This window comes from Sphaerodactylus townsendi, linkage group LG04, assembly GCF_021028975.2.
Source record: "Sphaerodactylus townsendi isolate TG3544 linkage group LG04, MPM_Stown_v2.3, whole genome shotgun sequence".
Lineage (NCBI taxonomy): Eukaryota > Metazoa > Chordata > Lepidosauria > Squamata > Sphaerodactylidae > Sphaerodactylus > Sphaerodactylus townsendi.
This window is the reverse complement of record NC_059428.1, coordinates 101,368,312-101,865,643: the sequence shown is the minus strand read 5'-3', so window position 1 is coordinate 101,865,643 and position 497,332 is coordinate 101,368,312. Positions and strand designations below refer to the sequence as shown.

Here is a 497,332-nt window from a genome sequence, read left to right as displayed (position 1 = left end):
GGCTTGGAAAGAAGGGAAATCAAAAAACCCTCCTGCTGCCTGAATCAGTCCATTGGAAAAACAGGCTTACGCCATACTTTTGTGTTAACAGTGCCCAAAATTTAACCAGGTAGGCTATTAAAACACAGAAGTGCCTGTCCAGTATTCCTTAGTATTGACGTTGACCTTTGAAGCTTTGTGCAAGAATCCCCAACCTTTTTGAGCCTGCAGGCACCTTTGGAATGCTGGCTCAGGTATGGCTACACAATGGCTTCTACAGAAGGCAGCGTCCACAACAACGTTTCAGAAATTAAGGCAGTGCATAATTCTGCTCGTAGGTCTTCAGAATTCCAGGCGAATCGATTGCTTCACAGGATGCATTTTAAAATGAACCCGTTGTTTAAAAAGATTTCCTTGCATATGCACAAAGCATACACATTTGATCTAGTTAGAAATCTTCATCTGGCAGTAATCGGTCTTCATTTTTCAGGCATCAGCACTTGCTATCCCCTCTATGTAAGCTGGACTAAAGCCCCACCTTGCTCCTCCCACTTTCTAAAAACACCTAGTGAGTATCAGAAAAGTTGTTGGGTGCCACAGCTCCCACAGGCACACGTTGGAGAACCCCGCCCTACCTTAAGAACTACCTACTTCAATAGGAACTTGGCTATCTCTATGGCCATCCTCTGTTTTGGGTATTTTCACTTTCTGTGGTTAGATAGGTAGCAACTGGAAAGAGGGTCTTCTCAGTTATGGCACCAAAATTAGGGAACTCCCTTGCAAGGATATTCATATGTCCCCTTCTAACATCTGCCAGCAGGTGAAGACTTATTTGTTTAATGTGTTCCTTCAGTGATGTCTCCATCTTGGCCTTTTAAAAAAAAATATATGGGTTTCTGCATTTTTATATGTGTATGTTAGTTTTGGTTTTAATTGGTTTTATGATCTGGTTTTATAATGTTGTGTTTTAATTGCTATTTACCTTTTGGCCCTGATTGAACAGAAAGATGAGATATAACTGTCAATAAATAAATATTAAGAGGCAACCATAAATTGAACCAGATTGATCGGGGATCGGGATGGACAGGTTGGTGTACAGAGAAATTTGGTGCTTAATTGATTAAAAAATACGATATGACCCAACATAAACTATGGCCCGGCCACGCATTGCTGTGGCTGAGTCTGGTGAAGTGGAAAAGAAAGAAAAGGGGAAGCTTAACGGTTCGAACACGTGTCATTGCATTACTTTGCAAGGGAGGGGCAGGCCCCTCCTGTTCCTTTGTATTAAGCAACCCGGCAATGGTCCTCCTCTCTCAAAGTTCCTGCGGTGGGTGGGCCATGTGCAGGTGGCTGGTCCTGTCCCTTTCACTCCCTTCCCTTGCAGGCGAATTATCTAGCGTAAAACACGCTGGGAGGCATAACCTATGTTGTGTTCAAATTTCAGAGCATTTGGTCCAGCAAACCCCCGGATCCTCCCTCACCTTCCCCTTCCTCCGCTAGGGTGGCTGGATCATGTCCAGATGGCGGGCTGTTGGACTCCATAAGGCAATGGTTTTCAAGGAAGGCATGGTTGTTTCCCTTGTATCAGAGGGTGTTGCTTTGACGGCCAGCAGATGGCGCTGTTGTGGAACAGAACTGTGGTTCCAACTGTCACAGGTGTGGTATGTACACAATAACTGGCACAGTTGTGACATGTACACAACAGGTTTGGAAACAGTATGGAAACCTGGCCGCACGCAAATGCGATGTTGTGTGAACATTTCAAAGCAATTGATCCAGTAGTTTGGGAGATTACCTGTCAGCAGAAAAATGCACTGATAGATTTATATATATATAGATGTAGCATCTAAAGAGACAGAAACCAGAAATATTATAAAATGGCAACTGATGTACCAATAGAAAAAATAAGAATGTTGATATGATTTACCTCTGATTATCAAACTAGGCATGGTTCTATGCTTACTAAAACAAAACAAAATTTTGTTCTCATATCTGTTCTCATATCAACCATATCTGTTTCTCAAAGATTATAGAACTGGAAGAAAGTACAGAGAAGATTAGTAAGGGATTGGGATACCTTTCTAAGACTTCTCAGTTTAGAAACAAACAACTAGATTACAGGGGGACATGACACAGGTTTATAAAATTATACATGTGGTACAGATAGTGGAAAAGGACAGTTTTTCTCTCTCCCATCATACTAGCACTTGGAGGCTTTCAGTGAAGTTGATGCAAGCAAAAAGATAAATAGATAGACTGGGATGCTCAGGATCCTTGTGCAGCTTCTTCCAGATACCAGGAACTACAATTCCCATCAGCCTCTGTCAGCATGGCCAATTGGCCATGCTGGTAGGGGCTGATGGGAATTGTAGTTCCTGAACATCTGGAGAGCCGCAGGTTCCCTACCCCTGGGATAGACAAAAGGAAGTTCTTTTTAAAAAATTAGGTCTTTGTGCTCAATGAGTATTTAAATTGTGAAATTCACTACAAGTGGGTGTAGGAATGACTGTGAGCATGGATGGTTTTTAAAAGGGGATCAGATAGATTCCTACATAGATGACAGATTCATCAGTGGCAACTAACCGTGGTAACTAAAGGGAACCTCCACATTTAGAGCCAGTAAACCTGAATATTTCCAGAAGGCAACATCAGGGGAAGACCTTGGCCTCCATACCTTGTTTGTTGACTCTCCAGGGTAGCTAATTGGATGCTGTTGGGTGGATTCCTAGACTAGATGGACCAATGGCTTGATCCAGCTGGGCTGTCTTAATAATGTCCAAAACCCATTAATTGTAACCATTAAGTAACAACTCATTGCAATCTTCTTAAACTCTCGTAATTTAACAAGTTAACAAGTTTATATTTCTGCAGGACTAATGGCTTGAATGGATGGCCAGCATATCTTTTAAACCAGCAAAGGGGGGAAACTTTGTGGGCTGACTTCAACATAGTTTGAAACAACATGACCAAATTTATACTGGCAGTTAACAAAAGGAAACATATCCTATAATTAATGTTCACTGTTCATCACAAGGGATGTCCTCTCGCACTTAGACCCCTTATTATCCAAGTTTTTATTTATGATAAACTAGCGGGCCAGGCCACGCGTTTCTGTGGCTAGTCTGGTGAAGTGGAAAAGAAAGAAAAGGGGAAGCGAATGGTTCGAACATGTGTCATTGCACAATGCTTGCAAGGGATGGGCAAGGGGCCCCTCGCTCCCCTCCTTCTCTCCCGTTCCCTTGCATGGCACCCCACCCCATCCCTCCCTAATGTTCCCCTTCCTCTGCTAGGGTGGGTGGGCCATGTCCCTTTCACTCCCTTCCCTTGCAGGGGAATTATCTAGCATAAAACATGCTGAGAGGCATGAGCTACATTGTGTTCAAATTTCAGAGTGTTTGCTCCAGCAAATCCCCAGAGCTTCTTTCACTCTAGATGGCAGCGGTTTTCAAGGAAGGAATGGTTGTTTCTTTAGTATCAGAGGGTGTTGCTTTGACGGCCAGCAGATGTTGTGGAAATGAACTGTGGTTCCAACTGTCACAGGTGTGGCATGTACACAATAACTGGCACAGTTGTGACATGTATACAACAGGAGGTTTGGAAACAGTATGAAAACCTGGCCGCACGCAAATGCGACGTTGTGTGAAAATTTCAAAGTAACCGGTCCAGTAGTTTGGGAGATTACCTGTCAGCAGAAAAATGCACTGATAGTTTTTTATATATATAGAAGATTATGTGCCATCTCTGCAGTTTGAAGTGGCTGACCAAAAGCAAAAATTTAAAACCACAAATAAGTTAATAGAATATTTGCTGTTTTTTAAAATGCTGATCAAAACAACAAGCATCACAAAAATCGGAAGCCAAAAGCTTTCTAAATCTGAAAGAAAAAATCCCATACAACGTGAAAGAAAACCATTCTACAACTGCCGTGTAGTTATAGTAAAGGCTCTGATTTTCACACAGGGTTACCTTGGGAAATAACTGGAGCCGTAACTGATGAACAAAACACAAGTGGCTTAGGAGACCAGCAGAACAGTGTTCTTTGAGGTATTTGGGCCCTGTGACTTGCAGGGTTTCGAAAGGAAGCATTTTGAATCAAGTATCCACCACAGTTGCAGAGAACTGGTGCGTGCGTTTCTGTCACCCAGTAGCTGTCACTGTAGCAGTATTGTAACTGGTCTTGGTCCACTTCCATGGGTACATCTAAGTTCCCAAGTGCATTACTGCTTGATTTTTGAAGAGAAGCAATTGCTTGCACTTGCATATGCAATTTAAAGAATCCAGTCATTGAGTTGACTCCTGTGAATCTTATCAGCTATCAATTAAGTCTTTGATATTAGAAGATTTGTAGTGACAGACATGTTTTTAGCCTTTAATGGAACAGAGTTGTAGTCTTAAACCCACTACATTCTTTAGCAATATCTGCCCTTTCTTGTATTCAGATCTACAGCTAATTATTCCCCCTAATTCCACAATGTAAAGCCATTGGGTATTATGCATGTTTGAGACAATGTTGTACAGTGATTATAGAGTTGGACTGCGATCTGGAAGACCTTAATTTCAAATCCCTGCTCTGCCCTGGAAGTTTGCTAGGTAGCCTTTTCCTTGGGACTTTTCATAGGCTTGAAGAAAAATCTGGCTTTGCCCATGCTCTGTTCTCTGCACTTAAGTAGTTTCAGAAGGTAGCTGTGTTGATCTGCAGTAGAACATCTGCATACGAGTCTAGTAGCACTTTAGAAACCATCTAGATTTTCAGGGTATGAGCATTTGAGAGTCAGAGCTCCTGTCATCAGATTTAAGTATCCGCTGATGGGGCCGTATTGAGAATTAGCTATATTGATAACTTCTGTTGTATGAATTGTACTTCTTGTGATTAGGCAGTCAAAGCTTAGGATTTTGCATGTAAGCTATCTGTTTTTCTGGAACTAAAATCCTTCAAAATTACATGGGTTATTTTTTTCTAATTCAGAGTCTTAGCTTTGTTTTAGCTGGAGTAATTCATGTTTGATGTTTACACTGCTTTGTGCCTCATTTACTGTAATATTCCAAAGTGCTAATGCTCAAAATGATCTGTACAGAATCCCTCATCTGTATTTTCTGTTTCATGCAAATGAATTTTGAAGGCTATTAGTGTTTCTGTTGATATATTTTGGGATATTCTTACTGCATTATCTCAGTAATCTTTACAACAGCCCTGTAAAGTAGGTCAGTGTTATCCCAATGCAAGTTTGAAACTGAAAGGCATAGGAGCTTGCTTAACTGAGATTGTAGTTCATAACTGAGATGGGATATTCTGATTTGTGTTTTAGCCTGTGGTATACAGTTCCCTTTTGAAATAAGCTGTGAAGTTATCCTGTGTTTTTGCTTTCGCTGGAAAACTATAGATGTTTTAAGTATCAAAGAACATTACATGTTAAGAATCTGGATTCATCGTACAACTTGTTTTTCATCCATACTGCAATCAAGCCTCCTAAAATTTGCTAAGCAGTTGTAACTGTCCAACTTTGAATAGATTTCCATTAGGACCTCCATTGGAGTTCAGCAAATGGTTTGTTAGACCTAACCCCACGCAACTAACTCTTGTCCCAGTATGGTTTGATTTGTTTGTTTCAAACAACAGTTTTACTATTCTATGATGAAACTATCTTTAAACTGTGGGGGGAAAGGCTGGAGTGTGGTGTTTGCTGTTCAAACATTTAAATCAGGAATATCACACATATACCCAAAGTTCTTTCTATACCAAACATAATAGATGAGCATTATGATGTAAGATATTATTTAATTTTAATATTTTTAAAAGAACACTATATAGGTTAAAACACTCTTCGTGAAATTACACAAACATACTTTTTTTGAAATTGCCCTGTTTAGTAAGAGAATACACTTCCTTTTTAAACATGAAGAAGAAATGGTGTTAACATCTTTAAAAGCACTAATAAACAATGATAAACGTCGAACATGTTTTTTGTGTTCAAAAGTACAGATTTTAAAATGGAAACGATAAGCAAGACAAAATTACATGATACACAAATATTACCCTGCAGTGTTTTATACATTTTCGAGTCATTAATGTTGTTGTTTAACTTTTTATCCTGACTTTTAATTCCACTTTTCCTTCATATGGGTCGTGAGGATTATCAGACGTAATTCCAGCACCAACAACTCTGCACACAATGGCTACTTCTTTGTTCAGTGTCACGTTGACAAGTTTCACTGCTACCAACGGATTTACATAGGTAGGCTGAGGTGAAAAGCAGGAACAGTTAGCTCTTCCATCATTTTAAAATTGGTAATAAATCCTTTGAAAAGGAAACCTTGATTGTGAAAAAACCCATACCTGAGCTTTACATCCGTAATAAGGAAAGTAGTGAAGGCTAAAGGTACCATTCGCAGGATAATATTGAACATCCACTGGATCATTATCTTCCTAGTATTTACAGAGAAAGCAAGTGTTAGTAGTAATAAGTTTACGTTTGAGACAGCTTAAGTTTGTTAATCTTCACGGATTTAATTCACCAATCCAGGTCAGTTTTTGGACCTGACAGAATATTTGTAGATGGTATTAGATACATACGGTAGGTACATACACTTGTGGAATATAGAAGCACTAGCGGGCCCGGCCACGCGTTGCTGTGGCTCAGTCTGGTGAAGTGGAAAAGAAAGAAAAGGGGAAGCAAACGGTTCAAACATGTGTCATTGCACAATGCTTGCAAGGGAGGGAAGGGGCAAGGGGCCCCTCGCTCCCCTCCTTCTCTCCTGTTCCCTTGCATGGCACACCGCCACGTCCCTCCCTAATGTTCCCCTTCCACTGCTAGGGCGGGTGGGTCATGTCCAGGTGGCTGACCCTGTCCCACCTTTCTAAGCTCCCTTCCCACTTGCAGGCCAATGAATCACCTAGCTTAAAACCTTCACGGCATGGGAGGCACTTGAGCTATAAAGTTGTGTTCCAAATTTCAGGAGCTGCTTTCTTGGTCCAACAAACCTCCGGACCCTCCCTCACCTCCCCCTTCCTCCACATGGGTGGGCCATGTCCAGATGGCTGGCCCCATCTCTTTCACACCATATGGCTGTGGTTTTCAAGGAAGGCATGGTTGTTTCCCTTGTATCAGAGGGTGTTGCTTTGACGGCCAGCAGATGGCGCTGTTGTGGAACAGAACTGTGGTTCCAACTGTCACAGGTGTGGCATGTACACAATAATTGGCACAGTTGTGACATGTAACTTGCACAACTTGGGAGTGTGTGGAGGCTGAACAGTATGGAAAACCAATTTGGCGCGCTTACTTGTGAGAATGCTAGGACATTTGAAAATTTCAAAGCAACTGGTCCAGTAGTTTGGGAGATTACCTGTCAGCAGAAAAACACACTGATAGATTTATATATATATAGATAAAAGTTTCATTTGGGTTCTTTTGGCTGCTTGCTGTCTTTAGTGTGTGAAAAATAAAGTTGATGTTGGAATAACTTTAAATCGCTTTTCGAGCACTATGCCTGTTTAAAGGACAAATTAATTTCTGGAGTATGTTCTAGACATTTTGATGCAGAGAGGGAGTGAGTGGGAAAATAGCACTGCTGAAAGCAGAAAGGTGGGTGTGATGGATTGTTGCATTCTTAGGAGTTGACAATGAGTTCAAATGGAACTTGAAGGATGGCAGTCAGAAAACTGACAGTTGAAGGAGACTGTTAATGGAGATAGCAGAGTGAACTGCAAGCTGAACACGATTCTCCTCTGGAGTGAGAGGAACACACTTTGGTTTAGGATCAAGTAGGATCCATAACCAGTTATGAAGAGAAATAATAGCTCTAGTGATGAGAGGGTAATCCCTTTGCATTTAAGAACTACTGTTGGAAGAAATTTATGTTTATGAAACTAAGTGCCTGCCAAAAGAAATCCATCACAGAACGTAATAAAAATATCCACACTTGTTTGAACCACCTTGAGTTACAAAATACCTCTTGTATATAACCATCATTAGTTCTTCATTCCCGTTGTTGATAACAGTCTCCATTCATGTCACAAAAGGTGGCTAACATGATTTTTACATTCCCCTCAAAAAGACAAAACCATTTAAAATTTTGCTTTTAAAAGCCTCTCGTGTGCCAAACATTTCTGACATTTCATGGAAAAAAGGGCAGTCCATCATGATGATGTATACATTTTTAAATGTATTTGACACTTATACTTACTAAAGTTGTACAAATCACTCTTGGTGCAGTGCCGTTCCCAGGGAGAAAATTGATAATCTGTAATAAATAGATTTCTTTATTAACGGGTACATTGAGTTTATAATTTAAACACCAGCCTGTGCGCATTTGACTTATGTAAAGGTTCATTACAACTTGTGGCACTAGCTGAGTGCAGTATCAGATATGGTAGGGAGAGTTTCACTTACCTTCACATGTAGGCTCTGCAAGCTTGGAACCTGAGGTGTCTGGCCTTTTTAGCCACTGAAATGTATGAGCCCTTTTAGATATCTTTTAGCTATTGGATGTCCTCTGTTTTTGTTTTTCTTTGCTTGAATGCTGACAGATATGTTATTTGTTAAGACTATTAGTTATACTAGTCAGTGTATTAAGATTTCATTTCAGACAGGCAGTGATCTTAAGATGTTTTTGAGTCTCTTTAGCACCCTAAAGAACTTACTATGAAACAAGCAGGCCCTAAATCATCAGTAAAGATTGCTGCTTTTCAGATGAGAGAAATTAGTAACACAGGTGAACACATCATGCTTTTAAATATCTACTTTGATACTTACTCTGTTCATTTTTATGATTAAACATGGTCTTCCTTCTGAAAACCCAAAAGTGGGATCCGTCAGACCTGAGCAGTCTTCAAGCATCTCTCGTGTAAATTTGCAAGAACACTTTGTGTGGTTTGGAGGGTGGAATGATTTCTGGATGAAGTAGCCTTCCCCAGTACAGTTTATGTTGCCATGTTGAACACTTTTATTGTAAGCTACATGGGTTGATAGAAAAAAAAAGAAGATTATTAACTTTAGGAAGGGTTACAAAAACGTTTTCAAAGCAGGCAACTTAACCAGGGTGCCCTCCAATGAATCCTGTTCCTCCTCTTCCTCACCCCTTTTGGCTCCGTTGTTTTGCTAAATTCCAGAAATTCAAAACATGGGTTTGGGAGGGAAAGCAGTGGTTATCTATTTACAAAGGAATGAGGATGGTAGTCTTAATAGTGGACTCCTAGAGGTGGGGAGGGCGCCTGCAGAAGCACTAAGGCAGCCAACTAGCCATTCTGCTGGCATAGAGATAAAGCATCATAAATCAGAGTAATCCTGATGTACCGCCCAAGTTTGCAGCCCTGCAGCAGTGGCCCACTGGACCCGTGATGTAGGTTCAGTGCAGGTGTGGAAGTGGGCAGCCAGGCAGGTGTGGTGGGAGGTAGTTGGCTGCCTAAGCCATTTCAGTGAGGGAAAGCCCCCACTGCCAGTAGTGGATAGTTACTCCAGCAAAAAAAAACACTATGGATACAGCCCATAAGGTACCATTCATGCAAGCTTCAAAAAATGCAAATGAAGCCCCAAGTGAAACCCAACACATCCAAAAGGTCTGGAAGAGCACCATGGGCACAACCAATCATCTCTCTCATGTAGCAGCCAAATTCCCTTCCCAGCACCAAATTGCTGCCCTCCCCCCCAAAAAAAACCCTTCCAAAAATCCAGCCAGGATGCTCCAGAATGCATTAGAATAGGCCGCTGGCAGGGGATGATGGGAACTGTAGTCCATAACATCTGGAGGGCCGCGAGTTTGACACCTGAATAGGGCACACAGCACAGGACTCAGTCTCAGACGTCCATGCTGGGTGGACTTGGTTCAAGTGACATAGCACTTTGGTGGGAAAAGCACAGAGAGATTGTTTGCCACTACCGGGCAAGCACTTTGTGCATACTCCCAAGGGGAACAGCAAAGTCCATACTGTGTACTGACACGTCTGATTGCAGAACCCTAACAGCTACCTCTTCTCAGGAAGCTCAACCCAGAGAAGTGACTGTGTGTGGTGACAGGTAAGCAAAGGCAGTGGACCCCAACCTGTTTTCCAGTCTCCCTAACATGAGGCCAGTGCTGCCCCAGCGATGTTGCCTCCTGCACTCAAGCCCTGCTTTGCATTCACGTGAAGGGCAGCATGATGTGATGGGCTTGAATGTAAAAAATATATAATGAGCCAGAGACAGACGGGAAAAGAACCTGCCTGGCTCTAGTGTGAACTTTAAAACTTATTTTTAATGAAAATAATTATTATTCATTGTTTTGTTGTTATAATATGTATACTTTGTTGTTGATTAAGAGTTGTGGTTCTGTTATATAAATGTTTTAATTATTTTCATTACAAATAGAGTTTTAAAGTTCACACTAGAGCCAGACAGGTTCTTTTTCCTTCTGTAAATGGGCTTTAATGTACCCAGTCTGGCACTTATGCCTGGGTGCCATTGATGCACAGGTCTCTGTTTTGCTTTCTTGCAGGTGATGATTCAACAGCTAGCGAGGTGTAGTGGTTAAGAGCAGTGGACTCTGATCTGGAGAACTGGGTTTGATTCCCCAGTACTCCACATGAGTGGCAGACTCTTATCTGGTGAACTGGATTTGTTTCCCTGCTCCTACACCTGAAGCCTGCCAAGTGTCCTTGGGCTAGTCAGGGTTCTCAGAACTCTCTCAGCCTCATCTACCTCACAAGGTGTCTGTAATGGGCAGAGGAAAGGAGATTGTAAACCGCTTTGAAACTCCTTACAAGGAGAAAGGCGGAATATAAATCCAAACTCTTCTTTTTCTTCAGGGAGACCTCTGGGTGTGGCCAGTACTGTTCCCTCAGTGTAGAATTATGGACTATAGGGTTGCAGTCAGTGGTCTGGGAGCAGTCATTTCACTCACAAAACAGGGCACATGGTCCCAGGTACTGTCATTCTACTTTGGGACTGGAATTCCAGTTGCAAAACAGGCCCCATCCACTTAGTGGGCTGTCATTCCAGTCCCAGAGCAGCAGTCTATCTCAGACCACAGACCTTCATTCAAAATCTGTTCCCCATTTTTATTGCGATTTTTGTATGCTGAAATTACTATATATTACTATAATATGGGTCAATGCATGTTAGCTGGCATTACTCTATATGGGTCAATGTGTATTAGCTGACATTCTTAGCTCCCATTATATCCAAAGGGCTTTCAAGCCTCTCCCATGGTTTCCAATTGGCAATTTAGTGCATTCTATGACTCCCCCCCTTAGGCTTGCCTGTTGACATGTTCAGAAGGAGGGCATCTTTGGCTCAGGGATCGGCTGCCAAACTGCACTCCTGCTGGTGAGTGGTGGATGCTCCTAACTGGGTACACTCTCCTTGTCTTCCTGAGTCCCTTTCTTGGCAATTGCAGCTTGGGACCTGCTTGGGATTGCTGCCCGTGGGGGATTACTGGGACCCTTGCCTTCTCTGCCAGCTGCCCTGCTATTGTTAGGCAGGACACTATTCCTTTAACCAGGTGGGGGTGTGCACCATGGACACAGCCCTGCAGTCTGTGGACCCACACCTTCCTGCCCTTCAGCTGTGGCATGCGCAGGTCTCAGCTCCTGCTGGCCTGTGATTGGTTTTGTCCACCCTGTCCATCACAGCTCTGCTACCACACAGTATGACCAGTAGGGGATGCAACAGCATTGCTGCTGGGAACGCTGATGTGGCTGCAGCCCTGCAACTCTGCTTTTCAGTCTTTTGCCTGCTTCCTGGTCTCTGACGGAATCCTTAAATAGCAGATTAGTTGCTCCATTATTAGACCAGCACCCAGTCACTGTGGCAAGGGTGCCCTTAGGATTGCACAGTAAAGCTGTTCATGTGCCCATTCTGCTGCATCAGATTCTTTATTGAAACATTCCTATGCTGCCTTTTTCACTGTCCTCGGTGGCTAAAGGCAATTTACAAACCCGCATGCTGGAAAAATTAAAATCAATCCAATTCAATGCTCATTAACTGAATGCCCCCAAACATTTCCATTGGTATCAGAAATTTGTGTCTATATACTATATACTTGTAACTATATATATATATATATTTCGTTACCTGCAAGAAAGTTTTCAAGAGACGTCATGAAACCTTCCCAGGAATTATTGGAAGAGAGGCTGTAATAAATTTCCAGTCCTTTCTCTCCATACTTATCTGGTCGTAATGTCACTCCTTTATTAGAAGAATAACGTTAATTATACAAACATAAAGAAAAAGCAAAGAAACAATTGCGTTATTAGATAACTTGTTTTCATGTTAACTAAAGCCAAATGAATAAAACTTAGTCATGGTTCTCAGCATGTGCAAGAGAATGCACACGCTCCACTCAAATGGGAAACTAGCATATCAGGACCAGGGGTTTTATGCCCTTACTTGTTTGCTCTCCTTGCAGAGAACTTTTTTTTGTGCATACTTTGTCTGCAGATCATTTTTTAGCATAAAGAAAGGTACTAGAAGTGATTCACCTCACCACTTCAAGTCTATGCAATTTCATTGTGGAATGTTTGTGAACCAGCCCCTAGCAAGGAGTCTTAGTGTTTGCAAATGATTAAAAAAATTTCCAACCACAAACATTTTAAACTTTATTTCCAAAAAGTAATTTTAACTGCTATTTTATTTTAACTGTGGAGGTTGTTGAATGAAACAAGCAGGAGCTTATTTCATATTAGCGTGATAATTTAAACCTTTTTTGTGTATTTTCGCATATAATTTATCCCAGAGTCTCTTTTGAGTTTTCTTTGCATCTGTTCTATCTACTATCATTTTATCTTGTTTTAATTTACATTTGCACATAAAAACCTCATGCGCTAAGTTAAAGAAACCTCTGTTTTCCTGCTTTAGTTTCTTTCTCATGATATTTGTCAGAAAAATGAAATTGCATAAAGTATGTTCTCATCAAAACTTTGACTCCTAGACTTTTAAAAATCTAGTACCACTGACAGAAGAAGGTGGAGTTCAGGAGCATTAAAGCTAAAACAGTAAAGCCACAAAAAATCATACATTCAAGTTTACAGAATTAACAATCTGGACAATCCATAGCTTTACAGAATGTGGCCAAGAGTCATGTAGTACCTGGCGATTTTAATCGATCCTGATAGTCCGGTGTGTATGGGTTGAGTGTCTTCATTAAAGAATATATAGAAAGTGCAAACAGCCCAGTCACCACCACGTAGAAAGCAACATAGTAAAGACTGATCCACACTATTAAAAAAACATTAAAATAGATTGCAGTAATTGTGGTTTAAAACATGATATTTAACTATCATCTGATGTAATATGCTCCCTGGTACAATCATGATTTAGAATGGCAGTGAAGTATGCACTACTGGTTATGGATAAAGAGCAAATAGCCAAAATTATATTAAGCCTTTAGAATACTGTAGGCATTCCCAATTTTGTATATTAGTACTAAGCATGAAATGTAGATATCGTCTCCCCTTCCTGTCCCAAAGCAATGTGGTTCAGGAGGAATCCATACAGTATCATTAATGAGATTGAGGACAAACTCCCAATTGTGGTGAGCTGACATGCTAGTCGAATGAAATGTGTAGGATGCAGCACAGAGTCCATTGCATCCTGTAAGAACATAAGAACATGAGAAGAACATAAGAACTAGCCTGCTGGATCAGACCAGAGTCCATCTAGTCCAGCACTCTGCTACTCGCAGTGGCCCACCAGATGCCTTTGGGAGCTCACATGCAGGAGGTGAAAGCAATGGCCTGCTGCTGCTCCTGCTCCTGAGCACCTGGTCTGCTAAGGCATTTGCAATCTGAGATCAAGGAGGATCAAGATTGGTAGCCATAGATCAACTTCTCCTCCATAAATCTGTCCAAGCCCTTTTTAAAGCTATCCAGGTTAGTGGCCATCACCACCTCCTGTGGCAGCATATTCCAAACACCAATCACATGTTGTGTGAAGAAGTGTTTCCTTTTATTAGTCCTAATTCTTCCCCCCAGCATTTTCAATGAAAGCCCCCTGGTTCTAGTATTGTGAGAAAGAGAGAAAAAATTCTCTCTGTCAACATTTTCTACCCCATGCATAATTTTATAGACTTCAATCATATCCCCCCTCAGACATCTCCTCTCCAAACTAAAGAGTCCCAAATACTGCAGCCTCTCCTCATAAGGAAGGTGCTCCAATCCTTCAACCATCCTCGCTGCCCTTCTCTGCACTTTTTCTATCTCTTCGATATCCTTTTTGAGATGTGGCGACCAGAACTGAACACAGTACTCCAAGTGCGGTCGCACCACTGCTTTATATAAGGGCATGACAATCCTTGCAGTTTTATTATCAACTCCTTTCCTAATTATCCCCAGCATAGAGTTTGCCTTTTTCACAGCTGCCATGCATTGAGTTGACATTCCCATGGAATTATCAACTAAGACGGCCAAATCCCTTTCCTGTAGAAGCAGACTAACCAGATGTTCCCTGAAAAACTCATCAGTGCAGGCCCACTCCTTACAGTTTTTGCTGATATTTTTCATGATAACTAAAATTCACTTTCAAATACTGTGCAAGGAAGTTGAGGAGGTAGCTCCAACTATCAGTATCTAGGGCTAAAACAATATCCAAATCAAAATTTGTAATCTTAATAAACGGGTTAAGAATAACATATTGTTTGTGTTGTAATCTGAGGAACAAATATTTAGCTTGCTGTTTTAAAAGGTATGAGATCTAGAACGAGGGCTGGGTGCATTATATCGAATGTTAACTCAATGCATAGTAACGTACTATAATTACACACAGAAATTACATTATCAATACACTGTCTTCCAGAAGCCGGTGGTTAGGAGGCAAATAATAGCACCCTTCTGAAGATAAAGGCCAGATCTTAAAAGCTTTAGGTTCATTATGTTGGGCATAACCAGTGTCAGTCCAGTGTCCTTGGAATAGACAGTCCCTGTGCTATATCATATGGAACTCTTCTGAGTAACAAAAGATTTGCCGCACAGCATAAAAACAATTCCAAGCTTCCCTGTAGTAAATAGAAGTAGTTGTGATTCTTTTGATCCTTGAATTTTCCACAGTTTCTCATATTGCTTCGTCCACAAACCCTTTTTAATAGTTGTGCTTTTTATTTGTGAATCACTCTAAGTGATTTTTAAAGTCGTATGCACCAAGGCAGTTAAACTTATAAAACAGGTTTCAACGCAGTATTTAGGTTTTTCAGACTTACACCATCTTGGTAACTGATTTTTTTTAATCCTATAAGTCACATTAACCATTTATCAAATTTTGTATCGTGTAGTAACATAGTAAATGAGCACAGTAGCACAAAATTACCAATATTCTCTGCTCTAAGTTCATGATCACATACCCCAATTAATCAAGGTTCTTCCCATTAACTGTCCAGTATCTGGGTTCCACACAAAACGCCCAAAATTTTCCATTCTTTGGCTGCAAGTCTTCTTTTCATTGAAAGTTGCCATTTTCCCCCTTCCTGCAAACAAGTCCTTTTAGAAAGCAAGTACTTCAGATGATACCCAAAGAAATGGTCAGGTAACCCTTTTCAATTTTATAGTCTTTCCTTCTGAATGTCATCCAGGTTACATTCATTATCAGTCAAAGATATCAAGCCAAGGTAACTATTGTTCTTTTAAATAACTTGATAAGCAAAAACATTCAAGTGGGTACAAAAAAACCTTCTATCAAATGTCCTTTTACTCTTCGTGTTGTGTATTTTGCACAGAACTTGTGATGTGCCTTTATCAAAGCAGTTAACATTTAACAACTACCCTGGATAACCCATAAATACGGCACCTGCTCTGTTTTTGTACTATTCATTTTGACGTAAATGTACAGCATGATGATGAACAGTGTGTGAATGGTTATCCAGTGTAGTTTTTTTTAAAGCAGGTAAAACTTGCTGTTTTGATCCTTAAATAAGAATACATTGATAGAATTTCCTTTGCCAGCTAAGTAATGTTTGTATTCCAAATGTTATCCATTAATCTATGTATGCGATCCATGAATATAGCGGATTTCATAGACCCAAATGACTCAGGAGTGAGGGGTGGCATGCAAGGGAGGGGCGGGAGGGGGCCTGGCATCTGGACATGGCCCACGAACCCTAGCAGAGGGGGAGGGAGGGGTGGCATGCAAGGGAAGGAGGGAGGGAAGGAGTAAGGGGTGGCATGCAAGGGAGGGTGAGGGTAAAAATTTCTAAGAATTGGGCTACACATGGAACAAACAGTAGAAAAAATGTTCAGTAACACTTCTGTCAAGTATTGGAAAAGAAGATATGCAGATATTCAGTTTTCTATAAGAAGATGGAGGATCAATAGCCACATAATTTCAAAATTAACAATATGGATACAAGCCAAATTATAGTGTATGTAACTGGTTAATAATTTTAGACCATTGGTTCTTAAAGGGGCTGGAACCACATCTGGTGGCCTGTAGGATTAGGGGGCACTAAGAGGCAAGGGGTGGCAGGAGGGTGCATTGTTCACTTATTTATGATTGGACAGGTATGGCATCATTCTGACAAATGGCATTCCAGTTTTCTGCCTCTGCATAGTGCTGAAATCTGGTGGAAACTATTGGAATTTTCAGTAAACATGCCACCAGAGCTCTAGTCAGACCAGTATACCACGTGTTAAGAAAGTGTCATTAGCATCTGTGTTTTGTTCTGTCAATTTTCACATTTTTCCTGTTAACTCCTGAGAGAGAATTCCTCTCAGCAACAATTCAGTGCAAAGATGTATAGATGAAATGACTGAAAATGAAGAAGATACATTGCAGCATACTATGGACAACAGAATTAGCATTACGGCTGGATGAGTCAACTTTACCAGGCAATGAATCTTTGCTTCTTGCTGTGTGCGCATTATAAAAGATGGCATTTTGACTCAAGAGGTGTTATTTGTTAGGAAACTAAGAACAGATACTAAAAAAGAGTCAGTATTTTGTGTCTTTCAGCAGTTCTTCAAAGACATGGACATTCCATTTACTAACATACTTGCATGTGCAACAGATAGAGCACCACCAATGACTGGTTACTACCGTAAAGCTTTCTTGAAAAAAAAAGCAGTGTCAAATGTCTTTTCCACTCACTGTGTCATTCATTGTCAAATCTGGTTGGGAAAAAACCTCAGTATTGCCTGCACAACTCATTACACACTGCCATTACTGCAGTGAGTAAAATTAAAGCCCATGCTCTTAATGATTGACTATTTCAGGAGCTCCATGTTGTGAATGATGAAGATTTCGAACAGTTGCTACTTCATACTGAAATTTGTTGGCTATCAAAAGACATGTGTGTGAGCCACTTTTACAAACTTTTCGACACTTGTGGAGGTGCTTGAAGACGTCAATTGCCTTCAAAAGTTACCTCAAAATTTGGGTCTATTTTTTTCAAAGCAATAGTTCTATTTTTCTTTCATATATTCTCCCTGGATCTAATTGTAAATAGCACCGTAGCCCATTGCCAGCTGCATTCTGCAGATAACCTTATCCTTGCGGTGCCCTCTGTTAGGATTGTCCATCTGGTAACAATTTGAATTCTTTTTCTGTGGAGTTGCTTACCAGAGTGGATGGGGAGGGTGCCTTCAAGTTATGCATTCAGATGAGCATGTAAAATGATTTTCCTTCAGAGAGCATGTGGTGGTGGGTAAACTGTTCGGGCAAGTCCGGCTGTATTTTATCTTTTGCAGTGTGTTTTATCTTGTGCTTTTGCGTGGGGAGTGACCAGGCATAGGATAAAAATTGTTGTTTTGCTTTCCACACATAACTGGCAAGAATAATAGTGGCCATGAGAATAGCATCTCTATGATACCTACATTATTTGTAAAATTAATGCACTTTACTAATGCATGGTTTCACCATTAGTAAAATTCCATATGTTCAAAAAACCAGCATAGCTTTCCAAATGCCTGTGGAAGGTCTCTCAGACTTAGTCCACAAGCCCTCCCTCCACCCTGCATCAGATTTAAGAAGCCAGAAGGGGGTAATGGTTGTACAAGCTGGTGATAGGTCTCAAGCTGCCAAACATCCTGTCCACATTCTCAGACTGGACAAATTAAAAAGTGGGACCCTGGGATCATCTGATCCTGTCACTGCTGAGGTAGAGTCCAATTCACAATGGATGAGAGAGATTTTACTTGAAAAGTATTTAGCAGAATGATTACAGCAGGCTGCAGAGCAGTTCTCTTCCTGTAGGCCAGAACCCAATGGGCCCCTGGCCACCCAGAACAATTCTGCTGGTCTACACTGTGCAGATGTAGTGTGGAAAGAAAGACTGTTTTGCCATCGCAGCCATGGAGTAGGTTTTTATATTATTATTATTATTATTATTATTATTATTATTATTATTATTATTATTATTGTTGTTGTTGTTGTTGTTGTTGTTGTTGTTGTTGTTGTTGTTGTTGTTGTTGTTGTTGTTATATTCAATTTGGTATACCGCCCCATCCCCGAAGGGCTCTGGGGCGGTATATCAAATGAGCTCTATCCCATGCCTTGTCAGAGCCATTCCAAATCTTTCTCCACTGTCACTCTGGCAGTCTCCCTTTTTCATCATTGACAACCCCTCAGTAAACCCAAGGGCTGCCTCTGTTAACCAAAATGCTTCCCCCTTTTAGAGTGGGGGAATTAGTGAGGGCAGACTGTGCTTAACAAGAGGCTTACAAGATCTTTTCCACCAACATTTACAAAGGTGGTTTCCACAAGAAATCTGCAGGAAGCAGGAGTAAAATATTTATGTTTTATTTTAAAAAGGGTAAAATAATAACCTTACAAACACACAATGTAAAAAGGGCACATAGAAGTCACACAGTCCTAGAATATAGATAGAGTTGAGGATATAGGTCTGGAATAGAATGGAATTTTGGGGAAATAAAGGTTATAATTACCTGATCTAGAAGCAGAATGGTCCAATGAGCAGAGTTCAACGACCTTTGTTGTGCTTCAATAGAGATGGGGAAGAAAGCAGAGAGATACCCAGGAAATTACTGAACACCTTGTGCTGGGTGGACAGTCTAGAGTGACATAGGGGAATATGGGTCTTTGGGCTATGCCAGGGGTAGGGAACCTGCGGCTCTCCAGATGTTCAGGAACTACAATTCCCATCAGCCCCTACCAGCATGGCCATTGGCCATGCTGCTAGGGGCTGATGGGAATTGTAGTTCCTGAACATCTGGAGAGCCGCAGGTTCCCTACCCCTGGGCTATGCTAAGTGACTCAGTCTTCCCAGGATAGCCTGGGTCATTTCCTCATTCCAAGACAAGTTCTCATTATACAAGTCATATATATGTAAACTGGCTTTTTGTTGTAGTTAGGGAAATTCAACTAGCTTGTTTCTTGTTTGGGGAAAGTTTCCATGATGCAGCTTGAAGTCCCCAGTCAAGATTGGGGCACAACAAGTTCTTCCTGCTCTAATTCTATCAATATTGGAATTGAGCCTCCTCCACTTTCCACACATGAGGTTGGATCCAGCAATCCAGGTTGGATCTAGTGGAAGCTGCTGATAGTTGTGGATCTCCCCTGTTTTCCCTACAATAGGCCTTTTGACCCTGATGTTGTAGAATCATGTGCACTAACAGAACAATAGAAAAGGGGCCCTTTTTTCCTCAGTGCAAGCCCCCACCCCCAGTTATGGAGCTATTAATTTAAAAGGGGACCATGACCCTGGAAATCAACTTTCCTGTTGTCAGAAAGGTCTGTTGAGGTAGGAAAATGTAGGAAATCGGTGATCAAATTTAATGTCTTTGCATTCCTGAAAAACTTCCATAACAAAATATATCGGTGGAGTGCTAAGAATCTGGAGCAAGTTTGACTTACAGCAGGAGAGGCTGTTGGGGTTCCTTCTAGGTTTCATAGATCTGTGAACAAGTACCTGCGCCAGTGTTAGAGTTCTGTTCTTACATAATCAAAGTCACTGTGGTGTCCTGCAATATGTTCTAACCCTTTTTAGAATCCAGCATCAAAACTTTTAAATGCAAAGGCATTGTTGAGTTGATCCTTCAACCAAATCCTATCCTGAATACGCTTGGCGGTTTGGTAAATGTGAATCACAGAAAAACCCTAAAAAGCCATATTGGCTTTTTGAGGGGAATGTCTTTTATTGATAAAAATGACAGGTGTATTTGATAAGCTGAATTCAGCTTTTTCAGCTTTCAAAATCTCCCTTCCCTCTGCTGCCATTTTCCAAGCCCTCATGGAATCGGGAGCCAATCAAGGGGAGAGAGAGAGAGATCCCCATGTGGCATTGAGCAAGATTTATCTCCCACTGGTGATAGCATCTTTGGGAGCTAGATCTTTGGGAGCTAGATGAGCAGGTAGGCTGATAGAGATCTCCATTCAGCACTGAGCAAGCACAACACTGCATAGAGGATCTCAATTCCCACTGATGCTACCTGTGGGGCTTGCAAAGCATCAAAGGGGGTTTATTGGCCAGCTAGTTCTGTCTTGTATGCAGGATCTACCTCCCTACTTATGCATTTCAAGTTCTTCAGGGCTTAAAAAGCATCAGAGAGGGATAAATCAGATAGATCCTGCAGAATCTGTCCCCCACGGATGCTTTCCAAGAAAGTGCCAGTGGGGGCAGTTCTCTTTCCCCACACCATTTCCCAAGCCTCCAAGGTCTTGGAAAATGGCAGCAGGGAGAGAGAGAACTGAAGATTTTTGGGTTTTTTAACCCAAATATTTTCAGTGATAGCCAAATAATTTCTGGGTTTAAAAAACCTGAACCCAAAATTGACTTTTTTATATATATAACATATATTATCAGTGTTCAAGACTAATCCTGAACTCTTTGTTGTTCTGACATAGGTCTTTCATTTCTGCTCCTTCCTTAGGTAGGAAGTCTGTGCATGATGTATTTTTCCCCACACAGGAAGAGTTTACATGTAATATCTCTTTTACATCAGAACTATTTGAACACGCTGTTTACTTTTTATCTTGTTTTCTTAATCTTTGGCTCACCCATGAGACCAAGGACAGCCCAACTCAGATGTGGACAAGGTTAACAGCAATTCAAGGAGAAAGCACTGAAGATGTGAAAAGGTAGGCAGTATTTGAAAATGCTCTGCAGTCTTTGCACCTGACAGAACTAGTCAGCCCTGCAATGAAAGTGCTGTGTAATGGATAATAGCAGTGGACTCTAATCTGTGAACCAGGTTTGTTTTCCCCACTCCTATCCATGAAGCCTGCTGGGAGACTTTGGGCTAGCTGCAGTTCAGCCCCACCTACCTCACAAGACATCTGTGGCAGGGAGAGGAAGTGCAGTAAAATCCAAACTCCTCTTCAATGTCCATGATCCTATCATCTCATTCACCCGTTACCTCTTCCTCTCTCCCCACATTTAAGATTACTGGTTCAAAAGACTAAGCATCATAGGAACACTCAGAATGTTCGTACCTTTTATTTGTGATCATAGATGTGAGAGCAAATTGGATTTCTTTGTGGATTCAGACAGTCTCCAAAACTGCTGTTTTCTTAGACCTGGGTTCTCACATGCACTCAACATATCATCCTATGGATGTTGTGGTTTTTCTAGGTTGTATGGCCGTGTTTTAGTAGTATTTTCTCCTGACGTTTCGTCTGCATCTGTGACTGGCATCTTCAGAGGATCTGGTAGCAGAAGAGCAAGAGGAGTATATACCTGTGAAACACCCAGGGTGGGAGAAAGAACCATTTGCAATTGTTAAAAGTTTGCAAGTGTGATTTGCATGTGCTAAGTGGAATTGCCCCATTTTAGCATTTGTATGTAACACTGAGGTTGCATAATCAATTAGTAAGGGCATTTGCATAGCAGTTTGCCTGTGTATTTAAATACCCATTTACAATCTATTTTATTGCTTCCTATAGAGAGATATCCCGAATCTGGGTGGTATTCATTAACCATAATCTTGATTCTAGTGTTTTTAAGTACTGCTAGCCAAATTTTGTTCATTTTCATAGCATCTTCCTTCCTGTTGAAATTGTCCATTTGCTTGTGGATTTCAATGGCTTCTCTGTCATCCCATAGTCACTCAACTCTTTGTGACTTTATGATCAAACACCCTGTTCCTGCCTATGGTTTTGATCTGAGATGGCTTATTCACACATGCAAAAAAGCTCTTGGTGCTATCATCTGAGCTATCTCTCTGTGCATGTAACCCAAGACTGAGTTTTCATCTTCCCAATGTGCTCCTTTTTCAGTTGCTTCCTCTTGCATTTGGAATGGCTTCCTGGATGAAGTTAACAAGAGCCTACGGCTTACTACTTTTCTGACAGATCTGTAAGTCTGGATGGTTTAAAATGGCATTTTTAAGCAGCACCGCCTCCTACCCCCCCCCCCCCACAACTCCAGAGATTGATATGGAAGGAGTGTGTAATCTAGGTCTATAAATAATTTAGCTGGCAGAGTGTGTATATTGCTGTTATAATAAATTTATTTTTAAATACTATGCTGTTTCATTATTTCTCTGCTTTATGTTATTATCCCCTTGGGTCCCTACTGTGTTGGAAAGAGGGCATTCCTATGCACTTTGCAGAAGACAAATATTCACCTTACCTCTTCCCTTTTTTCCCTGTACTATTTCTCATTTCCACAGTGTGTGCTATAATGGGAACAAAGGAGCAAATGAATACAGCTGTTTATCTGGGACTTAGTTGCAGATGGTAAACATGTTGGTCAGCTAGATCCAGGAGACCAACAAAATTTTGGGGGTATGAACTTTTGAGAGTCAAAGGTCATACCCCCAAAATCCTGTTGGTCCCCAAGGCGCTCTTAGACTCCAATGTATCTGTCCTTCTGGAATTCGGCCCTGTTAAAATCCACTTTGAATGGGAGTATAGAGTGCCATCTTGTGGCCAAGGAAATGTATGGCTTGATTTCATTTTTGTGTAGGACAGTGATGGAGAACCTTTTCGAGACCCAGTGCCCAAGCTGCAACCCAAAACCCGCTTATTTTTTGCAAAGTGCCAACTGGCAATTTAACCTCACTACTGAGGTTTTAGTTTAGAAAAAATGGTTGGCTCAGGGGCGTGCGTTACTCAGGAGAAAGCTTGGTGGTAGTGGGTGGCTTTGCTTTGAAGCAACTGTGCAACTCTTCCAACGGGTGAATCACGACCTAGGAGGGTTTACTCAGAAGCAAGCCCCATTGCCAGCAACCGAGCTTACTCCCAGGTAAAGGATTGTGCTTTAGCTCTTCACATGAAAATCAGTGGGGTTTAACAGTGCTTAACAGGGTTACCTACACTGCTTCCCCAAAACTAGGTCTTAGGTTTAATGCTAATAATCGAGCCCAGCGGCCCAGGCCAGCCTAGATGTGGGGGGAGGCACTCTGTTTGTGCGTGCCCACAGAGTGGGCTCTGAGTGCCACCTCTGGCACCCGTGCCATAGGTTCGCCACCACTGGTGTAGGATAACACTCAGTGTTTTAAGAAAAATGTAGTGGAGCAGGTAACATATAAGCGCAGCTTTGGGACTTTTTTCAGACGTAAAATTATGACATAAGTGGCTAAAAATAATACGTGTGCTCACTATCTCCGGAATTACCCTGTCCTGGGATGTACAACAGCTGAGTTTGTAGATTTGTTAGATTTAGTTGTAATTATATCTCTGGTTGTAAAAACAATTATATCTCTGGTTGTAAAAACACATACACACAAAGCCGGTTCTGGCCTCTGTCTCACCAAAAGAAAAAAAAACACAATTATAACTTCCTTTGACACATGTTGGACCATCTTTGTTTTAGAATGCTCCATTTGGATCCTTGCATGTGGCAAATCTAACAAATAAATAAAGGAAGTTACAGTTTTTGTTTTTTCTTTTGGTGAGACAGATATAGGATGTGCCTTCTCCCATTTTACGTTTGAAAAGTGAAACGCCACCCTCACTCCATAAATCTCTCTTCTTTTCAAGCAGAAAATGCTGGAGTTATTTTAAAGATAAGAATTTCTAGATGTTAAAAATACAAATCTTTTCAAAAAAGTGAAGTGGTAGAAATTCATGAGGAGAACTTGTGGGTGAAAATAGTGAATAAAATGTGGAATGCCCCAAACACTTTCAAAAGCACTATACATATGTTTTAATCACATCAATTATAGCTGGTGGCTTGGATCCTGTGATGGTGGCTTGGATCCAGTTCCATACACATTAAATAATCTGTTGGGCAGCTCACTCCCTCTTGTAATTTCCCTTCCAGTTGAACAAGATCAGTCATTCTCAGTGAGCCCCTGAAATACATACACATGCAATACACAAAGAGAACTGCAATCAACAAGCTGTTTTGTGAAGCTTAAAAATTGAGAGGGGCTATTATAGAATTTCCTGGTCAAAAACATTAAGCGGAGGCCTATTGAGATAAGAAATACCTGCAAGAATTGTGGTGTTATCTACACGCTCCATTCTACATCTTGGAATGAAGGATGATCCACAATGAAATATAGTGTGTGTGTGTGGTGGGAAACAGAGGTAAACTTGTACCAGTGTTTACAATGAAGAGCAATCTCTTCTTTCTCCTTGTCCCTCACAGCTATGCTTTATCTTGGTGTTTTGGCCACAGTATTATGGAATGCAGGTGATTCTTCTGTTCTTGATCACCAACACTATTTTAGATACATTTTTTTCTATCCAGTGTGTTTAGACTTACAACAGCATTTCAAAAATCTGGAATGTGTATCTCTAGCAAAACACAGGTGGCAGCTTATTTGTGTCTGTGAATTGCACATACCGACTCCTCCATCATGTATTGATCCTTCTGCTTGCTCTTCTCCAAAGGGGTGAAAGAAACAGGCAGATAAGGCAGGTCATGTGTGCATGCCATTTCACCAAACAGGGTATCATTTGTGTGGTTCTGTGCGCACAGTCACATTCTTCAGGGCCAATGCTGGAATGCTCCATGAAGTCTTCCCAAACATGCTACATGTTATATATTTGTTATATATGCTGAATATTTGCTATGTGTTCATTTTTGTAATCACCTCAGCTGCATAATGTCAAGAATAGACTAAACCTGTTAGGAACTGATCCTTTCTTAAAAGGATGATGACTTCATTCAATACAAGTGCAAACAAAACATCTCTATTGATAGAACTTCAATCACAGCATGTCTTAAATGGTTCGGTTCCCAGCTCTGAACAGTTCAGTGGACAGAACTATTTCTGCCCACAAAGCGTAACTTTCTGTCCTCCTGGGAGCAGCATTTCGGGGAGCTGAAGGGGGAAAATGCTTTGTAGGGAAAAATTGTTCTACCCCAAAAATGCTTCAGTGGATCCAAGCCAATAACAGTGAGGAGATGCTTCACTGGTGATCATTTCAGGGCACCCAAATGTTTCCAGGTTTGCTTCTTACCGCTTTTGTTAAAACTTTTATATTGGCACAAAATGAAAACAAGCCATTTTACTGCGCTTGCAAATCAAGGCTTCGTTTAAACATTTGCAGAAGACTGAATTAAGACTTAGCATTGTTCGGACTGTTGCCATTAGTAAGATTGATGAGCTTTAAATGGCTGCAGGTTGGATATTCTGTTCAGAGGAGAAGCACAAATTCTATAGCTGATTTACAACTTGTAAAGGGGAAGGCTGATCTTCTAACTGCAATAATGATTGCCTGACCCGTCCAGGAAAGAGTATAGGCTTCCAAGTGAATTATGGCTTTATTACCTACAGCTACCAAAAGAAAAAAAAAAGCAGAGTCAGTATGTGGCATTTCATGTCTGTGTGACAAAGTCCTTTCCTACCTAAAGCCAAGGTGAATGTGGCCCCAATACCCTGCATGAAAGGGAGCCCAGTTAAAATGGCCTGTCCATGGAAGCTCATGAATCCTTCTGGATTTCAGAATGCTTTGGGGAATTTTAGGTTTTCAAACATGTCCTGTTGAGGTTGCAGTGGAAACTGGAATATGAAGCTCCTTAAAGATATCAATAAGGTTGCTCCTTGTTGACTTCTCCTGCCCTGGGACAAAATCCAGCCCCATGGTTTACCAAAGAGTTGGGTGATCTGAAAATGGTTGGGAGATAGTGCTGGCATAGAACCTGTACTGTACTGAATTTGAAAGATTGTGCAAAAGAGTTTATTATAAGACCTACGATGTGGCAGGGATAGTAGTAAAGAAAGGTTAGATCATTATTGTTATAGCATCAATGCTATAAGTAATGGATTCCAGGAGCAGGAAAAGAGATTCTACCTAAACATTAGGAAGAACTTCCTGACCGTCAGGGCTGTTCGACAGTGGAATTCATTGCCTCGGAGAGTTGTGGAGTCTCCTTCTTTGGAGGTTTTTAAACAGAGGCTGGATGAACATATGTCAGGAGTGCTTTGATTGTGTGTTTCTGCATTGCAAGTGGTTGGACTTGATTGCCCTTGGGGTCTCTTCCATGATTCTATCAGCTAGTTCACAATCATTCCAACTGCTCAAGGTAGCTCAGTATTTGCTGATGCCTAAATCTGAGCCTCTAATAACCCTGAAATAAACAATTAGCTGTGATACTTTTGCCAAGTTTTTTTGCTGATGAAATATTGTGAATACGTTCTGATCTGCATGTCAGTTATGACATAGGTCCGCCAGTTATGACATAGGAACGCCAGAAGAAAAGCTGAATACATCACCTGGACTACTTATGGATCATTTTGTCCCAGTTTCCATGACTGATGTGGACAAAATCCTAGGACCTATTAGAAATGAGCCAGTAACTGAGGGCAACTTCCTTTGACCACTCAAAGAGGCAGTTATTTGGCCACTACTTGAAAAAACATCCCTACGCCTCTCTGTTGCTCTTATTAGATTTGTCTGCTGCCTTTTGTACAGAAGATGATGCCATCTTGTTGAGGAGCTTGGAGACAGTAGTAGGTATCAGAGGATGTGTACTGAACTGGTTCAAATCTTTCCTCATGGATCGGATGCAAAGGGTTACTGTTGGAAACCAGTTGTCATTGGTATGGGTCCTATCTTGTGTAATTCTGCCCCCTATACTTTTGAAACTCTGTGTAACACCCTTAGAACAAATCATTCATCGTTTGGGGCTTGGTTGTCATTAGTATGCTGATGATACTCAGCTCTATATATTCTTATCTGAATCTCCTAGTGATACAGTAGAGGTCCTGAATCGTTGCCTGGCTGTGGTGGTTAACTGGCTAACAGTGAACAAATTGAAACAAAACCTGAAAAGACACATGTTGTTTGGGTAGGAAGAGGTCTTGAATAACATTGTTCTCCCCACTTTCAATGGATCCTTGTGAATTCAGTTAAAGGCTTTGTGATGATGCTAGATCCAGCCTTATTACTGAAGAAGCAAGTTAATGTTGCTTCAAAAAAGGCTTCATACCAACACTGCCTAGCCTAAAAAATGGCTTACACCTTTAAATGCCTGACCTGGCCATCTGAAACTATACTACTGCAATGCACTGTACACTGGTCTCCCCTCAAAATCAACTCAGAAACTCCAAGTAGTTCAGAATGCTGCAGCTCAACTATTAAAGGGAGTCAGACAGAGCATGCAGATTACTCCCATTCTGCAGACCTTCCATTTGTTACCAAGCTCTGTTTAAGGTGTTAACTATTACATATAAAGTCCTTCAAGGTCTTGGCCCTTCTTATTTATAGGACTGCCTCTCTTCCTATGCTCTACCTCAACAATTCTGCTCATATCAATAAGTGTTTCTGCAGGTGTCAACCTGCAAATGGGCAAAATCAGCAACTGCCTGTACACCTGCTTTCTCTGTTGTGCCCCCCCGCCCCTGCTGATGGAATGACCTGGCCAAGGAGGTCAAGAAAGCTCCCACTCTCCTGGCCTCTGCAAACTATGCAAAATGGAACTACTCGAGAGGGCTTTCTTAATGCATGTAATAAGGCTGTACAGTACAAGATGGTTTCACAAACTTACTTGGATAAATGATTAGGACTTGTGGTGATTGATACTGCATACAGCTTATTGTAAGCAGGATCCTTCACCTTTTTGACACAGACTTAACATGATAAGAGGGGTTATGTGTGCCAATGAAGCTGAATATAATACGTAAGGGGTCTAGATTCTGTCAAGTGGCTAAACTCCTAACAGAATCACTCAAGATGGAATGGTCACAGCTGATAAACCAGACTAAGATGCATCCACCCCCTTCAGGGATCAATGGCCACATCAGCAGAAGAGAGCAGACAGTTCTAGTGGTGATGGGGCAGAGAAATTATTGACAGATAGCTACTGGGCAGCCACAGCAGTAGTGGAAGGTGACACTGGGAGGATCTTTCGTAGACGATGGCACTACTGCTACAGCTAACCTGTGTAGTGTTCAGAAGAAGGTAATGGTAAACCATTTCTGAACATCTCTTACCTAGGATGACACAATCCAAAGTGAAAATATATTGCTGGAGGATGGAACCCTCAGGTGATGTTATTCAATCAGCTATTGGGAAAGATCTGAAGACATGATTGATGATGCAAATGGACTAAAGGCAAAAGGATGTTCAGTTGTTCATGTGAATGGATGCAAAGGAAAGTCTAAAGCTGTTTGACGTATATAATAGGAACATAAAATGTAAGAAGTATGAATCAAGATAAGTTTGAAGCTGTTAAATTGCAGTCCTTGGAATGACTGAACTCAAATGATCAGGACATTTTCAGTCAGAAAATTAGAAAGTGTTTTACTCAGGGAATGAAAACACAGAAGAAATTGAGTTGCTTTAGTAGTGAGGTGAGATATAGCAAAGGCAGGCAGGGGCTATAATGCAAAGTCTGGGGGAATAATATCAGTCAGACTTCACGGAAAACCTATCAGTTCAATAACTGTTTCATTTGGTTTCAGCTTGGTTAGATTTAGATGAAGGTGGAATGAAATTTGGTGGAAGGAACTACACTGGCTAGTGTTCCAACCCTCCACAATAATGCCTGCTGACTTAATATTGGTTCACCACATGAACATAGATTGAATCTGTCTCAAGATCTGAATGTGCATGAATACATGCCATATTCATTAACTAGTAAATTGTAAATCAATCTTTTGAGAGCAAAAGAATGTCTAAACAAATGCATTTCTATTGATCAAAAATACATCTTGTGGTTGCCACCATAGCTGAATCAAAGTTGTATCTTAAATATGCAACATGGTGGTTTATTCATTTGCTATCTAGACAATGAGACAACAATGATGTTAGGTTCCCATTAGAGCAGTGGCGAAGCCACCAGGGGACAAGGGGGGGGTGCGCGATGCACCGGGCGCACCATTTCTAGTCACGTGGGGGTGGAAAAGGCCCCCTCCACCCGCAGCATCCCCTGCAGCGCTCCCCCTGTGGCACCCCCTCCTGCGGCGCACCACCCCACTTACTTTTAGGAATGGAGCAGGCCGGAAGCCTGCCTGCGTTGCCTGGGCCTGGTGGGAACTACATTTCCCAGGGCCTCCTGGGAAATGTAGTTCCCACCAGGCCCAGGCAACGCAGGCAGGCTTCTGGCCTTCTTCTCCGGCCTGCTCCTTTCCTAAAAGTAAGTGGGGTGAGGTGGGGTGCGCGGGAGGTGTGCCGTGGGGGGTCTGGGGGGGGTGCCACGGGGGGCCACAAAAGCCAGAGTGTGCACCGGGAGCACTCTGGTCTAGCTATGCCTCTGCATTAGAGTTTGATGTACATCTTGGATCTGAACTACTATAAACACAATGGACTTAAGAGATTCTCATTCTATGCCTCCACTGCGTTTCCCTGAACTGGGTTATATATCTGCCGTGACAATTCAAATACTCATGAGAGGCACAGAGAGGATGTACAGAGACAATGCTGTGAGAGGAATGAAATTAAAATAAGCAGAGGTAAGACCCTGGGATCTTAGATAAGACTAAACAAATAGTTCTTTTATCCACTTATTCAGTTATCAAAGAAGAAAATTAGATTTGTCTGGGATATTTGCTTTTAAATAAATCAAGGCTGCATGGCAGTAATTTCACAGCTGTTCTGTAGGTGCTTAAGGCATTCATTAGGGCTGTCTTGTTATCTGTACTGTAATGATCAACCAGGGGCTGAGGAATCCCTCCTGGGAAAAGATCACAGCCTTTTCCCATTAGATGGACTATATAGGCGCCACTACATGTGGAGAGGTGCTAATTCATACTGACTTATGTGGCCCTATCAAACCAGAATCAACTGGAAATAACACTTAGATGCACTGCATAGGAAAAAGACATGGACTCTCACTGAACTACCTAAAGGCAAGAATGCCATTGGGTATAAGTGGGTCCTTAACGAAAAGCAGGACGCAAAAGATGAAACTGAGAGATACAAAGCCAGACCAGAATAAGAAGAGTTGGTTTTTATACCCCACTTTTTCTCTACCTTTAAGAAATGTCAAAGCAGCTGTCAATGGTCTTCCCATCCCCACAACAGCTCCTTCATGTGGAGGAGCTGGGAATCAAACCTGGTTCACCAGATTAGAATCCACCATTTATGCAGAGGAATGGGAAAGCAAATCTGTTTTTCCAGATTAGCGTCCGATTCTCTTAACCACTATACCACACTGGCTGGTTGCACTAGTTGGCAAAAGGAATCTCTCAGGTTTATTGATCAGATTATGACCAAACATTTGCACTAGTAGTAAAATACACTGTTAGGATGCTCCTAAGCCTTGCAGCAGCCAGAAACACACAAACAGAATACGGAGACATCAATACTGCATTTTTACATGGTGAAAAAGAGGAAGAGTTACACCTGAAACAGCCACCAGGGTTCACATATGAAACAAACAAGCATCTACTCTGTAAACTTCAGCAGGAGCTTTCATTTGTGAACTTCAGCAGGTTTTCGGCAGTCTGTGAGAGTGTGGTCTGACAAGCTGACCAAGATGCTGCTCAAACAAGTCCTCAAACCTCTGTCTTTACGATAGACAGAAAGATGGAAGATGGACATATGTTGACAATCTCATTGTTTGCCACAAATGTCAAAATGAATTATATTCCAATTAAACAAAGAAGCAAAAGTCAAAACACCTAGGCAATATTAACTATTGAGCAGGAACCAAATGGAAATTATCATCTTAGTCAAAGATTCTGGAACTTTTGATAAGCCTCGATCTATGAGGTGTTATTCCAATGCCCACACCAAAGAAATCAGGCTTCTACAAAGAAAAGGCATCCAATGAACCACTGCCAGACAACAATAACTACAGAGTTGACATAGGCAACCTTCTATACTTATTGATGGCATCAAGACCTGATAATGCAATAACTGTAAGAATATTATCTAGAAGAGTTAGGATGGACACCCACCACAAATTACTGGATTGCAGATGATGAGGTATTTGAAGGGTACTGAACTCTTTAAACTAAGACTGCCAGCAACTTGTAATCTCACTCTGTTGGGATTGCTGATACAGACTGGGCTGGAGAAAGATTAGACCTAAGATCCAGTAGTGGTTATGTGTTTTTCCATGGAGATGATGCTATAAATTGGGCAATCTGTAACAAGAAATAGTTGCCCACTTACTAACTGAAGCAGAATTTGTTTCAGTTTAGGAAGGTGCAGAGATTAAAGTAGTTTATAATGTTACCAGAGGATTTTACTATTAAGGAACCTTTGCCAATTAAAATGCTAGCCATTGTAAAGCTCTCTCTTTTTCAGAAAAGAGCAGCACACAGATGAAGCATCTTGGAATCAGAAACTAGCATGTAAGGATCCTGCAGGGACAAAGACTTGTCAAGCTACACTGCTGTCTGACTGATAAAATGACACCAGACATATTTCCCAAATCATTATTAGCACTTTCAACTAGCGACATGGTTCAGACTCCATACTTTCTCACTCTCACACACTTCAGAGCTGTTTGTAAACCATAGTTTCTCATTTTGTCTAAACTGGCAAACAGAGCAATCCTAGGAAGAGTTACACCAGTCTAAATCTATTAATTTCAATGGGCTCAGACTGTAGTAACTCTCCTTAGGATTGCACTGTAAGGCATGTAGTTCATTCCTCAACCATAATGTGGCAAACCATGGATTCTGAGTTGTGAATCTGGGTTGGGGGACAACTACAAACAGTGGTTCAGTTGAAACGGCAAGCTATGCTTTACCACCAGCCAGGAATGGGTTAGAGGATGTGAAAGGAGTAGAGCACTTGCAAGCCTGAGTCTTATTCCTGACCCACCAAACCACAGGTCCTCAGACCCTGTGCAGAGTGTAATTCACGAAATGACCATTGGCTACCTCCTTTCCCACCAGAACAGGGGTAGGGAACCTGCGGCTCTAGAGCCGCATGCGGCTCTTCTGCCCTTGCACTGTGGCTCCACGAGCCGAGCCGCCGGCTTCATCCTTGCCTGCTCTGCAGGCAGCAGGGCGGGCGCATCCATGCGCTTCTCAGAATGAGCGGAGTAAAAGGTTAAAAAAAACCCTATATATATAGTGTTATCTTTATTTTAAATGTCAAAAATTATTTGCGGCTCCAAGTGTTTTCTTTTCCCGTGGAAAACGGGTCCAAATGGCTCTTTGAGTGTTAAAGGTTCCCTACCCCTGCACTAGAAGTACCTTCCACACTACCTTCCTGAGGGCTAGGCTACCCTCCCAATGGGTTGCATTGTGCAAGGCTGCCACTGGAGGGGGGGGGGGTTTGAAAAAACCACACACATATATACAAAAGTACGATCAGAGGAAGAAGGGAGACAATTAAACGCACTGTGTGGTTTAATAGAAAGCTTATTGCCCACTGGAATTTAAAAATACAGAGTTAGTATTAAGAACTCTGAAGGGTGTTCCATTCATATAATGGGACTTTCTTGCCTTCTCTTCCAGCTTTCCCCACAGCTGTGCTGAATCAAGAGAGAAATGGCTTAGGATGAGGGAGGGAAAATGCAACTAGAGGTAAGAAGAACCGATGGAAATCATGGAGGAGTTAAAGCACCTTGTGAGAACTTTGGCACTAGAGACAGAAGGAATAGGAGAGACAGGTAGAGAGAAATGAATATAAAGAATATCACAAAATGCAGTTATGAGCATGTGGAATTAGTTTTCTTTGGAGATAGGGATTAAGGTGATAACCTTATGGGTTATGGGATTTATGGGAAAGGTATGATTTTGAAGAAGGATCTGAAAAAAAAAACCCTTTGTGTTTTCTTCCAGTTTTAGAACCATGGCCAAGGCGCCAATGGGTAAATATATGGTTGTAAAATTAGACAGCATATGTCAAATGCTAATTCAATATGAAGATCCTGTTACAGGAGCTGTAACTATCCCACTGGGTATTTGGCAAATAGCAGATCTGGAGAGTGTTGTGGGCATCAACTAAATGGATCTTGGCATTCAGGGCAATAATTCAGGATGTCTGATGGAAGGCACGTATGAACATTTCAGACACCTCCAGTTTCTGCCCCCACCCCAATTTGTGTGAAACAAATGCATTTGATACCCTACTGCCCTAAGCTGTGTGCACTGAAATCCATAAGGATGAAATAACAAGTTAAGCTTGAGTCATGATAAATGCAGCTCCTGTCTAGATTTTTAAAAGATGGTTACTCTGTCAAAAAATAGTTTACCTCTAAAATAATGGAGGCTTGGGCAGGCAGCAGAATTAGAATCAAAGAGAAGAATTCAAAATAGCTAACAGCTGTCAATACACAAGATGTTTGAATTTACAAGTAAACTGCTAAAGCCAAGAGGGCCAGTTTGCCTTCTCAGGGCTATTCTGGTTTCCAGACAATGGTCCAGTAATTCTTTGGCACAGATTTACTCGGTTCAGATTCCTAAGAATGCTGGCACTATGCACAACAAGGGATTCCCAGTTAGGCAGTATAAGTAAGGTTATATATCAAGTATACTGTTTTTTGTCATCAAGTCACAGCCAATTTATGGTGACTCCTTAGGAACACCCTATACATAGAACAATTTTTTTTAAAAAAAAATATGCGATTTGGAATACCTGTGTCCATAGGTGAAAACATTGGACTGGAGCCAAAGACTCCTTTTCATTAATGGTACAACCTTCCACTGGTACAAAGCATCTTCTGCTGCTGCTTCCACTGAAGCAAGGTTCCTAGCTGGTTCCTAGCTAGCAAAAGGCTGCTAGCAGTGGTGATATACTCAGCTGTTCCCAGAATAGAACTTGTGCATTTGCCCTTTGCCCTTGTTTGTTGAACAAGGGGAAAGGATGATGCAAAGGTTCCATTCTGTAATAGCTGAGCTTCCACCAGTGCAAAAAACTTTCCACTGATGCACACTAATTCTTCTGCCTGCCAGCAGTTTTGAATTATTTATTTACACTGTGGTTTTTATGCATTTCACTGTAAGGCCCCTTGAGTTCCTCTAAGGTAGAAAGGCAGCTAATAAATGTTTTAAATAAGTAAATAAAACTGTGATAAAACTTTTTAAAGCCATGCCTTTTAAAAAAATCTGATAGGTCCACCAGAACCTTGGGAGACATCTAATCCTGAGCCCCCAGATGACCCCCCAGCCCTCTCCCTACTCCCTCCAGTGATGTAGGTATATATTTTTAATCGGGTGGGTTTGGGGGTGGGGCTATGCCCCCACCTGCCCCTGGGGTGTGGCCATGCCTCCCCAAGCCCCGTCCCACCCTCAGTGCTTACAAAACCCTAACCCTAACCCTAACTCTCCTGCCCCACCCACCCCACTCCCCCCCACTGGCTGGGCTCCCAGCTGGCAGCCCCTCCTGCCCTCCTCTCTGGGCAGAGGTGTAGCTAGGGAAAATGGAGCCCAGTGCAAAATCTGAGTTTTGCAGGGCTCCCCCCATGGGCGGCCACTGTGATGCTAGAATCCACCCCCAAATAGCATCACTTTCAATGGTGTTTAAACTAGGAGACCAGAATCTCTATTTAAATCTACCTTAAAGGGAGAATCTGGGGTCCCTAGTTAAAACAACATTGAAAGTGATGCCATTTTGGGGTGGATTATCCCCCACCCTGAAACAGCATCACTTTCAATGTTTAAACTGGGGACTTCACATTCTCCCTTTAAATCCATGGGGAAATTTGGGGGGGTGTCTGCTGTCAGGGGTGCAATTGTTAAGCTAGCAGCACCAAACTTTCAGGGTATCTTTAGGAGTCTCTCCTGATAATACCACCCAGGTTTGGTGAATTTTGGTTCAGGGAGTCCAAAGTTATGGACTCTCAAAGGTGTAGCCCCCATCTTCTATTAGCTGCCATTGGAAACAATGGGGGATGTGGCACTCCCTTTGGGAGTCTATAACTTTGGACCCCCTGAACCAAACCTCACCAAACCTGGGTGGTATCATCAGGAGAGTCTCCCAACAAATCCCTGAACATTTGGTGCTGCTAGCCTAAAAACTGCATCCCCTGCAGGCCACAAACTGGAAAAACACTTAAAAATACAAAAAAACCACAAACGGGGGTGCGGAGCTTCGGACATGTAATGGGGGGGTTTAAACCTGGGACCCCCTCTTACCTATGTCCTTGACTCCCTCCATGCTGGCCAGGGAAGAATCCACTTGCTAAGAAAGAAAGCACATACTTGTGTGTTTATGTACAATTATGGGGGATTTTTGAGCTTCTGATGTCAAGAATAAGCTGCCTTTTAATGGGCAGGACCATATGGATGTTGTAAGCACAAAGGACGCTTAAGATTAATCTCTTTTACACTTATTCCAGACATCCCATACTGTGAAATACGCAAGCAAGCTTTTATCTATAAAGGCTATTATCATGACATACACACAAAAATTCAAATAAATGCACAAATGTAAATATAGGTTGTAAAATATATGTATATAGAAGCCAATGAATTGGCCAAAATATCCCCCCAACAAGTAGCACATTGCAGTGATGTAATTAAAATCAGTGTCATCTTAGGTCCCCTATCATTCACTGTCAATCACTGTCAATTCACTGTCAATATAGTCACATCCTTCTGTTCCCATTGACAAGAAGTGTTTAGGATTGCATTTTTAAAAAGTTTTTATCTGCACTTGAGACAAAGCTGCTATGCTTCTTCTGAACCATCTGTAAGTACCCAATGGAATTTCACTTTGCTGATTCAAAAGGTCACTGGAGAAGCCATTAAAAAGAATCTGCTCCTCTTATTCCTGACTATGGACTGTTGAACAAGCAAATTGAGTGACATCTGTTATTCTCAGTGGTTGCTTCTAAGTTCATAGAAGTGAGTTATTGCCAATCAATTTTTCTAAATGGCATATCAATGGTATGGCTTTAGCATTTAATTTTGAGCTTCAGAACACAGCCTATATAGTATGTGTGGGGGAACAATTACAGAACACTACTGTTCCGACCTGCAAACCCAATTCCAGTGTGCCCTGCAACATGACAGTGGCCATCAAAGGTTCCTGTCTGGCATGGACTTCGATGGGTTTTTCCTCTGTCTCTTGGTTCACTCACTGCCACCACCTGACCTTTGTAGGAACTACCCATTGAGCGGACAGGGCTCCCAGCTTCCTCTCTCTGTTCTGAGGCCTCGCCTTTGTCTCCCATCATAGGGACAGCTTACTGCCTTGTGCACCACTGACTGAGTAGCCACTTGCCAACTGACCCCTCCCCGCTTCTTCCATTCCTTTTTAAAACAGCAAGCCCAGAATGTTGGAGGTATAGAGTGATGCTACCAGCATTAAAAGTTATGAAGCATTTATTGAAAAAAAAATATATGCATGCATACTATCAGCAGCCATGGACTGAGGAAGCGATACTAAAGAAAAGGGTAAAATGCAATTCGTCTGTTCCTCCCTCTGTACATACCCTGCTAGTGGATGCTAGCATAAGGCTTTAGCTTAGAAGGTTATAGTTGTTCTAAACAAGGTGCTCATTCCCTTGAAGCCTCACCAGATGTGCAGTCTGGCACATAGCAATGTCTAGCTCCAGCAGACATCTGGTAAGAGTTGTATCTGCCTTGGCAGAATCAGCACAAAAGAGAGCCTCCTCATCATGCCCAGGAGTTTAGTCATTCTTCTTTTCCCTCAAACTGACCAGGTTAGCCAGGGGAAAGAAGATTTTTCTAAAGCCTTTCTAATGTCTTAAGTCCTCAGTCTCTGTTCTTTGTTACATATCCTTTGTATAGCAGGAGGGTGCGAGAGTGACAACATATTATTGTGTCTCCCAGGTCTACCATTTACAACTATAAAGGCTTAGTGGGTGAAACTGCTGAGCGATTGATCCTTCCCAATCGTTGCAAGAGGTGGAATAAGTTTTCAAAACTTGGGGTCAGAGGTGGGATCCAACCAGTTCTCACCACTTCTCTAGAAGTGGTTACTAATTTTTTCTGAGTGCCGAGAAGGAGTTACTAAAGCAACCTCCCTGCCCAATAGGGACTGGAGGTGCATGTGTGTGGCGGCGCCACTGTTTGAATCCCACCACCATTGGAACCTGTTATTAACATTTTTGGATCCCACCACTGCTTGGGTGAAGGTTTTACTTAGTTCAGACCTCAAAATAAAAATGCATTCCTCCTCAGCACATTAAAATTCAGAATTAAACTTTTAGAAATTATACTAAAGCATAAGCTGCTTTTAAAAGCTGTCAGACTACTTAATTCTGCTGATTTAATTATTAGGTAAAACATGGTGTGTGTGTCGGGGGTCATCTCATTACTCTTTCCTGCAGACATCTGGGGAAATTTGTAAATAGAGTGTAAGTCAGAGACTCTATGCAGATATGGAGAGGATTTTTAATGCGTAGGTCAGTAATTTTTCCCAGGTTAAACCTCTGAGCTCAGTGATGAAACCTGGAGTTGTAGCAACTATTTATTGATTTAATTTATATCCTGCAATCCTCGCTATATGGGTATGTTTTGGTGCCTCATAAAATCCGTTTCTCAAACACCTCCCAGTCCCAGTCCCATTGATAGCGGAGCCAGAAGTGAAATTCCTCCACTTCTGGACTGTGTTCGAATTAAGGTTTATAAACTGTCCTGTTCTCTGTGCTAGCTAGCTAGAAATTACCTGTATTAGATAGTGAAATAAGATTTGTAAGTTTCTTTGTATTTGTGACTGTATGGAACCTCCTTAGCCCAAGGCAGCGAGCCATCTCCGCTCCACCTGGGCACATCCTATTCACGTGTAAAGGTTCCTGATGCACGTGGACAAAGGAAGACCTCAGTTGAAGCGCCTCGCCTGCCTAATCCCGTCAGCAGGCAGATAAGGAAGCTCTTGTCATCACCCTCTGCTTCCTGACCCCGAACACCTGGGGAAACCTTTTGTGTTTTCCCCGCCAGTGGATACGTCATCGCCTCGGCCCTCTACTCTGGCCTTGCCAAACTCAAGAAGGGAATGCTTATCTAACTCTGATTGGTTATTCCTGCATGTTGCAAATGAATTCATTGGGCTTGTTTTGGATTTCCTATTGTTAATGAATGGTGGTGGGCTTTCGTCTTTGAGTTCTCCCGGGCTCCCGATGGGAGAAAGTGTACTTATAAGGTTGTAAGGCTGCTAGGCAGCCGCGAGTCTCGCTTAATGTGGAGCGGAGGTGCTGACACTTAGGTCAGCATCTAATAAATCACTTTTATTTTATCCGAGCCGTGTCGGGTCTTGCTGGGGTTCCTGGGCGCTGCCGAGAGCGGGATACTCTAGAGCAGGGGTAGGGAACCTGCGGCTCTCCAGATGTTCAGGAACTACAATTCCCATCAGCCTCTGTCAGCATGGCCAATTCCTGAACATCTGGAGAGCCGCAGGTTCCCTACCCCTGCTCTAGAGCAAGGAAAGTGTTACCCTGAGCAGCGCGGTAACACCATTTGTGGCAGCAATTGGAGCCCATTATTAATACCCTCCAAGGAGAGCCCTTAGAGCATGCACTTAAGGCAGACCCAAATGAACAGGTCTAAATATGTAGCGAATGGCTCTGCAAGTTTGTAGTAATGCACTGCCATGTGTGACTACAATCCTCCTCCATGCCACAGAATGTGAAACCCCAGGTAGAGGATCTTCTGTTTGATAAAAAAGGGACTTTCTCTTAAGTCCATAGATGATATCCTCCATGAACTCCAGAAAGATAAATAGACAGTTAAATAGACAGTTAAGTCCATGAGGATCTTGCAGTCCAGCCAATCAGGCACCTCTTCCTCCTGGAACAGGTATGGCGCCACGTCTAAATACTACCCCAGATTCAGGGATGAATCCTACCCCCAGTACAGCTAGCTTCAACAGAGGGCCCCAGTTCAGGGCGAGTTTCCCTTGATGTAATAAACCCAAGTACCACCCAGGGGCAAGAGTAAGAAGGGCAGCAATTCCCTCGAAGGGTCTGCCTCAGCAGACAAGAAGCCTGTGGCATAACTAGTGGTGACTTCCCCACAACCTGCACCTGACTTGAGTTTTGACAATGGTTTATTGAGTTTTAATCACAGTTGGTAGTTGATTGATTTGTTCTGACACATTGGTTACTCTCTGGAGTTCCTTTCTCAGTGTCCTTTGTTTACAAAGGCTCGCCCAGTTTCACCTGCCTCTGCCGCCCTCAAATCAGACAATCACTGCTAAGAAAAAAAACCTGGAGAATAGTAGAAATAATAAGGTGAAGCAACAAAAAATAAATTAAAATATATTGTACTGATATACCAAGGAGAAGTGAAGGGGAGGAGTAATTCAATTTTAAAAGCATCGCCAGACAAGCATAGCAGAATCCCTGTTATGCAACCTCTGAGAAAGTCTGGAGTATAAATCTTCATTATCAATGACCAATGCAATGTCCCCAGTTCTTTATAAAGTTAGCTATTACACTGACTCAGATAACATTGGCAACACTATGAAAGATCACAAGGGTCACCTTTTGACTCCATCCTTGTGATTTTAGGATATTTTTTTCCTGAAATGGTTAATAAATGCACATTGTTTGTGCGTTTTTGTTGTAGGTTGTTGTTTTGGAGTGCCTCTAATGCATGGCACAGTTTTTTGTGATCCTCTTACTCGCTTAATGCCAGCTCCAGGCCATTTCGGGCTTTTTTTTGCTGTTCCAGAGGCATTTTTGGCCCGGAAAAGGTTAATAAATGCGTGTTTTCTCTGCGATTTTTGTTCTAGATTGAAGTTCTGGAGTGCATCATGGATTACATCATGAATACACTCTAAAAGCATCACGTATTATTTACTTCATTTAGACCCCAATTCATGTTTGTTCAGCTGAGCATCCATAGGGTCTAAGCATCCACATGTACTCTTACAAAAAGACATTATAGATGCACATTGGGAACAGTTACTAGATGTGTTAAATGTGCTATTGGCTTACATTTATCATCCCTATAATGGGCAAGTTTTGAAACAAACATATTACTGATGAAACTGCTTTGCAGTGAAACAGATGAGGTCCAGAATTTCGCATCTTTACCTTGCGCTTACCTGCGATTTACTGACCTGTGACTTACCTGTGTTCACCTGCATGTGAGAATGTTCAAGTTTGATCTGATTTGAGACTATATGTTCCAAGACCTTACTGCATTCTCCGCTCACAAGGACTTTACTGTGCTTGCTCTTCTCTAGTGTAAATTGGGCATTCCTCTACTCCCCCCCTTTTGTATGTTTCCTAGTATTTGGGCAAGACACCACAAAGGGAGTCCAGGCTTGCTAAGCAGTGGCTGGCAATGGCAAACCACCTCTTTTACCAGATCCTCCCTGGCTACTGATGGGTTGTCAAATCCAGGTTGGGAAATTCCAGGAAATTTGGGAACGGAGCCTGGAAAGAACAGGGATTTCAGTAGGATGTCACAGAGTCCACCCACGAAAACATCCATTTTCTCCAGGGGAACTGATTTTTGTAGTCTGGAGATGAGCTTTAATTTGAGGAGAATCCCCAGGTCCCACCTGGAGGCTGACATCTCTGGGTTTGTTGCCTTCAAACCTTAAGGAGGTGCCTTAACATGGCTGTGAATTGATGGCGCTTTCCACCATCAAGTGGAAAACATAACCACATTGTCTGCTGGGGGGCGGGGGGAGTGGCTGGAAGAGGTGCCAGTGCCCCCATCATAGGAGAAGAAAACGCCCCGTCTAGTGAAAGGGTCCGGTTGTGCAGCCTAGGCGGTAATCACCTGGAGATGCACAGAAGCACCTGCCTTTCCCCATTCCCAGACTGGAGATACTCAGGTGCGTTTCGACCAAAGAAGCTCTCCGATGTGAAGGCACAACAACGCCTTCAGCTCTCTCTTGCAACCCCGGGCTCCCCAAGTTGGCGCTCCCCCCCCCCCTTCTTCCCGCTCCCTTCTGGCGCCGCCTTTTCCCTGCCTCCGGCGTTTCTCCTCCTCCTCCTCCTCCTCCTCCTCCCGGGTTGGTGTAGCGCCCGGCTTCTCATGCTGACCGCGAGGTCTCGCCGCGGGGCGTCCGGAGGATGCAGCCTTCTGCTTCGTCTGCCTCCATGACGGGACCTGTAGCCATGCTCGATACCACAGGTAAGTCCTGGGACGGGGAAGGGCAGGTATGACACACACGCGGGCAGCAAACCTCGCTTTCGGGCTCTCCCACTTGCACATGGGCAGGGGTGGGGGACGGAATAGAGAGGCAAGTAGTTTCTGAAGGAACAGGCTCTGCTTATTATGCATGGGAGTTGTGAGGAGAGGCCAGGTCTTCTTTCTGCCTCCGTGGGAGCCGATCCTACATTTTGCTCCCAGTACAGAACATTGTGAGGTGAATACGATGATATGTCCATCCCATGGCATGGGGTCCAGGACCTTGGGAAGAGGCAGGGGCGTAATGCCCATTGGGCAAAGTGGGCAGCTGCCCAGGGCACCACCTTGTGGGGGGCATCACCAGGGTTTGTTTTGCATTTTAGTGGTTTTTCCACTTTTGGCCTGCAGGCATGCATCATCAGGAGATCAACCTTTATGCTACCCCTTAGTTTGGTAGGAGTTTAATTTGGGAGTTCATTATTGGACCTCAAAAAAGGGTAATCCCCATCTCTAGCAAAGAATGGGGATGGGCACCCTTGAGGGTCCATGGAACCCCTAAACTAAACTGCACCAAACTTTGGGGTCCCCATATGATGCAGTTTCCAGATGATACTCCCTGAAATTTGCAGCCGAGCATCCAAAATGCCCTGGTGCAAAAAAAAAAAAAAAAATTGGTCATGGTGAGCACACCATGTAAGCATCCAACTCAGGTTTTGCCCAGGGCTACAGTTTGCCTTGTTACGCCCCTGGGAAGAGGTGTCTTTTTGTTCTTGAATTCTTGGGTGATGCAACCCAACTAATGCATGTTATTAAAGAATATATGTAGAAGGAAGCCAATGAAGACAGAGCAAGAAAAAATCATTCACCCCATTAATTTCTGTTCACAGAATCAAACACAGTATAGCCCTTGTATAGCAAGTGTTTTAACTACAGTGTTTAGATGTCCATTTTCCTTCAACCAATTCTGTTCCTAAGGCTTTCTCTTTTTTTTGGCGACAGTTATGAAGTGTGAGAGTGTTGGAAACCTTGGCTCACTCCTTGCAGCCCACCAAATCTTAGAGATTAAAAAAAACTTTTGGAGTTGTTCCTAGGAAAACCTGGTTAACAGAGCTTCAGAGTGTCATGTTTTTGAGGTCTGAACTCCTTTGCAACAAACTGTTGTTTGTTTCCTAGCTAATGTGGCTCCATCCTCCATTATTCAATCAAGCCATAACTTTTTTCTGCCCTGAGAGGACTGCGTTGTACATAAATCTACACACCATGTGCATATATGTATGTATGTAGGTAAAAATATAAATAAGGTTGGGGAAATGTTGTCTTGTGTTTTGGTGGTGGCAAAAAGCTGGCTATAATTCAGTGGGTTAAGAAATTCTGGACAGTATTTTTTTAAGTAGCAATCTGGGCAAGTAATCTAAAGAAACATCCCTTGCTAAATTTTTCATTTATCAGTGGTAGATGTGTTCTTGCGATATAGCTCAATGAAATCTGTTACCTAAATAGAATTCGTACACTTGTCTGCTGCACTCAAGTCTGGGCTGCTTCGAGTGTGACAAAAATTTCTACACAGAAACAAAGTGTGCATGTTACTCAATGCCCGATTTAGATGAAGAGAGGGCCTAGGCTATTCCTGTTGTGAGGCCCCTCCCAACCCCCCTGGAAGGAAAAAAAATCAATACAGAAATCAATGCTAGTGTCGAGTTATTGGCTTAAGATGGTATTATTCTGAAATAGAGTGCAAGGGAAATTATTGAAGGGTTGTGTAGAGATTACAGTGCATTTATGAGCATGTGCAAGAAAGGCCTATGACTGTCAAAAATATTAGACTGACAGAGGCTCCCTAGATTTAAGGTCCTAGGCTTCAGACTTCCAAGTCTACAGGTAAATGTAGTACTGATGCTACTTAAGACAACATGCACCCTGCTTCCATGTGTTTTGTTTCATGGCCACAGCCTGTCTGTTGGACAAGGCTATTGTTACATACAGCTTCTACAGTTTTATATGTACAGAGCTGCCTTTTAAGAGCATTGCTTCACTTGAAGCATACCTCTAACACTGATTGAATTCATACAAGTGAGAGAGCACAAACACAAATGGCTCATGTTTCCTCCCATCATGCTTCTACACCTTATCTGATGCCCAAAGATGTGCAAGATAAAGTTTATCTCTCCATGGAAGGAACAGGTATTGCTGGGCTTTGGGTGAGACTTAAAGTGTAGTGAGAAGGCTCTTCTGTTCTCTGGAATCCCATCAAATTTGTATGTCATTTGCAGAAAGGACTATTCACATGCAAAAATGGCTGTGCTTCTTGGCATGATTACTGTACAAAAATGCATTCAACTGAAGTTGAAAATCTGTTATTCACCAGGGAACTGTTTTCAATGCCAGGTCACATGAAACAAAAATGGAAGGTTCACAAAGCAACAAAAAGAATGCCTTTGAACATTTCTCTTACTGCTGAGTAGGTTACAGCACGCATAGGTCTGGGATGTTTAAGGGCATTTGTAGTAAAGGAAGGTTTGAATCTGTCCACCTTTTTTAGAAGAAGGAATTTAGGGAATTCTTGTAAGTTTTCCAGGAAAGATCAGTAATTGTATGGTTGCCATATAAAAATATGTGTTGATTGTCACTTCTGTAATAAAGTCATCCCCCTCCCACCTGCCATATAGCAATCTTCACTTAGGAAGTATTCACATACTCCCTGCCCATAAGATCCCATGATTGGGAATAATGTTTGCCACCAGGTTTTGTTTCACATTCATATAGTTTAGAACTACAGTATATAAGCGTGACTTGGAATCATTAAAATGTCCATGGCGTTATCATTCCTTTATCTTCCTAACTGGGTGGGCAAAGAGAAGCTGGTTTTGAGTAATGATACCTTCTGTGTTGTATGATCCAAGGAGTTGTGAAGGCAGACAACCAAATATTTTTACCACCTATTTCATAGAAGAGATGATGGTTGGGTAAAAAATATGCATTTGAATGTGATTGTGGTAAGTACGGGGACAACTTCCTCATTTTATTTTGTTTAATATATTTGTATGCTTCTTTTCTGATTTGTACACTTCTTTTCTGTACATTCAGATGTACAGTAATGCCAGAAACATTAAATCCAACACCAAAATAGATTCAGTAAGCACAAATGCATGCCAGTTTCCACAGGTCCTTTTAAATAACTCAGCCTTCTTTTTTCCTTCTAAGATTATCAGAAGTGTTTACACTTCTCTAGATGGCAGTAATTGGGGCTGCCACTGAAAAAGCCTGAAGATGAGTTGAAACCACCCTAATGTCCCCTGGTATTGGGACCATAAGCAGCCTTTGCTATGATGAGTACAGTGCTCTTGAGGAATGGTGGTCCAGCAAATGTGTAGGTTCTGGGACAAGTATGCGGGTCCCAGGTTAAAACAAGCACTTTGAATTGAATTCAGAAAACAATCAACAGCAAATGTACATATTTCAAGATCTCAGTAATATGACTGAATTTGCTAGGTACCATCAGCAACTGGAATGTGCCCTCTGTACCAACTGGTATTTCTGAGCTGTTTTCAAAGAACACATTATGGTAATCTAGCCTCAAAGTTAGAGCAGCATGGACCAGCATAGGTACATTGTTCATAAGGATGCAGTTTTCAAGCCAGATGTAAGGGAAAATGTTCTTAACAACAAAACAACACTACAACCTATTTTTCTATCCATAAGGCCAGGACCATCAGACTTATTAACTGAATCAGCTAAAGCTGTAGCTACCCCATCGTCCAGTGGTGGTAATTTTCCCCCCTTTCAGAACATTTGCCTTTCTAACCAGCACCACTTACATCTTGTCTGTGAGAAGGTAAATAAAAACCCACCCCTTGTACTGTATCATTGCATTGGTCAATGTAGCTGCTTTGACTGACAGTGACTTTCTAGAGCCTCAGACAGAGAAATTTATTTCCCACCAATTGCTGCATGAGCCCTAGCTTCTCTTCCAGTTGTCAATGTAGACTTATATTTGGAATTATAATGGTTTAAGTGTTTCCAAAGTGCTATTTCAGAGGCCTCACAACTGTTTCTTCAGAAATTTTTTGTTATGACATTGTTTTTAGGAAATAATAGAATTCACAAGATTAAATAGACAAAACACACATGACCAGTTTTCAGTATTCACAGTACTTTCCAGAGTACAAGATTATAGGCTCCTACTCCAAGGAGTTTACAAGGAGTCCAAAGAGTCTAAAATTTGAGAAAGGGGTGACAACAAAGAGGGGGCGGGCACACAGGAAGAATCTTTATGGAGGAAAGATGGCTTTTGAGGAGGGAGGTATCTCACAGTGTTCTGGGAGCCAGTTTTAAAGTCAACCAGGGTCAATGAAATAAGTTATTCAGAGAACTTTGAATACTGCTGGTGATGGTAAAGAAAAAGTCACAGGTATGATATATTAATATACAAGAGTAGATAAATGGGGAGAAGCCAATGGAGGACTTTGTCTGTAAAAAGGAAGGGTATATTCTCTATCCAAAAGAGGGCAGGAACTCAGAGTGAGGGACTTAACAAGGAATATTGCATAGTGAGATGGTACAAAATATTTTTGTGGCAGAGTGCTGCCAGAAGTGAGGCAGGTATGACAACTGAAAAGAGAAGGTTCCAATAGAGAAGCTTCCAGTAGAGAAGAAAAGAGAAGGTTCCAATCAGTGCATTGGTCTATGTAGGTCAATAAGATAAAACTACAGGTTTCTTTGAGGAGGTCAAGAAAAAGAACCATATTTCTTCAGAACTGTAAAAATATTATTCCTTTGTGCCCTCATATAGCTTTCCTGATGGCAATATTTTAATTATCATTAATTTGTTGATTAAATTATACTGTTGAAAGTGGGTTTGTGTATTTTCAAGACTAAAATTGCTAAGTCTTAACTCTCTTCTGCTTGCTGTAGGTCTGTAGCGCAGTAGGTCAAAGTTATTTAAAGAGAGTAAAAAGCTCTGTCCATTTGTGTGGCTAAAGTTATGATATTCAGTTGACAATTGGATTTATATTTCCATTTTAGCTATTTGACATTACCTCTGATAACATAGCCTTAGTCGGCTTTTTATGCCCTTGACTACTCCACTTCTGTTCTCATAAATTAATACAAATAACACATAAAAGAAAGGTCAGATATTTTATTGTTTTTTGTGACGTTCAATAAAGCCAACGTGAAGTAAAAAAAGGGTGTATTGATTCTAGTATAATGTCTGTATGATGCAACAGAATCTCACCATGACACTAGTACTTGACAATAAGTTTTCTTCTGATTTTTATCCACCTGAGTTCAAACAGAAAACATGTGCAGTATTCCCTTTTTTGCAACTGAAATGCTTTTTAATTAAGCAGTGAAATGCTGACAAAAGAAGCATCCTGTTATTTTAACCAGTCATTAAATTATTTATTAGAGAAGCAATTGATACCTGAGGAACAGACTTACAGTGATACTATATAGCTGAATTATTAAAGGCATTGAATCTTGGGTTTTCCTCATCCTTAAAATTCAACAACTTAAAAGTACAGAATGTCTAATATACACAAAGAAGTTCAACATAAATTCATGACAGAAACAGGAGCCTACATTGGTACAGGATTCTTTCTTGGGATTTTCAGTAGTACTGGATTCCCATTAGTTTCTTCACACTGGACAAGTCAAGCATTTAAGCAGAGGAAGTAATAACCGAAAGCAGATCTGACAATTTATTTCAAACACATTAGTTCATCATGCTTGGTTTTGTGATAAAATGCACCATTAATGAAATTTATTAGGATGTTGTGAGTTTTCCGGGTTGTATGGCCATGTTCCAGTAGTATTTACTCCTGACGTTTCGTCTGCGTCTGTGGCTGGCATCTTCAGAAGATCTGTTGGCAGTAAGTGGAGTGTATCTGTGAAATACACAGGGTGGGAGACTTCTTTTGGGATGTTCTACATCTCCCTTAAATCATGACACTTGGCTAATGGGGTGCACAGTGTGGCAGTTTCACCTATTACAGTGATGGCGAACCTATGGCATGGGTGCCAGAGGCGGCACTCGGAGCCCTCCCTGTGGGCACGCGCACACAGAGTTTGTCATGTGGGGGGCAGAAAATCACCCTCCACACACACACATCTAGGCTAGCCTGGGCCACTGAACACGATGTGTGCGCACTGTGGTGAGCAGGGAGGACTTCGCTGGCGGGCCTGGTGCCTGTGCTCTGGGTGGCTGCTGCCTGAGGGGTGGGGGCACAGAGGAGGCAGAGATGCTAGAGAGGCACAGAGCGGTGCGCGTGGGACTTGCTGGAGGCTAGAGCAGGCTGGCCCCTGCTCGAACGGGTGTGGCAGAGGAAGAGGGAGCCAACTGTTTTTTTCTAAACTAAAACCTCAGCATTCAGGTTAAATTGGCGGATTGGCACTTTGCGATAAACAAGTGGGGTTTGGGTTGCAATTTGGGCACTCGGCTCAAAAAGGTTCGCCATCACTGACCTATGAAATTGACTCAGCTGTGGCAGCAAACACTAGTGTGGTCAAACAAGCCATTTGTAATGCTGCAGGGTGGGGGGATTTTACTACAAAAAAGGTTCCTGAGAAATCACCATTATGCAGGATAAATTGGCTAAATATAATTGTTCATATTGTTGTTAAATATATCTCAAAGACTTACATCTACATTGCCTATTGGCCAAGGACAAAATGACATGTTTTAATTTTTCCTTTGACTTTAACATATAAAAGCATCCTACTTCATTCCCTTTGTGACTATTTCAGTAGGATTTGGAATTTATCTGTAAACAAAGGCAATACAAGGAAAATCATTGTAGAAGCACTAAACCACATCTGAGAAGCAGGACAGTCTATCTACCTATGATGCACTTTACGGAGTCTGTAAATGCCCCAGTAAATGATATCTTTTGTTGGATAGTTTCTTTAGCTATCCTGTTTCCTCCTATAATGACTGGACCAAAAAGGGCCAAAAGACTTGCAGTGAATAGATACGCTGCAAATCTCTTTCCATTTCCCCACAGACATATTTAAATATTTTAAAAGGGGAAGAGGTATTGTTTACCTGTAAGAGGTGTGGTCATCTGATTTCCTTACCAGACATTATCACTGAGTCTGACACAAAGGATGGTGACTGGATTATAATACAGTGAGTGGGAGATTATATTTTCTTACACTGTGGATGTGTTACCCCATTTAAATATATCTGCATTACTAAACAACATGAGTATTCAAATACATGTGTATTGGAGTTCATGCTGATTCAGAGTTTTTCCGATAAGTTTCTTTGGAGACTTTCAAACTTCAGTGTCAGTGTAACCCCCATGCCCAGAATGGGTTGGCCCAGAATGGGTTGACCCAGTAAGGGGGTGGAGACTCAGAGCAGCAGAAAGGCTGAAAGAGCTCTTTGCAGAAGACAAGGGTACCAGACTCGGACCTTGATTTCTATAAGCCCTTAACACCTTGTTAAGGGTTTTCTTTTGTGGTTGTAATGGGTGAGAGTTCTCCTGGAGACCTTCATCATGTTGCAACCTGTTCATCAAGCCCTTGGAGTCTTCAGGAGCCAGCCAACTTGCAAAGAAGAATTTGGACTTGGCAATATCAGTAGACTGTAAATAGAAGGACTTGAAATGCAACCTGAACAGGACCTTGAATTGTAACGTTAAATGTTGATGTTTTAAAAGTGTTAATTGTAAAGAAAAGTAAACCATTTTGTTGTTTAAAAATTGTTGTTGCAACTCATTCCAAGTCCTGCCCCACAGAACCCACAAGCTGAGGTTACATCAGCAGTCTGTGAATTCAGATGTGAGCCTGGTGTATGGACTGTTTCATTTTAGACATTAAGGGATTTGTTGTGTTTTATGTCTAGGATTATCTGATTGTATGTAGAGAGTTTGGGTGGTGGAAACCTGTATTTTCTATTTGTGTTTTAGGCTGTACTTCTTTGAACAGGGCAAGTTTCCTCATCAAAACTGTTGTCATGCTGTACAATATTGGACACAGGTGTCCAACGAACAGCCCATGGGCACATCCTCAGGGTGCCGCCTACGTTCAATTTTTAGCAAAATAAATCCATAAAATTGAGCTGTTTCAAGTTTAATTTTGCTATAATTAACATCATGAAAACTGTGGTATCATGAAGAATTTCTGACCAAATGGAAATAGATATAAAGAAAGCCTCTAATACATTTAATTCACATTTGAGACACATCCAATACTTGTACACCAAGAATAAAATCTTTTGATGCTGACATTCAGGGACATTGTTGTCATGTTGGAGGTACTGAATGGCTATGCTTAGGGATAGATGCAGGACACACAGCCTTGTAAATAAAGTGGCCCACTATGGGGGAAAAAAACCCTGATATAGAACTTCCCATATTTTCTCTCCAAGTTTATATACTGAATGTTCAGTGGTGTTAGCATCTTCCTTATAATAAACTCTTTTAAAAGCTGGTTTAAGAGCATGGTAAACAGTGTTCAAATTAATGGTGGTATAGAAGTAACATTAGCTACCTTTTAGATTTTTCATGTAGTTCCTATTACTGTGGTATCCAAGTGCAATCATTGCTTTGCCAATAAAAGCCTACAAAAATTATAAGCTGACTGTAATGGTTCAACAACTCACATGCCTATGTTCCAAAAAAAAAAGTTTTATTGATTTGTTGTGTACGGTTTGAAGATGTCTGACAAAAGCTGCTGGTTGCTTCTTATGTTGCAACAGTATAAAATGGCATGAATGGGAAGACAGGCAAGTGTGCAAATTCTGACTGGTAAGTGAGCCAGCCTCCATTTCCATCTAAACATGTCAGAGACCATTTTATTTAGTGACTGGTAATGCATATGAACCCAAACAGATGAGACAGAGCTGGCAATTTCTTTTGGTGTCATAAGAATAAGAATTATAGTTTTGGAAATGGAAACTTCTGTAGTGCAGCAGAAGGAGCTCATTCTAAAAACTGAAGTTGAATTAGTACTAAAAATGCATATTATTAGTAAATGTGAATTTTAATAGATATAACATACAACTAAACAATTATGGAGCATTTTAAAACCATACTTTATGAGCATTCTGCTTGTTTTCTTGTTTCATGCTAGTATTTGGTTTGCACTATGCAATGCTATTGATATAGAGCAGGGGTCATGGTGGCAGGGGGAACTGTAGTCCATCAACATCTGGAGAGCCGCAGGTTGCAGACCCCTGATATAGAGCATTTGGATGCACACAGCTAAACTGATAAAGAAGATAGCAGTTTGCACCCTGCTAATCAGAGTACCTAGCACTTTGAATTATTTTGTCTGATGCAGATCTGGGAATATAGGTTGCCATATATTTGTGTCGAGAAAACACCTGTGAAGTTAAACACCTGTGAAGTTGATTGCAATTCTACAGCCACAGTGGATGGTTTTTAATTCTGAGTCTTTTGCTTGAGACAGGTTCACTTAGGCTCATGGAAGGTCTAAGGAAGGTGATTTAAGAAATGAATGACTAAAGGGTATGAAAGTGGCATGAATATGACATGCCTACTAACTCCTACTGTTACAAGCAGTTTTCAATGGACTACCTTCAGGACAGCTATTATGAGATAAAATATAGCAGTGTATAGTTTCAATGTTCTTTGATAATGTCCATTAAATTAAATACTTATCTGGGATATATATCAGCTTCTAAAAGAAATAGGAAGCAGGTATTCTTATCTACATCACTACTTTGGATTATTCTTGATTTACTTTTTACTTTTCTTTGAACTTCTAGCTTTAACAACTATGGTAGTATAAATACAGGACACATTCAACTATGAAACTCACTGGGAGGTCTTAGGCAAGCACCTGTTTCTCAGTCTAGGCTGAGTTACCATGGTATCACAGGGTTACCATGAGGCTAATATTTTACTCTGAACTCCTTACGCCCAATATAACTAAGGATTTACCCATGAAAATTTGCATATTTCCAAAGTCTCATTTAAACTGTGTCACTACAAATGCAGTTAGCATGCCAATGCAAAGTTTACATAGGCTATGGATCTTTGACATACTAACATTGCATACATGCTAACACTGCATCCAGGTTAACGGAGACATGGTGTGTATGCAACATCACACAGTTAAGCTTTCTTGAACATAATGTCACTTCTAAATCATGTCTTAATATAGGATTGCACACAAATGTAGCAAACTTACTAATTTTTGGAATAATTAACTTTCATATATGTGCATTTGCATATTTTTCCACAGGGCACTTTGCAAAAAGAAAGAAAACTTCTCTTTGGTTCACTGTTGCTTTGTTGGTTGTATCTACTTTCATATTGACCATAGGCCTTGCAGCTACTACAAGGACCGAAAATGTAACCGTGGGAGGCTATTACCCAGGAATAATCGTAAGTGAAGTAGAAATGATGTATCAGACATGTCAATACTATGCTATACTTTGCATCAGGGGTCCCCAATTTTGTTGAATCTGTGGGGACTATGGGAGATCTGAGAACATATAGTGAGTGCCACAACAGAATTGCTGCCATGGGGGGAGAGGTGCAACTGCTACTATAGGGGCTGGAGGTTTTACAAAATGTAAATAGGTTCTAAGTCAATCATCCTCTTCTGATGGAAGCAGCTGTTGCCAAATGGATGTCCCCTATAGACACAAAAATGAGCTGAAACAAATCCTATTGTACTAGAGGAAATCCAGTAATTACTCTGGGGAAGAGATATTTCAGGGAAGAAACGAGTAGATGCCAGGTAATATCTTGGCAGACACCATAGTATCCCCGGGTACCACACTGGGAATCACCACAGTCAATGCAAGTGAATAAAAAAGCTATAAATATGTTGAGGAAGAAGCTGGTACCTCAGTCTAAACATCTACATGTTTCTGCCTGAATGTCAGTATGACATTAAGTTTTGTGATCTAGGAGCAGGTTTTGTGAAATTTGAGGACATTTGCTCTAACTAATGTTAATGGACATGAGTGCTTGTCTGTGAAAGAAATGCAGAGTGCACATCTTGAAGGAGTACTGTATGTACTCAGACTGAGGTCAGGGCAGGTTGGAGGAATGCACACCACTCTAGAAATGTTGGTAGGAATGTTATAGCTTCAGCTGCATTTCTCCCTCATGAGTAATATTTAATAGAGAGAGCCTAACGGATAATTATTTCCCACTGTATTTAACATAAATAGATTTATGGTGCATTAAGTATGGGAATACACAAATGAGTTCAAGTTAATCTATCTGTGTTGCAAGATAATGTCTTATTTACAACATCACGCTATGATTGAAAATGTTTTCATCCAGAGGAGAAGAAAAATGTATTCCAGAGAAAATTAATAAAGAAAATGTGAAACATTCTGTAAACCTGCTGTATATTATTTTTAGAATTTTTAGCTGTTCATTTAATTATTTTTGTTAATGTTATTTGTTAATAATTACGATCATAATACTTGATCCTGCATATGGAATTTCTGCAAGGCTACACAGCTCAGGAGAATCCTTTAAAATTGGGCCTTTTAAAACTTAATATTTCAAGCTGTGCTTAATCTTTAAAATGCATTTAATTTTTTCCTATAATGCACAAAAACAAACCATTGTGTTTAAGAGACCTATTCAGTTCTGAAGTTGTCATACTTCCAGAATTTATTTATTTATTTATTTATTTATTTGTAGCCCGCCCTTCCCAATAGGGCTCAGGGTGGCAAAGATCAATATAATCAGGTAAAACACTACAATAAAACAATAAAATCAATATTATAAACAGCCATAAGACTTAAAACAACAGAGCAATAAATATACAGATGGCGATAAAGCCCCATAAAAGACACCCATGGGAGGTCATGATGTTCCGATCAGGCCGGCTGGCAAGGTATAAAAGCCTGGTGGAAGAGCTCGGTCTTACAGGCCTTGCGGAACTCACTGATGTCCCTTTACTAGTTAACGGAGCAGGAAATGCCCCATTATCCATGAATGTCTTCAGTTTACCAAGATAGATCTAAGCTTTACAGTACAATAGTTTTGAGTAGTTGAAAGAAATGAAGGATAAATTGAAAGAAAAGGATAGCTCTCCCACCTGGCTTCCTTAATCCATCATGGCAGCTTTAGTAGTGAATTACTAAATTCCCATTTCAAGCCTGGATACAAAAGCAATTATACTAATATATTGACCTATTGAATAATGGGCAAATCCTGTCTAAGACTCAGTTGAAAGAGATAGTAGAAATAGTAGGAGAGATAACAGACAATCTCCTTGTGCCCTGATTCCAATGCCTGCAGGCTCCACTTACAATTGGTGCTAAACCGAAAGAAAGGGCTTTAAAAATGCAGTTTGTAGAGAACTACAAACTGCAGTTTGTAGAGAAAAATGCAGTTTGTAGAGGTCTTTTCTATGCATGTTTTGTCTTTGGTAGGAGGTCTCCGATCTGCCGTTTGTTGTTCCATTTCTAGGCTGTTATGCATTGTTGACTGATACAGCCAGGTTAGAGTGAATATCACATGGTGGTAAAGGGTATATACTGGACCAAATGGAAGGTTGTTTCAGCCATCACCGTGAGTACAGATATATAAGATTCTGGCCCACTGATATATTATCTGTGACAGAGTGTGCCACATTGCGGAAACTGGAAGTTGTCAGTCCTGGAGCATTTCAGGAGCAGAAGAACTTTCTACCATGCATCAGTTCTCTACACTGCCGTATAATCCCAACTTGCCATGATTAATTACGTCACTTTAACATAGCATTCAGTTCATGATGGTGTCACTCTATTGAAATTCAGTCTCATTTGTTCATTACTGTCTTTTTTTTTAGACCTGATTGTGGAATTAAAAACAAAACAAAAACAACCTTAACGTGCGACAGCCATGCCAGGCTATTCTATGAGGGGATTCCACCCACTGTTGATGGTGGTCTACTGACTCTTTACCATTCTATACCTTCCTTCCCCTTCAAGCATAATACATTGCTTCCTGTTCTTCACTGGGCAGCCTGATTCTCGTACCATTTATGAATTAATTGTAAATTATAAATTCTGATAATAGACGATGGCGTTGGGGATTTGCATTTTTTTTTACTTTTCACTTAAATCATTTATCAATATAGAGCTTTGTAATACAACAAAACCATGACCTTATTCAAGTTTAATAACTAACTTTCCCCTTTTTCACAGCTTGCCAACCCCAAGTCTGTTTCCTTTCCTTTCTGGTGGCCCAGAAAGTCTCCAAGTGTACTCTTGCTCCACTGGCTTCAGAAGATGAAGGTCCTAGGAGAACTCCCCCACCAAATAAATACAACCCTGAAACAATCAATTCTAAAATTTACAATTAAATGTACAATTAGAACAAAAATTATCCTCCCTTACTTATTCCCATACAAATATCATAGTTACCTTAAAGAGGGCATTAAGAGTCTATAATTAAATTTTGAGCTCCTAGACAGCCAGCCTTGCTTCCTTCTTCTGCTTTCCATACATTCTACACCTTTCTGCCTCTAGACGGCTCCATCCCTTCCTGGCATCCCTTCCTACCTAGGGGTTTACACATGCACCAAGTTCCAATTAGCTTTCATGAAAGGAAAAATATTCGACTTACTAAAGCTCAGCGCAAATTGAAAATAGAAAATTGGAGCCAGGCTACATTTTCTTCCATCCCTCCTTCCACTGCAATTATTTGCAAAAATTGCTGTTCCTGGGGGAAGGACACCATGAAGAATGAGATGGGGAGATCTGTAGCAGGAATGGGAACAGATCAAAATTGCAATTTAATCAGGATCCAACCTGTTGCCTATGCAAAAGAGGTTCTTGACTAATAAGCTATGACATCTTGCTTACTGTCTTTTTCTGTGTAACTAACATTGATTTTGTCTTATGTTAAATAGCTAATTTGACCTATTTTTCTTGGTTTGTTGTATGCTGTAGCTTGGCTTTGGATCCTTCCTGGGGATTATTGGTATCCATCTGGTAGAGAACCGGAAACAAATGGTAAGAAGCTGTACATTTAAATCCTGGTTTTAAAATCTAAATAATTTAAAAGGCGTAATTTGAAAGGGGAAAAAAGAGGAAATTTATGATCCTGTTAGTAATGAAGGCTAAATCCTGAATGCTGTTTTTCGTAAATAATTCCTGGTGATATCCAGAGAAGGTTCAAATCGATAAGAAGTGCAGAATTTAAGTCATCAGTTCTTGTTATCCTACGTTCTGTTTCCCTGCCAATATCTGTCCTGTTACTTTAGAAGTGTACAGTTCACTGCGAATTTCAGTAATTTTTTCCAAAGGTGCCAACCAGAACAATCCTAAACAGAATAAAATTCTTCTAAGCCTATTGATGTAAATTGACTTAGAAGAGTGTAACTCTGTTTAAAAGCAACTTCCAGTGCAATTCTTAAGACAACTTTATATTCAAGAGGCAATTAAAGTAACAGAATAAATACACACATTTCTTGGAACTGGAAAGAAGCTGTTCAAGATGCTGCTCCCCAAAGCGCTCTGCAGGGTAAACCTCATAAAGCTCAACGTGTGTTAAGTTTGAAGAGAGATTAGTGGATCATTGTCCCTGTTGGCTGCTTACATATTCTTCAAAAAACTGTTACCCTCTTAAATGTTGAAAGCTAAAAAGCTGCCTTAGCAATGCTTTGAAATTCATTTTGAGGCTTTTCCAGAGGTCAAGTCTGCATGGCCTCTGATCAGCCAAATTGAATACAGTACAGCAAATCGTGTTCTGTTGCCAAGCAATTGCTTTAAGATGTGCCCCCTCTTTTTCCTCCAAATCCCAGGGCAGGTTGTAAAAGTACAGTGTCTATCAAACACCTGGTGAGCTGCTACACATAGGGTGGTGCAGTGGTTATATTGCATATCTAAGAAGATTTGGATTCAAATTTGCACTTTGCCTCAAAGTTTGCTACGTGATGGTGGGCCAGTTTCTTTCAGACTAACCCAGTGGTGGCGAACCTTTGGCACTCCAGATGTTATAAGAACATAAGAATAAGCCAGCTGGATCAGACCAGAGTCCATCTAGTCCAGCTCTCTGCTACTCGCAGTGGCCCACCAGGTGCCTTTGGGAGCTCACATGCAGGATATGAAAGTGATGGCCTTCTGCAGCTGTTGCTCCCGAGCTCCTGGACTGTTAAGGCATTTGCAATCTCAGATCAAAGAAGATCAAGATTGGTAGCCATAAATCGACTTCTCCTCCATAAAACTGTCCAAGCCCCCTTTAAAGCTATCCAGGTTAGTGGTCATCACCATCTCCTGTGGCAGCATATTCCAAACACCAATCACACGTTGCGTGAAGAAGTGTTTCCTTTTATTAGTCCTAATTCTTCCCCCCAGCATTTTCAATGAATGCCCCCTGGTGCTAGTATTGTGAGAAAGAGAGAAAAATTTCTCTCTGTCAACATTTTCTATCCCATGCATAATTTTATAGACTTCAATCATATCCCCCCTCAGACGTCTCCTCTCTAGTTTAGAGAGGAGACGTCTGAGGGGGGATATGATTGAAGTCCCAAACGCTGCAGCCTCTCCTCATAAGAAAGGCGCTCCAGTCCCTCAATCATCCTCGTTGCCCTTCTCTGCACTTTTTCTATCTCTTCAATATCCTTTTTGAGATGTGGCGACCAGAACTGAACACAGTACTCCAAGTGCGGTCGCACCACTGCTTTATATAAGGGCAGTTGGCCATGCTGGCAGGAGCTGATGGGAATTGTAGTCCATAACATCTGGAGTGCCAAAGGTTCGCCACCACTGGACTAACCTATCTCACAGGATTGCTGTGAGGATAAAATGAGGAAGGAAGTTGTACATTGCCCTGCACTCCTTGAAAGAAGGGTTGGATAAAATATGTGTATATAATTGGCACCTCAAATATTGTGGGGGGTTTTTGGCAGGTAATTTTGGTAGGTAGTTGTTTGACGATATAAAAATGTGCCTGAAAATAACTAAAGCAGTAATCCATAGCATAGTTACTAGGTAAACACCATAAAATTCTATAGGATGTACTTGTCTGAAAACATTTTCAGGATTGGACTATATGGTTTGTTAGAGTACTTATTTTGACAACTTATGAAGGTCTTAGTACAAACGGTGTATATATATCATTGATTATCAGTTCAGTTTTGATTTGCTGCTTGTACTATAGAAGAAATCCGATTACTCCAAAAATACAAAATGGTATCTCATGAAACTGCATCACTTAAGCTCAACAACCACCCAAGTGAAGGTGGCTTGGAGCAAAAGATGTATCTATCACACTTTCTGCTCCATACTTGGATCGCTGATTAGCTCATTCGGGGTGACCGTGGGTGGGAGGCTTGGAATAGAAAACACTACCTATAACCTTCTTTGGAGATTTTTAAACAGAGGCTGGATGAACATATGTCCGGAGTGCTTTGATTGTGTGTTCTTGTATTGCAGGGGGTTGGACTTGATGGCCCTTGTGGTCTCTTTCAACTCTATGATTCCATATTTTTAAGCTTTGTTTGCCAAGCATCCTTTCCCCCCTCTGCAGTGGCCAGCAAGGTGATTGCAGATTTTGGCCTGAAGCAGGAAGCATGCTGTGAATGATTTTTTACTTCAAGCCCCTCTAGGTGACTGGTAGAGGTTTTTGGCCTGGATGGAAGGCTTGGAGCTTATCACAACAGTACCAGAGAAACCAACAGAGCAGGGAGTAATGTAATACTTCTTCCCCTGTGTGTCCTTGTGGGTCTACCACTTGTCAGATCATAAAACCCAACACTTAAAATAATCAAAACAAATAAACAGAGGACAACACAGGCATCAAACAGCAGAAAATACCACCTTCTCCATTAACTCAAAAGTCCAAATTAAAAAAAACACAAAAGGTATTAAAATAATAGCATGACATTTGTCATGGTCACTTTTAAAATCTTATTATTTAAGCATGTCAGAGATGGTTTTAGGTTCTTTTTCATGGCTGTCTTATTGTCCTCAACAGGGATGCTAGTCAAAGCCAGGAAATGTGCTTGTCTCAATTTAATCAATAAAGGAGCATCTGGGAATGGAAGTTCTTGGCTGATGGATAGCTGCAGTGCCTCAGCTGGTGTTCTGTACTGTTATATTGATTTGTAATTTTATTAGCTTTTTCTTTGGTGATGGGTGGGTGTTTCTTGATTATATTTTTGGTAGGCTTAACCTATAACCATGCTTAACCAAGTGTTTTCATTGATGCTCACAAGGGAGTATTAAGTAGCACAGTGTGACTGTTCAAGTGTCACTCCTTAATGTTGGCTGTAAATTGTGTTTCTGTGTTCCATGCCATGGCAATTCTGATTTTTGATGTCTCAGAGTCTGCTCCAGTGAGGTGGTACAGGCTGATTCTTACTAAAAGTCTTTTCATATGAGTGAAGACAATTTATGTGAAATCATCTTCTTGCTCATGTGAACTGTAGTATTTCAATTTTTCAATTTACAGAAAACAGGTGAAATGTTGTAAACTATATCAGAACATTCCTAATGAGAGCAGACTACTCACAGACTACTTTCAGGCACATTGACTTCCAGTGTCTTGTTGGAATCAACTTGACACTGGTAATATGAAATCATGGAATTGGTAATGATTTGAAGGCCATCAAGCTGCATCTCTCTGTTTATTCCAAGGTTCACTCCTTCACACATAATTATTCCTATTGATCAAACCTGTATAGCTTGCAACATTTCAAGATGCATGCAGCTTGCCAATGTGCGTTGGGGGGTCTGCCAGATGATTGACAATATTGTTGTTTGGATGGAAAGCAAAAACATGACTTTTAGGGGTCTTTGCTGGACTGTTATACATTTATAGTCTTCATTTGGCTTAATGTGGTCTAAGTTGTGAGTCTTAAGGTAGAACATATAAAAATTCCAGAAAAGGACTATCTCACCATTAAATTTAACATAGGGAAAACATTTTTCTTGATTCTGGCATGGACTTCAAACGTAAAACACAACTGACCCACTGAATCTTCTTTAGACAAGATCTGCTTTGAATAGCTATCCAACTGAGATAGTACCGCTCACTTATAATCTTGCTGTTTGGGCAAGAGTTTGCCTGAATACACAGAAAAGCCAACATTTCAGAGGGAATGATATCAGTCTCCTTGTGATGCTGTGTATAGAGGCGGAGCTACCAGGGGACCGGGGTGTGTGCGTTGCACAGGGTGCATGCCTGGGGGGTGTAAAATCACCCCCCGCAGCACTTCACTCCCCACCCCCCACACTTACCTTATTGAAACAGTGCAGGCTGGAGAAGCGGCCTGTTCCCTTCAGACTGAAAATGGCCTGGTGGGAACTACACTTCCAGGAGACCTTGAGAGCCCCAAGGTCTCCTGGGAAGTGTAGTTCCCACCAGACCGTTTTCATCCTGAAGGGAACAGACCGCTTTTCCAGGCTGAACTAAGGTAAGTGTGGCAGGGGGAGCAGGGCGCCATGGAGGGGGGGGGGAGAAAACACAGAGTGCGCACCGGGCGCACTCTGGCTCAGCTACGCCTCTAGCTATTAACATAGTAATTACTAATTACTAATGTTCTACCTTAATTAATGTTCTACCTAATTACTAATTACTAATGTTCTACCTTAAGATTCACACTCACAACTTAGACCCCTTTAATTTTTGGCATAAATTACTAATGGTTATTTAGTGTTATAAGTTACTCACTATGGATTGATTTGAGCAATCTTTCCTGCTTTCTGCAGCAGTCATTTACAACCCTTGAGAAGTTGATTCCTGCAATGGTAAGGCCACATGAAGTAATAGCTATGTATGTTGATGGGCTGCAGTGGGGAAGGGGTGGAAATGGCCTTTCCTGTTGGTTCTGTCAGTAGAGCTGGCCCCACTGACAGAAGAGGGAAGATTCTGCCACCTTCACCCTCTTCATAATAGCCTACTGAATTTGTTAGCTGTCAGTCCACGTGACTGCTGGTACTCTTGGAATCAACTTTTTTGGGGCCAGAAATACTTAGGGGAAGAGGGGAAAACAGGAAAAGAATCCTTTCACATGTGGATCACTGGATCATTTGACTTGAGCATAGAAGAGGAACCTACTCATTCTCATGGCTGGGTTCATGTGGACAGATGTTTGGTACAGTTGGCACCCATTATAACTGTATTTAAGGCTGGTTAGTAAGGAGCTGGTTAGTAAGGCTAGCAAGGTCAGTCGCTAGACATTTTCATTTTGCTCAGAGCATGAAAAAGGTCAAGGCTATGTGAAAAGTTGTTATTTTAGGTTAATTGTTATCAATTTTAGGTTAATGGAGACCTCTAAGAACCACTCCCCAAATCCTGGAGTCAGTTCTGAATTTACATGCAGCCATGATGCAAATATCACTTCTCACTTTCATCTCACCATGTCTGGAAAATATATGAAGATAGTCCCAAAGGAACCAGAATTATGCACATAACTATACCAGATGCTAACAGTTCTTGTAGACAGTTCGAGAAAGTGCAGCTGAGATAATATGGCATTCTGCAGTCTCACGTAGCTGTGTATCAGTGCATTTCCAGGTGATTTTGAACTATCTTCATGTGATTGTGAGAACTTGCAAAGTTTGGCAGAAATTTGGTGGTACTGCAGCATGAATGACTTAAATTGATTCCTAATAGAATAGTTACATGGTGTTCTCACAGAAGCTATTAAGAGGAAACATTATTGGCTATTACAAGTGTGTGTGTTTGAACCTGAAATGAGAACAAAGGAAAACTACCAAGCATTAGGCATGTCATGTTGGACTGGACTAGTTCCCTCTTGCCATAAGGACTTCAGTTCTAGCATTTCTGAACAAGTTCCAAATCAGATATCTTATGTAGTATTTTTGAGACAAATAATGTAAGCATATATCAGATATCTTATTTAGTATTTTTGAGCATGGCAGTAGCAAGTGATAATATTACTTATATTTAATTGCTAGTGGTTAAAATTTAGAACATGGCATTTTTCTTTTATGTAAGTCACATTTCATATAAGTCATAACTTTAAAACATTTCCATGGTGTTTGTATGCATTGAAGGGTCCCAGCTCTTTCATCCCAAATATGTTTCCAAGGAAATCGGTATAGTATAGAATAGAGCAGTGTATATATTTTTATAAAGAAGAGGGGGAAGAATAGGCAATAAACAAAGAGGGAAAATGAATGGGGTTAATGAAAACCACCAGTAGAGTGTCATTGGCAGAACAAATACCTCCAGCCTCTTCTCTCACCACCCCCAAAAGGTTGGGTTGCAGTGTGGGATGGAGCAACTGCAGCTTGAGGGGAAAATTTATGAAAATAATGAATCCCCTTTGTGTGGGTAGCAGTGTTTTCTGCTTACGGAAGGGCACCTTTGGAACTACCTCAATAGCTTCAGTGCAACTGTAGAGGAAAGCAAGTAGTTAAGCATAAAAGTTGTGTTTCTAGGTGCATCTTCGTGGCATCAAATGATACATCCAGAAATTCCAGTGAGCTGTGGAGAAATATTTGGATGCTAATGGGGCTGCACATCCCAGTGCACTTCCATTTCAGCTCTGGCTACTGCTTCTTGTGTACAGTGGTGTACCTATAAAAAGAACGACACCTATGGCAAGTAGTGAAATTGCACCACCCATTGCACCCCCCCAGCAGCAGTGAAATTGCACCCCTCCCTGCCTGAACTGCCTCCCCTGACCCATGACAATTGCTGGGCAGAATCCACCCTCCTCCATCAACTCTGGGTTCTTTTTCCAGCTCTTATGTTCCCAGGAGGGTTGGGGTGGTCAAGCAGCAGGCACAGAGGAGTCTTTCAAACAAGAGGACTGCTGGATATGGAGCGAGTTGTCAGCCGCCTGGGACACAGGAGAGCAGGCTGGGGATTCAAGCAACCAAGTCCAGAGACAGAGTCCCTTCCCATTGCTGCCAGGCAGTGCATGCCATGTGCCAGCAACAGTCAACCACCATTGGCTCCTACCTGTCTGCAATGCCTCCTTGGGCTCCCCTTCCTCTCCCCCCTCCCCCAAAGCCAAAACTGCAGGAGAAAAAGCGGCTTCCTGCTGGTAGGAAGAGGGAGTCTCACCGTGCTTCCAAAGCCCATTTGTACTCGCTCAACTAGCTAAACAAACTGGGCTGGGACTGGGGCTTGAAGGAATTGACTCTGAAATTGCGCCCACCCCCATGTGAAACATGTCAGTGGCACCTGGGGCATCTGCCCCCTCTGTTCCCACCCCCAGGTACACCATTGCTTATGCATTTTGCTTACATTTAATGAAAAAAGGAGTTAAAATAGAGCAGCCTTAAGCAGAATTTTAAAAAGGAAGCCAGTACTGTGCTAGTTTAGCTTAACCTTTCATAAATTGAGGGCCTAGTTAATTGTTTATTTCAGCCCTCATACTGCGAGGTATTGAGCCAGAACATAGTGAGGCAGAAATGGCCATTTGCATGCATGGGCAATTACTGAATTTTTTAACGTGCACGTGCAGTTTTATTTCTGCAGATGTTAGATTTTTGTTAGCAGTACAGATGGTGAATCTCACAGTTTACGCTACAAATTCAACCCATCATAAAATCTTTGGATGGATGATGTTCTCTTCTTAAAATGCTGATACTGAGAAATTTGAAGAACCAAAATATGGCCAAGATTTATTGTCTGATTTAGCAACGTCAACTAGGTAAGCAAAGCAAAACTACGTTGGTTGGTACTCCAGAACTCTTTGAGCATTTTCACGAATAATAACAAGGTTCACATGTCACAAGATTTGTATTAGCTCATTCGGTCAAGAGTGTATGTACTCTAGGTATGTTATGGCTCCACTTTCCATTCGCAGCCTATATCTACAGTAGCAGTAGCCCAGTCTAAGGACTATCGCCTTTCTACTGCCTGCTGGCCTTGATTTTAACCCAGGCTAAACCAAGCACTACATCCATTTTTTGCCCTCAAATTGCATCTGACTTCCGTCCAAGTACTTGCCAGGGTTGACGCTGCTTAGTGTTTGAGAGCAGACAAGCCTAACTTGCGCTATCCAGATCAGGGCTGTAATTAGACCATAGGGCACTGTGCTGCTACAAGTTTGGAAAAATACTGAGAACCCAAATAGAACTGGAAAGCACATATAAAGTTCATTACACATGTCCAGATAGTGGTATTCGTTGATTTGGTTGGAGAAAAAGACGAACAGATACGTCATTCAATTGAGATATTATCAGTTACTAGCTGCCTCCCCTGTGTTTGTAGGAGTTATATTTTTGTGGGGGGTGTTAGTGTTGGTGTTGGATGTTCATGAACATACATATAAAATATATGTACATGAACTCAAAGGCATCACACAGTACACACTGTTCCATTTCTTGAACTACTGATAAAATGGAAGAATGATGGGGACCCAACTGAGGAGAAAAAAAAGTATAAACAAATATCAAAAGTCACTGCACTGATATTGAGCTACACTTTGATTCACTTAGTGCAGTTGTCTTCAAACTCTCTCAGCTCCACCTACCTCATAAGGTGTCTGTTGAAGGAAAGAAAAGATGATTGTAAGCTGCTTTGAGATCCCTTAAATGTAAAGAAAAGCAGGGTATAAAAACCAGTTCTTTTCCTATACCACAGAGGCTCTCCATGAAAATAACACTCTCATCCTTTATATAAGTGCCACCTTCCCTTCTGACCTATGGTGAATTCTATGAATTAATAACTTTCAAAATGTGTTCTTCTCAGGTCTTGCAAACTGAGAGACATGGCTTCCTTGATTGAGTCAATCCACCTCGTGTTGAGTGTTCTTTTTCTTTTCCTGTTGTTTTCAGCTTTTTCAGCATTATTGTTTTTTCCAGTGTCTTCTCATAATGTGACCAAAGTATGATAATATCAGTTTAATCATTTTAGTTCCTAGGGAGAGTTCAGGCTTGATTTGATCGAGACCTGTGTCTTTTGGTGGTCTACAGCAGGGGTGTCCAACTCTGACGCCTCAGATGTTCATGGACTACGATTTCCATCAGCCCCTGTCAGCATGGTGGGAATTGTAGTCCATGAACATCTGGGGCGCCAGAGTTGGACACCTCTGGTCTACAGTATCCTCAAAATTCTCCTCTAACTCCACATTTCAAATGAACCAACTTTCTGTCAACTTTCTTCATTGTCCAAGTTTCACCCTAATGTATAATAATGGGGAATACTGTGGTATGGATTATCTTGATCTTGGTTGCCAGCAACACAATCTTTACACTTCATGGTGCCCTTCCCAGTCTCAGTCTCCTGATTTCTTGGTTGCAGTGTCCTTTCTCGTTGATGATTGAGCCAAGGAATAGAACATCTTGAACAATTTCAATTTCTTCATGGTCATCTTTGGAGTGGTGTTGTTACTTTTGTCTTTTTGATGTCTGGTTGTAATCCTGCTTTGGCACTTTCTGCTTTAGCCTTCATCAGTAGTCATTTCAAATTTAAACTATTTTTTCACCAGTAACGTAGTGGCATCTGCATATCTTGAATTCTTAATGTTTCTTCCACCAATTTTCATTCCACCTTCATTTAAATCTACTCCAGCTTTCCATATGATATGTTCTGCATATTGATTGAAGAGATGGGAAATAAAATGAATTCTTGTCTGACACCTTTGCCAATTAGAAATAATTCTGTTTCTCCATATTCTGCCCTAACATTAGCTTCTTGCACATTATATCAATCAGATGTTATGGCACACCCATTTCTCTTAAAACCAACTATAACTTTTCATGATCCACACAGTCAGAAGCTTTGCTTTAATCTATGAAACTCAAGTTGATTTTCTTCTGAAATTCTCTTGTATGTTCCAGCAACCAGCATAAATTTGCAATATGATCTGTTATGCCTCTCCCTTTTCTGAATCCACCTTGAACATTTGGCAACTGCCAACCTGGGCAATGTTGACAACTTTCTTCAATGGATTTAGAGGGAGTTACTTTATTTAGGGTGGCACAGTTAGGATGTTACATTACAATTATGGCCATATTTTCATCTGTGAAATGATGGCAAGGCTTTTTGCGGGAGGTTGCATTTTGGTATCGCTCAACTGTTTTCTTTTCCCACACTTGATAAAGCATTTTGTTCTTGGTCTTGGGTCTAACATAAAATTCTTGCTAAAACGATTTCCCTCATGCTATTAAATTCTATATAAAGGAATGTGTTCTTCTTAAATTCTAGTGTATAGTTAGTATATATTAGACCTAAAACATGAAAATGAAGTTTTTTAATCCTAGTAAATGAGTCAGTTCTCCATCTTTACAACTTTCGGTGTGGGGTACTGGGAGAGTGTTACATATTAAATCTGTTTTGGCAGGTGAATTATGCTGAAGTACTTTTTTTCCCTAATCAGATACATTGGTAAGAACTGGTACTTCTTATTTTGAACCTTATTCTGACCTGGAGGGGGTTTACCATTTGATAGTCGTTTGAGCAACAGAATGCTTGAAGTATTTTGAAGGGAAGCTAATTAGATGATCTTATAAATAGCCCTTTTCCTCCTCAAGGGATGATTCTACAGTTGGGTAATTACAAAACTCTTTCCTCATTAGAAATCCATTATAATTGTAGCAAGTGCTACAGCTAGAATAGGCAGTAATTAATAATGAACACACAGTACCCATGACATAATCGTATATTCTGTGCTGTGACCATTCAAAAGTGAAGTCTCAATTACAGCACTGCTATTACCAAGGCGCCGACCTTTGTAAAGGCTAGGGTGACAGCGCATAAATTTTGAAGCGTGGTGCCTATTGCAGTGATAAGACTTCTTAATAGCCGAGGAGTGGGTACTAGCGCAAGATTTCATGTATTTTAATTTTCATGGTTTAAGGTAGAGCATACATTCCACTATAATTAGGGTTGGGGTTGAGAATCAGCTAGACAGACTTGATATGATATCATGGCCAACTGCTTGACAACTGCTGATCCACTAGTACCCTCCACCAGTTTTATAATACACATATCTCTGTCCTGATAGCATCACCTCAAACAAGCTGTAAAGAATTCCTGTCATTTAATACCTTTCACTAGGATATTAATCTGCTTTGTTGCCATAGTAACAAATGTGTTTTCCTGGTCATAGTTTTGCCAGATATTGATAATGCCCATGCCCTTATGGATGGAGACATAGCAACAGGTCTGTTTGTATAGCATCTGCTTGCATCCAGAGGACCCTAGATTCAGTCCTTAAGATCTCCAGTTAAAAGGTGCAGGTAGTAGAAGATGTGAAAAACCACTTCTAGGGACACTGGACAGCTGCTGTCAGTCTGAGTAAATATTAATCTGATGCTCTGGTTCAGTATAATGCAGCTTGATGTGTGTTCATGTTTGATTCTTACCACAACTGTGTGAGGTAGGTTAGGTTGAGAGAGAGTGTGGCTGGCTTCCATGGCACGAAGGGGATTCAAACCAGATGGGGTTTGTTTTCCTTTTTAAATTTCCATTTGTTTGTTTGTTTGTTTGTTTGTTTAGGTTTATTACCAATGTATTAATGTATTTTTACAGCCGGATTATTAGTTAGCAGACCAGTTCAAGTATATTTGGTGGCTCCATGTTGGAAATATGCTAATAATTCTTTTTTTTTGTTTCTCTCTGTGTAGACAAAAAGGAGAAAATTAAACACTATAGCTGCAGAAATGGTCTTAGACATAATGTAGAATCTAGATTTTATTTGTTAAAATAAGTTGTCCAATTATTGGCTTGCTGTACCCTTGTACCATCCTGCACTGAATACCTAAATATTTTCATGATTATAAGACATGCTGTGATAACTTATCAAATAATAATATCTGCCCATTGCAATGACGACATAGAGATGTAAATTTGTTGATAGAGGGCACATAGGATTTATATTATTTACTTATTGTATTAAGATGTTATGAACTCAGAGTCATCTATATGTAAATAATAAATAGTGACTAGAAATTGAAATACTTTGCATAAAGACCTAAGGAAAGAATCTATCTCGTTGAAGCATGGAAGAAGAAGACTCTAAAGAAACTCGAAATTCTAAACATCAGTATTTTTATAACAAGATGAACTTTTTAAAAAAAATGTTCATGCTTTTTTATTTTTTTCCCCCTAAACTTTTTAATAAAATTATTTTTTTTAAAAAGAAAAAAACATGTTTCCCAGATCTTTGCCTAACACCCTAACTCCTACACCAGTGGTGGTGAACCTATGGCACACGTGCCAGAGGTGGCACTCAGAGCTCTCTCTGTGGGCACGGGTGCACCGAGTTCGTCATGTAGGGGGAGCGGAAAATCACCCCGCCCACACACACATCTAGACTGGCCTTGCTTCTGAGTAAACCCTCCTAGGGTTGTGATTCACCCATTCGAAGTGTTGCACGGTTGCTTCACTAAGCTTACTCCTGAGTAATGCGTGCCTTTGAGCCAACAGTTTTTTTTCCTATACTAAAACATCAGTATTCAGGTTAAATTGCCATGTTGGCACTTTGCAATAAATACATGGGTTCTGGGTTGCAATTTGGGCACTCGGTCTCGAAAAGGTTCACCATCACTGTCCTGCACCATGCTGAGGTGAACTAGAGTTTATTACCTTCAGTACCAGGGTTAATGACTTCTAGAAATGATACACATCTAAACTGGTTTCTCCTCCTGAATACATGTCTTACCTGGTGTGTGATCATGTATTGGGCTCTAGGTAGGTGAAGAGCAGTTAGCTTTGTACTAGAACCAGTGGTGTAATGAGGGGTGAGTGAGTAGGCTGGAGCCCCAGTGCCACTTGGATAGGTCATGTGGGGGGTGCGATTGGTGGGCTGCCCCCTTCCTTCTGAACAACTGTGCCACTCCTCAAGTTCCACATGGAGTTGGGAAGCATTCGACTAGGTTGCTCTGCTCTGAAGTTCTGTAAAGTTCAGCAGCAGGCTGGCCTGTTTGACTCTGGGTTCAACTTGGCTGAGTCCAGCTTTAAACTGCAGGCTTTGAGCTTGATCCAGCCAGGCTGAGCCCAGCCTTAACAGAATGAAGCAAAAACAAAGTAGCACACTAGGGCTGAAACGCTATCAATCACCATATAACAAATATATAAAGTGTATATGTCTTTGTAACTCATTATCAAAAGTGTAATATCAGTGACATACACCTTATCCATTTGAATAACAACCTGTAAAATCTATCTATATATACACGCTACAAAGGATACAGACATCATATAAGAACATAGGTGTATTGCAAACATATCCTTCAATAAATATATCACAGCCTGAGGGGGTACAGCCTGAGGGGTATCCAGTACAATATGATTACATAACCCTGACTGGCATCTTAAATATGGAGAATTCACGCACTGAAGAAGATAGACGAAAGCGCAAATAAACGCGTGTTGTGGTTTGCACATGGTTCTCTGTTCCGGCTTGTCAGTCTCTGCTTGGAAAGACAATTGTTCAGAGAGGACATCGGTCCTGTTTAATTTCCATTGCGATGTGGGTGATACATGCATAAACTGTGGAATGCCACATATCTATGGTCGCTTATAGGTTTGGACATTGATATAGAGCCCCACTACAATTTTTCCATCAGGCATGTTGAACTTTATGGGGCCAGAAATTGACGCATTGTGAAAGGGACACAAAACCTATGAATATTATAATAATATTGTATACTACATTAGAGGTGACCCCACAGGTTTCGTTCCCACTCCACAACAATTGAATTTGCACTTTAATGGCATGATGTATTTATTGTAGGATATGTTTGAAATACACCTATGTTCTTATATGATGGCTATATCCTTTGTAACGTGTATATATAGATAGATATTACAGGTTGTTATTCAAATGGATAAGGTGTATGTCACTGATATTACACTTTTGATTATGAATTAAAAAGACATATACACTTTATATGTTTGTTATATGGTGATTGATAGTGTTTCAACCCTAGTGTGCTACTTTGTTCTTGCTTCATTCTGTTACTGCTTTTGTGGCACACTATTGGATGTTGTTAATTGACTGAGCCCAGCTTTAAACAGAGCAGCTGATCTGACTGCTACAGCTTTATACTGCTGGCTCTGCTCCCAAGCTCAACCTCCAGCCAGGTGAATCTTGGGCAGCAGTGGAGTCAACAACATGAAGCTGGAGGCAGTCAGTATAAAGCAGTGGTGGCGAACCTATGTCATGGGTGCCAGAGGTGGCACTCAGAGCCCTCTCTGTAGGCACGCGCAGAGTTTGTCATGTGGGGGGGAAATTGCCCCCCCCACATCTAGGCTGGCCTGGGGCCGCTGGGCTTGATTATTAGCATTAAACCTAAGACCTAGTTTTGGGGTAGCAGTTTAGGTAACCTTGTTAAGCACTGTTAAACCCCACCGATTTTTATATGAAGAACTAAAGCACAGTCCTTTACCTGGGAGTAAGCTCGGTTGCCGGCAATGGGGCTTGCTTCTGAGTAAACCCTCCTAGGGTCGTGATTCACCTGTTGGAAGAGTTGCATGATTGCTTCAAAGCAAAGCCACCGACTACCACTAAGCTTACTCCCGAGTAATGCACACCTCGGAGCCGACCATTTTTTCTAAACTAAAACCTCAGTATTCGGGTTAAATTGCCGTGTTGGCACTTTGCAATAAATACGTGGTTTTTGGGTTGCAATTTGGGCACTCAGTCTTGAGAAGGTTTGCCATCACTGGTATAAAGCTTTGATTCACAGTTAAAGCTTGACCCAGCCAGGCTGAGCCCAGCCTCAAAGTGAATGCTGGGTCTGACTGACTCCAGCTTTATACTGCTGGCTCCATTTGTCAAACTCTACCTCTGAAGGTCAGGTGAAATTTGTGAGGAGCCAATAGTATAAAGTTGTAGCTGTTCAGACCCAGCACTCAGTTTATTGCTGAGCTCAGCCTGGCTGGGTCAAACTTGAAGCCTGAAATGTAAAGCTCAACCCAGCCAAGCCCAGAGTGGAACAGTCGCACCCCATCCTTGAACTCCACATAGTTGTGCTTGTCCTGGGCACGGTTTTGGGCAGTTGACTGGAACGACTGATAGGGCTTAATAAGACTTTAAAGCTGGGAAGGAGACATAACTTATTATCATGGTAGTACTCAAATTTTTCCTGTGTTTTCTCCTATGAAGTGCATGGGAACATTCGTGTTGATTAGATGATGTGTCTTGAACTACAGCAATTATCATCAAATTATAGTTAGATTATACAAATTGTCATTAGAGAACTGCTTTCATGCACAGTGTTTTTTAATCTCAGTTGTCATCAATATAGGCAAACTTACTGAGATATGGGTGCATCACTTTATAACTGCGATCTCTACAAGCACACTGGAATAACATGTAAAAATCCTGAGAGTAGGCTGTGACATCTCAGACTGCATGCCCTGCTATAAGTTTTGCTGGAGGCACATTTAAGGAAAGTTGTCAATCTGAAAGTGTATGTCTTTGTACTAGTAAAGTTGTAGATTCTGTTTTGCATGTATTATTATCTTACAGTCTTTATTCTGAGCTTCAGTTTAATGCGTTGGTGCCTTGGATTTCTAGACTTTTTGGCATATCATCCAAATGGGTGGTTTAAAATTTTATTTTAAGTACAGATAAAATATGATATTGTCACTGGCAAAATCCATTGCAGTTAAGGTGTGATTAACAGCCACATCCAAAGGGGGAGGGGCTAAACCATCAGGGGAAGTGGCAGGGGAAGTGGCTGGTAAAAATGCCCTCCCTGAGGTACTATGCTGATCGGAGGGCAATCCTGCTGTTGTGTGGGCAGCACCACCCTCCCCCAGCGCTGGAGTGTGGCTGTAGATGCTGTGCTGGCATATAGAGGGTGGGCCGGGGGCATGGCCTGGGGAGGAGCTGACATTAGTTGGCTTCCTCCCACCCAATTGCTGTGTTATGCCGGCAGCTGGGAGTCCTAACTTATGGGACCTCAGTTGGTGGCGTAAAGTGGGTGAGTTGCAATGGGACTTCTTGGTGGTGTAGCCAGGAAGCCCCGTTGGGAGCAGCATGGTGGTGTGACCCTGGTGCTGCAGCCAGCCCGCCAGCCTGTGGATGGAGCTGTAAGTAAGGTTAAACAAAATAGAGGTCCAGTGGGACCTTAAAGACGAACAACATTTATTCCAGTATGAGCTTGTGTGAATCAGACTCATGAGGGAGGAACTAAGCAGAGAGAGAACTGCTCCCTCTCATTCTTTAATTTTCTGTAAAAATGAAAATAACTTTCTTCCTATTGTATTTGAGGAAGTGAGTTCTGATTCATGAAAGCTCATGCTGGAATAAATGTTGGCCCTTTCCCCACTCACCTTTGCCCGAGGGTTGCTGCGGGCAATTCCCGGCGTGCGCAATTCCTGGCGCGCACTCCAGCATCCCCATGACCCCGCGCTCTGCGTGGGGTCGTCGAAAGGCGCCATTTGAAAAGGCGCCAGAAATTCGAGGGGGCGCGAGAGAAGCAGCGTCGGGGCGGCTGCGTTCTTGCCGCCCCTGAAGTGGGGAGGGCAGCTGAACCCCCGCGCAACTTTAGGAGAGTAGCGCAGGGCTTAAGGAAAGTGGGGAAAGGGCTGTTGTTAGTCTTTTGAGTGCCTCTCACCGATTTGTTTTGCTACAATAGACTAACCCAGCCGCCGCATTGGAATGAAAAAGGGTTAAGTATTTAAGAGGTTATTTACTTATGTTCTAAGATCTGTGATGTTGGATTTGTGTGTTTTTGTCATTGGACTATAACCAAAATGAATTGACTGTGTTTATTGGAATATCTCCCTGCAATTTTTTTAAAAGCCCTATAATTGAGAGAACATCTAACCCAGTTTATTCTCAGCAGTGCTATATTTCTACATGCAGAGAGATTTTATGTAGGGAAATATTAATTGTATTAAAAAGGTGAACCCCTCCCTCACATCTGTTGTCTGACATGGACAATCAGTTCTGGCTCTCCAGAATTCTACCACCTTATTCCTGCCTTGTTTTTATTGCACAGGTAGATCATTGCTAATCTGATTGCGTGATGTGTCTAGCACCAATATGGACCACATAAAGAAGATTTACACTATTCCTGCTTTACAAAATGGGTGTCTGTGGCTAAAGAACTTGCCCAAGGTCATTTAGTGCATTGGAACACAACTGTCCCATGTTTACTCACAATAATAATTTGTCCATTTAAACTTTTAAAATTGTTCCATAAACATTTTAAATTGCTACATAATGGTTAAGACTCACAGCACAAAAATGTAGTATCAAAGATTTTTTCCTATACTAGGTTACATGCCAGTTAAAAGTGCTTAACACTTGGTGGAAATTCTGCATCATAATCCCTTGTTCATTTTCTCTCTCTTTCTTTGCAGTAAATCTGTAATCAAATGAACAAATGTGTGCAGGAAGCGATGCAAATGCTAAAATAACTTAGTTTGTAATTATGTTTGAGTTGTTGCCCAAAGCACGTAATGAAATCTGCTTTTCTCTTTCTAGCTGATAGCATCCATCGTGTTCATCAGCTTTGGGGTGGTAGCAGCTTTCTGTTGTGCAATAGTTGATGGTGTGTTTGCAGCACGACACATAGTGAGTATGTCATTCACTATTATTATTCTTACTTGGTTAATGCACAAATGCTTATGCCATGTAGACAGGAAGAACGTCTGGTCATTGTTGAAGTCTGTTTACTTATTTACTGCATTATTTTTTGAAAACGAAAATACGTTCTGTTTATTAGTCCTATAGTACAACTTTAATCTGTACTCAATTTGAAAATGTAGCGGTGTTTTAGTGGCTGGGCATTTCTGAAGGCCGAAGTGTTTCTACCCATGGACTGTGACCTTCTCACCTTCACCTTCCACTGCAGCCCAAAATAACCCCTAGGATGTTCTTGGAGCAGCATTTTGAGGGATATTTTGAGCTGCAACACAAGTAGAAAGTGAGAACATTATGCTCTACAGTGAAAATGCTTCCACCCAAAGATATATTGGACTGGATCTAAGCTGAGGTCTGTAACAGAGGTTATTTCCACATGACAGCACTTCCCTATGGAAGCCTCAGTATTGTTGCAGCTGGTAATACGTCCCAGCAGCAGTGGGGATTCCAGATGCCAGCCTTCAGTGCATTTTTCTTGCCTTAATCACTGTGGCAACCCTGACCTGGATAGCTTTTACATTCTCAGGAGTTTTCCAGGTTATAGAGCTCCTTGATTGACATAGAGTTTGAATGGAATTCTGAGGGTGGCAATTAGGGAAGACTGACAGTTGGGAACAGATAGTTGAGGAAGAGTTGTCAACTGACTGAATTAGAGACTGCTGACTGAGGTTCAAGTTGTCAGTAGAGGATTTTCCTCCATAGGGAGAGGAATACACTCGTTTATGATCAAGAAGGATGCATAACCAGTTATAAAGAAAAATAGCTCAAGGGTTAAGAGGGTGATCCCTAAGTGTATAAGGGGAAATAGCTCCAATGAAAAGAGTGACCTCAGTCCAGTTTAGATGAAAAAGTTGTAAGAAGTTGTGTGAAATCAATCTCAGGACATAAAAGTATCAGCACTCGTATGTGAACCACCTTAGATACATCTTGAATTACAAAGTATCACTTGTTTATAAACATCATAAGTTCCTCATCCCTGTTTTTTTTCTATTATAAGCCACATTCATGTTATGACCTTTTGGCTGATTTTGCACAAGAAACACTAATGGGTTGAGTGAACCTGTGCTGCCTGTGCTGCCATTTACATGGCCGGTGCAGGGTCAGCTGGGATCGCTGGAATCTTGGCAGGAGACAGCATGGTTCACAGGGAAATGCTGTGTTTCTCTATTAACCATGCACCCAAGTATCCCTTTCTCCCACTTACCAGCACAACATGGCGGCCGCCTAGAGAATCCACTCTAATGGTGGACGCCTGGGGAATCCACCATAATGGTGGACGGCGGGGGCAGGCGAGTGGCATATAGAATGCTTCCTGCTTGCCATAGTTGCAGGCAAGCAGGAAGCATCTGAAACCCGGGTTGAAGGGGAAAAGTTGCAAGTTTAGCGACCGTTGTTTAACCTAAATATAATGGGTTAGAAGTGTTTGGGGGGTGAGTTCTGTGGGAACTTCTTCCCCATAAAGCTTTTAAAAAGTACCTGAACCTATTATATTGGGCCTGTGCGAAATCACCCTTTGTTAACCTGAATTAAGTACCTAAAAAGGTAAAGAAATAAAGGGGTCACTAAATAGAAAACTGCTAAGTATCAAAGACACATATGTATTTCTTACGAATTAAAATCATCTATGTTTATAAAAGGCCCGCAATAACCTTCCTTATGCACACATCCTAATTTACTTCACAGGGTTGCTGTGAGGATAAAATGTAAGAAAGGAGATTGCTACAAGTCACTTTGGGTTCCCATTGGAGGAAAAATGGGGTATAAATTAAGCAAAATATCTCTGAAATTATGCAGCAATCTTTTTTAAAAATTCAGATATCTAAGAAAGGTCTGCCAAATTCTGCAATGGAATAATTAAAGATTCCACAGTAATAGATTGCCTACTGTTTATTCTAGTAAGATGGAGAGGCAGATAAATAGTTTGTGCACATATACAATTTCAGTAGTCAAAAATAATGAGAAAAATATTTGGTAAGAAATATATTTATTTATATTTATTTTAGTTTATATTTTAAATTTTTTGACCGCCCTTGCCCGAAGGGCTCATGAAACATATATCATGAAATATATACAGTGACAGACTACAGTAACAGAGAACTGCTCCCTCAGATATAACATAACCCTTAAAGCTCAGTGAAATTTTAGAAGATGGCATCTTATAAGGGTTGCTACCTTGATTTCATTAGAAAGAGATGCAAATGAGACAGGAATACAGACATTATCAGTGTTTGCCACCATCTTCCAGTCTCTTAATGTAAAGAATGTATTCTGCTTGTTACTTGCTTTTGTAAAAAGCTAACAGAAACAATAAAATTTCTTAATGCTTTCAGGGCGAGGGGGCTTTCAGGGCGAGGGGGCTAGTTTATAAGGGATATGATGAAATAGAGCAAAAACACTTTAATTCTTTCCCTTTTGATGATGCCATAAATTTGTCAAAATGCTTTTGTGAAAGACAGATCACCAGAGATTCTTATAACTAGGTTGTTTGTTCCCACCAGAGGAAAAACACTTCACTTAATAGAAATCTCTAGATAACAGCACTTATAAAATTAGAAGCTGATGGAAAAGTGGCTTGATTTAAAGTACCCCGTCTCATTTGAGAAATCATAATGGGGATGCAATTTGCTGTGTTAAAGTTCATTCCAGCATTTGTATATTCAAAACCACATGTCACTTAAAAATTGAGAAATAAAAAATGGAACACCACAATCGAATAAAACAAATACTACTGAAAGTACTTTGTAATGATATTAGTTCAGACAAAAATATAGATATTGGAGAAATCCATTATCTGGAAATCATATTTGTTGAAGGTGTATTATTACCTAGTAGTAGATCTGGTCCTTTTACATTGAAAACTTGATATCCTTGTAAAAAACAAAACAAAAGCAGTTTATTCTTTGATAGAAAAGAGTTGTTTTGACTTATGATTCTTCTTCCATCAAGGGAAAAACACATTTTTAAAAAACAATGTACCTACTTCTTTCAATCAGTAAAGGGATATCTATTTAAAGAATGGAGCTAAGCTCTCATATCTACCATAGGTTAGCATTTATTTTTATAGCCATAGAAACTTATGTGAAGATCTGGCTGCAGCTAGCAACATTACAGATGTGTATACTTTTTAAAATTATATATTTTAAAACAAAAAAAGCCATTCTGTATGTAGGAGGAAAAGGGTCCATGGTTACTTCTTATTGCAGTCAGAATTCTGCACAGCTGGCTGCCCTGGGAGAAAGCTTGTGGGGTGACCATAGGGGATAATTAATAATCATTCCAGTATTGATGACTTCTGTTGGGCAGATTCTGCATGGGCCCCTTCAGTGGCTTCCCACCGGCATATATGATACCGGTGGAGTCCCGGGGCCGTTCACATGCTGAGGTGTAAGTGGCCCCAGAGGGGCCATGGCCCATGAAGGCTCCTTCGGGGTCGAAGGACAGCATGGATGTGCCTCCCCGTTGCCAGCAGGGAAATACTATTTCCCAAAAGCCTTGCTCATTGGGGGAGGCAGGGAAACAGCGTTTCCTCCCCGGTGGCAGCTGTGCAAATAGCGTCCCAGGGACGGCGCTGTTTTTGGCCCGTGTGGACTCTGCCTTGAAAAAGCAATGGGCAAATTCTGCTGAGCTTGATAGGACAGGTATATTGCTGTTTAAAATGCAGACTGATTTAACTCACCACTCAAGATATGGACCTTTTGTTATTCACATCACTTTTTTTAGGGGGGTGGGCTAGATAAAGGGAAGGAGAGATACTGACAAACAGTCACCAGTTTCTAAAGCTGTTAACTCCTCTTTGTGAGGGATTCTCTTGTTGCATTGTCAAGAGTTTGTGTTTGTGTTTTTATTTTTATTTATTTTAAAGATTTATGAGCCGTGTTTTTAGCCATGGTCTCTGAAGTGGCTATATAAAGTCTTCCTTGATATAATGCCCACATGTCTGTAGGCTGCCCTTTCCTGATAGGTTTTACTGCAACAGCTTCACTCATTTAAGCGAAATTTATTGAAGGTGCTAAACTGCAAAAGGGGCAAGATCTCCAGTTGCCCAAATCTGAGCATTCTCTGTGGTGACTTCTGCCCGGTGGAAGAGTCCCTAAGGGGGTCAGAAAAGCTCTCACACTTTTATCATTCTGTAGAAAGGGTAAAATAGAATTATTCATTTTTAATTTTAAGTTGGGCATTTTTAATTTTAATTGTTTTTTAACATATTCATATATTAAAACTGAAAAAAGCAAAAGAAGTAATAGAAAACAGACAAGATTACATCAAAGAAGAAATCTACCCATCATTATATTAAGTACATATTACATAATAGATCCCAATCTAACATTTTCTATTTATTAGAGAGACCTAATAAGGACTTAGAATCTTTATCATTTGTTTACTTCTGGGCATTTTTGCTAGTCCATTTATCATACCTTAAATATTATTGAATTTCAGTCTTCAAGTTGTTTTGTTTTTAGGGGGGCATTTTTATAAAGAGGACAGTGTTTTAGATTTCATGTCTGAAAAAACTGTAGGCAATTTTTTTGTATTTATTGTATGTATTATACACATTTTTGCAATTTTGCAATGTGTATGTACTATACACATTAAATTTTTCAATTTGTCTTGAGTCAGAGAAAAAGGTAGACAGTAAATGAAGTAAGTAAGTAATTAAATCATTTCAGGAAATGGTTGAAAAATACTGTTGCTTTGGATTTTTTAAAAAAGGATTAGCTCAAAACAGCAGGTACTGAACAACTGTTCAACAGAAAGAAAAAAACATCAAGGTCTGAAGGTAGGGGTTTTTATAACTTGCACTATGAAAGGGAAAAGGTTTTTTTCCCTTTCATAGTGCAAGTTATAAAAATGCCTTTTTAATTAGGGCTGACAACTTCTCTGAATCAAACGTTTGCTTCCAGACACAGTTCAGAGTGTTGATTCTTTTCTAAAAGGCCCTAAATGGCATGAGGTGTGGGGACCTAAAGGACCTAATCTTTGCAGCCCACTTTAAAGGCCCTGCTATCTGTACCCCTACCTTCAGAGTCGAGGCAGGTAGCAGTCAGGGCTTTTTCAGCAGTGGCACTTGACCTATGGAATTTCCTTCCCCTTAAGGCTTGCCTGACACCTTTTAGGCACTTGGCATTTCTGTTTTTCCAAGATTTTAAGGAAGGGTAGATACACTTTACCACAATTTTGTAGTGCTCCTGGAAAACTGATCATTTTTTAAAATTGTATTTTGCTTTGTTTCTTGGACAGGTGGGAAAAAAAGTAAATAAACAAAAGCACTCACAACACTGTCAACTGTATTGTACAAACCTCTTAAAAACGACACAAAAGTTTTCAAAAGGCGTAGCAAACAGAAGCAAAATTGGGCAAAACTTGCACAAAGGATACATGGGAAAGTAGAACATGTAGGTTCCCACATCTCTTTTGTCTCTCAAAAATGTTCACTCACAGGAATTTAGCCCCAATTTGAGCATCTTGATCTGTCCTTTACTATTATGCAGTCTGGTGGATTTAAGTTGAAATAGCAGGAAATGTTCAGGCAGAAAATATATCAATACAGACTTGGTAGGGGTTTCAGGCATTATGTATGCATTATGTTGATCTTTCTTGCTCATATATGCCCTTTTTCTACTAAAACTTGTTAATATATTTTAAGAAAAACAGATACCGGTACTTTTCAGTTGCAGAGAGACCTCTGTAAAAATAGAAATAAGGTAATAGGAAACTGAACTCAGATAACATGCAGCACTTTGCTTTGATTAAATTTACCCAGCCACTCTGGAGGAAAACACTAGATGTATTTTCTTTCTCCATGGTGGTGCATGATGTAAAATTGTAGCTAATTATTTTAATACTATTTCAATCCTGTGTGAGTCATTTAATTGCCTGGCTTATATGACAAATTAAAAAATTAAAACTAATCATTCGAATTCAAAAGGCTTAGATCTTATTTTTGATGTAGTCTATTTTTGAATTATTTTATTTTTGATGTACCACTTAAATAATAGGAAATAATATTCTAAAGCGTCTTAGGTGACCGATGTTTCAGTGAAGAGCTGCATATGTGAATTTTCAATGTAAAACTGCACCTCCAACTATACCCTGTTCAGGATAAAGATGACAGGAGATTTATGAATTCATCTGCCATTTCCTGGCCCATCTTTGTTCTATAATGCTCTGAGCATTCTAGAACAAAGACGATCCAGAAAATGGCGGATGAATTCATAAATCTCTTGTCATCTTTATCTTGAACAGGGTATATAGAGGATGCTAATTTTCTACTTTAGTAATAACTGTGGTGGTTTCTGCACAGCACAATAATAACTTGTGTAACATGTTATTAATGAACCCAGTTTCTCCTGTTTGCCTTCGCACTGGAGTTTTCACCCCTCCTGGAAGCGATTGCACAGTCCTGGTTGCTGTGACTCCTTCAGTTTCTCCAAAAAGATTGCTAGTTTAGTAATTTTTGTAAAACCTGGGTTGAGGGAAATATGAACCAGTTTTGGGGAAGAGCCCTGTGCAAAGTTATTCTCCAAAACAGGACAAATACCTTCCTTAGCCCATTATATTTGAACTTTGCAGAAACCACCATCTTTTCAAGAAGACTGTATATATTATAACTAGCAGACCCAGCCACGCTTCGCTGTGGCTTTCTGTGGGGGGGGGGATTAGGAAGGGAAGGGAGGAGGAAGGGGAATGGCGTACCGGCTGTTCCAAGCAGCTTGGGTTGGCACGCTCTTTCTTCCTGTCCCGGTGATTTTCGATGGCTTTGTCTCGGCGTTCTGACGGTGGTGAGTGTGGCGCGGAAGGGAGGAGGAAGGGGAGAGGATGACTGGTGGTTTCCTGAGCCTTTGCTTTGAACACTGCAGCAGGGTGGCTTGGCCTGCGGGAGCGCTCACGGTGAAGGTGGGCAAGGTATGCCCCCCTGCGATACGGTGGCCCCTCATTGGTCCATCCCTGTGATACGGTGGCCACCCATTGGTCTGCCGTGGCTTTCCCTAAATGTGAGTTTTACCGGGCTCCAGTGTGACCTGGGGGCCCAGTGATGGTCCAGAAACCTGCCCAGAATGGACACCAGCGGCGTGGCAAAATTTGGGGGTGATCCATCCAGCCGTTTCCGCGTTAGGGCGTGAGGAACAAGCACATGGTTAGATTTGTGTATATACTAGCAGGGCCTGGCCACGCATTGCTGTGGCTTATTGTGGTCCCTTGCATGTCTCCCCGCACTCTCTTCCCTCCCTCCCTTCTCTTCCCTTGCATACCACCCCTCCCCCTCCTTCCCTTCCCTTTTCCTCCGCTAGGGTGGTGGGTCATATCAAGATGCTGGGCCCCCTGCCTCCCCTCCCTTGCATGCCACCCCTCACTGTCTCCCCTCTCTCACTTCTCTTCCCTTGCATGCCTCCCCCTCCGTCCCTTTCCTCTCCCTCCCTCTCTTCCCTTGCATGCCACCCCTCACTCTCCCTCCCTTCCCTCTCCCTTGTTTGTATGTGTGTGTATGTGTTTCACTTCCACTTGAGTTACTGCCTATGTACTGTTTCCACTGCTCATATCTGGCCATCTGAGTGAACATTCTAAGCAGCACGAACATTCTAAGGGTGACACTTGCACACAGGCAGCTGCATGTCCTTCACCAGGGAGCGCCAGGAAAAAGGCGGTTTACCTGGGCCAGGTGTGAAATGTCAGGAATGTGAACATCTAAAAACACTCTTGCCTGGCTGACTATAGTGGCTGGAAATTTTCAGAGGAATTGGCCCAGCAGTTACTAAGGTATACTATCATCAACAAAAACACTGTTAGCTTTATATATATATATATAGATGTGTAGGAACAGGCATCTGTTAATTTTAGTGAAAACCACTTCTAATGTTGTCAGTGAGTCTTTTCAATTAGACAGTCTATACCAGGAAGGCAAAGTGGACTTTTTGTAGTGTTAGACAGGCTAATAGAATAAATTACAGTCCCTCATTATTTGGAAATAAAAGTATTGGCGAACAGCATAAAGGGCATCAAAAGTGTAGGTTACAAGTAAAAGTTTGAGGAGCATTTAGACTGAGGAAACAACATGTGGAAAATGTTAAAAAAACTCTTGCCACTTATAAAATTAGCAACCTTTCATAATAGCTCTTAACACACATATTTTAAAAAGTGATTTATGGATCTCCTGTGTCACATCTGTTTTGTTTTTTTGAGTGAAATTCTAATGGGGTTTTGCATCTTTAGTTAGGAAGGTGATGTAAATCTCCAAACCAGACTAAATTTTAGTATGTTTTCCAGGATACAAGCTTTGTAATAGGTTATTTCTATAGACAATATGTCCACTTTCCTCTAGAGGGCAGACATGCTCTTTCTAATATGATTTTAACACTTAAAAATAGCACACTTCTTTCATGGTTGATTTAAATTTTTTAAAGCAACATTGGTAAATGTGCTTATGTTACAGCTGATGTAACAAAGTGGCAAGCTATTTCAATGTACACTGGATTTATTTGAAGTGCTGCAGTCTGGCTAGTTATAGAGATTCTGCCGGTTGTATGTTGACTTATGGAGAGTGAAAAGGCCACCCAGCAGTATCCTCCACTAGTACAGCAGAGAATGAAACAGAAGTTCAGTGGCACCTTAAAGACTGACAATATTTATTCCAGCATGAGGGTTTATGAGTTGGAGCTCCCTTATTCAGATGCTTATTGGAAAGAAATAATTTTAGAGATATTTGTAAGAAAATCACAGAAGGAATGAAGAATAAGAGAGGGCACAGTTGAGAGGCTTGGTTTTTTATTTTGTCATAAATATTTCCAGTGTAATCCCCTGTGTAAAGTATAGTTACAGACCTGGTTATTACCCACTGATAGATTATGAGAGAGGTCACCCAGCATTTTACAAACAGGCATAATGGTCCAAACGAATTCCAGAACAAGAAAAAAGATCCATGTAATACCTTTTAAAAACACAAAATATTATGCACATTTTTCCCTTGTGTGAACCTTCATCAATCAGATGTTACAAAGGAAAAAAGTAAGAAAAAAGCCAGGTTCTCATAAAAGCCCCAGTCATGTTGGATGCTGACGGACATACTATTTAATTGCTGGAGATGTTGGAATCCAGTACTTGCATTCTTGAAAGAAGAAATACATCTCAGTTCCAGAGATGACACATAGTTACATCCAAATGTCACTCAAAGCCTCTTACGTGGTACAGACAGGAATTTGTATATATAAACCCAACTGTCCTAAGAGCTGTTCTAAGCAAGAAAAAAATATTATAATTTAAAAACTAACCCCAAACAATCATTCTTTAGTCCAGTAATACAGATGTTACCTGGCTAGGCTGAAGGTACAAGGTCCAACCAAATTCCAAAGTCTAAGAAACAAGTGTTTTGGCCATTTTTGTGCTAAAATTGGCCACACCTAAGGAGAAACATATGAATGCCTGTATCACTTCTGTTTCAGAGCAAAAAGCAGAGGGCAGGTTTAGTTAGCACCAGCTTCTGTGGTTGCATTTGATTTTTTTAAGTCAGACAAACTGCACGTGACTGAGTATCACAAGCTGTTTGGCCTCTATTTTCACAGAAATTTCCAGGGACTTTTCCAGACATTTCCAGGGATATTTGTATCAGAACTGATTAAGTTCATTTTAGCTGCATTGGTATATGTGGGGTGTTTTTTGTGTTGGTTTTAATTTTACTATGTTTGTGTATGAAGAGATTGTAAAGGCCTGTGGCCAAGACAATAAACTTATTACTACATGCTAGCAAGAAAACAGCAGAGAGGCTTGAAAGCATTCGATTAGAGGAGATGAAGTTATATTTGCTGCCCTGGTGCTGTGCAAATAAGACTTTAATAATACAACCCTAAGAACACTAAAAAAGCTCAATTCACAAAATGTGAATAGATCTACCTTGGTGGCTTTATTTAATATCTTGTTGTAATTGTCTCTTCTCTTTCAGGAGCCTAGGCCTTTATATAATAAAAGGTGCCAGTATTATTCAAGCGGAGTGGGATTCCTCTATGACGCCTACCAAACAGAGGTTTGATTTGCCACTCTACAAATGGGAAGTTCATGTTTCAACTTGCTATTAGAACATATATATCAAAGCTATTCATGTTCCATAGTAACGGTTCCTTGGAATACATACGTTAGATAAATGTCCCCCACCCCAGCCACCTGACTCACTAACTATCTACGTTAATAGGTTTATTCTGGCCTGAAAGCCATAATTCTGTGTTGTAATGCTTTGACACAAACCAAAAATGTATACATTTTGTGTTAATGGTGAAGATAAAATGATGAAGGGGGTAGTGATTTTGTAAGCTTCTTTGAGCTCCTGCTGGGGAGAAAACTGGGATATAAATATCTAAATAGATAAATATGTTCATTTCCATTCACTTTTATTCTTCAGCCCACAGCAGGGATATTCCGTGGCAATGGACTTTTGACTGAAATATTAGACAGCAGACTCATTGTTTTATACACAGCATATTTTCAGCCTGTAGTTTGTTCTGAATGTATACTCAGTAAACTGAAACTCTGTACCAAGAAAAGCTATATTCCGTAACAATGTGACATTGAAATTATGCACACCGATCCTATTTGCTTATCTTTCCTTACTTTGCTTAGTTAGTTCTGCTTGTCATGGAAAGAGGGAAAGGAATCTATATCGGATCCCCGCTGTCTACATTGCTTTATCTGGCTTCTGACATTTTTCAGGCATAGTCCACATACATTCAAGACTGTTTCTAGAGCCCTGAGGGCAAGGAACTGTGTTCTTTAAATCAAAACTGAGATTATAATGTGAGATGGTGGCTAGAACATTGAACAAGAGCTTTCAGGAGCTGAAGTCTAGTTAGACATGACTCTCATTTGGTTAATTGGGATAGTTACTACTATCTCTGAGATCAACTTATTTCATATGATTGACAGGATGGCCATCACCCACAGATGTTTTTGGAGAAAGGATAGGATTTTTTAAAAAGTAGTAATTTGGAAAATATTGAATTCATTGTTGGTACCGGATTCAAATACTTATTGCACATGACTGTGAAATTCAAAAAACAAATATACATACCACAGAATTAAATTGCAAACATTGCTTCAAATTACTTGGCTTCAAATGAGTTGGTTTATACTCTGATATAATCCAGGAATATGTGTGAGTGTGTGTCTATTTTTAGCTGTTGATCTCTTTAAGCAATATATAAATAGACCTAGGGAGAGACTCATTCTTTTTTTCAAAAGGGTTTTCCATTTAAATGGGTATTTCTTTAAAGATGACTTTAAGCTTCTAAAAATACATGTGTATTTTGTTCAGTCCTATTTTAAGCTGCCCCAAGGCTCCTGTTCATACACAGGTGTTTTGTTTTGCTTTTTGATTCCTCACATTGACTGGATTGCTGCGTAACCATAAAAATACTGCATGATACACAGTTTGAGATCCTGAGAAGTTTCTCACTCTTGTGATTTTGGATTAACAGAATATTTTGAAATCTTAGAAGTCAGAGAATAAAGATCAGTTCCAGAACCCATTTTATTCTCTACAGTTATTTAATAATCTCTTGTTCCACCTTTTCCAAATCTCTGTACTTTCCTTCCATTTCCTATTTGCAGTGCCCTTGATATGTTCTTTGAAACAGAGGATCTTGAGGGTTACACAGACAAATCCAAATGTGCTCAATGTTTCCTGTTACAAATTTCAGTTCAAGGTATATTCAGTTATGTAGCTTGTGGTTTCATTCTGCCCAGACAAAGTGGATTTGTCTAAGCAAAGAAATAATGTTTGTGGGTGCATATGTTTTCCAAAATGATGATTATAGTAGCAGGAGGTAAAATGAAAACAAAGAAAAGGTGAAATGAAAATGCAAACTGTTCTTCTTGAGAATTCCAAACATGCGTCCCTTTACTATCAAAAGAGCCATTCCCTAATTAATGAAAAAAATGTCTGGATCCTCAAAACATATTTGAGCCTTATAATGAAGGTAACATAGCCTATTAAGTCTGAATTAGCCTATCAACATTACTATTGGGTCTATATGAGTATTAAGTAATATGTTTTTCTACATGTGGATATACTCTGCAGAGGAGTATTTATGATTATTTGATAGTTTAACTTTGAATTTCCATTACGATACTATTTGAATGGCCATAATAATGACAGACTGATTCACCTGCAGCATAGTAAAGATAGTGTTGGTAATGACATAACAAAGAAACTTACAAGCACAAAATGCACTGATTATCATCAAGTATTGCTTTTAAAGGGAGTTAAACAAGCTGGGATTCCTAGACGTAGATGGACCTTGGCCTGATCCAGTAAGACCTTTCTTTCAGATTGCCAATCCCATTTGCTTACATGCCTTGAAAACAGCAAGGGGAAAAGTGATGAATGCTTTCCCAAAGGATGACTATATTTGCGCTGCATCCATCTAAACAACTCCATCTAAACAACATCCCTCACCAGGCACCCCCTGCTCTGCAGATTACTTCCCTTCCTCCTCATTCCCCACAACAGCTTCAGCCGCTGAGCAATCCTTTCTTACCAGTCAGCCACTTCTTCTATCTTCCTGGCCCTCTTTCCCTTGGGCCAGATGACCGCATTTACTGTTCTGGAAAAGCTGCATGCTTTCCAGGCAGCCTGGGTCGTGCTGAACCCATCCAGGATCGTGCTGAACCCATCCAGAAGGGAGAGTCTGGCAACTGGGGCCACCAGGGGCAGTGGAAGAAACCCAGCTGGAGGCATGGACATGATGTTTTCCTCCTCTCTGGCACTTCTGCCTGAGTCTCAAGAGTGGAGACAAACAGAGCGCAAGTGTTCAGACGTTGATCACCAGTGGAACTGACTCTGGTGACAAACGTCCTGAGGAGATGCCATGACCCTCCTTGGAACCAGTGGAACTGACTCTGGTGACAAACGTCCTGAGGAGATGCCATGACCCTCCTTGGAGTGTCGCAGCAGAAGGATCATCAGCTGCCCTGGCTGCAGCCCACTGTCCCCCAGCAACACTGCCAAGCAGCTGATCAGTGACTATAGCCCTTGGGTTGTTCCTCCTGCCTGGCCCTGTGGCCTCCGTAGGGAATTGGTTACTGGATCCCAGGCCAGGCTATACCTCCTGTGCGGCTCTGATGTGACAAAGCAGTTTAGGAGTAGGAAAGTGTGGCTACAGGAAAGGTTCAAGTATTTCTTCCCACTTGCCAGTGATGTGCTTCTGATAGTCTTCTACCCATCCCTGCTCTTTGTTGAATTAGGCTCTGGTCCATTTCTTTGGCATGAAATTACCACTGTATTGACTACTAAGGATCTTAGTTAACTAATTTTACAAGTTTAAACAATTTCAGCCTTTAAAGTATTTCAAGTTCAATGTATTTCAGTTAAACAGTTTGGCCCTCAGACACCAAAAGACTATATTCTTTAAGTTCCTTAACTCATGCTGAAAAGGACTGTTATAAAAGGAACTGGCTGTTATAACTGTATTGGGGCAAGAGTCTGCTTCAGAGGTTTCCAGGGGCCTCTCTATGACCATGAAATCCTTTCCTTGGGAAGACTCATCCTGGTCAGCCCTTGAGAAACTCCCAAAAGCCCTCTGTGTTTTGGGTTAGTTTTACCTGGCATTATTATACATAAAAGACTGGTTAGGTTTTTGTACCTCAGTATAATACTGTGAGAGAAAATGGCGCTTCGACCGGTTTGAATTCCTAGCAGCTCCCAGCTACACTTTACTGAAAGGGACAATATGCCAGCATTGGTGCAGACAGGGTCTAGCGCTTGCCTCCCCAGAAGTTCTTTAATTTGACAGGTAGAAGAATTTGAATTCATTTTTAATCCACTATTGATAGCATCGAGGATCAGTAAGTGAAAGCTTGCCCTCGGCAAAAAGAAGCAGTCTCTCCATTTCCCTCACTCTCCCTCTTCTTCAGTATGCTCTTTTTTAAAACAAAAAATAATTTCATTAAAAAATACTGTGGGAGGGAAGGTGGCCTGGTATAGCCTGATCTCATCAGATCTCAGAAGCTAAGCTGGGTCTGTACTTGGATGGGAAGCCACCAAGGAAGTCTCTGCAGAGGAAGGCAATGGTGAACCATCTCTGCTTCTCACTTGCCTGGACAGCCCCTTGCTGGGGTCACTGTGCAGCGACTTGACAGCCCTTCATATGCAGTGCTGTGGGCACTTTAAAGCGAGTGCTGTAAGCTTACTAATTTTGGTTTTGTTTATTTTAAATCCAGACTCCTGGCTAGTTCTTTTCATCAAATGCTTTTTATCAAGCTGCCAGGATTATCAGTCTTGAATTTGCTGGAAAGCGAGTTTCCTTTTAAAAATACATAGAAGGCATGGGAGAGGAGGTTGGTGGGTGGAGATTTCCTGTAAATGCTGTCATATTTTATTCCACTGCTCTTGCAGGAGAGAAAAATAAAACAGATGGAGTTCTTTAAAATAGTTTTTACAAGACAAGACCAGCTTTTAAATCTTCCTTAGTGAAATGATTAAAAGTTGCAATAGACAAAGGATTAAAGGCCCATGTTCTAGCCCCTGAGACATAGATATAGATTCTTAAGCATACAGAATAAATATAAATAGTGAATGATTATTCTGTAACTAATCCAATCCATTAGGTTGATTATTATAGAAAGGTTACAGTTAAGCAAATTTCAGTTAAAGCTAAGTCCTTTTGAAAACAATTGAATGGCTTATATGCCTAACATAAATCCCATTCATTCAATAGGATTCTTGGTCATGACTAGTCATTGCTGGCTTATAGCTTTCAAAAGAGGCTCATCATGGTACATGGAGTGTCATTATAAACAGGTTTGTGTTCTTTCATTCTGAAGCTTTTCCCAAACCCTGGTGCATCTGGGATCAATTATTCACTCCCCCTTTCCCGCTTTCCTCCATAGTTTTTTCAGTATCTGCAGCCTCACTTACTCTCTACAGAGGATTCAGCTCTCTGCAGAGAATTCCTGCCCAGGGATTCTGCCTTCCCTGTAATGTCGTTCGTAGGGGTGTTTTAAAAAACATTTACATGCAGTTGAACCAGCGGTTTAGCATAGCATTGAAACAACACTCTCATTTGGGTTGTGGGTGCATGCGCACGAGATCTGAATCTTTCTTTTGTCACTGTTTCTTTGGAAAAGGGGATTTTGGTATCAAATCTTCTAGGTTCCACTGCCCTGTGTGTTTACTATAACATCCTCCCCATCTTGACAGGCACCCTGCTGCCCCCCCCCCCTTTTGCAAAGCCAGGATCCAGCCTTGCAAATGGGGGGGGGTGCCCCTGGGGATGGGGAGGACAGAGAAAAGAGACACAAAGAGCCACAGAAGGTTCTGACTCAAGGTTTGTGATTTTGTGATGGTGTGTTTGCTTGTTATATGGATGCAACGGTAGCAGTAGCCAAACAGGGAATGCTGGGAAGGAAATGAGGGAGCCGGCAGCAGAATGGTGGAAAGTATGCGGAGAAATAGAGGAATGTACCCATCTGTGGGAGGGGAAAAGGTAAGAAGGAGGGGGGGAAACCCAAGGCAGGTGTGGCACACTCGTTCAAGTTCAGAATTCAGGCAAATCAGAGGGGAAGGACGGATTTGCTCCCAGCAGGAAAATCCATCCTTTCATTCATCAGAAGCACAGTGGTGTTGCCAGAGGTGTAGCAAGGGGGGAAAGTGCCTGGTGTACTGGTGCGTCCTCTGCCCCTGTCCCACCCTGGAATGCCCCTGCCCTGCCCCCAGAATGCCCCTGGAACGCCCTCGCCACACCCCCACAGGGGCTCATGCCCGGTTCATCATGCACTCCCCGGCCCCCTTGGAGCTATGCCTCTGGGCATTGCAACAGTTGTGCAAATGAAAATCAGACTCAGATAAGGTTGCATAATTGAAAATCTTCCCCTGAAGTGAAGGCGGGCTTGCCTCTAGGAGAAGCCCTGTGCAAAAATGGTCATCATAACCATTAAGTTCTGGGTCAAAATATGTATATACTAATAGAAAAGAGTTCTTACAATCCGAGCAGGTCAAAGATCTCTCACATTTCATATTCTCAAGCTCAAGTCAACCTAGGTGATTCAGGTACATTAGATACTATCTGTGTTAGCATTAATATTGCAATGTGACTGTTACATTCAGTTGAAAGGAGATCTGCGCCCTGCATCCCTGCCATGCTCCCGTCCACCACGCCCCACCTTGGAATGCCCCCCAAATGCCCCTGGAATGTCCCCACCATGTCCCGCAGGGGCGCACACCCAGTGTGTCACCCCCGCTGTCCCTTTGGCGCTACGCCACTGGCTGAATGAACAAAGTGTGAGTATCATTTGGCTTTTGAATTTGGGGAGTGGGAAGAGTATTTACAGCAAAGTTACACCCTTTGAAGCCCTTTGAAGTCAATGGTCTTAGAAGGGAACAACTGTGTTAGGTTCCTTCCGCACACACAAAATAATGTGTTTTCAAACCACTTTCACAACTGTTTGCAAGTGGATTTTGCCATTCCGCACAGCTTCAAAGAGCACTGAAAGCAGTTTGAAAGTGCATTATTCTGCATGTGCGGAATGAGCCTTAGAGTCAGGGCATAAAAATAAAGGGCGTTAGCTCTCAGGCAGCCCAATCCACAGCCCTGGGGCAGCCAGGGGTGCCACTGCTGCAGCGCTGCCCTGCTGCCTCCAGAGGGCTTTTCAGCAGCATGGGGAGGCAAAAAGGGAAAAAAAGTCTCCCCACTGCTGAAAAGCCCTCCACTGGGCTCAATGAACTTATGCCACTCCTGGGCAGTGCCATGGTGGAAGCTGACTAATGTTGGCTCCACTCCTGGCAATGCCTCCAAAATGGGGCTGGCGAGGGTGCTGGGTGCTGACCCAGTGCTCTGCACCATGTTGGAGCATCCTGGAAGGCTTAGACAGCTGCCTGCCAGCAGATTTGCCCCTCTGCTGGGGTAAGTGCTGTGGGGGGGGGGACTTCCACCAGTTTAGGTCCATACCACTTCCTCAACTCCTTTCAGCCCTGTCCCCTCTGGATTGGGCTGTTAGTGTCAGTGAAAATCAAATCTTGCACTTCAGTTAGGTTATAATTATTTTGTTCATACTGAATGCCATTCATTTTGCCCATATTAATCTCATCGTTGAAGTTTTGATGAAAATGTCAGAATAGTTTAAAAGAAGCCCATCTTTTGTAGATGAAGCCACTGCTCCACCGCTGAGCTTTGTGAACATCTTCATTAGGCGGCTTTCTCGTTTGCTGCATAGTAGGGCCGTTCAATACATACATTGCTTTGCACAAACAGAGCTTTCTCTGTCCTCTAAAGTAAATGAGAAGTTATTGTGAGCAGGGAGGTTCAGGTATCTGTTCAGGCTCCCGTTTCCAGAAGGCACCACTGGGCGATTAGGGTGTTTGAATGTAGTCCTGGGGAAATGGTGCCCACTTAAGTCCATGTATTTCACTTGGTTGAGAAGGTTCTCAGTCTGTTCCTATAGTGTACTTGTCCACATCCCATTTCTAGGTCACATGACTAACATATCAATATTGAGATCGTCTATATACTTCTTTTAATCAGGAACCAACAATTGATGGTCTCACTCAAATGTACTAAAATAAATGAAAAGGTCTGAAGAAATATTAATCTGTAACACTCAAAGTTACTGTGACTGCTTCCCCTGAATAGAGAGGAAGAGTGCTTGTAGAGTTCATTCTAATAATGGGAAAATGATCTTCTTAAACAAAGAAGAAGACGAAGAGTTTGGTTTTTATCCCCCTCTCTCCTGCAGGAGACTCAAAGGGGCTGACAATCTCCTTGCCCTTCCCCCCTCACAACAAACACCCTGTGAGGTAGGTGGGGCTGAGAGAGCTCCAAAAAGCTGTGACTAGCCCAAGGTCACCCAGCTGGCATGTGTGGGAGTGCACAGGCTAATCTGAATTCCCCAGATAAACCTCCACAGCTCAAGTGGCAGGGAATCAAACGCGGTTCCTCCAGATTAGAATGCACCTGCTCTTAATCACTATGCCACTGCTGCTCCTTTTTTGCACATGCATTTGAGATGGAAGATCTGTACATGGCTAATGGCTCCTCTGAATGCTCAACCTGCCTGCAGTCCCTTCCAGTATTGCAATTGGATCCCACCAACCCTTGTGGTTTGCTGACCCTGTCCACCCCTCCAAGCTGTGCAACTGACCAAAGGAGGAAGGGGCAAGAGCAACCTTAGTGCTTCTGGGTTCTGGGCAAAGGTTCAATCAGGGTCAAGAAAGGAGTAAACCTTTCTCTATTCAACGTGGGTGGGCGGGCGGGTGCTTGCAGCAGCTGGTGAGCAGGCTGCTACTTAAGTCCTGAGTGGGTCATGGGCACAGGCACTGCTGGCTCTTCCTCTTCTTTCCTCCTCCACTGGGAGCAGAACAAGGCTGTTAGTGGTTGAGGGGGGTTCAGCCAGCCCAGGGCAGTGGCCCCAAATGCCTTGTAAGCAGTGGTGGGATTCAGCAGGTTCGCCCCACTTTGACAGAACCGGTTATTAAAATGGTGCCTAAGACTGCCGTTCAGTGGGGGGTGTAGAAAGTGATGTGAGTCACCTGGCTGAGAGGCAGTGTTTGGCACAATTACCCAGAAGTCCTTATGTTTCTTTCACATCCTCCACCCAGCCACAGTAAATACTTGCAGGGGAGAACTGAACTTCTTGCTTTCACCTCTTATTCTAGGTGACGTGCTACACTTTAAACAGTAAATGCCAGTTAAGAGTGAAAAGCAACACATGCTACTGTTGTGACTTGTACAACTGTGAAAAGTAAGTACCTACAGACAACTGCAGGTCAGAAAGCTGCTGCCAGTCTAAGATTTTCCTTTTCCACTCCCTCAAGGGGAAAAAACCAACATGGTATAATCCAAGGAATGTTTCACATTGATTGTCTTAAGAAATGGCCAACTGCCAACAAAAAGACTCTGCCTTTTTAAGTATGCATTTATGTTTTCCACGGGATCTGAGAGGAATTGCAGATAAAGCTTCCTAATAGTTCAATCCCCTTAGAGTGGGTGATCCAGTGTAATGCACCACTGTAGCCTATTATATCAAATTCTGCTGGCTTGGTTCAATATGAAAAAAAGCAGAAAACGGCTTGTTTCCTGCTCACTGTGCATTAAAATCTTTTTGCTCAGAACCTTCCTCCCACACAAATATGCATGCCAGCACTAGTACGAGATGTTTCATGTTTCTCAAAAGACCAAGACAAAAACCAGTTGAAAAATAGCCCGACAGGGTTATTCTGCCATCTCACACACCCTAGGTAAACTGATTGCTTTCGTTTGCCATCAAGCTGTTGGCTTTGATTCATAATTTCAACCCAGAATGTCCTAAGTTCAGTTTTTCCATGTTGTTCAAATTCATTTCCATTCTATTACACTTTCATTTAATTATTTACACCTAATCCATCCTACTCTAGAAACCAGGATGATTAACAGAAAACATAGTTGTTAAAATTCCACCTCTCCCTCACATCAAACTTTTTGTCATCATAGGAATTCTTAGGCTTTGGAATTGCCAAGTGGAGCTGCTTCTGAGACTTCCTACAGGCTGTGTCTAATACAGTGGTGGTGAACCTATGGCATGGGTGCCAGAGGTGGCACTCAGAGCCCTCTCTGTGGGCACACGCAAACAGAGTCGCCCTCCCCCCCACACATCTAGGCTGGCCTGGGCCGCTGGGATCGATTATTAGCATTAAACCTAAGACCTAGTTTTGGGGAAGCAGTGTAGGTAACCCTGTTGAGCACTGTTAAACCCCACTGATTTTCATGCGAAGAACTAAAGTGTGATCCTTTACCTGGGAGTAAGTTCAGTTGCTGGCAATGGGGCTTGCTTCTGAGTAAACCCTACTAGGGTCGTGATTCACCCATTGGAAGAGTTGCACGGCTGCTTCAAAGCAAAGCCACTGACTACCACCAAGCTTACTCCCGAGTAACGCACGCCTCGGAGCCAACCATTTTTTCTAAACTAAAACCTCAGTATTCAGGTTAAATTGCTTTGTTGGCACTTTGTGACAGATAAGTGAGTTCTGGGTTGCAGTTTGGGCACTCGGTCTCGAAAAGGTTCGCCATCACTGGTCTAATAGTATATAAGTAGTAAATACAAGAAGAGATTCTACACAGCTGGGTTGGACACAGAGAGCAGTTCCTATGGCTGATGTTTCAAAACTGCATTTGACCCTCTTGAATTCTGTTTATGCCACATGTGAATGTGGGGTATAAGAAGAATCAAATGGCTTTCAAGCTATTCTGGGATTGTTTTCACATTGCAAGTTAAGTGCCAACCCAATGAAACATCACATGTGAAAATGCCCTTGTTAAGTAAGGGACCAACCTTACAAACAAAACTGGGACCTTAAATTGTGACTATGTAGCTAGTCATTTCTGTAATGTGCTTTTGGTGAGCCACTATAGTTGGATGGAAGCTGTTGCATTCTGTACAAACTGAAACATCTGAACAGAATAACCTTTTGTGATGGCCTAGTCATGTGACTGTGGTGATACGAATGATGATCAGGAAGTCTGAATTTGGCTGTATGGAGGTTTCACAGTAGCGACAAGGGTCACTGTTAATGCTGCAAAGTGAAGTTCCAAGCTGTCTGATTTGAACTCAGTGATCAATCCAAAGGGGGAGGACGCGAAGTTGCGTTGGAAGTAGAGTGGCCCCTGCACCGGCGCCATTGCCACCATCACCTCACACAGCATGGATGCTGGAACTTACCTCAGTGGCAGGACTCTGCATGGCTCTGTAGTGCCTGAATCTTGTTACAGTTTATACAGTTAGGAAACTTGGGGCCCCTTGGCCACCTTGTGGTCCTGTAGTATACCACCTCACCCTGCTTTTCCAGTCCACTGTAGACAGACTCCTGGTAGTTGCAAGATCTACTACTTGTTCTCTTGACATGAGGTGCTAAGGTGCTAAGATGGCGTCCGCGACGGAGCTCGGCAGCAGAGCTCCCCTACACTAAGTTTTATTTAGACTCCCTCCTGGAGCTTTAGTTAGGATTTTTAGCCTATAGAGAGTTCCGCCTACCTTGGATTTGGAATTTAAACAACTGTGGAACTTAACCTAATAACTTAATTATCAAACAACTACACGAAGCTTGGAACGACTGCGGTATGAGGTACCTGAATCTGCCTCACTCCTTTCAGCCTTGCGCTCCGTGTGTCTCGCCTCTTGTTTGTGTTGCTTGCTCCGTGGCCTCGGCCCTTGCCTTGGCTCCATCTGCTGCATTGAGGGGGCCTCGCTATCACGAACGGGGGAGCTTGGAATTGGGGTGGACGACAGCGACAATGAGAATTCCCCCCTGCAGCTCCCGGCGGGGTTCTGGCAGCTCTCAGCGTGTTTCCCGGCGTGTTTCCCGGTGAGACGCCTCGGCGGGCTGGGGCAGAGGCGGAGGCAGCGGCGGTGACGGTGACGGGACGCTCCTTTCCATAGCCGAGACTGCGGCTTTGACGGAGTTAACAGACTGGTTTATCGCCCCTTTGGACCTCGGCGGGCAGACAGTGAGAGGGCCGTGCGAGCTGTGGTTCCAAAGTGTGGCTGGAGGAGGGGCGACCGGAGGAACAGATCGGTTTGGAGAGCTGTTGGGAAGATAGTCCAACGCAACAGGCATATTGGCTGCTCTTTCGGGATTCGGCGGGCTGGTGGTGTGAGGGCTGTGCGCGCCGTGGATCCGAGGAGTAGCAGATGACGGAGACCGGCATTTTTGAACTTGCCTGACACAGCCAGAGGCATAGGCCTCTTGCTGTTGCTCTCTTGCCTACAGGCATTCCATTAGCTCTTCAGGCCTGAATTTAAACAAGAGGCTTGCCGGGTGGTGGGAGCCCCATGCTTTGCCTCTTCTGTCCATCAGAGGGCGCAGGGACTTGGCAGTTACCATTCCCTTTTGCCATCCATTGACGCCCTTCGTTGACTCTGGTCTTGACCCCTCCCTGCATTTTTACAGCTATTTGAGAGTCAGAGGCAGGTACCTACGACGATTGGTTACATCTGCAACTCATTAGTGAGAGTACTGAGTTGCTATATCAGTGCTTTGGTGCAGACTTCGTTCCCCTATTCCACTCCTGTCTGTTAATTTAGTTAGGAATGTATTGTAGAGTAGTTGTTTAGTATATTGTAGGATTAGTGGGTAGTCAGTTAGCTGGTTTGTCCAGGTGGAGTGTCTAGTCTATTTTTTATAGCTAGTTGATCTATGTTAGTTAGTAGGAAGTTTAGTCCCACCTGTAAGGGTTAAATCATTGTTTAGTAGGCTATTAGATAAGCAGGGAGTGGAGGGGATATGGGGGCGCCATTGGGGCTAGGGATCCCAGTTTTAATGGGACGAGGTAAGTACGGTAGGCTGTGGGCCTATGAGAGAAGACAAACGAGATATGGGTATGCTCGTTCACCTTCTGCCCTCCGACCTATCCCAAGAAACGAAGGTGGTTGGGTTCAGGAACACCCTGCTTCGTCCCTGGTGTTGATCAATGCCAGGTCCATCAATAATAAAACAGCAGTGCTTCAGGATTTCTTAGGAAATCAGCAGATGGACCTGGCTTGTATCACCGAAACCTGGGTGCGTGAAGGGGAGACGGTCGCTTTATGCGGGATTTCCCCACCAGGTTTCGCGTGCCTCCACCAGTCACGAACACGGGGTCGGGGTGTGTGTGTGTGGCAATGTTCATCCGGAGATTCCACCCTTCAGGGCTATCCCGGTCCCGGAGATCACCGGCATGGAGTGTGTTCGAATCTAGAGTGCGTTGGCAACGGAGAGTGTTGGCCGTCCTTCCTGGTGTACCGTTGCCCCATTAGCGCACCGGGGGACAGTCTGCTGCGGTTGCTGGAGGTGGTGTCTGACTGGGTATTGAGGTTCCCAGGCAGACTCATTGTCTTGGGGATTTCAATGTCCATGTCGACGCCGCCTACGCATGTGCAGTAGCCACGGACCTGGTGTCATCTATGGCGCATGCTGGGCCTCTCCTTAGTAAGTTCTGGCCCCACTTGGCATGAGGCGGGTCACATTTCGTTGGATTTGGTCTCCTGGTCGGAATTATTATGGTCGTGATCCTCTATTGATAGAGTGCCATGGTCCCACCATTATGCCCTGAAGGTTCGGATGGACTCCGTTATGCCTTCTCGCCTTGAAGGGCTTATCGGATCGATTTTATGTCCGCCCGCTGGAGACTTATGGATCCAACTTTGGTTTCCTGAATGTCTCTGCGGGATCCTGAACCTGCCGGCACAATTTCGATGAGCAGGTGGAAGATTGGAATACCTGGGGCTCTTCTGATGCCATTGGAGGCTGTTGTTCTCTCGACGTCTCTTCTTCGCGTCCCTTCGCTCACGGTGCTGGTCTCCGTGGTATACCGAGGAGCTACGCCATATGAAACGGGAACTCAGACTTACTCGCCAGAGCAAGTGTGGGAGGAAGTTTCGCGGATGAAGCTACGCCAACATCCTATAGGACGCTTATGAAGTGATGCCTATGAGATGGCGATGGCGAAAGAGGCTTAAGAGAGCTTTCTTCTCTTCTTCTCTCGCGATTCGTTGCCAGCTCCCGCCTCCAGCTAGAACTGTTTCGCTTAATTCGACCTGAATCACTACCAATTGTAGGTTCTGAGCAAATTCTCAATTGGCTATTAGCTGTGAGGCATTCATGAGCTTTTGCAGATAAAGTCACCGCCGCTTCTGCCAGGACCTTCCTGCTGGCGCTGGGATACAATTAGCTTAACCAGAGGCTCCCTTGCCATCTTCTGGTCCCTTGTTTGGCCCAGCTTTTCCCTGCTCTTTGAAGCCAGTATCGACAGGGTTCTGGGCTGCTGTTAGGACCTACTACCTGTCCTCTGGATCCGCGTCGTCTCCTGGCTTATTAAAGCTTCTGCCAGGGGCTACGCACTCCACCAGCCCAAGTTGAAGATCATCAATGGCTCCCTTGGAGCAAGGAGTCTTTCTGGGTGGGTTGAAGGAGGCAGTGGTCCAAACCCACTTTTAAAAAAAAGACCATCGTTAGATCCAGGAGATCTGGCCAATTACCACACCCTCGCCCTCGGAATCTTTCGCTTTCTGGGGAAGGTAATTGAGAGAGTGGTGTTGGAGCAGCTTCAGGGCTTCCTGGAGGACGACAGGCTTTTTGATCCCTTCCAGTCTGGCTTCCGTGCTGGGCATGGGACGGAGACTGTTCTCGCCGCCATCACGGACAAGCTCCTAGCATACAACTTTGACCATAGGCGGATCGGCATGCTGCTGGTAATTATTAGACCTTACCGCAGCGTTGCTGATATGGCTTCGCACTCACTTCCACCTTTTTTGGCCCATCCGCTTCTGGCCGCTTCCCGGAGTGCGGGGCACTGTCCTTCAGTGGGATTGTCTCTGCTGCTCCTCCGGGACCGGAGTCAGCAAGTGTGGTGTGGGGACTAAGCCTCCAGAGGTGCCCGGCCATTGCGGTGTACCTCAGGGGCATTGCCTCTCCCCGCTATTGTTTAACATCTATATGCTTACCACTCGGCCAGTTGGTGCGGAGCTTTGGGCCGATCTGTCACCAGTATGCTGGGATGACACCTCAGCTCATTCTGCTTGATGGAGGGGGGGGCAGGTCGCCGCCCCTGCAGCTCTGCAGCATTCGTTTTGGAGGCAAGGTCAGCTGGATGGTTACAACAGAGCAGGTTAAAAACTGAATCCATCGAAGATGGAGATCCTTATGGCTGGGCCGCCGGGGGGAGGTGGGGATTTTCAGCCACCGGAGTGGGAGGGGATACATTGGCACCAGCCCCTCCGTCCGGCGAAAGCCTGGGGGGGTCCACTTGGATTCGCCTCTTTCATTGGAGCCCCAGGTGGCCCATATAACCCGGCTATGCTTCATCTTCTACAGACCCGGCGGTTGGCCCCCTATCCTCTCCCAGGCGATTCTCGCCACTGTGATCCATGGCAACCGCTTCACACCTTAGGTTAGACTATTGTAACTTCCGCTTCTACGCTGGCTCTTCCTTTCACGCCTGATCCGGGAAGTTGAAACTGGTGCAACATGCAGCGGCGCGTGTGCTCACAGGTGGTGGCCTTTAGAGAACACATTCAACTCAAAGTGTTAGCCGCTTGCATTGGCTTCCAGTTGGAGTTCCGGATCATTCATAAGGTGTGGGTACTTTCACCTTTAAGGCCTTATGCGGTCTGGGACCTTCTGCACCTTCGCAACCGCCTCACCCCATATGTCCTCTCATCTCATGCCTTCAGCATACTCGGGCAGAGGCCAACTTTGCTGGTTGTCCCTTGCCCCTCGATGATGCAGTTGGCTTCACCTCGGGCCAGGGCCTATGTTACAGCCCTGGCCCCGCCTGGTGGAACACTTTACCACCTGAAGCTATTCAAGACCTATGGACCTTGGAGAGTTCCTCAGAGGCCTGTAAGACCGAATTGTTCCGGCCACGGGCCGCTTTGGGGCTAATCAAGGATGTGCACCCTCCCCCTCCTCCTCCTCCCCTCCTTTTTACGCTCTGGGCCCTTAATTCTTATGGGGCCCTCAGCTTTTTGGGTTTGTTTTCCAGGGTGCGTGAAGTTTTATGAAGTTGTCGGATGCCGCTGTAATTTTATTTAATCTGCTGTTTTAATTGGGGTTTTAATATTACTGCTGTTATTATTCTGTTGTTCACCGCCCAGAGCCCTTCGGGGGAGGGGCGGTAAATAAATAAATAAATAAATAAATAAATAAATAAATAAATAAATAAATAAATAAATAAATAAATGTGCCCATCATGGCTGGTGAAAGCTAGTAGTGAGGAGCTGTGGGGGTCCCTATTGGATATTGTCAACCACTCCCTTGAGCAAGGAGTGTTCCCAGGGAGGCTGAAAGAGGCAGTAGCATGCCTGTTCTTGAAAATAACATCCTTACATCTGATGGATCTGGCCAATTGCTGCCCTGTTTCCAATTTTTCATTTCTGGGTAAGGTAATAGAGAAAGTGGTTGCAGAACAGTTGCAGTTATTTCTGGAGGACACACTGGTGCTGGATCCCTTCCAGTCTGGCTTTCACACTGGTCATGGGATGAAGACTGTGCTGGTTGCCATCATGCACAAACTCAGGTTACAGCTGGATTGAAGTAGGTCAGCGTTGTTGGTGGTGTTAGACCTCACCACAGCTTTTGACATGGTTGATCTGACCTTTTGACCCACTGCCTTGCTGATGCTGGATTTCATGGCACAGTTTTGAACTGGCTGACCTCGTTTCTTCAGGGCTGGAGACAGCAGGTGTCACTCAGGGAAGAGCTGTCACAGAGGCACCCACTTGATTGTGGTGTGCTGCAAGGGGTTCTCCTTTCCCCAGTGTTGTTTTATATCTATATGCACCCCCTTGCACAGCTGGTCTGGAGCTTTGGGCTGGGTTGTCACCAATATGCTGATGACACCCAGCTTATTCCGCTGATGGAGGGCTAGCCGGCTGCTTCCACAGATGCTCAGCAGCAATGTTTACAAACTGTGGCTGGGTGGTTGGAGGAAAGTAGGCTGAAGTTAAAGCTAGTGGAATTCTGGGTCATGTTTATTTTTATTTATTTATTTTTAAATTTATATTCCACCCTTCCCAATAGGGCTCAGGGTGGCGAACAACATGTTCAAAGTGTTAGTTCTAACTTTTAAGGTCCTCATATCTCCAGGATCGCATCTTCCCGTGCTGCCCACAGAGGTCACTCTGTTCATCAGACAGTAATCTACCTGTGGTCCCTGGCCCCAAAGACCTTAGGTTGGCCTTGACCAGAGCCGGAGCTTTTTGAGTCCTGGCTCCAACCTGATGGAACTCTCTGTCTGCTGAGACCACGGCCCTGCAGGACCTTACTCAATTCCGCAGGGCCTGTAAGACAGAGATGTTCCACCGGGTTTTTGGTGGAGGCCATCCACTACTGTGTCACCATCTTGCCTGCTTCTGACCATTTACTAACCATCTACCATTCCATTTTTAACATCCAGAAAGTGTGCTTTGTTGTTTGTATTATTGTGACCCCCCCTTTCCTGTTTGCATTCTATTCCCATCTTAGTTGCCCTTTGGCAAAAAATGGGGATTCCTCTTGACTGAAAGGTATCTATTGTCATCGTTGGGAATTTGATCTGCTTTTAATGTTTATTGCTCCATTTGTACATTGTTTTTATTGAATGTAAGCCACCTCAAGCCTGGCTGATAAAATAATCAGATAAATAAATCCAGAGGTTTTCATCCAAGCCATTGCTTCTGCTTCTGGATTGTTGGGGCCCATGCTGGCATAGATGGGGGTGTTCTGGGGGCATTCCCAGTGTAGTTTTGGCTTGGGAACACTCCCTCTTTGCAGTGCTGACTTACAGCACCAAAAAGGGTGGCATAAGTCATTTCCGAAAATGGGCTTTCCCCTTCTCCCCTGGTGCCGCCAGTTGCCACTCTGGAGGCGTCGTTACAAGGCTGTCCCTGACTGCCACTCTATTGCCCCACTTTTGTTTTGGGTTGTAAGACCACTCCAAATTTCTCTGTGACAGGAGGTTGACTGACCATTCAGCCTTTAGGATGGCTTTGTTTCAGTCAGGCACCCCACATGTTTTTTCTGACCACCAGCAAATATAAACAGAGCCTTTATGCATGATCAGCAGAAGTGGACCTCCAGCTTTATTTCAGCCTTGGCGCAGCACTCCTTCAGGTTCCATTGCTGTAGATGGTGAGACTCCCTCGCTCAATAAGTACACCACAACGACAGGCTGGAAAGGAATGGGCCGCAGCCCGTTTATTAAACAACAAACATATAAACAAGAACTATTTACATCAGAGCTGGGCGGCAAACGGGTCGCACATCACATCCCAATGAATGGGAAACTGGCGGGAAGGGAAGCTCAGAGATCATACTCCTGAACGTTTCCGCACTTCTGCCGAGGAGAGACGGCGCACCGCCGAGTTCTCAAGGTTGCCCCCCCCCTGTTCGCCTTTCCCGTTGCTCGTTTCGGGTGTCGGGTAACGGTTAAGCTCCATGGTCGCTTCGACGGTTCAACCCAACCCCACTTCCCTGGGTGTTGGCAGCGGTCTGCCTGCCGCCTGCTGTGTCTGTCCGCCTCTAACTGGCCCCCGCTGCAGAAGCCCAGCCCTGCCAGCGGAAGGCTCGCTTTCCCCAGATGCGACACCGCTGGTAAACCCGCCAGGACTCATGGCGGTAAGGCACCCAAAAAAATCCCTCCAACCCTAAATTACAGGGAGGGTGGGTAAACACGCTTTGTTGGTTCTGCCGCTGTAGCGAAGCTGACCGGAAGGCGCTTAGATATACCCAGGCGTCTCCGGCTTTTTTTCGTGGGAGCCAATCATTGCGACCTGCTTTTCGCTAGCCGCCAGGCCATGCATTTTCTTTCGTCTTGCTTAACAATTACCACGGGTAAAATGGCTGCCCCTGGTTCATTCAGGTGCACCTGGTTTGCCGTAGATGGTGAGACTCCTCGCCGCCACGGGTACACCACAACGACAGGCTGGAAAGGAATGGGCCGCAGCCCGTTTATTAAACAACAAACATATAAACAAGAACTATTTACATCAGAGCTGGGCGGCAAACGGGTCGCACATCACATCCGGCAATGGAGAATGAAACTGGCGGAAGCGGGAAGCCCAGAGATCGTACTCCGTAATGCTTCCACACCTTCCCGGCCTGCTGAGGAGACGGGCACCGGTTGAGCCCCCATGCGTCTCAGCCCGCCTTCCAGAAAGGTTAAAGTGTCGGCACCTCTCCAAGCTCCGGTCAGCTTCTGATGGCCCAACTCAACCTTAATTCCTGGGGTGTCGGTAGCGGTTCGCCCCGCCGCCTGCCAGCTCGTCCGCCTCAGTACCCTTCCGCCCTCCTCATAGGGCTAAGCCTGGGAGCTCCCAGCCGGAAGGTCAAGGCTCGCTCTCCCCAGATGTGCTAGCATAATCGCTGTAGAACCCGCCACGCAGCTGCCCACCCTTGTAGCTCAACCGCCCAAGCTCCTCAAGCCTGAGCTCTGTCTCTATCTTAACCATCCGACGAATTTGGCGGTAAACTGAATCTCGACTGAAGCTACAAGTCCACATGCGTCCCATTTGGGACAGGCGGACGCCATCCGCTGAAAAGGTCCAGTGACGCCCCGGTGATTTTCCTCGAGGTGTTCCGGCCAAACCAGCTCCCCCTAGAGGGAGAAGCACCACCTTGGCGTGCCGCTTTATTTGACTTTTCTGCAGGTATTCCTGTCCACTGCAGAGGGATCCAACGCCCGCTTACCAATGGGCCCGCTGCACCATATCTCGGACCAAACCAAGGTCATATTAGGCCGGTGCCTGGCAAAGCTTTTCTGGAGCGCGGGCGGGCGCACCGCAAAATCCAGGTCGGAAAGTGCCCCGACCTGGCGGGGAGATCTTCCTCCCCAATGCTGCGATGACCCAGGAGGTCCGTGTAGCTACAGCTGAAAATGTATTCTTCAAATGACCTTTGGGCTCTAGCTCATGCCAAAGCCATGTGCCCCTGCCCCATCCAGGAAATTCTTACGCATACGCCTCGAGTCCGGATGATGCCGGCCCCATTCGGAATTGCAGGCGAAGTCCCCGACTCTGTTGACGCAGGTTGTGCCCCACGCAACCCACACTCTGCCGATAGACAGTCTGGCGGCGTCCCTGGAGGCAACTGAGGAGTGTGTAAAAATCAACAAGTCAGGTGTGGGCTTTTAATGTACTTAGTGCCCGGAAGCGCCCCCCATTCCCGCCACCTGCCCAAACCAAGTGGATATCCTCCGCCATTCTGCCCTCTGCTGCCACGGCCGTGGCGTGCCCCTATTCTGGAACGAAAGTGCAGGTAATGAACTCCGCGTCGGGTAGCCCAGCTTGAGCCAAGCGATGCCCTGGAACACCGCCAGCATTTGAACCTGGTGAGGGGGGACCCATCCTCGTGCACCAAAAGCATGCCGCTTCCACCCGAGGCTCTGCGCCAGCGAGCCGTTCAATAAGGGGAGGGAGGGGGGCAGGTGGCGTCGCCCGGTAGGGCTGGTATGGTGACCCAGGCCCCGCGTTCCTGGTCGGTTTTTGAATGGGCCAGCTGCCGTGAGGATCATGTCCTCCCTATTGTGACGCAGGTGTTCCCTTTGCAGCTGGCGGTGCTGGAAGGTCAATCTCCGGTAGGGCTTACCAGTTCCGCAGGCCTGAAAAGCCCCGCGGGTGTGCCAGATGGAAGGCGGCGGCTTAAGCGCTCATAGCTGCCGGTGGCGCACACCTGCCTTTTGAAGTACCCCTGTGACCGCCCTCATCGCTTCCTTGGTGATCATGCCTGAGGTCCCTCTGCCTGAGTTCACCCGCCGCCACTCAGTCACTAGGCGGCGGACTACAAACGCCTTGGTGACGCCAGGAAAACCGGAAACTTTGGTGGTAGAAAGCTTATGTTCCGCTTTGCAGGTGCACCCCTTATGGTGCGCTGGTACGGTCCCTGCCGGCGGAGCCGGATCCAAATACTCGAGGAGGGAGGCCAGTGTCCACCCCATCAAGAGACCGGGCGCTCGGAGGACGAAAGCTGGGTTCAGGAAATCGCGCACGGCTCCGCCGTGGATGCATGCGCGTGGTCGCAAAGCAACGAAGTTCAAAACACCTGCGATAGACGCCTCGCTGCCTGGGTTCCAGAGGAATGCCGGCACCGTCGCCGGGAACGGTTCCGCCTCGGGGGCCAGGCGCCGGAAACGATCCACCGTGCTGCCAGGATAAGGCATCAAAGTAATCTTGGTTCTGCAAACCTGGAACAAAAGCAGCTTTTGAAAGAGATGTTATGAGCGAGGCAGGTGAGAACCAAACAAGTAACCAGGAGCAAGCACCGTGCAAATATTTGCTCCCGATCATTCGTTTTACTACACGCCATCTCACTGCCCGGCTGTTCACCTGCAGTGCCACCCGTTTGTTAAGCCAGAGGTTGAAAGCCAAATGTGCACACGCCACCAGGATGGGGAAACAGCTCCAGAAAGGTGAGATCCCTGGTGATGCCCTGCGCGTGCCACTCTGAGACCCAAAGGCCCTGCGTACACTGACCCCGGAGAAGAACACACGGGAAACCAAAAGCCCCAGAGGCCTCAGAGTGCACCTGCAACTCCAGGCCAGGTTCTCCAAAGCTGATTGCCACAGAGAGATCCCGTTAGAAGTTTCGGATGGAAGGACAACCAGACCTGTAGGTCTTCTTTCATGCCCCGGGAGACCCTGGGATGTGATGGTCAGGGGGACTTGCAGCCCGACAAGGACCCTGCGCCAGCCCGGGGAGCAGAGAAAGCCTGCTACCCGGGGCCACCACCCTGCAAGCGAAATTCTCGAGGTGGCCGAGGTAAGGACTGGACCAGGCTACTTCCTGCACTTCCGGAGGAGTGAGAACGGACTGGAGCAGGGCTGAAAGGGCTGAAAGCTTATCAGCCCGGAGAGACGACCTGATGCTCTGAGGACCCGTGGTTCCAGGTGAATGGTTCCAGGTGAAGCTGAGGGGCAGTGGCGGGCCCCTCCGTCTTGTTGCAGGAGCCAAGGGGACCCCAGCTCGTGGCGTGCCAGGACCTGGGAAAACCTGAAGGGGCCAGCTCACACACTCCCGAGGTGCCCTGCCTGCCGATAAACAAGAAATCATCAAGAGTAATGGAGTCACCAAACCCGAGGAGGGCACTACGCTCTGAAAGCCCATTCAAGGAAAGTGCTGCCCAGAAAGTTCTCAAAGGCGGCGCAGGCAAAGGAGCAGCTCCATGGAGCATGGCGCTTGTCCACATACCAATTTCCTTGGAAGTGGATGCCCAGCAGCTCAAAAGTCCACAGGGGAAATGGGCAGGAGCCGGAAGGCGGACTGAATGTCCGCTTTGCTGGGGATGTCCCCGGACCCGCCTGCCTTCGATGCAGAGGATGGCTTCGTCCAGGGTAGGCGTAACGGGACTGAACAAACCTCTGGAGTCAATGGGAAATGATTCCACGGAATCGCCCCGGGGGTAAGGAGAGGTGTTGAATTAGCGAAACTTCCCCGGGGCTTTCTTAGGCACGACGCCAATTGGGGAGACCCTGAGGTTGGGGAGAGGAGGGTGACTGAAAGGGCCAGCAATGCGGCCGGCCTGGATTTCCTAGTTGAGCTTATCAGCCACCACCCCAGGGAGATCGCGGACAGATTTTGAGGATTGCTGGCCTGGTAAGCCCTTCCTTGGGCCTTGAGTACATGGGATGCGGAAGCCCAAAGAGAAAACATCCCCAGCAGGCGCGCAGCCCCCCTGTCTGGATAACGCTGCAGTCCACTCCAGCAGCACCCCTACTCTGAACGGGTGTAGGAGCCGAGGGCACTGCAGCTGAGCGGGCATCTCAGTAGTTGTTTTCTGAGGCGGTGGAAGACCGCCCTGGCCACCGGCATCTTTTTGGGAGGGCCCGGCGCCGGGCGACCGGGCCTGCCGAAAGGGGGGGTGTCCCGCCGGCTTGGGACAGCTGATCCTGCTGTGGCTGCCAGAACAAAGAGAGCAAGAGTGCTCAAATCTACATTTTGACTGCTGGCAAGCACCTTTGTTGAATTCCCAACACAACCCCCTAGCCCCCACCGCCCGGTATTGCGGTCCTCACCGCACCTGGTTTTGAGGGGACAGGGAGGATCCGCCAGTAGCTCCTCCCATGGCGAGCTGGACCACGCACTTCATCCAGGTTTGGTGGCGGAGTACGTGGATAGAGGGTCCCAAACGAAAGTTAGCGCACTTGTGCGCAGGCGCTTCTTCGCGGATGGCTCGCAAATGCGGTAGATGGCGATGGCACGCGAAGCTTCCCCGGCCCAGCACCCGAGTCCCGCTGGCATGAGCCATGTGAGCTGCCAGGTGCCAGAGAGCCCACCAAGCAGGGGATACGCCAGTCCGATGAGGGGCCAGTGAATTCGGTGAAGCCCTGCAGCCAGTTGCAGTTAAAATTCCGGCACCGGCTGCTGCTGCGGGTCCTTCCTGCTTTTTTAGCCGGCTTCCTCTCCCGCCCGACAAACCCAACTCTCCCCATCCCGGCCGCTGGAACTTTAAGATGTCCACGCATCAATATCCATCCAGGCGCCCAGCTCCCGGAGCTTCCTGGGGAGAGTGGGACGAGAGCGGAGTTGCCGCGATGTCGTCTTGAGTCGAGTCCGGGGGATGGCGCATCGCCGCCTCGGAAATGCCTGCGCTTTACCAGAAGCCATGCAGTGGGAGAGCAGGGACTCTCTCACCCGCACCCAAAATTCCCCAGTAGCCTGGGCGCGATCATCATCCTCCAGTAGATCTCACCCGACGGCCCGAAGAGCTGCAGGGGATACCGCCTGGAGAGAACGGGAACGCCCTGACGCATCGGCTGCCTCCTCCTGCCCTCTACGCCCCAAGGGGCCGATGGACGCATCCACCCGCATGTGGACGTGCTGCTAACTGGTGGCGAAAGGTGCGAAAGCTCCTCCGCTGCTTCAGCTTCGAAGGCCCCGCCAGCGCCGCGATCGACGCCGCCCAGCCCGGTCTGCGCGGTAGGCTCAAGGTTCCCCGAGGTGGGGAATAGCCCGGACTTCGCCAGTCGCTCCGCCGAGGACTTTGGTGAAAGATGTAACAGGGTGTCCGCCAGGTTGCGGACCAAGGCAGGCATCGGTGCCTATATAGCGGTCGACATAAATTGGGCCGGGAAGATGCTGGGCCGGCACCCTCCGGGACCACGGGGAGGGCCCCTCCCACGCAGGGGGAGACTGCCCCGCCATTTACGCCCGGAACGGCCCGTCCCCTGCCGTATGGAGACAAGCTCGAGCCCGCGAGCGCCCTGCGCGCCGCTGCTCCGATTCGCCCAACAACCGGCCCGTGCGTCCGGCGTCCCCGGGCCAGTCTGGGTCCGGACCCTGTTCAGCAGGAGCACAGCCAGCTTCACCCGATGGAGCACCTGCCGCCCGCAGCAGCAGAGCTCCCTGCTCTTGGCGCTTTTCGGCCCCATGAAGCGGCCTGCGAGACCGGCCCAGAAGAGGTGAAAAGAAAAGAAAAGGTTGAAACGAGAGAAGCGAGGAGGGCAGAGGAAGAAGAGAGAAAATCAGCTAAGAAAGGAAAGCGAAGAAAAGGCCCAGTCTCCTTCCAGTTGCCTTACACGCAGACGCCAAACACATGACCACGCCTTGTTGGTTCTCGCTTGCCACGGGAAAGCTGGCGCGGACCGGGGAAGGCGTCTAGATATACCCAGGCTCCTCCCGCCTTTTTCGGTGGGAGCCAATCATTGCACCCGTTTCTGCAGCTTGCCGCCAGGCCATGCATGCCCCTTATCTTGCTGCGTTGCTCACCACGGCAGCAATGGCTGCCCCTGGTTATTCAGGTGCATCTTATTTCTATTGTTAGTTCAGTTGTAGCCATTGGATACACTTGTTGTACAGAAACACTACTGTGCTGTTTACAGCAGTTAATAATGGTGGATGCTCCAGTCCTGGATTTATATGGCAGGTGTTTGCACAGCTGGCAAGGCTGGAAAGGCATACAATGCAAAGGTGGAGGTGATTCAGAGTTGAAGCTGCTGCAGCTTCCAGAACTATCACACACCTCTGTAAAACTCGTCCCTAATGAAGATTAGAAACTTATTTTCAAAATATTGGATACTCCATCCATTTTGTAACAGGGGAAGTTAGCTAGATCCCAGCACAGTTAAAATTTCTGAACACCATCATTGTTAGAGATTAATTTAAACATGTGGGTCTAGGTATGTGGCATCCTATTTTTTCTTAATTGATCATGATGTGCTATTTCTCCCTATTTCTGCCAGCTCAGAACACTCCACCAGCTATTATGAGTTCCTTGGTGTGAACAGTTGTCAGGATGTGGTTCACCTGTATCGGCTGCTCTGGTCCTCCACTGTCTTGAACATCATTGGTCTGTTTCTTGGCATAATTACTGCAGCAATCCTTGGTGCATTTAAAGATGTGGTAAGTTGTGAGCTATTCTTGTGATAAAAATCTGTACAGTGGCTGATTATGCACACAGTGTCCGTTGCGTGATGGGGATGAATGTTGGTTGCAACAAGTCTTCTTGTACTGATGTATTTCCCCGAGCTCTGCTTTCACTTTCCATTCTTTCTGTGGCAAGTGAGACCACTTCTAGCATGATTTTAATTTGCTTCACCAACACAGCAGGATAGATTTGCCAGTGAGCATAGCTTTGCCCTGAACATCTTCCCTCTGCCCATGACCAGCCTTCCCATTCCCTTCCATTTACACCTTCTCCCTTGTGCTTGCCCCCCCCCCGCCCCCCAATTCCATGTTGCTGGAAATACTACTTCAAGTCACAGAAAAGAAGCTCACTCAGATGGGCTTAGCCAAAACACACCAACCTCTACATTCTTATACTCATATATCAAGATATCGATATAACAACAACAACAAATGCTTGAAATAACAAGCCTCTTTGTCCCCTGGTGATGGCGGCAGCAGCAGGAAGTGTGTGTGTGTGTGTGTGTGTGTGTGTGTGTGTGTGTGTGTGTGTGTGTGGTGTGTGTGTGTGTGTGTGTGTGTGTGTGTGTGTGTGTGGTGTGTGTGTGTGTGTGTGTGTGTGTGTGTGTGTGTGTGTGTGTGTGTGGCAGAGGGGAGGAGAGAGGGAGAGAACATCAGCTGTAGTTCATGGTCGAGTGTAGTCCAGGGAATTGTTTTGCCTCTTTCATTTGGGGAGGGATTATTTTTGGAACAGTAATATTGATATAACTGCAGCTTAAAGGGGGAAGCCACAATCTTGACTACTGGGTGTAATGAGATCTGTGCCTTTAAGAATTAGTTGATGAGTGGAGTTAAGGGTACCAGACCCAGGAGAGTTCTCTGAAGAAGAGCTCCATGGCAAGGAGGGAGTGCCTCATGTGTAAACAGAGAAACGCAGGGAAACCCACTACAAGCCCACTGTACAGAGAAGTGCCCTGAGGTGAGCATTCCATGCATAATAGGCCAGTGGGTAGTATCCTACCTGAGGCTAGAAGGAGGTTCCTCCATCTCAAATGAAGGAAAAGCTACTTAACTGAAGCTTCCTTATGCTAGAGGAAGGCATAAAACTTTGCATAATGCTGAGGAAGGATATACGGGAGCATGTTAATACTATAATTACAAAATGCAGGTGCCCTGACACTGCCACACAGCAGCTGTGGGGGACAGCCTTTTAAGGTCCTCTTCAAGGGCTCAGTTTGGCTTGGGACAATGCCATGGAGTGAGGAGGGGTTTCTGCTTCCTCCCTGAACTGTTTCCCATGCTCAAGTGGTCTTGGGGAAAGCTACATATGCAACTCCAGAATGAGGCAGACAACTCACCCCCAGATCTGTATTGGCTTGGGAAAATAGTGCGAAGGGAGGGAGGAGCCCATCCACACTGGACAAATTGGGCCCCTGCAGATCTTTAAAATGCCTGTAGCTGCAGGGAAAGTGAACCCAGACTCAACTGGCTACTGAACATAATGTTTAGTTTGGCCTGGACTACATGCTTATCAGAATAGGTTCTATTTACTTATCTCTAGCTGTTTGATTAATTGCCCTCACGGATCTTAAACTGATACTTATCCAGGATTTATGATTGCATACTTGTTGCTGATTATGTTTTTGTTTTTGCATCAATTGCCAAGGCTCTAAATTGACCCTGGTAAGCCAGGGAAGTGACCTAGAATGGAAGTAATATGCATGTTCCATGTAGCTCCCAATAGTAACCAAGTCACAATGTTCTGCACCAATTGGAGTTTCCAAATTGATTTCAAAGGGAGACCAACATGGTGAAGTAGGAGTTAATTTCCCCACCATGTTTTTCTAGGCTCCATGTTATCAGACCAAGCCATAATTTCAGCCCCAGAATATTGTTATATCAATATAACTTTAGACCATCATGTTTATCAGGTTCTCTGAATTCCTAGCTTTATTTTTTTTAAGTAGGTCTCTGACCCCTTCCACTGTGGACATATACCTTTCCCCCTCCCATCTCTTGGAAAGCAATAGAGACTTACTGTTGAAAATTAAAATGAAAGCAGGAAATTCAGAGAACCTGGTACACATATTTGTGTAATAGGGTTTCTTTGAAAAATACAAAGTCTACAGGAAGCAGGGGGTGTAAATCTTTCCTGTTAAATTTTTGAAGCAATAGTTGTTGAGGTTTGTTTTGCCTTCCCCCTTCCCTCAGAGGAATGTTAAGGTTTAGGACTGAAGACTACAGGACAGGGCAAAGCATGTAGAATATAAGACAGTAAGAGTAAGTGAAGGGGTCATGGGTAGTAACTAACTCTCTAGGGTAGGATGATTAGGTTCTTCAAAAATGGCTCTGGGCCTGTATAGATCACTTGGTACTGCTGTAGGCTGGTAGTCAAATTGTTCCTACGAGGAGGGTGGAACAGTTTCCCCACCTTGGTCCTTCACATTTACTTGCCTTGCTGTATTCTCTTCAACTGCAGGAAGGGAAGTTTTCTAAGAAAGACTGTAGAAAAAATAAGCACATCCTCTGGAGCATGGAAGAAGCACAGCAGTGACTGTACACGTATAATCCAATTTTTTCTTTAAAGGTTTTTAGACTGCCTTTCCCCACTGATCATGGCCGTGAAATGGTTTAGAACAGACATATATTTGAGTTAATCCTCCAGCGCTTCCTCCAGCTCCCCCCTCCCAGTGAAAGGGGCATCTGCTTAACACAGCAAGGTCACTCCTCTTACTTACTGGGTTTGCTGCTGCTGTTTGCATTTGATTCTGCTTGCTACTTCCTTCTGTCAAGGTTATTTTCTTTATGGAATGTACACAGCAAAAAAGCTGAAGAAGAATGATCTAGCGAAATAATTTCTTCCTGATGTAGCTACCTAAGCAGAATGACCTTGATGTGTCTCAATTTTACTTCTACAATGGAACTTATCTGATTATGCAAAAAAACCTTTTTACAAATGTCTGCAGAAAGACATCTGCTTAACAATGGCAGTCATTTGTCCTGAAATGTTTAGAAATGGGAAACTATTCAACTCATTCTGATTGGGATCTGCTAGGAACTGAATAGCTGTCATACAGGCAATCAGATGCCAATCACACTCCCTGCTTGCAATCAGATGCCAATCACATTCCTATTTCCAAAGAAGGTGGGGTGCCAAGAAAAGCAGTTTACCTTTTTATTGGGTCAAAGAAAGACATGGACTTTCAATTTTGTGCAGTTCTTTGCAATTTGGACTGCACTTTGCCTAGATAAGGGCATTGTTTGGGGAAGATATTGAAGCCAGAATAGATGTTACTGTAGCCATGGATCCAGTGACGTCGGTATAGATTTCTAATGGGGTGGGTTCAGCGACTGAGGACTTTCCGGCTGTTCCATTCCATGCATTGTTTCAAGCTGGACATGTAATGGGAGGGGTTTGAACCTGAGGAACCCCCCCCCCCCTTACCTACATCCCTGCATGGCTCTGAACTGTGGCCACTGACACCATTTAAAAGAAGATTTTCACCATTTAAAAATTCTGCAAGACTTTTTTGGCACTGAAAAAATAAAAAAGGTGCAAATAAGCCTGGTCTTGCCATTCCTCAGACTGGATCAGAACTGGGCTTTCATCGTTCTGCCAAAATTAAATTTCCTGTTTCAAACTCTACCAATATTTATATCAGATGAGACACTAAGAGACTGATGATCAGATATAAATGCATTCATTTGGAATCACAACCCCCCTGCCCGAATTAGATTTAAAATCCTACAAGATGAAAAGAGGAGAGGGGAACTTGCGGTTCCTGATATTGAGCTTTATTATCAAGCAGCTGAACTAGTATGGATTACTGATTGGCTTAAAAACTCAGGACAACGAATAGTCAAATTAGAAAGGCACAAGCTGAAAATTGGAGTACATAGTTATATATGGAAAAGTCATCATATTTGAAAAAAAAATATATCAGAAAGAAAGGCATGTAATGAGCAGAGGGTTGTTTAGAATATGGATCAAGACAGCAGTGGCGTAGGAGGTTAAGAGCTCATGTATCTAATCTGGAGGAACCGGGTTTGATTCCCAGCTCTGCCGCCTGAGCTGTGGAGGCTTATCTGGGGAATTCAGATTAGCCTGTACACTCCCACACACGCCAGCTGGGTGACCTTGGGATAGTCACAGCTCTTCTGAGCTCCCTCAGCCCCACCCACCTCACAGGGTGTTTGCTGTGAGGGGGGAAGGGCAAGGAGATTGTAAGCCCCTTTGAGTCTCCTGCAGGAGAGAAAGGGGGAATATAAATCCAAACTCTTCTTCTTCTTCTAAATGATTAAGCTTGTCAACCTCACCTTTAATGTCTCCTGTAGAAGCTTATTAGGAAGTGACTATCCAAAAGTGCAATGAATTTATATTATACAAAGATATGATTATCAACCAAGAGAAAAAAACAAACCTTGGCAAGAAATTAAGGAAGAAGGGAAAAACATTCAATGGGTGACATACTTCCAAATCGCTTTAAGACTGAGAAATCTAATGTTAACAGGAGGTGTCCTGAGAGAAATGTCAGAATTTGAAAAAGAAATAGTTGAAACAATACATAATGGGGAGAATTTATAAGATACTACTCGAACATGATTCAGAAACAGAAGAAGTCAAGAACTGTATGGTAAAATGGATGCAGAACTTTCAAGAGGAGATTAATTTTCAGCATTGGGAAACATTATGGACAAAAAACATTAAATTTACTACCAGCCAGCTGCTGAAAAAATTGGCATAAGATGTTTTATAGGTGGTATACAACAGAAGATATTAAGATAATGGATAAAAAAAATATAAGGACACATGCTGGAAAAGTCAAGAAAAACCTGGTTCTTTTTTTCACACGTGGTAGATTTGTAATAATTTTTAAAAAGATAAGATACTGATCCACATAGAAATGAAAAAAAACACTAAAGACCAAAATTCAACTGGAGAAATTAACTAATTTTGTAAGCAGGAGAACTGTGTATTAATTTTTTTTAAATGGGAGCCTTATCTTAAGTATTATCAAATGTAATGTAATTTTGATGTTATCATGATTTCAATCTGCCAGTGTAGAAATGTAGAAATGTATTTTTGAGTTATTTACAGATACTGTTCAAAAATCTTAGGTATGATAAAATGCAAAGTTTCATCTAATTTTAAGGGTTGTTATCATGATCTTTAAGTTTCTTTTCTGTTCATAGATATTTAAATAATTTTAAATTAAGTATGGAAAGATTCAGTGAATTCATATATTAAAATCATTGTTGTGCTGAAACAGAATTCATATTTGTCTAGTATAACTGATAATTAATGCAGATTCGTTTACAGTATGTTACCTCCTTTCCCACGTTTTCCTTTTCTGTTGTAATCATGTTTTGTCAAAAATAATTTTGCCAGGAAAAAAGAGATTGGCTTTTATGGTGAGTTTAAAATTACCACATGCAGCAAACCCGTGGTCACAACACTGCCTAGTATGGCCCATAGTAGCTCACCAGTGAACATGTTGAAAAACAATCTGATGAATATGAAAATCAGGGCTTGGTAAACAAGCAAAACATTGGTTGATTCCTTTCTTGTGTTACACAGGCTCCCATGGCCCAAATTGCCTTCAGCTCTGCTCCTCCACCACAGATCCTCTATAATCCAGCTCAGCAGATTTTGACATACACTGGGTTTTGTCCTTCAGCAGCTGCTGTCCCTCATTATCCATCCTATCATTTACCTCTTCAGGTAGGTGCTGAAGGAGTTTTGCTTTACTGCTTTGTCTAAATGTCAGCTGTTGCATTGTGGCATTGCTGGATTGCATTGGTCATGGGGAGCTTCTTTTGGTGAGAGGAAGGGGCTTGCCTCTTCTCATCTTGTGCAAGTTCTGATTTAGTGGTCTGTTTGTACCTAAATAATGCTTCATCAATCAACATTACATGTATTAATGGTGCAAGAAATATGTAGAATGAGACCGTCTTCTTCCCTGACTGTAAATCTGTATGCAGTGGATCATCTCAAATATATATTGCTGTTAATAGTTTTAAAAACTGAGCCAACAAACTGCATGTCTGCAAAGCAGAAGTTGAGACAATTGTGGCAGCTTTCGTAGTTTTTAAAGCAATGATCTGTACAATGAAATATATCCTTTGCAATCAGAGACAGCTTGATAGAGAGGACATCAAGACATGAGTAACAAATCATGCAACAAGACACACAACATAAACCAGTTATTTGCTTTTTGCCTCAATCCTAGCTCCAAGACATCCTCTTTCTTGTTCTGCCTCTGTTGCAAAGTAGACTCAAAGGTGAATTCAGTGGTGTGAAAAATCGTGCTTTACAAACCCAAACAGCAATGAAATGTCACAATTAGCAGTTTATCATGACCTCTGAATTCAGCCTGTAAATTATGCTTGTTTTATTTTATTTGTTTACCTGTTTATTTTATTTTTGTGCTTATTTTATTTATTTTGCTGTTGTGTTTTTGGGGGGCTGTGTGCTATGGTCTGGTAGTTTTAGCTCTTAACATTTTGCCTGCATCTACAGCTGAGATTGACATGCCTCTGAAGATACCAGCCATTAATGCAGGCTGAATGTTGGGAGCTAAAATTGCCAGACCACAGCCACACAGTCTGGAAAACCCACTACAGCCAGTTGATTCCAGCTAGGAAAGTCTTTATCAATATATTTTATTTATTTATTTATTTATTTAAAATATTTATTAGCTGCCTATTTTCCTTAGGGAGCTCAAGGTGGCTTACAACATTAATAAAATACATAAAAGGTTCCAATTTAAATTTAAGTAAAACTTAAAATAATAATTTAGGGTTGCTTTAGCCAAAGGTGGTCCTTAATAAAATGGTCTTCAACTGTGTCCTGTTTGTGAATGTTTAAGATTCCTGAAATCTAGTTGGCAATAAATCATTGAAAGCTAGAAATAACAGCAGTGTCTTTTGGCAGCTTAGACAAGCAAACTTTTATTATGAACCTGTTGTCGAAGCTCAAGACACATTCCATTTGTTGGTCTTCAAGGCACTGTGAGGTGTTTTTGTTGCTTTGGCTACAACAAACATAGCTCTGAAATTTGTCACTGAGAGCTATCCCCTTTTCGTTTTATTACAGCCCATCAACCATTTCCCAACATCCTCATCTACTGATATTTCATTATCTGAGGACACTCAGCCACCATCTCAGTCCAGCTCCAACTATGGTCTTCCTCCCAACGCTCCTCCATTATATACACCAACCTATTTCCTGTCTGGTGAAAAGCCGCCACCTTATGTCCCATAGCTTGGAGATCATCGTCAACAGACTGTAAGGTTCAAGAAGAGAAACCTCCACCTTGGGCGTGCTGCCCGTGCTAGCAGACTTCTATGGATGTCATGTTGTGTGGCATGATATTGATCCTCTTTATACCCAAACCATGTGCAACCAGAAGACAATTCATGAAAACGTATTGCAGGCATATCTTCTAAACTAGGTTTCATGTGGTCATTTTCAACCTGTCTTTTCTGCTATTATTGCTCCATCCCCACAGTTGCTATTTTTTCCATTAGACATTTCAAAGAAAGCAGAGTAATGCTCAAGAGAGGGCCACAAATGCTATCAAGAGGCCCAAGACAGTGAATAGTGATGCCCGTTTACATTCAAGTGAGGTGGGAATGGCCAGCTCCATCCATATGGCAGAGAAATTCTGGTGCACATCTGCAATACAAACAATTTTGTGTGTGGATCCCCTGTGCTGGTCTCTGGTTGCCTAATTTCAGTTTCTTATAATTAATCTGCAGTTAGCTCACTTGTTTTACAATAAAACATGTTGTGTGTAATATATTTGTACTTGTTAACTCTATGCATGTTATAGGAAAGGCAGAGAAAGCATTCAGAGTTAGTATGAACTGTTTTTCCAAAGGGTACATATGAGATATCAAATTATTTTAAAATATTTGAGGCTGTCCTTTTTGTGTGAATATTGTGCTGTGTCCTATTTAACACAATAAAATAAAGCTAATCTTTTCCATATGTTATAGATTCATCAAACTATGTATGTTCATTCTTGGTACATAAAGGCCTACATAAAGGCTTATTCTGCGGATGCGTTCTTCACAGTTTTTGCTGAGGTTTTCAGTACCAATGGGATTTTCCCACTGCAAACCTTCCCCAGCCGAGTTAGCTATAATTTTCCTTACCTGTCACTTGTTTAGCTGCCTGCCACTTTCTCTATCTATGGACGGAAAATAGAGTATCTTCCTCTCTAGGTGCACTTCACTCATTAAGGAAAAGGAGTACTGTGTTTCACAAGAGCGTGCGGGCATTAAATGGAGAGGCGCAGGAGTGAGGGAACAGTGAAAATGAGCAAAGGTCTCCATTCCCTTTGCATACTGATAGTTTGGGCACACAGTGGGAGGAGGGGATAAGGAGAGGGCTTTCCTGTTCCCGCACACCCACTTGAAAATTCAAGCAGTCTGGATCCATATAAATCACCAAAACCCCATACTAAACCCCATACTAATTCTATTGAGCAAAAATGGACAGAAAATATTAAAGAAGCTAAAGATGACATTTTTTTCTTGGTAAATAACAGCTAAAAGTTCAGCAAAATTTATTGGAAGTCTGCTCTGACTTGGAACCACATGAGACATGATATTATGAGACCTTCTACTGTACCTCCTATATCCCTTTATAACTTCTCCATGTAGGAAGACTATTATGTTGGGTATTTTAAACAGTCCTTATCAGAACAAATAATATCATCGGGGGGAGGGACCCACTTCTTGAGCAGCACCAATAGACACACATACAGAGCTTTATAGGTTTAAAGAGGTTGGATCTGCAATCACAGATGGGATCTGCAATGCCTATATTACCCCCCATGGGATAGGAGGAAGATGCACGTTGGGTGACTAACCTTCTGCAGTCTTTTTCTATGGCCTTTTTCTAGGAGCACTTGAGAACCTAACTCGAGGCAAGAGCCTGGCATTCCAGAGGACTGCTTATTTAATGACAAGACAAAAGGGGGGGAAAAGAGAAGTGAAAAAGAGAAGCAAGGAAGACCAAGCTCTTTTGGTTCAGGGAGCCTCTATCGGCCTTTCTTCACTAGCCAGGGGCCTTGAACCAGCGGCACCTTCCCTCTCCTATGCAGAACGCCAGGCAGCATGGGAAAGCTGTGAAATATGCATCTCAGTGTCTGTTGTACTTTGTTTCCCTACTAACGACTGATTATTCCATTGGGCTTCTGAAGCTAATCCCAAAAGAGCACTAGTCCAAGTAGCCATGGTATTGTAAACCCTGTGTGTGTGTGGGGGGGGGGGGGGGGGGGGGATGGCATATCTTGCAAGTCCATAGCACTGGGGCTCAACCAGTCCAAATCAAGAATGGCTTTTTGCCAGTAGGGTCATATTGAATCCTATTGTATCCAGGTTTGCATAGACAAACATGTGAAGACTGTTCCCTAGGAAAAAAGCCACCTGCAAAATCTTATTAGCAAATAAATAATTGATACCAAATTTAACTAACATCAATATTAACAGATCAAAGGAGGAAAAAATCTGCCCAAAGACTGTCCCTTGCTGCAGTTAAGTCCAAAAAAGTTTCATGTTTTATTCTTTCATATTTTCTAAGTCAGGAAGCAGCATTTGGTAATAAAAAAATACAGAACTATATTTAATCTTCCAGTCCACGCAGAATATATTACCAGTTGCAACATAACAGATACGATCTGTCTCTTAACTACTCACCTTAGGCAATCGTTTGTAGCTTTGGGTTATTTCTGAACTATTTACAAATATATTACACATTTGAAACTCTCCAAAGCAAAGAAATATTTCAATAATTAATCTGACATTTGAGTTTCAGTAGCTCTATATAACTTCAGTGTCCAAGAGATCTATACACACAGTGCTGGAAGTCTGAATAATTTATATCTTTATATATATATGTATATATATATATATATATTAAAAAGAAAGCATTTAATATAAAACTTAGGAGTGTTTGAATTGCATCTATTGAGCAGTCTCTATTGGAGGGCAAGAATGAGATGTGATATCGTTGGACTTGTCAAGAGCTTCATCCAGGTCCAGAGTTTGCAGATTAACTTGCACTGTCATGCAGCCATGGTAGAAAGCGGTGACTGGAGTTGAAGTAACAGGAACATCTGTGGTTCAAAGAAAAGGGAAGCGTTTTTGAACACTGCTATCACATTATTTGTTCCTGCTAACTACAAACCAAAACCGAGTGTCCTTCTGCAAATGTTTGTGGCTCCATGACCAACACTAGATTTACAAATACTTGAACTGTGTAATTCAGAGAAATGTTCTTAGCATGAAATGCTGTTGGGTTTCTATTTCTGAAAATAAAGGTTAAAATTATCTAGGTTCAGGAGCACACTCTCACTCTTTCCCTCTTTTCAGATTTTTCCCCCTGTCCTCCTTTACAAGATGTTACCGTTAGATGTGTTTTTGCATCAAGGCAAGTTTGCTCTACAGGGATTACAAGAGCTTTAGTGCCCTTCAGGTGGGACTGCCCCAGCATAGGTTAGACTTTTGTCTGGAAAATGCATTCCCCAGTATCTCCTTGCCAAAAGGACTGGATTAATCATTATCCTACACAACTTATACAGCAAGAACCCTCCTTTGTTATAACACAAAGGATTAATTGGAAATATGCTCAGAACACACAAGCTGTTCTGTTATGGGGAAGACATAGACATGCACATTTGAAATGCTTGCAGCCTAGCCCATCCTAAGAGCAAAGTGCACATTCTTTATAGTCAACAGCTGATCAATGGTGTGGCATTGAGAAAGCATGGAAAAGAAGCCTTCTATAAGTACATTACAATATAAGCAAAATTTGATCAGAATGTCCATTCTTCAATACAGTTAATATTAACCCAAATTCAATAACTAATGCCATTCTGTAACAACTGGACGCATTCAGATTTGGTCATTATTCTGAGGCCTTTGCCAACTGATATCAGTTCCACAGACAGCAGGAAGGAAGAATGACTAGGCAGATAGGATGTTATGGAATCTGAAGAGTTAGCAGATCTTCCTGCTGAGCCTTTTAGGGAAGGGCAGTGAATAAATCCAACAATAAATAAACAAAGATCAATTTGACCAGTATTTCCATATACAGTATTTCCACCAATGGCATTAATGATCTGCAGGCTTGGGGATAATTTTCCCAGTTCTACATGTGTGATTCTTGTTTGTGAGAACTATTTCTCATATCACAGGCTGAGCCTGCATGGGAAGCACGGATGAGGCTCAGGTTTGGGGCACCAAACTATATATATTGCTTGCACCTACTGGCAGGTAGGTTGTAGACTACAGAAGGTGGGAAGAAAGAAGAAGAGGCTAAAGGTCTGCCCCCTGCCTGCTATGGTAGTAAACACACACATTAATAGCAGTGAAAAAGAAAGGATATGAGATCTTTGTACATGAAAGATCTGACGATGGAGGACTAGAAATGTTTAAAAGCAGCAATGGTGGTACCCCACATGCATACATCTGCCCATCCTAGTGTAAACTGAACAGCAAAGGCTACTTTTTTTGCAGATAAGGCATGGGAAAGTGGAGTTAAATTCTACCCCACCCGCTAGCATTATTGCACCACACTGCTTGAAGTACTTTTTTCCTAGCCTAGTTCCAATATCAGAAAATCAGATGGGCTACTGAAGAAAATAACCAGATACATTAGAGTAACGAGAGAAGGCAGTGTTCAGTTCCATTGACAAATAGACTCCCTACCCCCACTTGGCAATCCCATCAGGGAAGAAACTGCAAAAAATAGCGTGGTCAACCCTTCCTTTGAGAATTACAATCAAATGGGTCCCACAAATGGGCAGAGAAGATCTCTTGGGTGAGGAAATGACAGTTATTCCTGAAAACGTGTTCCCATTGAAACTAATAAACTAATGACACCTAATAGGTTTAAACACAACAATAAAACAAATGGCAGGTAACAACAAATGATAATTTTGAGGCCAAAACATTAACCAGTGTACACTACTGTTTCACAAATGACTCATATCTATACTCTTTGAAAGAAGCAAGATTCACTGCCAGGCATATGGCATGCATACGGTATACAGATATTTATCTCACTAGGGTTGCTAAACTGCCTGGGGGGGGGGGGGACCCATCCGTTTATCAGAGGCTGAATTGGAAATTATGTACTAGGAGATATGATTTGCCTCCATGCTATGCAAATCCTCAGCTACCTGTTTCCACACATTAAGCCTCAGTTAAAGGGGCAAGACTTTTTTTTCTTCAGGCCTGTTAGCACCCCTATCTGTCTCACAGATTGTTAAGAATCAACCAAATGATAGATTTCTGTCCTCAAATGTGCTGAATGAAATTTGCACTAGTGAGATTGAAGGTAATATGTAGGTCACACATCTTTTGATCAACACTTCATTGGAAGTTTTAAAAATCTTTTAGTAGATGCCTACCAGTATCCAGGTAAACACTGAAGCAGGAAGAGAGAGACAGGATTTTAGTATAAGCTTTTAGTATCAAGCCAATACATGTAGAAATCAGCCTATGTCAACGTTATCTGTAACTATTAATTCACAATCCACCTGTTATTTAAAACTATAGAGACTCACTGATTTCCACCCATACACCCACCCACACAGTGTTTCTGAACTGGTCTCTCTAGCTAAGGTTCTAAGAGCATCTTTATCTGCATTAACTAACAGACAAAGTTTTTTGCAGGTGAAAGATAAAATAACCTGCTCATCTCTGCAAACCAAGCTCCTGTTAAAAGTGTAGTAGCCAGGCGAAAAGTTCAAGCAAAGGGTGGAACAGAAAGTGTCAATGGAGTGTTTTCTTTTTGTGATTTGAAACACTGGCAGAGTTACACCCTTTAAAGTCCATTGAACTTGGATTCAGAAGGGTGTAATGCCACTTAAGATGGCACTGAAAATCACAGTTTCGTATGTGTTAACATCTAGCATAACAATCAACAGCACAAAACCATTTGTTATAGCTGAAGAAAATTAATAGCAAAATGCACAAATTTAAAGAAGACACCTGGCACCATTTGCAAACTCATCATCATGCAGCAAAAAGGGTCTGATTTATCTGTTAAGATCAAACGGAAATATCCACTGTTTTATAGGCATGATTGATAAATCCAAACAAATGTGATTTATCCACTCTCTTTTTATGTTTTCATTTTTTTCTTATTTATCATGCTGTCAAACTGCTTGAGGAAAACATTAAAGGACTTACTGCATAGGTGCAGTGGACGGAACAAAAATACCTCCCACCCAAAGGAAGAATTGGTGAGACCAGGAGAGAACTTGTCAGAACTTGTAGAAGAACCAAATACTGAATTAAACATCTTTATCAATGCAGCAGGAGTATAATATCATCTCTATCATCATTTAATCCTCTTCAATTTAACTCCATACATAGTGACAAAAAGCAACTTGGACGGTGTGATCCGTTCCACCAATTCACAGTGCAATCCTAAGGTGTGGGTAGCTGTGCTGCACGAAAGCCAGCAAGCCAACAGGGACCCTGCCCCCCACCCCGCCCCCAACAGAACAGCTCTATGCAGCTCCATAGGCTGCAACTACCTTTTTGCCAGCATAAGTCTATACTGGCAAATGGGGATGTTCCCACACCAAAAGCCAGACGTTCCCCCTTCAACAACAGTACAGGTTCCCTGAGTGTTGAACTGCTGTGTGATTCCCCAACACCATTGTCAGTATTTCTGCACCGGTACAAATGCCCTTATGATGGTTGAAGGGGCTTTTACACAGGTTCTGGGGTCATACCATCTCCTGATAGAACACCCCTTGCATGCAGCTCTGGATTTATTGAGAGGACCTTTCGTTCAGGAATGCTTTCCTTCAGAATCTTCCCAGTTCCTCACTGTATCTCCTGAAGTATGTCTGTGTCAAGCACAATCCATCCCCTCTCCCTACACAGAATAAGGATTAAAATTAATCCTCCAAGCTTTCTGGTGGGCAGTAATGGCTAGCAAGTCAGGCAAAACCTTGCCTCTTGCAGAATTCTTCAGCTATCTGAATAAAAGCTGCTGAACTGTGAAGGGTTTTTTTTAATACTGAGGAAGAAAAAAACTCTGCCAGCATTTCTACTTCTCCATACTTTAGAATTTTTCCACCAACTATGTTTTATCTTTTGTTACTCTAAAAGCTGGCAGCCAGATTTCACTCATCCAAAAATAAAATATAAAAAGGAAGGCAGATAAAGATGCCCTAAAATTAAGGAAGCCTCTTTCCCATCAAAGACAGGCAACTAAAGAATGCAGCATCAGAATCCTGCTAGACATTCCTGGTAGTATCTTACCCCTACCCTTTCCTGTTCCTTTGACATTCTACATTTTTCAGGCTGCTATAATAGGGCCAGCTGACCTACCACCCAGGCATGTAGAAGTTCAGCATGACAGGAATGTGTTTCTGAACACATCACATGCAATGCCCACCAGAACCTGAGCACATAAAGAAAAAGCTCAGATTCGGTGATCCCCAAGTGAAATCATAAATGAGCAGCACAGTTCCGCTTGCACAGGATCTTATGAAACACCTAGTGCTTTCTTCCCTATATCTGGCAGTGTTCAGAAATTACTTGTACAGCATCTTGAGCAAGTGACAAAAAAAGCTACACTGCATTTAACCCAGTGCAAAGGCCTAGTATGGAATATCTTTCACACTACATGGAAATCTTCCAGTGCATTCAAGCCACAGTCACCTGTTCATTATGGAGAAAGAAGTAGATGAAAATAAGGTGAGGATTGAGGCGGGGGATATAAAATTCCAGCTCTTCTTCTGATAAACTTCTATCACATATCCCCTCACAGCCACCTTTTTTTCTAAACCGAAAAGTCCCAGTATTTTTAGCTCTTTGTCATAGGAAAGATGTTTCAACCCCCTAATACTCTTGGTTGCTCCTTCTGTGCTTTTTCCAGTCCTCTGTGACTTGAGCTGCACACAGTACACCAAGTGAGGCTATTTACAGGCATATTACAATACTGGTTGTTTTATTTTCAATCCCTTTCCTAATAGCCCACATTATGGAGTTTGTCTTTTTCACCGCTATGGCACACTGGGTTGATGTTTTCCATTGAGCAATCCATAATGACACAAAGGTCTCTTTCCATCCCATTCTCAACAAGTTTAGACCCCATTAGCACACAGTTAAAATTGGGATTTGGGGACTGAAGTGAGCAGAGGAACTGGGTAAGTAGAATAGCTGGTAGGATCCAACTATGGGAAGTGAGGGGAGATACAGTGCCATGGCTACCAATTCAAAGAGAAGTCTCAAAAGCCCCAGAAAACTGGTAGTTAGCAGAAAAGATTCTTCGAATGTGAACTGTGAGCTCCTTGGGCAGGGGATGGGGGAGTTGGTGCCAATACTAGTCAGCCCAGTTAAAATCCAATCAGTCATTGCTCAGGTTAGTCTGTCACTTTTGTTTTATTTATTTTCTATTAATGTCTGTTCACTTGACCATCTGAGTTGACGGTGGCCACAGGAAAATTCTACATATAGAAGCTCAAGGCCAATTGTGAGCAATTGTGCCACACTAATAAGTTTCAGCATGTATTGGGGACCACCATTTTTTATGGCCCACATATATACATTAGAGCAGACCCCCAAGATATTATTAATAGAAAGTAAAATGAATTTAGTTTAATTTCTTCTGATAAGAATATCAAAAGGCCCAGCTTTTCTGGAGATGGATGAATGGAAAGAAAAAGACAGAAACAACATAAAAGGCTGCCCCTTTGCATTCTCTGAAGGAAATCAGTAGCAGACCAGACAGTTAACTTCACTACTCTTATCACTGCTACCCATAGAATTAGTTCTGTGTTACAAATTCTTATATGGTAAATCTAAGGAGATCCTTGTAGGAATAAATGTACTTTCTTGTATATTGTACTAAATATGAGGGAATTGGGGGAAAATATGCAAACGCTCTTCCTTTGAACTGTGACAAGATTTCAGATATTCAAAAGATCTTGCTAAACAACTCTGTGCTAAACAACTCTGATCTTGTAGTTCGTCCACTGGTGGCCAAGTTTTTACTAGAAATTATACACCCTAAAGGATTGTTCTGTTTTTAACTTTGTTGTGTCACTCTGTTTTAAAGAGATTCTTTGTTATCATTCTCTTTGGAGATTGTTTTAAATCTGGTTCTTGTTTTTGTTGTGTTTGTTTTTCTCTGTATTTTACTTGTATTGTCTTATATGCCAAAAAAGATTTGGTGCTACTACTACCAGTACTACGTTCTTGTACATTTCCCTTCAGAATTTCTATGCAACCCTCATTCTCTGCAATGCAAGCCTGAAAATAAAGCATGGGGTGCAGTTTAATAATACGATAATCTAACAACTGATTTCTTTAGGGGAACAGATTGCTCCTTTCCTGATGACAACCCATTTTCCCCTAGGAACAGTTATAATTCACTCTCACCTTTCAAAAGCAGGGCCATCCTTCACATTGCAACGTGATTTTTTAAAAAGCCAACAATGGCAAAGATCCTTCTCTGAGTCAGATCATCATAAAAACAAACGTTGAGAATGTTACATTTCAATTATTATCTTCTTGACATCCAGTTTCATTAAGTGTTAGAAAGAATCACTGCAACGGTTTGTAAAATTTGATAATCACCTGGTAATCCTCCCACATAGGTCTTCACAGATGACTGCAAATAATTCTCCAAGATGGTCAAGTTCTCTTCGAGCTGTAAATTGCTTAGCTCGCTTTGTCCTATAGTCCCATCCACATTGAGCAATATCTGACTGTTGCTGATCACAATGTCAACCAAATGCTCCTGTTCATCGCAAATATTTACTGCCAGTCTGCATACCACTCTGTTCTCCACTGCCAGAACAACAAACTGAACAGCAAAAGAATAAGGAACAACATGGAAATGGTACATATTCATAAAACCTCCCATCCCCTTACTTTTAAGGCACTTATGATAGCTTTAGCCAATCATTTTAAGTTATGGTAGGCATCCATCCTCAAATAATCTGCTTTTCTTTACTTACTGGAGAAACTTTGAACAAAGCTTATTTTGAAGTTAACAACATTACCAGAAATTCACAATGGCCCGTTCTGCATGGGCCATAAAGACTGGCATGGGGGCAGTAAAAATGCAATTGTGGGGGATGACTTTGTACAACTGCCGCAGCTGGATTGAAGCCACAACGGCCCACCTCCCCCACAATGGTGTTTTTCTGATTCGCTCAATGAGCAAGTCCTTTGAAAAATGGTGGCAACCACCCAGTGCTGAGCGAATGGCACCGGGTGGATGCCGCTGTTTTCCCGCACCGCTTTAGTTCCCCTCTTACCTCCTCTAGGCTGCCATCACTCTGCAGAGGCCAGGGGACATGCCTCCTGGCCTTCGACCCTAGAGGCATTGCCATGGCCACGGGGGGAGGGGGTGTCGCCTGGCTTCAGCAGAGCAACGGCAGCCAAGAGAAGGTAAGAAGGAACTAAAGCAGCAGGCCCCGAGCGAAGGCAGCCTCAGGGGTTCCAGTGGCACTAGGGTCGTTGGCATAACAGCATGCGAACAGCCCCGGGGTGGGGGTGCACTGGCATCAAGTATGCAGGTGCACTGCTGCTCCTGAGGCCCGTGAGGAACGGGTCAATGTTATCCAACACCCATGTCCTTCATAGATTACTTGTATGAATGTATACACATGAAGCTACCCTATAATAACTATGGATCTAGCAAGGCCAAGACAGTCTTCTCTGACCAGCAACAGTTTTCCAGGGTCTAAAATACAGGCCTTTCACATCACGTAATTCCTCATCCTTTTTACTGGAGATACTCGGGATTGAACTTGGGACCATTGCATGCAAAGCACTTGTTCTAGCACTCAGCCACAGCCCCTTCCCAGTATTGATCCATGTAGCCTAGCACTTGTTTTCCAGTGGTGCCAGGAAGATACTTCCCCAATGCCCGTGATGGCGAACCTATGGCACTCCAGATGTTCATGAACTATAATTCCCATCAGCCCCTGCCAGCATGGCCAATTGGCTGCTGGGAATTGGCCATGCTGGCAGAGGCTGATGGGAATTGCAGTCCATGAACATCTGGAGTGCCATAGGTTCGCCACCACTGCCCTATGCTACTCATTTGACACTAGTGCCTCTGTTACACAAAATCTGTAACAAATTTCAAGGAAAAGACTTACCGCGTAATCCTAAGCATGCTTACTAGAAGGGTTACTATATTTACCCCTGACCACTACACATCTTATTCAGCAGCTCATTTGGCTACTGAGATTTCAGGGAACATCGACCAAACACTTTCAAATACATCTTCACAGCAACGAGAGCAATAACTTGTTATTTTTTTAAATGATAGCTGATATTCTCAGAAAACTCAGTTCTGTGACCATGACCATATTTTACACTCTACAAAAAGGGTGTGTTTCTCTCATACACAGTCTTGCTGATACACATGTGCTTGTATAAAAAAAACACAGGATGGTTACTGAAGTGCAAGCTACAAAAAAAGATCCTTGTAGTGTGAACGTGTTGGCTACTCATAACATTTTTACAAAAGGGGAAATTTAGAACAAGACCTCTGTATACACTCCATTTGTGCTCTTCTCCTTTCCAGAGAGATCTAGCCATCTGGGACACAATCCTGCAAAGCTGACCTTTTTATGTCTTATTTACTTCAGCGGAAGAACTAAATTTGTGCTTAAATCTCTCCTGCTGAAAGCAATGGGACTTAAAATAGTTTAATTTTGATGTAATTAATCATGGTCCTTCAACTGCTAACATACCATACACACACCAAATAAATCTTTACATATACCTGTTGTTTAAGTTTTTTTGTAGAATGATAATCAATAAGCGCAACTGACAAAGGGACTCTTGCTTCACTGCTGACTAGAGCGAAGAGGACCCCAGTATCTGTAGCTGGCCGAATCAGAATGTTTATTTTTATTTCCCATTGCTTCCTGGTCTCATTACTGTCATGAGGTTTTGCTGGGGGGAAAAGAGAGAGAGAGAGAGAGAGAGAGAGAGAGAGAGGTAGTTAAAACCAAGAATTTTAAAAAAGGTTCAAATAAGCACGCTGCCGAGATGATTTACTTATCTGAGACAATAGTTAGCAGCATATACAAAGTTTTACACCTGCAAGGAGAAGAATTTGGCATTGCCAAATGAATCTATTTCAACATTTCTTCCTCTTCCAATTCACAAAACTTCCTGCATCCTTTTAGATTATCTGAAACAAAGGTTAAGGCTTGGATCCAAGTAGCATGAACAGATTTATATCCCACCTTCCTCTCCTGTAAGGAGACTCAAGGTGGCTTACAGGCGCCTTTGCCTTCCTCTCCCCACAACAGACACCTTGGCTCATTCCGCACATGAAGAATAATGCACTTTCAAACTGCTTTCAGTGCTCTTTGAAGCTGTGTGGAATGGCAAAATCCACTTGCAAACAGTTGTGAAAGTGGTTTGAAAATGCATTATTTTGCGTGTGCGGAAGGGGCCCTTGTGAGGCATTTGGGACTGAGGATGTTTCGAAGAACTGTGACCAGCCCAAGGTCACCCAGCAGGAATGTAGGAGTGTGGTTCACCAGATAAGCCTCTGCCAATCAGGTGGAGGAGTGGGGAATCAAACTCGGTTCTCCAAATTAGAATCTACCTGCTCTAAACCACAACACCACGCTGGCTCTCACTACTGCATTTCACTTTCACTACTGCATTTTAGGATATGGTGAATTCCACTTCCTCATGATGGACAGAAACTTGAACGAATGAGGTCACAAGTGGAATATCAACATGCAAGTACTTTCATAAGCGATAAAAATATACATAAAAGCATTTATGCGAATTAGGTATATTCTACAGGATATTACTTGACTGATAGGTTAATTTTAAGAATTTTTTTTTGTTCTCTATCCTACCTTCCACAACAGACAAGAACTTAAAAAACCAGAGAGGGTTAAAAACAAAACAAAAGGATGGCTGTATTGTCGAAGGCTCCTCTCCTTCAGATCCTCTGAAGATGCCAGCCACAGATGCAGGCGAAACGTCAGGAGAGAATGCTGCTAGAACACGGCCATACAGCCCGGAAACCACACAGCACCCAAGATGGCTATATTTTCATGTGCTTGGGGGTGTTTTCTGTTTGTTTTCAAGAGTTAGAAGTCATAACACAGTAAAATCAAACACTTACTGTAACTGAGATTAAAGACAGCGTAACCGTTGCCAGGGTAGAAAGAGCCTCTTCCTGCTACTCTAAAGCACTGCATCTTGTTATTCAACTTCACTGTATCTTGGATAGTTGTATCATCACCACTCAACCAGTTCCAGGCTCTCATGCATCCATCTATTCGAGGGTTAATCTAGCAAGATTAAAGCAGAACAAAAGGTCTCAGGCATGAATTAAAGGACTCAGTTGGGCAGTCTGACAATACTGGTAAGGGACCACCATATTAAAACACAAATGGTTACACAGAAACAGAAAGAACCCCATGACTGGCAACTGGTGTGTGTGTGGTGGGGAGCTCACCAGTGACATTGCCAGTGATGCACTGACACCACTTCTGGAATAACTTGAAAGTGACATCAATGGTGACACTAGCATTCAGCCAAAACGTGATGTTACAGCGTTGCCCAAAGTAATGATGTCATGACATCCCCCAGCAATGCCAACCACCACCACCACCCCACAATTTCTCCCTGTTGCTTTCTCCAGTCACTCAGTTGAGCTGTGGTGGGCAGGTCTACCATAGAAAAGGGAGATCTGGCCTAGCTGAGTTACTCCCACATATATACCTGTTCACATTTAAAAGGCTAGTGTGCAGAATGTGTGTGTGTGTGTTTTATTAACAAAAAGCTATATCTTCTCCAGTTCAAGGAGCTACATCTTCTCCACCTTACCTTACTTCCAGAACTGATCAAAGCTGGGAAATCCTTTATACACTTATTCAATATTTGATTAATCATCCCAGCTTTAGGCAATATGGAGACAAATGGATCACATTTTATCCAGAAAGAAAGATTTCTTTCTTACCAGCACAATTCCAAACTCATTAAATGGATGTACATATATGACATACATATGGTGATGGTGTCTGGACGCAACTGACCAAGATAGCTTATTGAAAATATTAACTTAGTGTGTAGTGGCAGTGAAAAAAGCAAATTCAGTGACTTTTTAGGGGGAAAAAAGTTCACAACAAAGCAGAAAGTACCATAATCAAGGGAAGCACCAGGTCAACACTGACCCATAGGGCTACATCATATTATGATGCTTACCACTGCCTTCCCCAGTCATCTACACGTTCCCCCCTAGCAAGCTGGGTAATCATTTTGCCAGTCTTGGAAGGATGGAAGGCTCATTCAACCTTGAGCTGGCTACTTGAAACGGACTTCCTTCAGAATCAAACTGACATCATCAGTAGAGCTTTGACTACAGTACCATGGGGCTCCTTACGTACCCATAAATAAATCTATATTTTTTAAATTCCAAGAAAATCCAACGCAGAAAACTGTAGTGAGTCTCTGTGCAGTTGGTTCACCTTATCATAGCCCAACGTGGTTAGCTCAGAGACATGAAGAGGAAATGTTAGTAGTCCAGAGGATATGAAACCCCAGCACCAGGATGCCTAAGGCTCATATCTAAAAACAACTCCGATAAAGTTGTAGTTTTGTCATCATGTTTACCAAACACAGTTAAGACATAAAACAAAATCATGGCTTTAAATAAACTCAGTTAATTAGGGACAATCTAAGGAAAATATTATATCACACTCTGAGATAGGTTTATTAATCACAGTCTTTCTTAACTTTGGTTTTATGTGATGCATGCCCTTAAATAGCCTAACTTAATCCTGGCATTCTCAGGGAAGTTCTTCAGTCAAAAAAACCATGTGATCATCCATACATGGGCTACTACACTAACCATGGTTAGTACATAAAATCAGAATGTGAAACCATGGTTGGTGGATTAATTATATTTTCTTGATTACATTTTTATGTGGCATACGAATGAAGGCCCATAGCTGGATCCTGGCTTGCCTCCCATAGCCATTCATGCCACTACACAGTTGGAGCTCTATAGGAGAGGTAAAACATACATTGAAAACACAACAATTCGTGCATGTACATAGGCAAACTCAGATTTCACCGTCTACAAGCTCAGTCTAGGTTTCACAAATGCTTAAAAAAAGAGTTAAAATGGACTGGGCTTATTTGTTTGTTATGAAATTGCCAGTTCATAAAGGTTTCTCTTTGCATGTAAGATCAGATAGTAGATTTGGAATGGCCTGCTTCTTGGGCTTGAGATCTGCTCTTTTCTTTTTTAGTCCACAGGCTGGAAGTGTGTTTTTGGAGGGTTCCAGAAATGAAAGGGTTGTGACTTAATAGCTGAGCCCATGATCTGTATGCAGAAGGTCCAAGATTTAATTCATAACAGTTAAATTCAAGGATCTCAGGGAGTCTGCTTGAGGTACTGGTGAGCTGCTACCAGTCAGAGCAGGCGATATCAAACAAAATGGATCCAAGGTCTGGCATGAAAGAAGGCAGCTTCATATATATTCAGCTGACTCTCACACAAATCAACAATGGTCTAGTTGTAAAGGTTGATTCATCCAGCTACAAATGATAGTGGGTTGTAGAGAATTCAGCAATTTAACATTAATAGCTTTATTTTTCTCCATGAGAGAAATTACAGACACACATTTTACTATATTAAAAGCTCAATGCAGTTACCAAATAACTTTTGGGGTTTGAGCTATGTTATCCTTGCAATTTGTATTTAGTTAACAATATCACTTACGGGCTGAACAAGATGGTGGGTGTGAAAAGGAATGCCTCCCACTGTTAGGTGTAGCTGATACAGTCCTTTGTCCTGAATAAATAGATCTCCAGAAACAGCTATCTTCATAACTGCATCCTTATTGACTTTTATAACCAAACTTCTCTCTAATTCTTCAACAGATATCTGAAAGAAAAAGGAAGTATTATTGTATGACATACTTGCAGCTACAAAAGGCAAAACTGCTCTGTACTCTACTTGATAAACGACCCTTGGTTATCTGAAATTTTGAATCCAGACAAAAATTTGCAGAAGAGTTGGTTTTTATACCTCACTTTTCTATATCTTAAAGAGGCTCAAAGTCAATTACAATCACATTCTCTTCCTCTCCCCCAAAATAGGCACCTTATGAGGAAGAAGAAAAATAATAAAAGAAGAAAAGAAAAGGAAGAAGAAAAAAGAGGAGGAAGAGAAGGAGGAGAAGAAAAAGAAGAAAAAGGAAAAGGGCAAGAAGGAGAAAAAGAAGAAAAGAAAGTTAGATTTATTTATTTATTTATTTATAATTGGTTTTATATACCGCCCCTCCCCCGAAGGGCTCTGGGCGGTGAACAACACAATAAAACAATAGTTACAATAAAACCCCCATTAAAACATATCCTGCCTTTCTCTCCTGCAAGGAATCCCAAAGCAATTTAAAGACTCCTTCCCTTCCTCTCCCTACAACAGACACCTTGTGAGGTAGATGGGGCTGAGACAATTCCAAAGAACTGTGACTAGCCCAAAGTCACCCAGCAGGCTTCATTTGTAGGAGCAAAGAAACAAATCTACTTCATCAGAGTACGCCACTCATGCGGAGGAGTGGGGAAGCTAGCCTGGTTATCCAGATTGGAGTCTTAACCACTATACCACACTTGATGAGAGAGTTAAGAGTGGGTGGGGATGAAAGAGTTCAGAGAGAACTGTAACTGGTCCAAGGCTACTCAGCAGATTTTACCTGAAGGACTGGGGAATCAAACCTGCTTCTCCAGATCAGAGTCTGCTCTCAACCACTAAAACATGATGGCTCACTATATAAACATCTTCAGATTTCTATACGGGCATGAGCACTGATAACTTTTATCGGTAATTTTTGGGTTTTCTTGACTCAGAAATTTTCAGGAAAGTCAAATCAGCTTTAAATCAGCTTTATTTGGCTATTACTGAAAATGTTCTGGTTAAAAAACCTGAACCCTAAATTTTTCATTTCTTCCCCTTTGCCATTTTGGAAAATGGAGGGAGGGGAAAACTGCCCCTGCCAGGGCTTTCCAAGCCCTGGAGAGCTCGAAAAACATTGGCAGGGGAAAGAGCTCCATGCTATCTCCCTCCACTGACTCACAAGTCCACAGGGGCTTGAGAAATGAAGGGGGGGGGGGAGAGGTTTTAAAAGCTGAAAAAGCTGAATGTTATTTGGCTTTTTGGGCCCAGGGGTATTCGGCTTTTCAAATACACCTAAGTTTTTAAATCAGTAAATGACAAACTGTAAAAAAAAAAGTTTTATTGAATCACCAAGCCTACTTCAATACTAGGACACTAGGAGCAAGACACATAATCTGTTTACACTGTCTGTATTAAGGCTACCCTGAGCTGTTTGGCCCTGATTAGTAGTTTGATGGGAAAGGAAGTCCAGGGTTGCTTTTCAGAGGTGGCCTGGAAAACCCTACGGAGTCACCATAAGCTGGCTGCGACTTGACTGCACTTTCCACAAGCATATTAGGACTGCATCTGGACCATTTTTAGATTTGAGATTCTAACGTAGAGATTGCTCATGCATTTCCCAGCTCTTCTTTACCGCAACCAGAAAGCAGTTTTACATATAAAAAGACTGAGCAGAGGCTGAAGATCCCACCATACATCCCAAAAAGATTCTCTGATCATAAAACAATGAGGTCCTGCCATGCCAGCAAGTCCAGCAAACTGAACTCAGGACCCTCAGCCTGAGGTGGCTGAGGCCCCCCAGTTGAGGCTTCTGACTTGGGCCCCTTCCGCACACACAAAATAATGCGTTTTCAAACCACTTTCACAACTTGAGCCCTTCGGGGATAGGCGGCCTATAAGTTTAATAAAATAAATAAAAATAAAAACTGTTTGCAAGTGGATTTTGCCATTCCGCACAGCTTCAAAGAGCACTGAAAGCAGTTTGAAAGTGCATTATTCTGCTTGTGCGGAATGAGCCTTGGGCACTAGGAGATAAAGTCCATTTTCCACTCCTCCCTTTCTGTAGAAAAGGTAGGTTGCTGTAGATATGTTTTTATACAATCAAAAATGGCAATTAAAAAAAAACCTTCCGTATCATCCCTTTCTACTTTTTCTTGTTGGCTCAGCTACATTTTTATTTTTTTCCCACACAGACTTCTTATTTACCTCATGGGAACTTAAAGCCTGAACAATCTTTTTAAAAAATCAACACTGTCCCATAATTTGCCCTATATCAAGCATGCTCATAATGCTTTTCAGGGTTGTTTGTATTGTTTTCCTACCATATGGGTCATAGCAAGTGATATGATAATTAACTTTCCCAATACCTAATGCCATAAAGTTTTCAAAAAATGGTAGCAATGGTGGACTCTGGTTTCGCTTCAGACCATATAAATCCTTTGCCATTTACTAAAGTGGCATAGTTATCCAACGTTTTAAAAGGAAAAAAGCAGTATGTTCAAACTAAAAAATAACAAGGATGTATGTTTGGCTGTTTCCGCAAGGCCCAAATACGACGCCTTAGGGATGGCAAAAATGCCGTCCCTAAGGCGCCGTTCGCACAAGCGGCGCTGCTGAAATGCAGCAGCGCCGACCTGGCTTCCCTCCACCTCCCCCAGAGCAGTGTCAGGCCGCCCCAAAAAACCAGGAGGGAGGTTTTTTAAAAACAGCGTGTTCCCACCGGCGCGGTGCGAATGGCACCGCCGGGAACACGCTGTTTTCCCCGTCCCCACCCCTCACCTCGTCATCCTGTGTCGCTCTACCGGACTGCTGAGACCCTCCCTCGCTGTCCTCCGACCCCTGGAGGTTGGAGGGCAGCGTGGGCGGGTCTTAGTAGTCCAGCAGGGCGACGCAGGACGACGAGGTGAGTGTGGGGGGGACGGGGCAGAATGTTAGTGGGCATATCACAGGAGAAGGGGGCAGGAGTCTCTCGTTTTCCACAAAGATATGAGAATGTGAGAGTGAATGTGAAGTGATGCTGCGCCCCATTGTTTTTTTGCTGCTGCTTACTGTGCTGAGGCCTGTGCCGGGCTCTATCCAGAACTAGAAAGGAGGGTGGGCTTCATTTCCCACCGCTGCTGCCCCAAAACAACAGCCAAACAAAATGCAGAACACCAGCGATGTTTGCGCATGCACGGATATGCTTGCAGTGTAAATACAAAAGACCTGGGTTGTTCTAAACAAACTGGAATATTTCCTCCTGGTATTCACTCAATTCCTTCACAGAAACGGGCAGCCATGTGAAGGGAGAAACCGGGATAAAATAGACCTGGATTGTAAGATACCAATTGTAACCTGGTATAATTGTGCCATGCAGAAACAGGATATGTTACAAAGAAACAAACTGTTGTTGAATCATAAATATTAAATCACTTGACAGCATCTTCTGAGAAATACAAAATGTTCCAAATAAAGTTTTGGAGGTGCAAGTATGAAGATATGAGAAACACAGTTTTGGAGATATCGGCATTAAGGCATGAGAAATGCAGCCATACTCACCGTCTGCCACATTCCATGGTTGATAACTGGTCCACTGCTGGTCACACGGCCTATGCCATTATACTTCAACTGCAGTTCTAATCGGCCTTTGCGCAAAGCCAAGACTATCCATGTACTATCTTTAGGGTTTCCAGCAAAGAAAATAATGCCTTCAGGATCAAAGGTTCTAAAGTCAAACTCAGCCACAAGTCTGAACACATGGACAAGAAACAAAATAAGAATTATGCAGTGTTTCAGGAAGGGAAAAATACAGTGTATTTTTCATATAACAGCTGTTAATAAGAACTGCCATTAAGTTATTTCGTATCTGACAGATATGAGGATATATAATCAATATGAATAGAGATGTCAAAAATTATATATAAAAAAGCAAGTTTCCCCAAAATACTCAAATAATATTGTTAGATTTGAGTCCAGCAGCACCTGTGTGATCAACAAGATTTTTGAAGCATAAATTTGAGAGTCAAAGTTTTATCCGGTACCGATAATCTTGCTGCCTCAGGCAAGAGAGAATATCAATCCAAGACTGCCAAAAATTGTGGAAGGTGTCACTCAGTTCCCTCTAGGTGAAGAATTGTGCTATGCTCTATTCCACATAAAGATAATAGTAGATTATATATTCCTCCGCCACAGAACAAAACACGCCAGACCTCCTTTGTTGTAGAATGCTCCACCTAGTGCTTACCTAACCCTGCTCCCCTTATTTGTTTGAAAGTAAAAATACATGCTGTTGTATCAATGTGCCATATTCAATAATGTACAAAATAATGGTTTAGATAAAGGCAGTAAGTAAAAATGAATAATTCTCATATTCAGCCAGGACTATGTTGCAATGTGGAAGCATACAACTTTCTCAGTCACTGCACCTCAACTGACTGAACAATCATCTTTATGTGGAACAGAGTATAGTAAACAAAGGAGATAAATTTTGCAGTCTCTCCAGAAAGGGGAAAAAAATGGTTCACAAAATTTCTGAAAGGAATCCCTTGGAGGCAGGGAAATTAGGAGTTAGTAGCAGAATGAAGAGAGGAGAGATGATGATAAAGTATGTAGAAAGGACAAGGGAAGAATGGGGAAAGGGGAGCATGGCTCCATCATGCACTAATCCTGACTGACTGTCACCTATTGCAAGACTTTGCAGGCCAACCTTTGTGCTGCTACAATTTTGCAAGATTTATTAGGCATCCTGTGGGCTCTTTGTCTCTCCTGGTGTATAGAAAGTCTACCACTTGTTCTTACACAACTTTACAGGACTGGATCTTGAGATACATGCACTTGGCATCCTGAGAAGAAAACCTGGTTATGAAAGATGTCTGAAACCACAAAACGCACTGCAGGAATCAGCCTGGGGCGCCGTTGCAGCAGGAGAGGAGGGAGCGGCTGCCCTCCCCCCTGTCGGGCTGATCGGGAGCCTGTCACGTGGCTGGGAACCATCACATGACAGGGGCCGGGCAACCCTATCAAGGCAGCGCCCGGCTAGGGTTCAGCCTCTTTCAAGGCCACGGGTCGAGAGGAGGGCCTCTTTCCAAGGTCAGCCAGCGAGAGGAGCACTCGCTCTCTTGGCTGTAAGTTGCTGCGTTGTTTTGGAGGCCTGTTGAGCCTCGCAGCTACAGCTACTTGAAATAGCCGGGGAGGGGGGGGCAGGAAAGGACTCTGTTTCCCCTGTTGCAACTCTGATGCCAGGGAACCTCTGAGCCAGGCTGGCACAGCCCTGACCACGTGGCCTTTAATGGTGCATTCACTCCCCCACCTGGCAGGGACCTTTGGGCTAGCCAGTGCGGCATGGCCTGTAAGGTTTTTTTGCCTCACTCTCCCCACGGGCTACCAGGCTAGGCCAAAGTGGCCTACTAACTACTTGGTCTTCCAGTTCCAGCCCCCACCCCTCCACCCCGGGGGGGGGGGCAGGTTATTGTAGACAAAAGTGGGGATGGAGTGGGGGTGGGGAACTGCTGTTTTCTCACATCATGCTAGGTTCTTGCAAGGGATTATCATCAAGGCCTTTTGTTATGTGTGATCCTCTCCTGTTTCAGGCCTCTTTCTAAACTGAAGAGATGGTGAATGTATTTCAGCATTATCAATGCCCTGGGATAACCTTGCAGGCCTCCAGGAGGCTGTAAAGGTCTTGCAGGCCCAAAGAGGGCTGCAAGGATCTGGCTGGTCCCTGAAGGCCTGGGAGGACCTGGCAGGCCTCTGGAGGTTGCAACCTCCCCCCACCCCCAATCTGTTATCTTTGTAAATTATCATTATCTTGGTGTCTCAACATCCCCCTTTTAGCAGTACTCAAGATAAGAACAATGGAAAGTGCAGCAAGGAAGGAGAATGACAGCATAAAATGTAACTGATGGGAACATATTCCTGCTAGAGAAGTTAGCAGATGTTTCTGCCAAAGAAGATAATTTTAATAGACATTTATGGTTTCCACTTTCCACCTGTCATCTGTGGCTTAGAGAATCAGTGTTGTTGATTCTCTATATTTATTAAAGTATGTACACGAGACATCTTTTCAGCTAACCATGGAGGCCCTAGAAAGTTTACAAGAAATCTACCTGTCAGGTAACACAATTAAAACAAACACACCCCAGTACAATAAAAACAACAGCTACACAACTATTCTCTTATGCTTCAAAATGGATTCTTACCTTGTATGTTGTTTCCTTTTAAAACGTAGTTTGATAATAGGTGTGCCACTAAACATTCTTCCAAGGTAGAGTGACTTAACACTTTTTTCAGCAGCAAAAGATATACAAGGCAAAATATCCTATACAAGGGAAAAACCAAAAACAGAGCAAAGCTCTTCAGACACTTTGTTGAGATACAGGAGAAATTGACAAGCAATACATTTTCTTTGGTTAATCTTCTAATGGTATTATTTGATGTCAGTAAACTTGCCTAGAAAAAGTTTGTCTGTGTACACAAGCGTGCATGCATGTGCTCCTGTATGGGGTGGGTGGGAATACAACTACACCATTCATGCTTAAAGATGTCACTTAATACATTTCTAGTGGCTGGTGCATAGTTAGAAGAAGAAGAAGAGTTTGGGTTTATACCCCTCTTTCTCTCCTGTAAGGAGACTCAAGGGCTTACAATCTCCTTTCACTTCCCGCCCCCCAACAACAAACACCCTGTGAGGTAAGTGGGGCTGAGAGCGCTCAGAAGAACTGTGACTTGCCCAAGGTCACCCAGCTGGCATGTGTTGGAGTGCACAGGCTAATCTAGTTCCCCAGATAAGCATCCACAGCTCAAGTGACAGAGCGGGAAATCAAACCTGCTCTTAACCACTATGCCACTGTTGCTCCCATAGCATAGACTGGGCATAGAAACATTAGTACATCTATACAAAAGCCAGGTGGCTATAATGTTTACAATTAATATATTTTCTACTTGAGAACCCAGTTAATGGGATCTTACAACAGACCTCTTTGTAAGCAGGCTTCCTGATTGATATCGGCATTCATAGTTCTTGTGCTAGCTTTTTACAACTCTCATTGAGACCCAGGTTTTTTCCCTTGAATATTATTGTTTCAAAGCTTTTAAACTAAGACCCCTTCCACACATGCAGCATAATACACTTTCAATCCACTTTCACAATTGTTTGCAAGTGGATTTTGCTATTCCATACAGTAAAATCCAGCTGCAAAGTGGACTTAAACTGGATTGAAAGTGCATTATTCTGCATGTGCAAAAGGGGTCTACGATCCTCTACTCATATAAGAAGAATTAAGCACTACCTCACAGGTATTCATGTCACTGGAAAGCTTAACTCCTCCTCTTCCATTACAGTGGCAGCTGTAACTTCCTGGTGAATTGACACAAGTTTGCTCACAAAAGTTTTGTGCACATTCATCCACATCTGTATAACACCAGCAGGGGAAAAGCAGAGACATTGTTTCTTATATTCATTTTTTTAAGTAAAGCATTGGAAAAAGATCCCTAAGACTGAAGTGCTATTAATGAGTGGAAAGCCTGACCCCAGACTGAAGGTGTTACCCATTCTGGATGGGGTTGAACTCAAAACTGTACATTTCCCTGTCTTTTTCTAGTATGAGCAAAAAGAGAATCCAAGCCAATGTAGAATACTACCAATAAAGTGGTACAATTAAAACAGATATGCCAGAATAGTTTTTTTTACGAAGAACTAAAACAGTGGCACAAAGAAAGCTGAACTAGTAAAGTTAATCAATACATAGGTAAAGCTTTTTTATATAAATACGTCTTCACTTGCTTGTTAAACCACTACTGAGAAAGCCCTATTCTAGTTATGTGAAGGGAAGCAAAAATATCTTGAGTAGCAACAGACCTGTTTTTAACAACTAAGGAAGGAAACATACAACACTGGATATAGTTGACGTCAGCTCCGTGCTACAGTTATTAAAACACACAGCAGTAAGTCATACAAAACTTAAAGTTCCTGAAAAATTCTGGCAAATTCTTCAGGGTCAGAAGAATCCAGTTGGCCATATTATACAGTCCATGTTTGAGTGTAGAAGCATCTCACACAGCAGATAGTTTGCTCACACGACTGTTATGGATCCCAATCATTCTCTTTATAATTTTTTATAAAAATTAGGCATGTTTTAACCCATTAAAGCCATCCTATGGGTTTGTTCAACTAATAGAACAGATTGACTTTTCCTGATGTAACAGCATCTTCCATTAGTAAAACCAATTCATTCTTCCTGGATAGCAAAATATTAGAATTGGCATTCTAGAGGGTGAAAAGTAATCTAGCGACAGAAGAGGAAAACTTCAAAATAGCAGTGTAATATATCACATATCAATTTCTCATCTCATTTACTAACCTTGACAAAGCTTTCTTACATCATCAAATTTGTAGCCTTCCTCACAAAAGCATGAATAAGAACTTATTAAATTTTTACACTGAGCTTCTCCACAGATGCCAGGCGATACCGTGCATTCATCAATATCTGAAAGGGAGCAGAGAAGATTTAACAACAATAATCGGGACTTCAACCTCATTTAGCTATTGGCCTCTAACATCAAAATCTGGCCCAGAGCCTATTATCCTGCCATTGTTATGATTAAAAAGTAGATGTCAGAGATAACTTCAGAGTTCCCAGAAATAAAATGTTGGGAAGGTGTAAACTTTGGATAAAAGCTATTAACTTACTGAAAGAGGAACAATGAAGAAAAAAAATCACTGAAAAATGATAGTTGTGTAAAGTAGGGTCAGAAATAGTGTCATAAAAAAGAAGACATAACTATGAATTTAAGCCAGGAATTGAAACCATGGTGTCATAAATAGAAATAGTGTCATAAAAAAGAACACATAACTGTGAATTTATGCCAGGAATTGAAACCAAAACAAGACTATCCAGCAAGAAGAATTTATATATGGGTTTCTACCTGGTGCTTCTTTACACAAGAATCACAAGCAGTTGTCCATCCAAATTCACATCTGCCTAGTGATAATGGACAGCTGGTTTTTATCTCCTGCCTGTCTCTATTGAAAGGAGTCTCAAAGCAGCTTATAATCATCTTCTCTTACTCCCCCCCTCAGTCACAACAGGAACCTTGTGAGATAAGTGAGGCTAAGAGAGTTCTGAGAGAACTGTGACTGGACCAAGGTCATTCAGCTGGAAGCATGTGGAGGAGTAGGGAATCTAATCTAATTCTCCAGATTAGAATCCGTCACTTATGCGAAGGAGAAGGGAATCAAACACGATTAGGGTCCACCACTCTTAACCATGACACCACGCTGATGAGAATCAGTACAAGGCATCCAGTCTGATTTACATTTGTAGAAAAAATGTACATCATCAAACATGCACTCATGGCTATCTAAAGTGCTAAATTTTAAGTCGTGTAACAGTATAGCAATAGTTACAGTGCTGAACTGGGGAGACCTGAGTTTGATTCCTTGCTCTGGCGTACTAGGTATTTCTGGTTAGGGTGAACACCAAAGTCCAAGGAGAAGTTTGGTAGAGATGGGCTTTGCAAAGATGTCTGAGAATTTTGAAATCAAAAGAACTGCCAAATGCCACAGACACACAGCAAAGAAGGGTAAAATTGCCACTGTTCAAGAAGGCAGGAAGGTTTATGCAATGGAATCACACAGTAATTTTTAGGTGAATAGAATCGAAAGGTTTGCACTGAAAGCCATACATTTCCCAGCCTCTCTTGCACTCAAAGCCGGAAATTTCCCTGCCGTATTCAGCAACACAAACGACAAGAAGCTTAATTATGACATAATGCTTTGTGGAAGGAATCCCTATATGTGAACTGATGAACAATTTAGACCAAAAATAAAAAATACACTTTGGTAAAGCCATTCAGGCTAACATATGCCAGCAATTCAATTTCTCTAAGAAGGCAGATGTTCTGGGGTTTTCCCTCTGATCACTGCACTGCACAGAAAATACACTTTTTCCTGGAATACACGCACGCACACGCACACCCTGCCCTACACTATCAAAATTAGCTCTGCACTTACCCCCATTTGATTTTAATGGAAATTAGCATGACTTAAGGCAGAGGTGTCCAACTCTGGTGCTTCAGATGTTCATGGACTACAATTCCCATCAGCCCCAATTGTAGTCCATGAACATTTGAAGCACCAGAGTTGGACAGCCCTGTTTTTTGGGAGACATATTACAGAAGGGAATTCTGGGATAGCACTAAAATGTTGCAGCAACTTTTTTTTTGCAGATTGCTCTACTTTCCCCAAAACCCTCTTAAAATTCAGACTACACTATCTTCATTTAAGAGCCGTCTTTTGCATTCTTCTCTGCCTTCATTTTTTAACTGCTCATTTCCTTTTTTTTTCAGAATTACTTTTGACTAACAAAAATAAGAGAAAAATGGGGGCAGAGAAAGATTTAACTTCCTTGACATGCATCCCACAAAATGATGGTTTTGTTCATATGGAAATGTTACATCACAGCTTATCGGAAGGAAAATCCAAGAGTTATCATAAAAATCTTTACCTTGTCATCACAACATTTCTCTAGTAATTAATCTTATTTTTCATTCCACAGAATTTTTTTTAAACATTTCATGATATAATGCAATGGCAATCCACCAAGATTAAAGGGGGGAATCACACTTTGCCAGATGCTGTTTTTCTCTTTCTGAAAAAAAAATGGTTAGCTGGGGTACTCTGGCACAATCCACTTCACAATCCTTTGTGAATCATGCCTTTGCTATGGTGCTGGATTGGTCCTGTGGTATGACTTCAGGCATGCCTCGGCATGAATTCCTGGCTTTTCATAATGAAATCTTAAACCATGGATGTGTGACAAACTAAGAAGCATTAGCAATAGTTTGCTTCAGCATTCAGCGCTGACACAATAATAAATGCAGTACAGCATCCCTTAGCACCTCAAAAGTTAATACATTCATTGGGGCTTGAGCTTTTCTGGACAAGAATCCACATTGTGGCTTGAGCTTTTCTGGACTAGAAGCAAGTGAGCTGTAATTTTTAAGAAGCCCCAGAGTCTTCTCTTCTGGTTTTGATATAGCAGACTAATGTGACTATTTTTATAATGAATGGAATGTTTCACCCAGTAGAATGGATGCTGTGAGGCTTTTATTTATTCCAACCAAGTTTGTGCAGCAACCTTTTGAGAAACCCTTTCTGCTTTGCACAACAAAGAACAAGCTTAAATCACAACATTTTACCTTCACAAGTTCTGTTGTCCTTCTGAAGAGCATAGCCACTTTGACAAGCACAGCGATAGCTGCCTTGCTTGTTGAAACAGATCTGTGTGCATCCACCATTCCTCTTAACACACTCATCAACATCTGGATATAGGTATAAAAGAAGGAGTTTTCAAAATCACATGAGGTGAGGAAAAATATATTTCAAAACAGTAGGATTGATCCAGACAGATCCGCATTGAAAATCGAAGATGCCCAACTGAACTGAACAAGATAGTTTGGAAAAATATTAAATGTTTACAGCAAAATTCCTTTTCAATATTTTAATGAAGGTGCTGAACCAGATAGCCCACAGTTTTTGAGATACACGTTATCAACATGTTGATAGCAGTCTACAAATGACACTAGTTAAGCATCCAGAAGCAGCCTTCTGTCAAGTGGATAAAGGTGAACAACCTTAAACTAAATCCAAAGATGGCGTTGGTTGAAAAAGCTGATGTCCTGGATTGATTTATTTATTGTGGACTTCATAAAGCTATTACTAGCAGTCAAGAACTAGATCTAATCTGTGTTCTGCTGGTGGGAATCAGTGAAAGGGTCTCTTTTGGCCACCCAAAAAGGCAATGCCATGAGGTTTGCATGGAAAATACCATATGGGATGCAGCTATAGTAAAGAGGAGAACGTAGCAAAGCTGAGCAGAAAAGCGGGTAAGATCCAACTCTATGGTTAGAGGTTAGGATTTTTCTGCAACTCAACTAATTAATACAGGGAAAAAAGATTGAAGTGGGTGGGTGACAGAAACACAGTGCCATAAGCGGCATAGTAACAGACTTACCTTGTTCACACCTGTCTCCTTGCCACCCTTCTCTGCAGTGACAAAAGAACCCACCCTTCTTATCTTCACATGTTTTAGTACCTTCTTTATTACATGGGCTAGGTGAACACTGATCTGGCAGATCTGTGGGGGGAAATCCATATAATAAAATTTTAAGCTTTGAAATAAGATGCTTAAACAAGAAACCACAGTCCCTTCCTTCTAATTCACCACACAAGACTTTGCCACCTTTATCATCATTAAGACTTAATTTCTCTGGCTCAAGTATCTCCATTTCCCCCTCCCTTCCAAGAACTGACCCTGCTTATCTTCTGATATCTGACTAGATAAAGCTATAGCATAACACTTTCCCTCCCACCACAAATATAACAATACCTATACCAGTACACATTCTCCCAGTGGAGCAAACAGTAGTTGTGAGGGTACCATTTTATGATAACAAAATTACAGTGGTGTAGCGTCCAGAAGGCTGGGGTGGCGTCTTGCACCGGGTGCACACCAGTGGGGGGGCATGGCGTAAGTGTGGCGGGGTGGGGTTCCAGGGTGGGGGCATGGCAGGGTCACAAAGCACACACGTACCCCGGGTGCTGTTCTCCCTTGCTACGGCTTTGCAAAATGATGTGGAGCAGTAGTGGAAAACACCTGATCTAAACTGAGCCTGCAAATGCCTGCCATGTAAAGAAAAACTGTGCTGGGAGCTTTATTCGTGGAACTCCCTGCTATGGTTTTGAACACAAAGTGAATTTTCTCACATGCAAAGGACTATGAACCTTTTACCCTTGGGCCTGATTGCCATGAGCATTATCTGCCACCTGCACATTATGATGGGCATTTGTATTTCTGCCCCTGGCTCTATTCTGTTTCAAAATATGATAGGATTGTGACTCAATTATGAGACTAGCTCTAGGGCTGAGCAGATAGTACTTCAGAAATCTTCCAGAGGAGATAAGAACTTATCTTGATTCATGCCACAGAGTTCTTTTGTGAGAAAGCAAGAGAAAAACCTCTGATTCTTAAGGAGTGGTATGTGGATATACTCTGTTCAAGACAGACATATCTATAATATTTTATCTTGAAACGCAGACACTAATGTTTGAAGATGTATACAAAGGAATGGGGTTAGGCACTTAATCAGAATATCTCATCAGAAAGTTTCACTCAGAAAAGCAAGCAAAATCTATTGGACTTGCAAATCCCTGCAAGCAAAAAACTTGGAAGAAAGGTATGCTAAAGCACTTGCAGAAGAAATTCACATTGGCACACACAACTGCTGTTACCATTCAGTTATCAATAAATTTATTTGAAAGGTTTTCATTGCACCTTTTCATCAGTTGCTTTCCAAAATGGATTTTAAATATTACAAGCATAATATCTGCAGAGCTGACAGAAGAGGGAAAAAAATTGTTAGGAAGCTGCAGTAGGGACCAAGAAGTGAAATATTCAGTTTTTTATACAGCCACAGTGTCTGCCACACTCATATTAGAACTTCTTTGCTCTTAAGCAGTGGTTCTCAACCTGTGGGTCACGACCCCTTTGGGGGTCAAACGACCCTTTCACAGGGGTCGCCTAAGACCATCGGAAAACACATATTTCCGATGGTCTTAGGAATCGAGACACAAATAATTTTATGCTTGGGGGTCACCACAACATGAGGAACTGTATTAAAGGGTCGTGGCATTAGGAAGGTTGAGAACCACTGCTCTTAAGTATGGCTGGAACACTATTTTTGTTTCCGGAAGAGCAGCATAACATTGTTAAAGCCCTGAAAATGTTCTTTAAATCAGATTCTTCCAATTCTGGGAAGAGATTGTGTATCAGGATTCCCTCTACTACAATACTCATACAGACCACTGGTTTGCCCCAAGCCCACCCACCCCTAATAATCCCCTATCTGCCACCAGCTCCACAGGAGAATGCAACGAAGAACCAGACCTCTTCAGCTGTCAAATGGTCATACTTGTGACCTGACTTCTGAGATTTCAGTTCACAATGTGAATCTGACCACAGGTGAGATCTCTATGCCAATAATGTGGATATTGTTTCTGGCAGGTAATGCCAGCAACAAGAAATTATAATCCTCTTGCTCAGAAAAAGTACAAATAAGCTACCCCTTTCTTGAGATATTTGCATTATATCAGGAAAAATAAACAGGTAAGCCATAGGTCTTGGGCTCGATCTAGGGTTCACAGTGTGTAACAGAATTTTCTCTGTGATACACCTTTGAAGATGCCAGCCATAGATGCAGGCGAAACATTAGCAACAAGATCTACCAGACCACGGCCACACAGCCCGGAAAACCCACCAAAACTAGTTGTCAGGAAATGTTAGATGCAATATTAATTTAGGTCCATGTCTCATGAGTCTTAAATTATTTGTTTACAGATTGTGTTGGAAACCGCTTTACATACCACAGAAAAGAACAGAAACATATTAAATAAATAAGCCCCATAATTAAGTTGATGCCGCATCTGTTAATATTCTGGAAAATCCATCACAATGTTAATGGCCCCTGATTTCGAAAGCTTAACCGTGTGCAAACTGCCTCTTTTAGTCTGCAGGGCCATACGTTGGTAAGATTACACGATCCATTTCATTGGATTGGACTAAGACACTAAGAAGTTGGTAAAAATTATCCTTTCTCCATAATGTTATACGTGGTTTTTCAAGAATCACTGACAGTGTTTTAGCTACCCACGAAAACCACATTAGTTTCCTATGGTTCTTTTCCCAGAAGACATGTTTGATATTACATGTAGATTTTTTTTCAGATCAAATGTCCAAATGCAATCCTAAAAAATTACACTCTTCCAAGTCCATTCACTTTAATAGACTTGCAACACTGTGGAGGATCAGATTCTTCATTATAATTTTGCCTCTCTCTGCCATGTAATACATTTTAATTCAGTTTTTGTTTAAAAGAAAAATATACTCTGAATTTTGTGCAGTCAAAATCTTGCACACACCCACATTCCAGTAAATTTTCAACAATGTGCCACAAAACCAGGGGAAACTCGAGACAGCATCATGAGGACACTACACTTAACTTCCACAGAAATAAATTGAGGAATAACATAAAGATACAGAGACTGGTGCACAAATGCAGTGACAAAAATGCAACATTTAAACTAATGTTTGGGAACAGGTCTATACTAGCAGAATGGGAAACAAAATGGAAAGAGCACCAAACATTTATCTGACCGGCATTTGCCATTTGTTATCACTAGGATTTCATTTTTAAGTTCACACTGAGTATCACAGAGAGACACAGTTTATCACATGAACCATGGTTTTAAAAAATGAAATATACTTCATAGATTGCCTGATGAAAAAACCACAAGGATCTCAAGCAATATTTGCAGGACTAACCAGAGAATATACTCTCTGTGCATTTTTTTAACCTGCCCTATTCCAAATGGCCCTATGTTGATTTCAGGTATACTCAATATACTTGGCCAAAACTAATACAAAAAATGAGGTTAATCTTACACTATGTTTTGGAAAAGAACAATATTATGTCAAGTTAAAGGAGTTGCCACAACTTCCACATAACTGAGTATGGTCCTTAGTATCATGCAAACAGAAGAATTTTCCACAATAATTTTTACACTTTATACCTTGGGAAAACAGAAGGGTGGAAATAGTATGTCCTACTCTGTAGGGGATAAGACATCGATGCTTTGTTAAATGCAAGGAGACAAGGAACAATGTAAATGAAATTAAATGTGAATTGCAGTGATCCATGATGGATAAATAACACCATACTTGACTATCACATAGAAATATAAAAAATGCTTACTGTGCACACATGTATGGAAATCTGGACTTCTTGAGCCATATGTTTTAACACATGCTGAAGAACAAAAACAAAATAATTATTAAGCAAGAAACCAAAAATTCACTAATTTCGTATCTACTAATATTCTATTCTGCATAGTTGATTGATTAATCAAAGTACAACTTTAATATAAAAATATAGAGGTTTAAATGCCCTAAATGTATTTTAATTTAATCTAAATATTTTGACTCCATCATTATAAACTGTACAATCTTCTACCAGACTTTACCAGGTGCTTAAAAGGATAATAGTACCTGTCACTGCTGTTAATTAAGAACAAGGATCCAAGGAGCTGACTCAAGATATTTAAAAGATATGCTTAATTATTGACAGCTAAAGCCTTTTAATTCAGTGAAGTCAGTGGGCACACAATTCAGTCTTAAGCACAATTACATGCTCCTAAGTGCATTGACTTAAGATGGCACAGTTACTCTCCATTCTGATTAACCTGTCATACTTGTGCTTGTCCCATTGTTACTTGAAAAATAAAAATAGGGTTTTTTTTAAGAAAGCATATATGTTTTGCCTAGATTGTAGAGTTAATATGCTGAATACACGTACACTAGAACTAAGGTTGCCTGGTTCTGCCCCTCACCCCGGACATTGCCGGGGGAAGCAGGTGGGGGGAACTTACCGTACCAGGTTTTAAATGAGGCCTTGGCATGATAATATTATTACACTGGAAGTGATGTTATCATGTTGACATCAATGAGGGAGACACTCTGATATTTGGGAAAAATCCCTATGGTAGAAGCTGTTTTTACCATAGAGTTTTGCCCAAAATACCGCAGTATCTCCCCTGTTGCTGCCTGTGTGATGATGTTACATCCAGAAGTGATGTCATCACGCCAGATGTCATCACGCCAGCCCGGTAAGTCACTCGTTGGCCAGCTCTGCCCCACCCCCAAAAAGTGTCTGGCGATTCTAACTAGAACAATAACTAGACACACATTTTCAAGAATCAGAAATATATTAGTATTGGTGTTTAGGGGTATCCAGGTGAACATACGGTAACATATTGCTACAAATGATAGAATATCTGAGGGAACCAAATGAAACATCAGCATGCAAACACAGGAGCAGCAGTGGTGTAGGAGGTTAAGAGCTCGTGTATCTAATCTGGAGGAACCGGGTTTGATTCCCCACTCTGCCACTTGAGCTGTGGAGGCTTATCTGAGGAATTCAGATTAGCCTGCATACTCCCACACATGCCAGCTGGGGGACCTTGGGCTAGCCACAGCTTCTCGGAGCTCTCTCAGCCCCACCCACCTCACAGGGTGTTTGCTGTGAGGGGGGAAGGGCAAGGAGATTGTAAGCCACTTTGAGTCTCCTAAAGGAGAGAAAGGGGGGATATAAGTCCAAACTCTTCTTCTCTTCTTATGTAGCGCGGGTAAATATGTGTGCATCCCTTCCTGTGGCTGAAAACTTCCTTCTAAGATCTCATTAAGTTGTCTTGAATGGCAGCATTGATTATCTGGTGGGGAAGGGGAACTGCTTACTCTTCCTGCCTTCAAACAAATGTTTGCTATGCTCCGTCCCACCAAAAGATAAAAGTGCAGTTCTGCATTGTTTGAAGGAAGCGAAAGCAGTGTGTTTCTGCTGTAGAAAAAAAGTCCCAACATTAAAATGGCCACCATGGATAAAACCCTCTGTATCTCTGGAATCCCTTGGGCTAACACAGCAGTTTAAACTGAATTCTGCTCAGGTATCAAGACTGCATCTGGTTTTTTGCCTAGTCACAAGAAACAATATGGTTAGATTTAAAATAAAGAGATATATTGCTACATAGCAGGACCTAACAAGGTACAAAAAACCAGCACCACCAAATATCAAAAATATATAACTGCAACTCACCCAGGTATTTTGGGTAAAAATAGTCCTGTAGGAGAAACAAAACCATAGTTTTATTGGAAAGATGCATTTTATCTACAACCGCATTAATATTAACACAACTACTGATCTTGAAAAGAAGGGGCAAGTATCTCTTACTCTCCTCATTCCAGAATGTTCCAAAGTTACTTTTTACAGCTATGGAATTAATAATTATAAACAGGGGGAACAGCAGCAGCAGCATACTCAGCCCAGCTTGTGCCACTTATAAAAAGATTTGCTTGCAAATAGAGACTTCAGCTGAAATAGAGTCCACCTTAGCTGGCAGACCTGCCACAGCCTTGCAGATGTGTTGAAGGAAGGCTCCTTTTTAAATAGAAGATTTGCCTTCTGCCATTTGAAATATTGCTGAATGTTTGGGGAAGACTCCATTTCAAAGAGAGACTGGATCCCTTAAAGTCAACAAATCTGAGCATCCCATGGACCTCCCTTGCCAGAAAAACCTTATTTTTCTTGGAGCAAAACAAGACAGAAGAAACTAACAGGTATAACCCACTGGAATTACCTTTTGTGTGTGTGTGCCACCTTGGGACACTAAACTGTGAATCCACTCATAATACCATTAGCTACTCCCTGGATATATACCCAAGGAAACAAATTAATTGAAAGGCACCTCAAAATGACAGCATTGTGTCATAGCCCCCTCAAGAGTATCGTAGACTGAAAATGAACTAACTTTATAAGAATTTAGGAGACACCTTGAGAAAACAGCCGAGTCCTGACAAATACTTAAAGCTCACCCTGACTCTTACTGCTTCTTTCTAGAAGCCTGGAGAACAAGACAAGCATTAAAAATATTGTCACAGTACCAAAGAGCACTTTACATATCCATGAAATAAAACAAAATTGGTTTTCGAAGACTTTTAGGTCACAGTGAACCAGAGGCGTAGCAAGGGGGAAAAGCTCCTGGTGCACTGGTGCATCCTCCGCCTCCGCCCTGATCCAGAACACCCTCGCCCCGTAACGCCTCCAGAACACCCTCACCACACCCCCTATCCCCTTGAAGCTACGCCTCTGCAGTGACCATCAAAAGAGAACATAAACAGTACAGTGCAAAGGAGTGGCAGTAACAAGAATGGAAGAAGGCTTGCAGGAGGAAAGAGGTGGAGACACATCACATATACAATAGCAACAGCAGTGCAATGTACTTGTATCCTACTGCACCTCTGAACAAACTTTGAAGCCTTCCTCCAGCCTAAGGAGATTTCTTCCAATTTAAGTAACTCTTCTGCCAATGGAAGAACCACTTTTGTTGGCAGAGGTGTTCTTAGGCTGAAGGGACAGAGATGTTGGGAAATACACCACGATTCCTACAACCAATTTTTAAAACTATGCTTGTGAGATACCTCATAATGTACTGTTTTCTTAAGCAGTTTAAGGTAAAATCACATATACATTTTAAAGCGCAAGGAAGTTGAAACGTGACTGAAAGATCAGCCTTGCTGCATGAATCAACTAAGTCATAAACCCAATTTTCTATTTTTATGCCTGTGCATACCAATAGTACATTTTCTATGATTCACAATAATATGGTCTGCCTGTAATTCATAATCTTGGAATAGCTGGATTGAAGTCAGTCATCTGTGGCTTTTGATATCTGTAAGTCTTAACAGTTACACTAATGTATAGATGAAGTCTTTCATGGCAGAAAGTAACTGGCTATCGTGGGTATTCCAGGCTGTGTGGCCATGAATTGGTAATTTTTGCTCCAACATCTCAGTGACATATCTGGGTGGCATCTTCAGTAGCATCTTTAGAGGCTGGCTCCAGAGGATGCCAGACACAGATGTAAGCAAAACATTAGGAGCAAAAACTGCCAGACCATGGCCATACAGCCAAGAAAATCCACAACATCCAGTTACACTTACATTTGGAAACAAACAAACAGCAAACAAGCTAGAAACAATCTTTTCCTGAATGTGGCCTTTCACGTTATGAAGGCTTCTGGAAATACAGTGGACTGAAGTTCCTGTTCATCTTATATAAAGATTCATTTGACAAGAAGTGGAAATTCTGTCCCACCTCTGGGAAAAATGTTAGTTAAGATCAAAATCATAGTATCAGAACAAAGGTGAGCTTGTCCTTTAGAAATTATTATGCAAAAACACCACACGTGCAATAAGATTTAGTGGGATGGTTAGAACATAAAATAATAAGGCCATACTTTGTTTTGCATCCCTTCAAGAATGTGCAGCCAGACTTTAGCAAAGGAATGGATTAAATGCTACATTTATGTGCAGATGATGATTTCAAAACTGTAAATAGACTTACAGCATATTTTCAAATATCAAACCATGTACACAAGTAATCAAATATAATAAATTGACCACAAAAGAAAAGGCATTCCCAACATCATCCTCCCGTTCTTGAGCCGAGGGGCTTTGATGTTATGATTTTGTTTCGTGTGCCCTTCGCTTTGTGTGTTTTAGAGGTGGTCCTTTACTGTGGAGCCACATCCTGCGATGTTCAGCACCTGCTCAAGATTAATGTTTTCCCAGGAGCTGCAAAGTGCCTAGTATGAAGAAGAATGTACTCCACAGTGGAAGACCATTTTCACAGTGGGTAAAGAGGAGTGTATTAGGAAATAAAGATCTATTTGTATAGTATGAATTACAATTTGTGGATTATTCATGGTTTGGGTTGCCCTGAAAAGGTATGAATTTTTGAAGATCAAACTAGATGTTAAATGCAAATATTCGCAACACTCTCAAATTAAAAAAAATATCTGCCCAACGGATTTCAAGCTGGGAGCAGTGGGAAAATCAGATGCTCTTCTTTCTCCACAAAAGGGAAAAAAACAAATACAAAATACAAAACAAAAACAGCAACACCAGGGGAGAAAGATTTTGTTTGGACAATAAAGCCAGTGAACAGAATGCTAAGTTTGCACATATACACCTACACTGTGTCTCCTATCAAATCCCGAGGGAGTTTTTCCTTATGAAAAAAATACACCAATTATATACTTCTCTATGTAAGATACAGTGAGACTTTCAAAGTATCATTTGAATTAATTTATTGAAATGTTTCATTTATAGACAACCCGAAGTTTCATACTTCAACCAAGCTTCATAAGAGTCAATCATTCAGCATACTTTTGGCATAGGGGAGGAAGCATTTAAAATACAGCGGAACTCTGTTAAACAGCTTTCTTCATATATGAGGGCTAGAATTCTTTAGTGATTAAGTGCATGAGCTGAAAATCTCAATTGATAGTTCCAAAGGACAGCAGGGTTCTGTTTAAGTCCTGTTCAGAATCCTTCAAGGAATGGATCGTGCACCATTTATTGAATTTCTAATTACGCTCATGTATAATGTATCTTATTCCCATTCCAAATTCCCATTCCCATCCCAAATGTCCAATCAGAAATTATGTATCCCTCCATGCTTTCAGTAAACAGGCAAAGGTTGAATGATATTAGAATTAAATAGGAGTCTAGCAGCATCTTAAAGGCCCCTTCCGCTCATGCAGAATAATGCACTTTCAATCCACTTTCACTGCACTTTGAAGCTGGATTTTACTGTGCGGAACAGCAAAATCCACTTTCAAACAGTTGTGAAAGTGGATTGAATGTGCATTATTCTGCATGTGCAGAAGGGGCCAAATCAAACCTCCCTTCATTAGAGGTAACTTATGTGAGCTCTGATTTATGCTAGGTGTCAAACTCGCGGTCCTCCAGATGTTATGGACTACAGTTCCCATCACCCCCTGCCAGCATCATGCATCATGCTGGCAGGGGATGGTGGGAACTGTAGTCCATAACATCTGGAAGTCCGCGAGTATGACACCTGTGCTGATACTGTTAAGACTTTAAGGTGTGACTGGAGTCTTTGCTACAGTGGATTTAACAAGGCTACCTCCTGTCGCATGGTATAAGGCCGTGGTGGCAAACCTTTGGCACTCCAGATGTTATGGACTACAATTCCCATCAGCCCCTGCCAGTATGACCAATTGGCCATGCTGGCAGGGGCTGATGGGAATTGTAGTCCATAACATCTGGAGTGCCAAAGGTTCGCCACCACTGGTATAAGGTGTTAATATAAACTTGGTTCAGAACTAGAAAATGCAAATCAATAAAAATACATATTTAATTCTCAACTATTGCTTATTATCCTATCTCTACAGCATCAAAAACAAAACCACTCTTCATTATGGTAGAAAAACTCATCACAGAAGAAAATAATACAGGTTTTCTTGCTCAAGTCACAACAAAGGAATTAACAATGACCTGGTTGTACAGCAATGGTAAATAAAAGACAACAGACCCAGCTTTGTTTATACAAAACTGTAAACCATGTCATATGCCAGGTATCAACACAGCCCAAAATAATATGTATGAACTTGGGCTGAATTCAGATATCACAACTAGTGCAATTAAACTGTAGATGGATACACTTGGCAGTATCCTGCTATTTGTGCTCAGAAGGAGCATTGCATTGTTACATGCCCTTTTATACTGTGGCCCCTCCCTCCCCCTGGATTTCAAGACCTGCACAGGGAACAGCTCCATGAAGGCTTGGAGCAAGGAGGAATAAGGAATACATCCAGGAAAGGAAAGAGGGGAGATTTCAACTTCATACCCCTACACACTGCAGCCTCCCTGACCTGCATGGCAGTTTGTCCATGTGGGTTCCACAGTCCCAGGACTGATTCCTTCAGTGAGTCAGAAAGAGTTGCCGTAATGAACAGCAACAAAGCAGTCTCCCTTTCTAACTCCTCAACTGTGTAGTGGTCCATAAGAATTAGGACTAGACCTTGAAAGTAAACCCAAGAGTTAAATTGGGCGGGGGGGGGGGGGAGAAATTCCACACAGTGTATTTACTGTGCATTCAAACGGTAATATTACACAGGCCATTGTAGGATCCTTACTTCTCATGGAAACCTCTCCAATTTTGCGGAGCTAAAATGTGAACAGGTTTACTCACACATAACTCCAGAAGAGAGATTTTATCATCAAATTTTCCTTCCTGGCAATATTCCTATTTCTATAGTCTCTTAAAATCCTTGATCAGATATGGGACCTTCATGTATACATCTACATTAATGCAACATGTTCACATAGTCTGGGATATTTTTCTGCTAGGAGTTCTGCTAAATGAGAACTTTTAGCAAAACCTTTTTAAGAAAATGCAACTCTGAAATTTTCTGAAGAAGTTTTGCCAGGTTCATAGCTCAATCAAAAATAGTAGCAGTTGCATTTTCAATGGTATTTATGTCTAGACTACACAGGTCCACCGACACAAACCGAAGAAATTTTATAACCTCTTAATCCTCCACTCCCTTCTCTCTCACCACCATTACATTCCTTCCTTGTTCTCTAATGTATTAATAAACATGTAGATAGCCATTTATGTATAAATATTTCCATTATTAGAAGTGACCTCATTATCTTGGCTAGCAAACATCCTTCTTAGAAAAGACAGGGAACTACCACTATATTTATAATCTGGTTGATATTATACTCTAAAGAGACAAAATATTAGAAATACACTGAAAAAATCTGCAAGAAACAGTTGTAAATACAGCTATAATGCTTTGATCATTCTTGTTCAAAGACACTGTGGGCAAGCTATCTAGCCAAAGGCTGATTCCGCATGGGTCAAAACAAGCAGTGTGAAAATGGTGTGAAAATGGTATAAAAGGGTTTAAAATGGTGTAAAAGGGTTTATACTGTTTTCACACCGTTTTCAAACCGCTGTTTTTGGCCCATGCAGAATCAGCCAAAGTGAAACACTTGCCTTCCCTCTGAATTTATATTTACGCTCACCTTTTCTCTCCTGCAATAGGACTTTTAAATGCTGAACTTTGGCTGGGTCATGCTGAAGACAACATACACTTTATTTTCTACTGAGAAGAGGAAAACCTTCCAGTTATCAAGTTTATCCATGAATACTCCCATCAGTGCTTCCATTTTTGCAGAACAAGGGTAGTTCATAGGTTCATGGTGGTCCATTTGACCTCATCATGAGTTTTGCCAGAAAATAAAGTTACACAGAATTTAATACAGTTACATAGAATACCACTTTTCCTTTTGACCTGTGCCCCTCCTGGCTAGTGAAAGCTTGCAGGGAGGAGCTACAGAGCCACCTGTTGGATATCATCAATAGCTCTCTTGAGCAAGGAGCTTTCCCAGCTCGGCTGAAAGAAACGGTGGTCCTCCCTCTTCTGAAAAGACCAAATTTAGATCCTCAGTATCTGGCCAATTATCATCCAGTGTCGAACCTTCTGTTCCTGGGTAAGGTAATTGAGAGAGCAGTGGCAAGTCAGCTTCAGAAGTTTCTAAAAGATACTAAGGTGTTGGACCCCTTCCAGTCCGGTTTCCGCCCTGGTCACAGGACCGAGACGGTTCTGGTCGCTGTTGTGGAGGAGCTCCGGTGCCAGCTGGACATAGGCAGCTTGGGGCTGCTGGTGTTGTTAGATCTCACCGCAGCATTTGACACGGTAGATAATTAACTTTTTGTCCACCACCTCGCCGATGTTGTGAGCATTCTTGGACCCACATACCTGAGGGACCGCCTCTCCCCATATTGCCCAAGTAAGTCCTTCTGTTCATCGGAGGGAACCTTTTAGAAATCCCTGGACCAAAGATGATCCAGCTGGCCTTGACAAGGGCTAGGGCCTTTTTGGTCCTGGCCCCTACCTAACAGAACATGCTCCCGAGATCAGGGCCCTGTGGGACTTGAGTAGTTTCCGCAGGGCCTGTAAGACGGAGCTGTTCCACCGGGCCTTCCCTGATGGCCAGCAGGGTTCATAGATGTAACATCCTCTTTGGCCTCCTAGGGGCGGGGGGGTTGTGGGGTATAGAAAATAAATCGCCATCTGGAATTGGGTTGTTTTATTTAATATTGTTAAATTGTTACTGTTTTAATCTATTTATTTATTATGATTTTAATGGAGTTTTTTTACTGCTGTTGTATCTGCCCTGAGCCCTTTGGGGAATGGGCGGGACAGAAGTCTAATAATAATACTTAAAAAAATATGTACCTGCAAACTAGCTGGGAAATTTTGTCATCCCAAAAACAAGAATAGCTTTCACTAGGCATGATTTAACATACTGCCCTTTCAGCTGCTAAAAGAGATACCAAAAAATGCTGTACTGTGAACAGAATTGCCCTTGTGGCAGTCAACAAGTGGAATGAAGCCTCCCTAGGCTTCATCCTCAAAACTTCCAGGTGTTTCCCAACTTGGATCTGGCAACCCCAGTATATCTTCTTTCCTGCTCAAATGTCCTTCCAAATTCTCTGTTTATCTTCACAGTAATCAACAATGCAATTCTAAGCCAGGGCTCCCAGGATCCCAGAACGACAGAGACCAGCTTCCCTGGATGAAACACCAACTTTGGAGGGCAGGTTTAGAATATCATTGAATTCCTTCCCCAAACTCCAATCTCCCCAGGAATCACCCTCAAATTCCAGGAATCACCTAAATTGGATCTGGCAATCCCGTAAGAAAAACTGCAACATTCAGAAACAATAAAGCCACATAATTTCAGCAACACAATAGCAATAGACAAATTTAACACAGAGATACAAATCAGCAAAATTTATAAAAGTCATTATTTGTCCAAAAGGGCATGTCTTGTTTTTGCTCAACCCTGCCCTAAAGACTCCTCAGACAATGACAGAGTTACTGTTTATCTTCAAAATTCAGTCACTGACATCATAGGTACAGTCATCTAAACCCATTCACTTCAATGGATTTGTAAGGATGTGACTATCTTTAGGATTGCATCACAAGTCAATCTGTACTCCAGCCAGGGGACCAGGACATTTTATGTCATCTAAGAGCCTTTTCTCCAGGTCTTTCAATATCTGATACCCACCCTGTGCAACTCACAATTTATATTTTCCTTAGTTAGGTTTTTCAACATGCATGTGCACACCACAGAAAATCCAGAAATGCAAGGACGCTCTTAATCCTGTCTGGCACTAAACATAGCTTGCACTTAATGCCAGACATCTGTTTGAGATAAAATACAGCCAAGAATAACAGTGCCAAATTTGCAATCAATCATACCTAAGTGCAACATACATACTGGTACAATATAATACAGTGGCTATAAACTAGCAGGTCACCTGTTCAAATTCAATCCAAGTGATAAAGTAACAAAGAGAAATTCAGAAGCCTTCCCATCCGCAAGGTTCAATATTGCACTACCTTACAGGGGAATTACGACAGCTGATGACAAAAATTATGTAAAGTGTTTTTTAAAAACATCAGTGGCTAATAATAGTTGGGAAACAGGAAGGCAAACTAAGTTAGAAAATTACATTTCACCATATCAGATGGCCTTTCATACAACTACCAGCAGCATAATGCATTGTACAATCAGAGCATATATATCCCAATTTCTAATTAATCAAATGGATTATAGTAAATGTGCAAATATATTATTTGATGAAAAATTGTTTATACACATGCAATTTTTTCAGAACTTTACATGATCATTTTATCACTTGTACATGTTACATTTTCATTAGAAGTCAGATGAGCTGCAGTGCAGACTCAGTGGGTGGCCAAGAAAAAAAATTACACCCTTTAGCTCTACTTTCCCCACCTGCACAAATAATAATCAAACTCAATATATTGTAAAGATCAACAAAATACAGAAAATATTTTATCCATCCTCAGTACTAGGGATAATGGTAATTTGAGAAGCTGGACAAAAGTCTCTGTTATCTCTGGATTTTTTAAACTTGGTAAGCATTTTTAATATACTGCTACTTGGAATGCGTACAAACAAAAATGTAGTGCAAAATACTGTATATATGCTTATAAAGAGCTGCTTATAAACCCAGTCAGTCATTTTGACAGAAATCAGTTGCGATTTTACATTCTTCTTCCATGGAAATACATTAATTTGGAATGCAAAAATGTCACATATTTTGCATGACACACCAATGAGGTGGAGACCAGATCACCTGTAGCTCATTTTCATGGATCTTTGATTTTTATGTTTTCATTCGTGGATAGTGGATGGAAAGCATTACATCAACCAAAATTTAAGGTTGTTACTTTAGATCAAATTAATGTTTAATTGTTTTCTTTACCTATGTCGTCCTATCTATTCTTTCCCAAATTTTCCTTGGGTTTCCTGATTCCTGTTTCTGGTCTTTCCTTGCCTCTGTTCTGTTGGACGATTTTCCATTCCATTTCTTTTCTTAGACCTTTCTACCTCACCTTCTCTCCCGGATCTAAGAAGCTCAGCCAATGGCAAGTGAAGATGCTACCAGAGCTATCCCTCTGTGACATCACCACCACCCAATCACTGTGTAAATTACATACAGGGTGACCGTAAGAGATGACAGATCATCAACTTCTTATGAAGGGATACAGTCAAAATTAAACACTTTTAACACAGTAATAAAAGGCACACCTATTAAGTGTCTAAGTTAAATGGAGCAGAATTAAGCTCATTGCTAAGAACAGCAGCTTAGAATATTCATTTCAACTGGGAGAATTAAGATTAAAACTTCCCCAAAGAAATTGACAGAATTTAATATGCATAATTTTGGGCAGACCATGGATTATATTTCTGGCAAGGAAAACCTATACCAACTGGAAAAAAATGGCGCGCACACAACAACCTACTGATATGACATATTGTGGTCATAGCAAAGCAAGACTTGATAACCAGTACCCATTGAAGGTTTGGCATCTGGGCAGTGAGAAATCTGAACTGGGCCAGAGGTGAATTCAGTGTCCACTCCACTCTTCAATTTTCCTCAAGGTTTGTTTAGGAAACACTTTTATGACTCAGTCAGCCAAATTCCTTAGCATCTCAGTTAACAAGTTTGAGTACCTGATAGAACACTAAAGGTCAAGTAATTGTGCTCCACTGCATGGTGTAAACGCCTAAGGCTCCACGACTTTCTAGGAGGACTGAGGCAGAATAGATTATATCCCTTGCAGACTTAAAAAACAGTCCAAACAGTGTAATGTAAGTTATCTTAAAACTATGCACCTTGCAGGTTTCCCAGAGTTCAGCCTTAGTTAACATCTTGCCAACTTCTCTAATGCAATGTAAAAAGGAATCTCCCTAAACCTTCAAAAATCTCCTCCCTGAAGTTCTGGTAAATTACATTTATTATATTCATTTCTGCCCAACAAAAAATAATCTTTTAGAATTCCCTAATGGCCTATAAGTGTGATACTTGTTGAACCAGCATATAAGTGGATACAGTGCAAGATATAACTGTGCCAACATACCATTGTCCATAAATATGTCATGCTTTTGAAACCTTGCTGAATCTCTATATATCACAATTTGTCATTTTTAAACAATTCTCCCCTGTAGAGAAATTGTATCACTGTAAACCAACACACCTCTGGCACAGATGTCAATGACATAATATGCAACCCCATTCCTTACATTAAAAATGTGGAAATGGCAATTACAGAAAGACACCAGACAGATGTGCCAGTTTCAGCCACAGAGACACAATTCTCAACAGAGACCTCTCGCTGCTTTGAGACAGGCTCAGCTGGTAGAAAGAGGCACAAATCACACACTAATAAAGCACAGTTTGTAGTATCGCTTTGTCTCATTTCAAATAGCAAAATAAATTTTGAGGCCTATCACTTCACATTCACAGAAAACATCCATTTAATGAAGCAGTTAAAGAATAAATTCAGCATTCAGGAATATCAGGAAAGGCTCTGAAGTAAAACCCGCACCATAATGCTATGTAAATTCCAACAATTTAGGTACCCACGCATGGAATACTTTGTATAATTTGGATCATTAAATTGAGAGAATATCAACAGCCAGAAAAGGTACAGAAAAGCACAACTTATAAAGAAAATCAAGAGAGACTAAATAAGTTGAGCCTTATAGAAGATGATTTAGATAATTCTGGTTTAGAAAATTATGTACAGTGAGGTAAGAGCAGAATGCATCCTCTTAAAACAAGTTAAGGATCATCTACTGAAGTGGTTCAGACAAGAGAAGTGGAAAAATATGCTTATGCTGTGCATAATTTGAATAGAATACATTAAGGACTCCCAAGGGCACCTCATTTTCCCCATATCCCTTCAATATTCTTTTCTTCCCATAAAAGCCCTCAAAGCCTCTCCACTTTTTCTTTTTCCTATCCATCAGTCAGTCTAACTTTACCATCTTCAGCTTCCCCTCTGCCTTACCTGATAGCCTCTCCTCCCAAAAAAGGTCTGGCCAGCCTGTGTGACGGCCAGTGCCAGGACAGGCGGAGACTGGACAGCAATGGCTACTGCTGGCATTGGCCTGGCCGATTGGGATTAGTGGCACATGATCCCCACCTTGGAGCCAGACCAGGTTGTATGAGTAATGAGTTTCCAGTAGTAGCTACTGGGTTTGTCCCCAGTGACCCCTTAATCAGGAGACATGATAGTGTGGAGATGGTGCAGAACTTTCCCAGGACTGATTCAGCCTCCCAGTCCAGTCCTACTTCATCCCCATAGCTTTGATTTACAGAAACTCAGATTGAAAGACACTGAAAGTTCAGTGGGAAATCTTTCTTTAAAGTTACAGGCATTTCTGTTATTTGGGGAGTTTTAAACCCCAAAATGTATATATTTTTAAAATATTATTCGATGACACTGGAACTTCCCTCAGTAAATACATATTAATTGCCACAAAAAGTTGAGCTTTCCTTTAATAAAACTAGCAAGATCAGAATGTATATGTCCAGGAAAATGTACCTCTAATTGCTAGGTTCTCATGATAAACTTCAGGTGATACTTCAATAACACATTTTCTCCCATGTTCTGAGGGAAACATTGGTAAAAATCAATACAACCTTATATATGAGTCCTAGTACTTAAAAAACACTGTTTATTATTATTATGTTGCAGATGGGGTCAGAACAAAGAGAGAGGGGACTTCTTGGTTCTCAGCTCAGTCATTATTCTATACTTCTTCTCACTTGCTGAACACCAAAAGCATATAATTCAAGGTCACTATATGAAAATATGTCTAAGGCAGCTCATCTCTGCCCTCTTCTTCCCCTAAAACTTGGGTTTAAAAAATCACCATACATATTCTCTGTCAAGAAGATTAAATAATTCTATCATGAAAATTTTGGGACAAGGTTAGGAAGAAATATAAAGTTGATGATCTCACCAGACATAAATCAAACCAACAAGTAGAACAGAGATATCAAACACTTTCCATACATATATTTGTTTTAATAGTTGTAATAACAGAATATAAATCTGTATCCTCTTGAATGGAACAATGCCACTTAATCAAGGCTGTTACAACACAACCTGTATTGTATCGTGGTCAGAGGTCTAAGATCTAGGTTAAAATCTCAACTCTATCATGATACTCATTGTGTGACTTTAAGACCTCAATTAGCTGAACCTACTTCACAGGTTATAAAGACAAAATGGGAAGGAGAAAACCCCACACTGTGCTCCTCTGAGGAAAGGTAGTATCATAAAAATGTCAACTGTAGACCCTACTTCTGACTTTCCACTGAAGGGGACATAATTGGCTTCTCTTCTGTTGAAGAATAGGAGTTCACATAGTCACTGCTGCTCACAGTCACCAGGTCGCTTCAGAGTATGAACCAGAAAACACACCAATTATAGCTCAGCTCTAGAAATTGCAATTGTCTGAGAGGCACCAAGGAGGTACAGTTCTAATAAAGGCACCACAATTGTAGCTGATGATGGTTTTCAATAGAATACCAGAAGTTTGTGATTTGTGTGATGCTGTTCTTTTTCTATTTCTATCAACAGCTCTGAATGTTTTCTAGACCTCTTCCCACATCTGCTCAGCCAGCCAACAGTGATCAACCACTGAGGAAGTTAGCTGCTGTCTCGGGCACTGTTGCCTCTCCCAATCAAGAGATGAGAACTTCGGTCACAATCTTCCAGATCCCTCCCCCCCATAAATATTTTGTGCATCTCTTGTTGACTAAGGACTTTATGCAGCAGCTAGACATTCAGCAATCAGACTGTGGTCCAACTGGGTAACAACTGTTTCAGTTTGCCTTGGGTTTGTTTTTTGTTTCTTTTCAACTGAGGTTTTCACTTACGGTTATTCTGCATTCCACAGATTCTGTTATTAGTCCCTGGAATGATCACTGGGACATTTCCAAGCATCTGCACTTGGTTGAGAGAACATTGCATGCGAGTGTGTTACTGAAAGGAAGTTTGTTATTTACTAACTAAATGTAGATATTCCATTCATTGGGTTGTATATCATTTGCTTTTCAGATACCTGAGCCTTTGAAGAATCTATGTTGAGGTCAGATTTTTACCCTGATGCACGGCTAGCTCAGCTCAGTTTTTTCAACTGATTTATATGCAACATGGCATTTGAACTCCTGCTCTGCTCAGTATTTTCATTTCATTCTTATTAAATTGTATTCAAACTCCTTTGGGATTCTCTCAGCCACTTCTGGTACAATGTTGACAGCTTGTCAAGGTCATACTGTCACTGCATATAGAATGAATATATCTATATTAGAGAAGGGGTCTGCAACCTGCAGCTCTCCAGATGTTCATGGACTACAATTCCCATCAGCCCCTGCCAGCATGGCAGATGCTTTTTTCTTTGTATTCTTGTGTCATGTCACTCCTCCATCCCGCTTTGTATTAACATGGTATATACTGATAGGAAGTTTATTATTTACTAACTGAATGTAGATGTTCCATTCATTTATTTTGCTTGATGAACCTTTACTTTATAAAGACCCAGTTTTGCTGAGAATTCTAACTCACAGTTTACTTGCTACTATCCTGAACAATTGTGAAACTATTCATTCTGCTGTGGTGGTGCTATGATGTGAGTCCATTAGAGTGTACATGTCAAGGCATGTTTTGCCTTAAATACAAAAACACTAACTCCTCAAAGAGAAGAGCCAAGTCCCTCCCATTCTCAATGCTTTTGACCTACATAACTCTCACCCTTACCCCCGCCCCTCCACATCAAATCATTAGCGGGAAAGCACAGCCCAGTGCAGAATCACCAACCAGTTTCTTCTCCGGGAAATTTTGTTCCCTAACTAATGCCAGATAATCTAGCCATAAAAAAGCCTGCTCAGAACTGCACATATCTACAACGCAAGCAAACTAGAAATCATCTTTCTAAAATCTGCATGTATGCAAGACTGCTAGACAGTCTGAATACTATTAGCAGAATAAAACATAAACCTTACTATGAAACCATTTGAAACACACCACTCTAAAATGACTTCTGAGCCATTAACATCTTCAGCACAACTGCTATCAACAGCTATCAATTTATAACCATCTTATTTTCACTAGGCAGAATAAGGTTCTATGTAATGTTGATGATTACAGTTTGTTGAAGAAGTACTGGTTCAGAAACCTGTCGGTTCACTATGACATTTTGATTGCCCTTCTCAATGAACACATCTTTAAACGTTTCTCTGTGAAAGACTTCTTCAACCAAATCCCTCTACTTGCAATTAGTATAGATCTTTAATACTCATGGAACCATGAGGCAGAAAAGAAAGTGCCTTGTATCCAAATAAGTATTTTGATATGCAAAGTACAACTCACACCTTCTCCCATACTATTCCCCCCACCTCCACACACTGCAAGTATAATCCAGCAGCACTAGGATTTAATTTGCCCTTAAAAACTGAGATTCTCAACAGCAAGAATCCCCTGTAGGAAATTCATGCCAACTTGGTAAAACGCGAACACACGCAATCTTTCACTTCCCCGCTGTGTTCTTGGCCTGGAAAGCGAAACACAATCTTGTTAAGTGCAGTGCTGGTTACCCTGCGTGGTTTTCGTTATTTACTAATGGCTCCTCCTCCAAACAACTTCCCCAGCTGTGCAAGCAGCTGGCGTCCTCATTCTGATTGCTGCTGCTTCAGCAGCAACGCTATCCATTTTAAAAGAGCGGGGGATGGGGGCGGTGGAGGAATCCTCGCTGACGAGCAGCCCTCCTTCCCTTTCTCGGGCTCTTCTTACCGTCTCAGGGTCGTTCTCGAAGACCTCCCGGGCTTCCTCCTTGCTGCAAAACTCTTCCACGCATTCCCGCTCTAGGTGGCCTTGCTTGGCCTCTTCGAAGACCTGGAAGGCTCGGCGGTGCCTTGGGCGAAGGAACTGGGAGGCGTCCTCTCGGGTTCTGTGGAACAGAGCTGGGGGTCCGAAGGGAAGCAGCGAAGGAGCGGGGGTTAATATAGGACTCCCCAATACGACGGCAACAAAGGGCTGGCTGGGGAGGGAGGGCGATGTTGACTCGGGCGCGCCTAAGCAACCCAAACAACACCCATATATGCAGAGCAGCAGGGGAAAGGGAGCGACCCTCCCCCCCGTTCGCCCGACCCCTCCTCAGAGCCCAAGAGCCTGGCTCGGTCGGTTCCTTTAGCGTCCCAGAGTACGCCTCTCCTCCTGCAACGCCTAAGCCACACGCCCAGAAGCGCCCCAGCAAGTCACCTCGCCGCGCCGTAAACAATGGCAACCGTGCGCCCCTTTGCTTGGCCGCGCGCAAAGGAAAATGCTGAGCCCGAGAGCCGGTCACCCCACCCTTTTTCGGGCAAATGGTAAAGTCGACCCCTGGAGCTCAGTAGCGTCGGAAGAGCGCAACGAAAGTGATGACGGGGAAGAGGAGAAGGAGACTATCTGTCTAGCTAGCTGGAGAGGCTGCTGGATCATTGGTCCCCCCTGTGGCGTTGGGGATGTCCTGACCTTGAGGGGAAAGGTTGGGGATGCAGAGAGCGCAATACGGCTTCCTTGCCCAGAAAATCGCAGGTGCCGCTGGCCTTAAAATAAAACAAGGGAATAAAAGATATCTATTTCAGGCGGTGGGGGAAGAAGTTAGCGGCGAAGGTCCCGCAAGGAGAAAGCAGGACGCCGGGCGCGAGGTGGCCTCTTCTGTGGCGACGGGGGGCCAGAGCAGCCCCTCGAAGCGCTACTCACGCTGAGAGGAGGCTGTAGCCAGCAGGACTAGCAGAAGGGCAGCCGCTGGAGCCGGCGGCTGCTGCATGATGCGGCGGCTGCTGCTGCTGCTGAGGCTTGAGCTGCGCCCTCCGCCTGGCCGAGGAGGAGCTGGGCGGTCCGGTGCCGGAGGAGGGAGCGCAGCTACTGTGGGAGGCAGAGAGGAGGCTGGTGGGGGAGTCGCTGGTGGTGCTTTTGAGCCAATCAATGGGGAAAGTGCGCGCTCGGGCTTTGCAGCGCGGACGACATACCTCGGGCCGCTTCCCCCGCGCCCTTGGCACAGGCTAGCCCGGGGGCTGGAGGGCACAGCAAGGACCGGGTGACCCGTTGAACACTGTGCCCTCCAGCGCCCAAGCGCGCTCTTTCTCTCCCAACGGCTGGGTCGTGCGGGTCTCGGATTCTTTGGAAGTTCCCCCTTTACCCTTGGTTCTGGGTGGCTGTTCCAAGCAGGCAGAAATCCCCATGTGCCCCTCAGATTGACACACGTTTGTGGATTAGGCATGAGTTTGTCACGTTTTCATCCCGCCTTTCCTCCGAAAAGGGGCCGTTGGGTAGCATAGTTGCTAATCTCCTCCGTTTCGTCCTTCCAACATACTGCGAGACTGAGAGAAAGTGACCGGCTCAAGGGGAACTCATTGGCGTCTCTCGGCTGAGTGGAGGTTAATTTTGAGCTACTGTCAGTCTCCCCCAATTCCCCAGCACTATCGCCACCATACCTTGACTACACTTTGATAGATGTTCATGTCGGGTTGTGTACCTGAGTTAAAATGTTTCTGTGTGCAAGCATCACAGGTAAGGTTGCCAACCTGCAGGTGGTGGCTGGAGATCTCCTGGCATTACAACTGCTGTCCAGGTGACAGAGATCAGTTCACCTAGCACAGGTGTCAAACTCGCAGCCCTCCAGATGTTATGGACTACAGTTCCTATCATGGTGGGAACTGTAGTCCATAACATCTGGAGGGCCGCGAGTTTGACACCTATGAGAGGAAATGACCACTTTAGAAAGTGCGCTCCATGGCATTATACACCGCACTGAAGTCCCCCCCTTCCTCTGTCCCCCTCAAACCCTCCCCTTCTCAGGCTAACCCCCCCTCCAAATCTTCAGGTGTTTCTCAACCTGCAGCTGGCATCTCTAATCACAAGGTATGATGGTTGCTGGCCACGTGGGCTGCATGCCACTTTTCTTCAAGGAATCTGCTACTGGGCCCTGAGGCATAATGTTCTGTAGTGGCACCCCACGAGCTAGGGTCTTGGGGGGGTGGTTAGTTATGTAAGGAATGCTGTTTAATCTAGAAAGCAGTACTTGTGAATATATTTAAAATGTGGTAGAGAAACTGGAAGAGGAACGTTGTTCAAATATTCTGACTAATGTAGCTTTAAAGTGTATTAAGGAAAAAACTCACAAGCATCTCATGAAAGTTTTCTGATGATGGAGCATATATTTTGAAAAGCACATGATGCAGCAACCTTGGTGAAGCTAAGTGTGTGTGTGTGTGGGGGGGGTGCTTGTCAGTATCTGGCCTGGGAGCCTCTGTGTATGCCACCTTCACTTCCATTATGGCAGAAAAGTTGAATATAAATGTAACAAAGACTTTGGAATGTGGAGACTATTTGCTGAGTGCATTAGAATAAAGTAGGTGAGGTTATCAGGATCTATTCTTTTCTCTGGAGTGATTTTGGGGGAGGAGGAAGAAGCCTGTCCTGTATTCTTTGGACTCACATATACCTTACCACTTCTGTGTTTATTCAGAATTAATGTTTTCTTCCATTTGCAAATGCAGCCTCCAGCATGGAAAGGGGTGTGTGTGTGAAAGTTTAACCCTTTTTTCCCTCTCTGCTGTTTTCCTGAGGCAAAAAGCTGCTATTACTTCTGCTTGGACAAACACCCTATGTTCCCACATGTAGCAACTTCATTTAAAGTTCTTCTCCTTGACCCTCTTGGATTAAACAATCCCAGAGGTTTCATTTGCAACAGAGAAAGAAGATGGACATTTAAAATAAAAATCATATGTGGGGGGTAGAATTAGCTAGTTCGCTGCCATAACAATATCACAAATCTTAACAGTATTCCTGCACTGCATAATGAATACAAAAGTGTTAGCAAAAGTGGAAGTGTTGAGGCTGGTATGTTACTCTGCAAAGTGCTTGCATTTCTTAACTCAGTGCCATTTGCTAAACAAAATATTTCTGTCAAGTAATTATATTCATATTTTATGGATAACAAGCTGAGACTAGAGCTATAGTTCTTCCTTATATGCATAGTTTGCTTTAAATCCCATTGAATTCAGTCGAATATTTCCAGGAAAACAAGCATGGGATTGTGCCGCACATTTCTTCATAAATAAGATAATGCTTCCTCATCATTTTAAATATCTGCAGCTGGCCTTCAATGGCAGTGCATATCATAATTGGCAAGAAACTATTGCCTATTTTTTAAAAATAAAGGAACCATTTCTTATGCAGTGGCAAATATTTGAAATGTTTATAACTATGGCAATCTTAGGTAATTTGAGTGATCACTGAAGCTTAAAAAAGTAGGTGAAAACATAGGTTTCTTAAGCCTGAACATGGTGCAGTTTGGGAATGTTTCAAAGTATCCTTCAGAAACATTCCAATCTGGAACTTGGTGTTTTCGCTTTCTAATTGCATTTTCCACCCAGATGCCAGGAAATGGAGTGTGGTGGTTCTCAAAGACAGGAAATAGTGAACTGTTTAGTCCCTAGTGTATGCCTTGGATAATTCTGACTGAGTTTCTTTAATTGGAGGTCATAATTGTATCTGGCATATGAAACTGCCTTCTGGTTTAAAATCAGCCAGGAGACAATCCAGCCAGGATTCAGTTCGGGAGATTAGAAGGAGTCCCTTTAGAGGTTCATTAAAAGTCCTAGAGATAAATTATATGGCCTTACTCCACCTGACTGTAATTAAAACTAAATACATATATGAAGAAGACGATGATCTCAAACACAACTATGAAAAAATAATGTGAGACAAGTCTATATGAGGGAAGGAGGCATGGTATAGCTTGATCTCATAAAATCTCAGAAGCTAAGCAGGGTTGGTACTTGGAAGCAAAGACCACCAAGGAAAAGGCAATGGCAAACCACCTTTGCTTCTCACTTGCTTTGTAAGCGGCTTACTGGGGTCATTCTAAGTCAACTGCAACTTAACAGCACTTTGGTACCTATTCAATAAATGTTTGCCCTGGCCTGGTTAGATCATGATAGCCTGATACCATCAGATCTTGGAAGCAAAGTTTAAGCACTGTTATTGGTTTCATTGTAAAGTTTTACTGTACTAGCTAATGTTTTAACTTGTTTCTAAGCCACCCTGAGCCCGACCACGGTTGGGGAATGGGTGGGGTATACATTTGGTAAAATAAATAAATACATAAGAAGGATCAGCTTCAGTATTTGGATGGGAGACTGCAACACCCTCCACTCCCTCACAGAGGCCCTTTCCGCACAGCAGAAAGGGCGCCTCTCCACTGGCAGAAATTATGCTGGTGGAGGGGAGGGGGTCGTTTGCACGGGAGCATGCGAGTGGCCCCCGCAGAGGCCAGCACAGAAGAAGCGGCTCCATACGTCCCCCCACACTCACCAGGGGTCAGAGGGCAATGTGGGCGGGTCTCAGCAGCCCTCCAGACCGATGCTGGAGGATGAGGTGAGGGGGGGGGGGATGGGAAGGCGGCGCTTTCCAAAAATTTCCCTTGGGAAGGGAGGTGTAAAGTGGTGCCTTCACACCGCTCAGGGCCGCACAGGATGGTGTTGCTGCATTGCAGCAGCACTGCCTGTACGAACAGCTCCCCAGGGACCGGTGTTTTTCCGTCCCTGGGCCGCTGTTTTTAGCCCCATGCTGAAAGGGCCAGAGTCATATGTTTAGTTAAGGACTCACTTGATAGCTGCTGATAGCCCAGGCATGCCCCACACACGCACACACAAGTTCCTTAAGCAAAATCCTGTCAGGAAACATACACTGCCATCTTTTAGAGGGAAAAATGGAACTCTGAGAGGCTTTTAAACAGTAAAATAAACTAGAATTTGTATTGTTGAACCCTAAACTAGAATTTATTTACAGGCTTTTTCCCCTCAATTTGATGGCACAGAAAGGTTTTTAAGCGTTTTTTGTTGTTTAGGCAGATTTTTACTTAGATGTTACAAATAAAATGCTGTTCCAGTTAAATGGCTTTTTCAATTTCAAGTTATAGCTTCATACACACTTAGCTATCTCTTTAAGGGTAAACCTTTCCTACATGGTCCTGAACACTTTCCTAAAACACCCACCCTTAACTCCTGAGGGTTTCACACTGGCCTGGGACAGAGCAAGCTCTGGGGGTTCTCTAAAGTCTAAACCCTCACTTAACTCTGCCAGTTAAGCTAACACACTCTCAGGAACTCTCTGGTCCCAATATCTAGGTGCGGTCTCCTACTGAGACTTTAGTCAAGCCTTCTGTGCGGTATTAGGAGTATCCCTGTGAAATAAGTTTCCCTCTTGTCTTTCACCAACACCTGACCACCTGCCTCTGAGGAAAGCAATAATATGTACCTTTCAGTTTTTTTAGATCTCTTAGAGAACTCTGACTGACTACCGTTCTCTGGCTCTCTCTGCCTCTAGACAAGATCTCCTGACTGAATCTGAGGAACATGATGGAACATAGTGCAACATGGTGCAAGTAGCGTTGTTCACATGGACCTCCATAGATAAGGAGGTGTCCAGGTGAATGCCTAAACTCTTTGACAGATGATGCAGCAACAAGCTGTACCCCGTCAAGGAATGACAGTTGACACCTCCCACCTACCCCCTCCAACTCAGCCACAGGACTTTTGTCTTCACTAGATTTAATTTCAGCTGGCTGTCTTTCATCCACTCCATCCACTCCATCACAGTCTCCAGACAGTTGCCCAAAACAATTGGAACAGTATCAGGATGACCATCCATCATCAGATATAACTGGATGTCATACAGCATACAGCTTGGATTTATACCCTGCCTTTCTGTCCTGTAAGGAGACTCTGCAGCTTATAAACTCCTTTCCCTTCCTCTCCCCCCAGTAGACACTCTGTGAGGGTGCATATAGATGTCAAGCAATAATGGCAAGATAACTGCACTTTGCAGGACTCCTTTCCATGGTACATGGAAATTCTCTCACCAATTGCAAACCTCTATCCTCAGTCAAGGAGAAATGAGCACAGTCACTGTAAAGACATCCTGGATATCCCCACACTGTCAAGGCGGCTGGTCAAAATGTCATAATTAACCAAGTTGGACACTGTGGTAAGATGCAATAATACCAGCAGCTCTGACTACCTCCATCCAGGTGGCACCGGAAGTCTTCTGTCTGGGTGGCATGCTGGCAGGGGCTGATGGGAGTTGTAGTCCATAACATCTGGAGTGCCAAAGGTTCGCCACCACGGCTATAGCCTGCTTGGAAGCTGGATTGGAATGGATCCAGGAGTGATGATTCCTCCAGTCCAGATGATTCCACTGTAGATGGCTGATTGGTCTGCTACAGTATGGCTGCTCTTGGGTTCTTGGTTTTGGGGGTTAATTCTCAGCACCTCAAAGCAACACCTTGAAATTTCAGTGTGAGAGGCTAGCTTCTTGCAGCAGCTTCTGAACATGTACTTTGGAGATGCGAAGCAATAATATGGCACTAACAACAGCTACATTTTATGATTAGCACATAGTTTATTTCCATTTTGTGATGTGGTATGGTCTATCTCTTCAAGGCTACATCTATGACATATACACACATTTACAGATATTATGTGATACGGTTCCCAGATGTGCAGCAGTAGTAGTAGCAGTAATATTGATATTCAGTGGAACACCACTAGACCCTTCCCCATGAGTTTCAGGATTTTGGGAGGGGGTTAAAAACATACTGATTGCTTTGTTTTCTTTCCCTTCCTCCTCCACTTCCTCTCCCCCTTTCACATTATTTTTGATAGGCAACAGGAAATGGTATTTGAATAGATTCCTTCTGTGATCTCCTGGACAAAAATAGTCCATCAAGGAAATACAAGTTTATTTGGGTGAGCACAAGCTTTTTTTAATCTGAGTGGGTTATGATCTAATCTAACTGGGAGCATCATGTTTGAGTCTGATTAGAATTTCAGTACTGGAACAAGGAGAAATATAGAGGAAATGAACACAGTGGGAAATGTCTCTTTCAAGAGTTGGCACAAAACTGGCCACAAGTTATTCCTTTTGAAGGGCATAGAAAACAAAGATTCATATGTGCCAACAGAAAATAACATATTATGCACAGTACAGTGGGAGAGAATTGTGGGAGGGGGTTAGGAGAAGTCTCTACAATGCAAGGATGATTTTTTTTTGTAACTTCTGAGAATAAGTATTTTGACTTCCTAGATTTTTGTTCATTTGGGGCAGCTGGCGGGGGTGGGGGAGAAACAGTTTGATACTGCATGGACTGAGATAGCATGGGAAAAACATAAACCTGTTTAATATATACAGAAAACAAGACATTTTAGCTGAACTCCCAGAGTTTTCTGTTTGATGTTCTCACCCTGTTCTTATTAGTGAAATTCTGTATGTCCTAGAAAATTGGCTAATACAGAAGAATGGGAAGCAGCTGTCTCAGGTCAAGGAAGGTCTAACCTTGTGTTTGAGAATAGCAAGAAACGACACAGAGAAGAGATTCAATTTTCATGTAAATAAGTGTGCATATGAGGTTGGGACAATGTTTTTTTGTAAGTAATAACAGTGAGTTGGATCCTACAACTTCTTTCTCACAAGTGAGGAACCTTACTACAATAGAAGAGGTTTTCTCTGCTGAAACAAGACTTCTTCCATGATGACATCAAGGCTTCTCACTTTATCGAAGGGAGATGTAGGATCCAATCCAGTGGCTTGAATTCAACTTCTGCTCACAGAGAAGGATTATCTTGCTTCCCTCTTCAGTTTGGGCTACGGATGTGCATTTAGCTACTTCCAGTCCAAATCCAAAAAAAACACACCTTATCTGTACTTCGGATATATTCAGGTACCAGGATGGTTTTCAGGATTTTTTGGGATGCTGGTAAATGGGTCCCCAAAATTTTCAGAAATAGCCAAAGCCAACCTTTTAAGACTCTCAGGACTGCTTTTCTTTACCTTTGTCTGTGTCAAAGCCAGAGTGGTGTAGTGGTTAAAAGTGGCGAACTCTTATTTGGTGACTCCCCCACTCCTCCACATGCACAGTGGACTCTTATCTGGTGAGCCAGATTGGTTTCCCCACCCCTACATTCCTGCTGGGTGACCTTGGGCTAGTCACAGTTCTTGGGAACTCTCTGAGGTCCAGCTAGCTCAGGAGGTTTTCAGGGAACCAGCCCCCTCCAGCCATGCTGGTAGGGGCTGATGGGAATTGTAGTTCCTGAACATCTGGAGAGCCGCAGGTTTCCTACCCCTGATTAGCTCATGAGGTGCCTGTTGTGGGGAGGGGAAGGGAAAGGTATTTATTATAAGCCACCTTAAGTCTTTACAGGAAAGAAAGGTGGGGTATAAATCCAAACTCTTCTTCTTCATGTCAGATCTTGGTTGGCTTGCATTCTGTGGTTTGAAATTGGTCCTGTTGGTCTTTCAACAGTGTTTGTTGCTTAAATTAGTATGGCTTGGAATTCCCCTGGAAAGAACCTCAGAGGGAATAATGGCCCCAAATAATTTTGAAATTATGAAGGAAAAAACCTCTCTAAATCTGAATACCAAACTCATACTGGAGTCCCAGATAACCCTGAATACCACTATTTATTATGTTCTTGTAAAAATCCAAATTAAAAATACCATTTTTTCAGGCACCCATCTCTACCCTGAACCATCTGGAAGTTTGTTAATGGAGTTCAGCAGATCCTCAGAAACAGCATAGGTACAAAGCAGGAGTCTCCAGTGGGAGGGAGAATCAATAGAATTTTTATACAAATGGAACTGCTGTTCTGTCACAGGTACATATCAGCATCTTTTTGTTTTGTTAATTGTGATGCCCAATTGATTTTTTTTCTTTAAAGAAGAAAATAGTGGTGATGGGAATTCTGTTATTTATCACCTAATACATTTAAAAATTTTAATTTGGGGAGGGGGTAAACCTGTCTGCTCATATGTCCGACCAAGATGAGCTGGGATACTTAGAACAGACTGACTGCATGCTGCACTTTCTTTTGAGAGGAGATGAACACAAATGGGCCTCGTTATAAGGATTTTCCTACAAATCCCTTCTGACTGATGATGATCAAGGGTATGTAAATTCCAAAAGGACTTTTCATGACCCTTAATGGCCTGCATCCTCCCCCCAGCTCTGGAAATGCATCACCCATACAATGGCGAAGAGAGCGTAATGGGTAGGATAAGAGAGCTAGCTTCATCTTAAACTGGGGCAGAGGCATTTTTCCAGCCCGTGTTTTGAACCCTATATAACCTCATGAGTCCCTGTGATTGGTTCTAATAGGTGAGGCTTTGTTACTGGACACCGAAATAATAACAAACAAAATAGAAATTGTTCTCTCACTGTGGGTAGACCTGCTGAGAAAGAGAGTCAGCATGGCTTTTGCAGAGAGGCAAAATCCCGTCTTGCACAAACTTACCAGGAGTTCTTTGAGGGTGTAAACAGGCATGTGGGACAGGGGCGAACCGGGTGGACATTATGGTTCACTTGGATTTCCAAAAGGCTTTTTGACAAAGTTCCCTCACCAGAGATAACTGTTGAGAAAAACTCAGCAATGAAGGAATAAGAGGGGAAGTCCCTCCCATGGATTAAAAACTGGTTGAGAAACAGGAAAGCCAAAGAGTGGGTGTGTAAAATGTGGAAGTTCTCTGCTACAATGGAGAGATGTCGGGAGTGGTGGTCTCCCAAGGATCTGTATTGGGACCAGTGCTCTTTAAACTCTCATTCTATAAAATGACCTTGGAAGTAGTAGGTGGGTAGTGTATGTTTCGGCCAAGTTTCGGCATGATGATGCACTTCAAATTCGATGTAGGTGGTGAGTGAGAACCACAAAGTGATCATGCTAAGAGCTCCAAGCGGACCTTGATAAATTTAGGTGAGTGGGCTCAGAAAATGGCAAATGCAGTTCAATGTGGTGCAAAATGTAAAGTGCGATGCACATAGGGGCAAAAAATCCTAAACTTCACATTAACACGCTACAGGGGTCAGTGCTATCAGTCACAGACCAGGAAAGGGATTTAGGCGTCTTAGTTGATAGTTCCATGGGAATGTCAACTCAATGCATGGCAGCTGTAAAAACGGCAAACTCTATGCTGGGGATCATAAGAAAAGGAATTGATAATAAAACTGCAAAGATTGTCATGCCCTTATATAAAGTACAGTGGTAAAGCTTAACCCCGGCGATCTCTGAGTACTGTGTCCAGTTCTGGTCGCTGCATCCTTCAAAAAAGGATATTGAGGAGATAGAAAAAGTGCAGAGAAGGGCAACAAAGTGATGATTGAGGGACTGGAGCACCTTCCTCCTTATGAGGGAGAGGGGCTGGGCTTGCAGCTAGCTTGGGACCCCTTCCTTTAGTTTGGAGAGAGGGAGACTCTCACTGAGGGGGATATGATTGAAGCCTACAAAAATTATGCATTGGGTAGAAAACGCTTGACAGAGAGAAATTTTTCTCTTCTCACAATACTAGAACCAGGGCATACATTGAAAATGCTGGGGGGAAGAATTAGAACTAATAAAAGGAAACACTTCTTCATGCAACGTGTGATTGGTGTTTGGAATATGCTGCCACAGGAGGTGGTGATGGCCACTAACCTGGATAGTTTTAAAAGGGGCTTGGACAGATTTATGGAGGAGAAGTCGATTTATGGCTTCCAATCTTGATCCTCCTTGATCTGAGATTGCAAATGCCTTAACAGACCAGGTGATCGGGAGCAACAGCTGCAGAAGGCCATCGCGTTCACATCCTACATGTGAGCTCCCAAATGCACCTGGTGGGCCACTGCGAGTAGCAGAGAGCTGGACTAGATGGACTTTGGTCTGATCCAGCTGGCTTGTTAAAAAAAAAGTGCTTCAAGTCACAACTGACTTATGGTGACTCTCTAGGGTTTCAAGACAGAGACGTTTAGAGGTGGTTTGCCATTGCCTTCCTCAGTGTGGACTGACAGTGTTCTGAGAGAACCATAACTGTGGCCCAAGGTCATCCAGAAGTCATTATGTGGGGGAGCGGGGAAACAAACCCAGTTCTCCAGCTCAGAGACAACCATTCTTAAACACTATGCCATGCTGCCTCTTCTGCTACTATGGAATCATTTATTCACCCTCAGATACAGCTGGTTTTCTTCTGATTTTTCATTTCTGGTTTATTCCTGAACTTTTCTATCCTACAGATGTCTAGGCCCCAAGCACTATTATCCCTACTTTTGCTCTAGATTTCTGCTGATAGGCTCCATGGTTGACAAAGTCTGTTGATTCTCAGCTACTGATCACAATAGTCCATCATTTGAAAAAAGTCTGCTGCTCATCCACCTCATGAGCCTTCTCATCCATTCAAGGTTGGATCTGGGCAAGGGTGGGGCAGGTGTTCAGGTGGCAAGCAGAGAGGAGGTGGTGGCAGGAGATGGGAGGCTCAATTGCCTGAAAGGGAGGATTCATTCTGCAGCACGTGTGCCTCATTGCCTCACTTAGGCTGCTGCTAGGAGGTGAGGGTGGGTCAATTGCCCAGCAGAGATGACACATTCTCCAGCATGGGCCCCATTGCCCTTATTAGGCTTCTGTAAGTGGGTGGGTGGCTCAATTGCCCAGAAGAAATGGTTTGTTCTGCAGCATGACCTCATTCCTCCAATTAGGCTGTTGCTGGGAGACGGGGCTGCCCAGCAAAGGTAGTGCACATGCCCTGTTCCCCCAACTAGTCTGTTGCTAGAAGGTGGAGGAGGCATAATTGCACAGAAGAGCTGGCTCGCTTTTCTACATGCAGGGGCTTTCAATTCATTGTCTTCCCACCTGCCTCCTTCAAGGACCATGCTTTCCCAGTGGCCCTGATAGGCTTTGGGCATACAAGACTTCTGGGGGATGGACATAGGACACATTCCAAAAATGGGAGAGAAGAGTGGGGGCGGGCTAGTAACAGTTTACAATAACTGATATGGCCCTCTTTCCCTGTGTTGTATTCTGGAGCAACCTGATCTCAAATGGGGCAGAGGGGAGAAGGATGGGCTCTTCTCTTGACACCCCCCCACACTTTAAAACAGAGAGCTGTGCCACAGGTAGGAAAAAGGGGGAGGGACAAGAATGGAGGGCCTGAGGTGCCATCAAGTCACTTCTAACTTATGAATCAATGACCTCCAAAATATCCTCTTGCTAACAGCCTTGCTCAGGTCATGCAAACTGACTCAAGTATTTATTGAGTCAATCAGTCTCATGGCAGGTCTTCTTATTTTCCTACTGCCTTCAAGGTTTTTGGCACTGCTGTCTTTCCCAATTATTCTTTTCCAAAGACTAAAAGTACAGTAGCTTCAGTTTAGTCATATTAGCGTCTATTATAGCAGCATAATTACTAGATAAAGCTTTTCTTGGACTGTACTTTACCAGAAGGAACGTGAGGTGTGTTTTTTTGTTTCCCTTGCCAAATTTATGTGTGCTGTATTTTTACAAAAATGTCTGGGAAAAGAGTAGGCTGAAAAACTTTCTCCTTGGGTTTTTATGTGTGCAGAGGGTTGAGGGAATACTCATACTTTACAGATAGTTATGTTAAAGTGTAATTATTCATTAACAGTTCATATAAGTCAATTTATTCTATTGTTTTAAATAGCAGTTGATTATATATATATGGAGAGAGGAGAGAGAAAAGTGTCTATCTAATATATATATGGGAGTGGCATTTTTACTTTTGCCCCCTTAAAAATGTAGCTCTGGCCCTGCATTCATTCTCAAAATGAGTAAGCTTTAATTTGGCTTTCAGAACTCCCTCAGAAGCAAATTCAGCTGCTGTGATTAGACCTCCATTTTCTGTTTGGTTTGTCTCGGGAGGCCTCTTACTTATCCCATCTTGTACTTCTCACCAGTTCATATTATTACATGCTGACTGCTCCCCACCTCTCTCAGCAATAAGAAGCTATGGGACAAGGCTATGGAATTGCAGACCACTGATATCCTTGCTGTCTTTTGTAACATCTGATCGACACACTAACATAGAACCAAATAAATCTCTACAAGAGGCAAAAAACACTAATCCTGCACCAGTCCCAGACAGTTACAGTATGAATATCAACAGGGATAGTTTCCAGTCTCTATAAAATACTACCAAAGACTCCTGTTTCTCTGGCTCCAAATTCCAAGTTGCCCCTATTTCTAGCTGCCTCTGTTTTTCCTCTTGTTCTGTTAATGTCTCATCCTGACAGCAAGACCAAGAGATTATGGATTGTTGCAAAGACAGAGCAGAGGAGGGGAGAAGCTGTGTCATTAAGGTCCACCACAGCCAATTTATGTCAAGTAAAACTATAGTAATGAGTACATCCATAATATATCTAATTTGCAACATTCTCAGATCTGTGGTTACCTAAATCCAGAGCAAGGCGTCATGGATAGGCAAGACAGATCTTTCTAGAAACGTGAAAAAGTTTGCTGAAAAATCTGAAATCTAATAAACAAGCAAACATTGGGAGTGCTGAAGAAAACCAAATAATAGAAGTAGCACCTGAAGTTTTAAGAGATAAATTACCTCTCAGTGATCGTTGTGGGGACTGCTGGGCAATCATTGCCACCCTTCAAGCTTTGGTTTCAGACAGTACAATGCAGAGGAGGGCAGAGCCCTTTCTGGAGCTGTTTTGGCCTTGGAGGAAGACTCATGAGGTGCAGCCGGGCCTGGCAGCAATTGCTGGGAGACCTGATACCATGCTTTCTTGCATGACTCAGACTGGCTGCTTGCTACTGTTCAACATCAGCCACCCAAGAAAATAAGTGTGATGTAGACTAGAGCATGGGAGCGCCAGGTTCAAATCTTGTCTCTGCTGTGGAAGCTCATTAGGTGAGCCAGTCACATACTCTCAGCCTAGACTGTCTCTTAGGGTAGTTGGGTGTATAAAATGGAGGAAAAGAGAATCATGTTAACTGCTTTGAGTTCCATTGTGTAGAAAGACAGGGTATAAACATTATAAATAAATAATAAATATAGCCAATGTGAGGGGCAGATAAAAGGTAGGTTGATTGGTGGGCAGAAAGAAAAGAAGAAAGCAGGAAAAGCTGATATGGGAGTTGTATGGAGAAGAGAAAGAGGAAATAGTGCAGGGAGGGGGTAAAGGGACATTGAGGTGCTCCAAGTTACAAGTTGTTGTCGCTTCTCTGTCATGCAACTGGGTCTAGACTGGCAGCTGGCATTGCACAACTAGCCCACAGTTTTCCTGTGGAGATGCTGCCAGGGGCAAGGAAAGAGGAGAAGCTGAAGATAGGGGCTGATAAAGGCAAGTTGGCTGGGGGTGGGAATTTGGGAAGGCAGGAAAGAATCAAGAAAGGGGAAAAGGGGAAAAGATTATAGGGACTTTCAGGGAGGATATAGTGGGAGAAGAATCAGATGTCCTCCACAAGTCTTTGTGGGTCCTCTGCTTGTTAATACTAATATAGAAACCAATTTTATAACAATGTGTTGTTGTTCTTCTGCATTCCATTTCTCTCTTCAGACCTATGTTTCATCAGGACTTTTAAGACAGACCAGGACATCCATTTAAACTATCAATGAACCATCAGAATTGTTAGGTCATGCAGACCTGCTTTAGACATTTAGCAGAAAGAAATAGTAATGAGGTAATAGAATGACTGTATCGCTTCAGACTGCAAGGGTAGGGAAATACTTTTTATTTGTACAGTAGATAACATTAGGGATGTGACACATTCTGCCTGAAATGGCACAGTCCATTCTACCATTTCAAAATTCTACCATGGTGGTCTATAAACCATGACTTGGAACCCCCAGATGAGTCACAAGACCCTACCTGCTGAGTCTCAAGTCACCACAAAACCACCATTTATTTCCTGCAGATAGTGAACTTGCAAGGTTGGCTCTGCCCCTTGGCTCGTTCCTCACAGTACTTCTGGTACTCAGTTTATATTTGCTTTCCCTGATTCTCTTGGTCTGTGTCACATGACTCTGACAGTACCTGATTTCCAGTCATGTACTAGTCCCCATTGAGCCCCAGTATGGAAAGGCTGACAATTTCTTTTCTGTCACCTCCATCTATTGCATATGTAAACCTAATCAGAGAGAGATATTCTCAGAAGCTATCCCTCAAATCTGAAATTAACTTCTCCCCAGAGGATCACTGAGTATAGGCATCTTTTGGAAAAAGTATAAGTTCCATTTTACTGGCATTTTGTAACCAAAGATGGATGAGATAGGGCAAAAGGAGTCTACAGAAATGTCTTTTGCGATCAACGTATTGTTGTTTGCCAAGTTGTTCAAAAGTCTTTGGGGTAGTCAGCAGCTGGAAACTTAATAAACTAAAATAAAAATTACTTGTGGCATTTTGGTTTTTTTGCATCAATTAAAACCATGGCAGTTCCCATAAAAGAGATTATGACATAGCATGTTTGTTTTTGATTTTGTCTAATTTTAGACAAGTTTCATGACAAATGCATTATGGAGCTTATCAACAAAAATTTCATCATCCATTACAAACAGAGGGGAGGAGAGCACAGGCTTTTATCTTTGTCTAATAACTACTTTTACCAGAAATATTGTGAAATTGTTGCTCTACATTCAAAAGTCAATTAGGTCCTGTGCTTTCCTGCTGTTATAAAATATGTGCTCTGACCAAATTGGGGAAAAAAGTGGAATGTTGGCTGAGGAAACCATTTTTTCTTCAGTTTCCCTTAAGTGACCTTACCGGCACATCGTCCTGTTTGTATAATGAGATATTGTTCTCAGCTAAATAGAGTTAATAGTTCTAAAACAGAATTAATGAAAGGAGTTATAACATGCCCCATGTTACAATATCAAGCTGTCACATTACTTTATTTCTTTGATGTGGGTAAGATGAACTTATGCTCTAGTTAAAAGGTATGATCAACTTTAGGTAACTTTAGAATATGGAAACAGAAAAGGGTGAGATGGGGGTTTAAGGTGGTGTTTTTATGGTCTCTACAACTTCAGTCTCTTTATTTTCTTCCTGTTTTCAATGCAATCCTGATGCCACTGAAAAAAAACCAGTGGATCCAAAGAACTCCAAAACCAAGGGGAAACGCCCAAGTGTGGTGGGTTGGAGATTGTGTATCCTGAACAGTGTCCTCTTCATACCTTCTTGCCACTACCTTTTGGAATGGAGGAGGCTTTCAAAAGCAAAGAAATATGTGTGCATGTGTTCTTGGAAATACCTAAAGTAGTTCAATGGATCTCACCCAACAGATCCTTTACAAACAAATGGAATGAAGTAATAATCTCTTTTTTACCAAAGTTCCTCTATGTGAAATAGTTTGTGTTCAGGGAGGAGAAATTCGCTATGGGCTTTTGTGAACTTACTGTTTCTTGTACAACTGTTTGCTTCTCTGTGGGCTTTTCTTGCAGACTTTTGTTTAAACAGGGATCCTCCTGCTGCAAAGCGTTCCCAGCCAAGTTGCCATTTTGACTGCCTGCCACTTCCTTGATCTTTCTGCACAACTTTCCACTTGGGAAATAGCCTGCTGCCATTTGGGGCGGCGGGGGCGGGGGGGCATTTGTGGTCTAGCATTACTTTGCTGGACTATAAATCTCATGTCAATTCCAAGCGTCTGTTGCTCAAGCTATAGACCCAAAGCTTTTAATTTTTTTTTAAAGGAAGCCCTTTGGATTGCTCTGTAATTCTGGCCCAGAGAGTGGGAAGAACTGCTGTTGGGCAGACAGAAGAAGGGAGGAGAAAAGAGAAAACCTGAAGAAAGTGAAACACATGCTGATGCCCTTTGCTTTCTTTGCAAAGTGGTGGGAGGAGGTGAACTTTACCAGGTTTCAGAAACTGTGGAGATTCTGTAATCTGAGACTGCAGTGAGTTTTGAAGGGGGGGGGGGGCTGTGTGACCAAGAATCCAATCTGAAGGGAATGTATACTCAACGCGAAGGAGACCTCAAGTGCATAAATGGCCAGCGATACTTTAACTGATTCCTTACAGCCAACAACTGAGGTATTGCTGTTATGATAGATTTATATTTTCCCTGTGGTAGTTCAGTGTTAGTTGATTCTTAGAGATTAAGCAATATTATTTGACATTGTTAAAGGACTATTGAAGACAATGACAGGCTCTGCAGGGGGGGTTGTGGTGGGGTCTCTTAAATGAGGGGGAAGATGTATGCCTCCATAAGGTAATGCACAGGAATGAAATAATGTTTTTAAAGCCTTTTTGAAAAGCTTACTTATAAACCCTGACAGTTTTACTCACTGTATTTATACCATTGGTTGCTGAAACACTGTGACAAATTTGCTTTTCTAGTTTTAGTCTTGATTATGATGATTTGAAATTATTATTTTATAATTTTAAAAAAATATTTGATCCATCGCTAGCCTTAGCATCATCAGAATAAAAACAGTATTCAACTATCAAAGCATATTTTGAGAAATCTATAAAATATATAAAGATCTGAAAGCAGAGATATGATATTTTATGACATTTTAAAATGCATTTCACAAGCTGTATAACAGCTGGATTTGAGATGAAGTTCAAAATTTTTAAATGGACTTTTTCTGCAAGCCTAGACCATGGATTATGTAGCTGTATAACAAACAGTACAGTTATATGCATAGTTACACTGTATTTAAAACTACTTATCCACCCCAATGGCATTGCGCAATATCACACTGATAAAATTAGAACAATTCTAAAAACCCAACTCCAGATTCAGACTCATTTCTTTATGCACATTTCCATATATGTATTTATTCACATTACGATTACTATATTGCATTACTATGTATTGGAGGAAATTTTTTTGCAACAGCCAAAGTGACCTTGTGTTTCGTGCCTGCTAGGAGCACTCTCAGTTTCTCTCTTGTATGTATATTTGCCCTCCCTTGCATAATTATTCCAAGCCAACGGAAATCAATGGATTTAGCCTGCAGTAAATTTTCATGGTATTGCAATGCTAATAAAACAATCTTGTTGTGTTTCTTTGCTTCTACATAAAGCCAGTAAAATAGTAATTATAATTTTATCACTTTTGTCCATAGCTGGATGGGAAAAAAACCCCTTACTTTGTCTTTTCCCTCCTGAGGGTACTTGGTAACAGGTGAAGGGTAATAAGTTTGACCTCTGGTCTCCAGTAAATGGAGAGGGTATATTTACTTTGCTCTATACTATATATGTGCAGCTGAAAAACCCTTCCATGTGGCAGGAGTTAACATATTCTAAGGTGTCTTATGGAAAATCTCCATATGAAGGCTGGCAAGACTGGGGGGAATTTTGTGCTGGTATGGTGATTTTCCATGGGACATCACTGAAGGACACAAATTGATTCATAGAATCATTAAGACAGTTTAATGGAGCTTTCTCTAAATAGAAATGTTTCATTTGCCACTGACACAATTTATGAAGTAGCCCTCGGTATGCTTTTTTTAAAAAATCAAGTTATAAAACATTTCAGACCTTTACCAAGGTTCTTTCAAACTGTTTATCTGAAACGTAATATACCTGTGCTCACATTTCACACCAAGCTCCTAAAAATAAACATAGGCATTTTCCCCACGGCCAATATATCCAGGGATAAGGAAGTGAACTATCCCAGTTTGGCCCTGACTTCTGCATGGCTTCTGGGTCTCAGGCCCACCCTGTGAGATTTGCCTTATAGCGCAGCTTTCAAAAAACAATAAAATTGGCAGTTCTTTTGAAAAAGTCCACCCCAATCTGCTCCCATGCAAATACCTCAAGAGACAGGCCGGTTTATTTTTCTAGCTTTGCCACCTGCTCTTCCCACCCCTTAGCTGCAGCCAATCAGAACGTTGGAAAAACGGAATCTACGTAAACGTACGCAAACTACATAAACTATGTAAATGATGTAAACTTTCATGTGGAAAATGAAAATAAACCAGGGGGCTTGTGCATAATTCACTGGAGTTCTTCCTCCCTGCCTGAACACACTGACAGGCAGCCGTGCGAAAGCAGAAACCGGGATTGAAACACTCTGGGATATATGATCCCAGGTCAATCCCAGGATATTTTGTCTGTGGGGAAAACACCATAGTAAACTTTTAAAAATCACCCTGTCTTCCCTTGAGACCCTCCACATGTTTATTGTACAGAGTAAAGAATATCCAAACAACTATTGCTATGGTAATAATTAAAGCTTACCCTCTGTACCAGATTACATGTGACTGCCAAATAACATACACATTAAAGGCGAGGCATCAATGTGATTGTATCTTTCCTGCTTTTGAGATAAGACATGCACAATTACTTAGGCTCTCTGCTGATTTTATACCAATTTACCTGTATTTACCCAAAAGGAAGACAACCCTGGATATATATATAGCAACCCTTCTTTGAAATCCTTTCAAGTGATTGTACACCAGAAGTTTTTTTATCACTGTTGTAACTTATATATGAATGTAAGACACCCAGAAAAATAAAACTGATCTTCCAATCAGGTAAATAGAGTAACTATCATTACAAAGGTAAGATGCACTCTTTAAAATGCCAGGGGGCTTGCTAAATCTTCTATTCTAGTTGTCTGCCTGGTTCTGCAAAAGAAGACAGCCAGTCACACACTTTCAGCCCTAAAGCTGGCTAGTACTTGAATGGGAGACCTTCAAGGAATACCAGGGTTGCGACACAGAGGCCGGCAATGACAAACCACCTCTGAATGTCTCTGACCCCTATGAGCTTGCCATAAGTCAGCTGTGACTGGACAACAACAAAAAAGTATTAACAGCCATATATCTAAGAACAACTGAGATGTTTGAGTAGGCCTTTTCCACACAAGTTGTTTAGAATTTCTCCAGAATGTATTTGATCGCCCCCCTTTTACCACAATGGTTGTCTGTACTCACTTCCTCCAAACATCCGTCTTCCTTTTTTCTGTTGATCCATTGATTCAGTGCCTTGTCAATATGTTGAATCATCACTTCATGTAATTGTGAGTTTACTCACAAAGAAATTTGCCTGTGCATAAGGTAAACTGCAGAAAGAAAATCTGTTGAATTGATGTGTCATGTAACTGTGGGTTAACTCATGAGTAAATTCACCTGCATGTAAGAGAAAATGTGAGGGAGGGAGGAGTGTGTAAAGCAGCTATAAAAATATAAAATGCATGAAATGATGAAAATTAAGATGTGAGGGGGAACAGAGTGAGGCAAGGGTCATGAAAGAATGGCAGGCCAGACTCCAGACTGAGAGAGGGCACAGGGGCTTGAGAAATAAGCTGGCTTTTTGGCAGGAAATTTAAAACATTTAAAGAATACCACACTGTAAGGGAAGCCAGCTTGGAAATGTTTCAGCCAAAATAATAATTGTAAAAGGGGTTTCAGAAAAAACATTTCCAGAATGGAAATAAAATGTTTTCAAAACCAAAGGGGGAAAAAACAGTGCAAAACTCCACTGATAAACATTCCATTTCCTGCCTCGAAACATTTGAAAAGATGTGTGCGGAAAGGGCCAGTAAACAGTTCTTGGGCTGGGCTGTTCCAACTATGATGGAAGTTATTCAAGACTGTGAAGGCTTCTGGGCAGATTTTTAAAAAGGACTATCGGGATTTACTTTGTAATTCACAGCAAAAGCAAAACTAAAACTTTAGTTGATGATTTTGAAAACAAAAATGAAACCACCATATTATTACATAAGCTTAAAATCAATGTTTTTTAAACTGATAAGAACAGATACTACGCTTGATCTTAGCCAAGGGCTTTCACTGCCATGTGTTACTGGAACTATTACAAAACTAGCAAATGTGAGACGAAAGCCAGTTCTTTCAACATCATGTTCATAGTATGATCCATAACAAAACACCCTTGTAAACTTTTGAAACTTCACAGATCCACGGAAGCTCGATGGCAAGCTTAGTGGCTGTCTCAGGACTTGGATCAAAAGAGTGGTATCTTGGGGCATCTGTTGAAGTTCACTGCTTGGTAAAAGACCCACCACCAGTCAGAGGCCAGGGGCGTACTGCCCAGGGGGACCTGGGCTGCGGCCATTTAGTCATGTGGGGGCTGGAAAATTGCCCCCACACCCCTCCTCCTTCCCCTTGGGTCCCCCCAATTTTGAGATGACCTGGTGCAAAAAAAACCCCAGTTGTTTGGTCATGGTGGGGGAGGGTGGCCACCCATATGGGGCGTGGGGGCGAAGTGGAAAACTCAGATTTTGCACTGGGCTACATTTTTCCTAGATACGTCTCTGTCAGAATACTTAGTTCCTTAGTTTCTGCCAAGAAGAGGAGATTGCCCCACTAGCATTATGTTCTGTTGAAGTGTCTCCTCTTCCCCAATCCTTGCTGTCTTCAGGCTCCACCTCCAAATATCCAGTATTTCTGAATCTGGAATTGGTAACTCTAGTTCCCTTAGTATGCCTCAGCTGTATGAAAAAGGCCCCACATGAAAAATCAAATCATGGACAAAATGTTTGAAAATTAAAAAGTATACTGCACTCTTCTGCTGTAGAGGGGAGCAGAACAAAGGCAATGGTTCTGTGAATGAAACGTAGATACTTGTGTCGCTAGAAGAAACCAGTAATAAAGAAGCATTTTTTAAACTGACAGCTAAACTGTATTCCCTCAGTGTTTATTGTTTTTTTTTCAGCATTGTGGAATTCAACTGGCTATGTTGGAGTTAAATGTAAAACACAAGGACAGTTAACTACTTAGTAGCTTGTTTGAGTTTAGGGATAAGGCAAGTTGATGGATACTCGAGTGCACTGCAATCAATGTTATGAAAAATTTTAACATATTCCCTCTATATAGATTTGATTGAATAATTACTTAATTACTTATTACTTAATAATATCAGTACCTAGCTGTGAAATTATTAGTTAATCTTGGCATATAGAAATTGAGGGGAAAAAACACAGTATCAAATTACATTCCAGTTATATTTCTCATGTTCAAGACCTTCATTGCTGAGAAAACGCTTGCACAACATTCTGCATTATTTCAACTATGATTGCTCTCAGAGGAAATCCTTCCAGTCAAAGTATATGTCTGATGTCTTATGATTAGATGCTCGCTGCTGATAAATACAGTGAGATTTTTATTTTTGAAGAATTTGTCTATCGGAATAAAAAAAAGGATTAACTGGAAACCACGGACTGTATAACCTAGTCCAAAAAGAATGTGTGGATATGATTTAAGGGCACAAAAAGAAGTTAAAGCTGCTGCCATTCCTCACAAGGGATGATAGCCCTGGTCGTGTAAACTACCTGGAGGTGGCCTTCCCACTCCAGGAATATGCATCCTAATTTTATTTATGCTTATAAAGACAGTGTGTTATAATGGTAAATGTTGGACTAAGCCTGGGAAGATCTCAAATCTACAATGAAATTCACTGGATCACTTAGGCTAGTGGTGGCGAACCTTTGGCACTCCAGATGTTATGGACTACAATTCCCATCAGCCCATGCTGGCAGGGGCTGATGGGAATTGTAGTCCATAACATCTGGAGTGCCAAAGGTTCGCCACCACGGAATGCTCGTCATGGCTGAAAGAATAAAATGGGGGAGAAAATTAAATACACTGTCCTGAACTTGTTAGAGGAAAGGTAACTCCCCACCACACTTAATAATAAATAACTACTGAGCAGTAATCCCCAGCATGGTCTCATGGGCACTGTGGCACCCACTTGTTTCTCCGAGGCAAAGAACCTTTCCTCAGAACAATGAGTCTGCCCTGGCTTTTCCCCACTTCAGTGGAGTAGGAGGTACTTCAGAAGAGCCCAAGCCTTTGTATCTACAAAAGGCACCCATTTGGAAACAGTTGCCTCAGCCACAGAATCATGGTTGGCCTGATACTTCCTAATTGAGCCCAACCCTCCTAGTATCCATTTTGTTACTAGTTCCACCCACCCATGGTAGTCATTAAATTGTGATGCCCTGTTCCCAAAATTTCAAAAATGCCCACAAGTTCAAGGCTGAGGATCCCGATTGTAGAGTTTCCCTACACAATGTGTATTCATTTTGTGCAAAGCGCAATCCAATACAGTTGATTATCATTGGTTGATTATCATTGCTGGCCTTCTTGAACATGAGTATACCATGAGACATACCCAGCATTCTCCATTAGCTCCATGAGAATCTCTGTAGAAATGAGCTAAATAGAACAATCAAGAAACACTTAAAAAACAAACAAGATTCATTCCACAAAAAGTTTCTTCAGATATGTAAAGGAAGTATCACTTATGCCAATTTATATGCACTGCACAAAGAGAGAGGGAGTTACAAGCAGAGGTCAGCTCAAAGTAATATTCAGTTCAAACAGTAATTGGTTTATTGGAGAGGGCACAAGCTAGTTGCCTTTTGTAAAAGTTTAACAGGCATTATTGAGCTTTAGCTTGAAAATAGTTGATAAACTACCCTGAATGCAATAAAAAAACAACACAATGTTTTAAAGCATCAGATGGGATGCCCAAAGAACAGGACTAGTACTGTCAGGCTAGCTGCATTTAATATGCTTTCTCAGCTGAGACACACAACAATTTAAACCATAATTTGAAAATTCTTGCCTTAAAATATGTCTCAATATCAACTTGTGATCCAAAGGGGGGACCTGAATTCACGGCTGGGAGCAGTGTGGGGCCACTCCAGAGGAGGGGCGAATTCATTGGCAGGCAGCCACTGCAGCCTTCCATAGTAGTGGAACATGGCGCTGGTTGCCATGCCAGCTTGTCTGTGTCCCTGCTGTCATCCTAGTGGGGACAGTTTCAAGGTGTGACGGGGGAGGAGCTGACAGCTTCCAACCAGCCATTGCCCCTGTTGTGCTGGTGGCTAGGACTTGGGACTTACACCACCTTTTTGGTGGTGTAAATCCATTAAGCGCAATGGGGGCTTTCCGGAAGTGGGAAGGCTTTTTTTGTGTTTTTAGCCTTCCCACACTGCTGGAAGGTCTCCTGGGGAACGGCAGGCCAGCAAGGCTGTGGCACCACATCCAGGTGCCTGACATTTTGGATGGGGCTGAAAATGTAAGCCATAGCAGTGCCACCCATTATGGAGTTATATCCTTTAAAACCTATTGACTTCAATGAGCTTAGAACTCTGCTTAGGATGACATTGTGGGACAGCTGTGGCACAGCACAGAGGAGGAACTGGCTTGGTTTCACCTTTCTGTTTCAGGACTTCCTGGGGTTCTGGGGGATCACTTGAAGTTACATTGCAGCACAGCAGTGACAGCAGTTTATTTATTCATTTATTGCATTTTATACGCCACCCTTCCTCTCATGGACTCAAGGTGGCGTTCAACATTCTATATAAAACAATAAAATAAAATTGAAAGCAAAATTTAAAAAAATTAAACTCCATTTAAAATCTCATAATTTAATGTCAACAGTTTGTCAAAATACAATACTGAACCACCAAAAGGAAAGGGAGTGGAAGAAGATGGGAACCCAGGAGTGGGGTGGTGGTGGAAAAAAATGTAGCTGCCTCAGTCCTATGCCTGGTGAAACAGTTGTCTTACAGGTCCAAATAATCACAAATGATCCCTAGTGAGTGACAACAAGAATATGGTAGGGGATTGTGTTCAAGAGAGAACTCTTGTCAGGAAAAATTCTAGACTGCAAGAAGATGTATAAAGCAAAAGTCCACTGGCATTTTAAAAACTAATAACATTTACTGCAATGTGAGCTTTTGTGAGTCACAACTTTCTTCATCAGATAGATATGTGAAGAAATACTGGTAAGTTCTGGAAAATCTTTGGGGTCTTTAAGGTGCCACTGGACTTTTTGCTTTATTTTGCTATGACAGACTAAAACAGCTACCCCTTTGCAATCTTACAAGAAATTAACCACCACCACCATCATCATATATATAAAAAAACAGAAATGTAATTTCAAGGGTAGGATTTTTGGGTCCTAGCTTCAGAAAGATGAACTACACAGTTTTGGCTTGAAATGCTCTGGCAGAAAGTGTGTTAAGCTGTCATTTCTACTTGACTGCAACCAGCAGAAGAAAGATTTCTGAGTGAGATAGAGTTGCCTTTACAAATTTTGCCAGATGGAATCACATTCTGAACAGTTAAACATCTCCACATGTGCTCCCTGGTTTACAAGAACATAGGAACCTTGCAATGCTTCTGTCTACTCAATCTTGAACTTTTGAAATGTTAATTTTCTAGAGTCAGCGTTGTTCAGAATCTAAGTGGAATTTTCAGCATTTCTGCTTGACCAATATGCATTCTAAGATTTGGCATACATTTAAAGGACTTTTGGTTTTAAAAACAATTTAATGCACTGCCATGTAGGAATGGGGGTAATGCATGTGTGGTTATCCGCATTATCTGTATTAAAATTCTAAATTAAGATACTGCTATTGCCAATATATTTTGGATGAACAATAAACCTCAACCATAATTCTAAAATTATAATGCTGAATTGTAGTACGTCTGCTTAAAAGTGAGTCGGTTTGAGAATTGCAGCTACGGTGGTTGAGACTGGCATGTGGAGGCTATTTAGAAAGCATTTACTTAGAAGCTTAACTGACCAAACACAGCCAGCTGCCATACTGATGCTGCTGCATCATGATAAAACCAGTTGATTGTGAAAAGTTGTTGGATCTACGCAATGGTGGGATTCAGCAGGTTCGCGCCACTTCAGCAGAACCACTTCAGCGGTTGTTAAAATGGTTCTTGTAAACAACCAGTTGTTAAATTATTTGAATCCCACCACTGGATCTACATCATATGAATGGAAAAGTTGTTGGATCTACGTCATGTGAATGTGCACACCAATGAGTGGTCTCCACAAGCCTTTTTGCTTGAATCAGGTATATTGTCTGTGTCAGAAAATTAAACTCTATATTTCATGAGGGAAGAGGAGGGGAAAATCCATCTCAGGACAGTAGTTAGAAATTTTCTATGGTGTGTGCGTGTGCGCGCGCGCGTGGGCGCAAATGAGAATAGGAGAGAGAAGCCCATCATATCATAGTTCTGGTTTAGAACAGCTGCAGGCCAGATTGTAAAATTTTCTATGGTGTGTGCGTGTGCGCGCGCGCGTGGGCGCAAATGAGAATAGGAGAGGGAAGCCCATCATATCATAGTTCTGGTTTAGAACAGCTGCAGGCCAGATTGTAAAATGAATTTCTTTGTTTGGGGTGCTGTGTGGTTTCCAGGCTGTATGGCCATGTTCTAGCAGCATTCTCGCCTGACATTTCGCCTGCATCTGTGGCTGGCATCTTCAGATGATGCAGATGCAGGCGAAATGTCAGGAGAGAATGCTGCTAGAACACGGCCATACAGCCCAGAAACCACACAGTACCCCAGTGATTCTGGCTGTGAAATCCTTCGACAATATATTTCTTTGTTTAAATTTATATTCTACCCTTCCCCTTACAAGCTAAGGGTGACTTCCAACACATAAAACATATGTCATAAAACTATAAATTCACAACCCAATTAAAATTCCTATTTCACCTCTACTTAGATGTAACTGCTGTGGCTTTGCGTCCCAGTTAAGTGTAGTAATAGAAATACAGTCTGCTAAACAGGCCCATAGCCAGCAAATTTTTATTAGGGAGTATACTGGTGGTCAGCTCCTCACTATTTACTATATGGACCAATTTTTTACTTTAGACTCCAGATGAATTACATGGTATAAAGCAATGTAATCAAATAGTATGAGAGATCTCTTAAGCAATGTAATAGGATTAGGGTTACAAAAATTCAAAAAGTGCAAAAAGTATCAGACATGCTATGTCAAGCAATACAGAAAATGGGATCACAAATGAAAACAATGCTGTAAGATCATGATACAACAGCATGCACTGTGGCATAAACTGCATTCCTGTTCTCTATTATAAAAATGCTCTCCCAAATAACTATTTTACATAGTTTGCAGAATTAAAGACATTTGGGATCCTTTCTACCAGTTATTGATACCTGAAGCTGCAAATGCAACTTTCTTTTCTCTATAAATTATCTGCAAAGGAAACAAAGCTCTATCAGTCAAAACAGTTTTCAAATCAAGAACACCTATCATACCACCTGTAGCTAACTGTTCGACGTGTCTGTGCCCCCTCTACCAGCAGGGGTGGCCTAGCAGAGGGAATAAACGTATTGGCACAGCCCTACCCTGGCTCCACAGCACAATTCAGCACCCCCAACAGGATTGGGCAGCTAATCTCTCTCTCTTTACTCCAACCTGATTTTACTCCCCTGCTTTCAGGCTTTCAAAATCTGGACTATTCAGCATTGCTAATTATTAATTCTGTTTTAGTCAGTTACATAGAGAATTCATGCTTAGATGATTTATGACAAGATTCACACCCTTTTGCCTCAACTCCACCCTTTCCCCTTTGCATAGAGAATTTACACTTGAAAGAGAGTTCACACCAATCCCTAGTGCTGATTAAAGGGCCATGACAAATGACTGAGGGGCATTGCCCGCTTTTGCCCCTTCGTAGCTACAGCTGGTTAAAGGGTTGTAGCCAGGAACTGGGAGGAAGAGCCACTAGGTAAAAGAAAGCAAGTGGGGGGCTATGTTTAACCATGGATTGATAAGTGTTGGTGTTCCTTTGAGACTGGCTTGAATCTTTCAAATATGCCATGTGGATGCAGCCTTAGAAACATATTTTGTGGCTGCAGTTGTACAGTCAGTCAAATGGAGTATACATTTGTGTGTATACATGAAAAATCACTAAGAATCCATCTTAGGTACTAGAACAGTGATGGCGAACCTTTTCGAGACGGAGTGCCCAAACTGCAACCCAAAACCCACTTATTTATCGCAAAGTGCCAACACGGCAATTTAACTTGAATACTGAGGTTTTAGTATAGAAAAAAACTGTTGGCTCAAAAAAAACTGTTGGCGCACGTTACTTGGGGGTAAGCTTGGTGGTAGTTGGTGGCTTTGCTTTGAAGCAATTGTGAAATGCTTCGAACAGGTGAATCACGACCTTAGGAGGGTTTACTCAGAAGCAAACCCCATTGCCAGCAACCAAGCTTACTCCCAGGTAAAGGATCACGCTTTCATTCTTCCCATGAAAATCAGTAGGGTTTAACAGCGCTTAACAGGGTTACCTACACTGCTTCCCCAAAACTAGGTCTTAGGTTTAATGCTAATAATCTCCCTGAAATAATTACACTATTATCACATGATGAACTTGGTGCACACGTGCCCACAGAGACGGCTCTGAGTGCCACCTCTGGCACCCGTGCCATAGGTTCACCACCACTGTACTAGAACATTGTAAGCAGACACTGCCCAAATTGTAGTTGTTTTACTATTGTTTGGTTTTCCTATCTGGTTAAAGTTTGGTTGGCATATTTCAGGATATCTGTATCACCCTGTTCCATTAATATCCATTTCCTGTACTGTTGGAACTTTCCACTGATTTCATGCAATGGGATCCCTTTTTAGGGTCACATAACATTGCAATGCCATTTAAATGTAGAACAACAATTGTGTTAGGGTTTGAATTCTGTATGGAAGATCTTATAGGTATATGTATATATTTCAAAGTTTAACAACTCAACGCAAGTGGAAAGCAGAATTCTAGACTGAGACTTGGGGAGAGAAGGAGAAATGGAGGCAGGATAGAAATGGAACTTAAATTACTATTCTTGATTCAATAACCTGAAGTATTCCTAGAGGTTTTGGCTTCATTCTCTTTATAAAGTTAAAATCTAACATAGTAATTAGAGGGTATAAGGGGAGGGGAATTTGTGTTTGGAATCAACTTTCTGTTTTCTAGTGTGACCAAATAACTTGAAAAAAACTGGCTAATGTGAATGGTTTTAGTTTATTTTCTCCCATGACTCACTTTTTCCAGGTTGTTGTGGACTCACAACTCATCAGTTAACAAATTCAAAGCCACAACATGTTACAGCCAACATTTATACTCCCCTGCCATATTGAAAGCATTTTGAATTTTAAATCTTTTAAAGTGTAAGATGGTTGACTTAGAAGGGCTTAACTGTATTTAGGATTAGTATCCGCAGCCACCAGTAAATTTCTGTGTATCTCCAGTTCTTCTCCAAAAGGTTATGTCCAGATGTCCAACATTATTTTTGCACCAGTCTCCAAATTCATTTTTTTCAAGATGAGAACTAATTGACAAATTAAGAGGTAACAAGTTACCAGATGGCACACATCTGGGGGTTCTTAGTTTTTACTGTGGCTCAAAAGCTGTGGTCAATTCCTGCTGTCAGAAGGGATTTTTGTCAATGGAATGGGACTTGCTCACCTCTCCACTCAGCCCTACATGCCCTGGTACGCTAGGGTCAGTGACCTCCTCAGGAACAGTATGGCGAGAAGGCCAAGGGAACAAGGAACTGCTTTCCCCTATTCATTAACAATAATTTTATGTAAGTTCCAAACCAATATTTTTTGCTTTCTTTTATTGATGTTTATTATACATAAATAGTATTTAAATAATATTTTACTTGCTTTTATTGATTGTATTATTATGCTTTTATTGTATTATTTGTGTATTCTTATTGCATTATGCTTTTATTGATTTGTATTGTAGACCACCCAGGGAACTTTTTTTTATTGACAGTCAATCTATAAATAAAACAAAATTCATTTAAAGAACTAAAATGTGAACTAGATGATATCCTAAAACTAGCTTCCCTATGTGCGAATTGAGAACTAGCAACTGTAATACTTTTTTTTTAAAGGGCTCTGGGTTGGAATTGTCTGGAATTTAAAAAAATATTTTGTTATATTCCAAGTAAATTGGGACAGCAATATAAGAGATAGAATTATTATGCACTTAGAAGAACAATTAACTGCGAGAATCAGCATGACTTCTGCAATGGGAAAACCTGCCTCATCAATCTTTTGGAGTTCTTCAAGAGTATTATGGTACAACCCCATGCAAAGTTGCACCCTTTCCGTTCCACTGAAGCAAATGGGCATAGAAGGATGTAACTCTGCATAGGATTAAATTGCTCTGGTCATTTATAACCTTAAAGGTAATAATTGTGCCTGGAAACAGCTTTTTGTGGGGGAGGGGGAGAATTTATCTTTGCATCTGCCTCCTAACAGTAGACTCTGGATGCTGACTTGAGATCAGCTGAAGTATCCAGTGTGCCATGTCACCCTAACCTCCAAGATATTGCTCTGATCAGCTTTTTTTCCAGCCATTTCCCTAATTAAAAACAAACAAACCAGATTAATTGGCAGAGCAAGGTTGGCTCTTTCATCAGCTATTCACAGGGAAAGCAAATCATTCCAAGTAATTTGTTTTCCAGATAAGCTTATCAGCATAGACTTGTTGGCTAAGTCTGCCTAGACTTTCCTCCACCTTTCTTCCATAAATGCATTAAACAAAACTGAAACATGGTATCTTCAAAATCTGTTTCAAAGTAATGTCATGAACATGTAGGGACTTGCAGAATGCACTGTTTCAACGAACACAGACCATTGCTGGCACATGCCTGCTGTTCTGGCTGATCTTCTCTTTCTGGTAAGAGATTGAGTCATCTGGAAACAAGAGTTCGTGAGGCATTTCCAATGAAAATAATGCTTTAATACAGAGACCATAGTGAAAGTGTTTTGTCATGTAACTTCCAGTCATTTCTAATGTATACTTTTATGTGTAAAATTGCTTACCTGTGGACGTGGTTCAGATGTCAAGACAAGTGAACAAGTCTGAGGTCTCTGTCTTCTGTGACCTCCCCCTCTAATTCCCAGCTTCATAATGAAAAACTTTCATATTCATGATTGATTATAGTTTGTCATAAAGAAGCAACCATCTACTTTCTTCCCTGAGGTTGACAGTCATGCATGAATCAATCACATTCAGCAAAATAATTTTGCAACTGTTCAACCAAAAACTATTTCATTACATAAATATTTTTGCTGGAATGCCACATTGAAGATCACCAGGGCATCCTTTCCCCCTGAAAACCTGCCTTGTTGACTTGAATCAATGCACAGCACATAGCTTAAAAATTCACAACTGCATCATGTTTTCCATTGGCTGTAGTTGTTCGTGAATCCCAGAAAAAATGCCCAACACAAGAGCTTGAAGTTGACCAGATCACAGCTTTATTGAAAGAGCTGCTGCATATCTCAATCAAACTCTGATTACTGAAGTCTAAGGAAGAAGCTGCTTGCTTCACACTAGCAAGATAAGTCCAGAAGTACCAGGTTGCACCTGCATTTCCTTATCAAAAGTAGGTTATTTGGTGAGGGACTGCAGGGAGGTGGAGTGTTCTAATCCCTTCAAGTGCTTCTCCTCCTGCTACTCTGCATATGTCTGCTCACCAAGTGATTTTTCACTGTCAATACTCATCTGGGCAGAGGAAGAGATATTGTAACCCCCACAGCTATCAGAGAGCCATCTAGAGACAGTAGCTACATCCCTGAAATATTCTAGGGGAGCATCACACAAATACTGCTGATTTGCCTCCAATCCCCAGCCCTTTCCTGGTCCTTGTACCCTCCTTGAAATAACAGAAGGTTGGAAAATTTCTGTATTCCCTACCACTGCCTTGGGACTTAAAAGTAAGATCATGATATTCATGGTGAAATCTCATAGCTTGCTTTTTTCCTCTGCCACATAAGGAGATGCTGAGATTATCATCACTGATCCATGTGGTCATAACGGAAGTTCAACTGGTTGGTAGCTAGAAAAGAAAGAGAGTCACAGTGTTTAAACAAGCACGATTAGGGTAAAAGTATTATAGCATGATCTATGAAGTAAGATAAACATGTACATTTCTCAGGGATGATATCTCAGGCTAACAGGAAACCTACAATAAACCCATACAAGCTGGTGTAATGCCGTGGTAAGAGTATTGGACTAGAACTGGACAGATTTCAGAATTGCCTGGGACTGATTCACTCAAATCCTACCTCTGCTATGAAGCTCTCTGGTTGGCCTTAAAGTTAGTCACGTACCCTAACTTCACAAGCCTGTTGCAAGGATAAAGGAGCATGAGGCCATGAATGATGTTCTGAGTTTCTTTGGAAAGATGTAATACCAATCCAGCAAAGAGCATCTTTTAAATAGCAGATTTTGTGTGTTCATGGGGGCTTAGAATGAGCTTGTACATTGATAATGATTTATTGGAATCCCAAGATGGAAAACGTGAGGAATTTCAAAGGAAAACGTGCGATCACAAAACATGATAAACACACTGTATTCATGTCCCCTGAATTTATCTGATCTAATATTGTCTACTCTGACAGGCAAGCTGTTAGGAATATCCCACTCTGAGGACAAATATAAGGCATTTTTTGAAAATTTAAAGATGCCAGCTTGTATCCTACCTTTCCATTCAGCAAAGCTTGGAATTTTCCTCCTACCAGAGAGTCATCCTTAAAACTGAAGTGACTGTTATTCCAGCAGAAGAATCGTTTAGGTTGGAGGAAAGATCTTGGAGGGCTTCAAACTTTGTTGAAACTTTGTTGAGTGGAGTAGTAGGATACAGGCCATTGACACTATTCAGTAACTGATGTTTAATAGTCACAGCCAAAAGTTATTTCCTCAAAGTTAGACATCTGGTTAGGTGCAAAAGAAGCACAGTTGTTGATTAAATGCTTTCCAGACTTGTTATGTAAAAACCATTTCAACAAAGACTGGATTGGTTCCAGCTCACATTGAATGTGATAATAGGAAACATTTTTTTCTGGAGCTACAAATGAAACAAAACAGGGCTGAAAAATAATTGCAGCTGTAAATGCATGAATTGTGCTTTCATCCTTTTAAAATGTTTTATTATATATTGGGGGAGGTCAGCTGGGTGGCATAACCACTTTCAAAGCTGACAGTGCTTCCAGGTCAAGGTGATGACAGAGCATGTGATACCTGGAGAACAATTCTAAGCAGGTCTACTCAGAAGTAACTCCCATTTTATTTGATGGAGCTTACTTCTAGGAACTTGTTCTTACGGTTGTAGCTATAAAAACTAACCCACATCTGGAATTTATATAAGCACATAAAACACACAAAGCAGGGTGGTTTTTTTTAAAGCACAGAAACGACTTGCACTTTCTGGCATTCAGAAATGTTGCTGATCAATTGCTTGTAAGTTGTAATAAAGCTAACAGATGAGAAAGCAGATGCATCCCCACCACAATGTGCTACGTTCCCTGCCAATGTTGTTGTTTGTGTTAAAGTTGTGCCTAGAGGAAGCAGCAGAAGTTATGAGCCTCATTCTACTAGGCATTGTACCAACACAATTGGAGCAAAGTAAAAAACAAACATCATTCGACAGGGGAGGAAAATAGCAAGGAAACAAATGACTTTGCCCAAGGTCACTCATCTGGCTACAGTGGAGTCCCTCATGGTTTGGCTGTCCTTATACTGATTCCCCATTGTAATCTAGGTGCTGTTTTGTTTCCTTTTAGCCTATAAATCTCAGAACTGCCTGGGACTGATTCACTCATCTGAACAAAGCCTTTTGAAGGTGCTACACTGCAAAGGAGTAAGAACAATAGCTGCCCATACATGAGCTTTCCCTGTTATCACTTCCACCTGGTGAAATGGTCTGCCTGACAAGGTCAGGAAGGCTCCCACTCTTTTATCATTCTGCAAAATGACTAAAATTAACGAAAGAGAATAGGATTGCAGTCCTAATGTCTGTGAAAGTTGGTGGCACTTTTAATGTGTTATTTGCCTTGACTTAGAGGGCCTCTAGGCTTGGCTGACCAGATGTCCCGCTTTTGGCGGGACAGTCCTGCCTTAAAACAATTTGTCCCGTGTCCCACGGGTTTTTTGAAGTGACCCAATTTTTGGAAGGCTGCCGTCCTGCCTTCTGGGGCACCAGGCAGTGCGGCAGTCTCTCGCGCATGCGGCTGCAGGAGCACTGCCTTCTGGGGTGTTCCCGTTTCCCACGCTGTGACAGGGAGCGGCTGGGAGCAGCATGAAGGCAATCAGCTCCTGCCAGCTGCAGCGCTATGTCGCGGCCGGCCGCCTACCCACCCATCCCGGTTTACAAAGGTGACCATCTGGTCACCTTGCTCTAGGCTAACTCAATTTTCTCAAATCTTGGAACCTATGTAGGGTCAGACTTGATTAGTATTTGGATGGGAGACCACCAAGGAATTCTGGGGTAACAATGCAGAAGCAGGCAATAGCACACCATCCTGTAAGCCTATTGCCTTGAAAACCCTATGGGGTGGCCATAAGTGGACTGTAACTTCAAAGCACTTTACATACATCATTGCATTATTTGTTGTATGTATTGCACTTACTGCCTTGAGTCTCAGTGAGCAAGGCAGGTTATAAATAAACCATAATTACCTCTTGCATATGTGGTAGGTTCGTCTCTTATCTTTTGTGACCTCTTCAGTGTGAGGAGTCAAGAATGAACAAAGTTTCTTAACTCACAGAAGTCACCAAGGGTATTTAGACATGGTGTCACAATATGGCAGGATGGGGGTTAATCATACCTCCCCCCCCCCCCAATTCTATGTTCAAAATTTCAGTTGTCCCTCAGGGCTGCTATTCATTAAAACGTAGATTGTTAAAATGAGAGAATGGAAGGGTTAACCTCATCTCTCTGTGTTATGGCACTCATTTGAATCTCTTCCTTCCTGTCTATTGTCTGCTGCTCACAGTTTAAACAACAGGAAGAGTTATCCCCGCTTCATACACAGTTAAACCCTGAGGGTATTACTTTCCTTCTTTCATCTACATGACAAACTCGGACCTAAGCTGCACATTCCGATTTGTAACATTTAGGATTAGGGTTTTCATAACCTGACTACATCAACAGTCAGACTTCAGGTGTGAGATAACTTGTTTTTCAAGCACAGGTGTGAGATAACTTGTTTTTCAAGCACTCTTGATTTAGGATGGGGGGCAGGGATGTAGGAATAGATTTCTTATGGGGTGGGTTCGGTGATTGAGGGCTTTCCGGCTGTTCCATTCCATGCATTGTTTCAAGCAATCTGGACATGTAATGGGAGGGGTTTGAACCCAAGAACCCCCTACCCCTTACCTACATCCCTGGGAGGGGAGGGGGAGAACAGGATTCATCCTCCCTAGCACCATTTTCCAAACCCAAAACAGTCTGGTGGGATTATCTGCATCACACATGTGTTGATGGTCTGCAATATGTGCACTGCAACCCCTCAACTAGGGAAGGGGAGTTCAATCTGCCCCTCCTGTACCAGTCTTCACTGCACTCTAGTGAATTCAGCATTTTTCTTTCAGTTAGGCTTATTTTCCTGAATTGGAAGTGGGCTGGAAGACAAATTCTTAAAGCAAAAGAACATGATAAATGAGGGGAGAAGGCAGGGATTCTCTCCCCTCATTCATCGTGTGCTCTATTTTTGTTCACCAGTAAATCTCCTCCTTGCTTTTGATATGATGTAAATGGTTGTGTAACTATACATGGATCCCCATGTCACATGTAGTTTGGCTCTCACGCAGTGACCACAGGATTTGAGCTTGCATCCAGGAAGCCCTCCCAAAATAAAGAAAACCTGATGAAAATATAATGTGAGATGGCCAGCACAAGCCCGAAAATGGCGCTGATGAGGAAATCTGGAAGGCATGGAAAATGTCTTAAAGAGATTGCACATCAATTAAAGACAATTGAAAACATTTTCAAAATGTTTTCAGAAAAAGAATAGCTGGGGAACAGGATAAACGTTTTGAGGCTGGAAATAAAACATTTTGGGCTAAAAGCTTCATGGAACTCCATGGAGGAAACATTTTGTTTGGGTTGTACAGAATAGACCTCTGTCATGAAATTCATGGATAATCTCGAATTAATCACTCTCTTTTAGCCATGAAAGGTTGTTGTGAAGATAAAGTAGCAAATATGGATTTCTACTAAATATGGCAATAGAAAACATACTTCTAATCTAATACGCAGATAAGCTGGAACCATGTATGGTCGATTCCTCACTGATGCGTGGTCATCACACGAAATATCCAGGTTTCCAGCAGAACTCCCCACTTCACCAGCGCTGACCACACTTTCATCCCATTTCTGGTGCTACCCCCCCCCCCCCAGCACGTGTTATTTTAGAACCTGCAAGAAAGTAGACCTTTTCAAAAAACGTGTGGGCAATCTGGAGCGGTGGGGAAGTTGGGGGGGGGGGTGAATCCAGATTCGTTTTTCCCACCGCTGGTAGTGACGTAGAGCCTCCTATCCAATTAGAACACAATGGGCTGTGCGCGCTGTGTGCACAGCCTTTTTTTAATTTCGCGGACCAGAGATCCACGTGGATACGAAGCAACATGTGGCCAGTTTTGACTGATTGACTGAGTAGAAGGCAATACAAAGCAGTGCTACATGTCGTATCCATGTGGATCCGACTACATGGAGGCGCGCGGAAACAGGGCTTTGCTTTAATCACCCGTTTCTTCGTTTCCGCATAGGGTTGTTCTGCGCATGCTCACAGAGACGTGGATTTGGAAATTTGAAAATTAAAAAAAATTCCTGCCCCAACATAATGCAACAGCCAATCAGGATAGCCCCTGAGCGGATCGTGTGTTCTGCCACAGTGGGGAATCCTTCGTTGCTGCTGCGTTTCTGGGAACAAGGATTGTGGGGACGCTGAAACCATGATGAAAAGGTCCTGGTTTTTCCCAAACCGGTTTGTATCTACATTCATTTTTTCGGTGGGGAATTGACCTATGATCTGGAGAACATTCTCTGCTCTTCTTGTTCTTCCTCAGTATGCACTCCAAAGCTAAACAATGACCTCTTGGACAGGAAATTACCAAAGGTTTGAGGTTTTTCACAAACACTTACCAAATGATTTAATATGATTCACCATACATCAGGTTTTCAAGAGGAACCGTTGTTCAGTGGTAGAAGCCCCAAATTCAATCCCTGTTTTAAGGGATTTCAGGCAGCTGGATTAGCAAAGGCCTTGACCGCATGAGACCCCAGAGAATTTATGTCAGTCTGACACTATCAAACCAGATGGACAGTTTGATATACTCAGCTGATGTATCTAGAGTAAAGATTTCTGCTTCTAATCCTTTTTTGCTATCTATGAGGACAGCTTTTTAGTTTTATGTGTGGGTGGGGGGAACTCTGAGCTATGATATGAAAGGAGATCTCATACATTTATGAGCCAATAGTGATATATACACAATAAACATGGTCGTTTACAAGGAAACAATAAATTATAATTTAAAGCCCATCCTTTACCCATGCATTAATATTATCTAGTTTACAGTTCCAATTAAATTGCTTATTATGAATTATGGAGGTTAATGGGGTAGACGGTTGTAACTGATTCTGATTTATGTATGTCCCACATTTGTTAAATTAGGATAGATTACTGTTTTCTTTCGCTAGTGCAGGTCTACCTTTTTGTCAATTGCAAAAAGCACTAGCTAAGATAAGCTTAAATTACCTTGTTCCAGCTGAAGCCACGAAAAATTGCTCTGCTGATGGACTTTGACAAGTGTTAGTAAGACAGAAGGCAGGGTCCTTTGAACTACTACTAACATAATATATTTTTGTCTTTGCATAAAATTGAAGGGAATTTAAAAAAATTTCTCCACAGTAGTATAATGTGGATGACATATACACTTTTAACACCCATGTATACACATCAGAAATTCCTAGCCCAATCAGGGTCAAATTGTATACACAAGTGTTTCAAGAACTGACCATATTGTCCATATTGTGGGAAACACTGACATAGCTCAGATATACATATACTAAGTAGCTTCTTTCAATCATTACAGTTTTCGCAATCAAACCATACATTGTTTGTTCTATCCGCATAATAGGCATGACTGTCATTTTGAATGAACAGAACCATGGGGATTTTTCCAGCTACATGCACATTTATCCCTAAAATTTATCCCTTAAAAATAATCTAGGTATCTGATTGCATCTAATGAAGGGGAAGGAAATATCAGCAGAGTTTAAAGCAGAGTCACTCTGGTAAGATGAGAATTCTTCTTGCACTCACTGGAACCTTCTACCACTCATGGAAAAGAATACTCTCCACGCAAGATGTTCTTTCCATAGGAAGGCTTTTACTTTAGCAGTTGCAAGGTTACACAAGTCTATCTATACAAGACTATTATACTATACAGAACTCTTCAGCTATAACAAAGTTCAACACACAGAGAACTTAACTCACTGACTCTATCTCTATATCAACTTCAACTCAGCATATACAAATGTATACAACAGGGATACTTTCCCCACCCAGGCCTCAGCCTCTCATTGGTCTAGAATCACAGTTGAACTAACCAATCATGTTAAAGGTCAATCTTTGCTACTTTTGCCCCTAGACTGACTGTCTCCGTCCTTTGGGTTGGGCAAACCTTCTGCTAACTTGAAATGACCCTTTAGTGAACTTTTCACCCTTTTTATATATCATGACAGGAAAGACTCATGTTCCTTTTGCATGATATGGCAACTCTACATATTGAGAGGATACAAGTAAGGCAATCTTCCCTTACATGAAGTTTCAGCACTATTACTTTAATAACTGAAAAGAACAGATGAATCTGCCACATAAAGTGATGAGTCTGCCACATAAGCGTTCCTGTAGATTTTAAAAAATCTGTAATTTTTTTAAAAAGAAAGCTTCCATAAAAATCCTTTTGTATTACTGTAATATTTTTGTTTAACCACCAGATGTCCCTGTTGATCTACCTGCAGCTCAGCCAAAAAAAAAAATCTAATTTACAGCTTTCCATAGATTACATGACGACATGTAAACCCCACTGATGCTTAGATGGATTACTGTACTACTTCATATTTATAAGGTTCTACTTAAGCCAAGTAACCCAGCAGTGTCTTTCTGCCCACATACGTTAACAGCAATCACAAAACAGTTATCAGTTGAGATAATGCTGTAGTTATAGTAATGCAGAAGTACACTAATTTCTGTTGATCGTGCTTTACCTTTTCTGCAAGGATCACAGTATGACATAGACATGATCAACCCTGTTACTCCTTACAACAACTCCCCAAAGTAGGTTCAAATGAGTCAGGTATCTTCTTCATAGAGGTTTTGCTCTGATTTGAATACCAAATTGGGATGTGCTTTTTGGTACATATCCTCAGTGTAATCCCTTAACTGCCTTCTTTTCGGAATCTCACTTGCTTTTGGTGATCTCCGCCAAAACCAGCTTGACATAACCTTTGTGGAAAGATCACAGTTGAAGCACCTGTGAATGGTGAAGTGCTGTTCTTATTAGTACTATTTTCCTTGCCTCCCCCCTGTTCCACCAGTCTTCCTTATCTCATTGGAGGGTTTGGGTATTTTTTTTTATGACAATCACCAGATCACTACAGTACAACAAAGTTAGATTGATAGATCTCTTGCTGCATTCTACTAGCTCAGGGGTCGGCAACCTTTAACACCCAAAGAGCCATTTGGCCCCGCCTCCCCAAGCCCTGCCTTCAGCCAAGCAGGTGGGATAGACAGTAGCGGCGACACCAACGATGACAAGTTGCACATGGGACGTGGTGAGCGTGCCTCCTTCCCCGCCCCCTCCTTCCGTCCTCCCTCCGGTGTCCTTTCCTCTCCTTCCCAGGCGCCAGACAAGGGAAGGAGGGGAAAGGATGTCAGAGGGAGGAATGAAGGAAGGAGGGGGCAGAGAAGGAGGCACGCTCGCCACGTCCCACGTGCAACTTGCCGTAGTTGGCGTTGCCACTGCGGAGCCGCAGTATGAGGATGAAAGAGCCGCAGATTGCCTGCCCCTGTACTAGCTCCTCTGAATTCCTAGCTTTTATTTTACAGAAACACCAAAGACTAGAGTCTTATAACAAAAATGAAATCTGGAAATTCAGAGGGGTTAGCAGATCATGGCAATAGATCATTCCAGTGTTATTGCACAGTAGTGATCTAGTAATTGCAGCCTTTTAAAAAAAAACCCTTTAGTGGCAGAGGGACGGGTAGTTCGGAGTGGATAGCTGCTAAAGGTGGCTTAGGCAAGAAAAGAGTGGAGGGAACTGCCATGTGGCCACCTCTGTGTTTTTTGTAGCTATGGAAGCTACATGGAGAATCACATCACAGCCATACGGAAGCAAGTCTGAATCAAAGATGGCGTCATGACTGAGCAGAGTCTGGAGCATGGGTCTATCCAGTCACAATCACACTCTTGACTCAGTAAACCATATAGGTTTGTTTGAGCTAAACATAGGACCCTGCTGTCCCTTGATGTGACAGAGCAAGGGAATTGCTTGTATAACTCCCTGGGTATATTTTGATGGAAAGAGCTACAACTCTACTACTGAGCCATGCACTGATTTTCCAAAAAGTATGTAGGGCCTCTTGAATGAGCAAAGTACAAATTGGTGTGCTGCTCAGTCCTAGTTATGCTATAGACCATAGGTGTCAAACTCATGGCCCTCCAGATGTTATGGACTACAGTTCCCATCATCCCCTGCCAGCATCATGCTGGTAGGGGATGATGGGAACTGTAATCCAGCTCTTATCTGGAAGGAACATAGTTGTTTACCAATCTCCTAGACAGTAGACTTTTGGTAACCCACAAGTAGGTATTTTCATGTTGCTTCCAGACAAAAGGACAGCATGTACAGGGAAAGGTTGGGAGGTTGTGTGAATAATTCTTGGCCTTTGAAGGGTGTGAGTGTTAAAGGAGAGATATGTCTGTGGGAGTGATTGTATTTGCCTCCATGCTGTTCTTTTCTTTTTCTTTTTCTTTTTTTTTAAAAAGCACACCGTCTTGTTGTTTGAAAAAAACTGTTTTGAACAGGGGAAAGTATAAGGAACAGATTCAGAATCCAGCTGTGAACTCTATTAATTCCCATGGTTACTGATTTCAGTACAACCTATTTATATATCTGTATCTGTAGTAAATATGCAATGTACAGAAAGGATCTGAAAAGGGGGGGGGTGTTTGAAGGGGGAAATACCTTGTTTCTCATTTAGGAAATTTTACAGGCATTGCACCACACTTTAGGAATGAGTATTTTCAAACCCACTCTCCATGTCTGAGCTGAAAAATTTGCTGTTGTCTAAAAGTAGGGCTGTACGAAATTTGAGATATTTGATTTTGAATGCAAAAAACCCCACAACAAGGTCAGGGTAAAGACTCAGCAACAACCTCTCTCCCCTTTTTATTTTTTCATGCATGTGAGGGTCTCTTTTGTCTGCAGTTTTGTTGGCATTGTTTTGTTTTAATTTGTGTGGGCCTATTAACTGCTTGATCTGAAACCATTAAAGTTCATGTAGTCAACATGATGATGTCACAGTGCCTCATGACCTCTCAGAGGTGACTGACGTGATATCACTGAGGGCAAATGAAAACCCACTAATGGTCTCAGTTCTGAGAAATAATATTTAAAGGACTCAGACTATTTTTATCTGACCTATATATGGAACTACTTTTGAAGCTATTTATATCTGAAAGATTATGGCATTTAGATACCTAATGATCATTACAGTAGTGCTCCTTTGTAATGGCCCCAGGACACAGACACTATTAAGATCCATGTAGTTACTGCAGCTTTCTGAAAGGCCTTTTCCTTTTCAGAGTGTGGGGCCAGAGCCGCTTCTCTGGTCCTACACAGCAAGATTAGTTTTAAGAAAAACTAAGTTAGAAATAAAAGCAAAAAGGCATCTGACATTAGAAAAACAAACAGACTGTTTACTTAGCAGAATTTAGCAAGTTACAGAATGTGAACACTCCCCAGTGCCCTCGAGTGATAGACACGGAATTCAGAACGCTACAGAATACAGATAAGTTACAGAAGGTGACCTCTCCCTAAGGAGGGGCACACCCCAATCCAATGTTTAGAATGTTACAGGAGATGACCTCTCCCGAAGGAGCGGCCTTGGTGCTCTCAAGTGAGAGGCACGCGCAGTAGAGGGAGACCTGAATTTTTGTAGATGCAAAGACGTCACACAGTCCATCCCCTTACTCTACGTATTATGATCCATATACCTTAAAAATCTAATTGGTCAGAACTGGTCACATGAAGACAGCCTATATTTCTACGTCACATTTCTTCTGTAATTCAAACACTACATGCTGTTAGTTTATGGCCTCTACGCATATACAAAGGATAGTAATAAAAGCTAGCTCACTGTCTTCAAGAAAAACCCGTTTGCTGAGTTTGGCTCTCAGAGAGAGATGCCTTAGGCAATGCAGGCTTAAGCTATGCAGCATTCTGACATTCTTCTGGATCATAAAACTTCTCTTCAATTCCCCAGCATGAAATGTTAAAACATAATTCTAACAATTATACAATGATTCTAAGACAATAGAATTATAGTGAAATACAAAAACATGTAAATATGAATCATTCCTCTGTTCATTTAACTATATAGAAAAACCACTTGTTCCTATTTAATTAATCACATTGGTTTAGCTAGTTCTAACCCAAAAACCTAACCAAGAAAACAAGGTAATAAAATTGCATCTTGTCTTCTGTCACGTAGGCCCTCAGTGCCAGGATCCTGAAGATGTTATCTTGCTGGCCTGCATATTCACTGAGAAACCTGGTGACATTCCTTTGACCTGTTGCTAAAATGCAAGCTTTTGCTGGTCACTTACACAGAAGCTCCATTTTGATTCTTAGCTTCTTTGGTTTTATAACTTTCATGTTTCTTGATTAATACAAATTAATACACATTCTGATCCGTTCCCACAAGAGTAAATAATTCTCCAATCAGTCCTTCTACAGCAGTGGTGGCGAACCTCTGGCACCCGTGCCCTCTCTGTGGGCACACATGCACAGTTTGTCGTGGGGGGGTGGGGCGGAAAACCCCACTGATTTTCATGGGAAGAACTAAAACATGATCCTTTACCTGGGAGTAAGCTCAGTTGCTGGCAATGGGGCTTGCTTCTGAGTAAGCCCTCCTAAGGTCGTGATTCATCCGTTTGAAGCATTGCATGGTTGCTTCATCAAGTTTACTCCCAAGTAACGTGCGCCTCGGAGCCAACCGTTTTTTCTAAACCAAAACCTCAGTATTCAGGTTTAATTGCCGTGTTGGACTTTGCGGTAAATAAATGGGTTTTGGATTGCCATTGGGGCACCCGGTCTTGAAAAGGTTCACCATCACTGTTCTACAGTTTACTTGGATACTGTTGAATTGATCTGAAATAATACTGCAAGGATAAGATGGAAGCTATATACAACCACTTAAGAGAACTGTGGCAGCAGGGGGGAGAACTATATTTTTGTGGTATAGCACCTCATTTTGTATGCAGAGGGCTTTTGATTCAATCCATGGCTTCATTTAAAGGAACTCAGGTCACAGGGCTAGGTAAGACCTCTATTGAGCAATTGCCAGCTAGAAAAGGCAGTGCTGGACAGCATAAGAACATAAGAACTAGCCTGCTGGATCAGACCAGAGTCCATCTAGTCCAGCTCTCTGCTATGCGCAGTGGCCCACCAGGTGCCTTTGGGAGCTCACATGCAGGATGGGAAAGCAATGGCCTGCTGCATAGATTCCTTATTGGATATCTGGAACACCAGGAGAGACTGAGGTACCACAAATTCTTTGCCCTGTTTCCTACAGCTGTAGAGATGTGTGGGGGTGGCAACTTGCCCAGCCCACTAGCAAGTCAGGATGAAGGTTTGTTTTCTCTCTCTGAGGCACATTGGATGACACAACATCTGAAACACCTAGGAATGAAAGGAAAAAGTCAGATGGGGAAGAACCCTTGCCTCTGAAGGTGGGAGTGGGCAGCTCTGCTTGCTTCTGCAGTGGTACTAGGCAAACTGGACAGGGAGGAGCTGAATAATTATCTGGGATGCTCTCTTTGAAGAGGAGCCTCATGAACTGCTTATGCCCTGAGCCGAAGGAATACAAACTTTAGGGGCATCATTAATACAAGTCAACAATGTTTGAAATTGTGAATATAACTAAGTACCATGAAGTTTAATAACTGTGGAGAACAAGCAATTCTCTGACATGCTAAATCAAACAATCAATTATCCTAGTTCAATATTGTCTCCTCTAACTGACAGCATCTGTCCGCAGTTTCAGGCAGAGAGAAGTCTTTTCCTAGTACCTGAAGACCAAACTAGATGTGATGGCATCCTTGCATTTGCACAAACTAAAAAAGTAAATAAACATAACCTACAAAAACGAGAATTAAGTACTTTAAAGGTCGAGAAATTGTTTAAGGGACCACTAAATATAAAACTAGTAAATATGAAAAAACATATATGTATTAATTACAAATTAAAACCAACTTTTAAATAATTGGTCTCAGTCATACAATGGTGTTATAATTACAATTTGTAGTCTGGTCGCTCAGCACTGTGTTATTGTATTATTTTTGACTACTGAGGAAGGCCAGTGGGCCGAAACTTGTCTGTTTTTAGGAGTCAAAAAAGTGTCAAAAAAGGACCTTTCTGTGTATTGTAATTGTGATATTGTGTGTATTAGGTAGGCTATTATGAGCCTTTACAAGTATAGTTGATTTTCATTTGTAATAAATACGTATCTGTTTTTCATATTTACCTGTTTTGTATTTAGTAGTCCCTTAAACAATTTCTTGCCCTTTTAAGTACTTAATCCTTGTGTCTGCCATGGGGACGCCATGTAGTTTTGAAATGTTGTGAGAGGCCTGTGATGACAGTATAGTGGACTGTCATGCTTTGTTCCCTGCTTTCCCCGACACCTTATTAAGTGCCAGCATGGCTACACCTCCATGCAGGGATGTTTTGACACTTGAAAATGTGTATGTGTGAGGGGAGGGCAAGAACATCTCAGCCCACCACACTGCTAGCCTGTTATATTTTTAAAACACTTTAAAATGTCAGTAGCGTCCCTGCTGTTTGGCTGACATGAGGATGTCATCATGTCCAGTTTGGCCCTGAGGTCCTTTTAAATGGAGGCACCAAGATTGCAAAGCATGTATTGTACCACTGAGTTATGGCCCTTGTGCATACTTTCATACCATATGTCTCCTGTGAAGCCACTCTCAGTATCTTAGCAGCCTGTTCTGGCCACTTAGTAAGTAAAGTGAAACAACAACCAGTCTAGCTCTTGATCTGCATTTATTTTGTATTTATTATTCAGCTGACACTTTCCTTAGTGGTCTTCTCCAGTTCCATATTGGGTCTCATTGTCAAAAAACATGGAGAGTCCTGTGGAGTAGAGTGGCAGGTAAGATTATTAGCAAAAAACAGATGTAGCTAAATGTTCAAGCAGATCTGCTCTTTACATACTGAGCTGATCAACCATTATCATCCACAACCATCACCTGTATTGCCTGCTCTTTGGTTACTCTGAATGCCTTATTCAAAGAAATGTTTCATATTCATAGAGTAGCCTTTGAAATAATCCCAATGGACATATACAAGCAAAAATGTGTTGCGGAAGGACTAAGGGGCCACTGAGCCAGCATTTATTGGTCCCACCAATAAAAAATTGTTCTGGCATGCACCAGTGGCTTTGATCCCACAGTCTCTGCTGATAGAAAACTGACATATACAGAATTTGACTTCTTCATCTCCAGTTTCTGCTGCTGTGAGCCACAGCCAGGAGATCCAGGGTCAAAATATAAATTTAACCTAAGGGAATCACTCAAAGATAAAATGAAGCTGGATTAGGGTTATAGTATGGAACTGTTGATGGGACCAATAGCATGACAAAAACAAAAAAAGAGGAAACATGACGCATTTGCCACTCGTACCAAGTTAGGGCAAATATTGGAAAGCATCAAGAGACATGGTCTAGACTGCAGGAGTCTCCAATCCTTGCATTCTTATGGGCAACCCTGGAATTCTGACAAAGGGTGGTGGGCACAAGCACAAAATGTCTGTCATGGAAGGCACAGCCAATCACAAACTGGCTACCACAGCAAGCAGAGCTATTCACAAATGTCAGAGATTGAAGTTGTAACAGTAACTCTTCAACATTTCAGGCAGAAATTCTGTTTAACAGGATTCCTTTTAATCTGCTAGAACAAACCCTAACCCTATAGTCTTATCACTTTTTAAAAGCACTGGACTGGTGCCCAAACCCCTTGATTTAAATGGATTTCAGTTATCTTAACCCTATGTTGGATTGTGACTAGATGATTTTTTAGGGACCTGCCCTGTTTCCCCAGGCCTGGATTATATTCCACATCATTCTTCACTTGTCTTTGACAGTTCATGGCCTTCTGGTAGTTGTGCTGCTCTAGTCTGATTTGAAGCCAGTTGATATTTTGATTTAAAAAAAAACCTCTTTGGAACATTTGATGATCTGTAAGCCATCTTGGATCCCATGTTGAGCGAAATGTGGCATGGGAACATTTGGTACAATTCAGCAAGCATGAATGTTGAATGGCAAATATTTTTGTCTTTCCCTGTTAAACATCATAGAATCCCACCCCAGTCCTATAATGAAAGGCAAGGATATCAACCTTTCCTGCGACTACTCCATTTTTTCCTTTTGTTTTGTCTGCTTCGTCCCGATGGGAAGACAACACAGCCAGCTGCTTGAGGACCTGCAGAATTTTATATTTTAAATGTCACATACTTTGCACATTTTGAGACAATTGTCTACTTAAAATTCTATGTAGGAAAAACACCCAGTTGTCATTTCAACATGTAAAAGGATGTTCCTGTGACTCTTTGTGAAGTAAAATTGGTTGAGAATATAACTTGGGAAGGGGGTAAAAAAATTAACTGAACAAGCACTGAATCCTGGAGAGATTTGAGTACCCAATAAATAAGGAAATAGAAAAGCTGAAGAGAGATTTCTAGGGGTCATGGTGTAATCAAAGACTGAGGGATATTGAGAGGCTGTGGGAGAACTTTGGTAAATCAGGACACACAGTAAAATCCTAAGCAGACTTGCACTTTTGTAAGTCTGTTAATGTTAATGAGTTTTGAACAGTATAATTCTGCTAAGGATTGCGCTCTTGGGTTGTTGTGAATGTAGGGCAAATCAAGTGCTTTTTCAAAGACATTTCAAGTGTTGAAACAGCAATTGGGGGGAGGGAGTGGCACCTGAAAAGGCCCACAGGGAACAAGATCACCTGGTGCTGCCACACCACCAAAGGATTAGACCTTTACAGCCATTTTTAAATGGATAAATTTCCCTCTAAAATGGTACCAGTGGACAAGAGTTGGACATATAGCCACTATGACATGCAGTCTGGCCCTTAGTTAAACAATGTGTCTGGGAATATTACTGCTCCAGAATCATAAGGCAGAGCCAACTTTTTGTTTTTAGGATGTTACCTAATGAACTAGGAAAAATCTTCTGAACTAGAAAATTACAATTTTTTGGTGATATTCAAAAAAGCTCTCACTGATGCACCTTAGCAAAAGGTAAGCATAAAGTCAACTATGTCTGAAGTTCCATGTGTATTTACATGGTGGTAAGTTCCGAGGAAGCCATACAGATTGGGTTCTGAATAAGTACGGACAGGGTGTAGCTCAGTGTGAACCGCTAAGATGCAAGAGAATCTGTAAGTTAATAGCCTGCTTACAAAACATGAATTATTAAACCAAAAATCCAGTATAATATATACAAGAAATATCAACTAGCATATGTGAAAAGATCCACCTAGTGATCAAGATGCATAACCATGGTAGGTTGTAATCAAGTATTTTTCTGTGTGTGTGAGCATGTGTGGGGGATCCAAAGACACCATATACACATTTCTTTTCCCCATAAGCTTTTCCATTGAAAAATGTTTTACTAGTAAGAGATGTTGAGAAGCCTTATCAATGAATACTTAGCTGCACATAGCAGCCTTAATTCTTTGCCCAGACAATGTTCTCATTAAGATGAGGAGGTAGAATTATCTCAGCAGGTATGGGCTGTAATGCCTTCTGATTAGGAATAATTTACTGTGGATGACACCTGAAGGTACAAATGTTGACTTGGGAATAGAAAGGCAAGTTTTTATGTATGTGATACAAACATCAATATCTTTCTCTTTATTACCTACTGACAAGTAAAATATTGTCAAAAGGTATGAGAGGCTAAGAGCAATCTTCCAAATTGTAGAAGGCAGTATGTCTGTGCCCTTAAACACCCAAACTTGAAAGTAAATATGTAAGAATGTCCAAGATTGGCCAGCTTTGTGTGAGAATCTAAACTGCCCAAAACTTCATTTCATGACCTAGGGCAGGTTATATAAACTTCAAGAATTTTGATGCTTCTATGGTTGTCAAGGTAGCCTCTCAAGTATTACTTCAAGGGAGGCCAACAGCTACCTTTAGTGTCTAAGACATGGAAGCTTCTTCCCATCTAACATCTCTGGTGCATGTGGCCCAGAGACCTCTGCAGAACCAACTCAATTCTGGGGGAACAGTTCGTTAATCTAGGCTTTTGGGGAGGAAACATTTGAATAACCACCCACCCCCCCACCCCCCCACACACACACCACTTTCTGATAGGCTCAAACATGAGCTGCCTCTTTGCTTTGGAATTACTGCATGAAAATTAGCAAGAAAAGGGGGTTTTATTCATTGGTTGGTGTGGGGTGCGTGGAGGACAGGGTTTGGGAAAGAGAGGAACCTTCAAAAGTGGTCATTTTCTCCAGGTGAGCTGATCTCTGTTGCCTGGAGATTAGTTGTAACAGCAGGAGATCTCCAGCTACCACCTGCACATTGGCAGGCCTACATTATACCCTGCTGAGGTCTCCCCCTTCCCCAAAGCCTGCCCTTCACAGGCTCTGCCTGACTGCCCCAGTGCTCCTAAATCTCCAGGAATTTCACATCAAAGAGTTGGCAACCTAGTTAAGGTGCTTCCCTCCAATGGAAGAGTCATTTATGTTGGAAGAAGGCTTCAAACTTTGCTCAGGTGACTGGCAGAATAGGGATAAAATCCATCACTGCACTGTTTTGTTTTTTGAAGTTTTAAGGCATTGTGAGTGGAAGGAGAGCTCTCTCGACAAGCACTGTGTGCCCAGGGACTCCCAAGACCTGGAGCTGGCCCTGCAAGGGGCAGTCAACTAGGTTCACAGAGGCAACTTTCTAGTTTGCTGCAGCATTATCAATGAGTAAGTGTCCCACAGTGTTGAAGGAGTCCTGAATAAAACTTCTTTAGATAGATGTATCCCCCAGTAAATCCTGTGCTACTTTGTAAGGACTTTTGAAACAATTGGGACTTGGGTTCCAAACAACATTTTTAGGATCAAGGAATAAAGGATGTCACACTGGTCTGGGCTGCATTACCTATATACTCGCATATAAGTCGAATTTTTCAGCACATGTTTTGTGTTGAAAAATCCTCCCTTGACTTATATGCGAGTGAGGTGTATTAAAAAATTTTTTTAGGGTTTTTACTTTGTTGGCTGCCAGGGGGTGCAGATTTTAGGCTAGTGGCACCAAAATTTCAGAGATATTTCAAGAGACTCTCCTGATGATACCACCCACGTTTGGTAAAGTTTGGTTCATGGGGTCCAAAGTTATGGACCCCCAAAGGGGGTGCCCCATTCCCCATTGTTTCCTTTTTTTTTAATGGTCTTTATTAAACAGTTTAAAAGAAACAGTTATACATTTACGTTCATCAGTTGATCAGGTACAATCAAACATTGTCAAGCATTAAAGTCATGTATAACTAAACAAAAAGAGCAATTATCCTTGTTAATACAGCTTATTAATTTCTTAGTCCATCCCTATGCTCTTCCACACCCCTTATCCCTCCCAATCTTCCCTAACCCCCCTGTCTCTACCCCCTTGACTTCCCCCCAGTTGTTTCAGTGTACTTCATTGTCTTCACGACTCTAAATTCCATCTATTTATAAAGAGAATCAAAACTTAATCACAAATCCAAAAAGGAAAGAAAATTCACAGTTCTTTCTTCATTTCAGTCTAGAATCTTTCTAGCACATAAAAGAGAGGATTTCTAGCATAGTCAGTATTCTATTGGAGAGATTTTGATATTGTAGTTATTTGACTGATACAATGTCCATGGCATCCAGGTTTGTAGATATTCTTCCGACGGTAGCTCCCTGATCTGAAATGAAAGTCTGTCCATTGCATATAAGGTTTGCACCTTCTCCCTCCACTCCTCGATCTTGGGTAAATGGTCTGATTTCCAGTGCCGTGCTATCACAATCCTGGCTGCTGCAAGTAAGTGGAATAACAGGTGTTTGTGCTTAACAGTAATTTTTTCATTCATAAAGGCTGGGCCTAACAGGTAAGTAATTGCATTTTTTTTAATGTTTATCTGCAGAATTTTTCCTATTTGTATATGTATTGCATTCCAAAAATTTTTAATTTTTTTGCAGGTCCACCAGGTGTGGAAAAAAGTACCGGTTTCTTTTTTGCATTTCCAGCATCTAGGTGACTGGCGCGTGTTCATTTTCGCCAACACGGCTGGTGTAAGGTAAGTTCTATAATACATCTTTATAGAATTTTCCCATAGGTCCGCACATGGGGTGAATTTGTACGTTTCTTTATAAAATTTCTCCCATCTTTCTAGGGTTATTGTCTTTCTATAATTCTGTGCCCATTTAATCATATTATTTTTTACTATCTCATCTTCTGTTTTTTGTTGCAACAGGAGTTTATAGATTTCACTAATATTCTTTGCATCTGGGTTAATAAATATTTTGTCTAATTGATTTAGTTCTTTTTGTATCCCCCAAGTCTTGGTATCCCTTTTGAAATTACTATATAGTTGGGCATATGTGAACCATTGGCAGTTCCCTTCTTCCAATTTTATTTCATTTCTTTGTTTCATAATTGGTACCCCTTGATTCCATAATAGAATGTCTTTATACCTCAGCCAATTATCTTTTTCATTAATATCTGTGATTTGCTGTGCTTCCATCCTTGAGATCCATATTGGGATCTTAGTATAAAATATTCTTTTATATTTTAACCAAATCTTTAATAGGCTATTCCTTATCAAATGATTTTTGAAGGTTTTATCTATATATTGCATTTTCTCCGAAGTCGGCCACATATAGGCATGCCACCCTTTTTGTAGGTTGTATCCTTCTATATTCAGCAGTTTCTTATCATTCAAAGTTACCCATTCTTTTATCCATGTTAGGGCTCCCGAGTCGTGGTAAGTTTGTAAGTCAGGTAGTGCCAGCCCTCCTTCTTTTTTATTCTGTATTAAATATTTATACCTTACTCTGGGCTTTTTTCCTTCCCATATAAACTTAGTTATTGTTTTTTTCCAATCATTGAATATTTTATTAGAGGTTACTATTGGGATGGTTTGGAAAAGATGCATAAATTTTGGTAGTGTTGTCATTTTTATTGCACTTAATCTTCCTAGTAAAGATAGATTTTTATTGGACCAGTTCCTAAAGTCCTCCTGAATTTTTACTCCCATTTTTTGGTAGTTATTCTTTATTAAATTTTTGTTATTATCTTCTAATATTATGCCCAGATATTTTATTCTTTTCTCGTTTTTGATGTTAGAGCTTTCTATAATTAATCTTTTTTCTTGTTTTGTCATGTTCCATAGGAACATTTTGGTTTTATTATAGTTTATTTTTAGTCCTGCTACTTTCCCAAAGTTGGCTATTATTTCTTGTATTTGCACAAATTTTGTTTGTGGTTCATCCAGGAAAATAACTACATCGTCGGCATATGCCGTAAACTTATACTGAATCCCTTTCACTTTAACCCCCCTAATTCTCTGGTCTTCTGTTATATTTTTTAATAGTATTTCAATTACTAAGATGAAAAGGAGCGGAGATAGGGGGCAACCTTGCCTGGTACCTTTAGCTATTGTGAATTGTTCTGAATGTTCACTATTTATTTTAATTTTTGCATTTTGTTCCGTATAAGTTTTTTTAATTGCAGTATAGAAATTCCCATTTATATCCATTTTTTGCAATGTTGCTAGCATAAACTCCCAATTCACTCTGTCAAAGGCCTTATCTGCATCTAAAAAAATGGCCGCTAACGGTAGGTCGGGTTTGTCGTTGATGTATTCAATTATGTTTGTGACGATTCTGATATTTCGTTTTAATTGTCTTCCCGGGAGGAAACCAGATTGTTCTTCTTGTATATATCTAATTAAGATTTTCTTAAACCTTTGTGCTAATATCGTAGTGAAAATTTTGTAATCTACGTTAAGTAGGGAGATGGGCCGAAATTCAATTACTTCTGGGGTTTCTGTTTTGGTCTTAGGTATTAGCGAAATTATAGCCTGCTTCCAAGATTCTGGTAAGTTTCCATCTGTAAATATTTTATTTATTAGTGATACTAATTGTTTGATTATCTCTTCCTTAAAAATCTTGTAATATGCTGCTGGTATATTGTCCGCCCCTGGTGTTTTATTTTTCAGGCCCCTGATTACTCTATCAACTTCCTCCACATCTACAGGTTTGTTCAGGTCTTCTATTTCTTTCTTACTTATTTTTGGAATTTTTTGATTATTCAAATAATCCTGTATATTTTTTGTTGTTAATGAGTCTTTTTCGTATAGGTGGCTGTAAAATTCTTGGAAGGCTTTTTAAATGTTGTTCTTATCTGTAATTATTTTTGCTCCCATCCTAATTTTATTGATTTTATTGAGTTTAGTTGTTTCCTTAATTTATTTGCTAACCACTTTCCTGTTTTATTATCTAAGGTACAATATTTTTGTTTCATGTATAGTATGTTTCTGGCTATCTCATCTGTTTGTAGTGCTCTAATTTGTTCTTTTAGTATCTTAATTTGGTTGTTTACCTGTTTACCATTACATTTGTCTTGCAGTTTCCGTTCTAAATTTTTTATCTGTTTCTCTAACTCATTAAATTTTTCTTTTTTGTTTTTTTTTCAGATTTATTTCTGCCATTTTTAATTGTCCACGGATTACTGCCTTATGGGCATCCCATAGCGTTGCCTCTTCCTTCACCGAACCTGTATTCAGTTCCCAATATTCCAATAAACTTTTTTTAATGTTCTCTTTAACTCTTTTGTTATTTAAAACCCACTCTTTAATTTTCCAGTTTGGTTGTTTTGGTGATGTTATTAAATCTATGTATATTGGATTGTGGTCGGATAGAATTCTCGGTTTTGTTTCTATTTTTCTAATTTCAGTACAGAGGCCTTTTGAGGCCCAAACCATATCAATCCTTGAAAGGGTGTTATGCCTATGTGAATGGTGTGTAAAACTTTTTTCATTACCTCTTTTCAATCGCCATACATCTTGTAGGCATAACTCTGTTGTGAGCTCAAAAAACACCTTAGGCAGTTTATTGTCTTTTCTCAACTTATTCTTTTTTCTGTTTTGTAGGTCCAGTTTATCTTGGGTTGGTTCTGTCACCCCGTTAAAGTCCCCCATTATAATCCAATTCTCGTTTGAGAATTCAGCAAGTTTCTCTCTTAACAGGCTGTAAAAAGCTGCTTTTTTCTCATTAGGGCCATAAATCCCTATTATCAATATTTTGGATTTATTTACCGTTACTTCCACCCCCAGGTATCTCCCTTCTTTATCTACTAATATCTCTTTAGGTTGCAGTTGTTCTTTGATATATAGTGCTACCCCTCTTTTTTTCTTTTTGCAGCCTGCGTGAAAAAAGAACCCCAATTTGGGGCAATTGATATACTTTTCGTCCCCTTTTTTTATATGCCTTCTTTTGTGGTGACATATTAAAAGCACTGCCAAGTTCTCCTTAATAAGTTGAGAAAAGACATGTCTACTTTTTCTAGGATTATTTAGCCCATTGATGTTACAAGTTACAAATTTATTTTTATCCATCCTCCGCCTCCTCCCAAGTCCCTTTACCCTTTGTTCTTACTTTCCTTTTTCTTGGATGGCTTTTTTCAGCTTGTGGGAAATTTCCTGCGCCCTTTGAACCGTGGCAATGTTCAGTCTCTTTCCACTCCAAACGAAGGAAACCCCTTCAGGAATGATCCAGCGGTATACGATGTTGTTTCTCCTAAGTGTGTCTGTCAAACATTTGTAGTCCTTTCTCCGCCTCTGGATCGATTGTGGGATTTCCTTCATTATAATCAATGTTTTCCCTTCTATTTTGAGGGGTTGCCTCGAGTGGTATCTTAGAATTTGGTCCTTTAGGCTTTTTCTCACACAGTGCATGATGATATCCCTTGGTAATTTCCTGTCATGAGCCGCTCTTGAATTAACACGGTACAGCTGATCGATTTCCCTTATGGCATCATCTTCTTCGAGGTCCCAAACCTCTTGCAGCATTGGCATAAGCCGCTTAGATAATATTTCATCCTCAGCCTCTGATAGTCCTCTTATTCTCAGTGTATTTTCCTTCTGGGCATATTCCAGTAATGCCACCGCATCTTCTTGCCTCAGATAATTATCCTTCAAGGTTTCCATTGTATCCTCAATATCTGTAATTCGGGTCTCATGGTCCTTTAGTCCATCTTTAATTATATTCAATGTTTCGTCAATTTTCTTAAAATGACCCATCTCCTTTTTGATGTTAAGTAATTCCAGTTCCAGCCTAGCCATTCTTTCCAATGGGAGCTAATAGTAGATGGGGCTACAGTTTGTGGGTCCATAACTTTGGACCCCTTGAGCCAAACTTCACCAAACCTGGTTGGTATCATCAGGATAATCTCTTGCTGATACCAGCCAGGTGTGGTGATGTTTGGTTCAGGGGGTCCAAAGTTATGGATCCACAAAGTGGGTGCTTCCATCTCCCATTGTTTCCAATGGAAGCTAATAGGCTACCCTTTTGAGGTCCATAACTTTGGACCCCCTGAACCAAACTTCACCAAACCTGGATGGTATCATCAGGAGGGTCTCCTAAAGATACTCAGAAATGTTGGCATTGCTAACATAAACATTCCACCCCTGACCAAAAATCCAGTTTTGAAGAATTTTAACTCTTGTGGTGTTTTGGTTTAAATGCTGACTGAAGCCATGCCTTTGAAGTGCTTTTAAAGTTGGCTGTTGAGGAATGTATTGTTTTTGTTGACCCTCTTTTCCACTTACGGAGCTAGTTTACTGTTTTTCTTTGAAATAAATATTCAAAAACATTTAACCTACTGATGCATCAATTAATGTAATTTTATTGGTATCTATTTTTATTTTTGAAATTTACCAGTAGCTGCTGTATTTCCCACCCTCGACTTATACACGAGTCAATAAGTTTTCCCAGTTTTTTGTGGTAAAATTAGGTGCCTCAACTTATATGTGGGTCGACTTATACATGAGTATATATGGGTAGCTTAACTTTAAGATGGCCTTTTCCTCCCCCCAAAAATGGTATTACATGGCATTAATTTTTGGGTTTTGCTTCAGACCAATGTGCTGAAAACTCTTCCCCATCAAGGTTTTGCTCAAGAGATTTTTAAAAAGACGTCCTACTCAGTGGTGGGAGGCTCCTCTTCTTTTTCAAGTAGTTTCTCTTCTGTTGAAATATCTTCAGTTTTCTGAGCAGGAGAAATGTTAATAGTGATTTCTTTTGTTAAATGCTTCAAGCATGTAACACCATAACAAAGTACAGTTCTTTGCTAGGGATTTTCTTCCTCAAAGTACTTGTTCCAGGGTTACCTCCAGTTCAAAACCTGTGATTTCAGGGGAAAAATATCCTACCTAAAAATATGCAACATGCTTGATTGCCTTGTTGGTTTTGGACAAATGGTGCATTTAATTTAGCCCTCTTTACTTGTCATGGAAAAGTGCTTTTGGTTCTGGCTCAGTACTGCCGAAAGAATTCCTGTCTATGTGCAAAGCTTTGGTGTTGACAATATGTAAACAGGCAGTGATTCAATAAGATTGTTAGATCTCTGGGTTCATGTCTACCAAAAATGCTATCATAACCTAAGCAATTTGATGAACAAACTAGGAACAGTGCAACAATGCTTTTTAAACATGGTCTTGTTCAGCCACACTTTTCTCTGTCAGAGTTTAAAATGTGCAGTTGCTGTAGAAATGCATACCTTTATCACAATGCCTGCATCTGCATAGATGGGGACACATATCTCCATTCAAGCCTGGTATCCAGTAAACCTGTGTTATGTAGGCTTGCTTGTAAAGAATGGGCCCTTTGTATTCTGACCAGTTATATAATCTCCTTCTGCAAACAACATACAGAATTCACCAGTATTGATGGTGAATACAGTATTCAAGATGACCAAATTGTCTTCATTGGCACATCCTTACAGAAACAGTTTTGAAGCATGTGTGCATGTAGTTTCTATACAAAAATATAGTGTGTATCTTTTTATGCTCAAGAGGTTATGTGATCTGATGCTTTAAAGCCATTCGGTGATTACTTGTGTGTGGAAAATAATCTGACTAGACATAGCATGGCAATTGCTTTCCTGTATTGTCAAAGGCTTTCACGGCCAGAATCACTGGGGTGTTGTGTGGTTTCTGGGCTGTATGACCATGTTCTAATAGCATTTTCTTCTGTTGTTTCACCTGCATCTGTGGTTGGCATCTTTAGAGGATCCTCTGAAGATGCCAGCCACAGGTGTAGGCGAAACTTCAAGAGAAAATGCTACTAGAACATAGCCATATAGTCCGGAACCCAACAACACCCCAATTGCTTTCCTGATTCAGACCAATGGGAAATTGGATATTGTTGCTTAAGAATTAAGCATGGGTAGTTTAACTGTTTTTAAAATGATCTAAGCCCATCTTATATTAAGAAGCACTATAAATTTTTAATGTAAGGTGTAAAGTCATTATTTTCTCACACATGTTCACTGGATACTCTCTGATTATCCTCAGTCACTACTCATAATGCAATAATCTCTCTCATGTTCTCTTGACCCTAGTTTAATTTCTCAATTAAAAATTCTCAATGCTTTAATTATTACTTCAAGGGAAAATGCAAATGTTCCTTCTAAGAACTGGAATTGCTAATTACCAGGCAATCATCCAGCATAGAACACAGAAAGTCCAGTAAATTTATGTTACATTTCCATTATATTTCTTTATAAATGGCAATAAAGGTTGAAATCATTCAGTAACTTTCCATGATTAGTATTTCTAAAAATAAATTGGTTATGTATAGGCTTGAGGCCAAGAACATCATAGAGAATTTCAACTCTACTTGGATGACAATTTAAATAAGGAAAAGAACAAGAAGAACCACTTAAAACATAGGGCACTTTCGTACATGCAGAATAATGCACTTTCAATCCACTTTCACAATTGTTTGCAAGTGGATTTTGCTATTTCACACAGTAAAATCCAGCTGCAAAGTGCATTGAAAGTGGATTGAAAGCGCATTATTCTGCTCACATTCTCCAGACCAAGCAAAAAAGAAAGTCAGTTCTTAAGGATGCCAAAACAGTTTGACAGAATGTAGGATTGTCAACATCCGGGTGGGGCTGGACATCTCCCAGAAGTACAACTAATCTCTAGGCTACAAATATCAGCCCCCCTGGAGAAAATGGCTGCTCTGCAGGGTGAGCTTTATAGCATTATACCTTGCTGAGCACTTTGCTCTCCGAAACATCCTCTCTGCAGGGTCTATCCAGAAATCTCAAGGAATTTACCATCCTGGAGTTGGCAACCTGTTCCACCGACTACACATATTCTGACTAAAATGGAGGCCCCTTCTTCTTATCATGCATGGTAAGCAATGGCCATTTCCACACAAGTCACTGAAAACATTTGGAAAATGTTTTCACTCCTCCCCGTTTGTCTGCACTCACCCCCTCGAAAACACTTCCTGGCCACCATTTTGTTATTCTCCCGTTATATTTTAGTGTCTCCATAGATTTGTAGCTTTGATGCCTCAAAGCCTTCTGCTGTGATTCTTTGTGGATTGTGTTTTTTTAATGATAGAAGTAAACTGGTGAGACAAATGGAGCAAGCTCAGAAACTGGCATCAAGGAGGAAGTTTGAGGACTGCAGAGAGCGGTAGAAAAAGTTTTAAAGTCCTCTGTACAAAAAGAATTGCTAGGAAACGTTTTATTTCCTGCCTCAAATATTTTATTTCGGTTGTGCAGAAAGGGCCAATGTAAGCAAGTAAAGCATCTAGTGTAACTTATTTGAAATGTCTGGAAGAAGAATGAAAGCTGTTTCCTCTATGAATATTTGACTCACATCTGCCTTTCCTGGAAGCACAAGCCATACATGTTCACAATGTACAAATAAACTTGCTTTACACTGGTTGTTGTGGGTTTTCTGGGCTGTGTGGCTGTGGTCTGGTAGATCTTGCTCCTAATATTTCGCCTGCATCTGTGGCTGGCATCTTCAGAGGTGTATCGCAGAGAGAAGTCTGTTATACACTGTGTCCAGTGTATAACAGTGCTTTACACTGAGTCAGACCAATCTAGCAAGGACAGTACTGTCTCCTTTGGTTCTTGCATATTCCCAATTTACACTTACCTCTTCTTCTGCTTTGTCTTTCAAGTCAATCTCCACAAATAATGAGGGCTCCTTCTATGAGACACAGGACCACAAAGTTGTGAGTGACCCTTAAGGGAGAACTACACTACACATATGCATGTAAGAAATGCTCAACAGCTACTCTTACCAGGGAGAACCTGCCCTTATAGAATGTAATGTCGTTTTGCATACAAAGTGTGTAGGTGACAGCATATATTGTCCCTCCTCCATTTTATTCTCAGAACAACTCTATGAGGTCGGTTAGACAGCGTGAGAGAGCCCAAGGTCACCCAGAGAGTGTAATAGCTTAGTAGGGATTTGAACACAAGTATTCCAGATCTTAGTGCAATGCTTTAGCTGCTACACCATTTTCGCTTTCCCAGGTATGCATGATATTGTCTACTAGTAGTATTTTATCTAACTGGGAAGGTCATTTCTACTATATGTATCCAAAAGTTAAACATTTTATATTTTGATGCAGAAACTGGCTGTGTGCAGGTCTACATCTGTGCTGAACGTAGGCTGTCTCTAGGCAACACAGATGACTAGACCCAACTCCTAACTGAATACCGATGGAATTTTTTTTAAACTTCCACACCCATCTAGTACATAGTAATAACAACTGAATTAACTGTAACAAACATAACACATTCATTTTTAAACCCTATCACTGCCACGTTATCTTTGGTATCTTGCAAAACAATGAACAATTTGCTTGCTAGCGAAAGCGAAATAGAATGCAGAGAATATCTTCCTGAGATAATTACTTGCCTTTATCTCCAGGAGAACATCTTCTAGTTCAGTTTCTGCCTTTACTTTCTACAGGTTTAAAAGCAGATGATTTAGTTCAGACATTTACCAAGTCACTTTAAACAAAGGGCACATTCTGAGCGAGGATCTGAAAAAGACTAGCTTGAATTTGTAGTACTGAATTGAAGTTGCTACTGATCCAGTTTTTCTACGGATGAATATGGGCAGTTGCTCTGTCACCCCATTTCTGAGTTGCAACCCCTGCTTGATTTTTATTGGGCATTAAAGTGGTGGCCACATGCCATTTAATGAAAAATCTGAACCAGCAATTCAGTGGGACTGGGATTGTCTGGGGTCCAACAATATTGAACTGAATCCTGCCAGACTTGCTCCAGTTTTCCTCCTCCCTACAGCCCCCACTAATCATGCTTTAGTGCATTCAGTTCCAATGATCCCCAGCTTAGCCATTCTGAGTGGACAAAGGGAACCTCTCCTCCATTTTTCACCAAAGGAAAAGTTGGTTGCATCCAGCTCATTATCTCTGACTCACTCCACCATAAACTGAAGCATAGGCCAAACCCCCCCCCCCTTTGATCTTCCTCCAAATGTGCAAACCCCAGTAAAGTTTGTTGTAAAACAGAATGCTGGACTAGATCCACTGATCTGATCCAGCAGGGGTTTTCAAAGTGGAGCACTCGTGTCACAACCTGATCTACAGAAGAAGGAGAATACACTAGGACTCTCCAGAGGGGATAGAATGAGTTGCACTAATTCAGACTGTAGGGGGAGGATCAACCACTCTTGACCCAAATCCTTCCCTTTTGTTTCACTATTTTTTAAATTGGAGGAAATGTTTTAAAAAATTGAGGAAGCAATGAAAATGGCTAGCCTATAAGTAATTCCATCTGTTGTTCCACTAGAAATCAGTCACCTCCATGAACTGCGTATGTAGACCACGTCAGCAGTATGAGTAAGTGCCAGCAGAGGTGCTCCCAGTGCAAATCCACTACAGCAGAGGTGCCGATTTACAAAAGACACAGGTTGGGTCTGAGATTCCCAGACTTTGTAACAGTCAGATATGAACTGTGGATTCTTCTCAATTGCCTTATGTGTTAAGTATTATTAAGTCGGGACTATGACATAGATAGAGAAAGGTCTTCAGCCTCCCCATGTCATTTCTCCAACTTGGAACAGTCTTATTCGGACTGCCCACACATTGTCTTGGGATCCTATGTTCCTCATTCTTGATTATTTGAACATGTTAGTGAGCAGCTGAAGGAAACACTGGGAAAAGCCTCATAACATGGCTGTGCTGGAGGCTAGGCAGGAAGTTCAGGGATCTGAACTGAGTCCCCGGAGGCCACCACACCAGTGACTTATCTCTCACAAAAGCAAAACTGCTATAAAGACAAAAAAACAAAAGCACAGCTGCTACAAAGAAAGCAAAGACTGAAACCTGTTGGCTTTGATAAATGTGTAAAGTCACCTGACCTGTTTTCCAGTGCTGCGCTCACTAGCAGGTTCTTCTTGCTCATGAACACTCTCATGATCTTTTCTGCTCTCATGTACTTTCTTCTTGATCTCTTTGAGACTTCCCAGGAAGGAATATTAAACATATTAATACTGGTTTATGCATAATTAATATTGGCTTATGCATAATTATGAATAATTAAACAGAAACATTAATTGTACAGTGATAGGTTAGAATGCTGTTTTAATCAATTGATATTTGAACAAAACAAACCCTTATTCATTGTTTACCTTTAAAACTTTGGAGCTTTCTCCATGGTGTATTTGATTTGTGTACCTCTGATATAGGTAATGTTGACAATCTTATTGAAAATCCTGAAAACCAGTGAGTTCAGTGTACCTTATGGGTGTCACTTCTTTCTAAGGGAAAACAGTGGAGCTCAAACTAGATGTTAACTTTTCAACAAGCGAGATTCAGGTTTCACTAACCCGATTCATCTTCGCACAGCTCAATGCAGCTGATTTTTGCAGGGGCCCAATTTGGATGGGGACCAGAGCCTGGGGAAAGGCTGAATACTGCACATGCACCTCCAAACAGACATAATATCCCCAAGGGCATTTCAGGTTAGGAAAGTGGTTCAGGGGAAGACTTAGGTCTCTCCCCTTAGTCTCAGGTGCCCAATGGCACTTGAAAAGTCAGCATTCTTTGCAGTAGCCATCTATTTGTAGGGAGTCGTGTGTGTATGTATGTGTGTGTGTTGGGGGGGGGAGGGCTGAATTGATCTAGTTTGGCCCTGGATGGGCACAGAATGCCAGTACACCAGTCTGTGAAGAAATGTGTTTGGTAATGGCAAAGGATATGCCACAAACATGCCTGGGTCATATGCTCATTGTGGTCATATCTATGTATAGCAGGAAGACAAATGGTGGGGGGCTCTTCGGCTCAGGAAAACATGCTGGGGGGGAAGCTGATGTCCCCCTTCCACTCCCATGGTGTTGTTCCAAGCTGTATCAGGCCCTGGTACCTTAGGGAACTTTTGTTCCTCAGTGTCCCATTTGGCTATGCAAAGATCTGAGTTGGCTCATGGGAACCCTGACTCAACTTGTGCTAGTTGTAATGTCTAACTTGGACCTCAGAAGAACTTTGGACTTCAGCCGAGGCCAGGCATTTAAGACTGTTTTGCATGGAAAACAGCCAGGGGTTGTCACTGAGTATTCATTCAGCAAGAAGCTACAGTTGGTTAAAGCCAGCATGAGAACCATCATGGTGTGGTGAGAGTACTGAATTGTTATCTCAGAGACGCAGATTAAAATCTCTAGGTTTCATGTAAGACTTCTGGGTGATCTTCAGTGACTCTCTCTCAGGACCAAACAAGAAGTGGCAGTGTCCTCACGGCTACGATGCTGCTGCTGCTGCCAAAATGTCTTGTGGGTCCAATCCTGACCAAGCCCACAACACAGTACTACCCCTCCCATACGCGCGTGTGTGTACTTGGCCATTTGGCACTTGATAAGGCACAGAGTGGAGGCAGGAGTGTATCTTCTGAAGAGGCTGCCCAGTACAAGTATTGAGCTGCACCCCCCCCCCCCACCAATCCCCTGAGGAGATTGGGGTGGGCACACAGTTCAAGATTGTGGAGGCGGAGTCAGTGGTATAAAACTGGACCTGGCCAGGACAGAGCCTGCAGTTCAAGGCTGGGCTCAGCCTGGTTGGATACAGCAATAAACTGCAGGCTTCAAAAGGCAAGCCCAGATTTGAACTACGTGCTCCCTTCCTAGCTTCACTGCTCTTACCACTGCACCATGCTGGCTCTCCATTGGGTGAAAAGCATTGTATAAACAAACAAGCAAACAAACATATATTTTAAATAAATAAATTAAATAATCATGCCTTTTCCAATACATTCATGGTGGAATCAACTGTCATATAACTGGTGACTAATTGGTGACTGAGCCTTAGGGTACTGGGACATGAAATATGGGACTGTGCAAATAATTCTCCAGTCTCTTTGGGACATGCAGACAATGCCTTTTGGAGGAGTACATGAACCATGTCCATCAAAGTACTTGCAAACTCCTTAGTTACCTCCCGCACCATTACAACTAAGTGTTTTTCTACTCAAAACACTTTTGGGGGATGGAGAAGGGGGGCAAATTACCCCTTTCTTCCTTTCTGTCAAAAGAGAATGGAAAAGGCAAGAGGGAGTAATTTCACCTCTTTCCCATTGCAGTTTTCTGCCCACATAACTTACTTCACCTGGGTCCTGCAACCCTGTGAATAAACATTAATCAAGTTTCTAATAAAGACTGCAAAACTTCATTACTTCATGTTGTATAACTCACAGAGCACAGGCGCACACTCCCATTACAGTATTCATACTGAAGTACTTGATACCTGCTAATATCTTCTTCATTCTGTGCCCCTTCTTCTGTACATGAAGCTTCTAGGAGAAGGGAAATCGTTTCATAAGCAGTGCTGTATGCAGACAGAATCTATCTTTCCTCTCTAGGGCTCCCTGTCTCACATAATAAAAACAACACTGAGGGGTACTAAGACCAAATGTAAGAGGTATAAAACGAATACTTGTGAAACACAATGGTGGGTAAGAAGTAAAGTTAATCTAATGAAACAGGACTAAATGTAGCCTGATGCCCTTGCCAAGCTCCTGTGTTTATTTTGAATTCATCAACAAAATGTTTAACTGTAGGTCTCTGGTAAAATTGAATTGCACCATGAGATTCAGGGAGGCCTTTGCAACTTAACATCTATATTGTAATGGGCAAAAGGATGGCTGAGGGATACAAAACTGACCAGAGAGATGGAAGCAAACCCCTCCCTTCCCTTGCATGCCACCCCTCACTCACTCACTCACTCCCCTCCCCCACTCCCCTTCCCTTGCATGCAACCCCTCCCTCCCCTTTCCTTCCCTCCACTAGGGTGAGTGGGCCATGCCCAGATGCCAGCCCCCCCACCTCCCTTGCATGCCACCCCTCCCTCTCCCTCTGATAGGGTGGGTGGGCCATGTCCAGATGTAGGCCCCCTCCCTCCCCTCCCTTGCATGCCACCCCCCCTCACTTCTCTCCCTCACTCCCTTTTCCTTGCATACCACCCCTTACTCCCTTCCCCTCCCCCTCCCACCGCTAGGAGCAGTGAAAAAGTGGTGCTTAAGTAATGGTCTCTGACAGAAACAGAGAATCTGCACTATTTTAAACTGTGTTTGTGTGTGCTGCAACTTCTGCTGCAGCATGCATGATCACACTTACAGCTAGCTATATGTTGAATGGATTGTATGTTGCATGTATCCTCTACATTGTTAGAGGAGAGCAGGAAGGGGGAAAGACTGAGGAAAAGAACAGGACTGCACCTACACAAACCCCATCGGGACTCCTATGACTTGAAAGGCTTCATGCCTACATTCAGGTTTTCTATCAGTCAGGAAACACTGCAGGTTTGAATTGCTGCCTGTCACACAGCATTTAAAGGCCCAGCCTGCACAGGAGAACCTAGGAACACGAGGGCCTGTAAAACATGGTTGCCACTTTTCCTTAGCTCTACTGCAATGACTTAAAAACAGCCAAAACTGAACACTTGAAGGACTTAATAGAACAAGTTGGGGAAAGGTCTACCTACTTTTTTTATATCAGGGAGCATAAAATTGCCAGAACCAAACCCAGAATAACTCCTACATCTCTAAGTGGTCCAGAGGAGAACTTTTAGCAGGTGGAATTTAGCAGAGGGAATATGCTTCTGTAGTAGATCAGCTACTTTGCATCCAGAAAGTGTCTGGTTCAAACCTTGGTATTTCCAGCTAAAGGAGCAGGATAGCGGATTATGTGAAAGATCTCTACCTACTAGAATCCTTGAGAGCTACCAGTCAACGTAGACAAGACAGACCTAAAGTATGTGTGCAGGACCAGAATTTCCCACCATTGTACTATTATGTCATGCTGACAGGAACAGGTATCATCACTGTGGAGAAAGACTGGCAAGGGGTAGAGGAAAGTTAGCCAAGCCTGGGCCTAAACCTCAGTACTTTTCCTCTTCCTCAGCAACAGTCCTCAAGCTTTAGGCCAAAATATGGCCATAGGAAGCTTTATTGAAGACACATTGCCTAACTGGTCCAATATTTCGTATGCTCATTTCATTTGTATGGAAAGCCAAGCAGCAGAGAACTAGTTTGAAGCATGATTAGTCTTATTCAGGCAGCACAAATGACCTTGTTGTCATATGGTATGCTTCTATAAAAACAACCGTTACCAACTTCGTATATAACACCATATGGATTTAAAGCCTATGGCTGTCACAAATTTTATGTACTTTTCATAACAACATGTTTTCTAGTGATGGGTGGAAGCTTCCCATCTTGCTGATGTTGTTTGATCAATCAAGTCACATTCCAGACTTGTATTACTACAAAATATGGTTTAGTGGTTAGACTGTGACACAAGTATGACCCCAACACAATGGCTGCTCTGTGATATCCCAGACCTCTACTAAGAAAGAAGAATGTATTGTCGATGAAGAACTTTACAAACAGGCCACTCAGAGGGATAAGCAGAAAGGCCAGTCCCAGACACTTTGTCAAATTGGCCCTTCAGCAATACTAACTAGTGGTCAAAGCTCATGTTACAGAACATTACAGGAAATTATTTTATTTATTTTTATTTTATTACATTTCTGCCTCATCCCTCCCCTTCTGGGCTTTTTTCCCGTGGAAAACGGGTCCAAATGGCTCTCTGAGTGTTAAAGGTTCCCTACCCCTGGCCTAGAGCCAGTGCAGCTGGTGGAGTACAGGCTGAATGTGTGGAATGCAAGAATCCTCGCTTCATTCTGGACCAGCAAGAGTTAGGGTAAGGCACACTGCCTACACAGGAGGGGTGTGGCACATTCAAGCGGGCCTTCAGGGCATGGTAGTCCAACCATGGCACTGGAATATTAAGAATTGGATCCACCCGATCCCTGTCCCAAAAATTAAACCTGAAAATTAATGAAAACGGCACAATTTATGAAGCCATGCTTTCTCTTCATTTCTTAGATCTTGGCCATGTATTAAATTGCCTTCTGAAAAGTTGCCTACCAGCTTCTTGAAGTGTCTTCTCAATCAGTCCTGCCAACTCAGGTTTAAGAGAATGATCCAGGAGCTGAACACTCTTGCTTTTATGAAGGTCAGATGATTCTGCAGCTCGGTGGGCCCCAGGTGGCAGTTTTGTCACAAAAGGCATACCCGCTAGGCGGCGCTTGTATGCGATGGCCGTCTTTGACATTTTATGGTTTTTCATGTAAACTAGGTCTGCAGAATAATTTAGGACTTTTCTCAGTGGCTGGTCCCTCCCTCAACTGGGTTGTCTTTGGTTCATACACTGGATTGTTGAGCAGCTTCTATGACATCACACCAGGTGAAATAAACTGCCCCATCCAGCAAAAATGCTAAGGGTTCGACAAGCAGGTTCACACTTTTCTCTCGTTCAGTTTGTATCCATACTAGGATATGATTTTCCATAGCAGTTTTGATGCTTACTAGTATAGATGTCATACTTTGAAGGGAGTGGGAGAGAGGTCTCATTCTTATTTAATGCCAAAGGATTTATCTATCGCAAGAGAGCATCGGCTACAGGGCTGGGACATGAACCCTGACTGTGCTTCTGCCATCCTTGTCTATCCTAGTTGTCAGTGTTGAAGATTTCTTCTTTTTTTCAGAACCTGTATGATTCTAGTTCCTTTTTCTCCCTCCTTGTGCTTCTGAAGAATGCAAGTTATGCTATGTGGAAGAAAGAAAAAGAAAATAGGTATAGGAGGTTTTTTTTTTCAGTTAAGAGATAGGAATGGACACAAAAACCTGTACCCCACTCTATTAAACAAGAAGCAACATTCAGACAGAACTGGAATTAGGGTTGCCATGCTCCTGACAGGCGAGAATATAAAAAGAAATCTGTCGAGTCGTAAAGATCCATGGAAACACATAACTGTCATCATGATGACATTAGAAACTCTAAGGCCAAGTGCCCCCAAAGAATAGATTTTTCTACCAAATGTGTCTAATTTATGCCTCTCTTTGTCCAGAGGGAAAGTGAGGACTTGCTCTATGTGTAGAAGGTAGCATCTCAGTCACCATAGAACTTGCTGGAAGATGACAGAACTTACTCATCCTTGTTCTGGGGGTTTTTCCGGGCTGTGTGGGCGTGGTCTGGTGGATTTTTGTTCCTAATGTTTCACCTGCATCTGTGGCTGGCATCTTCAGACTTTTCTCTGTGATACACCTCTGAAGATGCCAGCCACAGATGCAGGTGAAACGTTAGGAACAAAATCCACCAGGCCACCCCCACACACCCCGGAAAACCCACCAGAACCAGTTGAATCTGGCCGTGAAAGCCTTCGACAATACATTACTCATCCTTATTTATTCTGTAAAGGTTTTCAATCTTCCCGGCAGATGCACTTCCTGATACAGGTCTAGATCACTTGTTATTTACTATATTTAAAATCCCTTTGATCATAGGCAAGGCTATTGGACCCATCTCAGCAGTATATAAGGACATCCATCATCTGGTTCAATGGTCCTGGTTCCGAAGCCTCCGAATTAATATTCAGTGCTTTTGCAATGCAGATGAGCTGTGTAAAATAAAGTCTTGCATCCTCTGTTGGTGAAATCAAGACAGGATTCCCCACTACATCATCTGGAGATGACATGGAAGCACTATCCAAGTCATCTCCAGAGTCTTGTTGTGCCCCCTTCTTCTGAATCTGATGGTGGGAGTTCAGAGTGAGGCAGTATTTGAGCCATCGATATCAAGGAACCTCTAGGATGGCTGTCCTGGTAGGAGGCTGGAGACCGGCAATGAGGGCCAGGCTGCATCTGGTCCCAGGGCGCCCAAGGTGGCATGCACATCTGGCGACAGCTGTAAGGACCCTGAGAGGGCCATTGAGTGCTCTGCATACTGCCTGAGAACATTTGGAAGGGCTGGTATGCAACAGGTTGTCAGAAAGGCATAGTTGACACCAAAGTTGGAGTCTCAAAGACATTGTTGGATGACAGAAAGTCCCATTCTTTAAGAGATTGTGGCGGCTTGCAAGGCTTCCTCAACCCCGTAGATAAGACTGATCAGTGCTGAGGTGAAGGGTTACATCATTGATGCAGAAATGGGCTCCGCTATCAAGATGGATGACCAACTTTGAGGAGGAAAAGGTGTTTGATGCTGAGATGACGAAGGTTGTTGGCATTGAAGAGATGGTGGATTGTGACTGAGCAAAGAGCCCTTTTGATGATGATTTTTAAATGAGCTAGGAAAACACTGGGAGGTGCTCAAATACACCACAATTCTGGAGGGCATCAGGAAAAACCTTGTAACTTTTAAGATTTGTATTACAGAAATACCCCACAACTAAAAAAAAAACCCTGCCCTGCATCAAGCACAGATCCATCCCTACCCCTCAATTTCAGCTGATCAATTAACATTGACTTTCACTAATCCCTAAACTGTTGAGTGCAATTGTATTTCTGTTTAGTGGAATGCAAACTACTGAGCATAGTGCTGCTTGTTCCCAAGTGAATGAGTATTGGATTACAGATTTGGTTGATTAATGTACCGTTAAATCCATTCAAAGTCAGCAGCTCTTCTGTAAAGTCCCTTCAAGAAACTGGTAACTTTCAAGGCACGGGTAACTTTTTACATAGATCTTGGAAGACTGCGCGTGCACACACAAACTCCACTGTGCTGCTGTGCGTATCTTTGAATTGCACAAGTAAGCTTTCACCTTTTTCATTTAAAATGCAAGCGATACTATTTAGCTACCAACAGATGCACGCACACGTTTCGAATAAAACACTTTTAATTGGCAAGTAGAACACACATTGCAGGTCATTAGTATTTAATTGAAAGACTATTAAGTTACAAATACAATTTTTTTTAAAAAAAAAAACCTGGCATTTCAGATGGCAGTTCATGGCACATAGTTCTTTCCAATCTTCCTGCTGGCAACTGACAGGATACCATTTTTTGTCTTGTAGTTCTCTGGCAAAATGCATTGCTAAAGAACAAGAAAAATATGTAACATTCCTAAAAAACAGAGGCTGGGGAAAAGAATTCTCATTTGTTTAAATGGGATTTGAGTGTTACGGGGCTGGATTTAGTTTCAGAATTTCTTTAAATACTCCAAATACCTGGAGGACACTAAGATATCTTCAGAAACATGATCAGGGAAGAAGGATGGAATCCTGGCATCAAGCTGAAAGTTCAATTCAGGGTGGTCCAAAAATGCCCCCCTCCGCAAAAATCTCCATCTATTATATCACTTAGGCTTTTATCAAAGCCCAACATGCATTGCAGCAGACCTTTGAAGAGTGGTTATCATATACAGCTAAACTGCAAACACATAGATATATGTGTGGGTGTACATGTATCCGCACACACACATATCTAAACATCACGTACACATACACTGTATCTTTATTTCCTCTCAAGGTAATTATGAGGTACATAACTCATTCCACATCGTCTAACATATTAACAAGTAACCACTGTGAGTTAATACTAACCCTTCTTGTAAGAGAAACAGCTATTTTTTAAAAAAATGTAGGAAGTATAAATCTCATCCCCTAAACCAGTGGTTCCCAACCTGGGGTAAACATACCCCCATGGGTATGCGACATAGCATTTGGGGATACGTGAAAAAAATTACACAATGGGTTTGCTAATACAGGGATACAATTTTAGGGAAATGGGTTGCCATGAGGTACGCGAGTTAAAAAAAGGTTGGGAACTACTGCCCTAAACAAACAAATAGAGCTAGGAGAATATGAACGTCTGCTTTGAACACAACTGAATACAAAAAGGCTTCACAACTTTCCACCCGGGATGCTAAAAACAGCAGACATTGACAGGCCCCCATCTCAAGATGCTTCTCCTGTATAGTTAAAGCAGCACCAATCCCTAACTAAAACGAGCTTCTCTGAAATTACAGCTCTGTCCCTTTCTAGGGAGGTTGATATGTTGCTTATGAACAAGATGTGGTCTTCCTACATGGATAATGCTTCTGTGTCAGGCGTGCAAGCCAAGTGTCGAGAAACATCATGTGAGAATCCATTTCTCTGTCTGAAATGCATTGGTGTCTAGTTTGCAGCAGTCCAAAGGGTATTATGAGAAGATACAGTAGCTGCTAGCTTTTCCCCTGAGAAAGAACCTGGTGTGGTTCAGAACACCTTGAGACTACAGTGCTACATCCATTTTCACTTCCGGGTGTTACAGCTATACTCTACTGTATGCACAAGGTCAGATAGGAAAACATGCAGGAATAACACACTGCATGTGATCTGAATTCCTCCTCTCCTTCACTGAAGTATTACAGATGCAGGAAATGTGTTGGAAACGATCCTTTAGAACAAGAGAAAAATACAATCACTCAGGTATCCAGCTAAGCCTTCTGTGAAAAGTCTCTCCCCCAATAGTATATTTTACACTTTTGCCTTTCCTTGTTTAACTTAATGGCATTGTTTATATCAAAAATAGAAATTGCCTTGGTGGAAACAACTCTGTCTTAAAAAATATCAAGGAGTACCATTAAATATTTAGATTTTCCTTAAAAAGCCAACCCCATATTAAACGTGATGCTGCTGAGACCAAAACGCCCCATTCTTTGCCTGGCCTGTGGTAATGCAAGATACAGTGTAGGGAGATTCTGCCAAAAAGCAACTTTTCCCCACTTATATTTTAAACATTGCCATTTAAAAAGGGCTGCAAAGCCTTCTTTAACAGCTGTGGGCCAAGAACAAAAAGTAGTCAACAACCAATAACAAGAAGTTTAGAAAAACCCTCTCAATGACTTTAGTTGGCTTTCAGTTATGCAAAATGATGGTGGGAGTTGTCCATATGAAGTCCCCATGCCTTGATCATTAGAACTGATCACTAGGTTCCAAGAAAACATAGCAACATTTTAAAATATACAGACACAAACACAATGCAACACAACCAATGAATACCACCTAGAAGGCAGAGTTCCTCCATCTGTTTACATCAGATGAATTAAAGTGCATAGCAGCTACTTTAACAGTTCTCGGAGAGAGAAAACACTCAGTAAGCCTCAGCAAGTTTGATGCCTGTGACATACATCTTGCTACAGGTGGCTTCCCTTTTCTTCTTCTTCTTCTAATTCAACCTATCGGCAACTTCTGTCGAAACTTCAAATGGAATGTGCTGAAATTTCTGACTGTTGCCTGATGTAACTCTGGAAGCTCTTGTCTCCAATGGGATGTTCTCTACAAAATGAGGGAAAAAAGAACAGGGGGAAATGTTGATTACACGTTTTGCAGAGCAGGAGAAAACCTAATGCAAAAATAAGGAAAGGCGGTCTCATTTTCTGCCTCTGGAAGACAGCCCTGGCATGGCTGGAAAAAAAAATGGAAATCAAGGAACCGTTTGGTTAGCATGAAAAGTCGAGGCAGCATGCAACTTTAGATTCTAAAAGAGCAAGGAAGGAGACTTGGCAAGGAACCCCCTAATATTCTGGAAGAAGTTCTAGCAAGTGTCAGGAACAAGGCATAGGCATGTTGGAATATGATGTCCAAGGAACTTCACACGGGAAATGCTTCTTTGCACAGATAAAGCCTTTGGGCAGGAAGAACTTTATGTAGGCGCAGCAAAGGGCAGTGATCAGCCACAGAATCCAAGGGATGTTAGTGATGGCAATGAAATCCAGAATTTTCTGTCTTGGTCTACTTATTACTTTTTCCCCTCCCTCCAATGAAGTTTACAAAATCACCATGCTCCATATACATGTTTGCCATAAACCATTCAGAAATATCTCGTGCACACAATTGTTCAAGAAATGCTTGATGAATAACAAGTCTCACGGGATACCAATAAATCCTTCACCATGAAAAAATATACCACCAGGTCAAGCAATTGCTGATGGGTAGACAGGAGAGGATTTTTCTATTGAGTGAGATGCTTCATGTTTAAACTTTTGAGCCCTTGTATACCATTTTGCTTCTGGTTATGCCTTAATTCTGAAGAAGCCCGTTTCCCAAATCTTCTAATTTGGGCAGTCATTTTTATTTGGTCATCGTTTCACAGTCAGCACTGAAGGCTCAGGGTGGACTTTTGAGCATAATGCTCGTTCAAGTGCAAACGTTGTGAGGCAGTGGGGAACCCGATTTGGCAGATGCTGCTGCTCTCTTCTCAGGGCCTTTCTGTCTCCCTCTCAAGAGGGGCTTTTTAGAATGTCTAGATGCTATATTTTGTACGCTGTGTTTTAAATGGCCTTAATTATTTTATTGTTTAGAGCCTATATTTATATTGTATTTATATTAAACTATGAGAGTGCTCTTTTGTTAAGTTATGCTATTTATGTTGTTCACCGCTCAGAGCCCTTTGGGGTGAGCGGTATAAAAGTCAAATAAATAATAATAATACAGAGAAGCAGAGAGCGTTGCTCGCTTCCCACACCAGTTTAAAACAAACCATCATTCCCAAAAAAGAATTTGAAGAAGCACATGCAAGCCAATGGAACAGGATGCATGCCTCATCCCTATGAGCTGCCAGAGCTCTCCTGGAGCTGATGAGAAGAGAAAAAAAATTGCATACGAGGTTTCCTCTTAAGGAAGTTTATATCTGCTGGGACCGTTCTGTTAGAACTTCTTGTTTCCTATCATTAAGCAAAGCAAGCCAGAGAACTGGTAAATCTGCTTGTGGCTCAGGAGATCTAAACCGGCGCTGTGAAGTCTCTGGTTTGAGATTTATAATGGAGCTTGTAGATCACATAGGAAGTTCTAGACCACAATGTGCCCAAGCTGAGAACTGGTGTATGGCGGAATAGCACCTGCACAATCAACTGCTCCAAGTTAGCAGGGCTGCATTAAAAGCAAACCACAACTAATCCCCTCTCGGTGTTTTAGAAGGAAAGAATGCCAGGGGAATCCAGTGCTATTTGTTCTGGAGCAAACCACACTTACTGGCTCCCGTATTTTGTCTTCTTGAATTTGTCCCTCTTGTATTGGGCATGTTCCTGCTCTAAGGTTTTAACACTTGCAACAATCTGCTTTAGTGTCTTGTAGGTCTCCTGAGGGTCATCGATGACAAAGGTTGAATACTCTTCCTGCTCTGGCCCATCATATACAGATTTACTGCCGCAAGCCTCTGTTAAAGAAGATGAGGAAAAATGAGACACTTGTATAACACACACAAAAGAAAAAACAAAGCATCTCTGCTGAACTGATTGATACCCAGATAATGGCCAAACCATCTCTTTTAATCAAGAGTAAGAGGGTTTACACCAGGGAAAGTGATCAAAACAAAGAGTCCCACAGGATCAGGCCAAGTGTCCATTAAGCCAAGCATCCTGATTTTCAACAGGGGTCAGTCAAATGTCTCCGAGCGCTCTCAGCCAGAGCTCAAAGGTAATACCCCTTCTCCAGTTTGTTTCTAGAATTTGGTTTTTAGAGATAAATGTTTACTCCGCCACCATGGTTAATAGCCACTGATGGACTTTTCAACCACAAACCTGTATGATCATCTTTTAAAACCATCTAAAGTCTGGGCTGCTTCCACATGAGGGCTAAAAAATCCACCTAGGAGCACAAAGAGGCTGCAGTTGGGGACTCCACACTCCTGCCTCGGCTGTGTTCATTTCTGCTGAGCCCCCAACCCTCTCTGCTTCTTTGCATCACGCCTGTACAGAAGCAACAATGTGGTGATGATAATGCAGGCCTCCCAGGGCACAGCAGCCCTCTTTTTCCTCCCTTGCCCAGCTAAGCCACAGCATAAAATTATTCTGTTCCTTAATTCTGAAAAAAGGTCCATTAACAGGGTAAAGGTTCGGGGAGGAAATATCGAGTGATATCTGCCTTCCCCCATACTGATCACAAGCAAAGCATCCACATGGACATTCCATAGCATCCCATAGCCACTCAGCAGTTTCCCCAGTGACCCAGGGGAAAGAGTGTAAAGGTTTTGCATGCATAGACTGTGGGTTAGTTTGGGGGTAGCAACAGCTTGCTTCTGCTATCTATTCTGTTGGAAACTTTTGTTTTTTTGCTTTGCACAGTTATCTAAGCATGTTTAAAGGTAGGCAACTGCATCTTTCCATCGGCAAAAACCTTTGCTTATTCAGAGCACAGACTTAAGTGCAAAGGGACTGGCGGTTCGGAAACAGCAAGAGGGGTCATAGGTTTGCAATTACACAGAGCTGAGAGTAAGTTTAAATATATCTGACATCACTGGCTTACTTCCTACAAAGTTATATTTATATTTTAAGCTTAAGATATCCTGACTGCCCCTGTGCTAAAGAAGTATCTGAAGTTTGACAAACCAGTAGTTTAAAATAGTTTGCAAGCATGCCAAGAAATGTAGCGATCATATGATGTTCCTTCCCTCCTTTTACATTCATTGAATATTTCTGCCTGACACTCAGATTTCATTGATGAATCTGAAAGCAAACATCTTTTATGACCTAAAATGATCAATCGGATATTATGTGGCAGCAGTTGAGTAGTCTGCATATTGGCAATCTGAAAGAGGAACTGACTGGTCACTTCCTACATTTATTGGTCGCTTTGATTTAAGATTCACTTCCACTTGCTAATTCTGAAGAAATGACTTTCAGCATATACGTCTAAACTGCTGCAGGAGTTTGTTTAAAAATTATTATTTAAAAACTAGTCACTATGCATGAAACGAAGACATGCAAAGCGCTTCTTAACCACATAAACAGTACATTCTCATTTATATTTGCAAATTATATAGTCAGATATTATTTCAGATCCTCTGAAGCAAAGTCATTCTTCAAAATAAGAGGTTTTAAAAACATGAGGCGACCACAGTAGTGATAAATGAGCACACTTACCTTCCATCTTCTCCAGTTGAGGCATATACAAATTAAAAAGGGAGTAGATCCGTTCAGTTTCTCTATCTCCATCTATGTCTAATTGTATGTTTGCTGGCAGGCCCCTGCAGAAACATTTAAGAAAAGGTTAAAACTATGCATTTTATTTATTTATTTATCATTGGACTTCTTGTTGCAGAAGAAGAATCTTACAAAGCTAAACAATATTGTGAACATTTAGTCTATTTAAAATATATATTAAATTTTGTTAAAGGCGACAGACTACTGAAAAGCCACATGTTTTTTTGTTTTTGAGAAATCAGAAGAATGATTCCCTGCTCCATACTAAATGCTCTCAGTGTATTCACTAACACTGGCTTCCTAGTTTGCAAACAGTGGCATAAAGATGTAGTTCAACACACAGATGCAATTTGTCCCCTTTCATATTTTTTAAATATATAACTAATCTGGCCACTCAAGTATGGGGGAATACCATGTCTCCTTAGCCCAGCATATTCTAAACAGTGCAGGAGATAAGTGGATAGATGCTATGTGCTTTTACCCTTCTCTTATGTTTTTGGGGAGGATTGGACATCAACTCTACTCTCCTTGAGTTACCTTAATGCATCAGGCAAACTGTGATCCAAATGCTACAATTAGCAGACATTTCAACATCAATTGGCAGAGTAACGTGACGCCTATATAAGTATGATCTTTATTCATAGCTTTTAGACTGTGGTACAATTTTTCAGCACATGCTTGTGATTATCATGTGCTGAGACGGAAGAGAAGCCATCCCTTTTTTAAGCAGTTGCCCATGGCGGTGTGTCAGAGAGTTCTTATTCTGCAATGTATTAAAATTCAAGGGAACCATTTTAAGCTGATGAATAGTACTTTCCCAACAACAGAAGGCCTCTCACGCATCATGTGATATTATTATCTCCCCACATGTATGCCTGGAGGACATTTGCCCTTCTCCTCTCATCAAATGGGAGCTGTGCTAAGAAAGGAGCATACATAACTGAACAGTACATATATTACAAGTGCAGACTGCAGAGCTGTACATTTGTACTACCATTATGGCATTAAAGGAATGAATAGTTTACCATTAGTTAGAAAATAGCTAGAGTTTTTAGTGGATATTTTTAATTTGTAGTTCAGGTTTGAATCATCAACCATATGGGTTAACTTGATTCATTAATTAAACATGCATAAACTTATATCTGCACAAACCATTGTTGAGGTTTGGAAAACAGAGACATTTCTTAGTTACAGTATGCTGTATGTAGTGTCATAGCAGGCACCATCTTTAAAAAGTTATCCCACTGGCAGGGATGCTGCCTGTTCCAAGATGGTGTTTGCTATATTTGCGAGTTTTTTAAGGGGAGGGGGGGTATTGTATTAAAAAGGAAAGATTAAAAACCTGAGCAACTGAGGTCATGTTTTTAATTAATCACCAGGCTTCGAACAGTTTATCTCACAGATTAATTGAAGCCCTAATAGAGTCTTAGCAAGAATAGAATGTCTAAGAATGGTTTGTGCTATATAAACGAAGGTGGTTCACAGACCACTGTAGGAAAACCAGAATAAGGAAACAGCTAAGTAGCAGTTTAATACGTATCAGCACAGGTTTGCCGTCACCTCACTTAGCACCAGCTCGCAGACTTTTAGTGATCTGACAGCCACACATTTCATCATCAGTATACTTCAAGGAAAATTTAGAACAGGAAACATCCTAGAAAGTCCTTACCCAGTGCAGGGAGTACAGCCAGGGGTGTTATCTGCTGTAGCTTTACAGCACAGCCAGTGCCCATTAAGGTATGCAGAAGGGTGATAGACAGTGAGCCGTTTCTTGTTACACTGGCTAACTTTGGTGAGGATATCAATCCAGTCCTTGGCCTCGACACAGTTATTTGCTTGGATGTACAGAGCTCTTTCAGGCTGAATCACTTGGAACATCTGAAAGGAATAGAGGTGAGGAAGGAACAACAAACAGTCACTTAAAATCTAATGTTCACACAGAAAAATCTGGGAGAGGCACATATTTTAGTCCTTTAGTTCAGTAGGCTAGGCCCCAATCTAACATCACGAGATTCCCAATTCAGACCCTGGATCCTCTGACATGATCCTTGTAAGAACATATAAAAACATGATCTATAGCTACAGTGCTGAACTTCCTTCTGTGCCATGAAATCCACTAGGTGACTTTAGCCCTCTCCACCACCTCCCCAGCAGTCTAATTTATGTACATTAAATGCTGTCAAGATGCAGCTGACTTATGGTGACCCAGTATGTTTTCAAAGCAAGAGATTAACAGAGGTGGTTTGCCATTGCCTTCCTCGACCCTGGTATTCCTTAGTGGTTTCCCATCCAACTACTCGGCAGAACTGATAGTGCTTCTGAGATATGACAAGATCTGGCTAGCCTGGGCAATCCAGGTCAGGGCCAGCCTGATTTACCTCATGGATTTAATTAATTAAAACATGCATATCCTGCCCTTCTACCTGAAAAGGTCTCCAAGACAGTCTGGAGCAAAGGATTCTTTTAAAAAGCAAAAAGCACAATAACATTCCAAGACAACTTTTTGAGATAACAGTACATGAGAAAAAACCGCAAAAAACAGCAGAATCCTTTTTATAGCTAAACTGAACAATAAGATTTATTTTTAACTATTTAAAATCTTTTCATAACATTCTTCATTACAGATTGAAAAGAAAATTACATTCCTCCATTTCCCTTGATTCTTTGTGATAGTTATTAATCTACGTGGTTAAATGCCGTCATGATTAAGCTGGTGAGCTTGGGGTCCTCTCTTCCTTCAGTCTTGGAAATGGGAAAAGAGCAGGCAAAACAAAGGGTGACCGATTTTGAGTGGCAGGCAGACTGAGAGAGATCACCAGCTTCCCTGTCTTCTGAAACTTCCAGATACCTAGTTTTCCTGGCTGCTTAACATTCCCATTTGAACGTTTTTAGTCACAGGAAAGTATTTTTCCTTGTCATGTGCTCCCTTCTTCACTTTTGGATACGATTTAAAAAAAAGGTTCCAAAACAAATGGCTACGTATATCCTTGTGGTTTAAGAGATATTGAAATTATGAAATGTGTTTTACTTTGTTTCACTTTCTATCAAGAGATTCGATCTAAGTTTATTCATCCCTTGCTTAATAGGTATCCCGGTCAGACTCAGTTTATACTCGTATGTTACTTATTGATGAAAAACCACTGGTTATGGCATCTAATGCAAAGGCTCCATGCAGCAATCTCTAAAATTCACCAAACACTGACAGTTTAAATTTTTAGCTACATTACAGATTTTTTTCCCACAAACTTATTTATTATGCTATTTAACCTGTATTTCCCCTAAATTATAAGACAATTCATGTGTGGGAGTTAATTTTTTCTTTTACCTGTTTTGAATTTTGCTGTGATTTGTGCTGGTCTACAACCATATTAATAATGATCACTAAAGATCACTACGCTCCTCCACAGGACTTATTTCAAACTTATTTCAAATGACATTTGAAATATTATTTATAATATTTTACATAATATTTCTGAAAAGCACTAGCAAACATGGTCTTCAAAGAAGCACCATTTCATACAAAATATACCTTTAATTTTTATTTTCTTTTAATTACAAGCTGTTTAAAAATGCCCTTTAAAAAATCGTTCTAATTCCTAACATGATATTAAAGGAAGTTAACAATTTTTTTTCCTCAAAAAGCACGCAATGTACAAACCTCAAATAATCCTGTGTAAATGAGAATGTTTAAAACAGCAGCTATATTATACATTTCACAAAAAAGGCCTACTCCTGTGCTCGGCCTAGTTATAAATAACTTGGAATCAATTCCACCCCAGATAGCCTATGTTTATATTGATACAAGGTACATGTGATAATGCAGTCTTTCCAGTTCTTTAAGTCTAGATATAAAACAGCGGGGGTGGGGGGGAGGGGTAGTGGTTTTTAAATTTCTAAAGCAAATACATGTGAGGGAAGCTGAACTCCCCTGCCCCCATGTCTGCTTCACAACCTCCTTATCCAGATGCTTCTCTTTTAGCTGGGCACCCTTCCAGTATGCAAAACCCAGCTGGAGGAAAAGTGATATCCGCTGAGACATTGCAGAGATTAAAACTGCAGGCAAGGGTGGAGGGGAGGGTTCAAAAACACCCACCTTTCATAAGTTCCTTTAACTTGAAAGAGAACCCCCATCCCCCCAACCCAGGCTCATTACCCCTGTCTTATATTATGCTGCATCTTACCAACTTCCAGTGCCATCCTAAATAGAATTACACCCTTCTGAGTCACTGGGCTCAAAAGGGTATAGCTCTGTTTAGGATGGCACTGTCAATCTACCACTAGTATGTATAGTCTGAGGCTTAGTGGCTTGTCAAACATTAACGTTTCTGCATATTTTCTGATGATGCAGGTGCCAATTCCACACACATGCATGCATGACAAAAATGCACCCTGAATCATTTTTCTGCCTTATGATCCCTTAAATCTAATCCAAGCACTGCAAGGAGACACTTCTATAAGTATTCCTAACTAAAAAGTGTTCCTAACAAGTGTTCCTATAACCAAACAAAAATGTTAACTATATTATGCAGCATCATGTTTCAGGTTTTTGAAAGTGACCAGATATAATCTACCCAAGAACAAATAAGCACTGTGGTTATAAGAAGATGTAACTTAAAGAAGCAACTATCTAAAATTTAGCAATGACTGACCATTGTTGAGGGAGCACAACTCAAGGTATGTTGCCAATAAATGAATTCCCACTCAAATCCAACCTAATAGGCAGTAATAGCTGAGTTTATAGTGACATTTAAAACAGTTCTGAGGCCGTATGTGAATTATCTCCTTTTAAGAATGGATTACAAATGAGTAATAAAAATAGTTCTTGAAAATAACTGATAGTCTGCTTACATTTTTCATTTTGAACGACTCCTCTTCCAATTTTTCTACTGCCAGAATGTTTTCAATTGGAATGCTACACAGTGGATGGTCTCCTGCAGGAGGCAGATCAAAAGAAGATCATTTTAAATGCTCATCCTATAGTTATTAGAGTCACTACCAGTCCAATGCAGTGCCCCAGGTGGTCGGGGATGGTGCCATCACCACGCTGCCCTGCCATCTCCAGAAGGCTTCCTGAAGAAACAGGGAGATAGAAAAAGCAACACCTCCCACCCCCAACTGCTAGAAAGCCCTCCATAAGGTGGCAAAAGTCCAAAAAGGTGGCATAAGTTCAAGACCCAGGCCACAGTGTAACTGGCCGCAAACCAAGGTAGAAGCCAACTAACATAGGCTCCATCCCCTGGCATGCCTCTGGCATGACCCTGCTGAGCTGAAAGGATCGGTGATGGTGAGGGAGCACTGATGCGGACCCAGTGCTGCCTCCGAGTGTTCAGGAGGACCACTGCATTCACATGCCAGTGTGTTTGCCCCTCTGCCGGCATCACTTCCACAAGTGGATTTGGCAACTCCCTGGATTGGTCCATAAGTTGAATAGTTGCAAGGGAACTCAATCTTCACATTTTAAGGGCTCACTTATTAGTGGTAACATAAACTGTCCTAAATGTCATCAAAACAACAACAAAAAACCTAAAAAGACTGCATATTGTTTAGCACTGAAAATATATTGAAAAGAGTCCTTGTTCTATGTATATATTATGTTGAAGAATGTCATATGGCATAAAGGAAGCAAGTTATGCCACTACTGAGTTTTCTGTCATTAAAAATCTTGAAGCACTTACTTAATTGCCTCTTAGAGCATTTTTTTCTGTATTAGGAACATGAATATATCAAATTCTGATCAAAGGCCCTAGAATCTAGATAAAAGAAAATCTGAAAAACAGTGCATATATAAGGAACACAAATTTTCTGCCATCCCTTGGGGATCTCAGAAAATGAGACATAAAGTTCAAGTTGAGTTGGAGGGTCACATCTGACCAGGATTTTCCTTTAAAGTAGTGTGTGGTGGAATTAAACTGCAGAGCATGGCATGATTGTGGGAGGAGCTTCAGCCAAACCCTCCCTTTCATCCTACCTTGCTTTTGACAGCAAAAATTGTAGTGGAAGGACTATTTGTCCTACTGCTGATTCCTCAAATCTGCTGTAGAACTGGCAGTGAGGCAAATAGCACCCCCTGGCTGCCATTTTTTGCATCTCAGGTTGGGGGAGTCCCCAACCCGACTCATGTCTCATGTAATAAAGCTTTGCGTTTATAAAAAAAATCTGACTCTTTTTTCAAAACAGGGTTTTAAAAAAACTGTTCCTGAAATAGAGATGTGTGTACATGACCAAACCTTGCAATTCCAATGACAGAATGTGGCCCAGGATCTAGCAAGATCACAGTGGACATTCTGAGGGGATTTAAAAAAAAATAAAAAGGAGAAAAAGCACCAGAGAAGGGAGGACAACAAAATGAATGGCAGGAGGCTTGAGCAGGAAAAGGATGAGGAACAGTAGCAACACTTCCAGCCATCCATCAGCAGGGTGCTGCGCACGTTTGTGGAGGACTGAGGCAAAAAGGTCAGAGCCTTCTGCCAACGCTACTCATCTGCTGATGCTGGGACATGCTGGGATATGTTGGGACAGCCTTTTCCATTCACCTCCATTCCCATAAGCAAGCAGAAGTTCTGAAGCAGAAACTACGGATGCCCTTTCTGCTTCAACCCTCCCTTTCATCCAGGGTCTGGCCTGCAGAAGGGCTGGAAGGCAGAGAAAGTGGCCATTGGAGAAGTTCGAAACTGGGGCATTTCCCTCCCCCGTGAGTACTGTAGGTCTGTTTTGTTCTTTTATATTATGAAACAATACTCAAAGAAACAGAGGGCATAATTTCATTACCTTTGCTTTTCTGATAAGTAAATTCATGGTTAGTGAGTCGAAACCATCTCTTCTTGAAGTTCTTCATACCAAACCGTTTTCGACCTTGTGCCCTCTTGATCATGAACCTACAGCAAATGAGATCACAGCAGCATTACACAAGCAAATTTCCTAGCAAAGAAGCACACGAGTCCTTAGTGTTCACCTGCCTGAGGAAAATCCAACACAAAAGCATCTTAATAAAGTGTAAAGAAGCACAAATTTAACTAACATGTGCTAATTTAGTCCTGTTTATGAAAAAGTATTGTAATACTCTGCAGCTCCTATCACATTAGAAAGCTTTCAGCATATCACTTGTATGAAAGCACCCTCATTTAAAACTTGTATACACCTTGCAGAAAGCAAAGGTACTTCATGCAAGGAGACGCTGATGTAGGGGCTGTTTCAAATATGTAATATGTACATTTAGGGTGGTATAATTAACATTTTGAGATATGCAGGTGACACTACATTACTGGCTGAAGTTCGTGAAGACTTGAAATGACTACTGATGAAGTTTTAAAGAGAAAATGCCAAAGCAGGATTACAGCTGACCACCAAGAAGTCAGAAGCAATGATTACTGAGGAATTATACAACTTTAAGGTTGACCATGAAGCAACTGAAAATTGTTCAAGATTTTCTATTCCTTGTTTCCATCACCAATCAGAAGAGAGGATGCAACCAAGAAATTAGAAGGAGTCTGAGACAGGGAAGGGCAGCCATGAAGGAACTAGAAAGATGTTTAATTGTAAAGATGTGTTGCTGGCAACCAAGATTCATACCACAGTATTCCCCATTAATATGCATGGGTGTGAAAGCATGGGTGTGAAAAGGGTGTGCATGGGTGTGAAAGCAGGACAATGAAGAAAGTTGACAGGAAGAAACTTCATTCATTTGAAATGTGGTGATGGAGGGGAGTTTGATGAATACTGTGGACCACCCAAAAGTGGTTCTAGATCAATTCAAGCCTGAATTAGCTCCAGAAGTCAAACTGGAGTGACTGTATTTTGGTTACATCATGAGAAGACAAGACAGTAATTCAAGGAAAAGTTGAAGGCAGTAGGAGAAAACAGAGACTCAACATGAGATGGATTAACTCAACGAAGGAAGCCATGACCTTCAGTTTGCAAGACTAGAGCAAGGCTGTTAATGACAGGATGTTTTGGAGGTCATTAATCATAGGGTCACCATAAGTCAAATATGACTTAGTGGCACATAACACAACACACATAACAGCATCTGAATTGCTTCCACTCTTCATTTCTCAACACAGTCTAAGTACAACAGGCAAAACGACAAACTCTGCACTGATTTGCTCTTCAATCAGTTTTGAAAGAAATATCTAGCCATCAAACAATGGAATAAGGGGAAAGAGTTAAATATTTTCTCTCCCCCACCCCTTTATTTCTCCCTTAAAAACTACAGCTCCAGTGGCTGCTTTCTGCAAAAATACAAAGGATCATGCAATGTGCAGTTCACCTCAAAACAATCACCCCAAACTTTCTGACAGTGGTATCCACTGCAGAGTTAAAACCTTCTAAGTTAGTGGACTTCAATGGAATTTTCTTTTTAAAATGTAACATTGCTTAATATGTCACTTGACAGAATATTCTTTAACTTGAATATTTAGCTACGGTCCATCATCCTTCAGAGGAAAGAGAGTCCTGAAAATATGACTGTAGGTCTGCGGAGATCAGGTTCTTGCAACAAAGATCAGAATACTTTTTTATATCCTTGGGTACATTCGGATTCTGGGTTTCATACATTTGAAGTCCAATAATTTCAAATCAACTCTTAAGTAAAAATGCAAGGTGGTTACAGCTGTGGCTCCAGACATATATTTCTGAATTTTTTAACACCACCCATATTTTCCCAGCACAACTGTAGCATATTCAGAGACAGATGTTTTCAGACTTTTTAAAAAATGTTCCTGAGAGCTAAAACCACTTAAAATGGCATTTGGAATAACTGATTAAAACCGATTTCCCTATTATATAGGAAACTTTGAATTAAAGTTATCCTTAGATTTTCTCAACGATACTAGATCAACGTCCTTGGGAGAAACAAAGGAATAGCAGGAGTAAGTGGTATTTCCACCCCCACCCCCTTTCCTCTTTGAAAAGAATCAAATAGGCAAGAAGGCCATTTACTGAGTGTGTCCAGCTCACACAGTATAAACATTGCAACATCAAGAAATATCTCAGGCATTACATATCAATGTTCTCTGCTGACTGTCAAGAGCAGAGAATCACTGGTCCTTGGAGTGAATGGAGAAATAGTCTGAACTGTTGCTGGAGAGAAGGCACACAGAAACCACGCTAACCACTCAAGAGATTATTCTACAAGCATCCCAAAATACAGCTGTGCCAACCCCCCTTTAATAAACCCAGTCTCTTCACACTGAGGCTTATGTAACAACTAAAAACTGGGATTAAAAATAGGTGGTGCATTGTAGCCATTTCAATGGTTTTCCAAGGATTTGAAAGTGAATGGTAACAGCACTTGCATGAAGGCACCTGCTTGAATAGAAACAGACGTGAACGTTTTTTGCATGCTCGTCCACTGAAGGAGAACGGCAATATAAAAACATTCCCATCTGTGTTCCAGATGTACAGCACGAAAAGTAACAAACAGCTAAAGCTTTCTCTCCCCAAAGCCAAGGCAAATATAACCCTCCCTGGATAAGAAGGGAGGGGACACCACTGGCAGGTCACTGAGGCAAAGAACCGGTTGCCCTTACCCTCTTACCTGCACGAACTATTATCATCAACTGTCTTTACAGTTAGTTTAAGAGTCCTTAACTCAGCAGGCCAAGCAAGAAGAGACAGAAAAAAATCAGACAGGAGCAAAAGAAAGACTGACGCAGAAATGAGACATTTAAAAGTCAGAGAGGAGGGTTGCAAAATTATACAAATGCATTTTTAAAAGCAAAAGACAGACAAAACAGATAATTTATAAAACTAGGTCCTATTCATGTTATTACAGTTAAAAGAAGGCAGAGTTCCCACCATGAACCAATTTTATTCATAGTTTTGTAAGATCCTGTTGAAAGCTTATGGTCTTTATTTTGAAATGTGGCCACATCCGCTAGGATTGCTGTAGCTTCTCCCAGTCTGGTAGCCTCTGCAACTGTTAAAACTATACTTTTCGTATTTCCTCTTCCAAGTAATTAATTTTTTCCCTCAAGTCACACCTGAGTTACAGTGACCCCTGGTGGGGTTTTCAAGGCAAGAGACATTCAGAGGTGGTTTGCCATTGCCTGCCTCCACGGCATGTTGTTGATATTCCTTGGAGACCTCTCATCCAAATACTAGCCAAGGTCACAGCTGAGAATGTGTGACCGGCCAAAGGTCACCCAGCAAGTTTTCATGACACAGTGGGGATTTGAATATGGATTTCCCAGTTCCTAATCCAACACCTTAGCTACACCACCCTTGCTCTCAATGATTAATTAATGCATATTATATAGCATTTCTCAGATACTGGACCATTTACTCTTTTGTGCCATTTTGATGTATACTCACCCTTCTTTAAGTAGTATTGGCTGCTCTATGCTCTTGTGATCTTTTCTTCCAGAGGAGGAAATTAATTCTAAGAACTTGGGAAAAGATAATATATATGTATGAAATAGGCAGTTAAACTCACATGATCGTTACTTGATGGAAGAATTGATAAAGCACCAAGGAAAATACGTGAGCTTTCAAAAATGTAAGTACTCACCCACTAGCAGAAGAAAAACAACACAAAGATTTATAAGCAAGTAAATCAAACTTTACTTGCTCCATGCCCAGATTAAATGAGATAAAGGACTCGTACTGAATCATATGGTGGGGCCCCACATGTCTTTAACCCATAAATCACACCTGATGCTTGGGCAACATTCACAAAGAAAGGCACATGCAAATATAACTCTGCACCTCCCCTGCCTTCAGATCTTTTAGATTTTTGTTTTTGCTGCTGTTCAAACAATTGATCACGCATGCTAGCTGGGGAATATCGAAAAGCCATCCCCATGAGTTATTGCTATAGCTTGGTGAAAGCAGAGAGGCGTGGATTCTTGGGTGGTTCATTGCCTGCATGGTTTTCATCCACAAGGTCAGAAGAACCCACATGAGTGCAAAGTATTTCCATGCTCTCTAAGTAGTACAGGAACAACTGCAGGAGTGTGTCATTATTAACACCTAAAATGCTCTTTATGTTCCCTTCCCTTCATCTACAGTTGCCTGAAATATAATGATCTTTCTTGCTCTTCTGCCTACCAAATTGTTGAAATGAGAAAACAAGTTCTGAGCACATATACCCACACCCTATGGCACTGCTTGCTTTATCTCTGAAAGAGGAGCAAGAAAAAAGCTCCAGAGCATATTTTGACATTAGGTTAGACCCAGCAATTTTGCTTACATGTGGATTCTAGATCTTCCCTACTTTCTCTCCTTCTAGCAGTCTCTTCTGACCCTAGGAAATTTGACTCCTGGGGTTTAGGACCCTGAATGGAATAAAGGTCACACGGGTTGCTGGGATGCAGTGAGGAGGGGAAAGCAGGTTAAAAATTGCTGTCTGTCTGTTCTGCAAGTAGAGTTTAACAGATATAAGACCTGAAAGGCTGTTGTTCCACAAGGATCCTAAGAACCAATATTCCTGGGGTCAGAAACAGCTACTGTAGGGAAGGGAAAATCAGGGAAGGTTTATGCTGTTGGTGGAAAGTGTTGTCAGGTCACAGCTGACTTATGGCGACCCTGTAAGGTTTTCAAAGCAGGAGACATTCAAGAAGAGGCATATTGGAGGGGAGGGGGGGGTGGCACTCGGAGACAAATTGTCTCTGGGCGCCCCACAACTGTGTCTGGGGGTGGGGTGGGGCTCCACCCCCCAGCCCGGCTTCCAGCAACCCCCTCCCAGCTCCCGGCTCCCAGCTGGCAGCCAGCAGTCCCTTCTGCCCTCCCCTCTGGGGAGAGCAGAAGTGACTGCTGTCCTATCAGTTGCTTTTATAAACACTGAGATCGGGGGGCAAAACCTGAGGCGGTCACATGGGGGGTTGATTCCTGCTCATGTGGGGGGCCGATTTTGTGCCCCCCGCATGACCAGATTAGTGGCACCCTGGGACAGAGGGTACCCTCATCCCTCGGCAAATATGCCACTGCATTCAAGGCAGGAGATGTTTGGAGGTGGTTTGCCATTGCCTGCCTCTGCATAGGCTGAGAGAGTTCTGAGAGAACTATGACTGGCCCATGGTCATTCAAGAGGCTTTATGTGGAGGAGTGGGGAATAAAACCCAGCTCTCCAGATTGGAGTTTGCCCCTCTTAACCAATACACTTATGACTGTTAGCCCTTTCCAATTATGGATTACTGGATCCAGCTCATTAATGTATCTCCTTGTTACATAGTCCCTGTTGTTAGCTGTTCATCAGCTGCTTCATTTTTTACTTTAAAACTGGAAGCTAGAAAGTGGAGATGCACAAGTTTGCAGATTCTGATCTCACTTGATCTACAAGCTCACAATGTGCAAGCCACATGTACAGCATGATTATGATATTGGTATACCCTACAAAGCTACTGTAGAGCATACTGTACTGTAATAAAGTTATCTGAAGTGCTGTGAATACTAAAAGTGAAGCATAAATGGTAGATATTTTAATTGTTATTTAGAATACATAAATTCAGATAATGGTGAATTTGCTAAAACAGCTGGTTTCATTAAGCCCAGGAAGTACACAAAACATTGCTGTTACTTACATTTTTTACTGCATCTGCATATTTCTGCTCATTAAAGTTGTCATAAAATGAAGCCATATAAGATTCCTTGAAACTGGCCTGAAATGCAACCACCAATATGCATTCATGTTGAAACATAGCAACTAATACAGAAGGCCAAAGACAGCAGAAAATTAAGATCCACTCATTCACGAACACAAATTTCTCAATGCTGAAAAGAACTGAAAAGCTGTTTCCGTGTAGCTTAAATTGCAGTGGTATTTGCAATGAGTTCACATGCCAAGTTCACAAATCAAGGCATTTCCTTTTAATCCTGGATATAGTTCAAGCTCTATTTTCTCAAAAACAGCAATTAATTCTAAACTGACAATAAGTGCAAAGGGAGGTGACAGTTACATTCCACAAGCAGTGTTATGATCAAATTCAGAACTAATTCTCTTAATCAAAGTGTGTGGGTGAGAGAAAGGTTGCAGCTTTCCCATACCAAATGAACTTTTTCAAGGGTCTACCATGTTAGATACACTAGTGTCCAGTCCCTCATATGATCTGCACACAATATAAGCAAACTCCAGTCATGGCTGATGACAAGTGGTTTTCTGAACTAGTTCTCAAACATTTCTCGTTCAGAAAATCATTGGATCACACATCATCTATAAAACTAATTCTGAACTTGGTCCAAGACTACAGATCAAAAACTCCACACAATGAGGCCAGGAACAGGCAGGGGAGCCCCGGGTTAGCAGAAAATTTTTAATTTTCAACAATCAGGGAAGGAATAAAAGATTCTTTTAAAAGTTTTAAAATGCAGAGATTTTGGAAGCTGCATTAGATTACCTAGGCAACAATGGATGTTTAGATAATCCCCAATGTCTTCCATGGTTTCCAGAAACTGGAGGCAATTTGGGGGTGGGGGAGGGAGGAGAAATAGGCAGGCAGGAAAAACAAGGAAGGGTAAGCTAGAGTAGTGGGTGGGAATGAAGAAAAGGGGGGAGGAAATGGGGGCTGGAGCAGGAAGGAAGAAGAGGAGAGGGAGAAGCTGCATGGACTGGGAGGATAGGGCTGTCAGTTCTGGCATGGGAAATTCATGGAGGGGGTGGAGCTTGGGGAAGGCAGAGTCTAAGGTGGAGAGAAAGCTCATTGGGGACGATGACAGAGTCTACCCTCTGAAGTTGCCATTTACTCCAAAGGAACTGACCTCTGTAGTCTGGATATCAATGAGGTATCTGGGAAAACTCCAGGCACCTCTTTGAGCTTGATAGCCATATTGGAGAGGTAGGAAAACAGAGAAAGCAAAGATATTGTGGGGAGGAGGACCAGATTTCTCTCATGCAAAAGCCCTCAGGGGTTTCCTGCTTGTACTTTCTGAATATCTGAAGCAGTATCTTTGCACTTTCTTTAAAATTAAAACATTATTTTAAAAATGTAATATGTAGTTTAAAATCATTGTAAAATACACAGCTTTAAAGGAATTCCGGTTTACTATGGCCCTTTCCGCACGGGCCATAAACGGCGGCTTGGGGACGGCAAAAACGCCGTCCCCAGGCTACCGTTCGCACAGGAGGCGCAGCTGCGTCGCAGCCGCGCCGCCCTTGCGCCGCCCGCCCATCTCCACGCCGGCTTTTCCCCAGTGCGCTCAGAAGCGCACTTGTTGGGGAAACGCCGGCTGGAAGCCGCTGCCGTGCGAACGGCAGCGGCTTCCCGGCGCTTCCCCCCCCCTCGCTCCCTGTACTTACCTTGTCCCCGGGCCTCCGGCGCGTCGCCGAGGCCTGGGGACACGCCCCCCTGCCCTGCGCCGCTGGAGCAGGCGCGCAGGGCCAGGGGGGCGTGTCCCCAGGCCTCGGCGACGCGCCGGAGGCCCGGGGACACGGCAGATCAGCCCGGTGCCGGCGCTCCGCGGCGCTGGCTGCCCGGCTCTTTCTAGGACCGTCCGTGCGGACAGTCCTAGCGTCGTCGGGTCGGCGTCGAGTACACCGACCCGGCCGCTTCCGCATTCATGCGGAAACGGCCTATGTTTATTTCAGCCCATTATCTCTATTCCTCCAGCCCAGTGAAAGAATAGACATTCTGAACTCAACAGTAAGGCCCAACCCAAAAGAGTGGATAGCCTTGTTATTCTCTGTACTTCAATTTTTCTCCCAATATGATTCTCCTTAGCTAACAAAGTCCAATTCAGTTTCCTCTATGAAAGGGTACAGTTACTATTTTTGTTGAGGATCTACTTAGCTTTAAGCTTCAAACTCAAAGGTATTCCTATACTATGAGGTCTATAGCAGCACTTCAAGAGCACAATCTTTCCCTATACAAGTACAGGAGCCAGGAGGGATCACTACTCGGAACAACAGATCCTTCTACTTCTCCCTCCCACCAGTCCATGTAAATTCTAGAAGCCCCATAACTTAAACAAGTAGAGGGCTATATGCTATTTAGGAGACATACACAGGTCTTCCATTCCACAACAGTGATTAAATCATCATATCAGGGCTGAAGAAGCTTGGGTTTTAATCCCCACTCAGCCATGAAGCTCAGCAGAATCCTTGGGCCAGTCAGTCTAGTATACCTCACTGCAGTGCTGTGAAGATATCATGGAGAAAGAAAGAACCACACACGCCTGTCCTGGGCTCCTTGTAAAACATAGTAGCTGTAATAAATAGCAGTATATGCAAATGGGAAGGGGCTGTTTAATAATAGGAATGCCTCAGAGCACTGTGTTTAGGGAGGAAAGAACTGTGCCCCTAGTAGTGTTTGACAATCACCCTCAATTTAAAATGCATTAAGAAAAAGAACCCCTATTTTCCCAAAGAAACCGAGAAAAGGAAAAGAGAACATGAAATTCTTACAGATTTAGATTTTGATAAGCTGCCTAATGTTTGTATAGTCTTGGATATAAGCGTCAACGTTCTTGAGGTCTGTGGATCCTAAAAATAAAAAAAGAGAACAGGACGATTGTAGAACAGCTGGGACACTGGAAAGTACAGGCACAGGACTCTAACTACTGCTTTTGTCGATGCTCTGCTTGCGGCCAGTCCAGGAACTCAGTGGAAACAATTGGGGAGGAGGAGGAGACACATACTGAGTGGTTTGGAAAAAGGCCTACAGTCAACTGTATCTGCTCTGCTTGCTAATGCTTTCGAAGTGGGGGCAGCTCTTCTAGCCTCCTCGAAGAAGCAGCTTGTGCCATTTGCAGCTTGTGCTTTTTGCTAACTTGATGCATTATACCTCAGAGCAATAGTTATTATAGGCAACAGTTATTTAATTGCTAAATTGAACAATGAAGCTATTGCCCTTTAGGGGAAGCCTCCAAGCAGCAGTTTGTTTTGCATTTGGTCTCAAAATCTATTTCCTGTGAGGGGCTTCACATGCTCAGAATACAATATTATCCATCTATGGGTAACCATATAGAAATTTTATTTCACGGCATTCTTCAGCGACTAAAAAAAATATCTCAGGACAGTGAAACAGATTTACTCATCCCTTCTAGGCTGAGGTGACTCTCCACAAAACTGCCAAGGGTAAGTATAGATCTCAGCTATTTTACTGAGATTACACGCATAAAAAGAACTATGCAACTTAATTTTGTAATCAAATGGCTTTGGGGTTTCTTTCACACACACCCTCCAACACAATCTGTTTGCATCACAAGACAAGTTGCCTCTGAAACTGGGGGGTGGGTGGGTGGGTTATGAGCGAAAGGAAAAGGAGAAACTCCATTAAAGAAAAAGGTGGTTTGAAATTCAAACATATCGCCAGCATTCCTGAAGATCCGCTTTAGATTGTGATGTGAAATGTTTTATTTTTAAAAGGGGATGGCTTCAAAAGTATTTATACAACATTTTGTAAATTAAAATATGGAATATGAATATTTTAACAAATAACTCTTCCTACAGGCCTACCACTCAGCCCCTCTGTGGCTCTCACCACATTTTCATCCCTTGCTGCTCCTTATTTTTGGCTCCAATTTATACTTCACCCCACACACCTCCCTCAAAACATGGCAGAAATCACATGGAAGGCTCAAAGACATCTTAAAAACAAGAACAAAACACATCTCTGTTTGCACTAGCTAAATAGTTACTGCCTGCCCGTTGAAAACACTTCAATATGAAGGAACACACTTAATTATGAATTCCTGCCCCATAGCCAAATCAGAATAACTCAAACTGCAGCTCATGGAGAGCCACATCCACATTTACAAAGGAGCCACATTTACTCCCAACTCTAGCATGAGGCCTGCACCTCAGGGAGGCTCATTGCTTACCTCTTCTGGAAAAGGTAGCAACCATCTGTCAACCACAAGCTCCACTGCGTAATGGCCTTGCCCATGTACCTGCCCCATGTTTCAGAAGCAGTGCTGAGGGGAGCCCCAAGTAGATTTGCCAGCTCCCGTTGGAAAATTCCTGGAGATTTAGTAGTAAAGTCTGAGGAGGGCAGGATTTTGGAGAGACCTCAGCAGGGTATAATGCCATAGATCCCAGCCTCTAAACAGTTATTTTCTTCAAGGGGCAGATCTCTGTTGTCTGCAGTTCAGTTGTGATTCTGAAGGATCTCCAAATCCCACTTAGAGATTAGAAACTAGGGCCCCAAGTGACATGTCAAAGAGTCCCATGTGATCCCAAGTGAGTATCACTGGACTAGAAGCTAAGAGTGGATGATGAGAATGAAGGAATAGCAAGGCCCATAGATACAAGAAAACAATACTGTGGGTCACCAGCAGACATGAATATTTTTGTATTAAGTAAATGACACTTACTGGATGATGTGGTGTGAGGTGGAATAGGTTTGGAGAAAGAATTGCAGGTGCAAAGAATCTCAGAAAAATGAAACTGCTTACAGCTGTGTACCTCACATCTGGGTCACCTGCAATTCAAAAAGAGAACACAAACCACCAATCATAACCCCATTCTGAAGAAAATAAATAAAACCAGTGAAAAGGAAAATGGGTCAGTGGATTCTTGAAGGCTACAGCAAGTTCACGGGTTTCCTGTGTATAGCGTGCACACACGCACACACGCACACACACACACTTCACAAACAGCTACCTTGGAGAGCTCACACTTATACTGTGCCTGGGCATTTTCAGTCTAGAAAAAATGTCTAAGGGAAGACATGATAGAGGTTTATAAAATTAGGCATTGCGTGGAGAAAGTAGATAGAGGTAGCGTTTTCTTTCTGTCCCATAATACTAGAATTTAGGGACGACTCATGACATGGTTGGGAAATAAGTTCAGGACTTTACTTAACAAATAATTCAACTGTGAAATTCACTGCCAGTGGAAGTAGACAGATGGAAGAGAGATCCATCAATGGCTATTAGTCTTAGTGACTGAACAGGGCCTCCATCTACAGCGAACTTCTGTCTAGTGCTGGGAGGCAGCAGCAGAGGATGGTCTCAGCCTCTACAACAGTGGTTCTCAACCTGTGGGTCAGGACCCCTTTGGGGTTTGAATGACCCTTTCCTAGGGGTCGCCTAAGACTCTCTGCATCAGTGTTCTCCATCTGTAAAATGGATAAATGTTAGGGTTGGGGGTCACCACAGCATGAGGAACTGTATTAAAGGGTTGCAGCATTACGAAAGTTGAGAACCGCTGCTCTACAACATGTTTGTCTCTCCAGAACAATTGGTTGGCTGCAGTGTGAAATGGTATGCACACCACTGGTGTGATCCAGCAGGCTTCTCTCAAGTTCTTCACATAAATGGCCTTAATAATTCAAGACAGATGCCCATTTGGGCCTTGATGTTATCCTTCCCCGATTTCATGAATGCCAAGTTTTCAAACAAAATAGACATCGAGAATGTTAAAGCTTGGCAAATGCCTCAAAGTTGCATCCATACAATGCAAGGAGGATCAGAAACAGAATGTAGATAACAGACATACCTGTACAGCACAACACAATTAAGTCTTTCAGCTACAATAATTGCAATATGGACAGTTTTTAAATTTCAGCTTCACATAGTAACATACCTTGGAAACGTTTTGCAGCTGACTCCCTCAGTGAAAAAAATATATCGCACATCACTGTAGGACAACTGACCCCAGATTTGGTAATGACTGTGAAAATCCGGTCTACATATTGCCTAAGATTTTCCTGAGGTGAAAAAAATATATATACAGTTAAAACAATCATGCTGAGATCATGTCATACATTTAAAGCAAAGGCTAGTATTTTATGGCTCACTACATTAGCCAAGGGTACTTAGGTCAGGTGCTGGATTGCATTTTAGTGGTTTTGCACTAGTTTTTGACAGGGTATTTTGAGGCCTTAGGATCAGGGTTACCAGTAAAAACAATAAAAGTGTAAAAATAACAAAAAATTATTAACGAAAAAGAGGATTGAAGTTCCAAAGATCCATTAAATGTTGATTTTTTTTTATTCATACAAAAATCATCAAAATACCATGGACCAGCTGGGGAGAGTACTAAATAATGAGCTGTAGACCTGGCCTCTGGAGTTTGGTGGCTATATCTACCACCCATTGAAATAATTTGAAAGCCATGCTTAACAATTAAAAAAAATGATTAAGATTTGCTACTGGAGAGGCAGATGTTCCAATATTTACTCAGGTTCCTGAGTCCAACAGTATGCTAAAAGTGAACAGCAAAGAACTTTCATACAAGTGCACAATAACCACTTTTCCAGCAAAGCGTCTTTTGAATAATTCCAGCATTGGACTGCCAGTTAATCCTTCCTTACTGTGCCCGTATTCCTCTAGTATTCCTTACCCAAATCCTCTCTTCCTCCACCCCAGATGTGCTACATGCCTTGCTCATGGTGCATATGCTCTGACTATTTATTGCAAGCCGCTGCTGAATAATCTGCACATATAATTCAACAATAACACACATCCACATTAGGACAGCTTCACACATCACTAAATTCCTACCAAAAAAGCACTCTCATACATGACACCTAATTGTATAACGTGCAAGTATCCTGTAGGCACAAGGGTATGCATGTTAATTTTTTTGCAAACTCTGCAGAGCAAATAGAGCTCTTAACTGCCTACCTACCCTGTTAGATTCCAAGTTTTCAGCATCTTTCAATTTCACAGGATCAATTTCACAAGGTTTATGTACTTGACAGATCTATAATAATAATAATAATAATAATAATAATAATAATAATAATAATAATTCCAAGCATCTGTAGGTGTGACTTCTTTGATATGGCTTAGATTTAATTTCTCATGCAAAGTATCTGGAGTCAATGGTTTGTGTTAAACTGATCAAGTCTCATTGGCTTTTGACAAGATATCATTTTTTCTCAGTTCCAGTGAAGACATAACATCTTTTTCAAATCGGGAAAAAGTTTAGGGAACATCTGTTTCCTTTCTATCCCTCCTTCCCTCTCCTCTGCAAATCCCCCCCTTCTCTTGTCAGTTTTAACTCCAGTTTCATAATGCAATTGCATTGACCCTGACCTCTTCACTAGAGTTTGCAAAACCAACTTCCAACCCTTCTTTTAAACGAACATGTCTCTGATCAGCATCAAAAATGGTTACCGTCCTGAGATGTAACTCTAAACCATGGTTAGGGCAGACAGAGGAAAGTATGGGCACAATTCGTGCTGGAGAGAATGTGCATGTTAATCTACCCCTCCTTTCTCTTGTCTGTGCACATTTCCAAGGCACGCTCCCGATTTGCAAACCAGGCTTTGGTGGGATTCAACGTTACACTGGCACATGTTCTCAATGAAAAACAGAGTTATTTCTCCGGTGCTATTGATTCTGCTTTAATCCCCCTACCAAGTGAACATTTAAGGAAACATTTTTTTCTATCACCACTTTTATTTTATAAAAGAACAAAAGAATATAATTGCAAAACTATTTTTACACAAAAGTATAGATCTTTAGAGAGTTATGGCATCAACCGCTGAGTTAGGAAAGCGCTGAATTCATTAAAGGAAATATGTGGTCTGCTTATCTGTGACACTGGCCAAAGGGATAGGTGAACTGCACTGCAGAGATAATGAAATATTACCACATTTTCAGCATGAAGAAATACAACCATCTAAAAATAATCACACATTTTATATGGTTGGTTGTTTCGTATGTTTGTATGTCTTCAAATGCTTTCCCCAAAAGAAAACACGTTTTTGTAAAACAAGATGTAGCTCTGCATGCAACTTAAAGCATTTAATTTCACATTAATGTTTTGACATGCAAGTGATAAGACTGACTGCCAGGGTAAGCAATCACCTGCCTCTTGTACATTAGTCTACATATCCAACAGGCTTAACACAACAAGAATTTCACTCTTTGCTCTTAAAAGGACTTCAGGTTTGTAAATTTTCTACAGGTCATCATACCTCATCAAGAATTGGCTTTAGAGTAACCTGGAGATAGTGCATCCCTGCCAGTTTCATGGTTTCATCGATGCATTTGGAAGTTAACGAGTTTCCTCTGAAAATGGTGTTTGGATCTCTGGAAGCAAAACAATTTCCCCATCATTTAAGTCTCCTAAACCATGAGTAATATCAATATAATGATATAAGATATGATGATATAAGAAATAATATGTACAGCAGATAATAACACCTATAGTACCTTCCTTAGCTAAAACAAAAGAGGTGCCAGTTGAAGGCAGTTCTCTCTCTTTTGAGATTGCGTGCAGTCATTTCTCAGTTATTGGCCCTCCCCACTAGTTCTGGTATTGCTTGTTCATGTGTTTTCATTGCATTTATCTCATCATGTCCTTTTAAAAAACTATTCAAATGTTTTAATGTTTTAATGTGCTCTGCTTGGGGGACCCTGATTGAGTGGAAAGACAACATAAAATTGTTTTAAATAAAATAATTGTTAAGTACTACTGTTTTCATCATTTCAGAGCATTTATTTTTTATTACATGGATGCAATTGCAAGTAGTAACAAGAATTAACATGAGCAAGATGCTCTTTGGGGAAAAAATTAGCTCCCCCCCCCCCCTCGAGAATATAACAGCCTTAAAATCAAGACAGAAATTCCACGTGTCCTTTAATTAATACCTGATCTAAAATCTGGAAGCCTATGTGAGAGTCAGCGTGGTGTAGTGATTAAGAGCAGATGGACTCTAATCTGGAGAACCGGGTTTGATTACCCAGGCCTTCACACGAGCAGCAGGCTCTTATCTAGTGAACCAGATTTGCTTCTGCACTCCTACACTCCTGCTGGGTGGCCTTGGGCTAGTCATAGTTCTTTGGGCTAGTCTTTGGGCATAGTTCTTTGGGCTAGTCATAGTTCTCAGCCCCACCTCCCTCACAAGGGATCTATTGTGGGGAAAGGAAGGGAAAGGAGTTTGTAAGCCCTTTGAGCCTCCTTACAGGAGAGAAAAGCAGTATAAATCCAAATTCTTCTTCATCTATTGCACGCCTTCCCATAATTTGTACTAGTCTACCATTCTGCATCCTGTTCCCTATTTGCCCATGCATTATTCCTTTCTTTTTTCCTCTAGAAGTTCCTGCCTCCAAATTATGAATCCCTTAAAAAAATGTTTCCTGTAAGACTTAATCAGGATTTTTCTTGTTTCTCTTCCCCTATAGACTCATTAGTCCCTCCCCCAAGCTATTCTTGAGGGCTGGGGAGTCACCTGGAACAAAGCTTGATGAGGCACTGATATTAAAGCCAAAAGGGAAGTGTGGAGAAATCCACTACCACCAGTCTTGCACAAGCTCTTGTTCCTGTCACAGAAGAACTCATGCAAGGGAAAGTGTGATGATTTCTTCCAGTCCCTCTTGGATAGCAGCTTCCTGAACTGAATCCCATTCCATGCCAACCTTCCTCCAATTCAGCTTTTACAGGGGAGCGCAAAGAGAGAAGGAGACGTTCTGTTCACGGTTAATTGGACCCAACCCATACACTTGTCAATGAAACCTGCCTTAAATATATATTATTTTAATTTTAAGAGTCAATAGTTGAACTTTCTAGGAACAGTCTGATTTCATGACAACTGAAGTTAAGTTACTTTCAAAGGAGGCAACCCTAGCCATGGGCACAGGCAGGATGCAAATGTTTTAATAATGAAATAAAATGATGGTTTCAGCAACAGCATGCACAGAGCAAGCTCTACCACCTTCAGCTAGAAACCCTTTACAAACTGTGCTATTTAAAGCTTTAAGTGGGCAACAGTCAGGTCTGGAGTGAGGGGGAACTGCTCCCAGGGCATGTGTGTGCCCTGCATCCCCGCCACACCCCAGAATGCCCCTGCCACGCTTCTGCAACGGCATGCGCTTGGTGCATTGTGCACATCCCCTCCCCCTAGGCCCGTGGTGGCGAACCTTTGGCACTCCAGATGTTATGGACTACAATTCCCATCAGCCCCCCCCACCATGGCCAATTGGCCATGCTGGCGGGGGCTGATGGGAATTGTAGTTCATAACATCTGGAGTGCCAAAGGTTCGCCACCACGGCCTAGGCACTACACCACTGGCAACAGTACTCTTCATTTTCTTCCTTCCAGCCATGAGTACTGCCTCAACCAAAAGATGCAGTTGTCACATTAATGCATTGCCAGTTCTGCCTGTGAAATGTATTGCCTCTCTCAGATTTCTACCCTTTTTTGGCCTGAGGCTGGTGAATCACAATTAGCCACTAACTTCCTATATAGCAAATGTTCCACTATGGAACCCTTAAGAAAAAGTATGCTGGGAAGCAAAGAATGTTTACTTCCTCTGAAGGGGTACTCTTAAAATGATTGCTTTCTACATGGGCTGACAACCTTCAAAATGAATGCATCGTACTTACTGAGTTCTTCTTACTTCTGCATTTGCAATTGCACTAATCAAAGGCACAATTTTGCCATAGTGTAAGAAGAGCCGCACCAGAGGTATGGCTGCCTCCTGTTTTTCCCTGCAGACTTCACCCAATACATGGGCAGCAGATGCTGAAACAGGCTAAATATGGAAAGAGACAAAACCGTATAGGCAAGTAGTTAACATACTTCTTATTAATTTGTGCGGGATATATCAGCTTTGTGAGGCTAATATTAGTTTGAGTGCCCAGCTGAAAAGATACTCAAAAGGCATCTAGTTGAGCTTTTTAATCACAACACTAGCAAGAAAATAAATAAATGCACTGAGCATTCATATTGTTCTTATTTGAATTCAGTAAATACTCTAGCAGTTTTTAATAGAAAAAAACTGGCTGAAATCATTATATTTCTACAAGTTTTTTTCAGTATCAATTTAACTATCCAGTCTAGGAGATGCATAAAAAACAATGCAGTGTGGTATCCCTGCTCTGTCCTGTGTTATGCATATGGAGGTAAAGCCACTGACATTGACCAGCTAATCAAATAGGAGAACACAGAATGTTAAGCAAGTCCAGTATCTACATTGGAAAGAACAGCGTTGCACTTATCTGTAACTGGTGTTCGTTGAGTGGTCTTTTGTGCAGGCACACATGGGGCTGTGCATGCACAGGCCTGCAGCAATCGAAGACTGATCAGCTTTTCATAGAGATGACGAATTCTCCCAAACATTCCCCCACCCCCCAGCTCAAAGGCAGGAAGAATTCCTGCCCAAAAGTCATGGAGTACAAAGGGGAGGGAGGAGTGTTCCCCGCAGTTCTCAATTCACCGCCTCAGAACTGCAGAGTTGGCACACCTCCAGTCAGTAGGAGTGAGTGCAGTAGCCCACAGTGGGGAAGGAAGACACATGTGCCTGCACAGAAGACCACTCAACAAACAACAGTTACAAGTGCCATGTTGTTCTTCTTCATCGTGGCTTTTCTACATGGGAAAGTTGCCAGTTTGGCTGGGACTGACATATGCAGACCCAACAGGGAACCCAGAAGATGAGTAGGTCCTTCTTTAAATAAGTAGTTAACCAAAAGGATTCTGAAGAAATTTCAAAAAGCTTAAGGTTCAGAGGGGCAGTATGCAATCTGAGAAGAGAGGAGAAGATAGTTGTAATAAGACAGTTTAAAAAAACAGTTGTTAAAGGAAGTGGCTGCTATATTTAAACTTGGGGGAATTCTGCAGTTGTAGCGTCCACTGTATTGGCATTGTGAACCAGAAACCCTAAGGAAGCGAAATGAAATAGGGAGTGCAATTGCACGTACTGATTAGAACTAATCAGCCAATTATTTGGCTTCAGGCTTTTCAGTGAAATAAAGGTTTACCCATAAAACAGAACACTTTTCTTTCAATAAAACACTCCTCCCTCATGCCATTACACACCAGTTTCTAAGTTTTATTGTATCCCTCCATTAATCACCTCTAGACTGGATTACTGTAACTCACTCTACGTGGGCCTTCCCTTGAACTTGGTCCAGAAGCTGAAACTCATGCAGCATGCCGCTGCTCGTCTCCTGGCTGGGGTTTCGAGCAGGGACCATATTACACCTGTCCTTTACCAATTGCATGGGCTGCCGATCGAGTACCAGGCCATTTTTAAGGTTCTGGTTTTAACCTTTAAGGCCTTGCGTGGTCTTGGACCTACATACCTGAGGGACCACCTCTCTCCATATTGCCCGACTAGGTCCCTCTGTCCATCAGAGGTGAACCTTCCGAGCATCTCCGGCCTGAAAGTCGACCAGCTGGCCTCCACGAGGGCCAGGCCTTTTTCAGTCCTGGCCCCAATCTGGAGGAACAAGCTGTCTCCAGAGATCAGGGCCCTGGGGGATCTAAATGAGTTCCGCAGGGCCTGCAAGACGGAGCTGTTCTGCCAGGCCTTCCTATTGGGCCAGCCGGGTTAAACCATCAAGTTTCATCATGGCCTCCTGTGGGTTTAGATAGAGAAGCCGCCATCTGGTTTTTACAGTTTTTTAAGTATTTTACTGTATTGTTATGTTTACTGAGTTAAATGTATTTAAGTTGGAATGTATTTTATTGTGGGTTTTGATGTATGTCGCCCTGAGCCCTTTCGAGAATGGGCCGCCTAGAAAGCCAAAATAAATAAATAAATAATAAAATAATGTTCATGGTTATACTATAAACATATTGAGTCCAGTGAAAGGGAGAAAAGAGAAGATATTAATAAAATATTTTTAAAGACTTGTTTCATTCTGAAATGCAGATTCTTATTTCAAATGCCTATAAGACAGTTACCACTTTATTTAATGTCAACTTTTGACATGGAACTCACAAAACAAGGAAAAGTATTATTCTTTTTTTTTTTGAAGTCACATATCTGAAGCCACCAGAATGGTCTGAAAACAGTGCTGATGCAATGCTGGGTCCCCCCTAACAACGTGGAGCAAATCTCAAGGAATATACACCTTCCTCTATGCAATTTTCCCTCCCTATAGAAAACTGTGTCCATTCAGCCTCCCTTTGATCATAGTCAAGCAATTCATCAACACCAACTTTAAGAGTAGTTAAAGCTAAGCAGAGTTTGTCTTACCCTAGTATCTGAAACTGGATTCAAACCAGTTTTAGACCTCTGTTTAAAGAAACTAGTAGTTAGCCTTAACCATTAGTAAAGACAGAGCCGACAAACCTTTAAAGGTAGTTAAAGGAAAAAATGAAGAAGCTCCAGAAAAATTTCCCACCTAGCTGCTAATCTGTCAACTATGATTATTAGGGACCCACAAGGAGCTCACACACCAGCACAATTCATTGTAAAATGACAAAACAACCGTGATGATTTAAGGAGATCTATCTGGGAACCAGAAGCAGTAAGTAAATTACCTCAACATCTGCAGATTTTAATAAGAGATCTCTAAGGGGGCTGTAATAGTCTGAAGGAAAGACATGGTCTTCTGTGTAAACCACATTCAACCGCAAGGAACCCAAGTCATCTGGCTTCAGTGCCTTGTTGCCATTATCTCTGGGCTGGAGGAAGTACCTAGCAAAAGACAAAAACCAGCAAGGGTTGGAGTGTGTGTGTCATGAGCAGATGGTAAATCCACAAATCTTCCTTCCCCACACCTTTTAAAGGCATCAAGGTATTACTGCGATGTAATAACTTGGCAAGTGTTTTCATAGCGAAATTGGGGGGGGGAGGGGTGAATTTTTAAAATTACATAAAGTTGTGATGCAATACTAGTAAATAATTTTATAGCAGTCATACAGAGTACTGAAAGTTAAGCAAATAATACAGTTGTTTAAATATTAAGCACCATGCTTCATAAGAGCTGGATTGCCGGAGAAATTTCAAAGGTAGCCTTAGTTCTCCCAGAAACTCATCGCCAAACTTCAAGTTGCTTGCATTCCAGAGGTCAATTCTGTAATGAAAGCCAACAGTTACATTGCAGTCATTTCTGCCCTTCCTGAATATCTTCAAATACCTTGCCTGCCCACTCACCATTTAGACAGGGAAAAGTATCATGCAAAGTTCCAAATAAAGTCCTGCCTTACTGCCTTGAATGGGAAAACAATGACAGGATAGTGTTTTGGAAGATATGGAAAATGGTAGTCAAAAAGGGTCTGACATTTTTAATTGAATCTACATCAATTTTTTGTGCTTTCTTTTAAAAAAGGCAGCAAAACAAACATATCAGCTAAAAATTGCCCTACCAGTAAGAATTGTGAATTCAATTCCTTATTTATTATATCACCATATGGGGGGAAACACACATCCCCAAACTTACCAGGAATTCAGAAAATGGAGTGGGCAAGCAGGCATCCCTGGCCACCATCCCATTCTGGGCAGCTCTGAGAGAAGGCCTTGAGAATGGACAACCACAAGGAGGGTAGGATACAAGGGTGGGCACAGGTCCAACATGATCCCCCTTAATGGCTGCAAGAAGACTTTCTGCAGGCAGGGTCATAGGGATGCAGGGCCCAGTATTAAGCCAAATCAGCTAAGAGCAGCAAACTCCACAGGGAGGGGGGACCAGAACAGGATAGCAGGCAATACTAGACTGGTGGCCAGGGCTCTATTTTGACCTTGGAGCTTGGGCTGTGTTTGACAGTCCCTGCTTATACTAACATAGAGCTTTCTTGCTCCATTTGGAAAATACGTACACCAGATGACTATAAAATGGTATAGCTCCACAATTTTTAATGGTATTACTTGTAATGCAAGAAACCAGAACAAAATGACCTGCATGGACTTCAGGCACTTGTGCTGGCTTCTCACAAATAGACTGCTTGGCAGTGACTGTGAGGGATTGTACGTGTGTGTGCATGTACTGTGCAGTGCGGAAACCAATTTACCTGATTTCCATCTTGTCCACTTCATCAGCATCTTCAATTTCAAAGTGGGATTTCTTGTTATAACTGCAGGGCCTAGTAATCTAGTCCAGATGAGAAAGGGTAAAATGGTCAGTATGATCACATTAGCCAGTAGAGGAAGAACTTAGAAACTGGCCCGTGGTAGCTGAATAAGCAAAGAAGGTTTTCAAAATTCAAGTGAGAGTGGCTTCTGATAATTTAATAGACAGATGTAGAAGGCATATCTGGTTTCTTATGTGGGACAGGGCACTGAATGTACACACTAACAGCTTAAAAGGACAGGGCAGGAGGGTTAACAGCAGACATAGATACTAAAGTAGAACTGGCTAAAACTTAGAAATAAGAGACCACTACCATTACAACGAGGTAAATTATGTTTGCCGAACTTTGCTACTTGATTTTGAATTATGTGGATATCGAATTCTCTCTTAAATGAAAGAGAAATGGATCACATGTAATATGCAGAAATAACAAAAAAATAATAATCTGAACATGCTGTTTTTATTTAGAAACTGAAACAAAGAAACTGTAATATTAAAAAGTTCACCAACTAATGAAGTCTACTGAATTTTTTTAAATTAAAGTTTTTATTCCTTAGTATTTCTTTTAATCTAAAATGGTTTATTGTTTAAAGGGCAGAACCTTTTAATGTTCGTGTATCGACTTGAGCGTCCTCCCTGCTGTTTTTCTTTTCTTCCCATTGCCTAATTGAGAATGATTATTGATAATAAGGCTTGATTGGCAGAAAAGACCATAACCTTTAGAGGTTGACTCACAGGCAACTGGGATATGCGTATTTTCTTCTAACATTACTTGTATAAACCATCACAGTTCCCTTGGAGTTCTGGCATCACATATGGCAGAATCATTTGTAGGCAACTTTGGGCCATAGTATGGTGGCCTGAGAACAAAGTTTTGTCATATTACATCTACATTCACAATATCATCTCCCTTTTTTACAGATATGGTTTCCCAAGGAAGAAAAGTGTGACAATGGAGAAAATAGATTCACAATTATCCCTTTACTAGCAGACTCCTGTGTGGTGATAGGTTTTTTAAATTCTTAGCAGGTGGGGATGTATAAATTCAAAACATCTCAGTAGCTCAGTCAGTAACGACGTAGGATTTTAACCCATTGAAAGCCAGAGTTTTAACCGTCAGTCACCCTGAAGGATCCAGAGAATTCAGCCTGCACTTATCTCTGTTTCCTTTGCCCCACAAGTGAACTTATTTAGGAATAAATTAGGGGATGGGACACATATTTTAGTCTGCAAATCTTTTTATGTTTCACTTTAATTAGATGGATTCATCAGTTTGTGACCACAGTAAGGACTTTCAAAGATCTTTCCAAAGCTGGTTTTGATCGTATAAATACATAGCTGTTACTGCCCCTCCCTGTCTATAGAATGCACAGGGAAAACACTCTTCATGCTATATTTCAAGCCCAGCACTGCAGAAGCAGCTGCCTATCTGCAGTGCAGGGAGAAACTATTTTTAAAATGAGGTTATCTATTATTCTGTTTTTCATAACACGAAGGCAAGAATATAACTTTGAGGTTTTCAATTCTGACCAGCCTACAACACAAAAGCCACCACTAGAGTACCCCACCCAGCAGTAACCACATTGCCTGCAACGGAATGTGGGCAGAGACGAAGCTGTTCAAAAGTCCTCCTGTCATAAATTCAAACTGTTTTTTGATGAGCTGGAGTTTTTTTTTTCCTTTCCACAAAAAAAGCAAGAGATACACACGCGCATACTGATCTAACTGCATTTTAAAAAGGCCAACAGCCATAGAAAAGACAGTTCCAGATAGAAAGCCAAATAGACATTTAAAAGGTAATGCTTGCAATTCATGGAAACTAATGGGAACTAGAAGCACTAGAAGCAGGAGTCCTTATTATGTATTTAAGTTAAATGTACCTTGGAGCCATTCAGCCCAGTAACTTGATATGTTCCAGCAGTTTCCTGTGTGTTACTCTGTTTCATACAGCCTCCTCACTGGAGATTAAAGAATCAATCTGATTTTGAATGTATTCACTACACCAGAGGGGGCAGAATACAGGTAAATCTGTTTTACTAAAACTGGTTCTGACCTTCTGTATTATAATACAGTTGTATTGGTGCAGGAGACACATTGGTCCATTCCACACAGCTGAAATAAGACGTTTTGAGGACATGCACACAAAGGTGTCCTCGGAAGGCACCCCACACAGCCTTTTTTCCTAAGACATCCTTAGGACGTTTTATTTCAGCTCAAAACATCTTTTTTTAAAAAAAAATCCTTCAAAGTGCACCTTTCCCCCCTAAGCTACCTGCAAGACATCTCCTGCCTGGCAGTGTGAAATGGAGAGCTCAGGAGGCATCCTATGTTTCCCGCCCGACCATTTTGCTCTCTGGTCAGGTTCACCTTCAGCTTGTGCCTGACATTTTGTGTGCAGCTGAAGGAATTTTCCCTGCCACTATTTGCTGAAGGTTGCTTCAGAACGTTTGCTCTGCAGACTCTGATCCTGGATGCCTTTTCAGCCCAAAACATACATAGTTGTGCTCAGCTGGTTCTGCCGATTCCAGCAATACATAGTTTTCCTTTACAATTTTTTTTCAAGGAGCTATCTTCATAGCAACGCAGATACACATAAGAGAATCTTAGCCATTCAGAAGAAGGGTCTGCCGCCCATTGAAAAGACTTTTTTTGTGCTTTGTGGAATGGACCATGCTTTAAGATCAGGCAATCAATCTGGTTGAGACAGCCCTGCCATCAGCCTGGCTACTTCCTCCCCACCTCCCACACTCACAAAGAATGGCAGTAGCAACCAAATACCAGAAAGCTGAGCAGAGGCATTATCACCACATTCTCATCCCCTCTGCTCCCTTAGCAACCCCACCAGTGAAAGATAAGCTGGGATCCACATTATCTCTGTCCTGGGGAGAAGAAGCCCTGCCCTATATAGTACATCTCATGCTTGGCACTACACTGCCTAGGAAGGTGGGAAGGTTGGAGACAGGCCTATTACCCATGACCTTACTGTGGATGCCACAGCTGGGTTGTCAAGTAAGGTACTGCCCCTTAGAGTGCATGAAGTAGAGCAAGAGGGCTATTTTCTGGGGGATTTTTCAAAACAGATACGGTACATCTAGAAAATGTCAATTTTATTTAGCTTGGGGGCCAAAAGGGGTCCAAGTGTTCCAGTTATTTATAATTACAATGATAATTTTATTATAATTATCATCATCTTCATTTAAAACCCACATGTCTCACTGAGACGGAAGGTGGATTACAAAATATAGACGATAATTCAATCAGGCAGCAATAAACCACACAGTAGGACTGGGATTACAGAAATGGAAAAACAATCCAAACAAAAACTGGTCTAAAGCCTGAGATACCATGACAAAGAGACGGGGTACAGAGGTAGACGGCATTGCAGTTAAAAGGGATGTGATATATACAGTAACTCTACATTACTGCCCCTTTAAAAGCAACCTCCTATGCTGTTTCCATTATATGACCATTCTAATCAGTGGTGGGATTCAGCAGGTTCGCACCTCTTCGGCAGAACCAGTTGTTAAAATGGTGCTTGTAAACAACCAGTTGTAAAATTATTTGAATTCCACCACCGGAAACGGTTGTTAAATTATTTGAATCCCACCACTGATTCTAATCCCTAAACATTTTCTGTTCCCTACAGTCTGAGGAATGATAGAGGCATTGGGTGGGGTGGGGGGGCTTCATGACCATCTTGGAAAGGTCATGCCACACAATGGGAGCCACTACAGAGAACGTGCCCCTCTTTGGTATAGAACTGTTCAAACTAGAAAAATGGTTGTTTGCTGTTCTGAGCTCATGGGACACAAATCTAACACATAAAATAAACAGAGAATTAGATGGTTTAATTGTTAATGGAAAAATAAAAGTATGCAGAATGTATCTGCCTCTCCAAACTGGCCAGTGGATGGGCTACAAACCACTAACTTGCCCATGGTGCTGCAGGAAATTCAGACTAATTCTGATCTGAAGCTTTCTCTCTTAAATGGTAAGGTGCAACCTACAGATTTAGGAATTCATCAGACATGACTTTTGCCATCTGAATCTGAGATATTACACACTCATTTGCACTATAGTCACTGCTCGTTTATGTAGGCTGAAGATCCAGGACTGACCTGGAGCTTCTTCATACAGGCTGTAATCTGCAACATTATCTGCTCAGGCCTAACCTGAGTTTAAGTGGTTCCTGCAGCTCTTACTGGTGTCCCCGTAATTCTCTCCTTGGCCAGAAATCAGATTAGATAGGGCACACGCTGGATCTATCCCTAATGTTGGAGTTCCGGACCTGCAAGCCTGTAACAACCGTAAATTCTTCAGAATCTCATAAGGTTATGGCTATGCCACTCAGGATTTTAATACTGATCTCATTTCATTTACACTGCAAGGCAGAAATCAAGCAGCTTCAAGATTAACCAAGTTGATTCCAGCATCAGATTCCACAAGCCTTTTATTGGAAGAAAACAGCAACCAATCATTGTCCTTTTTAAAGGTATGGGGCAAGGAGAGCAGAACCAGCAGATGGCTGATCCAAGTCCCTCCCTGTGGTTTGTCACCACAGCCCCTCTGCACAGAGCTGTATAGCTCACTAAGACAGGAAATCCACAGTTAGCTTCACTCTCACAAGACTTCTCTCAGGTGCATCCCTTGCCAAATGGCAATGACTTGAGAAATGGGGACAATACTGACATAATGATTGCTCTAAGGATCATCAATCCATCAATAAATTTTACTAGGATGATCCTAAATCAGCCCACAAGAATTATCAATACATACAATGCAGTTTTGAGTATATGGAGTGAACTACACACTTAGGGCACTTTTGCACAAGAAGAATGCACTTTCACAATTGTTTGCAAGTGGATTTTGCTATTAAAATAAAATAAAATCCAGTAAAATCCAGCTGCAAAGTGCATTGGAAGTGGATTGAAAGTGCCTTATTCTGCATGTGTGAAAGTGCCGTTAGTATTTACAAAGGCAAATTCTCTCTCAGCTGGAATGCATTCACGACATGCATAGCCTTACTAAATCTAAGCCCGCCCACTCCCATTCCCAAAACAATTTTGAAAAAGCAGGCCTTTTTTCTACCCTTTTGGCCTTACATCCTGTTCCCAGTAACCAAGATCAGCATCAGTAATTTCACTTGGCTATTGTATGCTAGCCAATGTGAAGACTCACTCAGACATCCCAATCTCTACAGCAAAAGTAAACAAAAACAAAAACCACCCTTTACAAGCCCTTTCGTATATGGAAGAAACAACATCAACCAAAAAAAGTCTTGCGAACACCTTTAGAGACTGGATTGCACTCCTGTGTAAAGTTTGCATGGATTCCTACTGTGATTGCCAAAACAAAAGAAATGGGTGGGAGTGGCGTCATTCTGAATGATGTGAGGCTTTTCTTTAAAAAAAAAGAACCCTTACACAAAGTTCTCAAGAATTTCTATGGCTTGGAAGAGGTTTCTATTGAAGTGAAGGGAGCTTTTGTGTTACAGCGTGTTGGCAAGCAACCAAAACCTTCATTTTTTGAATGGCTTGCCACTACTGCTTTAAAGCGTTTTACATTTCCTGTGAGGCAATCCTCCCACCATTGACCAAGAAAGACAGGGTGGAGTGGCTCTAAAACCACATTCTGGGAAGCAAATCACTCAGCAGCACTAAATCAAAGCCCGCTTGGTTGGTTAGAAGAACCAACCAGGGAAGCAGAACCGACCAGCTGAACTTTACTCCAGGCACTTGAAAACGTGAACAGAGTCCATCTTGTGAATGGAGAGCCGGGCCTAAGATTTTTGGGGGCTTTTTACTGTCCTTTGGAAACATGGTTTCATAAAAGGTAGCAGGCAGCACAATGGGGAACCACTAGCCCCTTTCGATAGCCCTAGACTGCATTTTAGAGCCTGCCCTTCTGAAATACCAACCTCAAAGTAAAACACTTCATCAAACTGCGGATTGTTGGTCTTCTTTTTAACTTTAGTCTTTTTGACTTCTGACCTGAAGAAAAGAAAGCACAAAGCAAAAAAACAAAAAAAAACGGATTCCTCCAAAGATGCGGCACATTGTTTTTTTACAGCTTCTGGGACCTACTCTCCTTTCTACTCCAATTTTTATATGCTTTGGGACCTTCAATTAAATCTCACGTAAGATGAATCTGAGAGGAGGAGCCTTTTTATTTTAAATCCCACATACCAAATTCAGAAGTCCCTGGATAGAAAGGGATATTTTAGCAGACAAAGAAGGGGCAGCCTTCATTAAAGGGAAGTTCTGCATTCAAGTCACAGCAGAATCTCCCATTATTTTCTGTGGACTGTGTGGAGATGAGGGGTTAATTCCTGATCTCACTGGATGTAAAAAGATACAAATTAAGCTTCAAATTAGCTCTCAGCACAATTTCCTATTATGCATTCTCTTGTTATGAAAAGAGAAAGAACCCAAACATAAGAATTAAAGCTACTCCCCAAAAGACACTTTGATGTATCTTAAAACAGTTTACTAGATGAGTTATGTTGCTACAGCTATGTGTTTTTATACACATGCACTGAACACATATACTTAGGCTTAGCTAATTTGCTCAGGAGATACTCTCCATGCTTTTAGGACAGATCTAAATATCAAAGATTTGAAAATTAAAAATATCCTAAAAGATTCTTGCCTTACTTAACTCCGCATTTTTATATAAACCATTTTTTGAAGTTTTGGGCAAATGATAAGTGCATTTTTTTTAAAGTGAACAGAGTGTAAAATAAGAACCAAAAAAGAAAAGCAAGACTTTTATCAGTAATGAAGCTAAAGATTTAATTTTATTTAGATGGGTAATGACCAAATGTTAAAAATTGTTTTTAGGGTTAATTTTTTATTCAGAACTAGCGGGCCCGGCCATGCATTGCTGTGGCTGAGTCTGGTGAAGTGGAAAAGAAAGAAAAGGGGAAGCGAACGGTTCAAACATGTGTCATTGCACAATGCTTGCAAGGGAGGGGAGGGGCAAGGTGCCCCTCCCTCCCCTCCCTCTCTACGTTCCCTTACATGGCACCCATACGTCCCTCCCCAACATTCACTTTCCCTCTACTGGGGTGGGTAGGCCATGTCCAGATGCCCAGATCCTGTCTCTTTCCCACTCCCTTCCCTTGCAGAGTGATTACCTAAGCAGACAAGCACGCAGGAGGCATAGGCTATATGAGTGTTCAAATTTCAGAATGTTTGAGTCCAGCAAACCCCCCAGACCCTCCCCCACCGCCCTTCCTCCAGCTAGGAGTGGGTAGGCCACATATCCAGATGGTGGACCCCATCTTTTTCACTCCAGATGTGTGGTTTTCAAAGGAGGCATGATTGTTTCCCACTTATTATCAAGAGGGTGTTGCTTTGGCCAGCCAACCAGATGGAGTGCTGTTGCTGGAGACAAGACTATGGATTCCAATAGCCTGTTACAGGTGTAGCATGTGCACACACAATACCACAGCACAGCTATGATATATACACAACAGGAGGTATGGAAACCAATTGCCTTATGGAAACCTGGCACATGTACTTGCTTAGATCTGACGTTATTATCAAGAAAATTTCAAAGCAATCGGTCCAGTAGTTTGGGAGATTACCTGTCAGCAGAAAAACACACCGATAGATTTTTATATATATAGGAGACAAACTGAGAGTCCTTATGGAATAAGTATTTGGTAATTTGATGATTTTTTCCCTTTGTGCATATTTTGGTCTTGGAAAGATTTTGAAGTACTAAGAAAATTTTAAGACCCCCTCCCCCCCACAAAAAAAAATGAACAGAGGGCTAACCTGCATGGTCCTGTTAGCGTAACTGTTGCATAAGGATCACACTGTCCATTAACTATTGGCAGACCTTGACATTCTAGAACTCTGAATAAAGGGAAAAACATTATTACGTAAAGTAACAGCATAAGGCACACTTGAAGACACAGGACAGTCACTTAGAGATGTTTAACATCTATATAAAACCACTAGAAGAAATCTCCTGGGTACCTGGAGTGAGGTACCATCAACAAGCGTGTCCCTGTCCTTTGGAAAATATTGTGACCTATGCTCTTCATTACATCTTATTAGATTACTATAATGCTTTCTTAATGAGGTTGCCTTGAAAATGGAAATTTGAATTGGTCCAAAATTCAGTGGTCAGGTTTTAGTAAGAACTGGACATCCCTATGCTAAAAGAATAGCACTGGATGCTTAACTATTTCCAATCACAATTCAGAGTGCTGGTCCATACTTTTAAAAGCCCAGTCCTGAAGTGGAGGAGGAAACGACTTTAGATGTTAGTTCAGGGCTGTACCAGCATGCTTGCTCATCCTGCCGGCATAAGTGGCACTTTTGCCAGCAGGGAGGACAAACTGGGAGGTGGGTGGCCACCACGGAGGTCCAGAGCATCAAACTCAGAAGAGAGCTCTGGTTTCAGAGTTGTGTCAGTTATCCCTAAATGGACACTGTGGCACACTAGGAAAGAGGGTTTAGAGTGTGGAGACCAGTATTTAAGTGGACTTCTACCAGACTTTCACGCAGGGAACGTTCCCGGCATGGCCGACAGACCTATGCCACAAAAACAATGGTGTTAGTCTGTTTCTTCAATAAACCGCTTTGGGCAGCAGGCGGGATTTTGAGTTTCCCTCCTACCTACATCACCTGGATCCCCTTTGGAGGCAGTGTGGAGCCACCTTTGCTACGCCACTACTGGCTGCCACAGCACTCCCCCACCATGTGAATTGCGTGGTAAACCCCTAAATGACTTGGGACCAAAGTGCTTGAAGGACTATCTCCACTTGTATTGTCCAGCCTCCTTCCCAAATCTTTTTCTCTGTGCCCCTGCCTGAAGATGTGATGTGACTGGCAGCTAGAAACAGAGCCTTATCAGTAATGGCACATCACCCCTGAAACACCCTTCCCCTTGAGGCTTGACTAGCACCAACCTTACTGTAAGGTAGCGACATGTGTATTATCACCATTTTAAGGGAAAACATGGGCAGCGATAGGTGTATTATCACCACTGTAAGGGAAAACATGGGTATTAACATCTTTTTGAAATGCATGCAAAGGAAGAAACGGATCACAGTCCCCAAAAATGAATTACAGAACTGCATGTAACATACAGTTCCACCCTAGGTCTTCCAGCAAGTGATAAGCAATTTGCACTTGCATGCATGCTAAATGCAAAAAACATAGTGGTGGAAAAAGTACACATCACACCCATTTTAAATATTATTTTCTCCTTGCGGTTGTGGAAAACTACACTTCACCCTCTGCAAATATATAATTTTGAGCTTACAAGACATTTGTAGCTGAAGTTTATCTAGTACTCAGCGCAGATACTTGTGTTTATTCAGTGTTTACATAACTGTACATCACAGGGATATTCTGGAGGGCAGAGAAGAAGCCTACAATCTATAGTTCAGGGTTGGGAAGGAGCCAATCAAATAGATGCTTTTTGCACTCCTGGGAGCCTTTTTTCAAAATAAAAGAGTTTCTCATACTACAGGTTGGTAAACAAACACCATTGAAAACCAAGTGAATAATATACCACTGATTTATTAAACCACCACAAAACTAAAAGCTACTGAATAGAGATGTTTCAGGAAGAGCTTATTTGACTATGACATGTTTATACTTTTTTGGGAAGGGCACAATGGAGATGAGTTAGCTCCAAAATACATGTTAGGCAGGAAATCTGTGATCACATCCTCTCACTATTTTCCATAGTTTCAAAGGAGTTGGTCTGGTGTTCTAATACTGGAGAATGGGGGTTAAGCCATTTTCCCATTGTTGTTTTCTTAAAATAATCCCAAAGCTATTGTTAACTAAGTGTGGGGGAGGGGGAGGTACATCATACATACTGCATCTTATAGCAGCTTTGGAGGACAGGCAGGAAATTATGCCAACTTCATATGTCTGACCTAATGTTTCTAATGATCTAATGAAGCAATTGCTTCAAAGACTTAAAAACGTCAGGGAATTCCAATGATACATTTCTTACATAATGTGTATTTTGACCCTTGTGAGAAGTGGATGCCTGGTATAAACCATCCCGCACCCCACCCACAGACCCCTGCGGCCCCGCCTTCCATTCATTACTGGAGTTCAGGCACTATCATGTCAATGTAAGGATATTTTTAATAAGGTGTGGCTGAAGGGAAGGAGAAAGTGGCAGAAGGACTGCGGAAGGATCCAGAAAAGTGATGGTGACAGAAAGAAGGAGAAAGCAGCAATGGCAGGAGTTGGGAGGAAGATGCTGCAGAGACAGGGAGACAAGATAGAGGCAAGAAAAACAAGAGGAAGCAAAAGCCAGAGGGAGGGACAGGATTCCTCTTTCCACAGGACTATCTCAAGGGGTGGGGGGAAGGCGTGGACCTAAGTGTGAAACCAGTATTCACCCCAAAATATTTATTCATGTTATTCATAAAACTATTGCCCATTCCATACACATTAGAAAAAAGCATAATAGATTTCTGATATCTACTATTCCTGACAAGTGCATTTTTTCCGTTTCAGTCATATCACAAAAATGGTATGACTAACGCCATTCAACAAAATATCTAAACATCTAAAGGTCAGAAGGCATTAAAGAATCCATTACACACTACAAAATAACAAAGTGTATTTTCGTATCTTAAAGACCAATTCTGGTACTGTGGTACAAGCTTTTGTAAGCCAGATATGGTGGGCTCCAAATCTTTGCCAAATATGGTGGGCTTCTGCTCACAAAAGCTTATTTCACAATTCCCTTTTAACATGCCAGAAAACTGTTTTTTTTTTTTTTTGGCTGCAACAGACTAACAGGGCTATCTTGCTGGCACTTCGCTTTCTGTTTTTTCCCCATTCATGCAAGAGCATTTTCTCATAAAATTCTATAAGTACAGCAGAAAGTGTTACTTGCTGGAGTAGCACTTAGCTGTAATCACTATAGTCCTTTTGTGTGCACACAAAGAGACAGGCAGATAAAGACCTAGTTGGTACTCATGTTACTCAGGTAGCATGTAAGCTGCAGGAATGTCACTCTTCCTCAGTAAGTTTCCCAATTGCCCAGGTCTGGTGGGGAATTCTCCATCCCCAATCTCCTACCCTTGAGAAACTGGGGAGCCCAAGAAAAAAATGGCTTCCAACATAAATCTCTAGGAATTTCCCCTATTCTTTGCAGACTTTATCATAGAAATTAGGGGAAATTCCTAGAAAGCCATCTAGAAGTGATATTACATCACCCCAAAGTCCTCCCTCCTCAGGCACCTAAATCTCCCAGCATCTGCCTAGGTAGTGTTATGAACCATACTCCTCAGATTGCCACTATAATGTGAGGAGCCCTGAACCACACAGAAGGACTCGTGCTGAGGCTCTTCCCTATTATAGTTTCAACCTTGAATTAGGGTAAAGCTTGTTATGGGGAAGAACCATCGTATGGGCCCATAAGATGGGCATCGTATGGGCCACAGCTTTTTATGCTACCTCAGTGGCATGAAATAGAAAAAGCTGCTATAGCTCTGTCACTACCAGAGAGCAGACAGCAAGTATCTTGGATTACCTGGAGATTGTGGGAAGAGAAACTGTACCCATATTTAGACTGAAGGGTCAAAATAATGTAGAGGTTCCACCACAAAATAATTTATATTTGAATTACAGATAAGCGATTCTATTCAGCAGTAGGCTGAAAGGAAGTCAGCTGAAACAAAAATGCCTCCCCCCCCCCACCAGGCTTTACTTTTTTTACCTCTATCTGAAGGCCTCCAACTGTGATAAATGAAAAATGTCATTTGAAAAAAGTTGCCTTTCTCTGACAGCCTTCAGGGTTCTCCATGAGACAGTTATAAAAGTAGTTACATTTATTTAATTTGCAGATTGATGATGAATCAATGGTATTTCATCACTTTGTATTCACAGGCTGCTTTTACAAAACCTTCTCTGAGAAAAGTCACCCTGCCCCCTTCAGAGCAATTCCTAGCAGGGAGTCAGGAAACAGCTGGAAAGGATAAAAGGGAGCAAGGAATCATTTCTACAGTAATTAATACTCCATGCCTCATTCAAAATGCTCTCATTCAAAATGCTTCAGTGTCAAGCTTAGGTAGCCTTTGGGGGGGAGGTTATTATAGATGTTTACATGTAAACGACTCAAGACTAAAACAACACAGAGACAAAAGTAAGGCTTAAATATTTACCTATGACAAAGAGCCCACTTGATTTTGTATTCCCCTTAGGATTTGCGCCACAACAAGACTTTGAAACTTGGGCTTGCACAGTTAAGTCACACCTCTTATTCCTCTCTACTCACTCCAGGCAAGAGAAAATGAACAAACCTTACCACAGAGTATACATAAGAACATAAGACCTAGCCTGCTGGATCAGACCAGAGTCCATCTAGTCCAGCACTCTGCTACTTGCAGTGGCCCACCAGGTGCCTTTGGGAGCTGACGTGCAGGATGTGAAAGCAATGGCCTTCTGCTGCTGCTGCTGCTGCTCCTGAGCACCTGGTCTGCTAAGGCATTTGCAATCTGAGATCAAGGAGGATCAAGATTGGTAGCCATAGATCGACTTCTCCTCCATAAATCTGTCCAAGCCCTTTTTAAAGCTATCCAGGTTAGTGGCCATCACTACCTCCTGTGGCAGCATATTCCAAACACCAATCACATGTTGTGTGAAGAAGTGTTTCCTTTTATTAGTCCTAATTCTTCCCCCCAGCATTTTCAATGAATGCCCCCTGGTTTTAGTGTTGTGAGAAAGAGAGAGAAAATTCTCTCTGTCAACATTTTCTACCCCATGCATAATTTTATAGACTTCAATCATATCCCCCCCCTCAGTCGTGTCTTCCTCTCCCAAACTAAAGGAGTCCCAAACGCTGCAGCCCTCTCCTCATAAGGAAGGGTGCTCCAATCCTTCAGGAAATCATCCTGGTTGCTCTTCTCTGCACTTTTTCTATCTCTTCGATATCCTTTTTGAGATGTGGCAACCAGAACTGAACACAGTACTCCAAGTGCGGTCGCACCACTGCTTTATATAAGGGCATGACAATCCTTGCAGTTTTATTATCAAATCCTTTCCTAATGATCCCCAGCATAGAGTTTGCCTTTTTCACAGCTGCCATGCACTGAGTTGACATTCCCATGGAACTATCAACTAAGACGCCCAAATCCCTTTCCTGGTCTGTGACTGATAGTTTGAAAGTAAACAACCACAAGGGCTACCAATTGGGAAGCCATTTATTAATTGATTTATATACCATCTCTCTCTCTCTCTCTCTCTCTCTCTCTCTCTCTCTCTCTCTCTCTCTCTCTCTCTCTCTCTCTCTCTGTGTGTGTGTGTGTGTGTGTGTGTGTGTGTGTGTGTGTGTGTGTGTGTGTGTGTGTGTGTGTGTGTGTGTGTGTGTGTGTGTATGGAAAGAAACGTAGGGAAGGAGGAACTACTACATTTCTAAAGGTCCTGTAATCAAACCTGCAGAAAGTACATACAGGAAAACAATCATGTCAGTATTAATATATCTGTTACTCCTTCAGGAAGAATTCTCTCCTGTTGCATGCAGGAAAGCACTTTATACAATTCTAATTTACCAGCTACAGGTCTCCATGTTACTGCCACAGCAGAGGCATATCGGGGGGGGGGGGGATGATGCCCGGGGGCAACACCTAATCAAGCCCTCCCCCCATGCCCCACTTACAGTGGCAGCTCTAGCGGACACCTCAGGCAGGCACCATGAGGGCAAGCTGGCTCCTGCTGTCCCCATCAGCAGGAAGGCTGGGGAGGGTAGGAGACCAGAGCTCCCCCTTTGCAGGGGGAGGGATCCTGGCTGTGTGGCGGGGCCCGGCCTTGGCGCCGGGCTCCGCTGGCGCAGCCAGACAATGCTGGTGCGATCCCTTGGTGGCGGAGAGGCCTCCCCATCATACGGCTGGGCCCGCCATAACACGCCGGTGCAATCCCCCAGCAGGGAAGAAGTCTCCTGGCCATGTGGCTGGACCCAGCCTTGGGTGCCGGTGAGTAGTGCCCTGGCACAGGTGGAGCAGCTGGGCGTCAGCTGGGCTGCCACACCCAGTGCCCCCCTCACATGACCAAAAGGCATGCGCCCAGGGACATGAGTTACCCCATGTCCCTATGGGCGGTATGCCCCTGTGCCATAGACTAACAGCCTGTAATGTTTGAACCTCTTCTCAGGTCTAAAAACCTAGAATAAACATGTACTGAGAAGTGGCAATCATCTAAGAGTCTAGATATGCTGGTGGAATAGTGATAGGCTCTTCCGAGCATTTTTAAAAAGTGAATTACAGCTGTCTAAAGAGGACTTAATCCTCATAATGCCACCACCTGAGAACTATAGGTGTTTTACTGGGGGGGGGGGAACCTCTCACCAACACACATTATTAACAACCCCGGAAGGAGATGGACTGTACTTAAAACAAAACAATGACCAACCTCCCCCCCGCCTCAAAAAAACCAGAAGAAATCCAGTCACAGATCTCCCCTTGCATCATCAGCTTTGACACTGAGGGTCCTTGGGAGGTGCTTACTGCTGTTTCTAAAAATTTCTACTGTTACTTTTATGTCCATCCAGTGTCCCCAACAAGGAGCTGTTGACTCCCAGCAGAAATACAAACATCTACTTCTTGGTGCCCTTCCTCACATGAAGCAGGCCTGAAAAAGTCAAGCACTATTTGTGATATTTAATAGAGGAAGCAGGAAAAAAAATTCCTCCCAATCATAAAATTCTCCTAGGAGAGAGATCCAATTCATTAGTAGTTTGACTGTTTTATGAACAAATTATGAACAGTGTTGAAGTTTTTTTTTCAAAAAAGTCATTCAGAAAGTCTTTCCAATCTCATTTGTAACTATAAAAAGTCAGATTACATTTTATTCACTGAAGAAGTGTCAAGAATTTTAATGGATGCACAAAGAAAGAGGTACTTAGTGGATTCACTTGGCGGAATTAAAAAAACATGTATTAATATAGTAATAATGGGTTTTGATCACCAAAGGGTTATGCACAAGTTAACCATGGGCTCAAAATGTGAACAAGAACAGTAGCAAGGAAGGGAGAACTTGAGTAGAAAAACTGGTTGGATTCACTTCTAGTGTTGTTAATTTCAAATGAGGGTCTGCTAGAATCACGGCTTTTTTCCAGGGAAGGAATTCTTGAATAAAAAGAACTAGAAGAAATGTCCTAAATTTGGAGTGGATAAATAATAATCCCAGGGAGTTAGAAAAAATTGTGAAAAAACTGGGTGTGAACCCTTGTAAAATAGCAAAAATTAAGACTACTGAGAGAAAGAAGAAACCATCTGAGCTGGATAGTTAAGCAGAATCCTGCATATGGACTTTAAAAAAAAGAATCACATAAAACTATATAACAGGTGGAGAAATTTGGTAAATGAGTGGAGCTGGGGTTTTAGACCAAGTCAGCAAATGCAAAATGAAAGAAAAGTTACAGGATATCAGGAGACTGCTTCATAATTACTTATCAAAAGGGAGGGGGATCCTTAATTCACTTCAATTTGTACTTTTACAGGATTATACAATCAATAGTAAGGATCACAGGTTGAGGCATATTCAACAGTTTTGGAAATAAGCAGTGACTGATCCCACGGAGGGTGGAACTTGAGGTAGAGTTCTGAAAGCTGAATATACAGGAATAACATACAGGTGACTGCAAACACAGGCCTGGACTGTAAGAAAAAGTGGTAAGGAAGTGAAATTGTTGGGAAAACTGGCAGGCAGAGGAAGGAATAAGCACGCTCTTACAACTCCAGCTTGGGAAATTACTAGAGGTTTGGGGGTTTCTGGTGTTGATGGAGTTGATGGGAAGCGAAAGGGGGTCTGCAGGGATGTGATTCCAGAGAGTCTGTCCTCAGAAGCTCCACAGAATCTAATCTCTATAGTACAGATATCAGTTCTAATTCTGGGAAAATTCCAGGCTCTACTTGGATGTCAGAATCCCTCTTTTCCCCTCAAAGCTTCCCTGTTGTAAATAAAGCTCTCCCTCTCTCAGAAGAAGTACCAGCTTAGCTTTAAAAACACAAGTTCAGAAAAAAAACCCCTCAGAGTAACTAACAACGGTTTGGGGTGACAATATATTTCAGCACCATGCTAAACAGAATTATGTTCTTCTAACTCTATTGAAGCCAGGGGAGAAGGGTGTCCCTCTATTTAGGATGAATCCAGTAATTCAGAAAAATGAAATGCTTTAAAAAAAACAGAAATGGAAAATATTAATTAAAGTAACACAGCAATGGTTATATTGATTATCACACATTTCTAAGGTTGTTGGCTGTGTATTACAAATTCTGAAGCTCCACGAATGTATTCCAGCTGAATTATTTGGAAGTGTGGGCGAAAATGAATGATGCTCAACCTTGATACGATATTTTGTGTGCAGGGTATATAACATTGGTCTGTCTATTTGTACAAATGACTCCTTCTCTTAGCCACTTTGGGCCGGCTTCTCAAACGTCTAGCAGGCAATTAAAATGACACAGGTGTTTATCAGTGTCAAGGAAAACAAAAGAGGTCATAGCCTTTTTCTCAGAAGTGCCAGCAGAAATACTGACATGCAGTTAGACGAGTCTTCACGCTTGCTGAAATTTTATTGTAATAAAGTAATTAAGCAGAGACTTCCAAAAAGGACTCACCCTGGAACTGCATGCTGTAATTGATAAGAGAACAGAAATGGAACACAGCGCTTTCAGAAGAGCACAACATGGTGGATTTGACAACACACTGGAAAACAAGGTTCAGTTCAGTGACAGGCCTACAGCAGAATGCATACTCTGTATGCAGAAGGGCCCAGGTTTAATCTCTCGTGCCTCTAGTAAAAGAATCATAGACAGCAGGACTAATGAAGACAGTTACTTTGCTTCTGCCAGTCGCACTAGAGACAAATTGGACTAGACAAAGAAAAATTGATTCTCTTCCTTGTTGATTAGGGTTGTGTCAGCCTCCAAGTGGGACCTAACTTGGAACTACAGCTCATCTCCAGACTACAGAGATGCTTTGGAGGGTGGAATCTAGGGCACTATATCCCACTGAGGTCCTTGTTCCCCCCAGGCTCCATCCTCAAATCTTCAGAGTTTACCAACCTTGAACTGCCAACCCTAGCCCCCCATACCAAGGACGTAGGTAAGGGGGGGTTTCTCGGGTTCAACCCCCCCATTCATGTCCGAAGCTCTGCGCCCCCCCCCCCGTTTGTGGGTTTTTAAAACATTTCAGTGTTTTTTCAGTTTTTGGCCTGCAGGGGGTGCATTGTTTAGGCTAGCAGCACCAAACTTTCAGGGGTTGTTTGGGGAACTCTTCTGATGATACTACCCGGGTTTGGTGAGGTTTGGTTCAGGGGGTCCAAAGCTATGGACTCCCAAAGGGGGTGCCCCCAGCCTTCATTGTTTCCAATGGGAGCTACACCTTTGAGGGTCCATAACTTTGGGCTCCCTGAATCAAACTTTACCAAACCTGGCTGGTATCATTAGGAGAGTCTCCTAAAGATACCCTAAAAGTTTGATGCTTCTAGCTTAACAATTGCACCCCTGCCAGCAGGCACCCGCCAAATTTCCCCAGATTCTCCTTTTAAATCCAGCCCCTTCGGCATGGATTTAAAGGGAGAATCTGAGGTCCTCAGTTTAGAAGAAGAAGAGTTTGTATTTATATCCCCCTTTCTCTCCTGTAGGAGACTCAAAGGATCTTACAATCTCCTTGCCCTTTTCCCCTCACAACAAACACCCTGTGAGATGGGTGGGACTGAAAGAGCTCTGAAAAGATGTGACTAGCCCAAGTTCACCCAGCTGGCATGTGTGGGAGTACACAGGCTAATCTGAATTCCCCAGATAAGCCTCCACAGCTCAAGTGGCAGACCAGGGAATCAAACGCGGTTCCTCCAGATTAGAATGCACCTGCTCTTAACCCCTACGCCACATTGAAAGTGATGCTGTTTCAGGGTGGGGGATAATCCACCCCCAAACAGCATCACTTTCAATATTGTTTAACTGGGGACCCCAGATTCTTCCTTTAAGGTGGATTTAAAAGGAGAGTTTAGGCTCTCTAGTTTAAACACCATTGAAAGTGATGCTGTTTGGGGGTGGATTCCAGCATCACAGCAGCTGCCAGGGGTGTGTGTGTGTGTAAAACTCAGATTTTGCACTGGGCTCCATTTTCCCTCTATGTCTCTGCCCAGAGGGGAGGGCAGAAAGAACTGCCAGCTGCCCCCTGGGAGCCCAGCTGGTGGGGGGCAGGGAAGGGCAGGGCAGGGAAGCCTGCTGTCCCCGGCCTTGGAGAGCTGCATTTATAAGCGCTAAATCAGGGGCGGGGCTTGGGGAGGCATGGCCATGCCGTAGTGGCCATGACCTCCCCCATAAAAAATCTATACCTATGTCCCTGCCCATACCTCCTCCTCAGAGGCCAGGGGGACCTGGCAACCCTATTGCAGATAGACCCACCCAGTTTCAAAAACCTATGGTATTTTTGATTTCACAAGTTCCTGATGGAGATACTCTGTGTGAAAACAATTCATGCAATACAATTGTCTGACACTTAGAGTTTATGGCTGCACATATGCAAAATACTTGAGTTTTTCAACTCTCAGCTGAATGTATATATTTCCACCACTGAAAAACAGTTTTGTCTGAGATGACTTCAAGTGATAAGCAAGTTCCCTCTAAGGCCCCTTCCATACACGCAGAAGAATAATGCACTTTCCATCCATTTTCAGTGCACTTGGCAGCTGGATTTTACTGTATTGAATAGCAAAATCCACTTGCAAACAATTGTAAAAGTGGATTGAAAGTGCATTATTCTGCATGTACGGAAGGGGCCTAAAACCTGAAATGGTGTTTCACAACTTACCATTTATCACTTGATGTTGCCTATGCATGTCTGAACTCATCTTAAGAGGTATACTTCTGGATGTAAATCCATTTTTACTTTTATAGCAGTAAATTAAGGCAGCTGGAAGTTTACTTTGGCTAAAATATGACCTTATTCTTCTATATATTTGAAAAAAATATAAATTAAAGGAGCTCAGACAAATATTCATTTGAAATCCTATGGCTTGCATGTCTTTTTAGTGGGTGGATATCCTAAGAAAGTAATTTGCAAAGGCTCCATGCAGTTTTTTGGAATGGAACAGAATAATGGGCTACTCTGACTTATATGCACATAAAACACTTTTTGAAATTAGTATGAATGCTGAAACCAAGTTGTTCTAGTCCTGCATGCCCTAATTAATATTTTATGTACCAGTTACCTGAATTTTAGCTATTATGAAAGATTCTTTTTTTTAATCTAAACTCTTTTCAAATTACAAGAATTAGGATTTTGATGGCTAATTTGCTGTTGTGAAATACTTGCTCATGATATGGAATAAATTATGCACACCTTTTTTGCAGGTCACAACAACAGTGCACTTGGCCATGTCTACTCTGGTTTATTTTCTGCAACATTACAAAAAAAAAGGCTTACAAAGTCACTGGCATAAAAGTTTATATTTTTCAAAGAAACACAACATTTCCTTAAAGGCAAAGGCAAAAAAAAATACTCATAATGGTAAGTATCAAAACCTTACATTCGAAACATTAATCTGAAAATAATGGCTTGTATCCTGCCACTTCACCCAGCACCATTTGAAGCCTCTCTCCATGCTAAGGAGACTTACTGCAACTTAAGTGGTTTTTCCTCTGGCAAAAGAGCCACTTACATTGACTGAAGGCTTCCAATTTGCTGAGTGGAGCAGATGGACACAAGCTCTAATAGGCATTCTTATATATAAATAGGCATTCTTACATATAGTTTAAAACTTCTTCAGGGTTCTGTTTTTTGTGTGGTTTTGGGGTTCTTTGGGTAAAAAATACACAGTAGATAAATGGAGAGAACAACTGATGGAATACATATTGCAAACAGTATAGCGTTTTTAGGGTTTGGTCTACATGCTACTGCAGCTACCTCCCTGCAAGGGATAGCAGGTGGTCAAATCTCTGCTGCACCACAATACCCTCCTGAAGAGAACTAACAGTGAAAGAGTCCTGCCTGGAGGAATCCAATAAGACATGCTGGGAGCAGCTGGTTGAAGGATCCAATGAGATTTTGCCTGAAAGTTTAAAGATGCTGCCTCCAGGTGGACCCTTCAGTTGAACTTTTTTGGTTTTAAAAGTCTCTCGCCCTCATCACTGCAGAATTCTCTCTTGCTCAGGCTCCTTCCGCACACGCAAAATAATGCGTTTTCAAACCACTTTCACAACTGTTTGCAAGTGGATTTTGCCATTCCGCACAGATTCAAAGAGCACTGAAAGCAGTTTGAAAGTGCATTATTCTGCATGTGCGGAATGAGCCTCAGATAGAGACATAAACATGAAATTCAGAGGAACCAGCAGATTGTTGCGATAGAGTGTTATAATGTTATAATGCTACAGCGATCTAACAAATACCATTCTTTCCAAGAAGCTCCCAAACAGCCATCCTGTTACACAGTGATGAAAATGACAATTGCAAGTGGCTGAGGGAAGAAAAATAGGGACTTGGGGTAATGTGCATCTTCCCATCCAGACCAACAGATAAAGCAGAGAAAAGCAGGTTTGGGAAACAGCATACCAAGGATGAGGAAAGGACGCTTAGGCTAATTCCGCATGGGCCAAAAATGGCGGTGTGAAAATGGTGCAAAAGGGTTTAAAACGGTGTAAAAGGGTTTATACCATTTTCACACCGTTTTCACACCACTGTTTTTGGCCCATGTGGAATCAGCCCTAGAGCACAATGACGCATATCGATGCTAAAAAAAGTGCAGCAGCTTAGTAGCTGAAGCAGAGAAAAATGTTTGTGTGGAATCAGCAATAGAAACTTACCTTAATGTCTTAATTTGTGGCCCCTTTTATAAGGACATTCATAAAAAGAGGTTCCTAAATATTTGGGCTGCCCAATCTACAGCCCCAGATGGACAGGGATAGTGTCATTACCACCCTACCCCACCGCCTCCGGCTTTCTGGTGGTGTGGGGCGGCAAAAAAATTAACAATCCCCCCCACCTCCAGAAAGTCCTCCATAGGCCTTAATGGACTTATACTAAATCCTGCGCTGTGGTGTAACTGCCCACAAAGCTGGGATGGAAGCTGACAAACATCAGCTGCACCCCAGGAATGCCTCTGTCACATCCCCACTGTGGGGATGGTGGCGGTACAGGAGCACTAACATGGTGCCCAGTGCCACAACCTGGTGTCAAAGGGAAGAAGCATCTGCCCACTGGCATGTTTGCCCTTCTGCTGGGTTAAGAGCATTGGGGAGGGCAAATCCACTGGCATGGATCCCCACTGTTTCCATAAGCCAATCTGCACACCCCCGCATTGGGTCATAGGGCCTTTCCCCACTTACCTTAAGCCCTGTGCTACTCTCCGAAAGTACCGCGGGGTCCCCCGGCACTCCCCAAGACAGGGGCGGTGACAGCGCAGCCGCCCCGAAGCTGCTGCTGTCGCACCCCCTCAGTGCGCAGCATCCCTGGCGCTCTTTTAAACGGCGCCTTGTGATGACCCCGCGCAGAGCGCAGGGTTGTGGGGACGCCCGGGCGCACGCATAGGGGGGATTAAGGTAAGTGTGGAAAGGCCCATAAATCTCATGAGCATTCAAGCTGGGTGACCATTTGTTACCACACGTGTGACTTTGGGGAGTGCTTACTAAATATACTACTTGCTAAATTTATTTACGCTTACAAAAATCAGAGGTTCTCACAAAAATCTCCAAAATTGTTCGCACTGAAAAAAAAAGGAAACCATAGTCACAAGCTACATGAAAAATATGAACATGAAAGAGGAGACTTGGAAAGAGTGTAGGTTGTAAATGGGAGCTAGAGGTGAGACAGAAGCAGGGGTGAAACGCCTTGAGGGATAGGAGGGATGTGACAGTTTGCAGAAAACAGTGGAGATTTCAACTGGGGGAAAGGTTTGGAAGCTTGAGAGAGACCAAATGACAGAATTCTTACGGACGATGCATGTTTGTCTACAGAACGGGTATTGAATAAACACACAGATTTCTGAGCACACCGCACAGCTTCCAATTATTTCTTCCCGCTTGATTTTATTTAGGAAGCTTTTTTTCCCCAAAGGAAAGCAAAAATCTGTTTGTGCAAAAATGAAGTATGAAATTTTCTCTGAAATCCGGTTTCAATAGGGAGAAATTGGAATAATTCTGGATGAGACTGCACTGGTAGTCTACAAGCATAACGTTCCAAAATAATTAAGGGTTTCCGCATACATTTCAATGCCAGGTACAGATCCATGCCCCATTCCCATTCTGCAGACACCGCTTACTAAATAAGAAGTGCTTTTGGTCTCAGTAAAATATTTTAGGTCAACTGTGCTTAAATTTCCTTATTCCAGATTTCACAGCTTAATTAACTGCTTTACAAGGGAGTGGGGGAGAAAAAACCCTGGTTGCATTTTGCCTCAGATGATAAGATGAAGTAATACCAAGCCCAGAGGCAAATGAGTTCAATGGGAACATGAGGACAGTTTTATGTAGCAGTGTTTGGATAGTATGGAAGGAGTATGGAAGGAGAAGATTCTTCGGGGACCCTTGTGCAAAGCCATCTAGGACTTTAAAGAAGAACCCCAACAATTGAGCTTGGAAACAGTTGGGGAGCCATTAACTAAAAACTGAGTAAAAAACACAGAGTTAAAAGTGTCTAAATGTTTAATCACAGTCTGAATGCAGATATAGAATTAGAGCGTAACAGGAAAGGTGGGGAATTTAAGGGAGGAAAAGCTACAGTGAGGTTTCTTTGAATGACAGATTATAGGACAAATGACTGTAAACGGCTGTTTCCTTCATGCCCTGCTTGTACATTTCCAAGAGATAAATGGCCATGTTATATGGCCAATGGCTTGGATCCAGCGGCGTGTGAACAAAAATGCAAATAGTCTTAGTGCAGTTCTGCTTGTGCAAGATCTTATGCAACATCTAGTATTTTACTTCCTGTATCTCATTGCACAATGGAATACACAGTGTTTAACTTAGTGCAAGAAAGCAGCATAAGGATTTTATTTTCATACTTCTGTTTGTACAATATGAAATTCTACCTGGAATGGTTCCTGGATGGAAAATATCACTTGATGATGGAACAAACAAGTGATGAAGATGCATGTATGAGTCAACCTTATGCAAACTCATACTGGAAATCTGTGCTGCTCCATAGCTTCCTGCAACCAGATGGGACCACTAAAAAAATCTCCTGCAAACCAGCTGGGAAAAATCCAAACTTAGAACCAGAGGCGTAGCTGGGCCAAACTGCGCCTGGTGCGCAGTGTGTTTTTTCTGCCCCCCATGGCCCCTTGTGGCGCCCCCCGCGGCACACACCCCCGCGGCACACACACACCGCCCCCCTTCCCACACTTACCTACGGTCCTTTTCTATTTCTAGTACTTTTTGAGGCTGAAAAAGGCGGCCTCTTCACAGTTCAGGGAAAAAACTGCCTGACGAACTATACTTCCCAGGAGACCTTATGAGCCCCAAGGACTCCTGGGAACTGTAGTTCCTCAGCCAGTTTTTAGCCTGAACTGTAAATAGGTTGCTTTTTTCAGCCTCGAAAAGTACTAAAAAAGAAAAGAAGCGTAGGTAAATGTAGGAAGGGGGGTGGTGTGTGTGTGTGCTGTGGGGGGCACCACGGGGGCGCTGCAGATGGGGCGCGGGGAATGGGGGAGGGGCCGGGGCAATTTTCCACCCTCCCCAGGAGTGCGCCCGGTGCATGACGCACCCCCCCGGCCCCCTTGGCGCTCCGCCACTGCTTAGAACTATCAATTATTGTATCGTGTCAAATGGACAAAGGTGTAAAAGACAAAAAGAAAAGAAAAAGCCCAGGATAGGATTAGAAGTGAATCCTAGTTACGGTAGTACATTAACAGCAAGGGTGGTGTGATGGACCCCCACACCTTTTTTACTTCTTCAGGCAGGGAAACCACTCTCACACCTAGCTTGTCAGATTTTTCCCGCCTTTTCCCCTCGGGGACTGAGATACTTCAGAAATGGTAGCATTTGGTATAATAAAAGCACTTTCCCTCAGCCCTGTGACTGACTTTGAAGGTGAAGGATGCCAGTTCTTAAACCCTTTCCAGGCAAACTCCTCAATAAGGCATACAAGATAAGAATACTGAGGCACATTTTAAACTTAAACAGAATAAAGGGTTTATAAATAGAGGAGATGGGAAGGGGAGATGAATGACTTGGAGTGATGGAATGGATGAGGCAAATAAGAAACATATATACACACTAGAGCTTAGCTCAGAGATTCAGTATTTCAGTTCTCAGTTACAGTTCAGCTTAGATATTGTACAGTTGTTACTCAGATGGTACAGTTCCTGAAACTTAAAATATTCTGGCTAATGGCTTGTTCACACACACAGGGTTCTAATAGGCTTGATACATATACTCAGTACCCTCACTCAGCTCTCACAGAAAAACCCTCAACAGAAACATAAAACATTCTACTGAGAAAAACACAAAGCGAAACTCAATACCCCAGACTAACTGGTACCCAGGAATTCTTCCCTTGCTAGTGGTTTCTCTTGTTCCTAGGCCTTTATGCCTTACTCTGAATGTAAGCAATGTTTGCTTTAATAAAGATGCATATATGAGTCAGCCCTATGCACACTCATATTGAAAATCTGTGCTGTTCCATAGCCTCCTGCAAACCAGATGGGACCACTACAAAATCTCCTGCAAACCAGATGGGGAAAAAAATCCAGACTTATTTGGTTTATCAAATACTGTATCATGCCAAATGGACAAATGCATAAAAGAAAAGAAAAAGCACAGTATGGGATTAGGAGTAAATCCTGGTTAGCACATTAACCATGGTTAACTGTGGTTAACTGCAGTCCTAAACAGAGTTATTCAGTCTACCTTCATGCATTTCAATGGGCTTAGACTGGAGTGACTCTGCATAGGATAGTATTGTAAGAGTGGCCAGAGAGACCCTATATATAAGAGAATGGATTGGCAAAAGAGAGAGAAAGCATGATGCCTTGATCCATTCATGATCCCTTAATAATTGTTAAGGGACAAAAAGTATTATGAATAGCCCAGGTGACTTTACATAAACAAATGACAGAATCTAGGTAACCTACAACATTTGTCTATACTTGGCTTTTCTCTTGATAAGCAAATAGTGCAGAAATTTCCCCCTTTTTGAAACAGCAGAATCTAAAATGAGCCAGGAAGTGTATATATGGCCCTTCATCCTTCCATGGCTGGTAAAATGAATAAAGCATAGGGAGTAAATGAATAAAGCATAGGGAGCCCCCTGGGGATGGGGCAGTATTCTAAAATTGAACGAACGAACGAATAAATAAATAAAGCGTAGATGACTGAGGAAGTCAATGGCAAACCTGTAAGCATAGCCTGCCTAGTAAATGTTGTGATGTGATGTCACCTCATCGGTCAGTAATGACCCAGTGCTTGCACAGGGGACTGCCTTTATCTTTTGGAAAAAGATTTGCACAGGCAAAGCATGTTGCACTCAAATTAACATTAAGTTGGTATGGTCACCCGGATATTAAACAAGTAGCCACAGAGGAGGCCTTCATGGGTGAAAAGACAAGGAAAGTTTTTATTATACATAAAAATCCCCATGACCAATCTGAAATTATGCTTTACGCAGCTGGGCTCCTGATCTTATTCCATCCTTTCCCACTGTGCTTGCTTTCAAGCTTATCTTCCCTGGGCTCCGGTTATCTATACTAGACTCTCACTCCCGCTAGAAGCAGTGAAGGGGTTATTGAACCACTTCACGGGGTATTCAGAGCAGGAAAGGAGCACTCAAATCAGCTGAAGATCAAATAAAAGACCAGAGAGGCCCTTAGCAGGAAAAGGAAACTGGACTGGACTGTCGTAACAGGCTTTGTTCTTAACAGATAGTAACTTTCATAAACAAACAAACAAAAAGGTTGCAGGATGTGTTCAGTCTCCGATAAACTTGTTGGCGATTTGGGATAGCTATGATGTTTCCCATCCAAAGTTTCCTGCAATATCAAATTCACAGAATGTTCAAAATGCTGCCTGAATGTATTTTCAGCGGGAAAAGGGTACTGGCACAGATGGAATTGATGCAACAATACAAGCTCCTCTGTAATGAATGGCAGCTATACAACAGAACCGCTGCGTTCTTGCACTCTTCCTGCTCTTTTCAATGGCGTCGTATACAAAAGGTTTCCAGTAAACTGTACTCAGTGCTTCAGATTCAAGGCTGCAGAAAATATGAGTGAACAGAACCTTCAATCAGTCACCCACCACAAAGAAAATTCTGCACCAGGGAAGACAATTGTGTTGCTTCTGCGTACTATTCATGTAAAAAAAAAGGATAACCTGACTTTCCTTGCCACTTTTATCTTTTTCAGAATTTCATATAACATTAAGGTCTCTTCCCAGAAAAAGTGAGCGATCAACAGGCTTTGCTGAGAACATGGTGCTCCAACCTGCAGTTGGTCCTGCCCTGGATTTCTAACCAAAGACATACATTCCTTTCTAGGGTTATGGTCATGCCACAAAGCTTGTTGGAGGTACTTCTCTGAACTGGTTACAGTAAACCTGAGAAATTAAATCCACACCATTTTTCTCGTAACATGAGTGAAACACAGCACAAGACAAGAACCTCAGCTTGCTTACAGGGCCTGCTTATGTTAAGGGCCTGCTTAAGTAGGCTGGTTACAATGGAAGAAGAACATGGACCCCAGTCTGTGGTTATATTGGCCATGTACTGGCTACAGATTACCCACCACATAGAACAAATGATTAAACGATCCATGGTATATCAGGAGCAGAGACCAAGTAATCCAAGGGATTATTACTGCCACATGAAATCCAAGGATCCAGACCTTCCATGGAATGAGACAGACATTTTTTACTCTGGCAAGCACTCATATCTGTTCTTAGTGGACTACTACTTAAAGTTTCTAGATTAAGTTCTACATATTCCAAATAAATCAGCACATTCTGTTATTGCCCAAATGAAAGCTGTGTTAGCCTGACATGGCATCCTGGAGGAAGTAGTGATCTTCTTCCCTTTGCCAGCGGAGAAATTTCTTATTTTGCCAGATCTTGGGGAATAAAATTCACTCACCTAGGATACCTTCAGTTGAATTCACTTGCCTAGGATACCTTCAGTTGAATGGAATGGTTGAATGCATGATTCAGACTATCAGTGTTGATAAAACTGCTACATCAGGCCAAAATGTCCATTTAACACTGCTGGAGCCAGAAAACACACCTGTGACTGGCCTGAAATACTCCCCAGCACAGGTGCTGATGGGACACAAGCTGAGAATGACCTTCACAACCACTTCTTGGCCCACAATTGCCAACAGTGTAGAAGGGCTCGGCTTCAGCAGTTACAAGAGAGACATAAGGAGTAGTATGATGGGGCAGCTGAACTACTACCTGTTTTTAATCCATAGGACCCAGTATCCATGGAAACCTCAGAGGGCTGGAAGTCTGCAAAGATAATAGCATCATGCCCAGTGCTATGGTCCTAATGTTGAAACACTAACAGCAGAAAGGTACTGGAGCAACAGAAGCACCTGAGGGTCAGCTCAGACAGACTCGAACCCACATATGGATTCAGAACAAAGTCTCTAAGTCTCAACCTGACTTAGCAGAGGCCACAATAGAGGCTGACATGTTGCAGGCTGCCCCACAGCAACTAAGAGACAGGCTCACCAGAAGTGGATGCCTGGTGCACATCCCAACTAGAAATTGTGACTGAGTCCAGGGATTAAGTGAGCAATATAGATAAAAAGTATCTGAAAAGTATTACTGGACGTAGTACTGAAGAAAGATTCTTATGGCCACTACTGCCTCCAGCACTGATCCTTTCCCTTCAAAAGACAAAACATTCTTAAACACTTCTTACACTTCTTGATTCTTTGGTTGTCATGTTACAAACCATGGCTGACTTTGGCAACAATTGCCTCGGAAAAGAAATCATAACAGAATTGAGCAAATCCCAATTTTTTACTTTATTCCTGCTTTCTTATATTTTAATGGCAGAGCTGGACACTGGAATGAGCTGTTGCAGAATGGTTGTTGTTATAAATGAGAATGAGAACGACATAGCGGCATGTTGCATGACTTTGTTCTTCCATTTGGAGGTGGTAGGACATGGCGGAAGGTTGAGTCTCTTGTCTGGCAAGGATTGTCTTATCGTATGCAAGCAGTGTAGGAGGAACACCCACTGCAGCAAATCTTCTACCACAAAGCTAGCATCGTTTCGTGCTTTGACTGTGTGTTCCTGAATTGCAGGGGGTTGGACTTGATGACCCTTGGGGTCTCTTCCAACTCTATGATTCTATGATTCTATCAGTCGTGCTAATCTGTTCATACCTCCAAATGATTTCACAGGACAAAAATTGGTTGCATTATAATGGCCAAATTAACATACTAACCACCCATATTCTAATCTAAGATGGTGTTTTAGCATACCTCTCCGTCTCTCTTCACAGTATAACAGCATGAAAAATAATGAACAAATTTAGCAGGAGAAAAATCTAAACTGGTGAAAAAGGAAATCTAATTCTGTTATAGTAGAGAAAGGAATCATTTTGACCAGAAAGTTGAACACTTTTGATTCTTTGATTGTCATGTTACAAACCACTCTGTGCAGCTTTTGTAGCAATACACCCTCAGAAAAAAAAATACCAACAAAAATTCTAGGCTCCATCCCAATTTTTACTAGCCCCTCTTCCCCTTATATTTTAATGCCCAGAAACTGGTTGTGAAAGACCACTAGCACAAGCAAAAATGGAAGAGATGACACAATAAGGGTGATTTAGCGTAAATAGCTACTGAGGTTATCTTCTTGTGCTTCCTCTTGATCAAGACCTTTAGCATGAGAAAATTATTTCCACTGGATCCAACTTCAAGTGTGGATGTAAACACCATCTTAATATTCACTATAGGAAATTTGTCAAGAGGATATAAGCAAACCATTTACTATTGGACAAACAACCCATAAACACATTTCTGGCATACACAAAAGTTAACTCTAGATGGACCTTTCCCTGAAATACAAAATGGTAAGCCACTATGTCAAAGTTACATACAATATAGCAAATCATAACATTCATTAAAAAATGGTTAAAAGCCCAATTTTAAAAGATTCAGTTCATTAATTAATATGTTAAACCATATTCACGGTTTACAATCTGCTTGAGGCCATTTCTGTTACAGTTCTAGTTCAATATTCATAATTATTGTCAAAAGTATGAAATACTTAATATTTGCCTGAATTTTTGAAAAGTACAGTCAAATTGAAGACTTGGGCAATCATGATAGGGATTTTTCCACGGTAAAATATACTGGCTTATTATGCTAACTTACCGTACTATATAATTTACAGCAAAGGACTGGCATTTGTGTCAGTTAATAGGCCTCTAAATAGGTATAATATTTCAATTTGGGTTGTAAAATGTAGATTTCATCTAAAAGTGACACCAAGTATTTGCTTAGATGGATTGTTTTTTTAAAAAAATTCAATTAACATAAAATAAACTTTTACAGAGCACATAATGTGATTTATGAAGGACATTAATGTATTTAGAAGCAATGACCAGGATCAAAAGAACTAAACTATCCCTTACCAGCCCTGCTGATAATTTAAAATAACTTGACTAGCAGACATCGCAAATCTTTCTTACTTTCAAAGCCAACATGCAATGTGGCATTTTGGGGTGGGAGTGGGTACATAGATGGGAAACCAAACCGGAAGTCCTACTGGGGCTGTAGAATTAGTTCCATGGTTCTTTGGATCCTGGTTAGATTGTTTAAAAACAGAAATATATTTAACATATATTAATATACATATGCAGCTGCTGTATGGAAACATCGTCAAGTTACTAATACATATCAGTCTTACCGTGTAGCAAGCTTATTGCAAGCAGTGTCTGTTATGACTTCACTGAGCCTTAACTCTAGATGGACCTTTCCCTGAAATACAAAACGGTAAGCCACTATGTGAAAGTTACATACAATATAGCAAGTCATAACATTCTTAAAGCAATGATCCCCAAAGTATGGTATGTGTTTATTCATGCCCCCTCCTTTCTTCCACAAAGCAAAGAGCCAAGCCTAGCTTTCCTCTAACTCAGAGGAGTAGAAAGTACTTCAGAAAAGAACAGGAAGCATCTCCTCATCTCTTCAGTTGCCTCTAGTATGGGATGATATCTGATTCAAAACCTCCTAACATTTTGCGATCTACCCCACCTCCCGTGGCAGCCATTTTGTGGTGTGCCCACTAACCATTCTCAAAATTCCAGAAGTTTGCACAGGTTCAACAAAGTTGGTTACTCAGCTTAGATCAAGTTGTCAATAACGATTGTAATGATACAAGCTAGATGTGACCTTAGCTATCCAAAATGATTAAAGCCAAAACTAGTGAAGGAGTCTGTGAAAAGCAAGATAATAATCTCTCCTCCTCTGAATGCATAATAAATAAAAGCTGCATGTTTGAAGACCAATTACCAGAGGTTTCTGTAATTCCACGTTTTAAATTAAGTGTTGATTACTGAAACTGAGGATCGAGGGATAGACTATGTTGTCACTTCTTTTAAAAATAGCTACTCAAGCAGGAACATGTCTGATTATCTGGTGAGTATTATACTTGGCTTCCTGTGTTGGTACAGATTTCACAACTTTGCCTCTCTGAATCAGAATTTCTAAACCAGCTTCCTGCCTGATGAACTAGAGTTTGATATTATGCGAGAGCAATATTAAGCAGGTCTGCTCAGAAGCAATTTTATTCGATGGGTCTTACTCCTGGGAAAGAGGATTGCAGCTTCTGCTAGTAACTGCTCCAGGGAAATTTTGCTTGAAGCCTCATCACATAGAAATAAATAACACACCGGAAAGAAGTAGTGATTTATAGCTCTAGAAACAACCATACTTAATAAAATTGACAATGAACAGATATAAAATAGTGGAGAATTGGCTTTTTTTCAGAATTACTCAGATGGTGAGCTCACAGTGTTCAGAATAGGATGTAGAGAGAAAGGAAGTAGTTTAACATATTGTCTCCCTCTATATATAAAAAAACAAAATAGAAGATGGGATCATTTCTCTTCAGAAAAGGCTGTATCTTGAAACTACCATTGCAGCAGATGAACGTACACAGGAAATGTAAACTACTGTGTCAGAGTCCTACTTTAGGGGATTTAAATGTACTCCCGAAAATAATTAATTTTCCAAATGAGGCAACTTCAAAAAAAATGAATAGATTTTCTAAATCAACAACAAAGCGGAGAGAGACAGATAGAAAGAGATTAATTTGGGTTGAAATAATCCAGTTAGCTATTTTGTTCATGGTAGAAGTTACAACAGATTTAATGGCGGCAGAGGGGAACAGGCTGTGACAACCACCACCTCATAGGTCTGTCAACAGGGTCGATAGCTTATTCAGTCTGACTCCGCTTTTCCTTTAGCATTGGCTCCTGCTGTGTTCTCATTTGTTTTTTCTTATTGGAAGAGAGGAAGTCACCTGGTTTCCTCCAGTTTTGGAAATTTTTTAAATAATTCCCACAGCTTTTACATAGAGCATAATTTGAAACTCTGGAAATCTCCAACTCTTAGAAGTTATCCAAAACAAATGTGACCCATTGCTGTTAGTTGTTTTGCCTTCAGCATCTTCAGCTATGGTCACAATATAATTATTTCTACCCTCATTAATGGTTTAAAAAGCAGCCATTAACTATTGGCTGAAAACTATTTTTATACATCTCTGGGTTTTCTAACTTTGAGACATGGAGAGATGAAGTTCAACTTATGGTGTGGTTTTGTGTAGAGATCAGTGACAACCCTTGTATTCTCAAATACTCAAGGAGCCTTGGGCATTTTCCCCTCAGCCAATATATCCTGGGATAAGGAGGTGAATCATCCCGGTTCGGCCATGATTTTTGCATGGCTTCCAGGTCTAACTCGGGCCCGCCACATGAGATTTCCCGTATCCTGCGCCTTTCAAAAAACAATGAAATTGGGGTTTTTTTTTTAAAAAAAACGCGCGGATCCCACTCCCATGCAAACACCTGTTTATTTTTCTCACCTCGCCGGATACAGCCAATCAGAACAGTGGAAAAATGGGACAGTTTATGCATGCACAACAACGTTGGCAAGGAAAATGAAAGTAAATTGGGGGCCATGCGTAATCACCTGGAGTTCTTCCTTCTGGCCTGAACGCACTGCCGGGCTGCCGTGCGGAGGAAGAAACCAAGATAGAAACCTCCCGGTATGTACGATCCCAGTTTTCCCCAGGATATTTTGACCATGGGGAAAACGCCTAGGTTTCCAAGAAGCAAATTTCAGTAAAAGACTGGAAGACCGGAGTGTTCAAACTGATGCTGAATTACTAGGTACTATTAGAACAACCTTCCTTTAAAGGCAGTTGCTACTTTTCCTCAACTCTTCAAGTGTACTGTACTGATATCATGAATTATGAGCATAGAAAGACTGTCAATAAAGAATGCTTAAATATTCTAGAGCTTGTAGTTTTAGATGGTATATTTGATGGAACTATATACAGTGAAAGAGTGTGGCTGCTGTGATTGTAAGTCCACTGAGAATTTGTCCCATGTGAAATGTTGACACAAATGATTTCTGAGGACCAATATAGACCATTTTCCAGGAAGGTTAGATCAGGACAAGCTAGTATTACCATCAGCAGATAGGGAAAAACTCATTTTTTTCCAGATAGCAAAGTTTGTTGATGCTGTTTCAAAGATGAATAGGGGGCATGCTGAAGAAAGTTCAGTTGACCAATAGTACTGCCATTTACCTCAGGAACCCAGTACAAGGTACACATAGCCAAAGTTGGATAGGTCACTGATAGAAATTTGCGAAGGGAAAAAATACATTGTAAGCTATTTCTTTTCTGAGTCTTTCATTTCAATACTGATGAAGATCAAATACTTGGTATAAACAAGCTGAGGGAGAAAAAGACCAGCCAGACTGATATCATACTATAATCATATCTCAAATAGACTTGGCACTGACCAACATGAAGATCAAGCAGGAGGCTTCTATGGGAATCACATCTTCATAATCACTTGGAATGGAAAGAAGGGAACAGATGGGAAGTCCTCTCCCTCCCTTGCCAGTGCTGCTGCTGGTTTTGAAATGTCCGGGCATTCCTGAGTACAAGCTTTGCATCACTTTGAATGCAAAGGGTGAGAACAGCCCAGCAGCTGGTCCAACTTAGATTAAGAAGACATTCTTAATGGGAGCAGCGTCCCTTGAAGATACATGGCTGCTGGGAGCAAATGTACCATAACATTGGTTAGAACCTCAGTACTTCATTCTGTGCTGACAAGTCCATGTTCAGTGGACAGTTTCAAAAAGCAATAGTAATTGTTAAGTTTTATTAAAAGACCTCAGCAGTTATACAATGCATTTGCAGTGTTCATGAAACTTAACATACTTCCTGCTTCGGAGGGCTGTGGAATGGATTACATCTTCTATTATGAGGGGAGAGTGTGTGGCTGAGGTATGCCTTAAGTCACCCAATGAGTATGTGGCTGAGACAAAATCTGAACTATGGTCTTCCTACCTCAAAGCTGGGAGTCAAACAACTCATCCATTAAGCATTTTGCTTTTACAGGAAGAAAAAGTCCGCCAGTTCCTTATGCCATAAAAATATAATCAAGCAGCTAAGAATATGCTGGAAAAACCAAACGGCCACAGTATTACAAGAGACTGTAATTCAGGGGCCTCCAATCTTTTCGAGCCTGTGAGCACATTTTGAATTCTGGCATGCGGGCACAGCAATAAAATGGCCACCACAAAATGGCTGCCACAGAAGGTAGAGCCAGCCACAAAATGATCGCTGCAGCTCACCATAACTTCAGAAGCTCAGAGCAGTTTTTTGTGCTGTGGTAGCAGTTGATGCCAAAGCAACATTTTAAAAAAGCTACACGGCCAATCTGATCTCTAACCGTCAATCAGAAGCCTTGCCCCACACACTATCTAAAAACACCTGGCAGGTGTCAGCAGACTCCATGGTCCCCACAATGGGTGCATCATTCTCAAAACACTTTGTTACTTCCAGATGCAAGAACTCAGGTAAGGGATTACTTTAAGCAGGCTTTGACGGACTCTGGCCCAAATGCTGCTCTGTCGTAAATATCATGCTTCTGCCCATGTCAATTATGCCTTTGGGGAAACCACAAAGGACTCATTAAACAATTTTCTCATGAGTGTTTGCTGCAGAGTATTACTGCAGAGAATTGAAGAACCCTTCTCTGAAAGCCTCTCAGAAAGATAGAGCAGGCTGCTCTACATATATGTTCTATAATCAAACTGTCCAAAATATTTTACATTTATAAATGAGAAAATATTTTTTTAGATATTGGCTCTATTGCTAGTACATGCAGAACAAAATTAACCATCAATAGCTAAGTCAAAATTATATAAATGGTTGTGTGTGCAAATGCATACTCCTACACTGCAAAACAATACAGGAAAAAAAGACAGGCACTACCCCTCCCCTACCCCAGAAATAATTACATGCCCCATAGAAACCTTTAATGTTATTATGAAGCTTAATATAACCACCACATTACTGAAACTGGATTGGAGAGAAAACTAAGCAAGAATTTTGTACAATGGGCCGTAATGTAACATCCATGAATCATTCCCAGAGTTGTAAATAACTCTTATAGTACTCAGAACATTAAAAAGAAAAAGAAACTGCCATTAAAAAACCCATTATTGAAGAAAACAAGAAGGTGCCATGCAGCCTGGCAGCTGCCATTTGTCAACATTGGGAACCAATGTCATTTGTGTCCCCGGGCAAGATCAGAAGGCCACACAAAACCATGTACTGGAAATTATAATTAGCATAGAATGCTGCAGCAAGAATGCTATCTTGAGTAGATTATATGGACCATACCACTCTAGTCTTTCTTTAGCTATGCTGGATTCCAGTCTGTTTCCAGGCCCAATTAAAAATACTGGCATTGAACTTTACAGCCCCATCCAAAGGTGGTGGGGGGAGGGGGGAATGGCTCAATGGAGCTGGCACAACCTTGTACTGGCACATTTGCCAAATACGCCAGTGTGGTGGGCAACCTGAGAGGCAGGCGGGCGCCATAGACCTCAGCCACCCGACTGGAAACAATTAGAAGTTGCATTGGTGTCCAATCAGACACCAGAATGAGGAGGCAGGCCAGTGTGTTCCTGGACTTACACCACCCAATCAGCCTTCTGGAAGGATTTCAGCTGGTCAGGGAGGTCTGTTGTTTCTCCTGCCTCCCCACGCCACCTGAAAGCTTTCTGGAGGTGGCAGGGTGGTGTGATAGCAGTGCTACAGCCCAGCACCTCAGGCTGTACATGGGGCTGCCCAAGCCCTAAGTGGCCTGGCACCTGCAAACATTAAGGACTGCCTACACTACACAAACCTGCCCAACTGTTACCATCATTTTCAGGGGCCCTGATTCAGATGGCCATCCACCATCAGACGCTAAACAGGTGGCAAACTGAGAAATGGTCTTCTCAGCCCTGGAATCAAAAATGACAGAATTCCCTCCCCAGGGAGATTCATCTATTCGCCTGGATCAGTCTTCTGCTACCAGGTGACACTCCTTGCTGTTTGTTTTTAATTGCCGGTTATACTGTTGCCTTGAGGGCAAAAGCTGGACAGAAAGGCAGGGTATAAATTATATAAACAAACACCCTAGCTTAGCTTAAAATATTATAAAACAATCAAAAACGTAAAAGCACAGAAGTGGAGTTTGTGCTGATCAATGTAACTTCTTCACATATAAGTCAGTGTAACCCTCTCCTAGTACATCTCAATTTCCCAAAGGCTTGAAGCATTTCCTGCAACAAAGACATTTGTGTAAATACAAATGTATGTGCTTATGTATACCAAAAACCAGCCACAAGCTCTTCCAATGGCGGAGCTATAAGGGGAAGGAGATGCCGTGCGCTGGGCACGTGCCAGTGGGGGTGGGAAATCGCCCTGCCCCCTTCCCCCCACACCCTCCACTTACCCTAGTTCCTCCCTCCTGTCCCTTAGGTCCTCTCTCTCCTCCCTCAGTTCCTCTCTCCTGCAGCCTGGTGGGAACTACACTTCCCAGGAGACCTTGCTGCAGGAGAGATGAACTTCCTGGTGGGAAGTGCAGTTCCCACCAGGCTGCAGGAGAGAGGAACTGAGGGGCAGGAGAAAGGAACTAAGATAAGTGGGGGGCACGGGGGGGCACGGGGGGCGGTACAAGTTGGGGCATGGGGAAGGGCTCCATTTTGCCCTGGGCGCCATTTTGCCCCCCTACACCTCTGAGCTCTTCTGTTGCAAATTATACAGATCTGCTTGCAGACACTTCTGTTCACTTTTCATAGCCTCACTGGAAGGTTTTGGAACCAGCATAAATTAGCATGTCTAAATGAGGAGAAACATTGACAAAGAATAGCTATGAAAACGTATCAAACAATGTGAGGATATTAATGCTTTCTTTGCAAACAAATCTACTGAAGTTCAACCCAATTAAAAAAATCTCCAGCATCAGACTACATACGGGTTACAAGTTTAGGGTTGCCAATCTCCAGACAGTGGCTGGAAATCTCCCAGAATTACAACTGCATTCCAGGTAAAAAACGATCAGTTCCCCTGGAAAAATGGCTGGTTTGGGAGGTGGACTCTATGGCATTAGACCTCACTGGGGTCTCTCCCTTCCCCAAATCTCACCTTTCCCAGGTTCCACTCCCAAAATCTCCCAGCATTTCACAATTCAGAGTGGGACATCCTGTGGAAATACATCTCTGGAAATTTCACTGACTTGAAGACCCCAGAAAAGAAAAAGAGATCTCAAACCCTCCTGATTAATTCCCTTTCTAGCTATTCAACAGGTCTGCATAATTCATGATCCAGCAAACCCAAACCAGGCTGCTATTTATGTTTTCAGGAACATCTTTTTTTTTTTTTTTTGCAATCCTAAGAGGCAGCAAAGAGCACAATCTCATGGTGAACATGACTGCAGGACTGTTGTGTTCAACTTGGTGGGTCATAGAATTGTATCATTGTTGCAACTTCCAAATCTAATTTACAATAAATCGGAAACTATTTCTCACACGACAGGTTTACGATAGGTTTCAATCTCAGGAATGAGCCTGTAAGTCATTCCTGTAACCAAAACTGCGTTGGGAAAAGGAATGAGATATGGTTCGTATTTGGGTCTACTTGCAAGTGCCGCTGCTTATTTATGTTTATGTATCACAGCTGTACCTAGCTGTCATATATAAACCATTCCAAAACTGCAATTGAAATAGGACTTCCGAAATACTTTATGAGTAAAAGTAATAACACAGGCAGCAGTTGGCAGGACTGGTACTGGCACATGGCTAACCAGACTCTTGCAGTAGTAGCAAATCTCATCTCAGCACATAATATAAGAGGAACACTTGTCTGGATATTGCTGGATCTTAATGGTATTATGCCTAATAAAGGTTTTATGTATGTACATAATATAAGAAAGGCCCTGTTGAATTAAACCAGAGGTCCATCTATATGAGTACCCTGTTCCACACAGTGGCCAGCCAGTTGCCCTGGAAGGATAAAGAAAAGGGCATAGAAACTTTTACCTGATGTTGAATCCTAGCACTGGTATTGAGGAGTCTTCCCCCCAAAGTTAAAGCTCACGATTTTCCATTTCCACTGTGGAAGGGAGTCTCAACCTGACATACACTTGAGCACACTCCCAAATCTATCTTTGCCTTAGCAATATTTCAAGGAAGCCACATAGCCTATACGTTTATTCACTGCCTCATGTGCTTCGGATGCCACCGGGCATCTTAAACTTGTCTCACACTGCCTCTGATCTTCTTGAGTGCTCCTTGCAAAGTAGAATGGAGCCCCTGCTGGAGCTTGTTTGTATTGACTGGATTTTCCTACAGCTCATACTTTCACCATCACCAGAGCTTCCGAAAAATAAGACAGTGTCTTATATTAATATCTTTTGTCTCCCCAAAGTTATTTTGCACTCATGTCTCTATTTTCAGGGAATGTCTTATTTTTCTGCTCCACAGCTGCATGCTCTGGTCGACGGGCATGCTTCCAAACAAAAACTTTGCTACGTCTTACATTCGGGGGATGCCTTATATTTAGCACTTCAGCAAAACCTCTACTACATCTTATTTTCAGGGGATGTCTTATTTTCGGGGAAATAGGGTACTTCAGTAACTGTTTTAGTGAACGGAGCATCTTCTTCTTGTGACAGGTTACTAAGGGATGCTGAATCTTAGGAGAACTTAACTTGATTTAGGATTGTACTTTTGCTTCCTCATTAATTATAGGGAATAAATGTCCCAGACCAAAAATGTGGATTAGCCTTAGAGCTATGAAGCCAACCACCTGTGATCTTCTTGCTAGCTGTAAAAATCTCTCAGGCAAGCCACTAACATCTCTTTCAATAAATGGCACAAACTATCAGTCTCTGTGGTATAGAACTTACTGCCTCTGGCTTTTAGAAAAGCTAGATTTGAGTCCAGTAGCACCTTAGAGACCTACAAGATCCTCCAGGGTATGAGCTTTTGAGAGTCAAAGTTACTTTCATCAGAAATGAGATGGGATGGAGAGTCCTTATATCCCAGTCAGAAAGTGGAAGAGCTGTTGCAAAGGAGAGAGCCAGGATGCAAAAGCACAGTTGCAAAATGTAGTCAGCTTGATTACAGCAGAGGAGACATTATTAGGAGCAGAAATAGGATCTGGAAAAAACAGGGTCTCACTCAAGAGTTCCAGAAAAACAAACAGGGCTCCCTTCCCCCTGCCCATTTCCTGGAATATGTCATACACCAGGGCAGGCTCCTAGACCCTTTCAGTTCCACAACCAGGCATGACCAGGTCCAGATTGATAGGACTGAGAAGACGTATTATCATTTGGGGGAAAAATGAATCTTTCCTACTTGGATTTGGGAAGGGCCAAAGCAGTACAGGGCAAGTTGGTGATAAGTCTACAATGATAGTCTTTAAGAAGGATATTATAATGGGGTTTAGTGCAATGTTTCAGTATCTAGCAGCCTTTCAGTGCAATCCTAAACAGTCACACTTTTCTAAACCCACTAACTTCAGTGTACTGATAATTATTGCACTGTTTCTTTTCTACAATACTTATGTGAAATCTTTTGTAGCTGAATAGGCGTGCATCTTAGAGATGACTGTACGTTTTCCCCTTTATGGGAAACAAGAGATGTGAAAAACATTATAAGATAAAGTGGTCACACCCTTTTATTTCCTGGGTGGTGGAGCAGAAGATGCACTGGAAATAACTTCTTTTCACTTTCACATGGTCTGTGGTTACAATAATTCAGCACTGAGTCTTTCTGACTCTTGCAAATGATTAGCTAGGTTCAAATAAGCTCTCTGCTAGATACATGCAAATATGCTGAACAAACATCATTAAAGCAACTGCTGGACAACAGCCACACAATATTTTTAACCATGTATAGCATAAAAAATGGGTCATTCTAAAAAGAACCTGAAAGTCTCAGTAAAATACACAAATGGCAGTACAAATGACGTATACCAGAGATATAAAACATAATTCAAGCAACTTAATGAGCACACCAGCAAATTTCCAAGACACTGCAGGGGAGTGAAAAGAATTAACCTCAACAAAATAAAGAGGGCTTTTTGCCCTCTCTTCTACAAACAAGGTCAAAGTTGCTCACCCCTCCACCATTTTATAACAACAGTGTGAGGTAGGTTAAGCGGAGAGTGAGTGGACCAATGTGAGTAGAATTCATAGCTGAGCAGGAATGTGAGCTTGGGTTTCCTCAGGCTGATACTTTAACCACTGCACTGCATAGGATGTGAAGTATATCTTACTCGAATGGGCAGTTGTGGAATGACCATGATGTTATGTGCTTGGAAGGGGAAGGGAGTGCCTTTTTCCACGGGAAAGTTATCATCGTTTCTGTAGGCCCTGCATTATTACTGTATAAAAACCTGACAAATCTAGATTCTTGACTACCATATACAAATACAGTTCCGCTGTACCTGTTGCATTTAACAGGCAATAGCCTTTTTTCCCCCTACACACTGTATGAACACAGAGTACTCATGTGAGGTGGGTAGAGAGACAGAAGCTATGGAAGCTATACCATGAGGGAATGTACATTAGAGACAGCACCCCCACTAATTAAAGAAACAGCAATGAAGCAGAGAATTCAGAAAGTTTTTCAGTGTCTGTACCTCTCATCACCAGTAAATCAGCTTAAACTTTACCATGTCATGCATCCAACTGCTCTGCTGTTTATAACCGCCACTTGAATTCTGTAAATGTGGCGTCAGTGAGTGCCTTGGGACTTCGTGAATCTGAACATTTTGCCAGGAATATCATGGGGAAAAGAAAAAAAAACTGGGGATGATCACTGAAAGTCTTGGAACTAGAATAGAGGAGAATGGAAATGGAAAAGCCCACTGTTTCTGGATCCTTCTTCCAGGTTCAAGCTTTGGCCTTACATTTTATAATGAAAAAACTGATTTTCAAATCACGACTGAACATATTTTCTGTACTAACAGGAGATTCTCCATAGATTTCTAGATAGTCCTACACATTACATGCTGGTCATTCACTAATACTATAGTAGTGGTAGAGCATCTGCTTGGTATGCAGAAGATCACAGGTTCAATCTCCGGCATTTCCAGTTAAAAGGATCAGGTAGTAAGTTTACCTCTTATCACTTCAGGACCTATTCTGAGGTATAAGCATTGGTCCTTTGGCCATTCATAGTATATGTGTCTTCGATCATTTCACCCACCCTCATTTATGTGCGGGTTTCCTTCTTCTATGCACCTAGAAATGCTGGTCATTTTCCTCCTCAGACCTGCTCTCCTTGGACGTCCCTTCAAGACTGGTAACTAACACCCTTCCCTGAAACCTTATCCAACTTCCTACCTTTTTTCTTAGTCAGCTATTCTATGCTTTGAGTGTGTATGTTCACTACTTAAAATACGTTTCTTGTTTTTATTATTTTTATTCTTTAATAAAACCTATGCTAATTATAACTATTGCTTGCTCATTTAAGAATTCTCATCAAGGATGATCCTGGTATATATAGGTTATTGATCCCAGTTACCCCCATCACTCTCTGTCTCTAGTTAATGCCCCCAACTTAAGTGGAGAGTGCCTGCTAGGGGCAATAACAGGTTACTGCATTGTATGGATTGAGTCTGTAATAAAATTGGCTCAGACTTGAAGCCACAACCAGTAACTCATTCTCTGTGGATGAACAATGGGTTCAGTGGGCCACAGCCAGTAGTGGGATTCAGCTGGTTTGCACCGGTTTGCTAGAACTGGTAGCTAATTTTTTGTCCAGCTCTGTGAACTGGTTGCAATCCCATCACTGGCAGGAGGCGGCCTGAAGGAAGGCCGGGGAGGTGGGCACCGCGCTGGTAGGCCTGTCTGAACCCTGTCCCCCCAGCCTTCCTTCAGGCCATCTCCTGCCGGGGAAAGAGCAGGAGGCACCCTGAAGGAATGCCAGGGAGGTGGGTGCCATGCCGGCAGGCTGGATCCTGGCCTGGCCAGGTGGCGCAGCACTCACCTGAGCCCCATCCCCCCAGCCTTCCTTCAGGCCACCTCCTACTCTGGGAAGAGCAGGAGGCGGCCTGAAGGAAGGCCGGGGAGGTGGCCACCACGCCGGATCCTGGACCAGCCTGCTGGCGCAACACTCATCCAAGCCCCAACTCCCCAGCCTTCCTTCAGGCCGCCTCCTGCCCTGAAGGAAGGCTGGGGAGGTGGCCACTGTGCCTGCTGGCACGGCACTTGCCCATCCATATCCCATAGCCCTTCAGTCAGAGAAGCCTGGCATGGCCAGGCCAAGGGGGGCTGCCCGAAACCGTCAGGCTGCTCAAGACTGCTGCCACCCTCCTCCGCTGGCAAAGGTAAGGGGGGTGCGGTGCGGGAGGGTGCAAACCGGTTACTGCAGTTTTAGAATTCCACCACTGGCCACAACCCCGGCCACAACCCCCCCCCCCCCCATGGCACTCACAGGGCTGCCCTCCTTTCAGATAGCAAACTTCTAGTCAGTACTAAAAAGTCCACCACTGTATTAAGGAAATGTTTCAGCAAACTTTACATAAACACAGTCTGCCATGTTATACATATTCTTCTTTCTTTCAGAAAACATTTATCACAGAGCTCCAAATGTTGCTTTAAGATGTTGGACTTTACAAAGCAAAAATAGAGGAAATGATCTGCAGTAACCATTGCAAATATAGTACAGAATTTAAAATTAACATTTAGCTTCCGTGTCCTAATTAACTGGAATGTTTCACAAGCACTTGCTATAAGATATATTAGCTTAGATATAAATAACCGGTATCCTCCTAGAAAGTTGACACACAGCTTCCATAGTCTCAGTCTGTGTTAACTGTAGAATGAATATCAACAATGCACTAAGGCCATATAAATATTGGCTCATTTCACATAATAAAAAGGGAAATCTTCATTTCCAACAGGAAGCAAACCCTAACACTGACTAAACCGCTGCTGATAAAGGTATCAAAAGCTAATACACGGTATCTTGATCCCAATTAATTATCCCATAAAAACACTTAAAACAGTTTCTTAGAGTAAATAATTTGAATGGTTAATCCATGGTTTACCATCATTCAGTGTACTCAAATACATCTGGTACTTTATCGGGCAAAATAAGCAATCACTCCAAAGGATAACATCTCAGCTGTCGGCAAACATCAAGAGAAATAGAAATGGGAAGAAGAGATCAGGGTAAAAAAGAAAGCAATATTATGGAGGGGTCAGTTGTTTGAATGTTTCCAGATTTTTAGTTGGTATAAATAAGACTTTAAAATTACAATACATTATAGCTATATTATCTGCATTTGTAGAGAATGGGGGATGCTGGTTAATCAAATGTGCTGGTTATTCAAGCTTATTGCTCTATTTTGCACTCTGCACAGAAAAATCCATGGTAACCAAATGTCTTTCCATAGTAAATTCTGATAGCTCCCATGCCTGATGGTACAATTTTATTTATGCAGTATCACGGAACTATTCTATGCAGTAGGTAGACATGCAGGCCAACTGCCCAGAAGCTCTCCAGTACAGCTAGCACCCCACAGCTTGAGGGGGAGCCCATGTGAAGGTCACATTTTTAAATTACATTTGAATAGAGGTAACATGATATGAAATTGTCCAGTGTGATCTCTACCACAGCTACCACCTGAACCCAAGTGGCTTCTCGATGCAGTTATTTCAGATAAAGCACAAGGTAACTTTTACTCACTCTTTTGGATTTGTTATTAACATCCTTAGATCAAACAAGTTTGTTCAGTAAAGATGCTTGAAACTATATTCAGGTATAACACACATTTGCTAGGCTCATTCAGTTATCATATTTCAACTGTCAGTTCCTGGGTGAAGCAGTTATAAGCTAAACTTCTATTCTTGAAGTGAATCATTGGCCTCTCCCCAGCCTTGAGAAGCTCATAGAGTAAGTGTAAACTCCTTCTTTAAGCCAGCTCTCCCCTGAATTTAGGCTCTAAGCAACTACAGTCACTTCCAGAATAATTGACTATGCAAGCCTGGTTTCTTTAAGGCTCTGAGACTGATGAAGTCTCATGAGATAGGGTCCCTCCAATCTCACTCTCTGGGGATACAAACCCTATCCCCTGGAATATTCAATATATTAACCTCCTTTCCCTAAAAGCCGGTTTCAGTGAATATTCTGAAACATTCAATAGATTAATTTCATTTCCCTAAAAGGTGGTTTCTGGGACCTACGAAGCCTCCTAAGAGAGGATTATTCTCGTCTCACTCTCTGGAAGTACAAATCTAACTCCAAACTGACAGTTTGATGCATTTTTGTCTCCATGCTCCCCTCCCCCCAGGATCCTCCAGCATTCTGTGGGTCCTGATTGGCTGCTAGCTTACCTGTATACACACCAAAACAGGCATGTAGGCGACGGGTGACCAACAGAAAGAGGCAGGACCTCTACCCGTCCTTCATACCCAAAGAAGACATTAGCTGACTGTCCGCTGCTGGATGCCCACTAAGAATCAGAGGCATTGAGTTGTCCCACTAGCGAAATGGGAGTGGGGTGTGCAAATGAAGCAGCAGCAGTATAGTAGCTGAGGGGGAAGAGCTTGGCCTCCAGGTAATGCCAGTTAAGTGAGGGTTCTGGATAATCAAGTGCCAGGTAACAAAGTTTTTACTATATTTTGTTAACAAGGAACACTAAGCATTTATTTAGAGTGTTATATTTACTTATTTTATAAGCAGAATTAGAGTTCAGTGCAGTATTTTAAGGTCACCACATCCTGTAAAGATAGATGGATTCGAGCACACGACGGATACTCCGTCCATTGAGTAATAATCTGCCTGAAGACCCTGGCCTGAAGACCAAGACTTTTTTGGCCCTGGCACCGGCCTGGTGGAATGTTCTATTTGATGAAACCAGGGCCCTTTGGGAGAACAAAGCAGTTCCACACGGCCTGTAAGGCAGAGCTGTTCCACCAGGCATATGGTTGAGGCAGCAACTGTTACCATCTCTGGCCTTCCTCTCAGCATCCCCCCTACCACTCCCGCCATTAGGTGGTAATTTCTTTTCTCCCTCTCTTTTTAGGATTTTCTGAGCTCGCTGTCAATGGCATGTTTTTGCCATCTTAGCTAATTGGGAAACATAGATTTTAACTTGAATTTATTGATTTACAGTTTTATAGGTCATTATATTTTATCTTGTTTTTATGAATTGTTGTGAACTGCCTTGAGTCCAAAAGGGGAGGGCATATACAGAAATTAAACAAACAAATAAATAAGCAAGTTTTTGAGTTCTCCAGAACTTTCAGGTTGCTGTTTTCAGTAGGTAAAAAAGAAGAACTGGGTATGCAACGATGTATCGAAAGAACCAAAGAAATCCTCTTTTAGTGCAGTCCGAAAACGAGTTACACCATCAGCCCATTGACTTCAATAGATTTAGAAGGGTGCTATTCTGCTTAAGATTGCACTTTTTTGTTTCTGACAAAACTGGATCCCTGGGGTGGAGGTTTCAAGGGCTCAAAAGCAGTCTTCGTAGGTGGAGTTAGAGCTGTATTAATCTGACCTACCAATCACCTGGCATGGAAGTACCTAAACTAATCTGTCATTCAATCAGAAGTAGTATTTTAAGAACCTTTTGGGACATTTTCCTGCAGATGAAATGAAGAAGAAAAGTTTGGATTTACACCCTGCTTTTCTCAACCGCAAGTAGTCTCAAAGCAGCTTCAAACACCTTCCCTTCCTCTCCCCACACAGGCACTTTTTGAAGTAGGTGGGGCTGAGAGGGTTCAGAGAGCATGGCCAATTGGCCATGCTGACAGAGGCTGATGGGAATCGTAGTTCCTGAACATCTGGAGAGCCGCAGGTTCCCTACCCCTGGACTAGCCCAAAGTCACTCAGCAGGCTTCATGTGAAGGAGTAGGGAAATAAACCCAGTTCACCAGATTGGAGCCCACCACTCTTAATTATACTACCATTGCATTGCTTCCTACATGAATGCTTGTTTGTTCACCAAATATTATAAAACAGACACTTGGCAGTTGGATGATTCTGTAAACCCTCTAGATAATCTGGAACAGTGAGTCCCTCCATGTTCTTTAAATTACCTGGAGGCCCCAAAGGCTCCTGCTTTTACATGCTCCACTTCTAGAATAGTTATCTGTCAATACCCAGTGAAAACAGATCTTGTCATCTGGTAAATATCCTCCCGGAAATTCTGGATACAGAAAAAGACATTCGCTATCCCATTCTTTCAAATATTATCTGTGATACAATCCCATCTAGGACGTTTCCTCCTCTTGACCCATTCCCTTGCACTGCATATAGCTTTTCTGATACAGTTCTCTGATACAAGGCTTTGAAATGGTAAATAATGTTGTTGTTATTTTCATTATCATTTCCACATACAGATTGAAGTTTGTGCCTTCTAGTCTCAAAGAAGGTGACTTCCCATGTTTGGAATGTCCCTCTGCCAATAACAAAGGAGATCTCAGAGAAATATTGAAACACCCTCTCTTAACAGGGGCATAAAATTTATTCTCAGAAATGTTTTGGATGAATAAAACTGAAAACATTCCAATGCAAACATGTTTATTGCCCCTATAAGAAGACACACTATTCCATATTTACACATTTACCAATATTATTCTGCCTCAGAGTGAGTGGTTCTTTGCTTGCAACAGCAAATATTTAACAAAGGCAAGGATCTACCTATGGCACTCTACCAAGGAGGAAATATTATAATTTGTGCAAGTACCAGTGTCAGATTAAAACACACTTGCTGCAATACAATCAGGCTTTATAAAATGAACTGCTTGGGGACATTGTATGCCCTACATCTATTATACTGAAACAGCTTAAAATATTCTCAATACATTATGAAGGATCGCCACTACCTCCAAAGTAATGTTTTCAACTTGGAAAACAATGGGACCACACAGCTATTTCACACTGTAAGTGTTAATTTATCTAGACAGCCTAAGATTTAGAAATGCAAAGATAATGAAAAGTAGTCTCACCTGTACTTCTGAATCTGCATCAACATGTTGCAACTGAAACCAGGTATCTCTGTTATGGTACTTCTGCAGATCTTCCTTCCATATTGCTACTTTTCCTGAAAATATATCAAGTTCAAAATATTATATAGAAATAGTATGAATATTTGTATGCACACATTTCAGGAGGGAAAGCATTATTATTTACTTTGCTGGGACTCAGGATGGATTACAACATTTAATAAACAATTCGATCAAACATCATGGACCTACAAAGAACAAGAGGCAGCAGGACTTATCAAGAAAAACTAAAACAAACACAAAAAACCTGTCTAAGCCATGACAGTGCCATAATACAGAAGCAGGTTGGGTGTATCTTTCCTATTTTTGTCTTATCCTCTTTTAAAATCAGGGGGAAAATGTTTTACTCACTAACCTTGACAGACACTTGGTTAAACTGTAGTTTTAGGTTCTGTTCTGAATATAAACACTTTTGGCAATTTGCATTTTAAAGCGATAGTTTATTTGTATTTTGTGCTTATGCTTTTGATTCTATCCTAGTTATGACCATGTGGCTATAACAGTGCACTTGAACATCAATACTTGCTTTAAGATCAAAGACAGCAGAGTTTATAGAGACTATTCTATCCAGTTGCTTTATGAAATATTCTATTATACTGCAAATTTCCATGCATGTCATCTGTCAACATTTAAGATTTTTTAAACATGCTCATGTGTAGCATTTAAGTTACTGTCATGACTTCCAGAGAATGCTACTGAGCTTTGATAGAGAATGGCTTTAATCATAAATTAAAATTATTTAACGAGTTAGACATTGTTTAAAGAGCAAATTTTAGAAGGAAGCTGTTCGTACAATTGAAGTAGTTTAGGGCAGAGCCAAACTATGGAACAAAGCTATAGATAATTTTATTTTTGGCAGAGAAAGGCTCAATCTTGTAGTTTATGATAGACATTTCCAGTTAAGACTGATCCGTTTTAATTCCAGTTTAGTAACCTATAGTCAAGTCTACTATGCTTAATCCCTATTTGCCATTATCTTATGTAAATGAGTCCATAGTTTTATATGTAGAAGGAGGAAATGATGGAAGGAGGAAAGAAGGAAATGATGGAAGAGAGAAGAGTTGCAACTTAGAATGATAAAACAAAGCTTAATTATGCTGTAGGAAGGGTTGCACATTATTAAAAAGAATTCAAGCATTTTTAAAAATTAATTGTTCTAATAAAAAGGATGACCTTACTGTACTTGCTATATGTTTTTGTTTTCGGTGGCTAACACAGCTACAAACAGTGTGATCCACTGCTTCTCAGTTACACAGCAATGAGCTCTTGACTCACAAGAGTAGAGGTGTTACACATGAGGTCTGGGGATTGGATCTGGCACCTTGAGAGGGTTTATCAGGCATGCAAGTCAGCTGAGGCAACCTCCCCCCCCCCATGCAATCACACACACACCCCAGGCTGACCAACCAAGTCACATTTATGTTATATCCAACCCGTAATAAATGAGATTGGTACCCCTGCACTAAAGATTTCCTAGTCAATAGAAGCAATCATGTCAAGTGAAAAGCATATGACTACAAAAAGTGGCACCCCAAGAATACACTGAAATTGTGCCCCCTTGTCCAGACTCGGTTACCTCAGGGTGGCCTCCACAGCCGACGAGAGTCACTCTTTTTAGTTAACTAGGCTTGCTCGCAAGTCATGGCACACACACCCCTCAGACTCCACTGCCTCAGTGTGGCATCCACAGTCCTTCTATAATTAATTTACATTTACACCCGTGGTTTCAAGTTTCTGCTCTTTGCTCTTGGTTTTGTAAATTTGTTTGCTTATTCAATTTTTATTCTCAGTTCAGGACAAAAATAAATTTCTGACAGTCTCTGCCATGAAATATATTGATGACTGCCAGTTGAATTAGTTTTAAGATGGAATTAGTCAAACTCATTGAAGAGATCTATTGTGATAAGTGGAATTTCCATTTGCACAGGCAATAATGATCCAACTTCATAGGTATGTGTTGTACTGATGCCCCCCCTCCCCGAAAGGTGCCTCCCCCTGGATTCTTCCCTCCAAATACTACATACATAAGCTAACCAAAATGAGCTATGGATCTCAGGCAATATCTTCTCCATCTTAGAAAACCAGGCCCAAAATAATTATGAATCTGTCACATGAAAGACACCCAGTATAAGCATTCCTTTATTCTTTTGGAAGACTGCTTAATGATCAGATGATGCAGCATGCTTCCTGTTTTGAACTGAAGGTCACAGATGCTAAATGATCTATTACTGGTCTTCTGAGGATTTTTTAAAATTGAGCTATTCTTTCAGTCTGGCCTGGGGTTCCCAGACAGCAAAAATCTGTACTGATTTTCTCTTGAAAGTCTTAACAGACATTCAAACTACAGTCAGAGGTAACTTCTCATTGAGAAATAACTGTTGATGTAGAGTAGCATTATGTATTCATGTTTGTAGAGGTTTTATTCCTTCTGTCCTCACACAAACAGAAGACTCACAAACTCTGCTTTTTAATTAAGAACATTTAGGGTTTTTTAACCAACCTCCACTCATTAGTTGTAGTATTAATTTGTATGAGTGTTAAAAGGTAAATGAAGCCACGTGTCAGTTATACCTTAGAAGTCAAAATACGAAACTCCCTTTTACTGAGCTAGTCCACCACACTGGTCCACTAAAATTGGTATAACCTTTTTAGCTGGTAGTGACCATCCAAGACACCACACAGAATGAGCTTCTGCTAGAAAGCGTTTAATTAAACACCTAATCTAGCACCGGCTTCACGGAAACCATATATTCCACAACACATCATGAACAAAAAGTAATATAAGAATTCACCCTGTAATTATGAGCCTCTGCTGCATGCTGACTTCATGATTCAAGTCACAATGAAAGGTGGATGGAGAAAAGGGAAGAGGGGGAGGATACTTCATTTACCATCAAAATGATCCCACAGGGACTATTTATTTTCATTTACTTCGAACATTTGAATGCTGCCTCTACAGACATGCTTGAGGACAGCTCACAGCTAAACCAGTAAAAAAATTAAAAACACAAATCATATCAGCAACAAATAAAAATAAAACTCAATATCAATAAAACATGCCCATAAAACCAACCAATAAAAGCAAGCCATCACATAAGTGCATTTACTGATAATGAAAAGCGCCATTAAGACACACCAAGACTCATGGCAACCCCAAAAGGGTTCTCAACGCAAGCGCCTTTCAGAGGTGCTTTGCTACTACCTGCTTCAGTGTAGCAGTCCTGGACCTCCTTAGTGGTCCTCCCACCCAAACATTAACTGGGGCCAACCCTGTTTACCTTCTAAGATCTGTGAAAATGAGGCTTGCCTGAGACATCCAGGTCAGGGCATAAATGTGCTTAGAATTACTTGAAAAGGATTACCTAAGAGTCTTATGAGCAACATGCACAATTGGGAAAGCTCCCAGTTCACCTGAGAAAAAAAGTCTTTCCTAATACCAGGTTTCTAAGATTGCCTAACAAAAAAAATGCCAGGGACTGGAAACTTTCTGTGAGCAAAGCTGTGGCTTTCTCTCAGTAAGCCATAGCCACTACCCAGCTTCTAGTGGCCCCAGAGATGGATCTCGGGGAGGGGGCTCCTTTCCCAGGTGCCACTTGCCTGGGTCATGTGGGGGGCATATTTGAACACCCACCATCTCCTTCCCCCCATAGGCCAGGAAGGCAGTCAGAGTGGCCCTTGTATTGGACGGGCAAGCAGGGAACCAGCAAGACAGTGGGCAAGTGAGCGGTCGAGAGAGTAGGTTGGCAGGTGAGTCACAGTGCCTCCCTTTCCCCAGTTGGGCTTTCCACTCAGGGCTCCGGGCTCTGCTCGCTGATCCGTTCGCCCAGCTCACTGTGCAGGAAGGCAGGAATGCAAGGGCAAATATCACGGGCTGCAAAGCCTCCCTCCTTGCCCAATCATTGGAGGAAGGGTGGGGAGACAACATCTGTGTCTGTTTATAGCAATTAGCTCCTGTTTGCTTTGTGGGCTGCCAACATGGGGGAAACTGTCAGAACATAATGTACATACCATCATACCGATTTTGGAAGGGGTGTCAGAACATGTGTAAATGTTTAGATGAGCAAAATCTAAATGACAGCTGGACCCTCCTTCTACCAGATGCCGTGTGCAGATTAGGACCGAGTGCACAGCTTGTACCGTGTGCAAACCTGATAAGGTGAGGGCACCTGATTGGTACCACTTTTGTATATAGTTAGCACAGGCAGCAGTGTGATGTGTGCCTGAAAACACCTGTGATCTGGCGAAGCACTTTGTCAGTAGATAGCAATAAATAGAACTGCACTGGTGACTGTGTGTCTGTCAGTTCTTGTCTACATTGTGTCCTGCAAGGTGGTCTACTCTGAGTAAATCCACTGCTTCAACAGAAACCACAGCCTTCAGGGCAGCCTGCTGGAAAGAATGCCCTAACCAACCTGGAGAGCAAGTGGTTAGAGAGAACAAGACAGTCAGTCGAGTCTAAAGTCCTGCTCTGGTCTGCAGCTGGCTGGGTGCCCTCATTGGGTCTTCTATTTTGTGAAGGTGGGAATCTACCAGAGGGTGGAAGGGAGGCAAAGGAATCTGCAGCTGACCTCCCTCAACAGAAGGTGAGGTGGCGGGTTTTGTACTGGTAACTAGGAGAAGGGGGAAAGGGAAGTGCTCCCTTTGGAAAAACCCACTCCCTGAGCCTGGTTCAGCCATTGGACAGGTGTGTGTGTGTGTGTGGGGGGGGGTGTCTTGCCTGCTCAGTGCCAAACTAGTAGAGGTGGCTGGAAAAAGCAATCAAGCAAGCATTGGAAACACCTGATGGTAAAATAAAAACCAAGACCCATGTATGTATTTATATATTAAATATTAACATGTATTGAAGCATGGCCTTTCATGTTTCTTGGCTGTATGGGGCATGGAGCTTCTGTGTGCAGGGACATTGTACCAGAGTTCATGATACAGGCTTCTTGGCAGCAGCTGTTGGCTGCTGGAGACAAGAGGAGCCCAGGCTGGCAGGGACAGATTCTGCAGGGCTCTTCCCCCACTCCAGTCCTTAAACTGCTATGTTTGGACAGGGACACAATTTCAGTGCTTGCTCATGATGCTATTTTCTGTAGATATGTCTCTGGGGGCGGGGGGGGGGGGGCATAAGTTCAGTGCTTGCCCCCAGCCGCCATTTTCTCTAGATTTGCTCCTGAGTGCCCCCAACTTTATAGGGGAACAACAGCATTTCTCTGGTAAACAATATTTGTGTTTGAGCACTGGCAAAACATGATAATCCAAAAGAGGTACAGTTCCTTGAATGAGAGGTATGAATCAAAAACAACAATTTCTATTACTACTTTGAAAGGTTCATTATACCATGAAAATGAACATATAATCCCAAAATCACCACAACAGATCTGGTATTTTTCCTCTCTTATGTCTATCCCTCATAAAAAAGGGATGCTTTAATAATGCTATCTGTTTACAAGCAGAATTTGTTATGTCTGTTGAGATATTTTACACACAGGAAACATCATGTTGTGTTTGGGCTTCTTTTGCTGACTTATGACTTCATATTACTCATTTGTGGCATAATTTGCATAGATATCAAGGAAAAATATATGAAATCAGAGAGGAAACAGATGGCAAAGTGGACAGCCTAATACAGTAACATTTCATATTCTACAGCTCTCAAAATGTATTTTTTTTTGTTGCTAGTGCAAATAAGTGCATCTCTCCATCTAAACAAGCTGCTCATAGAAAAGAAAAGGCTTTTGTAAACAGAGAGTGTATAATGTATTGTCGAAGGCTTTCAAGGTCAGATTCAACTGGTTGTGGTGGGTTTTTTGGGCTGTGTGGCCGTGATCTGGTGGATCTTGTTCCTAACGTTTCGCCTGCATCTGTGGCTGGCATCTTCAGAAGTGTATCACAGAGGGAAGTCTGTTACACACTACAGACTTCCCTCTGTGATACACACTACAGATGGAAGTCTGTTACACACTACAGACTTCCCTCTGTGATACACCTCTGAAGATGCCAGCCACAGATGCAGGCAAAACGTTAGGAACAAGATCCACCAGACCACAGCTACACAGCCTGGAAAACCCACCACAACCAGAGGGTGTATACATTTAAAGTGATTTATAAAACTTCCCCTATTGCTATGCTGTCATGCAACATCATTTCATAAGATCTTGGGCATCTTGTATTGCAAAGTATCACCTTTTGCTTAATTTTTAAAAAGTGTATAGACACAAAGTGATCATCCTTGACTGTCTAAGACAATCTCCTTCTAGAATGTCACACAAGGTGAAATTACAAACCACATTGGAAGCTACCAGACTATACCTATTTATGTTATACTATGCATCAATAAAACAATCACACAATTTCTTATACATTATTTTCAATAATCATGGCAGACGGTCACTTCTTTATGGTGGCTAGAGTAATTTAGCTTGTTTATGACCACCCGCTGTAATGACCACTGTGCTGAGATTTGAATTGGGGACTTTCCAGCAAACAGCTCTGCATGAAACCCACCATTCTATGCCAGCTCATGTTTTCTCGCTCATGGTAATAACTAGATGGAATGCATTTTCTCCTCATTCATCTTGTTCCAGAATCCTTACATGCCTTTTCTTTTTGTTTACATTTTGCAAACTGTGTTGCAATATGATTCTCAACCCCAAAATTCCTCATTAGGGGACCAGAAAACCACCAAAACAAAATGAGTACCCCCTCCTAAAAACCATATATATCTTTACTATTTAAATACACAAAGATAGTTAAGCTGGGTTCATTGTTTCCTAAAGCTACAAGAATACTAAAAGCATTCTAGTCTGTTTATAAAGTTCAAGTTCATGAAAAGACACAAAGATAATCAAGTTGGGTAATCTGTTAATGACACGTTCAGGTATGATCTTTCAAAAGAATGTTTTTAAACACCCCCATCCCTCCACATCACAATGAAACAATAAAACATTATACCCATCCAGATTTTTAGGGTAATTTTCTTTTTTATTACTTTAATTACAGATAATTTTCTTTAAACTTACAAAATGCTTCCTTAAAACTTGAAACTTAAATCAATGTGCAGAAATTGTCACTGTACAATTAAAGTTTAGCAAGAAGAAAATAACTTCCCAGTGAAATTCAGCATTTCCTGTAACAAGATGTCAGAATGCTCACAATTACATTGTGGTCCTCATAAAGAAAACATTAATCAGTATAGGACTGTACTTGAATTGCACTTGTACAAAACACATACCAATGATTGAATCCCTGCGGAAAACATCTCTATCAAAAATGTAAAATGACAGGTGACGAAAACTCCGTGGAATTTCACAGTAAAAATCTTCTCCATAAAATGGGCTGCGTAAAACAAAGAGAAACACATTAGTAGTTGCTAGCAACTATGGGTGGACCACATAAAGTTATCTCCTTGACAACTGTAAACCATCCTCCCGTCTACTACTTCTTTACCACAGATGTTACCCTAGCTGCCTGCCATTGGCATCTGAAAGTCAGTTTAAAGGTTCCCATCCAGATTACCTGGCTGCTTTTCTGGGGCAGAGATAACAGAAATGTAGGAAAGGATCCTCCAGTGTTATTTTAAAACGAAGCAGCTATTGTTAACAATGATAAAAATTATTAGTTGTGTGTGTATCCCTTCTAGAACATACTCTGCAATCCTAAACAGAGTCACATCTTTCTAAATCCATCCAAGCTCCTTAGGATGGTACTGAAAGCATTATTTCTTACATTTCTTTCTCTTATTAAAAAAGCAATAATTAAAGCCTTGCATCTTTCCCAAAGAAAGCAGATATTTCAGTCCATCATAGGAATCGTCACAAATCACAGCTTTATTTGTAAGGATATTCTGGTAGAAAACAAGATCAGTGGTGTGTGTCAACACACACACAAACTGGATCAGACTGACTGGAGCTTAAACTGCCTTCCTTGAATTCTCCTAATTGAAAAAGGAGAATGATTATAAACTCCAAGCAAACAAACAAACAAACCTTTCTCTTACTATCCAATTATAATGTTAAAGAATTTGCAATGGAAGACAGCAAATAGCTCTTCATGTTCTGCTGTGAGTGTATTGTAACACTATTTTGTCCAAGACCTCTAACGCTACCAACCGACCTAGATAACTAAATCATGACTCAATAACTGACACAAGAGTTCTTAACATTTATATTTAAACCAAACTGATTCATATCAATAGGTAAAGGTGTGCCTTTTCTGCCAATCTTTTTTTCACCTTTTGTAAAAAATCACCTTATTTATTCTCCTATAGGAAACAAAACATGAGACACAAGACTCATAAGATTAAGGGTTATAGGGAACTTCACTCATATTGTTCTGGCAGCTGAAATACTATTTGTGAAATGAAATATAAAAGAATTGTACATGCAGAGGTGGGATCCAGCAGGTTCTCACAGGTTCCCAAGAGTAGGTTACTAATTATTTGTGTGTGCTGAGAGGGGGTTACTAATTGGTGATTTTGCCACGTGATTTTTGCCTTAGTTATGCCTCTCCTCTCAGCAGTAGCGCGCAGAACTTGAAGCAGTCTAGAAGGTGCACCGGCGTGCGTGGCAGCCTGCGGCTGAGTGCATTCATTTCCCGCCCAAGGACTGGCACAGCGGCTGCGTCCTTGCCACAGCCCCGCCCAAGAATGCCCCGCCCCCGGAATGCCCAGCCCCATTGGCGCTACACCACAGTTTGAATCCCATCACCATGGGAACCTGTTACTAAAATGTTTGGATCCCACCACTGTGTACCTGTGTTTATATACTGGAGATACTACCTTGTATTTCATGTGCATGAAATATGCTTTGCTTTCATTTTGTATGAATACGATTAAATAATCAAATCAGTACTGTCAACAGTAACACCTTTTCTTCCCAGCCTAGCCTTTTATATCCCCCAAAAATATTCTGTTGCTTAATATAAAGCCTGATCAGTAATAAAAATATAAGAGTCACCGAAATACTCAGGCTTGGATCCAAAGAACAGCAAGAATTATTCCCATGGTAGGAAGAAAAGGGATTTTCATCACAACCTTTCCGCAGCCCCTCCTGCTACATCCCACGCATTTACAATGGATGCCTCAAATGCTAACAGCAGTTCTACAACAGTACAATGGGAACACACAATCAGCAATGACATATTTCATAATACGTTGTATTTGTGAAACTGGGGAAATGTTCAATTTTAGCAGAATGCACAATGGCAGGCTAGACTGTTCTCAGAAAGAAAGTAGGGTCAGTCCTAGTTAGTACTGGGATAGGACACCACAAAAGATGTTAAGGCAGGAAATAGCAAGTCATCTCTTTTCAACTCTTAACTTGGAACCCCTGTGGGGTCACCATCAGTCGGCTTCAACTTGATGGTGCTTTCCAGTACCACCACTGGATGAATGATGTGAAACCTGCCTGAAGGGAGAGGGCACATGTATGTCACAGTGTATGAGCAACTCTATCGGTGTTCTACTTGTATTTGTGTAAATAAAGCAAAACACTACAAAAATGTTGTAAATCTCCCATGCTGTCTTTTCCCAAAGGAACCAACGCAGGTGAAGGCTGTCCCTGAAACTTCCTGCTGCTTGGAGAAGTGAGGAAAACAATGTGAAACAATACATTCCTTGTAACCAGGTAAGAGCCCTGATCTCATCAGACCTCAGAAGCTAAGCAAGGTCGACCCTGGCAAGTATATGGAGACTTCCAAGGAATACCAGGTCCTAATGTAGAGGCAGGCAATGGCAAGCATTGCCATTGAACGTCTCTCACCAGGTCAGATGTGACCTGATGGTAAAAAACAAAATTAAAAAATAGCAAAAAAAAAAAAACCAAGGCAAAGGCCACTATTGTAGATCAGAAGAGAATTATTTTCTCCCTTCAAGTTGTCAAAAGTAGGCAATGCCAAACCACCTCTGAACATCTCTTGCCTTGAAAACCCCACCAGGGCTCACCAGGCTAAATGTGACTTGACGACAAAAACAAAAGAAAACTCCAACAACAACCAAGGCAAGGCTAGTATTGTAGATCATAAAATAATCCTTTTCTCCTTTCAAACTGTCAAAATGTGTCACATATCAAGGTGTGCAGGGGACAACCATTTTAATGGACTTTTATAGCTGGTTTATTTGCAAGGCAGCCATTAAGTTCCAAATTTTAGGAGCAAACACACACACACTCAGCTCATATGGATGGGAAAAATTATCAGCACGTGAAGAAACAAAGTGTTTCTTCTTAAACTGCAAAGCCTTGCTGCAGTAGAGCACTGAGATTAGGCAGTTGAGTGTTGTGAGGTCACTCTAACCAAGCCAATGATGCCTGAGGGTACAGAGCTCATTTTATACATTGAGGGGGGAAATGCTTTCTAAGCAACTGTTGGCAGCATTCTGCATGTTTAACTGAAAGAAAATAAAGAAAGATTCAGAAGTTTGGGGCCAAATGGAAGACTGACAAGATTCTTAAGAACAAAAATATTGTTAACGAGCTGACCTATTTGTCCTTTCAGACTGAAATAAGCACGGCTTGAACTTTCAAACTGCCATTGAAGTCCTGTACAGCAAAATAGACCTCTTTGTTACTATTTCTAGCTAAAGAGAGGAAGGAACAAACAAATAAAATGCAGATTTCCAGAGTCACATAGCATACACATATAGGGTGTTTTTCACACATCCTGAATAATACCATTTCAATCCACTTCCAATGCATTTTAACACTTGTTTGCAAGTGGATTTTTGCCATTTTACACGGTACAATTCAGCTGCAAAGTGCATTGAAAGAACATTATTCAGAATGTCTAAAGATGCAGAAATTAAGTCCTTAAAATATGATTTCAAGATTGTTTAGAGATACAAATTTAAGTTGTGGCCTGCATCATTATTCTTAAACCATAATTTACTGACAGGTACATCATGATTAGCCTCTAGGACTAGAACCTGAGAAACCCAGCTTCAAATCCCCACTCAGCCATGGAAGCTTGCCAGTTGACCTTGGGTCAGTCACACAGTCTTAGGCTTAACCCTGGCAAGCATTTGGATGGGAAACCTCCAAGGAACACCACAGCTGAGCTGTGGAAGCAGGCAACGCAAACCACTTCCCGATGTCGCTTCCCTTGAAAACCCCACAGAGTCACTTACCTTGACAGCACTTCACACACATACATGTACAACAGAGACCTGACCTGGATAACTCAAGCTAGCCCAATTTTGTCAGATCTGGAAGCTAAATTACATCAATCTTGGTCAGTATTTGGAAAAGAACCACTAAGGATTATCGGTGTTGCTATATGGAGGCAGGCAATGGCAAATCGCTCTAAAAGTCTCTTGCCTTGAAAATCTCACAGGGACACAAGTCAGCTGCGATATGATGGCTTTTGGGGAGGCCGGCCACAGATTGCCTGCCCCCCTCTGATGCCCTACCGTGTTATTATGCCATCTCCAGCACTGCTGGCATTATAGTTACATCTACGGCAGTGCGCCCCCACCCCCCATAGCCTTGAGACCGGACGCCACCGATATGTAAAATATTTTAGCTAGATCTTATGATGCTGCCTTGCAATCTTAAGGATTTTAATATTATAGTTGTTATTTATAATTGTTATTTATAATTTATTGTTTTATTGGCCTATGTGGCCCTTGTACACCGCTCAGTGCCCTTTGGGGGTGAGCGGTTTATCAAATGTAACAAATAACAACAACAAACAAACAAAACTAAACAACAACCCACCCACCCACCCTGATCTAGCAGCCCTAACAACTCAGACTGGCCTGATGTCCTTAGATCTCAGAAGCTAAACAGTGTCGATACTTGGGATCAGAGATTACTAAGGAAGGCAGAGGGCTGCTATGCAGAGGAAAGCAAAGGCCAAACATATTTGCTCATTTCTTGCTTGAAAACCCCATGAGGTGGAATTGCACATGGTTGCCATGAGTCGGCTGTGACTTGATAGCACATGCACGAACATGGAAGTTCTGTCAGTTCAAGACTTGGGAGCTAGCCCCATACAAAAATTAGCACTAGAGCTGAACACATTTTAAATCCAGGCTAGAAGGACTGAATGTGCAGCTGCATAGTGCTCTTTGACTGTGTCTGCTTTCCCAACAATTGCTTTTACTATCTATTTACAGAAGGGAGAAAAAGTTGACAGATGCAACACAGATGGAATAGAACTGTCCTCCCTTTGTGCAAATGCACATACACAGACCCCACCCCTTGGCTACAGTTTCCAAGTGTCTCCCAATTCACATGATGAGCCATTAGGATTTCCAGAATCCTGTCCAGTGAGTTCAAGGCAAAGGTAGATGAACTCAGAGGCTGTATATTCAACAGGTGCTAGTCAAATACCCTGGTTCTTGGTGCCTATCATATAATACTAAACAAGTTTGTTTACTCATTGTCTCCTGATCTACAAACCAATTTCTTGTTCAAGGTTTACTGCTCCCCCCCCCCCTCCTCAATTATGGGATATTTTTCTCCCAGCCACGTAAAATCTACTTTAGAAAAAGGTGATCAACAAGCTTGATGAAGGTATTAATTAGGTGTGATGACTGAAAATTATAATATATATGTGACTGTGAAGAGTCTCATACATTAACTGTGAATTTTTCAGAGTTCATTTTCTTATTCTGAAAGATGGTAAGTTTTAGAAATCAAGGACAAAGTCTACAAACCATTCCTGCAGAAGTCTAGGAAATTATTCTAGAATAAACTATTTGTGCTATCTTGGGACAAGTCAAACACTTACCATTTAATAATGTTTAGAATTCATCTGCAAAATGTTGTCTCGCACCTTTCAGACTACAATTATCTGCTCATCTAAGAAAATGTGAGACACTGCATCTCATTCTCAATACTGAGAAATTACGAATGCACAGTTGATTATCATTCTACTTTGGAATGAAGTGGGGGGAAATGTACAGTGACTAATAAGACAGTATTCCAAACCAAATCTCTTACATATGGATTTTAAATGTCTTTAAAAACAAAGCAATTAAAATGCCACAAAGGATATATTTTACATCCTCTGACTTATCTACAATGTTTGGAAATGCCTGATTCATATTTTTTGGATGAACTTCAGACAAGAGTTCACAGGACAGTATGAACAGCATGAAAAAAACATGAGAGACAAATAAATATGACTGTAGAGTTCAATGTGTTGTAGAAGGCTTTCGTGGACAGAATCATCTGGCTGTTGCGACCATGGTCTGGTAGTTTTTGCTCCTAACATTTTGCCTGCATCAATGGCTGGTACAGATGCGAGTCACAGATTCAGGCAAAATATTACCGGGGGGGGGGGGGGGGCTACAAGATGATGGCCAAACAGCCAGGAATATCCACAAAAACCAATCTATAGAGTTCCTTGTACAATTCCTTGTATTTGTACAGCTTCCATTCACACACCATGTCCCAATCCAGCTATTACTCATCATGCAGGAAAACTGGCAAATCCACATGATACAGATTCCCACATGCATCAAAAGTCATCTCCAGTTAGTTCAACAGAGCTCAGATCAAAAGGAAGAGACCCAGGAGACATTAAAACACACACCGATGATATGGGGTTCTATGTTGAAATGCTGGGGTGCTTTGAAAACAAAGAACTAAACACACACACACATATATAGAATGCTGAGATAAAGGAATTGGTTCCACCCCAGTCTATGCACAGATGCAGGGACTTCTGCTCATGAAGCATGCATTTCTTACCTCCTGTTGCAGCTCAAAATGTCCCCTAAAATCCTGTTCTATGAGGAGAGGGATTACTCAGGAATAGATTTCCAAGGGGAATTTGGGACTGATATAGGGAGGACGGAGCTGTCTATGGACAGAAGCCCTTGTGCCCACAGAAATGCAGCACTGCATCTGACCGTTTATTTAATGCTACACAGCATTTTAAAGACTAATAATTTTCATCTTCACACTTGCCACCTGACAAACCTTTTGTTCCCATCTGTATACAGTGGAACCTCGGTTTTCGCCGATAATTCATCCGGCGACACTTGTCAAAAACCAAAACCAGTGAAAACCGAAGCAACACCATATGCGCATGCGCTACACAAACGGCGTAGCAAATTTACTCAAAAAGCATAAATTTACACAAACGGAGTAGCCGAAAACTGAGGCAAAAAAACAGCCAGGGGCGACCGGCGAAAACCAAAATGGGCGAAAACCAAAGGCAGTGATTAAGGAGGTTCCACTGTATATCTTGCTTTTTTATTGTGAGTCTGAACTTTGTTGATTTTTAAGTGATATACAGCTTCTACTACCTTTTTAATACTTTAAAACATTAAATCAATAGTACTCTGTGAGAAGATCTCCGATTTTAGAAGGTCCAGAAGCATACATTAAGCAATCACATAAACAGTATCTCAACACAACATATGAATAGGTAATTCAAGTGCTGCATCAAACCATTATTTAATTAAGCTAACTGTGGTTTAGTGTGATCCTCCAAATGCAGATAAAGATATCTCCAGTAAAGGTATCTTTATCTCCAGTAGAGATAGCTAATTGGGGAACATATAACTAAATTTATTTTACACAGTCCACTATAATTTCAAATGCAAATGCAGACATTCTGTCTTAACCCTAACATATTGATCATGGCTGCTACTGCCACAGTGCAGGCCAGCATACCAGCTGGGTCTCTGCCAGGGGAGGCAAAGGAAGAGAGAAGATCATAATGGTAACATTTGTTAAAACCAAATCCCGAACTGAATACCTGTCCTCAAACCATTCTGGTTTCACAAAACTAACTACTGTTAAAATAAAACATAGTTTCGTGTTAATTCTAAACTGAGAACAAAACAAAAGACTGACATTTCAGACACCCTTGACAGAAAGAAACACACAAAACATATTGACAAAGGAGAATTCCACCCAGCACTAGCTGGCAGAGTTCACAGCTTTTACTGATAATCTGCCAGCTTTCTCTTAGTTTTACAGTTTTGATGGAAAAGAAAGAGGGGCAAAGGAAACATACATATTTCTATGCCTACATATTTATAGTGCAATCTTATTCTCATGGAATGGAATGCCTTCCCCCGCTTGCCCCCCCGGAATAACTTTCCATGCCTTAAAATGGAAAGTTATTCCATTTTAACCTCACTGATTTCAATACATTTAGATTGCAGTAATTTGGTATAGGATTATACTGGCCCATTATACATGGAACACTTACGTTGGGCTTCTTAGCTCCACAGTGGAACTGTAGTAGAGTTTCCTTAGGTTTCTCTGTTTACATGCAAGGAGACAGCCCACATCCTGCAGTGCAGTTTCTCTGCTGAACTCTGGCCCATTATGCATGGAATGCTTACCTCAGAACTCTTCTGTGTGTGGTGGGCTTGCAGAAGGCTCTCCTTGCATTCATCTGCTTACATGCAAGGAAGAACTCCCCTGTGGGCAAGCAGTTTTTCTGCAGAGAACTCTCCTGGCCTGGTTTTCTTACTCTGCCAATCAACTTATTCTTAAAGGCACAGATCTCATTATACTCAGTAGTCAAGATTGCTGGCTCAGTCTTTAAATGGCACATTTATCAATATTATTGTTCCAAAAGAAATCCCCCCAATGAAAGAGCAAAGCAATTCCACTGCTAAAGAAGAGGACCATGCTTTCGAGCCAAAATTCTCTCCCCCCCCCCCCCCACTCCTTGCTGCTGCTGCTATGGGAGCACAGAGAGGCTTGTAATTCCTAAGCACACTCTGTTGATATCTCAATATATCAACAGAATGCAGAGGTTGGTGTGTTTTGGCTAAGCCTGTGTGAGTGAGCTTCTTTTCTTTCACCTGAAAGAGCCGGAAACATAGAAGGGGAGCAAGGAAGAAGGCATGGATGGAAGTGGGAGGGAGTGGGAAGGCTGGCTGCGGGCAGAAGGAAGAAATCCAGGGCAAAGCTGTGCTCACTGTCAAATCTGCCCTCTCTGGCAGCAATGCAAAATTAAAATTGTGCTAGAAGTAGTCTTGTTTGCCACAGAGGGAATGAAAAGTGAAAGCAGGGCTTAAAGGAATGAATCCATACAAAAGTCTTGCTGTGATGGACATCTGCTCCCCACCACACAGCAAACAAGTAGTGCATAATCGGCCTCTGCTAGGCCTCTAGTTCTCCCAGTTCTCTTAACTCTGCCCATCAAAAGCCATAAAGGCACAAATCTCATCACACCTGGGAAACTCAACACAAGAGCTGATATTCTCTCCCCCATCCACTCACTCTCTCTCTCTCACTGCCACTGCTGCAAAAGAAGAGAAGACAGTTTTGTTTTAAAACAATCTTTTCTTAAATAAAGTTTTAAAAGCCCTCCCAATCATCAAGGATGGTGGAAACAGAGTGAAGGAGATGGGGTAAAGCCAAAAAGATACCCCGCTTTTACTGTTCCTTGCAAAAGCCCTCTCTGATGTTATTATATCAACCTCTCAATATGAGCACTTAGAGAAGCAGAAAGTTACTGCCAGCATGGGGGGCGGGGGGCAAGGGGGAAAAGCATGGAAAGCAGCACAAGGGTGTGGGAAGGCTGGCTGTGGAAGGAGGGAAGATTTCCGAGGAAAAGTGGTGCTCACTGGTGAATCTGCCTGTTCTGGCAATGAAGAAAATTAAAAGTTATGCTAAAAGTGGTCTCATTTCCATGGAGAGAATAGAAAGTGAAAGCGTGGCTCCAGCAAACAGGTCCATAAAAGAAATCGTTCTGTGATGGACATTCACCCCCATTACGCAGCATGTACATTGCATATAATCGGCTACTGTTAATTAGCGATTTCTGCCATTACAGTTGAGCTTTGAACATTGAATAGAAAAAATTCTGTCCATTCCACCTCTGTGTGTTTATGAGTGCACAAGAATAAATAAACATTTCAAGTTTCACCTGATATACCGTCAAAATAGTAAAAAAATTCATCCGGGCCCCTTGCACGTTTGCTAAGCACAGGGGTAGGGAACCTGCGGCTCTCCAGATGTTCAGGAACTACAATTCCCATCAGCCCCTACCAGCATGGCCAATTGGCCATGCTGACAGAGGCTGATGGGAATTGTAGTTCCTGAACATCTGGAGAGCCGCAGGTTCCCTACCCCTGGCTAAGCAGAAGCCAATCCCATCTATGGCCAAAAATATCTTTAACTTCTGCTGACTGAAAAAAAAACCCTACTCTTTTAAAAAACTTTGATATATTTGCTTTCTAATAATTCTACCAAAACTTATAATGAAACCCTGTTGGAATGGACAGATAATGGGTGTATATTTTTGTGAGAAAGGAATTAAGTTGTTCAAAATACCAAATGCTGGTATTTTGCAAAGGCATGTAACTTTCAGCACTATTATGTTCATTCCCACCCACATATTCAACCTTGTTTTGAATTCTGTATCTCTCTCCCATTCCTACTAGAGAAAGACTATAGGATAGTTGTGGTGAACCTATGGCACTCCAGATGTTCATGGACTACAATTCCCAATTGGCCATGCTGGCAGGGGCTGATGGGAATTATAGTCCATGAACATCTGGAGTGCCATAGGTTTGCAACCACAGCTATAGGAGAAACAGATAGTGATGCAGGGTTGGAACAATCTCAGGTGCTAGGGCTCATTAAGACACCTCCTCTCTTAAGCACTCTTTCAGCTCTGCATAGAGCTGGCTCCTAAATATTTGATATTAGCTCCCAGGTACTGCAAGTATTTCGAACCTTGTTGTGACACACCTTAATGAGCAATTTGCCCCTCAGCATTAGAATCTGGTCCAAAGCCAATCAGAGCCAATGAATGAAGTGAAAGGCAAAAACCACAGCTCCAGCCTTATCCAATATTCCACAACACCTTTTTCCTCCAGAAGACTGTCCAGTGACACTTAAAGAACACCCGCCTGAAAAACCAGTTTCCAAATAAAAATACTACTATTTTTAGGGGTGCCTATGTTATCAGTGACTATGTATCAATTCCCATGACTAGTGGTTCAGTCCTTAACATTAAAACCATGTGCAAAATACATAAAGGCAAAACTAGATAACACTGGGGTGCTTTCTAGCTGAAGTCCCAATTTGTAAATAAAACCTGATTTTGCAAAATATCATAGGTAACTAGCACATCTAACCTGTAAGAGGCACAAGTATTTCAACATTTATAGATGCACGTATACAAACAATCATTAATCTTCTGTACATGCAGTGCACATCTTTTATAGCCCAAATCCTTAACCATGCTTACTTGATAGTGCTTCCAGTTACAGTCACACTATTAGAGGCTGGACTGTAAAAACACAGTTCAGTCACAAGCAGCCCCTTGTGATGACCTTTTTGGGTTACTTAAGGATCATCTTCTCTACATTCAGTGACAAGCGTAATTGAAACAGAGGTTCCGCACAGCATTTAATATAAGGCCATATTCCCCATAAAAAGTTATCACTACAGACAAGATCTTACTGCCTATTGATCTGAAAATGAATATCCTTCTTCAAAATCCTGCTTCTACTAGCAATTTTTCTTTGTTCCTTCATTTTACAGCATAATTAGTCTTCCCTGATGTTTCCCAATTCACTTAAATGCTCCTGAAATAAATGCTTAATTATCAGTTTTTATACTCTTTAGGGAAAAGAGGCTTGTGCCAATTTTTTACTTTGTTAACATGCCAAAGTCGCTGTTCATTCGTGTGTATTTTTTGTTTATTATCATAATGGTGCAATTATGAAATAATACATATATTTTTAAAGATCAGTAGCTTTGGTTGAATATAAAGCCAAGTTCCTGAAAGGAACAAGAGCTGATAATTAATTGATTCATCAATGCCTGCTGTGGGAGAAAGAACAGGAAGTAATTAAACTGGAAGGACAAGGAAGAAATGACAGTATTGCTGAGAAGCCTTTAACCGTCCCCGTGGGGCAGCTTGGCACTGAAACTGCACTTTAACTAACAAAAAAAAATTAGATCTGAAAAATGTCAAATGTGAAAATGCTACAATAAAATGAGTCAAAATCCAGTCCATTGAGCTTACTGGGTGATCTTACTGTTTTTGCCTAATCTATGTAAATTCAGGGTACTAAATTATAATTACTAGATTTTTGCATTGTATACAAAAGTGCCTTTCAAATACAGAGTGCAAAGTACTGCTGCATTCCTCACACTAGTGTGCTACAAAAAAAATGAAATGACACCCAAAGACACAATCTCACAACGTGCACACCTCTTGCCGCAAGTGGAAGTGTGTGGGCTGCTATAGAACTTTTTGCTATCGTGCAGTCAAGGACAAGCTCTCGCATACACACCAGCAGTTCATAGTTATTTGGGTTTAATACAGTTCTTGATTACTGTCTTATTATTACTGTATAACAAGTAAAAATGAAGAACTTCCTACACAGTATGCTCAGGATTGCAACCTCTGTGCACCAGCAGGTAGATAGGGAAAGAGTAGAGGAACAACATTACCAGATATACTAGTTTGCTGAGAATATGTACCTGGAAGTTTGGGCATGCCACAAGGGGAAGGGCAAGAACAAAACATTTGTTCTGCAATATGAGTTCAGGACCCTCTCCCCTCACCCAAGATACAGTCCGCTGGCTTGTGCATAGTCTTTTGGATGTTGTTATTGTTGTAAACCATTAGGGGAAGAGCACTTGTAGGGACAAATGTGAGGTATGAATTACTAATTAAGCCTCTGTGGGTTCTATTAAGACATCATGAACAAACTGTGATGAGTACAAAGATGTTTAATAGTTGGGCACATGAAGTGAAGTCCCTAGGGCTGTCAACTCCAAAGCAACTGATCTCTGAAGCCTGGAGGTCAGCTGCAGTTCTAGGAAAACTCCAGACCTCACCTGACATCTCTAGCAGTCACCCTTCCCTCATGCTGAAACCCTGATTGAACAGCACTGAACGGGTGTACAGAAACATTTAATGGAACATGTAATAGGATTTGGGCGCTTCAGGTATTGGTTCTGGCTCAGTGAGGAATGCCTTTGCAATCAACCTCACTGAAGTGTAACATTAAGAAAATTATCAGAGGGCCTGAAGTTCTCAAAGGAATCCAAAAACGGATACTAATCCTGCCATTTCTCAAGGCTGGAACATGTTTTGCTTTACAGTCATATCCCATACCATCTTTTGAAGCTAATATCTGGTTAGAGTTCTGCACTGGAACAGGGATTTATGCTCACAACTAACTTACACCGATAGCTATGAAGAGAGAACACAAAATTTCATTTTGCACAGCCGGAACTGTGGAAGTTCTCAGTTTACTAGTCTAGGGTTTTTTTGTATTATTGCTTTAGACTGTTCTTTTTAAAAATATATATTTTATTTTTGCATTTTAAAATATGATGATACTTTACAAATAATGTCTTGCAAAGCATAACAAAACAAAATTATTTAACATAGTTGTCTTCGCTAAAGTTTCCACATTATCCAATCTTGATATCATTATTCTTAATCATATTATTACTTATTGTCCTCAGTAGTATCATATCTTCATCTAGATTATCGAGAATTTCATTTAACGTACAACTAAAATAATTTCGTAATTACAAGTTTGTCTTTAGCTTATACAAAAAAAGATGAAAGAAAAAGGAAAGAAAAAACGGGAGAAAGAAGAGAGAAAAGAAAAAAGAGAAAAGAGTGAAGAAGAGAATAAAGAAAGAAAAAGGTATAGATCAGCCATTCTCAACCAGGGTTCCGTGGTACCCTGGGGTGCCGTTAGCATGTCCCAGGGGTACCACGGCAACACTACCGCCCTCCCTCATTTTTGTGGTGTCTCCCACCGGTGCCAACAAGGACATGGAGCTGGCCCATGGGGCAGGGCCTGCCGCAAGGTCAGCAGCCACCACCACCCCAGTGCTTCCCTTCACCCTGGGAGGGGAAGGTGGGGATGTGGCAAGCAGGAGCAACGGGAGGGGAAGGTGGGGGTGGCAGCAGGGGTACCATGAGATATGAAGAGTGAGGTCAAGGGTACCCTGACCTCAAAAAGGTTGGGAAACACTGGTATAGATAGTAATCCAAACGACTTCCCCCCATCCTCCTGTACATTAATTCTTATATAATGTTGCTTTAAAGTTTAGACTGTTCTTATGTTGTTCTTACTCTTTTTATATACTATCACTAGAAAGGGGACTTCCAATATAATCCAAAATAGGAGGGAGGGGCACAGACTCCTTAATACTACCCGAAGAAAATGTAACAACAGGAAGAGAATAACAGGTAGACAGAATCCAGAAACACAGAGCTATAAGGGGAAGGCAAATAAAAAAAATGATTTAAATCATTAGTTAGCAAGACTTGATTTAAATCATGGTTTTCTACTTAAAGATTCATTCCTTGTAGTATAATCTTACTATTTACAAGCAAATGAAGGTTTCAGTTTTAGAATAACTTCAAATTAGTTTTACAGTTACATCAAAAATTACTTACGTTATGCTATTAGAACTACACAGACAGATAATTATGAAATTATTGCAAGGTGACCTATTTTCAGTTTCATTTGGGCCACCAGGCCTTGCATTTCCATGTTGAAGTGTTTGCAATGTGCATTAATCCCTTACCATATGTAGAGGAATTTCATTATAATATTCCTAAACTGAGTCTCTTTTATGGCCTGCTGCCTTTATAGATTTTCTCCTCTAAGAAGAAAATATTATGATAAACCTCAGGCTACACCACTGGCGTAGCACCAACGGGGGGCACGACTCCCCGGGAGCACTGCGTCAGGGGTATGGCCGGCCATGGCAATGACGTTCCAAGGACGTTCCGGGGCGGGGATGGGTGGCATGGCGGCAGAGGCGCAGTTCCCCCTCGCTACACACACACAAAGATCCAAAGACCTGTGGAGTATTCACAGCTTAAAAGGTTCACTTTCATTTTTTACTGTTTGCCCCTCCCTGCTCATACTCAGCTCCTTTTGAGGATCTATTCCACTCCAAGCAATCTTCTGTTCATTGAACTTCTGGAAACTTCGCGTTTAAGAGGTAAGGGATTGATTCTGAGTATGTAGATTTGTAAATGAAAAATGGGATTAAGGTCATTTTCTCAATTCTGTATGTTTATTTTATAACATTTTCATTGTGAAGAAGAAGTAAGTTATCTCCACAGACACAAATTCACAGTTCTAAGAACTGCCAAATCAGGCATCTGCATCACAATATATTTTATATACATAGAACAATTGCCCAAAATAATCTTACAGAAACCTGTGGAAGAGCATGGCATTGTGAATGGATTAATGGAATTCATTTACCCAAAAATTTAAACATTGCACAAATATAAACATTGCCTCATGCTACATAATTAAAAGCTAATCCTGATTTTATGACAAATAACCTTCGGAGTGCAATGCATCTTAAATTTAAAAAAACTATCTACACTATCTTTAGGTAGATTTTTTGCAAAAAGTTTTTATTTAAAAATGATTTAAATTTTAAAAAATTGATTTAAATAAAAAACTGATTTTTAATTTTTTTAAAAAAATTATTTTTATTCACTCTGCAAAAAACCTCCAGGATTCCTGCACAAAACACACCTGATAGCTGCAACATGAGCAAGGGATGTAATCTTGTCTCATTTGGGAGCAAAGAATTTGAGATCAAGCAAAAGTTTTGTAGAAAAGGCAGCCTTTTCATTATTTATATTACATTATTGCATCAACTTTCATTGAGCATTATCAATCAGAATGACCCAGTGATCAAGCCAATTTCTTGGAAGCTTCCTCTTACTGTACTTCGCAGAGATCTTTCACTTCAGCACCCAGTGAGTCTACACATAGCCAAATGTGTGCATTTTAGTCCTGAAGTCAGCTGAGCACAACTATCCTTAAATCAACTCACCTGTTACTATAAGCAAAAATAGGCAACTTGAATAATGCTTTCCTTCTCATAAGAACAAACCTGCTGGATCAGACCAGAGTCCATCAAGTCCAGCACTCTGCTACTCGCAGTGGCCCACCTTTTGGGAGATCACATTACAGGATGTGAAAGCAATGGCTTTCTGCTGCTGCTGCTCCCAAGCACCTGGTCTGCTAAGGCATTTGCAATCTCAGATCAAGGAGGATCAAGATTGGTAGCCAAAAATTGACTTCTCCTACATAAATCTATCCAAGCCCCTTTTAAAGCTATCCAGGTTAGTGGTCATCACCACCTCCTGTGGCAACATATTCCAAACAACAATCACGCGTTGTGTGAAGAAATGTTTCCTTTTATTAGTCCTAATTCTTCCCCCCAGCATTTTCAATATATGCACCCTGGTTTTAGTATTATGAGAAAGAGAAAAATTCTCTCTGTCAACATTTTCTACCCCATGCATAATTTTACAGACTTCAATCATATCCCCCCTCAGATGTCTCCTCTCCAAACTAAAGAGTCCCAAGAGTCCCTCTCCTCATAAGGAAGATGCTCCAATCCTTCAATCATCCTCATTGCCTTTCTCAGTCAAGGCTGGGTGGCAGAATTAAAATGTTTACCTCTTAGAAAACAAGACAGTCAAAAGTTGTGTTTATCTTTTTTCATTCCAGCTCAAATTCTGACTTGGGAATCAGAGACAGACAGAAAAAGGGCAAGTGAGATCCCATGAAACTCAATGGAGAGAGTTCAACTACAAACGTTCCCTCTCTACTGCCTATGCTCACCTGCCCCTCTCCCCCATTCCCTTTTTCTTCACAAGAAGTGGCTCAGGATAGAATGCACACAGAGAAGAAATGCAGGTTGCAAAATGTTCCCATAATGGCACAAGGGTTTGTAAATAAAATCAATTACAAATTAGACCCAGGGAGATGGAGGTGAGGAATAGTGAGGAATCCAAAAAAGATAACAGAGAGGAAGTCCTCAGTGTGTATGAAATATTGAAGGTGGACTGCTGAACAGAGATCAGCAAGATCTCCAACAGCACTTTCCTGAGAAACAGCAGACAGGTTGGTGAGAATTGCTATCTCTTCTACATGAAAATTTCGGCAAAGGCTCAGTCCAAGTACAAACATCCTCTCTCTACTGCCTCTGCTCATGTGCCCCAATTCCCTTTCTCTTCACAGAGGATGTGCAGGAGGATAGACCTGGTCACCAAGTAAGTAGGAAAAGATATTCTGCAGAGACAGATAGGATGCTAAGAGAAAGGAAGCATGCATTGTCCACACCTTGGAGCTAAGCCGTGCTTTGTCCACATAAACCATCTGTCCACCATTTGATTGCACAGGAGTTTCAATGCACCACTTCAGTTTTATAGGAATGCCTAAAATAGTATTTCTGTTCTTGCCTCTTGCCTCAAAGGACTTATTCTCTCAGTAGGAAAGGGTTATTGGATTAGTGACGTCAATGAAGACAATAAACCCTCCTCAGAGAGATTTTAATGATCTTCAAATTGTAGAAATGCTCTCCATACAGCTTCTATAGTCTGCACACAGCAGAGAGATTCAAGTGGCAATTAAAAACACATCGGACACGTGTATTTGCAAGTATTCATTAGAACACTAGCAAGTGACTGTGCTCAGGGTCACAACCTCTTACCTCAGTCCAGAGCATCTTTACTTGGAAGTAAATCTCATTCATTTCAACGGGATTTATTTCCAAGTACCACATGTGTAATGCTTCAAGGCCAGTATGGCAATATCACTGCTTATCTCTGTAAATTAAAGAAAGCTGTGACACAAAGATTAAATCACGGCAGAGCTAAAATTGAAAGGGTTTATAGTAAATACCCTATATATATATAAATGAAAGGAGAAAAGAACCAATTAAATGTTAGTTCTCAACCTCTTTGCACTTTGACATTGGAACCGGATACTGGCCTCAGGCATAGGTGAGAATGTCCACTCCACATGACCTCCCTGGTCCATCCTGAGACTCTGGAGTTCTGAAGAGCCACCCACTTTCTTCATTGATCCAAAGCAGTAACTCCCCACTCTAGCAAAGCATCTGAAGTGCAGGTTCCAAGCGGGAAAAAACCCACTGTTGTGTTTTGCCTGCTGGAAAGTAAGTCTGATGCCTTGTTCAGGCAGAGGGATGTTCTGAAGATGACGATTTTAGATAGCAAGAAACAATGTTTTCTTTTTTGCCTTCTGTATTCTGCTCTTTTTATCCTTTTATGGATTTCTCTGTGTGCTTAGTTGAGGATTCAAGGTAAAATAAAGCTGTATAAGTTTCACTTTGATTTTCAGCAACTTGCTGGATCATTTTTCTCTTGTCTGCAGCCATTTTAAGTTATTCTACTATACCAACCAGAAGAAAGGGACAGGTGTTCTACTTATTTACACAACCACACAGACTCACATTCAGGCAGATACAGTATGAGCTTGCCTGTAACAATCTGCTAAATAAAGTTTAGGATTTGCCCTAGCTGGTGGCAGAAGAAAACTATCAAAGGTGCATCTGTAGATCCCAAAACACTAGACATGAGCAGAAAGCGCAGCTGAAGCCAGAAAAATGCAGGAACCTGTTACACGGCATGTAGCACCTAGCACATCCATTAGAATAACCCTCTGCATTTACAGGAATATAAGACTTCTGATGAAGTAGCTAGCTTTCATTCCCAGTAAGGATAAGGATATGAGGCTCCAGGGGAGACCTAGGGATCATCCAGAATTACATCTTATCTCCAGACTACAGAAATCGGTTCTCCTGCAACTTTGGAGGGTGGACTCTATGACACTGTACCCCACTGAGGTCCTTGTCCTTCCCAGGCTCCATCCCCAATTCTCCAGGGATTTCCCAGCCCAGATCTGGCAATGTGACCACCATCCCCTGCAAGTGGCCCAGGTGCACTAGCCACCCTAGTGAGGAGGACAGGAACGGGGAAGGAAGTACGCTAGGCCAAGATTTATTCTTACCCCATTGTGTATAGTGAGAGGTATAGAAAAAGAATCTACATAGGTTCAAAGAACTACCATATCTACAGGCCTTCTGTCAAGGAATCAACGTGTGTTCTCAAGAAAAGAATGTCTATAGCTGGAGGAAAGAGATATAACAGGAAGCCAAGTTTAGAGGAAAACCTGCTGGAATATTTACCTCTTGAAGCTTAAGTAAGAATACAGAAGAAAACCGCTAGAAAGAAAAAAAAGAAGGGTTCCCTGTGATTCAAGAAATGTTAGTTACCATAGTGATTTCTCCACAATTTTGGTCCTGAAAACCTCTTCCTGGTCCAGGTTTACAGTACAGTAGCAATCCCTCATCTTGTTTGGCCCTGGATAGGTAGGAAGGTTTTTGGCTTCTCCTAAAGACAAAAAGTAGAAGTCAAAATTAGAAAAGCAGTAAGTCAAACTTAATTCACAAACAAATTTTGGAATTATTAACCATTTTAACTCTTTGCAACAAGCTAGTTTCTGCATTCAGTACAACTGAAACTTCCACATTGTCTTTAATCCATTCAAAGATGCTGTAGCATGGCTTGCAGCTGAGTCTTAGAAAAGGGGCAATTTCTGTGCCATATGAAGTTGGAAAATAAAAACTTTTGCAACCTAGACTGCTGGTTTTCCAGCTAAATAATCTATATCCAACAGAACTCCCAAGCTCTTAAATGATTGGATTCCTGTGGGGCTGTCCTTCAAGACAATCTGAAAGTTAGAGGTGGTGCAGCATGTGGCAGTAAGGTTGTTAGCTGGTACATCCGGCCAGGTGCACATCACATCAGTCCTTAAGGTACTGCACTAGCTCCTAATCTGCTCCCAATACAAGGTGTTAACACTGACATACAAAGCCCTAAATGGCTTGGGCCCTGCCTACCTGAAGTGTCTGTGCCCAAGCACGGAGATCACTGAGGAAGGACTGAATTTCTCTGCTTCTAAAATAGTGTATAGGGCACAATACTAAGTGAGCCGCAAAGTACATCCCCATCCAATGGAATCTTTGGGAAAAAATGCTTCATTAAAAATATTATGTACATTGTCATGAATGTCTTCCGTTCTTTTTTTTTCTCTCTAACCCTGTTCAGCCCAAGTTTTCTTTTGGCTTAAACTGATCTACCTCTGCATCAAAATCTATTCAGCTGTGATTGAAACTGCAGCCATTTAAAATGATTATGCTTAAAATTACTGAATTTCTTTTAACCAGGATTATCTGTGTTCTTCATTTTTAGATATTAAATAGAGCAAAAATCCATTGTGTGTGCGGGTGTGTGTGTACGCATGCTAACTATTAAAAGACAGGCGGTATTAGATTTCTAAACCAGGTCATGTGTAGCCATCTGTGTACTGATTCAACAGCCCCAACCCTAGATTTTCAACTGACATGTTCTTAATGTGAGACCTGCCTGCCAGAATCATGCTATGAAGCAGATTAAATTCTGGGACTAAGAAAGATGCAGTTTCCACATGGGAAATAGACCTTTCATTGCCTTCATATTCCCTGGGCTCGCTGATGAATTCATTGAATAGTTAGTTACTCCCCATCTATCAGTTATCAACATTCTTATTTTTCACTTAAGAGAGATTTTGCTTGTTGGCTATCTCTTTGCCTTCCTGATTATTATCCAGCATCAGACCTTCTGGGTGTGCCCAGGCTTAAATTGAACTGCAGATAGGTTTTCCAAGTCCCTCCTGGACACCATCGGGGGTGGGGGGGAGAGCTGGATTACCAGCTTCAGATTGACATTTCAGGGCGGAGTCTGGGGAGAACAGGGACCTCAGTGGGGTACAATGCCATAGAGTTCAAACTCCAGAGCAGCCATTTTCTCCAAGGGAACTGATCTCTGTAGTCTGGAGATGAGCTGTAGTTCTAGGAGACTGCCAGGTCCACTTGGAGGTTGACATCCCAAGCTATAGCTCATCACATGGCATGCTGGGAGAAAATGGATCCTGGGGCAACACCTGCTCCTGCACCCCCATGCCCCACTTATGACAGCCAGCTGCTCCTTCAGTCAGAAGGCAGTGGTCCCAGACAGCCTGGTGGGGCCAGGCCAGGTGGGGTGGGCCAAGGGGCACCCAGTGGGCCCACAGCAGGCTCCCAGTACAGCTGCTCCTTCAGGCTTACTGCGGGAGTGGTATGGGGGCAATTTTGCACCCCACAGGTGGTGCCCTGGGACATGTGACCACCCATGTCCCTCTGGTAGATACGTCACTGCCATGTGACCTAATACCTTTGAATGTATGAAGAACACTATGTCCTTGTAGCTGTTTACATGTGCCAATGACACGGCCAGCTAGGCCTGATCTGAGTTCTGCAGGAACTGTCCGCCTAGAATCAATCAAAGAGGCATCTGTAATGTATCAACCAGTCCATAGGGTTGCCAGCTTTGGTTTGGGAATTCCTGGAGATTTGTGGGGAGGAGCCTGGAGAGGTTGAGATTTAGGGAGAGGAGGGTTCTCAACAGGATATAATACCATAAAGCAGCCATATTCAAATAGAGCATAGAGGACTCCCCAAAGCAGACATTTTCTTCAGGGAATCTGACCTGTGTTGTCTGCAGATCAGCTGGAATTCTGGGAGATCTCCAGGCTCTGCCTGGAGGTTGGCAATCCTAGCCAATGTAAAGTAAGTGTTCCAGCCTTGGTGCAGTGCATCTGATAGCTGTATTCAGTAGTTTAATGGCTATTAGTATTATATCAGCAATGCAAGATGAGGATTGGAATCAAAGCCACTAATCTTACAGATGAGTGCATGGAGGGGGATTGCAATACTTCATAACAAATGTAATACCTCTTAACGGCTCAAACCTACATCCTTAAGAAGTTCTTGTTTTGCAGTGAAGCCTTCAGAATTCAAGATAATCATAATAGTTGAAGTAGAAACAGTTTGTGATTTTGATATTCTCATTGCATAAGTATCCTGTTCTCAGACGTTACTGAAAAGAGTGTTTCATCTCTCAAGATGACATGGTACTTCCTTTCTTACTTACTGGTTTCTTAGAAAGTGCTCTTTTTCAGAATTATTCTGGTTTCAGGCTTCAGCACGATAATTTCTGTATAATATTGCTAACATTAATCTACAGTGACACTTATGGATTTGGCTAATTTAAATATTTTGGAAGAACACAATCTTCAGTCAAACTAAAAAGCGGGAGTTTAAATGAGCGTCATTTATTAGAGATATTTGCTGTTGCTTTTTTCACCTGCTTTAGTTTGGAAGGTATGATTTCCCTCAGAAGAGTCTGCCTCTGTTCGTATTTGAAAACAAATTATGGTTTATCTTTATGAAAATGTTTCTTAGAAGTTCTTAACGTTTTGAGCTCTCTTTCTCTCTCTCCCTGTGGGCATCTCAATCAGTGAAGACTTCCACATTCCCAGAAAAAAAAAACAGGCAAACTTGGAATCCTCATTTGTAGGCAGGAGATCAAGCCACATGGCACCTTCAAACACCGACTTACATAAGAAGGGAGGAGAAAAGGGTAGGAGGAACATGAAAGCATGGACAATTTGAAGGCTGAATATGTCTGAATGTAGCCATATTCTCAAAATGATTAATCATTTCTGATGACATTTTGTTCATACTATAATTACAATGTAGTCCTTCCTGCTGGAATGTCTTAAGTCTTGATGTCTGTAAGCAAATTCTGGGCATAGAAATCTTAAGAACATAAGAACAAGCCAGCTGGATCAGACCAGAGTCCATCTAGTCCACCTCTCTGCTACTCGCAGTCGCCCACCCAGGTGCCTTTGGGAGCTCACATGCAGGAGGTGAAAGCAATGGCCTTCTGCGGCTGTTGCTCCCGATCACCTGGTCTGTTAAGGCATTTGCAATCTCAGATCAAAGAGGATCAAGATTGGTAGCCATAAATCGACTTCTCCTCCATAAATCTGTCCAAGCCCCTTAGTGGCTATCACCACCTCCTGTGGCAGCATATTCCAAACACCAATCACACGTTGCATGAAGAAGTGTTTCCTTTTATTAGTCCTAATTCTTCCCCCCAGCATTTTCAATGAATGCCCCCTGGTTCTAGTATTGTGAGAAAGAGAGAAAAATTTCTCTCTGTCAACATTTTCTACCCCATGCATAATTTTATAGACTTCAATCATATCCCCCCTCAGCTGTCTCCTCTCCAAACTAAAGAGTCTCCAAAACGCATTCGCAGCCCCCTCCTCATAGGGAGAGGTGCTCCAGTCCCTCAATCATCCTTTGTTGCCCTTCTCTGCACCTCTTTCTTCTTTTCTATCTCCTCAATATCCTTTTTTTGAGATCACGCTGCACCAAGAACTGGACACAGTAACTCCAAGGCTGCTTGGTCGCATCCACTAAGCTTTTATATAAGGGCATGACAATCTTTGCAGTTTTATTATCAATTCCTTTCCTAATTATCCCCAGCATAGAGTTTGCCTTTTTCACAGCTGCCATGCATTGAGTTGACATTCCCATGGAACTATCAACTAAGATGCCCAAAACCCTTTCCTGGTCTGTGACTGATAGCACTGACCCTTGTAGCTTGTATGTGAAGTTTAGATTTTTTGCCCCTATGTGCATCACTTTGCATTTTGCTACATTGAACTGCATTTGCCATTTCTGAGCCCACTCTCACCTAATTTATCAAGGTCCGCTTGGAGCTCTTCGCAATCCTTTGTGGTTCTCACCACCCTACATAATTTGGTATCATCTGCAAACTTGGCCACCACACTACCCACCCCTAATTCCAGGTCATTTATGAATAGGTTAAAGAGCACTGGTCCCAAAACGGATCCTTGGGGGACACCACTCCCTGCATCTCTCCATTGTGAGAACTTCCCATTTACATCCACTCTTTGCTTCCTGTTTCTCAACCAGTTTTTAATCCATAGGAGGACTTCCCCTCTTATTCCTTGATTGCTGAGTTTTCTCAATAGTCTCTGGTGAGGAACTTTGTCAAAAGCCTTTTGGAAATCCAAGTAGACAATGTCCACTGGTTCCGCCTTATCCACATAATCTTACTACTAATAAATACTATATTATTTGTGAGTTCTTCCCCTTAACATCCATGTTAAACACAAGAGTCTCTTCATTAACCAAAATCTCTTCAGTCCTATTTGTATAGAGAAATAAACAGGGGTATATGCACAAATAACTTGTTTACAAAGTTGGCTGTTTCCCTATTGCACAGTTAATAACATCAAAATAACTGAGACAAACCATCTAATTGATACTATATTGAACATCTGTGATTACAGAGACGGCAAAATGTGACAGAGGAGGGGTTTCATTTGGTTAAAATGGGTTAAAGTACAAAAGAGGTGATGCTAACTATTAAAAAGTAGGCAATTTTAAAGACGGTTCTGGAGCAACTTATGTTGTGAGAAGCTACAGGGAACTTAATTTTTTTTAAGGGAACCTAATTTGAGATCCTTTGTTGGAGGCCTATTGAGTTGAACTGAATTAGAATTTTGGAAGAGCAGCTGCACTGAAACTTTATGGTGGGAAAACCTACATGCCAAAACCCATAGGATATGTAGAATAAAACAGGATTCTGTTGGTGGCTAACAAAGACAGTCTTTGAAATAGCATATAAGACTTCTCTTTTATTCTGATGCCACATGTTAACACAGCAACCCATCTGGAATTATCAACATGAGGAACGGAATTTGATCCTGGCAGTAGTAGTCACATTAGGTCCACTATCCTGTTAGTTCCAATAAAGCAGTATCCAGATAGCAGTTGAAATGAAATGATTAAAATCTAAATTGTAGTTGCATCTGTAGGCTTTCCCAGCCAACCTATAAAAGGTAAAAGCATTCTTGGATGCATGCAATATCACTATTTATTATTTATTATATTTATACCCTGCTTCACACTGGAGTCTCTAGGTGGTTTACAAAAATTGGAAAAAAATTAAACTACAATAAAAACATCATGAATAAAATATAACAATTAAAACAGCAATAAAATTACATTAAAATAATCCCACCCCCACCCCGCAGACCAGAAGTTGTAGAGGGGGTTTCCAGGGAGGGGGTTTCCAAGTGCCTCGGCAAAGAGGAAGGTCTTCCCCATGTGCACCTACCCATTAAGGGAAGGTGCATGTTGAATCTTTGAGGGGAGGCTATTTCTCCACCTGGGGGCAATTAAGGAAAAAGCCCTTCCACGTGCCCATTGCTTTCGCCATGTGGATGAGATGCTTGCAGACAATGTGGAGGTCCTCCACTGGAGGTGCAGAGGGAGATTTTTTCCAGGGTGTCCTCTGGTGTCAGATCTGATTGTGAAGAGGAATAAAAAGAATTATCCCTAGGAAAATTATCTAGGTCAGACTTAAAGGAAGATCTTCAATCAGAATATGACTATAATGGTCTCAGTTCCAAGAGGCTCAGTCCCAAGAGACTGTGGAGGGTGTGAATGAGTCTCTGAAGGCAGGGCAGAGAATTAAGCAGTATAGTTTGAGGTCAACAGCTTTGATTCCAGAGACCTGTCAAACCTGCAGTGATTGCTGGACCTAGAACACCTCACTGACCTTGATCGGTTCCAACAGATCTCTCTCGGGGAAGTCATGCAATGGTACTTGTGGGACAGTGTCCACAATTGGCATGGTGATATTTCTGATGAGTGTCGGTCCCAATGCCTCTTACTCAGATCTGGGGAGTAACAGTAGTCTTTCAGAATTGAACATATCTGGAAGAGTCTTCTGACACCAACCAAGTAGGGGAGTGATGACATACCTCCAATGACATGGATGCTGGAGATATGGGAAGTATCAGAATGACGTAGGAAGTTGCAACCAAGGCTCACCTGCATGGGATGTCCTAGGTCAGGCTGGACACTCTGGTATTGATCGTAGTGACTTGCCCCTTGGTGGGGAGGAGGAGGAAGAACGATGACAGTGTCATCTGACATCTGCAGATACTCTCTTGATTACACAGATTGGGGTTGCTGCACATCAGATTGGGTCAGTGGTGCTGAAGTTTGTTTCATGCAAAAGACCAAGGAGCTTCTAGATGAAGATCTGCTGCAACTAAGCTGCGAGATCTGAGACCCACGTTCTCCCAGAGCTGGGGAGGAGTGACAGTTGGAACTATGCGATGGTACTGGGAAGATTCTTCAGTTCCAAGCAGCCCATGGCAATGGAGTGTCCTGAATCAGCAGCTGCTGAGGCAACGCTGAGCACCACGGTTCCATGGCACCCAGACAGATTTGTCTACTCATCAGGCTCCTTCCCCTCAGTTCCGATGGTCACAGAGGCCAGGACAGTGAGCGGCAACAGGGTGCCTTTAAATCCAGAGGTTCTCGTCTTCTTCTGATGCTTACCAACCTGCTTCTTCTTTTTGCCTTTTTTTGTCAGAGGTTCAGAAATGGCCCTAGCGAGAGACAGCAGGGCAGAGGCTGAGGTGCCAGCCAGCATTGAGAGGGTAGAAGGGAATGATTTGTCAGTTCTCTCCAGTGGACAAAGAGCCCCGTCATAAAGAGCTACCTTCAGGCAGGAGGCCCTACATTTTCAAGCCATTGGAGCGAGGGACAGGCAGGCCTTACAAGCAGATGGATGTGGATCTCACCCAAAATCAGGATACGGTCCCTGTGCAAGTCTGTTTTCGCCATCTTCATGCTACTCGTAGCACACTTTTTGAAGAGTGTAATGTTCTTCTTCAGTTCAGCCATTGTAGAAGTCCAACAACCCAGTGACACCATAGCTACAATCAAGTGATCTAAACTCCATGGTGCCAAAAGAAGAACTGAGGAATGTACTCCTCCCCCTTCCTTTTAACATGCTACCTTTAGGCAGAAAAGTTCCCACCGGAAGGAAGGAAGGTGGAGAGAGTGTTCTTAAAGTGACAGAACAGAAATAAGCTTTCTAGTTTCCAAAGGCAGGCCTCTGCATTCGCAGTCTCAATGTGGGACCACACAGAAGCTTCTCAAAGATAAACTGTAATTACCATTTCCCCCCTTTTTAAAAAGAAAATTTGACTGCAAAGAAGTTGCTCATTATTTTTTCCCTTTTACTTCCTTTATTACTGTAATTTTGCGATTACAACGCTACCATCATAAAAAAACAGTAAAAATTAATTCAACTATAACTTTGACTGCAAAGGAAAAGCAGAATTTAAAATCCCCTTCTCCCAGCAACAAGAAATTATAATTAAGAATTATTTTAGGCCACCATAAGTGAAAAGAAGTAACTAATTAAGCAGAGAACAAAGCATTAAAAAGGAGCAAAACTTAAAAGGAGTAGATGAACTTATACTGAATGGAACTTGTGTCCAAACACATAGTAAGAATTTGTCTGCAGACATGGGCATAGTCATTTTTTTACAGAAACTATTAAATGCCATGCATGCAAAGCCACAACTTTAATTTGACTTGCAATAGATTGCAGAAAATTAATTCTCCAAATAGTATTGAAGCCAGTATCATATTTCTAAAAAGTGCAGGGTGGGAATGTTTCTGTTGCTTTCATTTGTGCATCTCTGCTGAAGATTTCCACGTGCTCAACAAACCATCCAGTTCAGACCTAATGAGCAAGTTAAAGGAGCTGATCCCTCCTACTTTTAATCTTATTGTTTTTTTTCTTCAGAACTCCATAAACTTTAAAAAGTTCCCTTGTTCTTTCAATTTTACCAACAAGCTAGGCCCATAAATGCCAACCAAAACTCCTCTTTCACAGCTTGTACACCATTTTAGCATTTACACTGTTCTTAATATTGATGGTTAACAGCATGGAACAGTGATCTCATTTTCTATTTCAGTCAGATGTTCTTGTTAGAAGTTTCTCAGCAGTGTTTGGCAGCAGTTATTTAAAAAGTAGAGCGTGCTAATTACTTGCATAGTATTAAAGCTTGCGAAATCCTCTCCACTATCTTTGTGGGCGGGTACAGATTAAACTTTGTTAATCATGCATGATCATGGTCTCCACTTGAGAACATTTACCAATCTTCATTTGGTATTTAAAAGCCTTGACATGAAAAGGGCAATTCCCTGTTGCCAAATTTTATGATGTTTGCACTACTTTTCTGCATGAACCGTTTACAGTGTCTCTTGCTGACAAATGTTAATTTTTTCCCCTTTCAATTCTGCATGTTGTTTTCTCTGTTTGGTTCTGGAAACGTTTTCATTTCATTTTTCCTGCACTGTTTTCCCAATAACTTTTACCACATTTTTAATATCTATTTCTGAGCCGACTTCCCTTAAGCATGTTGAAATGATTTTTATTTCTCTGCTCCACCAAACATTTGGCCCTTATTCATGTCCCATGTAGTCACCCAACATCCCCTTCACCCACTTCTCTCTCCCCCCGCCCCCCATCCTCTGTTTTCAAAAGGAAACTTTTAAAAATTTATCTTTGTTATATTATATAATTTGGTCTTTCAGGTAATAGTGCCTGCTCCAGTAGGTTTGGGGGTTTGGGGCTTCCATTTTGTGTGGGGTAGTCCTCAATGGAAGAAATGGAAGCCTAGACATTTTTTGAATTGCCACTTCAATGCAACTGAGCAATAAAGCTAGTGCAGGGGTAGGGAACCTGCGGCTCTCCAGATGTTCAGGAACTACAATTCCCATCAGCCCCTACCAGCATGGCCAATTGGCCATGCTGGTAGGGACTGATGGGAATTGTAGTTCCTGAACATCTGGAGAGCCGCAGGTTCCCTACCCCTGAGCTAGTGCAACTAAGCAAAAGAAAAAAGGCGGAGGGTTGTTCTTCTGCATCACAAATGACATCCCACCACCATTAGAAATAATACATTTTCAGCAGTACCATCTGGAATAAAGACAACTGAAAAGACAAGGGGGAAAAACCATGGAGGGAATGGAAGCGTATGGAATTATTTTACAGAAAATGTTTCTAAGACATACGGTTTGACCATTGGGAAAATCTGTGGTAAGCTGTGCAAACAGAAAAGGCCTTAGAAAGGTTAGGGAGAAAGCAGATAGGGATGCCCCAAGATACTGAGGCTGCAATCCTATTAACGCTTATTTAAGGGTAAGTACACAACGAGACTTCTGAATGAAATGTGCATTCAGTTTAAAAGCTCTGAGTACTTCTTTCAAGCCTGAGATAAACTGTTCATAATATTAATAAGAGTACATTAAAATCTGCTTCTATATCTTACTAAAATTACATCTGCACTATATAATAACTGTGAGAATATGGACAAAATCCACTTACTGTTAACCTTTAAAAAATTTGTTTTTGTTTTAAAAAATTCTATACTGTGGGAGTATGCCAGACAAAAAAATAAAGATGAGATCCAGCTAACCTGGGCTGTCCAGGTCAGGGACTATAAATGCATGACTTATACTCTACACTGATCCAAATTGCCAGCTTCTACATAATTCTAGCTATACGGATATTTATTCATTGTATTGTCAAAGGCTTTCACGGCCAGAATCACTGGGATGTTGTGGGGTTTTCCAGGCTGTATGGCTGTATTCCAGTAGCATTTTCTCCTGACGTTTCGCCTGCATCTGTGGCAGGCATCTTCAGAGGATCCTGACAACCCGACAACACCCCAGTTTAGTCATTACTTCAGTGTTCAGAATTACACTAATTAAGGGCTTGTTCTGATGGATCAGACCATAGGCTCATGTAGTTCTGTTTCACAGACATGAGAAAGATAAGTACCATATATACTCATGTATAAGTCGAGTTTTTGAGCACATTTTTTCTGCTGAAAAAGCCCCCCTCGACTTATACACGAGTGAGGTGTATTTTAAAAAATATTTTAGGGTTTTTACTTTGCCGGCCACCAGGGGGTGCAGTTTTTAGGCTAGAGGCACCAAAATTTCAGGGATTCTTCAAGAGACTCTCCTGATGATACCAGCCAGGTTTGGTGATGTTTGGTTTAGGGGGTCCAAAGTTATGGATCCCCAAGGTGGGTGCTCCCATCCCCCGTTGTTTCCAATGAAAGCTAATAGTAGATGGGGCTACCCTTTCGAGGGTCCATAACTTTGGACCCCCTGAACCAAACTTCACCAAACCTGGGTGGCATCATCAGGAGGGTCTCCTAAAGATACTCTGAAATGTTGGTACTGCTAACATAAACATACCTCCACTGACAGGTTGTGTGAATGTCCCTTCAATGATACCTGCCATGTGCAATTTTAAAAATATGTACACTAAAAATAATGAACTATTCTTTTAAAAAGCAGCGTAGTTTTGAGTCACAGTGAACAGGCATGTTCATTCCAGTTTTTAATTGTAAGATCCATTGTTTAAAACCCTTCCTTACAAAAAAGCTAAGGTTTTTGTACTTTTAAAGTTATTGTTGATACCATATTGTTCTTGTTGACCCTCTTTTCCACTTACAGAGCTAGTTTACTGTTTTTCTTTGAAATAAATATTCAAAAACAGTTAACCTACTGATGCCTCAATTAATGTAATTTTATTGGAATCCATTTTTATTTTTGAAATTTACCAGTAGCTGCTGCATTTCCCACCCTCGACTTATACGTGAGTCAATAAGTTTTCCCAGTTTTTTGTGGTAAAATTAGGTGCCTCATCTTATATGTGGGTCGACTTATACACGAGTATATACGGTACTCAAATCATATTATGACCTTGTCTCAACTTTCACAAGATACAAACCTCCAAGACAGCTCCTTATCCTGCTTGTTTCTACATGGCTGAAAAACACACACCATAACAGCTTACTGCCTGTCTCTGTGTTTTTAACTGAGCCCTTCCCACATGTAGTGTTTTCAGATGTACATGCACTGACTTCTGAAAAATGATATGAGAGCTGTGAGTGAATACAGTTTATGAGCAGAACTCGTTATTAATGCCTTTTGCCTTACATATTTTTTCAGCAGTCATGACCTCCACATCTTCAAGAGAGCTTTTGGATTAATTAGATACGTAACAATTTTCTAAAATAGTACCTAGGAAACTACTTAAAGCAGAGTAACATATAGAGCCCTACACTGACAAGAAAAAAACGGACATTTTAGACATGATTATAACTGAAACTAGCAAACTGAGCAAATTCAAATAAGGAAGGCTTCTCTATCTCGTCATTTATGTTATTTAAATGTGGATTTGCTGGTGATCTTTCTGTAGGTTTCAGCCACCAACAATAATCTGTGTTTAACCTTCTAATAAATTTTAATTACTTTTATTATACTACCAAGGGCCATGGTCTCTTTTCCTCCTGACGGAAAATGATATGATACTGGGTTGGAGTGTGTGTATGTGTGTTATACAGCAGCCTATCACAATTAATTAATTTGTACCCATTTATAGCACTTAAGAGTCAAAATTGCTGAAGGGGAGGAACTAGGATAGAAGGTACCATCTTTATAATTAAGCATGCAAATAAAAATAATTGAAGCATAACCTTTTACTTCAATGTGGATGAAACTGCTTTCTATATGTTGTTTCACAGAATGAAAAAAATGTTTTAAAATTAAACAATTACAATATAATGTCTGACCATGTCCCTCAACATAAACTGGATATAGTTATAATATGGATTTTAGAAATAACTGTAAATTTGCTATAGGCCAGTGGTGGCGAACCTATGGCACGGGTGCCAGAGGTGGCACTCAGAGCCCTCTCTATGGGCACACACATTGAAACAGAAGTCGCCCTCCCACAATAATAATAACACATCTAGGGCTGGCCTGGAGCTGCTGGGCTCACGATTATTAGCATTAAACCTAAGACCTAGCTCTTTGGGGAAGCAGTATGGGTAACCCTGTTAAGCGCCGTTAAACCCCACTGATTTTCATGCAAAGAACTAAAGCACAATCCTTTACTTGGGAGTAAGCTTGGTTGCTGGCAATGGGGCTTGCTTCTGAGTTAACCCTCCTAGGGTTGTGATTCACCCATTGGAAGAGTTGCATGGTTGCTTCAAAGCAAAGCCACCGACTACCACCAAGCTTACTCCCGGAAAGTAACGCGTGCCTTGGAGTTCCAACCGGTTTTTTTCTATACTAAAACCTCCAGTATTTAGGTTAAATTCGTCGTGTTGGGCACTTCTGCGATAAATTAGTGGGTTTTGGAGTTGCAATTTGGGCACTCAGTCTCGAAAAGGTTCGCCATCACTGCTATAGGCCAGTGGTGGCGAACCTATGGCACGGGTGCCAGAGGTGGCACTCAGAGCCCTCTCTGTGGGCACACACAAACAGAGTCGCCCCCCCTCCCATTAATAACAGTTACATCTAGGGCTGGCCTGGGGCTGCTGGAGGCCTCGATTATTGAAGCATTAAACCTAAGACCTAGTTTTGGGGAAGCAGTATGGGTAACCCTGTTAAGCGCTGTTAAACCCCACTGATTTTCATGCAAAGAACTAAAGCACAATCCTTTACTTGGGAGTAAGCTTGGTTGCTGGCAATGGGGCTTGCTTCTGAGTTAACCCTCCTAGGGTTGTGATTCACCCATTGGAAGAGTTGCATGGTTGCTTCAAAGCAAAGCCACACCGGACTACCACCAAGCTTTTGATTCCCGAGTAACGCGTGCTTACCTGGAGCCAACGTTTTTTTTTTTCTATAACTAAAACCTCAGTATTTCAGGTTTAAATTGCCGCTAAGTTGGAAGCGACTTTTCGCGATGGCGATAAATTAGTGGGTTTTGGGTTGCAATTTGGGCACTCAGTCTCGAAAAGGTTCGCCATCACTGCTATAGGCCATGTTGGCAGTGGTGGAATTCAGCAGGTCGCACCACTTCGGCAGAACCAGTTGTTAAACTGGTGCTTATAAACAACCAATTGTTACATTATTTGAATCCCACCACCTGAACCGGTTGTTAAATTATTTGAATTCCACCACTGCATGCTGGGCAATTTGTTTACTAAAAGCAGTTTCTTCAGATCAAAGGGTATTCTCCAAGAAGAAGAGTTTGGATTTTGTACTCCTCCAGAACAAGCAGTATTGTTTCACCATTTTGAGACTTGGGTCATACTTTTCGCCAGTTATCCAAGGCCATATTTTCTAACCACATCTCAGAGAAAAACATGGGTTGGAAGTTATGACTCCCTTCTTCTAAGCTGGAACTTATGACATCTTCTGCTTAATTCAAGGGAGGATGACTTTTTCTGATGGAAAAAGTCTTCCTCTGATGGGGAAGAGCCAGAAAGTCTGTGTTAGAAGAAGACTTGGTAGAACTGAGCCACTTAACTGAAGGAAGTCCTATGATCTAATTCTACACACAAGTTAACAGACTACTACCACACACAAATTTTTCCACTCCTGTAGGGAAAAGATCTTCTTACATAGAGCCTTTTCCTTATCGTATGCTTTCTGAGAACTGTCTACATGGCAACAATTGGGTTGTTAACCTGTTTCATGGCAACAGATGGGTTGCTGACCTTTCCTGGACAAGGATGGTTCCATGGTAGAACAGTCAACCAGAATGAGTGCCTTCTACTTACTGTGTTTAGGAAGACACGTATATCCTGCCTTTCTCTCCTGTAAGGAGTCTCAAGGTGGCTTACTTACTCTTTCCCTTCCTCTCGCCACAACAGACACCTTGTGAGGTAGGTGGGACTGAAAGAGTTCTGAGTAGAGTTGTTCCTCCCATTGGGCAAAGTGGGCAGTTGCCCAGGGCACCCTCTTGTGAGGGGCACAAAAACTGCAGGTTCATTTGTGGGACTTTTTGTATTTTCAGTGTTTTCCTGTTTTTAGCCTGCAGAGGGCACAGTTTTTAGGCTAGTAGCACCAACATTTCAGGGATGTTTCGGGAGATTCTCCTGATGCTATCACCCAGGTTTGGTGAGGTTTGGTTCAGGGAGTCCAAAGTTATGGACTCCCAAAGGGGGTCCCCCATCCCCCATTGTTTCCAATGGGAGTTAATAGGAGATGGAGCTACACCTTTGAGGGTCCATAACTTTGGACCCCCTGAAACAAACTTCACAAAACCTGGGTGGTATCACTAGGAGGGACTCCTAAAGATACCCTGAATGTTTGGTGCTGCTAGCTTAACAATTGCACCCCTGACAGCAGGCACCCCCCAAATTTCCCCAAATGTTTCTTTTAAACCCCCCCCCCTTTGCCATGGATTTAAAGTGAGAATCTGAGGTCCCCATCACATTGCAAGTGTTGCTGTTTTAGGGTGGGGGAAAATCAATCCCAAAATAGCATTATTTTCAATGTTGTTTAAACTGGGAACTCCAGATTCTCCCTTTAAGGTGGATTTAAAAGGAGAATCTGGGCTCCCTAGTTTAAACATCATTGAAAATAATGCTATTTGGGGGTGGATTCCAGCATCACTTGTTTAAACTAGGGAGCCCAGATTCTTCTTTTAAATCCACCTTAAAGGGAGAATCTGGGGTTCCCAGTTTAAATAACATTGAAAGTGATGCTGTTTCCCCCAATCGTGGGGACTGGATACAACACCATAAAATGTTTTCATAGCAGTAATAAAACATTTGGAAAGCATTTTGAAAATGTTTTTTTAAAAAATATTTCTGCTGTGTTCAGATTTGTGAGTTGGGGCATGTTCTATAATGTGATGGTGACTTTGAAACGACCTGGTGTAAAAAATCATTGCTTGGTCACAGTGGGGGAGGGTGGCTGCCCATGGGGGGGCACCAAACTCCAATTTGCCTAGATACGCAACTGGGCAAAGCTACAAGGGGGCCAGGGGTGCGCGTTGCACCGGACACGCACCTGGGGGGGGGCATCAAACTCAGGTTTTGCCCAGGGCTCCAGTTTGCCTAGTTACGCCACTGGTTCTGAGCGAACTGTGACTAGCCCAAGGTCACCCAGCAGGTTTCAAGTGTAGGAGTAGGGGGGAAATCCAGTTCACCAGATAAGAGTCCGCCATTTATCTGGAGGAGTGCAGATTGCAGACCACCACTCTTAACTTCTACACTATGCTGGGTCTGAACCAAAAGGCCAGTCAGGTGGGTCCATGGGGCTCACCCAAGATGCTATTTGCTGCCCAGGCCCAGAAGCCAAGAGAGAACACCAGGTCCCAGGAGAGAACAGCAATATCTGTAGGGGAAAGTCCCCCTCCAGGCCATTATCATGAAAGGGACCAGCTCTGTGCAAGGAATGGAGGCCAAAGCAGGGATTGGGGCAGAATAAAAGGGGGAAAGAACAGCAAGGGAGGAGGAAGAGAAAAGACAGCATTCAGGACCTGAGAAGAGAGAGTACAAAAAAGAGAGGACAGAGGTGGATGGGAGAGCAGAGTGTGAAGAAGAATTGGCAGGAGGACAGCAGGCAGGCAGAAGCTGTGGGTCTCCACTAACTTCCAGTAGCTCAAGCTTGGAAGCCAGACAAGTGAGTTCTGAGAGATATGATTAAAGTCTATACAATTATGCATGGGGTAGAAAATGTTGACAGAGAGAAATTTTTCTCTCTTTCTCACAACACTAAAACCAGGGGGCATTCATTGAAAATGCTGGGGGGAAGAATTAGGACTAATAAAAGGAAACATTTCTTCACACAACGCATGATTGGTGTTTGGAAGATGCTGCCACAGGAGATGCTGATGGCCACTAACCTGGATAGCTTTAAAAGGGGCTTCGACAGATTTATGGATGAAAAGTTGATCTTTGACTACCAATCTTGATCCTCCTTGATCTGACACTGCAAATGCCTTAGCAGACCAGGTGCTCGGGAGCAGCAGCAGCAGAAGGCCATTGCTTTCACATCCTGCATGAGAGCTCCCAAAGGCATCTGGTGGGCCACTGCGAGTAGCAGAGTGCTGGACTAGATAGACTCTGGTCTGATCCAGCTGGCTCTTTCTTATGCTCTTACGAGATGGCAGAGGGAGAGGCCCCTATGCCAACTAAGATGGTGCACATTTATTGAGTCTAAGAGGACAAGATGAACTATAAATATTTTAAACAATATAATGAGAGGCAGCATGGTGTAGTGGTTAAGAGTGGCGGACTCAGATCTAGAGAACCAGGTTTGATTCATGTTCTTCCACATGAAGCCTGCTGGGTGACCTTGGGCCAGTCACAGTTCTCTCAGTACTGTGTAGCCATGAAGAGTCAGGCACCGGTAAACTACCTCTTAATGTCTCTTGCCATGAAAACCCTATGAAGTCACCTTAAGTCAGCTGTGACTTGATGGCTCACACACATACAGAGAGCAGTATAAGGCTGGTTAGCAACAACATGGTAGGTTAGGTAGGCATACCTTGTTCAAAACCACCCAGGAAGATTCCTAGGTCAATAGGGACTTGAACTTTTGAGTTTCTCACATCCACAGCCAACACTCTAACCACAGTCACCACACTGGCTTTGTAGATACTGCAAGGAAAGTAAGAAATACTTTCACAACTTTTTTTTAACTTCCGGGTGATGGAATTAAAATCTGCCATGAAGAGGTTTATTTGTTTGCTTACTTTCTTTTAACCATTTCCTTAGTTTAATGAGTACTGTATTAACTGTTGGTATACACTCTCATCAGCAACTGTGTTTTGGCAGAAAATTGCTTTAGTGGGCATTACCTTTCCCTTGAAATGCTTATGCCTCCATATAAGATGTTCTCGTAACTGAGAACAAATTCCATGAATCCAACACTTCCTAAGGTCCATCCAAAATGTAAATGAGCAACTGATTATTAACACATAAAACATGTTATAATCAGAGGTGGGATCCAGCAGGTTCTCACAGGTTCCCGAGAGTAGGTTACTAATTATTTGTGTGTGCTGAGAGGGGGTTACTAATTGGTGATTTTGCCACGTGATTTTTGCCTTAGTTACGCCCCTCCTCCACTCCTCAGCAGTAGCATGTAGAACTTGAAGCAGTCTAGCAGGAGGTGCACCGGCATGCGTGGCAGCCCGCTCCTGCGTGCATTCGTTTCCCGCCCAAGGACCGGCGCAGCAGCTGCGTCCTTGCCACAGCCCCGCCCAGGAATGCCCCGCCCCCGGAATGCCTGGCCACGTCCCCGTTGTGCCCCACCCAGCCCCATTGGCTCTACGCCACTGTTTGAATCCCACCACCATGGGAACCTGTTACTAAAATTTTTGGATTCCACCACTGGTTATAATATAGCCTCAGCTTATCTGGAAGTCAGCTCATAATATCGAAACATGATCAGAAACTAAAGAGGATGCACAGATTTTTTTGTTGTTGATGAGGCAGTTAATCTGGAACTTTGACTAATCAAGATTAATTTAACGATTTGTATTTTTTTAATGCTTTCTGTTCCCCCCATAAACTGTCAGTCAATAGCCCAGCTTAAAGATAGAGAACTTCAATCCATTTGCCCACAGCTGTTTTGTCACGGATAACCAGACTACAAACCCAGGCCAGACAAAAATGAGACTGTGTTTAAATGAATAAGACATTTTTTAAAAACTGGCAAATGAAGGAGGGGAGTGCCACATGTTCTAGACTCATTACAGAAGCATCCAAAAGTCAATAGGCTAGCCCACAACAACCACAGCAAAAACAAACATGATGTAGGGTAATGGGGCAGATTTATTTGTCACGTATGAATTTCCTCCATCACTAACAGGTATGCAGCCCATGAGATGCTTTGATAACATTTCTAGTTATTGGGCTGTTTCAGAAATAGCTGCAATAATCTCAAAAGGCAGGTAAATGAACCTAACCTTCAGAAAATAAAAAAACAACACAAATGTAACAGACAAGCAGAACCAAAAACTGCATTTCCAAGAGAAACAGGGCGACTTTGGCAGCTTAGGGACCACATTTGGGGGGGAAAGGTGGTATATAATGGTTTTAAATAAGTAAAAGTGGCAAGTATACAACTTGACCATAGTTTATTATCCTCATGTGAATCATGATTAGATGCACAAATTCAGTGGTAAAAGGAATATGAAAAGATTCTGAATGGTTGTGTGAATGGTTTAAAAATTAAAAAACTTGTTGTTAACCCAATTGTTGTTAACCTAGCACAATTCTTTCAAAGCTCAGAGTACTGCAACGCCTAAGCGATAACTGTGTTTTCTGCAGCTACACCAGGATTAATATTTCCTACTGCACACCACAGCAGACTGCTTGTGAACGTGGGCGTTTTAAACATGAATTCTATCATTCATGCTCTACAAGTTTGCTCCTGGAAACACAGATGCACCTGCAGCAAACACAATTGCTGCAATATATATGGATCCACCCTTATAAAACAAGGATGCTCATGAGAAATTCAATCCTGACTGCACGTTGGTGGAGCTCTATATATTAAAACAATGTCTTTAACAAAAGTTTTTTTAAACACTAACTGGAGATCAAAGCTGACTGTAGTAGAAACAGCGTATTATACATTGTCCAGGTTTACCATATCCGCCCATGGAATTCATCCTAAGTATACATTCACATTTGTATTATACATAAGGTTGAATGAAAAAAGACAATTCACTAGAGTGCTTTTAAGGCAGCTAAGGGCAGTCAGCTTGTTTGCACACACTTGAGGAGAACGGCAGCACTTTGGGTCACAAGCATAGCAGTCAGCATTTAAAACACAGTCTCTTATAGGCTCTCCTCGTTTATTATGTTTTTAAAAGTTTAAAAGATTGCTTCATTCTACAAAGTATAAAAAATAGGAAGCAATAAAATTCATGCTGCACATCAAAGGAATTTTGAAACAGGTTTACGGCATTGCATAAAGGTTCACTGTTACACACCCGTGAAGGCAGAAGTTTCAGCTGACGTGCCCTGTAAAGCTATAGCTACATAAAGAACACCAATCTCAGGTCTCATTTGCTTAGAACAGGGGTCTGCAACCTGCGGCTCTCTAGATGTTCATGGACTACAATTCCCATCAGCCCCTGCCAGCATGGCCAATTGCAGACCCCAGGCTTAGAAGAATACTTTTCCTGGGCCAGAAAACAGTAAGGGAAGTAATGTTCAGAGGCACTAAGCCATTGAATAACAGAGATTTGGGGAAATGACCGCAAGATCCTTTAGTCTACATGCCTATCTTTTGGGACTCGTAAGGCCTCTGGCGGGCCCCTGTATTAAAAAAAAACATTCTGAATTAGATGATCCATTGATCTGATTCAGTCTGGCAGTAGTCATGTTCTTATTCACAAAACTGACAAGATAAATATGCGATCACACTACTAAAACACTCCTAAGCACTCATTTCAAAGCATTATACCTTAAAATACCCTTCTTTTTTAAATAAATCAAACATTTGCTGCCTCAGAGTGCATCTAACATGAAAGCAACATTTTGTTAAGCTAGCGAACAACCTTGCCATTTCAAAGGAAATGCATAATGTACACTGTAACTCAGTGACAAATTTATGACCTGCACACCCAAAAGAGCCTGCAATTTAGCTTCTTTAAAAAGGCTTTCTAAAAATAGAATAGAGAGTAAGCATTTCTCATCTGGGTGTGTCAGGGAGAAGAAGAAAAAGAGAAATCTTCAGAGCCACCACGTTCTCTGTTTGCCTCTCATCATATGAAAAATGCCCATAAATACTGAAGCCCTATAATCTGCCCTTCATCTTTCTGTAGCACTGAAGGTCTAAAATTGGAAAGTGAATTCCAAAAATGCCCTTATGGACACAAGTTCAAGCCAAGGTTTACATTGCTGCTGGTTTCATGTCCCAATTATGCCATACTAGTGTCCAATTTCTTCTGCAAAATGTAATGTAATCAAGGGTGCTTATTCCCTAGGTGATCTCTCAAACCTCCTAACTACATTATTCAGGCTCACCAAATGTTCAAGATATACTTCCCATTAAAGCCTTTATTAAAACGTTTGTGGGATTTATTTACAACAACTATAGATTGCCTCTAGAAAAGGAGAGAACAGATGGCATAGAAGTAATCAGTGGCAGACGAATATAAACATTTCATCTCCCTAATAAAGCTGTGCCAGGCCTAATTTTTACATACTGGGCCCAATCCAGCCAGAAATGTACATATTTCAAGTATGTGCTGAACTCAAGATCAATGGTACTTTTAAAGTGCTTGCTAGGGTCTGAAGGAATCATTCTTGGTATGTATTTTTTTAAAATACACACATACTATAGCATATGCCAGTCAGTCATTCAGAGCAATGAGTCTGTCAAACATAATTTTGAAACATTTCATCATAGCATAACATTACTCATGATAAGTTAGACCTTTAGAGCAGGGATGTAAACTGAATTGTTAATTAGAGAGAAAACTATTGTATTGTATAAAGGAAATGTACTATGTGTAGTCATCAACTTAATGTTCCAAAAAGGGGTTTTAGTTGGCTATGGCAGGAAATATCCTATCCTTTTGACAGAGGCTTAACAGGATGCTATTTATCAGGTAGTGTTACCTCTGTGCCATGAATAAGAATACAAGAAGAGTCCTGCAGAATCAAATCAGAGGTACACCTTGTCCAGCATCCTATCTCATACACAGTGGCCAACCGGTTCCTCTGAATGTCCAACAATAGGACAGAAGAAGAAGAAGAAGAAGAAGAAGAAGAAGAAGAAGAAGAAGAAGAAGAAGAAGAAGAAGAAGAAGAAGAAGAAGAAGAAGAAGAAGAGGAAGAGGAGGAGGAGGAGGAGGAGGAGGAGGAGGAGGAGGAGGAGGAGGAGGAAGAGGAAGAGCAGGAGCAGGAGTTTGGATTTTTATCCCCCCTTTCTCTCCTGCAGGAGACTCAAAGGGGCTTACAATCTCCTTGCCCTTCCCCCCTCACAACAAACACCCTGTGAGGTAGGTGGGGCTGAGAGAGCTCCTAGAAGCTGTGACTAGCCCAAGGTCACCCAGCTGGCGTGTGTGGGAATGCACAGGCTAATCTGAATTCCCCAGATAAGCCTCCACAGCTCAGGCGGCAGAGCGGGGAATCAAACCCGGTTTCTCCAGATTAGATACACGAGCTCTTAACCTCCTACGCCACTGCTGCTCCTAGAGTGCTGAGGCCTTCCCCTGATATTGCCTCCTGGCACTGGGATTCAGAGGTAACAGCCTCCGAATGTGGAGATTCTCTTTAGTCACCATGGCTAGTAGCCACTGATAGACATCTTCTCCCTAGTAGCCACTGATAGTCTTCTTCTCCCTGAATCTATCTAATCCCCTTTTAAAGTTGTCCATCCCTGTTGCCATCACTACATCCCCTGGAAGCAAATTACACATTTTAATAACTCTGTATATAACGAAGTATTTGCTTTTGTCCATCCTGAATCTACTGCCCAACAGCTTCACTGGATGCCCTTGAATTCTAAGAGAAGGAGAAAAAAAGTTATCTTTGTCAGTTCTCACCACCCCACACATAGTTTTATAAACCTCTATCATGTCTCCCCATAGTAGTCTCTTTTCTAAACTGAAAAGTCTTAGACTCTTCAGTCTTTCTTTATAGGGAACGTGGTCCAACCTCCTAAGGTGCTCCAATCTCCCCCAATACATTTTCCAGCTCTGTGATGTCCTTTCTGAGATATGGTGATCAGATCTGTACACAGTATTATAAAGGAGGCGGCACTATTGATCTATACAGAGGCATTATAGTACGGGCTGTTTTATTTCTAGTCTTTTAACCAGAACCTAAAATTCAAATTTCTCTTCTTGTGTGTATATTTGCATACAACATGTTCTTTAGATTTTAAACTTTTGCATTGCAATTAGAATGTGCATTGATAGGGATAATCATGAACATGTATCATTTTCTGGTCTTAAAATAGCTTTATGTGTGCATTATGTATGGATGACTTCAGTGTTGTTTCTGGACTCATTAACAGAAAACTAGACAGATGGCATAGTTACCCCACTATTCTCTTCCAAAATGACTCTAGGCCTCTGATTGTGAAGCAGATTTGGTTAGAATTCATATATATTAGATTTCTAGTAAGAAAACAAGATAATGGAATATAAAGGTAGTGTCCTGAGATGATTATCTTTGTTTTCAAAGATGTTCAGATATTCTAGTCTCATACATGAATCCTTTCAGATATTCAGATATTCTAGTCTCATACATGAATCCTTTTTAATTCACAAGAGTTCAGTAGGAAAGTCTCGTGAAGTATTATGTATAAGGTGCTTGAATGGAGAGGGTGGGGCGGGGAGCGCAAATGTCCATTTGTGCTAAACGGCACTGTGGAAGGCAAAGTTTAAGAGGCATTACCAGTCATGATTAGGCACATAGAAGAACAAAACCTGCTAAAGGAAAATCAGCATGGTTTCTGCAAAGCAAAGTCCTGCCTGACCAGTCCTACATTGTCTTTTGGAGTTCTTTGTGCAAGTGAACTAGTGTGTAGGCAATGGTGACCCAACAGACATTATATACTTGGACTTTCAAGAGGCTTTTGGCAAGGTACTTCATCAAAGACTCCTAAGTAAATTTGGTAGTCATGAGATAACAGGATGGGTTCTCATAGGGATTAAAATTGATTAAATTAAGGAATCAAAGAATAGAAATAAATGGGCAGTGAGGTCCCACAAGCATCAATACAGGGGCCAGTACTATTTAATTTCTTCATAAATGATCTGGAACTGGGATTGAGTAGTGCAGTGTTCAAGTTTGCAGGTAACACAAAATTATTCAAGATCATGAAGTCCAAGGATGACTGTGAAGAACACCAGGGGAATGTCCACAGATTAGGTGAGTGGGTGACAATGTGGAAAATGAATTTGGTCAATGTAAGGTGATGCACATTGGGACAAAAAAAATCTCAACTTCAAGTTTAGACTAATGGAGTATGAGCTTGCTGAGACTGAGAGGAAGAAGGATCTTGGAGTTGTAGTGGATAGCTCAATTAAAGTGTCAGTCCAGTGTTCTGCAGTAGTGAAAAAGGCAAACTCTATGGCCCCTTCCGCACATGCAGAATAATGCACTTTCAATCCACTTTCACAATTGTTTGCAAGTGGATTTTGCTATTCCGCACAGTAAAATCCAGCTGCAAAATACATTGAAAGTGGATTGGAAGTGCATTATTCTGCATGTGCGGAAAGGGGCTATGTTAGGGATTATTAGGAAAGAGGTTGAAAATAACACACACTTGTCTGAAACTTAAACAACTGCTTTCCCACCAGAATTTTCATAACCACAGGAGGATCCATTCTGTAATTTAATTGATTTGGACAGCACATAAACAGAGTACAGAACAGAAATGCACTCACTCATCATTTTTTGTTTGCAGAGATCGCCACAAGTTGACTTTGTGGGAGGATTTTAGCTTCACAGATCAGTCTTATGAATGTCCTCATATGAGGGCATATTTACCTGGCCAATATTTGTGATTCTCCTTCTCTGGTTCATTACCTACCGGCTACTTTTTAAGGTACAGGCTACTTTTTATACACTCTCACATGGATAGTTTTCACCTTGTAAATAGGCTTTTATTTTATTTTTGCAGTGATGTATGGTGCTCATAAATTGTGACAAAGTATAGCTATAGTGCATTGGCTTATAGAAAAAACTAGCATATTAATCATTAAAAGTCACCAAAGATACTGGTTTGTATCTTGCCATGCTATTCTGCAAAGTTTCTTCCAATCTATGGCTCTTCTGTTGGAGGAACACTTAAGACTTGCTGAGTCCCTATGGCCTTTCTTGCTAGCTCAAGTTGGGCAAGAGGGATCCAAGATTTGTGCCACATATTTGTGCCACATATTTCTGGCTCTTTGTGGTCTTGATGTGTTTGGGTTTTTTTCCCTTTTGTAGATTCACAAACACAGTATCCTATTACAGATGGCCTCCTACTATGAAGGCACAAAGTTACCTGGTAATCAAAGGGGAAGATAAGGCATCATTTCCCAATGCAAATTATTGTTCTCCTCGAGAGAAAAGTTGGGTACGGAGATATAAAAATACCCAGTTTGTATAAGTGATCTGTATATTGCAAAACATAAAATAATTGGGAGGAGGTTGTTTTTTTAAAAAAACTGAAGTAAAAGAGGTGAAAATAATCACACACACATGAATTAAATTGACAATTCTTGTTGTTGAGATGAAAGGAGTTCAGGGGGAGTTACCTGGGCAGGGAATTAAATTTGTTTATTAAACAGAAGCAAGGTCCTTTGTATATAGTACTACAACATAAAAACTACAATTGTCTTTATAGTCCGGGAACTACATCATGGACCACCCCAACATAGCATGGGAAGATGAGTGCTCATTGGAGGCAGAGGAGAACCTGGCCCCAGGCCACATTTTGGCAGATCTTTCCTGTAAGGCCTTAGGGCCGTGATGGCGAACCTATGGCACGCGTGCCAGAGGTGGCACGCGGAGGCCTCTTGTTGGGCATGCGAGGCGCCCAATCTCCCCCTCCCCCTTCCCCCCTCGCCCGAGAACCCCCACTGCTGCCGCAGTGCCTTCTGGGGCGATCTTGAAGGAAGGAAGAAGGAAGCGAGGTTCTGCAGCGACCAGTCAGCAGCATGACACAGCCGAGGAGAGCCGAGCGCGCACAGGGCGGGAAAGAGGGGAACGCCCCAGAAGGCAGTGCGGCAGCCTCCCGTGCTGCCGCACTGCCTTCTGGGGCGTTCCCCTCTTTCCCGCCCTGTGCACGCTCGGCTCTCCTCGGCTGTGTCATGCTGCTGACTGGTCGCTGCAGAGCCACGCTTCGCCTTGCCAGGCTGTCCGCCGTTGCTGCTGCCACTAGGCTGCTGTGCCTCCATCACCGGAATTGCCTGGCCAGGATACGCTCCCCTCTGGGTCCGCTGCCTGCCCTGGCACTCTGAGGACTCCCCCCCCGGACGCCCGCAAAGCTGCTCGATGCTTTGCTACAAAAGGCATGCCGCCTCCTCGTGGTCTTCTTTGCCCTCCACGCCTGGTCAACGTCTCCAAGCAGCGGTATCCGGATCCCTCCCCGCTGCTGGGTAAGTGCCTGTTCCTCAGGTGCCCTGTCACCTGGCCAGCGTACGCCCCCGATCTCCCCTGCAAGCACTCTTCTCTCCTTAGATCCAGGCGCCTTGCTTGCCCCGCTGCACCCTCCACGCTCTTCTCCCACCCTTTCCTCTTCCTGTGCAGGCAACTCTCCTCTTCTTCCTCTGGGTGAGCTGGGCTCATTTTCACCCCACCAGGCACCAACACTTAGCAGAGAGCGCAGTTGGGTTGGAAAAAGTTTCTCCCACGGCTGTGTGAAATGCATTATTGTGCTTGTAGCGCGCTTGTACGCGCTGCTTTTCTCTGCATGGAGCCTCCAGAAAGAACCCCTAAAAAAGAGGGATCCAACTCTTGCAAACAGAAGCGGCTGTGGTCCCCATGCAGCCCTTCTTGTAGGAGGAGGAGGGAGACTTCTGAACCCAGTGGATACAGGATTGCACTTCCCAACCCCAGCCACATTTGCTGGGAAGGAACTTCTCTGGAGATCTGGAGTAGATTCCTCAAGCACCGGCTTCAAGGTCTCCTGCTCACTCAGCTTTTACTTTCTCTACAACCCCCCCTTGTAAGTTGTTTCCTTTTAGGGCTCTTTAGGACAGACTGATGCACCTGCCTGAAGTTTTCTTTGGCTGCATTCCATCCCGGGCAGGGACTTCCCTTTGAAGTGCAATCGTGCCTGCCGGTATTAATTTCCGGTTCCTAATCGCCCTTGAGGAGTGGGATTTATCACAGCCTACAGGCGGAGGGCCTGCCCTGCAGGGCAGAACTCTTTGTGTGATGTGGCGACGCACATAAGTGGATGAATCACATGTGTCACGTTGCTTAAAGAAGAGGTCCCTCTTCAAATGGTACTTATTTAAGATTTTTATGCAGTGAGTTCCCTCGACTAGGTTAGCCCTAAAAAAAAAGCTAGTTGCTGATTGGCTCTTTCAATTTTATGTAAGAGCAGGGTTTTTACCCTCATCTGCAGAACATGAACAACAGCAGTGGAGTCTTGGCATTTTGACATTTCTCTGTTTAGTCAGGCATGGTGGTAGTTTTCTCTAGACTTCTTTCTGGAGCGCGTGGAACATTTTTAGAAGTCTTCTTTTGGGAAAAGGAGGTTTTCACTACTCTGGGCCAGTAGGACTCCTTCACCTTTGACATCTCCCTGAAAGGAGGAAATCCAACAGGGGAAGCTTTGTCCTTCGCTGCATTTGCAAACTAGAAAAATCTTTGAGTTTCTACTCATCATAAAACTGTAAAAGGTTCAGAGACCCTCTCAAAAAACCAAATTGGCAACTCCTTAAGTTTCCCTGAATGTTGAACCACCAAGATATCTGTCTTCATTTTTTAGCTCTGTTTAATAAGTTCTTTAATAAGTTTTTCTTTTAAGATAAAAAATGGTAATGTATGAGTTGTTTTTTCTAAACTAACACCTTAGTATTCAGGTTAAATTGCCGTATTGGCACTTTGCGATACATAAGTGGGTTTTGAGTTGCAGTTTGGGCACTCGGGCTCAAAAAGGTTCGCCATCACTGCCTTAGGGCCTACCCAAAGAGACCCTATGCAGCAGTGATGCTACCTGCTGACACAGTATGGACCCATCCATGACCAGATATGTCAAAGTCTCCCAAAGCACCCCTGGAGCAAAGCAAACAAAGGGCTAGGGCTGAGTCATGGACCACACACAGGAGTGTGCCCCTGACAGCCTAAGGAAGGGGTGGCCAACCTATGGCACTCCAGATGTTCATGGACTGGAATTCCCATCAGCCCCTGCCCGCATGGCCAATTGGTCATCAACTGGGACATAATATTCTTCATGAGTAGAAATGCTGACTCCGCTTGGGAGGAAGAGCTTAACGTGGGACTCAGCAGCACCTGGAAGGAAACTCTCTCTATAAGACTGTAGCCAGCATGGGATCAACTTGTCAGTCTTGAGGACTATTCCACCTGTTGCCAGACCTGCTTTGTACCCATTCTTGTTACTGTATCTCATCCTTGGACTGCTTTTGGATTTTGATTTTGGATTGTGTTCTGGACTCTGGACTATGAGCTAAGAACCCCTGCTTTCCAATCCTGTAGTTACCTCACCTAGTGACCAGAAGACACTGTGACCATACATACAAGATAAACACGCTATACACAATCCTCCAAGTATGTACAACCGTCATTTCTTCAGAGAGCAATGACACGTGGGTTTTAGCTTTGGTACACGTTCATCCTGTATGCATGGTGACAACACCGTAACCACAATGACTGGAAAGAACTACACAGGGGCTTAGACTGTACAGAGTGTAACAAATGTTGGACTTAACTTTCAATTCTCAATGGGGTTCAGGAAAAAAGTAAGTGTTTGAAAAAGTGATGAAAAGATATTTCATGATTATTTGTAATAAATTCTATCCAGTAAATAAAAAAGAAAAAGACCTAAAAACAGAATGATTTCTGCATTTGGATAAACGTGCATGTATAAATCAGCCCATAAAAGCATCTTTCTCAATAATAATAATATACTCTGTCCTAATCCAGGCTCAGATTAATGGATGCACAAAGGTCAAAGGAGTTAAAACTCTCTCCAGGATTGTGGTCTAATTTAAATAAGGCACCAAAACATTGAGGGCAGGAAGATTTAACTCTGACATTTCTCTGTCACATCTCAGGTTGAGGCCTGGAACCATGTAAATAAATAAAAAAGCAATGTTTCAAAAATTGCATACATAAAATTGCAACAATTGCATCATTTCCCAAAACCGCTGGAATATTCAACAGAAGCAGAAATAACAAAACACGAATGGGTAAAACTAACTTTACCAGATCAAGTAAAATATCATCTTAGATTCTAACAACAAAAGTTGGTCAGATCTTTGGATACTTAAATCCAGTGACTAGAGCTATAAACAGGCAAGACAGATTTTTCTACAAACCTGAAAAACATCCCAAGTTTGAAAAAAAGCAAAACAAGACAAAACCCTGAAAAAAATACACTGAGGTTTTAAAAAACCAAACATAATAAAAGGAGTGTCTGCAGCTTTAAAAACCATACTTCAGTTGCTGTTACTAGGCAATCACAGCATTCAAGGCTTCAGTTTCTGTCAGTAAAAGGCAGGGGAAGAAGGCAGGATCCTTCTCAGGGCTGTTTTGGCCTCTGAGGGAGGACTCATTGGGGCCAAGCCTTGACCTGGTAGCAACCATTGGTGAACTTGATACTACCTTACTTTCATGATTCCACTAGGCCTGACTGCTTGCTATGTTCAACATCAGCCAACCAATAAAAATGTGGAGTAGCAGTTAGAGCTTCAGAGGAGGGTATGGAAGACTCAGGTGTGAATCCCCATCTTGTTTGAGAAACTCATTGGGTGATTTGGGACCAGTCACATACTTTCAGCCTAACCTACTTCACAGAATTGTTGTGAGGATAAAAACAAGTCTACCTGTAGAAGAAAAACAAGAGAAGAGTTGATTTTTATGCCCTGCTTTTTTCTACCTTTAGGGAGTCTCATAGTGGTTTACCATCACTTTCCCCACAACAGACAGGTAGGTAGGTGGGTGGGACTGAGAGTTGGGAGAAGTAGGTGGGGCTGAGAGAGTTCTGAGGGAACTGTGACTAGTTCAAGGTCACCCAGCAGGCTAGATGTGGAGGAGAGGAGAATCAAATCTGGTTCTTCAGATTAGAATCTACTGCTCTTAACCACTACACCATGCTGGTGGTGTACAAATGAAGTAAATAAAAATACATAGAGCTGAAGATGGTGGACATAAAATAGTAGGTTGGTGAATGGCTGAGAAGGAGAGAATGGGACAGGAAAAGAGGAGAGGATATGGAAGATTTCAGGAAAGGTAAAGAGGAACTAGTGGAAGACGGGAAAATGAGATCCTCCTTCAAGTCATTGCGGGTTCCCACTTATCTACATATTAATTGTGATATCAGCCAAATTGAGAATACTTAAATCCAGTGACTGGGATTGTGAACGGGCAAAACAGATTTTTACAAATGTGAAAAAGTGCCAGGTTTGCTGAAAAAATGTGAAATCTTCAAAAAATTGCATTGAGGGATGTAAAATTCTCCAAAATGATAAACAGAGCACCTGTAGCTTTAAGAAACCTTCCCTTAGGGGCCACTGTTAGGCAGCCATAGATCCCAGCAGAGGCATATCGGGGCCCTTTCCAGGCCTTTTTTCACCTTTGAGGGAGAACTCAGTGAGGCCAGGCCTGGCTAGGGTTGCCAAATTCCTGGAGATTTTGTGGTGCAGTTTGAGGATTTGGGAAGGGGAGAGGCCTCAGCTGGATATAATGCCATAGAGTCCACCCGCCAGGGGGACAGATCTCAGTCATCTGGAGTTCAATAATTCTGGGAAATCTCCACCTGGACATTGGTAAACCCAGGCCTGGAAGCAGCCTCGGAGTGGCTTGATACCATCTAACTTGCATGACTCAACTAGGCCAGGCTGCCTGCTATCATACAAGTGAATCTGGCCTAGTGGCCAGCACCACACCACACAGTGGCCATGGTTTCCCAGGGCAGAGACTGCAGGGGGGAGGGAGGGCTGAAGAGGGCAAATTAATATGGGTTGGCTGTTGTACGGGAAAGAGAGTAGGAAGCAAAAAAAGAGGAGTGGTTATGGGGCCTTTCAAGAAGAGAAAAAGGAAATAGCGGGTGAAGGGAAATTAGATACTTTCCACAAGTTCTTGCACATTATACATTCGTATTTATGTGTAAATTTAACAGTTGAGGGAGATACGCATATTATATTTTTAAATCACTGTAACCCTGTAGAAAATGATTTCTTTAACTCTTTCATTGCAATGTAGGGTATCGCTGAATAAGAAAAGTGATTACTGAAAGTTATGGCAGAAGTAGACAAAAGGTTTGAATAATACAAAGCAGTGGCTTGGAGCATTTCTTAGTTGAACCGGTTTCTACCTGCAGAGATCATCTTTCTATCTCTCTGCTCCTGCTGCAACTCAAAATGTCCCACAAACGCTGTTCTTGGGGGACTGGGGGCTCTGGACAGCATTTCAAGAGGCATCTTCAGCTGAAGCAGGACAGGAAGGCAAGAAAATCATGCTCTATGGACAAAAATTGCCTGTCCAGGAATATGCTCCATTGGATCCAAGCCATTTATTTTATAATATAGACTGTTAATGAAGTTATCTCAAATTACAGTACTCTAGAATTTAATAAAAAGATTTTTTTATGCTTGTATCCTGCCTTTTGCACACAGAGTCCAAAGCAGCATTTTAATTTGGGCTCACAGCAGCTCTTCCCATTAATATCTATCTATCTATCTATCTATCTATCTATCTATCTATCTATCTATCTATCTATCTATCTATCTATCTATCTATCTATCTATCTATCTATCTATCTATCTATCTATCTATCTATCTATCTATCTATCTATCTATCTATCTATCTATCTATCTATCTATCTATCTATCTATCTATCTATCTATCTATCTATCTATCTATCTATCTATCTATCTATCAATTTGGTTTTATATACTGCCCTATCAAGCCAAACAAGAAGCTGAACACAGAATTTTCAAAGTCTTCTCAGCCAAATGCTACCCCACATCAGCTCTTTAATAACTTAATACAAACGGGTTAAACTTGCTTATTTTTCATTTAACACAGACCTGTACAACTTTGTGAAGTAAGTCAAATGCAGCTCAAATTCTCAGTAAAACTCTTGGTTTCACTACCTACACAAGACTGCAAGAGTTGGAAGCCTCTCTAATACCTGGTAAGTTGCTACAGATAGCTGGTGTTAGATCACAAGCTGTGCTCCATCTCACACATTCCCTTCTCAAGTCTTGAAATTCCAGGCTAGCAACAAAAACAGGGAGTTAACAGAGCCACTGGTAGACTGACATTCATACATGGTGAGCTGCACTGATCCTTGTGGGTCACAATCCAAGGCCTCAACCCCAATATTCCCCCAAAGAATGGCAATAAAAACCAGGCAACCAATATGAGGCTCTTACAACCACATTTTATATTTCTGCCCTTCATCCTAGCTGAAAAGTAGCCCTGGGTTTTGTGACTTACCAGACAGATTGTGCAATATGTTCTTGACCTCAAGTGAGCCTGATCAGTCCCAGAGATACTTAGCTCTTTCATGGCTCTGTATCAAGAGCTAACATGAATCACCACTTCCTCTAAAGAATATTAACTCAAACCTTGCAATGGCATTGAGCACCTACAAGTTTCGCTTCCACACTGCAGAGTGATCACCAGCGCTCCCAGCACATGTGCGATTGTCACAAACTGTCTACATACTCCAACTTTTAACCAAATGGGGAAAAAAATAGGAACAGTGTGGTTTTCAACAAGCATCCCTTAAGTAAAATTCTGAATAAGTGAACACTTTCCTTACAGGACAAGATAATGTAAATGTCACCTTTAAAATACGCACTGTCCTGGGACTTAAAATTACAGTTCACTAACCAAATTTTAAATGCTCAGTGGTGATAAATGCTAACTACCATGCTAAATACTAACAAATATCATGAAACAATCTTGTTGCTGGGTACAACTGAAACTAACGGTGATTTTTAAAGTCCTAGATGCTCTGGAGGTCAGGATATCTGCAAGTCTTCTTTTTCCCGTATATGAATGCTCATCAACTCAAACCATCACAGGAGACTTCTGCTGTCTTCAGATATTAGAACTATATGGGTAAAAAAAGGTTGAGACCAGAGTCTGATAAGCTTCTCTTAAAGAGAGAGGACTCATATCTCCCCCTTCTTAGAAATATAAACTATGAAATAGCAAAACTTTTACATACTTGAATAAGAGATTTTCTTCAGACTATCAGGACTAGGACTTTACAGCACAGTTCTAAGCAGAGGATACCTCCAGCTCAGCTTCTGAGGACAGCTTGCAGGACAGGGGGCTGGGTGAGACAGGGAACACCCCACTCCACAGCACTGACCAGGGGAGGCGCTCACAGGACCCCAATTTCAATCAGGACCACTGCACAGCAGGAGAAGGGATTTCAATTTTCTCCACCATATTTCCTTCAAACCACAACAGGAGGCATTATTTGCTTCACATGTAGCCCATCAGTACTCAGGCTGCCCTCCCCACACTGGGGTAAACAGCTCTCCTCCAAGGCCATTTTCAGTTGGGAAAATGGCATGGGATGGAGTGGTAAAGCCCCTTTCTCCCCTTGTGCCTCTACCCGCATGTAAATAGAGACCTGGTGAGCCTAGAAAACAGGTTTTCTAGGACCTGCCATGTTACTGAGTCACAGGCTGTGGAAACCTAGACACTACACTTTAAAAATCAAAAGATGTGATTTGGTGCCTGGTCAGTTGTTCCCTCAAATACGGCACATCATTGACTCCTCATTTGCAGCTCTCTGTATTCTATTTCAGATCTCTTATACAGATCACAATCCAAATGCAAGTCCAAAAAAAAAAAGAATGCCCCCAAGCAATTGTCAAAAGTACAAAGGCATGCACTGTCCTTGTTCAAATGCAGATGCCAAAACCATAAGGAGGCATCAAGCATGGAAAAGTTCTAGGATTCGGTTGTCTCACCATATATTTCATCCCTTGCTGGCAAAGAACAAAATGTTATTTTACATGTTTAATTGTTTAAGATCAAGGCCCAAACATAGTGTTCCATCTTCTCCCCCCACCTGACTCCACTCTACTATATCTGATGCAGTTATATCTTGCCTAAGAATGTTCTTCTGATGCCACCTTTGCCATCTTTTAAGTGCTTAAGTACATGCTTTTTTCTGGTACTGCTTTTTTTACTGCTTCTTTTATTTGTTTCATTGCTTTTATTTGTTTCTTTATAATGTTTACCTATAAATATAAAATAAGCTATTATGACTATCCCTTCTCATTAAAGATCAGAGCAGAGTATACAGTCCTCCTTTCCTTGAGTTTGTCCTCTGATATGTATGTGAAGTAATTAGAATGGCAGACCCATAATTATTCAGTGTCCAGAAGGGAGATGTAAACCTATTGCCTTTTAAGCACTTGTGTGATCTGCTCCTCAGTGAACATACATTCTCTTCAGGTCAGATTCTCAGTTGCACACATGTTTTCCCCATGCCCAAACTCGCCGCACCACAGATCAGAGAATCTCTATGCATTCCAAAAGCAGGTGAACTGTGACTTTTCTCCAGCCTTTGCAGGGAAAACAAAGGAGATGGCCAAACAGTACTCTCTCTTCAGGTTTTCTTGTACCTCTTCACTTTCCTCAGCCACACCCAACAGTTCTTCCAGACCACTGGTCGTTATTTTCACTCTGCTGGTCTACCAATAATTCAATAGACCAGTAAAATTGACATGGTCTATTTAATTATCGATAGACCAAAGCAGCACCCCCTCCAAAAAAAAAAGTTGGCAGGCAACTAGGTACTTAGATCCTACAGAAAAGTCCCAATGACTGAAAGGAAAGGAAAAGATGTGGTGGGTGGGCAAAATGGCAGATCAGATCAGGACCACTCAGGACACTTTGCAGTAGGAGAGTTCCCTTTTAAACAGAAAACTGCAGGAAAATCCCACTGTGAAGCACACCCCTGTGCTGCAAGCAGTAAGCTCATAAAAGCCCTTTGTCTTCCCAATCCTGGTCAGTCACTCTAACCACAACACAAAACTGGCTCTGTGGATTGAATTAAAGAAATAAAAATGATGCTATGACTGTTAACTAGGGACTTGGATCCTACAGAAAAGCTCCACTGATCGAAAGGATTTTCATCAGTGGAGCAGACCCTCCTCATCTCCCCATCAACCCAAAATGCTGCTCCTGGGGGCATGGGACTTCAGCCAGGCATTTAATGAGGGGCGGAGGAGAGATCAGCAGCAGAAGCAAGGAACTGGCAAAAATCCCCTCCCGCCTTCCATCAGCAGAAATCCTCTGCCAGCAGGCATGGGTGTGGCTGGGTCTCACCCTGCAGGGCAAAGCGGGCGGCAAGCACAAGCGTGATCAGGTCACAGTCCAATGGGTCGAGGCAGGCAGCAGGCAAGGCATAGTCCAAGGGGTCAAGGCAAGCAGCAGGCAAGGCGTAGTCAGATCACAGTCCAATAGGTCAAGAAGAACCAAGGAGCAGGCTAGGAATCAACAAAGAACCAGGCACTCAGCAGCGACAGGTCACACACTTGTTGCACTCAGGCAGAAGCAAGCTCACAGCAAGGCTTATATAGAGAGCCTTGTTCAGGGGGATGGGATTCTGCGAGGAGTTAGTCCTCATCAGATGCAGAGACTTCTAATCTCCAATATCTTGCTGCCAAACAAGCACTCTTTCTGTGTTTCTGCAGTAGCAGCCTCTGCTTCTGCCTCCTATGCACAGCTGGCTCATCACTGGGTTCCCTAAGAGGATCTGAAGGCTCCTCCACCTGTATGTCATCAGGCAGGGAAGAACTGAGCATTAGCTCTACTGCCCGGTCTTCCTTAGGAGCAGCCTCTTCTTGCTGCATTGTGTCCTCAGGTTCTGCCTCAGAGTCCTCTGTAAGCACCCAGGGGCTGGTTCATGACACTCTGTGGGATCCAACCCAGGCTTCAAATTGAGATATTTCCAAAAGATGGAAGCAATATAAGCTCCAAGAAATTATTTCATCACTTTTATCTGACTGATGGTCAAACCAGCAGATACTGCAAGGTGTAGTTCCGTGAGTTATAGAGGAGTCTCTCTGTCTTCATGATACTTACAATGCAACTCTGAACAATTGAGTTACAGGTTTCTAAGCCCATTGACTTCAACAGACTTTAAAAAGTACAAGTCCACATAGAATTGCACTGTTCATGTAAGAAGCAATTTTGGAAGTTTAAATGAAATTCACTCAGTGTTTCACAACAGAGTCAATAGTGGCTCCATGGGATGGTTTGAGGATGCAAAAAGAGTATTTGGCGGCTGGGGAGGGGGAGGACCATAGCCACTTCTCAGAAAAGATCCTATGTGCACCTGGGAGACACAAAACACCTATCGTACTTGTGGTACAGAATCCTTGAAGTGTTCACCAACACACTTGAGGACTTTGTAATGAACAGATGAATCCTTAGTACTGCTTTTCACATTACCGTTTATCCTCTTCTGGTCAGCATCGGCTTGAACCTTCCTTACTAAAAGAATCTGTAAAGCTTTACAGATTTGACTTTGCATTCCTACTTAATCTTGTTTCTTATTATTCTGCAACTTCTGAAAAGGATTACTTTCACGCCAATCACATCTAACAATACTTGATTCCTAGATAAGAACATGGATAAAACTTAAGTTGCATCTTGCTTCTCATTAGAATATAATTTTATCTTCTATTTTCCATTACTTGATTGCCATAGTCTCCAATATGCAGGGTTGCCATCCTTCCACCAGGGGATGGGGGATTCCCTGCTCTGGCATAATTTAATCAATCGGTGGGAGGACTTACTAGCTGCAAGTGAAGGCTAGCTTTGAAGTAACATCATCACATCACCAACAACCGCACAGACACTCTGGTATTTGGGCAAAACTCTCTGGTAAAAATGGCTTCCACCATTGAGCTTTTGTTCAAATACTCACTATTATCAGCGATGTGATGATGTCACTTCAGGCAAGTAACATTCACACCAAAGCCAGCCTCCATTTGCAGCTAGTAAGCTCCCCCCAACCTCCATCCCCTACTGGATGCCAGGTTTACCTGGCTATCCTACCAATGTGGTGCTTCTGATTGGCTGTGCAAATTAAAATAAAATTGTTTTGGTGGCAGCTACCACCATAATGTTAGTATTATTCTCATTCTCACTGTTCTAGCCCAGTGTACTTTTGAAAGTGACGCCTTTGTCATCTGCACTTGGATATCCTTTGTATGTGGCTCTGCCTCCTGTGGTAGCCATTCTGCAGTTGCACCCACTGTCTTTTGTCGAAATTCTGAATGTACCCACACACTCAAAGGTTGGGGACCCCTGCACTAGTCACTGTTAAATGTACTTCCAGATAAGTACAAGTAAAATTACAACCCCTTTCAAAGGAGAAACATTTGCAGTATGGATGATGCTAGCAAATACCTCTTCAAATCTACCCACCTCTTTAAAAACTCAATTTCCAATAACTACATCTAAGAAATAATTATGAGTTAATTAAAAGTCTGCTAAACTTGAACAGGTAGTACAACTTAGCTGAGACATTCAGACAGATACTGATCTTACAATAACTCTGATTTAAGCTATCGTTATTAGCTGAGAAGGAGCTGCAGTGCTGACTGTAACTGCAACACACCTGAGCAATGTTCAGAGTTGCATCAGGTAGCAATCACAGTTCTTGAGCAACTCAACATAATTAACAGTAACATTGCAGTTGAAGGTGAAACTGATTAAAACACATATGAAAACTAACAGACCAGACTTCAAGGTAGAAGGAAACAGTAATCTATAACCTAATAATATTCACTGTATCACCTGCTAACACTACTACCCTAAAGTAGTTCCACTAGCAGGATCATTAATATACAGTCACTCTTTGTTTTTAATTGAACAATTTTATGTATACCTTACATTAGGAACAAGCATGGCCTTCACATCTAAAAGTCAAAACGTAGGCCCCTTCCGCATGGGCCAATAAATGTGGGCTAGCCACAGTATAAAACCTGTGTTGGAAGAGAACTTTGCACAGATCCCGCTCCTAACACGAGTCTGCTCCATGTTCCCCCCCCCCCCAAAAAACCTGGATTTTCAAGAATTGCACTATCAGCAATTCTTTAGTTTTAACGTGGATTGCAGTCACAGCCGAGCGAACGGATGCTCCAGGAAGCACGTTACTTGGCCGTGCTTTCCTTTTTTTCCCCCTGTACCTGCCTCTCTGCTGCGTAACTACAGGGAAGGCAGCATGGCTGTGGAGATCCATGCCTGCCAGGCTTCATAGCTACATAGTGGAGGGAGGTGACTGGGGAAAAAGAAGCGCCCCGTGCAAAGGTGTGACAGTAACCAGTGGCGTAACGCCAACGGGACGTGGGGGCACACCAGGGCGGGGGCATGGAGGGGCATGACAGGGTGAGTGGGGGGTGTCAGTCCCCCTTGCTCCAGCCCTGACAGCAACCCACATTGCCTCCACTGGCTCCGTTGACTGCCTGCATGGAGGCATGCAAACGCCCTGACTGCGAACACTCCAACTGCAACCCGCTGTACTTTGTTCACGCGAAAGCGGCCAAAGATAAACATTTTAAAACTCTTCATTTATAATACATCCACACATTTTTCAGGTAACTCATAATATATTTCGCTGATTGTTAAAATGAAGTTCTTGCACAAACAACCAGTGAAAGCAGATGCAAACATTATCTGTGGAGGGGCTGCACAATTCAGGTGCAGAAGTCGGGCTTAAAAGGATCTGAGAAAAGCTGCCAATGGAAAGGTCTAGGAGTGGAACTAAAGGTACACAAATTCTTGGAACCTGGGTCACCCTGGGGGCATAGAATGCCGAGCAAATTGTTGCTAGGGGATAGAAGCAACATACTTCTAGTCAAATGTCATGTGCATTTTTCCCCACTTTTGAGCAGAAGCCCAAAATACAATGGGAGGACACACACACACAATGTTCAGACAAAACTAGCCCAGGAAATTATCTTAACTTTTTTAGCATTATTGACAGAAGCTGTTTTTTGTTGCAATTCTCCATGAGGCTCTTGTGGCCTCTGAAAATGCATAAGCATTCACAGTGAAAGTGGAGCATCCACATAGCAGTTTTTCCCCACACTGTCTGGACATCAGCTCCCCCCCCCCAGCCAGCCATCATTTCCTCCACTTCCACCAGAGTCCCTTCTCTTAAAAAAGCAGAAACTGCTAGAATGCTATAGTGTTAGAACATTACCACAATCTATGGCGACAATGTAATAGTTCTCAGCTTTCATTTTTTAAAAATTGCAGAGTTATTAGAGGAATTGTACATAATCTATTTTCCACCTTATAATGGAGTAATTGCTGCTCTGCTGCAGCAATGAGTAAATCATGGGGGGTTTTGTTAAAAAGCCTGAAAAGATCTTTCCAGTGTATATAAGATAAATACTGGCCATATGGCTAATTTAAGGGAAATGGTGCTGATGTGGGTGAGACCTTTGAAAATGCACGCTTTCCCAGATCCAAAGGCATTGTAATTATGATCTTTCAAAAACAATAGTATCAAACCACAGGAAAACAAAGAAGTCAGACAGAGGATGGTATCCTCCTCGAAACAGAACTACTATAAAGAAACCACAGCAAACCTTCCACGTATTAACAGCTTGAATTTAGGTGCAAGGGGTACAATATGCTTTTCAGTTTACCTTCATTACTAAACCTGTAACTCAGGTTCCAACATTAGCAACATTTCATTTCAGAATCTGTTATTTCATAGACCGTGGGCTCAGTATTACATGTTTTGTTGGCACACCCTAACATACAATTAGAATACCGTGACTGCATTTATAGGCCATCGGGTGAACATTCTGTACTATTGATGAACAGTTTTAAAAATAAAATGTTAATACCATCATGTTTAATTGTTTTACAAGATCAACCTGAGCAATTGACAGTTTGCATTCCCTAAAAATACTATTCACTTCTATAAGAATACACACTACTGATTGTTCAGCCGTCACATCATGTTAAGAAAGGAGTCTTTCATGCAGTATAGCATGAAACTGTTTCTCTTTCTACCTCTCTCTCTGCTCCTTCAAAGGCTGAATTACTGCCAGTGCCTCTGGAGTGAGCTCACTGACTGGAAGATTCTCTAAGAGACACATTTTTAAGTTTAATATAGCAACAGAAGTGTATTGTATGAGGTACAAGATAAAAATATTTTGGTCTTATGAAACTAGTATGAATGAAGACAAGACATATTAATTGAAGATGATATCCTGTGAATTCAATATGTTGAGATCAACCTACACTGCTACACTAACGAAGCAGGAAATGATGAACAATGAAAGGAATTTCATAGATTCCAGATGTACCCTAACACCAGCTGTGAGGTGCAAGCCAGAAAACAAATTAAGGCCCATTAAAGGCCTCTACTGTCCATGTTCTTCTGGGAGCTAGTTTTCTTGTCCCTCTTTTAAAGGAAACAAAAAGGCAGAGATAAACATGTTAATGTTTCCATACAGAAATCAGTACCCATTTTGACATAGACCAAGTTATCCAAAAAGGATGTCCAATTTTAAGGCAGGCATTAAGATTTTGTATTTTTCCCTTTGCACAAAGCTAAACAGTTCTTCAGAACATTCTAACTAGTTATGTTTTAAAACATCTTGTTTAAACCAGAACATCTACAGTTCTTCTAATGTAGCCAAGAATGGATGTAATATTCCTGCTCAATGCCATCACTTACTTCAACTTCTGGTCAATGAATGATAGTAACCATGCATTTTCTTCAACAAACCTCATGTAAGCAGTAACATTTGACATTTGTCAGGAAAACACAGTGTAGGTTTCTAATGACAACTGGTGGTTAGGATTCCTCCTCATTTAGTAAAAAAGAAGTATCATTTGCAACTTTAAGTACTGTAAAGTTCAAATATAATATTAAAAATCTAAGTAGTAGTCTGTGGTTTCTAAGTTTTGAGTAGCTGGAAAAAATGTTATTACCGTAGCAATCTTTAAAAGATCTAGACTGAAAAGCCTGCCCTGGAACTAGGGTTGCCAACTCCCTGCCCCCAGATCCTGTTTTTCCATACCTCTTGAAGAGAAGACTAAAAAAAAAAAAGTTGGGCAAACAGTGTGATATCACTTCCAGAGAAGGAGCTCAGTTCTTAATTCATCTGAGTGAGAGGGCCTTCCATTTCTATGAACAAAGGCTATGTTTTGTGTGTATGTTTTAGTGTTTAACTCTTAAGAGTTCAGGGACTTGGGAGGAAATCAAACAAGCAGGAATTTCTGCATGCTGAAGAAACAAAACCAGAGATTCCTTGCTCTATCTTTCTGTCTCCCAGAAGAAAGTCTGAAAAATCCTGTTATGAGCAAAGGGTCAGGTACAGAAACAGTTTCAATAATGGGGTATTGTGTGGCTTCCAGGCTGTATGGCCGTGTTCTAGTAGCATTTTCTCCTGGCATTTCGCCTGCATCTGTGGCTGGCATCTTCAGAAGATCCTCTGAAGATGCCAGCCACAGATGCAGGTGAAATGCCAGGAGAAAATGCTACTAGAACACGGCCATACAGCCTGGAAGCCACACAATACTCCAGCGATTCCAGCCGTGAAAGCCTTCGACAATACATTTCCAATAATCCTTCGCCAACTTTGGGAGTGGTAGTTAACAAGAATAGATAGTGAACAAGAATGCAAAAAAGTGATAGACAGAACAACAATTAATGTGCATAATTTCATCTCCTCTTCATTCTCAACCACCCCCTTTCATACACATAGTGGTGTTAGCATTTGCATGCATACAGCAGTTCCTAATACACTAATTCAGGATTCCCCAATGAAGCACATAAGGGCATAAGGGCAGCTGCCAAAACCTTTCACTGTGGAACACTCTATAGCCATGGTGGCAAACCATTGTAGTCCATAAGCATCAGAAGTGCCATAGGTTTGCCACCACAGCTCTATAGGGATATGACTGGATTTTTTTTCTCCTAAGAAAGTTTGTGAATTTTTCAGGAAGACTTTTGATGCAATTCTGTTCATTGGAGCATTTTAAAATACTGATATTTTAATTTTGTTACGTATTCTTGTAAGTTACTGCAAAAATTCAGCATGACATTACATTTTAGCAACTAATAGAAACGAGGACAGAGCACAGCGTGTTTTCAACTCTTAAGTACATACACCATGACACTGCCAAACAATGTCTGCATATGCACAGAAATGAACTTTGTGTCCATATTAAATCATAAAATTAAAAGTTGTTCCATTTACTACAGGGCTGTTGAACAATCACCTTCTATGCTAAAACCCAACTAATTCAATGGGAGATACATTTTTAATTCACTTGAATATCTTCCTTTCTTTGTGTTGATTTCCCTTCAACAGAAATCTGACTGGGAGTAACTATTATTAATGATGAAATCTAAAAAGCCGAATGCTTTTTAGCACCTCTAAGTGCCTGAAGCTCTCTTTGGTATTCCACCCCTCTTATATTATCTAACCTCTTGAATTTTGCAAGTTCACCTCCAAAACAGGAACACGCATGCACAAGAGTGTGGTGACTTCTAGAACAGACTTTGTTTATCAAATGTGGGTTATGAAATCATCCTGAGACGCACAGTGTCAAGAGGCCTGGCTCCAGCAAAGCTTTATGATCCACAATGTTCAGCAATAATACAGCATATTCATTTTAACTTACTCATGCCATGTACAAGAGCAGGGTGTCTTAAATTTCAGTCCTTTTGCAGCCCCAAACTGCATATTTCAGTGTCTTTATATATTTGCAGCATGAGCAATATATAATATTGAAAAGAGTGGCTTTTCAACCATGCAAGGTTTTCACATTCCTTTTCCTCTTCCACTTCTTGTAAGGTTCCTTTCCCTGTGGTATGGGGCTTGGCATACTTTACTTCATAATCACACAGTGATCACTTGGCAATAATGAAGGTTCATAAAGAATGGCATTAAAATGTCGTTAATCAAGTGCAAGGGTATGGTAGGTAATAATTGGGCCAATTAATGTTGAAAGGATGCTCATGCGTTTCTGTCTCAAACAACATATATCTCCTCACTTTTATTTGGATTTTCCACTTTACAAAAGACCTTCTATTTGATCTGACTGTTGCCAATTCTAGTCCATCTCCCTACTGTTTGCTGCCATGTCCTGGTTACCTGCTGGCTCTCTCCCTTTCCTTGTTTTTAATCCATCATGTATCCCAGCAATCTATTGGCTTCATAATGTATAGAGTTGGATCTAAAGGCACCAGTTACCAAGGGAATGGCAATTATGCTTCCCCCTCCTTTTGAAGACTGACACTTTGCCCCCACAATGTTGCTGAAGGGTCCGTTGATTACTAAGAAAATGGAGGGGGGGACTCGGCTGCAAGCAGGAGGAAGATCACAGAGAAACTCCACTGCACCAACCTCACTTGTTCTGGAGTGCTTTGGATCTAACAAGGAATTTTTACACATCCCACATCTTCCAAACCACACTGCAACGAATACTGTACTCAGAAGGCTTCACTCGATACAAACATAGCTCAGTTTTCTACCCTCTAAGTGTGGGGATTGCCCAATTTGGAGAGTAAAGTGTTTACATGTAGCCACTGAGTAACACGTTATATGCTCCAATGCTGCCCTTTCTTCAAAGTGGCAGAGGAGAAAGTTTTGTTTTTAGAAGTACAGCAACTTTTATAGATGGTATCTTAGATGGTATCTTTGGCCCAGGCTGATAAATGATGGGAATGAGGAAAATAGACACTTTACAGTTCTGTTGTAGCAAATCTCTTAAAACTGTTGACACAATGTCTGGAGCTGAATCCTAGAAAACAAGCCTTTCCTTTGTACTAAGATTTATAACTATGAACTGGGCACGGAAATAGTGCTCAGTCATATTGGCACAATTTATATCGTTGTACTGCTAATAGCAGAGAGCAGTAAATGAACCAAATAGGATCTTGTGCATTGTTGCATGCCTTGATTGCCTGTTCTTCACTTTCACTATTACTAAATATTTTACTTATCAGTTTCACTACCCTGATTTATATTTTTATTCCAAGGAAGACAGCAGTCATGCTTCAAGGTAAAGAAGCAGCAGTGCTAGATAGCGGGTTTGAAAAGTTCATAGGTAGTGCCCTTTCCCAACTGAACCATCTGGGAAAATGTCTCCGCTTCTGCTGTACGTGATTCCACAACAGTAGATCCTAATCAGATCCAGCTTAAAGCTAATCTTGTTTGACTGGGACCAGTTTCCAGACCATGGCCAGATCTTTGACTTTGTAACAGATTATCAGTTTGACAGCTTCCACTGTCTTGTGTTCCCTTTAGTCTCAGCAATTGTGCAATTACCTTCCATTTCTTGCCTCATTAATTGCATGAAAGTATTTCCAAAGATGACCTGACTTGGATGTGCCAGGCTAGTCCAATCTCACCAGATCTCAGCAGCTACGAAAGATCAGCCCTTGTTAATATTTGGATAGGACAGGGGTCCCCAAACTATGGCCCGGGGGCCAAATGTGGCCCCCTGAAGGCATTAATCCGGCCCGCTAGGCATGGCGGCGATGGCTCCATTCATGTGCAGTGGGGTCTCGAGGGAGAGGAGGAACCGGCCTCAACGGCCATTGATGCAGGGCTCTTTCCGGGTCTGAGTGGCGCTGAGGAGTTTCCACTGGGAGGTTGTTGTGGTTGCAGTGGCATGTCTGCCTTCAGGCCCCCCACAACCCGAGAATGGGGGCTACCCACCTCTGCCCCTGCCAACAAGGCCAGCTGAAAGCAAACAGGGCGATCCCCACCCCCCACCCTGCGGGACCAGCTGGTAGGCGGCGAATGGGTCTCCGTGGCTTTGACTGTTGGGTCTGCTGGAGGCAAAACAGAGCTCTGGATATACCCGCAGCCTTCGAGGTCTGCCAGATCGGCTCCCTTGGGCTCCTTTCTCCCCAACCAGCCTATGCAACAAGGCAATGCCCACAGGTCTGCTCTTTTTCTGTGACTGGAGTTGCTGCTTTCTAAACATTGCTGATCACAGGCAGGAGACATATTTGTGGATGCTACCTCTATGTAAGCGTAGCCAACCTCTAGGGGAGGCTTGGAGATATCCCAGAATTACAGCTGACCTCCAGGTGACAGAGATCAATTCCTAGAGAAAATGACTACTTTGGACGGTGGGCTCCCCACCCCAAACCCTGCCTTTCTCAGATTGCGCCCCCAAATCTCCATGAATTTTCTGACTCAGAGTTGGAAACCTTACATGTGGCAACGCCTGCTCCGCCCTTCCCTCTCGGCTACTCCATGTGTTGCTCTCAGGCTTTCTGTTCCGGGCTTCTCACTCCCATTGGCATCAGCCAGGCTGGCGAATCGCTCACTGGCTGCTAAAGAGGAAAGAACCCAGGAAGATACCTGATCCTGGGTTAGATGGAATGCTTCATTGGGAAAGTTCTGCCTTTTTTTTTTTAACAGGGGAAGGTATTCCACAGCCTCCCCAACAATATTTGGAGCCTACCCTGTACTTGACATACTTTGGTCACTGTTCTAAACATAGACCATGACAGAAAGGCTGAAAGGTGAAATCAAACATTTTACAATCATTTGTGCATTGTTCATTGTTTTTTTTAGTCCGGCCCTCCAACAGTCTGAGGGACAGTGAACTGGCCCCCTGTTTAAAAAGTTTGGGGACCCCTGGGATAGGAGAACCCCCCACCCCCCAGCTGCAGGAACGTCTGGGCTGCGACACAGAGGCAGGCAATGGCAAAACACCTCTGAACATCTCTTGCCTTTTTAGCACTTGAAGAGGCACAGGGAAGAAACAGAAGCACCTCAGTCATCCACGCTGCCCTTGCAGCATTTTTAAATCCCTTTAAAATGGCAGTGGACCCCGTGGATGCCGTTACATCTAGTTTGGTCCTGTGTAACATCCGTAAAGGTGAGTCAGCTGAAAACAGCATCCGTGCAGAAATTCTTCCCCACCCTGCTGTTAGCATCTTTGAATTTCCATCATGTGACTCAGCACTAGCCTGTAATGACCATTCCTGCTCCTGCCTGTAGTCATAATTGGCACGAAGCATGGGCAGGGAGGGATACTCTTTCCATGATGCATCCAAGTCACATGGTGAGAACATAAACATTAAGGTGGGTTGAACTCACCAAAAGGATCCTGGCAAATTTATCATGTAGCTAAGTTCCTTTTTACAGTATATTCAAAACATCATTCTCATTCTTTTTTTAAAACATGCTCCAAGCTTTTTAATTCTGGCCTGGAAATTCCTAAAAAGTATTTGTAATTATGGAGTGCTTGGCTAATATTTATTGTTCTGCAGGTGGGAAGCAAATAGTAAGTCCTCCACAGCAAATGTTTCTGTCCACATTAGTTTTTTTCAAAAGGAAATTATATTTCGTTCCGATAGGTATCCCTAAAAGCAAGAAGAAAAATATCCAGATGTCCTCTCAGAATAGCAAAAAATAGCTTTATAAGCATAAGCAATCCTATTTCCATTAAAGTTAAGGTACTCCATTATGATATACAGGCAGCAGCAACTGATTTGGCATTTTGCTATCCATTCAACTTTTTAAGAGAATTGGAGTGCTAACAGTTCAAACAGGGAAGCCTGATCCCATTTGCCTGTGTTTGCCTTCTAATTAAGAAAGATCATTCATTGTGGTTTAATAAACATTAAAAAATTAACATAAACATGCAAAGGAATGGTCACACAGTTGCAATTTTTTTATAGACACCTAACATTGCAAGGTGTAAACACCATTTCTGAAATGCACACAAGGCTATTGGGGTTTTCTAGCAGAGACACTAAACAAGATTTAGTTTAAAAAAAATAACCTTATTTCAGGCAATTAGAATTCTTAGCATAGCTGGAGATTTCAGAAGAGTGTGGACTGTGTAAGGATAACAGACATGTCCCAGGGACTTGACCAGACTTCCAGGGAATGTATACTTTAATTGTATTTTAAGCATTGTGCAAAAATCTCCATTCAACAGTACAACCAAATAGTAGTGCAAAGACATCCCTGCCAGCTGCCTGAAGGGGATGTTGAATATCCTGTCCCTTTGATAGAGGTTTATATTATGTAACGGCATGCCACAAAAAGCTTCATTTACCCATTTCTATACATTAGATCTCTACGAAAGGCATTCCTGTCCAGGCCTGTTGAGAACTCTGTGCAATGTAGATATGTGCAAAATGTTCAAGACAGATTTGGAGGGTGGTGCATCACTTCTAAAATGACAAAAAGGCAAAATCAAATATTCCCAGAGCAGCTGCCGGCACCTTGCTAAACTTCATCTTTCTTTGTTTTCTTTTTTTACTTGTTCTGGTTTACAGGTCCCTACTCATCCCATACAGTCTGCCTCACAGGTCATATCGTGTAAATACGAGTGCAGTCTTTGGAACCATTTCTGTGAACAAAGGATTATGGGGGGGGGGGGGGGAGAAGGTAATATGTTTTTTCCCCAACTGCAAATCTTATTTCACATTTTGTTCTGTGAAAATGCAATATTCTTGTTTAATGAAGTACAAACCCAACAAAAAGCATCTGGTGTGCATAGTGCAAACAATTTGGAACTTTATATGATGATCAGATTTTGGCACATTAGGGTTTGGCTGTCACCAACATGCGTATGACACCCATTATACATCTATTTAATTAACTCACCAGAAGCTGCAGTCTCTGTGCCAGATCAATACCTGGAAACCAAGTGATTAAGGGAAAACAAGGTGAAACTGGATCTAAGAAAGACCAGTTGTATGGGGTTGACATCAAAATAAACTGATGGCATACTAGGTTGTTGTTGGTTTTCCGGGCTGTGTGGCCGTGGCCTGGTAGATCTTGTTCCTAATGTTTCACCTGCATCTGTGGCTGGCATCTTCAGAGGTGTATCACAGAGAGAAGTGTGTTACACACTGTGTCAATGGCTGTTATGATGGCATAAACAGCCCACTTCTCTGAGTCAAAATCCAACTTTGCTCTTAGAAAAGAAAGTCAGGGAAGCGGCTAGAAACTCTTAGAAAAGAAAGTCAGGGAAGCGTACTTTCTAGTATTTATTTAAAATGTTTCTAATAAATAAATAGAGTGTAAATAAATAAACAACTTTCCACTGATGCTGATTTTGACTATGCCTCACACTGCCCCATGCCATTCTAACCTTGAGGGTAGATTACTGCGATACATATATGGGGCTTCCCTTGAAAACAGTTTTGAAACTTTAGTACAGGGGTGGCCAACCTATGGCACTCCAGATGTTCATGGGCTGCAATTCCCATCAGTCCAATTGGCCATGCTGGTAGGAGCTGATGGGAATTTCAGTCCATGAACACCTGGAGTGCCATAGATTGGCCACCCTTGATTTAGTAGGTACAGAATGTGACTAAATTATTGACTGGTTTACATCAGTATAACACTATTCCTGTGTTTCAGCAGCTTCACTAGCGACCTACTTGTTTCTACACATAATTCAAGGTAATGGTTTTTACCTTTAAAGCCATTCCAGGCCCACATCTGTAATGGATTTCCATTCCCCATTTGATCCTGCGAGCAAACTAAGGTCATCAGACACCTCATTTTTTACCATTCCTTTTATTGGGGAGGTCTACTCATCCGCAGACCACGCACACTCATTTTCTGTGGCTCTTTGGAATAGCCTTGTGGATACTATATTCACTCTTTTGTAAAAGGTGGAAAGCAGAATTATTTCAACACACATCTGGCAAAAGTAACTAACATCTCTGACTGGTAGCTGGTAGGGATATACATTGCAGGAGCTGAAATTTTAACCTCATGTACACTGAGTAATGTATTTTTAAAATGTGTGTGTTAACAATATGTAACCCACATTGGGCATTGTGGAAAGGGGATATAAATATTTTAAATAAATAGGGTAACACAGAAATGAAGAAGAAGAAGAAGAAGAAGAAGAAGAAGAAGAAGAAGAAGAAGAAGAAGAAGAAGAAGAAGAAGAAGAAGAAAGAAGGAAGAAGAAGAAGGAGGAGGAGGAGGAGGAGGAGGAGGAGGAGGAAGAAGAAGAGGAAGAAGAAGAGGAAGAGGAAGAAGAAGAGGAAGAAGAAGAGGAAGAAGAAGGAGGAGGGGGAGGGGGAGGAGGGGAGGAGGAGGAGGAGTTTGGATTTATATCCCCCCTTTCTCTCCTGTAGGAGACTCAAAGGGGCTTACAATCTCCTTGCCCTTTCCCCCACACAACAAACACCCTGTGAGGTAGGTGGGGCTGAGAGAGCTCTGAAAAGCTGTGACTAGCCCAAGGTCACCCAGCTGGCGTGTGTGGGAGTGCACAGGCTAATCTGAATTCCCCAGATAAGCCTCCACAGCTCAAGCAGCAGAGCGGGGAATCAAACCCGGTTCCTCCAGATTAGAGTACACCTGCTCTTAACCACTGCACCACTGTGTTAAAACTACTGGATCAGGATTTAAAAGTTATATAATTGTATATCGGTATGCCATATGTGAATCCCCCCTTTTTTATTTTTGGTCCTCACTAATTTTAAATTAAGGAGAATGAGCCTTGTGGTCATAGAAGGCAGTCAGAATAATAAGATTTTCTGAAAGCACAATCTTGGACCTTCAAGCCTCTAGAAACTCAGTCATGACATCCTAGTAGTTTCCATATGAGACAGTGTTCTTTTCACTAAGAAGAGAGCTAACATTCAATTCTTTCATGAAGAAGCTGGTATTAATACAACCGCAAAGCAACTTTGAATATGCCATTTTACCTTAGCTGAGCCACACAAGATTGTTGTTCTTGCTGTTGTTTTGGGGTGGGTATTGATATAAGTCATCAATGGGTTGTCTAAATGCTCAAATGAAACAAAACAAGACACAATTAAGTGTTCTGATTTGATGTTTATTAATTTATTTATTAAGAAACAACGGCTTTTTCTGCACAGTATAAATAAAATGTCTTGAGGACATAAACAGAAATGTTTTGGGGAAGAACTCCACACAGCTTTTTCCCCAAGACGTCTTCAGGATGTTTTATTTCAGCTCAACCTGTTGTATTCTGAAAACGCTAAACTAGACATCTTTTCCCCAATTCTGTGAACGTGTTGTTCCCGCCCCCATTTTTTGTTTTCAATGAGGTGTCTTCAAAGATACAAAGACACAATATGAGAATCAATTCTCATATTGTGTCTTCATAGCTTCGAAAACATCTCATGAAAACAAACAAATGGAAAAAGTGATACATTTGCAGATTCGCCAGGCAAAACTAAGTTCATTCATGTACTTTAAACGCTGAAATGACGGACGGCTACGCTGCAAGCAGGGGAAATGTTTGTGGGAAACCTTCAGCAAATAGCCGGCAGCATGGAGGATCTCGGCTGCAGTAGAAAATAGTGGGAAAAAAGAACAGTTTTAATTGGCCCGTGGGTCACATGTCCCCGGTGGAGGCCTTTTAGTCACATGGGGGCCCAAAATCACCCCCACGCCTCTCCTCCTTCCCCTTTTTTCTCCTGCTGTCTTTTTTGACTGCTCCCTCAGACTTCCTTTTATTCCTTCCCACACCTTCTCTCTTTCCTCAATTGCTCCTCCCCTCCAGTAAAACCCAGGTCCGCCCTGCTGAACCTTTCCTGTGTTTGCCTGATCCCAGCCCCGGGGTCTCCTGCCAGGCCGATTGGAGCCCACAACGGAATGAAGTTCACTGGCAGTCCCACTGGCTTTCCTGCCTACAGCCTCGTTGTCCCAAGGTGAGTGTGTGGTCACACCCCGGGGGAGTCAGAGGGGCCCGGCAGCCTGCCCCAGGTGGGTTCTGTTGTCCATGGGCTTGGTCTGGGGCTTGTCGCCTGCCCCAAACATGCTGTAAAAAAGTTATTTGGGTCATGGTGGGGGGAAGGCAGCCTCACATTGCGGGGGTGGGGGGGGCAGGAAACTCAGATTTTGCCCCGGGCTACATTTTTCCTAGATACACCTCTATTGGCAATGCTTTATTTTTCCGCACTGGACAAAAAAAACAAAAACGGTTCTTTTTATATCATTTGCAAGATGTTTTATTTTTGCTGTGCAGAAAAAGCCAACATCATTTTAAACTTTCCACATTTAAAGTCACACAGAATGTGATCTGATGATGAAAAGGTTTTTAGTCCTTGGGACAGCATCCACAAGACTCTTTAGAACACGTGTGATGTCAGTATAACATGAATTAATTAAAAATGTTGTTGATACATTTGATTATTCACAATCATACATGGATATCAGTTAAGGTTGACTTCCCTCTCCCTCTAAGCTCATGAACTATTACAACATTACAAAATTACATTTCCTAGTTTTAGGCACAGTTTGGAAACTCTATGTGTACTATTATCACTAGTGTTTGGGTACCAAGATACTACTGAGCACAGATATTGACCAGGACAAGTTACATCATGAATACTAAGAACAACATTTGTGTAGGTAGAGAAGAGTTTTATTCGATTCAAGGCATCAAATAATTACTTTGTTCTTACAGTCTTCTCAGGAATAACTGGCAATTATATTCTTTAAAAAGTGACTTATGATTATTAAGTCCAGTGGATAAAACTTAAGCATAGATAAAGTCAATACGAATTACAGACCCTGCAATGCACACAACGAAACTATAATATCGAGAAACGTTAAACTGAGAACACTGGCTGAATAAAATGTCACAACACTGCACAGCTACGATTAATCTACCCAACACAAGTAAAATAAATCCCAGCTGTGCATGTACCCAGATTGTTTCCTTCTCGGCTTCTCTCCTGCCAACCTATTTACTGTTTCTGTGGCCAGGAAACCACAAGAGGCAGTGATACTCAACAAAAAGTGGCTAGTCTCAGACAATACAACAAGCATCAATTAGTGTAAACAGGTTCATAAACCATTTATAAAACACTAGTTTGAAATCTGCCGGTTGACACCAAACCATGGTTTGTTGATCCATTCACACACTACAACTCATAAAGATCTGATCAAACCACAGTTTACTACAGCATCTAACACTATAAGCTCTTGCAATGACTTCTTTCCATCATCCAGAGTTCTTGGCTATAAACATTATTCACAGAACGTGTATATATCCCCTAGAGCATTAAGAGATAAGGAACAGGGAAAGAAAGAATAATGATCATGTTATACATGCATCTCTAAATCTAATTGAACCTTACCATTCAAAATGTTTTTCCCAGCAGTTTTCCTAAGTGTGAAGATAAAACATAACCTTCTGAAGAACACTTATTGAGAGCCAGTGTGGTTTAGTGCCCCAATCTGGGGGGGGAGGGGAAATTCCCCTCTGGAGGTGGTGCAGCCTTATGCCAGCAGATTTGCCCTCTGCTGAGGTAAGAGCACTTACCTCGGCAGAGGGCAAATCAGTCAGCACCTGCCCACTGCAGGACCCTAGGATGCCCGGCCATGGTGCCAAGCTCTGCATCAGCACTCTTGTGCTGCCCTGAGCTGTATCGGCATGGTTGGGGCATAGCAGGGGTGTTAGCAGGGGTAGAATTGACTTTGGTTGGCTTCCACTGCCCTTTTAGTTCACTTGCGCCCACAGAGCCAGCCTCGGAAATACACCACAATTTTCATGGCATACCTCTGCTTTCCCCTCTGCTTTTTTTCTTTTTACTTTTTGGGCTTCCCGCACTGTGGGAAAGCCCATGGAAGGGACAGTGTAGCACTGGAGTGGTGCTGTTCCCGCCTGCACGACTGCTCTGGATTGGCCTGTTAGAGTGGTGGACTCTTATCTGGTGAACCAGATTTCCTTCCTCGCTCCAACATATGAAACCTGCTGGGTGGCCTCGGCTTAATCACAGTTCTCTCTCTGAAACTCTCTCAGCCCCACCTACTTTACAAGGTGTTGTTGTGGGGAGAGAAAGGGAAGAAGTTTGCAAGCCGCCTTGAGATTCCTGAAGGTTATGAAAAGCAGGTTATAAATCCAAACTCTTCTTCAACTCTTCCTCACAGCTTCATCGTTTGTCTTCAACATATACGCAAGTTAAACACTGGGTTATCTCCTAAAGAGGACCCAAAGCATCTTATATTATTCTCCTCTTCTCCATTTTATCCTCACAACAATCCTGTGAGATAGGTTAGGCTGAAAGAGTGAATAGTTCAAGATCACCCAGCAGGCTTTCGTGAGTGAGGATTTGAAACTGGGCCCTGAAGATACTAGCGGGCCATGATTGGCTACAAATCCCCACTGAGTGTATAGTTGTTGGCAAATCCAACTGCATGGAGGAGAAAATGCCCTGTCTGTTCAATAGAACTATATTTACCTGCCCATTTCTATGCACTAAGCCTATAATCAACCAAATGTTTTTTGTCAAGGCCTGCTGGCAATCTCATTTGCCTCTACATGCGAAGTGCTTCCAACACTGTAACATCCAGATGAAACTGGCCCTCTGCTATCTGTTGCACCATAGCAATCCCTATGTTTTTATGAATGTATGGCCAAACCATTCATACATTATGAGTCCAATCATAAGTCTGCAAACTGGGTTGAGGCCTGGAAGCCAATCATTGCATGTTGATCATCCTTGGCCCATCCTTGCCTCTGTTCAACTCTTGTCTCTTTGGCTGCCCTGACTGTCTCTGCCCATTTGTGTTTTCCTTTAGGTAGTTCAGCAGCGCTGCATTGAAGTAGGCTAGAAACACAAACACATGCATCTACTACTAATCTAGAGCAGAAGAGCTAGGAAGGCAAGTAGGTTGGGAAGGCAGTAAGCTGGAAGACCAGCTTGATAGCCTGCAGAAAGGAAAGAGGCTGGGTGGGAAGATAGTGAATGACCAGCGGAAGGCAGGGAGCATGCAGACTGGGAATGCCAATACATCCTCCACAAGGCTGGTGCCTTGCCAAGCCACTGATCCCAAGCTAGGATCTTATGATAGCTGACTCACAAGTCTAACTATGAACACACGAGGCTGCCTTTTACCAAGGCAGGCCACTGGCCCATCAAAGTCTGTATCATCTAGTCAGACCGGCAGCAGCTGTCCAGGGTCTCAGGTAAAGGTCTTCCACATCACTGGCAACCTGATCCTTTTAACTGGAAAGGTCAGGGATTGAACCTGGGACCTTCTGCACACAAACCAGATGCTCTGCCACTGGGCCACAGCCCTTCTTCTACATGGCTCCCACTTATACATTAAACCCCTCCTGCTAGATTGTTTAAAAATACATTTTCAGAAGTTCTTTCTGTTATGAGCGTCCGCCCAACTGTGTGTGGATACAACAGTCTATTGCGCACAAAAAACCCTGCCTGCATGAAACATCCACCAGAATCCCATTCACAGATTACCCACCGTCTGCCTTCCCGGTTCTTATTGATCATATTATCACTTTGTACGTCGCCTCAGCTATGAATATGAATTTCCCAAATGTACTGGGCAAGACAGCACAAATGAAAGTAATAAGTTAAGGCCACTGAAGATCACTATGGTAACCTAAACTTGGCTGCCTGAAATTCTTAGAACAGAGAATTTGAGAAAGTCACAGAACACAAGCAGCTGGACCAAATGGTGTTTTAAGCGTAAAGTTATAGGTTTGGAGAGAACTCCTGATTATAAGCTACCATTACATAAAGGAGTATAGCAATTAAGGAATCCCTAATGATATTTATTAGCAAGTACAAGTTACGTTGCCAAGCAAAAGTGCCCTCTTTACACTGCTCCACACCAATCATTTGCCACATGCCATATGCTGCTTCCTTTCATGTCTTGATACGGTGACTCATGGAAACGTCAGAGCCGCACACTTCCTCCAAGCGGCAATCTTGTAGGAAGTGTCTGCTTGCTTTACGTGACACGTTTGTCTTGTTTATGTACAAGAGGTTTGGGCAAAAATAGTTCTTTCAGCGGAGGAGGACTCAAATACAAAACAGTATCAGCTGAAAGGATGCTTGGTTCTGATATCCAATTACAAACATCTAATGAATTCGGTGTCTTCTGTTTTTAGTCCATCAACTGAATTTTGAAGGATTACATCTTAAAAATAGAAAAACAGAAGGGGGTTGTTCTTGACAGCTTACACTTCCATATTTTGGCTAGAAAAGTTGTTGTTGTTTTTTAAAAAAAGAAGCAAGTATCTACTTTTGTGGTCATGAGGTTTTACCCAACCTGTTCACCATATTATGCACCCAGCCCACAGATTACATCCAGTCCAGGCACACGGAATTCTTTCCCATGAATTCCCACAAACCAGCTTCAGACATTCTAAGCAGAAGATTGGGCAAGCCCGCCTTGCCACATCAAGGAATGATGTTGCACAGTGAGCATACACAAGCTGTTTCTGCATCCAGAGGATGCACATTTCTACAGAATAGCTTTCATTTCAGATGGTTACAAGCTGACACAGGGCAAAAGAGCCTTGCACAACTTTTCACCACCATGTTCAAAGCCAAGTCCCACTGCCAAGTAAACCACGCTTAGGAATTGCAGCTTTGAGACTGGAATCTGTTTCATTTGCAGAGCCAGTTATACAAGGCAGCCATGAAATCATAAGGATTTTAATGGACCACTGGGAATTAAGGTCTTTTGTCTAAACACCAGAAAATAAGCTTGTAATCTGAAAATTTGAAAGGTGTTCCCACCTGTTACCTCTCTACCACTTGCTACTAGCAGGATAACCATATTTTGCTGTGGGATATAGGCCCTCTCCGCACAACCAAAATAAAAATGTTTGCAGCAGAAGGGAATAGAAAACGTTTTGCAAACATTTTCAGGGATCTGTGCGGAAATAGCCATAGCCTTGCTACACCGGTCCAGTTTTTGTCACCTTCAGGATGAGCTGTGAGCTCAACATGAGATCTGTAAACTAATGGCAGTACACAAACTTAGAAAACAGGCTACTGACTTACTGATGTTAACGTTCAAGCTCTATATCAGTTGCTAACACATTTTTACCACCTACTCTTCAGTGTATCCACAAGCACGATGCCAGCTTTCCCAGTGGTCCATCAGTTTTTGTGAATCAAAACAAACAGGGGTCTTGTGTGCCAACTCAAGTAAAAAACTCTTGTGAGCAGTACACAAGCATATTTGCAATTAGGCAAATAGGGAACTTTGAATGTAACATGATTCTCCAAAAGACACTAGCAATCCAATTGAGAGCACACAGCTGCCAGTGATGGTGCTACTTCTGCACTGCCATGCCACTTTAAAGGGGCTTCAGGTGGTGTGGGAAGGCCAAAAAACACTTGGCCACCTGCAAAAAGCCTATTGCTCAAAAAGACTTACACCACACTGAAGAGAAGTAGGTATAGATTTTTTATGGGGGGGTTCAGGGGCAAGGCCACACCCCCACCTGCCCCTGGGGGTGTGGCCACACCTCCGAAAGCCCCGCCCCGGCATCAGTGCTTATAAAAGCAGCTCTCCAAGGCCAGAGATGGCAGACTCCCCTGCCCTGCCCGCCCCCCCCCCCACTGGCTGGGCTCCCAGCTGGTAGCCGGCAGTCCCTTCTCCCTCCCCTCCAGGCAGAAGGGTAGCTAGGGAAAATGGAGCTTGGTGCAAAACCTGAGGTTTGCGCCCCCCCCCCCCCGCCCCCATGGGTGGCTGCTGTGATGCTGAAATCCACCCCCAAACAGCATCACTTTCAATGGTGTTTAAATTAGGGAGCCCAGATTCTCCTTTTAAATCCATCTTAAAGGGAGAATCTGGGGTCCCCAGTTAAAACAAGATTGAAAGTGATGCTGTTTTGGAGTGGACCCCTGACAATAGCCTGAAATGTTGGTGCTGCTAGCCTACAAAATGCGCCACCTGCAGGCCAAAAAACAAAAAACACTTTAAAATACAAAAAAACCACAAACGGGGGCGGGGGGGCGGTTTCACACTGTTTTTCACACTGTGTCTTTTCTCTTTTCACAGACCTCTGAAGATGCCAGCCACAGATGCAAGCGAAACGTTAGGAACAAAATCCACCAGACCACGGCCAAACAGCCCGGAAAACCCACCACAACCAGTTGAATCCGGCCGTGAAAGCATTCGACAATACAATATGGATATACACTAAGTTTGCCAGATCAAACATTTCTTTAAATTATGGGCTGTTAGAGATCAGTGTTTTTTTTCAAATACGAATTCTTTTAATAACTACTTATGAACAAACAGCTTCTGTGAATCCTGGAAAACTCCACCAGCAAACAGGGAAAAAGACCTTCCAATTAAGGGCTCACTGTGTTTTAGGGGTTTGGGAGGGGGGATTTCTTGCCTACCTGTGGCACAGATAAAGCCCTAAGATAAGCCACACAATATAAAGAACACTGATTTTAGCCATGTCAATTTTGTAAAATACACACATTGTGCTGCCTGGATTTGTGAGGGACTAACTTGTCAATTAATGGGACAGGTCTCGTTGTTCATTGACCTAGGCTTCCACATTTTTTGCAAGATTTGTGTTGTTTTCTCTTTGCCGCTGTTCTTTAAAATCAGGCCTACTGCAAATTTGCAACTTGAAGGGGTCTTCCTTCATCTGTGGAACATGAAATCAGGTTTTGCATTATTATGTTAGCTCATTAACATGGTTAATAAAATGGGGTGAACGGCCCAGTTCATTTCGGTTAACTGTACCAAGTTAACTGTACGTGGAAAGAAAGCATACTGGCAAAAGTTCTCATATTTTCAGCCCAGAGTAGAAGTTACTACCCCAGATTTGTATTATACAATGGGGATGAGTTTGCTTTTACAAATGTCAATATGCCAAGCCTTCTGTAATGGTTGGAGGAAAAGCACAATTCTCCCACTGGATTTAATCTGTTAAGGACATAACACTTTCACCATAACCCAGTACACTCAAATTAATACCAGAGAGAGTTTTTAATCTACTACAGTGACATCTGTTGCTTACTTTCTAATGATGCAGCCTGGAAGTCATTCAACAGCCAAAATAACAGCCCATCTTTCAAACAAACCAAACTACCTTCTGTGATAACCACATAGCAACTGCTTGCTATGAAACCTCGACAGACTGAAGCATCAGTAGACTGAAAAACGAGGGAACCTTTATTATGCCCTCACCTTGCTATTCTGTGTTCTCTTTTTGTCAAGGTTGGTTCTAGGATGCAGAAAACTGACTCGGTATCATTTGTGTAAGTATAGCATGCACATACCGTAATTCAAACCTTAGCAGTTTGAAAAGTTAAGTTTTTCAAACTTAAAACCTACTTAAAAAAAAAAGCAAAAGCAAAAATTGTTGGCCAAAAATCACAGTGGAATGGGGTGGGTGGGTAGGAATTACCATATGTCTTTATTATTATTATTTATTACATTTGGTATACAGCCCGCCCCCGAAGGGCTCTGTCTATCAGTGATGGTTCTCTAATACCATTCAGGTGTACTTTAAGAGTTATCATCTGTACACAGGCAAAACACAATTACATTTCACAAACGGGAACACTCATGTGGACAATTAACCATGTAGCTCTCCCACTAGATCAACACATTATCATGCCACTTCTTGGCACCATAAAAGGACAGCAATAGACTTCTGACACACAGTTCTGAACATCTAAGTCAGAGGAGAGAAAAACAGAAGGGGAAAAAAGGAAGTGCTTTCTAGCTGCAACTGACAACGATGGCACAGGAGCAGAACAGATAAGTTATAGCAAGAAACCACCGTCTATATTTAAGATAGCCACAAAAATATCTCTTGTCTTCCGTCAGCAGTCCTCGCCAAGAGATTCTGAAGAAATTTCAACATGAAACATAAAAGGGGATTCCTTTAAAAAAATATAACACCCCAAAACGGAAGTAGTGAAATTTCATAGGGTGTGAGAGAAGATAAATTAAATTAATCAAACTTGCTCTAGGATTTAGAAAGAGTACAAACGCAATACATCTAAGGCTCAGGAGTGGTCATGGTGGCAAAGAGGAACCAAAATCCACATTTCACTATGACAGAATTGTGCCAGCCAGAAACGGCAAGGAGGTAGGTGGCCTTTAGAGCATCATTAGAGGATGCAGGGATGACAACTGGAAACTAAACTGCTATGAGACACTGGAGCAATAAGGCCACAGAAAGCCAAGAGAGGCACACAGGTAGCAGGAAAGAGGGCTTTTCCAAGTAATTACAATGGGCAGGCAGTAGACAAAGAAGCAAAAAGGAAGAAGAGTTGGTTTTTATACCCTACTTTTTTCTAGCTTTCAGGAGTCTCAAAGCAGCTTACAATCACCTTCCCTTCCTCTCCCCACAACAGACACCTTGTGAGGCAGGTGGGGCCTCACAACTGTGAGAGAACTGTGACTGCTAGTCCAAGGTCACCCAGGAGGCTTCATGTGGAGGAGCACAGGAAACAAACCCAGCTCACCAGATTTGAATCTACTGCTCCTATCCACTACTACGCCATACTGGCACCATGCTGGAGTGACAAAGTTGAAGGAGGGGGGGGGGGGGAGAGAATGATACTAAACTGACTGTCAAGTGGGAATACCCTGCAGACATGAGCATACCATTGTCAGAAATCTCCAGTAAGACGCAACGGGCAGATTTTAGACTGAAGTGCTACTTTCTGTGCTCTGGGGATCAGCCGGAGTTCAGTTCCTCAGAGCCTGCCGGAATGGGAGCCTCTTGCTCAGATTTGCAGCACCCATCCCTAGCTGCCACCCGACTCTGCCCTCGGTTGTGCAGTTTCTGTCAATCCCCCTTCAGCGGAGCAGCATCCGCTTCTTCCACCACCAGCAGCAGCAGCAGCAGCATCATGCTCCTCTCTTGGGCTTGTCCCGCCAACTAGTCTCCTGCACACACACCCCCGGGCATTCCTGCCTGCCTTTCCCTTTCATTCCCGGGCCGGAGAAGCGGCGCGAGACTCAAGGCGCGCCGGCCAAGTGGCCACCGCCGTCCTGCCGAGGAAGAGACCCACGAGCAGCTGGCAGAAGAAGAAGAAGCAGCAGAAGGGGAGGCCGGAGGGGAGGAAGGGAGAAAGAGAGGCGAAGCCGACGGGACGCTCCAACCCCAGCGCGCCTCAGGCGGCCGCTGCTCCGCGCTCTGCAGCCACTCCGGGAGTTGCGCTGCGCCCTTCGCGCCGCTCTAAGGCACCCTCGGCCAGGGCAGCCCCCGCTGCTAGCAAGCCGGGCAGAAAAGTCTGCCTGGGAAGACGCGACCCTCCGCCGCTCCCTTTGTTGCTCTCCCGCCTCGCTGCTTCTTCTCCCCCGTACCTATTTTAATCTTGACGCTCTGGAAGACCCGGAGTCCCTCTTCTTCCACCGCCATCGCGCAGCCTGCTCCAAAACTGCTGCTGCTCCGTCGTCGCCGAGCAGGGAAAGAGGTCGGCGCTGCTGCTGCTTCTTGGAGTGGACTGGTGGCGAGCGGCGCGGCCAGGGCTAGGACCGAGCGAAGAAGCCACAGAGCGCGCCGGGCGCTGCACCCGCCCTCCCTCCGCTAATGCCAAAGGCACCATCTCCGAGAGCGGCCCGCCCCCGCAACCGCCCGCTCATTGGCTAACCGGAGGCCAGGCGGCGCCTGTCATTGGCCCAGCCGCGCGGATTGGGAGAAAGAATGAGAAACCCGGAGAGAGATCTGTCACTCAAACGAAACAGCTGGCGCGAGCGCGGCGGAGGGGGCCAGATGAATAGGAAGAGTGACGGGAGGGCGCAGGGGGAAGTGGGGGGAGGTGTAAGGCTTGAGCGGCTTCAGTGATCTCCCTTCCTTCGCTCAGGGACATCGTCGCCTTGGAGATCACTAGCAAGGCGGAGAAAAGTGGCTGGAGAGAAGCTGCTGCGTTAAGGATGCACCTCCGTTTGCTAAACCGCAGGTTCCCAAGTGTTGGCTTCAGTCAACAAACTTCGGATGGTGGTCCAGGGCCGTTTTGACCGCTTCACTCAATGAATGTATGCTCATGTCATATACAGCAAAGGACCGCTACATAATACCCGCCTTGACTTCAGGACAACTCATGCATTCAGCTTCTCCACCAACCTCCGAGCTTTCTGCCAGCCGACACATCCTAGCAATAGTGGAACTGATGAGAAACTCAATAATCTTTTCCCTTGTTTTTTGTGATCTATGCCTTCAATTGTGAAACTCTGCAAGAGTCAACAGGACGTTCTTCTGTGTTTCCAAAAATCTCTTCGAAGTTGGGGAAGGGATGGATAACCTATTTTAAAATAATCATCTTAAAACAATTGTGTAAGAGTGCAAAACAGCTACTCTCCAAATTGTTCAGTATGTGATTCTCTAAGGGGTTTTTTCTGACAGTCCAGTACACACACCAAACATACACATTGGATTCTCATTTGTTATACACAGTTCTTTCATTTTCCCCTAAGGTTATACCTATGGCAGATGTCACATTTTATGTGTATTCCAAAACGCAAGTATTTCTCTTCAGCTTTAGGAAATGCAACACTGTTTGGAATCTGTTTCTCTGGAGCTCTAATCTGGCCTGTTCTTTAAGAAGAGAGAGGGGTTAGTACATTATCATTGAAATATGGTTTTTCAGAAGCAAAGCTAGCTGGAAGTCTGTTAGATGCAGATGGAAATACCATCCCAATGCTTTATAATAGGAACATGTCCAACTCCTCAGGAGGGCCTCAAGAAAAGCTACTGACTGACGTAAATGGAATGGAGATCTGAAATCGGTTAATGCTGAAATAATGAGCCGTGTATTCCTTTAAAAGTGACACTGCTGGGACTCTAAAGACAGTTGGGAATGCCTTTCTTCAGGCATCAATGGACAGAGTGTCTCTCCCACCCCTCACCCCCACACTTTCTTCTTCCTTTTGGGAAGATCTTGGGTTTCTGGTTTGACAGAGGCTCCTTCTGCACATGCAGAATAATCTACTTTCAATTCACTTTTAATGCACTTTGAAGCTGGATTTTACTGTGAGGAATAGCAAAATCCACTTGCAAACAATTGTGGAAGTGGACTGAAAGTGAATTATTCTGCATATGTGGAAGGGGCCAGAGAGTTGAATACAGATGAAAAGGGTTTGGTGACAGCTAAAACATGATGGACAGAACACACCATAAAGGTTTATGAGGTGGTAGCAAAGAAAGCATTGTTCTCTGCCACTGTGGTGTCAACTGAATCTTGTCCACCCAAACTATTTAAAGTAGTCCTCAATTTGTTAGTGTTTCCTTGCTGTTTGAAGTCCCTTTCATCAAACCTGATCTGCAAGCCAGACTAAAAGTCAGACCAATGCCACAGGGGTCATAAGTATTATCTTGATGTCTTGTATCAGAGATGCTTTAGGTTGATCCTGCATGAAGGAGAGGGTCAGACTAGATGGCCCCTTCCAACTTCATGATTCTATCATCTCAGCTGTAAACTGCTTTAAGCAGAACTCTGGAGAGACAGCACAGAAATATTCTAAATAAATAAGAAATATTCTCAATAAATAAGACACAGTTTGTGGTGAATGTGTTTGACTGTGGTGTTCAGCCATGAGCTGATCACCAGGTCTGTTCAAATCAGCACCAAGTGACTCAAATATTTTCTAAACACGTGCGCATTTTTATTTATCTTTTTCTCCCAAACTGCATGAATTAAAACACTGCTGGATCCAAACAGCTCAGCAGGCATTAACTACTTAGATCAGTGGTTTTCAGCCTATTTTCATTCACATACCCCTTGGCAACCCATTTCCCTAAAACTGTAACCCCGTATTAGCAAATCCTTGATGTAACTTTTTCGCATTCCCTCAAACTCTCTAGCACACATGTCTGGGGGGATGCTGCGTACCCCAGGTTGGGAATCACAGACTTAGATGAACACGAAGCAGGAAGATTTTATTTTCCTAAAAACAGTTATTTATATTAACTGGTTTAGATGTCTATTTTACCACCTGACTGCCAAGAGGAGCAGTGGCAAAGCAAGGGTAGGGGGAAATAGAATTGCACTGGGTCACGTGAGAATATACGTGCATGAAAAGCCAACTTGTGTTGCATAGTGTTGCTAGGAAGAAACAGCGGAAGCAACCTGCCAAAGAGCCATACATGGTGCAACAGCCAGGATGTCCAAAAAAAAAAAAAAGCTGCTGAATGGGATGTCAGCTGAATCTGCTTTCAGGACTGGTGTCAGTATGGAAACAGCCTTAGCAGCTCTGGTGGATTATCTCTATCTTCAATAAAGGAAGATAAGGTCATCCTCCGCCGCCCCCCCCCCCCCCAAAAAAAAACCTTGTTGGTCTCTGAGCTGCTACTGTACTTGAATCTAGCCGTTCAACTACAGATCAACACGGCTACAGTCTAAAGCTGTGATCATGTAAAGAGTGTGAGCATTGTACAGGACCCAGATTTGCTGATAGATAAGAGAGCTGGTTCTGTTGCTTGAAGTCCCTTTTTGCCAATGAATATGTCATTGAGGCAGGGCTGCAGAAAAGCGTGCCTGAGACGATATGGAAGACTTCTTCATTCAGTTTTAAGTAATATGTGCAAGATGGAGATCTCCCATAGCGTTTCCTTTTCCAAGGCAAGCATAGCTTGAGTTCCTTCTTTCCGGATAATGCACTGACTCGAGTAATGTCCTTGATTGGACTATTGGAATGTGTTTAAGTTAAAGCAGTGGTTCTGAACCTGGGGGTCGGGACCCCTTTGGGGGTTGAATGACCCTTTCACAGGGGTCGCCTAAGACTCTCTGCACCAGTGTTCTCCATCTGTAAAATGGATAAATGTTAGGGTTGGGGGTCACCACAACATGAGGAACTGTATTAAAGGGTCGCCGAATTAGGAAGGTTGAGAACCACTGAGTTAAAGTATCTGTATCTTCCTATACATCTCAGGACAGCTTACAGATATTACCACAGACTATGTAACAGTTAAAAAAAAACCACACACAAATATTTACCAAGAGGCCTTTAGAAGCTCATGACTTTCCTAGGCCACTCTCCCATGTTCTCAAGGCCTTCTGTCCCTTTAGAGCAACTTAGCTAATGGGAGCATCAGTGTTAGTTGGAGCCCAGCCACTGGCAACTGTAACCCCTTCTGCTGATGTTGACCTTTCATGACAGTAGGGCTGTTCAGTCAATCTCTGCCAGAGATTTCACCAATTATTCTGTCATTACTTAAGGACAGTGATATAGGCTCATACAGGCTACCATTCTTCAAACAAGCTCAGTTTTTGTTAACCTGGAAAGGTATTCTTGACTTTTTGGCAAAAGATGCTGAACTAAAGATAGATGTATTTAATTGTTACACTTTGCTTTGGCCCCTTCCGCACATGCAGAATAATGCACTTTCAATCCACTTTCAATGCACTTCAAAGCTGTGCGGAATAGCCAAATCCACTTGCAAACAATTGTGAAGGTGAATTATTCTGAATGTGCAGAAGGGACCTTTGAATGGTTTTATGTTTTTTTCCTCTTAATGTCAGGCCGTTTCCGCACGGCCCCCGGGGCGCCCCCACGCCGGCAAGAGGGGGAGCGCAGTCAGGTCGGCACTGCTGCGTTGCCTGTGCGAATGGCTCCCTGGGGACGGTGTTTAAAAGGCCATAAAAAGGCCGTGCGGAAACGGCCTCACATTTTATGCTCATTATTCTCTTCTCTCTATTTTGGTTTCCCTTTTTTTCTTATGTGTTTCTAAAAATGCAAAAAATTAAAACACACTTGTGTCTGAAGACACAAATGCACAAAATTGCAAAATTTAATTAAATAGACTCTACTGGCACCCTCAAAAAACCGGGCAGCCCAATTTGGGGGTGGAATCCTCTTGTGGAGGCGGCACAGCCTAGTTCTGGCATGGGTGCCCACCTCACCAGCTCAAAGGGGCAAATGTGCTGCAGGGGAGTTACTTACTGGATGCCACCACTGTCACCCAGGTCCACCAGTGCAAAATGCTGCATCTGTGCAGGGACGTTCCGGGGGCAGGCTGGGAATTGGGGCCAACCTTAGTCAGCCTCCATTGCCCAGCCAAGCCCTGTGCGCTGGTAGAGCCACAGGCAGAAATACACCATGATTTTTGTGGTGTATCTCTATTCTTCCCTATGGGGGATTCTCAAAGTGGTTTTTTCCCCACTTTTTTGGGCTTCCCGCACCAAGGAAAAGCCCTTTGGAAAGGGTGGAGCAGTGCTGGAATGCCACCATCCCCGCCTGCCAGCCTTCTATAAATTTAAATTTATTTAAATTGTTAAATTTATCTGTAAAGTTATTCCAACGTAATCTTTTGTGAGTCAGAGCTCACTTCATCGGATGCTTGTGAGTTCTGCCTTGCCCTGGTGGGCCAGAGCCCCACCTAGCCCCACTCACTTTCTGAAAACATTTGGTGCGCACCAACAAAGGTAGTGGTAGGTACCACATTGGGAGGCCCCTGGACTATCTGAACTCCATATTGTTAAAAGGGTGTGACTCCACTTAAGCACCTGCATCAAGGAGCACAAATGCAACTACATGCTTAATTTCTGTTTTTAAAAATAGCAACAGGAAATTCGGACAAAGAGCATAGTGAGAGTGAATAATCTGTTAAAATGAGAGACTCCAGGCTTATTAGTTTCAGGGTATAGGAGGACACAGCTATGACTCAAAGAGGGAGTTTCCCATGATGAAGTAGTGGTTATAGTTCACAATTGGTTGAACTAGCCGGACTTGCATTGACAGAGCATCCCGAGACTCCCTAGTTGCTTCGTGTTTGTTTGCAAGAGCACTTCCCACGCTCCCAGTTCAGCAGGCTAATACCTCACAGGAAGAACCACTATAAAAAACAAGGTCCTATGAGATGGATGAGAACTTGCTGCTGAAACTGCCTATTGAATTGTAGCGGGCACCCAGCATTTAGTGCCCTGTAGATTATCTTTAATTATAGTCTCGTGGAGTGGAGGACAACTGGGAGAGGAGAAAGAGCAGAAAATCCATAGTGCAGGTTGTGAACAGCTGAAGGTCTTCAAAAAGTCACCCAGTGAGATCCACTAAAAAAGGGAGAAAATATATTGGACAAGTGGTTCTCCCAAGAGATATTTCTTCTGAAATAACCCCTTTTCCTGTTGTGACCATGGGGATTATGATGTTTACATCCCTAAGACATTTCTCACTACAGCTTTTGGTTCCCAGAATCATGCTAAGAAATTAGGTTCACATGGACTGCATTTCTTAAGCACAGTTAACTAGACTGCAAATTCCTAAATCTGGATTTTTCAAAGTGTATGTGGTGGTTGGTGAGTGGGTGGGGGGGACTCTAGGGAGAGTTCATCAGAAGTTAGGACAGAAAGCAAACCATTTCCCATGCCTTAGTAAACAGGCCACTTGGGTTTCCCCAGAATTGAAATCATGACGACACCATTGAGTTAGCCAAAAAGAAGCAGTGAGTCAGAATGGATGATATGGAGGGGGGGGTGTCTTCTGCACTAAAAGGCACAATGCGAACAGTTTAACTAATGCAAATAAATAAAAGACTGACTTTAGACCAGGAGAGAGTATTTACAGGGGGCACATAAGAACATAAGAACATAAGAACAAGCCAGCTGGATCAGACCAAAGTCCATCTAGTCCAGCTCTCTGCTACTCGCAGTGGCCCACCAGGTGCCTTTGGGAGCTCACATGTAGGATGTGAACGCAATGGCCTTCTGCGGCTGTTGCTCCCGATCACCTGGTCTGTTAAGGCATTTGCAATCTCAGATCAAAGAGGATCAAGATTGGTAGCCATAAATCGACTTCTCCTCCATAAATCTTTCCAAGCCCCTTTTAAAGCTATCCAGGTGAGTGGCCATCACCACCTCCTGTGGCAGCATATTCCAAACACCAATCACACGTTGCGTGAAGAAGTGTTTCCTTTTATTAGTCCTAATTCTTCCCCACAGCATTTTCAATGAATGCCCCCTGGTTCTAGTATTGTGAGAAAGAGAGAAAAATTTCTCTCTGTCAACATTTTCTACCCCATGCATAATTTTGTAGACTTCAATCATATCCCCCCTCAGCTGCCTCCTCTCCAAACTAAAGAGTCCCAAATGCTGCAGCCTCTCCTCATAGGGAAGGTGCTCCAGTCCCTCAATCATCCTTGTTGCCCTTCTCTGCACTTTTTCTATCTCCTCAATATCCTTTTTGAGATGCGGTGACCAGAACTGGACACAGTACTCCAAGTGCGGTCGCGCCACTGCTTTATATAAGGGCATGACAATCTTTGCAGTTTTATTATCAATTCCTTTTCTAATGATCCCCAGCATAGAGTTTGCCTTTTTCACAGCTGCCATGCATTGAGTTGACATTCCCATGGAACTATCAACTAAGACGCCTAAATCCCTTTCCTGGTCTGTGACTGATAGCACTGACCCCTGTAGTGTGTATGTGAAGTTTGGATTTTTTGCCCCTATGTGCAACACTTTAAATTTTGCTACATTGAACTGCATTTGCCATTTCTGAGCCCACTCACCTAATTTATCAAGGTCCGCTTGGAGCTCTTCGCAATCCTTTGTGGTTCTCACCACCCTACATAATTTGGTATCATCTGCAAACTTGGCCACCACACTACCCACCCCTAATTCCAGGTCATTTATGAATAGGTTAAAGAGCACTGGTCCCAAAACGGATCCTTGGGGGACACCACTCCCGACATCTCTCCATTGTGAGAACTTCCCATTTACACCCACTCTTTGTTTCCTGTTTCTCCAACCAGTTTTTAATCCATAGGAGGACTTCCCTCTTATTCCTTCATTGCTGAGTTTTCTCAACAGTCTCTGGTGAGGAACTTTGTCAAAAGCCTTTTGGAAATCCAAGTAGACAATGTCCGGTTCACCCCTGTCCACATGCCTGTTTACACCCTCAAAGAACTCTAGTAAGTTTGTAAGACAGGATTTGCCTCTGCAAAAGCCATGCTGACTCTTTCTCAGCAGGTCTTGCTTTTCTACATGTTTTATAATTTTATCTTTAATGATAGATTCTACTAATTTACCAGGAACAGATGTCAAACTGACTGGCCTGTAATTTCGGGTCCCCTATATGCTTTCTTAAAGATTGGTGTGACATTGGCCATCTTCCAGTCTTCAGGGATGGAGCCTGATTTCAGGGATAAGTTGCATATTAAAGTGAGAAGATCAGCAATTTCATGCTTGAGCTCTTTAAGAACTCTTGGGTGAATGCAATCTGGGCCAGGGGATTTGGTAGCATTTAGTTTATCAATGGCTGCCAGAACTTCTTCCGTGTCTACCACTATCTTCGCTAGTTCCTCGGATTCGCCTCCTAAGAAGCTTGGTTCAGGTGCAGGAATGTTCCTCACCTCCTCTTGGGTGAAGACAGATGTAAAGAATTCATTCAGCTTCTCTGCAATCTCCCTGCCATCTTTTAGCACACCCTTTGTTCCTTTGTCATCTAACGGGCCTACCGCTTCCCTTGCTGGCTTCCTGCTTTTGATGTACTTGAAGAACTGTTTGTTGCTGGTCTTGATGTTCGCAGCCATGCGTTCCTCATAATCCTTTTTTGCCTCCCTTACAGCTAACTTGCTTCTCTTTTGCCACCATTTGTGTTCCCTCTCATATTCTTCATCAGCCAAACTGGACTTCCATTTTCTAAAAGACATTTTCTTTTTTCTGATAATTTCCTCAACCTCTCTTGTTAACCATGGTGGCTTTCTTTTGGACTGGGTGCTGCCTTTTCTAACCTGTGGAACACATTCCAGCTGAGCTTTTATTACTGTGTTTTTAAATAACCTCCAAGAATCCTGGACAGTTTTGACTCTCTTGATTTTCCCTTTCAGCTTCCTGCGCACTATCCCCCTCATCTTTGAGAAATTTCCCTTTCTGAAGGCGAATGTAACTACATTAGTAGTTGCCACTTGTTCGCATGCTGAGATACTGAATCTGACAGCATTGTGGTCGCTGTTCCCTATCGGCTCAACAACACTGACTTCCTGCACCAGGTCCTGGGTCCCACATAGAATTAGATCTAGGATCACCTCTCCCCTGGTTGGTTCCACAACCGTCTGCTCTAAGCCACAGCCATTTAGCATATCCAGGAATGCTCTCTCCTTACTATGACCTGAACATGCATTTTTCCAGTTTATATGGGGATAGTTAAAATCACCCATTACCACTACATTTTTGTTTTTGTTGGCCTCTCTAATTTCTTTTTCCATCTCAGAATCCTCTTGTGCACTTTGGTCAGGGGGACGATAATATATTCCTAATATTAAACTGTCCTTCACACCTGGTATTGATATCCACAGTGATTCTGTAGGGGAACCAGCTCCCCTTGCATTGTCTATTTTATGTGATACTATGCTCTCTTTGATGTAAAGGGCAACTCCATCCCCAATGCACCTGTCTTTTCCTTCCTATAGAGCCTGTAGCCTGGTATAACAGCATCCCACTGGTTCTCCTCATTGCACCATGTCTCTGTAATGCCCACTATATCAAAGTCCTCCTTCAAAACTCTGTACTCTAGCTCCCCCATTTTAGGTTGAATGCTTCTACTATTAGCATAGAGACACCTGTATACCCTGTCTCTGTCCTTAACCTGGGATTTATGTGCTTTACCCTCAAGTCTTTTGTAGACACTATCCCTTGTCACATGCACATTGCTATGTTCCTCGCTTGTATGTGGTTGATTTAGAAAAACCTCCCTCTCTGTCTGCATCCCCATAGATACTGTATTCCGAACCGAAGTCACCTCAGCTCCTGTCGGCTTTCCCCCAGTGATCCGTTTAAAAGCTGTTCTGCCACCTTTTTGATGTTGAGCGCCAGCAGCCTGGTTCCTCTTTGGTTCAGATGAAGCCCGTCCCGTTTGTACAGGCCTGCCTTGTCCCAAAAGGTTCCCCAGTTCCTGACAAATCTGAAACCCTCTGCCTTACACCACCTTCTCATCCACGCATTGAGACCCTGTATCTCCGCTTGCCTAGCTCGCCCTGCGCATGGAACGGGTAGCATTTCTGAGAATGCCACCTTGGAGGTCCTGGACTTCAACCTGTTTCCTAGCAGCCTAAATTTAGCTTCCAGAACCTCCCGGCTAAATTTCCCAATGTCGTTGGTGCCAATGTGGACCACAACTGCTGACTCCACCCCAGCACTCTCTAAAAGCCTATCTAGACGAAGCGTGACATCCGCAACCTTCGCACCAGGCAGGCAAGTCACAGGCACAGACACACAATGAACATGCAACGCAGCCCAAAAGATTTTTTAAAATGTAGAAGTAGCAGAAGAGCAAGAGAAAAAGAGGTATTTAAAAGAATGGAGGAGACAGGGAGGTATAGACAGTATGTGTATGTACTAGTATGCACTTTCAGGCTGTTTAGTAAACATGGGAATGAGGTGAACCTAATGCACAGAGCCCCTGATCGGAAAGAAAGTGCTGGATAATTTTTACTAGGTAACAGAATATGTCTCCAATCCTACCTTATCTCAAGTCAACAAGCATCAAGGGAGAAAACACTCAAAAAATGCAAAAACAGTAATAGTCTATTGACAAGATACAAACAGCATCCAGGTTAAAACCAGAGCCAACTCTGCCAAAGTTCTGGCAAACACCCTCTGATGTAAAACCAGTGGAGAGTTAGGGAGAGTTATAGATGAAGCTGAACAGCAGACCCAGAGATTCTCAGAGGGTCTCAAGCCTCAACAAGAATACTGCTTTATAATTCTAGTGTGTACAACTGTAATCTGCTGCCCAATTCCTGATCGCCAATATTTGGGGGAGATTTGAACCAGGGAAACTAAAGGCCCATTTTGCTCTCTCCTAAAATAGGAAACTCTCTCTTAATGGAAAGCTGAGAGTTGAAATACTGGTAGCAGAAAACTTTAATATTCTCAATCCCTGAGCCTAAAAACAACTGTGTGCTCAGTTTCCCCATTTGATGGAAAGTTTTTGAAAAGTATTTTCAGGATGAGAGCTTAACTTTTGTTGTTTTGTATTTAAAACGATAAAGGTTGACATCATAGTACTGCAAATAATTCTAAAGTCTAAACTAGGCAACAATTAAATTTAACACAGAAGAACATTTTCTGTGACTCATTTCTGCCCGGCAAGGAAATCACTTCCTTTCAGTGATCTAGATGAGAGGTTTCCCTTGAGAGGAAGCAGCGTTAAGAGATTTTCTAATTACCCCCAACATAATGGAAAGAAGCTACCACAAACATGACACAAACTAACCCAGACCTAATTGAGCAATTATGTCAATTAGTCTATCAACAATTTTTGCAAACAGCTACTTTACCACAATCACGGGGAGGGGGGGTGGAGAGAGATTTTAAACATGCCCCGTTAGATTCTGGTGCAACTTTATAAAAACATTTTCAAAAATTGCTGGAAGAAAACACAGAAACACCTTCCTTTCTCAATTTTGCCACATATATTCACATTCACAGGCCACTTCTCTTGGTCCCGAGAAGCAGTGTGTCTATGCCCTCTGCTGGTCAAACAAAATTATGTTCGCATCCATATGTTATGTGGAAGTGAGAGGGGTGGAATGGTTGTGAATCACACTAACTGGTTTTTTTATAAATCTGCTGTAGCACTCACACATTTTGCTTGCAGTGAGATAGGCAAACTCCAGATCTCCTCTGGATAACCAAGTCATAGAAAGATACTTTCAGGGGTTTTGTCTAATCTCGCTGGAATAGCAACAGTTTTACAGGTGGTGGGGTTGTATGTCATATAGATGTCCCAAAAGAATTGAGAGGTTCCCGAATGAGGTGGAAATGCAACAGTCAGCCACACGGTTGCAGATGAAACCATGTCCAGGGGAGGGGGTGGAATAGACTAGAATCCCACATTCTCAAAAGTTCTTTTAAATTTGTGGGATAAAGACAGCAAAAAATCAAAGCCGATTCAAACTATCTGCATTTTTATTTTGAGGTGACTTTTTGCATTTAGAAATGGAGCAGTCTTTGGCCATTTTTGATGCTATTAAACAGATTCACTGCAAATGTTAAAAACATCTGCACTGCCCAGCTTGAGCGGATCAATCAACCAAACTCAATGGTAGACCCTCCTTTCTCCTGATCGATACATATGTGGACTCCAAATTTCCAGAAACATCATTTAGAAATATTTCAGCAATCTGAATCTACTCCCCCCAAGTACACATAGTTGTTTCACAGACAGGACAATAAAATAACCACAAGCAGAAAATATACTCTGCTGACAACTCCTATCACAATCCAGAACTTTTGTCCCAAAGTCTATGATTCAGGGAGTCCCTGGTTTAGCTCTGGAATCCATCATTAAAGTACTTAAGCAGTTTCATCCCCAGATTCCCATTTGCCATAGGAGACTCATAAACCTGACTAGTTTGACAGGGGTGATTAAAAGACTGCTAGGATCATTTCTGAAGTATTTGGGTCTTATACAGTGCTATCTAAATACTAAGCACTATTATTGATTATCACAAAAGTAGAACAATTAAAATCAGCAATTGGACTCAAATTGTTAGATTGCATTATTTTATAATAAAATCATTTCCACCACGCAGATGATGTATCTCAGAGGACGCACTGTTTACGTGGCCATCTGGACGCATCTGCTCAGAGCTCTTCCTTCCCTGAGATTACCCTTTATTTTCTTTAAGTTCTTTTTTCTTTTTAATTCTATGCTTCCCTTGATCCCTGTTACTATAATTGCATGTTATACTGATAAATTACAGTTGCTGTTAATTTGTGTCAGTTATGCAGTCCAATCACCATGATCAAAACAATTCATGGCTCTAACACAATCTTGCCATATAGCCAGACAAGCAAGTAGGCTGGGAAGCCAGCCATTTGTACCAAGATTCAGCGGCCAGCGACCTGCTAGGAACTGTGAAATCCCGGCTGAATTTCAAAGGGTAATAGCTACTCTCTTAGCAAACAAGCTCAAATTTAATAAGAGGCATGCCCCAAATCACCATTATTATCTCACGCCCAGTTGCCAAGCATTTCATCTGCATGAATGAGTTCCTCTTACAAAATTCATACAAAAGGACATCTGCTATAAACAAGGCTACATCATTATATGCAGACTTATCACAACACTAGCTCTTCACATCCAATCAAAAAGGGAAATGCATACTGTAATGCCAGTATGTGGCAGCCTTTGGCTCTGTTCATACATGCATGTTCCCATCTTGTTGAATTCTGCATGAAATAATGGTTCACATGCTTGAAAGACCCAGACAGAGCAGTCTTATTGCCTGACTTCATCCCCCGCCCCCACCTCCAACTGAAGCAGTTCATACATTCAGATATGTAGGAACTGGCCATTGTGCTGCTGCACAGAATCCCTCTGCCAGGGTAAACGCCCCTTATTCTGGCATAAGGGGCATTTATATCAGCACCAGGGTTTTGCCACCTGCTGAGGGTTCAGAGTTCCCCTCAGGACTGCACTTGGGTAGCCCAATCCAAAGGGGGAGCAGTAGAGTGGTATCTGGAGACTGCACCACTGCACAGTCTCCGAAGAGGCAATTGACAGCACAGGCGCTAGGGGAAAGGGAGAAACTCCTTTCTGCCATGGGAAAGCTAGTGAAAAATGACTTATGACACCTTGTTGGTGTTGTAAGTCTGTGCTGCTGGGTGGGGGGGATTCCTTTGGGAGACAACTAAAGTCGGCTTTGTTTCTAGGAACACCCACGGAATGTTCCCTCTATGCCAGCATGGGCATTTGTGGCGGTAGCCAGATGCAGCAGGACCCAGCTTTCAAGTCTGGGTGCTGCGGCAACTGGATGCCAAGTTAAGTCCCTCAGCACTAGTGTCCATGCCACGTTGCTACACCAGATCTCCCCCCCACACACACACACTTCCAATGTGGCTTCTGCCCCCCCCCCCCTTTGGATTGCACAGTAAAACAACAACGAAATGACTGGGAAAAAATACCTTATAATCAACCTGGTAGTCAGTCTAGCACACAGGAAACAGATTCAGAGAAATATCCCCAAAAAAATCAATTGTACTAAACCAAGCCAAAAAAAAAAATCTGTTCTTATAAATGGTTTATTATAAAAGCTGGTGTGGGAAGGAAAAGAGTGGTAAGTTGTTTTTTAATGGTGGAAAGGGGTCGAAAACAAAATACAGAGGAAAGGCACACAGCACACAGCATACAGATATTCAAATAAAACACAATTGAACTAACTCAGTTAAGCACGTTACCTAGGCTGCAGCAAGTTCTCCAGAGCATGTTCCTTGCAGTAAATAAATGTTGAAGGAGTCCTCAACCCCTACCCAACATCCTTTGGACACAGTTTCTGTTGAAGTCTGAAAATCAAAGATAAAATATTTGTGAATATTTATGGTCAATAGAGTTCATTTATTCATTTCTATTGTTTATGGTTTGCCTTTCCCCCTGGGATTCAAGGCAGATTACATAGAGTAAGCCAATACTATCAACAAGGACATTTGATAAACAGTGAAACGGGATTTGAGTTGTAGAATCAACCAGAAGTCTAAAAAACACAACTGAAGCAGTTCTGAAACTGAAAGTGTTCACAGGACACATTCAATGATGCAAAATTACATTAAAGGATCCAACTTACAGCAAACTATACACAGTAATGTAGACCACAGTCCCTAATAATTTATCTAAGTAGTTTTGGGAAGCATTTTGTACAGTGTGACTCCATTGTCTGTGTAGGAAAGATCTCTTGAATAATAGTTTGTGGAAAGTCCAGGTAGGCCTCTCCAGGTAGGCCATTCCACAAGGTGGGGGCCACAATGGAAAAAGCACGTGTACCGGCAGTGGTTGATTTTGTTCATTTGTACATTGTCCCTGCAGAAGGGCCTGCTCAGTTAAGTGAAGTTGTCATAGTGGAGCATAGGGGGAGTGTGGAGAAACCACACTTTAATTTTCTCCAACCTGTAGCTGCTTCAGCTAAAAGTTATACCCAGCTGTAGACTGTGTTCTTTGTAATTAGGACTCTAACAATTTCATTAAGCATTTACATCTGTTAGCAACTATGGCCGTTTCCGCACGGCCCCCCAGGCGCCCCCACGCCGGCAAGAATTCTGCCGGCGTGGGGGCCGATGGCACCGTTTCAAGCCTTGCGCATAGCGTAAGCGGGCAGCCCTCTCCTAGGAGAGGTCAGGCGGGCGACATTGGCGGCTCCGCATGGAGCCGCTTCTGCCCCTTTCCCACTCGACCCCTTGTCCCGTCGAAATGCGGCCTGCTGCTGGCCTCCAAAGCCCCACCCACGCTGCCCTCCTGACCTCCAGTGGTCGGAGGACCGGTGAGGAGGGGCTTAATTTCTGGAGGCCAGCAGGCCAACGAGGATAAGGTGACGAGAAGGGAAAACAGCGTAATGTTCGGTGGTGCTGTTTGCAGCGCCCGCCCGGCAAAGATCGTTGTTCCCTCAAAACAACCAGCTTTTGCAAAAGGGTTGTTTTTTAGGGCGAAATGACGCCGCCCTGAGGGAGGGGAAGGGCAGCCGAATTACGGTGCTGCTGCGCGTTTCCAGCCTTAGCAGCCCGCTACTGTCTCGAAGCGGGCAGTTTTTTACCGCCCCCAGGCCGCCGTTTTTGGCCCATGCGGAAACGGCCTATGATTTTTTGCCAAGCTGACTCAGCAAATTACCATGAGAGCATTATTGGTCTGTTTATACCACCTGACCAGTAGTTTGTGTATAACTGTCTTTCAACACTCTAATTATGATCTTTCTTTCTTTTCATTTTTACCTTCACTACTGTTGCTCTGTTTGATATCCTGCCTGTTATCTTAAGTATTTTCCACCCGTTAATCTGTGCCAGTCAGTTATCCGTTATATTCCTTGTTTTTTTCCTTTGCTTGCATTTGTTGTAAGGAAAGCTACACTACTGAATGTTTTTAAACTGTTATTTTTACCTTACTTATGCATTTTCAGTTGTTTCGTTTATTGAGCAGGTGTGGCGCTCAATAACACCCCCCAAAAATATTTTACTTTAAAAATTTTGTTTCTGAATTCTTGCGAACATCAACAAATTCCCAACCCACATATTTAAAGAGGTGGCAGTAAGCCTCTCTTTCGTTACAGGGAGATATGAGGGACCAAGTCTATGAAGGGCTTTGTACGTGTGAAAGTCAATACTTTAAACTGGCAGTCAGTGGAGTGACTACAGAATGGGAGTAATATGCATGTTCCATCAAGCTCCCAATAATAGTTGAGATGAGGCTGCTTCGAAACGTTTTGGAACCAAAGAAGAAGAAAAAACAATGCAGACTTCCACAAAGGAAACATTTCATTTCCTGCCTGAAAACGTTTTAAATGGTATGTGTGGAAAAAGTCTATAAATGTGTTTGTGGGATGGGCCTTCTGTATTTTTTTCAGTTCAGTAAGTCACACGGTATTAGTATTCTGGTTCATAATGTTTTTGAATACATGAACTGTGAATCTAGCTAGCCCTTCAACTGTAGAATGCCATTAACTGCAGCAAGAAAGCTCTGGTTTAAAAGTATGCTGTACGTGTGCCACACTGTGTCAGATTACTTAGTAGGTCACTAGATTAAACCTTGCTTTAATGTTCCAAGAAGTTAAACAGAAAGAGCAAAGGATAGAAAACACTAAGGTCCTTTCCACACAGCAAATGTAAAGCGGGTTGCAGGCGGGATAAATGAACCCGTCATAGCCCGGGCCACACTCATGGCTGGGTGTCCCGTGGTCAGCAAGCACGTTGGCCAGGGTACGTGCCTTCACATGGAAGTGTTTTTTTCCCCACTCACCTCCCTCTACTGTGTAGCTTAGGCTGACCAGCCATCCCGCTTTTGTGACAGGGCGGGAAATGGCAGCACCCCAGAAGGCCATGCGCTCCTGCGGCCGTGCGCACATGTGCACGTGGCCTCAGGAGCACTGCCTTCTGGGGCGCTGCCATTTCAGCGGGAAACGGCAGCGCCCCAGAAGGCAGTGTGCTCCTGCGGCTGTGCGAGCATGCGTGTGCGCACGTGCACGCGCAGCCGCCTACCCCCATCCCGGGTTTACAAGGTGACCATCTGGTCACCTTAGTGTAGCTACAAAGCCTGGCAGACATGGACTTCTACAGCCATGCTGCCATCCCTGTGCCCCTCCATAGGTACACAGCAGAGAGGCCAGGGCTGGGGGGGAAAGGGAAGCGCAGCCAAGTAACACGCTTCCCGGGGCAGCCATTCGCTTGGCCACGGCTGCAATCCATGTTAAATCAAAAGAATCGCAGATAGTGAAATTCTTGAAAAACCCAGGTTGAGGGGGAAGCCCGGAGCAGGATCCGTACGAAGTCCCCCCCAACACAGGTTTTATACCATGGTTAGCCCGTGTTTATTGGCCCGTGCAGAAGGGGCCTAGGTTTAGCATTCTTGTCAGAGACTTAGGCCTTTTGTGCATGTACTCTTCATACCCTTCGCATTGGAATTTCCCTGCAGTTTTCTGCTCCAAAGGGAAGTCTCCTGCTGCTAAGCATCCCTAGATGAGCCAATCCAGTCTGCCATTTTGCTCTCCCGTTGCTGCCTCGTTTTCATACAACTTCCTTTTGGCACCTCCTCCACCCCTCCCCAATCTTTGGTCTAGCATTATGCCCCTGGATTAAAGATAGATAAATCTTCACTGCTAATGTTAGAAAAGAAGTCCTTCAAATCACACTTAATGTAATGGTGGAACTGATGGAGCTAGAGTTTTATTCCAACATGTGGCTAATCCTAGTCACTTGCTTTCAGTAATAAGATGGGAAAGCAAACCCAAATAATAGCACTTATATCTTCACTGGTATATGTTCTGTCGTTAGCCAGCAGCTTTCTGACAACTGGGTAAAAATTAAACTCCTGTTTAAAAAGAAAGAAAAAGCATTCCTTTCAGGTATACAAATGTGCCATAGAAACAGGGCCTGCACAAGCCATTTCATTATCAGTTGGAGACACAAAAAATAAAAGCGGAAATGTGTGGACTTCAAGGTAATTTTCAAACTGTATCAGGAAGAGCCCACTTTGTGCATGTTTTACATGATACAATCTTCCTACTTGCAAAAAAAGATACGTGGATAGTCACTTGTGATGACTGTATGTGAGATTCTCAGTGCATATAAATGCAATGGGGTGCTGTGACTGGCTTATGCATGTAGCAGATATCCCGTGTCACATGTCCTGTAAGGCAGTATTTCACACAGAATGATTTTACAATATGTTCCTCACTGGAGAAGATTTTTTCAAGCAGTTATAGGAGGTACACTTTACTATGAGTCATGGCAAATGTTACATTGTGCAAGTACTTATGTATTCGCAGAGCTACAAAAATTATTCCTAGCTGTCCCATTACTTTTCTCTTCATTGCTCAAGCAGTGATCAAGATCGCTGAAATATTCTCATAGCTGCGACTATTCCTATACTGAAAAGGAGGCCCGTTTGAGTCTCATTTTTAGGTGCCTGGCTCTTATTTTGTTATTTCCCCAACACACTGTTTAAAATGCTACCACCAGCTATTCAATTTTTGTCTTAGTGATACCATGGCAACCACCACATTACCGACTGCAAACACAACACTCTTGCCAGAGCTTTGCTCAAGAAGGTTCTAACTGATGACTCACCCTCTCTGAAGTAGTCCTGATTTAGAGATGTGTTATATTGATTAAGATGCATCGCGCTTACCAGTCCGTTCTACCCTGTGTCAACAAATACCTTCAGCAAAAGTGGGACAAAGCTGTCTATGAGGAGCACAAGAGAAAGGTAAGCAGGAGTTGCCGAACGGCAAAAGGATGCCACAAAAAGTCCAAAGTTACTAAAAGGAAATATCCTCTTATTTCTCCGTATAAAACCTGAATGATGAGCTGCTTCTTTGTTTATTTCAGGATTTTTTATGAACTCCAATAACCACATTTGAAACTAAAGCACACTGTCATGCCAAGAATTTAGATTTTAAAAAATACCCCACTTCATAATTCTTCTGTATAAAAATACACAAGTTTACACTTGTTCTCTGGCCATTTCTTTCCCACAGTACTTTCCCCCCCTGTCATGAAGATTAATTTCTGACGAGAAAGGGTAGCGACAGTATGGGCATTTTTCTGCCACAGATCTATCAATTGGGAAACTCCCGAATCCACATAGATGTGCAAGAGAGAAAATAGTCATGCACCTATTACAAATTATGTTTTCCTGATGCAAACATTAATGAGTATTGGGGAAAATGCATGTGAACTGATACTCAAACAACTATTTCAATCATCTGGGCCTATTTAGCAATTTTCTAACTTTCTGATTTGCTGTAAATTTAAAGTGTTAGTTTGAATACAGTAGATGGTACTTAAGGCAAATATTAAATCACTGGTTGTGGTGGGTTTTCCGGACTGTGTGGCCGTGGTCTAGTAGATCTTGTTCCTAATGTTTCGCCTGCATCTGTGGCTGGCATTTTCAGAGGTGTATCACAGAGAAAAGTCTATTTCACACTGTGTCTAGTGAGAAGGGAAAATTTAGTGGGGTATATTGTCCATGTCCCAGGGTGGGGACCAATCAGTAAGTGTTTGGGTGAAACTTGCTATGCAAAGGTGTGATTGAGTGCATTGTATTGCAGTTGGGGTTATCAGTCCATCTTTTAAATACTGTTAGCCAAGATTTGTTAATTTTCAGAGTCTCTGCTTTCTTGTTGAAGTTGTCTTGGTGTTTGTGAATTTCAATGGCCTCCCTGTGCAGTCTGACACAGTAACCTTCCAAATTGTCCAGAATTTCAGTGTTCTCAAATAAATAACTTTGCATAGCAAGTTCCACCCAAACACTTAGACTGGTCCCCACCCTGGGACATGGACAATATACCTCACTAAACTTTCCCTTCTCACTAGACACAGTGTGAAACAGACTTTTCTCTGTGATACACCTCTGAAGATGCCAGCCACAGATGCAGGCAAAACGTTAGGAACAAGATCTACCAGACCACGGCCACGCTGCCTGGAAAACCCACCACAACCAGTTGAATCCGGCCATGAAAGCCTTCGACCATCCATTAAATCACTGATTTAGCCCTTTCCCCAGATTCATTGAAAGAGAAAAATATGGCTGTTGTTTTTGGAGACTTTACCTATATAATGATAATAGATTTATATTATCCAAAGCACCATTTGAGAGCCAGTATGGTGTAGTGGTTAATAGTGGTGGACTCTAATCTGGAGGCCTGGATTTGATTCCCCACTCCTCCACATGAGCAGCAGACTCTTATCTGGTGAATGGGATTTGTTTCCTCACTCCTCTATATGAAGCCTACTGAGTGACCTTGGGCTAGAACAGTTCTCTCAGAACTCTCTCAGCCCCACCTATCTCACAAGGTGTCCATTGTGCCGGGGGGGTGGGGGTGGTGGTGTAGGGAAGGATGCCTTGAAGGAGAGGAAAGTGGAGTATAAGTCCAAACTCTTCTTCTTCTCTTCTACTTTGTATAATCTGGCTTTCACACAATTTATATTTTGCTTTGAGATGCGTCATCTGTGTCCTCAATGTAGAATAATACATAGATATGACTGGGGGTACAGAGGTCTTGATATCCATTTTCAACCATGAAGCTCACATATGTGTTCAGGAATTCTATTTCGGCTGCCTCTCAAGAGACCAGTCATGCTCTGTAACTTGCAGTGCAATCCTAAGCACAGTTATACCCTTCCAAGCCCATGGACTTCAGTTAGCTTAGAAAGGGCATAACACTGCTTTTTATCTTTATCTTTATTAACCTTTAATAGGCATAAATAGATCAAGATTTACACAGACACATTCTTCAGTCTCAAGTATAGTTCAGCAGCAAGAAAACAGATCACATAACCTGACGGTTGACCCCAAGGGGCTCAAATCACTTCAGATTCCTTTTTTTAAAAAGAAACAGCCAGAGCAAACAACAACAAATACCCCTACACATCAATGCAAAAATACAATCCAATATAAAATTGCAATAAAAATAGATCTGTTTAGCAAGTTAAAAGCAAAATGATACAGCAATAGGTATCCTACCATGCTTGAGTTAGACAGATTGGAGAGCGATACCTATCTTTTTATAGGAAGTTCTCGCTTGTTTTATGTATCATATTTTATATTTAAAAAATTTGATTCTGTGCCAAATAATAAGAAAACCAATTTGGTTTTAGTGTACTGGTATAATATATATATATATTTAAAAATACAGTTAAAAAGTAATAAAATGGGAATAAATTAGCACTAAAAAATGGTTGTCTGGTATAGAGCTACCATCACGTGTTGTATGAGCATTGTAATCTCCAAGAAGAAAACGTGTATGGCAACAGTAGGGTTGAAATTTTCCTAGCCACTAGTAGCGGGTGAATTAATCTGAGACGCCAAGATTCTGCATTTATTTGACACTCTAGAGGACATGGGTAGAGAGTCAATGGAGCCCTGACAATGTCTTTGTTGTTTTGGGAATTTGGTGATACCTTCCGTTGGTAGAGGCTGAAGGAAGACTGTTGAATCTGGCTAACATAAATGCCCGACGGTGGGCAGCGATGCAAAAGTAGCTGCTAAGATGATGGCTAAAGCTCCATAATTTGGGAAGGATGCCCAAAGCTCGAGGAGAACAGACTGGAATTTTGGATGAATAGAAAGCCTGGCGTTCATGGTCTTTCAGATCTGTCTTTGATTTGGCAGAAGATAAAGTTCTCATTGCTTTGTTTTGAAGGACAGTTAGATCTATTCAATGCTCCTAATTTTGTTGGTAATTGCCTTGGACCATTTGGAGACGTAATTATCTTTAAGTAGGTGTGCGGTAATGTCGTCATCCTTGGATCTAAAGTGGATCTTGAGCCAGAATTTTATTGTGAAAATCAGAAGCTAGGTTTCGACTGTGGATAGATCCCACATTCAAGACACAAAGTAGTGAAGGTGATACTATTGGGACTCCCATTACTCTTCTCAGAAATGATGCTTGGATTAGATCAATTTCGGAGTTGAAAGCTTATTGATCCATATGGGGATCCCGTGGGAGTCTTTGGGATCACCTTTGTAGGAAAATCTTCAGGCAGCAATGATGGATTGAAAACCCTTCCAGTAATAGAATTAGTGATACCTGATAGCAGCCTTTCGAGGAAGTTATGGAGCAAGATCTTTGTAGTGACCACTGGAAATTATATTGGAAATTTAGTGCTAAATATTTAAAAGATTTGACCACAGTTAAAGATGGATGTTATTGATTTTCCATGTCATCTGTTTCCAGCGAGTTGGAGAAAACTACTATTTTGGATTTTCTACGTGGTTAACCTTCGGATACGTTTATATCACAGTAGTTGAAGAATGCTTTTAAATATCTCATAAGGCCAACTCTGGTTTTAGATAGAATAGCAGTATCGCCGCATACAGTAGCAATGGAATAGGATGGCCCTCTGCTTTCGGTGGATGTCCTTCTACGTGTTGAGATGGTCTTGCAGGTCATTTATATATAGGGTTAAATAGCAGTCGCGGGGCCAGCACACACCCCGTTTGACTCCTCCTGAGGTAGGTATTTTGTTGGAGAGTGAGCCTGAATGGTTCAATTTTACCTGGCAGGAGGTTGCACTGTACACTTCCTAATTAGCATGTGAATAAACGAGGATCCATGTCCATTTGGTCTAGTTTGGACCAGAGGGTCCTAGAGACACTGTCGAGAGCATTACTCAGATCCAAAAAATGCTACGATAGCTTCTTTTGTCCTTGGTTGGTATATTTGTCCACAAGAAAAGAGAGAGTAGAGACAGTGGTCAATTGTGAATTTCCGGCTCTAAATCCACCCTGTTCTGGACCTATAATCCTGTTTTATTTTGCCATGTCTTTAGTTTGCTCTCAAGATATTTTGCATAGGAACTCCCTAAAGTTGATAGTAAGCTAATAGAGTCTGAAGTTCTCTGGTCTGTTAGTTGGTCCTTTCTTATGGATTGGCACAATAATTGATGAGAGCCAAGTTTCAGAATTATTCCATACTGGTCAATGAAGGAGAACAATGACTAAAATAGGGGCCACCAGTCAGTGTGTTCCAAGAATACCTGTAGCCAGGGATCCCGTCGGACCTGAGACCTTATTTTTCTTTAATTGATGAATTAAATGATGTATGTCCTCTAGTGTGAGATGGCCATGACGAATGTTGTCCCGTCAGTTTCTCCCATATATCAGATGTGCTAGCAGGATCAAGAAGGAGAACTGAGAAATAGTTGGTCCATTAGTTCGGTTACATTTGCAGCAAGTAATGATTTGGAAGGTCCGTTCACTGTGCCCAGAATTGTTTTGGTGTTATTCGATTTTAGGGGCATCAGATAATATTGTCCATTGAGTATTGGCAAATCTGGTCTCTTTTAAGTTTGTAGTAAGTGTTTGGTGTTCCTTTTTTTTTCCATTGTAGATAGGTTACTAGGGATAACGCGAGTCGTTAGTATTGTACGTGAAGTCTTAAATATCGCTCTCAGCAGTCTTTTTTTGACTGGATACAGTGCGTAATCGAACCAGCTTGTTTTAGGAGCCATATTGAATTGAATTAGAAGCATTGCTGAGTGAATGTAGTCTGGTAAGTATCTCAGAGAAGCATTCCATGGTAAGTGGGCTTTGGATCAGAGTTAATAATCAGGTCTTTCAAATTAGGTAGTGATCATTGACCAAGGTGGATGATAAGGTATTTAAGCCATCTCTGAAGACCAATTGTGCGGATTTTTCTGTATAACTCTTTTTTTGGTTGAGAATTTTCCATAGTTGAAACTTTATTGTAGAAGCTATCAAGTTCTTCAGGAGGGATAGCAAGAGGGTGTAAGTGGTCTGTCACTTTTCTGTACGTTTTCCAATCTTGAAGGAGTGGATAGAGTTCTATGAAGTTAGGTGTGCAAATTCCATAATCTATTATGCTGCATCCCCTGATGGAGAAGAAGGTAAACTGGCCAGAGTCAGGAAAGTGGGTGGAGCCATTAAGTATTGATTTATTTTGACACAGACAGAAATCGCATTAGAAATGACCACTTTTATTTGATTTTGTATCCTTTGAAGTTAGTTGGATCGGGTAAGTTAAGACCGCCAGTCTGCTGTGCAGTTCTTGGGGATGCGTTGATTCCTTTAAGCTTATTCTACAAAGTTAAAGCCTACACCGCTAACATGAGGCAAAAGGTGCTTCAGGATATTCCATCTCTCTATGTTGGGAAATATGTTTAGTGAAATTGATCTCCGATTGGACTAAGTGAGTTAAAATTGGTCTGTGGTTGTTGGAGGTAGGTATACATTAGTAAGTAGTAGTGGTTTTGGGGCATCATGTGTCAATGAGGTAAAGTCTGAGCAAAAGAGGGATACATGGATCAGGTGATGTTTCACTTTGGGGATAGCTGATCTCTGATCAAAAAAGCAAAGACCAGCTTGAAAATGTCCTTCTGGGGTTGGATTTATAACCCTGGTAAATGATAGGAGTGGAAGCCTTTTAATTTGGGAGCATCCTGTGACCAGGTTTCTTCAGTAAGAGAATACAGTCAAAGTTAGCAAGAGAAAATCCATTAAATCGCTAGAATGCTCTTTTGAATCTCCATCTAGCTATATTCCCAAGAGAGCATACTGATATTTGGGCTTGTGCTGGTGGTGAGTGGACGATTTGGGGCAGTCAGCCTCCAGTTGTTCCAGTTTGTCCCAGTCCCCATTATCATTGTAGATGATGCAGCCATTAGCTGCTTTTATTGTGGTGGGAGTATTGTGGAGGTTCAGAGGGGTGACTGTTGTTTATTGACCCTGGGAAGTCTGGTTGTCAGGAGCTGTGGTGTTTTCACCCTTGTTTTGCTTCATTGCTTAACCTAAAGATTTTAGAGCCGGGCAGCAGAGTGTATTAGCATGGGCTTGTTTGAGATGTTCTTTGATGTTTCCAGTCTAGCTCTGTTACCTATAGCATTAAGCTGGGCAATGGTACAAAAGGGCCTTGATCGTCTGTCTTGCTGGGTCAATTTGAGATGGAAGCACCCTCTGTAGTAGCAGATTCTAAAACAATGAGAGGAGTTGTTGGAGATATGTTGGAGACTTACATGGCTGCCTTAGCATTCTGGAAGGTGGGGGATCGTTTAGTTCTGCCAGTTCTTGAGCCCAGGATTTACCCAGAAGTTAGATGGATGAGATTCTATCTGAAGAACCCATATGAGGACCTTAGGTCGATGTCCAGCTCCATCAGGTTCTTCATTGGTCCTGGGGATTTTGGGAGTTCAATCTCGTCTGATTGGTGGTTAGCAGAGGAGATCCGGCCGACCTGGTGAAGAGTTTCAGTGTCAGCTGCTGGAGTGGAGCAGCCCAAAGAGCTGGCAGGGGGTTGCATATCAGTTGAATTAGCTGGGAAGTTATTTGTGACTCAAGGGGAGTTGTCTGAGCCAATGAGGTTGAGTGCCTTAGAGATCATTTGATGGGGAAGTAGCCATATCTTTGGACAGTGACTCAAGTTGGCTCCCATTCTTCCATAGTTTTTTGTAGGTCTGTGTAAATACCTTTTTGGGCTGTGTGCATAAAGATTTAAGTTGGTGGTCTTCTGCACAGTTGATACCATGCTGATGAGTGGGGACTTTTAAGGTTATTAAAACTCTTGTAATGTTGATGTGAACTTCTGTAAATAAAAATGTCTCATACTCAGAAATTGGAGATGGGGACTCTGCTGTATTGAAAGTTAACAAGAGTCTCCTGTAACCCGTCTGCAGTAGGTAGAGTTCGTAAGACCTTAGTTGAGTCTCCCTTGATGTACAATCTAGTAGTTGGCTCCGGAAATTTCTTATTACTGGAAGCTGGACCATCTATTAAGGTTCTGCTTGTTCCTGCTATTGATCATTACAATTTGATTCCTTTCTTAGCACCAAGGCAAGTTGGCTTTGTTTTGATCCACAGGCAATAGGGGGGGCAGTCTTGGCTTGAGGTTAATGGAGTCCATTGGGTCAGCCACTTGTCCACATTGATGTAGGTTCAGACTCTGGTCCCTTTCGAGACGTTGGGCACTTAAATCCTTGGAAAAGTATTTTTTCCAATACATCTAACTTAGAGCCAATATTGCTGAATTTGGCTAGCAACAGCTCAAAGGATTTAGATATTAAAATTGCTTCCTTAGATAGGAGTTCAGTTAACATGACCAGACTCTCATCTTGGTCAGGTAGAGTTCAACTATTAATAATTATTCTCACTTATCACACTTGGCTTCTTTGGAGCTAAAGGCTCATTATCCAGTTGTGTTACAAGCTCAAGGCTCAGTTGCTCGTCCCCCGGTTGTTGGCTTGCCGGAAGAGATAAGTTATTGTTTGTTAAAGGGACCGCAACATCGGGTAAAGCTTGCTCAAAGGCTGCATATCTGTTTGATTGTTCCAAATCTTCACAGAGGTCAGTCCCTGTGTTTTTTGGCATAAAATGGTCAATTCTGGTTTGTTTGTTTTGCTTCTGGGTTGTTTGATTAGGCGAGGAAAGGGGTCTTTTCTTCCCCATTGCTATTGCAGTAGTTGTAATTGCAGCAGTCAGTGCGGTCTCCCACAAGCAGAGAGGAAACAGGAGGAAAGTTCACCAACAAAACACACCAAGGCAGCTCGGTAATTTGGAGCATTAGTGGCATCTAGTTGCAGGTTGTAGCAGTTAGAACAGATTGGAGCCAGGGAAGTGAGCCAAAAGGAGAGATAAGAGAATCAAATAAACTTAGCTTGCAGCGGAGAGAGAATCAAAGCAGCCGTCCCGTCGCCATCTTGGCTCCTTTAACACTGCTACGCAATGCACTGTGGCCATGTCATGGTAGAGTGCTGAGTTATGATCTAGGAGACCCAGATACAAATCTTCACCCTGCCGTGGAAGCTTGGCCAGTCACACGCTCTCAGCTTTGCAGGATTGTTGTGAGGATAAAATGGAGGAGAGGAGAATGATGTAAGCTGCTTTGGGTCTCCTGCTTTGGGGAATGGTGATGTATAAATAAATGCATTTTAAAAAACCCTATGCCTTCCATAAATTCACCACAATTTGTTAATTGGTGGCTGTCTATTAACTCGATCACCACAGCCCTGAACTTCAGTATTAAAAGCTTTGGCAAAAACTGTTGTACAACAATCTTCTGAACTTCCTGTCAATTTTGTATAATCAAAACCTGATATCCTCGCATTCTGAGGAGGGGACCATACTGTCTAACTCATTAGACAGTATCTTATCCTAATGGGTGGGACTGTAAAGGGAGTAGTTCAAGCTTATCTGTACAATTAAAAAATAATCAGACATCTGATCTCCAATTGCAATAAGACAGCAAAAGCAAATATGTTCCTAGTGCTAAAAACCAACAGGCTTTTATATATCTGATGTGGCTGTAATCAGTTTCATGCTGTCCCAACCCACTGAGTATATACCAAGGTTAATGATGGTGCATTTCATCATTTTTTTCTTTCAAAGTGGCCAAATCAATGAAATAACATTTTCAATGCAATCCTAAGGGTGAGAGTGAAAGCACTTATGGAAGTGACTAGCAACTACTCTGGTGTGTCATGCAGATATACTGGCATAAGTAGGATTTGGACTTGTGCAGCCCCTCCACACAATTACATCCTGCTAAGCTGCAGAAGGACTGGCTACAGATGGTGTGTAGGGAATGAATCCAGTCAGGTTGACAGAAAGGTAGAAACAGAAGTGTTAACAGAAACCATACCATTCATCCACTACAAAAGAGTCGCTGATTGATAATAAAGAATTATGAGATTCTGAACATTACCAGTCGTCTTTTCGATAAAGAGAAATTAAGTTCAGACAACAGTTTCTCAGTGAAAGTCCTACTGTTAAGCAATTTTATACAAAGGAGACTATTTTGACATGAAATTATATCGGTTATATATGGGTAACTCCTAAGAAATATTAACCACACCAAAACTGACTGTTACTGAGTGCTAAGCAATATGGAAGTAGGATTTATCTGAACAGATGATGGAATTTTATTCAAATAACCCAACCCCGCAAAGGTTGTTTGCAGAAGCATAGAAACAAAAACCATTTTGTGGGGTCAACTGCGGAATTTTAGTTGGTTCACTTTGCCAGTTCACTTTGTTGCTGCTACAGGTGATATAAACTAACATGGCAATGATCATTTTCACTTTATTGTGTTTATGTTCTCCTCTTATTTATACCTGTCAGGATAAATTGAATAGACACGATTCAACACAGAAGGTAGCGTGCAAATATTTATTCACGGAATGTGTGCCTTTACTAATGATGTAGGAGCAGCATTCCACTTGTTCGCTACATAAACAGAAATAACCCTCACACATAACTCTGACTTTGTTCTAGTGAGTCTCAAGGTGGGTGGGGGTTGGGAGTCAGAACAGAAAAGTGAAGGGCAAAGGAGGAATGAGAAATGTAAGGGACAGGCATAGGTAATGAATGAGAGTGCCATGATAAAGGAAAGAGTCTTGGAATAGGAAAGAAATGATAATGTTTCTATTGCTGTATGCCCATCACCAAGAAATACTTCTTGTATTCTACACAGCCTGTTGAACAATGTCTGGTTTTGTTAACACTTGGTTAGCTAATGTACCTTCTGACCCATTATGCATGGCGAGCTTGCTGCAGTTCCAAACAGAATTCACAGTGGAGTCTTTTGTTTTGGGGCATGTTTATTATTACCCAGTGCTCCCTTTCCCCCCACAGTTTCTTACCCTCTTTGCAGCGGGACAAGCTGGTGGCCTTAAGAGGGCAAAGGGATCTGCCATTTTGACATATCACCAAGGGAGAAAAAGCATCAGAAAGCACCCCCCTTCACAAAAAAGAATCATAATTTTTCCATTTGCACACCAATTTATATCAATATACCAATATAAAAACTTTTGAACAAGGGATCACGGTTTGTTCAGCGCCAGTTCACTGATTCTCTTCCATGGTGGGAAGGGAGAAGGGAATAACGGTGGTGTGACAACTGCAAAAGGGTAATGCGAGTCACCTTTTCCTGAGCTCTCCAGATTCCCAATAGTCCCTTCCCCAGTGTACTAGAGAAGCCCTGGAGTTTAATGTTGTTAAAAGGCAAGAGTTGGCAACAGGGAGGAGGCCGAAGAGGAAGGCAAGGAAGGACCCCAAGAGGGAGTGGGAAGGGTGGAGCTAGGTAGGTGGACTGTGGATGGAGGAAAGGGGGAAAAAAGGTAAGCTCACTGGCAAACCTGCCCTGCTCTCGCTGCGAAGGACATTAAAGTTGTGGTACAAGTGGTCTCACTTGCCATGGGGAGAATGGAGAGTGAAAGCAGGGCTCAAGGAATTACATAAATCTTGCTGCAACGGACATTCGCTCCTGATTCACAGCAGAGATGTTGTGCATAATCGGCCTCTGAGGAACATTTACTACTGAATATTTCACATCCATAGGACTGATTTTAGATTAATGACTAGTTGTATGTGGGAGTAGGTCATAGGTGTCAAACTCGCAGTCCTCCAGATGTTATGGACTACAGTTCCCATCATTCCCTGACAGCATCATGCTGGCAGGGGATATGGGGAACTGTAGTCCGTAACATCTGGAGGGCCACGAGTTTGACACCTGTGGAGTAGGTGAAGAAGGCTCATTTTGTCTTTTGTATAACATATTAACAGAAGTTTTGTTTTGTATAACATATTAATAGAAGTTGGATTGTCCAGGATTCAGTTCATTAAATTCAATGACAGTGCTGTAAAAGACATTAAATTTTTTTGTTTCACAATGTCATGTTAACGACCTGGGAAACCATGACCTGCGAAACCATGCAGGACCTGGGAAACCATGTAGATCACAATACATGAACGATGGTGCACATAACATTTTTGTTACATTATGTCATTGTCATCCTTTAGAACTTTCATCCTTTAGAATGAAAAATCTCTGAACAATTCAGTGACTTAACCCAAGAAATAGCACAACAAAAGTGTGAGCCAAACTGGAAGTTTTTTTTGTGAGTTGAGTCAGGATATGAATGCCTGAATCAACTGATTGTCAGATGGAAGAACTGGGGAACTTGAAAGTGCTTGTTCCTCTAGATCACAGGTGTCAAACTCGCGGCCCTCCAGATGTTATGGACTACAGTTCCCATCATCCCCTGCCAGCATGCTGGCAGGGGCTGATGGGAACTGCAGTCCATAACATCTGGAGGGCTGTGAGTTTGACAACTATGCTCTAGATCAGTGGTTCTCAACCTGTGTGTCGGGACTCCTTTGGGGGTCGAACGACCCTTTCACAGGGGTCACCTAAGACTCTCTGCATCAGTGTTCTCCATCTGTAAAATGGATAAATGTTAGGGTTGGGGGTCACCACGACATGAGGAACTGCATTAAAGGGTTGCGGCATTAGGAAGGTTGAGAACCACTGCTCTAGATAGCTGCAAAGGGACATGTGGAGCTAGAAAACAGGGCAAACAGAGTCCCACAGCCATTTACACTGGTAGAAAACGTGTGGGAAAAAGGCCTGAAGCCCCACCTCTCTCCTCATAGCTCTCAAAAGCCAAAGAGAGTGCTTTCAAGATAGGTTCCTCACATTCTTCTATGAGGTGGTGAGACAGGTCAAGCAACCATGTCCTGACTCATATATAACACCTAATAGCCCATATGAACTATTGAGGGTGCTTGGATTCGGACTGCGGAGATCTGATTTCAAATTTTCACTCCACCTCAGTGGTCAAGAGCAATGTATTAGCCATCCTAACTGACTGGTAAAAATGGGATAACTCCATGTGTAGAGTTCTGAATTACATTGGAACAGGGTGACAGAAAGATGGGGCTGCCAACTTCCAGGAGGGGCCAGGGAATCTCCTGGAATTACAGTTGATATTCAAACTACAGAGAGTCTCCCTGGAGAAAACTGCTGTTTGGGGGGTAAAATAACCCACAGAGGTCTACCCCCTCCCCAAAAGCCACCTTCTCTGGGCTCTACCCCCAAATATTCAGGAATTTCCCAACTTGGAGCTGGCAACCCTAAACACAAATGTGATAAAATAATGAACAGTATTTCTAAATACCCAAAGCACCTCATATTTAATACCTCAGACTTCATCACAATGACATCGCAAATCAATATTTGTACTCCCCCAAGGCTGATGGTAATCTGAATAACAACAGCCAGTAAATTTGGGGCTGGACTGAGATGTGAATCAGAACTTTCAGCTCTGAAGTGCAACTCTAATGTATACTTTCCCTTTATTTCCCTGGACAAATTTGAAGTGCAATAAAACAGACTCTTGTCTTTCTTGCTGCAGATCCAAGCAGCCAAACCTGTGGTGGACACCTCTGCACCTCCAACATATCCACATCTTGAACTGAAGTTAAAGAAACTCAAGGTAGGTTAGTGCTTAGGGCTCTTTCCAAGCAAGTCTGCTTGGAATTCTACTGAGGTCTAGTCATGGGGTTTACTCCCAGGAAAGTGTCCTCAGGGTAGCACTGATAATTAAGTTGATCCAGTCGAGGTCCATCAACAAGTTGTGTGATTTGTTGTCATATGATGCTTGGCTTGAATCTGAGTGACGTGTGGAAGCACAAGGGGGAAGCTTTGTCTTGGGGTTCTGTGGTGGCTCATGGAAACCCTGATAAGGTTTGGCACCAAATAAGGACGATACTATTTGCCTGTTCCTGAAACTGGGACAATGGCAAGGGTGAGGCTTATCTTTATTTCATCATCCCTTACCTCTGTAAGAATGTTTTGTGGGGGGAAATTTATTGTAATCAGGTGAAATTCCTCCAAGTTTAATTAATCCCCTCCTTCCAGGAAATCTTGGTTTCACAAAGTAATCACATCCTTTAACAGTTTATAGCATCCCAGACATGTAGCAAGTGAACATTACCACCATCACAAAAGTTTTCCTAAAAGATTCTTTAAAAAGAAATCTTTCCTTTTGTGATATTCCAAGTCCGTGAAAGTCTGGCTGAGCCAACAGAAATATTACCGTAATCTGAAAACTACTGAACACCTGGCTAGAACTTCACTCAATTGGTTTGGCTTTCAGATTCTCAATGACAAGAGCATTAAAAACACAAGAGACCCAAATGCTTTCAACAAAAAATTATATTAAACAATATTTTATAGAAAGCAGCAGTATTCAATATTTCAGAAGGAACAAAGAGTTTATAGTAGACTCTGTCTGCATAATGCTTTAAGGGACTTAGAATGTTTATAGAACAGGAATAGCTCAAAATGTTTGCTAACCAAAAAACAGAGCCAGAAGTCTATAAAAACAGAAGAAGCTTGTGCCAGACTTTGAGGTGAAACACCTGTAAGAGTTCTTTGAGTATAGAAGGGTTTGCAATATACTGATGCAACAATGTTTGCTCTCATCCCTGGCTGACCATGCAAAGAGCTGCCTTTTTGTGCGAAGTGCCTTTTTCTCCTGGGTTCCTATTACTAAAATCCTTCCTATGTTTGTTCTATGTGTGCCCAATAGAAGGCAGAGAGGTGTGACTGCATGTAACGTGCCTTCTCAGCTGAGTTGAAGAATTCCTGGCTGAGCTATGCATTCTTCTTAGGAGACTGGCTACTGAGTTAGTTCGTATCCCCAACGGCACCATGCCCATGTTGCTTTAGCTGGCATCACATCACACCACTGTTGGGGGCAGGACCTGGGCTAAGGATGCTTAGGATGCTGACTAAGCCCTGCTTCTCCCTTGACATACCCCCCCCCGTGCTGCCCATTTCTGACCTCTGTGCCAGTTCTGGTTCTGAACCAGCACCAGGCTTACATCAGCGTGAAGCCAGCATAGTCAGCTTCATTGATGTATCCCTGCTGCATATCCCCATGTTAAGGCAGCACAGAAATTTAGCTGCCATCCTAAACAGCTCCAGGTTGGCCATAGGATCATTAGACTGTTACAGAGAGTATAAGCTTCCATGGCTTACATATTGTGGAGTGAGACCAAGTAATTCAAGAGAAGACCCAGTTCAAACATGCCGTCAGAGTGAGTAAGAAGACCCATTTTCAGATGATGATGAGCAACAAAGCAAGACGGACATTCACCTAAAGGACAATCAAAAACAGAACTGGGACTGAATTACCTGTAGATTTAATGAACAACAACAAGCAATGAGCCTTTTATTCTAGCCTATTGTAGTATTTGCTGTTTGGTTTCTGCATTTTTCCCTCTATGTTGAGTCTTAATAGAGAAAGCAGCTGGGCAAAGACACTGCCTCAGTTAGTGGGGATTATCAGTTCTTTCAGTGACAAGAATAGAACCAACACTTGAGTTTAACCATAACAAGCAGAGAATTTAGCACAACAGGGACACATACTGGGAATAACAGAGTTTGCAAAGGGCAGAGGATGATCCTAAATATTAGGGGTCAATTCAGGGTTGAATACTTCAGGAGTACAGGTCTACTTCCAGGGGCAACATGCCACCAAACAAGAAAAAATAAAATGAGCCAGTGGGCTCATGAAAGCAGAAGTGGCCAGCCAATGTCAGAAGAGATATTGCAAGTTTACGAGAATGAAATGTGGCTATTATAGCGTGAGATTTGGACTGCCGAGAACTAGATTCAAATCCTCTCCTAGCCATCCTGTTCACTGGCAGCTTTGGGTATATCATTATCTTTCATTTTAGTTTACCTCACAGGGTCACTGTGAAGATCAAATGAGATAATATCAATTTAACTCTAGAGCTACTTCAAAGATGTGTGGAAATAGTAATGATGACTATCAACCCCATCCGAACCCAGAGGCAGTGAGATGTGGTGCCACCCCTCTGCCTCCAATAGGACTTTCTGGCAGCGTGGAGTACTCGGAAAAATCCTAACACTCCCTGCCACACACACACAGACACCAGAAAGTCCCACAGGGCATACAGGACTTTCGCCACCAAAAGGGTGGCATAAGTCCGAGGGTCAGTGCACCACGCTCCCAGCCCTAAACTCCAGAAAGAAGCCCACTAACGTCAGCTTCACCCTGGGAACACCCTTGCCCGTCTCCCGCTCTAGCATCCAAGCAAGATGTAAGTGCAGCCCCACTACAGCCTGGACTTCCGGGTTTTGCAGCGTTGGGGCTGTGGGGTAGATGGACGCCAACGCATCTGCCCTCTCTGCCGGGTAAATGCCCTGGGGAGGGCAAACACACCAGTGTAAGGTTCCGTTGTTCCCCAGAGCCCTTCTCCCCCTTGGATGGGGTTCTTAGACAACTTCCTTCTCCCCCTTGGATGGGGCTCTTAGACAACGTCCTTGCCCTTGCACAAGGTTGTAACTTTTTAACACAATGACAGTTCTGATGATTTCCATACAAATTCAGTTAGTATGCTGTACCTGTCCCCCATGACAACCTCTACATGGAGCTAATTCATATGCTACAATCACCCTCTCATTAAAAAATTAATAGGAGCTCAACAGGGAATAATAATGCCCTAGAGTTCACCCTCCAAGGCAGTCATCTTATCCAAGGGAACTAATCTGTTGTGTAGAGATTCGTTGCAATTCCCAGAAATCTCCAGGCCTCACCTGGAGGCTGGAAATCCTACCCAGAAACAACACACCAACAGCAGAACACCAGAAAAAGCATTAAAAACAGAAATTTGGCATCCCATGCAAATTCCTACAGTGCAAAGTTACTCCAGTCTGAGCTCATTGAAATCAGTGGGCTCATACTGGAGTAACTGTGCATAGGATTGCAATGTACATCTGGCAGTGGGAGCAATATGTTAATATTCCTCTTTCTCCTCTGCCAACATTTGTCATGCCAGCAACGCCCTATCTTTAAATGGGAAGTGGGAATCCCTCTCTTCCTACTAGAGTTGCCAGCTCTGGGTTGAAAAATTCTTGAAGATTTTTTTGGGGGGGGTGCCTAGGGAGGGTGAAATTTGGGGAGCGGACAGACCTCAAAAGTATACAATGCCACACAGTCCACTTTCAAAGGCAGCCATTTTCTCCAGAGGAATTGATCTCTGCTGGCTGGAGGTAAATGGTTATTCCAGGAAATCTCTAGCCACTACCTGGAAGTTCGCAACCATAGCACTTGCGCTTTGTTAGCAAAGAGACTCAGAATATAACTGCAGCTTTTACAAATATTCTTTTCTCTTTTTAAATATACTAAGCTTGAGAAAGATCGCCTGGCAGTCATTCAGAGAGACAACTGTTTACTCCTGGAGAAGATGTCTCACATTATGAGGACTAAAGGAAGAATCGATAACAGAAATGATTATGAAATCAAAAGGTAAAATTTGCAGTGAAATGGGTATAGAATCATCAAATATTTTGACAGTGGTGATACTGACATTGAATAATGTGCTCTGTAAGGCCGACTGTTGCTCTACGTTTTTGGCTACCGCTTGCCATGTTGTGGGCTGCGTTGGCTTCTATCCAAAACTAGAAAAAAGGGAGGGGCTTGGTTTTCCTACTGTCATTGTGACTAATCAGAGGTGCTGCCTTTGTGGGGGAGGGAACGCCCCAAATCGACGGGAATCGCAGAACATTCAAGTTGCCGCTCAAAAAGGACAGCCAATCAGAACACAGGACACCAGGAACGTTTGTATATGCACAGGTACACTTGTGGTTTAAATACAAAAAACCAAGGCTTGTGCAAAACGAACTGATCCTCCCGATCTTAACTTGATTCCTTCATGGAAACAGGAACGAAGGGAGAAACAGGAACGAAGGGATAAAATAGACCCGGATTTTACAATACTGAATGTAACCCACTATCATTATGCAGTGCGGAATCGGCCTCTGATTCAGTTTAGGTCAGACTGACTCCCTGTCACTCTCTAGCACAGACTGCCGTCTCACCCCCTTCCTTTTACAACTTATCTCTCAATGTAAAAAAAAAAAACACAAAAAAATTTAAATCATTATAGTGCCTGTCTTACAAACATTTAGCCTAAATGATCCCTGATCATTTTTTATTTCAAAATCTGTTAGATCACTGAATCAGATAACAGGATAGAAAGAGATATTAATGTTGAGAAAGCATTGAAAAATGACAGTGTATCTTTATTGACACAGGCATCTGGGTTTGAAAATATGTGTATCAAGATTGTGGGTCCTTCCTGCTTAAGCTCTGCATATAAATCCAAGTACTCAGTACACTTGCAAATGACACAGTACACACGCAAATGACTACCAGGATCTGGAAATATCTAAATGATTTTTCAAGTGAGAAAACAATGGGGGAGGAAATCAATTTTGGTAGTTAAATTTGCAAAACAAAAAGTATTGGTTATATGGGGACAATAGTAATATATAGTTGAGTCTTCCTTAGTTTTGCATATAGGTTTGCATTTTGTCTCCCATTTGACTAATGTTTTCATCTAGTACATCGATGTGTCTATAATAATCTTGATTTCCAATAACAATTTAATGCAATTATTTTGTTTGCATATTTATGGCATTGGTATACATTATCTCCTTTAGTCTGAACAGAAGAAAACGAGAGCAGGAATTACTGAGAATGACCAAAGAGAATCATGCCATTCTGGAAAGGATTTCAAAGTGTAAGTCTCAGTATAAAGTCCAGAAATGGAATGAGGAGTGGCAAAAGGCAGAAGAGTACATGAACAGTATTGCAAGGTATCCTCGTGGATTCTGCAAGTCACGGAATCAAAAGGTAAACCTCAGTTGTTATGTACAAAACTCAGAAGATCAGAGGTCTGCTATTCTCAGGATGTGTTCCTCACAATTACTATGCTGGTGCAGGAAAACAAATCTATACTAATGTAAAGCGGGGAAATTCTGCAATTGCTCCCATAGGGATATAAACGAGAAAGTAAATCAAAAGTGCAATGCCCACTCTTATTTCTTTACAAATAAATATATATAGTAGGCGCGAAATAATGTTTATTTATTCCTCTCTTTTGCTATCTGTATATCACCGCCACCAGGAATTTAATTCCAAGCTCGTTTATACTTTCTCCTGAAGTAGTGTGTCCTAGCTTTAAAGCAGTTTCGAAGAGCTATGTGGTCCTGAGGAAATTACTAGTATGGGATTTCAGCTTACATTTAACAAATTAGCATTTTATTTATATACATTCTTCAGCCGAAAGTTTTCAAGAAATAATTTACAACCAATGAAACAAACTGATGCAACAACCTCTGCTGAGATGACTTTCACTTCACATCAATCCACGCTCTCACTCATTTAAAACCCTTAGATTCTATTAGGATTTGACTCAATTTCTAGTCTCTCCATGTTTCTTCCTATTTCTTTGGCAACTGTAAAGGATTCAGTGGTGTTGATGAGCGGGTCGGCTGCTTGGCCTTGACTACATTCCACAGCCCGGGCGACGGGCCAGCTCCTACGGCGGAGACCTTATCTCTGCGAGGGAGATGAGACCTCCGTTCCCATGGGAAGCCGGGTGGGGGATGGGATGGATAGAGTTATAACCTGTGCTTCTGGCGGGAAATGCCATTCCTGCCACTGCGTGTACGTGAGCTTTCTAAGATGTCTTAATAAACGGTCTTTTACACCCAAAAAGCCTTTTATTTCTGCTTCTATGGAATTCCTTACATTGTGGCAGGAATCCTAATTCATCTATATTCCTAGTGCAGTGGACCTCTGGTGCCTCGGCATGGAGAGGTTGGATGTTTCTGGGGAAGGTGCGGTAGCCCCCCAAAGAGGGCTCCGGCCCTTTCCCTTCTGGATCTGGAGGAACCGGCGGGAGAACGGGTCTCGCTGGTGACTCTTTCCCGCCCTCGTGATCAGCACGAAGTCTTCCCTTACTCCGCTGGCACGAGGGACGCAGGAGGCGATCATGTGGACTTACATGAGTCGCTTGGGGCGCTGTCTATGGATCGAGCGCCTGTGGATCGGATATCTGCCCGTTTCCATGTGGATTACAAACCTCAGGTGCAGCCTGTCACGGAGGAGACGGGTCTGACCACCTTTCATGCGGCAACGCAGGAGTCCATTGAACGATTCCTGGACTCGTATTTTGGTGATGCTCCCAAGAATCCACCGTGGCCCCCAGATCCCGGATTAGCAGCTGGATCTGAGATGCCCCGTGGAGCCACCGGTGGGCACGCGGCGTCCCTGCGTTCAGAGGAAGAGGAGTCCGGAGAGAGCCTGCACTCCCTTCCGATCTATTCCCTCTCCCATCGAAAGAGAGCTGGGATGAGGAAGTGAGCCGACTGCGAGATGCCCAAGAAGCATGGACCCGTGAACGGCAGCTATGGGAAGAGGAACGAGAACAGCTGCAGCAAGAGCGTGAAAACCTGCAAAGAGACCGGGATGCATTGACTCGCAAGGAGAGAGAGCTGGCTGCCTTGGAGAGGGAACTGAAGAAGCAGCAGAACAGGACAACCCAAGTTGGAGTCTACGCTGTCACTGGTACAGCCGGCGCCAGAGGGGCGACGCTGCTGGGTCCTGCCACCTTCCAAGGACCGGGCTCCCCACCAGAACGCCAGCGTAACCGGCGTTGGTACCTCCACCTCCACCGATTCCAGCCCCCCCTGCGCAACCGCTGCCTCAACCTGCGCAACCACCGCCCTTGCGGGCAAGGGCCGTGGAGAGGGGATACTACAGGCCTCCAATACCTGCCCGCTTCGGGATGGGACCGCTTCCAAACTTCCCTACTTCATCTTGCAACTCGATGCCCACATGGAGGACTATGACGATTTATACCCGGTCTGAGCTAAAAAATACGGGACATCGGCTCAGTCCTGGATGGGCGGCAGCCGCACTGGTTTGTGACTCTTTTGAACCTGCAAGATGAGGATACTCGCACGGTGCCCGCATTCCTCCAAGCCTTAAGGGCTCGCTTCCAAGATCCGGGTGCTGAAAATGAAGCTATCCGCATCTATCAAATCTATCCAGCAAGGCAACCGCTGGCTTGCAGAATTTGCCCGTGAATTTCGTGGTATGCGCTGCTGCTCGACTCCCTCCTGAGTGGCCTGAGCGCATGAAATGCGAATACTTCTCGGATGCTGTCGACGGCAAGTTGGCGCTGAAACGGTGTTTTTAATTCGATCCCCCGCACTATTGCTGATTGGATCGAATTGGGATCCCAAGTGGCGCCTCGTTTGGAATACGCCCGTGCCGGGGCCCACGCCCAAAACCCGCCACTACGACCACTACTGCCGACCACCAAGCCAAGCTTCCAGCCGCCTCTACCGAGACCACCTCCGAAAGGTCGTCGCCGGCTGGGATTTCATTGTAATCTTTTATCATGAGGACCAGGTCATCTAGCCGCCAACTGCCCGAAAAAACAGAAGCCAACCGCTCCTGCTGCGCTGCGATCCCCATCTGCCAAGCCACCACGCAAATCCGGGCCGCCCCCAACAGGCGCATTCAAGGCAGTTATTGAAGGCGACCCAGAGGTGGGGAAGCAGCTGTGTGCCTTTCTTCAGCCCCCATGGACATGGGTTCGACTCCAGACGCTGGTGAGTGAAGGCAGCCCCATCACAATCCAAGCGTTTCTGGCCAACCCCGCTTAAGCATACTTTCGTATTATAGCCTTCAGCCCTTTGTAGATTCTGGCTGCTCCCATTGCTTAATGCGGCCCCAGGTGGCGGAGGAACTGGGTCTAGACCAAGTCCCCTGGCTAAGCCCATACCATTCACCCAAATGGACGGCAGTCTTCTCGGGAGCGAAGGATCCGCCCAGTTCAAAACGCAACCGGTTCTCCTCCGGCTACCGACCATTGGGAGAAAATTAGTTTTATTCTGGCGCCAGTGGCCAAACACTCCATAGTTCTGGGCATGCCATGGTTGTTGTTACATGAACCAAAATTCCTTTGGAAAGAAAGGATCTTGGAATTCACTGACCCTCCCTGCGGGGAACACATGAATTGGGGGGGAAAACTCGACTTCTCCTGACACACACACCCCTGGCTTCATCAGCGATTGCGCCCGATTCTACCGGCATCCCACCGGCATCCCAAGATCTAGCCAGAGTATTTCAGGAGCAAGAATGCGATCAGTTGCCACCCCATAGAGACACTGACTGCAAAATCGTAATACAGCCAGGGGCGCAACTGCCCAAGGGTAGAATCTACCGTATGAGTCCCAATGAGGAGAAGGAACTTCGTGCCTTCTTAGACAAGAACCTCGCTCGCGGGTTCATACGGCGGGCTACCAAACACACACATGCTGCTCCTGTATTGTTTGTAAAAGTAAGATGGGTCTTTACGGCTCTGCACAGATTACCGAGGTCTCAATGCAGTCTCCCTGTCCAATAAATACCCTTTGCCTTTGATCAAGGACCTTTTTTAGATTAAGGCGCGTGGGCAAAGGGCGATCTTTTACTAAGTTGGACTTGAGAGAAGCTTACTACAGGGTCAGAATTGCTGAAGGCTATGAACACTTGACTGCATTTAACACAAAGTTTGGACAGTTTGAATACTTAATAATGCCATTCGGGTTAAGTGGGGCCCCCGGAGGTTTTATGGCCCTTATCAACGAAGTTCTCCATGATTTATTGTACAAGGGAGTAGTGGTGTACTTAGATGACGTTTTGATTTATTCACAAACCATGGAAGAGCATGAAGCATTGGTTCGGGAAGTATTGAAACGCTTGCTCAACAACTCCTCTTTGCCAAACTTTCAAAATGCTGTTTCCACCAAACCTCTATTGACTATTTGGGTTACCGGATCTCGCCCGAGGGCCTCAAGATGGATCCTGCTAAGATTGATGCAGTCCTCCAGTGGCCTGCCCCTACCAACCGAAAGGAGCTCCAATCTTTTCTGGGTTTTGCTAATTTCTATCGTGACTTTATACCCCAATTCGCTGAACTGACTCTCCCACTCACAGACCTCTTACGCACTAAGGGTAAAGATCCATTGACTGCCAAACCCGGGGCCCCCCTTTCCTGGTCTAAAGAATGTCAGACAGCCTTTCAGCTATTAAAATCAGCTTTTACCACCGAACCTATCCTGGAGCACCCTGATCCAGAGCGCCCATGTGTGGTTCACGTGGATGTCTCGGACAAAGCGCTTGGGGCAGCCCTGTTGCAGAAAATAAAGATGGTAGGCTGGTTCCGTGTGCTTATTTATCAAAGAAATTCTCCGGTGCTGAGCTCAACTGGACTGTAGGGGATAAAGAGACTGCGGCCATCAAAGTAGCACTCTCCACTTGGCGCCACTGGCTGGAAGGGGCTAAACACCCCTTTCAAGTTTGGTCGGATCACAAGAACTTGGCCGCCCTCTCCACCCCCCCTCAAGATGTCCGCGAAGCAACTTCGTTGGGCCGATTTCTTTTCTCGTTTCTCTTTCACGGTACATTTTTTCCCCGGAAACCCCAATAAACTGGCTGATGCGCTCTCGCGCCTCCCCGGGGAGGGGGGTGGAGCTGCCTTACGGGACATTCCACGCACTATTCTCTCCCCCTCCCAATTGGGGCTGGCTGTCACCCGATCTCAGACGTCCACCCCTCCTCCTCCGCCCATTCCCAGCCTGGTCTCTCCTTTCCTACGGGAACTCGAGGAGGCGGGGCTGCACGAGCCACCGGCGGAGGAAAGTGACTCCCAATTGCGTTTGGAGAATGGTGTTTGGCGACGGGGGGAATGTTGGTACGTGCCTCCCCCCCTCCGTAAGCAGGTTCTCGAGGCCTGTCATGATGCCCGCTCAGCTGGACATTTTGGCTTTCTCAAAACTCTACATTTGGCCCGCCGTCAATTTTGGTGGCGCGCAATGCGCAAGGACATTGAGACATATATTAAAGGTTGCTCTGTTTGTGCGGAAGCCAAGAACGTTCCACTGTTTTTCCACCATCTTATCTTATCCACCCCATACCCGATTAATTGCAGCACCATGCCCTGGTCCTTTCTGCTTTCCCAAACACATCCCCAATCAGCAGGTATCTCAAAGACAAACAGCCACACTAGAGATGTCAGCTAAGAGCCACAGGGCAAGAGTCTTCTGTTTGTGCCTTAGGCCATCCCCAGGTTCAAAGATTGCATGTAAAAACATCCAGGGAGTCAAAGTGGTTCGGCAATTAACAACATCTTACAGGACCAGATGGAAAAAACAAGCAGCAAGTCCAGGAGCTACCAGAGGCCTCCAAAAGTGCTTTCCTGCCCCCACTATTCAGTGTCCTTAATGAGTTTGTCTGACACTAAATTCTCAGTCCACCAAGAATTCCAGTATAAGCTTGTGTGAATCAATCGGAGCTCCCTTCATCAGATACATGTAGTCTGTTCACAGTACCTGTAAATTACAAGGAATGGTGGACTCTAATCTGGAGGAATGGGTTTGACACCCCACTCCTCCACATGAATGGCAGACTCTAAATTTGTAAACCAGGTTTGATTCTCGTTTCTACACATAAAGCTTGCTGGATGACCTTTAGTTAGCCACAGGTCTCTCAGAAGTCTCTCAGCCTGACCTACCTCACAAAGGCCCCTTCCGCACATGCAAAATAAAGCGTTTTCAAACCACTTTCACAACTGTTTGCAAGTGGATTTTGCTATTCCGCACAGCTTCAAAGGGCTGAAAGCAGTTTGAAAGTGCATTATTCTGCATGTGCGAAATGAGCCAAAGTGTCTGTTGGGAGGGAGAAGACGGGAAGGAGTTTATAAGCTATTTTAAAACTGCTCACGATTGAGATAAGTGGGGATTAAAACCAAACTCTTCCTCTTCTTACAAACTGAAACTTAAATCTGACAAAACAGAGGTGTTATGGGGAAGAGGGGGGGTTACCCAGGAACTAAATTATCCCCTGTTCTGCATGGGGTTGCATTTTGTTTGGCATTCCCCATTCCCCACTAACTGTTATTGGCCCTCCTAACTAGTTGTGAGAGGTACATTTATGTTCATTGAATTGTTTAAATATTTTATATACACTTCTAAGTTAACTGTTGTTTTAATGTTTCAACATTTTAATGTTTCAACATTCACCATCTTGGGGACCCTATTTGGGTGGAAAGAGGGCACAGAAAATAATTTCGGAACTGCCATTACTGGATAGACCAGGGGTCTGCAACCTGTGGCTCTCCAGATGTTTCATGGACTACAATTCCCATCAGCCCCTGCCAGCATGGCCAATTGGACATGCTGGCGGGGGCTGATGGGAATTGTAGTCCATGAACATCTGGAGAGCCACAAGTTGCAGACCCCTGGGATAGACCAAGCAATAAAGGGAAACATAAACATCCTAACTACATGACAAGGCAGGAGGAGAGTGTCTCAAGAAGAAGCAGGAGACAGCCAGAGAATAGCATTCTGGGAACAAATGAAAAAATTACATTTAGCAGAAGGAAGGAAATAGAGACTTTCATCACTATTCTCCAGTTTTCTGTATGTTTCCCGCTGCAGTAGCTTCTTCTCTCTTCAACCCTAGACCTTTTATATTCCACCAAATTTTGTTCTTCTTTAATGAGCACCAGACTTTTCTTGAATTCAGATTCCTATCTACTTCACAATAACATTATCTTTAACACTATGTAACCATTGCTCCTTCTCAGCCAACTGAATTTGTCACAAACACAAGAAAAGTGATATATATGTATCAAGAATGCGGAACTGTGAGCCCAGGTTGCAGTTTACTCTGTAAAAAAGTAATCACATTTTTTTAAATATATGCTTAGCTCAAAATTCCAGATGTCTCTGCTGCCATCATTTGAGGGGTTCAGTATTTATGTTTTCAACTAATTCCTTCAGTTCTGGGTAACCTCAAAAAAAAAAAGCAGACCACTCTTAGCAGCTGGAGAAAAGCAAATAAACTTTCCACTAAGAAACTTTTAAGCCTGTTATCTTTGTGCAATGAGAAATGCTACATAAATGATAAAGAATGGATTTCTCAAGTTGCAGCGCTGCTATCTGTCTTACATTTATCACAAATCTCAAAGCATTCCTGAAGCCCAAATTACTGCACTCAGGAATCAATGCCTTTACAAGAAAGCTAGAGATTAATCCCCACCAGTAAGACTTTAAATACCACTACTTTTTATTTCCCTTGCACTGTTGTGCTTTCAGAAATGGCTTGGCTCAACAAGAAATTAAAAGTGACCCCACTAAAACATAAAATTGTTACAGAAAAGAAGAAACCAAGAGTTATAAATTGAATATTTTATAGTTATGTGGTGGCAATGAATAATGACTGACTTCTTAAGGTTAAAAATGTCTTGCTTATTTACCGGTTGAAATGGTAGAATAAAATTAAATGTATCTTCAGCATATTAATAGATTATTTATTTCCTGTTGCACAGAAACAAAAGTATATCAAAAAAACACCAAGAGACAAACAGAAAACCAAGCATCTGGAAGATGGACGTCTGATAGACAAACCAGAAGAAGAAAAGGGAAGCAAAGACATAAACCATGAGCATAAAAATGAAAATCAAGGAGACAAGGTGTAAATGAATCATTATTTTATGATGGCAGTTCCGAAAATGGATATCAGAAGTCCTGATGTGAAGAAAATCATCATTATAAAACTAACATTATTAAATCAAGAGTAAATATCAGAAACATCTTATTATTTAACTTTAAATGATCTCTAGAAATGTTTTTACCAGTTACTAGTTATGATAACATATATATTCATTGGCTAGTATAGCACTTCTGAATATATCTACAAATTAAATTCCATTCAAATCAGGGTAATTAATCCCAAATAAACCATATTAAGAATAGGAAGAAAGTTGTATTAGGTTATTACCACAGCATCCGAGGTCAAGAATCCTGCAGTTGTAAGTTCCTGAGTAGGCACTGCAACCCAATCTGTGACAGGAGCAACTGAAGCAAGCCTCTGGTGAAAGTCCCACCTGACAGAAGGTGAGGAAGGTCTGGGGGGTGCAGTACAGGAGGAGGCAGGGTTCCCCTGATGAAGCCATACCTACAGATGATCCCATGGATGAGGCCAGCAACATCCCCCCTGTCAGGCTAGCATAGACAAGAAGAGAGACTGTCTGAGGTAACAGAGGTATAGGGTCACCAAGATCCAGGTAAGGTCTGGAGATCTCCCAGTATTATAACTAGAAGAAGAAGAAGAGTTTGGATTTATATCCCCCCCTTTCTCTCCTGTAGGAGACTCAAAGGGGCTTACAATCTCCTTGCCCTTCCCCCCTCACAACAAACACCCTGTGAGGTAGGTGGGGCTGAGAGAGCTCTGAAAAGCTGTGACAAGCCCAGGGTCACCCAGCTGGCGTGTGTGGGAGTGTACAGGCTAATCTGAATTCCCCAGATAAGCCTCCACAGCTCAGGCGGCAGAGCTGGGAATCAAACCCGGTTCCTCCAGATTAGATACACTAGCTCTTAACCTCCTATGCCACTGCTGCTCCCATCAGTAGTTTCCTGAAGAAAATGGCAGCTAGGATGGACTCTATTGTGTTATATCCTACTAAGGTTTCTCCTCTGCCCATACCCTGACCTCCCTAGGATCCACCAGATCCCAAATTAGAAGTGGCAACCCAAGAAGGAATAGGTGCAAGAAAGTAAGGCCTGGATCAAAAGAATCAATCACCTCTGTTAAAACCAGCATAACTATCTTTTAAATCTTTTAAAAGTCAGGAAGCAGGGCAGCCAAGAACAGGTCAAACCTCTGCTTTGCAGAGCAGAATTCTGCTTAGTCCTCAGTGACTTTGTTTGCTTCCTGTTGCTGAAAGGAATTTTAGGGTATAACAGCCTCTGGCCCCATCTTTCAGGAGTTGGAACCTGACACACGGGTTATGTATTATGAAACTAAAATTGCTGTATTCACCAAAGATTACTAATAAAAAAGACTTCAAGCATGTATATTGTTGAAGGCTTTCGTGTCAACTGGCTGTTATGGGTTTTTGGGCTGTGTGGACATGATCTGGTAGTTTCTGCTCCTAACATTTTGTCCAGTGAAAGTATTGTCAAACTCCAGGTGACGATTGTTGATCTCTTACTATTACAATTAATCTCCATGTGATACCTGATGAAATGGCTGCTTTGGAAGGTGGACCGCCAGTAAGATTTTAAATACCACTCTTACTGTGGTATTTAAGGTATACACCAGTGAAATCCCTCTTCAAACCCTGCCCTCCTAAAGTTCCAACCCCAAAATCTCCATGTATTCCTAACCTGGACCTGGAACCCTAGAACCAATCTGGACAATCTGGAGAAAATTCCAGAAGATTTCCAGGCCTTACCTGGAGGTTGGCAACCTACGCTAAACTCTGGGCTGAAATGCATGAAAATAAAATTAATAAACAATGTAAGACTGAAGAAAGGTTGGACACAGAAACCACAAACGAGGAATTCCAGAGTTTGTGTACATATCTTGCGCAACAGCATCTGCAAGAAGCAAGGTACCGGCTTGACTTTTTTGGAATGAAAGGATTGCTGTCTCTCTCCGCAAAATAATTCGATTCTCGTACCTTTTCCAAGCGAGAGGTTACCGAAGAAAACCATCTCCTAATTCCAACCACGCCAGCCGCATCGCACCGCCGTATTCAGTTCGCCCGGAACGTTCCACGCGGGGTTCCTGTTTCCGGGCACAATTATGACCGTTACGCTAGAGAGATGTCACGGGGAAGGGGAGCGTTATCCCTGTCGGACCCATACGAACCGCTGGAGTAGCAGTTCGCCTAGGAGTCATTCAAGAGTTAGGGAAGGCTTTGGGGCTCAGAGGGGGAAGCAGCCGGCGCTCGTGGCCCGGGGATCAGCCTGGTTGCTGCCACGCGCACTCCAGGGACATGAATCTCGAGCGTCTGAGGAAGCGGGTGCGGCAATACATAGACCAGGTGAGCCGAGACGGAGTCCTCTTGGGCGTTTTTCGATGCCCCCCACAGCCCTTCCTTTGGTGCCAGGCACAGATGTGGTGGCTTTCCAGTCTTTCAGACGGTATACGTATGGCCTTGTGCGTGTATGTTTGTGGAACACCTGGCCATGAAAAAAGGGTAACCTGCTTTTATGGACCACGTGTTTGTGTGTTTAGATGCATAACCCATTGTCCATGTAAAAACCTAAGGGGTAAGCTGCTTTTGTGGACCACGTGTTTGTATGTTTAGATGCATAGCCCATTGTCCATGTAAAAACCTAAGTACAAATCTGACAGCAAGCAAAGCATTCTCAGTTTTCTTGGTACGGTTATAGTAGCAGATCAAAATTCTTCCGGTAGCACGTCAACGGTGAACACATTCTTCCAGGGTATAAGCTTTCAAAAGTCAAAGTTCAGTTCTGACAAAATTAGCTTTGACTCTTGGAAGCTTAAACCCTGCAAAAAAAAAAATTGGCTGTTTCCGTGCTACTGGACTTGAATTTTGTTAGGTATGCAATACATCAAGGCACGGAAGGCCATTGAGGTGTAGAAATACTTCTCTTGGCAATTGCTGGATGACTCAAAAATGTTTTTGAAAATTAAAAAAATGTGTCTTAGTATAATTTCAATCTACTTTTTGTAAGTTGTCAGCAAGAGTACACTGATTAAAAGTCTTATTTGGTTTAAAGTAGTATGTATAAATACACTGCCTGGTCTCTTTTATGAAAGATATAGCGGCTGATATCCAAGACAACCATCGATGAAACATTAGGCGCTAGAACTACCGGACCACAGTCACGTAGCTCAGAAAACTCACAACAGCCAGTTAATTCCAGCAGTGAAAGTCGAAGTCTTCGACAATACATTGTACCTTCACCCATACATAGTCATCATATCATATGCAGCAGGGCCTTTTGTACCTATTGAGGACTAAATGGTTTGGTAGGGGAAGCTTCTGTGACACCTTTGTTATGTACCAACCATTATTGCAGAGATTTAAGTCGAGGGTGTATCATAATGTCTGCAAGTCAGGGGATCTGCTAAAAGCTAATTGATCCAAATGGATTCTGTTCTGTGTAGTGAGGAGGCTTCTCCACTCAGCCTCTTAGGGCATATGGTCAGAAAATTCTATGGCTCATAGTGATATATTTGCAAGGCATTCTGCATACAAAATATTCATCCTGAGATAGACTGCATTAGCTATCCAGGGTGTATCAGAATGCAGCCTGATTTCAGTTTATTGGAATGTAGTTGGGGAAAGTCCAGGAGATAGGATTTTCTTTGCCAAAGGAATTAGTGTCCATCACTTTGATGGAGCTGGCTGTAAAATTTCTTCTGAAGAAGGAGTACCTGGATCCAAAATAGCGCAGCAACTTTACACCACATTGTATTATTATTTTCTTGGAACTGTTTTCTGCCTCTTATTTGTCTTGAGCCAAAGTCTCCTAGGGCTGGGCCCACCTCTTGTTATTTATGCATGTGTGCAATTTCCTTCCTTATGCTAGAATATGATCTTTGTTAATTTGTCCTGGACTCAAAATTCGTGGGTTCTAGTTTCATCCTTATAGATAACTGCCTAAGGGATGGAATGTCCGACGACGAACCCCCAGCCAATGAGTGTGCAGGACTCATGACATTCCATCCTGTCCCCACCCACCTTCCCCCAAACCAGGAGCCTTCCTCACCCCAAACAGTATGGGTTGCTATCCTAGAGGGAGTAGGAGGAGGATGCCCCACCCTCCCTCCATCCAGTTCTTGAGCCCATTTTATTTTAATTTAAAATGAGCTTTAGTGCTAGTCTATAATATTACATTGCTGACATTTTATTAATGGGAGGGATGTATCAGTAAATATAGAGATTAATTTGAGAAATAAGCAACAAGGTACCATGTGACTGAATTAATAACACGTGGAGTATCTTTGAACAGACTTCTCTCCTAGGCTCCTCTAAACTGTATTTCAAGTTTCCCAATATTTCCCAAGTTTCCCAATGGAGCAGACGACTCCTAATATATGTTTGGGACCTATAGGATATCATTCGCTAAACATATTTGTTTTCTAAAAACAACCTGTAACATTTGGTATATTTTTGTCTCCTTTTAAACAGCAACAATATCAAAGTGCTCTATTTTGGGCTGACAAAGTAGCTTCGTTGTCTCATGGTAAGCCACATTTTTCGTTCTTTTCTGTGACAGTTCAACTTTCCAGTGCAATGTCTTTAGGAAATTATTGCAGTGTCTGTCTGTAATCCACACAGCTTAGCAAAATCGCAGAAACAGGATCTGTTTTCATCTAAGAGTATACCAATGGTGTGTAAAATTCTAAGGGTTTCGTTTCAGTCCATAAATTGCCATATTTCTGAGATAGATAATGATATGAATTTTATACTGTTGCCGAATTTCTTTGTATAAATGTTTTGGATAACATAAATATATTTATTTCTGAATATACTGTATATTCGTTTCGTGGAAACAAGATCATAGTCTGTAGGACTTCAGATCACGCTTAACACTGTATGGTTATTTCTAGAGGAGCCACAGGACATCTATTGGCTAGCTCAGTGCCTTTACCTGACAGCTCAGTACCACAGGGCAGCACATGCCCTTCGTTCAAGAAAGCTAGATAAGGTAAGAGGCCTGCAGATGTATCCTACTACTTCCATTTTTTAAAACTCCAGATTGTGGCATTGCAAAATCTATTTATTTCTCCCCACCTACCCAAATTGTGAAATTCTAGGAATTAGACTGCTTCTTGTATCCTTTAACAAATCAATGATGAAGACTGTTTCTTAGACCTATAGTAATTTATAAAATAAGTGCTGAAACAGAACATGAGGAAGCTCTGAAAGAATAAGTAGCGGGATGGAAAGGAATGAAAGAAGCAGTGGAACAAGAGTGAGAATTATTTTTTTAAAGGATGACATTTGATTAAGTTGGCTGCCTCAAATTGTGGTTTTAAATTTTGTTTTTGTGTTTTTGCTTTATTTATGTTGTAAGCCGTCTTGAGTTCCCTTAGGTTGAAAGATAACTAACAGATGTTTTGAATAAACAAATAAACATGCAGTACAGAAGAATGGTAAATTAAACTGAAGACTGTAACTTTGCTCACAGGTGTTTTGATGAAGCAGCTGGTGGGAGGTGAAATTGTAGGAAACTAGAGTAGTGTGAGAGCATATGTTGGAAAATTGTTCCTCTTTTCCCCTTGGTTTTGTTATTAATACAAGCACAGATGAGATTCTTTCAAGTTAAAAAAAGTCAGTAGCTTTCTTTTAGATAGAAAGGAGAAGCCAGAAGCCGAGGGTTCAGGAATACCGTGGATGAAAGGGGTGACTGAATGAAATGGTTGAAATATATTAAAGTAAATACTGACAATAAATGAACAATAAGAAACATAATGCCAGGAATTAGGTTCTTTACTCTTTAGTGGCTTACTTTTTCCAAAGTGCAAAATAATTTGAGCAATCTTTGTGTCTCTTTTAGTTGTATGAAGCATGTCGATACCTTGCAGCTAGGTGTCATGTAAGTATTTACTTGTGGACAGTCTCTTCTGAATTAAACTTTCACTATGCAAAAAAAAAATCATAAGGCAAAACAAGATAAATGTCTGATCAAATAATAGTCTAAAACGTCTTAACTTCTTAAAACTTCTTGTTTAAAATGTTCCTTAATTCAAATAACACTCAAGGTGTTTAATTAGACTTGAATGATCATGGAAATATTCCGGATTCTGAAAACTTATTCTTTTTTTTTTTGGCCTTATTTTAGCTATAAATAATAATAGGCAAAGTATAGAGGGCAAAGGATTAATAGAAAGATGAGAGAATGGTGCAGCTAAAAAAGGCAGAAGCAAGAGGTTCAGAACTGAACTAACAGTGGTGTACTTGCCAGAGGAACATGGGTCACCCTTGTCCTGGATGCCACCTAACTGGTCACATGAGCAACCGAAGCCTTCTGCAAGAGGAAGAGGCTGAAGTGGACAGTCGACTTTTCCCTGAGATCCCTCTGATGTGGGGAGCCACGTGACAGTGAAGAAAAGGCCAGTCCCTTTCGGAGGGTATGTCAGCCATCCCCGCCAAGCACACTCCGCCTCCCACTGGCCCTGGTGATGGCAAGGAGGCAGCACGCAGCTTCCTGGAAGAGGCGTGCCAGCACCATCCCCGGCAAGAAAAGCAAGTTGGAGGCGCCAAGCAGCACCTCCCCGCCTCGTGCCAACATGCACCCTGCACCTCTCTGACTGACTGGCGTGACCTCCGATACAGGTGGGGGAAGGGCTGGCAGAAGCCGGTGCCGGTAGCCTGCCACAGGCAAGGCCTTGTTTTTATGCCCCCCCCCCTCTATCGGAGTCTGGGAGCAGGTGAGGCTGACCTCCAATAGATGGTAGGGTGTGGCAACCTGCCGCAGGCCCATCGGGCGCCCCTCAAGTCAAGGGGCACTTTGGTGGACTTGTGGCAGGTTCTGGCCAGGTGCCGGCTTCTGCCGGCCTCCCAACCTCTATCAGAGGTTGGCCTCCAATAGAGGCCGGGGGGTGGGGGGGCAGCCTACCGCAGGGCAGGTATTTCGCCCAGGCACTATTTCCCCTGATACACCTCTGTGAATGTAGGTGGATTGCAGGATCTGGGCATATAGAACAAAAAGAAGGACTGGGCTAGAGTTTAGATATGGATGTAAGCAGCCAGAAATTGAAGAGTAAGGTAAAACTGCCTTTGAACATATATTAAAGCATAATTGTTTGGGTATACACTAGTAAAAATGCTTATCCCCTTTACAGGACTATTTAATTGTAAAGTTTTCCTCTTATTTTTTAATTTCTCTATGTAGTACGCTGCAAAAGAGTATCAGCAGGCTCTTGATATTCTCGACATGGAAGAACCAATCAACAAAAGACTGTTTGAAAAAAATTTGAAGGATGAAAGTGGGCTGAAAGACTGTTCTAGTGACTGGGAGGTTTCACAGTCTTCAGTAAGTTTTTAAAATGCATAATTTTTTGAAAAAAGAATAATTACAGGACTTTTAAGAAGGGCTTTTAAGATATTAAGAAGGACACTAATAGCTAAGTAGAGTAAAAATAGTCTTTTTAATTTACGAGGTCACTGTTCATGCAGTGTGTATGAGATCCATCCACTATAGTCTATCCTCAATATGTGCTTATTAAACTATTAATTTTGTAACGTATGGAACAGTGTAGTGTATCGTCCTGGAAGAGAGCCACATACAACATGGGTGAAATGTTTTTTAACTTGTCAGATTTGATTTTTGCTCATAATCAGATTTCCATCCCTTATTCAGTCTTTGACCTCTGACCAATGTTTTCATACAAGATCAAGAGTTCTATATGCCTTTTGCGGGGAAAGATCTACGATGCTCTTGATAATCGAACGCTGGCTACATTCAGCTACAAAGAGGCCCTGAAACTTGATGTTTACTGCTTTGAAGCATTTGACCTTTTAACATCACACCACATGCTGACAGCACAAGAAGGTATCGATGGTCGTGTGTTTTTTAAAATTTTAAAATATTACAGAATTTTAACTTACAGACTTTCTCAGTCTTTGACGAGAAACAAAATAGGGACATTGCTAAACACCTTTAAATTTTTGCATACAGCAAGAATTAGAAGCTAGGCTAGGTATTAAGAGGATCGCATAAAGAAGGAAAGGTTGGAGTTCTCACTGACTTCCACTGAATTCTTTGAACCAAAGTTAACAGCATGCAGTATTGGGCACTGTTGAGGTGGCAAACTCTGTACCGTACTGCAGCTGCTCCCCTTTCTGCTATATAAGTAAATGGCTGTACACAAGCACACCTTGTTCTTGGGGCTGCACACCTGCCTCCTTCCTTGGCCATCCTGATTCAGAAATTTTTGAATCTAAGTCCAGTTAACCAGGGGGTCTAATTGCAACAAACTACGTTCATGCCAACTGTGGACAAAACTCTGTTTGCATAGGGTATCTGAATGAAGCCATATGACATAATGTTATGTTCACATTTGACCTGAACTCAATCTTGCTGTTTGAGAAAATAAGAGCTGGTGGGGGAAGGGGCAGCTGCCGCTTTTTTCTATTCTCACAAAGCATGTTGTATGGAGACTTCAGCTAATCTTAATCTGAAGTGGTTTAAATCACAATTTGAATCACTAGTCAGTTGGACTTGATTTAAATCATGGTTTTCTACATAAAGACTTATTTGCTATCATCTTAATATTTTATCATCTTAAGTATCATCTTAAATTTTTAAACTACATGAAGGTTTCATTTTTAGAATTATAACTTTTTGGATCAGTTTTACAGTTATATCAAAATGACTGACTTAGTTATACTATTAGATTTGGTTATTTGGTTATGCTATCCTCCTTCCATGGGTGGAGCTGATTTTAGTCGGCTTCCACTGGTGTTCCAGCCTGGGAGCACAAGTCACTGGGCCTGCAGACTTACATCGCACTTTTGTTTGATCTATAGGACAGTTTAGGTGGCTGGAGGGATTTTCATTCATTTGACTTTTATTGACATAAGAGAGATTATCACAAAATATATGCATGTGAAGTCAGGCTGGAGGTATTTAAACTTTCCCGCCTTTCCATGCTGCCCAAAACCTCCATGAAGGCAGCACAGTGGCACCTTGGTGGCACTGCCCCCAGCGTCCGCAAATCTTATCCCCCCCCCCCCCCCCCCCATCAAGATTACAGTGTTAGTCTGTGGATAGTTTTGCTTCTCTTTTTTGCCATGGATAAGGAGAAAATCTGGAGTGAATATGCAGTCATGCTGGAATTCTTTTTGTTCTTGATGCATTCAGAAAAAGAACTTCTTGAATCACTACCTCTTGGAAAACAGTGCACAGAAGAAGAACAAGTATTGCTACATTTTCTGTTTGAAAACAAACTAAAAAAGGTAAAATATATAGCTTATGGTGTTATAAATAATGTCTTGTCATCAGATGTAAATTTGATTTAATTCTACATACTTTAATATAAACATTTATATTTACTATTTTAGTCTAAGATCTACTTTTTATATGTTTTATCAGTTTAGGACGTCAGTATAAAATTACTAATGTTCCTGCTGTTATAATTGATTTTGATTAATTTTTTAGTGATAATTTGTGTATCTAGGTGTGGTTTATTGTATTTTTAATAAGGAATCCGGAATCAGAACAACTATAACAAGAAATAACAGTTGTCAAAATAACAGTTGTCAACTTACTGCAAAAACAATTGAACTAATTCTGAGCAAGTTCAAACGATATGATACTGCATTGTGAAACTGGATTTATCTAAATATTTTATGTAAATACGATCTGTGTAGAGGATTTACTCTGGGTATGGAGAAGAGAGATGGAATTTGCCTTGAATTCTCACAGCAGCTTTCTAGTCAGTCATTGGTCTTGCTTTTAGGACAGAAGGAATCTGCTTTGAGGAGGACTAGCATTATGTGTTTGGCAGGTACATGTTTTACAACATGTATGTAAGCAAAATAGAAAATGGAATGCACCCTGAACCAACTAAGGATGGGGTCTATTCCCAAACTAGCCCATCACTGGCTTGAGTGGCCTTGTGGATTAGGGAAGGAACACTCTTGGTGGTTGAGCATTATCATCTGAGCCCTTAGTTTTTTGATTGGCACATGGGGGATGAGACTTACCACCTCTCAGCACTGTTTTATATATTGGTGAGTATAAAGAAAGCCAGCAATACTACTGGCTAAGTTTGGAGGCAGGGTAGGCTTGTCCAGAAAGCTAGTAGCTACGGCAAACTCTCTTTTAGTCAGAGATGTTTAACCAATGTAGATCAGCCATTAATACACTAGTCAACTTGTGTACCGGAGTCTTGTGTCCTTATTTAGGGATATTGGAACATTTTAAGTTATGTGTGAATTTTTACTTGACTATTTCTGTGAAGACTTTCAGAATTGTTTTACTAAGCTGCATCTATGTTAGTGCTGGATATAGGAACCTTCTGCAGCTATACAGTGAGCTTACAGATCTAAACTGCAATTTGTTGAAACTTCTTTCTCTTACAGTATAATAAACCAAGTGAAACACTGATTCCTGAATCAGTAGATGGCCTTCAAGACAATCTGGATGTGGTAGTGTCTTTAGCAGAAAGACATTACTATAACTGTGATTTCAAAATGTGCTACAAGCTTACTTCTGTGTAAGTATAGAAATCAGCTTTCGTTATGAAGAAAGTTACATACGAGAGGTTGCTTTCACAATGATGAACTCAGTTTGAGGGTCACTTATGAAACATACATTTTTCAGGTTGTCAGTTATGCTATTAATACATTTTTAATGTTTGCCTACTGAATTCACTGAAACAGCAATAAAATTCTATTAGGAAGTTACATAGTGTGGTGTTCCCCCTCCTCGCCCGGGTCCTTTGGGCGGCTTATCCTTCCCTCCTACCCTAACCTGGGGGGTTGGTCTCCCCAGACAGTGACTCTCCCAATTGGCCTGAGGGGCCAAGAAACAACTGCACCCACAGGACACCTGGTGCACGTGGCAACCCTTGCCCACGCCACCCTAGCAGGTCTCTCTGCCCTCCTTCCCCTGGCTGACTTGAGAGTTTGCAACCTCCCTCTCTCTCTCCCTTGTTGCTTCACAGGGAGAGGAGTTTCCAGGAGTTTGCGTCTCCCCTGTGGCCTCACAGGGAGAGGTGTTTCCAGCCTGTGTGAAAGACTCCCACCCTGTTACTGCACAGGGTGGGGACCAGCCTAAACAGTGCTCTAGATTCTGGCAGGAGATCTGGGCTCCAGGGTCCTCTTCCCCCCTTCCCACCATTGAGTTGTCCCTTTCCCTTGTATGTTCACACCACCATGCACATTCCCTGCTGCTGCGACAGCTCTTGACTCTCCCTTTCCCACTTCCTTATATCCCTTCTGCCCTCTCATTTCTCTCCCTCGTCCCAGCTGCTTCCCCAGCCCATCTCCTGCTTCTGCCTCAGCTGTGGGCGGGCGGGTCCTGCTGGGCTTAAAACTCCTCTCTTCCTTGCCTTCCTCTTTGAACAAGGCCTCCACCGTCCCTTCAAGAGGCTCCTCTGCAGCCTTCCCATATCCCGCGGTGCCAGCCCGTGCGTAACCCAGCGGGGCAAGTTCGGGCGCTGTGGCCAAGCCCGGACACATAGAGAGTTCAAAATGAAGCATAGCATACTATATGATTATGCTGCATGCTAAGTTGGATTCAGGTGGGATGTACTTGTAAGGAGAAAACTGGAAAGCTAACAACACTTAACCATCTGAAAAGGTAAAACTTCGTCTGCTGTGTTTCTAGCAGTTAGAAATTGCCATAAGAAGGGGCATAGAACAGCTTAATATAATATAATCATAGGACAGCTTAATATAAAGATATTAAGAAACTGGCCCTTGGTATTACTTGAAGTTTTTAATTTAATTTTAATGAAATACATCTTATTGGAATTATGGCTGAGTGGAAAGGAAAGGAGGAAAGGTCTGGGTGACAAGAGAGTTCTTTTTGCCTACCATCTCATCCCTGGCTTCTTCTCCTTTGTCTCAAAATAGCTCCCACTAGAGATATCAACTCCAGGTTGGAAAATTTGTGGGGATTTTACGGAAGGGCGGGGCTTAGCAGGGTTTAATGCCATAGAGTCCACCTTCAAAGGCAGCCATTTTCTCCAGGAGGACTAATTTCTGTCATCTGGTGATAAGTTGGAATTCTGGGAGATCTCCAGGCCCCACCTGAAGATTGGCAGCCCTGCTTCCCAGACATAGGGTCACTATATGTATAGTTCTGGTCTAAGAAGTCGTGCGCAATAGCACAAACTAGAGAAATGTAATAAATTAAGGCCTTTTTAATTCCTCTTTGGATGGCAAGAATATGTGGTATATTTGTAACTGAGACAATGTCATAATAAAATCAGGTCTTATTTTGGGGTTATCTTTAGAGTAATGGAAAAAGATCCCTTCCATGCAAGTTGTTTGCCTGTGCATATTGGGACACTAGTAGAGCTGAATAAAGCAAATGGTAAGGAACAGTTTATAATATCTCATACGTTTTGTCAAATATAGCGTTGTCTTTTAAAAATGGCTCCATAGTTATTTTTCTGTTCTAATCTTTATTTTGCTATGAGTCTGGAGTAATCCTTTCAAATGCAACAGCAGAATATATAAGATGTTATATGCATTTTTGAAGAAGCTGGGGATCTATAAAGAATCACAAGAGGGAAACAGTTTAAAATACACACACACCAAGATTTTGCCCTCCAGGATCTTAGATGTAAATTATTAATGTCAGACTGGAAATGTAATTATTGTTTTCTTTCTGCACAGGGAATTTATCTTGTTTGATTATACATCTGCATTTTGCCATCCCATTTAACACAAGATACTGCTATGTGTGAATGCTTCCAATATTTGAATTCAGTCCTTGCTTCTGATTTTTAACAGAAGTATTCAATACTTCCTGTAAAGAAATCTGTAATGGTGACTCATCCCCCCAGGAAACCAAATATATAACTATCTTTGAACTAATTTTTGCTATCTAAACAAACCTTCAGGAATTGTTTGACATATTTTTTTCTCTGTCTCTCCTAGAACTCTTCTACCTTTCCCATAAACTGGTGGATTTGTACCCAAATAATCCTGTAAGTTTATCTTTTGTTCTGTCTCATAAAATTGCTGTAAATCTAACAAGCAAACTGTTGTAACAGTTTTATGAATGTTCCAGAGGCCGTTTATGCACGGCCCAAATACGACGGCCTGGGGGCGGTAAAAACGCCGCCCCCAGGCCGCCGTTCGCACAGGCGCCGCTGCTGCAACGCAGCAGCGGGCGCATCTGAATGCGCTTCCCTCCCGCAGGGCTGACCTCAGGTCGCCCTAAACAACAACCCTTTAAAGGGTTGTTGTTAGAGGCGTCTTCCCGCGGCGGTGCTTAACCAGCCGCAGGGAAGACGCATTCTTCTCCATGCCGTGCGGGCGGGCGTCGAGTTCCCGCCACACTGTCCCTCCCACCTCCAGGGGTCGGAGGGCAGCGCGGGCGGGCTGTGACACCCCGCAGGCTTAATGAAGACACGTAAGTGGGAGGAGGGGGAACAGGCGGCTCCGTGCGGAGCCGCCTGCCTTCTGCCGGCCTCCCCCTCGCCTGCTCGCACGCTTCCGTGCGAGCAGGCTCCCGCCCCCACGCCGGCGAAACTCTCGCCGGCGTGGGGGCGACCGGAGGCCGTGCATAAACGGCCTAAGATAGAATAATTCATTGAATGAATGCTCAGTCTTTAGAGAAAAATCAGGAATATTTAAAATTTCACAAAATGGAGTATACAAATTTTGTTGCTCATAGCATGGTATTATTACACTAGCTGTCCATGGTATTTGTATAGTCATGTGGCACTGACAATCACAACTATGTGTTTGGGCAACAAAGTCCCATTTTCTACGCAACAAGATATTGTGGATTAAGTTCTAAGAAAGTGATATCATAACAGAAGCCTATCTTTCAGAAAGAACATCTGGATCCAGTGAGTAGAAAGCACTGCATAAGAGCCAACACTGTTCATTAATTTGAAACAAAGATAATTAAAACTAATTTTCATACCTTCTTGAAGATGTGTGTGAAGTGCAGTGATGTCACAGCCGATTTACGGTGACCTCATAGGTTTTTCAGGGCAAGAGAGTGGTTTGCCATTCCCTGCCTCTGCATTGCAACTTTGGAATTCCTTGATGGTCTCCCATCCAAATACTAACCAGGGCCAACCCTGCTTAGCTTCTGAGATGTGACAAGGTTGGCCTATTCTGGCCATCCAGGTCAGGGCTTTGAAAATATAGGTAGGGAAAAATATTTTCACTATTTTTCATAGTTCATACTTCTTTAAAATAAATCTCCTGTCAATTTGAAATTAAGCTAGTGTATGCATTGTACTTCACTGGGTTTTTCTAAGAATTATGTTTAAATAAACACACTGTAACAAAGAAAGCAGTATGTATTCAGTAAGCACTTAATAAGAACGATGTACTAACAATTTATACTGCTTTCTCACTGAGGCTTTAAAAACAATGCAACACGGACAGCATGACACACACACATACAATAAACAATGCAATAATTCTATATTACAGGACTTTGAGCACACCTAATGTGCACACCCAAGTGGTTTAGTGGTTGAAGTGTCAGGCTATCACTAGGAAATGTGGTTTCAAATCCATACTCAGTCATGACACTCACTGGGTGATTTATTTTAAGCTGAAAAAGAATGAAGAAGCATTCTCACAAGGCTTGTTGCTGTGAGGATAAGCAGATGAAAAGAAACCTTGTATTCCACCCTAGTTTCTTGAAGGAAGGACAGGATAAAAATGAATATGGCACTTCTTGGAAGCCGAGTTCAGGAAGAGGCATGATATGATGATTTTATCAAATAATTACATTGTATTTTGCTTACTTGACCAGTTACAACAATAACTTGCTATATGCTTAATTGCCTGAATTTTTATTTGGTAATTAGGTCTCTTGGTTTGCAGTAGGATGCTACTATCTCATGGTTGGCCATAAAAATGAGCATGCCAGAAGGTATCTTAGGTAAGTTACTCTGTTTTACTTAGCCTTCAGCTAAGATTTTGCAGTCTAGTCATTTCAGGAAGCATATACAAAGTTTAACATTCTGCTACTAGTGTTGATAATATGAAGATACAGGTCACTGGTACATTTTTATCACATTTTATCACAGTTTTGGTTTTTGCACAGTTTAGCAAATGCCCATAACATTTGGGCATTATTCTTATGGCATAGCTGTACTTGAAATGTAGTCTTTAAGCATTATGATTAACCTTACCAGTTTTATTGGACCATGTTTTATGAGTCTGGTTTTCATGTTTCAGCAAAGCCACTACACTTGAGAGAACATATGGGCCAGCGTGGATAGCATACGGGCACTCATTTGCCGTTGAAAGTGAGCACGACCAAGCAATGGCTGCATACTTCACAGCAGCTCAGCTGATGAAAGGGTAAATCCCAGACTACTAGGTAACAGGAATGTTGCATGAAATGGCTAGATTGTTCTTATTGAAGGAATAGTAAGTCTTGATTTTTTTTCCTTCAATAAAATATTACTCCATCTGTCCTAAGATGTCCATACTCAGTGTAGTGGTTAAGAGCGGTGGACCCCAATATAGAGATCGAGATCTCCTCCACATGAGCGTCGGACTCTAATCTGGTGAACTGAATTTGTTTCCTGCTCCTACATACGAAACCTGCTGGGTGACCTTGGGCTAGTCATAGTTTTTCCGAACTTTCTCAGTCCCACCTACTTCACGGTGTCTGTTGTGGGGAGAGGGAGGGAAAGAGTTTGTAAGCCACTTTGAGACACCTTAAAGGTTGAGAAAAGCAAGGTATAAATCCAAAGTTGTCTGCAGTGGAATTGTGGATTGTCATATGTATATATGTGTTATTCGCACTGGCAACCTGCATGTAGTATGGCTTTGCTATTGTATCCCTTTTTGTTTAAGTTGAAAAGTATGTGAGAAATTTTCAACACTATAGATAAAAGCTTTATAGAAGTGAACTGCGTTGCATTCACCTCACTGTCTGTACTTTGTTGCAGCTGCCACTTGCCAATGCTCTATATTGGGCTGGAGTATGGTTTGACCAACAATTCGAAATTGGCAGAGCGTTTTTTCAGCCAAGCATTATGCATTGCACCTGAAGATCCTTTTGTTATGCATGAAGTCGGGGTGGTAGCGTTTCAGAATGGAGAGTAAGTTTATTTTGTTATGGGTTGTCTTGGTGGGCACGGGGCAATCTATGTGTGACTTGTCAGTTAAGTCAAACTTTAGAAATAATTATTTTAAGTTTCATTGTTATTTCAGGATATACTGTCCACATGTGTTTCATGAATTATGACAGATACGCAACAGTAACAAGGCTGCATTGTCTGTTACTACTGTTCTGCCCCCCAAGTGAAACAATCTGAAGGTGCTCTGTTCTTGGGTGGGACAGAGTGGGAGAGTCATTTGCCAGGTTTAACAGTTCAAATAAAAGGTTTATTGCTAGAAGAATGGAGACCCTAACTCCTCCCAGGGTCTGCCTAAAATAAAGTACTTGCTTGTCTGGAGCAAACTTGAAGCTGTAGACTTTATTCTTTCTTGGCTGCTTTCAACAAAGTCCACTTTGTCTTTGCTTTCTTTAAATTCCTTGAGTCTTTTATCCGGATTCTACTCTCTGTTAACCTTAACTTAAAGCTCTCTGTACACCTTAGGACGTAACGTATACTTCAGACTTCCAACTCCCTAGAAACCTTGAACTAACTGACTGAGCTGAACAGGGGGATTACTGGGTGATAACAGGAAGGCTGCTTCTTGGGAAATTTCTTAAAGGGACAGGGGCTAACTAAAATTCCCTCCCTTAGAACACTATACAAAAAACTAAACCCATGCTAGCTATAGGGAAACTTAGACTTAATAGGGAAATAACAAAGGCTTCTGTGGGGGCATGACAACTACTCTTGGTTTATGCATAGTACCAAGATGTATACCCCATTTTATATCACAGTAACTGTTCAGCAAGTGTAAGTTTTATAACGGTGACAAGAGAAATGTCTCTTTGAAACTGTGGGGCACCTATTGTTCTGTTGTACCTTCTGAGAACTCTTCTTAGACTGGAACAGCAGGCAGATTTAATAACCATTTTAAAATCAAAACACATCCATTCATGCCTGTTTGCCTTGACACCTATAGCAGAGGTGTCAAACTCACAGCCCTCCGAATGTTATAGACTACAATTCCCATCATCCCCTGCCAGCATCATGCTGCAAGTTTGACACCTGTGATCTATAGGGTCTCCATAAGTCGGCTGCGACTTTCCCCCTTGAATGACACTCCTTATAAGATTGAAAAAAAGATAATCTTTTGAAATTGGATGAGTGATTTCTTACCAGTTGTCAAAGGATTGATTTCTTAATGGCATATTTTCTTTCAGCTGGAAGACTGCAGAAAAGTGGTTTCTCGATGCATTGGAGAAGATCAAAGCCATTGGAAATGAGGTGTTTAAAATTTAATTATGATTTTCATATGGCTGGCATAATTCTGTCTCTGCCAATAGATTTTGGAGATTAGGTGCAGGATGGAAGATAATGATAGAGGGGACAGACAAATATTCCTGGGGAGGGTATCATGACTGAGACCTTTTCCCTGGTTGCCAAGCATCTGGCCACGTTCGGTGGCGGGGGGTCTGAAACGGGGCATCTGAGGATGACCATAGTGGTCAGGTAGGTTAATATGGGGGTATGCAGTCTTTTATGCTGATCTTGTGCCATGTAAGTCTTTAAAAGTCAATATCAGAACCTTGAATTAGGTCCAAAAGGAACTTGGGAACCAGTGTAGGTAGAAAAATGTTGGAGTGACGTGGTCCATGTAATTCATTCCAGCCAGAATTCTGGCCACAGCATCCTGCACCAATCGTTGCTTTTAGCCACTCTTCAAGGAAGCCCCGCATAGAACATATTGCAGTCGTCTGATCTAGATATTGGCAGGCCATGCACAACTATGGCAATATCTTTTTTTAGCTGCAACTGGTTCACTATAAAGCTGATGAAAGCACTCTTGGCTGCTGCTGTTCCAACAGGAAGCCCATGTCCAATAGCACCCCCAGGCTACAAATCTGCTCATTTAAGGGGGAGCACAACCTCATCCAGAAGAGGAAATACCTCAGTTCCTGGGTCAATCCTTCCTTCAACCACTATCACCTCTGTTCTGTTGGGCTTAAATGTCAGCTTATTAGCTTTCATCCATCTCAGAACTGTTTCCAGGCACCCGTTCACAGCCTTTCTAGAATCCACTTGAAATGCAAGATAGTTCTGAGTATTGTCTGCAAATTGGTCACTACCAAGCCCAAATCGCTGGATGACCTCGCCCAGCAGCTTCATGTAAATGTTGAACAGCATGGGGGGACCAGATGGAACCTTGCAGTAATCTGTGATGTGACAAAGGCATGTGTGTATATGCGCACCATTAAAAAATAATACAAAACAAAATCCCATTGAGTACACTTTTTAAAAAAGGTTTTTAAGGTATGGGTAGTTTCCTGAGCAAAATTGGAACATTACTGACTCGTGGAGTAATGTCGCATCCCAACATTTACTATGCAGACTATGTTTATGGGGTGGTTTGCCATTGTCTTCCCCAGTCATCTTTTGGGGATGGGGCATCAGTATATTTTTCAGCACCTAGCTTTATTATCTAAATAGGAACTGTTTTCATACAATATGCTATTTCAGAGGTTTGTTATTCAAAAAGTGTCTCGTGGATTACCTGACTTTCTGCACCTGGATTCTTCTTGAAAGATAAACATTCTAAACTTTGATCTAGACGTGATTTTTGCTTTATCTTGCAGGTGACAGTTGATAAGTGGGAACCTTTATTGAATAACTTAGGACATGTGTGCAGGAAACTCGAGTAAGTGGGAAAACGAGATGTTTTGATGATTATTTGAATTATTTCCCCTTACTAACATTGAATCCTAGTTTGTAAAGCCTGAGACATTTGTTGACTTGTAATTTCTGCATCCATGAGATCATCACATATGTGAGTTTTCCATGGACACTGCTGGTCCATGCTGGTATATTTCCAAGTTTTTCTGTTGGTCCAAGCGAGAGCTGTTCTTAAAAGCACACAGCTACCGTTGTTCTATGATTCACCTTACCCCCTTTCTTACAACTTATTTTCATCTGTTTACTTTAATCTTACCTGGAGTATTTTATGTGTGTGTTGTGGCCAAATATCTGCCCAATGTGCTTCCTCCTCCTAGAGTTTTTTGTTACGATCAGAAACATGATATTGGAAAAAATATTACTGTAAAATAGTGTCACTTTTTGATATTGAATATTCAGACATTTTGATACTGGCACTTGTGGGTGTGTTGTGTATGAAAAGTGATATTAATTTTTTATTCATTTTAATACATTAACAGGAAGTATGAAGAAGCTCTTGAATATCATCGCCAAGCTCTAGTACTGATTCCTCAGAATGCTTCTACATATTCTGCCATTGGATATATATATAGTTTGATGGGAAACTTTGAAAGTGCCATTGATTATTTTCATACAGTAGGTGCATTCTTTGTTTATGGCAGAATTATTTATTGCAGTGTCTTCTGGGTTATAGAGATTTTAAAGTAATATATTCCCTGTTTATTTTATAATTTTTTGAAAAAACAACAGGCCCTTGGTCTTAGGAGGGATGATACCTTTTCAGTTACCATGCTTGGACATTGCATTGAAATGTATATTGGTGATTCTGAAGCTTACATTGGTAAGTTTGTCATTTTATTGTCCTAACTTTTCTAACAGCTAGCAATTCAAATTTTATTTATTTATGTTCTTTATAGCCTGCCTCTCTCACTCGGATTTAAGGCAGTGAACATCCCATTCTGAATATAAATTATCAGGTTGAATTGAATGCTGGGGTGGGGAGAAGCTTGGGAGAAGGATGCTTCCATCAAGGGAAGGAGTGACTATAACTTTTCCTGATTTCTCCCACTCCCTTCTACAGCAGACATCCTTAGACCCAGTTCTGTTATTAGGGAAGTGTGGGGGGGGGGGGTCCCTTAAAGTATGGACAGTATTTCAGAGGGTGCAGTAGAATGCGGAGGGAGGGAGGGAAAGGTCTGTTTCACAAGCCAAGTTTTGCTGGCAGTACTTCAGGTACAACCTTACATTTAGATGCCAGTGTAAATGATTGCCAGAAGCTACTATTGATGATGACATTTAAAGGAACTTATTCATTTTATTAATTTATTCAAGGAAGTCTATATATAGCCACACAGGCTTTTAGACAAAATAATGACAATAATTAAAATACATTGCAGAAGGAATATTCATTGATTTGGAGAAAATATTAAATATATATTTTAAGATAGCAAAATAAAATTACAGTTAAAATATCCACAGAACCACAGGCACTGAGTTAGTGATGGTAGCTTGAATTTTTAGTACAGCCAACAGATATTTGGCAACTGTCAGAGAGAGGTGAACTTCATTACCAGACAGGAGATTGAAAGCAATTTCATGTAGCGAATACCAGTAAAAGGACTTCACTGTAATGCAAATTACAGACATATAATGAATTGGATTAAAATCCTCAGGAGTTGAGTAATGAACTATGTATGGCAAACCTTGTATTAAGTTTCTTCTGCAGTGGATTGAAATTGTGCTCTAAAGGAGGTCATCTAATGGCACAGATTAACTACATACATCAACAACATTAACCTAGAAAATCTCTTTTAGGAACTGCAATCAAGGATAGATTAAGGTGCTATGACTTTGATGTGCATACAATGAAGACCCTGAAGAACATCATTTCACCTGCGTGGGATGTACTGGAATTTGATATAGAAAGGCAAACTCTAGAAGAAAATAGCATCATGGCCCTTGAAGCACCACATCAGAGGAAAACTACAGAAGCACCTCCTCCATTAGACGAAGCTTTTGAAATAGAAATGAATGAAAGCGACATGATGCTAGAAACATCAATGTCAGATCACAGTACGTGACTCTAAAACACTGAAGCAGATTTACCATCATGCAAAGTATTGAGCATTTTTGTCAATTCGTCCTTTTAGGGATCTGCTATTTTTATATAGTTACAAACCACTTCTCTGATGTCAAGAGAACTGTTCAAGACTGTGATAATATTTGCTCATAAGAAATGTACCAATTTTATTCTGCAAAATAATCTTACACTTTTAAAAACTATTCACTTCATCCTGTGACTGCTATTGTTGAAACTGTGAATGTTTAAAAGATATTTAAAAATGTTCTTGATTTACAGTTCCTGTGTGCCCAAAAGCTGGGGAATTATTGCTTTGGCTGTCCTACTCTAGATTTCAGTGCTAAATATTTGTCACAAGATTTTGATACTGTATATTTTATTCTCCAAAACAGAATTGGTGTTTTCATTACTTTGTCCAACCATTACAGACATTTGTGAAAAACAATTTTTATCAGTTGATTTAATTTCATTAAATTGTTGCTAAGTCTTCTTAAAGCATGGGCACAAATGCTCAAGAGTTCTCTTTTTGTCCTATATTTGTCCTCACTTGTAGCTTTTTTACTGTTTCTCCATCCTGATTGCCTGGCAGATAAATGTGTCAGGTCTCATTGAGGATTCCCAGTTAAATGAAAATTCAAGTGTGGCTGTACTGCAAAGGTTTAAGGGGTGACTGGGGAAAATTCTAAGATGAGTCCAGGCATGTGTTGAAATTGAGGAAATAGTTCATGGGAACACTTAAGCTGAGAGTTACCAAGAAATCTGACTTGAACAAGGGTCAGGGAAAGGGCAGGTAAGTCTGAATGACCCCAAAGGAAAACTCTGCATCCAAATTAAAAAGTACAAGTTGAGCTGGCTATATTAACAGTGTGATAAAATAAACAGAATGCAGTAATTTGAGCCAAACTCCAATGCTTGAATATTACATTTTCTGCTGGGATGGAATAGAAGTAGAACAATCTCGAGGCATCGACAAAGCATGATATATCTTGCAGGTCTGTGTTGACAATGAGGAAGACAGTGATGAAATGTATAGTTTGTAGGAACTGTTTCAGAGGACTGTTCCTAGAGGACATTTTATGTAAGGTTCTAGGTTGGAGTCCTTTGCATGCCACCACTCCCTCCCCTTCCCTTGCATGCCACCCCTCCCTCTCCCTCCCTTCACTAGGGTGGGTGAGCCATGTCCAGATGCTGGGGGCCCTGCCCTTTCTTCCCTTTCCCTTACATGCCACCCCTCACTCCCTCCCTTCCCTTGCATGCCACCCTTCCCTCCCCTCTCCCTCCCTCCGCTAGGGTGGGTGGGCCATGTCCAGATGCTGGGCCCCCTCCCCTTTCCTCCTCTCCCTTGCATGCCACCCCTCACTCCCTTCCCTTGCATGCCACCCTTCCCCTCTCCCTCCAATGCAGACCCAGACCAGAGCCCTCCGGGGGTGGGCGGTATAAAAGTCGAAGAAATAAGTAAAATAAATAAATGGACAACACTGTAAAAGTTACTGCAGTGGTTCTTAAATTAGCCTTCCCTCATAGTCAACAAAGCAAACCCACCCACCAGGAATAGGCAAATGAACAAGGAAGTCATCTTTGTTAGAGAACCATTTGATCCAAATTTTAAATCCATTTAGTATTTTTATCTGAATATGGCATTTTGCAAATGAGGAACAAGATTCATTACATAATTGGAATACAGTGAGCACATCCAATAAATAGGAAGCATTATGACTGCTGCTACCTGAATGCTTCTGGTTCTATATAAAAATTAAGCTTAAAATTAAATATAAATGATAAAAAAGACATTTAAGCCAACAAAAAGTTGTATATATCAAAGGATTTGCGTGTAATTTTTTGTTTGTTTCCCGAAGGTTAATCGTTATGGTGGATTAAATCAAGTAAATATTCCTAAAATCTCACTTATTCCTTAATTTTACAGAGAATGTTGCAGGCTGTGGAGGATAGGGAATTATATTAGCCTTTTTATGAATAGATGTAGAGCCCATTGCTTCTGCCCTGAACCAGCTTTTGGAAATGTCTTTGAAACATTTTGTGCATATTGAGATAAGCCATTTTATGAAGAAAGTTTGATTTTAAGTAGTGTTGGGATGGCGGAGAGACATTGTAAAGCTTCCTAAAATCAGGTCCCTTCAGAATAAGTCTGCCTGTGCAAACCATGGTTTTTAATAGAATGGATTTTCACTGGCTGTTTATCATGTTATACTTAACTCTACAAGATAAATTATTTTAAACCCCTGCTGTTCTTAGAGGCATTAGCAAAGACAGCACAGGATTTCTATATAGGATGTCTACCTATTTCTATGCACCTCTTGCGGAAGATGTTCCAGACTTCTTGCCCTTGGCATCATTGCCCACACAGTAGTCAGTGATTTTCTCTAATTCTATCTAGAACAATACAATGGACATGGGAATAGACTTAATGAGGCGCGAAACAGAAGACGGAGAAGCATCTTGAGCACCAGGGGAATCAATTCACCAGAAGGGTGTCCGGGATGGCACCTAGTTCAGTGATGGCGAACCTGTGGCACGGGTGCCAGAGGTGGCACTCAGAGCCCTCTCTGTGGGCACGCACAAAAAGAGTTCATCGTGTGGAGGGGAAATTCCCCCCTCCCACACACATCTAGGCTGGCCTGGGCCGCTGGGCTCGATTATTAGCATTAAACCTAAGACCCAGTTTTGGGGAAGCGGTGTAGGTAATCCTGTTAAGCGCTGTTAAACCCCACTGATTTTCATGCAAAGAACTAAAGCGCGATCCTTTACCTGGGAGTAGACTCGGTTGCTGGCAATGGGGCTTGCTTCTGAGTAAACCCTCCTAGGTTCGTGATTCACCCGTTGGAAGAGTTGCAAGGTTGCTTCAAAGCAAAGCCATCAACTACCACCAAGCTTACTCCCGAGTAACGCATGCCTCAGCGCCAACCATTTTTTCTCAACTAAAACCTCAGTATTCAGGTTAAATTGCTGTGTTGGCACTTTGTGATAAATAAGTGGGTTTTGGGTTGCAGTTTGGGCACTTGGTCTCAAAAAGGTTCGCCATCACTGACCTAGTTGATTGAGTTGCATTCCTGAATCCAGGCCATGGCTACATAATATATAGACAGTGATTCTAGCTAGTTGATTGAGATTCATTCCTGTCAATGTAACTACTTTGAGAAATGAACTTGGCCTGCTAAATGTTACCACTGCAGTAATGGAACATTCTTTCCTTGATCTTACTTGCTTGTTTTCACACGCCTGGTAGATAACTAGGCTTCTCCCTGACACTCTTTACTCCGATAGGAAATGGGATGTTTCCGCTGTTCTGTGGGGCCAGGAGGCCAGGTGGCTTTATCTGTATCTGTCGGTGGCCTCGGGGTGCTTAGGCTCCCCCCTTCTTTGAGAAAACGGGAGGGGGGATTGTCTCTGGATAAAGGGGGTCGCAAAAGCCAGGTCTGGCAGAACTGGCTTCTTGCAAGTTGGTTGCTTCGTTACCTTTCCACTAAACGCTACTGATCCAACAGTCCAGTCCAGAGCCTGTTTATTGATTCAAGGATCGAGACCTAACAAAGGGCAAACCGTCTACAGAGCTCTGCATTTGAGTAACGGAATAAAGCAAGGGAACTGCTAGCTAGAAGGACGAACTATGGGCAGCCGTGGGCTGAGGAGAGGCTCTCCTGCTGTTGATTCTCCAGCTGTTGGCTCCCCCTTTTTCACGAGACCCTCTCGGAGCGAGGCGGGCGTTCTCGCGAGAGTTCGGGCAGGCGGTTGGATGAGGGCTGGGGGAGAAAGGGTGGGGGGGACAGAGCGGGCGTTGACGCGCAGCGTTGCCGACACCGTTGGAGGCTGGCGAGAAGCTGTCATTTCTGTCCTTCGCACGCCAGGGCCATGGAGGCTCAGCGGGAGTCCCCGCGTCGTGTGCCGGACACCCCTCCGCCGTCCCCGGGGCCGCCCCCGCCGCCCCCTCTTCCTCCCCCGCCGCCTTCCAACCTGGCGCTGCCGGGCAAACCACAGCGCGAGGAGAAAAGAGCGACGCTGAGCAAAGTGAGGAGCCGGCGAAGGGTGGGGGAGGGGCTCTCCTCCAGCACCAGGGACAGCGCGAGGGAGAGAGGGAGGGGCCTCGTGGGAGGAGGGAAGCGCGCGCTGGACGACGGGGGAGGGAGGAATTGCAGAGGGCTACCCGAGGAAGTCTGTGGCAAAGGCGGGCGGGGGGGGGGGGGGGAGAGACCAGGACTCTTGTGGCGCCTTAAAGATCCGACGCTTGAAGATCCGAAGCTCTCGAGGGCCTGGAATCCACTTCGACAGGCGCCATTTATTGCATTCATTTTGTTTAGGAGATTTGGATGAGGTTACATGATCCCTTGACACCGCTATCTTGTGTCCCCGATGTCTGGTGCATAAAATGAACCCGAAGTGATTCACGGTTGAAGAAGTGGGGGGTAGTCCGTGGACGATTATACTGGAATAACATTGTGTTGATTTTTAAACGGGAGGGAGAAATTGCAGAGGGCCACCCGAGGGAGTCAGTTGCAGAGGGGAAAAGGAGACCACCAACCTCCCGTTTATTTGTACAGGTGGCAGAAGAACGGAGCTTTGGGATTTGTGCCTGCAGGCAGTCTGGTACCCTGGGTAGATTGAGTTCAGGACCCTGGTCAGAGACATGGCTTGGCCTCCTTTGGGAGCTTCCAGCTTCCACAGCAAATTGGCAATCAATAGTTGTCACCATCCACACATTTCACAGTCTAGCTCAGGGGTCGGGAACCTTTAACACTCAAAGAGCCATTTGGACCCGTTTTCCACGGGAAAAGAAAACACTTGGAGCCGCAAATAATTTTTGACATTTAAAATAAAGATAACACTATATATATTGCGGTTTTTTTACCTTTTACTCCGCTCATTCTGAGAAGTGCACGGATGCGCCCGCCCTGCTGCCTGCAGGGCGGGCAAGGATGAAGCCAGCAGCTCGCCCTCGCCGGCCGCTGGGAAAGCGCCCGCCCCACTCCAACAGGGCGGGCGAGAGGGGAAGCAGTTGGTGCACCCGCCCTGTTGCCTGCAGGGCGGGCAAGGATGGGGCCGGCAGCTTGGCTCATGGAGCCACAGTGCAAGGGCAGAAGAGCGGCATGCAGCTCTCGAGCCGCAGGTTCCCTACCCCTGGTCTAGATGAAACCCAAAAAAAGAATTCAAGCATAGATTAAAAGCTATCTGATGCAGTTCAAACTGGAATACTGAAGGTAAATCAAATACTGGTGATAGGCAGTATGAAGAAGGATGGCACCCAGGAATGGGTGAATAACATGCAGACTGTACATTTCTGTGCCATTTAAGCTTACTGTAGAAATCAATATTACTACAGGAAACACTTAATATAATATATTTGTTATGGTAGTATTTCAGATATTGGGATGTGACCTGAGTATGCTGTACTCTCTCTTCTGCATTGATACGTTGCAGGTAGTTATACGCCGGCTACCTCCTAGCTTTACCAAGGAACAGCTGGAGGAACAGCTCCATCCACTTCCTGCTCATGATTATTTTGAATTTTGTACGTCTGATCCCAGGTGAGATCTTGGTTAGCATCTCTGTAGAAGCAGTTTTTGTTGGCATATTAGCAAATATATTAGCAACATAATTTGATTTCTGGCACTGTACATTTTCAAAATGAAAATATAAAGATACTTTTTCACACAGCATTGAAAAAATATATTTATGCATTTTAAATAAACGAATAAATGTGATGTATAGGTGTGGTGCATTTTTTTGCCTTGCATTTCCTAGATGCATGGCAGTAGCATGCACCTCTTCCTATTGGTGGGTGTAGCACACTAAACTTTGAATAGATCATTTTTAATGTTCTGGCTATTAGAGCCACAGTCTTGTTGCATATGTGTTTTTGGATATCTAGAACTAGATCACTCAATACCCTCTTAAAACAGTGACTTCTAAACACTTATACAGAAGTTCCTGTGTATCTGTCCTAATGTCTGATATTGCTAACTAGGACAAGCACTCACAATTGTCCCTGCAGATGAGAGGGCCAACCAAGGAAGGAATCAGTTTTTCAGCTTGTCAGAAATGCCCTCCTATATATCTGTCTGCACCACTGTATTTCTGTTTGTTGAAGACATTCGTACATATCTTTTTCAAAGCTCAGAGTGTTTTGCATTAAAAATTAATCTTTACCCCAGTATACGCAGGAAACTGCAACACCATAATCCAATTTAATTGCAGTCAAGGCCCTTCCATTTGTAACCTTCATCTGCTATCCTGTTTCTTTGGCCCTTTGTGTGCAAACTATTTCCAGCAGAAGTGGAGCTGCCATAGCCTGGGATAAGGTTCAGGAGAATGTTGACTGAAAGTGAATGGATGGCTTCACTCCTAACATACCTGGACAGCAGTGATATGCTGTGTACAACAGCAGCATGGTGGTTGACAGGACAGCACATTACACTTCCAGCTGTCTTTGCCTGCGTAATGTAGGACTGCAGCCCATGGCTGGAAGGAGTTCATTATAAAAGGAACCTCTCTCTTTCATTTGGAGTTTGTGGGATACATGTGAATGTGCCTTGCATTCCTTGCTATGCAAGTGTGATCAATTCTTTTTCAGAAAAGATTAAATAGAATATTTCTATTTCTAACTTCCCTTTTCTTTGAAAAACAAATAACTGAAGATATATGTACTCTTGTTGCAGTCTTTATCCTCACCTCTACTCAAGAGCATATATTAATTTTAGAAATCCTGATGACATCCTTCTTTTTAGAGATCGTTTTGATGGCTATGTCTTCATTGACAACAAAGGTAATTCATAATTGTGGTGGACATGATCCTGTGAACCCCACCATTAATTCTAATAGCCCATGGGGTATTAAAAGTCCATGAAGGTGTCATTACAGTAGCTACTTTAGCCAAAACAAAACGTTGTACACATTTTTCAAAAGTTCTGGGGACAGTTTAGTCCTGCCAGAGGTTTACCTTGTCAGGGGTGCTACATTTGGTGTTATAATCAATTCTAGCAAATTCTTGTTTTCAGTTCTCCAGAATGCTGCATTACTCTGAGTTATGGCACAGTTCTAGACTTCTAGAATCTCATGCAGGGATGAGTTTTCATTGGTTGCTACACTGTACTTCCATAAGCAGTGATCTTACTCTTGGTTATCTTTGCTACTTACTTCCAGTCATAAAATCCACAGCTATGTGGCTGGAAGTGACTTTAAGTGAAGTGCTCTGAAGGTTTACATTTTATTTATTTATTTATTGGTTGCATTTTTATACCACCCTCCCCCGAGGGGCATTTTGAATTGGAAACCTGGTAGGATTAGCAGATAACTTAGGTAATAAAGTTTGTAGTAGAGAAAATCCCACTGAGCTTTATGTGAATTTCACAAAATGGAATGGATCATTTTAAAATGCAGATCCCATTGTACTCTGATTGAACTTCCTGTGATAGCATCTGTGTTGATTAATTTTTTCCTCTGAGCTGCATTATTTTTTCTGCCAAATTAAAATAAATGTAAATGTAGGCTTATGAAGGCATTGATCCAGTTCTAGTGATACACAATCTAGCTGCAAAGCATTTATAGGCAACATTAATGACCTTGGAGGGGTAAATTTGCATCGACATCCACAGGCATATCCTGCCAAATTCGTGGAAGTCAAAGAAGCATCACAGTGCAGACCCAGACCTACATGTGCATCTACATGCTAACTGGCTATATGTTTGAAAGACTGTTTCTGCAGTTTATATTTGTTGGGTATAATAAATGTCCAACCTAGGCAGTGACTGTTTTCTTCTGATATTTGTATCAATAAGGACTTGATACTGGGATTCCAGACTGGATTCCCAGGATTTCCTGGGAGGGTATGCAATACAACAACCTTGCTGAATATAAATGTAATAAAATATTTTTTTCCTTTTACCACTCCACTTAATTCATTTGTGACTCTTTGAAGGCTTAGAGTATCCTGCTGTGGTTGAATTTGCACCATTCCAAAAGATTTCAAAAAAGAAGCTAAAGAAGAAAGATGCAAAAGCCGGAAGCATAGAAGATGGTAAACCCATTTTCTTAGCAGAAACATTGTACTAATATTGCAGTTAAGTGATGCTTTCTCATGGAAACAAAAAATACCATGCATTGGTAAATGCTGTGCTTTTCTTTCACAGATCCAGAATACAGAAAATTTTTAGAAAGTTATTGTGTCGAAGAAGAAAAAATCTGTGCCAATCCTGAGACCCTGTTGGGAGAGATTGAGGCAAAAACAAGGGAACTCATTGGTCTGTTCATGTATTTCTTTTCTTCCCTGTTTGACTTATTTGTTAGATTTTAGAGGTTAAAAATTCAGATTAGTGGGTTGTTATTTCTTCTGTTATCTTTCAGTTCTTGCTTACTGTTTAACATCAGCAGGATTGGAATGCTAGCACACTACACACAGATAGGCTCCAAAAAGGATTCAGTAGCAGTGGGACAGGGTGGGAGGGAGGGAAGGCAGGGATGTACCTTATTATGCTTGACAAGGGTTTTCACACTGTGCTGGTAATGTATGAATCTGACTTCCATAGAATTCCATTAAGAAAATAATTCAGTTTTTATATACTTGTATCCACAATGTAAGATTGAGAACTTAAAACTGTTGTTAGGGCCATTTTTACCTTAACTGTTTACTGTGTGTCAGTGGAAAGCTGAAGACGAGAGAACCAGAGAGAAATCCTCAGCAGATTTACTCAGAATCTAGTCAGTGGACTTACTTAGGCCCCTTCCACACATGCAAAATAATGCGTTTTCAAACCACTTTCACAACTGTTTGCAAGTGGATTTTGCTATTCCGCACAGCTTCAAAGAGCACTGAACGCAGTTTGAAAGTGCATTATTCTGCATGTGCAGAATGAGCCTTACAGAAAAGTGTTCTTAAGACTGCTTTGTTGGAGAAGCTTAGAGGTTAAAATTATGGGCTAAAGACTAGAAATCTTGGTTCAAATGTCAGGTCAGCTGAGAATTCACTGAGTGGTGTTTGGCAAGCCATTACTTCATCTCTGCTTTGGAGATAACAATACTAGCCAACCTTACAGGATTGTTGAAAGGACAGCAGTGCAACCTAACAACACTTTCCTGGGAGACAGACCCACAAAATAGACCTGACTAGAATTTTACATAGACTTGTGTAAGATTGATTGCTCCTATTCCTGATTTAAGATGATCTGGCATCTTTTAAGCTAAAGTGTTTAAATGACAGTGTATGACCCACTAAGAGTTATTTTTGTATAACCTCCTTCTTCAAAGCAGAGCAAAGATTTCCACTAAAACTGGACACTATAGGCAATAATGTGTATTCAAAGAAACTATTATTGCTTGGTTACTGTGAAGTTTCGCACAAATCTGTAGCAAGTATTTTGCTCAAATGTCTATCTTTACTCAGGATTTAAAAATAAAAAACTACAAAAATATAAATGTATGAGAGTTGATGATTATGCAAAATTCCAGCAACCAGGAAGAAGATGGAATTGATACAAGATTATTTTTCTAGATGTTGTTGGGTTTTCAATGAAAAATCAGAGATATAATGATATGTCTAGTTTTACTGATATCAATGCTCCTTCATGATGAGAAATTACTGACTTTTCAATGATAGGCTAATGAGCATTTTAATAGCGATACTTCCATTATGAAACAACCAATGTGTGTTACTAATCATGGCAATAAAACCTAAAGGACAAAAAAGCAAATATTTATGATTTTTAAAAGTTATGTTAGAGGTGGAACACTACATCACAATTTTTTGTGTTTTAGCTAGAAGAACAACACCCCTTTTGGAATATATTAAAAATAGAAAATTAGAAAAACAGGTATGTTTGTATTTTGCACTAAAGCTTAATAATTATGTTTAAGTTTTTGAAATATTTGTACAGATTTAAATAAATGATTTTTCAATTTTTTTAGAGAATACGTGAAGAGAAAAGGGAAGAACGAAGGAGGAGAGAATCAGAAAAGAAACGTATAAGGGAAGATGAGAAACGAAAACGCAGAGAAGAAGAACGGCGTAAAAGAAAGGAAGCAGAAAAGCAAAAGAAAATTGCTGAAAAAGAAATAAGGATCAAGGTAAATTTTGATAGTGTGGAAATTTTGAGCTATCTCCCACCTTTTTGTTGTATTGGAATCTATATTGTGGCTTCATATGTATCCCAACCCTAAAAGCATACACATGAAGAAGTCTAATTGATTTCAGTGAAACTTATATCTGGATCAGTGGCTTAGGGTTGCATCATTACAGACAAACCCACACAATCATTTGGAACATCAGCAGCTATCACAACTCATTTTTATCATTAATGGAAATAGAGCTCTGGTGGAGTAGAACGAACAGGAGACAATTCATGAGATGCAGAATTGGTTAATTTAAAAATTCTTTTAACTAGTTGTTTATATGTTTTACACATTTGTAACATTTTGTACTGCTCTAACAGTAGAATCCTAAGGGGGTGGGCGGAAACCGCTCAGGAGGTGATGTGACCCCAGCATCAGCATAAATGCCATTTGTGCTGGTTCATTTATGCCAGTGCACTTATGCTGGTGTCAGGGAGCCATGTGACTGTGCAATACATGGGCACACCTAGTACAGCTGCCATTGGAGCATTCCTCTGGTGCAGCAGCTCATGCCAGCACCAAAGGTGGCATTTTTGGGGGGTGGGGACAGCTTTAGTCACTTTCCTGAGCCCTTTCAGGCCTCATCTGCTGGTGTGGCAAAATTGGTGGCACAGCCCACTTTCATGGGGGAAGGGGAGCCATCACTCTTGGCTTCCTGGCTGTGACACAGCAAGTCTCTTAAGAGGTGTCACAGCAGTGCTGGGGCTGTGCCGTCCCCAGTCACCACGCAACTACTCCACCCCATTTGGACTGTACTGTTAGCTCTTCTAGGTGTTATCCCTATTGACAAACATTGGACTAATTTTGCTGAGTACCCCTGTTTAGGATTACTCCCTTAGGTATTCAGATTAAAAATTAAATATTGTAAAGCTTGAGTGGCCAACCAGTCCAGCTTCCTGCTCAGGCCAGGACCGTGCATTATCCAGCACCCCATAGATTAAGCTAAACATTCCAGACCAGAATGACCACAAGCAAAGAGCAAATCTACTAGAGCAGATTAAATTGAAATGTATAAATTAAACACACATATTTAACTCTTGTGATGGAACAAGGCTTTCAAGGTTATGGCTGATGTCTGCAGAAATCTCTTCAGCCAAAGGGATGCTTGGAGTCCTCAGACCAGGGGAGGGAGCAAGAGTGAAGGTGGGAACAGACCAACCAAAGATGACAACTAGAGTGAAAAGAGCCACATTGGCATTAGCATAGCATCGGGCACCCCACTTTATTTCAGCCTCCCTACTGGGGGAGCAACATTGGAGTGACAATTCTTGAGATCCCACTCGGGTGCAAGTCTTGCCCACCTGGGGCTGAGATCCAGCCAACAGCCCTGGAGCTGGGCACATCACTGAGAGGCTTCACTCCCATGGCCTTTATGCAGGTCCCCAGAATGGGAAGGACAAACACACAGGCGTATCATTCTCTTCCTCATGCCCAAAACTGCCTACTTCACAGCAGTGACACACTGGGATAGAATTAATTCTTTTCCTGCCAAAAGGGAAATGAGAAAGTAGATAAACAGACCATATCCTGTGCTTCATTTGCATCTGTATGCATCCATCACACTTCTATGGTGTATTACCAGTAATTGCATTTGAAATACTGATCAAGGGGTGCTACTGCAACTTAATAGTGCAATACATTTTGAAGGGAATGTCTGAACAGGAAAACAAAGCAGGTGTGATTTGTACTTGGAAGGTCTAATGAATGTACAATTTAAAAATGGCAAATATCTAAACATAATTAATAAATGAAGAAGCGTACTTCTGTTAATGGTCTTTTCTCAAGTTCCACAAATGAGAATGCACATGCACATACCCACCGCAGCAAAATTTTTAATCAAAGTTAAGTACTTTTAAATCCCATCTTTTTCTATAGGAGAGAGTTGAGCACATGCTTAACTTCCAAAAAAAGGTGGACACAGTCTTCTTTATTGTGGGTGGATTATGGTCCCTGTTTCATCACTGGATACAAATGTGAATGCCAAATGAGTGTGGCTATCTTGCCGGGACAAAGGATGTATCTCCACCAAGCAAATGTTGGTTGTTTACAAATGCATTGTGCTGAATATTAGTACATTTCACAGTGTGTAATGTAGATGTTTGTACAGCTAAGCAAGACTTTCTATAATAACTGGATATTTAAATACATCTATTCTTTAGCTTCTTAAAAAGCCAGAGAAAGGAGATGAGCAAACTACAGAGAAACACAGAGAAAAAGACATAGAAGAAAGTAAATGGGAGAAATCTCCAGGGCATGGGAGCATAAAATCCAAGCCACCAGAAGGTTCACTAAAGGAACTGAAGGAAAAGTAAGTGATTCCTTATTTTAAAGATTGATGTCTTACTCAGAGCATTTTATATCAGTGAATCCCACAGATAATACAGCAGAACATCTTGTATTGATTACTCTTCCCTGTTCTTTGGACTTAACTCCCTTTGCCTAGAGACTAACTGCTGGAGTCTGTTGAAGCACTCAAACTCTTGTCCTTAGTAGGGTTGAAAGGCTGAACCAATCACTTGGCTTCTGTTTTTTAATCATATACTTGATGACTTGTAGCTCAAGGTGAACTGACTCCATTCATAAGCACTTTATTCCCCGCCCTTCCTGACCGGTCAGGCTCAGGTCAGTGCCCATACATATTTAAAACATTACATAAATATTGAATTTGTAAAACTAGTTTAGCATTTAATCTTAAAAATCAAAAATGTTAAAAAACCCTTAAAAGATGGTAAAATCTAGAAATAACCCTATAAAGGAATATCCTCCTTACCTCAATGCAATCCCATTGCTAAGGACTGCCTGAGTGGTGTCCGGGCGGGGGGGCGGGGAGAGAATTAGGAAGATATAATATGTGCATTGGTAGTAAGTGGTTGGGAGGCCGGCAGACAGCATTGGACAAACAGGGGGCCTCAACTAAAAGCTCAAAGATACAAAGACTTGAACTGTGGCACTTGAACTGTGATATTATCCCACTTGATGCTGCAAATGATAAATATGCACATATGGCTGGTCTATAGGCCATCTGCCTACAAGCCAACATAAAGATGTAAAGGAATGCAATACATAGACCTGAGGGATCAGGCTGGTGCCTGAGCTACATGATCTCAGCTCACCTCCTTTTTTTATGTTCTGTCCTATGATGCATCTTCCTGTTGTGTCTGGCCTATGAATTCACAGTCCTCCAAACCTTCTTTCGGGACTTACCTTGGAAGCCATTCCAGTGCAGCTGGGCCATTTCTACAACACTTTCTCCATTTATAGTATAGTTGAGCACAATACCTTGCTTTATGCAAAACTTCTGTAGCTGAACATCGCCCAGGCTGTTGTATCATTGACATAGGGAGATGTATTTTAACAAAGCTTCAGAATCCCACGGTCATTTAGTAAATGAGTATGAAAATTATTTTAATAGAAAGTGCAAAGTCCTAACACATTCTGAGCTGGGACACTCAGGGAATATTTAAGAAAAGTGGCCAAGGAAACCTTTAATCTCAGAATTAGAAAGTGTGTTTTAAAACTTATCTCTTAATGAAGCCTTCCCTAGCTTGAAACTTGTCAGGGCTTGGCACTTGCTATAGAATGTTGTGCCTCAGTGATTTCAATGCAAATCCTGTGTTTGCATTCACCAATACTGCTGCTGCTGCAGGGAATGCAAATGTGAATCACTCCCTGGACTGAAAAAAACCCACCTGCAATACTATACTATCAACCACACCTTTGCATAGCAAATCCCACCCAAACACTTACTGATTGGTTCCCCACTAGGGAACATGACAATTTATACCCCACTGAAACATTCCCTTATCGCTGGACACAGTGTGTAACAGACTTCCCTCTGTGATACACCTCTGAAGATGCCAGCCACAGATGCAGGCGAAACGTTAGGAACAGGAACCACCAGATCACAGCCACACCACTTGGAAAACCTTTTGTTTGGCATGGTGTCACTCTCACTGTGTGAATTTTAAGTAGTTGATTTTCCAAGTTTAGTGGTTGTTATTGTTGTTGTTTCATTTTCAAAACACTCACAGGTCACAAAATGATAGTGATAAAGAGCAAAGAGAATCAGACCGAAGATTTCATGATAAAGAACCAGAGAGACAAAGGTATCGGTTGGATGACGGCCGAAAGCACAGAACTCACTATGAATTTGACAAGTTTGTGAGAAGGAATGAAGATGAGCTGAAATGGGGGAAAGGATACAGCCAAGACCGAGGGAAGAAAGTGAGCTACAACTACAGCTTCACTGTGGACACAGTAGACAAACTGGGTAAAGAGGACAAGTGTGATGACATGGCATCCAAAAAGGAGCGCATAAGAAATAAGGTTCTTTTATTAATTTAGGATAATCTTTCATTAGTAAAATTTCTTCAGGGTCACACAGGATTTGCTTTTGTAATCAGAGCATGATTTTTAAGCAGTTTCATTTTCAGTCAAATACACACTTCATAATTACATGGCCAAAGCAGTTTGAATGATGGGAGTTCAAATTGACATGGCATCTCTTTTTTACTGCTTATTTATATATTTGCATTTTTTAAAAAAACACATGCTGTAATGAAGCATTATTCTTGGGATCTTGGCTTTAAAAATTTGGTGCCTGTTTTAACAATCAGCAGAATACAAACCCTCTTCATGAGAACCCATCCAGTCCCAAAGAAGCCTCTGTCCTTATCACCCACTATATTACCAGAAAGGGGAAAGCCTAGCCATAAAGGATTTAAGCTGAACAGCTGTTAGCACAGGTTACATAACAGGAAAGAAACAATAGGGATATATGTTGAATAATGGGGAAAGGTCATCTGAAAATGACAAGGAATCCTTTTTCTCAAGATTTATACAAGTATGCTCAGTGACAGTTTAGAGGTTCAAGAGAATGGTAATTTCTACAAAAAAGTATTTCTTACACCTCGATCCTGTGGATATGCAAGGGTCCCATGGCACAAAGAGTGGCTTTCATTAACCTCACTACAGCAGTGTCATTTGTAAGCAGTTTTGCTGTGCTGCTTGTTAATTGCAACCCCAATATAATTAATTACACTTATCCAACAAAGTGTGAAAGTTCCATGGGGCTGTGTTTGGAATTGCAGCCTTAGTCTATGCAGCTGGTTATATATTAGATGAAAGTTCTTTAGAATTGTCTGTAGTGAGCTGTTTTCTGTCTTTCCCATATCCGACTATTGCCCAGGATTTAGTGTTGACCAGTCTGATACTCCAGCAAAGCAAACTGCCACAAGTTACAATACTGCACATTGGGAATAACTCTTGGACCCAACTTAATGGGATAGAAATTGCAGGTATCTTCTGGAGGCCTGGGGTTACTTGGTGTTTTATTATGTTTGTTTTGAATTGTAATATTTGTAAATATAGTTTGTAAACCACTTTGGGCCATAAGGAAAGGCAGAATAGAAGTATTTTAATTAATAAATAAACTTTGCGCATTAATTTGCCAGTCAACAAACTGTTTAATCAAGCTGTAAATGGTTGTATCAGTTTGTAGATTGTCATGTTATAATGACAGTATAGACTCATTTCCATATTTGTTTGCATCCAGTTTTCTCCTTCAATATCAGAATGGATTTAAAATTTGATAGGACGCTTTGAATACTTTGCTACCCCGCATTGCTTTCCTACAAAATTTGGCCACCATTGTTTTATTTTAGTCAAAGTTCTTTGTTGCCAGGAATCAAGACAGAAATGATCAGATGCCAGATCACAATAATCGAGTTTTTCCCATTTCTGCAGTTTGTTGCAAAATTCCCTTGTCTATATCAGCTCAGATTAGACATCTTGAGATCTCCTAAGTGGATAACTGGTGGCTTTGAGAAAGTCTTCTTTCTGTTTTTTTTGCACAGGATCGGCCAGCCATGCAACTATACCAGCCAGGAGTTCGCATTCGAACACATACGGGGTCTACAAGTAGGTCCTATGACTATGCTGAAAAGTCTCTGGAAGATGCTTATGACAGAAAGTATGAGGCAGACAATTCAACCGGAGCTGGTTCTGAGAAGAGCGAAGATGCAGAATAAAACAAAACGAACAAAACAAAGACAAGAAGAATTATAGTTCCCACAGAATCTTCCGTGTTCTCAGAACTCAACCAACATCACCCAACTATTATGGCCTCCCCCACCCCCCCACCCTCTACTTTGCTGGCAGCAGTTTGATTCACATGCAACGTTGCATACATATAACATCAAAACACTTTATGAAAAAAAGAAGGGGAAAGGCCTTTTGCGTCATAAGGGCTTGTTGAATGTGCATTTATACTTTCCAGCTGAGGTACACGTTATGTATTGAGTCCACCTTCTGCACTCATCAGTTGTACCAATGCATATTTGATTGCTTATTATGCCAGTAATATCCTGAAAATCCTGGGGTTTTTTACAGGCATTTTGTAATTAGTCATTTGACTCTATGCCTAATGGGCAGCAGATAGTTCCTTTGGGCAGACTGTCACCTAAATATGAGGACATGTTTAAATATTGTTGAATATTATGCTAGATTTAATCCAGAATGTGGAAACTTTTGTTGATTATTAGTTTATCTCACATTTTGTGTGTCATGTCAAATACTTCCAAAAATGCCTTTTCCAGTCTTGAGAGGATTTTTGTTGGCTTGAGAGGATTTTTAAAAACTGTGCCTTTATCCTATCAGTTAAAGTTACTACAGATCCCAGTCCTGCAATCCCAAGAAAATAAAGCATTCTGCCGAGAATAATTGTTAGATTTCGGTCTCGGGGGAGGAGCAATAACAGAGGTACTATAGCCTTGGTCCTACAAAGAGCTCAGTCCTACTTTAGCATGTATTAATGCATAATTAACAATAAGAAATGAATGGCACCTATAATGAAGGTAATGTTCAAATTATTGTTGTAGGACAATACAAGATCCTAGCAAGTTCATGGGCAGTTAAGGCATATTTGCAGGATCATGTTCTAACTTGGACATTTGTGTCCAGTGTCTGCAGTCGTCAGTACCTCACTGAGCTTTTTCTGATCATTGAGGGGAGGGGCAAATTAGACATTTATGGTAGCACAGTGTCCATATTTGAACTTGGGTCACGCTGAGTTCCAATACAGTGCAATCCTAAGCAGAATTACACTTTTTAAAGTCCATTAATTTCAAACGACTTAGAAGGGTAGAGCTCTGCTTAGAATGACACTGTCAAAGTCCAACATAATGAGTAGGATAAGAATGCTGAACTCTTTATCTAGTCGTGCTTTCTATCCTGAAACTACTTCCATCATGCCATTTTTCTCCTGGGAATTACTTCTCATATCAGAACTCTATCAGGAAACAACCAGAGGGTGGGTGAAAAGGATTCAATGCCCTTCTTCCCTCTACTTTTGCTGAACGGTGTCATTCCCATTTATAGAACTTTGTCATTCCCATTTTATATTCAACAAGTACATAATTGTTACACATCACTCTACCACTGTCTTAGATAGCTGGCCCCAGTGTTTGTTATAATGTGAAGCCACTTCTGAGCTGCTTTTGCCTTTCAACAGATTTCCTATGTTTAAATCAGAAAATGTTTTACTGAAGCACGAATGCTTAATGCTGTATCTGATTTTCCTGAAATACCATTTCTAAATGTTTTGCCACTTTTAATATATGACAATGTTTTGTACCTTAATGTTTCATATTACATGTTTTTTCATGTCACCGATGGAGCCTATATGTTGATATATGTAAATAAGCTACGGAATAGAATGCACAGTAAACAGCTATGGCAATTCTCTCTGCTCACTGTGATAGACCAGAACAAATCCTTCCATTAGATATACTCATGTTGTTACTAGGATCTTCAGCAAGGTCACCACGTCTCTGTCAAGGCTCACATTAATTCTTGGGGTTTTTTTTTTCATAGGTTTTAAATCTATTACTAATCCTACTATCAGCATTTGATTGCTTTGATCAACCCACCAGGTTGATAAACCAGTTAACGTGATTATTTGAATGTAATCTCCTTGCCCAATCCATCCATTTAAACAGATTTCTTTGTAGGCATAAGTGTGCCTCTGCTTCCACACTGTGATACTCATATGGGACTGCATTATATTAACTGGGTACATCTTTTTCTTTGGATCACAATGTGCACTACCATTCAAGATTAGTAACTGTGGTAGGGGATTTGTTATGCACAAGATCTAGATCCGGGATTTTGATTAAAATCATTTTAGAACACTTTCTGACAAGAACTAGGAGTATAGAACTGATGAGCCTGTAAAGACTGGCAGGGAAGAAGAAATCTGTTTCCCCTACTGGTCTCCACTTCCTCCCCTATGCTGCACACAAACCCCAACCCTGACATCACATGCTTTTGCTTTCCTATTCTCAAGTGATTCTATTTTTTATTTTGCACATTTTTGGCAACATCTGCATGTGTTCATGGACTGGACTCAAAGGGTTGCCATTGGAGACCAGTTTTCTTCCTTGTGGGACCTATCCCCTGGAGTTCTACAGGGTGCAATCCTATTCCCCATGCTTTTTAATCTCTATGTAAAGCCCTTAGGCCAAATCATTCATTGTTTGTCGGCTGGCTAAGCTCAATATGCTCATGATATCCAGCTCTATATTATTATTATTATTATTATTATTATTATTATTATTATTATTATTATTATTATTATTATTATTATTATTATTATTATTAATTAAATTTAATAGACCGCCCTACCCTTATCCAAATCTCCTGATGCAATAGAGGTCCTGAATGACTGCCTGACTGTTACCGTTAAACGGTTGAGACTGAACAAATTGAAACAAAAAAAAAACGAGAAAAAGAGAGGCCTTAGTGGCTGGGAAGGTGTTTTATCTTCATCATTTTTGGATCAGGGATGTAAGAAGCAACCATGTCAGAATTGTCCAGATCATTTCAACGTTGTTTCTTCCAAATAGGTCAATAGAGTGATTTGAGTTGTCAAAGCTACCACATGTTTAAATCCACATCCATCCTCACTGGTTAAGACCAAGAAAGTGGAGCTTGGAGGGCTGCTGGCTGAAATAGTTAATAATCACTTCAAAAGGGAAAGATTCTCCATGTTTTGATTTATTTATTTATTTATAGTTATTTTATATTAGTTACATTACATTATTTATATGTATCAGAAAAGGTAGATATTTGCCTGGTCTGGCAATGTTGTTTCATATAGGTTTACTTAATCATACTTGGGCCTCTTACTAATCTTTCCTTTTAATAAACGAACTTGAATATATAGCAGTAGACCAACTACGTGCATATCTACATGCATATCTACATACTTCTACCCATTCCAATTGGACTTCCAGCCTGGTTTGTTTATTTGAAACATGACTTCACCGTTTCAGTTCATGAGTCAGTTTATTTCACTTAAAATAGATCAGGAAAAAGCGAAGTAACGAAATAAAATTAACAGTGTATAAGTAATGAAGCTACAGTCAAAATTAAAGTGACAAAAACCCATAAAAATAACAGCAGGAAAGCAACAAATAGAACATCAAAAAACCAATATGCAGTTCAGGCATAAAAACAACACAGGAGAACAATGCATTCAATCATCCACAAGTGTCTGAAAATAAAAGTGTTGTCACCTAGTGCTGAAAGCTTGATGATAGTCGGCACCAGATGAACAGCTGGAGGGAAGAAGTTCCAGTAAAAATGTGCCATAATGAAGTCTTACAGTGCAATCCTATGCAGAGTTACTACAGTCTAAGCCCATTGAAATGAAAGGGTGGGCAGCTCCATCCAATGGGTGGGGAGCTCCATCCATCCACAACACCACAGCCATCCCTTGCTGCCATTCCCATAGAGGCTTCCCAATGGCATGAGGAGGCTCATAAAGCAAAAAGCTTCCCCATCGCCAAGAAGCCCCAACAAACTTCCACCACATTTTCAGTGGTATAAGTCTGCAGTAGGGCGTAACACAGGCAAAGGTTGACAGGAAGCTGACGAATGTCAACATCCCCATCCTGGCCCCGCTACACTGGTGGCATCAGGAGCACTGGGACACGGTGGGGTGTCCAACGCAGCATCCCAGCCTTGGGGCGGGGGAGCTGTCATAGCTGCATGCTGGTGGATGCCCCTCCATCAGGGCACATGCCCAGGAAGGGCAAATCTGCCAACATGGCCACGTACCGCTCCCTTGAGTGGATTCACACACACCCCTTTTGAATGGGGCTCTTAAACTGGAGTTACTCTCCTTAAGGCTGCACTATAACAACTTGCCTCTGAAGATTGAGATATATGCGGTAATGTGGAATGTTCAAATTATTCCTCTCTTCCTGTGATTGTCTATGGGGCCAGGCCCCAGCTTGTGGTCAACAATTTGTGCCCCTTTTTTAGAAAAACGTAGTCTGTCTTCTCTGCATCTGTGCCAAGTAGCCTGGTCTCCGACTGGAATTCGATGGCCTCTTATAAGCTGGGATCGTGATTGTTTTTGCATCAAGATTGTAGCTATCTTGCAACCGTTTTATTTTTTCCCAAAATTCTTCAGTGCTGCACAACTGAAAATTAAATAGTTGCAATGTACATTACGCAACACACAAGTATATTTCAGCCTTTCAGCTTATTCAAAATGTGCTTACTGTAGTCAATTTATCTTGTGATCTACTCTGGGACCAATATTATTGAGTAGGCTTGGAAACGTCCAATGATAACTAGTTTCACAAGTTTCTTCTGTGAAGTTCATTTAATCTGGAGGTCCCATCTTGTTGAAATTCTTTGGAAAATAAATACATTCCGTTAAATAATTATGTAGAATTGTTACCTTGCGAAACTTTTTACATGTTTTTGACAATTGTCCAATATCCTCCACATTGAGGAATGACAAGATGTGCATAATCAACTTCTCAGGCATTCGAACAAGGAAATCATAATGTTCTTGACACAGGTTGAGAACATAGTCTAGCATTTTCTTTCCAAAGATGCCTTGTAGTTGCTCTGAATTATTAAAAAAATATACACAAGAAAATATTTTAAATACAGCCACAGCACGAAAATTCCATCTTATGATGTGTTATGTTTTAATGAAAAAGTTTGTTTTATAGGGAAGGGAAAAATGTAGAGGCAAATACATTTAAATGACATAGCATAAAAAGTAATCACAACAACAGCAAAACAGCAGAAATGCAACAAAGAAGGATTGACTGTCATTTAAAGACAGCTATATGAAGAACTTGTACCTGAATCAACGGATCCACCAGTACACTCATTTCAGATGCTTTAAAAAATATAGTGTTGAACAGTACCAGAATTCCTAACTCTAAAGCAAATGTTCACCTAACTCCTCTTTAACATGGTATATTTACATTTTTAAAACTTTATATTGTTTTTTAAAAGTCTTATCAGAGAATGCAAAATCTCCAATATACGTACATGTAACAACATAAAGATTCACTGAAACATGCAGTGTTGCATGCGCAGTACACTGTACAATAATGAGGATGTACTTGTGTGAGAGGTGTTTTTATCGTTGTTTCTTGAGTTTAGGCCTCCTACTAGTCTCCAGGAATAAATCAGTATAGCACTTTTCTCTAAGTGAGTTCAAATGCATCATCTCACAAATATGTACTTTTGTTCACACATACGTTGACATGCATGTGCTAAGAATGTGTATGTGTGAAAGAAAACCACAAATAATTCACCAATAGGATTAAAGGCAAGAGTCATTGGTCAGACTGTATCAAAACTTCGCATCAGTCCTGGTGGGGGTGCAGGATACCCTGCCTCTTGTTTCCAGGGGAATTGTTGTTTTAAAAAGGTCACTGACATGACTTCTGGAGGGAAATGGAAGTGATATCCTCATTCTCTAGGAATTGCTGAGATTCTGTGGTAAAACCACAGAGTTTTTTGCAATTGCTAGAGGGCTAGCATCACTTCCAGAGACAAACCAGATTTTACCACAGAGTTAATGACAATTGCTAGAGATGTACGACATCACTTTCAGATTTTCTTGGAAATGAAGTCTCATTTCCACCTCTCTGTCCCTGGTTCCCCTAGTCTCTTATTCGTTGCCAGGCTCGGCTTTGCAACTGTACTTCTGGTATTTTGGGGGAAAGCACCGCTTTAACAATGTTTCTGCTAACCATAACATCAACAGACATCAGTGCGGAACTCAAATATTTCAACAACATTTCAGCAGCTGTGCCAACAAATCCAAAAGGTGGATTGCAAAACATCATGCTATGGTAGGAGCATATGGTAATGTAAATCTTCCATTAGAATTGCCTGTTCTCCACTCCCGCTCTCTGCCGTGGTCAATACCTTGGCCTTTTCAAACAACCCAAAGCCACATCAAAGAATTACATTACCATAGTAAGAAGGGTGATTTAGTGCACAGGATACAGCAAGCTGCCATGGTAATTATAAAGTAGAATACTAATTCTGATTTGCCTGGGCATGCTTTATGAAAGGCACATTGTTTCCTTTGGCGAGTTAGGTGCAAGGCATTTCCTTTTCATACGCCACAGTGCAAATACAACAGCCTTTTCTACTCTGAAAGTTTTTCAGATTCCAAATATAATAAAGTTGGCTTAAAGAATAATTATCATATTTATCAAAAGGACTTGGCTAGTTATATTTGAATGATGAATGGATTTCTCCATAGCTACCACATCATGTGGTCTCGCTCTATTCGTTAAGTACATAGCCAGAACAAACAGCTAATTCTGAAGAGAGAATGGCTGCCTTAAAAACAAATGAGACAGAAGGAAATTGAACTAACCCTATGCAATGAATATACATCTTGCTTTGGCACTGCACCATTAATGTCATTTCCCTAGTAAAACTTCATTTGCGACAATATAAGAAAAAATGAAGGATGTATAAAAATTAACTTGCAAAAAAAAGGTGGGGATCAGATGGTACTACCTAGGATAGTTTATGCTGATAAACACCCTAAAACATGTACACACTCTAGAAGGCTGCTGTTATATCTTTTTTTAAAAACTTAAGACATGTTGTCTATACAGTCAATAACGACAAAGTTAATATGGTACAGTCCAGCTTCTGTTAACATGAGGGCATCAACCAAAACTGTCAATTAATGCTAAAAATATCTGCATATTACCAAACCTTTGCAATTGGTACCTTTTTGAAGTTGAATAACTTACAATGCAATAAATTAAGGGGACCATGCATTGCATTTCAGATGTTAAAAGTTTCTTTTATTTCTTTTTTACAATAAACCAGTACCATTAACATGCAGTTCAGATTAAATCTGTTTTCGCCCCTTAAAAGTGATGTGCATGATTTTAAAATAAATGAACTAGTGACTCTAAGCTCTAGTTACACCATCTAGAAAGGCGCAAAGTCCCCTATACCAGTGTACATTCAAGATTTGCCAGTACTGCTGCCACAAAAGGTGGTGCTGCCGCTGGAGGTGGTGATGGCCACTAACCTGGATAGCTTTAAAAGGGGCTTGGACAGATTTATGGAGGAGAAGTTGATCTATGGCTACCAATCTTGATCCTCCTTGATCTGAGATTGCAAATGCCTTAGCAGACCAGGTGCTCAGGAGCAGCAGCAGCAGCAGGCCATTGCTTTCACATCCTGCATGTGAGCTCCCAAAGGCACCTTGGTGGGCCACTGCGAGTAGCAAAGTGCTCGACTAGATCAGGGGTAGGGAACCTGCGGCTCTCCAGATGTTCAGGAACTACAATTACCATCAGCCCCTACCAGCATGGCCAATTGGGAATTGTAGTTCCTGAACATCTGGAGAGCCGCAGGTTCCCTACCCCTGGACTAGATGGACTCTGGTCTGATTCAGCAGGCTTGTTCTTATGTCCTTATGTACTGGGGCTGTAACAGTTATGTAATTCCAGTGCCAGGAGAATAGCATGCAGATGCTACCATCAATACTGGCATTTATTCTGCCAGCATAGAGAACAAAGAAGGGCAACACCAAGCAAAGGGAGGGACTTTAATGTCCTAAAGTTCTCCCAGACCTTGGCACAGTACCCAGTGATGGCACACTGTTATATTCAATTTCAATGGAAAGGCAAAATCTCTCTTTAATAGCATCATAAGAATGTGGAACCCACAGTAGAAAGCTAGCAAAAACAAAGGACTCCATGCCAGAAAAGGCAATGTAAACATGCCCTTAATCTCTAGGTTACTCACAGGATTTGCCAGCCCAACTCTAAATTTGTGAAAGAAAATTAAACACTTGATTTCTTACTTTCGACCAACTGCTGTCTGATTAGCTTTCAAGGAAAAAAAAAGACGGCTTGCAATTACAATTCTTGGGGCTATGGAAAAAATGTATTTTTAAATCTCTAAAATAAAAAAGCAACATTAAATTTAGGTGAAATTACCATAATACATCATATTAAAATACTGGTAAGTGGTTACGACTCTATGGTTTAGCTTTTTAAGCACCACGGGAAATTTTTAATCTGGGCTCATTTCAAAGTATTCTGGCATCGCTCACCAAAATCAGCAGCCCACTCCTTTGTGCTAGGTTTCCCATCCTCCTCCAAGCTATTTAATAAATTACAGAAAGGTACCATGATATCTTATGCTTTGAATAGTGTACATTCCAATTAGTATCATAAGAAGTGTCTTTATTATCTCGTACAGATGTCAATTTCTACCTTATTGTAAATTCTACACTAGGTTTTATGCTAATCCTATTTTGCCTAACATTAGCAAGTGAACTTATAAGTTTTTATCTATCTTGTTTTAAACCAGTCACTTTGTAACTCCCCTCCCCTGCCCCACCCTGTCCTTTCCATCATGACTATAACACTGATCTAATGGAGCTTCGTTCCATGTTTCTGATGGTGAACTCTGGATTCTTGTTTCATTTGTAATCCCAATTTTCCCTTCCCCAGAGAGAAATTAAAACCAGTTGAGCTGTAGGAAAATATTAATTAAATACTACCCCTATAAAATTCACAAACATTGTATCAAGTTGTAAGACACAAAGGGTGTCCGACATAGAATAAAAATGGCACTGCTCAGTCCCAGAAAGATCCTAAGCTTTCAGTTACTTCACATAATGGCCTTTTCCTTTCTGGAATCAGTTTATGCCTCGTTCCATATTTATTTGTAGCTCATTAAGCACTTGGGAAGACCTCCTAGGCTATGAATACGTTCCCTTTAGGCTAGCAACACCGCAACCTTTAACAGGCTTATATAACTAATCTTCTCCTATTTATTCTTCTCAGCCAGTTTGCTCAGCTGAGGAGGTAATAGAGAACCTCTGAAGAAGTTCTGCTGTTGCCTTTGATGGAAAGTCCTCACTGGATTTTGCCATTTTGCAGTGTGTGGCCATCATTCTTAGAATTCCTCTGCAGAGCCTTGACAGTCAGAACTGGTGCATGAAAGGGCACTTTCCGGAGCAATCCAATGCCTGATCACATAATTTATCAAAAAGCACTACTCAAAAAGGTTGATGCAACATGTTAAGGGAGAAGAACACACTCATGCAGATTGTTTGTTCATCAGTGTTACGTGATATTTTCGATTGGATTACTGCAACGAGATCAGTGTGGGGCTGCCCTTGAAGACTGTTCAAAAGCTACAGCTGGTACAGAATGCTACAGTTAGACTATTGCTTGGAATAGGTCATTGGGACCATAACACTCCTGCACTGTTCTATCTATACTCACTTCCAATTTGCTTCCCGGTTCAATTCAAGGCACTTGGAGTCAGGATACCTATAGGATCACCTTCTCCAATGTAAACCTGCTCATGCTCTCTGGTCCTCTTCAAAGTCCCAGTGTTATCTGAGACTAGAAGGATGCCAACCTGAGAAGGGTGTTCTCGGTCATAGCTCCAAATCTTTTGAACTTCCTCCCCAGCGAGATTTTTCTGTCTCCCTAACATATGAAGATCTTTTTGTTTGGTTTGGAATACCTCCAGTAACTCTTACTAGTCTCCCTGGTTGTGTTGTTTTTTGTGTTTGTGTGGCTCTACATTTTTATTGAATTGTTTAAATATCTTAGATACACCTTATGTTTAAATACTGCTTTGATGTTTTAAGCAAGTTAATGTTTTCATTTTCACTGCCTTGGGTAGAAAGGTAGCATAGAAATATTTTAAATAAATAAATATGGAGGCCTTTTATTGTTTTCTGGAATAAGATAAAAATGGAAGAAAACAGATAAATGAAAATCTAAGCCATTTGCTCTGGGAATATTAATTACAGCTGAGGACCCCCGTGTTTTTGAGCCTGTGGGCACCTTTGCTATTCTGACTCAGAACTGTGGGCATAACCACAGAATAGCTTCTATGAGAGGCAGAGCTAACTAATAAAATGCCCCCCCCCCCCCGAGACAGTGGCACATACAAATGAAGCCCAAGTGCAGGGAGCAAGTGGAGAAATTTTAATATATACTGAAAAAGAGTACTGAGATAGCATAACGGCTATCTTTATGTGGTAGCTGCTACAGTCAAAACATTATTTTAATCTGCACAGCCAGTCGGAAGTCCTGCTGAGCAGGAGCCCCACCTGTCTATACGTTTCTAAAAACACTTAGTGGTGCCAGAAAAGTTGTTAGTGGACACCAGGTTGAGGACACCTGTATTACAACATATTTACTCTTCTGTTACATCTGTGAACATAGTTATCACCATATTTTTCATTTTGGTAGTTTATTTTTGAAATTATAAAGTTTAAAAAATCAAATAATCACACTGTACATGCACAAGTGTTCAGCTTCTGGTAGCTAATGTCCTGTAGATGATACTCTAGCTTTGAGCTAGAGTGACGGCCTTTTCCTGTTTCACACATACACAGTCTGGTTGCATGAACAGAGCAACCAGATCTATTGAGAATCTGACAATTCTGATCATTCAGGCAGCTGCTTAAAGAAGATGCATGCTTGCCACTATTTTTGATTAGTTTAACTGAAGCAAGCCTCCGTTATTTTAGTGGATCAGACATTTTTTAGAATGTGCTCAGGATCATAACTAAGTACTATATATTAATGGTAGAAAAACACAAAATCCTGTGTATATTTCATCAATTACTCTGAAGAAGAAGTGGTGTTTGGATTTATACCCCACCTCATATAAGGAGACTCAAGGTGGCTTACAAGCTCCTTTCCCTTCCTTTCCCCACAACAGACACCTTGTGAGGTAGGTGGGGCTGAGAGAGTTCTGAAGAACTATGACTAGCCCAAGGTCACCCAGGAGGAATGTAGGAGTGCGGGAACACATCTGGTTCACCAGATAAGCCTCTGCCACTCGGGTGGAGGAGTGGGAAATCAAACCCAGTTCTTCAGATTAGAATCCACCTGCTCTTAACCACTACACCACACTGGCTCTCGAAAGTATGAAGAAAGTACATGTTTAGTACTGGAATTTCCAAAAAGTGATCTAAGTCTGCAGTTCCTTGGAAGTAAACTATATTTAACATGATACAACTTGCTTCCCACTAAACATGATTGAGCTGTTATAAGGAAAAAAGTTATTTTGAACTTAGTAGTACTTATTTTGATAAAACATATGAAAGATCAAGTATTAAATATAGTATAGTGACTTATAGAATCACAAATACTAGAAATATAAAGTCTGATTGAAGTTTTTTGGCCACTCAATACTTGCTGTGTAATTGTTCATCCAAGACAAAATCTTTATGAAGTTTCTTCACTTCTCTTGGTAAAATCTTTTCTTGATTGGGTCGAAAAGAGATTTTCCATGATCTCCAGATAACCTACAGCATCAGTAATTAAAAGAATGAACCAACTTGTGCATGCTGTTCCATTTCCTTTTTGTCAACAGCCTAGTCAGCCTAGATTTAAAACAGGAACTGGGGGCTTTACTTTCAAACTAGACTTGCATAGGAACTAATTACACTGTTTACAGAGAAATAAAGTAACTTATGTTGCTACCCCTCCCCCTTTTTTGAAAACACAGCCACAGGAGGGCAAGTCACTGGATCCTTTCCAGGACTGCCCACACAACCAATATTTTGGATTGCCAACTTTCCCTTCCTCTGTCTTTAAAAGCTGCGTGAAAGGCATAAGCTCACCAGGTACAGCTTTCCCCCATTCAAACCCCAAATAAGAAGAGACCAATGCTTTTTACCTCATTTTTTGTAATTGTCAAGTGATGAAAGTCTTTGCTAGGGGGAGGCGCTTGCATGTGAACTTCATACAGTTTATCCTGCAGTAGGGAGGTCATTTTGGTTTTTCTTGCTCGTTCAGTTTGCAACTGAAATCAGACTCAGAAAGCTGTTTCGATGGACTTTACGCGAAGAGGGCTGGAACTCTTCCTTGTCCTTTTCCCATTAGTGTTTGCATTCCTGAGGTCAATTTCTTCATTCAAGTAAGACTCAGATGTGTAATGTTTACAATAGCATCAGTTAGTCAATAGTAAGGAACAATATCCTGGTTGCCGGATCCTATGCACCTATGGGGGAAGGGAGAGAGCAACTCCCATTAACTGAAGCAATATTTTACACACCTGAACAGTAGAAATGTCAGCATTTTTGTAGTATTTATTCATTTAAAAATATACAAGGGAGTAGCAAACAAGCACCCAGAATACAATATTTGTTTTAAAGATGCAGTAGTGTCCCCTGTAATAATTTGGTGTGTGTATGTGTGTGACTTTAAGCTGAGAGCTGAGTTGGAGAGAGGGAGAAGGGTGAGAGGGGAATGAGAGAGCGGTATGATTGGTTGATTCTAGATTGTGCATGTGGGAGGGCTGTGCTGGACTGGCACAGTATAACAGGGTTTCAGAGTGAAAGGGCTGAGAGTGCTAAAGTTCTAGTCAGGCTTCTGAGTGAAAAGGCCCAGTGTGTCAAAGCTCTGTGTGAGCAAAAGTCAGAATGTGTTAGGGTTTCTGAGTGAGAAGCCGGAGAGGCTCAAAGCTCTGTGAGAGAATCAGTCAGTGTGTCAGAGTGTATACAGAGAAAGTCAGAGCCTCAAGACAAAATAAAGACAGAAAGTCTGAGAGAACTGTGTGTGAGAGTGAAGCCGTCAGAAAGTATCAGAGTGAATTTATGCTGAGTGAAGTGCTCAAAGTAATTGTTGCCTCAGTTTGATTTAATTTCATTTTGTAAATGTTTTGCTTAAAATCTTGATGTTACTTATCAGTTATAATTGAAATCTTACCTAGTTTGAAGAAACGTTAGAATCTAACCCTACTTTCCTTAGAACCATGTAGCTCTTATAATCTCATACACACTACCAAAAGGAGATAAAGGGTTTTTTTTGGGGGGAGGGGTTTATATTCCTGGTAGCAACTACCATATGGGGAAGAAGAATTACAGGAACTAATATTAATTGACACTTATATATTTCTGTATGAAGAAAAAAGAGTGGACATCACATTTGGTGACTGCAGGTGGGATGGTCATTGCAATCCCCCCCACTCACATTTCTGTATTCCCAAAGCCAAACTGATTACTTCAGCGTTGCCAAAGCAGATGTGGTACATTAACACAAAGTAGCTACAAGTAATTAAGACAGTGAATCACCCATATAACACTCCCACCATTATTATAGCATCCATTTCCTTCTTCCTCAAAAGAAAGAGCCAACCCTGGCTTCCCAGGAAACATCACCTTTCTGTCACAAGGAAAAACTATTCAGAAACAACAACCTCCATCATATGTGAATACCTGGCTTCAAACCTCCCAACATGTTGTGACTGACCCTGACTTGCATGGTATCAATTTTCTGGAGGCATCTACCACTTGTTCTTAAAATCCCAATAATGCCCACAGACTGAACAAGTTTGGGAACCCCTGCATTTAGAGTGTACCAATAGTGTGTTTGGAAAGTGTGTTTCCAATAGTTGAAGAAACTTCATCTGATGAATAAGACACTTTACTAGCAATGTGTCATTAAGGTTAAAGTTCTCATACCATTTACTTTGGAACACTCACATTTAGAGTTCCTGGGTCCTTACCCCTGTAGTCCTCTTTAACAACCTCTTTGACATGCAGAAATTCAACAGCTGAAGATTTTCCTTATGGTTGATTACCCACAGCCAGCTCTTGGCCCGTTCTAACATGAAAAGTCGCACTAGAAGTGTTCTCACTTTCTGCGGGGAAAGCGAGAAGCACCAATGGGGCACGAGGAAGTACATCAGGACAAGAAATCTGGCCCTGACGTACTTCCTCGCTTGGCGCATGGCAGGGAGCAAGCATGTTGGAACAAGAAAACCCAATCTGTAATTGGCCTATCAGGGATATATCAATTGAATATCTGGCTGTCATACAGCTGCAAGATGCAGGAGCCTTCTACAAAAGGTGGTCTATAATTCAAAGTACTGGAGAAAAAAGCATAAACTTTCTTTTGTTTCAGTGAGGTGACATGCCCATCAATATTGTTGTTGTAATAGTTATTTATTCAATTTGTATGCTGCCCTTCACCATGCAGGCAGCTTCCAGCATAGAATAAAATACAACAAAATACAAGTTCTCCAGGGAACTTGCTCGAGACAGTTTACAAAGTAAAACGTGATAAATAAGCAGCATAAAATCATTAGAACTTAAGAAACCTCAGTATTAAAAAGGTAGCACATAACTATATTTATCTTGATGTTATTAAAAAAAACTTCACCTAAGGTTTTCATTAAACTATTAGGAAGGTCCTTTTACTGGTGAACCTAACTGTAGATGGGTGTGCTACATGCTGCATTTAACCTAAGTATTTTGTCCTCTCTCTCTCTCAGCCCCCTTTCTTCTTTGTTTGAACAATAACCTTTTCAAGAAGCTTATAGAAAGTGTTCTGTGTTCAAGTCCTTTATTGTGATCCATTCCTTGTATTCCCTTTCTGACCACAAGCTAACAACAAGCATCAGCTTAAACTGTTCTGTGCATATCAATCTTTACTGCCAGAACATGAAAAGTTGTTTGGTTGTTTTGCTAGATTAACTTTCATCAGTTTCTGCAAAAAGCATATTAAAACGTTTAAATAAAAGAAAATGGTACTATGGTATGCCCCCATAAGAGTTCTTAACTGCTGCCCTTTTTCTGATAGGGCAAAACTGGTTTTAAAAGGTAAAATAAGAACAGGGAACTGAAACAACGACGATAAATGGGTGAAACAAGATTGCTTTTAAGGTATGATCTGGTCCTCTGATTCCAGTGTTGAATCCACCAGTGAGTTTCCTGTTGTCTGCTTTCTACATATTCCTGCCTCAGAATGCTCCTTCCTCATTCCTTTTAATGCTCCCTTCTTTTTTCTTCCTTCACTCTCTCTCCTTTTGAGCAATTTCATGTACCTTCTCTCTTCCCTTTTTCTGACCTTTCTACTCTTATATTTCCCATCCTATATCAGTAAGCTGTGAAGCAATCAGAGAACAGTAAAGTCATCAGGGACAGAAAAGGATGGACAATAGATGCAGTTTAAAGGTAATGGCTACCTGAACTCATAGCTTGACTTGGTCTCCAATAGGACATACATTTGCTTGAAACTACAATACCTCGTAGCAACAATAGCTCCAATTCCAGCAGAAAGGGAGAGGGCAGATCTTCATTATGAGAAGCAAATATGGTAGCAACAAATGGAACAGGAAAATGGAGACTTTATACCTTCCTAGTCTAGACATAGAAAAATATTCTCCCCTGCTGGCAACTGTCATATCCAAAATACATTTGTGTACACATTACTGTTTTAATAACACAAAATGCATTGTTTATAACTTAGTATATCAAATGGCAGTATTTCATGTATTTATGGAATTTAAAAGTTATAAATACCTTAATTTTGTACATGCAAATATATAAACGCCCAATAGTTGAGAGAAAACTGCAAGCTGATGCAACCCAACGTACACTAATTTAGTACATGTATCTTAATCTTTGCAATCTAGTTGGAATAAGCTAAATTCTCAATGAAACAGTCAGCCTCTGAGGCTAGTTTGGGGCAGTTTCTACCCCCACCTCCTTCTGATCTTTCTTCTCCCTCCTGCCAGGAAGGGCAATAAGCTCCTCCAGTCTGTGGATAAACCGATCACAGTGGTTTGAGGGAGATCAACCTCATCAGGTCAGAAGGACAACAGAAGGCATGATAGTGTTCAGAAGCAATGAAAGCCCTGAATACTCCCCTCACAAAGACTAGGTATGTATTCTTTTAGCTGCATAAATGCAACTTGGATCTAATAGCTGTATATGTCTACAAAACACTTACCTTATCTTTCAAAGCATTTTACTCACTTGAAAAGAGAAAATATTTCACAGGACTTTTTTATCAGTAATCCTGAAAATGTCCAGAGTAAGTAGATTGTATTAATTAATTAGTTAAATAAAATAATGCTTATGCCATAGATGTGATAAATGTATTTTCTCCAGTACAAACAACTATGTTTCACTCTAGAGTCAGTGTGGTGTAGTGGTTAAAAGCAGTAGACTCTACTCTGGAAAACGAGGTACAATTCCCCACTCCATCACTTGAAGACTGCTGTGTGACCTTGGGCCAGTTAGTTCTCTCAGAACTCTGTCAGCTCACCTCTGAACATCTCTTGCCTTGAAAATCCTATAGGATTGCTATAGGTCAGCTGTGACTTGACAGCGCACGAGTGTACACACGTTCGTAAATGTTTCACTCTAGTCAACAGGCACTAGATGGCAGCAAACATCACTTTGAGCAATTAATGTAGTTAAAGAAACACAAAAGGATATTCAATTGAGTATATTAAAATCAGAAAATTAGCTTTCAAAAGGGCCAAACATTTAAAAAGTAATTACCTTCTAAGAACTCATCAGTGGAATAGTGAATTATGAATGACTAAATGAGACAACTTTTTTAATTGCCCATCATACTGTTGTCAAATAGGTAAGAGTCTTCCCAAGGAAACAGGAATAAACTGATGATTAGATGATAAACCTTTACAGTATACTGACTTTGTCAAAATTATCCTTGCTGACAAACACAAAATCAATTTCATGTTAAGTTGATTCTGTACATATGTTTAACATGTAACAAGATCCATTCCATGAATGCCAAGCAGGCAGAAATGTGGTAAAGAAAGAGGTGGTATAAGGGACATTAAAACTGCCAGAAGATCAAATGTTTGTTGTATAAAATCATGGGATAAGTACTGTCTATAATAACTTTTATAATATCCCATAGTATCATTGCTCACATAAAATTTCTGTAACAGGTCTACATATCTAAGTCAAATCCCTTATAAGACCTAGAGTTCGAGAGTTTGGATTTATATCCTCCCTTTCTCTCCTGTAGGAGACTCAAAGGGGCTTACAATCTCCTTGCCCTTCCCCCCTCACAACAAACCCCGTGAGGTGGGTGGGGCTGAGAGCGCTCCAAAAAGCTGTGACTAGCCCAAGGTCACCCAGCTGGAGTGTGTTGGAGTGCACAGGCTAATCTGAATTCCCCAGACAAGCCTCCACAGCTCAGGCAGCAGAGCTGAGAATCAAACCCGGTTTCTCCAGATTAGAATGCACCTGCTCTTAACCATTACGCCACTGCTGCTCCTAAATAATCAAGAAACCAGAAAAATAAATGAGATGGAGTAAGAGACTGAAAACAGCAGTGGTTACATTTTATGCACCTTAAATTATGTTTTGTTCACTGGTACATGTAGATAATTTTTATTTTGCTATTTTGTTCTAGGAAAGTTGCTGTGTTACCTACCATTCTTTCAAATTATGCAATAATGATATTTGCTATAACTACCACGGTAAACAGATAAAGTCTGAAATGAATACATATAGTCCTAGACATGCAGCATGCTTTAGGTCAGTGGCCAATCAGGGTTCCTGGCTTTAACCGTTAGGAAAGAAGTGCAGCAGTTGTGTAACCACAACAAACATGACAGTCCTTCAAACTTTTTCCCTTTTGGAGCACTGAAGTTATTTTTTATACGAGCAAACTTCTTCTGTTTGCTTTGACTGAAGGTCCACAGTTGGAGTGCCAAGCACTTCATATAATAATTTATTATCTTTCTGGTATGGAACTAGGGATATGCAATCAGATATTGCCAACCCAATAAAATGTCCAATATTTCCAGCAAAAGGATCAGATTGGCAATATCTGACTGCAGAAGGCATTCCTGATATTTCCTGATTCTTATATTTAACTCCAGATAAATATCATAAATTCTTGTCATTGCTCAGGAGGGCTTGCTGCTGTTCCACAGGCTGTGTATCAATCCTTTAAACTTTAAAGAGCCACCATTTCAGTGGCGTTTGCAATTCAGATCTACTTTCAATTAACAATAATGGCCCTTTAAGGTTAAGTAGAGTTTCAAAAGGCAATGCACGAAGAACCAACTGACACATCTCCCCCCTCCCCCTCCCCGCCACACACACAGCAGAAGCAGCAAAGGAAGGGGAGAAAAAGAGAGAGCTCCCCCATGGCAACCAGCTTAAAATTTCAAAATCTTCTTAAGTCCTGATGCTAGATGTACTGGCTATTGACTTTAAATCACTGGTCAAATCATGTACATTCTTCAAACACTGGTGTTTTTTTTCAAAAACTCATGTTTTCCTTAATGAAAAGATGCATGTCTGTGTTTGATGTATAACCCACTGTAGCTCAGCTTTCATAGCCATGCACAACAAAGATTAAAACCACTGAAATCTCTTAAGCATGCAAGCATCATAAAATCAAGAACAGCAGTAAAAGGATGAGCAATATCTAACCATCCAGATTTCACAATCCAGTGCTTGCCACAAATGTTAACCTGCACCTGGAATGAACCACTATAACGGACAGACAAGTATCACAAGGCATACAAGTATGCTTTTGGAGGAGGAAAACCTTGCTTTCACCTAAGAGGTAACTGCTGAACAGAATTGCTGACAGTTCTTACACAAATGGGAGAGTTCCAACTACAGCCTTGGACCAAAACCACTTAGGGCTTTAAAGATCAATGCAGTACCAGTCAGATCTGCATTGTGAACAAACTTCATGAGAGTTCACAAAGGGAAACAGTTTGCAAAGGGCAATACATCAACTAAGGGTACATCCAAAGTCATTTCTCAGATCCCACAGCAAAACATTGGTGTGCTGCAGCTAAAGTTCACAGATTTTTTAGCAGGCACATCAGTGTGATGATTTCTGAGGTTAAAAGTTTGGAAAATACTTGTGCTCTCTCCTAAGATCTCACATTGGTGGTAAGGTTCTCATGGATCAGTATCACTTCATACTGCAGACAGGGGCATCAGTGTGCATGATGGAATGCATCCTCACAAAACAATTGTAGGTATGCCTAGAAAACTAGGTCAAGGAGAGGCTGGGCTAACATTTTTCTCCTGATTTTCTATGAGTATGGTGTTTGGAGGGGGCAGATATGGAGGAATAGGCAATCATGTGAGTCCAAGTCTACAATCAACCAACCTTGCAAAGATTTTGGAGAACACCAACTGCAGCTTTTCTCATGTTCTTTTTGTAGCGCATGAATGGAAGTCAGTTAGTATGACAGAAATCTTCATTCTTGTTATTATGCAATCACAGATTCCCAATAGAATTCACTACATACATTCATTCAAATTCATTTTCAACATTGAAAAAAAAAACCTCACACACACACACACACATATTAGCAGAGTAGAACAGAAGAGACAGATTCTCAGTAGCTTTTTATATACATTTACTAACTATAAAGGGAGGGTCACACAGAGATAAAATAAGAAATCATTTCTTTCCTGTTACACATCTACATTACTGTACGTTTGGTACCTTGGTCTTGGTACCTATCTGCTGTCTCTGGCTCGCGGTGGTACTGATGTGGAAACAAAGAAACAGAGTTAACTTTATAACTTCAGATGTACGTCTCCCTAACCTGTAAAGCAATGGCTATCTCACTGACCAATAGCTAATTCATAGATCAGGTAATAAATAGTGACTTCAGCAACTTGTTCAGTTAACCCTTTTATAACTGAGTTGTGACTGACATTTGCAAAATCCCAACAAGACACGATTCCATGTCTGCTTGGTATACATTTTGAAATATTTGTAGAAACATAACTCTTAACGATTTGTAAGTATCTTTTAACTTAGCTCAACCATTCTCCGTTTTTATTTGTATTCCATTGTGGTGGACAGGTTTTTTCTGGTTTTAGTGTCGTAAAACTGATTTGAGACCCGTTAATCGGGACCAACGCAGGATAAACACAAATACTTTAAATAAATACATGAAATAGTACAACTCAGACACAGTCTGAGAGTGTTAAGGCGTAAACACTCCTCTCAAAGGGGGGGGGGGTCAGACCCCTTCCCCCCCCCCCCCCACAAGCCAGCAGTATTGCCTCAGCCAGCTGTCTGTAAAAGGACTTTGCGCCTCCTAGA

General features: G+C 42.0%; 9 protein-coding genes across 17 annotated transcripts; 4 read left to right on the top strand and 5 right to left on the bottom strand.

Moving 5' to 3' along the window:
• Positions 1-6,055: 6,055 nt before the first annotated feature.
• Positions 6,056-15,394, bottom strand: ATP4B (ATPase H+/K+ transporting subunit beta). Its single transcript, XM_048494107.1, has 7 exons — positions 15,283-15,394; positions 13,038-13,166; positions 12,024-12,137; positions 8,730-8,929; positions 8,161-8,217; positions 6,314-6,403; positions 6,056-6,217 (listed from the first exon to the last, which is right to left on the bottom strand). The coding sequence occupies exons 1-7, from the start codon at positions 15,392-15,394 to the stop codon at positions 6,056-6,058; spliced, it is 864 nt and encodes a 287-aa protein (XP_048350064.1).
• Positions 15,395-41,077: 25,683 nt separating this feature from the next.
• Positions 41,078-115,437, top strand: TMEM255B (transmembrane protein 255B). 3 transcript variants are annotated; one of them, XM_048495519.1, is made up of 10 exons: positions 41,078-41,188; positions 51,479-51,540; positions 55,062-55,124; positions 59,826-59,864; positions 72,488-72,577; positions 82,578-82,658; positions 91,275-91,360; positions 107,282-107,441; positions 113,023-113,166; positions 114,541-115,437. In XM_048495519.1, the coding sequence occupies exons 1-10, from the start codon at positions 41,128-41,130 to the stop codon at positions 114,706-114,708; spliced, it is 954 nt and encodes a 317-aa protein (XP_048351476.1). In that variant the 5' UTR covers positions 41,078-41,127; the 3' UTR covers positions 114,709-115,437. The 3 variants fall into 3 exon arrangements, with proteins under 3 accessions (XP_048351476.1, XP_048351474.1, XP_048351475.1); XM_048495517.1 differs by having other exon boundaries at positions 51,398-51,540; XM_048495518.1 differs by lacking the exon at positions 59,826-59,864 and having other exon boundaries at positions 51,398-51,540.
• Positions 115,438-116,990: 1,553 nt separating this feature from the next.
• On the bottom strand, positions 116,991-164,170 carry GAS6 (growth arrest specific 6). Of its 2 annotated transcripts, XM_048494736.1 has the most exons (16): positions 163,982-164,170; positions 163,031-163,200; positions 148,060-148,084; positions 146,167-146,220; positions 142,371-142,493; positions 141,556-141,678; positions 138,717-138,842; positions 137,646-137,767; positions 136,557-136,675; positions 133,918-134,107; positions 130,207-130,371; positions 127,600-127,768; positions 126,229-126,401; positions 124,062-124,290; positions 119,870-119,886; positions 116,991-117,571 (listed from the first exon to the last, which is right to left on the bottom strand). In XM_048494736.1, the coding sequence occupies exons 1-16, from the start codon at positions 164,046-164,048 to the stop codon at positions 117,521-117,523; spliced, it is 1,923 nt and encodes a 640-aa protein (XP_048350693.1). In that variant the 5' UTR covers positions 164,049-164,170; the 3' UTR covers positions 116,991-117,520. The 2 variants fall into 2 exon arrangements, with proteins under 2 accessions (XP_048350693.1, XP_048350692.1); XM_048494735.1 differs by lacking the exon at positions 119,870-119,886 and having other exon boundaries at positions 163,982-164,144.
• Positions 164,171-212,592: 48,422 nt separating this feature from the next.
• LOC125430473 lies at positions 212,593-217,272 on the bottom strand. The gene is made up of 2 exons (XM_048492379.1): positions 216,586-217,272; positions 212,593-212,962 (listed from the first exon to the last, which is right to left on the bottom strand). The coding sequence occupies exons 1-2, from the start codon at positions 217,269-217,271 to the stop codon at positions 212,785-212,787; spliced, it is 864 nt and encodes a 287-aa protein (XP_048348336.1). The 5' UTR covers position 217,272; the 3' UTR covers positions 212,593-212,784.
• A 13,872-nt stretch (positions 217,273-231,144) lies between these two features.
• RASA3 (RAS p21 protein activator 3) lies at positions 231,145-442,267 on the bottom strand. 4 transcript variants are annotated; one of them, XM_048492563.1, is made up of 26 exons: positions 442,161-442,267; positions 410,231-410,335; positions 337,402-337,519; positions 318,615-318,718; positions 311,339-311,433; positions 294,700-294,770; positions 272,638-272,718; positions 270,774-270,846; positions 264,798-264,877; positions 263,759-263,863; positions 263,328-263,484; positions 260,441-260,589; positions 258,030-258,144; positions 256,733-256,807; positions 255,686-255,809; positions 254,473-254,579; positions 252,563-252,640; positions 249,747-249,824; positions 247,540-247,613; positions 246,764-246,811; positions 243,997-244,103; positions 242,077-242,159; positions 238,898-239,106; positions 237,169-237,272; positions 235,280-235,463; positions 231,145-233,584 (listed from the first exon to the last, which is right to left on the bottom strand). In XM_048492563.1, exons 2-26 carry the CDS (start codon positions 410,256-410,258, stop codon positions 233,509-233,511), a joined length of 2,523 nt encoding a protein of 840 aa, XP_048348520.1. In that variant the 5' UTR covers positions 410,259-410,335; positions 442,161-442,267; the 3' UTR covers positions 231,145-233,508. The 4 variants fall into 4 exon arrangements, with proteins under 4 accessions (XP_048348520.1, XP_048348519.1, XP_048348521.1 ...); XM_048492562.1 differs by lacking the exons at positions 410,231-410,335; positions 442,161-442,267 and adding an exon at positions 396,417-396,630; XM_048492564.1 differs by lacking the exons at positions 246,764-246,811; positions 410,231-410,335; positions 442,161-442,267 and adding an exon at positions 396,417-396,628.
• Positions 414,565-440,801, top strand: CFAP97D2 (CFAP97 domain containing 2). Its single transcript, XM_048492567.1, has 5 exons — positions 414,565-414,734; positions 427,175-427,255; positions 430,983-431,101; positions 432,298-432,490; positions 440,025-440,801. The coding sequence occupies exons 1-5, from the start codon at positions 414,642-414,644 to the stop codon at positions 440,172-440,174; spliced, it is 636 nt and encodes a 211-aa protein (XP_048348524.1). The 5' UTR covers positions 414,565-414,641; the 3' UTR covers positions 440,175-440,801.
• Positions 442,268-442,319: 52 nt separating the features above from the next.
• CDC16 (cell division cycle 16) lies at positions 442,320-461,516 on the top strand. Its single transcript, XM_048492566.1, has 18 exons — positions 442,320-442,526; positions 444,651-444,705; positions 445,073-445,170; positions 446,023-446,061; positions 447,361-447,501; positions 447,861-448,020; positions 449,332-449,426; positions 450,555-450,688; positions 452,435-452,514; positions 453,084-453,133; positions 454,985-455,058; positions 455,358-455,483; positions 456,080-456,232; positions 457,453-457,516; positions 458,866-458,927; positions 459,442-459,577; positions 459,692-459,782; positions 460,757-461,516. The coding sequence occupies exons 1-18, from the start codon at positions 442,479-442,481 to the stop codon at positions 461,020-461,022; spliced, it is 1,872 nt and encodes a 623-aa protein (XP_048348523.1). The 5' UTR covers positions 442,320-442,478; the 3' UTR covers positions 461,023-461,516.
• Positions 461,517-464,768: 3,252 nt separating this feature from the next.
• On the top strand, positions 464,769-478,875 carry UPF3A (UPF3A regulator of nonsense mediated mRNA decay). Of its 3 annotated transcripts, none has more exons than XM_048494451.1 (10): positions 464,769-465,044; positions 466,452-466,558; positions 467,759-467,796; positions 468,949-469,047; positions 469,160-469,270; positions 470,781-470,836; positions 470,931-471,089; positions 473,294-473,442; positions 475,166-475,460; positions 476,990-478,875. In XM_048494451.1, exons 1-10 carry the CDS (start codon positions 464,889-464,891, stop codon positions 477,161-477,163), a joined length of 1,344 nt encoding a protein of 447 aa, XP_048350408.1. In that variant the 5' UTR covers positions 464,769-464,888; the 3' UTR covers positions 477,164-478,875. The 3 variants fall into 3 exon arrangements, with proteins under 3 accessions (XP_048350408.1, XP_048350407.1, XP_048350409.1); XM_048494450.1 differs by having other exon boundaries at positions 467,690-467,796; XM_048494452.1 differs by having other exon boundaries at positions 464,771-465,044; positions 467,690-467,796; positions 475,166-475,404.
• A 1,305-nt stretch (positions 478,876-480,180) lies between these two features.
• LOC125430537 (F-box only protein 36-like) lies at positions 480,181-489,340 on the bottom strand. Its single transcript, XM_048492507.1, has 4 exons — positions 489,153-489,340; positions 488,670-488,778; positions 481,885-482,057; positions 480,181-481,621 (listed from the first exon to the last, which is right to left on the bottom strand). Exons 1-4 carry the CDS (start codon positions 489,246-489,248, stop codon positions 481,457-481,459), a joined length of 543 nt encoding a protein of 180 aa, XP_048348464.1. The 5' UTR covers positions 489,249-489,340; the 3' UTR covers positions 480,181-481,456.
• Positions 489,341-497,332: the final 7,992 nt, after the last annotated feature.

Excerpts from the sequence above, each read along its gene's own strand:
- LOC125430473 (XM_048492379.1), bottom strand. The coding sequence starts at position 217,271 with ATGGCTAGGCTGGAACTGGAATTACTTAACATCAAAAAGGAGATGGGT. Across the intron at positions 212,963-216,585 it reads GCCATCCAAGAAAAAGGAAA|CAGCCAGGATTGTGATAGCA; the intron begins GTAAGAACAAAG and ends ACTTACTTGCAG.
- TMEM255B (XM_048495517.1), top strand. The coding sequence starts at position 41,128 with ATGCAGCCTTCTGCTTCGTCTGCCTCCATGACGGGACCTGTAGCCATG. Across the intron at positions 55,125-59,825 it reads TAGAGAACCGGAAACAAATG|CAGTCATTTACAACCCTTGA; the intron begins GTAAGAAGCTGT and ends TGCTTTCTGCAG. Across the intron at positions 82,659-91,274 it reads ATGACGCCTACCAAACAGAG|GTGACGTGCTACACTTTAAA; the intron begins GTTTGATTTGCC and ends CTCTTATTCTAG.
- ATP4B (XM_048494107.1), bottom strand. The coding sequence starts at position 15,394 with ATGGCAACTTTCAATGAAAAGAAGACTTGCAGCCAAAGAATGGAAAAT. Across the intron at positions 12,138-13,037 it reads GGATCGATTAAAATCGCCAG|GAGTGACATTACGACCAGAT; the intron begins GTACTACATGAC and ends CTTCTAATAAAG. Across the intron at positions 6,404-8,160 it reads GAGTGATTTGTACAACTTTA|GAAGATAATGATCCAGTGGA; the intron begins GTAAGTATAAGT and ends TGTAAATACTAG.
- CFAP97D2 (XM_048492567.1), top strand. The coding sequence starts at position 414,642 with ATGCATCGCGCTTACCAGTCCGTTCTACCCTGTGTCAACAAATACCTT. Across the intron at positions 414,735-427,174 it reads ATGAGGAGCACAAGAGAAAG|ATCCAAGCAGCCAAACCTGT; the intron begins GTAAGCAGGAGT and ends TTCTTGCTGCAG. Across the intron at positions 431,102-432,297 it reads AATGATTATGAAATCAAAAG|TCTGAACAGAAGAAAACGAG; the intron begins GTAAAATTTGCA and ends TATCTCCTTTAG.
- UPF3A (XM_048494450.1), top strand. The coding sequence starts at position 464,889 with ATGGAGGCTCAGCGGGAGTCCCCGCGTCGTGTGCCGGACACCCCTCCG. Across the intron at positions 467,797-468,948 it reads TGTCTTCATTGACAACAAAG|GCTTAGAGTATCCTGCTGTG; the intron begins GTAATTCATAAT and ends GACTCTTTGAAG. Across the intron at positions 471,090-473,293 it reads AAAAAGAAATAAGGATCAAG|CTTCTTAAAAAGCCAGAGAA; the intron begins GTAAATTTTGAT and ends TCTATTCTTTAG.
- GAS6 (XM_048494735.1), bottom strand. The coding sequence starts at position 164,048 with ATGCAGCAGCCGCCGGCTCCAGCGGCTGCCCTTCTGCTAGTCCTGCTG. Across the intron at positions 138,843-141,555 it reads GGACAACAGAACTTGTGAAG|ATATTGATGAATGCACGGTA; the intron begins GTAAAATGTTGT and ends GCTCCCTTTCAG. Across the intron at positions 134,108-136,556 it reads AAAAGGAAACAACATACAAG|ACTTGTGGCTGAGTTTGACT; the intron begins GTAAGAATCCAT and ends CCATGTGTTCAG.
- RASA3 (XM_048492562.1), bottom strand. The coding sequence starts at position 396,471 with ATGGCGGTGGAAGAAGAGGGACTCCGGGTCTTCCAGAGCGTCAAGATT. Across the intron at positions 254,580-255,685 it reads AGCTGCAAAACGTTTCCAAG|GTGACCCAGATGTGAGGTAC; the intron begins GTATGTTACTAT and ends TTTGAATTGCAG. Across the intron at positions 247,614-249,746 it reads ATGCAGATGCAGTAAAAAAT|TTCTTAGAATTAATTTCCTC; the intron begins GTAAGTAACAGC and ends TCTTTTCCCAAG.
- LOC125430537 (XM_048492507.1), bottom strand. The coding sequence starts at position 489,248 with ATGACCTCCCTACTGCAGGATAAACTGTATGAAGTTCACATGCAAGCG. Across the intron at positions 488,779-489,152 it reads TGACAATTACAAAAAATGAG|GTTATCTGGAGATCATGGAA; the intron begins GTAAAAAGCATT and ends CTGATGCTGTAG. Across the intron at positions 482,058-488,669 it reads CTTGGATGAACAATTACACA|AGCAACTACAAGGCATCTTT; the intron begins GCAAGTATTGAG and ends TTAATAATTCAG.
- CDC16 (XM_048492566.1), top strand. The coding sequence starts at position 442,479 with ATGAATCTCGAGCGTCTGAGGAAGCGGGTGCGGCAATACATAGACCAG. Across the intron at positions 444,706-445,072 it reads AGTAGCTTCGTTGTCTCATG|AGGAGCCACAGGACATCTAT; the intron begins GTAAGCCACATT and ends GGTTATTTCTAG. Across the intron at positions 456,233-457,452 it reads GTAGCGTTTCAGAATGGAGA|CTGGAAGACTGCAGAAAAGT; the intron begins GTAAGTTTATTT and ends ATTTTCTTTCAG.